This window comes from Ammospiza nelsoni, chromosome 5 (genome assembly GCF_027579445.1).
Source record: "Ammospiza nelsoni isolate bAmmNel1 chromosome 5, bAmmNel1.pri, whole genome shotgun sequence".
NCBI classification, from domain to species: domain Eukaryota; kingdom Metazoa; phylum Chordata; class Aves; order Passeriformes; family Passerellidae; genus Ammospiza; species Ammospiza nelsoni.
In genome coordinates this window covers 58,278,457-58,830,217 of record NC_080637.1, presented here as the reverse complement: position 1 = coordinate 58,830,217, position 551,761 = coordinate 58,278,457, and the positions used below count along the sequence as shown (strand labels likewise).

The 551,761-nt window shown below is 41.0% G+C and overlaps 10 protein-coding genes, 1 long non-coding RNA gene and 1 pseudogene across 27 annotated transcripts; 3 read left to right on the top strand and 9 right to left on the bottom strand.

Moving 5' to 3' along the window:
* Nucleotides 1-8,480: 8,480 nt before the first annotated feature.
* Nucleotides 8,481-17,485, bottom strand: LOC132073529 (killer cell lectin-like receptor subfamily G member 1; annotated as a pseudogene).
* A 403-nt stretch (nucleotides 17,486-17,888) lies between these two features.
* Nucleotides 17,889-32,219, bottom strand: STYK1 (serine/threonine/tyrosine kinase 1). Of its 2 annotated transcripts, XM_059472429.1 has the most exons (11): nucleotides 32,122-32,219; nucleotides 25,169-25,273; nucleotides 24,161-24,304; nucleotides 22,940-23,188; nucleotides 22,511-22,692; nucleotides 20,683-20,766; nucleotides 20,257-20,465; nucleotides 20,014-20,054; nucleotides 19,632-19,728; nucleotides 19,007-19,187; nucleotides 17,889-18,273 (listed from the first exon to the last, which is right to left on the bottom strand). In XM_059472429.1, exons 2-11 carry the CDS (start codon nucleotides 25,233-25,235, stop codon nucleotides 18,103-18,105), a joined length of 1,425 nt encoding a protein of 474 aa, XP_059328412.1. In that variant the 5' UTR covers nucleotides 25,236-25,273; nucleotides 32,122-32,219; the 3' UTR covers nucleotides 17,889-18,102. The 2 variants fall into 2 exon arrangements, with proteins under 2 accessions (XP_059328412.1, XP_059328413.1); XM_059472430.1 differs by having other exon boundaries at nucleotides 17,889-19,187.
* Nucleotides 32,220-37,426: 5,207 nt separating this feature from the next.
* Nucleotides 37,427-40,303, top strand: SYCE3 (synaptonemal complex central element protein 3). The gene is made up of 3 exons (XM_059472898.1): nucleotides 37,427-37,603; nucleotides 38,396-38,504; nucleotides 39,437-40,303. The coding sequence occupies exons 2-3, from the start codon at nucleotides 38,396-38,398 to the stop codon at nucleotides 39,604-39,606; spliced, it is 279 nt and encodes a 92-aa protein (XP_059328881.1). The 5' UTR covers nucleotides 37,427-37,603; the 3' UTR covers nucleotides 39,607-40,303.
* A 4,210-nt stretch (nucleotides 40,304-44,513) lies between these two features.
* YBX3 (Y-box binding protein 3) lies at nucleotides 44,514-62,135 on the bottom strand. Of its 2 annotated transcripts, none has more exons than XM_059472276.1 (9): nucleotides 61,903-62,135; nucleotides 57,799-57,862; nucleotides 56,038-56,071; nucleotides 51,246-51,335; nucleotides 50,487-50,609; nucleotides 49,209-49,303; nucleotides 46,999-47,170; nucleotides 45,456-45,556; nucleotides 44,514-45,047 (listed from the first exon to the last, which is right to left on the bottom strand). In XM_059472276.1, exons 1-8 carry the CDS (start codon nucleotides 62,117-62,119, stop codon nucleotides 45,491-45,493), a joined length of 861 nt encoding a protein of 286 aa, XP_059328259.1. In that variant the 5' UTR covers nucleotides 62,120-62,135; the 3' UTR covers nucleotides 44,514-45,047; nucleotides 45,456-45,490. The 2 variants fall into 2 exon arrangements, with proteins under 2 accessions (XP_059328259.1, XP_059328260.1); XM_059472277.1 differs by having other exon boundaries at nucleotides 49,209-49,300; nucleotides 61,903-62,134.
* Nucleotides 62,136-95,052: 32,917 nt separating this feature from the next.
* On the bottom strand, nucleotides 95,053-150,988 carry PACSIN2 (protein kinase C and casein kinase substrate in neurons 2). 7 transcript variants are annotated; one of them, XM_059471675.1, is made up of 11 exons: nucleotides 150,877-150,988; nucleotides 122,595-122,705; nucleotides 111,441-111,597; nucleotides 110,481-110,716; nucleotides 109,647-109,802; nucleotides 108,402-108,577; nucleotides 105,835-105,955; nucleotides 103,634-103,758; nucleotides 102,844-102,960; nucleotides 101,699-101,895; nucleotides 95,053-96,876 (listed from the first exon to the last, which is right to left on the bottom strand). In XM_059471675.1, exons 2-11 carry the CDS (start codon nucleotides 122,652-122,654, stop codon nucleotides 96,764-96,766), a joined length of 1,458 nt encoding a protein of 485 aa, XP_059327658.1. In that variant the 5' UTR covers nucleotides 122,655-122,705; nucleotides 150,877-150,988; the 3' UTR covers nucleotides 95,053-96,763. The 7 variants fall into 7 exon arrangements, with proteins under 7 accessions (XP_059327658.1, XP_059327657.1, XP_059327662.1 ...); XM_059471674.1 differs by lacking the exon at nucleotides 150,877-150,988 and adding an exon at nucleotides 150,340-150,462; XM_059471679.1 differs by lacking the exon at nucleotides 150,877-150,988 and adding an exon at nucleotides 150,340-150,462 and having other exon boundaries at nucleotides 102,844-102,957.
* Nucleotides 150,989-156,472: 5,484 nt separating this feature from the next.
* TTLL1 (TTL family tubulin polyglutamylase complex subunit L1) lies at nucleotides 156,473-176,629 on the bottom strand. 4 transcript variants are annotated; one of them, XR_009418536.1, is made up of 13 exons: nucleotides 176,562-176,628; nucleotides 173,759-173,835; nucleotides 173,316-173,448; nucleotides 171,910-172,118; nucleotides 170,539-170,719; nucleotides 169,323-169,457; nucleotides 169,047-169,155; nucleotides 165,950-166,093; nucleotides 163,324-163,410; nucleotides 162,005-162,168; nucleotides 160,314-160,469; nucleotides 158,785-158,852; nucleotides 156,473-156,988 (listed from the first exon to the last, which is right to left on the bottom strand). XR_009418536.1 is itself a non-coding variant. In XM_059473153.1 (12 exons), the coding sequence occupies exons 3-11, from the start codon at nucleotides 173,426-173,428 to the stop codon at nucleotides 160,340-160,342; spliced, it is 1,272 nt and encodes a 423-aa protein (XP_059329136.1). In that variant the 5' UTR covers nucleotides 173,429-173,448; nucleotides 173,759-173,835; nucleotides 176,562-176,628; the 3' UTR covers nucleotides 158,857-159,158; nucleotides 160,314-160,339. The 4 variants fall into 4 exon arrangements, 3 of the variants coding, with proteins under 3 accessions (XP_059329136.1, XP_059329134.1, XP_059329135.1); XM_059473153.1 differs by lacking the exons at nucleotides 156,473-156,988; nucleotides 158,785-158,852 and adding an exon at nucleotides 158,857-159,158; XM_059473151.1 differs by lacking the exons at nucleotides 156,473-156,988; nucleotides 158,785-158,852 and having other exon boundaries at nucleotides 159,303-160,469.
* Nucleotides 176,630-195,095: 18,466 nt separating this feature from the next.
* MCAT (malonyl-CoA-acyl carrier protein transacylase) lies at nucleotides 195,096-197,674 on the bottom strand. Its single transcript, XM_059472820.1, has 4 exons — nucleotides 197,113-197,674; nucleotides 196,929-197,016; nucleotides 196,447-196,664; nucleotides 195,096-196,175 (listed from the first exon to the last, which is right to left on the bottom strand). Exons 1-4 carry the CDS (start codon nucleotides 197,554-197,556, stop codon nucleotides 195,753-195,755), a joined length of 1,173 nt encoding a protein of 390 aa, XP_059328803.1. The 5' UTR covers nucleotides 197,557-197,674; the 3' UTR covers nucleotides 195,096-195,752.
* Nucleotides 197,675-197,760: 86 nt separating this feature from the next.
* On the top strand, nucleotides 197,761-207,191 carry TSPO (translocator protein). Of its 2 annotated transcripts, none has more exons than XM_059472070.1 (4): nucleotides 197,761-197,903; nucleotides 203,660-203,860; nucleotides 205,553-205,691; nucleotides 206,441-207,191. In XM_059472070.1, exons 2-4 carry the CDS (start codon nucleotides 203,673-203,675, stop codon nucleotides 206,615-206,617), a joined length of 504 nt encoding a protein of 167 aa, XP_059328053.1. In that variant the 5' UTR covers nucleotides 197,761-197,903; nucleotides 203,660-203,672; the 3' UTR covers nucleotides 206,618-207,191. The 2 variants fall into 2 exon arrangements, with proteins under 2 accessions (XP_059328053.1, XP_059328054.1); XM_059472071.1 differs by lacking the exon at nucleotides 197,761-197,903 and adding an exon at nucleotides 198,019-198,460.
* A 1,037-nt stretch (nucleotides 207,192-208,228) lies between these two features.
* Nucleotides 208,229-234,343, bottom strand: TTLL12 (tubulin tyrosine ligase like 12). The gene is made up of 14 exons (XM_059472246.1): nucleotides 234,203-234,343; nucleotides 227,224-227,399; nucleotides 225,061-225,259; nucleotides 223,718-223,877; nucleotides 223,006-223,136; nucleotides 220,203-220,279; nucleotides 216,080-216,196; nucleotides 215,758-215,952; nucleotides 214,130-214,241; nucleotides 212,847-212,998; nucleotides 212,693-212,774; nucleotides 212,189-212,257; nucleotides 210,586-210,724; nucleotides 208,229-208,761 (listed from the first exon to the last, which is right to left on the bottom strand). The coding sequence occupies exons 1-14, from the start codon at nucleotides 234,320-234,322 to the stop codon at nucleotides 208,610-208,612; spliced, it is 1,881 nt and encodes a 626-aa protein (XP_059328229.1). The 5' UTR covers nucleotides 234,323-234,343; the 3' UTR covers nucleotides 208,229-208,609.
* Nucleotides 234,344-239,788: 5,445 nt separating this feature from the next.
* On the bottom strand, nucleotides 239,789-434,682 carry SCUBE1 (signal peptide, CUB domain and EGF like domain containing 1). Its single transcript, XM_059472548.1, has 23 exons — nucleotides 434,540-434,682; nucleotides 431,677-431,799; nucleotides 403,784-403,912; nucleotides 381,528-381,662; nucleotides 334,549-334,674; nucleotides 326,410-326,526; nucleotides 323,518-323,607; nucleotides 308,336-308,452; nucleotides 288,053-288,175; nucleotides 268,856-268,972; nucleotides 266,754-266,876; nucleotides 263,349-263,468; nucleotides 262,193-262,285; nucleotides 260,079-260,195; nucleotides 258,274-258,432; nucleotides 257,066-257,269; nucleotides 255,468-255,629; nucleotides 252,079-252,246; nucleotides 251,144-251,305; nucleotides 249,580-249,777; nucleotides 247,969-248,121; nucleotides 247,427-247,506; nucleotides 239,789-246,389 (listed from the first exon to the last, which is right to left on the bottom strand). The coding sequence occupies exons 1-23, from the start codon at nucleotides 434,625-434,627 to the stop codon at nucleotides 246,237-246,239; spliced, it is 3,057 nt and encodes a 1,018-aa protein (XP_059328531.1). The 5' UTR covers nucleotides 434,628-434,682; the 3' UTR covers nucleotides 239,789-246,236.
* Nucleotides 434,683-471,499: 36,817 nt separating this feature from the next.
* LOC132073969 (uncharacterized) lies at nucleotides 471,500-480,907 on the bottom strand. The gene is made up of 2 exons (XR_009418550.1): nucleotides 480,764-480,907; nucleotides 471,500-472,280 (listed from the first exon to the last, which is right to left on the bottom strand). It is a non-coding gene; the product is annotated as an uncharacterized LOC132073969 (long non-coding RNA).
* Nucleotides 480,908-489,706: 8,799 nt separating this feature from the next.
* On the top strand, nucleotides 489,707-551,013 carry MPPED1 (metallophosphoesterase domain containing 1). Of its 5 annotated transcripts, XM_059472116.1 has the most exons (9): nucleotides 490,256-490,347; nucleotides 490,483-490,736; nucleotides 492,540-492,598; nucleotides 503,044-503,306; nucleotides 508,281-508,466; nucleotides 520,818-521,039; nucleotides 540,009-540,124; nucleotides 544,724-544,837; nucleotides 548,273-551,013. In XM_059472116.1, the coding sequence occupies exons 3-9, from the start codon at nucleotides 492,590-492,592 to the stop codon at nucleotides 548,389-548,391; spliced, it is 1,029 nt and encodes a 342-aa protein (XP_059328099.1). In that variant the 5' UTR covers nucleotides 490,256-490,347; nucleotides 490,483-490,736; nucleotides 492,540-492,589; the 3' UTR covers nucleotides 548,392-551,013. The 5 variants fall into 5 exon arrangements, with proteins under 5 accessions (XP_059328101.1, XP_059328099.1, XP_059328100.1 ...); XM_059472117.1 differs by lacking the exon at nucleotides 492,540-492,598 and having other exon boundaries at nucleotides 490,259-490,347; XM_059472118.1 differs by lacking the exons at nucleotides 490,256-490,347; nucleotides 490,483-490,736; nucleotides 492,540-492,598 and adding an exon at nucleotides 489,707-489,778.
* Nucleotides 551,014-551,761: the final 748 nt, after the last annotated feature.

Genomic DNA, 551,761 nt, shown 5'->3' with positions numbered 1-551,761 from the left:
CCTGACCACTCTTTATTCCCCCATATCTGGGAGGAGTCTGTCAGAGCTCAGGACCCTGTTTTGGCTTTTTGTCACAATCCTCTCTTTATCACTTGAGCTACCTCCTGCAGTGTCCACACGCCATTCAGAAACCTAGAGAGCTTTCAGGAGGTAGCAGTGTTTGTGCCTCACCACCCTTGAGCCAATGGATATAACCCTTTCAGGCTGATAAAACCTTGGGTTTGATAGCTTGCTACTTGACCCCTTTACCATTTTCCATGTAGCAGCAGACCTTGAGGTTAGTGAATGTAAATTATTACATTAATAAATCCCTACTGTTTGCAGAGGATTTAACTCTCTGCTGTTTACTAGGGGAAAAGCATTCCCACTCAGTGTTGCCAGCACATGTGGCAAGTGTCACAGCTGCCACCAAATCTGCAGACTGTTTCCTTGCTGCTGAAAATCTGGCCTTGCTCTCCCAAATAGGATCCCTTCTGCTAGTGCTCAGCAGATTATGGATGCTGTTCCCAAGGGATTGATGGAGCACAGAGGGTGACAAGAGGGTGGCAACTGCCTGCAGAATTTGAAAGTGTTTCCTAATGTGTCAGGGAGATCAGGAGTTCATGGTGTATACACTTGTACAAAAACCCTTTACCTTTTCCTTGCCTCTTTTGTCCTCCAGTATCCTGCTATTCCTCCAGTAGCACCCGCCCTTTTCCCAGCAAGATTAGCAGGAACAGAAAGCTTCCCCCACCCTCTGGTGACCCTCCAGCCACCTTCTCTCTCAGAGATGACAGAAGGCTGAGATGTTCTCTCATGCAGCAGCCATCCCCTATCTCCACGACCTGGGGTTCAAAGACATTTTGCAGCCAGTGAGCAGGGCTGAAAATGCCTCAGATCCCACATCATTCCCACAGGTGTGGATACACACCTGTGAGCACACCACCTCACACCACAAGTGTGGCTGCTTCCTGTACCTTATTTCCTGTACACCACACCATGCTCATCCCAAACACACCTGGAACACAAACACATCCACCTTTTCTGCCATGCCTCCCACCACAGAGTGGAAATGAACAGTGAAGCACAGAGTGGAAAAAATGCATGGAGTAATACACAGTCATGGGCTTCAGGTGATTACAGAAAAACTTGCAGGTGAAAATGGAGGGAGAAAAGAACCTGTAGCTCTCAGAAAAGTCTTCAGCCACTAAAATCTCTCATCTGTGGAGTGCAAATGATGCCAAGAAAGCATTGTGTCACAGGAAACCCTGAAAGAAGGAAGCCCACTACACACAGACATATTTCAGAGGTGAAGAAATATGAAATTCCGCTCTTTCCCTTTGCAACTGAAGGTGAAAATTAGTCTGAAAAAGCAGGACCCTTCTGACTAGGACTGAATTGTGTTGGGATGAAAAGAGGGAGGCAAAGCTGGTGTATTTGCAGTTTGTGGAGTGCAGATGGAGGTAGTAGCATGGTGGAACAAGGTGTGGGAGGGGAGTGAAGACAGATGAGTGAGGAGACTGCAGGATATAGATGAACCTGGCAGAATTGCGTGGGAAGCCCAGCACTGAAGTAACATTGATTTCCAAGGCACGAGTGAAAAGGACTTAAACTAATGCCAAAGATATTGCAGAAAAATCTCCTCCAGATTAGGTGGGTGGTTGCTCCAACAGGCACTCAGGCTGCAGGTACAGGACATCCTAAATGCTTTTGCCTGTTGTCACATAGAAAACTTATGGCAGGGCAAGGGAGAGAACAGCTCACACAAGGAGGACCCTTCTTTTTCTTTAGAGATGTTCTGAGCCCAAGAGCAAAATGAGCATATGATTGAAGGAGTGGTATCTTTATGCAGATATGCTGGCAATCTAATAAAATATTTAGGAACGAAAAAGTAGAAAACAATGGGTAAAACAAGCCTTTTAGAATGGTAGCCAAGAAAAGGCAGACATGAAGCTGCAATTCACTATGTAAAAATGTATATATTAATGATGCAGAAGGTGGTAATACAAATTACTATCTGAAATAAGTATTGCTCCACTTTCCAGTTGCTGTTCAGATGTAACATTGGAAAATTTCAGATCTCACTCACTCAGTGCAGTTTTTCCAAGGAGCATACAGCAGAAAATGAGCAGTGACAGGTCTGATCACATTTCATTAGTTTGCATGCTATTACTTCACACTTACATGCAAAGTTCCATATGCCAGTCTCAGTTCTTTCAGAAATTATCTATTCAGACTCTCAGTGGCCCCATGGGGCAGCTCTCTGTCTCAGCCTGCAGCTGGGGGAAATGGAGGTGCAGACATGTGGACTGGCTTGCCTCAAGGCCATAAAATGAAACAGAGTCAGAAAAAAAGCCTTTAATCCCTGATCTCTAGAACTTCTCATAACAAGCTTCTGCTCTTTACACAGCACAATTTCAAATGTGGATTCTGTACATTCATAGGTCTTTCATTAATGAAAGAACCCCCTCATTAGCTCTAGGAACACAGTGTTGTAACATTTTGATGTTCTGCCATTTGTGGACTGAAAAAGCCCTGATTTCTTTGCCAGAAGCAGCAACAATAAGGTAGTTCCTCCTCTTGACATACTGCCAAGGAAACACTGCTGAATTGTCTTTGAGCAACAGCTCTCTGCAAAGCTCATTGATACATTTATTTGTACCTTCTTTCTCTGGAACAAAATGGAAATCACAGTGCAGGCCTGGGGGGAAAAAAAAGGCTCATTTTCTTCTTGTAATTTAAATTTCGTTGGATTTTTGGCAACTTAAAAGTATTTGGTATCTGGTCCCCTATTTAACTATGAACATGTTTTATAAACTTTGCAAATTTTGACAGTTCCAGAAGGCAGAATGAAGTGGGTATTTGGGGCAATTTCTGAGCTCTTGAAAAATCACAAAGCCTCTGAGACAGGTTCATATTTCAGCCTCTTCTTTTATTGTAATAATCTCATCTTTTTCCTGAAAGCAGAGCTGTAATTTGACATGGTGCACTCACACTTCTCTTGACTCAGTTGTTGTAGGCCAGTTGCTCCCATAGCTTGGACATTTTCTCTGCTTTCTGCAGTTGGTGTTGGGTTGTCCAAACTACAAAATTACAAAAATCTCCTTTGCAAAGAATTCTGGGTCAGAGCCTGCTCCCCAGGGAGAATCTGAGCGTGCCACCTGGTCTAGCAGCCTATGCTTGAACAAGATAATAAAGAAACAATTCTGAAAGCAAAGTAAGCTGTGCTGGGCAAGTAAGATTGAGGTAGCAGCGAGAAAAGAACACCACTCAGTGACTTAAAATCTAAGCTTTGCTTGCTGAGGGAGATGATTTGGCTGGCAATTTCTAGCTGTGAAACACAAACACACACAAATAATCTAACTGAAAACTCCATTTGTGTCTGTGAGGGGTACCAGGGGCAACAAGTCTGTACTGAGCAGTGTTTCTGTAGCAAGGCTACAGGCTGCCGTGTGCAGGAGCTGCCTCACAGCTGCTTCCAGATAACTTTGGTGTATATGTGAACAGCCCAGGATGCTTCAGAAACCTCAGCCTGTCAAAGCCAGTCAGAAGATCCCCAACAGAGAGTGTGACACCCCTGCTCAACCAGATTTAAGAAAGAGCAACACCCAGAGCAGGGACACACCTGAGGGACTGTGGTTTGTGGAAAACCCATATCAGAGTGGAGGAAAATGAGCCAAATGAATGGATTGGCAGAGAGAAACCACTGCATTCCAGCCTCAGCCTCCTGCACTGCCCACCACATTGAAGGGACTGGGAGAGATTGAGTGTAATGCATGGGAAAAACAAGGTAAGTGGGACCAAGAAGGTCTCAACCTTCTTGGGAGTGGTGTTGGACTGAAAATAAGTTGGAAGGAAGAGGAAAAAAAAGGTGTTTACCTAAATATTTGTTTAATAGTTTAGTGTTTCTTTTTTTTTTTTTTCAAAGGCCGAGTCAGTAATCAAAAATTTGCTCTAGTTGGTGATAAATTAAATTAAATTTTCCAAGTCAAGACTGCTTTGGCCATGACAAGTTCCCTTACTCCACCTGGTAAAACTGTCCAAGAGCAGCCTGCTGGCACAGCTTGTTCATGTACCAGTTCCAGCTTGAGTTTAGCCTTCGGTGTAATGGGGTTCCTGTCCTCAGCAACAATTGTTTTACTGCCTAATGTAGGTGGCCAGAAAGCCACCAATTTCATCATTTTCAGGCAAGGCTGCTTTAGATTTCTCCACATGTTAATTAATGGTCATTTCTGGTGTCACTAATATGTTACAGTGATGTAAGGTTGTTACCAGTTCCTCTGTGTTTCTTTCTGATCTGTACCTGAATTATTTGGAACAGCAAGGATGTCATTCAGAGCCTTGACTGAGCTTTCCCCCCCAGCTGTTTGTGCTTTCCTTGTTTTCCCTAGGACTTACCAGGTTCAGGTGTCATTTTGTCTGAGTGATAATTCTGGGAAAGTTGTATCACATGACAAGCCTAACTTCCATTTCCAAAGGATCTCAAAGCAATCTACAGAGATTGATACTAAAATGATCGCCCCAGTTATGGAAAGGCAGCTGTTCTTCAAGCTGCAGAAAACAATCACAGATCAGCTAGCTACAGGGTAGAAAAAGAATTAAAACCTCAGGGCTCTGAAGCAGGAGAGGGGGAATACTGTCTGCTGGAACTGGATCAATACTTGCAGAAATACTGAAGGTAATTCATTCATGAGCATAGTTTGAAAATAATATTCTGTTTCCAAATGGCATGGTTTTGATTGGAAAAATGAAAGATGTAAGCCATGCATAATGTGGGAGTTTTGAAAGCAGTAAAAATGAAAGACTAACTTACATAGGGAAATAGCAGAGAAAAAAAAATATATATGGCGGCTACAATTTGGTGATTGTGTGTTTTCTGTGGAGTTTTGTACTGCCTCTTAAAAAGTGCAGAAAAAGAGATGGGTTGAACTAGTCTAACCTAGTGTGAGACAGAAAACCCCCAGTTATTCTGTTTTCTACTTTCAACAACTATCAAAAGCTTTTTCTATTAAGAACCCATGCCTTAGTCAAAGGACTCAAATAACCACTGCTAATGTAAGATATTTATTTGTCTGCCAGGTGGGGTGTAGGAGCTGTGAATCTCCAAAGTGTGGAACAGAGATTAAAAAGTCATCAGATGGGACAGATTCAATAATGTTAGTGGAGGACCCAAGACCACAGCATTAAGTAGGATTCACTGCTATGAAATTTAGACAAAAGCTTGTCAATCCTGTCAATTCCTTGAAAGTATTTACAGTGTAAAGGAGAATAACCGTATCCTTCCAGCTGGATAACAATGACAAACTAACTAACACACTTCTCTGGAGCAAGAAATACCAAGAGCCTTTAAAGGTTAGGAAAGAGCATCAATGGAGCCTTAAGAATTTACACTGGAAGAAAAATATTAGCTGCTTGTTTCTGCTTTCACTGGCATTGCAGAAAAGCTCCAGTTTGGGTTTTATCAGAGCATGCTCTGCATCTAGAATCTGCGACAAGAATCTGCTCTAGGCTACATTCCTGGCACTGAGATTGGTACAGTTGCACAGTAACATTTTGCCTAGTCTATAAACACCAGCTTAAAATCTCTCCTTTCCTGGCATCAAAACAAGTAATTTGATAAAATCAGCTTTCCTTCAAGCAATTTTTTTCCCTGATGAATGTAACACTAATCAAATGCATTTCATCAAAATACTTGGGAATTTGAAAGAAAAAAATGAACAAAAAACAGAGCAACAAAATTAATTAGCAGGTCTGACTCACCTACATGCTTTATTTGATGTCAACTGACAAGACTCTGGTCCAGAAGTAAGGAAAGAAAAATTAAAAAGGAATTTAAATCAATTGAAAATATTAAAATGCATGTCTGCAGAAACATTATGTATAATTGGAAGTTTACTTCAAACATATTACTTGCTGCTAGTTAATTACTGTTGCAAAGCATATTTTAAAGGTTCAAAGTGCTAAGAACTGCCAGATCTGGCAGCATCTGCTCCTGTAGGAAGTTGATAAGACAGGGTTTTTTTACACACATGATATTTTCTTCTGCTTTCCAAACTAGCTGCATAAAATAGGACCTATTCTTAGAATAGTTCTCAGCTGAAAATCAGCTGAAAGTTCCCCCCAAACCACAATAGTGGAATTAATGGATATTTCGCCCCTCTAATACCCAAAATGCTGGCAATACAAAAGAAGTCAGATGACAGTGAAAAATTCCCTTATTCCTCCGTAATTAATATTACTAAACAAAATAAACTAGAGATACATTTTTTTTTAAAGTGCTGATTATCTAAACTTGTTTTTTCTCCAGGTTTTTTTTTATCTGACACTGTGTACACAGCAGAATTGCTTTCAATTTGTATAAAATGCCATAAGGAAAAGCTTAGTCCTTTAACACCCTGAAGGCAGCACAGAACTGAAAGCCAACAGGGTTCTCACCAAGACAAAAAGCAAGGCAGATATATTTAATATTCTCCTTAATTTTTTCTGATGAGCAGCTCAGCAGTGTACAGTGCCTTTAAATGAAAGCTGTGCTGTAATATTTATTTTTTCTTTAAAATGTGTACACACTGATTTCATTCCATAGCCCAAATAATTTCCCACATCTCCAGTGCTGTCAGTATAGTTTATAAATCTAATAGTTGATTGTGGAAAAGTCACGAACTTGCAGAAGTAACACAATCCTATTTCTTTCATGCCTCAGACTCTATAGGGAGAACGGGACAAAAATTGCATGTGCAGAGAAAAGACTTGTATATTCATGAGGAGCTATCTTACATATGAAAGAGGAGAGTGCTCCTCAGAGGCTGAAACAACACCCCAGGTGAGAGGAATTTAAAAATTTAAATTTAAAAAATCCTGCCTGGTTTGCTTTACATTCTGCTAGGAAGAAATATAGAAAACAACAGAATTTATTGAAGTATTTGGAGCACCTCTCCTGTTTTTCTCACATGCTCTGTTGGGTTTTGTAATTCAAAATTCAGAGCTCTTACAGAAAACTAAAGAACATAAAGAAGAAACTTTTCAAATTGTTTCTGAAAGGGTAACAATTTTAAAATAACTAAGGTATTATGCGAATTAAACATTCTTTAAGATGTTTAAATGAAGAATGCAGGAAAATAATAAGCTACTATTGCATAACTTTAATTAAACCTTACTTTTTTTTTAATACCAAAGGGGTACTAAAGATGAGATTTTCAGAAATATTCTTTCGGCAACAACTTTTGTCATCTAAAACATTCTGGGTGTTACACTAGCATCTCAATTTTCTTGGTAAAAACGAGCTTTATTTCTGTAACAAACATACATTTTCCATCTAATTCTAATAATTTATTTTGTGACTGCTTAGGACAATGAACCTAACAACATAATTCACAGTATTTTAAGAAATACTGTCACAAAATACCACCAGATTGTCCCTAAAAAGTCATCACAGTCACCCTAACATGTAGTCAAAGTGCTGTTGCACAGCACAGGAAATTTTGTGATTGTGGCCTACTTGTCACAAAAATTGGAACTATATTTATCTGTCTGCTGAATCCCATGGGAAGAAGTGCTGGATGAGGGGTCTGGCAGGACTTCTTTAGGGAGAGACCTGTTCAGGAGGGAACTGAGCAGGGGAGAAACAGACCCCTCAGGGGTGGTGCAGGGCACTTGAACCATGGCCAAGGTGGGCCTTAGGACAAAGAGACTGGCAGATGAAGGGCTGCACTCATTTGGCTACAGAAAAAAAGGTAAATTTGTCAGTCCTTAGTCCCTTGGGGTAGGAAACAGTTCAGTGGCTGTGGCTGTACTTCTGCTGCAGTGTTGTTGCAAAGTATTTTACCTCCTGCTCTCCTGACTCTATTCCTGCCACCATTTTGCCTTTTTATAAATCAACAGATGCACTAAGCAATAATCCTGGGGAGGAAAACAGAAAAAGTGACTCCTGAAGAAATTGTTAGCAGCAATTCATGTTTATTTTCAGCTCAGCAGGGTAGCAGGCTCACTCCCTGGCAGCTATTTGCACAGCAACATAACACTAGGAGCCGTGCTCCAGTTTTCTCCAGGTACAAACATAAACCACAGAAGAATTTAGGTTAGAAAGGTCCTATGGACATCATCTGATCACTTGCAAAAATAGGCCAGCTTCAAACTTCAGGCTAGCTTTCAGCTTTGGTCCATGTCACCAATGTCACAAAAGAGGGAAATAAACTCAGAGCTTGCATGAGCTCACAGATTACAAGCTCACCTCTCCCTAGGACTTCAAAACAGCAGTCACAGCGTTCAAGTACCTCTGAAAATGACTGAGAGACTCCGAGAAATCTCTCCTCCCCCTTCTCCTCACCTTGAAGACTGTCACTAGGGTAGGGCTATGAACGTGAACATCACCAGAGTGATCCTGAATGGAGCCAGGAGCAGCACTCAGGCCTCCTGTGGAAGCTGCATTCATTCCTTGCAGTGCAGAGGTGGCACAGGAGCAAGGAGCACAGCACTTCTCAGAGAAAATTCACAGGAATCAGGCCTTAGCACAGTTCTCCAAAGAATACTCCCTCAGACAATGCCCACAGAGGTCACTGAGCAGATTTCTCACAGATCCACGGGGCAGGGACTTGACAGCTTGGAAGCATGGATGGCACCATTCAGCAGAACAGCACAGTTCTGTACAGGGCTGGTGGACTCGACCCTGCGGGAGACAAAGCACACAAGCAGGGCGACACCACAGAGGGATGCCCACTTTGGCAGGGGGAAGAACATCTCACATCTTTGGAGGGAAGAGACCTGCTGCAGTTGGACTTCATGAGCTGATGTCAGGGAGGATCCATCCTGGGACACTTGTGATACCTGGAGCTCAATGTGAGATTTGCAGCTCACCAGTCTCACACTGGGCTCTCCATTTCCTATCACTACAGAGATAAATGTTCTGTTCCACGAGGGACTTTTTGCTGTTCTACTAAAGGCATTTGGTAGAGAAAGTATAAAGTATCTCAGTTAATTCATCCAGTTAAAATCATCTGTATGGGTGTGTGAAAGGTGGAAGCCTCTGCTTCATTAAGGTTATCCAATCAAGGTCTCGTTCAGTGCAAAAGATCATAATGAGGACAAAATTATGAAAGAGAAATCCACAGACACAAACATTTAAGAAATAACAGACAAAACTGCAAAAACCAAAAGTCTTCAGCTACTAATTGATGGGCCTTCAAAAGCCTCCAGGCATAGCTTTGGACAGGAGCACCCCGGGCTTTGTGACAGATAAGAAAGTTGGGGTGAAAGTGGAGCAGGAGGATTTGAGCTAGAACAATTCTGGTAGAACAGCTAGAACATGCTAGGAACTAGCTAGAACAATTCCAGTAACTACCTAGAATAATCCCAGTGACCAGCTAGAACAACTCTAGTAACCATCTAGAACAATCCCAGTAACCAGCTGGAACAATTCTGGTAGAACAACTAGAATAATCCTAGGAAATAGCTAGAACAGTCCCAGGAACTAGCTAGAACAATCCCGGTAACCAACTGGAACAATCATTGCTGGCTGTAGTGAGCTGTTTCCACCTTTCCATTGTCTCAGCCACACCTTGAATCTGATTCTGCCATAAAATCTCAAGGAACATCTCCCAGCAGTCCTGTCCTGTTGGTTAGAAGAACAAAAACCTCCCCTTCAAGGTGGGTCTCTGTAAAACTTGTTGAGGAGCTTTTATAGGACGAGGAGGAAATAGAGGGGAGGAGGTGAAGCAAGGGATGGGTCTGAGCCTCTGGGAGCAGCTGATGATTGCAGGCACAATCACTGTGTCACAGTCCTTTGCTTGCATGTGTGCTGTCTCTGGTGGACCTACAGACAGGAATGTAGCAGCTGTGTCCATTAGCCTGGGATAGAGACTCCCAGGCCTACGTGCACCTCACTGGGCTCTGGCAGCTGGGCAGGAGGAAGCCCTTAGCTGCATGGCCCTTAGCCACGGCCACTTTGAACATCCCTTGGCAGCCATGTTCATTGCTGGCTGACTTCTGTTGAATACCAGGAGACTTTTCATGGCAGAGGGGGGAAGAATCTAAAATTCAGGTGTTTTATCTAAAAGTACAAAGGAAACACCATACTCACTTTTCATCACTCAGTTTTGAGCTGTCTTCCCAGGCCCAGTCCCCATGGGTGTCCCTCTGTAAACCAATCCAGTGGGATTTGATGTGTTGTACCTGGAAGAAGTCCTAGGAAGGATGGGAAGGTAGAGAGATCAGTAGATTCAGCAAAACCAGGTCAAGTCATGGGTTTTGAAGAGTAAAGAAAGAAGCACTGTGTGAGAGATGAAATTTTGAGGCCATTTCTGAGTGTGCACACCTATTCCCTTCCTTCCTACAGGGACCTGCTTTGTGAGACTTGGCATTTCAGAGTGCCAGGCAGCTTCCCATCTGTTTGTGTCTGTGGGTTCTGAGGGCTGAACTCATGACAAACAAAACTCAGCTGAGTCAGGCAGAAACAAATCTCTCTTGCCAAGTGTCTAAGGGAAAGCCTTGTCTTTGCCAGTGCAAAGGAGGTTGTGGGTGGGTCCAGGAGTCTTTTGCACTCTCCCTTCCTCCCAGAGGGAAGGAGCTGCCAGAACTGTGCCTGGGACTTGCTCCTACTTTGTCCTGCCCTTGCCCCTGCAAAGGCATCCACCATTTCACTGGTATTGCTGGTCACCAGGAGATGAGCTCCCTGTGCCCAGCAGGATTCCAGGCTGGAATTCCAGTCCTTCTTCTCCTTGGAGAAGGAGTAACACCTGCCTCTGTAGGTCACCCACTGCTCAGGGCAGCATGGACATGGGCAGCCTGAAAAGGAATCATACATGTCTCTTGCCACTCACAGTCATGCCCAGTTCCTTACAAACACATTTCACAAATGTGTTCTTCCAGAAAATTATTCTCCCCAGTTACAATGATGCCATCCCTGGAGCTCTTCTGAGACTGGCAACAATCAGAGTCTCTGAAGGAATCTGTGAAGGGCATTCATTATCCAGATGGAAATAGGCATGAGAATATATTTTTTTTAAAGAGAAGAGGTCCATGTTCTTCTTGGACCAATGAGCAGATTTCAGGAGCTCTGCTGTGCTCCCTGACAAAGTTCTACAGACAAATGAAGTATTTTCAGTGAAGGAGATTTATTTACCCTTGGTAATAAAATGCCCTGTGATTCCCAGCAATGCCATGAAGAGGACCCCTAGAATCACTGCAACAATCCAGCAGGTAGTAGATTGTTGCAGCCTGAATTGCTGCTAGCAAAGCCCAAGGTAAAGAAGCAAAAAGGGCCTTTGTATAATACCCACAGATGTTTAATTCAGCCACACAGGGTGAGATATTCAGAGTCCCAGAGCAGCCACTTGTCAAGAGTCCAGGTTCCTCTCTGTCCCCAGAGGGCTGGGCTGACAAAGACCATGGCCAACAGGGGAATAGGGAGGGAGTGGCTCAGGGACATAGGAACAGACATAGGAACAGGGCAGGGAGCCAATGGTGTCTTAACAGCTTTTTGAGGGGAGATTCTTGTGTCTCCTTAATTTCGGGGGTGCCTCCCAGGGCCTCCATGGTAGATGAAACAGGAAAACCTAACAAGAATAAAAGAACATAAATGTGAGAAAGGTGAGGTTTTCTTTAATGGGACCAGCTCTAAAAATACAATTCATGTCAAACTGCAGTGTCAGCTTACCTCAAGCCTGCACTCATGTCAGAGTCCAACAATGTCTGACAGGGTTCTTTTTGATATTCCACACATTGATAATTTAACCTTTAATTACAAGTTTGCTTATTTGAAGACATGATGTTTCATGAGATTCTGATTTAGCAGAATCAACCACAGCTATGTATTGGAAGCACAATACAAGAGCAAACTAACAAAATGTAGCAATTTCAATAAAGACATGAATCACAATACAAATCTGATTCTTACTGGCAGAATTTATAATATGTCCACCATTGCAACACTGACTAGCACCAGGAAGAAACATGTATCAGGCTAATCAGGCTATATATATGTATACACACTGTCCCCATGCTGGTCTGGTTAACTTAGAAAAACATTCACACTCTTTTGATTAACTCAGGAACAAAAATTCACACAGCCAGCTGATATAATCAGCTGATCCACCCAACTGATACAAATGTTAATCAAAAAAATTCAGTCACTGTATACTTCATCAGTACATGGCACTTTCCTTTGAGAGTCCCTCCCTTGAGACTTACCCCATTAGAGGGGCCTATTGATCAGTCACAACTCAGCTTTCCATCTGAAGGGAAGTCCAAATGCCATGAGTGTTTTGATACAGCACCAACAGAAGTTCTTAGATCACTCTGTTGGAGCTGCAAGCCTGCAACTTCAACCTACCTTCAACTGCCCATCCTGCCCAATCTCAAACAGCAGGATAGAAAGGAAAACTTAGCATACTAATGCACATCTCTAATTCAGACATGAAATCTGCTAGACTGCTTATTTACTAATGCATGTATCTTTTCCATTATTAATAGACTTTACCTTTATTCTTGATGTCCCTGTTCCTCTCTGTTCTTTGTATTCGCTGTTCCTTGGCAGTTCTGTGTTTCACATTCAGAGAGAAATGCTCCTTTTTATCCCTGTCACATGCTTTTAAGTGCTGCTTTTTTAAACTTTGCTTTACTTGGAATTTAGAAGTCCCATCTGCCACAAAGCCTGGATGTGGATCTGGATTTCCCTGAGCGTTGGCTAAGCTTTCATCACAGCACTTTGGAGTAATTTCTAATGACAGAGCACATTATTAACAGAAAAGTAATATACATAAGGAATGATGCCATACATCAGCTTTTTGGAATACAAAATGGTTTAAGCAATGGCAATAGCTCACAAAGAGGTTGATGTTTAGTGATCAAACTGCTGCTCTGATGGATGCTCCATAAATCATTGAGGGAAACTTGCTTTGACCGGGGAGTGAAGTAATCTAGCATTCTTCACATCCCATAAATAAGCAATTTAGGCTTGACCAAGATGAAAAAGGTGAGAAATTAAATTTCCTCACTTAGCAAACAGGTAATTCTAGTGGGATAATTTACAGATTGCATTTCTCTTTCACTGCAAGCACCATCAATGAAGGCAATGCAGCTGTGTTTGATCTATATCAGCATCCTTAATTATATCCATTTATTTATTTATATTAACAACACAGCAAGACACAAGAGTTTGAGAACTGAGACAAGAAAATTGAGGGGGGTTACCTTAACTCCGCAGGAGGAAGCTGAAATGTAACAGTAGAACAGGTGGTGCCTGTGTCCTTTTCTCCATATGTGACTCTGCGGGGTGGCAAAGCAACCATTCTGAGTGAAACAGGGCAACTGCAAGATGAGAAATAATTATTGTGGTGACCCACATGGGAAACTTGAATTCTTCCACTCCAGAACAAAGCTCTACCATTTCAGATTTGTAGTGACAACCATGGCAACCTGTTCCTGCCATGGTTGCACCAAACTCTGAGCTATTTCTAATGTCACGTTCGTGGAGCAAGATAATATATTGAAAAAGTTCAATCTGTGGAATCCATTACTAAAATCATATGCTTGTACTGCCAGCCCTTTCCTACAACAGCAATTTCACTGACCGGTCCAACAGTATCAGCCTTTCCACTCAACTCTTTGATTTGTGTTCACGTTTGCTTAAAGCTAGGTCAGGACTTCAGACAGAAAACAGAAACTATAGTATCTTCAGAACAGGAGACTTCACAAATCATTAATTATGTTAATTCTGAGAATTATTAAAATTTGAAAATATAATTCTATTAAAATTTGTGTGATTATTTTTATTTTATAGGCTACCAGGAATATACATACCCAATTTTCAAACATATAAATATTTTCTACACTTTTTCTTAATTTCCTTTCCCTTCTTTTTCTACTTATACTCCATTTGTTTTTAAGAACACAGAGAAGAACTGGTCAGAGCAGTAATCATGAGATGCTGAAGTTCCTGAAAAGAAGAGAAAAATACAAAAACAAAATCACAATCAAGCCGGACTCTATGAGAAAAAACTTTGCACTGCTCAGGAGTCAGTGTTCATGGGAGAAATCCCACCATGCAGAGATTCCTGCAGAGAAGTCCCAGGATGGGACTGGTTCTCAAGGAGCTGCTCCACTGAACTCAACAATGGTCTGTCCCAAAAAAGCAGGATACAAAACAAAGGTGGCAGCAAATGTTTTCAAGAAGACAGGGAACTAGAGGACGGTCAGCCTGACATGAGGAAGAGATTAAGTAACTACACCTATTAAACCTAACTCATCAAACTAAATGTTCTTCTCCAGCTTGGAGCTGAAGTACATTTGTTTCAAAAATACACATTCAAAAAAAAACCTTTGATCACAGACAACTCAACCTGTATCTAGCTCATCTTTTTTTTCTCACAAATTGTAAACCACAGTAAATCCACACTTTGAAAAGATAACACGAGCTCACAGGAAATGCTTTTTCTGAAGACATTAATTTAAACCAGGCAGGAAACATCAGCTTGTCTTGAAGACAGGCTGAGGTCAAGAGTTGAGAGCTGCAGCTCAGCTGTGGACATGCTATTGGTGTAAAGAAAAAAGCAACAATCGACCATGACCAGGCTCAGGCATAAATATCTAACTGCTCTCATTCTTTTTGCAGTGATTCAGGTGGAAAGTTAAGAAAGATTTCTCCGGTGGCAACAGCTCTGCTATAGCCTTTCCATATCAAAATATTCTCTTCTTACCTACCCAAGCATCATCCTTCACCTCCATGCACTGAATTTTGAAGAACTAATCATAGGAAGCTGATCAAATAAAAAAATATTCCTGCATGGCCATATGGGAGTTGAGCACATCCACTTCATTACAGTCACCCAATCAAGGTCCATTTAAATGCATAAGAGCATAATAAGCTACAGAGACAGAAACCTGGTGCACATAAAATAACAGAGGGAGCATTTTCCACATAATATCAGCAGATGGATTTAAAATTCTGCACTGTTTTATTTCTGAAACTGTTGTACATGAAAAGATAAGCAAAATGAAAAATCAAGACAGGCAATTTGTCCTTCATCCCCTCATTATTTATCTTGGGTTTAAATCAGCATGAACAATTCCTCTCTGTGATCCTCATGGATCCCTTCTAACTCAGGGCATTCTATGACTCCGTGATTCTATGAAGGAAAATGCCCCTTGCAGAAGGAGGACCTGTTTAAAAACAAGGCAAGGGGAAAACACTAGCTCACCTCCTCCTTTTATCATAGATAGAAAGACCTGTTAAACCATCCAAAAATATGAGAGTAACATGAAACTTATGTGAAAAAAGTAGCCTTTTTATATGTCTTGGACAGTTGGGGGGGATGTGTGTAGATTATTGCTATTTATTTTTGGTGCAGCACCTGCTATAAATAAAACCACAAGCTGTAGGAGGTAGCACATAAACCAGTGCACACTCACATTCTCATGACTAAACCAAAGCCCTCACCAAAAATACAATTCTGTGAATTCAGAAAAGCAAGAGTACTGCAGTGCTTCTCTTCCATGTGGCTGAACAAGAGTCCTTTGCAACATGCCCACTGTAGCACAAAGAAGATTTTGCAGTTCAAAGACTTTCAAAGCTCATATGTGGTTTAAAAAATTCCAAGCATGGTGAAGCCAAATCATACCAGGAAAATTTAATATCTGTGCCTCCTGTCTGTTGTCACCTTTTGGACCACTTTTTTCACTCTGCCTGCTCTGGACAGGATTTCCTCATCTTTAGGAGATCCATTGGATCTGATTCAGTCTCTCACTGAAAAGGTGATCAGATGCCTGAAGATAGGTAGGAGACAAGGCTTTATGTGCAATGAAAGGTGATCTACATTTAAGAAGAACAGAGAAACAATCCACCAGAAACTAATTAAATTATGCAGATGGCTCTGTCATCTTTGAGAAAATTAAATGTAATAATAAAAAGGCAACATTTTTGATGAGAACAAAATATTCAAATTAAACAACTAAAACAAAGTCTATCACTAAAAACTGAAAAGCCATGATTCCCCACAAAACAACTAAAAAATTTTCACCAAGTCCTCAGTGGGTTCACTAAAGAGAAATTGATGCACGAGTCTACATTGATCCTAAAATGGAGACTGCTATGTGGAAAAGATTTCTGTATAGGTTACTTTAAAAAGCAGGGAGAGCAGTTAAATTAGGGTAACTCCACATGTACAATTGCATGATGCCAGTATAAAATTTACTATCATTTAGATTCAGTTACTTCCAAACCAACATAAATTAACCAGGGGAAGACAAATCAGAGTAAGAATGCTTACATTCTTAGAATGACTAGGGCCACTTTATTGAAAAGAAATGAAATCACATCTTATCAAACAGCAGGAAAAGGCCTTTCTGTGGGCAAATTCATAAGCAGGGTCTTGGCACAGATTTGCTTGCAGGGGAAACCAAAGTAGATCTTTTGTTGGAGGCTGTGAGGTGCTCAGCATCTGAATTCCCATGGATTGCCTTGATCAGAGCTTTCACAACAGAAATAAAATATGAGCATTTGTGTAAAGCAGAGCATTGCTTTCTGTGCTCTAAGAACAGTGCTGCATTTGTTACCTTCAGCTCTCTGTTTAACAAGGCTCCCTGTGCATTATTTGTCAGGTCTGCAGCAGCACTGGGGATGCTTTCACAGCTCTGGGATTGTATTACCTGCCACACACCCACCTTTCACAGGCAAGACCTTTCTGAATACCCACTCTTCAGTGGGAGGTTTGAACCAATCAAATGCTTTTTAAAATGAATAGTTTATTCACCGAAGATAACTGTGAATTTGACCTAATTTACCAGGCAGCTTTGAACTTGTTCTCAAGTGAGGGAGAGAGAAAAGGATGTTACTATTTTACCATTTGGAAAAGAAGGTGTCTCAATTCTCCAGGTCAGATTTACACCAACTGTTTTATGAAGATCCAGGTGGCAATTAGCCAACACCATGGGAAAAGTCAGAAAGCTGACTGCTTCCTCTTGAATGGACTTTGAAATGTCCCAGTGTATAGTGGTGACACATGTACTGTATGAACTCACATTACATTTATTTAGGGAAGCAAACATCATTTCCCACAAAGCCTCAGTGACATAGAAAGAACAACTATTTCATTCATGTCATTTTGCATTAAAAATAGAAAACTTCTTACCATTGTCTTTCGAAGAAGACCAACAAGTTTTGATGGAAACCAGAATGGAAAGAGTCATGCTAAGTGGGGGGATGCTGAGTGAACACTGATTCCACTCTTCACACAGAATGGTAAAATTATTCCTTTGATGCGTATTTAGTCTTTTTTCACAAGGACCTTTAATGCTCAAAGTGCCAAAATAGTAAGAGAAAAAAAAAACCCTAAGATACTGTCAACTTTAGAAATAGCAGTAAGAAAAGCATAATTTTTTATGATTTCTGTATGTCCATTAAAATCAATGATCAAAAAATTTCATATAAGCTTTGGAGTACTCACCTGACCTGCACAGAAAGCACACTCTCCATGAAGATGTATGACATTTGTGTAACAGCTTCTGCATCCACAGACATGATGCAGAAGGTTTTGCTGTTGGGCAGGGAGGTGTGGGGATTGGTTTTTTGTGGGTTTGTGTGTTTGAATACAGTGCCCATGCTCCCAAGGGAAGCTAGAGTATAAAGCACTGAAGAAATCACAGAGAACTATTGAATACCATCCCAGCATGTTCCCCAGGACATCTCCTCTTTCAAATACCTAACTGATGCATTTTCCTGGGAGAGAAAAGATGGGAAAAAATTTCCAGAAACCTCATGGTGGGTTGACTCTGGCTGAATGGTAGGCACCCATCCAGCCACTCTATAATTTCCTCTTCTTAACTGGACAGGGGAGAGAAAATATAACAAAAGGCCCTCAGGTCAAGATAAGGACAGTGAGAGATTGTTCACCAATTACTGCTATGGGCAAAAGAGACTCAACTTGAGAAAAATTAGTTTATTGCAAATCAAATTAGAAAGTGTAATGAGAAATAAAACCAAGTCCTGCAGCACCTTCCTCCACCCTTCCCTTCTTCCAAGGCTCAGCTTCACTCCTAATTTCTCTACCTCTTCTCATCCAGCAGGGAGAATGGGGGTTGTGGTGAGTTCATCTCACATTGTCTCTGCTGCTCCTTCCTCCTCAGGGGGAGGACTCCTCACATGCTTTCCCTGCTCCATTGTGGGGTCCCTCCAAAGGAAAGTAGATCCTTCAGAATTTCTCCAACGTAAGTTCTTTGCAAGGGTTGTTCTTCATTAAGCGCTCCAGCATGAATCCCTATCCATGAGATGTGGTCCTTCTCCAATGAGGGCTCCTCTCTCCACAGATTCTGTCAGGACAGATTCTGCTCCAGCACAGGCTTCCCTTGGAGTCACAGCCTCCAGACATCCCCCTGCTCTGGCGTGGGCTCCTTCAGGGGCTGCAGGTGGATCTCTGCACCCTCCCTGCCCTCCAGGGGCTGCAGGGGCTCAGCCACGGAATCTCAGGGAAATCCCAGCTCTGGAGCAGCTCCTGCCCCTCCTTCTGCCCTGCCCTGGGTGTTTGCAGAGCTGCTCCTCTCACATTCACACTCCTCTCTTTCACCTGCTGTTGTGCAGTATCTTTTACACTTTCTTAAATATCTAATCACAGAGGTGCTACCAGTGTTGCTGAAGGGCTCAGCCTTGACCAGCAGCAGGTCCATCGTGGAGCTGGGGGAGGCTTCTGGCATCTTCTCACAGAAGTCACCTCTGCAGTCCACCCCATCACCAAAACCTTGCCACACAAACCTAACACTCCTTTAATTCAAGTTTCTCATTTCATTTTCTACAGCTTCCTAAACACACTTTACTCCCAAATGACCACTGGCAGAATGACACCAACAGGTTGATTTAACAATAATGATAACAGTTTCTTGCGTCTGGCATGGAGATTTTATAGATGTCTGAAGAACAAAGAGATCCCTTCTAACATACACACCTCGTTCTGAGCTTGCAAAATATTTAGAAAGGGAAAACTCTGAGACTTCTTTCTCCTTTACCAAAATACGAAAGGACCCTTCAGAGGATTGTGTATTCCCTCACCAGGCTGTGCACATCAACACCAGCAGCATCAGCATAGAGTTCAGGCACCACTGGCTCAGGCACCTGCAGCACTGTGTGCCCATTGCTGGTCTTCATGGCTGTTTTCAGGGAGCACAAGAGCTGTGCTGGGGAAGGCCGGTCAGCTGCACTCCACTGCCAGCAGGACCTCATGATGCAGTACCTGTAAATCATGAAATGATGAAATTATGCCTTCATGCAAAGAAATGTACCTGAGATCTTCCCTTTGGATACTTTGTTCTCTTCAGAGAATATCCTATCACTTTGAAGAGAAAAATCATTCCCCAGCAGTGCTGTACCTTGTAAGGAAGCACTGGAGCAGCAAATTGCAAGGGCACTTAAGCAAACAGAAACAAGTGTCATTTTCAACAGAAGGGAATGGAAACAAGTGTCATTTTCAGCAGAAGGACAGAAAGCTTTTGGCCACAGAGGATTTTGCAGCAGAACTCAGTAAGGAGATGTGACAGACACAAATCTCCTCGGCTAACAGATTACTCTCAGTATAGTCTAGACTTAGAAATCTTGTGTAAAATTTCATTTTCTATGTCCAATTTTCATTTAGCTCTGCCAACCTCACGTTCAATTGACCATAAAGAGAGTGGCTTACATGGCTTGCTGGCAGCTCGAGGGCTGCTTCATAATGTTCTGTTTCTGCAGGTAGGATAAGATGTCAGAAGGTGGCACCTCAGGATATGGTGGAGCACCTGGAAGGGCAAAAGGAGCAACAGTAGAAAACTTTATGGCAGTGGTTGGAAAGAGCAGCTTCTGTGCAAGACTGCCTTCCTTCCCTATCAAAATCTGGGGTTTTTTTTACCACAATTCACAATAACAGAAGGTCTAAAAGGAATTGATGAAACTTTGCAAATTGGAAAAAAAGAAGGTGCTTATTTAAATGGCCCAACTTTACATTCCAAAAGTTAGAGATTTTGGGTCTTGTTAATTTGCTGCTTCCTCACGTATTTTTTTTTTTTAGCATTAAATCTTCTTACCTAATGTAATCATTTCATACAGTAGAATTCCAAAAGACCATCTGCAAGAAAAGAAAACAAGGTGATGTTTTTTGCTAGGTGATTAAAACTAGGCATGGCCTGCAGACAGGAGAAAGAATGAGCTGTAAAAGTGTAGCGTTATGCTGAAACTAGATCTGCCTTCCTGTGAATTTCAGGACATGAAATGATACATAAAGGAGAGAAAGAAACAGGTGAACTTCTAGTCCCAACATGAAGCCATACATGTCTGCCTTGATGGTAGGGGGTTTGCTCAGGAGCCTCTCTGGTGCCTGCCACTTGACAGGCACTTTCCGTGTGACTGAGCTGGCACCGTGTGTGTGAGTTTCGTAGGCCAGGCCCAAACCACAGAGCTTGGCAGTGAAGTTGTGATGGAGAAGAACATTCCTGGCAGCAATGTCACCATGGAACAAGTTCTTTTCTTCAAGATAAGCCTAGGAAATTGGAAAAGAAAGAAAACAGGAAATTTAATTGATACAAATTTTCACTGAGTTTATGCTTGTCTTCAACACTGCTCAGCAACATAAAGGAAGCATATTTTCACAAAGCCTTTATTCTCAGTGCTTAGGCCAAGAAGACTTAAGCCACCACACAAATCTGTGTTGCAATCAAGTAAGAAGGAAAAAATGCAACCAACCTGAGCAGACTTACCAGAGCTGCTGCAACCTGCTGTCCAACCTCATATACCTGCCTCTCAGTGAGGTCATAGGGGACACCATTCATTGCCATTACATCCTAGACACAAAATAAGAGACCTAGGTTCAAACAAATGCCACAGCAGTAGTATTGTGGGGAATGTTTCCTTCTAATCTATCTAATCTTATGCCCCTCTTTCTCACAATTGCTCATAAATTGACTGAAATGTAGGAGGATGTGGATGGGTGATGCTGAGGGTATATTGAGTAAGACAAATATATTAGAGATACTAGTGGGCAAATTGACACATGAGGAAAAAATTAATGTTAGACAGAAATTGTCAGAATGACAGTGAAAAATGACAATCCACACAGATGAATGAAAGTTATATTATAAATTAGAATGATGAGTAGAAAACCACATTTCTAACACATGAATTTGGCACCTGGTACGAGACTAACAGTCCATCTCTCCAACCGCCCTGCCTGTTACAGTGAGAGATGAGAGAGAGAATAAGGTAAACACACAATGTTCTTCCTGTGCCATTTTACAGCCCACAGATACATTCTACTTAAAAACTTCGTTAGATGGTTACGGCTTCAACATGTTCAGTAACCTTTGGAAGGTTACCGTCCATAACTAACCTAATATGAACTGTCAGTATATGGTGCCACACCAGTCAGTGGCAAAGACATTCCATTAGTCAAATCCTCAGATCATGAAGAATCACCTCCATTTGTTTGTTTTGAACATGACATCTACTAGCTTTATCTCCTACCACCTGGACCTTCTGCTGAACAGGACAGGAAGCAATCCTTCTCTATTTAGAGTTTCAGATGTAGGAGTGATGGATTTAGACAGTAACAGCAGAGTTTTGTTTCTGTGCCTTTTGTAACAATGAGCCATAGAATCAGAATATGCTGAAGTGGAAGCGACCCACACTGAGTCCAACCCCTGACCCTACACAGGACATCCCAACAACCCCACCCTGTCCCTGACAGTGTTGTCCAAACACTCCTGGAGCTCAGACAGCCTTGGAGCTGTGACCATTCCCTGGAGCACCTGTTCAGTGCCCCAGCACGCTCTGTGGGAAGAATATCCTCCTGCTATCCAGAGCCAGATATTTAGGCTCTTTTTTAGCTTGAGTTAACATTTTCCCTGGACTGCATATTTTCATACTATCAGACCTCATCCCACCAGATTTTACCCCTCATCAGCAATGGGCAGACATGAAGCCATCATTCATACATAAGAAACTTCTTCCTGTGGATTATTTCATTTTTAACTATGCTGAATTTTATCTGTTCTTTTTATTGGCAAGTCTCTCAATCTTGGATGATCCTTCTGCAATTCCTTTGGTCTGCCCTTGGCTTTACTGGCTGGAATCATCAGCAAATATTCTCACGTCATTGTCATCCCATTTTTAGGTTATTAATACATGAAATGAACAGCACTATGTCCTAGATAGCTGACCTCCCTTCAGTGCAAGTGCCAACCTTTCATTCTTATATTCTATTTCCTGTCTTTACCAATTAGCTATCATCCCATGACCTTCCCCTGTGTTGTAACTGCTCTGCTTTCTTAAAAGCATTTGGAGTGAGACATGATTTAAAACTTTAGGAATTCAGGTGGATTTATGAATTCATTCTCATTCCAATGTCTGCAATGCCCTTCAATGGTCTGCCAAGTAGGACATGTGTAGAACTTCTTTGGAGCACGGAAATAGTTTTGATTGATGTAGAGGCATGCAGGGAGAGATGAAAAAAAAAAAATTTTGACTTATGGATAGATATGTACCTAAGGAATTTAAGAAGCTATTCTGTCATCACTTCTTTTGACTCACCTTCCGACATGTCCACAGAAATGTCAGCAGGTCACCAAGAGACACATCTTCCATGATCATATACAGTGGGAGCTGGTCTACACAACATCCAACCAACTCAACCAGGTTCTCATGATGGCCAAGGTTTTGATGGAATTTAATCCTTCCCAAGAAATCCTTCACTTTCTGGGGACTAGCTGGATCTGAGAGAACAAAAGAAAACAAATTGAAAACAAAACAACAACAAATGGAAGTAGCAAAGAACAGGTTGAGAGCTAAAATCAACATGGTCAGCAATCTGTAATCCTACCAAGACATTCCTACAAGAACATCTTGGACTTACTGTACTGAACACAGCTTGTTCTTGCCCAGAACTGATGGCAACGCTCTGCCCAGCACCATGTCTGGGATACAGAGACTACCAAAGTGGATCCTGACCACAGCCCATACCTTGCAAGGCTTTCAAAACCACAGCCTTAGTCTTCCCAGAGCTCCCAGTTTCCAATTGTGCTCTGTAGATGCTCCCATAGGCACCAAGTTTTATCAGCTGCAAGCTGTCTGGTAAGAGTTTCTCTCGTGGTATCTCTAATTCTTTCAGAGTCAAGGACGCAGAATTTAGCAGGCTCTCCACAGAGCTCTCATTTAGCTGGATGTAGCGGTTCTCTGTTGAGCAGGGTTCCTGCTGATTCTTTCTTGTCACTGACAAAAGCAAACACATATGATGCATAAAAGCAGACAGATGAACTCTTGTAATAGATGGCAATGTTCATCCTTCCATGCTCTTTAATTTTTGCTCCACAGTGTTTCAGAAATCAGGGCAAAATAAGGAACTGTTATTTTATCCTACTTAACCTGGCCCTTGAAGACAACAAAGAATTTATCTCCCACTCTATTTGATGAAAACACAGAAGCAGTCTAGAAATTTCCCCCATATTTAACTACATAACCTTTATAGATAAGACACATTTGTACTTCATTCCATGTGCTCAAGCAATGAACATTTTCTTTTATTACCAGTTCTCAATTATTTCTCTTAATATAGGCCCAAGATCTGTTTCCCTCTACATATACAAAATTAGTTCAGAACTGTATTTTCATTTCCACACAGCCACATGTGTGCCAACAAACCTTCCCCTACCCCATCACCAGTTCTACTTCACCCTGTTCTACTACCTACTACCCCCCTCACCCTGTTCTACTTCATGTTATCTCCATAGGAAGAGGGTGACAGGAGCTTGAAACTAAATTTCTTAAATGGCAGTACAGAAAACAGATTAACTAGGTGTAATCTACACCAAAATTACTAGCATTCATAATTACGCCAGTAAAACTCCCCTTGCAGCAGCCTCCAGGAGCTGTTACACAAATACACTTTGCAGCTCTTGTGATGTTACCACAGCACATAAAACAGCCCACATGGCATGATGCTTTAGATTTTCTCAGGTCCATCTACACTACAGCTTCCACCACTGCTGCTGCAAAATGAAGTAAATCAGTGTTCACAATTTTTCTAATGTTTACTGGATTGCTGAATACCACTCAGGATCCTTATAAATGGTTTTGCCTAACAGCTCAAGTGATGGCGAAATGGAATTGGCTTCTGGCTGTATTGGCCATATTGTATTGGCTGAAACCAATACTCTTTCCTCTGGCTGAAAAGCATTTTTTTACCTTGGGTTCTGGCTGGTGCTGATTGCTCCTGCTTTGCTCGCAGGCCACGGCAGTGGAGCCAGAGGATCACACTGAGCACAATGACAAAAAGTCCCACCAGGAGAACTGGGACAACGATCACTTCCGTTTGATGTTCACGCACAACTGCCAGCAGAGAAAGAAAATGGAAAACCAAGGAGTAAGCAGCACACGGGTTCTGTGTAACCATGTAGCAACAATCCATTTCAGTAACTTTCAGCCCCAAAAGTGTGTGCTCCATCCTCTGGAATAACTGAACACTGTTAGTGCTGCCACCTTATTTTTCAAAGGTGCTGAGTACCTAAACTGTATGTTTAGTATGAAGTCACTAAGACTCCCACACCCAACGTCACTTATTTAGATGCTTTAATATGCAGGCCAGGAATTGTAGCCATTTGAAGTCACATCCACCAGTGAAACAGAAACAGCACCGGCAGCAGGACAGCAGGGAGATGGGACAGGCTGGATATTGCTGTGTCATCATGTGCAATTGCAGCTCCAGCTCCTTCCAGTAACATTACAAAGAGCATTTTAAAGGAAACTAGGTGTGGTCACCTTTGGAATTTGACTGGAAGACATTTCAATTATCAAGGCTTGTGAGGGTAACTATCTATCTTTCTCATATCTCCAGATTTGGAGGTGTTTAAGACCATTTTTTCTGTTCCCAAAGATGGCAGAAAGTCATGAAATCAAAATCCCACAAAACTGGTCCTTTGGGAAGCTGCAGGGAATCTTTAATGACTGCTGTACACCTCATTCGAAGTAGTAATTCTCTAAAATGGCTGAAATTATGTGAGATTAATCCAGCCACAGAGGCTTCATCCCCATAAACATTTCTTCCCTGAAACACAACGCAGGGAAAGCTCCATCAAATCTTTCTGTGTGGGCTGGGATGTAGTGGAGGAGAAGAAAGGGCTTGGCACACTTTTTAGTGAACCTGGCCTTCCTGCAAGCATGTGAAATCTTATTAAAGGAATGTGTGAATCTTACCACATAGCTTGTCATTGCTATTGCACTCCAGCAGCATCCGTGAGAATCTTTTCCCATCCCCTGCCATGTTCAGTTACAAGCAAGCAGGCCTCCAGCCCCCACTTTCTGCACAGACATAAAGAATAATAACAAAGTTTATTGGGAGAAAGGATGATGATGAATGAAGAAGTGACGTGAATAGGGAGCTTTCTACCCCTTACAATCAGTGGCTGCAGGGAGCAGCACTGGGATTTGAAGGCTTGCAGAACGACACAGGACATCCACTATCACATCCTATGGATTATGCCCTGCATGACCAGAGAGAATTTAGGGTTAAGCTTGTTCTACAGTGCTCCACAAGCAAATGAGGACCCCTAGTCCTAAAGGCTGGCATATGCACAAAAATCCATAGATAGGAACCTAATTATATTTAAAGAACATCTAATACCCTCCTAGCTAACACATTTCTAAGATGCCAGAATGGCTCAGCATTTTATCTTCTGGTCTATTACAAGTGAACAGATCAGCAGCATGCAGAGAAAATGCCATTCCTGACTACAGTCCTTGCCACAACTCCTACTGTTGCTGTACAAAGACAAGGAGAAAAAAGAGTTATCATTAGGGCTCTCTGGTACCAACTCCTGAGCACTGCCAAGTCTGTAGGTATTCTGAATACAACATCTGCAATTCATCTGCATTTGTAGCTGAAAATCCACAGCCTGTACAAGCATGCACCTTGTTTAGTCATTGCTTCTTATAAACATTGCCAAAATGTAAGACTTAACAGCTTTGCAAACAGAATTATCTAGAACATTTTATTGTAACTGTGACTTTTATCCTGTAAGCACCTACTGTGCTTTCAGCTATGAGTTTCAGGCAATTAATTTCAATGGCAAATATAGGGCATTGATTTTATGGAATTTGGTGATGAAATGTTTAACAATTTATTCTCATGCTTAAAATTAATAAGTGAAAATATTCTTTACCAGTTGCACATCAGAGACAGTGGAGAGAGGCAAATGGAATATACCTGTGTTTTAAGGTATCACAAAACGTCAGTTTCCTTTTTTTATTTAATTTCATTCTTAATGTGCTAGCAGATTTACCTGGTTCCAAGGTTGGCTACACCAGGAATCCAGTCAAAGGAGTAATAACACAGCAATAATACCAAGTTTTCAGGTACACTCTGAAAGCAAGCACACTGAAACAACCCACCTCAGCTCTAACACACACACACACACAAACAAAAACACACACAAATACACAGGACCAGTCCTGGCTTCCTTCATTCTCAGGTACACACAGACTTCAGGACCATTAGCCAGCAGTCATATTGTCTAAGTCATGAACAGTCCAAGCTCCATCTTAAAACTTGCCAATGGCTTTGTACAGGTGCTTACTAGAAATGCACACTGACATTCACAAACCATGCATGCACAGGCACACAAAAGCACATACACTCCCATTTGTGCTTACAGAGAGTGCAGCAAAGATCCATGGAAAAAGCTCTGACACAGCAGCCATGTCCACACTAGTCCCTCTTTATAAAATGGTTCCTCCCTACTCTTCATGCACCTCCCAGCAGTGATGCCAGTGGGTGGCACTCATGTTTTCCAACCACACTCAGGGCAGAACCATGGGATCCAGGAATGAAAACACTGGCAGTCACTGGCACTTTATTTGCTCTGGCACTCCCATGTGCTGCAGTTTCTTATGGAGGTGTAAGCACTGGGAAAGATTGATTACAGAAGCCCACTTACACTCTTTCTTTCTATCCTCTCACAATACTCAGCAAGCAGAAAAAGAAGTTTTGCTCACTGTGGTAATTCTGAAGTACCTTTCAGTACTACTTTTCAGGCCAAGACTAAATAAATTCCTGTACTAGGCTTTTTCTGCAGCTTACTTGTCTAACAGTAACATCACTGCAGTTCTTACATTCCTATCCTCACAAGGAGAATGGTAACTCAGAAATCCCACAGAACTCACATTATACATTTAATATTTTTTGCAAAGGGAGATACACAAAAGCTATGTGGAACTAACGTGTTTATGTGCATACTCAACACAGAGCACGACTACTGACAGTGCTCAACTACTTATTTTAGTAGATGAAGATATTTTTCCAGTACCAAGACAGGATAAAGGAAACAAAAGTATCTTAAAAGGTTCAAAATCTGTACCTCACTGGCATTCTGATTTTCCTTGCCTGGGGATTAACACTGTACCAAGATCAGTGCTGTCTAGATCATATGAACATATACACTGTGTTACTTCAATTTAGAATTTGCATGAGAGAATTTGTGCAATTTTAACTAAATGTCAGATTCTTTATTCCACTGGATTTTTTAATATTCTTTTACACAGACTGAATCCACTCACTAGAATTCATAGAATTGTAGAGATTGGAAAAGATCATTAAAATCATCAAATCAAACAGTCAGCCCAGCACCATGTTCACCACTAAACCATGTCCTCATGTGCCACATCCACGGGTGTTTTGTACATTTCCAGGCATGGTGACTCTACCAACTTCACTGGGTAGCCTATCCCAATGTTTAATGAATCTCAGCAAAGAATTTTTTCCTGATCTAATATAAACATCCCCTGGCACAGCTTGAGACAATTTCCTCTCATCCTGTCCCTTGTTCGCTGGGAGCAGAGCCTGATCCCCCCCAGCTGTCCCCTCCTGTCAGGGAGTTGTGCAGAGCCAGAAGGGCCCCCCTGAGCCTCCTTTTCTCCAGGCTGAGCCCCCCCAGCTCCCTCAGCCCCTCCTGGTGCTCCAGCCCCTTCCCCAGCTCCGTTCCCTTCTCTGGACACGCTCCAGCCCCTCCATGTCCATTTCTTGTCCTGAGGTTCCCAGAAGTGCCCCAGGATCTGAGGGGTGGCCCCAGCAGTGCCAGCCCAGGGGACAGTCACTGCCCTGGCCCTGCTGCCACACCATGGCTGGCACAGCCCAGGTGCCATTGGCCTCCTGCCCCCTGGGCACGCCTGGCTCCTGTCCAGCCGCTGTCCCCAGAACCCCCAGGGCCTTTCCCATCTTTCCAGCCCCTCTGCCCCAGCCTAGAGCTGCAGGGGGTTGGTGTGACCCAGGGCAGGACTGGGCCCTTGGCCTTGTGGAATCTCAGAGCACTGGCCTGGGCCCATGGATCCAGCCTGTCCAGATCTCTCTGCAGAGCCTTCTGACCCTTCTGAACCCAAATCCTGATGTCAAAGCTAAATATACAATGAAGACCACAGTACCTAAAAATAGCAGAAGCAGCTGCTCTTAGACAATGGGAAATACAAGGCAAAACCTTAGCAGAAGTTGAACTACAGTCACCTGCAAACTGCTCCTAGCAGGCTGCTTGGTGCACTACACGTGGCACAGCAGTTCCACAGCCTGGCAGCAGTGCCAGGTTAAATAGCCCCCATCCTACACCAACACTGCCTCTCTGCACACATTTGCCAACAGGATGAACACTTGGGGAAAAGGCAGCATTTTGTTTCCAGCTGTGTTTGCTTGCCAAGCTGTTTTGCTGCCCTGGCAATTTAGACAAAGCACAGAGGGCAACACAGGGACAGGAATAAGCAGCTAGAAGGTGGCAGCTGTGGGAGCTGCTTAAACCAGTTCAGGAAACCCAAATAGCGAATGTGAATGTAGCTGAGCTGAATTAAGTGTTCACCAATGCCAAAAGAAGGGATTATCTCCTGTCTTTGCTGTCTTCTTATTGCTTGTTTTGCCCTCAGTTGTGCAATTGATCACATGGTAAGTTGATTCAAACCACTAACCAAGCAGGAAAAATCCACTGCTCTTTTGCCATGGTGATTTCCTGCCATTTTAGTGGCTGGTATTAGTCAGGGGTGAATGGCTAATTCATCTAAAGCTGCAGTGTGAAACCACTCCCTGTGTCAGCACAGATCCACAAGCACTGTGTGCCAGCAGAAGCCTTACCATGATTTTTCCAGTCCCCTGTCATTCATTCTCAGATGGATACTGTCCCCTTAGCAACAGCAGAAGCATTCACACAATTGTAAAGCCCTAAAATCATCAATCTTCTCTGACATTTTATGGCCTGAAGTTCTCATTATGTTATTTAAAGTGCCAGGACGAAGACTTAAGAAGCCTGAGTGACAAACTTTGTGGTGAAGACTGAAAAGAAATATCAAGACTTAAGACGCCCATGGAATATATGGGAACAGACAGCTTGAATACTGCCCACACAGAAGCTGCCTGCTGCTTGCTCCTGCCATGTTCAGGAGAGTTAAGTTGTCCATATTCACAGCAAATATATAGTTTTGCCCCTGAATATGTCTAATTTGTAAGCTATGAGCAGTTCCTATCATCAGTGCAAACATGCAAATCCTTGTGTAATGATTAGCCAAAGGTCTAAAGAAACAGCTGATTAATTAAATACGACAAAAACAAAGGCTAAGATTCATCTAGATCTTCATTAGACCCTATAAAAAATGCTATGAGCTGACATGGACTTAATGCAGTTATTTCTCCAGACATCCTGTCCCATGTTAATTGCATACCACTTTATTATAAAAATATTCTTACACTTGTTTTCCATGCACCAACTGGGAGGATGAGCCGTAATGTGACTACAGGCACATAAAGAACAGCTGAGTAATTCAGTAACTTCAGTCCAGCACACTGCCTGACTGAAAAAGACAAATCCTTAAACCTTATGTCTTCTACTCAATTCCCTGCAGTGGCAAAACCTTGCTCTCCAGCTTTGACCATTACTATTTCACTGCTGCTTTTATTATTTCCCTCCTCTTTTATCTGACCTTTAAACACGATCAACAGTCAAGGCTTTGGCAACTGCTCTGCACAAGCGCACTGTGCTGGCTGTGCAGCAGGAAGGGAGAGCAGCCACCAGGGAACTGCAGGAACCAAAGCAGCAGGAAACCACAGGTGTGGGCAGTTGTGGACATTGAATGTCAGAGAAGAGGGAGGAATAAAGCACCATTGTAAAGCAAACACTGAAAAAGAGATTTTTTTTTTTTTTCCCTGCCATGTCCACCGTTTACTAAAAGCAGCATCCAAAACAAATAAAAAATGAGCCTGACAGGTTTCAGCCATCCATTTGTTAGACTGCATATTCTGTCTCTTCTGCCAGTAGAAGACCTTATAGAGACTATTTCCAACAGACCATGTCACTTTTGCAAGGTTTCCCTGGCCCACGGAGCCACCTCATCTCTCACTGCAAGGCACCTGTGGGTCACCAAGCAGCATCTTCACCTGTGCTGAATGGGAAATTCTGATCAGCCACACCAGAGTCCCTTCTGCCCCTGAGAACAAGGACTAAAAGTAATATCCTGTGGCTTGCTGTAGCAATGTCTCAGCTGTAAAGATTTAGTATTATAACTCACTTTTGAAACAGCTGGTAGCTGTAACACCCTGTAAGAAAACAGTGTTTCAAAAATCAGATACAGAAACACAATGTTTTCTCTTGGTCCAAAATTAAAAGCAATACTGGAATATCAAACTTAGGCTAGCTGCTACAGAAGCATATTAAGGGAGTGGAAGAAAATTAGGCTGACCACTTTTGAAGAGCTAGACCACAGAGAAAACAGCAAATAATGAGGCCCATGCTGCTATTTGAGCAGGTGGTTACTTGGAGGAAACTTGGCTTCCTTTCAATAGAGCAGGAAAAACAGGCAAAGTTAACAGTCACTACTGCACTGAAAAGTTCTTACGGTGCTAGGTTTTGCTTAGATCATCTACAAAAATTAATTTATTTGTGCTGCATAAGGAAATCTAAGTACAGAAGTGTGAAATGGTACAGAACCCGAATAAGGATTAAGACAAAGATATTTTTTCTAATGCAGACATGGACTACTATAATTTCTGGAAAATTAACATATATCTTCAACATTCCCAATGAACTAAGGCCACCCAAAGTAACTCCTCACAGGTAATCTGAAGAATGAGTTAAAATAATAAAAAAAACCCCAAGGAGTACATTATGCTGAAGCCCTTAATGAGCAGGCCATAAAAAGTCTAGAGGCCAAACTTTCAACAGTACACTATTATCTATGGCTTCCTTTCATGAAAGCAAAATCATATACTACTTTTGAAAATGTGTCCCTGCTGACTGAGCTCTGATTTTGCTGGTAGCTGCCTGTATTAAGCCTGTATCAAACCCCAGCACAAATACAGAAATTCTGAAAAACTGTGACAGCAAAAGCTATGAGAGAACATGAGAAGAATGAAGGATTTTTGTTTCAAAGCACTATGCATACATATAGCTCTTGTTGTGAAAAACCAACTGTGTGATAAAAACACTCTATGACATCACATTACTGCTTAAAGGTTTCAGAAATCCAACATAAATCTGGTTTCATAAATTCACGGCCACCTGAAGCTGTGTAGATAATTTTAGTTTTAGTTTTCCAAGTTCTGGATGTTTCTTGGTGGATCTAACACAGATTTTGTTTGTAATTTAATCAGTAGCTCATGCACACACAGGTAAACACATAAAAATCCAGATATCTGCACCACTTTGGGTTAGAGATCACTGCATTACAATCAAGCAACAGTGATGGGAGTAAAATAGTAATTAGTTCTGAATTCAGCCCGAGGCATGTATTACTTAACTAAAGACTGGACATATTTATACACACATGCATAGCATCACCCTGTTTCAATGAACTGAGACTAATTTTATACAAAACTTAATTACTTGGTTAATTTCTTCCTCTTTAAAAAAGGCCTGTGAGCCATTTCATTCAAAACAGACAGCGTGTAGAGGACATCCCTCTTTTATTTTTTCCTCAAACCCCAACACCATTATGATCACAGAAATGGCTGTAAGTAGCTTCACTACCAGCAGTAAGCACATGCACATATGTACATGCACACACACAGACATATATACTTTACAGTACAGCCACCTTCTAATTCAGGTCACATTTATGTTAATAAAAGTATTTTAAGAAATAAATATTCATGGGCTGATCTTCCAGAAGTGCTTTCTCTCACTTACCTGAGTGACACCATGTCCCTTGCCCTGCGGTTGTCTTTTCCTGAAGCTCTCCTGCTGCCGGTTCCCAGTTTGTGAGGCCACTCCCAGTAACTCTGATGATTACCTTTGGTAGGGTTGTAATTCTTATGATTAAGTTCCTCCTCACTGATTTTTCTGCTCCAGTCCCGCCCAGCTTCGGCTCCTTGCTGCTCTAGGTCTCCCCAGCTGTCTCCCCAGGGATGTCCAACACACAGCTGACAGTAAGGCACACACTTGCAGAACAGGTCTGTCTGGCTTCCACACACCTGCTGCTCATGGGCTGACTACAGCCACAGCAAAGAGCCCCCAGGCAGGCACCTGCAGTGGGTTTGAAAGGCACACCAACACAGATCAAGAGGGACAGATTATGTAATGAACAGAATTCATACACTTCTGGGTACAGGTTCACGTTTAAAAGAATGGGCTCTTGGAACACAAAATCTGTACAAAACCCCCAGGATTCCAGAGGCTGAAAAAGCATTCAGAAAAAGCATTGAATGAAAAAGCATTCCAGACAGGAACACAGTCTGCAAATGAAGAAAGAGATAAAAGACTAATGATATCAAAACATGCTACAGAAGATAGCAGAAACACAGGGTTTTTCACATTCTGCCTTGCCCCTTTGTGTCCCTCCTTCTCAGGCTGTCCATGCAACTTTGGAAAGTTCTGGCAGAACGCATGGACAAACAATATTCCTAAACTTCCCTGTGACCTTTTCCTGCCATGATGCCCTGGGGGGTCTCCATTGTGCTCCACTGGTGTCCTCAGCAGCCGTGGGGTCTAATCTTCATCACACCTCTGCATCTTAGTTCTGGGGACTTTCTTCCCAACCAACGCATGTATGCAAGCCCCAGCTGTTGGTCTGCCCTCCCCTATCACTGATAAATCTTGTATTAAGAGTTTCAGATTCATGAGTCCTGCTTATGTGAGTATACACAAGATTATTTGCTTATATGAGTCTACACAAGATTATTTGCTTACCTACTTCACAGGAGTGAGAGGCAGTTGCATTTCAAGAGTAAACAACAGTTCTTGTTGAGAGACAAACTTCATTTCACACTCAGCAACTCGATGCAGGTGGATTGGGGAAGATGCAGCAGATGATGTTATCTCTGCCAACTTTTTTGGCCAAACTCATCTACTCCTATTAACACTGTGTCACTGCATATAATTATGTTGTTGTGGGGAAAATTTTAGTTGTGGCACAATCAATACCTTCAGGTATCAAAAACAATAGTTAATTTAAGAGACACTTCTCATTAGCGTTATTCTTCCAGCTGTCATTAACCCATGTGTGCAAAATGGTGAAAAGCAGGAGTGATTCTTTTATTGTTTGATCTCTCTACAGACACTGGCAGGAGTGGGCAAAGTAGTATCAGCAAAATAGTCCTGTGATATGGATTTTTATTCCCTGAGAAACCAGGAGAGACATTTTCTAGACTGAAAATTTTCTTGAAATAGAAAGATCACTACAGCTTGCAGAATGTAGGCCTAGACTCTGATTTCAGCTTTTCTCTCATTCTGGTACTAATTTGCATTGACTCTCTGTAGTGTTTTCTCCATGAAGGAGCAGGGGATCTGCCTTATACCTCATTCTCCATTAAATAGCAGTAAAATGCAAATAACAGCTCCTCATTTAAATGAGTTCCTTACTGAAATGAGTTACATTCCACAGGCACCCTCCTCAAGGGCACCTGGAGGAAAACCTATTCAGATTCCTTTTAAAAAAAATGACAACTGAAAATCTTCCTCCTTTCAGTTTCTACACCTCCCTGCCGTGGAAGAGAGTGTGAAAGGCAAAGGGTTAAATATTCAGGGTAAGCATATGCAAAAGCAGCAATGGCTGCAGCTTTTAATTTCCCTCACCAGCTCCCAGTCTGACTGGTTGGATAAGACATTTTAATGGTTCAGAGTTCAGGCTTCAGTCTATATAATCCTCCTCATTCATCAATGAGGAGGCCTTTCCTCCTGCTTAGTGAAGTGACAGAAGTCATTTATTGTCCTGTGAAAAACAGACTTTTCCTGCTATGTCTTGTATTGTATGCGCATCCACAAAGAAAACATTGCCTGTTTAACATCCTCTATCCTTCTCTGTTTTTTCCTTATGATTAAGCACAGCAGACTGGCAGTTTTATTAACATAACCACCCTCTTTATCTCCAAGACTGCCGGAGCACACGTAGAAACCATCCTAACCATGCACAGCTGCTGCACCATAGCCTCAAGACGGGTTCTGGGACTAAGTAGTGAACTTATTATTTTCACCTTCTAATATAAGACTTAAAACTGTGGCTTATAGCTGATAGACTGTGACTGACCTTTTGGTCAACATAAGCCCACAGAGGTGTAGAAACTCGGAAGCTAAGGGGCTAATGTGTAAGTCTCAAACAACAACAGCCAGGCAGCTGCAGAGCCAAGCAAGGATCGTTGGTAACAACATACTGTGAGAAAGAACAAGATGTGGCTGGGGAAGGGGCATGCAGAGGAAGGACAGCACTTTTCTGGGACACACACCCTTGATGTAGTTTCTGTAGATAAGCACAACATGGCACAGCAGAGGGATGATCTTAAAGCGAAACAAAACCTCCCATCATTATCCTAAGCATCTTATGATGCTCTGCCTCATGAGCTTTGCCTCTCAAAGTAGCAGGTTTTCTTAAGAAAAATTACAAGCCTATTTTTTTTATGGCAACTCTGTTGTGATTTTCAGTTCAGCCCTGAAGTATTTCTTATTTGAAATTCCCAAAGGTTCCACCATATGAAAATAAATAAAGTAGAAAACTGAAATGACCTAATGATTAGGCATCAATCTTCATCAGCTAGCTGAAGATCCAGTAATTTGCTAGCACTTCCTTTATTCAGGGATTTTACTCAGCTGCTTTAGAATCCCTGCAAAACTTTAGCGACACAATGCTCTGTCTGATAAAGTTGCATTCATGCAACTTAGGTGAATAAATACTTGATTTTATTTTGAAAACAGAGTCTCAGCTTCAAACCAGCTACTCAGTTGGCAGTGAAATGAGTGGTGATTGCAAGAGATGAGCAAGTCTGCTGCATAATGAGAATACTAATATACCAAATAATTAAAAACAGGACTAAGTTTGTGTTTGTGAGGATGAAAAAGGATAACAAGAGACAGCCCAAACCATCCAAGGTCTGGATATTGATCTGGAATGGGACATGACTTGGACCATGGACAATTCAGAAATGGGACTCTGCTATAAACCAGATAATTCGTATCTATTAACTCTTGACAAACCTTGAGTCTTGTCTCCAGCAAAAAATCTAACCTGATTTTGCCTAGTACTGCAAACACCTTCTCCAGCTTTTTTTGTTTCAATGACACAAAGGACATAGAATCACAGAACAGTTTGGAAAGGACCTTTATAGACCATGCAGTTCCAATCCCCTGCCGTGGGCAGAGACACTTTCCACTAGTCCATACAGCCTGACCCTGAACACTTCCAGGGATGGGCATCCACAACTTTCTCAGGACAGCCTGTTCCAACTTCTCACCACCCTCAATGGCAAGTATTTTTTCCTTATATCCAATATAAACCTACTCTCCTTAGGCGTGAAGCTGCTGCTCGTTGAGCTGCCATTGCCGGCCCTGGTCTGACGTCTCCCTCCATCCCGCAGGCAGGGAGAGACTCCCTGAGGAAAGCAGCAGAAGCTCCACGCAGCTTTAAACTCAGGGGTTAAGAAGAACTTTTGCGTTACTGTCAGGACAGCCCCTGAAACAACCTCAGCCCATCGGGCACGGCAGCTCCTGCGGCCCGGCGCGCCCGGGGGCCGTGCGGGCCCGGGCTGGCGGCGGAGGGCGGCCCTGCTGCTGTGCCGGGGCTGTGGGCACGGAGGGCCGCACCTCTCCTCCTCCGGGCCCGGGGATGGCACCGCGCCGGGGCTGTGGGCACGGTGGGCGGCACCTCCCCTACCCCGGGCCCGGGGATAGCACCGCGCCGGGGCTGTGGGCACGGAGGGCGGCACCGCCCCTGCTCCGGGCCCGGGATGGCACCGCTCCGGGAGCGGTGCGGATGGAGGCCGCGCTCCCCAGCACGCCCAGCCCTGTTCCGTTTGACATCCTCTGTCCTTCTCTGCTTTTTCTTTATGGTTACGCACGCTGAAAGGCAGCAGACTGGCAGTTTTATTAACATAACCATCCTCTATCTGCAGGACAGCTGTAGCACACGTAGAAACCACCCAGACCACACACACGGCTCGGTTGGATGGATGGGCAGAGCCCAATAAGATGATATTTAATAAGTCCAAGTGCCGAGTCCTGCATTTTAGCCACAGTAACCCCCTGCAACGCCATAGGCTGGGGACAGTGTGGATAGACAGTGTCCAGGCAGAAAGGGACCAGTGTGCCCTGGGCAAGAAGGCCAGTGGCATCCTGGCCTGTGTCAGGAATAGCGTGGCCAGCAGGAGCAGGGAGGTCATTCCACTGTACTGGTGAGGCCACACCTTGAGTGCTGTGTCCAGTTCTGGCCCCTCAGTTTAGGAAGGGCGTTGAGAGGCTTGAGCACACCCAGAGAAGGCAACGGGGCTGGTGAAGGGCTTGGAACACAAGCCCTGTGAGGAACGACTGAGGGGGCTGGGGGTGTTTAGCCTGGAGAAAAGGAGACTCAATGGTGACCTTATCACTCTCTACAGCTACCTGAAAGGTGGCTGCAGTCAGGCGGGGTTGGTCTCTTTCTCCAGGCAGCAACTGACAGAACGAGAGGACACAGTCTCAAGCTGCATCAAGGGAAATATAGGTTGAATATTGGGGAAAAGTTTTTTATAGAAAGAGTGATAAAGTACTGGAATTGTCTGCCTGGGGAGGTGGTGGAGTCACCATTCCTGGATGTTTTTAAAAAAAGACTGGATGTGGCAATCGGTGCCATGGTTTACTTGAGGCGTTAGGGTATGGGTTGCACTCGATGATCTTGAAGGTCTCTTCCTGCCTAGTGATTCTGTGATTCTGTCTGTGATGCCGCACAGAGCCGGCCGCGGCGGCGCTGGAAGGGATGGGCAGGCGGGACACGGAGCCGGGACCCGGAGCCGGGACCCAGAGCCGGGACACGGTGCCAGGGCACAGCCACAGCCACAGCCCGGCGCCGCGGAGCGCCAACCGCGCCGCCCTCCCGGCCGCCGAGCTCTCCCAAGAGATTGTGTTCGTGAAACACAGAATCAACCGAGCTCGTGAGCCCGGGCAATGAGCGGGCGGGAGGGGCGGGCACGGCGGCCGGGCGGCGTTTGGTGTCGCGTTACCGCCCGCCCCGTCCGTGAGGGCGGCCGGCGGGGCGGCCCCGGCGCCCCCGGGGACGCGGCCGTGGCGGCGGCCGAAAGGTGCCCGTAGTGTGGGACAGCGCCCCGGCCTGGGCTCTAAAGGGGGATGGCCGGTTAACCTCAGTTTTACCTCGTTGTACGAAGAGACACTTGGAACACCTAGCGTCCGAGGTTTGCCGCCGGTTTACAATGCTGTAAGGCCATTACAAACCACCGGTCGCGTTCCTTCCGCACGTACCTGCAATAAACCCCGGAAAACAGATACCCACTGAGTCTGAGAAGTCATGGGATAAAAACTCTGCAGTGTGATCTACACTGAAGCACTTCCGTCTCTTTCTGCACAGTTCCGTCCCATCCATTGATGGTTTTCAGAAAAGGAAATTAAAGGCAATACTTTGTGTTACGTTTTCGGTGAACACTATGGTTCTAAAACTCTGGTTTTGCCCCAAGCACTTTTACATCCTAGAATTTAATTCTCTACAACTAAGCAGAGCTTAGGGAATCATAATCACTTATCTGCCTCTATGGTGACAGAACTTCGTGTTTGTACTTAACCTGTCTGGAGCCTGCAATTGTGAAATAAATACTGGTTACAAATGGGGATTTTACGGCTAACTTTGAAAATAAGGAGTTGCCCTGGGTCAGAGTATTTGGGAGAGAAGCTGCAAGACAACTGTAGCAGGGTAATGAAGTTTGCTAGTGAAGAGTTTGACACAATGATCTTTTATTACTGATACAAAAAATCTTTATTTTGCACAAGCACAGCATATTTTAGCTTATTCTTTCTACTAATTTCAAAATGAGTCACAAGTAATATGCAGCATACAGATGACCAGTAACCTTAAAGTCAGATTCTTACTGAATTCACATGTAGATCTTAAAAGTATATGCTTTTATTTTTTTATTGCTATGTTACTTGGTCTCAACTATGAAAATCAACTCACTTTAGAGTAAAATAAAGAAGGAAATTCCTGGTTTCCTTATAGATGGCTGAATCAGAATCTCAGGAAGGAAACGATTATAACAGGGGAAGGATGGTGGAGAACATTAAAACAGACATGGAGGAACTTCTGGAGGAAATGGAAAAACTAACAGGTACAGGTCTTTATTAGGAATTATATGGATTTTTCTACTAAAGACACTGAAGATTTATTTTTATATTTATTCTGTAAACTTCTGTGGGATAGAAATGTAATTAAAACAATCACCGTCAACTAATGCCCTGGTGTTCTTAATTGTGAAAAAGCATGCAGATCATTTAGGTGGTTCAGATGGCTCAGAATTAAAAATCAATAGGTGATGATGCATACTTCAGAGTGTTGGTTAAAAAATGAAATATTACTAAGGTATTTAATGTATAATTGTTAAAATATAGTCTATAAAATGAGACTTAATTCTAAAAAATGGATACATATCACCTCTCAGATCAGTGTACTATAGTGAATTCTTGGTAAAATAAAAGGGGAAGTAAGTAAGTGTACATTAGTGTATAAGTGCTAAAACTATTTGCTCAGCTTTATCAGATACTCTTTGTTTCAAAATCAATTCCATTATTTAAGGTACTGATTATTTCAAGATCAATTTCATTACTTAAGTTGTCCTAAAAATATTTCATTTCTGTTGCAATCTCCTTCATCTTATTCTTCCTCGCCTAACACAAGCTGTAACCGGTCTGGAGGCAGGACTCCTTATATAATATTCATATATTTTAGAACACTCTCTTGACCCTTTCCATTTAATTACCTGTTTTGTGGTCATTTTTAGTTGAAGTGTCCACCCTTGTTTCATAATTTACATCAGTGTACTTTCATTATGAACTATTTTGAGACATTTATAAGAAGTAATACTGAACACTCCATTTAATCTAGTATTACTGTAGGCAGTTTCTGTTTTATTTTCCAGCCTTCTCTGAGATCCAAAGTGATAATAATTCATTTTATTAATTGAATTTGCTTATTGAATTTATTTATTGAATCAGTCCTTGCTGTTTCCTGGCCAGAAAACAGTAATAGGTGTTGTGTTTGCAGTGCGTGCAGCCTGGATGGCTTACAGCTACACGGCCATCCAGAGCAACGCAGACCTGTCCAACGCCATGCAGCACTCAGAAGATGCTTTCCTGATGTGCAAAGAGCAGATGGAGAAGAAATGGCAAGAGGTGCTACTGGAATCTAGAGGTGAAAGGGAAAAAAAGGAATAAATTGAACTTGGTCATGCTGCCAGAATGACATTCCTTGGAAAATCACTTAAGTCCTTTTTTCTCTCAGCTTTGGAGGTTTCACAGGCACTGTGGGAAATGGGCTTTCCTCTTGCTAAGAACTACTTATTTGTGAATGGCTGTGGAATTATTTTAATGAGATTACACATATAGCTTCATATAATTGAGGGTAAAAGGCAGCAATGTGTGTATTTGCATAATGCCCATCAGTAATCCTGGTAGAGTTTGCACACACAACTGACACACCCTCTGACCTTTTCCCTGGAAGATCATACTCCATGGTCAGCATAACTGGAATTCTTAGAAACCTGAACAAACTGGGGAGATGGGGAGCAGGGCTGATGTAGAGGACCAGCCTAATGACATTGCACTAGTCCATGCCTTTCAAAGAAAACTGAAGAATTGCTTACTTTCCCAAATGAAACACAGGTTACATTCTAGATCTGCAGATAGATTTAGATGGTTTTATTTAGTATTGTCATCTAGATGTTCAATTACACAGTTTTATTATTTAGATAGATCATCTATAGTTGTTTCATCTTCTTCCATTAGATTCTTAACCATTTCTTTGAACTGATTTCCCCAGAAAGATTGTTCCTCTCAAACCCTCTGAAGGTGGCATGAAATAAATTTTTTTTTTACCATTATAGACTGCAGTGAGTGTGGTGGCATTGCTGCAGAAAATACTACCCATGTTATAAAACATGCTTTTCTCCATACATTCTTACTGTAAAATATTAGAAAAGGACTAAAAAATTTCTTCTTTAGTCAGGATGTAGATTAAGAGCAGCACCTCATGGTTTGTGGTTTTACATAAATGAGTAATTTATCAGAGATGGAATTAACTGCAATAAGTTTTAAGGATCTTACCTTTTATTCAAATCAGTCTCTTTTAACTAGAAAGTAACCACCATGCAGCAAGTGAGAGCACCTCCATCTCCTCTGAAGAGGTAATGATTTAAATCACATCTAAATAATCCCTGAAAGTTTGCCAATGTTTAGGCTGTGTATTTCTTTGAGAGTGGTTGATCTAAATTCAGACAAAATGTTTATCCACTGAAGTAAAAAATACGCAGACAATTTAACTTCGGGTGTTTGTTTTTTTTAATACCAAGTATTTCTAGAGATACAAATGGTAAGAACAAACTTTGAATTCTACACTTGACTTTCCCATGGGTAGGTCTTCACTTCTCCCCAAGATTTTCTTTGCAGTTATGTGATGATTACAAGAGGAAAGTTAGGGATGGGCAGCAGTGCTTATTCCTAGAAAAACTATACAGCAAAATATTTATATTTTTACTTTGCTATTTTTATCCTTTATTTATTTACTGGGTTATTACTCACCATCTACCCTATTTCAGCCCCCCTCGAGCCTGCAGCAGACCCCAGATAGCCCACATTGCAACACCTTTATTTCTTGTCACTGGGGTGTGTCCATGAATTTCCAGAAAAAAATTAAGTGGAGTAACAGCCCCATCTAGTGCTCACATAACTGTACCAGTAAACTGGATTGCTGACATCTCTTAACTCCCCAGCACCCATTTCCTGTGATGAGAAGTGTCAGCAGTTGTGTGGGGTGTAACGCTGCAATGCTTTTACCACTCATGACACAGCAAAATTTACTGATCTTAGTTATGCACTGCACCTATTGGCAGATCAAGAAGCTGATGTCCAAGAGTAATCTATCCAAGAGCCATCAAGTGGAGCCATAAATATTCTCAATACTCTGCTTTACAGCATTGAGAATATTTTAGAGTATTGTTTCCATTAGCAGTTTCTTACCAAGAAACACATGAGACTTATACAAAGCCTCCTGTATAATTCTGATGGAAATTCTTCTGGTTCAAACTGTGCCCTTCTTTCCAGTGTAAAACAACTGAGAGTGCTGAAATGAGAACATTTCACACTCAGGCATCTCAACCTTGTCAGAACATGTCCTAGAGCTCTGTTCAGAATATTTATTTCATTTACTATTACTGCCCTCCAGTCCTTTATTATAGCCCAAATTACCTCAGAAAGGCTCAAGAAACCATATGAGCTGTTTTACCTTATAACATATTTTCAAAATTTCAGTCCACATTCTTGCAGCAATTTTTCCTGAAATTGAATCTGTAACACAGATTTATTATATATATATAATATATATAAAATATATACATAATTATATCTAAATATATCTATTTACACATACTACTAAAATAATAATCTTTTTTTCTGAACAAAAACTGTATCACAGGCACTACTGGCATGAAAATGGCAGTGTATAATTTATTAATTTTAAGTCAAAACTTACAGCCAAACACTGAAGAATAATGTATTTTGACACTAGTCAGAAAATATGAAGCTCTGAGTCTTTTCTATCACATTTTAAAGCCTTAAGATATTAATTACTCATCTCATCAGCTGGTGGTACTAAGTCATCAAGATCTATTTTTCTGCTCAGTGCATGGTTGTCCTGCTCTAGGACTGAATTCAGTCATAGCACCTTGCTCCATTATTGCAAACAGAACAAAACAATATTTAAGCTACCACTTATTTGACACGGCCTCCAAAATCTTCTCATCCCATTTACACCTGTGGAAGGATCCCGCTGCCACTTGGCTCCAGCAGAATGATTTTCCCTGCAGCTCTGAGGACTTCAGAGCATGGACTTTCTCTCTACAGAACCACAGCAGCACTGAAGGCTCACTGGTTCTCCAAAAAGCCAAACCAGCAGAAAGCAGAATGATGTCTAAGGCCATGGCTTTGAACTCAGAATCTGCAAAGAGACTCTGTAAAAAATCCACAAGTAACAGAGTCAGACATCCACAGCTGATTTCATAGCAAACTATGCAGCACAGGCTTTATTTCCAGCACTTCTTCCAACAGAAAGTGTTTCACTTCCAAGGCACTTGTTGCACCTGTGTCGTTCTCCCATGGCAGCAGCACTGTCTGAGACAGAAGCTTGCAGTACACCTATCTCTGTCACCAGGCTGTGAACGCCTTGTATTGCAATTATGTTCAAATGAAACCACACACAAAGGAAGGCCTACAGAACTGTCTTCTTCCTTTCTTTATCCTCCTCAAAAGTTCACAAGCCACAGGGAATGTTTTTGCAGCACATTAGCTACTCTGCAAACTCAATCTTTTTAAAAAAAAAAATCAAACCAACACAACACAAATAAGCTCTCATCTGAAATTCTGCTTGAGGCAAATAACCCATAGCCTTATTTCCAGCACAAGCACCAGCTGCCAAGAGATATGACCCTCATTATTGAGCACCAGGTTTATTTTTTTTTTTCTGGCAAATTCAGCTAACAAGTGCATAAGCAGCCTAGTAAAGGAACAACTTATGTACAGCCCAAGACATCTAAGATGTCATTTCAGTGAGTTCTTTAAACTTTGCTAGAGTTAAGCTTACATTTTCATAACCAGGGAACTGAGAGGGATGAAGAAGGTTATGTCAGTGACTGGCATCTGTTTTATGCAAACATTCTTACTAAAGGCAGGACAGAAATAACAAATAGAACTCAATGCTAGGACATTACTTGCATCTCTCCCTCACTTTCTCCATTCACTAAAAAAAGAAAAAAGCCAGTTAGGTACTTTTGTTAACCTGATTCAACCTGACCTACATTTTTGCAGAGATTAAGAAAATTCTCTTTAGCCTGTCAAATCTCTCAAGGAAAAACACCTATTGAAGGCAGTTAAAATAGTTTTTATGACAAGTTCTGCATTAATATTTCAGTATTTATGAATATCTTGCATCTCCTTATTATGGTGAAATTATCAACCTCTCCCCAGTATGTCTGCACATTTAGTTTGGAGCAAAATTTAAGCCTAAAAAATTTATCCTGCTTAAGAATTTTTTTTAAGGCACCATTACTTATATTTTCCTCACCTTATTGCATTTTTTGTCAAAACAGACATATTTCTTCATCTTCCAAGTGAAGATTTCTTCCTCAACCAAGCCTATGGCTTTCACTTCACAACCATTAAAAGGTTCCTAATCCCTTGCCATTCAGGCAGCTGTAAGCTTTGCAGCTCAGGCACCACTCAGCCTCTTCCCACCCTCCTTGTCCCCAAGGCAAAGGCAATAGGGTGCCAGGGTCCTTCCTCACCTTCCCAGAAGCTGGAGGCAAAGAGCATTTGAGTGCAATTTTTTATGCCCTGCACTCTCTGCTCAATTCCTGAAAAATAACAGGATTATTTGTTTGAGAAACAAATATGCTTATCTAGGATTTGGGTAACAGCAACTGCAAGACAGTGAGAAATGCTGGACTAGACAATGAAGGACACAAGATATGCACCCAGATTCAACAGCTGGAAGCAGACTCATAACACCTGGAATACAGCCAAATTTTAGGGAGTAACATTAAAACATTCCTGATATTATAAAATAGCTGAGTACTTTGCCCATTAACATAAGATGGCACAGGTACAGAGATTTCACTGGTTTGAAATAGAGTGGAGAAGCCAGTCAAACATTATTCAAAACAGAAGCTTAGATGAAGTGGTAGTTACTACACAAGTGTCCTTGAGCAGAGTCTCAAAACTTGGATTCTACTGTTTACACAACACAAAAGCCTAGCAAAACAGATGAGGAAAAAAAAAAAACATTCCAGGAACTCACTCCACATCCCCTAAACTCCTGCCACAAGACAGTAACAGGAAAACCCAACGATTAAACCATTAGAGTGAAAGGAACAGAAGGGAACACTAAACTATAGCTGTTTAGTCCAAAACTTCTGCAAAGAAATCACAAAAGTTTATCCACATAACCATGCTCAGGTATCATTCAGCAAGACACATCAAAGAGGCAGCTCTCTTTCACATATAAGCACTGAAGGAACAAGATTAAAATAATGAAGTATTTTAAAAGCACACATAAAAAAATACTCTAAACCAGATTTTTTTTGGTAGTTGAAATCACTTTTATTTGTGAGGAACGTCACCCATGCTGCACAGTTTCAAATAGATCTTAACAAGGAAAGCGGAAGTTTGTCCTCCCCGTGTCCTGCAGTGAACAGGACTGGCACAGAAAAAAAACTCACACTTGGGAGGTTTAGCACCAGCATCCAATACAAAAAGCATTTTATTTCAATTTTAGTTCTTTGGTTGTTTTTTTTTTTTCCCTTTTCAGTTTGATACCAAAAGAAAAATTGAAAAAAATCAATACTAGCAAAACAGTGAAATTCTAGGGAAAAAAACCCCAAAATCAAATAGCTCAACAGTTGCTGTTAAAACTAGGGAGGTGGTTCTTTCTGAATCGCGCTCTCTTTCTCTCTTCATGCATCTGTCTTGTAGGCGTTCCCTGGATCTCAGCTGCTGGTAAATTTTCTTTTATATTTTGGTATTTCAAATCTTTGCTTTCATCATCACTGTTGACAATTTATTGCTTGTGTGTTTCTTTGGTGTTACTTTTGAGTGATACTTTAGGACACCTGTTGAAGAGCCACATGTTAAAAAAATGCAGTTTAAGTTTCACTGTCTCAATAAATAGACAAGATGTCAAATGAAAAGAATTATAACAGGCAGGATAAGCACAACTGGCTTATCCTGTCCACAATCAAGATCTTCCTAAAATAAAATAACTCATCAGCAGATATTGTTACTATACAGACCAGAGAGCTTCCTGGAAAAAAAGAAATCAATTATAAAGTAAAACTTACTTTGTGACAAATCCAGAGGCAGAGGGAAGAAAGAAGAGAAAAGCAGTATCTTGGTTTGCCTCTACAGCACTCTCAGAACTTATCACAAATATCAAGCCCTACAGAAGGGGATGTGGCCAGAATCCTAGAAGCATACACACTCTGCTTTCACTGGGAAACAGAATTGTCCATATTCCTTACCTGAGTGATGGTAAAGGTGCCTGGGGAGCCGGACATTACTCAGCGCCACTCTGCTCTGTCACTGGAGCAGGATTTTCAGCAGGTGTTTCAGTTGTCTTTGCCTGAGACACAACAAACTCTTATTATAGGCAAAGGCTGACCTCCACACCCTTCCTCTCTTCAGCAGTACAGCCAGCATAATGCAAGTTTTAAAACAATCAAGAAAAATGCATTTCCAGAAAATATTTAATTTTAGTGTATTTCTTGTAATTGAGTATTACACAGCAGATTCTGTCAAGGGAGCACCTGAAGTAGACACTGAATGCGAAAAATCTTTCCTCATTAAAGTAGAATCTGTGTTTGCAAACAGTTTCCTGAAATTATCTGGTTCAAACAGTTCAGGAAATGGATCTAGAGCTTTCAAATCCACCTCTCATGCTACATACAGAGTTAAGGCTTATGGAAGCAGGAAAACACAACTGTTTGCCCTTCAAAAATAATTGTTACAGTCTGACCCCAATTAAGAACTATCCAGAAGCACTCCCTATCCTACTGCCTTTTAAGTTCCTTTTGAGATCAGGTGCTTATTCTCAAAGAGCGTCAGAAGAAGCAGGCAAGGAAATCAGCATGTTAGATTTGGTCATCAGAATTATCCAGCACATTAATACATTTATTAAAAATTCACACAGGGCAGAAGGTCTTGGGCATTCACCCCATTAAAACCTCTGCTACATACAATCATTAAATCATTTGGGTTGGAAGGGGACCCTGAAGATCACCTCATTCCAACCCTCTGCCATGGACAGGGATGTGACGGTGGTCACAAGGGTTTTGAGGTGAAGAGAGAGGTGAGAATGTTGACTTCATGTTCAGAAGGCTTGATTTATTATTTTATGAATATATATACTACATTATAACTATACTAAAAAGAATAGAAGGAAAAGTTCTCAGAAGGCTAGCTAAGCTAAGAATAGAAAAGAATGAATAACAAAGATCTGTGTCCCAGCAGAGAGCAAGACCCAGCTCTGCCGTGAGTGGTCAGTAAATCCAAACATCCACAGGAGACCAATCACGGATCCACCCGTCGCATTCCACAGCAGCAGATAACCATTGTTTACACTTTGTTGCTGAAACTTCTCAGCTTCAGCAGGAAAAATCCTAACGAAAGGATTTTAATGAAAAGATGTCTGTGACACAGGGACACCTTCCACTATCCCAGGCTGCTCAGAGTTCCATCCAACCTGGCCTTGAACTCTTCCAGGGATTGGGCAGCCACAGCTTACCTGGGCAATCTGTGTCAGTGCCCCACCATCCTCATAAGGGAAAATTTTTTTTCCTCATATCCAATCTAGACCTACTCCCTTTCAGTTTTAACTCATTCCCCCTTGTCCTGACTCGTCCCCCTTGTCCTGTCACTCCAGGCCCTTGCAACTGTCTTGCCTCATCTTTCCCTTCAGGCCCCGCAAGGCCACAATGAGGTCCCCCCAAAGGCTGAGGCAGCCCAACTGCCCCAGGGCTCCCTGGCAGGGAGGTGCTCGTGCCCTGAGCAGCTGCCTGTCCGTACCTCCTTGCCCTCCTGTGGCGGGGCGCTGGCTGGGCGCGGCCGGCGCCGGTAGTTGTAGGGGCGCCGGTAGCCGCGGCGCAGCGGCTGCTGGCTCATGGCACTGGCCTCGTGATGGTTCTCCTTGTTTTCAGCCTCTCCAGTCACCGGGGCAGGGCGTGGGCGAGGGGGTCCTCTGAGAGGGGCAGAAAGAGGTGGTAAGAACAAAATCAAGAAAGGTTCAACTACAGTAATTTTAGCCCAGCAAAACCTCCCAAAACCAAGTATCATCCTCAACAGTTTTGAGTTCTAGCAAACCATCCCTTCAGGGTTTGCCTGACATATGGTTGGAAAGGAAAGACAAGGAAAGTGGGTGTCTCTTCACTGCTGAAGCTACATCACCATATTCTGCTGTCTATCCTGCAATGAAGATGCAGCTAGCCCCTTTGAATTGCTAGCTAGCAGAAGAAACAAGCCAGTAGTGGCCACACAGGCTGATTGCACTGAGTTAGCTTTGGCAGGGCTAAATACCAGCCTAGTCCTATTCCTAATTAATGGTGGAGTCCTTGCAATCCTCATCACTTCTACCTGAAAACCACTCCTGGATCTTGGCTCTTTGCCTCATGTTGCCCCTCTTAACCAATTAGGAAAAGCACCTATCACAGGTGAGCTGGACCTGATTAGCACTAAGCTATCAAGTCCATGTTCTTGATGTACACAAGAGCATTTCACCTGATTTCTAGTATATACAATGTTTATAAACTGTCAAAATCCAGCCAAAATCCAGTTCCCATTAGCTAATCCACAGCCACCAAGTCCCAAAAGCCAATTTAGTTTTTCCAAAGGAACACAACAAAAGTGCCAGTGTCACTGGATCGAGTGCCTGTAAACAAAAGCAATATCTGTGAACTCAAACAGAAGCGTTGTGCACTGATAGGCTGTATCATTCCTCTCATAGGAAAATTGCATCAGAAAATAACAAGTTTCCATTAGTCATGGACAAGTTACTCAGCCTGTGATTCAACCCCATGACGTGCAAAAGCCTCACTGGACTTGCTATGGCACTATCTCTGACTGCCCAAAACTAATGAAGACTTGCAGGAATTATATTTATTCAGCTTGAATGCCAGCAAGCATCAGTAGTATCCCATTTCCCACAGTCCTAGATAAAAGAGCCAAATTGAACATGAATATGCATCAACAGAAAAGCCCAAACTAGAGGTGGAAGGCTTGTGGCTTTAGACCCAGATTCCAAAAGGATGAATTCATTGTGCATTGAACAGGCAAGTCATTACAATTAAGAACAATCTTGTTATCCCTATCAAATTCAGCTTGTTGCTGCTCTTGCACTGTTATTCACCTCCTACTTTTTGTTTTTGAACAAACATGCACATGAAAAAATGGGGGTTACATAATTTTTACAGTTCATCTCTAAATTCTGTATTGGAATTTGACTTCGTAAGCTACTTGATAAACAAGGACAATATGATGAGGGGCAACTGAGTGAATGGCAGACAAAGCAGCCCCTTGAGGACCTTTAAAGACAATTTGTCCAAACCCCTTCAACTAGATCAGGTGGCTCAGAGTACTCTCCAACCTGACCTTGGTAAGGGGCTTCTACCACCTCTCTGGGCAACATTTTCAGTAGAGCACTATTTCACTGTTCTACCACACTCATAGTAAAAAAGTCTTCCTTCCATTTTTACTAAATCTCTTAGTTTAAAACCATTACCCTTCATGCTAACAAACACAACAGGCCCTCTTAAGAAGTTAATCTCCATCTTTCTTATAAGCCCCATTCAAGTACTGGGCAATCAGCTCCTTCAGCCTGCTGGCCATGCTGCTCCTGCTGCACCCCAGGATATGGGTGGCTTTCTGGGCTGCAACTCCACATTTACCAGCTTACACACACAAGTTTTCACCCACCAGCACCCCCAGCAGGGTCCCAGATAAAGTATAAGTTATTACTTATCCAGAAAAGTATGAGTGTTCATCTGGGAGGACATGGACACTGCAGCTGACTTCAATATGCTGCTCAGTTGTGAGAAGTAATGGGATGCTAAGAATTCTTTGCCCTTTCTAGGCCATTATGATTCTGAACATACAAGCACATGAAACAAATTTCTCCAAGTAATTAAAATGCTTCTCACTGTGCCTACCATTTGCATAAGTGCTCCCCCACTTGGAAGCCTGTACAGAGCACAAAAGCGACTGAGCAGAGGAACTGTACACACCTGCGATAGCGGGGACGGTAGGTAGGATTCCTGTGCACTTGCTGAAGTTGTCCTCCTTCTGTGACCCCATCCTTGATTTCTCCCTCAGCACCCTGCTACCCAAAGAAAACAAGTGTTGTATTTGACAGGCAGTATAGTAACCATAACACTGAATGCAAGCTCAAAACAAATATATCAGTACAGAAATCCCAGCATATTGGGTAAAAAGAAGCAGCAGATTCTCAAAAGGCTTAAATTCAGGCAAACTTAAGATGAGGACAAAACAAGAGCCACCAATACTGCTCCTCAGACTAAGAAGCTGTTCTTAGAAACACTCTGTCTGAACATATTAACTGCATTTCACAACATGAAATGCACTGTAAGGGGTACATGTTATGGCAAGGCAGCTACTGATCAGGACAATTCTTTATTTGAAAAGCTAACAAAGACATAACACAGAAATTTGCCACAGACCACTTCACATTCTACACAAAGCCCCATTCCACAGGGAACCCCCCACAACAATACCAAGAGGTTTTAAGATAGAGTGTTTGATGTGATGTAATACAGTTTATCTTTCTACACAGTCCTTTCAATCTTTCAGAGATACAGTGGTTATCTTTCCCCTTTAGTTGCTAATTGATAAAGCTGCACGTTGGTTTGGGTGTTTTTTCTGGTTTGATTTTTGTTTGTGATTTGTGTTTTAAATGCCAGCCATCAGTAATGTCTGTTTTAGAAAATGTTATATGAGTTAGAGTTTCTCATGTATTATTCTTTCCCTCAAAAGAAGGAATTTAACAAGATACCTAGAAACAGAAGTGCATCTTCTGCATCTGATCCAGCAGGAAGCAAAAGCTGTGGCGTCCTAACAGCCCTTAGTAGTCTACCTTAAGTTTGACAGGTATCCTTCCCATTTTGCACAGCCACCATGACCATACACAATTAAAAACTCTGCAATCATCTGTGATGTTCTCTCATGTATAAAAATGATCAGAATAACTAAATATCCAAAGGAATTAGGATAGATAGTAGGAACAGTTAGTATCTGACAGCAGTTGAGGTATAATTGAGAGACTCAGAACTCAAAAAAAAAACACTTCCCAGTTTACAACAGCTTTATACTGCTTATCCACTTTGCAATACCAAACTGTTCTGGTTTTGTTGAGATGCCTTGTACACCATAACTTGAAAGTTTATTAGACCTATGTTGCATGATCAGAAGTGCCTCAGACAGTCAAGTGAGAAACAGCCCTGCCAGTACTGTGTGTGGCAGCAGCAATGCAGGGAAAGGGGACTCACACTCCGAGGTGGGCCCCGGCGCCGGCCAAAGTAGCCCCGTCGGTAGCGGCGCCGGTCTGCAGCGTAGCGGCTGCCTTCCACAGGGACTCCATCTGGACCAGTGACATTGGCTGCCTCTGCACCCTGTAAGGGCAAAGGAAAGGTAGCCAGGGTGGTGTGAGAAAAGAACAACCAGCTACAGGGAGAAGATGAAACAGGAAAGAGGCTTATTTGCATAAGGAATCACTGTAACTTGGAACTTTCTCCTGCACAAGGCAAAAGGAGGTTTGTTATTCCCAACCCCTTTAACAAGAGAGTTATCATGAGTTAAGAGACTGAAATCCTATCCAACAGCCTGAGTTCAGAGGAGGAAGCAAGAAGGAACTGACAGTCAAAAATAAACCTCAAAAAATGTTCAGGAAAGTAGAAGCATAAGGAAATTGAAAGTTCTTACAGTTATTAAGCTATCAGACTCGAAGACAAATTGTTCAGGGCAATGTAGGCCTCAGTTCATAATTACTGGGCAGGCTGTAGGCTTCCCATGTTCTCTCAAGGAACAACTGCAGATCCCAGAAGCACTAGGATGCAGTTTCCTAGTAGTTTGGATACATATCTAGAAATATGCCTTAATGACACCTTTAAAGAACAGATTTCCCCCAGAAAAGCTATATGAATGCCACCAACCCAGTGGTTAACACATCAGACAGAGACAAAGACACAGCTAAAGTTGTGTGATATTATCTCTGTAGGACCACACCCTGCGGCTCCATGATCTCTCACCTTCTCTCCCTCAACCACATCAAATTCTACAGTCTCTCCATCACCAACGCTGCGCAGGTACTTCCGTGGATTGTTTTTCTTTATCGCCGTCTTGAAAGGAAAATGCATAAAAATATATTATTTTATGTTACTTATCTTACACATTCTTAGCCCCACAGATGAGGGAAGGGCAGCATTTCTCTGCTACAATTCCAACTCTGCACACCAGAGCAGTCACTGCACTAAGGTATTTCAAATAGATTGATGTCTCTTATTTCACAGGCCCACCAATACTCAGTTCAAGGTCTCCTCTTCTCTCACTAAGTTCATAAATCCCCTGCTGCTCCAGGATCTGCTCTGTCCAGCACACTGGATATGGAAATTACTGCAAATCTCTGTGTGAACAGAGTTCATACTCGGTGCCAAGGCAGCACTAGCAGCAAGTGTGATCCCTGCCTTCAGTCATTAGGAGTGCAGTAGACCATCTAAAGAGAACTCAAGACCCAGAGCATTTCTGTAGAAGCATTAACCATATGGTATCATGGCAAGTCATAGCAACTAGAAAAGAATTACTATAACTCTGGTGCAACAAATTAGCATTTAATCTAAGCACTGTAAATGAGACCACAAATATTAGGTGAGTCTGTAATAACACAGAATAGTACCAGAACAGACAGATGGAATCTTAGCCATCTCTGCAAAGAAACCCCAAAGTAGTACAATAATAGCTATTAATGATAATACTCTTATTGTTACATAAAAATAACAACATGGGTTTGGATCAAAGCCAGTTATACACCTCCTCAGACTCACAGGAAACACTCCAAACTCCTGGAGCAATTTTCAGTCTACAAATACCTTGCTTGTACTCTGTGGAGTACTTCTAGGACTCCACAAAAGGCTTTTATCAAGACAAGCCTATGGTCTGTTCATTAGGCAAGGCTTTGCAAACTGGAAGATGCCAGGGAGAAAAGACCAAGACATGCATTGTACAAGCTAATCCAGTCGCTATTTTCTCACTGAAAGATTATTATCTTGCACTAGATTATTAAAGACCAATTCACATTGCTGATGTGGGAACCTTTAGTTAGCATGAAGGAGGGAGGTGCAGAGCCAGCAAAGAGAAACACACATGGAAACACAGGGCATAAACCTGGCTTAAAAAATTGGATGTGGGGCAGAAACAGGAGAGCCAGTTGTCCTGTCTGTCTGCAGGATGACCATCAGTGGAGCTGTTACCTCTGCATAGCAACAATATTTAGTCAACAGCCCCAAAATATTTCCAACTGAAGGAAAAATTTATTCAGTTTAAAGCTCATCTTGACTACTCTAGGAAACCTGCTTTCCTTGCTGCTCAATACAGTCTCCTTTGTGTTTCAGGCCACAGACCAGCATGTCCTTCTAGCCATACCTTTCCCTATATCCTGAAGCATCCCTGAACAGCCTAAGGAAGGATGCAAGAGTGTACATACTATAATCGTCAAAGCAAAAGCATTCCAAGAGGTTTGGGGTTTTTTAATACAGAAACAGAATGACCTGTTCAAATCAATTCGTTTGGGAATTACTTTAGCAAGCAGAGACTCCACAAGTACCTCAAACAACTTTGTTTGCTTTCTGCAAACATTTTCTTTAGTATAACTGTCCCACTTCTAAAAATCAGATCAAAGTGTTTGCTTTGCCATAAATTTTATATACTAGTACTAAAAACCTTAATCTGCAAAGTTATTGATTTAGTACTATTTGTACTGAAACAAGTACTATTTGACTAAAACTTCTAAACTTGTGCTTTGCATGTCACAGAGATGTCAATAAGCTGTATTTCAAACTCCTTCCCCTTCCCTGTAAGTGCAGAAGAAGGACTAAAAAATTTCTTTTCAGCAGAGATAGATGAAGCTCCTCAAATACCCTTCAAAAAGCATAATGAAAGATAAAAGCAACAGTATCCCACATGTTCTGTTCCCAGCTTTATGGGCAGAAACTTCAAGAATCCAGATCTGCAACTGCCAGCAGAAGGTAGAGGCTGCAGTAGGCTGGAGCTTGTTTTATAAAGGCAATCAGGACAACTTTAAGTAAATCCTAGAAATCCAAGCAGAAACTCTAAAGCTTTACTACTTCAGCTGCAGATAAACATCACTGAAATAAGCCTCTAACAAGCCTAAGCTCTAAGCTTGATGAAAAGACTTTTACTCGGTGTATCCAGAGGGAAGAGAGCACTATTCTCCCTGTTACTGTTTACCAGCATGCTGCAGGCTCCAGCTTCTCTGATTCAGAAGACAGATGTTTCATATTAACAGACAACACTCAACAACAAAGCCTTTCCTTTCCCAGGGGGAACACTGATGAACAGGCAACCAGAAGAGCCTCCAGAGCTAGTTCAGGTTCTTGTTTGAAAGAGTTCTTTCCATATGCTCATACCACCACATCATCAGCACATCCAGCCTTGTCCCAGTAACAGCCAAAATTTGTTACACTGAGTCCTGGTGCAGGTACTTCAGGCTGTGCATGATCAACATAATCCAGTGAAGTGAAGAGAAAGATTAACTCCTCCTCACAGCTCATTGATTTCAACTCTACCTCATTAAATGTAACTGCTCTAGCTGCTGACATGTTTCCTGTTGTTAAATTGTGAGACACACTGCAGCCCATGAGGCAGATGGATCCCTTCTGCTCACAGCACCTGTAGCTGACTGACACAGTGCCCTGGGCAGCACCTTGCACCAACCAACCAGACAGGGATGCAAAGCAAAGAGCTGTGCCAAAAACACTGCCTGGGGCCCCTGCAACACAAAGGGTTAACTCAAAGCAAGCCATGCATGCCCTAAAAAGAAAAGCATTTTAATCTGTACTAGTTATAAATAGCATCCAATAGCCAGACACCAAGCACTAACCCCCATTCCAATCATGAGGTCGGCCGTTCCATGCAGGGGAGGCAGGGAGAAGCTGTATCTATTCAACTAGGTCAGCCTTATTCTGAAGGGATTAGGAGTGTAATCCAGCCCCTCCCAGGCACGAGGGCACTGTCAGCACAGAGGGAGCTTGAAGCAGGATGTTTGCTCACACATGGATTGGCCTCCCTCCTCAGACAGCCTCACCAGGAGCTCTGGCTGTCCCAGGCTCTGGGAGCAAGCACATCCAGGTGCAGGATAAGGAACATCTGACTGCTGCCAAGCCAGAGCAGCACTAGAAGCCTCTACTCTGCCATGCACAGCCTGCCAAGAGGGTTAATCTGATGCAGGCCTGCACATGATGTGGTATTTCTGAAACAAAGCCAGTTTTGCTCACACCAAAAGGACTTCAGCCACAGGAGAGGGGAAGTGCCCACCCCTCTCCACACACACTCACCAGCTTACATTTAGGGGAACAATCTCCTCTACAGGTGAAGGAGACAAAACAGCACAGATAACACTACCTTTCTGTTTGGGTCTCAGCTGGCAGCCCTCCCAAGCAGAATAACACTGATCCACATTATCTGTCATCAGCACAACAGCCATTTCCCAGGATATTGTCTCACAGGTATCAAGGAAACCTCATTTGTCTTTAAGGGAGCACTGCCCATCCAGAACACGTTTCTCTTCCAGAACTGTTCCCACCCTCCTCTGGACACAATCCCATGAGACCACAGATGTGTCAGCATGCCCACAGCACAGGCTGCTAAGGAAGGAAAATGACCATCAAAAATCTGTATATGCACTGACAGCTCTTGCTCTCAAGCCCACCAGCTGAACCAAGAACATGTACTGTGGACACTTCCCAACATCATTTTCTCTCATAACAGGCACTAGATTTATCCCCTTCCAGCTCCAGCCAGGTTCAGATAATGGGTGTACACCCTATGACCCAGAGAAACAGTTACCACTGTTACCACAGTTACCACTATTTAGTCATCAAGACACAAGAACTAAACTAACTCTCAGTGTTGACTCACCAGCTAAGGATATATGCACATATCCTCACTCTCAGTGACCAGCTCTGGGAAGAAACTTCCTGGTTACATTTGATAGAAATGCTGTCACACCACAGAGAAAGCTCATGCTCTCAAAGATCACATGAGCCTGCAGACATTTTATATGGGACAAACTCTAGGGGCAAGACTGCACTTTCTGGTGAATGATGCAAAACCAGATCTAAGCCAACTAATCATTTGACTTCAGCGTGGAGACAGCATCCTCTGTCTTGCCATTATGTGCCTGCAACCTGAGAGTCACAGTATAAACTTAGAACAGCCTCCTGACAGCTTAAGGAAAGTTAACCAATAACAAGCCACTGGGCAAGCTCTCTCTGCTTGGGCATATTTGGCACACAGCCTTCCTCCTCTTCTGCCTAAGAGCAGCTGCCTTGTGCAGAAACAGCTGATGGCAACCCAGGCTGGTCAAGAGCCAGACTAGATCACTTTCTCTCCAATACCAGAGAGGGCAGACAGAACAGACCTGCAAGTGAAGAGAGTAGGAAGAAACAAAAGGCACAAGGAGCATGAGGAAACAGGGGAAAGACAGACAACAGCAGCAAGGTATTCACAGAGGAATCATCTCACCAAGAAGAGACAACCAAACAAAAACCACAGCAAAAAAACACCTTTAGTGTTCAAATTAGAGCAGACAAAAAGGGTTAATAAGGGTTAAAATACCTAGCCCTTCATACAGAAGGAAAACAACCTAACATTTCTCCCTGAAAACTTCAACATACACATCCACTCAAGTTATCTGCAGAAAATATTCTAAGGAGAAGCCAGGACAAGGTTGTGGAGCTGTTGCAGGAAGCTGCATTAGAAAGCTACCATAGCACACATGTCTAAGCACAGCTCCTGCTGTCTTACCTGATGAACAAACACATCTTCTTTGGTATCGTTTCTGTGAAAAGAAAGTGAGAAGTCATAAGAGTTTAGACTTAAGAGACTTTAATAGAAATTCCTGGCTTTTCAAGTGAAACCCTCCTTCTCCTAGCCTGTAGCACATGCCCTGAATTCCATACATTCTGTCTAAGTCTATGCTACAAAACCCTGCTCTGAACTTCTATGGTCATTTGCTTGAGAACAGAAAGGGTTCCCAGGCCTTCAAAAGGGTGAGAAGATGGGGGAGGTTCTCTGTAATCTTCTGGTAAATATTCCATGTTTTCTTTTATGCAGGGCAGAGCTGATGACTGGACTGCTTGTTTTTCACTACTCTAACTCCCCAAAAACACTTTTAGAGGGACTGCAACCTGAGCTGTTACCCCAGAGGTCAAACAAGACTATCAACAGGACTGGCCACAGCTGTTAACAGAGATCTCCTTTCAGTGAAATTCAAAGCAAAGAGGCACAAGAGGTGTCAGGAGAGTCCACAGGAGGAGGACTCAGATATGAACGTGAGGTTTTCTGGATTAGGCCAGACACTTCAGGCTTCCACATACAAAACACAGAGAGATAAGTCTGAGACCTTGAATCTGTGTTCCCATACAACAAAAAAGAGCCTAAGCCCTGCCATCTGTTCACTCAATTTCTTCTCAACAAACACAACAGGTGGGTCAAAGAGTTTGTGAAGATAATGCGTAATCCCAAATTTGTTGTCCTGAATTGAAGCAATAGAAGATTTCACATTAGGAAGAAAGTTAACAAGTTAATACACCACAACCAGGTGAAGGCTCTTAGATCAACTGCTATTACAGATTTTAAGAGGACTTCCTAATTAAAACTCTTCTTCTGAGCTTATGTAACACTGGATAATAACCTCCAGAGACTGAGATTAATACCACACCACGACTGGCTTCAGATCCACAAACATGGGGTCTTCTACCCCTTTCTGCACTGTCCACCTCACCCAAATCTGCCTGATGTGTAACAACTCAAGTGAAATAACTTGTCAGGTATGTTTTTTGGAAGACAAGTGTTCAGCATGCAGCAGTTTCATTCCTCAAAAAAGCACACAAAACATTTAAGCCTCTCAACCACAAAGATATTTCAGCCTTAAAAGCCAGAGTTTCCTCCAGTAAACTGAAAGCATGAGTCCTCTGCACCTAAGGTTACAGATGTCCATCTAGAGATGACCAATCTCACCTACAGATGTTTGGATTCTCAATGGTATTCAGAGATTTGTTTGTGCCTAGAGAATAGGGAAAAACCAAAAGATACAAAGAGAAAACTTGTATGAAATTCAGGCCTGGCATACTTTCAGTGAGATACTATCAGGGAACCTCAATGAGTACCCACTGGAGCTATTCTGACCAAGCAGTTAACACTTTAAGTTTACCCAAAAGTATTTCCCCTCATCCTCCTACCTTTCTCAGGCCTTTGAAAAAAGTCAGGCAGCCACTAAAGAGTATGTAGCTCATTAAGAGTGTAGCAGAAGTAAACATGAGAAACAGGTAACAGACCAAATTTGTAGAGTTTGACCCTTTCTGTTTTCTCCCCATGCACATAACCTTTTATTGGAGGCTGAGGTGCTTAAGAAAGTTTACTGAGTGCCTGGCCAAAGCTGACTATCAACTGCATGAGCTTGTAGTCAGGTCCTGAGGTCTCTGTTGCAATCAGTAACACGTGGCCTATCTTGTGTACTACGAGTCTTAGTACAGCATAAATACAACTATCAGAATTTAAACATACCTGTTGATAAAGCCATATCCATTTCTGACATTGAACCACTTGACTGTGCCAAGAACTTTGGTGGCTGGAAAGAAAATTAAAGAAGTTAATCTAAAATATAAGGAAGTAAATAACATTACATAAATACTTCTATAACTGCATATGAAGTTGCAACAGCTTATTCTGTTCCCTTAACACTCAAAGTGTGCCTTCATCTCCCAGTTCAGCTTATTCTAATGCAGTAACAAGACAGTACTTTAACACACTATTCTTCAGTCAAGGGTTTACCACACACCACAAAACCTAGCCCTATTTTCAGAATAGACGCTGAATTCTATTATTCTCTATCCCAGAAATGGGCAGTAAAGCTGAAAATCCCACTTGCAGTTCATCAGTTCCCTTCAGGTTAGTAGCTAGACATGAAATACACCTGAAGGAAACTATCTACAATTCCTCTCTTTTACTTACAGTTACCTTTCTTTCTTCCTTGAAAACCAGAACTGTCCAAAGAAGCAGTATCAAGTACTGTGCAACCCTCTCTAGTGGAAAGGCAGCACATCCTCATTCTGGAAAAGCTCCTTCTTGCATTGTCAGCATCATACTAACCAAGTAAGACCCCACAAGACTTGCTTTTAGGTTTTTTCTTCTTTTTTTAGTACTCCTACTGATAAGATGATCTGTGATTGTGATGCCTTAAGTTTGAGCTTTCATATTTTTCAGACTCCGTACGGTCTTAGTAACTCTGAACTTCATATGAAGTGTTAGCAAGCTCTCTTCACAGCTGAATTAGACAAAACAATCCTTTTCCAGCCTGAGAACCAAGCTTCAGGCTACAGCTTCAGGCCCAAAAGTACAAACAACAGCAAATTGATGAGAGCAATGTGAGAGGATGGGACTTCATAACCTGAAGCTGAAATTGGACAATTAATCCCAATATGTAAATAGACCAAAATTTATTAAAGTGTGAAAACTCATGACTGGTCATACACCTTGGGCAGAGCCACACAGGGTTCCTGTACTGCCCAAGGTGCATCCCTTGAAGGCCTTTTAATAAATACCTGCTTTATTCCTTTAAAACTGTTTAGCCTCTGCTCCAGGTTGCCTCTCTAGGCATCAACTGTGTAGTTTAGTTACAAAGTGACCAACTTCATGTTCTCTGACTTTCAGTATCAAGGCAAGCTCCTGTCTCCGCAGTAAAACAGCATTTACTTAGAAGCCACACTACAGTGTTTTACAGGAGCTGGCAAAACCTGTTTCTCCAACTTGTAGGCATGTGTAGGAGGAACTCGACAGTGATGGAGGCAGTTCAACCTCTCCTTACCTCACAGCAAATGGATGGACACCACCAACTTGTACTTTTCAAACTCCTGGTTAAAGGAGAGCTCTAGCCTCTATAATTGAAGAGCTGTTACTTGTTAACACAGCTCAATTACAGCTACTTAAGCAACCCGTGTACTTACTTGAAAAGGGTCCAGTCACCTACAGACAACTGCTTGCTAAAAACCTCACATACATGTTTTGGGGGTGCCAGGAACTCAAGAGGCAATAAAGGAAAACAGAAAAGAGAATCTCCAGTTTAGAAGTCCACACCACTCTGCTAGAGGCAAGAACACACTGTAAATTGTTACCTCCATCTACTCTACACCTGTATTCTTTCCAAATATTCACAAAGAGATGACGGAGCCAGCCAGACCTCTGGGCTCACGGCCCCTCAAGTAAGAGTGTCTGACAACAGCAGTGCATTGTAGCACTGCTGCTGTTATTACTGCCAATAACAGGCCCTTTCCCATTGCCCTTAGAGAAGTGAAGTTTTTTGTCTTCTTTAATATACTTTTTAGTAGAAAATGTTCTTATTCAGAAGCAGTGAAGTCTTAACATGACTGAGATACCACCTAGCAAAAAAGAGTCTGCCTAGTGCAACATGCATTCCCAAGAATTCTTGTTTACTGGAACAGAAAAACATTCCTTCAGTGCCAAACTGGTTCAGTAAACAGTGTTCAGCACCAGTATTTATAGCTGTGCTTTTAGGTTTAGTTTCATAGGGACATCACCACATACAGACACCTCCTGCTACCACAATGGCATTGGCTACAAGAGCTCCCTGCACTCACACAAATCAACAGGAGGGGACAGGGGAACACAGAAATAGTGCCAACAGTACCTGCAGGTTTCGGCCTGCTTTGAGAAACAATGTCAGTACCACTGCTTCCCTCAACATCATCCCTTCCTCCTCTGCAAAACAGCTCTGGAATCTGTCAGCCTACTTGAACCAGATTAGGAAGAAGCCTAGGAAGCATGACAAAAACCCTCAGAGGGGTCAAGAGGCTGGGGAAGGAGAGGCTGTCAAAACTCACTCTGTGGCCAGCTAGCTGCTGCTAAGTGGAGGAGTATGCACACAGTTTAAAAACAACATTGTTCCATGGGGGAGACTCCAATATATTCCCCCTAAAGCAGTGTGCTTGCAAAATTAGACATCTACAGTCTCCCCTAAGTATCACTGTGGGCCAAAAAAAACTTCAGACAAAAGCATGACACTGAACATCCATGGCACAGTCACTGGTAAGCCTGAGCAGGGAAGTCTGGCAAGGAGGAGGACGAGCCCAGAGGAGAACACAGTAACCAGCTGAACTGATGAGTCACAGAAGGCAGTCGGTGTGCTGACGTACATCCCACCAGCAAGTGGAAGCCCACATACTTGTACAAGATGCTGTCCTCTGACACTATCAGAGGAAACAATCACCAGCCACTCCTACCCATGACAAAATAGCCTTTTAACAAGGAGAGCCAAAGCTTCCTGTGACCAGGCAAAAAGAGAAAGTTGAGTAACCTTTACCCATATTCCTAGAAGCCAGACATCTGGATGCCTCAAGCAAGCATAAGATTTTGCTTCTAATGGGAACTTTGTAAAAGAAGGCTTAAGGGAACATAACTACACAGGTGACCATTAACAGGGACATCTGAGGTGGACTTTAAGTCAATTTTCAATTAGCATTTACAGTGATCCTTTTCCTCATCATTCCTAATAAAAAGCTTGCCTAGCAATAAGGGCATTTTCCAAAACCATCACCACGGTGGTTTTCATTTTCCTGCTCGTTCAGGAAAGGTACTTCTACTTTCACTTCCCCCGACCCCTTCTCTCCAAGCAATAGGAATAGGTGAACAAGGTAAAAGCATTACCAGGAATGAAATAAGCCACATTAAGGCAAGAAGCAGCCAGATATACCAGCAGATATGGATGCACTGATTCCTGTGTACTAATTACTGACAAATGAGGTAACGGAGAAAAAAAAAATGAATCACACAAGCTGTGCCTCCAAGCTCTGCTTTGCTGGAATTGTTTCTAACTCCTCTCCAGAGAAATCCTTTACCTGGATTCTCTTTCTTGCAGCAAAACCTCAGTTCTCCCCTTCAGAAGAGAAGGTCCTGTGTATCCTTAAGGAAATCTGAGACCCTACACTGTAAGTCAGCTTCAACTTTGCCTTTACCAAACCCTCAGAAGTTACACAGTTACAAACAGTACACCCCTATCGGCAGCAGCCTGCAGATTTGAAGTCCTGTCCTTTTCAACAGGTTGATCCTATTTAATCGCAATGAAAACGAGCCACACTTGCTACGCACTGGGCTTGAGCAGAGAGATGGCAACATGACATGTCGTTTGCCTTCTTACTGATAGTAAAGTAGAAACCAAACCCCGCCCCTCCAAAAGAATCCTCAAAACAAACAAACCCCACTAAACCTGGAGGCATTACTAAAGCAAGATTCTTTATGGATAGAAAAGTTGTTCCAGGACTTTAACATTAAGGAGAGGCACACAGGGTTTCGAGCAGCCCTTCCCGGGGGGCCGCCGCCGGCAGGTGCCGGGACGGGCTGAGCCGGCCGTGCCGCGCTCGCTGTCCCGCACGCTCCGGGCCGATGAGGCACACCCGGGCTCCCGCCCAGCTCCCGAGCGCGTCACGGCCGGCGCCGCGCGGCTCCCCCGGCCCGCGGGGAGGAGGCGGCCCGGCCTGACTCACGGCGTGGGGCGGGGGGCAGCGCGCCGGGCCGGGCTGCGGGCGGCGGCCGCCGGCGGACCCCGCGCCCCGCTGCAGGTGCGCCGCCAAGTTGCGAGCAGGGCCCGGTACTCACCCAGCACTTTCTTCGCCGACGCGGCCGCCGCGGTTGTGGCTGCGGCGGCGGCGCCGGGGGCCGCCTCAGCAACAGCCGCACTCGGCGCGGCGGCGCTGGCGGGGCTCTTGGGAGCGGCGTCCGGGACGGCGGGCGCGGGCGGCGCGGCAGCCGCGGCCGGGACGGGCGGCGCGGCGGGCGCGGGGCTGGCGGCGCTGGTCTCCGGCGCCTCGCTCATGGTGCCGGGCGGAGGTGTTGGGTGCTCGGCCGCGCTCGGTCTTACTGCCCCCAAAATGGCCCCGCCGAAGTTTTAACACAGTCAGCGGGGGCCGGAGCGGCACGCGCGCTGCCTCATTAGCATTTAAAGGGGCCGCGCCGGCAGCCAGCGGGCGGCGTCGGGTGCGCGTCTTGTGGCGGCACGGCACGGCACGGCACGGCACGGCACGGCACGAGGAGAGAATCTACAATATACAACTCATCGCCTGCAATCTACAACTTCTTCGTGAGGGGAAGTGGAGGGGCAGGCTGTGATCTCCGCTCTCTGGTGACCAGGGACAGGACCCAGGAATGGCTGGAGCTGTGTCAGGGGAGGGTCAGGGTGGATATCAGGGAAAGGTTCTTCCCCAGAGCGTGCTGGGGCACTGAACAGGCTCCCCAGCGATGGTCACGGCGCCAAGGCTGCCACAGCTCCAGGAGCGTTTGGACAGCGCTCTCAGGGATGCACAGGGTGGGACTTTTGGTCTCGAGCAGCGCCGGGAGCTGGACTCGGTGATCCTTGTGGGTCGCTTCCAGCGCAGGGCGTATTCCGTGATTCGGGGACATGGCATTGCACGGCGTGGGTGGGCGCTCTCCGGCCGCTTGTCCGTGCCTGCCCGTGGCCACACGCGCACAGGTGTGTGTGTGTCCGTGTGTCCGTGTGCGCGGTCCCTGAGGCCGCCCCGCTGGGGGCGCTGCGCGGGCGCGGCGCTGGAGGGAGATAGCGCGGGTTTGGGGCGCGGGCGCTCCGTGCGAGGTAGGAGCGCGCTGCTGAGGGCAGCGGGGCTCGCTGAGGGCAGCGGGGTGTCGCTGAGCAGCTGCGGGGTGTCGCTGAGCAGCTGCGGGGTGTCGCTGAGGGCTGCGGGGTGTCGCTGAGCAGCTGCGGGGCTCGCTGAGGGCTGCGGGGCTCGCTGAGGGCTGCGGGGTGTCGCTGCGGGGCTCGCTGGGGGCTGCGGGGCTCGCTGGGGGCTGCGGGGCTCGCTGAGGGCTGCGGTGTGTCGCTGAGGGCTGCGGGGTGTCGCTGAGGGCTGCGGTGTGTCGCTGAGGGCTGCGGGGTGTCGCTGCGGGGCTCGCTGGGGGCTGCGGGGCTCGCTGAGGGCTGCGGGGTGTGTGCATTGGCGCGGCCACCCCTGTTTCTTCCCACTTTTCTCCCGTCGGCACTTTCATTCCCGCGGGTGTCCTCCAGTTCCCACCCTCCCAGGGCGTTTCGTTTTCACCGCTGCTGTCCCGCCGCTGCCTCATTTCGCTACCGCTGCCCGTATCTCTCTCTCTCGGTTTCTTGCCTGTGTCTTCTTCCTTTTCCCTGTCCTTCTCCCAGTGTTTGTACAACCTCCACGAGTGTAGCTTTGGTGATGTTTCTTCTCTCTTTTGCAGTTTGCACTCACCAGCACCCCACCTTTATTCCACATTCTCCCCATTTAGTCCATCACTTTTCCCCAGATGGATGCCTGAACTGGAGCATCGGGGACATGGCCTTCTCCATTTACTCCACAGGCAAGGAAATAACGTGTTTCTGTACACACAAAGCTTTTCCTTACTTCTCTGTATACCTGAACACTCAAGGGCACGGTCCTGTTTGTTTTTTCCTTTTTCTGCCCTCCTGATCTCCACTTCTGAATAATTCCTTCACAGTTCTTGCAGCTAAAGAGAAGATCTTTGGAGAGCATCCTTTGCTGAACATGCCTGAGACAGCAAAGCCAGCTGCTATTACACTTCTCACTGCATCCCTCTGTACGCATAAGAGACAAAAAATATTTTTTATTCCAATGCTGTGATCATTACATTACTTGAAGAATATGTCACTCTATTTCCTTTTTCATTTTTCAGGATGAAAATTTCTAAGAAGGTGCTCATTGGAATCAATTTCAAGAGGATAGTTTAATTATGTTATGGAAAATGTGTAATCAAGACACTGATGTGCACTTGATACATCAAATTTATTTTCAGTGAAGTTGTTAGTTGATTTTTTCTTCCTCAAGTTAATTTTAGAGTTTACTGAAAAACCCATTCAACAAAAACAACCTACAGTATACAAGCTGTGAAATATACTGTGACAGAAAATTGGCAATGTTTTCCCCTGTGTTTGTTATTTTAATATTGAAAAAAAATAGGGTAATCTTATTTTTCATTTTTTAGCTTCCAATTTATAATACATTTCCTCTGCTTCAGTATTCAAAGTCGTTTCAAGAATTATATTGGAAGCAATCAATCCACCAATTTAGGTAACAAAAACTTTTGCATGGGCTAAGTAATTTCTGCCTCTCTACATTCTCTGAGTATTTCCCATCAACTTGTTGTAAATTACTGTTTCATAGAACTTAGAGCAATACAGAATCACAGATTGGTCAAGATTGGTTTGTCCTTCATGTGTCTGGAAATCCAGGATTAGTTGCTCCCCATGGATCTAGGTGAGGCTGACTTCCTTCCTAAGTAAACTGGAAGCTCAGACCCCTCAAGTGTAGGGATAATTACATATTTCTTAATTAGATGATCACAATGAGCTGGTTTGCCTCCTCACTTGGTGTGTAATTATTCAACACATCATGTAGCCCTCGGACTGGATGCACAATTATTCATTCCCTTCTTTCTCCAGAATCCTGTGGGGATTAAACCAACCCCAGTGAATTTGGAGTGCTGAGAACTGGCAAAAGCATCCCATAAGATTTCTGGATCCTGTAGGTACAGTTTATTTGGTGATTTATGGATATGAATAACTTTTTTCTATTTATAAGATGTCTCTTCAGGAGCCTCAGGCTCAGCTGAGAAATCTGAGGAGAAAAACAGGATTATGAAGGTTTTACATGGTGGGGGATATGCAAGGTGCCTGCAGGTCTGGAGCAGGACACACTGATCCCATAAGGCAATGGAAAGACAGATTGAACTACCAGATTCTACAATTACAAAATGTAATGCTGATCAAAACATAAACGTTTTGCAGATACAAATCAATTTCTGTAATTGTATTTCTTGGGGGAAACAAACTAACTAAAAAAAACCTCTTCCAATAAAGAAGAAAGGTTCTGTTTCAACAATTGCAAAAACTGACATTTAGCACAGCATTTCCAAATAATTTCATGTACCGAATTTTTTTTCAAATGCTGAATTCTTTTTCTTTACAGTGTAGTGTATAACACATATTAATTTTATATTGTCAAGAGCTGCTTCTCAAAGAACATCTTAAATATTGGAATGGAGGCAGTTTTACAAAATCTACTGAACTGTTTAAAGGTTGGGGTTTTTTTGAAGACTTTCATTAAGGGGGAAAACCCCAAACCTGACACTGACTTTATTGGGAATTATTGTGAATTCTTTAATCTAAAAAGAATCAAAATGGTTTCTAGATTAAGTATCTGCAGGGTCCAGCAGTCAAATGCAAAATGCTGCTCCACCAAGCTGAATCTTCAGAGTAAGATATAAGGCGTAGGTAAAGGATAAAAACCATTTCCCATGAAAGCCGTGGGAGGTGATGTGGGACAAGGTAACAAAGTTACTGGCAGAGGAGCTGACAGTTACTGTCACTGTTCCTTGATTTCCGTGGTGTTCTGCAAGCACCTCCCAGCCCTCTCTGAGAAATACTAAGGCGAGCCTGGGAAATAAAACTTCCAGTGGACAATTTGTGAGAGAAGTCTGTGAAATGAGATCACACTACTCGAGCATTTGAAGTGAAATAAATTAACAAAATACTTCAAAATTTTTCAAAGTATCCATTTGGATGTGTTAAGTGGGTGTATATGGTGGTCTACATACATCTGCTCCATTGTGGGAAATGAAGAACAATTCATCCCAAAATAACCCAGAGCGCGGCATTGACCTGGGAATTGTTGGATTGAATTCACTCTAGACACAGAGGATGTGTTTCAAACTTGAGGTACCCAAGAATTATTGTTCATAAACAATTTTGGATCCTTCCAGATGGAAGAATTTAAAGGACTGCCACAAGGATTTGTGCGTTGCAAAACACAGGAAAAGCCTCTGAGTAAATTAATGCTGAGTAGCTGGCTGGCTGTGATATATGAAAAACCTGATTCCAGGCCAGAGCTGAAAGATATGAAATTAGAAAAGAAAGATGATGATGATGATGATGATCCTGTTCCCTGCCTGCTGCTCTGTGTCCCTGCTCCTGCCAAGGCTGCTGGTGTCATCTGAGGGGTTAAGGTGGCATAAGGCAAGTGCACAGGAGGTTGTTCTAGCAGAGTGCGAGCTATAGTTGGAAGGACACGATGAGGACAATTAGCTCTCCGGCGCGCTGAATTGTGTGGTGAGAATCACACTGGCTTGCTCCCGGATCTTTGTTTATTTACCATTTTAAAGAGACTGGATGCCAGCCAGCTGCTGGCTCTGTGAGGAGGCAAAGGAACGGGATGAATGTGTTTGCAAAGGGCTTTGCAAGTGGTAATTTAAGGGACGGTCACAAACAAGTGTAGTACCTAAATTTCAGCTCAGAAATCCCTTCCGCAGCCTCTTACACTGACCACAAGCCACATCTTTACCAACGACTCGGACAGCACAGAGACCACACACAGAGGAGCACTGAAGGTGCACCTGCACTGCAGAACAAACACGGAGACTGGCAGAGCCCCCTCACCTCCCTGCTGGCTCAGGGCAGACGAGGCGAGCTGCGAGCAGCCACCACAGATCCGCGGGGAGCCTCGGCGGGCGCTGGGCAGCTGCACGTCAGAGCCAGGCAGGGGCTTGGCGTGAGCAGCTCAGCCCAGAACCGCACACGCTGCCTTCGCCCCTCCAGCACCTCTCTTGGAAATGGCCTTTCCCTTGAATTTCATGGTTCTTTCTGAAGCCATTGCCGGGCTGTGCAATCCTTTCCAAAGTGACGGGGCGTGTGTCACTACGGGAGGCGAGACGGCAGGAAGGGGCAGGGCCAGGATGGACACTGGGGCCGGGTCGGCATAGCAGTGCGGTCGGCGTCAGGCAGCCGAGCAGCCACCTTTGTAAGGAGCGAGGGCCTTAGTGGTACCACACCAAAGATGGCGGCCCCGCCGGATGCGGCTTCTGCCAGCACCCAAGATGGCGACGAAGGGAAGCGGGCACGTGATGCCACACCAAAGATGGCGTCTCACTTAGCAGTTACTTCCGCCAGTGCCAAAGATGGCGGAACAACCGGTGATCACGTGATGCCGCACTAAAGATGGTGCCTCATCCGGAAGCGACTTCTGCCAGTATCCAATGTGGTGGCACGAGCAGGAAGTCACGTGATACCACACCAAAGAGGGGATCTTAACAGGAAGTGACTTCTGCCGGCGCCCAAGGTAGCGGAGTGCACAGGCAGTCACGTGACGTCACACAGACGATGACTGTCGGCGCTAGGCTTATTTGACCTTCCAAAGATGGCGGTGTGTTGCGCATGCGCTTTGGGTAGGGGAGGAGATCGCGTCCTAGAAGTAGCGCGCGCCTCTCAAAAATGTATGTTCGATTGCCCGAACTCCACCCCGCACTTCCAGCGCGATTTTGCACGGCGTTTCCCGGTGTGAGAACACGGGCTGTGGGCCAGCGGCGTGCGGGGACACGGGCGGTGGGGATACGGACTGCGGGGACACGGGCTGCGGGAACACGAGCTGCGGGGCCAGCGGCGTGCAGGGACACGGGCTCTCTGGGAAGGCAGGACGTGGGGACACGGGCTCTGTGGGGACACGGGCTCTGTGGGAACACGGGCTGCGGGGACACGGGCTGAGGGGACACGGGCTCTGTGGGGACACGGGCTGAGGGGACACGGGCTCTGTGGGAACACGGGCTGAGGGGACACGGGCTCTGTGGGAACACGGGCTCTGTGGGGACACGGGCTCTGTGGGGACACGGGCTGCGGGGACACGGGCTGAGGGGACACGGGCTCTGTGGGGACACGGGCTGAGGGGACACGGGCTGCGGGGACATGGGCTCTGTGGGAACACGGGCTGAGGGGACACGGGCTCTGTGGGAACACGGGCTGAGGGGACACGGGCTGCGGGGACCCGGGCTCTGTGGGGACACGGGCTGAGGGGACACGGGCCGTGGTCCAGCGGCGCCGGGAGCAGGCAGCAGGACGCAGCTCCTCTCTCGCAGCAGGTGCGAGGCGGCGGCCGGAGCTGGAGGCAGGGATTGCCAGGAAGGGCCAGCAGGGAGAATTCCCGCTGCCAGCCGCTCCCTGGGAGTGCTGGGCGGACTCGGGCTGGGGAGCTGGCAGGGTTGGGGTGGTTCATGTCCCGGGAGCTGCTGAAATGACAGCTGGCAGCAGCCTCGTGTGGCTCTGTGGAACCAGCCACAGCGCTGGCAGCCGGGTGAGAGCTGGGAAATGAACATCAGCGGGCTGGAAACAAGCCGCAGAAATGGGTTATAATGGGATGGACTTCCCCCAAGCATCTAAAAATAAAAATCCTTTTGGTTTTGCTTTAGGAATTCAACTCTGGAGTGACTCTCAAGGTGTTGGCATTTGTTTTAATGTAGTTTTGGTGAGGTGCTGCCTCCGTGCCTTTCTCAGAGCTGCTGTTGGCTCAGCAGTGTCCCGGTGTCCCTGGGAGCTGCTGGTCTGTTCTCCCAGCCCAGTGGTACAGTGGAGACAGCTCATGCTGTTCCCAAGGGGGATTTCTGCCTGCAGGGACAGTTCTGGTGCCATTGGAGCCCTGGTGAGAAGGGAGGGCTGACAGTGACAGGTTTGGGATGCTCTTCCTGGGGCACACACGTCCCTCCCCCCCAGGCAGGCTCTGGGCTTGGATTCTTCAGCTGGCACTTGCCAAGCACTGGAAGGGCCTTGGCTGTGCAGGGAACAGAACATTTAAGGGGAAAGCAAAGCTGGGGATGTTCTGGCTTCAGAAAGAGACCACAGAAAGATCCTTTTGGAGGGCACAGTGAACTTTTCCAGCTGTGCCAAAACGAGCCAGTGGGATGTGAAGGTGTGGGACAATCTGGAAGGTTCCTTGTGCCCAAAGGATCATGGCAAAAGCAGCACTAAAAAAAGTCTGAAGTAAATCTTGGAGTGCCTTTTGGTGGCCTGTTGAGCTTGGAAGAGATATTTAGTGTGGAATTGCAGGGAAGCTGCCCTTGCTGCAGCGGTCGGAGGGAGAAGCAGTGGCAGCTGTTTGCTGGCAGCTGTTTGCCCACCTTCCCCTCAGTCCCCTGGAGCTCCAGGTCACTACACCACCTTTGCTATTCTGAGGGGTTTTTTTGCTGAAGGGTTTCTAAATGAGGCCATGGGTTTACCACATTTGGATTTTATTTCTGCTTGAGGAAGTGCCTCATTGTAGGGTCTGTGACTTACCAGTCCCCATGCCAGGTTCACTGCAGTAGAAGCAGGCACATAAAGCCCAGGGCCTGGACTGGGATGCTCCAGGCCCCTGCCAAGCACAGGGGTCATTGCTTGGTGTTGATTCTCCAGTCCTGTCTGCTCGGGCCTTGTTCTGACCTGCTCAGCCATAAGTGCCATTGCAGGAGGAGCAGAACATCCCACAGCTCCTGTGGATCACTTGTTGCACTGACTTTGTGCTGCAGCCTGAGCTGTGGGGCCTGAATTGCCTCCAGGCAGCCCGGATTGTTCCCAGATGCCACCCTCTGACTCCATAGGGTTGTTTTCCTCCAAGCCCAGGGGCTGTTTCAGCGGTGCTGTCTGCCCCTCTTGCCTTTGCCTGCTGTGAGCCACTTTGTGCTGCAGCTCAGTGAAATCCAGTACAGTGTTTATGGAGTGGGATTTTTGTGTGTGATAAAAGTCCCTGTCCATTCCCTCTGGAATGGCTGCATCCCTGGATTGTGAGTAACTCAGTTCTCTGCTGCTCTCAGGAGAGGATGGAGCTGAGGGTCCTGAGCAAAAATGATCCATCAAAGCCAGGGCAGTGCTCACAGCCTGGATCTGTCCATGACTGAGGAGCAGAAACAAGGAAAACAGGCTCTGTTTCTTTGCTCTCTCCACCTCAGTCCTCACAACTTCCCCCATGTGCTCCATGTCTGAGCAGCATTCCTGGACAGCTGCCACCCCTTCCTTACAAATAAGGGGCAAAGGTGCAGAGGGGGCTTTAGGAAGTGCCAATCCCTGATGGTGTCTCCCTGTGCTTGCTGTAGTTCTCCTGCCTGGAGAGACCTCCATGGCCTGGGGTTTGTCTAGGAAAGTGATCTTATTAAATTTGTCACAAACTGATGTTTGTAGACATCAATCTCTGATGGGAAACATCATTTTACTTTTGCCTTTTCCAAGTTATTTCCAGGTGCTGCAGAGGATGAGCATCTGTGTGCTCAAACTGAGCCAGGAGTCTGTGACTTCCACAGGGGACTTAATTTTCTTTTCTTCCTCTCTTTTAAGACAGGAGAAATCACCAGTTGCCCAGCAATGCTGAAGATTTTGGTGTTTGAGCAGCCAAACCTAGCAGCTTCTGACCCTGCTGGCCTGCCCCTGCTCATGCTGTGGCATGGGTCAGAGGGACACAGGGTTCTTCTTCTCCTCCATGCTGGGTTTAACTCCCTGGGGCTCACTGAGGCTGCGAATTGCATCCAGAGCATGTTGAGGCTCCTGGTGCTTGGGACTGTCGTGTTTGGTGTGCAGAAAGCATCCCAGGCTGACTTGGCTCTGGATGTGCATTGCCACAGTTTCTCGGAGTGGGAAAAGGCCAGGAGGGAGCTGGGAAGGGCTTTGTCCCAGGCCTGAGCATCCTCAAAACACCTCAGGGATGTTTTTAAATGTTTGTCTCTCGTTTCCCAGCCCAGGGCTAAGCTGGAGAAAAGGTGGAGAGTGGCAAGCAGGAGTCCCATGTTTGGATCCACCCTTGGATTGCAGTTCCTCCTGGTGGGTCTGTGCTGCCCAAAGTGCAGAGAAAGGAGTCTGGGTGCTTTGCTCTGCCCCAAAGCATATTTTGCTAACAAAATAGTAACCCTTAAAAGCAGCAGCCTATTGCATATTCATATATCTCGTACTTAATTCAAACATTCCTTTCAAACTAAGGGTGATTCTGCTTAATGTCAGCTTCTCCCCTCATCTTGTAAATCAGTCGTCTGGGTCCCTCGAAGTCTGGGCTATCCCCATAAGGAGGCAATAATCCTTCTCTTGGAATCTTGGTGTCTTGTTACTCTTATCTCTATGTGAAGAATTTCTTGATTATCTTACCCATTCATTGAGCTAGTTACAAAAAGTATCTTACATCATATAGTTTCTATTTTAATATTATGCTATAGCCTAAAAACTGTATTTACCACACTGCTTTAAAACGATTAATACAGCATAACTTTGGAACATAACACATAGTATTCATTTTATTATTTCCGATGAGCCACTCATATAATAAGCATATTTCACACCCCCACCTGGCCCTTCCCTTCCCCTCCCGCTTCCCTGCTCACCCCGACTCCCCTCTCTATCACTCCTCACCCTCCCCATCTCTGCCCTCTCCCCATCCTTCCCTCTCCCTCTTTCCCGCAGCCGCGAGGCTCGGGGTGCTGGAGAATAAAGCGCAGAGGGCCGGAGCCCGGCGCCCCCTGCCCTCACTGGAGCCCCCACACGGGGCCGGACCCGCTCGGGGTCCGCAGTGCTGTTCACCCCCAGCGCCGGCGCTCGGGCTCCCACACATCACACTGGGGGGCACCGTGATCCCCCCACCCCCGGGACCCCTCCGGAGCAGGGCTGCGGCGGGACCGGCGCTCGGAGCGCTGAGACGGGGCCGGCACCGGGATCCGGGCCCCGAGATCTGGGTCCGGCTCCTGCCGGTGTCTGCTGGGGGTCCCGGGCGGAGCCGCTTCTCCTCGGCGGGCGGGGTGCGGGATTTGGGCTGGGCTGAGCACCGGGATCGCCGCGGGCGGGAGCAGCCGCTCCGGGACGGGCCCTGGGACCGGTGTGGGACCGGGACCCCGCCGGGGCTCGGTCCTGCTCCAGCCGCTCATCCGACACCTGCCGGGTGAGACTCGATGCTCTCCCTCCTCTCCCCCACCTTCTCCGTGGCTCGCACTCCCCAGTGGAAAAACCCGTGGGTTTAAAAAGCCAGTGGAAACTGTTTGCTCTTTATTTCTGGAGCGCTGGAGATTCTGAGTTGGAAAGAGCCACGAGGATCATCAACTCAAATGGTGATAAGTGATTGATGCATGTGGGGATTGAATTCAGAATCTTGGCCCTGTCAGCACCCTCCTCCAATCCCCTGAGCCAGTCTCAGGCTCATGAGGAATGTCCTGCCTGGGATGGGGATGGCTGCTGCCAGCAAGGGAATTCCTATGCAAATGTAGCTCCTTCTTTCCTGCTAATGCTGCTTTACACACCAGCCCCTAGACTGGCTCTAGAGCAGAACTGGCTGGTACCTGGCATGACAGCACAAAACTCTTCCAATAACCCTGGTTTCCTGCCCTTTCCAGGAATTATCCAACAGCTGTAAAGGTGCCCATTCCATGTCCCTTTCCAGGGAGACATGAGCAGGACAAGCCCTGAGGGATCCAAAGTTCTTCTGGAGAGTGTCGGGGCTGGTCCCAGCTGCAGAGGGGCGTTTCCTGCAGGTGTGAGTTCACAGCCCAAAATCACTGCAGGTGCTGAGGCTGGGGCTGCTTTCCTGCCCCAGAGCTGCATGGAGGCCTTGGTGACCCCCACGCCCTGCCAGGAACGTTCCCTGGTTCCCTGGTGTTTGCTCGGTGTGTCCCAGCTGGCTGGAATGCGGGAGCCCCAGGAAGGGAACCAGCCCCTCTTGTCCTCGGTACCTGCAGGGGAGGAGCTGTGCCTCAGTGTCCTGCCCGTGCCACACACACACCCTGGGACGGGCACTGGGATGGATGTGGATAAAGGGCTGCCAGCAGCTCCTCGGCCAGGGGCTGCTCTGACAGGCACCTGGAGATGCTTCAGCCTGGACAGACCCCCTGACACCCCAGAATTACCCCAAGGAACAGCTGCCATTCCCTGGGAATGTCGGCACGGGGCGTTTGCAGAGGGGCTCAGACAACGATTCCCAGTGCCGACCTCCCAGAGCTCCTGCACACCCCCAGGTATGTCCCAGACCCCAAACCCCTTCCCTTCCAGCCTGGGGACATCATCCATCAGCAGTGTTAAAATCAAGGGAATCTTCCCCCACAGAAATGAAACCCCAAGCAATGCCCTTGGAGATGCCTTAAAATAAAAGGTCAGAGTCAGATGAAGTTTTGTTAGCATGAAATTTGGAGTTTTTCAGGGAGCTGGCTGGAACCACAGAACTGATGGGAAGCTTTCCTGTCGGAGTCTGTAGCTGGTCAGAGTGACCCCGAGATGTGTTAGAAAGTCTCTTTTCCCATCCCATTGCCCAAAGAAGGAGTTAGAGCTCTTAATTTCTCGGTCTCAAGGTTGTTTATTGTATCTTATCTATAAAATTCTCTCTCCTGTCCCGCCGAGGTCTGCTCAGCAGGACAGTCCAGGCACTCTGCCTGCCCCCGGGGCAGTGTTATATCTTTATACTAAAAACGATGTGTACAATACTTACCATTACTTTCCGATACCTATCACCTGTGTTAGACAGTGAGCTTCTACTCTAAACCAATCTGTAAGTGCCAACATCACAGCAGAAGATGGAGGCCAAGAAGGAGAAAGGCTGGTCATGCCCAGATTCCTTCATCTTGCCCCCTGAACCCCCATTCTAAAAATCAAAAATCTATTTTTTCACCCCATGATAAATTCACTATCATTCTACTTAAACTTTCATGGCTTGTAATCCTTCATATAAAGGTTGATAATTGTTTTTTCCAAGGGCTAAATCAAAGGCACAGGGCTCTTAGGCTCTGTGCCAAGGTGTCTGAGCCTCCTGATTGGGTCTCAAGTCCTCCAGGGCAGCCAGAGGAATTTCCTGGATTCTCACACTTTCCCACTGAAGGTGTAACCCCGGATTTTTGAATCCTTGGATTTCTAAACCCTCGGATTTCTTGAATCCCCGGATTCCTGAACCTCTGGATTTTGAATCCCCTGCTGCCTGGTTATTTTTGAGGTGTTTGTCAGTAATGGTTTCTACACGGTCAAAAGCTGTGGCTGGTATAAGTGACCAAGTCGGGCCCTCCAAAAAGGACGTGAGTGTACAGACCCATCTGTGCCCAGAGTGTTTGAGCTTATCGGTGGCATCAGGGAGTGTTTTGGAGGAAACCTGCCTGTGCTGTGAACAAGTGAATGACCTCCTTTCACTGGTGGCTGAGCTTAGGGAGGAAGTTGAAAGGTTAAGGAGTATTAGGGAAAGTGAAAGGGAAATAGACTGGTGGAGTTCAGCCCTGCCATCTTTAAGGGAGGTTACTGATCAAGAAACTGAGGACTTATATGCCTCCCACTCTCAGGCAACAGAAGGGCAACTGGTGGATGAAGAGGAGTGGAAACGGGTCCCCGTGAGGGATGGTAAAAATGAAAAAACCTCCCCCCCACCATCATCCAGCCAAGTACCACTTCAGAATAGGTATGAGATTCTGGATCTAGAGATACAACTAGATGATTTAGGAGTGAATTGTCTGCCTAGAGAACCCCTCAATTATGATTCACCTGCAACACGAATCACTACCTCTAGCATCAAGAAGAAAAGAAGGGTAATCGTAGTAGGTGATTCCCTCCTGAAGGGAACTGAGGGCCCCATGTGTCGACCAGACCCATCCCACAGGGAAGTCTGTTGCCTCCCTGGGGCCCGGGTACAAAATATCACTGAGAGACTTCCTGGGCTGATTCAGCCCTCTGATTATTACCCACTGCTGATACTCCAGGCTGGCAGTGATGAGATTGAGAAGAGGAGTGTCAAGGCAATTAGAAAGGACTTCAGGGTACTGGGTCAGGTAATTGACAGGGAAGGAGCACAGGTAGTGTTCTGCTCAGTCCCTTTGGTGGCGGAAGAAAATGATGAAAGAAACAGAAGAATCCGTATCATCAACAAGTGGCTTAAGGGTTGGTGTCACAGGCAAAATTTTGGATTCTTTGATCATGGGGAAACTTTTACAGCATCTTCTCTGCTGGAACCAGATGGGGTACACCTCTCTGTTAAGGGCAAAAGGGTTTTAGCTCATGAACTGGCAGACCTCATTGAGAGAGCTTTAAACTAGGTTTGAAGGGGGAAGGGGAACCAGCTGAGCTATCTGGAAACAGGCCCAAGAATTGCAAGGCTGAGTTAGGGGTGAAGTCAGTTGCCCAGATGAGGTGCATGTATACCAATGCACGCAGCTTGGGCAACAAACAAGAAGAGCTGGAGGCCATGGTGCAACTGCAGAGCTGTGATGTAGTTGCCATCACGGAAACATGGTGGGACGACTCACATAACTGGAGTACTACACTGGATGGATACAAACTCTTCAGAAGAGATAGGAAAGGAAGAAGAGGTGGAGGGGTGGCCCTTTATATTAAGCAAACTTTTGATGCCATCGAAATTGAAACTAAGGAAGAGGGAGTTGAATGTCTATGGGTAAGAATAAAGGGGAAGGCCAACAAGGCCGACACCATATTGGGAGTCTGTTATCGTCCACCCGATCAGGAAGAAGAAGTAGATGACTTATTTTATAAGCAGCTAGGTAATGTTTCAAGATCATCAGCCCTTGTTCTTGTGGGTGACTTCAACCTACCAGATATCTGCTGGGAACTTAATACTGCAGTAAAGAGGCAGTCTAGGAAATTCTTAGAATGTATGGAGGACAACTTTTTGTTCCAGCTGGTGGATGAACCCACCAGGGGAGGGACTATGTTAGATCTGCTATTTACAAATAGAGATGGGCTGGTGGGAGATGTGGTGGTTGGAGGTCGCTTGGGGCAGAGTGATCATGAAATAATAGAGTTCTCAATAGTTGGTGAAGTCAGGAAGAGCACCAGTAAAACTCTTGCATTGGACTTCCGGAGGGCAGACTTTGGTTTGTTCAGGAGACTTATTCAGAGTGTCCCTTGGGAAGCAGCCCTTAAAAACAAAGGAGTTCAGGAAGGGTGGGCTTACTTCAAAACAGAGATCTTGAGGGCGCAGGAACAGACCATTCCTGTATCCCGAAAGATCAGTCAACAGGGTAAACGTCCAGCCTGGCTGGGAAAGGAGGTCTTGGAGGAACTTAGGAATAAAAAGAGGATGTATCAGTGTTGGAAGAAGGGTCAGGTCTCTAAGGAAGTATTCAAGAGGGCTGCTAGAGTATGCAGAAAAAAATTAGGGAGGCCAAAGCTCAGTTTGAACTCAGAATGGCGACTACTGTCAAGGATAATAAAAAATGTTTTTATAAATATATTAATGGTAGGAAGAAAGGTAAGACCAGCCTTTGTTCTTTACTGGACAAAGGTGGGAAGTTAGTATTTGCAGACGAGGAGAAGGCAGAAGTGTTTAATGCCTATTTTGCCTCGGTTTTTAATCAGAAGATGACTTGCCCTCAAAACACCCGCCCGTCTGGGCTGGTTGATGGTGACAGGGAGCAGAATGGTCCCCACATTATCCAAGAGGAGGCTGTCATAGAACTACTGAAATGCTTGGATATTCATAAATCTATGGGACCAGACGGGATCCACCCCAGGGTAATGAGAGAGCTGGCAAACGAGCTTGCAAAGCCACTCTCTATCATTTACCAACAGTCATGGCTCACTGGTGAGGTTCCAGATGACTGGAAGCAGGCCAATGTGATACCCATTCACAAAAAGGGTGCAAACGAAGATCCTGGCAATTATAGACCAGTCAGCCTGACCTCAGTACCTGGCAAAATAATGGAACAGTTTATATTACGCGCCATCATGCAAAATTTGCAGGATGGCCAGGGTATCAGACCCAGCCAGCACGGATTTAGGAGGGGTAGATCATGTCTGACTAACCTGGTCACCTTTTATGACCAGGTAACCTGGCTAGTGGATGCAGGGAAGGCTGTAGATGTTGTTTACTTGGATTTCAGCAAGGCCTTTGACACTGTCTCCCATAGCTTACTCCTAGACAAACTCGCAGGCCGTGGTCTGGACAGGAGTACCCTTTGCTGGGTTCAGAACTGGCTGGATGGCCGGGCCCAGAGAGTGGTGGTGAATGGTGCTGCATCCAGCTGGCGACCAGTCACCAGTGGTGTCCCTCAGGGGTCTGTGCTGGGGTCAGTTCTGTTCAATATTTTTATTGACGACATGGATGAGGGCTTAGAGTCTTTTATTAGTAAATTTGCTGATGACACTAAATTGGGAACGTGTGTAGATTTGCTAGAGGGGTGTAGGGCTCTGCAGAGAGATTTGGAACGGTTGGATGGATGGGCAGAATCAAACGGGATGAACTTCAATAAGTCCAAGTGCCAAGTCCAGCACTTTGGCCACAATAACCCCCTGCACCGATATAAGCTGGGGACGGTGTGGCTGGACAGTGCTCAGGTGGAAAGGGACCTGGGGGTGCTGGTTGACAGTCGATTGAATATGAGCCAGCAGTGTGCCCAGGTGGCCAAGAGGGCCAATGCCATCCTGGCCAGTATCAGGAATGGTGTGGCCAGCAGGAGCAGGGAGGTCATTCTTCCCCTGTACTCGGCACTGGTGAGGCCTCACCTGGAGTATTGCATCCAGTTCTGGGCTCCTCACTTTAGGAGGGACGTTGAGGTGCTTGAGCGAGTCCAAAGGAGAGCAACGAGGCTGGTGAGGGGCTTGGAGTACAAGCCATACGAAGAGCAACTGAGGGAGCTGGGGTTGTTCAGCCTGGAGAAAAGGAGACTCAGGGGTGACCTTATCACTCTCTACAACTTCCTGAAGGGTGGCTGTGGTGAGCTGGGGATTGGTCTCTTTCTCCGGGCCACAACAAACAGAACAAGAGGACACAGTCTCAAGCTGCGCCAAGGGAGATGCAGGCTAGAATTAAGGAGGAAGTATTTTACAGAAAGAGTGATCAGATACTGGAATCATCTACTCAGTGAGGTGGTGGAGTCATCGTCCCTCAAAGAGTTCCAAAAAAGACTGGATGTGGCACTTGCTGCCATGATCTAGTTGAATTGTTAGAACATGGGTTGGACTTGATGATCTTATAGGTCTCTTCCAGCCTTGAATTTCTGTGATTCTGTGATTCTGTGATTCTGTGTGCCAAAAGCAGGGATGCGCATCCCTTTCCTGAGGGAAAAGAACTTGCAGAGGCACTGCTGAAACTGTGAAATGGGCTCAGCTTCTGCAGGGTGAGATGTCCTCTCCTGGGCACAGGAGCTGCCTCAGCATGGGCAGGGAGTGCTCCTGGCCACTGCCTTCTCCTGCCTTAAAATATCAACTGGAGCCTGACCTGAGCGCTGATGAAATCAGCTGAATTCCAGGGAACTCTGCCAAGCGTCTCCCAGGGACATCAGTGGGGCTGGGGGATGAGGGTTATAAATAGCAAATTCTATGAAATGTAAACCTGTCCTTGTCCTGGTTTCAATGAGCTTCCCTGGAACCTCTGCTGGTTCCTGCCACAGCTGGTGTTGAAATGGCAGCTCTGCATGGGAATGTCCTCACTCCACAAGGTACTGTCAGGTTATTCCAGCAGGAATTCAGCAGGGAATCTGGGGCTGTGGATATAATTAATGTGAAGCAGCAAAGCTGATACTGAACCCCAAATCTGGGCACCACACAGAGAACAATCTTTATGCTGCCCTGTCAGTTAAAGTTTGCCTCAAAAATATTCATTCTTTCACCTGCAAGTTAACTCTGATTTTATGGCCAAAAAGTCCATTTTCTCCCCAATGTATTACTGAGATTTTTTAAAACCAAAACCACACAGGTTCTGTCTTATCCTCAAAATCTTTGTGTATCCCCTACAAATTATGTCAGATTTTTTTCTCTAAAATACTTCTCACCCTTACACATTATTGCCCAAATTTTCCTTTGATGTCCACTGCTGATCAGCTCATTTTACCTCAAAACATTCCTTCATTCACCTAAAGATTACCTAAAGGTTTACCCCCAATTTTTCCTTTTCTGTCTACTACAAATTAACTAATTTTTCCCTCGAGATGTTAATTCTCTGCCCTACAGATTATTGCAAGTTTTACCCCCAATATTTTCCCTACCTGTTCACTACTAGTTGTTGTCTGTTCACCTCAAAATAATAATTCTCCATCCTGGAGAAAATATCACTTTCTACACCCAAAATTTTCATTATGTGTCCACAAGTGATTACCTCTGTTTTCATTCTCTTCCCTGGAGATTATTTCACATTTCCCCTCCAGATTTTCCCTGTCTGTCCACTTCTGCTTCCCTCATTTTTTACGAGCAAGTATTCATTCTCTACTCTGGACATTACCTCACTATTTCCCCCCAATATTTTCCCTGACTGCCCAATTCTGTTTACCTCCTTTTTATCTCAAAATATGCATTCTTTGCTCTACAGAGTAACTCAGATTTTATGACCAAAATATCCATTTTGTACCCTATATACTAAATAGATTTTAAAACCAAACCCACACAAGTTATTTCTGCCTTATCCCCAAGATGTTCATTCTGTCCCCTACATCACATCAGAGTTTCTCTTAAAAACATTTATTGTTCTGACATATTATCTCATGGTTTGCCTGCCACCTGCTGTGGGATCTCAGCACCTCAGGATGGAGGTGCAGAGAGGCCGAGACCACCCTTGGGGGGCTCGGGAATCCTGGAATGTTGCCAGAAGTGTCTGGTGGCAGGATTTTGATCCTACACAGGAGATGAGACCTGTATGAGGGCTGGGAGGAATTCACTGGGTGAATGGTGAAGGGATAAGTTAGTTAAAGTGTAGAACACAGGGTTTAGGATTTTGGTACAGGGGGGTCTAAAGAAGTAAGATGGAGGAATTGGGGCGTGTCCTGTCCTTCTTCTTCTTCTTCTTGGCCTCCATCTTCTGTGGTGGTGGTGGCACTTTGGGATTGGTCATTATTAAAAGTGCACCGGTTAATAAGAGTAGAAGGTATTGGGGAGAAATAGTAAATATTGTATACGCAACTTTGAGTATAAAGATAAGTGACCGCCCGGGGGCTTCGGCAGTGTGCCCATGGCTGACTTGCTGTGCAGACCTCTGTCGGGCTGAAAGAAAATCTTTTAGATAAACAATTAATAAACACCGAGACCGAGACAAGATCAGAAGTCTCTCCTCGTTCTTTGAAGCGTCGGCTCTCCAAGGACATCCTTGAGAATTCCAGCACACCTAAAACAGCAGAAAACCTAAACAGCAAAAAAAACACAGAAAACTAACAAGCGGCATCCCTGAAATAGCTCTGGACATAAATCAGCCCAGCAAAGAGAAAAGAAGAACGCAGAAAAATTTACAAGTGGCGTCCCTGGACATAAATCAGCAAGAAGAACGCCAGGAAATTTACAAGTGGCGTTCGCTGCGTGGGCACCCCCCACCAACCCTTTCGGGGGGGGATCAGCCCTGAAGAGCTGAAGAGCTGAAGAGCCGAGAGAGCAGTTCCTGACGAGAGAAGCTTGAGAAAAAAAAAAAAAGGAAAAGAAGAAAGAAGAAAAGAAAAGAAAAAAAAAAAAACAGCCAGAAGAGTCTGCAAAAAAAACAGCAGTCACTGAGAATTCCATCTCTCAGCTTCTGCCGAAGACAAGTTCGTAGCAGAGCAGCCCGGATCGGAACCAGAAGGCGCCTCTGGATCCTTCTCCTGTGACCTGCTGGACAGAGACAGGAGCCTCCGGACAGCTCTGACGACAGAGTCGGTGAGAAGGCCAAAAAATAAGAATATGGGGGGTACACTGTCCCAGGAGCAAAAACAAATTTTGTCCGCCTTACAAGGCGTGGCTCAAGCATATACAGAAGGGATCCCAAGAAAAGAATTAAAACAGCTGTTGTTGTGGGCAAGGCTTAATTACCCACTGGCCGAAACATGCCTGCTATTCGAAGTGGGGTTTTGGCAGGAAATTAATAGGCATTTATATTTTCTAGCAACAAAGAAGGACGAGACAGCGTTAAAGCTGCTCTCGCCGGCAAGAAAAATGCTAGAATCTCTATCTGAACAGTCGAAAAGACTGGGAGAGCAACGAAAAGTTGCTGCACCCTCGGAAGGAGGGTGGGGAGCAAAGCTCCAGGAAAGAATTACCTCTGACCTCAAGAAGGCAGGGGAAAGGGCTCTCGAGAAAAGAGAGCAGGAAATAATATTAAAGCCCCCGGTCCCAAAACCCAGAAACCCCAAGAAGCTCCTAAAGCGTCCTAAAACTCCGGAGAATATAAGGGAGTCAGGATCGGAGGAGGGGGTGCAGGGGGAAGAGAAGGGATCGGGGGGGGAGGCGCTTCCTCGCGGGGGGCACGGCGCGGCAGCGGCGGAGCCGGCGGGCAGACAAGGGATGTGCTGCATGAATCTCTCAGATCATTCAAGGTCAATTCATGAAAGTATCAAAAATATAAAGGACAGCATAAATAAACTTGGCGAGATCACAGGATCATGGATCGATCAGCTGGTAGACTTCTTTGACATCTCTCCCATTTGGAGAGGAATTTTAAGAGTAGGATTCTATGTTTTAATAGTCCTCCTAGTCCTCATACTTGTCATCCCATGCATATTTGCATGTTTAAAACACGCTATGAATCGGATAGTAAAAGAGATCTTCCTGGTGCAAACAGAAGGGGGAGATGTGGGATCTCAGCACCTCAGGATGGAGGTGCAGAGAGGCCGAGACCACCCTTGGGGGGCTCGGGAATCCTGGAATGTTGCCATAAGTGTCTGGTGGCAGGATTTTGATCCTACACAGGAGATGAGACCTGTATGAGGGCTGGGAGGAATTCACTGGGTGAATGGTGAAGGGATAAGTTAGTTAAAGTGTAGAACACAGGGTTTAGGATTTTGGTACAGGGGGGTCTAAAGAAGTAAGATGGAGGAATTGGGGCGTGTCCTGTCCTTCTTCTTCTTCTTCTTGGCCTCCATCTTCTGTGGTGGTGGTGGCACTTTGGGATTGGTCATTATTAAAAGTGCACCGGTTAATAAGAGTAGAAGGTATTGGGGAGAAATAGTAAATATTGTATACGCAACTTTGAGTATAAAGATAAGTGACCGCCCGGGGGCTTCGGCAGTGTGCCCATGGCTGACTTGCTGTGCAGACCTCTGTCGGGCTGAAAGAAAATCTTTTAGATAAACAATTAATAAACACCGAGACCGAGACAAGATCAGAAGTCTCTCCTCGTTCTTTGAAGCGTCGGCTCTCCAAGGCCATCCCTGGGCCTTTCCAGGCCACCTAAACAGCAACAGCCTGAAAACCCGACAACCTGCATGTCCACTCCCAATTATCTCCTTTTTACCTCAATATGTTCATTCTCTGTCCTACAGATTTTCCCAAGTTTTACCCCCCAAAATTTCCTTGCCTGTGCCCAGTGCCTGCCTCAGTTTGTCAGTGTTCACTCTCTCCCCAGAGATTTACTCAAGTTTTACCCCCAAAATTTTCTTTACCTATCTACAACATATTACCTCATTTTTAACTAAAAATATTCATTAACAACATTTAGATTATTTCAAACTTAACCCCCAAACTTCCCCTACCTATCCACTATGGATTCCCTCAATTTTACTTCAATTCTGATTTTCTACCATGTAGCTTTTCTCAGTATTTACCCCCCCAACTTTCCATCTACCTACTACTGATGACCTCATTTTTACCTCAACATGTTCATTCTCTGCCCTACAGATAATTTCTTATTATTTTTACTCCCCAAAATTTCCCTACCTGCCCATAACTGATTCCCTCATGTTACCTTACTCTGTTTGTGCTCTCCTCTGGAGATTATCTCAGTTTTAACCCTTAAATTTTTCTTACACACCCACTACTCATGACCTCATTTTTGCCTCAAAGTGTTCATTCTCTGCTCCAGAGATTTTGGTTCAAAATTTTCCCCACCTGTCCACTTCTGAGTACCTCATTTCTACCCCAAAATATTCATTCTGTCCCCTACAGATTACATCAAGTTTTACCCCCAAAATTTTCCTGCCTGTAAAATATTGACTCCTTCTCTTCCCTAAACATCACCTCAGCTTTTCCCCAAAATTATCCCCATACTGAGTCCCTGTAGATGACCTCAGGTCTTCCCCCAACTCTGCCATGAATTACCTCCATTTTGCCTCCAAAGTGTCCCTCTGTTCCCCTCAGTGCCCTGGTGACACCACGGAGGTCCCTTTGCCTTTCTCCTGCCCCTCTCCAGCCCAAGGTTGCTCCTCTGCTTGCTCTCTCTGCCCTTGTTCCACACAGAGGGGCACAAAAGGGGAAAGGTTTCAGAAAACTTTTCTGCTGTTAATTGATAATTATTTCCAGTTTCCTCAGTGAGAACATGAACTCACAGCCATCAAGGCCTGGCAGTTCCCTGCAGTGAGAGCTCAGCACATGTCCACAGAGGCAAGTCCAGCATAAGAAAAAAGAAAGAAAAGAAAGAGAAAGAGAGAAGAGGAAAAAGAGAAAAGGAAGGAAGGAAGGAAGGAAGGAAGGAAGGAAGGAAGGAAGGAAGGAAGGAAGGAAGGAAGGAAGGAAGGAAGGAAGGAAGGAAGGAAGGAAGGAAGGAAGGAAGGAAGGAAGGCAGGAAGGAAGGAAGGAAGGAAGGAAGGAAGGAAGGAAGGAAGGAAGGAAGGAAGGAAGGAAGGAAGGAAGGAAGGAAGGAAGGAAGGAAGGAAGGAAGGAAGGAAGGAAGGAAGGAAGGAAGGAAGTGTCGGAAGGAAGGAAGGAAGGAAGGAAGGAAGGAAGTGTCGGAAGGAAGGAAGGAAGGAAGGAAGGAAGGAAGGAAGGAAGGAAGGAAGGAAGGAAGGAAGGAAGGAAGGAAAAGAAAGAAAGAAAGAAAGAAAGAAAGAAAGAAAGAAAGAAAGAAAGAAAGAAAGAAAGAAAGAAAGAAAGAAAGAAAGAAAGAAAGAAAGAAAGAAAGAAAGAAAGAAAGAAAGAAAGAAAGAAAGAAAGAAAGAAGAAAGAAAGAAAGAAAGAAAGAAAGAAAGAAAGAAAGAAAGAAAGAAAGAAAGAAAGAAAGAAAGAAAGAAAGAAAGAAAGAAAGAAAGAAAGAAAGAAAGAAAGAAAGAAAGAAAGAAAGAAAGAAAGAAAGAAAGAAAGAAAAGGTGATTTATTCTGTTTCAAAGTTATTTCAAGTTCTCAAACCCAGACCAACCTTTGCTCTTGATTTTGGCTGGGTGCATCCTGAGCAGTGGTCACAGATCATGTCATTCATGATGATGTGAGTGATGCTTTCTGGGGGAAATCTGCTTATTTCCAAAGTTTACTTCCTGCACCATGCCTGATCTGCATAGGAGAAAACCCCTTCCAGGAAGGGATTTTGCCAATCCCATCTGCCCAGGCTGTTCCATGAGGACATTGCCAGGCTGGGGCAGCACAGGCAGATGCAGCTCTCAGCACTCTCTGCTCCAAACACAACTCTGGGCTCCTTTGCAAGCATCTTCTGCCATGAGGTTTTTTCCAGGAGAAATCAAGGGATTGCTCATGGCAGGGTGTAGATGAAGTTGTCACAGAGGGAAGTAAAGGATAAATATTCCTGTAAGAGCCCTTGGGATCTGCTGAGCTGAACTGGGAAGGGAACATTCATTCCCTGCATTGCAAATGCACAACAACCTCACACACCAAGCACAGACTGTCAGGTGGGTCTGACAGCACCACTCTGACAAACCTCCTTGTCCTTCTCCCTTTCAGTGACTTCTGCCTTCAAACTGAGGCTGACATGCCCAAAAGCTCTGTGTGGCCACCCAGGAACAAAAGGATCCTCCCAGGGATGAGGCACATTCCTAGCAAACACTCCCAACCTGGCACAGAGGCACCTCTGGAGCTTGTGTTGGGGCTGGCAAGGGCTGCAGGAGGACACAGCCCCCAGCTGGGGTGGCAGTGGCAGCAGCAAATTCCCATGGTTTGATGGCACCACAGGGAGACAAAGGCCAGCAATGCCCATGGGAGCTGCAGGTTTAATTCTGCTCCCTGTGCTGCCACATCCCAGCAGGAAATCTCCAGCAGGGACAGAAAATCCCAGGATGCACAAAATGCAGCATCTGTGACCCTGATCCTGCTGAAACTCAGTGTGTGGGGCCAAACCCCTCCAGATAAACACTGCCCTGCCCTGGATCAGTCCCAGACACTGCCCCAGTCCTCACCTCCCACTGCTCCCGGGGCTGCCACCACATTCCTGACAAGGAGCCCCTTTGGACTCTCTCTGTGTCCCAGGTTTTGGGGTCTGCAGGGAGCGGGGCAAGGACAGCCTGAAACCAGGGCAGATCCCTCCCATTTGGGACACTCTGGGGACAAATGGGGACTCACCCCACACCATGGGCAGGACCTGGGGCCCCTCAGTACAGGCCAGCTGTTCTGGAGCCTGTTGGGTTTGGCTGCTCAAACACCAAAGCTCTTGGCAAAGATGGGATTAGTTAAGTCTTTTTCCTGTCCTGAAAGAGAAGAGAAAATGGAAATTAAGTCCACTGTGAAAAGCAAAGGCTCCTGGCTTTCCCACTTCTGTTCTGTTTGCTCACTATAGGGTTTAATCCATTAAAAATGAGAGGTAGCACCAAATAAAAGTGCCCTTTTTCAAATTTTTTCCCTACATTTTTTTCATACACAAAAAGGATGCCAATTTTTTCTTATTGCATTCTTTGCCTGATTTTAACAGAACCATTTTCATTCCAGGCCCTGTTTGTGAGTTATTCCATGCTTTGCCATTGGACTTGGGACAAAGGAGGGGGAGGATCTGTTCCACATGGGTGTCATCCAATGCTCAGCTCAGCTCCAGTGCTTTCCTTGGGAAAGGATGTACTGGAATAAAAACAATGATCCTGTCCCACATGGTACCTGCCCTGGGAGGGCACCACTGTTCTGTTCCTGGCAGAAGGGACCTGCTGGCAGCTGTGGTTCAACACTTGGCTGTGTGGCAGCAACACAGAAAGGCTGCACTTGGAGCCTCTCTCCTTTCTTGTCCTGGGAGCAGGAGCATTGGTGTGTGCGGGCAGGTTTGCCCAGAAGCTGTGTGCAAGAGGAGAGGATATTTGTCAAGGCCCAACCATGATAAAGATCCTTATCATATCAACAGCAAAATCAAAGATTTTGAGGAATGATTGATGAAAGAATGAATGAATGAATGAATGAATGAATGAATGAATGAATGAATGAATGAATGAATGAATGAATGAATGATTTTTGCCTGACTCAATACCCATCTGACCCTTTACAGGACACTGATAGTTCTAACATTACCTGCAGATTCCTGGAGCCATGAAACAGCCAATACCTGCAGGGTGTTATTCCCTGACAGCACATTTGGAGAGAAACAAACTGCAGGACGCTCTTGTCCAAGCAAGCAGTTTCTTTCCTTCTCCCAGAGAGCTTTGAGACGTTTCTTGAAGTCATTCTGCTAATCCTGGCTGCAGGTGAGGCCACAAAAATGTAATTGACTCTCAAGATGCATTTTGCTCCCTTTTATAGAGACCTGTTTAAAATGAAACATTGAGAGGGTTCTGGGGGTTTTTTTTCCAAACAAAAGCTTTCCTTCAAAATAAATGCACAAACAAACAAACTCAAAATTACTTGTTTTCAAAAGACTGAAATGCAATACTTAAGGGCTGCCTTTTCAGAATGATCTTCTCATTTCTTTGTCCATTATTTCTTCCCAATTATGGTCTGAGCTTACTATTCCACAAGTGTTATGTTTCTCAGTTAATTATGTTTCTCAGTTAATTCATCCCCAAAGCTCTCTCTGAGGGTCCCTTGTCAAAACTTGTAGCTCTTAAGTGAATAGAGCTCACCCAAGGTATTTACTCCAGGGTCAAGGAAGAAGCCATTCCGTCAGAGCCAGTAGATGGCACTAAAGGATAGGGAATAAGGAAAAAAATCCAACCTGTAATTGGGAAACAGCCGGTGGGTTCTCCTTTCACTGCAGACTTCCCCGTGCTGGTGCCATGCCCTGTTTCCATGCACACAGGAATGGTTTTTTGGAGAGCCCTTTTTGCTTTGTCTCATGCCTGTTTCCCTGGGTGCTTTGGGCACGCAGGAAACATCAGCACTTCTGCCCCATAAATTCATATTTTCACTATTTGACCCCACAAAGAAGATTCCCCAAAGAGGGGTTGCAGGCACAGCACCCAATCCACAGGCAGGATCACACACCTGTGTGAGGTGAACTCCTCAGCAGCAGCTGCTGGGGGTGGTCCAGAAGCTGCACAACAGTGATGGAGAAAGGGAAGAGTGCAATGAGCACAGCCAGCTAAGGAACTGAGCACCTACTCATCCCCAGTAATATCTGGGCAGCATTTGGGTTAATAAATTGAATTTTACAGAGAAAATCATCCTGGGACCTTGAGCCAGTGTGGTGGTCAAAGCCCAACCTGTGCACTTTGATACAAAGCCAAACCTTGGGGAGCAGAACTCTCTGATCCACCTTTCCCCTCACAAATGCCCTCTGATTATCCCATGTAGCATCATGCTCCAGCTATGGCATAGATCATAGTTTTATAAAGTGCAAGGAAAATTATGACAATTATTATATAATAAACAGAGAATCAATATAGTTACTGCAATTAAAATACATTAGAAGTCTAAATATATCCTGTTGATAATTTTCCTCTCCTTTTCACAACCATCACCACTTAAGTGCCTCAGAAAAATTTGCAGGGGAAAGTCAACAAGTTCCACTCCCTGCTTAGAGCTGAGCTAAGTTCAAACTCAAATCACTCCAATTTCTTTTCGGGCTGAGAAATCCGATAAAACCCTATAACTAGGCCAATCAAAAAGCTCTTGAATGGCAGGGAAAGTCTCAGTGATGGCAGCTCTTTAAGCCCCTCACTGACAACCACCACTCACACAGTTCTGTGCCCATCCCTGCCTCAGTAAAAATCGAATATCTGCTGCCCAGGTGATGTGTGACCTGCACTTTGCATTGTGCCTGTTTAAAACATGAATTGCAGTGTGCAAAGCCGGAATGCACTGGCATCCCAGACAGGTATTTAATACCAGCAGTGTCTTGTCTCCTGTCACCAGGCTCTGTTTGCTCTCTGCTGGGGAGGTGGCTTTGCTTGCCAGGTGCTTTCTGAAGCTTGGGGATGAGCAGGGCTCTGGAGGAGTGTTAAATCCACACCAGGCTAAGGTGTGGATTACAGGAGGTCCTTGTGGGGCTGGGCTTGAGGTTTGCATTTCAACTGGATCTGCCTGAGGTAAGTGACAGTGCAGGAGCAGGGGCTGTGGCTGAATGGCAAATCCTGCCCTGAAGGTTGTGTAAGTGCCTGGACAGCTGCAGGGAATATCAAAGCCATTGGGTTTTGGCCTCCATTTCTGTACATTTATGTTTGTGTTATGTACAGACAGAGCCATTCAAGCCTTCTCTGCAGGCAAAATCGGTTTTGTGGTCCCATCATAAGGTGCAAGGGCCTTATGGACTCATTCCTGACTTGGGAAGTGCAACGAGGAGAGCAAGGAGCAGAGATGGAATGGAAAAGTGGAAGAGGGAGCCCAGCAGGTCTGTGTCTCCTCGTCTTGCTGTCCCTGAGGAGGATGGCATCTGCTTCCCTCGGGCACAATCCTCCAGGAGGTGGCTCCCAAGCTCTCCCTCAAGTACAGAGCAGCAAACCTGGACTTCCCATGCTGCAGCAGGGGCAGGGGCCTTGGCTCTTGCTGCTCAAGTGCGCACAGGAAATGTCTTGTTAGCATCTCAATACTGGAAATGCTTCATTTTCTTATGAGCTTTAGTGAATAATAAGAATTTTAAAAGCACATTTCCTTATGGGCTCTTTAGTGTTTATCTGCCCTAAAGATGTGGCTGCTGAGGTGGAAAGGAAAAGAAAAACCAAACCCAAACCCAGCTGAAAGCAAAGCACTCTCAGTCAGTGGAAAGCATTTTCAGAATTGCACTTGTGTGTTCTGGTCCTGTGACCAATTTTCCCACCTCGTGTCAGAGTCCAAAAATCTCAGCTACAGTTAAAGCAGAGCTGTGCCTGATTCAGCAGCTTGGAGCAGAGCCTGCTCTCCTGGGGGGTGGGTGGCAGTGCCACAGGGCCACAGGTCACTCAGCACTGTGCAGGGCAGGACTATAACCTGCTCTCCAGGAGTACTCTGAGGCAAATCATGTCTCAAGGCTTTTCCTGCCACATGCAAAAGATAAACAACCAAAAATGATGAACTCTCAAAAAGGTTACAAGCCCACCTCACCATTCAGGAATGAACACAATCATTAAGTTAGGCAAAGAATTTTTTAACATGCCACAGGAGAGGGGACAGTTGTTACTAAATCCAATTAGTAGAATTATTTAATTCAGCAATTTAGATACCACATATCACTTAAGCTTGCAGCATGTAACTAAAATGTATCTTTACTAAAATTTTAAAATAATAAATTGACAATCCATATCAAAATTTGGATGGAATGTGTAACCGAGGCAAGATAATCTCAGTTCTACAAAGTGCCAGTTGGGGAACTTACCATCAGCTTAAATGCACATGGTATATTGTATTTACTTAAATGTGTCTTACCCTTAAAGATGCTTAACAAGTCAAAAGAAATATTGTCTGAAGTTGGTGATGTGAGCTATATTGTCTGTAACATGAATAATACAGAATTAATTCATTCATGTGAGAGTTGTGAGATCAAAGCTGCTGTTGTTTTTGACTCTCCCTCCTTCTTCTCTGTCTTTGCAGCCCAGCAAGGCTTCCCTGCAGTGCCATGGAGTTCTCTGTGCCTGAGCTGGTTCTGTCCCACTGACCCCCTGACAGTGGCAGCACACAATGTGCTGAGGTGGCTTTGCTGATAGCAGCACTAAATTCCTGAGTGACATCTGCTGTGACAAGAGACAGACCTGCTTGAGCAACCACAGGTACCAACCCACCTTGCAGTCCTGCATGGGGGTGAGGTCAGTACAGGGGAACTGTCTGAGGCTCTCCATCCTCAGGCTTTCCACCCTCACCAGGTGTGGGAGACACTTCTAATTCTCTTCTGACACCAATACAGAAAAAGCATCACAGTGGCCTTACAGAGCTACCAGTTCTCTTCAGTGCCACTGAATTTCAGGAGTTTGCAAAATGTCTTCTCTGTGATGGGCCCTTTCCTTGTTACACCTTCTACCCCATTGCAAGCACAGGTTTTGGGTTCCCCTCCCCTCCACAGACTGGGCCATCCAGCTGTCTAAGTAATCAGTTCCAAAGCTTTGGCCCCAGCCTCCAGTCTGCAGCACCTTCCTTGCCTACATCAGCAGATCCCTGGTCTCCCCCAGCAGCTCAGAAGCCCCAGTTCTTACTGGTCTCTGGGGAAGTTGTTTGGGGTCACTGCCAGTCCTGGCCACGCTGCTCAGGGCAGCCCTAGAGGGCACTGGGACAGTCCCCAGCACGGGGACAGGGATCTCTGCAGGAGCGTGTGCCAAGCGCTGGCCCCACACTGGCAACCCAGAGGTGTGCCCTGACCCTGCAGCTCCTGGCTTATCCACAGGAGTCAGGCACAAGTTACCATGGCAAGGATTTAAAAATATAACAAAAACCAAGACCAACCAACCAACCAATCAAAAAAAAAAAAAACCAAACCAAAGCAAACCAAACAAAACAAAACAAAACAAAACAAAACAAAACAAAACAAACAAAAAAAAAAAGAGCAGTACAATCTTGCCATTTAATTGGGACTTTTAACATCAAAAAACCCAAGGTGCTGCCACTGCACTGTCCAGAGACCCCAAAATGCATCTCTGGGAGCCAAAGGCAAGTAACACCACAGGGAGGCTGTCCATCTGTCTTTGCTGACCTGTCTCAGCAAGTGGTACCTCTCTGTCCCAAGCTGGGATGTCAAAAAGCTGCTGCTGTTCAAATCCACGCTGTGCAGGCAGCCCACAGGTCTCCATGCAGGCAGCCAGAGGGGAATGAGCCCATGGCAGTGCTCAAAACACTCTGCACCTCTGTCCCAAGGTTTGCAGTTCACTCTGTGGCAGATTCCTGCAAGCTCAGCTGATTGCCAGGAGATGAGTTCTGGACAAGATGGAATAAAAGCATCTCTGTCTGGGAACTGGAAGGAGCTCAGCAGGTCCTGCAATCACAGAGCAGCCTCCAGGCTGTGGAAGACAGGTAACATAGAGAATGGAGAACATGAAGGAAGGGATGAGCTGGTCCATCTCCAGCAAGGAAAAGGCAGTACTTACAATTCACTGGCTGCTCTGCACATTGAGTAAATAAAAAAAAAAGCCCAAAGTAAATCCAAACAACCAAACAAAAAACTCCCAAACCAGACAACTTACCTTCAAGGGTGGCTGTGGATTAGGCACTGAGTGTTCTCTAATTTGGTGAACAATGCAGGTTCTTACTCAGACCCAGTAGCAGACCAGCACTGTGAACATCATTGGCTCCCCTGGCCTGGTACTGTTTATGTCCTAAACTCTCAGCAGAGTTTCATCTTGACAAAATCAATCCAAGGCCCACAGATTCCTTCCCAGGTACTATCCATGGTGTGTTGTGCTGTCATTTCCCTTGCCATGAGAATGAACACCAATTTGTTCAAGACATTTTGGAAATACCCCCCGTATCCTATTCTCCCCCAAATGGTGATTGTCCAGCCCCAGGGGAGAAGCAAACTGATCTAAAGGAAGCCAACAGAATAAACCCTCGAAAGCGATGAATTTTTCTAGGGAATAGAGGTGGGTGTCTCATTCTTCAGCAAGTTTGTGATTTGAGTGGAGTGCAGAAAGAGGGAAGGCACAGAGAGAGCAGCTGCAGTGGTGGGAAAGCTGCCCACAAGAGCTACTTTGCCAATTGTACCTCAGTGTGGCAATACCACATCTTGCTGGTGGTTTCCAAGGATGGCCAGAAGACATATTTGTATTCCCAGAGCACAAGGGAACACTTTAATAATTGCTTCCATGCCAGCTGGTCTGACAAACAGATAAATGGAGGAGCACTGTTAAATGTGTATGCTCAGAAATATTCACCTGGCAAGTGCAGCCTGCCCTGCATGGGGAGCCCTCTAATCACGTGTAAATGGGAGCAATTCACTGCCAGAGTGTGATGGGGGAGTGCTGGTTTGCAAATCAAAAGCCAAGGGCTCTGAATTCACACTAACCCAGAGCCCAGCTCCAATCTGATACCAAGAGGAGTCGGTTTCATGATGGGGACAGTCACATACTGGAGCAGTTTGCCCACAGCAGCTGTGCAAACTCTCTCCTGGGTTGTCAGCAACATTCAGCAACCTGTCCCAAGTTCAGTGCTGAGCCAGAGATGGGACTTGAAGACATTTGGAAGCCCTTCCTCCCTGACTGATCCTGCGCTAATCCCCTTTTCTGCACAGCCATTCAGAAATGGAGGGGTTCTTCCTGTATTATTTGGGCATTTTTTGGGCACAAGGACTGCTCCATGAGCTGATGAAGCACAGGAAAAGTAATCTTCTCCTACTCTCACCTATCCAACTGCCACAGCAAGGCTTGGGCTCCTGCAGCTGGCCAGACAGCCCTGCCAGGGCATAGAAATACAAGGGAGAACCATTTGGGATCATCTCCTGAGAAGAGTCTGTTCTTTGGCTGATTTGGTAACCAGAAATTGGCACTTGCATCTGCCTGGAGTTGTGTGCCATTACAGCCTCAGTGAACAGCTACTTTCTCAAAGGTCCAAAACATTTGCTGCTATTTCCAATACTCAAAGCTTTTAGTTCTGTACAATTCTATCAGTGCTGTTTGCCAGTTATTATTAAGCCTCCCTCCTTGTTTGGTTTCTCCTCATGGTGCAGCTGAGAAATGGTGGGATATAGGTACAGTCCCAGGCCATGCCAGCTACATCTTCACTGCTTTTCAGAGCCAAAGGGTCCCTTAGGTAAGTACAAATTCTGCTTGATGCCCCTTGATGCTCAGTCACACTGAGCAAAGTTTGTCCCTGCTCACAGCCATGCTGTAAATATGTTGCCTCATGACAACTGCAGTCCAGCAGGTTTCAGGCCAGCCCTCTGCAAATGGTGACCTCAAAGGGACAGCAGCCACAGATGTATCACTGAGTACAAATAATTCATACAGAAAAAGCCTTCCCTAGAAGAGAAAGATGAAGCATTCAAATGTTTCTCCCAGGACATGGAAATGAAGTTTAAGATCTACATTAAAAACCAATTGATGAAAACAGTTCAATTTTTTTATTTAGTGTGGGAACTCAGCACATCACTCCTGATGTCCAGAGTTGCCGAGATAACCCTTGGGGGGCTTGGAAATCCTGGAATGTTGCCAGAAGTGCTTGGTGGTTAGACTTTGACCCTGCACGGGATGTGCCACCTGTGTGAGGACGAGAGGACCACTTGGGGATAAGTGATGAAGGGATTGATTAATTACAGGGTGAAAACATAGGTTTTGAAATTTTGGTACAGGGGGGTTTTAGGAGACAAGATGGAGGAATTAGGGCGTGTCCTGTCCTCCTTCTTCTCCTTCTTGCCATCCATCTTTGATGGTGATGGTGGCACTTTGGGATTGGTTCACACTAAATCTGCACTTGTCAATAAGGGTAAAAGGTATTGGAAGGTAAAGGTAAATATCTTATACGTAGTTTTTAGTATAAAAATAGACGACCACCCAGAGGGAGGTCAGTGTGCCCATGGCTGTCTTGCTGTGCAGACCTCTGTCAGGCTGGGAGACAACTTTGTAGATAAGAATTAATAAACAATATTGAAGAAAATCTGAAAAATTGAAAAATCTGAAGACTCCTTTTGTCCTTTGGAGCGCGGGCTGCCTCAAGGCCATCCTGAGTCTAACCACACAGAGACAGCAGGCCGAGAACGGAGAATTTAATACTAATGCAGTGTTTGTCCTGATAATATCATGAAGCATAATCACTTCAAACAGGTGAGGTTTCATGGAGCTCTCCACTCTGGGAAGGGTCTACATCCTAACACCATGGCCAGTGCAAGGCCAAGCTCTTGCTATTTACTGGGATTTAAAAGAGACTCACAAAGCTCCAGCTGCATGCAGCACCCCACTGCAAAACCCACCTGCCTTTGCCACATTTTATCTCTGCCAGGGCAGTCAGATTTCAGTGTTTTCTGCTTACAGATTGTAGAAGTGTCTATCACCACAGTGCTTCACAAGTGATCTGGTGTTTTACCCTGCAGGCTTGGAGATTTCATGTGTCAAGATGATCTAGCTGACGTAACAAGTGACTTGGATGTTCAAAGAGTTCTTGCTAATGTCCTTCACAAAAGCTGAAGTAAACTGCTATGAACTAAATGAACATTTAATCACTTATTGACTACAGTAATAAAGTGGGAGGATACCTGTGTGTCCTCCAGAGGGATTCCTGAATGGACTTGTAGATTTAATAAACCTTGAGCAGAAGGGTGGCAGTTGATTATTTATTGATTATTTAGTAAGTTACTCAGGATGACAGCAGTGTGAAACACCTGCCAAAGTCCCTTACAGAGTTCTGACAGGTGTCCTTGCCCTCAGGGACAGCTCTCTGCCCACCAGGACCCCCAGCCTGTCCTGGTGCCCGGGGTTATTCCTGCCCAGGTGCAGGACCCTGCATTTCCTTCTCTGGATTTCAGACGGCTCCTCCACCCATCTCTCCACCCTGCTGAGGTGCTTGGGAAGGGCTGTGCAGCCCCGGGGGTTTGGCTGCTCCTCCCAGCTCTGTGCCACCACTGAGCCACCCCAAGGCACTGATGAATATATTAAACAGCTAATCCTGGGGACACCACTGGTGCCAGGCCTCCAAACAGACCCTGTGCCCGTGTTTGTGCTCCTCTGGGATCTGCTGCTCAGCAGGTGTTGATGGGGGAGATGACAGAAAACCCTCAGCCAGCTGTCACTAACAGCACTACATTAATCACTGCCAGTCAACAAGAAAACTCAAAGGCAGAAAATATTCAGATACTTTATTTAAGAAGAAATAAAAAGCTCAGCTGCTCACCCACGCTATCTGAGGCTTGACAACACCACAGAAAGCAGCATCACAGTGGACTCTGTAACCCATAAAAGACAGTTTTCTCTTCTCCCATGAAGATTTTGCTGGAATGTTTTGCCAAGAATTCCTGTGCACGGCACCTCCCTTTATTGCAAATGGCACAATGTCACCCATGTCACACTCCTGCTTGTGGCTCTTTTACACAATGCAGGTTTTGTCACTATGAATTGCAATGAAATGCACAGATTATTTGTGCTTTGACACACATTGAAATAGTAAAAGGTGCATTCTGTGTATTTAAGAGATTAACAGACTTTATTGTTTTCTAAAATATTTTACAACACAGAGACCCAAACCAGTAATTCCTGACAATTTTAGCAACTGTCCTGTGGATGAACAAATATGTTGCTAAGTTTTTGTTGACAGACATATACATACATCCACTTTCTAAGCTTGCACATTTGGATTCACTGAAAATAATGACTAAATATATCTATAAGCTCAAAAATTATAGGGTCCAAGATTACCAACAGTGTTTTATAGTTACCTCAAAAAAGATTTGTTAACTTCATTACAGTGTAGCTTCCTAACATGGCAAATCTACTTACCTGATACTTAGCTTTAACACAGATCTGCTGTAGTTTTTACAACCCAGTTTTCAATGTCACAAGTGAATATTTGACACAACTACAGCTGGCCAAGTTGTAACTGCAAACAAATGTAGATTTTACAGTGTTCTGCTACAATAATCCATGTTTGGACTAAAGCTAGTTTATACTTTGACTCATTAATTTACCCACAAATACTGATTTTGAGTATATTAGTGTATTTACTGTACTTCTGAAAAATCTTATCACAGAATACTTTGTCTATGATACAGTAATGAATATGACAGGAAAGCAGATTTAAATATACCTATAATTTAAACTCTTAAAATAGTCTAAATCTTATTGACACCAAAAGGCTTGATAACTAATAGCCATGCTCTTCATATTCTGGAATATCAAATCATATGTACATATACACAAAATAGATAGGCTATTAATAAAAGCATTTAGTCTATTTTACAGTCTTCTCTGTTCAAGATAATCAGCCTTCACAGATTTAACATTTCAAATCACCCAAAAATCATTAGCAGTTAAAAGGAGATTTTTTTTTCCCTGCAAACATGTGCTGGAAATAGCCACTCTTCTGGGGCTTATGCATAATTCATATTTCTCTTGAATGCCACTTAAGATCTAGATGGAAAACTCTTAGTTCAAGTGTCAACCCACATAAAGAACATTTGTAATAGAATCCCAACCCATGACACCTGCAGATATCTCTGCTACAAATAACCTTCTGTAACAGATATTTATTAAATACAGAATTTTGTTTTACAACTCCATTTACAACTTCAAGCCATGCTGACAACACAGAAAGATTACTACAACATGGAAAAAGCTTTCATTCAGTCAAATGGTAACTAAATCTATGTCATAATTTAAGTATTAATTGATAAAGCATAAAAAAGGTGCTTAACTACATAGCATTTAAATAAAAAAATACTGCATCTTTCAGACATTATAGTTAATTCTTTATTTGTTCTTATCAATCTTTAAAATTCAAGTTGCAAGTTACTGAAAGGTCACTTAAAATAACTGATTAAACAAAAGTGAGCATAAGCCACATACCTGGGGTAGGATGAGGCATAAGCATAGAAAATGCAAAAACATTTAGGATCCACAATAACAGACCATGTGGGAAGAAAAAGTTTAAAAAGTATTTTTCCTATCATACTATTTTTCAGCCTTACTCCTCTCCTTTGCATTGGGTACAAGGTGTGAGATCAATGTCAAGCTTTTGTCTTTCATTCAGCCTTATTTGGGTATCAAGCTCTCACATTTCATTAAAATATATACACTCTATACATCCATTCAGTTTCCTCTCACTTCACCTAAATACACTGTACAGGCCTACAGAGCTCTTGTGACACTTCTGTGTTTATTTTGTCCTTTGTCACTGGATTGGTTCCACATAGTTTGCTGGGTACAAACCAACTTGTCCATTGTCCAGGCGTCCTTTGCACCAGCCCTGCTCATCCTCATTCTCTATTTTGGTCAACTCATCCCCTGAAGAAAAGAAGGAACATTTTCCCCAACTCAGTGAAAGTCAAATACATGTTTCATTTGGCTTATTGTCTTAAGGTTTTAAGGAAAACATGGAAGAAAATGCTACAGAGATTAAACAGCTCAGAATTTGCTTGCTAATTTCCAGATTATCCATTCATGAATGTCTAAACTATAAGATAACTTCATTTTGACTGCAATGCACACCTGATATTGCACATCCTCAGGGAATACTTTGACTTTTGAGAGCCTGCAGACTCCAAGATGCTCCATAGGAGCAAAGGAAGGCTCCACCTCAGCCAGGCAAAAAAGGCCACATTAAGTAACAATTATTTTCCTCCTGTGCAACTAATTTGTGTCAAATGTTTTCCCTAGATAAAACTGATGTGTGTTTTATCTTAGCAATAGGAAACAGATGATGAATATATTAATCACTTATTACAGTCTCAAATAGTAGAGAGTCTTGGTGTCATTTAGGAGAATATAAACTAGCCTAAGGACTATAATTTTTTTGGTAGAAATAGACAAGGCTCCTATTAAATCTTCTCAAGATACTTATCTTTATAGCTTTTCTCTTCCATAAAAAGGTTAAAGTTTCATCTCTTCTAGTTTTTATCAGAAAACTAATAAATACCCATTGTGAACAAATGTTTGGCACTTCAGACTCTATTTGGTTTATGGAAATATGTTACAACTTTTCCACTTTTTCTAGTGCTGCAGAATGGGAGTGAACAATTTCAAACCTTCCATGAAGCGTGTGTTAATAAAGAGTGGAAACAAAGAGCACTCAAATTTCACATTTCAATGACAGTATGCCCTAACAAATGCATTTGTATCAAAACTTGGCTTGGAAACTTGGTGATCCTGGAGGCCTAAGAAAATATTAACACTTTTAAGTGTCATCTGCACAGCAGTTACAATGAAACCACTGTGATGATAAAACCAGAACACACAATAACATACTCTGACAACATAGCAGGGACAACCTTTACTGTCACTATTCTCAGCCACTGAAGGCCACAGGAGGGCGAGACAGACATATTGTAAATAATTATGTCCCATCCTCTTACATGCTTATGAAACCTCTCATAGGATATGAATCAAGTTATTCTTGCTCTTTGGAAGCCTCCTACAGCTGTTTGCCAGGAGAAGAAACAAAACAAAAAGCACCAGATGTAAAGGTACTCCACTAAAAAAACCGAGTTTTGTGTACTAAAGTACATTTAATGGACACCATGCAGAGCATGTGTCCTGGTTAGAAAAGGAATTGAGTTTTTTGGGATGCTGTGGTCAAACCAATGGGTGCTCAGATTTGAATATTGGCACCTGGTGTGGCCACTGAGGACATGGATACGCCTCTGAGAACACAGGGGGTTAAAAGCAGAGCACTCCCAGCGGGGGAAGCTCTCTTGGGTTCCCTTGGTGAAAGAGGTCAGAGCTGCCCTGGCGGCTGCGGCCTGGGCGGGGAGGGGAAGCCATGGGCTGGGTGAGGTAGGCCGGGCCTGGGGCAGAGAGGGGAGGTGAAGGCCCCGGCAGGATGGAAGGGTGGAGGAGCACCCAGAGGCATCGGGCAGTCACACCCCACCCCAGGAGAGAGAGGGAGAGGGAGAGAGAGAGAGAGGGGGAGACACTGCCCTGCTGTGGGAGTTCGGGACAGACAGAGCCTGAGATTTTTAACCCTTTTCTTGAATGATGGAAACCTTACAAATGAGGATCCTCCTGGAGTTGAATGAGAAGAGAGATTGAGATGAGATAAGAGGAAATGGGCCACGAGAGAAGTTGAGAAGAATCTTGGGTGGGTGGAGGTGATGGAATGGCCTTTGGCTGGACTTTTCTTGTATAGCCATGGACAGAACCATTTTTCCTGTGACACAGAGACTGCATTTAGGGGGAGGCAATGGCTTGGAGCCAGGAGAGTGCAGTGATGTGATGTGAAGGAGTGCGTGAACAGAGGCGATGGGTGAGGAGGGTGGTTGGTGCCCTCCGTCTTTAGGGAAGGAGAAGAAGATCTCTGTTCTCGAGACCCCTCGGCCCCAGAGGGTGAATTTGGGGGGGACTGGTGTCCCAAAAGTGAGAGACTGTGCTTTTTTTGGAACTGGACAAAGCATCCTTAAAAGGGGAACCCTAGAAGCAGCTCTGGTCCATGCACAGTGGTGAGAGCACTGGGCACGGAAGGAAGATGTCACGATGGCAAATGATCTCTGGGCGGTGCCACGTGTGACATGGAAACACAAGAGGTCTCAACTGTGTCTCCAGGGGAAGCCTATGGCACAAGAGGGACTCCTCTCTCCTTGATGAACTGAGAATTGATTATCTAAAGGCTTGTGATGGACTGAGAGTTGATGATCTGAGGGGTGGATGTATTGGAAATTTGGTGGGGGGAGAAGGAATGGTTTTGGAAGGTTTTAATTGAGTTCTGTGTGTGTTTCTTTTTACATATAGTTGTAAGTTAATAAAGTTTTTCTTCTTTATTCCTAAGTTGGAGCCTGCTTTGCTCTATTCCTGGTCACATCTCACAGCAGGCATCAGGGAGCATATATTTTCATGGGAGCACTGGCATTGCACCAGCATCAAACCGTGACAGCATATATTCTGTAAGATGCATTTAGAAGCATTTTGTAGGTAAATTCTTTGAATACCCAAGGAAATCCTATCTCAGAATATCCATGTACATTTGAACAATCCTTAAAATGTATTAATCCTCTGTTGACAGCTGCTTAGGAGCCTAGAGATATCTACAGAGGAACACAGGATTGAGTACATTTTAAATTGGCTCCCACCTGACCTAGTAAGTTCTTTTCCTTAGTTTTTTGTATGTTCAATGTAAAGCTAGTCACACTAACACTTCTGCCTAATAACTAAGTAGCCATCCTATTAATTCAGCATCTCTAAGGGAAATCATGGTCTAGCACATCATCCCTTTCCTACAACTGTATCAATGACATCATTTGGTGTTGTAATATTCTTTAACGCTCTTCCTTCAAAGTACTGAACTCTTTTTAAGTGAAGTCTGCATATATCTCACAGTTCATAGCTCCTCTGCTTTATTTCTACAGACCTCACACAGTGAGAGCCACTTGGTTCAGTGGTTTAATGCAAGTGACACAGCTGGTACTCCAGCACACACCACCTGACTTTGTATTTAACCATTACATCTGTGTATATAAACCATTATATCTGTGTATATAAACACTGCATGGTTTTGCCAAGGAAATACTCATTACTTAAACCCTTGCTGCTTCACAGGTACCAGAGATATATTTCAAGAGGATTAGCATGCTTCCATCCCCTGCTGAGAAAAACAGAGCAGGTAAAGTCTATAGAATGAAAAGTAACTTTCGGCTTGTGTGCATTACACAGAAGTACCGGATGTTTTATTACTACTGAACTTCTGTCAGGGCACAATTCAGCAAAGTTCACGGACAAGTAACCCATTCCTCCACTCTGGAAGCCTACAATACTTGTCTACAAAGAAGAAAAGTCAGATGTTCAGTGGTTTCACTAACAATAAAGGAAAATGGTGAGTTAAAGGCACAGTACCACCACCTGAGCTGGGGGGTGTTTGGTTCAGAAAGCACAAACTGCATTTAGAATATGACACACTATTCTGAGCAGCCCCTTCATCAGCAGAACAGACATCCTGCAGTTCCCTGATTAGCTACAACATGGTCTGGTTTCCTAACTTTAAGCCCTAACATCCACCTAAGAACCACAGCAGGTGGTATAGAAGTAGCACTAACTTGAAGTAACCCTAGTTGAAAGGGAGGCAGACAAAATCTTTCTGGAGTTTCTTTTCAACACTTGAATCCTGTTTTTCTATTACAGGAGATGGGAATAAATGACAAGCAAATAGGAAAAGAGACAAACTCAAAGAGTGTCTATCTCTCTCATTTGCACAAAGTGAAGTTCTGCTTGCTTTTGCTAAACTACTCCTGCAATCTTGTTCTTGAATTCTTGGCTGGAAAATGTCTCCTGCAATTCTGGGCAAGACAGCTGCACAACTGGCTTGAAAGTCATGAACAGGGGGTAGATTTCAGCTGGAGGCAGCAGCACCTGTGGTGTGCAGCCATCACACCCTGATGTCACCTCCCTGTGTGTGGAAACTGTGTGATGGGTCTCCCCCATCAGCTGCATCTATTCTGTTCCCTCAACTCCTGTAACAGTGAGGGAAAAAAGGGTTTAGGGCTCAAGGGAGATACAACACCTTAAGAAGGAAGAGGTGTACTAAATGTACCCTAATACAACACAAGACTGAAAAAACCCAGGTAAAGACAATCCCTGTGCTTAACATACACTGAAGAGGGGTGAACAGAGACAGTTTAAAAGGTATCTGTCCATGGCTAAATTTTCAACCTTAAAAAGTTAGCAGTGCAGAAAGCTGGATGCCAAAAATTGGATGCTTTTCATTTAAACAGAGAAGGTATCAGTTGATTTAATAAAAGAATAGCTGCTGTGGTATTTTCCTTTAAAAAACAACTCTGTAGGGTTGGCATTTCCAGACAGCTAAAAGCAGCAGCTGTTACTGTCATCAAGGAAGAAAAGGGAGAGAGAGGATTTTCAGTTCTGCAGATAGTTTTGTTTCACTTAAGATAGGAAGAAAGGAGCATCTCAGAGGCAACTCAACACATTTCAAAGAGCTTAGGAGTCAGTGCTGCCAAACAGGGGAGACCAAAAAGTATTGGTAGGAGGGATGATGGTTAGATAGGATCCTGCATGTGGAATTGTACACCCAGAGAATCCAGAGAAAATAAAATGTCAAGAGAGAAAAAATTGCCTGCCTTTCTCCTTTGTGATAAATATTTTAAAGTGAACATTGCAAACTTACCAGCCTTAAAGCTGAGCTCGTCCTGCTCCTGGCCCTCATAGTCGTAGAGTGCACGTACTCTCACCTCCATGGCAGGAGGGGTGTCTTCATCAAAGGGATTGGTGTCTCCATTTGCATCAGTGGAGGAGAAGGGGTTGTTGGACTCTTCATCAGACCAATCTGTAGGGTAGCTTTGGTTTTTCTCATAGCTGCTAACACTGAAAATCAAATTTGAAGTTATTATTTTCCACTTTTAAAATAGGAGACTAGAAACACCATTAAGACAACCCTGAATATGATTAAACTCCACTCTAAAGCCCAGCTTTGAAACTTTCCTTCTGGTATCTTCTTATCTATCTTTAACTGACAATGCCCCATTAAAAAATAAAAACATTCTTGCAAAGCATTTAAAAAGTTACAAAAAGGAAAAACTAACACACATGTCAATCTCCCCACAAACTCAAAGGACCTCTCTCTCAAAAAAATCCATATAATCCATGAGATTATTTACTCTGGAAAGGTAAAAGGGATGCCACAGTCAATGAGAGGGGTTATCTGGTTTAGGTAAGACATTTAAATTGCTTTGCAGAACCTTCCTCCCAAACCACTGTGCACCTCTACAATAGCTTCCAACATTTTTTCTATATTGTAATCCACCAATAAAGAACTTCATTATACTGCAACAAGTTCATCATTTAAAGGGAAGTTCACTGTTCAGCATGCACATGCCAGTTAATAGAGTGGAATATCCCTAGAGTGTACACTGAAGCAACAGGCAGCTGCTCGAGAAGGTCCTAAACAAAAAAAGAAAGCATCTTAAAAGAAGATTTATTCAGTGAGAAGACACAGAGCAGTAAAGCTCCAGAAGCAGTTTCGCTAGAAAAACACATCAGTTTTAACATTTTATAGGACTGGGAAAGGAAGGGAAAAAAAGCAACAGCAGTTCTGTTAGCAACTGCCAATAACCACAGTAGTTTGAAACCAAAGATGAAGCAACAGATATGGCATCTGTTAGGAAAGACAAGTTAGGTTACAGTGTTGCTTACACAACTGCTTAAAAACTCATCATGCACTGACCAGCGTAGTGTTATAGAAACCGAAAATAGAAAACCCTGGATAGAGAAAGTGCAAATGTGAAAACAATTAAAAAACAACATTTCACCAACTTTTTGATCTTATTGTCCTCCTTTTCACTGACAGTACTCCCAGTATCTTCTTCATCTTCAAAGGGATTGTAACTTGATTGTACTGACTGCACTGTGTTACTCTGGACACTAAGACTGCTAATTTGGAAAAGAAAAAGCATTATGGTGACCCTATCTGTATAAGAGAACACTACCACTGGTGTCCCACTAAGCAGTTTCTTAGCAGACCCCTCCTTCAGTCAAAAAGATTTAAATAAACAACTAAACAAAACCAAAACATCTATCAAATGCAGCAGAAGACTCAAGAAAGCTTGGAAAGTCTCACATATGGAGCATTCCTCCACAATTAGAGTATCTTTTGTAGACCACAATTTCTTTTTTCCTACTGCCTGCAATAAAAGGCAATGCAATTTTTCTGGCCAGCTTCATTCCTTTTTAAAGCAGTTGATGTTAACAGTTTTGTATTAATCACATCCAGAATTCTGGTGTGACTAAATGTTTTGCAAACTAAGACCTCAAAGTATTATTGTCATTTCTAGAGGTGGGAAGGTAGGAAGAGACCACCAGATCAAGTACAGAAAGTTCAGTTTCTCATGAAGCTTGGTTTCTTTCAGCTCCCAATGGAAAGAGAGCTATAAAATGAAGAATAATTTCCAAATTTATTTGTGAAATGCAGAGACATCACTAAAAATGCTCGCAGATAATTATCATTTATCATTTGATTGGACAGTGACTTTTTGATCCTGTAGAGCTTAGTGCATTTGAAGGCAACAATCTTCCAGTTAGTGTTTTTAGGCATAAAAAAAGCTACCTGCTATGTTTGTTAGGCTGTGAAACTTGTTCTCCTGTCTGATTGATGCCAGTCAGAGTCACTCCATCAGAAGCCTTCTTCTTTTCTCTTCTGCTGAGAGTGCGATTCAGGTCTGCAGACCACTCCTACCAACGAATGCAAAACGTGATTGAGAAATTTAATTAAACAAGTAATTACCACATTTAATTTTCAGACTGACTTATGGAACATACATCTATATATACAGCACTATCCATAATTACTAAAGACAACTCACTCCAAACATTTCACGTACAATTCTCATCTGGTTCCCACTCCAGTAGTGCAAACAGGTGTCTGTGCTACTCACAAAATCCCAGCTACCCGCACTTCCCTGTTTAGTATTCTGAGTCCCTTGAAAAGACTTAAAATACCAGACATGTGGCACACAACTGGAGCCATCAAAAGAGCTGGCCAGGACAGATATTTAAAAGATGTACTGTGAGGGCTTACAGTTTCAAATAATGCCAAGACATCTGGCTTTAAAAGATAACTCTAACATTCAATTAAAAAAGGCATTTTAAGAGAGGGCTTACTTCTCAAGAACAACTCTCAGATGACTTACAAAGAAGAAGCTAATTTAAATCCGTTCCTAAGATTTAAGCCCTAAAAGTAATTCATTCTGGATTTAGTGAAATTCATTGTCCTAAAAAGCCATATATAGGAGTTAAGGCTCAAATCAACACAAGTATTGACAAGACTAATGATGCCCTTTGCAGACCCTTCTTGATGTTTTGAACCATTCAGAGGCAGATGGGACAGGCATGGTGAGACCTAAAACACAGCTCCTGCATCAAGTCAAAGTTAAGCTTTGCTATCCTGTTATACTATATGTGCTATACTGATACAAAGCAGGAACCAACAGAAAACAAAATGCAAGCAAATGGATGCAAGCAAATATCCTATGCTGAGACATGCTTCCTCGAAGTCTTAAAAGTAAAAAAAGTCAGGAGAGAGTTTGCTATACAAAAGATGGCATTTGAGATACATATTTTTATCAGGAAATGGAAGTTTTCAGAGTTGCTATCACTCTCATGTAGCAGAGTCAGTCCTGTGCATTCTGCACAGTTCTTCAAATACCTCATTATTTTAACTTTGTAAAATACATATTGGATTTCTGAGTTACCACAGTTAAAAGACCACTGACCTATGCATATTTGCAGTTTACAATGCAATTTCATAGTCATTTGATCATGACATTTTACTTACATCATCCTTGTAGCATGTAAACAAGAAAAAACTTGATTAGGAAAATGGAAACAGGAGCACTTAATTAGGTAATTATAATGCTTAAGAAAAAGGATAGTCATTTCCCCACACAGAAGTAACTGCACTTCAGTGTTTCAGGCAAAGAAATTCTACAGGACTGTTATGAATTTTCTTCCTCAAACCTCCAATCTAAAGTTACTCAGTATTTTCAAAACAAGTGCTATTTTCCTTTATGGTTAATAAGGGAGCAGTGAAACACTCCAGAGTTTATGCTTCCACTCCATTAATTTAATCTCTAGAACTTATTTTAACTAAACCCATGATTCTGGTCCAACTCATTCCACTTCTAGCTATCATACATAAGTAGTATGATCTGCACTGACACATTTTTGTACATATTTCTTGTAGGCCATGGTAACAGACCACTGTTAGAAAAACTCCTTTCTTTCAAAAATGGCATCCAGCAATAAAATGACTAAGTGAGTAAAGGTGGAACTTTTTTTAAATAGAGCAGTATTGAATTCTAAGTATCAAATTTCAAATTTTGAACTGTTTAGTTCAGACTTTTTCAGAGTCTTGGCAGCAGATGCTACAATTACCTGCTAACAGCAAGGAAAATCAAACTGAAATCTCCCACCAAGGGGAAAAGTAAAACATAAAGGATAATATATGCAGGTGTCAGAGAGGTATCAACTAAACAATGGCTAAGAACTTCAGTAATCACTTAAGCTTAGAAAAAGGCACTGTAGTTTCCTGGTTTAGCCTTTTTCTCTTTAAATAGGTGCTCCACATAATCACCTCCAAAAGTTGTGGTCCAGTGAAAACTGAGATAAGAAAACAATATAACTTGCAAAACAAAAAGATTCAGTGTTGGAAGCTTGAAGTTAAGAATTACATCAGAATTATATATTACAAAAAGCAAAGAGGAAAAAAGTAGACAAAACAATTCAGTGGTTTAAGTACTGTGACCTTACCTCAAACTGAGGCCAATTCATTGACATCCCTGGACCTTGATTAGCTCTGAACCACCGCAAGTCTTCAACAGCATCTGCTGTTTTGATATTCTGTTCCAGCTCACGGTAGATGTTTTTGTAACTGAAAAACAAATTTGTCTTCTAATTTAGTATCACATTTAGAATCATGGCAAATCCCTAAGCAGTTTTTTAAAAAATCTATTTTAAAGTTCACAATAGCATTGAAGAAACTTATAGCAAGATAGACTTTTAAAAACTCACAGACCTCTTATGAGCCTGTAAAAAGGGAAGAGTAGTCCAACAAGTAAACTTGCTCAAAGTTCATGACTCCATAAAATCCTTGTTTACCACATTTAAAAACTATTACTCTTGTGTAATTTAATTGGCTGTCATTAAAATACATATATATACATAGGACTGTATTTAAACAACTGAAATGTAGTCTTGGAAGTTTCTTGAATTTCAAAACTTATCTACAAGACAGTAGAAACTGGTTTTGTGCTAAGTCCACAGGACTCTGTGAAAACTTCTGTTTTAATCCAGTGAGGATTGTAAGTAATTATAAAAATAAAGCCCCCAAACCTGCAGCAGAGGTAAATGGGTTAAACATTTTCCTATGCAGGTATAATATCTGAAAGCTGCTTTTCCTGGTTTGGGTACTGTCTGATTTTACTAACTGTACTATTTGAATCAAACACTGTGAAAAAGAACCTTACTACTTTTTCTTATCTCTCACCCTAGTTATTTTTCATTAACAGAAGTCATGTTGCAGATACAGCTCTGATCCTAGACCATGCACATGCTAATGTGCATGACAATGCATTTATATCAAAGCCACCAATATGGTGCAGTATGGAACTCAGAGTTTAAAAATATCCCAACAGTCACAAGGCTTAAAATAAGAGACACAGAACTGCTATTATATGACTTTATATATAGTTGAGCTGCTATTATACTCAAGGTAGAGTATTTGTGAAAATCCTTCCAGACCAGATCACACAAAATTTAGAATTAGAATTCATTAGTGCTACATTGTCAAGGAGTCAAACTTTCTCAAAATACACTTCCACATTTCTCAATTTCTATACAATACTTGACTGCTTTAACATACACATAGTATGGGTTTTTTCCTACATCAGCAGTCATTTCAATGTATTTAAGCAATAGAGAGGCATGTATTTTGAGAAAGGGAATACATCATTACCAGCCATCAGTTAAATCAACAACAACTTTAGGTCTCCATCTCTGGAAAGCATGGCAGGCTATCTTCTGGACTGTGCTCTTTAGCATCATTACAGTTAAAAATCAAACTTTCTTTTCATGACTAATTCTACATCTTTTTTCTCTGTACTGAAGAGGCAAAGATAAGGAAACAGATCACCAGTTACAGCTGCTTTTTCCCTGGTTTCACCCTACTAGTTCTGTTCTTTCTTTGATGCTTATCATCACTCCTGGAATTCTAAGGATCTTAAAAGGAAATCATTGCCTCTCCACTTGGTCATTTTCTGTGGTCTTCCCTCAACCTTCTTCATTCGGCCAACTATTTCTCATTTATTTCTGATTTGTAGTTTCATTTAAGCTGATGAAACTGAATCAAATGGGCAGCAATTCTATCATCTATCCACTCTGACAGCAAAAAGAATCTACTTCCCACATCAGTTCCATAAGAACTTTGAAGCCACCCAAAATGGTAATGATGCCAAAATAAGTGGTTTTCCCCTTACCTATTCCTTGCTCTGTTTTTGTTCTTGCCTCTGTGCCACCCTCTTTCCTCATGCCAGCATTAACATTTGTGTGACAATATAGCAAGCCCGTTTGGGACACCCCTCAGGTTAAAATCAGTTCTTCCTTTTCCTTATGCACTTGAAGTGCTAAGCAGAGTGCACATGACCTCTGCTGTTACAAGTGGGATGCAAAATACTGCCATGGTTACAGCACTCATTGCAAGTGTTCCTGTGTCTGGAGCTCCCTAGCAAAAGTTTAGTTTTCTTGGAATACAGTGAGGGCTTGGGCAGAAAGAACAAAATACAAGACATCCTTGATATACATGACAGTAAAAAGGGCAGACTTTGAAATTAAGGTGGAAAAGAGTTGAGCAGTGGTTAACTTATGGATCTTAAATTCATCCCCAGATCAAGGTAATTTCATTACTGAGCTCTAATATTTTAACAATAAATGTACTGACTACAAATTTTATGCTGTCCTACACTAATAAATTCCAGTTTATTCTCTAATAAACATGTAAGACACATAATAAACCAAGACCTTCTTTTCCCAATCTTTGATCCAGCATTTTTTGGTTCTAAGTGCAGAATCCCTTCTAATTGGACCATATTTGATTATAAAACACCATAAGAATGAGGGTCTGTTGTTTCTGGCAAGTGTTAGAGATAGGTGCTAATCTCATTTTAGACAAAACAAAGAATTAATCTCTTTCACTTACGCTTTTAAACTGAAGCAACACATTAGAAAGAAATCAGAACTCTGAACTCTGATCTACTTGAAGCATTTATTAGTTTCCACAGAAAAGTATATTAAGCATTAATTTTGAAGTCTAGCAGTTTTACCTTGCAACGTTGGACAAGTCAAGGTGTTTCTGGACTTCCAGTAACACTTCTCGGAAGAAACGCAACCGCTTTTCCTCAAACTGCTGGCACTGCTCAAATACCTGCTCCATGTTCTCCATATACTGAGGAGTGGCATTATCTAATTCTTTCAGAGACTTTTCATACTTCTCTTTTGTCTGGGGGTACAAAACCAAACTGTTAGCAATATTTTTTATTAGTGCCCTGCAACACAGACCCATCAATGCAGCAATGGCTGAGGTTTAGACCACAAGTTGCCAGGCTGCAAACTCTTCTCATGACCACTGTACCCACCTTAGGGCATAAAGAAAATTATCTAAGTAAACTGCAGAAACAGTTACAATAAACCTCCAAGCCTCTTCTCTGGCTTTTTAACAGAAACCATGATAAATGTTAATGTAAATCTGAAGTTAAAAACTAAAGGAGCTACAGAGTAAATCAGAGCAGGAAGTCTTTCAAGTTATTAAAAGTATTTGGAGATCTTTTAAAGCTCTGTCTTTTCTCCTTTAGTAATTTACATAGTGTACTGTGAGTTATGACCAAAACCCCAAACATTGCATACATCTTTGTGAACATAAATTGCATACACTGTGAGCTCAGCTAACAGATACAACCTCAGACTCTGCACTAATTTACAGAAGTAGTCCACAGGCAGGAATTAGAAGATCCCAACTTATGGAACATAACATTCCAGATCTCAGAAAAGCATTCTCAAGGGAAAAAGACATCTTTGAGGCATCACACATTAAAAGCCTCTCAGTAGCAGCACACTGAAGAGATAAAGCAAACTGTATAACAGAACAGCATTTACTTAAGTGGATTATATCAGCTTCATTTTTTAAAAATGCATTCTGCAGTCAAGAATGATGACATACTTAGCTGTCAGCAAGTTTTAGGCATCTGTCTCTCAGCTTCTTGAGTGAAATAGCTCAGCCCTCACTAGTAAATAAGTAGAACTCTGCCCTAGAAGTTTGCTGGCTTACTGTGCTTAGCGCCCTGCTGAAAGTACTTAAATTAAATAGAGGCCATACATTATTCATCTTCAGAAAAGAAAAATTTGGCAAGAACACATTCTTGGGAGAAAATTAACCTTTTGGTACAGAACTGGAACTGACTATGCTATGTGAACTGGTGTTCACAGCACATTCAGGAGGAAAAAAGAGCTTAAATATGCACAAGCTATAGGTGTGCATAAAAAAAACAAAACCAAAAAACCATTCAGTATACCTTTAGTACATCTTGTTTGCTTCTCTCCACTTTGTCCTGTAATTTCTTGAGTTGCTCAGGATTCAGTGCTGGATCAGCTTTGCTGTTTGTTTCTCTGGATATAGCCAGTTTCTCCTCCTTGCAGGCAGCATGATAAGCTTTCTTTGCAGCTTCCACCTACAAAAGGGGTTTGAGTCTTTGCATCTGGAACAGTCTACAGCAACCATAAAAACTTAGCCATAAAATCATGTTGCAATAAAGAAATGGTCAGATTTTGTTTTCAGGATGATTTTTCTTTTTTGAGGGAGAGGGGGAAATTGTTTTCATTTAGGCCAAAGAATGAAAAACACATAAGAATCAACATAAGGAAATCATTGGAGCATTCTATCACCATACAAGAAATGTCACTTAAACAGCTTAGAGAAGTGCTGGAACAGACTCAACAAAAGCTTTACAGAAAGTCCCCAACTAAACACTTCTCACTCATGCTCATGTTCACCTGCTCCCCCTTCTTCTACCAACCTATTATTTAGGAATAATGTTATATGAGAGGGGGGAAACCCACAAACACATTTTCCCTCATTTATTTGAGCAATTCATAACTTTCACTTGCATGAAATAAGATAGTGTTAAAATGATAGCTTAAATTTCACTTTTCCCAGATTTTCACTGAATTCACCAAAATTAGGAGAGACCAAGAGAAAAATATCTATTTTCAGAAGAGGACAGAAAGCAAGAGATCTTTAAGAGAAAGGAGGGTCCAGCAGAAAGAATAGGGAGTTTACTCCCTTATAGAGATTTGAAACATTAGTATATTATAACACAGGATATCTAATACATAATCTACTGCTGTACCTCTTTCAGCTTTTTTGCCCAGGGTTTCTGAGCTTTCCTAAATCCATCTTCTGCTTCTTTGGTTTCCTTAAATCCTCCCATCATTTGCTTATGAAAGGCTTCCTTCTGCCAGTTCTTGATTTTTTCAAAATCTTCATTCATCAGTGAACCTTTTACTTCTAGATGTAGTTCACTCACTTTTTCAGCTTCTGACATAAAAGCACACCAAGCCCTTTCTACTGTTCCATACTGTGGGCCTAAACACAACAAAAAGTGTCATTCTCAGTAACCATCACCCACATGGAACTTATATTCCCAAGAAACTACCTGAAACTATTGACTTATATTCACTTGTAAACAATGTTGATGCAAACCTAGAAAAGGGAACAATTTTTTTTTCATACAAATTTAGAGTATTACAAACTTTTAAGCCAGAAAAAAAAATATTCATTTAATCTGGAGTCCTTAGCCCTGTACCACAATTCTCAGTATTCCACATGTGAGCTCCCCTTTGAACTGCCTTTAGTTTCTCAACATACTTTTTGAAGGGTGAATAACCATGGAAGGACAAACTATTCCAGAATATATCAAATAGCATCACCGTAGCCTTCCATTAGAGCAATGCCTAGGTCTTTAATTACCAGTTTTTACCCCACAGTCAGTGCCCCCTTGTTATTCAGAATCCCTTTTCAAACTGTACTGGTAATTATTGAGAAACAGACAGTTCTCTAGAACATAACTCAGTACTGGAGGCAAGATTCATCTGCTTCAGCAAGAAGCACGTGAATTTGCAAAAGAGCAGGCTTTGCTTGGTTGGGTTTTTATCCAAAAAAGCTTGGTCATTTGTCACATTACTGAGCCTTTTGCAAAAACTCCATTATAGTAAGCAGTATTTCTACTTTGTACTTACCAAAACAAAGATATATATAAAACCACTTTTTTCCATTTGAGAAAGTTGTCAGAGTTCAAACTCAGCATTACCTTTCTCCACGAGTTGCTTCCACCTTTTAGCCCATTCTGTGAGCTGCTGAGCATAGACCTTCTCTATCCGTGCCCGTTCATGAATGCAATTCATGAGGTCATTGCAAAGTCTGTGGCCATCATCAATTCGTTTCACTGTCCTCTTGTAATTCCCAACCTACCAAGAGACAAAGACTTAATTTCTGCTTGAAAGCTCTGAAAACAAGATAAATCTTTAATTAACAGAAATACTGTAAACTGAGAGTAAGAGAATATAGGAGGAAATAATCAATTATGGAATCAGGTTCATTCATCTTAAATCAATTAATCATAAAACCTAACTGAAACATTAAAATTAATCATAAATTAATCATAAAACCTAACTGCAACAATGCAGCAAAGGCTGCAAGTTGCCCTGTAAAAGAAAGTTGTTAATTTTAAAAGTAAAAGCTTTATTACATTTTATGAAGTCTGAAATGTAATTTTGGGCAATCACCACAATTGTTCTGCATTATTATTTCTTAGTAATGCTCTAGATAGTGAAGAAAATTAAGAGAAATACTACAGTATTCTTTCCCTCTTCAATATTCATTATCAAGTACCTAATACCTTAATTTTATGCTGTGTTTAATCTTTCAGGATTAATAAAACTGCAGAGACATGCAAAGGAGCATTGCAACATATCTATCAACCATAATAATAGTTTTTAAGAATGCAGTCGCTGCTGAAAAACCAGATAGCAATTATTTCCAAAGTGTACTCTAGAATTTAATGTGGGAAGATACTGACAACAAGGATGTGTAGTTACCATACTTAGAATTGTAAATACTAAAGAAAAAATCCCCCACAGTTGCTCAATGTACAACCTGTAATAAAATGAGGACATGGAGCAAAATGTACATCATATAATGAACATCCATTATATAATTAACACTCCCCTTTCACTCTTGTGCACACAGCTACGTGGAATAACAAATCTAAATGTCTGAAAGGGAAGAAAGCCTTACACTGCTCCGAGAGTCACATTTCCACTGAATTCAAGGTCACTCAGGCTGGCTTTTGTAAACATTAAACAAGACCTAAGAACTCTGTTAAGAGAACTTGCACAAGCTATTAAATATCACAGCCAGTTTCTTATCTGCCCAAACCACCTGACTGAAAAACAAAGATTAGCAGCAAGGCAGTAGATTAAATATTCAAATACTCAGAGTGTGCTAGTCATTTTTTACATTTGAATCATATCTGCTTCACATCTAACAGAGAAAAACATCCAACTTTTAGGTTCACATTTATTCAGAATTTTGTCAGCAGATGCACATGCAAGCCATTTGCTTGAGAAAAATGGTATACAGAGGAATACTCTTAAAAGTGGATAAAATCCCTATACTAACTGCTGGATGAATAAATGACTATGCTATAAATACAGACATATGCTAGGTCTTCTCATTAAAATCGGGGGAAAAAATAAAATCAAAACCATAAATGGTATGACAAAACCATTTCTCTTAGTGGCTTCAAGGAATTCATCTGAGCATGTTTCTTGGTTTGGACTAGATCCATTTCAACAGATCAAAGGAATTTAGTTAGCATCTAAGTAAGGCATTAGTTAGCAGTCACTGATTTGTCTAAAACACGTAAACAAATGCATACACACAGCCCCAGCCCATTTAAACATAAACCACAATATAACTGAAGATAAGAGCTACCAGAGAGAGTCAATGTAGCCATGTCAACTGATTGCATCTATTACCAAGAAAGTATGAAAAATAACCTTCTATTTTCAGGATAAATGGAAGTGGAGAAGTAGGCAGTTATACATATGTAATCAAAGTGTTAAGGGAATTAAATACCTCCAACAGCCTTTGTAATGAAAGACAAATCATTCATCTACTCAGAATTACTCCAGCTGTAGATTCACAATCAAGCAGACTTTCAAAACAGGTTATGTTAGCTTGGCACAACTACTGAAGCCTTATATTAGCATCAATTTGTGTCTCCAGTTGTGTACCCAGGGATTTATGTCTGTAGCACAAACATTTCCTTTCATAAATTCTCACTATTAAATTAGCATTTTAAATGGTAATATTGAATGAGAGCTGGCTGCCTTGTGGCATATTTAATCCTTTCATTCTGAGCAAACTCTAACCTCATGGTAACATCAAGCAGTTGCCAAATTTCAGGCAGGTATTCAAAAAAACTGAACTGAGTTTACCTGTGACCATTCACTGTTATCACATAAGGGCACCTTTAAAGAGCTGCATGCACACCACAGATAATTCACCCACCACCTCCTCCTCTTCCTCACAGGAAGACTGAAGGAACTCAGCATCACAGTTTAAAATCAGTATTAAGAGGAATCAGGCCCACAATAGTAGAAAATAACCTGGTATTGCAAAGAAAGCCTTTTACACTGAAATTTGCCCTATCAAGAATGCTAGAATTTTGGAAATGCAGCATTTTTTCTGTGCTCCATGACAGAGAACATAAATTATATAACTTGGCATATAACATTTTGAAAACTTAGTGGCTTCTTTTAAAAATTGCATTTTAAGTTAGGGACACTGCAATGAGACATTTTAGACATGTGGAATGTGCAGCTTGTCACTGCAGGACATAAGATTTGAGACACAAGGTCCTTAGGCCATAGAGCCAAGTAAAGGGAAAATAACTTCAGTCTTTAGGTTGTCAAGGAACTACTAGATTAACTGTAGAGAAGTTAAAACAATAAATAAAAATCTAGAAACACACTCAAGACACCCTGAACCCTGAAAAACATGAACTCTTATACATTCTTGATTCAAGACTCTTCTCTCCAATTTCTGAGGTAAATGGTAAATTCTGCAACACTTCCCTCGTCCCCTTCACAAGAAGTATTTGAGCAAATTAAAAATGAAGAATTCTTTTATTTGTAGCAACTCACCAGGAACAACACAAACAAAAAACTCCTGCGCTTCTTTGTTTCAGCCAGAGCCATTTTACATAATGCCTGGCAATTTTCAGACTTCTCAATTAGCCCTGTACAGTACACGAACATACATAATTTTGCTAGTTAGAATAATTTCCTGATCATTCTGAGCATGGCACTATTTCTTGCTAGAGAGCAGACAACTGTCTAAGATAAGAATGAAGTTATGACATGAAGTTCTAAGTCTTCATGTCCTGCACATAAAATATTTGTTTCAGAAAAGTAACTTGTAAGACCACAAACTTTCTTACCATTTCAAGTAGAAAAATAGATATTTAAAAACTATACCATTTTCATTTTAGCATCAACAATACATCCATCTGAAAGAGACAGTTTATTACATGATAACAAATTCACTTGCTGTTTACCCTTAGTTATCAGAAACACTTCAAAAGGAAATAATCAAGAGTTTATTTTTTAAAAATACCATTATAATGGTCACTTTTTGGATGCAATCAGTTCATTCTGGGAAAATTGTGATTCATAGTTTTGTGTCACTCTTTCTACCTGTTCTAATTTGAATTAACCATCAGTTTTAACCCTTTTCCACTGCAAAAAAACCCTGAGTTTTGCTGCTAATAAATCTCACTTGATCCTATTTTGCCCCATTTATCTCTTACAAGCACCATAGATGCTGTCAGGTCTCCATGTAGCCTAACCAAGAAAGCATTCCTTCTGATTTTATAACTTCCTCTCAGGCAAGAGCACAGCAATGTCACCTCAAATCCTCTGCCAGATCTAAGATTTAGGGAATCTGTAAGGTCCAGAAAAAAGCCCAGAGGCACCCTCTGATGAGGCATTGATCATCCTACAGCTGGCAGTGCAGGCAGCTTGCCTTTTACCAAGGGAGCCAAGCTCTGCCACTGATAGGTCTTGAGTGGGAATTCATCTAAGAGTTTGCATTATTCTAACATTTCACAGCACTAAACACAAAGGGAGAGTCTTAAATTATATAGGCTCTTCAATGCAACTGTTATACTCTTTTTTTATTTTAAGGCATATTCATAGAGCAGCACAAAAGCCTAGAGTGTTAAACACACCTTGCAGGTTTTTCTGGTACACTGAGAGAAAAAAGAAGAGTATTCTCATTTGTTAGCAGCCCAGAAGGTGGCAAACATTCAGCTGTTGCTAAACTCCTCTTAGGTAATTTCAGCACACCACGACAAACATTATACCACAAATACTTCAGGAGTTTCAAATGCCTGAAGATAGATTTGTCAACTCTTTTTCCAAGTTTGCAGAGCTTATTCATAACAAATCAGCCTTTATGAACTGAAACCATTCAAAAGAAACTCAACAAGGTATTTTTAGGGACAAATACTCCTAGGTATGAAACAGAATAATAAGCTTTAAAGGTTCATAGTCAAACCCACACATACCAATGGCCAACACAGGGACACACTATTTCCAGCATTCCATTTAACCACGAGGAAAATTTCTTTGCAGCTACGTCAAACGAGAAGTTTGCAAACATTTCAACCAGCTTAAACATCTACAACCACTGTGTGGTTTTTATAAATAAGAATAATTATCTTGGTGCATAATTAGCACACACAGTCCAAGCACCTATGAGCATTATCTCTGAGTAAGTTTAAGTTTATGCATACAAATTCACCCCTGGTTACAAGAAAAATCCTGAGGAAGCTCTTAAACACACAAAATCTTAAGCCAAATACACCAGTAAAGCAAACACTGGCAATGTAAATGAAAAATATTCCATTGCTCAAAGTTAGAAGGAGATTTAAAAAACAACTATGTGACAGGAATCTACTATTGCAGAATCCAAATATTTTTATCCAGAATGTTGCATTTGGGTCTTGCTTTGGTTGGTTGGGGTTTTTGTTTTGGGAAGGAGTTTTTTAGTTGTTTGTTTTGTTGGTTTTTAATGTAGTTAGGAGGGGGCAGGGGACAATGGCAATGCAAACAGAGGCTAAATTTAATTCATCCATACTACACAGGGGATCAACTTCCACTTTGAGAGGTTGAAAGTCTTATATTGCTAATGGATTGTCAGCAAATCCTTCAGAATGCAACAAAAGCCCTGTGTTCAGCACTTCAGAATGCACACCAGGTCCTGTCCTCCAAGGGAATCACTCACAGGGCTAAAATAATCCCAGCTGCAGGTTTAGCAGCTGTTCAGTGACTATTTCTGTTTGGGTAAGTAGGTGTTTGAAACGCCCCTGCAATAAATGGGCTCCATGCTGCTGATGTTAGCAGAAAGTCAGGGAGATAAGGAAGCACACAGTCTGTGAGGGACCTAGAGCTCATTTAAAGTAAGTGCCTCCACAGGCAGGGGAGCTGCTCCTTTTGATGTCTTACCTTGCAAGATATGCATACACTCCCACTTTGATCTCTAGGAACACTCACTCACTGGCTTTCTTACCCTCACAGGTATGTAACTGAACAAGAGCATTGGTCTCATCTGGCCCAAGGCATTTTTCTTTTAATAGATCCCTGATTGTGATTACCAGCATAAGGCAGGAGCTTAATAAACAGAAAGCAAACTTTATGATGCATTTTGTTAATTATTAATATACCAAATTCTTTCATAGACATTCCAAACTACTCCAGCAGGACAAGGCCAATAGGTCTCATGCCCACTTTTCATGTTTAACTAAAGCAACACAAAGTTGGAACTAACCAGTTTTTGGACTGGTCTATTTTTGGATGCAGAAAGTGCCCTAGATGATTATGATGCATTTACAGCAGTCATGCAAATGCTTAAACTCCATATGATAGCTGAGAAAGAAACAGAAAGGCTTTCAAACTGTACCTTTTCTACTTTCCCTTGGAAAACCTGCTGCCACCCTGCCTCAGGCAATCAGCAAAAATCTTTGATTACCCAGAGCACAACATCCTTGTCAGCCAATCAAAACAGATGTCAGATTCAAAACAGGAATCCCTTCTTGGAGCATATCAACAAGATTCCTCAGTCTCTAGGATTTCCACACCCAGAGAGAGTCATGAGCTTAACCAGACACATGAAGGTACATTGAGGCTTGACAGAAAAATAAATTAGGAGAGTGAAATTTCCATCTCTTAGGCAATTTAAGACACTACTACAACTGAAACTTTGATGAAATTCTTCAGTGCCATTGTGGGAATTACCCTTCAGAAAGTCTTTTCTTAGTATTTTGCAATCCTTTGTTCTCTAAGCAAGCTATATTAAAACACATACAAAATTCTCAGACTTCTAAGGTACTTTTATGAACTAAACACCTAAAGAAATTAGAGGAGAAGAAAAGGATTTGTTCTACTGAAAAGGATTTGTCATCCTGCTAGAAGACAAAAAGCCTTAAAGTAGTATCTTGGTTTTACCAAATATGAAAAAACCACTTCCATTTAATTAAGAAAGCTGCTGCTATTTCTTTGGCACACTTAACAAACATGGATGATTCTGAAAGCCTGGGTTTTTTTCACTCATATCAGCTGTTCTGATACAAGATACTACCTCTGCCTGAGCCTTGACCTACCCACATTTTTTGACTGCCAGATCTACAGTAAGCCATTACCATGAACACAAGTTCAAACAGCAACTTCTCCAATTCCCTTTCAACAAGACAGCAATTTCCCAACCACAAATCAGAACCTGATAACAATATCTATGTTGTAATAAAAACTACTAACCTTTAGAGGAAACAAGTTACTATTTGTATTGTATTTCCAGCACTGAACTTAACTCTAAGTGCCAGAACTGGAAATTTCCATGAACAGTATTGAAATAGCAACTTAATAAAAGAAGTTTAACAGATGAAGTAATCTGCATTGACCTGCTCCATGGACAGTCTGAGCATGTGCAACCAGAGAAGGTTAGAGTAGTAAATCTACTACCAGGCAACTACAGACTCCAGATTTACATTTTTTAGTAGGAAACCATAGCAAAGGCAGTGACAGTTCCAAAAGAAACTAAAGCCTTCTAGAGTCAGCAAACTGACAGAGAACAAAGTGTTTCACATCCTAAAGACAATGAAATTTCTGTCAACAGCAATGTCAAAAGCTTTGAAGGTCACTTATCAACATTTTACTAGGTGTAGTTCTCATTAGCTCAACAGAACAACCAACTTTCTACAACTAAAAATGTTTTAGTTTCAACAGATAGACAGTGATCAAAAACCAGCTTTGACAGTCAGTTTTTCAGCTAGGTCCACAGCCAGCCACCTCACTGTCTGCCAAATGCCTTTAAGAAAAAGATGGGCTTTGCAGCACAGTTCAAAGGTAAATAAATCTGAGCTATTTTGGAGTGTGAGGGAACAAACTCGAAAGCTCACCCTGCCAGACTGACACTTCTGTGCCACAGCCAAGTTCAAATACATTCACTGCTTGCAGCTGTGGCACTAAAACATATCAAGGTGGCTTTTAACAAACTGCAAGCTGACTTTAAAAACAAAGAAAAGATGTACTGTGTCAAAAATCTTGAAAAACTTCTAACAGGAGTATAAATGTCAGAATCTGTAGTAACAAAACAACTTCCAAACTGATTAGGAGTTCTTTACTTCCTGTGACCTGAGGCATGAAACACTCAGCTGGCACTCCAAAGGCACCACAGCTTTTCTAATCAAATCAAACAAAACACATTGATCAAAGCTGTTTAACCCTTTTGAAAAAGATTAAGACCAGAATTCAAAGTTACAGTCCTCAGAAACAAACCAATCAATTCAGAACATATAAAATAGGATGGGTTTTAGACTAAATAGCAGTCAAATTTAGTTTGGATAGATGACTCCAATCCAGAAGTATCATGGGATGGCTTGGGTTGGAAGGGATGTTAAAGATCATCCAGTTCTACCTCCCTGCCATGGGCAGGGACACCATTCACTATCCCAGCTTGCTCAGAGCCCCATCCAGCCTGGTCTTGGACACTGCCAGGGATGAATCACAGCTGCTCTGGGCAACCTGTGCCAGGGCCTCACCATCCTCACAGGGAACAATTTCTTCCTGATATCCAATCTAAACCTCCTCTCTGTCAGTCACAGGCCTTGTCCTGTCACTCCAGGCCCTTGTCCAGAGTCTCTCTCCATCTTTCCTGTGGGCTCCCTTCAGGCACTGCAAGGCCACAGTGAGGTCACCCCAAAGCCTTCTCCTCTCCAGGCTGAACAATCCCAATTCCCTCAGCCTTTCCTCCCAGCAGAGCTGCTCCATCCCTCTGCTCCCCTTGGTGTCCCTGCTCTGGCCTGGCTCCAGCAGCTCCCTGTCCTTGCTGTGCTGGGCCCAGGGCTGGATGCAGCCCTGCAGGGGGGCTCAGCAGAGAGGGGCACAGGGGCAGAATTCCCCCTGCCCTGCTGCCCTGGGGCTCTGGGTGCAGCCCAGCACACGGGGGCTCTGGGTTGGGGCAGGGCCAGCTCTCACCCACAGCTCCCCAGGTCCTTCAGCCAGGGCTGCTCCCTCTGCTCATCCCCTGCCTGGATCCATCACACACAGGGATGTGCCCAAGACAGGGGCAGCACCAGCACTGGGTCTGGTTAAACCTCATGAGATTCCCATGGGCCACTGCTCAAGCTTGTCCAGGTCCCTTTGGATTGTCACTGCACCCTCAGCTTGGTGCCATCTGCAAAGCTGCTGAGGGTGCCCTTGATCCCTCTATGCCATTAATGAAGATATTAAATACTGGTTCCAGTATGGACCCCTGAGGGACACCACTTGTAACCAATGTCCCTTGGGATTCTGAGCCACTGATTGCTTCTCTCAGGATGCAACCACCCAACTAATTCCTTTTCCATCCAGCAACCCACTCACAGAATCCATGTCTCCCCAACTTGGAGAGAAGGATGTTGTGGGGGACCATGTCAAAGGCTTTACAGCAATCCACATAAATGACACCTGTACCCTTTCTCTTGCCCACTGATGGAGCTGCTCCATTTGAAAATGCCACAAGGTTGGTCATGTCATGCAAGATTTGCCCTTGGTTGTCTCAAATCACCTCCCTGTCCTCCTTGTGCCTTATCAGAGTTTCTAAGAGAGTCTGTCCTATGATCTTCCCAGGCACAGAGGTGAGTTTGACAGGTCAGTAGTTACCAGAGTCCTCTTTCTTACCCCTTTTAAAGCCAGGTACAATGTTTCATTCCTTCCTGTCATCTGGAATTTCACCTGATTGCCAAAGCTTTCCAAGCACCATTGTAACAAGAACAATCTTTGTGGTTATACATCAAAAAAGAGAAAGCACAGAAAAATCTATAAAGAAACCAACTAATTGCTATACAGAAGTCCAAAATTTCCTTTTCCTAGGATAAAGAAAGGTATAAATATCCTAGGATAAAGAAAGGTAAGCTCATGCACTATACATTAGTCTACTCACATTGCTTATGAAACAGACTGCAGTCCTGACCTTTTGGAAAGAATACACAGACAAGTCCAAGGAAACAGTAAGTAGTAGCATTTACAAAATTATGTAAAATAAGTCACCAATAGGACAAACACAAATAAGTCACCTATAATAACGATCAAATACATTTAAACAAACCTTCATGAAGGCCCTCATTTAAGGTAATTGCCATTTCTGATCATCCCTTTATCTGATTTAATTCTTTGAGTTAAAATTTGTCCAAACATAACCATCCTAGTTTACAGAAAATTTCATTCTTATTCACTCAGCTTTTATTCTTCCAGACATGATTATTTGATGGAAGACAACAGCTTGGTACAGAACAGCCAGCCAGAAATCATGTTCTACTGCCAAGTATACGATGCACAACACACATCAAAATATCCCAACACATATCAAAATATCCCTCCAGAATTCTTTTTTCCTGCCTGCCTCCTCATTTTATTTTGAAACACTTCTAGCAAGCAAGCCTGCTCAGGAAGTTATCTCAGCATCAAACAAACCACTCAGTAAAACTGAGGTTGGAAGGACCCTCTGGAGATCAGGTAGCCCAATCCCCTGCTCAAAGCAGGTGTGATAGCTCAGATTGTTCAGGATCACAGCCAGTTGAGAGACACCTCCAAGAGCAGTAGTTCTCAGGGTTCTTCTTCTACCCCTTTTAAAGCCAGGTACAATGTTTCACTCTTTCCTGTCACCTGGAATTTCACCTGATTGCCATGACTTTCCAATTATCACTTTAACAAGAACAATCTTTTTGGTTATACATCAAATGGTCTCACAGCCTGTCTGCAGCCGTCCTACAGAGAACCCCTACAACAAAAAGGGTCAAGGCTTAAAATACACTGACTTCAAAAGAGTTTCTTTATAAATAAGACAGATAGATTTAACATAATAGTAATCATCTCCTCAAAAAACTGTACTCAACAGATCCTCACTAGCATTAGGCCTTTTAGAGAATATACTGAAAAACATGGGAGATCTGCATCAAAATGTAATATGCTGTCACCACAAACAGCACAGTTCAGCAGTCCAGAAAAGCTTACATTTCAAAGGAAGTACAATATCAGATCACCAAAATTAAGCTGTGTAACATAGGTCTCTGGTAAATTCAGACAGGTTCCCCCAAGTCATTTTCATGTTTGCTATTGTTCAAACTCAAAAGAGCTCCCTCTCAAATGGCAGAAGTTTGTCCTACTGAATACAGCTAATTTGGAGAGAGTACTTACCTCCAATTGTGTCAGTACTGACACTGCCAAACGTTTCTTTTTACTCAAAGGCTTGTTTTTGTAAAAATATTTCTGCTTTATGAATTTTCCTTTCTTCAGGGCTTAAATTATTACAGCATCTGAAAGTCTCTGTCAGATTGGGGCAGTACAAATTGCTGATATTACAAAGTACTTCATATTATCTTTCTGTATGTATCTGTATGTTCTGTTTTAACACTGAGGTAAGAATATCTTGTCTCAAGAAAGCTTATATTTTTATCTAGATAAAAAGACGAGACAGGCAGTACATCCACACAGTATCTTACTTTTGTAATTTATGTACATTTACAGTAGCTTGGAACAGTTAATTCAGATTTAACACTGATCATTTTACAAGCTACTCACATAAGGCCTTCCTTGACAATAACAACTGACAAAGGTTCAATTCTGAATTCCATACCATACCCAAGTGGATGGTGCTCAAGTTTGTGCGCATTAAAGCCCTCAAAAGAAATAGGTCAAAATCCAAAAGGTAATTTTAACTCTGAAGGCTATTTCTGCAGATCACAATAACCAATGTGTCTTGTATTGTAGCTCTCTCCACAACTTACAGTGCACAAAAATCAGATTTTCTACAATACAAGTAAAAAATAAAATCAAAATATTGAAGAGAACATTTGGATTACCTCCCAGAAGCTATCACTAGAAACTTCTACTCCAACGGAATCATCGTATGAGCCAGACATTGTTATGTATGAAGAGCTTGTAAGTATTCAGAGCTTAAACACCTTCAGAATCTGTAAAAAAAAGAAAAAATATTATGAGCATTATTAATGGAGTTTTGAAGTTATGAAAAAAATTATCTTAAGCAACTTCATTCAGTATTTTGATATCTAGAGATGCCAAACAGAAAGAGGTAACCACACAGTGCATTTTGGAACAGAAAACTTCTACCCCACAGTTTGTAGCTCTTATCCTGACATAAGTTGTCCAGAAAACACTCAATGCATCTGCTTATATATATCACATTTCACTAGACTCTTGAGTTCATTTAATGATAATTTAATGATAAAATATAATTTGATGTTATTTTATTTAATGATAAAATTTCCTATCATAACTGAAAGAAAAGATTGAGCAGTGAGATGCTTACTCATTAACTACTCCACTTTCAAAGCATTCCTACAAGACAATCAGCTGACCTTTGCTTCTGCAACAGTAACCTGCACTGAGTCCTATTCCTTTTCCACCGGAAATCTGTTATACAACGAAACCCACTGAAAATATTTAAGGCCAAAATTTGTTGATTTAAAGAAAAATAAATGTCTTCTTGTCATTGTTCTATTTTAGCAAAACAAACAAACAGAAAACCCATCAGCTCCAAATTCTGAGCTTTATTAGAAATAAGTCATTGCTTTAACAATTCAGGCATTTTCACTTTTATAGACACAGTTGCAGTGAAGAAAAATATAATCTATCCTCATCAAAGCAGATGACTCTATGAATGACTGGGTATGAAAAAGGTTAGGGTTACCCTAAGCTAACATGCAAGATTAACATCAAAAACATTACTGAGACAAAAATCCAGGCACTTGCATTCACAAATGCAGTTTGTGGGCTGGAGACCAAGAGGTAGGAGAGAAAGGAAACAGCTGCCTCCCAAAACACACACACAAATCCCTCTCTGATCTCTGCAGGTATTTCACCAGGTTCCCCTGTTTGGATGTCTCCTGACAAGTTTATCTTTAATACTACCAGGGATATATACAGGTAAATAGATTTTATCCACCCCTTGGTGGATAAATACTTTTATCAGCAGTCTGTAAGTTGAAGCTCCCTCCTTTTTTTGTCTTTTCAATCTTGCTTCCTCTAAAGTACCATGGTCCCTCCAAAAGGGGCTGAAAATATCTCCAAATCTGACCTTGCTGCCCAGTGGTTATGACAAGCTGCTGAGAGAAACAGCACTGAAAGCCTCCCAGGCAAGGAGAATTCAACACTAAATTAGCATTTCTGGGATACACTGAGAATAACCATGCCATAAGGGTAGGCACTTGTCCACAACAAAACCCAGCTACTGAAACAAAATAGTTCTTTGGACAGTTGCAGCACAAACATAACAAAATTACTCTGGCTGGGAAGAAAAGATGTTTCTCCTTATCATTTGTTCACCCAATTCATTTATGTAATGCAATTCACAAAAAGCTTACATAACCTTAACGCTGAATATGGAATGAAAAACCACAACAGGAACATCAATTGTTAGAATTCTATTTTTAAAAGACAGCCAAAATATATTAAGGGTTCTACAAAATGGCAAACTAGAAAGGAACATCTTATACAGGCAAATTATTTTTATATATTAGTGTAACAATCTTTAATTGTGTTATTAGTAATTACAAAAAAACAGCTTTTCCACCCGTGCTTTTACTGAGTCAAGAGGGAAAAGTTTAAACACTATGCAATTGCCAGTTTCTCTAGCAGCACACCTTTACATGGAATGTGTTCCTTCCAGATAAATTTTATCCCTTGCAATTTTTACAATACATTGAGGAAAGCAAAGATTACATCTGTGATAACACAAGTATATTTTTCCACATCCTTTTTAGACAGCTATAAAGCAGTATAAGGAGGAAACCAAACTGCAGTAAGCTTGCAACTAGCTGGACCAATTCATAAGAATGGTTTAAAATTAAACAGCCGGGCATGCCATGCAGAACGAGGCAGGAATGAGGTTCCGAAGGTTGTTGGGAAGGGTGAGAGAAGTTTTTCTCCTCTACAGCAAGATCTTTCAACCAAAGTGTTCACTGCCTTTTGGAAAAGATCCGTCTAACAGCTGCAGAGTTCAGCAACTTGGAAAAAGAAAGTCTGAAGTATAAACTTAAAGTTTCAGCCCATCCCATGTAGTCATCCATCCCACTCTCCCGAACCACACTAGTAGTATTTTTTCCCTCCAACTACAGATAAAAAAGACAATGAAAATGTTCTGAAGTAATAATACAGCATCCACTTACCTTTAACAAAATAGCTTAAACTATATCATTCCTATAAATTTACTCTGAAAAGTTACATGGAAAGACTGAAAAAGTTCAACACAGGAACATTTTCTTAAAGGAACAGGTTGTGGTGACTGGGTTTTAAAAAAACCCTTTTATTCCTCCTCATCTAGAACTACATAATACATGGAGTTATCCTTTTTTTCCATAGAAGCATTAAAACGATCAGCACTCAGGAAATACTGATGGAACTAAGGTTTTAATGTGCCAAATACTATGCTGTGAGAAAGTATGAGCAAGCGTATTTAGGGAAACATTGTGAAGTCATAGCAACAACTGGTACAGAAAAACACTGTTTTTACAGCCCTACTTAAAAATAAACTGTATACTGAGATAGGAACATTAAGTGGTATGAGTCATGCTACCCTCACAAAACAAAATTATTACAGAAGCCAGGCCTTTAGCACATTTTTCATCAGGGTTTGGTCCTCCTATCCTCCAAGTGAATTTGCAGAGGTTTCACAAATAAAGTTCACTGCACTTTTTTTTTTTTTTTTTTGTTTTGCATGGTCTTCCATTTTACTATAAAAGAAAACCTATGAACAACTACAGATGTCACATAAAATCTAGAAAATTTAGATGGATACACCAAGAAAGATGAGTTCTGCACAGATTCTCCACAAGATTCACCTGCATAGACAGAGCTGGGGGTTCTGTGGTCAGCTGGATTGCAGCAGAACCAATAACTCCATAGAAAGCACTGTACCCACACCCACTTCCTATATTCTCACAACAGTTTGGCTTCATCCACTCTTTTTCTCCTCATTCCACAACTCCAGGCACATCTCTTCAGTACCTTTTCCTTGTCCCCCAGCTGCTAAGCAAACAGTAGCACAGTGCTGTGGCCATCAAAAAAAGCAGCCCAGAGAAAGCCTTACCAGTTCAGAGCCCCTGCTGCCTTTTGTCACAAGGACACTTTAGCCACAAGAGCTTATACAGGCTAAAAATAAGCCACAAAGTCCAAGTGCAGAAAGTAACTCCATCCTAAACAGCACATACTGTAATAGCTACGGAAATGATGCAAACAAACAAGGCTCCAGTTTCTTGGCCCTGACTTTTAAGCAATTCTTGTAAATTAGGATACATTGATCTTTGCCACAAGGAAATGGACCTCAATAAATAAATGTGGCTTTTTGTTTTTAAGCTTCCTCTTAGGGAACATTCTAGCCATGCTTTACGCTACAGACCTTGAATTTCTTCCTCACTGCCAGTGCCCCACTGTGTGAAAAGAAGTGCTATAAACATCCTGAGGGCTTAACACACAAGGATTTCAGAAAATATTAACTAATAACGAGCAAGCAGACCTTCAGATACCACACACAAAAGCAGCTGAACACAAGATACTGCCTCTGCTCTCAAGAAGTTGGTTTTGATATTACTTTGAAAGCAATTTGCAAAATTCCTAGCTTTGCTCATGTTGAAATAATTGGGGGGGCATTTCGGTGCAATAAATGCATACTGTTAAGAAGCTAAAATAATGCAGTGAATCTCAAAATTTCTCTTAAGGTATTTTTTAAAAGGAAGATGGGAAAAAGCTTTTAAAGAAATCCTTCAGTTAAACTCCCTCAGGCTTTTAATAACAAATAGCTTTGATGAACTCTTACTGTGAAACAGGTAGGGTTATTTAAAGTGAGATTTTAACATTCTGACTTCTTTTGGAAGATGATGTTTATTTTGAAAATACATTTCACTATACTCAAAAAGAGAGCATTAAAAAAAAATCTAATTACAGTCCCATATACAATAGGCTGCTTTAAATCATCACTAAACTGTGGCCCTAGGTGACAAACTGGTGCACAACACAGAAACATCTCAGAGTGACACAATCTTCCAAGCATGATCAGCACAGGTTGCTCACAGCTTTCATACAGATGGATCTTGAAAACCACCAGGGATGGAGACAGCACAACCTCTCTGTGCAACCTATTCCAGCGATTAACTACCCTCAGGATACAGAAGGAAAAAAATGAATCCATACTTAGAAAACCAAATGGTGCTGCCACGCATTTTCTCCAAGGACTCTAGAGATGCAAGCTGAGACAGAGATGGTCTCTCAGCCTCTAGAAGGGAAAAGCACCTGGTCAACATTACCTTTTAAACTTATTTTTGGAATGACAGCATTTGTTGCCATGGATCTGACTCATCAAGATTCCAAGTTTCATGACTAAGGAGTGAATTACTTATGTGTATGTATGACTCAACTTCAATTAGCTGCTCCTAAGAACTTTCAGCTATAATATTTTTCATTATTATTCACTGAAGTCTCAGGTTTTGTTCCACACAGAAGGAAACAAGACTTCCTTGTATAGAAATAAATACAATCTATGCTTTAAGTGTGAATTACTGTGATTTGCTACCAAGTGTACCTACCATGAATATGCCCAACTGCATTCTCTGGTTAAATAAGGCAATTTAAATCTTACTTTCTTTTCTATTTTGTCCAAAGAACTTGCTCTATAAGAGTTCTCAGTTTCTTCAAGGTTGGAAACTGTTTACATAGAAAAAAGTGACATAACTTCTTTAGCAACATTGTGAAATCATGTAACAAAAGCTGTTAAGAATCACAGCTACTGACACTGTAAAGTCCATGAATTAATAAGAAAAGTAAACACAGGAAAAAAGAATGGTTTGGTTTACACATTCAAGTGATACCAAAAAACTCCAGCCCCTGGGTGAAGGGAAGAAATGCATCAAACCATGATTAATCACTGCTACTCAATGCTGTGAAGTCTTCTAATTGCAATCAGTAGACATGACTGTATTTTATTAACAGAAGTTAGGCCTTAGATTTTTAAAGGTAGAGTCTCAAATTGATGGCTTGGGCCTAGCTCTTCTTTAGTCTATAAAATAGGCAGAATAGCACCCTCCTCCACAGGGCTTTAAAATAATCCCTTGGTCTCCATCGAGAAAACAACTATAGCAACAAACACTACAGAAAAGTCCATAAAAGGAAATTGAAACACTGTTTCTTGGGGAATTCAGCCACTATGTTATAGTTGGCAGAGCCATGCACCAAATGATTTTTGGAAAGAAGTTGACAGCAACCTATTCGGTGAACCGTGAGCACTAAAGGAAGGAATCTAGGAAATGCATGCTGTTACAGACTCTGCAAGCTTATTTCCTACCAGGCACACTCCTCTGAGACTCAGAGCAATGTTTATTCCTAGATTTGCTAGTTTGGGTAACTGAATAATTTGCCACCTAGACATTTTTCAGTTAGCAAATAACATAAAATGACATTAAATAACAAAAAGCTATCAGTTCATAGTCATCATTCATAACCCTGAGTAACATAACCCTCTGCACTTCTCAATTAAGGAAATCCTGAGTTTTAGGGTGCTTGTTCCACAACAACCTCCTTGGTATTGGATTATATTTGCCCATGCCTATGTCTGTTAAATGCTGAATGTGAAACCACTGAAAGTAGCACACATTCACTGCCCCAAATACACAAGCCATGAACACACATTCAAGCCATAGTTTCAACACACATCAGAAGATCACTGAAGAGATTAAACTTCTATGATAATTACCACATGTAAAAAAATCCCCCACAACTCTGGAGAGGAGACAGGCTCTAAAATTAAACTCTTCAGGCACATTAACACTGTGAGATGCAATCTTACAGCAGATACATTTCACGATGCATAATAAAAGGAGTAAAACCAGCCATTTTGGTCATCATGGATTATTTTATTAAATAAATGAAACTTGAAATTACTGATCAAACAACTGGAAAAACACACAGCACAGAAGTATACCTAAAACATGGGGCAATGACCCAACATTCTCAAGAAGACTCTTAGCCTGCACAATTTGTTTCACCCCTGTAAAATAAAACCGCGCTCTCGCACTCTAAAGCAGACTGGCAGAGCCCTGGAGTGAGCAGTTCTTATCTCCTGTCCTCCCTCCCCATAATTAGTGGCCAGACATGCTGGTTAGACATGCTGCTGTTACACATGCTGCATTTTTGTACATTCATGACCTGACCATCCCTAAGAGCTCCCACATGCTGTCAGCAGAGCCTCCCTCTGCATTTTTCCAATTAACCAGGAGATACCTGAAGTAGCAACATTGACTTTGGGGATTTTTTTTTTTTTCTCAGCTTTACAAGCCAATGCATGTAGATGTATTATTTTAATTGTGCAATTTTTGTTCTAACCAGGGAAGCTATTAATTGCCTTCAGAGGCTTTGCAGAGGTTTTTATTTAAAGTTAGACACTGACCACAGAAATTATTAACACTACAAAATACATGCTTTAAATGGCATAGATATACCAGCTAAGAGGCAAAGTTGATGAAGTGATGTGGGGAGCTTTAAAATATTTGCATCCATTTAAAACAATTCTTAATATTTTCAGACTATACTTTTTTTTTTTTAATCTGGAAGTAAGAGGGAAAAATCCACATTAATGTTTTCTTCACTGCAAGGAAAAACGTGCATAAAATTTGGTTTTGAGTAAATGTTACTGCCAGAAAACCAGCAGAAGAACTCAGGATTATTTGTCAATTAAAATAATATTTTAAAATAATCTTTGATTTTTCAAATCAGAGGTTTCCTACTGTTTACGATCAAGTGATTAAATTAAAACATGCAGGAAGGACTTTAATTTAATTACAGGTCTTCGCCCTTTCAGAATGTTTACTTTTGTAACACCTGTGATATCATGAACTAATTTATATGTCCTGTCAGTCTCCCAAAACGAAATTAACCATATCATCTTGCCATCCCTCCTAAATAAATAAAATTGATATAAATATGCTTTTGCGTTTGTTTCAAAAGAAGCACAAAGGCAGCAAAATACCATGTCTTCAACTTGCAAATTACATTTTGTAAGCATTTAGTTAGCAAGAAATCTTTAACTGTCCAGATACTTTTAAAAATAAATAATTGACCCTTTAACCGACCCTTTAATTCCCTAATCTAGTGGAATGAGATGGCTTGCTATGTACACTCATAATGAAAACTTGTTTTTGTAAAATGTCAGGGGGAATGTCTAAAACATATATTTCATATTTAGTTTCAGAAGAATTTTACAACAGTGCAAAAACAAGGAGAGTGCAGAGCAGGATATTGATGGATTCTGCAGGAGAGGAGCCATGAAACAGCATTTCCAGCTGCACTGACAAAACAATTTCAGACAGCAGTGACAAACACACAACTGCTCTAAAATGACCTATAATTAATAAGCAAAATAGAACATTAAAATGAGCACTGCCTCAGACATCAAAACTTACTTATGTGACCACCCAGCATGACCACTGCTCTACTTCAAAACAGAAACCTCACAAAAGAACATAAATAAAAAGCAATACAATAACCATTCTAGAAATGGATATGTGTTGTGGACAGCAGGCTGTATGAGCTCAGAGCCATAAGTCCAAACATGATTAACACACTCTCTTACATTCAAACAAACATTACAAATCATCACATTCAGCCAAAAATACTTTTGTATCGGCTGTGACACAGTAGAGTACATTTTGGTAGGAAAAAGCAACTATGGCAGTTGTTTGCAAAGTCATTCCACATTCTGTTTACAAGCTATTTACCTGAAAAGGCATGCCTTAGTTCACTTGTATTTTTTCCAGCTATGGAGCTGGGCAGCATAACTGCACAGATAACCACAGTACCTGCACAGCACTGCCCAACCTCCATTTCCACGCACACAATTCTCTCATCAGCGTGTACTTTAGCACTTCCTGTGGGCTGACGGAAACCTTGTAGCTCAAGCTGATGCCTCTCCTCCCCCCTCCACACTGCAGCACTCAAAATAACCCAGGGTTTTCAGTCAATATATGGTTCTGTATAGCTGCAAAGCTGAATATTTGGTGTACTATAACCTTTAGGTAAGATCATGGGTGGTCCATTTTAAAGGGAAGTATTTTTAATCATACAACTGGCTTCAGTGGAAGAGAGTGTTTTTAAATATTTCAGTGAAACACGTAGGCACAACTTTGCAGATGCGTCACTTAGGAAACAGATGTGTTGTTTCAGTGTTTCATAGTCAAAAGCTGTACTTTTCCATCTCAGGAAATACAGAGCTGTAGTATTAATTAATGAAATACTGACATGCATTGAATAGACTTATATCTAAACCCCTAAATGAAGGGGAAACAGGGCAGTCTTCCTGAATCTGAAGGTTGCACTGAGGAGATAAGTTTCTTTACTTGAGGAAAGAACCAATTCAGATCCCTCACCTGAACCAAATTCAGCCTGGTCTTTAACACAGACTTGTTTCCAAAGCCTAAATCACCGTTAGAAACTAAATCTGTGCATTAACAGCATGCCAGAATACCCCATTTTCTGCTTATCTTAGAGAGATACAGATGACTATGATTGGCAAAACTAGGAAGGCTGATTGGGGCAGGGGAACCTGCATGGGTGAACCCGTGAAAATCTGTGAATTCTTCAAGTACTAGTGAATTTTTCTGTCACTTCTTGGAGATATAAATAAAAGGAAATGGGGAAGTGATGGCTTCCTTACCATGGATAAAGAAAAAACACAAAGAATAACAGACCTTCCTATGGAGTGTTTCAGAAAGACATTGCTGAAGGTGAAAGAGAAGACCCCCAGTCAGTAAAATAACAGACCACAATGTGCTCATGTTATACTTGATATAAACAGTACAGAGACATCACATTTCCACACAAAACTCCTCGGAGCTGAATGGATTGTTCTCTAGTAAGCAAACCCAGCAATTTTCTAAGCTAGATCCTCAACATAAGTAGCCTATAACACCAGAAATTAATTGCAAGTATAGCTTTTGCTCAAGGAACAGCCAAAGCTGGCAAAGAACTGTACTCCAGGACTAGCACCCTAAAGCAGAAATTAAATGACCACTTCCATAACTGTTGGCTCACATCAAAGCTGGGAAAAGGCTTTAAACAGTAGTTTCCATAATTACCAATTTTTTCTGCAGGGATTATCCCCTCACTGCCACAGTCATGCTGACAAAAAGCAGGTCAAATCATCATGCAACATTCTTTGACTCTCAAAATACATTAAAGGGTAGTTCAGCATTTGGGAAAAACGCTATCAATGTAAAAATTGCTAAAGAAGATGGCCTTACAACTTAAAAGCAACATTTTCAGCTGTGACAGTCATCAGATTATACATCATTTCATCAATTTCATTTTTGGAACTGATACAAAATGTACAGACCTCTTCAGAATACAACTTGTAAATGCAGAAAGAAAACAACCACAGGCACATTTAACTTCAGCTATCCTTCTTTACAGTAAGTTAAATAAGTAATTATTCATTTAGGAACAATAAAAGATCTGTTCAAGTGTTTAAAATCAATGCTATACTGTAACAACACAAAAGACCATGTGACTGTATTCCACATTTAAGATTAAATAAAATTAATCCAGATTTTAAAGCAAACTGAATGCAGCTTCAAAAGAACTACTAGGAGAATTTAAATTGCTTGGTGTGGATGCCATGGGACAGAGAGAGAGAAATGGCAAGCGTTCCTCACAGCGGCTTGTGAGGCGTTTTAGGAAAGATGTGATAACTTGTTGACTACAAACGATTTGCAGGTGGTGTTTTTGTACTTTATTTTTCTGTTCCTCTCAAGGACAGTGCGTGAGCAAGATGTTTCTGTTAGTCAGAACTGATAGAACAGAACCGATCACACCACTCTATAAAAACTGCACGGTTCTCTGAATAAAACCGTGATGATCCTGCCTCTCACCTGCTCCTGCCCCGACCTCAGTGCAAGAGCTGGGCTGTGCTCAAGTTGGAGAGAATACTCAATACTTAGTTTCATTAACATGGTCACTGACAAAAGAAACTCTTGAATTCTATTTAAACAGATTTTCAGCTCAGTGAATCTGAGGTAAACTTTAGGCAGGTCTTCTCATGTTTCTAGGCAATTAAATTTTCTGGTCCTGAAATGGTAATTACTGTAACAAGGTCAGAAGACCTTTACTTACAACTTAGTAATCTATAAAACATGAGCTGCTGACTTAGTAGAATTAAACATTCCCTAAAACATGTAATTTTTTTTTTTTTTTTTTTTTGGTAATAAATATAATGAACTGGCTCCTTACCATGTGCTAAACTCATTGGTCTAAGCTACCTGGAAGTATCATACTTAAATATTAGGATCAGGGATCATATTTAATGGCCTTCCCCGTACATGCAATTTGACAAGCAAAGAGAGAAAGAGGGGGTTGTTTGTTTTGGTTTGTTTGGGGTTTTTTAGAAACCCATACAGTACACTTTCCACCTACCTTAACCATAATGCAACTGAAAAATCAAGAGTTTTCAGTGTGCAAAACAAGGAGCTGCTTTAGAGGCACATGAGATCCAGGTTAAGCAAGGGACAAGGTGAGAGTTTTTCTTTTCACTAATCTTATTAAGGGTTTAGAAAAGAAAGCACAGCAGAGCAGCCAGGCTTCCCCATGATTTTCAGCAATCTGAATACAAGTTATGTGACTTTACACAGCTCTCATACACACAAATCAATCAAATGTAGAATCCCTAAACATAAGAATGTGAAATGAATGCTTAAATTTGGTCAACTAACCTCACAAAAAGTAGTCTTTTCTACCATGCTGCCACTTTTCAGGAAAAGGAAAGCTTTTAATGTCATTTTAAATTAATGCTTGACCAAAGTACAAGTAGGTCAGCCATCGACTCTGCAACCTAAATTGGACTGAAGTTCAAGGAAAGTGGGACAAGAGGCCCCACGAGCTGACAGTTCTTGCTCACACCATCACCACTGTGTTTTTGCAGTTAATAAAGCTGTGCCATCACTGACTGGAGCACTGGAACAGCAGCATGTAACCTGCATATGGGAAACAATCAGAAGACAGAAAAAAGAAAGGTAGGTAACTCCAACCAAGTTCAATTTAGTGCTCTCTCAAGGGCAGACCCTGCTGTTGAAAATTCAAGCACACAAGACTAATATCAAATAAGACTAAAGTTGATCACAGTATTGAAACAAAGTCTTAGTAAAAGCAGGAATTGCACAACTGCCTTTTTTGTCATGTATGCTGCTAACTTCAGCATTTTAAATGGTTACACAAGGATTCTCAATCAATTGCTACTAAAGGTACAATAACACACCTTCTTTTCTTTTAGAATTGAACTCATACGTCAGTAACACCCACACTCACAGCTGAGAAAGCAGGCACAAATAGCTTCAGAATAAAGTGATCAAATTTCTTAAGCTATTTCATTTACTGCAAATCATTCTACACATGATCACAAAACTGCTTAATATTAGACTTCAGAAAGTCTGGAGTCATTACATTCAAATGCAACATCATCTTTTAAGTGAAAATAGAATTCAGTTGGTATTTTTGCAGGATGCATAATATCATGAAGCAATCTCAATAGACCAAAGTCAGTATCATGTAATAAAATCATTCTGAATTACAATATCCAACTTGTACATGCTCAAAAGGAAGAGCTTAAGCTGGATTTCTAATATGTACTACGTGCATAAACCATATATGCAATGGTCTATATGCACACAAATATATAAACCCATACATAAACTAGAGCTTTAGCCTAGAACTGTTTAACACATTGAGATTTTCAGCCATCTTATAAAAGGCACTACCAGGGTCCATCTCCAAGGGATTTCAGTAACTATCACTAGCAAGTGATCTCGTGCTGCTGAGTTCAGCTTGAATGTCTCACTCGATTCCATCCCACATCTGCCTCCCAAGGTTTGTACTTGAGCTGACAGCTGGGATATCCCCAGGGCCTGTCCAAGCCAGGGTGGAGTGACAATGCACACAGACAGAACTGCACCATGACACTGTGGGCAGGGCTCTGTGTCCCTGCTCACAATAATATCTCAGCCAGTGCTCCATTAAATAGGTTGTGGTTACTGAATGAGTCACCTGTCCACATATGACTGCCACTATAAAGCCATATCTCCACGTGGCTTGTCAGTTAAGAGGCTGAGCAGCAAAGGAATCAAAAAAAGGATTAAATGATTCAACAGCTGAAACAGCTGCAAGATGAAAGCTTCAATTATAGAAAAATACCTTTCAAGTTGAACTGAAAATAAGATTCCTATTTCCCCAAGAATAAGAAAACCAAGTGATGTGTTTATTCAATGAATAATAAATTCCACATTGAACTATCTTTATCTTATGGTAGAATAAAATAGATATATAAGACTTGGAAATACTGCAGGGAAAAGCATTAGACAATTAAGAGAACATGACTGAAATTGCATATAGAAAGATATTATTTAAAATATTTTACAAACAACACACATGATGCTTTTCATAATCGCACCCTTTAGCATCACAATTCAAGTCAAGAGCATTTCAGCTGAGAACACCTGTGAAACTCAAGTACAGACACTTCTCACTTCTGGTTCTGAAGGCTTAAAGCCTTTATATATAAACATGGTGAGAAAAAGTAGGCCCACCTCCAGGAAATCTCCTAAACCCACAAAGCTAATGCCCCCTCTAGTAATAAACAGTACCCATGGTAACTCCTTGGTCACTTCAAGCTTTCTGGAGAAGGTGAGAAGTTTCTCAAACCCACCAAGAGAATCCCTCCAGTAACTCCAGCCATGAGCTCATTAACACTTGTTCCTAATAAAGGCAGCACAACAGCTGAAGAGTCAGGGTCACAAGGAACCTTCACACAATCATGGCTCAGACCACAGCTGTTTTGTCCCTACTCCTAAAGCTTAAGGGTAGAGAGCACATGAAAGAACAACTGCAAAAAATATTTTTAAAATATACTTTGGAGTATCTACTAAGGATATCGCAGAACAGGCAAAGTCATGTTTAAGACAGTTGGGTAATTTAAAAAGAGAAGACTAAAGGCACAAAAGAGAGATGGGGAATATAGCTGTAGGGGTTTTCTTGTCATTAAGTATTATTAACCTGTGGTACAGTATCTGAAGGATATATACAAAATCTGAAGGATACACAGACAAATACTTCTATAGAGGTTTCTTTTTTTCCTTTTGTGTTTAACTTGAAATTCATTTTATACTGAAAAAAATCTGTGCAACTGTCCATATCTGAAGGATAAAAAAGCTGCTTCACCAAGGCAAAATATCTAGTTGATGCATCAGTCACCCAAAATTATAAAAACAGATAATACACTTTAAAACCAGTTATATTTTACTTCTAAAAAATAGCATTGGTAAAGAATGTGCTATGTAGAATATTCAAGAGCTTAATAATATTGATTCATTAGACAACATGCATTTATTCTCTATCCTGTGATTTATGAAACTGAAAATGAAATGTCCAACTCCTGGCACCTTCCAACAAATTTCCTACCTCATAAGAGCTACAAAGAATTTGAATATTCAGCATATTTCATGGGAAAACACCTTCATATCCACTTTATATTTATCACACTATCTTAAAAAGCCTATAGCCATAATTCCATCTGAAAATGCCAATTTAAAACCAAGGAAGGTTGAAGTTTATTGATCCTGTCATGGACCGGTGACACTTTAGCATTGGAAATTCTGCTCATTTGAGTCTGACAATTGATGATCTAGTTAACTGTGACAGAGGACAGTCTAGCAGACTTTGTTTTCATCAGGAAAAAAATCCATTACTTCTTAGGCCCACAGAAGATAAATATTAGATCTGTTTGCATTTTTAATGCCAGATTTTAATTGGGACTTCAACACAATAACTGATGAAAGTGGGAAAAGATGAGGATTATGGTGAGGGTCACAGGATACTGCAAACTAGTCCTGGGAGCAGATGAGGCTGGATTACTCAGTATCTCTTCAAAGAGCGTTTGAAAGCCACACTTCTCTACAGTAATCAGATCCCACAAGAAATATTTCAGCAGAGTATTTGTCAAGTTATAATGATCACAGAACTGTGCAGCAGCCTGACCTCTCTAGTCCAGTCTTTCATGGGAAAGGGAGCCTTGCTGAGACCACCCAGCACCCTGTCCAGTCACAGCTTCAAAGTCTTCAGTGGTGGGGACTCTACAATCAATTATCTACCAGTTCACAAGACATTACTCCTGAAAGACAAAACCTAGAGTGTCATTCTCATGGCCAGTTACATTTCATTTGCTTTTTTACCTTCTGCACACGCACAACTTTAGTCCATTTTTCTTTTTTCTTATGCTGAAGTACAAGGCTACACAGATGAATCCTGCAGCCAAAGCCATTCACTAACCCTTTAACCATGAATTCTAATATGTGAAGAAAAATTTTATGGTACTGGTACAAGACAAAAAGTTCACACTATACTTAATTCATATAATGACATAGGTCTTTCACTGTGGCCTATTTTGCATGACAAACTGCAGATACTCAGGTAATTAGGCTAGAAAAAACACTCATTTGGTACACACATACTCAACAATTAGTCTTTGTCCTGGCCATGGTACATCCTGGTATAACTATCTGCTCTTTATCATATGAACATTTTTTTATTGTAACATCCCCTGGCATGAATAAAGCTTTAAATCCAAACTATTTCAGACTTGCATTTCTACCACTGACACCTAAAACTCCTTTCAAAGGAAGGCAGCTGTTCTTTCAGAAATATTTGTGTCCCTATTCTTATTGATACACAAATTGAAGAATTTTAATGACACCAAACCAGTCTAGCCAACATTTTGTTAGAACTAACATCCACCTGCAGTTCAGCTGTAAGAACTTTTTCTAAAAGAAGATACAGTAGTTGCCACACAAATCTTGTGTTGGTCTTCACTCTGAGGCTCTCAGTAATGATGCCTGGTACCAAGTGGAACAATTTAGAACTGCAGCATGACTGTTATGCAATATCAGAAGAGTCCTACAGTTTTTTCAAAGTTCTCCCTGGATGCTTGTGGGAGAGTATGTGAACTATATCCCTACAACATTCACCAAATAAAGACATTTCTAAAGATAGCCTTTTCAACCTAAAAATAGTGCAGCAATAAAGAAGGCCATTTGAACAGGTTTAGTGCTGCCTCACAGCTGTGACTAAGTCCTAGCAAAATTAGCTTTAAAATTACTTTTACTAACTCACTCATGGTTCCAACTAACAATTAAAATGCATCACCACTGCCCATCTTCTGGTGTCTGAAAAGGTGAAAGTCAAAGGAAGACAGCACCAGCATAGACAGGTTGAAAAAAGTTCCTCCTGATGTCACTGATACAAAGTAATCATGAGACAATTACACAGGAAGGGTCCTTTTAGCTATGAGAAAAACTTCAGGCTCAAGGGATCCAATATATCCATGTACAAAGCCAGCACTTTTGCCTATAAGATAAAGGCACTGAAAGCTTATCCAAATTTTGAAAACCTCTAAATTCATATTTTACATTCCTCTAGTTAAGGCATTTCAGCAGTAATATTCCAGGATATATTCAATGATTTCAAGATTTGGAGCCAAGTTACTTCCATAAGGCTTACTCAGCCCAACACAGATAACAAGTAATTCTGTATCATGTTCTGAATTCCAGAGAAAACCAGAAGGAATCAAATAAGAAATTCTTAAATGAATTTTCAAATACCTAAGTTCTTGCTTGAATATTTAAGTATCAGCAGCCTAGCTTTAGATAAAACTCCACTGCATTTTCATTTTATATATTTGACATATATATGCCAAATCCCTACTTGTACTTGTCTTTCACCTGAGATGATTTTCCTACCCTCCCCTTAGGACAGAAAACCAACTGGGAAACAAGATATAAATGTCTTTTCAAGCTTATGTGGTTGGACTTCCAGGAGCTCTTTCAGTACTCACAGCTACATAAATTCAAATGTCAAAGCCTAGGTGCAATGTGCTATTCTTTGCACATTCCAATAATTCTCTTGAGCCGCTTCAGCTGCATAACTGGAAAAAGTAGCTCAAATTTAATTCGTTCTGGGAAGCAATGTGGAGATTCCTGGAGGATTGCAACAACAGCTGACAAAGCAATTTAACAAGAGCTATAAGTTCTACATTGCTTATTTCTCTCCATTTGCAGGGTTGAACACTGCACAAGTTAATTGGTATTGCATTACAAAGAGCGTTTCATAAGATTTTCATAAATGGTTTTTTTTTTCCTGAAATGAGATTACATAACTTTGTTCTCTAACTATTCACTGCAATAAAAAAAATTGAAGGATTAATGTGATACATTTTTCCTTGGCAAATTCAAAACATATTTTGAGAAGGATGTTTATAAAATCTCCAGCTTTAAAGAGCCAATTTGTACAACAGATTTTGATGGTATTTTTCCTACCTAATAAATTGCATCCCAGTGACTATAGATAAATTAGACGTTTACACAACCCTGAAAATTACAAAAAACCCAAACATACTATAAACTTCAAAACTGAAATACTAAAATGATTCATAACTCATATCAAATCATATCAAAAGATAAAGATATTATACTGGGATAGCAATATTCACTCAGGAAACATAGTATTTTATCTGTACGTATGAAATAATCAATATGTGAAATAAATAATGCAAATGCAAATAAAAAAACTCAAACCAAATAAAATACCTTTAGATGTACTTGAAAACTTCCAAACCTGTTCATTTCTTTCTTGATGTGCAATAAGACACCTTTGCAGTGATATAAAAGCTTCTAAAATTATTACTGTAAAACTAGTAATTTTGTTCAGCAACACATTAATTACATGCTAAATTTAGTACTACTTTTCCTTAAATTACACAAAGTGTTTCTGCAATGCCTAACAACAAGTAGAAACAAAGGTGCTTCCTATCCAGCCTCTTTTGCAAGAAAGGGGAGGAGGGATAAAGGGGAGATCTCCAATCAGAGTTTTAGTTTCTGTACAGGGCCAGTAAAAAAACCCCAGCAAAGTGGTTCTCTCTAGAAACAGAAACCACATCATATTTTATCAGACTAATCAAAGTATAAAACATAGAAACTACAGGTTATCTTGCACAGCCCTAAATAAATTCAGAATCACTGTATGATCCTTGTTTCATCTATTTGTGTTTATCAGTTATGGATCTGTTTGGGACTGACCTGACAAGGATTAACATTGCCCAGCACAGATTTTACTCATGGCACCACACACCACAGGATTTACATTCTACCAAAAGCTATGGAATGGCCTATTCTAAACCAAGAGCTAAAAATGGAGTCATCATTTGATCCAGACTAAACCCACATGTTGCTCTCTGATCCAGGGATGCAACAAGCCAAAGCAGAAGCAGCTGTGTATATACTACTTTGGACAAAGAATTTCTTAGCCAAATTCAAACCAATTTTATGATCAAATCTCACTTCAAATAAATTTTAAGGTTCACATACAGAGCACTTAAAACCATATGGATTGTCCTTTATTTCTTCAAATTTTTGTGTACGAACATAACCAATAAATTTGGTCCTAGCTCAATGAAGAGACAACACATTCAGGATATCCCAGGCACCTTTACCAGTGCAGACAACAATTAAACAAAGAAAACCACAGAATGTTCTGCCATACTGTTCTAAGATGTTCTCTGCCAGCCAATCTAAGCACCTGCTGAAAGAAAAATAAATCTGGTGGTGTAGTAGTGCACTCAGAATAGCCAAGAAAGCAGATTGGACAGTACCACAGAACAAAAGTAACCTAACTAAATCTACTACTCAAATTCCAATAATTCTAAAAAAAGCCAAAACCAAACCCAACCAATCAACCCAAAAAAGACCTCCAAACCAACAAGACCCAAACAAAATCCACCAAATTGACAAAAAACCCTCATAAAGCACAAAAAACAAACATCCAAAAACACAAACCCAAAGAGGTTTTAATAGGGTATAGAAGCAGCAGTTTTTCAGTCTAGGAAATGACAGCAATGGCATGGGGTTTTTGTACACCCAGATTTTACCCTAGGAGAATGAAAAAAAAAAAAAAGGAAAGAAGATATTAACATTATAAAAACACACTTGATTCTTTCCACAAAATTACATCAATTTTGGAAATTAAATACTGAATTGAAATTCAAAGCTATTTCTTCAACACTTGGCTTAACAATAATGTGCCAATAGATTAATCTAAATCATCTCCAAGGAGTTTCAAAACAATTATTAAGCATTCAGGTTTTTTTCTGTAAATACTGTATTTCATTACATAAGAATAAGCTATCAGCATTAAACTTTAGAAACATCTACATTATTTACAAGTGAATATTCTAAAGGTAAAAAGGCAAGGACTTTTGGCTCCTTTCCACTTGGAACTTAAGTTTAAAAAGTATTTCAATTGTCTTCTTCGACTCCAAAATATTTTAAGCAAAAAAATCCAGAAAACACTCACAAGTTTACTTTTAAATTGATTAATATAATATAATTTTATACTTATTTTCTATTCAGCCATGCATTTAAAATTGGTAAAAATCAAGAAACAAGGTCAAGCATATCTGCAATTCTCTTAACTGCAGGCAGTGTAAGGGTACAGTGTGAGTGCTGAGAGTCACATCTTTCTGGGTTGTATTTCAGCAGTTCAGCTAGCACAGCTTCAGATGCCAGGGCAAACAGCAATGTTGCATTTATATCCATTCCATTCCCTTCCTTTATTACACCTGACCACCTCCGGCATGCATCTGATTATAAAAGCATCTGTTTACATGCAACATTCACTTTACAGGTCAACTTCACAGAAATCATTCACTGCACTCCATAGCTCAACACATAGCTCTTCACTTTGTTCTGGCACAAATTCATTCCACTGACAATGACTGATATTGTTTGTGCCACATCCCCAGTCATCCCTCCTGACCCATCCCTATGCCATCGATTCTGTTTGGGAAGTCAGGTGCTAAGCTTTATCCAGCTGAAAATGACTCTGCAAAAATAAAAAGTTTCTTGCTGGACCAAAGAACCAACCCCAGACACAGCACAGCCAGATAAACACCACCACCACGGGGCACACAGCAAGAACAAATAGCTGAGTAACAGTGAAAAACTGATTTCCTGTTTTAGTCACAACACAGACTATCACTGGTTTTGAAGTTACTTATCACTGCAAGTAGAAGCAGCAACAAATTTTGGAGCCAGTCTACAAGCTACAAGACATTACAGTAACACAAAGAATAGGCAAGTACACAGACCACACACAAGATACCCTTCAGAAAAGGCTGGCATCCTGAAAGAAAGGCAAAAAGATTTTTTCATTGTTTATGTGTAAGCAGCAGGCATACAAGAGATTATTGCCTTTGGGAACATAAACCAAGCCCATTTAGTAACACAGACTTCACTGTACATGTCACACAGCTGAAGAGCTTGTATGTGGTTATGTAGGAAGAGAGGACTGGTCAAGAAAGGAGTGATGACACTTCTGCAATAATATTTGTTATTCATTTTAAATGTTAGCAACTTTAAAGAACATTTAACACTCCACAGAGTCTCTGCACCACACCAGCACTAAGTGGTATCCACCAGAGGCCACTAATGCACACTACACGACACAACACACACACAGCTCCTTCTGCAATGAGCTGCTGTGGGAAGGAGAATGGCACATTCTCGTGGGACCCTCTGGTCCCACCCACGTATGTTGCATGTTTCACCTTCCCAACTGCTAAATTTGTATGGGATTTACAGGTGACAGTGTCCCAACTCCAACAGCACATTGCATTCCCCATGAAGGAGCTCCAGGCATCCATACCCCCAAGAGAGAATGGATGACAACTAAAGTCATCCTGTCCTGAGAAGATCAGCTTTGGCAGCCTGATAAAACAATATTACTTCAGCATTATTTTAATATTACTATATAATATGAGAATAACAGATAATTACACAAGACTTTTTTAATAGCTGTCCCCAAATCCACATTAGAAGAAGAAAACCACATTACCTGCAAAAACACCTCTATGTGAAGTGGAAAAGAGGGGAAGTTCACAGTAACAAATATAACAAAAGCTAGAAATGACAGAAGATAGCAGAATGAACACATAAATAGTTGCATTGGTAGACTGCAAATATTTTTAAAGCTTCTTTATTATCCTTACTGTAACCACCTTCACAACAATGCTATCACTCACTTTAATGTAGTAACAAGGCAGAAGATGAATGCTGACAAATAATCATATCTGAGTGGTATAATTATTAGCCTTCAAATTAGAAATTAAAAGGACTTAGGAGCCCAAGCTAGGTTTTGTTCAAGAATTTTAAAATACAATTTGGGATGCTCTAGCAGGCCCAGAACAAAAAAACACCCTGGCAATGCCCAGGCACTCCCTCGTTCATGCTCCTGAAGGGAGCCTTTGCCCCCATCCCTGGAAAATTACCTGATGTGGTACAGAATAACCTCCAGGTCCTGGCCATGCCCCTCCTGCCTACTGCATAAATTAACTTGTCCTGGCCAGAACCAGGATAAATCAATTAAAACAGAACAAGCGAGATTCCATCTGAGCATACCAAGTTGATAATTATTATTGCATAGTAAAAAGAAAGATACTATACAACCAAACCCTTAGCATCACTTTCTTTTTTATGAGGACACCATCCTGAGTGATGGTTTAGTTATTCTGATCAAGATGCAGAATAATACAAGCTCAGTCTGATGTTACATTTGTTTTAAGCCCTGAAAAGACAGAGTCAAGAAATACTACAAAGCTGGACGTGTTAATCAAGCTACTGCTAAGCTATTTACCATTATTATTGGTGACCTGTGAACAGATCAGGAAACGTGACTGATCTACTGTCCAGACAGATTTTAAAAAAGCCTGAGGAAATATAAAATAAGAACAAAATCAGTGCTGATAAACCTTTCTAGACTGTTTGCTGAAATGAGCACAACCTAAAGATCCTAATTTGCAATTCACATTGGGCTATACCAAGACAAAATTTAATTTCCCTATCTCATAAATATGAACTAATATTTTAAGTATCAAGTTTGAGGAATTCTGAAATGGAGCAGAACACTCAGCTGAACGTGCTCAATGAATTTTAGGATATAAATAAAGTGCTGTTAGGTAGGCAGCCAGAAGTATTTATTATCTGACTATACATCAGAGAGATTACCCTGTTAGGGGCAGTAGGACTAATTAGCTAAGTGGGCAACTAACAGGGTTGTGGTAGACTCTACACCCATTTTACCTAAAGGGGAAATTTTCTCTGTGGATGTATCAAATTCCAACAGGGATCCATTCACACAAGTCCTAGGGACGGTGTTTTTCAGAAAAGATCAGATGATTCAAATGGTTCTTTCCTGGACTGAGTTTATTAATCATTCCTTTGCATTTCTTCTGCATACTATTAGCAACTGGATAATCAACCTAATTATATCTTTTAAGAGAAGCAGCAATTAAAATCTGTTTAATCAAATAATAATAGCTTAAAATGTCTAGAGAATGCTAATGCATGATCCACATACCAAAACTGCCTATTCATTAAAGTCATCTCCAACACATGCTCCTGAGGATACAGCCAAATTTGCAGCCCATGGAGGACCCCACAGAGGAGCCATGAAAGCCCAAGGGGGACTGTGACCCCCCATGGGTATCCCAGCCTGGAACAGGCTCCTGGCAGGACCTGTGACCCTTGGGGAACCCACACTGGAGCAGGCTGCTCCTGAAGGACTGACTCCCTGGAAAGGACCCACTCCACAGCAGTTTGTGAAGAACTGCAGCTTGACAGAACTCATGTTGGAGAAGTCTGTGGAGAGCTGTCTCCTGTGGGAGGAGAGAAAGAGTGTGAGGAGCAAAGAGTAGCTGAGATAAATGTGTGAAGAACTGACTGCAACCCCCATTCCTTGTCACCCTGTGCCAATCAGGCAGGAAAATCAGGAGTGAAGCTGAGCCTGTGAAAAGGGGAGGGTTGGTTGAAGGTGTTTTAAGATTTGGGTTTATTCCTCACTACCCTACTCTGATTTGACTTAAAATGTTATTTTCCCTGAATCAAGTATGTTTTGCCCATGATCATAACTGGAGCATGATCTCTCTCTGTCCTTATCTCAACTTGTGAGCCTTTTGTTATATTTTCTCTACCCTACCCAGTTAAAGAGAGTGACAGAGTTGTTTGGTGGGCAGCTGGCATCCAACTGTGGGCATCTCACCATAGGCCATCAATGACACAGGAACAGAATAAAACTTTTTTTTCACTTAACTTCCCATTTAGAACTCTGTTTGCTTAAGACAGCATGGAAATGTGCTTTGGGAAGTGGCACTACGAATCAAAAGTTATTTGGTTGATCATTCTTTATCCCTATGTGCTGGCTGTTACTACTTTCAGTTGCACCAGCTTTTGAAAACAACAAAAACCTCAACTCTCAGAGCCCTAACATAATAATCAGTGAGAAAGCAATACTCCCAGGTATGGGTGTAACAGTTTCTAAGAATTTAATTGCACAAAAGAGGGAAAGCTAACCACTCAATTTATTTCCATCTGTATCTGAATGACACTAGACTGACAGCATTCTTTATGTGAAGCTCTCTAACACACAAAAACTAATGAACAGTTGTGTAAAGGAAATGGTTACCCAGTTTCTCCTACATAAAACAGGATGAACAGTGTTCACATTTTGGAATGGAACCGTAACCTCACTCAACACAGCAAGAACTTAGAAGTGATTTCCTTCAAATGAGTTCCCTTTAGACCTTAAAGCAAGCTGTCCAGCAGTGCCTAGAAATTAAGCACAATTATATGTTGACCAGATATCAGATTACTTTGAGTACTTAGATTATTTCAGGTAATTGAAAAATGAGTTTTGAAGCTTTTATCTTTAGCTGTTAAGGGATGAAGAGAACCTGAACACTTTGGAAAAATGTTTTTGAGAATATTATTCAAGAACTGTGGAAGTAAGCATGCCTACAAGTTGATGTTGCATACATGTGGTTCCATTAAACACAGAGTTCATTTAACAGATCTGCACCTGTTTACTATCCATTTATCATTTCTCCCAAAAAGAAAGCAGCATTGTTGCACTCAGCAGGGAGGTAGGTATCTGTCAAATTGTCAAGAAAGCCTTAATTAATGGAGAGGATGAGAGGTTCAAGTCCAACCAAAATCACGTCCCATTTGTCCTTTGACTCACTGCAGATTATTTATCGAAATCTGTACTTCACATTACCCCTTTTAAAAGGACATATTAAGCATATTCACCCTGCACCTTTTATTTAACCTATCAAGTTAGAAATTAGCTCATTATATTCTTTGTCATATTACTTTGAAGTTAATCAAGTATGGCTGCTCTTCTGCTATCGAGAATAAAAAAAATATTTAAAAAAACCTCTTATTTCAATAAGAGGCTATTGAAATAAGCCTCTTATTGAAATAAGAGGTTTTTTTAAATATTTGCTATTAAATATTTTTTGAATATTTAAATATTTGCTATTTTTTAAAATATTTGCTGGCAATTGCTATGCCAGGTAAGTTCTGTGCAAGCTCATTTTGTAACCCAAAACCCTGGCTGTGAGGTGCCAGGCACAAAAACTCTGCTAGGCCTTCTGGAGCCCAGTCAACATACACATTTTGTTGCTACAATCACCAGGTGGCAATAGACCTACCTGGTATGTGGGAGAGATTAACGTACAATCACACATGGAAGTCAGACTTATGAGCTCTGTTTGTGTTACTCATGCACAAAGACACAGTAAAATACCACAGAAAGAATATCACACTTCTGCAACAAGGACTTCAGGATGAACAGTACAGTAACAGCAAGGGCAGCCAGTTTTATTAGTAGCAAATGACTTATTACTTTATATCAAAAGCTAAGAGCTTGCAAGTACAGCAGGATTCCATGATGCATTAATCACAATAGACATAAGAAGATATTTAGAACAAACTTTCATATCCACAGTGTCACTTAAAGTCTGAGTGGTGCCCATTTTCAGGGCATGTACTATGTTACATTTACAAGTTTATGTCAAAAGATGACATAAAATCCATCCTTTTTGGTTTCAGTAAAACTCTGTCAAAGTAATGTTTAATAATACCATAGAGATTTCTCATTCACACCATTTCTGCTGTTCATACTGTAGTCTGTCATTCACTGCTCTAGGGTATGTGATAAAAGGCAAAGAATGTTGTTTACAATTTTTGGTCTTTGGATGCCTTGGAATTAGTTCTTTAAAGCAGAGTCCTACACAAGCAGAAAGGATTAACAATAAGCACTGGCCCAAAGCCAAACAGTTTGAGATACAGGTTTCCAATACTATCAAAATGTTTACAATACCTTGTGTAAGCCGCAACAGTTTTAAAATATTTGCATAATCTAAAAACTTGAGCCAAACCACCTAACTTAAAGTCTGAGAGACGTTTTCTTTTTGCCTCGGAGCTCATTACTGTGCAGTGTTACAACAGCCATGTTAGTTCTACCCCTATTTACTAATTAGGGCTGGGAACCTCCTCAAATATTGACACATCCTGTCCACCAAGATCCACAGGACTCTAAGCAAGTGCACCAGGGGCTGAAGCAGAATCCCTCACACTCCAAGGAGCACTCACCAAGGCAGATTCTAGACCAACACCATTAGAGAAATTTGGATTATTCCCCTCTCCTAAGCATGGCACCTTAAAGGATAACACAAAGGAACAACAATTCAAGTCTTGTGACATATTGGATTGTGGAGACTGTGAACCAACCACAGGGCACAGCAGCTCCAGGTTATTCTCAACCCCAGTGAGCCAAGCAGCCACGTTACATTCACATTAAACACAGCATTCTATTCAATCACACAACACTTAGCTCAGTTTACCTCAGCACAGTTACATCACTCTTGTAGTTCCTACTTCTTCCTTTTCATCTCCTGGGAATAATTCATCGTTACATTAAGTAAAAAATCAATAACTGGGTTTAGCTGAAAAGAACAGTGTCACCTCCTGAAGTTCTGGGGATTATGACAGAGTTTGAATTAAATCCCATGTTACAAAGAAGTTGTTGGTCTCACAGACTAGTCTTAAATTCAAGCATTAGACATTTCATTCCAGGCCTCAGGCAACAAGAAAGTCATTAAATCATAGTATTCTTTTAAAAAGCAGAGATTCTAAGATCTAAAAAGGCACTCATGTATTAGTTTATATGGATGTTTAAAAAATATATTAAAAAAAAACAAAAACAAATCAAACCAAACACCATCTTCAGTCTGCATCTAGTCTTCTCCTGGCTCAATGCATGAGAAGATGCAGTTTTTCCAGGAGCTGCTACAGTAAGAAAACCAGACACCAAATAAGAAACAAAGCTACCTTTTAGCTACTTTGCATTACAACACAGATTTGTACAAGCAGAGACAACTTTTGACTGGCAGCACTGCTAAGCATTTCATCCAGTTCCTGCAATGAACACAGAATTTTCTTAGCCTTCATTTACAGGCTACCCATTCAACACACAGTCACATCCAGGCTCATTTTAACCACCATCAGAAGCACAGAACTGACATGTGGATATCTTTAAGCACATAGCTCATTCAGCTCTAGAGCAGGAAAAGGTGTCCATGTGCTCCACAGACAGACCACGAGAACAAAACTTCTCATTCCTGACACTAAATCATCCAAACATGTCACCTGCTAAAAATAACAGGTTCACTGATTTCAGACCAACATTCAAGTGGCTTGTCACAAGAAAAGAAAGTAGACATTTACCCACCAGAAAGATGTATCATCCAGGTATTTTCTGAAGGCACTGTTTAAAAACATTCATAGACTACGATGATCTAGACCACAATCAAAAAGCCATTTTATTATGATGGTATTTCAAAGGCAGAAAAAAAGGGAAAAATTGATCCAGATTTGTAAACTACTTCCCAAAGGGAGCATGGAGCACTTGAGCACAGAACAGTCACAGCAAGGTGGCACCTGCACACCTCTTCTGCTCACCACACTGAAGCTGCGGTGAACAGAGATCAGGGATCTCTAAAAGGATGCTGCACTGTGCTCAGCAGACATGCTCCTTATGCTAATATGTGCTCCTGTTTAAGCTGATTCAGCCATAATTGGCAGAATATAACTACTATCTTTGAAGGCAAATTGCAAGTTTGACAAAATATAATTTCAGGCAGGTACAGGTATAAAACAGAGGGCACATGAGCATTCAGTGTTAATAACCATAATAGTAAAGAATGCAATTAACAAGTTTTGACCAACTGAAACACAGCTGGCAAACTCTTTTAGTTTGAGAATGATCCTTTTATTGCACTAAAAGCAGAATGAAAACTCAGTTGCTTACATAATGCAGCCTTCACTATGGCTCTTATCATAATGCACTACTACCGTTTTAACTTTTAAAAGGGAAAGGTTTTTGGCTTTAAAGAAGAGCTGAACAGATGCTGGCATTAAATCCCAATTAGCAGAAGGGAATCCCTCACTCATTCCCCAACAGCAAGAGAGAGCAGTCTCGTGATAGCCTTTTAAGCAGGAGCTTGTGGAGCACAACAGAAACAAAAGTGCCTTGCACATCCATGGCTTGTTTTTTTTTCCCCAGTCTGCGTCAAATGATCAAACTTACACAAACAGGTACAGTACACTTAAGGAGTGGTGAACTAGCTTTAAATTATCCTAGCTAATCTACTATTTTAATCAAGTAATTCAAGCGTTTAAAACTGCAAGACTGCATTTGGTTTTCAAAATGTTCAGTTTACAAAGGATAGCGTATGGCACTTGCGTCTTTCTGGCTTCCTTCAGTGCTCAGGCAAAAGGATGACTAAATCTATCAGCTTCTGAGTCACTGCAAGCAGAGACAGCCGAGAGGGACAGATACAGCGAGCCAGGCAGACACTGTACCCATCCTGTCCTTCCCTAACCAGGTAGCCTCAGTGCACATAAAGAGATGTCTGTCTGTCTCTCACACACACATTTCGCTCTGGGACATGAGCAGATTCTTTCCATAAGCCAAAAAAGGCAAAGTCAAGACAGAAGGCGGCAACGGCAAGACCAAGAAGCTTGAATGAGCTGGGTCATTACCAGTACTCAGGAGGGACTGAGCTGCCTAAAACCTCACTCTCCCCGTAAAACATCTCCTCCCACCAAACCAGCATCGCTACCTGCCACCATCCGGGGCGCCGGGATTTCAAAGCCTCGAGTCAAAACCCAGCTGCTCAAGTTTAGGACTCCATCCTCGCCTTCCTTTCCTCCCCAAACCAAAGCCGCCACCGAGTGGGTCACTAAACTTCCCCGAGCAGGGAGCTCTCTCTCCCCTCCTACAGGAACCGAGCCAGTGTCGTCATCCCTCGCAAGCCCCGGCCCTGCCCTTCCCCGCCTGGCGCCGTGCAAGGAGAGCTTCACCTTCCCCGCGCCCGCCGCAGCGCCGTGGGGTGGGCGACCCGCACCCAGCGGGCTCCCCGGGGGTCGTTCCCCGGCCCGGCCCGCTCGGCCCGACCCCAGCACGGGCAGCGCCGCCGGCGCGGCCGCGGCACCGGCGGCTCCCCCCGCCCGGACCCACCGCCCGCCATTGCCCAACGGCTCCGACGGGGATCCCAACCCGGCCGCCAGCTCGAGCCTCTCCCGAAGGCGGGGCCCCGGGGCGCGGAGCGGTCCTCACCTGCAGCGCCGGGACCTGCCCGTCGCCCGTGCTCGGCGGGGGTGGGGGTGACGAGACGGCGAGAGCGCGGTGGAACCGACCCGACCCCGGCGCTCCGCTCGGCGCCACCGCCCCCGCCCGCCCCCTGGCGCCCGCCCAGCCGCCTTCCCATTGGCCGAGAGCGCGGGCAAGCTCCCGCTCCGTCGCCGTCTATTGGCTCCCCGCGACTGCCAATCAACGCCGCTTCCCCGTCGGGGGCGGTGAGGGCCGGTGCGCGCGCCCGCGGCCAGCGCGCGCTCCCCGGTGACCGTCGGGGACAGCCAGAGCCACGCGCGCGGCCCCGCCCCCCGGCCCTCACCCCGAGGGGCTCCGACCGCCCCGGACCCCGCCCGGCCCTCACCCCGGGGGGCTCTGACCGCCCCCGGCCCGGGCTCCCCCTGGGGGGCTCCGACCGCCCCGGACCCCGCCCGGCTCATCCCGAGGGGCTCCGACCACCCCGGACCCCGCCCGGGCTCACCCCGAGGGGCTCCGACCGCCCCGGACCCCGCCCGGGCTCACCTCGGGGGGCTCCGACCAGCCTGGATCCCGCCGGGCTCACCCCGGGGGCAGCGACTGCCCGGCCCGGCCGGCCGCAGCGTCAGCCAGGTGTCCGAGTGTAGGAAACCGTGACAGGAGCGCTGCGAAACGTGGCAGGGCGCGGCGGGAATAACACTGCGTCCGTGTCCCGTTTCCACTGCGGGGCACCGTGAATAAGCAGATGTTGTTTCCCGGAGCGAAATGCGAGCGAGTTGACAGATCCCGGGAAGTGTCCGGGACTTTTCGGCGCCCGGCAGCGCTGCCGGCGCTGGTTCCGCTCCGCACAGCGCGGGGCGCTCCGCCGGCACTGCGGCACCGGGAGCGCCCGCTCGGGGCCGGGCCGGGCTCGCAGCTGCCCCGGGCACGGCTCAAGGACAGGGGCCGCCTCTGCCATGGCACTGCTGGCTTGGGTACACCGCTCTCCGCGGAGCTACGCTGTTCTCTACCAGTATCAGAACTGGTACTCAGGCCTTCGCCTATCTTTCGGATTTGTTTTAGACAGAGAACTACGTCAAGTTCCAAGCAGCAGCCACCACGGTGACCTTCCTTCGTCCCTTCAGCCTTTGCCTTCGCCGCTAGTTTCTGCATTTCCCTCCCATCTGCCCTTCTCATCAGTGCTGTGCCTCCAGCGCTGTCCCCGGGGACAGCCCGGTTCGAGGACAGCAAGGGCTCTGGATCACTGGATAGGGCTGCAAAACAGTACTTTCCTCTTGGCCGTGTTTCTTATGCAAGTCTGCATATAATCAGATCGACGCCAAGTCTTCCTGTACTCTTTCACTCAGTCTGTGACTCATTAACTTTAGTTCACTTAGATTAGTTGAGTAGGATTGTAAAACCATAACACCGGGATAAAATTTATCTTCTGAATGTCCTTGACAAATGGATTTGAATTGATTGCTATTAACATTACTGTAAAATTTGGCCAGGTTGGTAAGCTTCCTAAGATTTAACATGATTTCTCCCTTCCCTAGTCCTCCTTTCCTCATTCTCCTGTGTTGAAAGTTAAAAGTTCACATTTGAGAGGAGGAGTCTTGTAATTTATTGTTTCTTACACTTCTGACCAGAGCTGCACTTTAATTTTCTAGTCTCTCTCATTAATGTGAGATCAAGCTTTCTTTACAGCACACTACAGGGGACATACACAATCATAAATACAGCTCTTTCTGTAAGGAATTAAGCTTCTGTTTTGCCTAGAGGATTGTCAAAGCTGGAAATTCTCCATGCCAGAACACTTAGACTTTCTTCAACCTAACATCAAAACAGTCATTCATCTCTTTGTTTGCTTGAATAATGCTCAAACTTGTTCAAAGATGGAAGAAACAGACCAGGAATTCAGCGTAAATCATAGGACAGAGCTCATACTGCCATGAAAGGGAAATCCAGTTTGGCAGAGGACAGAACCTGCAGCCTGGGGTGGGCTGGCACAGAAAATCCCCAACTATTCCACACAGAGTTCACTGAGTGCTACCACCCTGTGCCCCAAAACCACTCCATTGTGCACAAACCCTGGGCTGACTGCATCTATGCTACTCCCTGTGAAAACCAGGGCCCACGTTCTTATCTTGGGCCAGTTTGGGCACAATTACTGTAAAAGGAGTAAGAAATGTATCTGCAAGTCCCGAGTCTGGTGACACAAACTATCAGAGAGTCTATTAACAATGAAGAAAATATTCTTCAAATCAGCTATTCCCATGTATTGAGTTAGGTAGGCTGATATACTGCTTACCCATTATATATATATAACATATAATTATATATATTACATTGTAATATGTACATGGAAATTGTATACAATGTATTACTCCATTTACATATATTTTACTGTATTTCCATATATACACTTATTATACTTTTTATATAGATAATATATAATATATATAGAATATAGAATGTACACACACACATATAGGTGCAATAAATTTAGCCCTTGTGTCATAGTGGAAAGGCAGTATGTTATTTGGGAGTCACCTTCATATGGAATTTCAACTGGTTCTGGCTTCCAAGGGAATGGAGATTGATCAGAAATGAGGAATTTATACAACATTTTTGTACAAACAACTGGACTCAGATTTGTTTTTCAGTGTTTCACTTAAACATCTGTATGATTCAACTCCCATCTTTATAACTGCTATAAAATATATTTATAAATGCTATTAAATAATAATTTTGGAGATAAAAAAATCAAGACTATTAGCTGGAAAAAAGAAAGCTTACCAAAAGGCAATTTTTATGAACATCTTAATTTAATATTTGGAAGTTTCTCAAGGCGCCACTTTAGGGAATAGTATTTTTGAGCCTGCTGAATATTCTTTTCTGCTTGCAAGATGTTTTCTATCCTTTTGACACTTAAATGAAAATGCCTAGACACCTTTGGAAGCAGTAAGACAATAATGTTGCCAGAGTTTTGAAAATGCATTTTTAACTGCCAAGTTTTTACCCCATTCCAAGTGTATTATTTGAAACAATTTGGAAGCAACATTACTAGAGTCACCTTAATGTACTTTTGGAATCAACACTATTGCTCTTCCTGTGAAGAAAGCAGAATTTGTCTGCACTGGGGTTAATACACATACAGGTATAGTAATTTCACTGCATTAGTCATAGTAACACAGTTTAATGTCTGTATAAATATATACAGGGCTTGAGGCTACATGCACTGAATAAATACATATATGCACTTGAAAAACTGCTTGGGGAAATACACCTCAAAGGTTAATAAAGTGCAATTTCTTTCAATTTATCTAATGTAAATTGGCTTTATGTATAATGAAAGATTAAGTTTTTCTCAGTGAATTAAAAGAGATTAGTGGCCTAATTATATCTATCATCAGTGATGCAAGATCCCAGCAAGATGACACTATTATGATGGCATGAATAATTTACTTATGTAAAGAATCACACTCCACCATATTAATAATTTTGATTTTGGTACTTTGATTTTTTTTTCCTAAGTATTAAAAAGCAGTTGTTCTCTGTACATTTTCAGTTATCATGAAAATGTGACATCCAGTGAAAGATTAAGGTAATCTTTTTCCTTAGAAGAACAGCTGACAGTCTCTCCAGCTCCACTGGTGAGCATTTGATTCAGACTGTTAGGAATGGGACAGGAAGTTTGTGGAGGGAAAAAAAATCCTCTCATTTTAGATAAGTATCCCACGGTTATTTTTACTTTTAACACAATCTATTTTTAAATATGCTTCTTGTTTCTTCTGCTGTCCTCAGAAATTCCATGTGTCCTTTCAGGCACTAGTACTTTCCCTGTAAAGAAATTCTGTCTCTTGCCTTCACTCAGAACAAATTTTGTGTTTCTTGACTGCTGCCATAACATTTCAGAATTCTCTTCAAACTCTTTCTCTCTTGCTAAGAAACTCCATGGGTTATAATCATTATTTACACTTCAAATGTAAGTTTAAATCCTATTTTCCTTGCAAATGTAATGCCATTAGTGACTATATATGCCAACTAATGACAATAAATTTCAGATTATTAAATTTCATTCCACTCAAATCAATGAATTTCACTGTTTCACTCCCCAGCTTTCACTGGGAAAGAACCTTTCAAGTAAAAGCCATGTTCTTGTCTGAAGTACTTTTTGTTGTCTTCTTATTTTTCATGAGTGTTTTTAAATACTGTTTCATACTGTCCAAACTTTTCTATTTTACAGCAGTTGTCTGTGGCTACCTCAGATGTGAATTATTTACTTTTAATAGGTACAAAATTGCAGAATAATTAAGGCACACAAGACTTTCTGTCAATAGCAAAGGTATCAATGTGATTGCCATTACTGGGAAAGTTCAAGTATGGAGAGCTTGCCTAGGCAACTTAAAAAAGGTGGAAAAACATAGAGTCTAGCCCATACAACTTCCTACAATTCAGTATAAAACAACGAATTTTTCCAAGATATTCATTTATGCTCCTATTTCCTCTTAATAATGGAATTTTAAACAACATTGTGGCTAAACTCGGCTTTTCCCAGCTATCGGCATTTGTTTTCTGCAGAGAAGACAGGAATAAAGTTTCTGTTTGTTTTGTTGGCTTTTTTTTTTAAGAAGCCACACAGGTCAGCATAAATGGATACCTCTGCACCACGGGCACAGAGTCCTTCCCACTGCCCCAGAGGCTGGAGTGAACTCCTGTCTCAAAGCAGGTACGGGATGGCAGCTCCTTTCTGTAATTTCCATCCAAGCCAACTCAACAGCAACTGCTCGAGCAACAGCACCAGTTCAGAGTGCCACAGTAAAGCCCTTCCTCTACCACAGATAAATGAGCTCTGCCTGACATGTTCTGCTGATGAAATGCAGGGCTATATATCTTCTGTGAATTGGCTATTGTTCTGCTGAGTTTATAGCAGGAAGTGAATCAGGAGACAGGGACATTTTAGGCAGAAGTCCTATTGTAAAGCCAACAGTAGTGAAGTAGCTTTAGGAATAATACTGTTTTTTATATTAATTAAGTTCCTCAAGCCATGTACAGAAGCTATTCTCTGGGAATCTTATTAATTCCTTCCATGTCAAAGAATTAATAGGGAGAAAGGTTAGTGCCCAGGAAGCAAGCCCCACTATTCAACTCTAACAATAAACTCCTTCTACCCTGATGCCATTATAACAATTCCTGTAGCTGTTTAGAGCTTGTCCATTTAATTCTTCATACAATACTGTCCTTATGCCAGGGAGCACTGGAGCATATGAAGAACAGTATTTTAGGACTGAGACACACATTTATTATCAGCTCTGCCTGGCAAGTTATTATACTAGCTAAAGTCAGAACTTTTGAGAACTGTTATTTCCGATTTATTTTGCTCCCCAGAAAGCCAAAACAGTTCTCTGTGAGATACATTTGGAGGATGACTGGCCCAAGGCCACAGTTAGTTACTCAGAACTAAGAGCTTGTCTGCTCACAGTCACTCAGATTTAAGTCCTCTCAGTCAGAGCTGAAACAGGCTTTAACCTTTTGGAGAATCGGAGTCCAGCAAAAAGAGCTACCTTACCTCTGAATGAGAGCATCCACATGAGGTTTGTCATCTTTTATTACACATGTCAGCATCACTGCTGTAGTCAATTCCCCTGAACTCCTGCAGCAGACACCTGCCTCAAGCAGGGAACACATCTCCCTCATCACCTCAGTTCCAGCTCTTAGCAGAGCCTGCTCCAGGCTCCCACCAGCCTGGTCACCACTTGGTACCATAAGTTCTGTCCTACTACAGCAAGAGATTTAGTTGAAGATGCAGAAGTGAAAAGGTGAAGATTTTATCTCTGAGTAAGCAGTTAAAAGTTTTCCCTTTCAGTTTCTCTTCCTCCTAACTCAATTTTCACCTTTACCTTTCAAGACCAGGCATGAACCAGCATCTCACAGCATAATATCCACATATCATCCTCTTCCTCCTCCCACAGAACTATTAGCTATGACTGTTTTTGTTTCCTTGGCACCCTTCAAGTCTGCAGAAAAGCTGCTTTATGCACACTCATTCCAGCTAACACAGATTCTTTCCTTACTCAAATTCCTTCTGAGAATTTCTCAACGAGCCTTAAAAACAGACATTACGTAGCAACAGAGCTTCCTAATTTTGAGTTTCTCAAGAACATTTCACTGACGTACACGAGGCCTCAAGTTCTGCATAGAAAAGGAAGACTTGCTGCTCACTTACAGATTTTTTTCCTGGGCTTTCTGTTGTGGTTTTAAGCCCAGCTGAGATGAAACACCACCCAGCCACTCGCTTAGCTCCCTCTCTTCCCCTTCCCACACTGGTGGAGTGAGGAGGAGAATTGAAATAGAACTTGTATGTTGAGATAAGAACAGTTTAATAATTGGAAGTAAAATAAAATGAAGTAATATTGGCTAGTAGTAGTAATAATAATAATAATAATAATAAAATCACAAGTGATGCACAATACAACTGCTCACCATCTGCAGATCCCCCCTTCCCAAACCCCAATCAGACCTGTTGAGTAACACCCCAGTTTAGAGACTGGCCATGACATTCCATGGTGTGGAATATCCTGGCCAGTTCAGGTCACCTCTCCCAGCTGTGCTCCTTCTCTCTTCCTTTTGTGCACCTCCTCACTGGCAGAGCATGAGACAAGACACACAAACAGTCCTGGATTTAGGATAAAAACAACTTAGTAAAAAGCCAAAACATCAGTGACTTATCAACACCGTTCTTATTCCAAACCCAAAACACAGCACTGCAACAGGTACTGAGAAGAAATTAACTCTATCCCAGTTGAAACCAGGACAGTTTAGTACTGATAACCAGAAAACCAATCTTTGTATATTAGAATTACATGTTATTTCAGTTTTGTTCCTTAAAACTCCTTTTACCTACATACGTTTTTCATGTTGGAAGTGAAAATATAATTAGGCTTCAAACTTCAACTTCTGCAAAAAGCCTGTGAAGAAAATGAAATGAGGAGAAAGCAGTCTGATGTATATAATCACTAGACTATTGTTTTTAAAAAGAAAATGGAATGAGATCAGAAAGAGAGGGTCACTGCATTTGCAGTGTCTTTGAATTCTTTTTCTCTAAAGAGAATATTGCATAACTAAATTCATGTTTGGGTGAGCAAGATAAATTACTAGTAAAACATTGGTTGGAGATATAACTAAAATGTGGTATCAACATTTGAAATCTTAATTCTAGTTCTGAGATTATTTACTACATAGTCAAAGATTCTTATCAGGTTTTTATTTTCCTTTCCCCCCCTAGTTAGTAGTATTTCAATGCTTTTATTTTGACGTAGTACTGATAATTTACTAGATATTTTACAAAGATGTTTCATTCTCAAGGGTTTGAAATATGCTTTCCCAATACTACACTGGGCCAGAGAGAAGGATTTACATGTTTAGAACTGACAGGTCTGCTACAAAAACATTTTCCAAATAAAAAACTTCTTTACAAATACTTTATTTTGCTTAATGTATCTGCTATACACTGGGACAGAAATCTTTGAAAGCAACAGCAAGATTTCCAGTCCTGACTTTTCAAATATTGAATACTGAGGATGCAAGCTTAAATGAGCAGACCCTTTCTAAGCCAGCAGAAACTCCCTAAACAATTACATAAGGATATCCAGTATATTAGTATATTACATACTAATATATTCAGTATATTAGTATGTTACATACATTAGTATATTAGTATATTACATGTATATTAGTAATATTACAGAAAGTGCCATTACTATTTTGTGTTGGTAATGTTTGTGCTGTAATAACACCACTGCCTATACAGAGTACCACCAACAAACCAGTTTGGAATACAAAGATTATTTAGATGCTATTATCAGTATTGGGTCATTGTGAAATTACACCTAAAAGTATCCCCTGGATTCAGTCTCCATGGCCTTCCACAGCAATAAATCCTAAAATCCCAGACCTGGTTTTGCAGTCATGTTAAGCCTTCCCAGAAAGGAGTGCTATTGTTACAACACATCCTCTGTCCCAGCCATTACAGAAAATAATCACAGTGAGAGAAAGCTTCATTTTCCTTCTATCACAGTACCCTTGTTATGTTACTTGTCTGTCAAAAATATAATCATACTACAAAATACTATTTACTACAGGCCCATAGTCCCTAAAGCTGTTAGTACTTCCCACTTTATCCCTAACAGGCACTTAGGGGTAAAACCGGAAACATCTGCCCACTAAATATCAGTAATTAAAACACTAGGATGATTAACATATCTGACTACACCTCTGCTTAAGAGCAGCTTGCCTGTCAAGGCTCAAATATACAAGCAAGACTCACAGCTAGGAATTAAGAACAACCAAATCAACCCTCCACCACCACCACCAATAAAACCCACACCAAAAAACCCAAGCAGAAAATGCCAACCACAAAATATGAGACCTGGAATTTAGGTGAGCTTTACAATCCTGCAGTGATCATCTTACCTTACATTTATTTATTTCAAGAGTCAACTAGAATATGCTTTTGTAGAGGCCAGTGAGAAGATTCAAAGCTGATGAAGAGAGAATCAGTTAGATTTTATTTTAGTGGAATATACAAGATTAATGAAGACTGCTTGGAGTTACTCAGCCTACAGATTTCATTCTTTACTGCCAGGATTAACCCCAGATTCTGTGAAAGGGTATTGGTCAGCCCAGCCCACACCTGCCCTTCCTCCCCAGCACAAGCTGCTCTGGCCAGACTGTGTTCAGCTGTCCTGGAGACCATGGTTTGCTGCCCTCTTTTAGGAGGATCTTCCAAAACAGATGAAGTGGTGCAGTTGCAGGTGGTCTGGTTTAGATGTTCAAGAAACTAAAAACTTTGGGAGAGTTAAACTTTACGAAAAAGAAAAAAAACGGAAGAAGAGGGAGGGAGGGAGGGAGAGAGGAGAATAAACCCAACCAATGCATTTATAAATAACCACCCAATATCTTGTTTGAAGTCAAGCGGAAGCAACAGCCAATCATAGACCCCACTAGTTTATTCATATGCTTTGCTGTTAGAAGACTGAAATATCCATTTTTATCTTTTGCTCCTAAGTTTTGGTAGCTAAGTTTTGCATCTTAGTTTTGGTAGCTAATCATCACAACTGTTAACATAGCTACCAGAAATAGACTGCCATGTGCAACAATATCTTTGTAAATTAAACATACAAAAATATACAGATATTTGGCTTATATACATGCATAAATACACTGAGAGTTTCTGGTGTAAATAAAGATTTATCATCAGCTTCAAGCAATGAAATTTATCACAGTATCTTTGTTCTGTCTGTTTTTCGCAGACATGCACTATCTCTAAATAAAAATTAATGGCTAGTGAAACAGTCCATCAATATACCATTGAAATACTACCTCAGTCCATAAAACTTCCTACTTTTAAAGAGTTAGGAGCTCAGAACACTTAAAGGAAATAAAAACCCCCAACCCTCAGCATATAAGAACTTGCTTTTCAATTTTTTAATACTGGTTATAAATCAATAGCTGTATTAACTGGCAACAGCCTCAAGTACATGTACTGCTATTTTTTTCTAGTTGCTTTTCTTTTACTACAAGAATATGAACCATCATTGTGAAAAAAATTAATGTTTACCACCATCATCCTTTTATAGAATCCACAGCTCATTTATTATAGGCAGGAAGGGATAGGCTACTAGAGGAAATAAATACTATCCAGAACAGCAAGGAGATTCTTTCAGAATATGCATTTGAGTTGCCACTTTATAAATAAAGTTCTTGATCATTACTGAGAATTAGTTTATACAAATCATATAAACAGAACTGTATATACATACACACTCTATATCTATTGTAATAATTATCAGGTCAGCATATGTCTAGTACAGTTCCTGGGTTTTGAGCGTTTGTTTCACTTTTCAAAGGCTGTTTTGTCTTCATTAGTATTTCCTACATGCAATGCAGCAAAACATAGGAATCTGTTCCCAAACCTCAAGTTATTCTTGATGTCCTCCTACCAAGAGTGCAGCTGTTTTTTCTGTCATCACTTCCAGGTGGTCAGGACAGGCTTTCCTGAATCTCTTGCACGGCTTCCTTTGACCCCCGTGGGCTGCCCAGGACGGCCCCGCAGGTCGCGGTCAGTCCCGTCGCTCTGCGCCATCTCTTCATCGTATCTGCAGGAGAGGAAACCCCTTCAGTGCCTTGTGCTGCTACACAAACAGCTGGGCCCTGTACATTCTACTTCTACATTCTATCCTGCTTACTGTCTAGAACTGGAGTTTGATACAAGCTGCTCTGCATACGGCTTCATGCAGGCACAGCATGACATGCAGCTATGAGTCTATGAATCTATAATTTTACAATACAGATCATCCTGAAATATCTTCAGCGCCAGTTTGAAGGAAACAAGTCATCTGGCAGCTTTAGTTAAACTCCCAAGCTTATGAAATTTTGTGCTTGTGAAGTTCACCATGTACTTTGGCAGGTCTGTGGTTAAGCAGAACGTGAGCCTGCTGCCAGTTCAAATAACTCCTGAGCTATTGCTTCAAAGGGAGGATTGTTAGCTGCAGTGTTAAAACTCCCCTGTTGCATCACAAAGAGAGAAGGGAAAGAATGAGGTGAACTAAACAGCCGTGTGATCAAACAAAATGCATCTGATGATATGTATTTGTAACACTTAAGCACAATGATGAGTGGTTCTGTAGATATCTAACTCCATTATAGCCTCAGATAACCTCAGCATAAACTGACATTTCAACTGCTATGCAAATTCCAAGCAGAATTTGGCTATAAATATGTAATTGTAATTAACAGAAGATAATACCAAAGAATTTTGTAGGAAAATCATAAAATATACTTAGTTATACTGTTTTATAGGTATTCATAGCTACCATGTGTACAACATTCATTAAATCTTAAATCCTAATTCAGACCACTTATATTTAACTGCTTTTACTAGTATAGGGAAAACGTATTTAAGATGAGCAAGAACTAGTGGATCAGCTATGTACATAAAGGGCATTCCTGACATACTGAGCGACTGCACCACTAATGCTAAGAGAAACTATCCAAACATTTTCTCAAAAAAGATAAGAAACTGTGTCAGCAATATGGTATTCAAATCAGTGTTCTTCTGCATAAAACCAATCCATCCTAGATAAATCTTACAGACATTCCAATATAAAAAGTCTCAGTTTCCTTCATTTCTCTCCTTATAATACCGATCGACGAAATTAAAAAATATCTGATAATTCTATGATTTATTATTACATTCATTATTCACAGGACTCAAGAGGCATTATTTCCATGAACTGAGAGAAAATTTGCTTCAAATAACTTTTAAACCAGAACCAACTATTTTAACTGTTTAAGTACCATGTATATATTATCTTCCATAAAATTAAAGTTCTGCACATGTAGAAGACAAACATTCTCTTTGCTTCTGTCCCTCAGTTCTAGCTGCTAGAAGCTCAGAAGGTGCAAGCAGGAGCTTATCAGGCAACATTGTCTCTGGACATGAGGCAAGGGAACTCTGCTTTAATGCACTCCCACCTCCAATGCAGCTCCAAAGAAATGAAGTGGTACTTTGTGCCCATTTTTCATATCAGAATGAAGTTTACCTTATCTTTTTGGTCTACATTACACATCAAAAAAAAAGTGAGGTGAAAGAAAAACACTGGCTTTTCTATGAAACACCGATAAAACTTACAAGACTTCGTAATTGCCCAGAACCTCTTTTGGTGGAGATTTATTCCATTTGCAGTCAGGAATTTCCCCGTTAGGCACAGCAATGTTAAGCGTGTCATTAATAAGATTATACTTCAAGATGCGATCATTAGCGGTGCTGGAAGTAAGAGAAGGGGAAGCATTAACCTACAAAAGGGGAAAAAACCCAGTCAGTATCAGTTTTGGAGTGTTCTCCAAACAGCATGTGTGATGTCTGTGTGTGCCATACGGGAAATTGAGCCTTGGTGGCTCAAAGCACATCTTTCAGTTCCTCAGGCACTGGAAGGAATTCCCCACTGGGCATTTTTCATTTTACTTAGACAGGAAAGTACCACCAGTTAAGTGGCTGCAGTGTCAGCCTGCAGATTTCTCTTGAGGTGAGATTCACCAGGGTCAATCAGGCAAGGCAGAATTTTTATTTAATTTTCTGTTTACATGGTTACAGACCCCATACATTTGAGTCCTTAAAATTTGCCCAGTTTACATGAGCCACTGTTGCACACAGAAATCTGTGTCTCTCTTCTGGAAAACAACTTTTCTCTAAGTTCTTACCTGAGTTCTTCTGTTATACTGTGAGCTGGAGAGTGCTCTCTATTCAAAGCACTGCATTGTATCTTGTTTTAATTAAACCTAACATATTCATCTAACATATCTTTGTTTCACATTTATTTTGGAGAAGTAGTATCAAAGCAATAAACAGAATTTTTTTTTATGAAGCTCACTTCAAATTAGATTGAGAAGGAAGAGGGATGGATAAAATTTATATTGAACATACAGAGCTAAAGTATATAAATGAAAGAGAAATTTATGTAAAAAATAAAAAAGCTTTCCAAATATCCTAACTATACTTTGTATGCCCCTTTTGTTTCCTCTTAATCTGTAACATTAAGGCCATGACAGCATTTAAAAATTAAATTTGATGTTTTGCTCCATCAAGTCGATAACCATTTTTCAGGTACTGATCCAGTATTTAACAGGGCTGCTAACATTCACATTCCCTCTGAAGTGCAGTTGCATGGATGCACTGGAGTTAGAAACCAAAACAGAAAGCCACAAACAAATAGAAACACCAAAAAAATATGAAAGAAAAGCCCATGGTAGCTTAGTCATCACATGAACTATGTCACTTTCCAGTGTTTTTCTTAATCCACTTACCCGATAAGCAAAAAATACTATCTAAAAAGAGGAAAGACTACATTAAAATCTACTTTGTTTTATTCCGTGAAATGAGAAGGAAGTTTTTTATAGAACTTTATAGAAGGAAGGAACTTTTACAGAAGGAAGTATTTTATAGAACTTTACCTCAATTAGCCAGGGCTTAAGCTTGTCATCAATGATAATGTCATATCCATAACACTCAAAGCAGTGTTTATCATTATTCATTACAGGCTGGGGAAAAAGAAAAGACAGTAGTATGTATTAAAATCTACTCTTCAGTAAGTAACCCAATTACCTACTTTCTTTGCTAGAAATCACATGTAATGACATTATGAATCTTCTACAACACTTTTCAGTATTGTAACTCAAATATAAGCTTGCTAACTAGTAGGTTCAGCATTGCCTCTTTTTCTGAGGCTGGATCTAAATATTTCAATACTAATGATTGCACTGATGCCAAGTATTGAGTTATGTTAATTTTCCATTATGTTTCCATAGTGAAAATAAGTGGGTTTATACTTTGCAAAAGTAATATTTAAAGCCTGCATGCATCAGAAGAAAACAGAAAATTTGAAAATTTACAGCTTCATATAATTGTGAATTCTTTAAACTTTAGAAAAGCAATTCAAAGACATTTCTTTTATTCTGCTGCTGTAACTATGCTGAAATTTTAGGTCAAACAATTACAAAATACATTTAAAAATTTTAATTACTCAAGGTAAATATAACCCTAAAGCCAAGAGAGAGCAGGAATCAAGTTTGCTTAGATGCACATCCCCTAGAGAACCAGGAGCTTTCCAGCATCTGCATTATGCATTATATATGCATTATATAAACATTTGCAGTATGCATGGTATAATACTTTCTTCTACATGAAGCTCATTAGAGAAAACTTTGTCAAGGTTTCTGAGATATTTTCCCCATAACTAATAATGAAGCTTTTCATTTCTTCAGGGACTGAAAGAGAGGAGGAGGAACAAGAATCTAATTACATGTGCCATTGTCAGAAGGACAGAGGAACAACAGATTTCGTGCTCCATAATTTTTACCACTTCTCCTCTTCTAAGGTTCTGCTAGCATTTGATTATATCCCTTTTCTTCCCCCAAGCACCTTCAGATATGACTGCACAGCAGAGGCCAGGTTAAGGCATGCTTCCCCAGCTCCCACTGATCCTAGCTGCACGACCTTGTCCCTGTTTCTCGTGCTGATTCTGGTGTTCATCTGCTCCTTCCATGACTCAGCTTATTCCCCTGGCAGAACACCAAGCCATCAATAAAGCAAGGTAGTAATTGTCAGTGCACAAGTGAGCTGATTCAGCTCTAAATGGTGCCAGGACCAACCCAAAAGAGAGGACAAGACAATGTACTTGGGACCAGGAGAGTCCTTGGCAACTCAGTTACCCCAGCTGACTCCCAGAGTGGTACCTGCCCTGTAATGTGATCACAGAATATTCCCCCAACACTAGAAAGTCACTCAAGCAGAGAACTGGCTGCTGCTTCTTTTTTTTTTTTAATAAATTCATGATAACTCTGTGACTTATGCATAAAAGTAGTGAAAGTACATTATGTAACTCTGATGAGCTAATAGCCTTAGGTTTGCTCTGATAAACTGTCCTCCAGAGGTTTTTTTTCTTTGACACATTTGTTATTGCTGGAATGACGTCACACATTTTGGCAGAACTTAATACTATTCACAAGGGCAGTATCAAGTCATATTAAATAGTTCACAAATCCCTCAAGGAAAGAGATTTATTAACTCCTGCAAATATCCACAGACAGCTCAACCCACTCACCCACCCAAGATTCAGTTCCCTCATCTCAAGGGATATAAAGAAATCAAGAGATAAGAAAGCTGCAGAAATCAGCATCAACACCATCACTCAAAGAGCAGAAAAGAGATGCAGGGGTTTGAATGGCAAGCTCACTTCCATGGTTATGGGAAGCCTGCAGCTGGAATGGTTATGGGAAGCCTGCAGCTGGAATGGCTATGGGAAGCCTGCAGCTGGAATGGTTATGGGAAGCCTGCAGCTGGAATGGCTATGGGAAGCCTGCAGCTGGAATGGCTATGGGAAGCCTGCAGCTGGAATGGCTTTGGGAAGCCTGCAGCTGGAATGGCTATGGGAAGCCTGCAGCTGGAATGGTTATGGGAAGGGGAAGCCTGCAGCTGGAATGGCTTTGGGAAGCCTGCAGCTGGAATGGTTATGGGAAGCCTGCAGCTGGAATGGCTTTGGGAAGCCTGCAGCTGGAATGGCTTTGGGAAGCCTACAGGTGGAATGGTTTTGGGAAGCCTGCAGCTGGAATGGCTATGGGAAGCCTGCAGCTGGAATGGCTTTGGGAAGCCTGCAGCTGGAATGGCTATGGGAAGCCTGCAGCTGGAATGGTTAAGGAAAGCCTGCAGCTGGAATGGCTATGGGAAGCCTGCAGCTGGAATGGCTTTGGGAAGCCTACAGGTGGAATGGTTTTGGGAAGCCTGCAGCTGGAATGGCTTTGGGAAGCCTGCAGCTGGAATGGTTATGGGAAGGGGAAGCCTGCAGCTGGAATGGCTTTGGGAAGCCTGCAGCTGGAATGGCTATGGGAAGCCTACAGGTGGAATGGTTTTGGGAAGCCTGCAGCTGGAATGGCTATGGGAAGCCTGCAGCTGGAATGGTTAAGGAAAGCCTGCAGCTGGAATGGCTTTGGGAAGCCTGCAGCTGGAATGGTTAAGGAAAGCCTGCAGCTGGAATGGCTATGGGAAGCCTGCAGCTGGAATGCTATCGCTGGCAGCACTCACCGCAACAGCCTTCAGGGACTGCACAATGATCCAGTGGATTTCATCAAATAATTTGTTGGTGACTTCCTTCCCACGGGTGCTCTCCAGGTAGAGGCGTAAGTTACTCACTGTCCACTTGCCTCCATGGATATGGTTGTAATCATCCTGAGGAGTTAAGGAGTTCACTCAGTCTAAGATTTCAAAGTTGTTCAGCAGGTTTTTTCTCATCCCCACAAGAAGTCCCCTTATATTTACAAGTACTGCTCTAAAAACAAACCTGGCTAATTGCTCTTGCAGCTTCATGAACATCTCAACTTTGAACTGCCCTCCACATAAACAATTGCTTTTATTATAGCTTTAATATGCTTGTATCACACATCGTAAATAAAGTAATAAATCTTTGTTAGGAGAAAAAAAAAACTGGGTACTTGGACAGTTTTATATAAAGTATGAGTTATGATTTGGAAATAGAAGTTTTAAAATGTGAAAGGAAAGAACTGAATATTTTGCTCCTCTGGGGATAAGGAAAAAACGATTAATGAGCAACAGCAGAATTTCACTGAAGGTAGCTGTTGTAAAATGCAGCACTTGAAAGTGTTTGTCTGTGTTTATTTACTTAAAGCACAACTTGTTTGTTCCCTGGTTATCTTCTTAATGGTGCTACTGATAACAGCCACATTCAAGAACATAGTGAAACGACACCTGAATTGTTTTTAAAAGTTAAAATTTTCAAGTAATTCAGTACAAAACCCCACTAAGCATTACTGAAAATGAACAGGGGAAAACGGGAGGATACCTTATGCTGTCTTTTCAGAGGCTATCAAGGCTGTGCATTATTTCTCTTTAAATGCAAAGACAAGAGCAAAGCAAGGGGTGTTCATACTGATGGAAAGGCACATGTTCAGCCCTCAAGGAACTCTCAGGACAAATGCTTTGTCCCTTTATAAAGTGTTCTCCTCAGAGCATTTCTGAGAATCAATGATTGTATGCCTGCTAAATTACAAAACACAATGCATAGAGCATAAAAAAGCTCTCAGAAGAACAAATTCTGCTGTCCTCTAGGACAAGGTCAGAGAAGCACCTGTCTTATTATTAGGCTTTCTCCTATAGCTCCCCCATTAGTAAATTTGAAGAACTGGACAGTACAAATAAAGATCTGAAACATGGTTCTCAGGATTTTCTCCATTATAAAAATGTCATGACACCAGATTCCAGCAAGGGAACAGAGATCAAAGTTTCAGCCCTCTTTGCCCTTCAGATCAAGTACTCAAATGAAAACAGATTGCAACTGGGTAGAGCTTTACATAATTACAGTTGTTTCATTAAAGACATTAAAACAAAGTGAAAATAATTATGTATAAGAGTTATTGTTGTTTTGTTTGTATTACACACACAATTTCCAGCACCTCATCATAATTTTTATAAATTACTGACAGCTCAAATTAGGTACAGTTTTAGAAGACTAAAAAGCTGTACAGTCTAAAAGCCTCCAAAGTTATAGGCACATTTAAAACAGAACAAATAGGATGGGTAGCATACATTAAACTTCCCTTCTGCCTTTCTGCAAAACTGAACAGATATCAGTGGTTTACAATTTATAAAAAGCTTTTCAAATATTCTAGTAATAATTCCACATTCTTAGGCTGCTACTTCTATACTCATTTCTGTTGCCCTTTATTCTAAGTGACGTCACCATCACAGTCCCTTCTCTTATCTGGGAAAAATCTTGAAGACCATTCTTTAACTGGTAGAGAAGATGGAGGGTGCATAATAACAAGGCAGGCAATGTACCACACACCTCACATTTTCTCTGCTACTGGCAACACCACCAGGAGTTTTTCTAAAAGTTGTATGGGACCTGCTTTCACCATAAGTAATTCTCACTGTGCCCCGTGAAACCAAAACATGTTTGAAGCACTTCACAAAGCAGCAACTGAACAATAAAATGTTTGTAGTACTGAAAAATGGCATATTTGACCACTTACCCTGGTTAAGAACTATCAACATTATCATTTACATTGTTGTTGCAGCAATATTCAGACAAAAACAGTTCTGCTATGCTGCACATCTTATGGAACACTAGCAGAGAAGGCATATTAAGCAAGGTTTCAATTTAAGATATATTGCATATATCTTGTGTATGAGTGCATGTGTATACCTACATTAATATAATCAGGAGAGTGTGTGTGTGTGCCCATACATATTATTTTCCATACCATTAAAATAAAGCTTCTGGCATTAGGAAGTGCAACAATAGAGTTTTAATGACTGTACCAGAGGCATGGTTTGTAAATCACAGACATCTGCTAAAAACACCAAAGGGACAGTCATTATCAAGTCATTCCCTGAAGGAACAAGGCTTGGGAAGTGACACTTTATCCCCATCTATGTCACCCCTGCCCCACTAACCTTCCCTCCCCACTGCTGAATTTCAGCCTGCTTTGACATAAGGAAGGGCTGTCAAAGCTCTCATACTTGCACATCAACATCAATGGCAAATTACAGGACAGAACTGTTCTGCAGGCAGAGCTCCAGCTTTGTCCATGCAAGAGGAAGCCACCAGATGGCCAGGCAGCACTTATTTATCTCAAGTTTGCAACTGCACATTCCCTTTGTTTCCCACAGAAGGAAGGCAGGGGCAGGAGGCTGGGGAAACACTGGAAGAAGCTGGAAAATCCTGTGATGAATAAGTGCTGGGAAGAAGAAATTGAATTAACTGCCAGAGAGAGAGAGAGGGAAGGAGAAATGAAGATGGGGATATTAAACCACTATTATAAAGTACATAACCACATGATCCAAGCTCATAAATTTCATTGTTTAGTTCATAAGTGAGTATGTTGCCTTTTAAATTAAAGAAGACCCCTGCTCTCAACTACTGTGAGTCAATACTGAAAATATCACACCAATTACAGAGCTGCAACTCATTATCTTGACTTCTGATTTGTAGTTTTCTAAAATGTCTACATTCTAAAATGTATTTATTTGTAAGTGCAAGGTGAAGTATTTTAATTGCAAGATGATGAGGAGTATGACAAAACCTTTTGATTCCAAGTTTCTGGGACAATTAAAGAAAATCCGTCTTGCTACAAAAGAGCATCTAAGAAATCAGCACACTTACCCCATGTTTCTGAATGGCAACGTTTGTAAGATGTACAAACATGTTGTCCAGTTCACTTGTACTTGGTGTGTATTTCACTGTGCAAAACCGGCAAAACCCAAGCTTGTACCTTAAATGCAAAAAGTCATTAAAATGTGTTAAATCCCTGTGAGAAGCAAGGAAGTGAGCATCCTAGGATACCAGGTACTGGTTAAACTTCTTGTGCAACATGCACAACATTATTTTGACTAGACTGGACATTATCTCTAAACAAAATACAAAGACAAGCAACCTTACATGTAACATCTCAGCGGACGATAGGTAGATACCAAAACATAGAGACGAAGATCAAATTTCTTTCCACCAATTAGTAAGGGATTGTTGATGTAGAGTGAAATCACATAGGCTTCTTTGGAAGACTGAGACACAAACCTGAAAGACACAAAATATGTCTCACAGTATGACATTTGCAACAATACAATCCTTGAAGTCTTTTGCTTCTTTAGAAGTGTTCTGTAAATTTCAAATTGACTGAAATCTTGCATCTTTTGCCAAGACGGTGTATAAAGTTGTGGAGGTTAATAATACACGCTTGGCATCAGGCCTTGTTTTATAAAAAAAAAAAAAAAAGCTGAAAATACTGTAGAGATGACCAAGACCAATTACCCATTTAAACTCACACAGTAGCTGACCAAGCCATTCACAATGCAGCTCTACAAGCCAGCCTTTTTCCCTTGAAGAGAATTTAGAGCTTGGCAAAGTCCAGACAAGCAAAAAGAATGTAGTGCATTACCTTCATTATTCAAGGTCTTGTACTACTGGAATATTTGCATTTCTGCTTGGTGTGCAACTGCAAACCACTGTGAAAAGTTAATATAACTTTCAGATTGTGACATTCTTCAGTTTGCAATCAAAAAAGGGGGAAAAATTCTCAAATGATATTTAGCCAGTCACTTGGTCACAGGAAAAACCATTAGTTGTGTGATCAAAACTTCTAGTCAGAGAAAAACATAAAATTGCTGACCTATTTCACCCATTTGGAAGGAGATCATCAACATGAGTTATATTATTTTGTGTTCCAAAAGGAAAATACATTTATTTCATAGAAATGCATTCTTCTTTTGTACCAATTTAAAAAGTGATGTAATATATATTAAACAATTATTGAAATTGCTGAGGGGAAGTTTTTTCTCTTGCTTCCTGTTATTTAATACCGTGAAGCAAAACAATTTCTTTCTGTGCAAGTTTTTCTCCAACAACACTGAAAGTAATTTTAAAAATAATATTAATTGAACAGTTATGTGTACCTCCTCATACCAAAACAAGCTGTATTATAACCTGTTGAAGGAGGAAGCCAGATAACAACTGAGATTAAATGCAAACCCAACTATGAAATGACAAAGCAATCATAATAATAATGGCATACCTTTCCCATGCATCAGACAATCAGCATGTTGATGCAGTTCCCCTAATTACAGAAAGTACAATAAAGGGTTTGGTTTCAAGAACTTACGAAGATGTTTTGCTGTCTCGAGACCATTTTTTTATTTGGGAGAGTTTGTTGATTAGAAATATTCCTTTTCCTTGAGCTTTGCCACAAGGTTTCATAATCCACGTGCTGGAGGGATTCTTTCTGAATTCTTCAACAAAGAGATTATAATCGGCAGGAAGCATAAAAGTCACAGGAACAAAATCTGAATTAAGGGGGAAAAAAGGGTGCACAATTAAAGACATTCTACCTGATAAGGCTACTGGCACATAAAGACTAAAAAAGAAAAGTTCTGTATTTTCAGTTTTCCAGTCTGGCATGATCCACCTTCATTAACAGTCATGTTGCTTTTTATCTCATTTACATACTAGTTTTTACTTAAGCAATTGCAAAATGTTGCACAATGCTAACTTCAAAGTAATAGATTCTAATTCATGTGAATAGATTTTCTTCTTCCATTTATATGCTGTGCCATTGCAGTATTAGATACCATTTCAACAAAACAATTAAAATTTCTCAATTTCCTCAATCAGCTTCCACCATTCTTTATCATGCTCTGTGCAGGCAAAACCCCCCTTTGGCTGCATAATTTTTATTTCCACGTGACTCTCATTATTCTTATTTATTATATCTTATTCTGAACTTCTTTTATTTTTCTTTGCTCCCACACACTCAGTTTTGCCATGATTGCTGAAACCTAAAGCAAAACATTTTTCACTTTTTGCTATTAAATTATCTTCAACTCCATTCTTGAAGACCTGCCTTCCTACATGGATGAAGTGTTTCCATTTCACTTTTCCAAGATGTAATTCAACTCCACATATCTCACTTTGTTTCACTTCAATGCTTTCTGACCTCCAAACCAACTCTTGCTTTCCTCATTCCTGATCTATTCTTGGTTTAGTTTTGGGGTTTGAGTTTCTTGGTTTTTTTTTTTTTTGTCTGGTTTGCTTTTTATTTTATATTTTAGCAGTCATTATTAGTTCCCCAACTTCTCCCAGATTTCCTTTCTGAGGTGTTTGTTCATTCAGTTCTGTCTAGAGCCTTCCTTCAAAAAGGTTTAGTTGTTGCTCCATTGTAAGATTTTCACATAATAGTTTTTCACTTTTGAATTAAAGAAACTGTAACCCTCTCTTATGTGAAGTAACAGAGCCCTTTGGTTTCACCACTAACCTAACTGCAAAGTATCTTAAACCCACAATTTTCCCTCTCCAAAACAATTTTTGAGAAACCCCAAATGAATCAAACCCAAAGGAGGAACAGAGCACTTCAAGGTAGCCATTTTAATGTCATAACACTCCAGAGGTTCAGTGCTTCACACACAAAAAAGCAGGTTCTCTTCCAATTATTGACTCTCTAAGAAAAATCTGAATGCTGAAAATAAGAACAACATACCCAAATAAATATATTTCCCATTTTCATCCTTTTCTGCAAGAGGACTTCCTTCTTTCTCCAGTTCTTTTCTGTATCTCTTGATATTCTTTACCATCAAATCTTTTCTGGTCAGTTCATAGTGGTTTGGGAAATGATTGACAATTTGGTCATCAGAGAGGCGGTAACCGGTTTCCACACTGAACACATTTCTGATTGTTTGGACGCTCATCCTGAAACCAAAGACAGACACCAAGTGATTTCTCTCAAGAAACACACTTCAGGACGACAAATCAGAGATCTTTTCCCTCCAATTTCTTCATCTTTTCTCTCTCTTGTTTCTTTTTATATTTAATATTTTGCTGCAGTGACAATCCAACATATCCTGAAGTTCTATTAACAAAGCAAATGAAATCCTGCTGAAGGTTTAATCAGTCCCTCCACTACCACTGAAATTGGTGCAGGAAGTGAGGACAGAAAGATGACAAGTGGGTCCTGCTGGACTCTGGCTTGTTGATTGTCAGGTCAATCCCCAGAAGGGCCTAAAAATGACTGAAGTGTACGCAAGTGCAACAGAATCCTCTTTCTAAATCTGTTACTTCACACTCTTGAAACTCACCTTTCCTCATCAGGAAAACCACAAACACAACCTCTTATTGACTGCCTTGCTACCTGGATTACAAAAGGAATTCAAACATATGACTTGAAAACTGGTTAAGAGATCTTGCTAAAAACACCTGTGTAGTTGAGTTATATACCAGATGAAAGTGCTGCAGTGACAGAGTCATTAAATCAGTTATCAACTACACTTTTCACAGAAGATAAGAGCAGGGACATAAACGCAAAGAATTTTCCATATTAGATGCTCAATGCAAAAATTTAAGAATATTTTCCGAATACTAACAATCTGCTACATTATCATTTCAGAAAGAAAAAAAAACTAACCCAAAACAAAACAACACAGCAATTTCCATGAGTGTTTCCCCACTCTCCCAACTGCATTCCAAAAGCATGAGCAGATTCCTGCCCATTTAGATTCCTGTCCATTTAAATAAGTGGTTCACAAAGGGTACATTTGGCAGCACAAACTGCCATTTTGATGCATTTGAAAGGAACATCACAAATTGTTTCATTTATTTAAAGAGCACTGTTTCTGCCCATTAATAGATTACTGCATTCTAGGACAGCATTTCATGGGCTTATATTAGACAAACATCAAATGCAAAGATAATTTACTCTCCTCCTTTTACCACAATCTTGGTCTAATTTCTCATTCACTCTCAGTATTGAAATGTTGAATAGTTAGTGTGAATATAAATCATTATCATGAAGAGAAGGAAAGTACAGTTTATTACAGAAATTTGGACTCTAGTAACAGGGCAAGCCTCTATAACACTGATAAAAGAAATTGGGAATTGTAGCATACTTACCAATAAAAATTCCAGTCTTCATTTTCTGTCACCTGAATCCATCCTCTTTTTTCAAAGTTGTTTATTAGAACAGATTTTTCTATGTCAGTTACCCACTTTACTTTTCCTGCCATTATCCCAAAGTGGAATCAACCTGTTCATACAGAAAATTTTAAAGTTGAAAATAGGGGAGGATCCAGGGAAGTAAAAGCAGAAGAAAAGTGGCACCTAGAAAACACTTCCACATAAGTATTATTAGCTTACAACCCAAGGGAAAGAGCACCTAGGCTCGGACTGAAACCCTGCACTTCTCAGCTGGAGAACTGCACACAAGGACACTGGTTACAGGGAGGGTTTTCATACTCCCCATCTTTTATAAATAGGCACAAAACCTTCTCTTAAATATACTACTGATAGAACCCCCCTATTCTACATTGAGTAAAGTTTAAAGAACCAATACAGACCTTGCATTGTTTCTAACTTAGGAACACATATTTTTGCTTTCTTTTGAAGCAAGAAGTTCATCTGGATCACATGGTGCCTGTAAAATAAAAACCCATGATTCCAAGAGAAGTCCCTTACATGCTCTATCAACAATCAAGACTTGCAGTACCTCAGGGGAGGGAACTGAAGTTACTGACCTTGCAACTGGTGCCATTAAACCCTTACAGGAGGATTTCCCTAAACGTCAGGCTGTCAGTTGAGTGCTTCAAACTGCAGTTCAGCTCAAGACACCAGATGTCACTTTCTACATTAGACCTCTCACTGGCCCAGGTCAGCCTTTTGTTAGGATCACTGACCATTCTGGCAGGAAGGGACCCCAGTAAGTCTCCTGGTTCAGCCTCCTGCTCAGTGCAGGGTTAGCGACGAGGTGTGGACAGTTTGCTCAGAGCTTTACCCATTTATGCTTTGAAAAGCCCCAAAGACACAGCACAGCTTCTCTGGGCATCCCATCCCACTTCCTCACTAACTTAATGGGGGTAGGGGGTGGTTCTCCCTATATTTTTATTATTTTCCCTACATTTGTTATTATTACTTACATTACTTTCCCAACAACAAAACTCCCCGTGCAAAGGAGTGGGGGAGAGCTGGGTTATCACACACCCACAAGCAACACCATCTACTGCCCCTTCTACACACAACTTTCCATTGAAAAGTAAATTAAAACATAAAAGCACCTTTACTAAATGTAGTAATGTAATTAATGAATGTTAATTCAATTTAATAATAATGCCATTTCTGCAAGTAACATGTTGGACTGGAATGCAAGGGGTCTTCATTTCCCAGGACTAGACATGGAAATGTACATTTGCCACCAAGCTCGGGCTCCTATTGTTTCTTTCTGGGAGGTATAACCCATATAATCCCACACAGACTATTTATCCTGTCAAATCCTACAAAGCCAAAATGTTTACTAACAAACTTCAATTTGAGAAAGTTTAGGACACATATATTTTTATTCATGTTGGTAAGCAATCTGAAATCAGGCTTAGATAGAACAGAGTATACGAAGGCTCAGGGTCTGTCTTCCTGTGTGTGGACCTTAGTTCTACAAGGCCATGATCTTTCTCTGGGCCTTCCAGATATTACCAGAACAAAAGCAAATGAAACAATTAATTTATTTGTACTGAAGTTGGCATAACCCATCATCAGTGACTCAGTAATACCACACAGCACCTTGTTGTGGTTTTAAAAGTTCTGGAATTAGTCTGCTGTGACACAATTGTCCCTTCAAAAGGAAAAGCATTAAAGGCTACAATGGCATTAACCAACCACAATGTAAACTTTTCAAAAGGCTTTAAACCAACATTCTTCACATCTCCAAGCTACCTCAAGAGGTTCACCAAAATTCAAACCTAACATTATACCTGTTTCTCTGACTCCTTGAGCAATTCACATACAGGTAGGTGAGCTGAAATTAAGCCAGAGCTAAACACTGGAGACAGCTTCTACCAGAAATAAAAAAAAAAAATTCACAGGAGCACAATTCTTTTCCTATTTTGGGATCTTGGTGCCTCACCTACCCCTCCTGCTACAGAGGAATTGAAGGCAGACTGAAAATTTGTCCTTGGTTTCTGGAGAATTTAATCAATCTCAGATGATGTTTAAGTGGCCTGTAAACAAAATCTTCCAATTTTGTACAAATTGATCGCCGAAACCCACAAACAAGAACGCACAACAAATAATATAATTTTAATACAATTTACTTTTCTAGAGGAATCCTCTAATCTGGAAAGAGGTACTCTAGATAACCCGATGAGATTGCACAAGATAGATGCACACATTCACACATTCACATCACAAAAGACGCACACATTCAAATTTCTGGTCAGCTGAGACCCTTAGTTTACAAAACATCAAAGAAGAGCTGCATAACACAGCCGTAGCCTACATATTTGTATTAAGTCAAATCCTTCACGAAACACCAGAGCTCCTACTCAAGAGACAGCAGGCATGTGACAGAGGCACAGCAGGCCCGTCACTTCTCCAGAACAGGGCCTTTCCTGCCCAGACGGCTCCCACGGGCAGCAGGGAAGCCTGGCAGCAGCCTAAGGCCCAGGTGAGACCTCTGGCTCTGGTACAAATTGATGAACTGAGACCCAAAAGCAGCCTGGTTGGTATCACAGCCACTCTAAGGAGCCCGTGGTGCTGATGATGGCAGACTTCACACCACAAAACAGGGGTGAAGCTGCACCTCCGGCACGCGACCCAGCAACCGCTGCTTCCTTCCAACAGTACAAAATGTAACTGTGCTTCATTATTAAGTTTACTACTGGAAAATCCACTTTGGCTGTGCCATCAGAGGAGGCCGGGAGGGCCTGCTGCGAGATTCCCGAAGCGTTAGGGAGGAGAAGGAGCCCAAGACTCAAAGAGCCACACGGCTGTGTGTGCGCGGGTGTGTCTGGGGTGATGGAGGGGTGCGCATTTCTGTGTGTGCGGTGGTGTGTTTGTGTGCATGTGTGGGGTGTGTACGTGTGGGTGTCTGTGTGGATGTCTGTGTGGGGAAGGAACGCGTGTGTGTGCGCGTCTGTGTCTGTGTGTGTGTGCATGTGTGGGGTGTGTACATGTGGGGATGTGTGTGGGGTGTGTACGTGTGGGTGTCTGTGTGTGGGGGTGTGTGTATGTGTGTGGGGTGTGTATGTCGGACAGGTACGGGGCTGTGGAGGAAGGGGATGGGACTGGGGATGTGTAGAGACGCTGTGGGTGTGTAGGGGGGATGTCGGAGAGGGGACGGACACCCACGACCCGCCCCGGCCCCGCGCTCACCTGCCCGCGGGAGCGCGGCCGCCGCTCCCCTCAGCCCGGGCCGTCCCCGCCGGACGCCGCCATCGCCCCGCCCGTTCCGGCCGCCGCCCCGGGGCGGGGCTGCGGGGCCGCCGCCGGCCATGTTGTGTGCGGGGCGGGCCGCGGAGCCCGGCGAGGCCGGGGCCGGCCCTTCCCCGAGGGACGGGAACCTGCTGCAGTCCCCGACGGGGAATCCCCGAACCCCGCCCAGCCACTTCAGGGCTGTCCCTACTGTCTGGGGCTGTTTTAGTCTGAGCGTGTGCGACTTGGGCCTGCCCCATCCTCAGGAAACAAGTTCCTAGCAAACATCAGTCCATCAGTAAATGGGGGTTTGTTAAAGTTCCTAACAAACATCAGTCCATGAATAAATGGGGGTTTGTTAAAGGCCATTGCGTGACAAAACCTTCTCGGATGTTTCCAGAATATAAAACCCCCAGGGACACTCGGATGCCAAAGCTCAGGTCCGCATTTGAGCCTATCAGGTGCTAAAATGTTCCTCACCCTACAGCTGCAGGAATAGCTGCTTTTCTACGGATGCTGTTCAGAGGAAGCAGGCAAATTTTCACCCAAAAATTTAATCACAGAACCCCAGACTGGTTTGGGTTAGAGGGATCTTAAAGCCCATCCCACTCTGCCCTCTGCCATGGGCAGGGACACCTTCCACTGTCCCAGGTTGCTCAGAGCCCCATCCAGCCTGGCTTTGGACACTGCCAGGGATGGGGCAGCCACAGCTGCTCTGGGCACCCTGTGCCGATGAAAACAACGCTGTGGTCAACAGCTCTAATTCACTCAGTGTGAGCTGAGTGAGAAAAATAGTGCCTAAGAAGATATGTTTTAGTTCCTGTGCAAAGAAGCCTGATCTACGCATACAAAAATCCTTCCAAAAAGAGATGATTAAGACACCTGCCATATATGAAGGTCACCAACATTCTGTGATGGGCTTGATACAGAACAATAAGATACTACAGAGTGAGCTCCAGAGATCTGAAAAGTCATTGAGGGAGACTCTGTAAGACAAATTACATGTAATACTTATTTTGTCTCTGTAAGACAAAATTACTCATTAAAAAATAGATACATTAAGACAGTAGCTGAAATAAACAGTTTGCAGTGTGTTGGAATACAGCAAATTCATAAGAGCCTTAATTCCCAAAATAATCTGAGTGGAATAAATATACATTATGATTTCCTGGATGATGCTACAGTAATAGGCTGTTTCAAGGATGCAACTACAAGGAAAGAGTTAATTTAATAATTCATATAACCAGAGCTATTAAATATTCCCTAGTTTAGCTATGAAAGCAGCTGCAAAATGCAGTGTCACGTGCATGGCCACGTGCAATGGAAATTTCCTAGCACAACAATACCTCTGGCAGCAGAAGAGAGAAGCCTTCACAGCCTTCCTTCTATCCAGAAGGTATGTCTGCTGTGGCAGCTGACAGCTAGAAGAGTGAGCCTGCATCTTCATGCTGGTCAATCCTTTTTGTTCCTGCATCTATCAGACTTCAGAGGAAAGCTGAAAAGAAGTTCACTTTTTAAATGTATTAAATATTTCATTAAAGACAGAAACAGTTGTTATGTTGGTGGTTGTTTTTTTGGGGGGAGGGGGGTTTGTTTGGGTTTTTGTTTGTTTTTGTTGTTGTTGTTGTTGTTTGGATTTCTTAATTATAAGAATTTTTAGCTTAATTCAGCAGTTTTTAATTGATGTTACAGTTCCATAGTATTAGATGTTGTTTTGCTGTCTCTCTGAAATTTACACTGACAGTATTACATCACAGCTAATAATAGATGCAGTGGTTTTCAATATTAAGGCATCTCCACTTTTTAACATTATTGTTAAAAAAAGGGAAGTGGGGTGTAATTTGAGAGCAGCTCAGTGGTGCTTACTATTATTGTATCAGGAAATGCAGTGGCAGCCCTGGTGTGCTATCTTTGTGATGGAAATTACTCCTATGATGACATTTGGGTATTTTATTTTAAGCTTGAGGCAACTCACAAGGCTACCTGTATGTGCAAAATTCACATTTTGCACATGTGTCAAGAGAGGAACTATTATTGAAGTGGTAAATACAAGAATGGAAATATCAGAACTGGTGAATAGAAGAAAGTCGTGGCAAGCAGTGACAGTGCAGAGGTTAATTTACCTTTTATTATATTGTACCTTCGAGGCAATTTTCTTCCAGCATGTGCGAATGTAAACACTGCACAGTCCTTGGCATGAGTTGGAAGATAAGCTTTGTAATGTTCACTTTACAGATGAGTAAACCTCTTGTACGGTGCTTGAAGGGGGGAGACAAGGGGGGGTCTACTGCACAGTGCTGGAAGAAGCGGTTTGCATCAGACACACGGACAAAACACAGGCAAACACTTTAACACATTTAAAAACTTAGCCAGGAAAGTCTTAAGGGCATCCCAGGTCCAGGTGGAGTGATGTATCTGTGTTGCTGTTCTGCTTCTCCTGGTGTTTACCTTCACTCAGAGAGATGAAATCATACTATAAATAGAGGGCAAAGTCCGCTCTCAAACATTACCTGGTGTAGTCTGCTGTTTGACATGACAATAAAGTGTGGAGCAATAGGGGGGTTGGCTCTTTAGAGCTCTTTTGCAGTACACTGTGCTCTCTAGTGATGGGTGATACTGACTGAATCACAACGCTGCTATCACCAGCACAAAAGAAAAACACCGAAAGTCCCATGACCTCACTAAACCTTTTGGGCAAGGTGTCAGTAGCGTTTCAGCAGATCTCTCTCTTTAACCTTTCAGTAACTCTGCATTGGCTGTGCTGCCAGGGCTTCTGTTCTCTGCTCCACGCCCTTTCCTCAGGTGCCCTCGAGACAGCCGGGGGTGCAAGTGTATTTTTGTTGCTAAGCTGAACTAAGAGGAAAGCCTGCTCCTCCCTGTTTAAAAGTGAACACCACCACATTCCCAAACCAAAGCCCTGCGCGGGTTCCAGCACGCTCAGCGTACTGTAAAAAAAAACCCCACATGGGCCCACTGAGAGACAAGGGCAGCCATTTGGAACAGGGCTCCTTCTGCAAAAGGTGTCCGCAGGGCCCGCTCACGCCACTTGGCATCTCCATCGGTGCGGCAACGCTCACGCACGCCGTGATGGCCAGGGAGCCGTGGCGGCCAGGATGCCGCGGTGACAAAGTGCCGCGGTGATCAGGGGGCCGTGATGGCCAGGGGGCCGCGGTGACCGAGTGCCGCGGTGGCCTCGCAGGGGTCCATCCCACCACGGCCGCCGTCCCAGCGCGGGGCGGTTCTCGCCCGGGGCCATCCCGCCCCACGGGCTCCCCCCGGGGCGCAGGGCGCAGTCAGCCCCGCTCCCCCCGCGGCGCTTCCCGCGGCGCCGGCAGCGCCAGGGCTGGCGGTCGGAGGCGGCGGTGGCCGTGGCGGCGGTGGCGGTGTCCCGGCGGGGCGGGGCGGCGCGGCCGGGCCGGGGCGGGGCGCGGGCGGACAAAAGGCGCCGTCGGGCAGGATCACCGCCGAGAGCGGCCGGCGCGGGGGGCGCGGGGAGCCCCCTCTGCTGACGCTGCCGTGTGCCCGCGACGCGGCGGGGACTGCGGGCCCAGGTGAGCGGCGGGGCCCGGCGGGACGCGGGCGGCGCCTTTCCGCGGGGGGAGCGGGGGGAGCCCGGCCGCGCTCTCCGGGCAGACCCAGGCTGCGCTCCTGGGGCGCTTCGGGGTGCCGAGGGCTGCCGGCGGTGCCGGGACCCGCCGCCTCACCTGTTCCCCGGCCCCGCGGCGCGCCCCGGGCCACTCACGGGCAGCACCTCCGCATCTGCGGCTCCGGGAGGCGGGATCGATGCCCTGTAGCAAACGCGGCGGGCGGGGATGGACGCTGTGCCCGCGGGCGGGAAAGCGCCCGGCCCCGGCTGCTCGGCCCCGGCAGGGAGCCGCGTCCCTCCGAAGGATGCTGCGAGCACCCGTGCGCTTTGTACTCAACTACGGTATTCTAAGCAAATGAAGAGCGGAGTGCCTCTACTTTCACTCTTAGCAAAGCAGGAAATAAGCCCTCAAAATAAGTCCAAGATATTTAGCAAAATATGCCAGAGTTAAACATAAAATATCCCTGAATAACTCGTTTACCATGCCTGTGTACGTTTAAAACGGTGCTGTTGATGACAGGAATGATCTGCAACAGCAGAGATAGAAAGAAATCTGTACAGCAGTGTATACTCAGTCATGTTTAAGTCATTTCACAAGGAGTGATTTCATCAGCGTGGTGAGTTCTGTGATTAAACAGATTTTGAGGTGTTTAATTGGAAAGTATTAGCCTCAGGTTGCTTCTTAAGGCCATAGCAGAAAGACAGACACGTGTATAACAGGAAGACAGAGTAGATTACATTGTCATTTTCTGTCACAGATACATGGACAAAGTTATTTTGAATTAAAATATTGTGGACACATTAATTTTTTTCATTTAATGCATAATGGATGAGAGTTGGCAGTGAGTATAATGAAGAAGAAAATTAGTCTTTATGCAAGGTGTTTGATATCTTCTGATGTAAAAATGTCACCTCTGTGGAGAACACAATCTCTCTGAAAAAAAAAAAATTAACAAAATTGCCGACTTCTTCTGTGTAGTAGGTGTCTGTGGTAGTTCTTTTTAATGATTTCTGTATCAATAGGCTATTGACCATTAGACCATTTAGAACAGACTAAAAAAAAAATTGAATGTACTCAGCTTCTGCAGGGTAACAGCCTGCTGGGCAAAACAAGAGCTGGTGGGAGTAGAATAGGAACTGTGAGCTTGACACAATACAGGAAATCTAAGTAAAACTGCAAACAGCATGGCATTTGAATTCTCTGTACTGATGTTCAGAACAAGGACAGCATCAATACTGAGATAAATTTGAGTTCTTTGACTCACAGTCATGCAGTTCTTGCATACCAACAGTTTCTCTCACCTTCCCAACGTGGCAGCAGTGACTGGGATTTCAGAGGCACCTGTAGAAGATGCCACCAAAGGTCTTAGAAGATGATGAGTTTTCTGACCACAAGTCCAGTAAAGTGTCCCCAAATGGGACAGGCTGGAGGTGCAAGGTGACAGTGTGGGTGCTGTGCTGTGCAGTGCTCAGGGGACCAGGGATGGAAAATGCAGTCCATGGCTCTCCCAAGTGTGCCAGCTTTTTAATATTATGAATTATCAGGTTTAAATTAAAAATGTTATTTGGTCCATTAAAGCTCAGCACCTGCCCCAGTATTTTTATAGGTTATGACCTTGGTGGCCAGCATCCTTGAATTCTACATTTAATATCAAGACATGAATCCCATAATCTGTCTGCTGAGGATGCAAGCAGGTTCACTGCAGGTACTTCACCCTCCAGGTGGATGGAGTGGTTGAACAAGGTCTCAAAAGTACATCAGATTTTAATTTTTAATGTGATTGAACACATCTTAAAATTAAGACTCAGATTTTACTATGCAACTGCATTCATAATTATGAGTTTTCCACAAACATTTGGAACACCAATAATAACTTTTCTGTCTGAATAGTTTATTTTAGGAGCTTTCAAAATTAAAAAAATCTAAGACACAAAATTTTGGAGTAAATGTGAACAAAGAAACATTTTTCCATTCATAGATTATTGAACCATATATATTGTCATACTTACCTCCAACAACTTGGCCATACAATTCTGTAATCAATTTTAAACAAGTTCTTATTTATTACATAAGAATCTTGACCTTTTGGTGAGACAGAAAGGTACAAAGGGCAGAAGATGTTTTGAAAAGGAAATGTAAATGTTGGGGCAGAATCTGACTCAATCTAAACCTTAAGTCCTTATCAGCAAGTAGATATCCCTGAGATGGGTGGTGGTGTCACAAAAAACCCCCAGAACAGAGCCTGGCAGAATATGTGTGTGGTTTTGGGTTTTTTTACTAGAATAGTTTCACTGTGGTATCAATATATTCTTATTGTCAAGGTTCTTAGCCCTTCCCATGAAACCTCTTGGGAACTCAATGTGGTGATTTTGATAGAAGCAGACACTCGTTGTTTCTTTTCAGTTTAGAAGCCATTGAAATAGGTTTGTGAGAACTGAAGGAGTCCATAGACTCTTTAAGGAAAATGATACTTTATAGGCTTATCGAATGATGGCTTTTCAATGCAGACATACCTGTGCTATCTACTCTTTAAAGTGGAAATCTCTTGTTCCCTACAGTCACAATCTCTGTCACAGTAAGGACTGGGGCTCTCTGAGTGCTCTAACAGACAACATGGAAATGCTGATGATACATAAAAATCTTGAAGTTCTTGAAGTCTTGACTCACTCAGAGACCCTTAAACATTTTCAGTAGAGACTGAAATACAAAATATCTGTATGTGCTCTTTGCTGTAAAAGGTTTCCTCCATTTAAAGTCTGCTGTATGCATTTCTCTTGCTACTGAGGTTACAGAACTTGCTTAGGAACACGTTTTTTTATGTTTAAATATAATCAAATGCTTAATTCCTATTCTCTTTTAGGGTAAGAGAATGTCTGTTACATTCCCAGTGGAGGCATGTTGTCATACTAACTTACTGAGCATAAAACCAGAAATTAAGTAAAATGTAAGAAGTACGTGTGTATTTTTTAGATTTACAAAGTGTCCCTTAATAGCTGTTTGAGGCAATATTAAGAAGTGTTTTGTGTAAACAGACTCCAAGGTCATGTTAAGCTGACTGAGAACATGGTAGGAGACAAAGAATTAATTTATCTTTGCTCCTTGACCTTATACTGATTTAAGAGTTCATCTAGCACCCTGGGTTAACTAACCTGCACAAAATGAGTAATGTTGACTTAACCTCTCATCTTTCTAAGAGAAGCTCAGGTTGCTGATGGTTACATTGCAAGGTTTTGCCCTGAGCTGTGGTGGTTCCCAAGGCAGGTGTCCCAGTGAGGGAGGGGCAGGATCTCTTGGTGCCCACGGGCTGTGTGCTGCCCGTGGCTCACAGTGTCTGGGCTGCCAGGGAAGAGGCCAGAAGCTGAGGGCAACTGCTGCTCATTGACAGAGGTCACAGGAGAGCCTACAGAAAACCAAACAAAAAATGCCCGAGATTTTAAAGTGTATATTCCTGCAAGCCAAATATTGCTGTTTCTCCGAAACCTTAACTAGCTCTTAATCTTCAGTCGCTATGTCAGAGACTTGTCCTTGTAAAATAGCACAGAGATTTGTGCTTGCAGCCATGAGGATGATGTCATGTTTTGAAAGAGGTGGCTATGGATTGAAGATATACATGCAAACAACCAAGCCTCTATTTGTTTTTCATTTAAATTTAGTTTGCATGGGCAGCTGGTAGAATCTGAAGCAGTTTGAGATAGGCTTTGATACAGTGGAGGTAAAGGATGAGGGTCCTGTCTGTCAGTCCATATTTATGTAGGTAGGCACTGGGAATTTTGAGCCTGAACACTGGAATTAGATTATCAGTAGTGGTTTTCTGTTTTCATAACCAGTTTTAAAATATAGTAAATAATATGTTGGTATATTTCTAGCTTTACGGTGTCACATCTACATAAAATATGTCAGGTTGTATGTGTAAGACATAAAGTGCACATAAACTGCATTGATAAGTTGTGAAATACATAAGGATAATATATAAACTATAACTAATGCATTCAGTGCATTGTAGTAAAGAATCATTGTGCCTGTCTTTAAAATCTGTTAACACAGCAAATCTAATTGAACTGACTACAAGTAAATTTCAGATCCTTTTATTTTCCCCAACTCACCTGCTGGCTTGCCTGGTTTAGCAATGTTCCTTTTTCAAGAAGATTTTCTGTTCTCTTTTGCTAGATTAAAAAACACCCTCACAAATAAAACCAACCTGACTATGCAAAGTAAAGACATCATCAACATAATCTTTCTACTGAAGATGCTTCATTATTCAATCAGTCTTGTGTTCATAAATTGCCATAATTTCCATCATATAATTAGGCATTTGGAGAGCTGTTTTTAAAATTTGGATCTAGACGTCTTTTCATCAGAACATTACGTATTTGACTTGAAATACATTATTTATTCTGCTGAAGGCATTTTACCATTGAAACTAAGCTTTAAGCACGCTCAGTCAAAGCTTTACAGGGAAGTTTGAGCTTTTTTGATCGGGTTGCTTGTTTGGAAATGATCTCTGTTGCTGTCATGGGGTCATGCCAATGCCTCCTCAGAGGTGTTGTGAGGTGGACACTTACTCTCTGAATCACAAGCAATTACTCACAAACATGTACAACCTCTTTGGTTTCTGTAAACCAAAATCAGTTTGCCTTTTCTTCCTGTATAAATGAGAGAAAAAAGGGAAGGGTGAGATGGGGTGGTGGAAGATTAACACATCCTGCTGTGGAGAACACACTCCTCTTGATCATCTCTGCACAGATCCAGACCTGAGGAACACAACAGGTCCATATTAATGTAGCTTTTCTGTGCATTTCTATATTACACCTGTAAGTCCAGATTTTTTAAATGATGACAGAAATCAGTAAATGGCCTGAAGACAGCTAATTCTCAAGAAGATAATTGCTAAGCTTTGCTCTGAATCTAAATTAGACCCATCCTGTACACCTTCAAGACAGTGACCCTCCCAGACTACTTTTGCCTCAGTACTGCCCATCCTGTAAAATACATTTGAGCACCCCTGCTTGCTGGATGGGCCTTGCATTGAGGCAGCTTGGTGGGCAAAGCCAACATACAAGGCTGCAGCTGAGCTGTGGAGAGCATGATCCAACAACTCTTTTTTAGCCTGTGGGAGGAAGGTATTATCATGGTAACAGGTGTGAGGTAGCATATGTTGCACTTTGGGCTTTTGTTGTGGTATTGTATGGTTTGTTTACATGTCTGAGTTCTGTACTCTGTTGACTTATTATAGGTCTTTTTCAGGACACAGTTTTCATCTCACACATATATAGACATTTCCGTTGTGTGGCCCTGTGAATGTGAAACTAGCATCGAGTCTAGAAATGAAGAAAAAAAAGAGAAAAAGAAAATACTTTTTTAGTATTTTTTCCTCCTCACTATGTTGTTGTGAAAGCTAAAAATAGTAATATATGTGCAGGAGACAGGTGACCTTTTGTGCTTGGTCTTAATACATTTTATCCACTATAGCACTTGTTTTACTAGATAACTTTTAACAAGCCTCTGAACTGTGAAGAAACACAATTAATACATTTCTATTGGCACCCATAGGCTACAGGAGTACACCATGACATCCCTAGATGTTTACTTTGTACATGTGAGCCAAACAGTTGGCTTGTTAAGCCTCCAAAAGTCCAGCACTGCGTGCTTTGACTGTTTCTCTGTGCCGCCTACTGAGATTAACTGCATCCAGAGAACAGACACTTTAATTGTCCAAGGGAGTACTTCAGCATCCCTGGGATCCTCCAAACCCTGCTCTGCCATTCCCAGTTTCCCATTTATGGATCTGCAGGACGCCTTGGAGCTCCTGCCCAAGCTCTGGTGGAGTTCTCAAACCAGGAGCTGCCCTGTGTCACCCAGGCTGTACTGCAGTAGTGTCACACTGGACCTTGCACCAGAAAGGGACAGGGATGTACTTGTGGGAACGTGATCAGCCCTTGGCCTCCACTACACCCAGTAACCCACTGGTCTAGATGTTGGTCTAGATGGGAAATGGAAGATCTGTTCAAGTATCTGCTGCAGTGAATATGGAATGATTTAATGTGACACAGCTTCACTCTGGTGTGTGTATGAATCCTTGGCTCCTGATTCAGAGCTACAAAGCCCTTGGGGTGACTGGGTATCTGGAAATCAGGTATGGTGCTGGAATGCACAAAGTTCCTCTATGGACATCACCCTTTTTTCCCCTGACTTTTTGTTTTTTGGATGTAAGAGAGAGAGACACAGCAATACATAAAGGAACAGGGCATCTTTTGAAGGAAATACAGCACCTAAAACTACTGTCTCTTTTTAAAAAAATATTATCTGAATTAAAAGAGCCCTTTAGCTCACCTGTAAAATACATTCAGATAGGTGCTCTCTTGGAAGGAAGGGCTGTGGTATTTCCCCTTAGAAAGAGGGTTGAGTCACACAACTCCCCTCAAAGATGGTGGATTAAAATTCAGAGGACCTGATCCTGGCTTCTCTTTGTCATGGCTAAAATCACATAGCTTTTCAGAACTTTCAGAACTCTGGATATATTTTAAACCCTAGATTCTAAACATCTTTGTAAGTAAAGCAGAAATGCTACAAATAGAAGGAAAAAAAAAATCCAGAAGATGAAACTACAAACTGTATAAAACACAATATCTGCCAGCTGACACTGGTCTGTAACATGCTTTTCTCCAGCCACATTAACACCACTGTCCACTGTAAGAGGATCCTACCCTTCTGTAAACCAAGCCTATTTTCATTTATTTAGTATCACATTTTTGTGAGTTTGCTTATGCAGTAATGTATACACATTAGTTATGAATAATTTTGCTTTGTGGAAAATGTAAACTTCATCTAAATATTGAAAGGAGATCACAAAGGCCCTAACCTCATCCCAAGTGAAAAATTTCAAGGTTTTACAAGACTGCAGCAATGTAGCAAACCAAATTCATACCAAGCAGCATTATGACATTACCTTCTGCTTGGTTTAGTTTAATTTCTGAGAATATTTTATTTGCATTTTATTCATTTGACCTGCTGAGAGTGTGTTTAAAATGAGAAAGAAATTGAGCCAGCAGAACTTCCCTTTGTTGCTGTCCAGGATCACTCCATCAACAAAAGAGATCCATTTTTTAATGATAGAGCCAGGAAGCAAAGAAACCATGAAAAAGCTGGCCAAACCCAATGCCAGATAAAACCAGAGCATCTCCAGAAGGTTGTCATTAAGTTCCTCATCAGGCAGAGCCTTCCACTACAGCAAGTGTCCAAGGATGTGTGTAATTGGAATAATCCCCATCCACAGCTCTGATGTTGTTTCCCTTGATAAACCAAATAAAACAATCCTAATGACTACAAAAACATCAGCTCTGCTCTCCAAACACTGCTCTCTGTGTTGCAAATGCTTGCAATATTAGACACAAGCCACATGTGCTGAAACCTGTTAAATTTTGACATTGATTTTGTGGTACTGGTTGTGAATAACTTTCCCATTGTACAAGCAAGCAGCTCTGCTGATTTTACTGGTTCCTACTGTCTGCTCCTTCATGTGGAAAGCTACTAATGGGTTTAAATCTTTCTTATATTTATTTCTATGGTGAGTTGCTTGTAATTTCCATGTTGGTAGCCTCCAGCTGAAGAAGATGTGTAAATTTGGACCTGAATTAGACTTAGGAAAACCTGTTCAAGTTTGTTTTAGGTACTTTTCTGCCTGGGGTTCTCCATGGGTTAGAGTGATTTAATGCCAGGCAGGTTGTTGCAAACAGCATAGGAAAGCATCTTGTACTAAGTGAAACTACTGAGAAACTATACTTGTCTACAGTAGTTATATTTATAGAGATTTTCCAATTTCTGAGTTGTTTTGAGCCAGTATAAAGTAGCAGCCATCTAAATGCTGCTTGTTTGAATTGCTGGACATCTGCTGGGTCACTGAAACTTTCCTTTGACTACTCTTAAAATAGTAATCTTAGAAATACTCATGTTCTGACTGGAGAAGTAAAAAGAGTAACTTTAATAGCACTTTAAACTATTTCCACCTAAACTGAAAGACCTTGCATAACATGAAGCCCTGAGGTTGTCTTTCATGACTTGTTGCAGAGTAAGATGTCTCAAATCAGGAGAAGCCCCAGGCACTTTGTCCTCTCCAGCTACCCCAATGGAGCACCAGAAGAGGAAACCTACAGTAACCTCCAGACAATTCCAGACACCACAGAGCAAATGGAGTTTGATATCAGGTATCACATTATATTAATACCCCTTCTGTCCTCCCCAAGTACAAAGTGCCAGACTTTCCAGAAAACTGCTAAGCCAAGTAATCATAGTGCATACTACTGGAAGTGGAATAGATGCAAGTGTAGATAACCTGTGGTGCCTAACACGGACTGTGCAAGATTATGCTGCATTAAATGTCTGTAAGTTTTTATCTTGCACAGGGGCACAGATATGGCTCTTTATTGGAGACCCACCTGTTACAGCAAGCAGCTGAAGAAGCCATTTTTACATAATTCTCCAGGCGCCACTTACCACAAACTAGTAGTGCTGCCTTGGTTTTTTCTTAATCCCATACATACATTTTTTCCAGTACAAGAATCAGGGGTTGCCTTTCTCCCCCATCTGTGAAAATTCCTTTATGTGGTTTTTCTGGTGGTTTTTTGTAGGTGGACTGCCAAGCCCAAGGGGTTTTTTCAGCAGACTCTAGAATTAAGCTTTTAAGTCTACTTACTATTTTACAGATCTGGTGAACAGATCTCAGCAGAAATGCAAATTAAAATAAAAATGTATGTTCATATTATTTGTCTACCAGAACAAAATCGTGTGTCTAAGAGAAGCTAAATCTAATGGGAAATTTTCATCAGGAAAGCATAACCAGTGTTTAGCATCAACATGTGCCACAGATGTTCAAGTTTCTGTATATCCCAGGACCTCCTTAAAAGCCTTAAGGTTTTGTGTCAGTTTGTACCTGGGCATCACCCAGTAGCTGGAGACCCACACTGCACGGTGGAACTCATTGGAGTAAATCCGTTGGATGACAAAGCCAACATTTTTGTAAGAAGAAATATCTTGCAAGGTTTGAAGTGAAGGCAGTTTCAATATTTTGACTTGGTGGGGAAGGGAGTAGGACAATCAAAAACCCCAAACCAGAATCTCATTGTCTTATATAAAGAAATGAAACACCTAAAAAATCAACATGTTTTTTCAAAAGTGCCAAATATGTAGCTTCATGTATGGGCCTAAAATACTTAATCAATAAAGCCATAAATAATGGGAAACAAACCTCCTGCAACATTTCAGTTTTACATTCCCAGTTAGCCCAGCTGTTGGGGGAATTACATTACCTGACTTTTGCAGAGTGCTTTTAGAGAATTGCTGTTGCAGGTTCTCCTCTAACGTGCACATCCTGCCTGCCTTGCAGCTCAGCTACTCAGGTTGGCCGTCAGCTAGCCCTGATTGGAGATGAATTTAACAGGAGGCAGCACAGGACATTAGAAGAAACACTGCTTCACCTGGCACGAGTGTAAGTTGCCTTATTGGCAGATCCTTTTAATAATCATGTTAGACAAACAAGAATGTTTCTGTACACAAAATAAAAATTTATTGCTGCTACTGCTGCCTCATATAGAACATAGAAAAGCAAAGCAGCTTGTTTTACAAGGAAAGGTTTTGTAATAATGTAAAGTGTAAGTTGTTTCAACAGATTACAGTCATTTAAAGTGGAAAGACTTAAATAGTGTCTTGCTATTTCAAATTCCTCAGAGGCACAGTAACTTTACACAGAATCACAGAATCACAGAATTTTCAAGACTGGAAGAGACCTATAAGATCATCTAGTCCCAATTTTAAGCACAACTGAGTGATGAGAGACTTGTAGCCCAGTGTGGGATTAACATGCTACTGCATGTGCAATAACTTACCCATGCACATCCAAGAAAACATGGCTGGAACTAGTTGGAACTGCCTTTCATCTGCTGTGAGCTGAAGGGTTCTCCTGCATAGTTATTAACTGACATGCAGCAGTGTCCTGACATGAGATATTCAGCTGTGTCTGAAGTCCCAGGCACTCTACCTTATTTTCTCCTTGCTTCTGGGAGGGGAAGGTCACTCATTGCAGACCTACTAGAATGCAGTTCAATTACAGCTGTGTAACATAACCTGTAAATATATGTGTATATAACATTTGTATGCACCTTCCACCTCAGCAAAGCTGGATTCACACTCCAGAGAGAGCCTGTGACACTGCTGTGTCAGTCTTGTATTGCTGTCCTGATTCATCAGACACGAACGTCTCTCGTTGGGTTATGCTGTATGCTCTTCCAAGTTTGAAACAACCACAAAGATTGTCACTTTATCACTTAATTCTGAACTTAAATTATCTTTAGATTTCAAAGGTCTTCTTCCTAAATATTTAGAGAAATGTATATGTACACATACAGTTTAGGAAGGAACATACTAAAGGTTTTTGTTTGGGTTTTGTTGGTTTGTTTCCTAAACATTGCTATTTTATTTGCCACTTTTTAGAATAAATGTTATATCCTCATACTTTCTTTGTTTAAATCATCAGGGTTGCTATCAGTGTTTTCCAGACATGGAATGTTATTAAAAGTGTTATAAGAAGCTGTGGAGATGTGAGCAGTAACTGGACAAAGCGGATCACTGGCTACGGAGGCTGGGTACACTCTCTCCCTTTTCTCCCACCTTTTTGTTGGCACATAGGCAACAGGAACATCTGACCCCCTTGTAATGTCACAGAGTGAAGTATATCATGTGGCTTCAGGCTGGGCTTTATCCCTTAGTTTGTTGGTACCCCCTTGGTGCCCTGTTTTTTTTCTCTAGGCTGAAATTTCTCATTTAAAGACAACCCAAATCCCACACAACTCGTGGGGTTCTGTTCAGAGGGGAGGCACCCGCCACTATCAGATGCTGGAAGGGTCTCCCTGGGGAGATGAGCAGAGCAGAGCTGCTGCCAGCAGTACTTACCCAGAGGAGAGGAGGATTCTTTAGTGGCTGGAGCCCCCAGTAAAACTGACCCCCCTCTGCATTTCTGCAGCAGAACCAGACCGTGCTCTTGGGCCCACACTGACCTCCCACATGGGCACTCTTTTAATTTCCTTGCACCTTCTTTTTGCTGCTTGTTATTTCTAATGACCAACCCCTTTCTTCCCACAGACTTGCAGGCTTCCTGTCAGGTGCCTCTGCCAGAAGCTGGTGCCTGCAGCCTTGCTTGTTGCTGCCTTTTGGTGGGCCATGAATTATGGACTGTAGAATTAGCACACACAATTACCACAGGAGGTCATTGCTGGACACTGACCAACATCACTAACACCCCAGTGGTGGCAGCTGGTTTGTTTTTCAAATTTACACTGATAAAAATCTCTTTAATATTTAAACCTAGGCGAGTGCTGGGTCACTGCTTTTTCGTATCTTTTTTAAAGAAAAAACTTTTAAAATAAGGAGGTTGTTGCTGGATAACTGCCTGACTTGCTAGTTTTGAAATGTGACTCCAAGCAATTAGAAAGTCTGTCTTTTTTATGTTTATTTTAATGCAATATAAAGTGTCTATTTCCTATAAATGAGTTTGTTAAAGAGATTCTGGATGTGAAGAAAACTGAAGGCATGCTGGCCATCCTTTAAATTTTAACACTGTAAAAGCAATAGTAAAGATTAAAACCATGATACTTTTTTAAAATTAAATTGTTGCTTCAAACCTTCTGCAGTGCTGTCTGCTTTATTTTCCAAGACTCTGCTGTCACACGTTAATGGCAGTATCTTCTGTCCCTTTTCAAAGTAAAACTAGGAGCTGCCCAGAACAAAAGCCCAAGAGCTGATGGATTCTGAGAAGGGATTTTCTCAGAGGATGTCTTTTCACAAGGCACGTGCTTGGGGACACTGGAAGCCTGAGGGGAACATGAGCACAACTTACAGGATGGAGATGGCCGAGGTGTCACCCTCCATGGGTGGCCATTAGGGCACAGCTGAGTTTTTCCTCTCTCAGCATCTCCCATTTGTGCCTGGTGTTTTCTCTGTATCTGTGAGTGCATCTTCTCTTTTTGCTCTTGAAGCTGGTTTGCAGTATCCAGCTATAGACTCTCAGTGAGAGAAAACAAAAGTGCAGCTCTGTGGTTTGGATATTCCCCTCAGCACAGGGGATGCCTGCTTTTTGCCCAGACAAGCAACTCCTACCCTTAGTGTATTTTTAAAACAGGAAAATGCAATATTCAATGGATTTGTGAGCTAAGCATTTATCAGAGAAGTTGGAGTTTCAAGTTCGAGTCTCTGTTTTAAATGAGACAAGCAATTTAAACCCCTCTTTAGTGAAGACAAATGCCAAATCAAGCCAAATTTAAGTATGCTGAGGAACATGCTTCCTCTCTTTAATGAATGGTGCCTAAATCCCATTATGATGCTAACTGCCCATCTCAAAAAATGTTTCTGGGAAAAATAATGAAGCTTCACTAGACTATTTCATTTGACCGTTTCATGCAAAGGATTTTGAAATATCTTTGAATGACTTTAAATACAGAGCAAAAGGAAAGCAGGCAAAGAAATATAAAGGGTGATGGCTCCAGCATACCCCAGAAATTCAAGCAGCAGCAGCAGCATATATTTCAGTGTCATGTTTTTTCAAAATGCTCTCAAGCTGATGTGCCCTTCAGCAGGAGGTAGGCAAGTTTTTTCTAGAAAAGCACAGTTCACACACCTGGAACTGGAGTCACACACAGGCCAGAGGCTGGCCCACATAGCCAAAAAAACAGACTAAAGTTGTATCAGTGAATTAACTGCTCTATTGCGCTCTGTTAGCAATGTGATAGAAAAATATTTTAAAGTTATTATTTAATAAAGGGTAAAATTTAACATCAGGAGGGTCTAATAAATGAACTATTTGTATGTAATAAAAGTACCAGCCGTGAAAAAATTGACTCTTCCCAGCTGAATCAATTTAATAATATCGAATAATTATTTCTAGATAAATAACCTTTATGCACAGGGGAGTAATGAGGAACAGGAAACTCTTCACTGCCTATTTTATCCAAGAGCTGTGTGGGGTGATTCTGCTTTTTCCCACTCTTGCGTTGAATCACAAGAGAGGGGAATTTCATCATCCAGCATGCATGGAGCATAACACAGTCTCAAGGAATACAAAATTCAATCCCAGCAAAGAAACAAGTGAAACACAAAGCAAATGGCATCCAAAGCCACAGCAGTCAGCACTAACTGGAGTAGCTGGGAGCAGTTGGTGCCAGGCTCCTGTTTCACCTGTGGAGCACAGTTAGTTAATCCTTTAGTCACAGCCCCACAGTGACTCAGGGGACCCAACGTTAATTCTGTTTTTTTCGCTGCACACTTCCTGATATGTGACAGCATTTACGGCGCTTGATTTTCTTCCACATCCTGTTATGCTTGTTCATAGGTGAAGGAGCCACACTGGTTTCTCACCTCTCAAATCATTCAGTTTCCAGAAGCAGACGGGATAGAGGAGCAAGAGCATTAAAGAAATGGTCTGAGATCCAGGATTTGTAATTATTTGGGCACTTTCTGCCCAGGCACAAGCAATGTTATTGCACACGTGAGGTGAGGCTGTGCTGACGGGCACCACACAAAATCAAGCCCCGAACACTCTCCATACAGAGGTACAACACCTCCATCACACTTCCTCTGCTCCTAGGAATTGCAACATCAGCACAAAAGCATGATTCCCTCTGGCTTCTGGTTCTGGAGACACAAAGCTCACTGAGGAGCAGCCTTGGCTCAACCACTGCACAGAGGAAAAGCAAACACCCGACAGTGGTGACAGGTCCTTCTTCCCACTAATTAAACAAGACCCACAACATTGGAATGCTCTTATGATACAGATTTCCCTTCAGAATTCTTCAGCTGACAAAAGTGCAAAGGTTATCAATGGTTTGCAAACAGGAGATTTCTAGCATGGATTTCCCAAAGAGCTTTAATTCCCAACAAAGTGTACAACAAAGTGAAATGAGGGGTGGAAAAAAAAGGAAAAAAATCATGGCAAGAACACTACAAATAGAAAACAGGTCTCCAACATTTCCTCAGAAAGGTTAAATAATTAAAAAGAAAGTCCAGAACTTTCAAAGCACACACTTAGTTTCACCAATCATAAAAGCTGGTTTGAAAGTCATCAACCTTGCATTTGGTCCTACAAGGTGTGGTCAGAAACTTCTAACACAGGACAATCCAGTGTTTAATAATATGAATGGGATTTAGTTGCAATATTCTAACCAATACTTCTAACTGAAGATTTTGGTATGCTTTTCTGAATAATTAACACCTTACCTGTAACACAGGAACCTTCACTGAAATAATTTTCTTTACAGTTTTTCCAAACTTTAATCTTCAGCCTCTAGCAGTTGAATGGTGAAGCTGAAAAACTCTGCAGTACTTTACTAATTGTTAATGTTTACACATGCTAAAAGTGGAATTTGTACTGTGAGGGCAGGCACAGCTGCCAGCTGCAGTCCACAAAAGAACTGTTTAATAATACAGCCCTCTTAGCAATGATAATAAGGGCCAGTGTTTTTAATTCACTCTCCCTGTCATAAATGTGAAGTTACAGAATGATTGGTACTGTAATTGAAAGTTCTCCAGCACTTCATAATACATTATTGGAGATACTGTCAGTCATTTGATTTAAGTAATATATCCTATTTTTTTCTATATATCTGTTAAATACAGCATAAAAATACCAAAATAAAAAATACAAACTGGGTAATGGGAAGCTCTTTCCAGAAGGGTTTGGGACAACCTGCTGATCTCCAGCTCATCATTTCCAGCTGCCAGGAAATGTACATAATATTTTTGTAAAGCTTTTTTTCCTAGTGAACATTTCTTGTGTAACTTAGCACAACCAGTGTGGCATTGGACAACTGGAGGGCAAGTTACTTCCATCCACATGCGGACAGAGCCAATAATGATGCACCCCAAAGCATTAAAAATAGCAAGAAAAGCTTCAGTTTATTTATAGTTTAACCTTAAGAAAATAATGTTTCTAGTAACATCATCTGCCTCACTCAGCTGCTACCTGGTAATGTTGACACAAAGTAAGAGAACTTTACATAGATGAATACCCCACAAGCCAGCTGAGTAAGAAAACAGGAACATCAGCACACTGAAAGCCCTCCCAACAAATGGCTCCTCTAAATGCACCCTCCAGCCCATAGCAGGGCCCTCCACAACCTGAAGCCAACAACCCCTGCATTCCTGCAGATCCCTGCACCAACAGCCAAGGCTACCAACTGGAACCTGAATCCACACCCAAAAAACTCCCCCAAAAAACAACCAAACAAAACAAAAAAAAAAGAAAACCACCCAAGAGGGAAAGTTGCTTGCAGGATTGAGGCCAAACTGTGCTACTTGGCCTGTTCATTGACAACTTTGCAGTCCCAACACAGATGGAAGAGCCAAACTTTGCTCTCCCCTTTCCACACCTGAGGAATTCAAAGGAAAATGTTCCTTGCAATTATGCACATAGTGAGTACTCTTTACATCATGAGAAGCCACGAATGTCTAAGGCTTCCTCTTTTGGGAGCACAAAGTTTTAAACGAGAAAAAAACTGAGTTGTGTGGATTTTTCTCAAAAGGTTATTTAGGTCTCCGCTGCTTCCTCATCTTCCAGAGCATCTACATGTTTATATTGTTTCCAGGCCTTTAAATTACATTGTTTGAGAATGGCTCCCAGTTGATTCCCAGGCCCCACTTCATACGTGTAAGGAAATTCTGTTCCTTGCTTTCTTTCGTACACTGAGTGCATGGTCTGCTCCCACAGAACAGGTGATACCACCTGCTTCACTAACAGCTTCTGAATGTGCTTTGAGTGCATGTACTTTTTGCCATCGACATTGGAATACACACAGAGCAGCGGTTTCTGAATTTCAATCGATTTTAGAACTTCAGCCAGTGGCTCTACTGCTGGTTCCATAAGTCTGGTATGAAAAGCCCCACTGACTGGAAGCATTTTTGTACGTTTAAAATAATATTTTCGGGCATTCTCCTGCAAAAACTCCAAAGCCTATAAAAGAGAGAGAGAAGTGAGTCTTGCACAACAAAGGTTTTCTCAGTCACCCCATAAGAATCACCTCATCAGACTTACTGTGATAAAGAAATTCCTTTCCCTACCCAACAACTGAACACATGCTGGAAAAAAAACCACCCCACGATCAAATACTTTTGTTTGGACAAACTAAGGCCGTACATAACACCCACACAGAAGCGCAAAGTAAGAGTTTTTTAAAAGCGAAATGCTCAGTTCAAAGGAAGGAATAGTTACTCTGAAGCAATACCTGTAAGTGTCCTGCAATGACTCTGCTGTCTGGAAACAAATAGTTTGAAACTGTGCACACGGGGTTCTCTATACCCAGCGATTCACAGTGTTTACGGGCTTCCAGGCAGGCAAATTTGTAATTTGCCTCTCGCCGGCCGACAACCGAGAGCATTCCACTGGGGACAGCTTCCGACGCCCTTTGCATGGCTTCGGCGCGCACCTTCACCGCGTACAGCGCTACGGAGAGAAACAGAGAGGCGGCGTAAATGTGAGCGCGGGCACCTGCGCGCAACAAAGGACAGCTGTTCACTCGTCGTGAAACGTCAATGCTTTTAATGCCGTGTTACACGCGTTAAAGCGAACAGTCGAAGTAGGAAGTAAAATTTCTCCTCTAATTAAAAATAAGCGAGAAGGACACAGTGATAACAGGCAACGCTTTGGAAACAGCACGGGCCCGGGCTGGGAGATCCTAGCAGGGAGTTCCGCACGTCCCCCGGGCACCTTCGGCGAAGTCCAGGGCTCCAGCGAAGACCAGCGCCGCGAACTCCCCCACGCTGTAGCCGGCGGCCGCCACGCAGCGCTCCACGACCTGCGGGGACAGAGAGCCGAGCGCCGCCTCAGCCGCACCGCGGGCAGGCCCGAGGCGCCGCCGCCCCGACCCCCCGCGCCCTCCGCGCTCCCTCACTTCAGGCTGCAGGTGGTTGAGCTTCTCCACGGCGGCCAGGGAGGCGACGAACACGGCGGGCTGGCAGTGCTGGGTGCGGTCCAGCGCGTCCCGCGGCCCCTCCAGGCAGAGGGAGAGCAGGTCGTAGCCCAGCACCTTCTCGGCCAGGCGGTACATGTCCCGCACGCCGGGGTACTGCTGCAGGCTGCGGCACATGCCCACGAACTGGCTGCCCTGCCCAGGGAAGAGCAGCACCGTGCCCTCCCGGGGGCACCGCCGCTCCTGCCTCGCCGCCGCCGCGCCCGGTTCCTCGGCCTCCACCGAGCTCTGCAGGAGGTCGCTCAGGGTCGCCGCCCGGTCCCCAGCGCCGGGGCGGGAGCTGCCCCACCGCCGCGCAGCGCCGCGGAGGCCGCCGCGCCCGCTGCAGCCACCAAGCCGCCATGGCGCCGCGGCCCAGCCGCCCATGGCCGCCGCCCGGGAACGGGCGTTGCCACGGGAACGGGGCGGCCCCCGCCGGCAGCCGCTGCCGGGCCGGGCGCCGGCAAAAGGGACGGGGAAGGGAGGGAGGAAAGGAGGGAGGGAGCGAAGGAGACCGGTCGGACCGCCCCGGCGCTCACCGCCCTCAGCCCCGCGCGCCGCCCTAGCCCAGCCCGCGCCAGGCGCCTCGGCCCGCGCCAGGCGCCTCCGCCCGCCCAGCGCCGAGAGCCCGCCCCGGGGCGGGGGAGCCCGCCCGGCCGGCCCCGGGGGCGGCGCTTGGCTGCCCGGGCAGAGCAGGCGAGACCGGCGGCAGCAGCAGCGCGGCACGGGAGGAGGTAACGCCGGCGCTGCCCGCGGCACGGCTCGGGGTGGGACGGGACGGGGAGCCCGAGGGGCGGCGCAGCCCCGCGGCGGTGCCCGGCTGCTCGCCGGAGGGGCCGCCCGACCCCGCCCCGGTCCCGGCGCTCCCGCAGCGCTGCTGCTGCCGGCACCCCGCCGCACCCCGGGCGCCCTCGGCTCCCCCGCGGGTCGGCGGAGAGGGTTGAGGGAGCGATCCCGCACTCTGCTGCTGGCGACAGCCCCGTGCCGGCCAGCCGGGACCCCCGGGCAGGACGGGACCTGCGGTGCCGGCTGGAGACGGGCGGGGCGGGCCCGCTCACGGGCGGACAGGACGTGGGCAAACACTCATGGCTTTTCCGTGCCGGGGTTTAGCGTGGAAAATGCTTTAAAATAAACAAACCAAACCACCAAGCTGTGAAGCTTGCTCTTAATTTCGATCCGGCACACGAGGTTTTCAGCGGCTGGCAGAGGGGCAGAGCCCGTTCCTCCGGTCCCACCGGGCCGGCAGCTCTCGGCACTCGGGAGAAGTTTTCACGCTGCTGTTTAACTAAAGGTATCTTCCTTCAGTGTCGCCGAGGAACTTTTCTTTAAGGGTGAAAGAAAGGGCTTTGATTTTCAATTCCAGATTTTTGGGTGATACTTATAAATCAAAGCCCAAAAAGCACTGTGATGTTATTGGAGCGTTCAACGCTAAGATTATTTTTTTTAAAAGCGAAAGTTGGCTTGCTGGAGTTGCAATTGTGTAACGACTTTGCATGAAGTAAGGTTGTGAAACAGTATCAAGCATTGAGTCAGAGCAGCTCAGTAAAACAGACTGTAAGTACGGCTTGGGAGAAGGAAAATTTGTCATAGCAGGGAGTTATGTTGACTTTTTTTTCCTCACTTTTGTATTCTCTGTGCTATTTTGTAAGAGTATTTCTTCCATTTGCGTCAGCCTCCAGGTAAAACACCTAGAAGTGAGCTGCTCAAGTTAGCTGAAATATATTGGCAGGTATAGAGGAGATATCTGACATACATGTGACCATATCCCAGCCCGTGGCTGCCTCTACTTGTAACATAAGCATCAATGAGAAGAGATTGAGAGTAAATGGCAAATTCTCCCAGCAAAAATCTTGCTCCAGGATGCATTTCAGTTCCTTGTATGTGAATAAATCAGAGATTTATTTGCACAACTTGTGCTCTGCCATGTTGAAATCTCAGTGGGGAGGGAGATTTTTTGTCTCCATCTGTATACCTTACATTGTAGTCTTCAATAAATACCGTCTTTTTAAAAATTCTAAATACATATTATAAACACTTATTATACACTTATTAGATATTTATATTCTGTTTATATCCTATAACATTTATTGTTTGAAGTGTCTATATTACTTGAGATTAGATAGCCAGCTTTTTTTTTTTTTTTTGTGGTGGCTGTATTTTTTGTCATAAGCTGAGATATAAATTTGATTTTAGTGTTGCAGCTTCCCAGGAATTAAATCCACAACACACATAAATAGTTTATCAGTATAAATTAAGTATGTTGTCTTTAATTTTTCAGACTGCTATCTTGGGAAGAAGCTTTCTTCCTGGGGAAAATCTGCCTCTCAGACCTGGGCAGAGCCATATTTGCCGTTAAAAAAAATGTATGGTAGAGGATGAAAGGGAGAGTATGTGTCTTGGGGACCCCCTTCCATGGTATGGTCCCAGCTTTGTCAGTCCATCTCCAAACACTGGGCACTGGGAACCCAAGGGCTGCCAGGGTGATTTAGCTCTGCTGGGAGTTTTTTGTTTGTGATTTTAATGCAGTTTTAAGCCCCATGTGATTGGATAGCCAGCCCCAAGCTGCACATGGATGGAACTAATCAGAAGTTTTATCAGCACAAGGGTGTAAGAAAATGGGATGAAAGCAGTTCTCCTTTCCTACCTTTCTTCTCCTTCCTGCTGACAGAATGCCTCAAAGAGGGAAAGGCACCTGTCCTTCAGAGACCTCCTCAAGGCAAAGAAGTGTTTCAGTTCATTTTTCATCAGGTTGAAGCAACTCAGCTGTTCTGTCATGATATATCTAATCCCACCTACAGAGCAGCCCATCCCTTTCTTTGGGTGCGCAGTGTTTTTTCCAGAAAGAGACACAGAAAGCTTCTGGTAGCTTTTTCTTTATGTTATGCCACCACAGAAAAACAGCAGAGAGAAGCCCATTAGGCAGCAAGTTTAACTACTGCAGTTTTCCCCCCTTTATTTCTCCTTTTACTTTATGTAGCTGGAACTAACTTTGGGTAAGTCAGATATTTTGAATACTTAGAATAATTTTTCTAACATGTATATAAAGCAAAGTAGCCCTCACTGCTCTGCTGGAGCTGCCTGAAGTCACACTAGGGCTAAACAGAAAAGGGGCAGCATGATGAAGAATATATTGCAGGGCAGAGATAAGAAGTGGGAAAGAAGTAAACAAGTTAAGTGTGTGTGAGAAGAAAATGTTTCCAACCTTGATGGTTCTTAGAGGCAGATACCTGCTGGGTACACTGCAGATACCATTCACAGACATCCAGCATTCTTCAGTATGAAGATGAGGGTGCAAGAATGTTGTGCAACTCACCCTGGAGCTGCAATACAATTGGGAAAGTAGTTATTATTTCTAGGTTGAGTAATGCTACTGCAGCCAGTGGCGCTGTGTTAGCAAGTCTGTGGTGTTCAAGTTCTCACCAATTCATTTCAGATCATCAGCTGTACACGGAAAGGAAGGCAGGGCTGATGAACCTCTGTGCTCACATTACTTTTAGAAAATGTACAGATTCTCCAGTGCACCTTGCCTTTTACTCATTCTCTTGCTAAAGACCTACATCAGGTAACCAGACACAGACAGATGTGGCTTTTCCCATGCTGTTTTCTGAGTTACCTGTGCTTTTTTATGGAAAGTTGATACCAGTATTTAATTTCTTGGGAATGAAAACACAAGAACTCCCACTGCTGATGGACAACTGTGGTCGTGCTGCCAGCACACCTTGCTGCATAGTTTCATTCCTCCTTCTCCTTGCAAGATAGAGTATTTTGCCATGCTTGGGAAATCCTGAGAGATACAACTGGAAAATACAGCACATAATTCATTAATAGCAATAGTCGTTAAAAGACTGGGACACCAAAATTCAATTCCTGCCAGTATGTTCAATCTCTTAATTTCTATTTCCAGCCCTTTGCTCTGCATGAGTGGCTTCACTTCTCTCTTTTCTTTGCTTTGCACCTTCCCTGTTTCTATTTGCCTGTCTAGTTTTCTTTCTCTTAAGAATTATTTCAGTGTTCTTTCTCTAACATGCATGGGTACATCATTTATTCACTAATGACTGCCACAGAGCAGTGTTTCAATTTTATAGTATTTAGCACTTTCAGACTTTGTTCCCTGGGAGGAAGTTGACAGAACCCTTGACAAAATCTGTTGCTGATTGCTGTGAGGAGACCATCCTTATATTGTTAACATCCAAATAAAGCATAAAGCCCTTTGGGTTATTGCTTATCACTTTTGAAAAAATAGTATTTGGCAGCCACTCTGGAGTTGCACATATCACAGCATGTGTAGAGAGCTAAGCCTGGCCTCCCTGTAGGCAAAGCAAAAGGGTTAAAAATTAGTGAGATCTTATTAACTTGCAATTTTTAACTTAACCTTTGGGAATTACTCATCTGAAGGCAGCCAAAGAAGAATCATTGTGCTCAGAGCTCTTGTTCCCATCACACCTTGTTGCTCCTGCACATGGCACTTGCTTCACATCCCAGTAAAAGCTGAGCCTTTCATGCTGTCAGTGGGGATGACAAGTAGTGCACACAGCAGCTGGCAGCCTGCTTCCTTGGGAAATAACAGTACAGATCTTAGTGCAAGAGAACAGGAGAACTCCTCTGCTCCTCTTAAGATGCTTCTCTTAAGTGGAGTCCACTAGGCAGAAGTATGGCAGCAGTGAGCCCTGCAGATTTTTCCTCCCTCCCTTGTCCATCCTCCACCCAAGACCCAATTGGTCCTATCACAGCAGAGTACCACATTGCACTCCTCTTCCTCCTTCTCCCCAGCCTCAGTTCTGAATTCTTCCCAGCTTGGCTCTTTTCACCTATTCAGTCTTTTTTTGGTTTTTGACCATGACTTGTATCTCTGGTGGCTTTGTCTGCTGCCTTTTTGTCTGTATTTCTATTCATTGCCCACTTCCCCCAAGCCCACAGCCCAGGCCTACCTGCCCCTTCATGTTTACCCCTCTCAACCTTCTCATCCTGTGTGCCTTACCAGTCCCTCCATGCTCAGTTTGCTTTCAAAACTCTGCTCTGCTTCTATCATCAGGATTTCTCTCGATCCCATGCAAACTGCACTGTGATCCCAGCCACTGAAATCTCACATTAAATCTGTGTGGGCAGAGCCCTGAGTGCAGGGACAAAAACCATAATGCAACAACTTTCTTGCTGCCCAAGCTTACCCTGATCTCCGAAGAGAAATTCACCAGGTCAGAGCTGTGACAATGCAAACTCATCTGTGCCATTTCCTATTGGTTTAAGCACATCTGTCACAAGTAGGATTTCCTCTTCCCCACTCCCTGCCTCCTCATCCCAGCAGTCATGACTAAAGCAATAGAAACTTTGAAATCCAGGGAAACACAACAGCCAAGACAGTATCAATATGGCACTTTTCTCTGACAAGCATCTGAAATGCTCATTGACCTAAAACTTTATTTTCTCTCCTGGGCCTTCTGCAGTTGCTCTTTCCCCACTGCTGCAATCTCATAATCTCTCTCTTGAATAACAGATGAACAGGAATTGGGTGTATTTGCCTACTGTATATTTGAAAAAACATAGAGAAACATTGAAAAAACATAGAAAGATTTGAACATCTTTCAGTTCTGCCCTTTTTTTTATTGTAGCTCTAATGTTTACATTTCAGTAAACTAAGCACAGCTCTTCTGGAACATTTGGCCTCTGGCCAGAAAATCTGCAATTAAACTTTGTCCTCCTTCCTTGCTTGCTGGTTTTCCTGCTGCCTGTACCCTAACTAAAGCAGCATGGCCCAGCAGAGCAAAGCATTACTTAGCCCTACTTCTGTAGGCAAATTTAATGGGCTTGGCAGCAACAATTGCTGCAACTGATTGAATGCTTCATGAAGGAGCCAAAGGTGTACTCCCCATGTATCCAGATCACCTTCCTTGTTTAGCAAAACATCACTTAAGTACTTACCTTCTCATTGTCCTCCCTGGTGTTTGTGTTCCAAGGCAGCTTCTCAGGTGGCTGCTACTGTCACATCCCTCTGGCTCCTGCTGAGCATCCTGCAGACAACACCTCACATTATTTTGCTTGAGCACAGGAAAGCACATGCTCTTTTCTTCCTTGGCTCTGCCACTTCATTGAGGGAATGGGCTTTTTGGTGAATACAGAAATACACACTTCTTACTGCATTTATTTATTTTCCAAGTGCAGTTCATATAACATTCAAACTGCTTTATTCCTGTGCCATACTTATTAGTGAGGATATTTCTGTAGGTAAAATTCAGAAATCTTCATGCACTCAGCTGAGAGAGAAGTAAAGGCCCACTTCCCTCTGGCTCCCACCTCCCCAGGGACAGATTCCTTTACAGGTACAGGTAAGATTATGGTACAAGATCCATTCCTTTCAGCTGCAGTCTCTCTCAGTGACAACACTGGGCTGTGGATCAGATCTGACATGCATGTTTTTCAAATCTGTTAGAAATGGAAACTTTTGCAGTTGCATTTTGCAAGTTCTCTGCCAATCAGTGTTGGGTTTTTTTTTCAGGTTCACTGTCTCAATGGAAGTGGTACCAGCCTGGGCCCCAGCAGTAGGTTTCACACTCCTGCCACATGCAGGAGGATTGTTAGGAGGCAATATAACCAAAAGGGAAATCCCAACATGGTATCAAACTCTACAGAAGCCATCCTGGTGTCCACCTAACTGGATGTTTGCTCCTGTTTGGGGAACTCTCTATACATCTATGGGGTACGTTTTTCACATTGTATTAAGGCACTGGCCTGATCTCAAAGTTGCATTTGGTATAATGCTGGACCAGAGGATATGACTGTACTCCTGTGGCTTTATGTTAGTAAGGAACTGTGTCAACCTGCTTCTTTAACAGGTAAAAACTTGTTTTGGGAGTCACGTGTGGGTTTGATAGGACATTTTGTATGCAGAAGTACCCACATCAAAAGCAGCAGCTTGAAAAGCTGCCATTAATTTGTTTTCCTCATTCATTCTGAGGGGAAGACATGCCAAGCTGGAAACAGCAGAGCAAGGCAGCACTGGGATTTCTTCTAAGTATATCTTTCAGTAGTTTTAAGAAAATTAAAAAAAAGGGGTGGAGGAAATTAGGATAGAACTGTTCTAACAGAGCTCAATAATGCAATGGATGAAACTGAATGCTAGACTGGCACTCCCATGTTCTCTAATTTTGGTTTCATTTTCTTTCCAGAAAAGCTTTGTAATTTTTATAGCCTCATGTCCTGTCCCTCCCCACCAGACCTCTCTTTTCCTTTTCCTCACAGACTGTACTTTTTACCTTATTTAAGTGGAATACTTCTGTATTTGAAAAGTTAACATTTGAATGAGATCATTACTGACCTGTGAATAAAAACATGCCTTGTATCAAGGAGAAAAGAGCTGGGTGGCTTTCCCAACTCCCTTCAAGCTGATTGCACAATCTGTAACCCTGTGTCTGGATTCCTCACCACAAATCTGGGTAGCAGGTTAAATACCTTAAAGTCCAGATTGTGACAGTTTATAACTAATTTTGGTAATAGCAGAATCACTGTATCCTAAGGTGGATGGTCTTTCTCATGTATTATACATGCAGCTCAGTGGAAAGATCACACTTACTACCAGCCTTCTCTAATCCATCATGCACACACATTCCTTGAATGACCAAGATATTTCATTCCTCCAGAATCTCTTAAATATATGGAAAGCCACAAATAACTAGCAGCAAGATTTAATTAGCTTACCTGTCTTTCTTGAAACTTCACTTCTTAGATTTGTACATACAGTATTGGTCTGAAGTTGAAGTCAGGTGTATGAACAAGTTGAAGTCCACACTGTGCTTTGGAAATCACTTAGGAAATGAAGTTTCTAATGCTTACCCTGCCCCAACTTTATTCTCTTTTCATTATTCTCTGCAATCAAACTGCCAGAGTAGCAAAGCTGCATTGTTTAGTCCATGTGAAAGTAATGAAAGTGACCAAAGGGTTCTTCCTTCTCCCCCTGCTCCCCATACTGAACTGTGCTTTGGGATCCCACTCAATGCCATTCATTTCATCTACTTAAAAACTGGGGTTGGATTTATTTCTAAAAAATCTTAAAAGCACCACGTCCCAATATCAAAACAAAGTTTCTTCAGTTTTTGCATCTTAGACTTGTTTCCATTTCGACATGGTATTCTTTTTAAAGACAAATGCAGTAAGTTATCTGCTTCTATGCACTTAAAAGTAAGAATTCTGGCATGACTGGAATTTTTCTCTCTCTGTGTTATCCAGAGCAGCTGATCAAGTCTGTGCTGTCAGTTACTTTGCCAAGTAAGGCTTAGACCTCTCAGTCTTCCAAGTTAATCTAGACCCTGGCACTGAACTTATTTCATGGATCAAGAATGTGTGGTAGCTTTAAACAGTGTAGTGAATGACACTTCCCCTTTGCTTTCTGCAGATATGGCTCCTACCTTGTGTGGAAGGAACTGGGGGGCTTCAATGAAAAGTCAGTGGTTCCTCTGGGCCTGTATGCAGGGAACCTGGCACTAAACTGGGCATGGACTCCAATATTTTTTGGAGCTCACAAAATGGGATGGGTAAGTGGAACACTAAGGTATTGGCATGAAAGGTTTGTGTCATCATCTTTTCTTCCTGAAAATGGGCCTGAGTGCAAAATATGGCTTTTAGAACTTTTCAAAAGTTCTCTTTAATGCATGCCAGCACCCACCTGAGAGAATTTACAGATTCTGCCAGCCTTTAGTAAAAGCTTTGTGTGACTACAAAACAAACATTTATACCTTATTGCAATTCCTAGGTTTCTCTGGCAAGCAGCAGTGATAAGCAGCTTATTACAACATTATTTAGGTGATCAACACCCCTTTTAGAATACACTTTCTGCAGCTCTCTGAAGAGAAACCGCTCAATTCTCAAAAATAAGAATTGCTAATGCAAAAAATAAAATAGCAGTACATGTAATGCTGTAACAGGGAAAGACTGCAATCCATCACAGATTCGTTCACACCTCATCTCTTCAGGTGGCATGAACAAACTGGGCAGGTTTGCTTGCTCCAACTTACTCTTGGAAGTATCTCACTGCCCACTAAAGAGGATATGGGTGAAAGAAACTTCATTCTTCCTCTCTGCTCCCAGCTGTAATGCCCTTTCTTGTATGGTTTTATGACTCAAAGTGGTTTGTAACTCAGCAGAAATCTATCTTTTTCTGCTGGCTGGTTTTCTGAGAAGGATTTAAAACACAGAGGGACAGAATAGATGCCGGAGCTAGGTGGAAAGTGACACACAGGAAATGCGACAAGTAAAACAACACTAATCACCTTCTGTGTTTCAGGGGTTGGTGACTCTCCTGCTGACAACTGGTACAGCAACAGCTACCACTGCTTCCTGGTACAACATCAACAAAGCAGCAGCTTATTTGATGATTCCTTATTTAGCCTGGCTAAGCTTGGCTTCTGCACTCAATTATCGGATCTGGAAGGACAATCGCAACAAGAAAAGACCTGAATAAGCAATTTTCAGCCAAAACTATCTTTTTTTCCATGATAATTTTTTATATAAAGTTACGGCCTTAGTTTATTATTAGCTGAACTGGTTCAGCCCTAACTTTGGTATTTACAAGTAGACAAAACAAATACAACTTTACTAGGCAAGCCATAAAGGGGTGTATGCCTGACTGGGTTTTATAGCAAACTACAAGAAAGTCTTGATTGAAAAGTGGTGTCATATTCTAGTATTATATGTTACATGACAACAGCATTGTAACCATTACCAGAAGAAAGCAGGGACTCAAACATCCTTATGTTCAGAGGAAGAAATCCAGCCACACACTTAACAGTTTTCAGAAGGTGTTCCTAACAGTGACAGGGATGATTGTGGCCTGAATCTCTCATATTTACCACTAGGCACAGTGCTTTTGTGCTACGATATGTCCCACTACAGCCACCAGATATTTGTCTTCTGGCCATTGTACTCTGAAAAACGTTTAAGACAATTTACAAATGTTTAACAATTTGTGCCTTCCCACTTGGAAGAACTGTATGTGCATTCAGCTAAATGTATTAAACTACATGTAAACTTAATAACCTTGTTCCTTGCTGGTATTGTTTCAAATTGTTTTGAGCAGAAAAACACTGAAGGCAGAAGGATGCTACAGCCTCAAAGACAGCCCCTTCATCTCATCTCCTCCTTTGCAATGGCCAAGACAAACCAGGAAATTCAAGCAACTGTAAAGAAACTGTGAGAACCCAATCACAACATTTCTTTGATCAAATTTAAGTAAGGAGCCCAAACCAGTTGGGGTTCCCCTGAGCAGCAGGCCAGCACAGTGTGAGCATCACTTCTGGATGTGCAATCCTGCTCTCCCTTCTGCCCCACCTCCACAGCACTGGATTTTCCCAAGTTTATTTCTCCAGCCTATGCTCCAGTCAGTGGAACAAAGCAGGTTCCTGCAGATCAGCCTGAAATAGCCTCAAATATTCCTTCATGTTCCTGATCATGATGGACAATGCTCTGCATGTTTGCAAGCTGGAAGCAAGGTTTAGAACTCTTACACAATTTTATAGTTGTACTTTCCTCTCGAGCACATCGTAATTGCTGCAAACTAGCTTAAGTAATTACTACCCATACAATATATGTCATGGCAGGCAGCAGAATTTTTTTGCAGCTTGCACATATAATAGCTAAATTTCAGCCAAGTGACCCTGATTTGAGGAAAGAGTAGGAATGATTCATTTCAAATGGGCAACCCACTGCCAAATGCCTCTCTCTTATGCCCTAAACTTCAAAGTCCCAAGACTGTTTGGGCTTCTAGCAGTTTTCAAAATTCCTTTAATTCTTTTACGTTTCTGCATTCCTGTGCTGCTCCAGACATTGCCTCCTGCTCACATCCTCAAAATTCTGGTTTCTTTAAGGGGCAGGCTAAGGATTACTGCCATCAGAACAAACTTCCTAAATGCTGTGGGGTTGTTTTCTCTCTTTTTAAATAAGGAAAATGGGATGATCCATAAAATCTTTAGTCCCATTAACCCCATAGTTCACTGCACTGAAATACCCTATTTATTATTATTATGATTTCCCACCCACCAGAATGTTTTAGATCTTTGTATAGGAGGGGTAGATAAGAAAGGGATATACAAACCCCAACATGATTCAGTAAATTATAGTTTTAATGTTGACACAAAGAACTTGTGCAATGTTTCCCAGCAAGCAAGCAATCAGGCTACCTGAAAAACAAATCCTACTCTGAAGTCTCCAATATTCAATAAACAAGACACTTTGTCAACACAGAGCTATGTTTTACAGAAAGAACAAAAGCAAGACGAGGACAATGCAGACAAAGGGATTATCAATACAGTTTATGGCATATTCTTCTGAGATAATTTTTTTTCCCCTGGTGATCAGTACAGAAAAACAGTTGCATCAGCAGCTCATAGAACTGAAATATAAATCCTGCTGTTAAGCATATCTGACAAGGAAATTGATGGAGTCAAATCTCCTGTGGTTAGACAATGCGTGTCACATGGCAGTTGTCTGTTTCATCCAGAAATAAGGTGCTGAAGACATCATTAAAAAAGGTAGGGTGGTATTTGCAGGCTCTGTCACAGTCAGGATTAAAGTTCACCTCCAAGATCTGAGGCTGCATAATTCTTTTCCCTGTCAAGGCAAACACAAACATTGCTGCTTAATACAAACTCTACAGAGATCCCAAATCACTATTTTTCTTTAATCCAGAAATTATAGAAAATTATTGGAAAAAGCATCTTTTGTGACTCAAACTGCCAAGCCAGCAGGGTGTTTTTGTTTCAGTGGGTTGTTTTTTATTGGAGGGACAGAAGTATGTTCTACCATCATTATCCAGAGGACAATTATCCAACAGATTCTGGAACTACTGTGCTAATTCAATGCCTCCTCTGGAATGAAAATTTGCAGCCATTCAATATGATCTCCCTGAATCAGCTGTTTTGCTTGTCAGTCTCAAACATCTTCAAGAAAACTTTGCTTCTCCTTTCACATTTCAGTACAAACCTTGCTTTCTTTAAACCTCCTAGATATTTAGCAGTCCTGTTCCTTTAACTGCAGCCACCCCCATCTGCCACTTCATACCACTCCTAAAGGAAGTCAGGAAATTTAATTTTCTTTTAAAACTTCATCAGTTCTGAATCAAATGCATTCTGTGCAGAGAAAACCAAAGGATTTTGTTTAACGTCTGGTGTTGAGATTGTTAAGTTAGGGAATGGATAAGTGAATCCTTCTGATGGATAAGTGAATCCTACTGTGCTTTGCACAGGAGCAACAAATCTCTTTGTCCACAGGCTGCCCACAGCTTTACAGCGTTGCCAGCGGCACCACCCCTCACTTTCTAAAGGCCAGGGACCTGTGCAGCTCATGTTCAGCCAGGCATGTAATGTGAGGCTGGTTCTTTTACTGCAGTAGTTGTCCTCAATCCAGTAACGTTTGTGAGCTGCTCTGCTCATCCCATTCAGGACACCTCTGGGACAGGTGAAACAGGATCCAGTATGGACATAACAAAGCACATTCAACCCTTGCTCCACCTCATCTCAGCAGCAAAGGCTCCATTTTATATCTCCTGTTTCTCAATCATGTCCCTACATGAAGCAACTCAATCTTCACAGCATCAGTCCCTGCAGCAGCGGCCATGGGGCACTCACCCAACACACAACATCTAATTGCTCTGCAGGCAAATGGGCACAGGCAAGCAACTTCTCCTGTGTCCCAGAGAACCCAGTACCACACAAAGAGAGTCTGCTCAGCTCTTTTCAATACTCCCTGGCAGTTCTCTTCGTCTTGGTGCCTCTGCTACTTTTTTACTTCTACAAGGAACACATGTCTGAGTCAGGGACATTTACAGAACATTTCTGAGCCTCCTAGTGAGACAATAGACTATTCTGTCTGGCAGACTTTGCAACCAGTCCTCCATCCTCCACAGCTGCCTGGAAGAAAGGCTTCAGGTAGGCAGCCGTGCTGTGGCACTAACATGAAGCAGCCTCACTCATGTGCTCTTGCAGAGACTGGTAACAGCTGAATGTCAGCCCTGAGGACATCAACAGCACTGAAATGGTGAATGTGGTCCCTTCCCTGTCACAGTAAGTCACTGTGCACCGAACACTGCTCCAAGCTTGGAAGCCACAGGCAATTAGATGTCTCCAAGAATTTCATAGAGAGTTGGGTATTTCAGACATTTGTTTGGGGTTTTTGTGTGTGTGGTGGTTTGATTGAATTCTTTTGGTCCCCTCCCCCACCCCCCTGTTGTTTTGCTCTGTTTTTCTCCAGAGAACAACAGCAGCAGGGAAACAAGGATGCAGCCCAGCAGCTGGCAGCTGCATCACTCCTGTTAAGCAGCATGGCAGATGCTTTCCCCACAAATTTGCAAATTCAGGTGTCAGTGGGAGGCACAGAGAACAGACTTCTGAAAAGGTCCACAAACATAATTCAACACTCAAATAAAGAGCTTCTCACCATCTCTGCTGGTGTCCCACTTAAGCATCAAGTCAATGGCATATATTGCTCTTGAAGATGGATAATCACAGATGCCAAGAGGGGCAGGCTTAGATGTAGCAACTTGGAACAATTCAGCAAATGCCTTAAAAATACTTGCCTAATAACAGAAAAAGCAGTGAATTCTGAATGAGCAGTGAGCTTCCATAAAACCAACACATGTTTCTAATCACTTCATGCAGTGTTTGAAAGGGTTTGTATCAATTGCACTACACAACAGGTGAAAATCTGCACAGTACTGGCTTCCAAATGTGCATTTAGACCTAATGCCAACACAAAGAAAGCACCAGGCAACATCCATGGACTTTTCTGGAGAGCCAACGAATACTATGGAAATCCTAAAAATAGTGCATTTAACATTAGAATTAACCCCCTTCTCAGGCATTACGCCAAGTATTGCACTTATGTGTAGAGGAGGGGAAAAAGAAAACCTAGGAGAGTTCTGTGAAGACCAGCAGTACAATTGTGAAATTCCTGCTTTTTTTCCTGCCCATTCAGTTGTAGTCTTGCTTTGTTTTGTTCTGTTCTGCAATGAAAAATCTTCTACCCATTTATACCCCTAAGAAAGGTGGGGGGGACATAGAAATTTGAAGAATGTATTACATAGGTATTTTGAAAAACAGTCAGATATCCAATCTGGAAACGAAATAAACCAGGAAGAACACAGATGTGAGTTTTAGCATTGAATTTATGCTGCAGTGAATCATTCCCTCTATTTTCTGTACACTGTACTACTTTGAGTAACCTACAGGGTGTATTTTTACATCTCTTTTTTCACCCCTTGTAGTCTCTTTCAGACTATTTTAAACCCTGTCATAGTCTGAGTATACAAGGATCTAGTTAAAACAAATGTGAATTAATCTAGGAAATCAAGTCACAGTTGGAAATTTATGCACTTTTGAATGAATATGCACATATAAAGGCTCAGCTATCATTCACTCTGTTTCTTCCAGCTCCTAATAAATATGGAAGAATGAAAGAATTCCGTTTTGTGCATGTTTCTGAAGTAGCTCTTCACATTCAGCTTTTTCTTTCAAGCACAAATCACAGGAAAAATGAAAATCAATGAGAGGGCCCTCATGTGCCTTCCTGCATGTTTTATGGAACTGTAGTATTTGGAGCTTCCTTTTTACAGTAAAGAGATGCTGTGGTATGAGAGAGCCATCTGTGCTCTTGTGAAAAGTCATCTGTGCAAGGAGCAGGGACAGGGCCCTGGCAAGGCTTCTAACACAGAGAAGCTGGGGCAGCAGCAGAAAACTCTGCTTGAGAGTAGTCAGGACTGGCTGTATTGCTACGTCCAACATAAAGAATTATCACAGTGTGATCATGAAGTAAAATTTTCAAATTAAAAATACAATCCTCTAACAATCAAGTATTTGAGGGCAAATTACACAGTTTGAAGTAAAGATTAACATATGATCTCCTTTGTGACACACATGAAATATGTCTTCTAAGAAAAAAAATCCTAACAACCCAAGACTTCTGGAAATGCTGGTTTGCTGAGTATAAAAAACTCAAACCACATAATGAACATTTACATGAGAAAGATGAGTTGCTGACTTACTTGTACTGTTGTCCAAGGATATTCAGGATATTGTTTTTCAAACAGAGGAATAAAGTCTTCACAGTGCACCTAAAACAGTTCAGTAACATCAAAGGCTGACTTGGTCAGGAATGACAAGAGAACAGAGCATCAAATATATTTGCTATTCATACAAATGCAAGTAGAGAACTAGGGAATTAAGACAGCTCCCGAATACCTTCCTTGTTCCAGGATTTCTTGTAAAAGATCACACTAAGGCTTTGACAATGACAAGGTGTTGTTTTTTATAGTTCTTTTATTGTCTCAATGTGGATTCCATTCAGAACATAGGTTTGTATTACTTTAGATAACCACAGGTGACTGGGGCAAAGAGGGGAAAGAGTCTAGGAAAGTATTTGCTTAGGACTTTAGGTATTTTGAACACCCTGTTGAAGTGGATGTGAAACAGACTATTTGCTAACAGCAAACACCAGAAGATTTTCTACCAACAAAAAGGTGAGGGAGTGTTTTGGGCAGTTTGCTCACCTGTTTCAACGTCGCACCAGGAGCGTAATTCATGACGGTGAAATGCTTCTCGTAGTCATCCAAGTCATCAAGCGAGAACACCCTAAGGAACAGAACAACTCCTCAGTTTAAGGGCTCTGTGTCAGCAGTGCAGCCTGCGAGGGGAGGGCAGCACCTGTTGGAGAAGCGCAGCCAGAACACGTCGTAGCTGTAGAGCCGCAGCGGCTGCACCGAGCGCAGCAGCACCACGTAGCGCACGTCGAACTTCACCTGCCCCACGTCCTCGCGCTCAAACAGCACCGGCTCCTCGATGTACTTGCACACCACCTGCAGCACAGCACAGCTCAGGTGAAATGCTAGTGTCACACACCTACAGCACAGGGACAGCTCAGGTGAAATGCAAGTGTCACACACCTACAGCACAGGGACAGCTCAGGTGAAATGCAAGTGTCACACACCTGCAGCACAGCACAGCTCAGGTGAAATGCTAGTGTCACACACCTGCAGCACAGCACAGGGACAGCTCAGGTGAAATGCAAGTGTCACACACCTGCAGCACAGCACAGCTCAGGTGAAATGCTAGTGTCACACACCTGCAGCACGGCACAGCTCAGGTGAAATGCTAGTGTCACACACCTGCAGCACAGGGACAGCTCAGGTGAAATGCGAGTGTCACACACCTGCAGCACAGCACAGCTCAGGTGAAATGCTAGTGTCACACACCTGCAGCACAGGGACAGCTCAGGTGAAATGCTAGTGTCACACACCTGCAGCACAGCACAGGGACAGCTCAGGTGAAATGCAAGTGTCACTGCACCTCAGTGACTTAGGGCAGCCCTGGCTGCATTTCAGCTTTTCCTCAGAAAGGTGCACGAATAGACAAGGTTGTTTTTGTTCACACTCTGACTACAGGGTGTGGAAACATGGAGGCTAGGATGTTCTCATTGGTAAAACTGGTGACTTTGCTGTTTTGCAACAATTGTGAAGCAATTCTGTGTGCATTTCTGTACCCCAGAAAACACATGCAGTCCACATGTCACCAAAAAATGGTTCTGAAGCGAGCTCCAGAGCTCACACACAGTGATGTACAGGTGGATGTCACAGGCTCCCTGTAAAAAGCTCCATAATTCATCTCCTGTTGGCAAGGGTGGCCCTTTGTGCCACTGAGCAATAACACCAACCAGGGGACAGAAGCAATCATGTTCCCAAATTGATGAGCAATGCTAACTACAGCCAGGGCAAGTTTTAGTCTTTCCATAAGGCAACATCAGGCTCTGAGTTTATCTCTGCAACAACTGGAGTTTACCAATTTGCCACTGAATTTACTCTGAACTGTATGCTTATGGCCAGCATATGTATTTTGAAGAATAAATTTCCTTTGTATTTTCAGACCTCGTTCTATGAAGCAGTTTTTTCAGCTCTGCTTTTTAAATCCCATTCAAAACCATGCCCTCTCACCTTTGGGCTGCTTTCCCTGTGCCTGATGATACTGTTCAGGTTGTTGGTGATGTGGGTATCCAGGCTTCTGGCCAGGTTCCATGGTTTGCATATCCAGTGATTATCTTCTCCTCTGGGAGAGAAAGTGAGAGAGCAATACCTGTAAGTATCCACCTCATTCATCCGGCTAAATATCCATTTGGCTGGATACATGTCTTCTCCTGAAAAAATACTTTAGAAAGCTGTGGGCTACACTGCAAGAATTAAGACTCCTGCTGACAGCTGGGAGGAGTAGGTCTTAGGAATAAGGGAGAGAAAAGGCAGTGGTACCTTTTACAATTTTTTTTTTTTTAGTTAGGGCTTAACTCTGTCTCACTGTTTATTTCCTTCTACTGCATCTGACTCCATCAAAAGGGGAAAACAACCCATCAACAGCATCACCATGAACATGCACAAGCAAGTCACAGTGTGGAATTGTTCTGCCAGGAGCCTGAGAACACTCTGGCAGGGTAGTGTGCAATTTTCCAAGTTGGTCCCTACTGACACCTCAAAATCATTTACATTAAATGACACCAGAACTCATCGCTTTGGGAAAAAACCACACAGATGATCAGCAGCTCACACTACAGGAAAATAAAACCACACCACCATTGTCTCACTTTCTAGCCTCCAGACACCTCCTGGGGCAACATTCTGAGATATGCTTGAGAAAATCCAGCAATATGCTGGTCTTTCCACCTATCTTTTCAAGTCAGGACAGGGTGATGCTTGATGTCCTTTCCTCAAACTATTAAAGTATCATAAAGTGAGCTAAAGATAGCATTTAACTTCTGTTTTGTTTGTTTGAAAATCCCTACCACCTCCTTCCCACTAAGCTTACATACACACTGCATGCATGGTCCGTCCTTGATGCTGAAAAGGAATTAAACCAAAGGGACACGTGGCAGATGTGCTCTCTCCTGGTCAGTGCCAGTCCATAAGACATTATGTGTAGCAAATAATGGCCAAATGAAACACCTGGCAGGTGTCACCATAAAAAACAGGCATCACCAAAGCAGCAACCTTTCAACCACAGTACTCCATGCCAGACAGAGCAGTAGCTAATGCTCTCTTTCTCTCTCACAAGAAGAGAAACCATAATTTCCACCCAAGGGAGCTGCACCAGCAGAAGTGTGGATTTAAAACCCTAAAGCTCCATAACTGCTCCAGTCTAACACTAATTTTACTTTCATAACCTTACAGAACCCAAGTACTTTAAACATTTTCCATTCTGGCTTAAGTGCAAGAACAACTGCTACTGTTCCCTTGAAATAAAATCCCACATTTGTGGCAAACACATTTTGAGGTTCTGTATATCTGTTAAACACAAGAGGCAAGATCCTGACGAGGAAAAGAGCCAAGGACTTCAACTATGTATTCAAATCACAGCAAAGTTTCTGCATTTCAAACTGCATTGCTGAATTACTTTTACCTAAAATAAAAACCTAAAAAGTCTCCACTTTTGAGGTAAAATTCACTTGAATATAAATGCAGCAAGAGCTAAATCATGGTAGTGCAACAGCTGCCAAGACCAAAATGTGGGCTCCTGTTCTTTGAGGAAAGTGAGATCAAGACAAGACAAAACCTGGGGAAAAGGAAACACAAGTCACCTTCTGTCACGTTGCTGGAAGCAGCTGATGAACTGAGGCAATTCTGTCTCGAGGTTAAAAGTCCGAGGCAACCACCTGGGCCCATCTGGTCCTCCAGCTCGTCTGGCAATGGATGCCAGGCAGTCTTTGACAGTCAGGAGGTTCTCACATGGGAACTGATTCACCATTACCTCAGGCCTCTCCTCACTCAGCTTCCTACAACGCAAACAAGTGCTTGGTGAAGGGGGAACGCTGGGGAGGCCTTTGGGAACACAGTTTTTACAGCAAAGAAATTTAAAAAGAAGTATTATCAGGGGAATAATGAATCCTATAATTAATTAACCTATAGTCTTTGAAGTGTGAGAAGTTGTAGAGGATGTCTGCCTCTCCCTCGTTGTCTGTGAATACAAAACGGGGATGTGTCAGGCTGTTGAGAACTTGAGGAATGTCTGTGAAAACCCTAGAAGAAAGAAGCACACAAAAGAAGAAAAATGTCAGTTTAGTTCCTGAAACTGATCAACTAATGCTTGAATAGAAAAAAAACTTTTATGCTTTTCCTGTATACACTCTCTGTGACTATCTCTTCTTGATTCACACAAACAACATAAATTGAAGTGGGATAGATAAAAAACTTGTGAGAGATTACCTAAAAATTATCTATTTTGAGATAGAGATGACAGCTTCATAAAAATAACAGTTCAGAAGATGATGACTAAACCCCTGACACAGAAGCAGTAACATGAATTCACTGTTCTACATGAAATATCCAGAAATAAGAGTGGCCTTGTGAATGCCTTCACTCCTGAAAGAGCTCTAAAAATCAACTTGCTGTCACCCACATGAAAGAAAGTCATAGGAAATCTTGTCAGCTAAATTCTGTAGCTGCAGAAGATTATTTTTGTTTGTTCAGAACTCAAAATAACCCAAACATATGAAAGTAGGTACATTAGGTATATGCTGGGAATACAGAAAACTTTGAAAAGCTTGATACAAATTCCCTCTCAACCTCATTTAAAATCATACAAAACACCAACCCAAACCTCACATACATTTCAGAATGTAACTAAGAATGAGGTAAATTGTTGTGTAGCTTAGGAAACTTCCCTCTCAAATAAAACCAGTGACTTGGATGCTAAAATAAGCAGATAGAAATAATGGTTATTTTGATGACTTTATAGCTTTAAGTGAGGCCACTTAATTCAGAATTCAGCATGTTAACTCAAAAGGCAAGACTGTTTTTTATATCATTCTCATGGTAAGGAAACATTTGAACAGAATAAAAAGACACTAATTTTTTCCATGAGAAACTACTCTATTCTTCCTTCTCTCCAGATCGATTCTTATCAGTTGTAGAACTTTCCTCTCCTCCTCCACTACTAACCAACTGGAAAATATATTCCCCTGAGAGACACTTCTCTAACTTCTCTAAAAAGATGAACTGCAGAAATAGCCCAGTCACAGGGGGAAATAAATTCTTTAAAAAGCAAAGTATGTAAGGTGCTTTGCATAGCTCCATGTGTGAGATATTACAATATTTATACTATTTGTGCTGAAGCCTGTAACTGAGAGAGCTGACTTCACTCTGGATGAAGGGAATCAGCCTGTTGAAAGAAGCCACCAGTCCTTCCTCACTGTTGCAAGAGAACAAAATTAGTATTTCCACAGAGTCCCAGTAGCACTTCTTCCTGCAATTTGTGGCTTCTTGGCTTCTCCTTGTAAGTCTGCACACAAGGGGAAAGTGTAATACCAAATGTACTGGATCCACTACAAGTGCTGCCAAACCCACAAGCTCCCCTAACATCCACTGGTTTGGAGCAGCTGTTAGTCCTTGCTGGAGCAAGAGGAAATCAAAGTGGTGACCTAAAGATATAAGGCCAATGATAAAATGCTGTAAAAAAGTCCTGAAGCACCCAAAATCTACACACAAATAGGCAAGAAAGAACACATGCAGCACAAGAAGTACTAAAATTGAAGTTGTTCAGAAAATGCCAAACTGGTTCTTTACAAACACACCCTACAAGTCACCATCCTGTCCCAGAGCACTCAGGATTACATATTTGAAGACTTGCTTAAAATGCAGCACAAAAGAAATAGGGGAGCTCAATTTAGCTTTAAGTGCAAGAACATCATTGCAATAAGATGAGGGAGGTTAAGATTAGAGAGGCAATAAAGCCACTTCATTTGTTCTAAGGTAATACACTGGTAATGCCACAAAAAGATACAGACAGGTAAGGAATGCACCAAGTCCCACTGTGGCTTTGGCAGAGGGCAGGACACCTCAACTGCAATCCTGCGTTATCAGCCAAGCTATTCTGGACCTTTCAGTCCAGTATCAGTGGCACACTGAACTAATGAAGCCAGCTAACCATGCCTCCCAAATGATGGGTCTTTTCCCCTGAAGTTTTTTCCCCTGGTCTCACTGAAGTCCTGGTAGGGATGCTATGAACTCTGGGATTAAAGATGACATTCAGTGAAATTATACAAGTAAGATAAATATGTTTAGATTTTACTTAACTTGAAACTTTAAATATCTAAAACTATGAAGCAGTTATGAGAATCAACTCCCACAGCACAGAGCTGACAAGACCAACCAAAACAAAGAGTTGCCTCATAACAGCTCTTTGGACGTTTTAAAACAGTAACTGATGTAGCTGAAAAGAAACATGAAAGAGAAGATCAAAAGAAACAGAGATGATCAAGCCCAACACCAACTGGAAAGACTTTCCCTAATAAATCTGTCTTTGAAGCATTTAGTTCTTAGATTCTTTTTTTCAATTCAGCAATCAGCACAGCTGGATAGAACGATCTCCCTAGGGCAGCAGTTACTATGCTACAAGCCCTAATTAAACCTATAAATTTGCTGTATCAAACTACTTGTACTCACTCCCCTGCTTTTTAGAGCTCAGGTTAAACATTTATTTGATCTTCCACTCTCTGTCTTAACTCTGCTTGGATACAAGATGCTAAAAGTTTGTTCCAGGTTCTAAACTTTGCAGCCTAAATTTCTTCTGAATCCCCTAAAACAGCAGCAATCCACACAGGAGAGCACAAACATTATTAACAGGCTACACCCATCTAGCCAGCTCCATATGTTCCCATCTGTCTGCCCAGGGTGACAGCCCTAAAACATTTAGGGAAAGCCAAGAGCACTGGAAGGCTGCAGCTCCCACTCAGTCATCTGGACTCTGAGATGCTGCTCTACCTGTGGAGGAACATTAGTACACAAAATTCAGAGCTCAGAGAGACCTTACAGCCTCCTGTCCAGATATGAACAAGATAAAAGAAAAGGGAGGGAAGCCCTTAAGAGTACATTGACTGGGTGTGGATTAAATTTCTTAGAGGAAAAGCAGGAATAATTTCATGTGCTTCCTGCTCCTTCCCTGCCTAATGTGAGTGCCATTCATTTGAAATGTAAGATACAAACTAAAGAGGTAAGCAGTGATAAATATGTGTTTCCCAACACCCTAAGTATTGCTTTCTGCCTCTATCAGAATGCATCTGCCTTTGACTCCTGTATCTGAGTACATCAGATGAAAAGTATCAGCTTTTGCTTATCCTCACAGTCATGTAACCAGAGATTTCAACTACAAATGAAACCTTGACTACCACTGGCCTCTCCACAAGAAGTGACTTCTGATTCTCAGTAGTTCTCCTCAAGTAAACTTCATCTAGGGAGTAACAAATCAACACAAGAAGCTGGTGTGTAAGTACACCTACCAAATACATTTTGGTGCAACTTTAGCATTTAAGCAAAAGGTTTCAAGCAAGAACTGTGATCCCAGTGTCAGACCACAAACACCCCAGAGAGCAACTCACAGCACATGCTAAGCAATGGTTGTTCTGGAATAAAACCAGTAACAAGGCAGCCTGGCCATGCAGCACCACTGTTTTTGCTCAAAAAAATCCCTTATCTTTGCAATGTTCTTCCAGCTTTCTTCTGAGATGGTTTGACAGCATACAGCTCATTTTTGTAGTAAGCACATGCCCAATTTAAAACATGCCAGGTTTTTATAGGATTCTTGTTTGGTAATGCCATCTGAACAAGGGGAATAGTCTACTATATATTCACAGAGCAACCCCTGTGGACATACATGCTATAATGCAGAAGACAAGTCTTTAGTGCCTCTTCTACACCTTAAATCATTCTTAGAGAAAACAACACTGTCTAACTTAGTGTTAAAACATGATGCAACTTTTCTTTCACCAGAAGGTGGCACTTACTAAAAAAAAGAAACAAAAAACCAAACTAAATTTATTTTTTAGAAATTATGTAAGTGACAATTCGTTCACTTTAAAGAATAAATCCAAGAGCAGTAACTAGTAAGTCAGAATTTTAGGCAAGTGGCTCCATATAAACCCACCGTTAACTTGCCTCAGTTCAAAGATGGAAAAGGCTGTTCAGCCTGAAACACTGCAATTACTGCACATAATGGTGGTAAGAAAACATTTTGTTTGTGGATACATACTTGAAAACTTTGTCTTTGGCATAAACTGGTGGATTGATCGCTACAGGAAGTTTTTCTTTGTTTTCTGCTAAAATTGCCTAGAAAACAGAAAACCACAAAAAGTTAATTCCAGGCAGAATGAAAGAGTCCATTGCATGTCTTACTCCATTCTCTTTGGTGCAAGTGAATTTCAGCAAAGTTACAATTCCATTATGTTGTGTACTATGTTGATCAGAAAAAAAATCAGTACAAGAACAGAGGCAGAAGGAAATCCTAACAGTAAAAAGGAGTAAGAAATAAGGCTTCAAAAAAGGAGTAAGAAATAAGGCTTCAAGACCAGAGCACACCAACACTGCTGAATGACCCTGAGAAATTCTTGTCTCCTAAACATGAAAAAAAAATTCCTCAAATCACAGCCAACCATATGCCATAGAAGACAAAGTTGTTGTATTTCCAACAAAATGGAAGACTGACCATTTAGTTGTGATACTTTGTTACAGATGACTAAAAAAATTATAGGATGTTGGAAGCCAATTCTGCTCCTGTGAAAATGAGCAAAACGTTTTTTGCAGTCCTCAGCAGTAGCCATGCCTGCAATGTCTCTCTCCATCCTGTACAGCCCCCCTCTGACTGCTAAAAGGAAATACACTTCTGCATCCCTGCTGATGCTCTGCAAAAGGAAGCAGCTCTCAGAAACTCTGGGACAGGAGAAGTACATCTTGAGAAAGAAAAGCAGCTGCTGCTGTGCAACAGCTCTTTGAATTCCAGCTGATCCAGACTGTCATAAATTGCAGTGAGGTGTCTGTCCAGCCACATATGCACTTCTTTACCTTTAAGGTTGGTATAGCAATAAAATCCTGCATAAGTGGAAAGACAAACAAAACCACAATGGTAATCAAAGATCTTAGACACCACCTTCTGAAAACTGGTGAGAGATTACCTAAAAATTATCTATTCTGAGATAGAAATATGAAAGGTAGTTTAGCTCTGACAGCTTCATAAAAATAGCAGTTCAAAAGATGATGACTAAACCCCTGACACAGAAGCAGTAACATGGATTCACTGCTCTACATGAAATATCCAGACTGGGCAGGAACAAATAAAAAATAATGGTTGCAGTCACTCCAGAAAAAGAAAGGAGCCTGTACTTTTAAGGTGAGAAGATTACAACTCTCAGAACAGTACCAGAGGATGCATTACTGTGTTTTTTGCAGCTCAAACCCAGGGAGCTGTTGAAATCTCCCTAGTCCCATGAGATACTTCCTCCATCCCAGACATTCCATTAGAAGCTGCCTCCCCTGACACTTGCTTCTGCAATCAGTGCCCCATCATCACCCACAGCATCATCTAAGTTAGTTACAGCCTTTGTGGTCCGTGTTGGAAACCCAAATTGGATAACAGAATAAAAAACAGGTATCAAAAAGTTAAGCCAAAATGTTGCTGAGTTGTCACAGCAACTGGGATTATTTTACATATAATGAGAACTGTCAGCAACATGGTATCTCTTTCTAGCTGTATCACCTTTCTAGCTGTATCTAGCTCTATCTCTTTCTAGCTGTGTCACCTTTGGTGTCTAGGGATGTGGCATGCCCTGAGCCACTCCTCACTGGTTTGTCACTAGCTGAGACTTTCTTTCACTCTAGAATGTCTAGCAGTAAATGAAAGCTCTGTTGGTTGGTTCTAGCATCAGTAGAGCTCTCATCTCCCCTCAACAGCTGAGTGGCAGAGGCAGTTTAAAAAGAAAGCTACCTTGAAAAGATGTTTTTAAGGTAGAGTGGTAAAGGAGGATTCTGGACTTGTTTGCCACACAGCTCCTTAACTTGACCCGATCATACCAAAACAGAATTAAAACATGCAAAAGTTGCCTTTTCTGAGACCAAGGCTCTTTTGCCAACAGAATACATATAAGACAAACTCTGGGTGCATTGCTGTCCCTCTGTTACTGCAAAGTACAGCTCTTCCAAAAATGCAAAATCACAACCAATCCATCTGCCTTAGGTTACAAGACAGCCCAGCTATTATGAGTGCACAACTTTACCTAGCAGAAGCAGGTTAACTTCACTTCTGACTAGATATTGTTAATAACAAGATGGATAGAGCATTTTCTGCCTCTCATCCACCATAAAGAAACACAGGGTTGGGGTTTAGAAGCTGTATTTTGAATGCTATTAGTAGCCAGTAGCATCCTCATAGGTATCAGTTTCCTCATTTTTCTAATAAGTCAATCTTATGTAGACGCTGTTCATGACAAGGAGATTCCAAACATTCATTTCACATCCTTAAAATATCCCAAACGTTTATTAGAAAGGAAACAAACTGAATCAGTACTTTAGAAGAGTGCCATCAACTTAAAAATGTTTCTGCTCCAATATTTATTAGTTCTAAACCACAACACAGCCCAGCATCCAGTCTGAAAAATTAAACTTATCTTACAATAATAAAACAAATCTTTCTGTAATGCAAGACTGAACAGCAATGCTACAATAACAAATTCAATCAATAAGCCTATTAGGCAATGTATCAAACATCTACCTGGAAGATGGATGCCTCATATGAAGTACCTTGTAGTGTGCTTATAAAAACAGCCATGCAATACAGCAATAAAATATTAAAACTTGTTTATGTTGCTCAGTATTTAAATACTTAAATATTACGTATAAGACATTTCTTGTCTCACTGTGCATTGAATTGTTTTTTTATTTTAATGGGGGTCCTTTGAATCAGTCTTTAAAAAGAAGCAAAATTAGAATTCTTGCAATGCTTTTCTAGACTCTGCCTCTTCTTAAAAGAGATAAGATATGGAATTAACCTGTTAAAATCATACCTGGTAATGCTCATCTGGTGGCTCTGGAGTGGAAGAGCTGACATCCAACACTTCAGGCAGCCAGGGTAACAAAACACACTTCCTGATCAGGCGATCCGTCTCCCCATGAGCGTAATCACGAGTGACCTCATCTGCACCAAAACCAGGAGAACCTTTAGGAACTGCCTTTCATTTCCCACTGAAAATCTTCAAATGACAGCTGCACAGTCAATACCAGCACAACTTTTGTTATTTCAATGAAAAATTAGAGATAATTAATGAAACATGATAAAAGAAGTATTATTTAGGATGTTTATCTTCATGTGATGGAGGCAGAGGGTGGCCCCTGATTAAGATTACAGGAATAAATCATTTGCCTGGTGTTTCCCAACTTTCAGAGCCTGACTTTCCAACTCAAAGCTACAAACACAGATTTTAAGGGATTTTTTTTTAATCCCTCAGATGACTGAATTTGCAGTTTCACTAAGGTAGTGATGCAAGATTTAAATTCTCTGTCAATAGCAACATTTTTGGACTGCTAAAAGGTCTGTATCCTAAAATACAGAAATATTAGACAAAGAGAACTTTTATATTTGACAGTGTTACAAGAATGCAGCCATTTTGGTCTTGAAACATTTGTTCTACTGTGAAATGTTCAATGATTTTGTAAGAACTGGCCCATTTTCTATTGCAAACTTTAAAGAAAACCCCAGCTCCTCAGACACACACTCACCACCAGTTTCAAGGTCTCTCAAAGGCCAGAGAATCGTGTAAGCAATTTGTTGAGGCATATAAAACAGAGGTGCTGCTGCAAAACTTGGCTGGTCTGAATGCTGAATGCGTGATCCAAATTCATCCATGATGTACCAGACAGGAACCTTCTCCTCTGCAGTCTGCATGAATAAACAGAGGGGGACATCTTGGACACACATGGACTGCAGGGAAAGCTCCATGAGACAGAGGCACTGGCAGCACTCCTACACCACTTCTCAGATTCCTGCTTCAGCCTCCTCTTTCTTGTGCTACTGCTATTGCCTACCAGACCCACTTTCCCTGAACCAAACCAGCTGCTTAAGACAGCTAAACCAGCAGAAGGCTGCTTGGTAGGATTAGTTTTCCTTCAGTTTCTCTCAGAATCAATCAGCTAAAAAGTGTGTGAAGTTTAAGTGTGAAGGAGAGCAACACTGCCACCTGCAACAACAGCTGGCTGCAAGTGTGGAGGCTGCATCGTCAAAGTGCCCCCTTCCTGCAACACTCATCACGAAAAAATCCTGAATGAGAGAATAAACTTTAAATTGCTTGGTAGCACTAATGTGGCCTTTTTATGGAGGCAGAAATGGAGCAGAGAGAGTAGACTTGAGATATTTCCTAGAAAAGTGAACAGAAGACAAGTTCAGCTATGGGATGAATTAATTGTCTTCTGGAAAATCACTTTTCAAGTAGTAACACAGATAATGCCATTTCACTCACAAGTTATTCATGACAAATTGAGAAACAAAGAGATAGGATAGAAAGACTCAGAGATACTGTTCAGATTTCTCTTTCATTTAAGGAAAAAGTCACACTGAATCCCCTTCTCAGGGATTTCAGACCTGATTCTACTGTGAGTTAAATTTGAGCTTAAATGATAAAGATGACCAGTCCAGAGAACAGTCTCAAGACCCTGAGCTAATAGGGGCAGTCTCCTCATGCTCTCACTTCTCAGGGCTAGCCCTGCCCATTCTGCATAGGGCTGAGGCCAAAGAATTCATCTTCCTCCTTTTTAATTCAAAAGACTCAAAAAACCATTGGAGCTCCAATGCAAATGGTACAATTGGGTTTTCACCTGCACCCCAAGGGCTGTATTCCCTCAAAAATGGCATGTGTGCACTTGAGGCATTTGAAGGCTCAAGACACGTTTGCACAGTGCTGAAGGACTACAGAGGGCAGGGTGACCTTGTGAGGTCTTACCCACACACCCTAAAAGCAGCATCTGCTCTCCTTCCAATGACAAAGAACACCTGTAAGGATCTTTGCTAATATTTATGTATTGGAACATATCCACCCCAAAATTTTTAGCATCCCGCACAGTCTTACCCCTTGAGAGAGCTGGTAGGTCTGGCTGTACTTCCACATCTCCTGCAGCACGTGCTGGATGCTGCCCTCGTCAGGGATCTCTCCGTGGAAGGCGATGCCCATGAGGTTGGCCATCCTGTGCAGCAGGCCGGGCACCTGGCGCAGCTGCTGCCGCGCGTGCTCCGCACGGAACGTCCAGGCGTGGTCCACGAGGAACACGCTGCAGGAGAGTTGGGGTGGCACCACAGCCCGGGTGGGGTTACACCCAGGGCTCACACTCACACAGACACACACATGCTCTGAACAAATGCTGCCTTTCCCTGGAGATGGTGTGATAGCTAATCGGCTCCCTGAGCACACACTGGGGCATTGCAGGAGCAACTTTCCAGCAGTAATTTACACTCTGGTTTTGCTCTAGAGAGCTTATGGTGAGAAAACTTATTAGTGAGCATTTCCATGAAAATGAGGAGCAGATAAAGAACAGGCACTCAGTTTATGAGCTTGTTCCCTTTAAAAGCCAAGAACACAAATGCCTTCCCTTTTTATCACTAGGAACTCTACTGCAACAACCTGACTTTCTTGCCTTAACCAGGAAAACAATACACTCTTTTGAAAAATTACTTGAGGTCCTTGTTAGCCACAGGGTTTGTGATATCTACTGTCATCTGTAAAGCCAGGTGGAGAAGTCTGATCATTAGAAGCCTGTATGTGCTATTAAAAGAAAATGAGCAATAAGTTTTGATTGTTTCCATTTGTTTTGTCTTTTTTTTTCTTTGGGTAGGGGTAGGGTGTATCACCAAATTATTTTTTTTAAAAATTGCATTGCTTAAAAAAATTACAATCTAACCTAAAATAAAACCATACGTATCTGGCACAGTTTCCCTTGACAAGTTTAATCCTTGCTTAGGCTGCATGACTTTTAGAAAAAAACCACAGTTTTTCAAACAGAAGGTTCTTCACATTTTGGTGATATCACCTGACTGTACAATTACAGAGCAAAATCTCAACTCTACTTGCTAGCAAAATCCCCACAACACATAAAATACCCTCCACAACACCTACATTTCAGGAATCTAAAAACATGTTAGCTGTCACATAGGGCAAATATGGTTGAACAATTATTGTATCCCAGATTCCACACACACATGAAACCTCACTTAATTTTAAAATTAAAGACTCCAGAGAATGCTAAGGTCAATCTCTTTCAAAATGTTAGCAAACAGGTGTGGTAGTGTTCTGCTCCCACATTCAAACACCTGAATGCTGCAAAGAAGCCCAAGATTATCACAGGAGCTGGTTCTGAATTTGATAATTCAAGTGTATTCTCAGATTTAGAAAGGTTAAGGCAGGGGTATAAAGGCACATACCTATGAATCTTTGTTGGTTTTACTCATCAAGCTTAATTTAATTTTTTAGATTTTGCATGTTTACCAAAGATCTAAAAAGTATGAATGGTCTCACAGAAGTTTTACAGAACTGAGCAGAACTGAACTTAGATCTCCAGCAGAGATGACTTCATCTCACTGCTTTTTATTAATGTATGACAAATACCCTGTTCTATATCTGAAACCAGTAAGAACACAAAAAGCAGTACTATAATATAAAGTTGTTTCTTACACAACTTTATATTAGTCTTATACATGCTTCCTAGTCTTACACTCATGACAGATAAGCTGATTGTTAGCAAGAGAACAGTAATTTAATATATTAAATTCCACACACATGCACATGACCACTCTTGAATTATATTTCAGCCAACTGAAGGAAATGGAAGCCCACAGAACATTACTGTGAGTACCTTCTTGGCATGAGGAGATCACAAGTATTTCTTTAGTTTTTTTTCCACAGGCACACAGTCTTGCAGATACAAAGGTATGCTTTATTTTTGCAGAAATAATTTCAAAGTTGCCTTTTCCTTATTTTCTCCCTGAGTTTACTAAAAAGCAACTTCTAAGTATCTTCCTGCATGATTTAAAAAGGAACCACATTAAGATATTTGTGCTCCCAGTACCCTTTGCAAGGGGTGCTTCATAGCATGCATCTTTCCTCAAACATGCAGCTATGTCTTAGAGGTGGAAAAGAGGATTTCTGAATAGGTTCCAACAAGTCTCAAGGCAAGTCACTATTATTTTAGGATTTCACACTACTCAAAGACTGAACAATATTTTCAAAAACACAACTCACCTATTGGGATTAGAGGCCTGAAGTCCATTCTCATTTGTTACAATAACTTTGAAACAAGGTTCATTTCCAGGATTTGGTTTCTTTTTAAATTCTTCTTCCATTTCTTCATCAACTTCTTCCTCGTCATCCACCTCTTCTACTTGCATTATTCCAAAGTAGTCACCAGCATCAAATATCTGAGATGGAAAGTGCAGAAAATATCATGCAACTGGATAAGATAGAACTCTGATATGCACAATGAGACACCTGCAGACATTTCTTCCCTGTAATCTGATGGCATTTTTAACCTAAGAGATTAATGAACAACAGTATTTATTCTTTCACATTTTAACAGAGCTGTTTGTTTGGAAAGTTTCTTTAGTCAATACTGGCAGGAAGCTTTGTTGGTTTCTTTGGCAGCAGCAGGTCTACTAATGACTGTCTATCAGTTTAACATCTCATTAAGAATTTTAGAGGCTGAAAACAGAATACCCTTGCTCAACCTTTGCTAAAATCAGTAATTTAAGACCTGCAAAACCAAGTGTTACCCAGGCCCCACCACCATACTAAAGTACATTAAGGTCCCTGAAGAAAAAGAGCTTTTCCCAATTGAGTTCTGAACCAGTTAAAAAATCTCAGCCTGCTTCTCTCTCTCTTCTTTCCCTATTAAAGGAACTATCAGTGCTCACTCACCCCCAGGTAAATTGGGAGATTCCTTATACTGCTATATATAAAATTAAGTTTCATACACTTATGTCTACTAAGGTGCTGAAAGGGGTTTGTTTACATTCTTGCCCACTCTGGATGCAACAACTCCATCTAGAACATAGAGAAATGAGGGCAGTCACCACACAGGGCTCCCTTCCCAAACAGTGGGCTTGCATATCTGGCAGAACTAAGACCCTGCTGACAACTGCCATAATTTCGAAATGAACATATGCTTTTAGGAAGACAAAAATAGGTGAAGCCTCCAAAGACTGTTGAAATTTTTCAGAGGGAATTATTTTGCTAGAATCACTCACATACTACCTAATAAACCAGGCATGGGCAGACAGATGATTTGCCTCAATCTAATATGACTAAAAAGTAGCAGGGAAGGAGAAAGGTCTAAAGTCTGAGCTCTCAAGTTACTGGTTCAACACTCCAAACCTGCAATGGTTCAACACACAGCCTGCAATGCCACATTATTGAAAATCATTACTTCTATATATTGACAACTTAGCTGTAAAATGCCAGTGGCAGCAACAAGTTTTCATTTGTTCAGGTGAGTGTTTCTACAGGACAATTATTTTTGCTAAGCCTCAACGGGAAGGTGATGAAATCAACTCCACAACTATGAAGAAAGGGCACCTAGAAAAAGCAGACAGTTGCTCAAAGAGGGAGTGTCCACCATTACAGGGAGAAAGTCAGCAGGACAGCAACAGCTACTTCTCATCTTAAGCCACAGTTCACAGATCAGAAACAAGGGGAGAAGTATCTGAAATTCCCTTCTGAGGAACAGGGGATGGTATTTTCCTCTGGCATGGTGAAAGCAAAGGAGAGGGGGCCATGTTGGATAAAAAATCATAGAATGTCTTGGGTTAGAAGGGCCCTTAAAAGATCATCTTGGTTCCATCCCTGCTGCCATGGGCAGTGATGCCTTCCAGATGCTAACAATAGCTAACAGCTATTAGCTGTTATTGGCTAACAGCTTCTTAGCACACAGCTTCTTAGCTAAATGCTAAGGAGATGCTAACAGTATGTTGGTTAATACATATATCTTTTTAGGGTAAAGAAAATTACTCTCCAAACAAACTTACTAGAGATTAAAGCCGCACCTATTTAAGAAAGAATGAAATCAGAAACTCCGTTTCTTTCACTTCAGCAGGTATCAAAATAGTAGTTACAATTTATTTCTAGTTTTCCAGTGGCTAGAAAAGGATAACATTACTCAGTAGTAAGCAGTATCAAAACCTCTTGCTGTTCTAATAGTAGCTTTCAATGCTTTTTAAAGTCTCTGCATGGTTGCCTTGAAAATTTGTAGTTATTGAAATTCATGTAGCTGCAGGCAGGTCCCAGCAAAAGGAAGAGCCCTGCCCTGTGCTCATAACTACTTCTTGTCAGATTGGCTCCCAGCTGGGTGAGCTCCCTGGTCAGGTTTAGGGCACAAATGCTAATCCCAGCAAAAGCAGCGTGCCAGCAAACCAGCGTGCCAGCAAACTCTCTTCCCTGAAGTGACACTTCAGTGCTCCTGCCTGGATCAAGGGCCACCCTCAACAACCTCCTTAGCCAGCAGAGAAGCGACAGACAAGTGAGTGGGAGCCATCAGAAAATGGAAAGTGTAAGTGGGAGCCACTTGGCATGTGCTGCATCGTGGCCCTGTGTGTGTTTTCCACACTTGGCTTTTGTCTTGAGGAGTTTGTGAGAGGGACAGGAGGCCAGCCATGGCTGACTCAGCTTTAGCCTCCTCTCAGGACAGGCTCCACCCGTTTACCAAACACCCGCAGTGAATACACCCGAGTTTCTCCACAACACTAAGGGGAAGCTGTTGCGTTTATATTTTTATTTTTTTGTATTTAATATCATCTCAAGACTGAAAAATGAAGGGATTCCGAACGCCCTAAGCCAAAGTTTGGTCTTTCCCTCTGACAAATTATCAGATACATGAGGCTGTAGCAGTTGCATTTAGCAAAAAATCCCCAATTTTAATACCTTTACAGAATTATGCTTAATGAAAAATTTCTTCTAGAGAATTTATAACCACCTAAAAGTGAACTATGTGTACACCTCACCCAAAGCAAATCACACTTCTCGCAGCAGCAGCAGCTCAAGACCACCTTAATCAGTGGTTTTTTGTGAGGGTTTTGCTGTTTTTTAAACTCCTAGTTGATAATACAAGCAGTTCAGCAGTTCACTGATGGGTTTGGCAGAAGCACCTCGTTGTCAGTGTGGGTACACAGACAGTTTTGTGTGTCCTCTCTTCCTCCCTCCCTCTGAGCCAGGCTGTCACACTGAACCTATTAACACAGCAGCTCCATTAAGGGAATCTTAAGTAAGCTCCTTAAGCAAAAACCAGCTGGATAACATCACACCACCAATCTGAAAAGTAATCTCTGGCTTGAAGCAGAACAGGGAGAGCTCACATCAAGTATTCCACCAGTGCAACCACTAACTTCTAGACAGCAAAAAAGCACCAACACATTCCAGTGGCACAACTGCTTGCAAGCAAAACATGTTTGGGCAAAAAATCCCTCCCTCTGCATGTTCAGGTAGAGTTCCAACCCAACCAAGCCCAGCAAACCACAGAACTCGACAGCAAAGCAGGCACATGTCGTGACAATTACCACACAGGCATCTCTAGCAAATTCCTTTAAGGCACACTGCAAACTGCTTTAAAGGCCACAGGGAACCTCTGAGCAACAGGCTGCCTTCCACTGCTCTGGAAAATAAAATCTCCCAGTATTATCATGCTGCATTCCTTCTGGTAATTAATTAAGAGCCTCCATTTCTAACTGGGATGAAACTCTAAGCAGTCTTTTGCCAGCAGCATCTGAGGGCTACAAAAATCTCCCTGCAATACAGAGAAGCCTGCAAAATAACTTAGTGTATGGCTGGAATAGAAAAAGAAAAGATTATGAATAAATTAGATGCAGGCACTGTATTTTCCAGGCTTATAAACATACTATACAGCTTATCCAAGAGCATAAGAAACATCCACTACACTAGAAACACAATTTTAGCACTTATAGTGAATGATTACATGTGCATACATATTATTTTTCAAGTTTCTGCCAGAAACACAAAAAGAATTTCCTCCCAACAGATGCTGAATGTTAAATGCAAAACTAATAACTAAAGGCAGGTTTACCAACCCAGCAGTAACACCATGTTTTGAATGAGCAATCCAATTACATCATGCTCTCAGAAGGAAACCTGCTCCAGCAGATCCCAAGGTAAATTAAAAAAAAAACCAAAAACAACCAAACCCTCCACTTCTCACAGGCTTTGGTGTACACAGTGGAGGGAGGGTGCATTCACTCTCTATGTTGAAATACGTGTGACAGTGTTGAATAACAGCTGCTTGGGCTGGGTTCTAGAGGTATTGATGCAAGAGATATTTTTATCTCTATAATAGATGCAAATTTTTCAAGTTCTATGCTAGAAAGTTTTAATCTTTGCAACAGGTTAGGGCAAAGGAAAAATTCCTCCCATTTAACACATGTCACAAGGAAACTCATCCTATGTTCTACACTGCCCTGGGGTTTTGTCCCCTAGGTTATACTTTATTACCTGGATTCCCAAAACCATTTCACCCCTTCCCCTCTCCTCCTTTTCTTTCTTTACTGCTGCTCCTCCAGCCATTCTGCATAGTCCAGTTCTAAGTCAGCTCCTGTTACTCTGTCTCTACCTCCTCAAGAGGTTATCCCAGTCCACAGCACTCCTCATAGTAACTTTTCCTGGACACCCCAATTTTCTCCATACCCTTCTGCCCTTCTGGGCAAAAACCAGAAGCTGCAGCAGCAGAGACAAGCACTCTGAGCAGCCTGCTTTATCTCCCAAAGCTCACTGAAATAATTAAGTCTCTTTTTCCACACACACTGGGACATTCAGTACAGAAGAGCCTGCTCAGCCACTACTGCCAGTAAAATGAAGCAGCAGGAGCAGTCTGCTGCCTTAGGGCATGTGCTTTCTTCCTTCTGCCTTTCCTCATCCCAGCCTCCATAAAAACATCTCTCCTCACTCTATTGTCCTACCTTCTCAGTGTTACACCCTCCCAGCAAAGCTGCTAACAAGCAAGGATCTCAGCCACAGGTCACAAATCTCAGGCCTGCATTAGGTCACAGCACAGGTTCAGTTTGCTACCTCCAGCTTCACACTGGCATGTGGAAACATAACAGCTCTCAACTCTGGGTTTTCTATACTGCCTTCTGTTCCATCCTCTTCCAGGACATCCCTTCTCATACCCTCCTACCTAAGCAGAGCAGCAGATATTCTGGGGTGGTGTTCCCAGGATGAGGGAAGAGACGAGGATCTGACTCCATGTTTCAGAAGGCCTGATTTATTATTTTATTATATATATTATACTAAAACTATACTAAAAGAATACAAGAAAGGATTTCATCAGAAGGCTAGCTAAGAATAGAAAAAGAATGATAACAAAGGCTCGTGATTGACCAAGACAGTCCAGACAGCTGGACTGTGATTGGCCATTCATTAGAAACAGCCACATGAGACCAATCACAGATGCACCTGTTGCATTCCACAGCAGCAGATAACCATTGTTTACATTTTGTTTTCAGGCCTCTCAGCTTCCCAGGAGAAAATATCCTAAGGAAAGGATTTTTCATAGAACATGTCTGTGACAATATTCCTGCTCCAAGTTCCTTGCATGAGTACTTCCTGAGGGGGGTGTAATTCCACAAGGAGTTTGTGGCTGGGCATATGCTTGAGATAGTATAGATTTTCAGTAATCTTCTCTGTAATAAACACATATTCCTGTTATTAATACTACCACACAACAGACTGAAAGCAGCAGGAACATAATCAGACCTTTCCTGACTATAAACACTCATATCAGGACTTGCAATGCTTTTCTCCTGTTCCTACTTTGCAGCTGAGATGGGGAAAAGAAGCACTCAGGTAATTAGAAATTACTTTACCTGTACATGGGTGTTAAATTGCAGTTCCCTCGCCTTCTCTACCATTCTATACTACCAGCTCAAACATCTCACCCCATCTCAGCCATTTCTTCACTGCTTATCCTGCCTTCCAGCAAACCACCACTAGCTGCTTTCTCCAGTTCTCAGATCTCTTTCTCTCCCCAGGACTAGAAATTCACCTCATTCACATCTTCTTCTCCAGGTCAGCTCCTCCAGTCTCCCTCAAGACCTCTCAATTCTCCAGACAAAAGGTTTTGGCTTACCTCTCTTTCCTGCCTCAGCTCCTTGTTCCTTTACTACCACAAATCAAAGACAGCTTTCCTCATCACTGAGGCTGGGCTGCAGATGTGCAAACAGAAAAAAACTGTCTAAATACAACCCGTGTCTTTACAATCTGTTTAAAATCACGCATTTTCTTGTCTTTGTTTCTCTTCCCTTTCTCACTACAAAGCTCCAGGAAGCAAGCAGATGGTTGCTGCAAAGGTGAAAAGGGATACTCCACCCTGCAGTGTGCCTGTGCCTCCACACTCCCTTTAGCTCAGGGCCAGGGGCCAGCTTCACCTGAAGAGCGCTGCCCAAGCCAGGTAACTCATGCACACATGACATGAGCTGGCTGAGCTCTGCACAGTTGTAAGTGACTGACCGCAGGGCAGATCTGCGTGGAACTGAACTGGAAAAAAAAAATTAAAAATCAGGCAAAAGCCAATGCAAACCATAGTGGATTAAGATATAACACATCCTTAGTCTAACACTACTACGGTTGCTGTTTTTTCTTAACTCTCTTTAGCATAAAAAGCTGAAGGGTTGAGGACACTATCCTGCATTTGCCTGGGACAGAGATAATTTTTTTCTTTGAAGCTGCTGCAGTGCTGTGGTTTTTTCGATTCATCACCTCTCTCCAGTACTGTATCGCTAGTTACGAGGCTATCCAAACGCTTCCAAACTTCACGCCGACAACAAAAAGACTAAATCAGATATGTACAATACACCTGACGTCTTTTACAGCCCCGAGCTGCAGTCTCGGTAACACAACCCGCACCGTGCCTTTCCCGCTGTCCCCTGCTAAGCAACACCGGGACTCTCCTCTCTTCTTCGCCCAGGGCTGTAGGGGCTGCCCTCAGCACGGCTCTCCACGGCCACGGCCACTGCCACGGCCGCAGCTTGTCCATCTCGGGGCTGCCCCCTCAGCGCGGCTGTCCCCGGCCCGGGGCTGCCCTCCGGGGCTGCTCTCTCAGCGCGGCTCTCCCCCGGCTCGGGGCCGCCCCCTCAGCGCCGCTCTCCCCCGGCCCGGGGCTCCCCTCCGGGGCTGCTCCCTCACCGCGGCTCTCCCGTGCGGAGCCGCCCCAGCGCCGCTCACCCACCTCTCCGCGCAGTTTGCGGCTCAGGCTCTCCCAGTACTGCGTGGGGACCCGCGATGCGCGGAGCGCGGCCCCATGCAGGGCCACGAAGGCCGCCAGATCCTCCTCGCCCTCTCCCGCCATGGCCGGGCCGGAACGCGCCGGGCGGGGCCGAGGGCGGGCGGGGAGGCGGGAGCGGCGCTCGGGGCGTTCCCGGAGCCGCCGGGGCTCGGCTCTGGAGCGCGGTGGGAGCCGTGGGCCCCGGGAGCGCCGGGATGATTTCAGACAGCCTGGAGGAGAAGGGCCTGGAGGAGGCTTCAGTCTGCCGAGCAGATGCGGGTTCTGCTTCTCTTTTGTTCTTCTTCTGCCCTTGAGCGTTAATAAAATTCACAGTGTTTGTGGTGCAGTGTTGGCCATAAGATGTTTTTTGTTTCCCCGGTGTTTTAGGGGCTCTTCTGGAAGGCCCCAGCCATAGCCCCTGAAGTGGGCTCCGGGTGGGATGTGAGGCATGGCAGGCACTGATTGCTGGCCACAGCCGTGGGAATTGCTTTGTGTGAGTTGTGATGCTCAGGAAAAACACAGTGTGAGTCATTTATTGAATTAAAGCTTTTTTATTTTGAACGTTGACAAGGAATTTTTAACATGTAAGCCTGACTTAAACATCTGTCAGTACAAAAGGGAGTGTGTTTTTTGCAAACACCTGTAGCGGAGTGCTGGCTTCTCAGTTCTTTCATTGGATGGTTTAGAAGAGATTTCTGAGAAAATCTCTTCCTTCCAAGATTTTGTGGGGAATAGCCTAAACCAGTTTAACCTGAGGCTTTTTAAACATTACTGGCAGCTTTGGTCTTGCCTCAGGTACGGCTGTAAAGCTCCAAGAGCAAAGCCAGGTGTCTGACACTGCTCAGAGCACAGGTCAGGGCTTTGCTGTGCCGCTGCTGCTGCTGCTGGGAGCACCCACACCGCTCCCTCTGCACATTATCTGCTCCACAGACTGGAAATTCCTTTTCCTGCCAGCCCATCCTCAAATCAATTCAACTTCGGTGCTGCTTGCACTGGCAGTGCAGCACTGTGCTGGGAGGAGAGTCCTACAGCACTGGAAATAGTCAAGTTCAAGAAATCTGATCTAGTGGCTGGTCAAGAAAGCTTCGCTTTCACAGACCACTGTCAGTGGAGAATGTGCCATGTTGAAGAAATACCTCTTTGCTCTCTGCCCTGTCTAGTGTTGCTGGACTGGTGTCCTCTGTAACTACCCAAGGGTAGCAACAATCCTTTTCTCTACATAATCACAGAATTATTCAGGAGGAAGGTATATAAACTAAAGGGCAAAATAGGTTGGCCAGGCAGAGAGAGAGTAGAAAAAGATTATAAATGGTGCCTACGTGCTGTAACTATACATCAGCACTCAGCAGCTGAGGATCTAACTCAAATCTCCAGGTTGGATATCTGAATAGTAAATGCAGGCAAATTTTCCTCTTCGCCTGAGACTGTGTCTGCCTCACCATGTGCTGTGTTCCCACATTTCCTCAGCATAAAGGCTCCACTAGGATGTCTCTAAGGAGACCTCCCTGATTAAACAGCAGAAGATCAAAAAATAGTTGGATTTCCAGTGTTCCCTGACTGTGTTCCCACCCTGCTATCCTGAGTTTCAGCATATTTTTTGCTAATATTGTGGTTTGGGGAAAGAGGATGGCTGTGGTGTTGATCTTGCCCTAGTATTGTAAAATGTGGAGGTTTGATCACTTACTAGTAGTCCTCCTGGGGACCTTGCTTACTGAAAAGGCCACCCTTCCCTCACTTCTGTCTTTGTCATGTTATGTAGTTAAATCTTTTACTTACCTTAAAAAAAAAAAACCCAAAAAACCCCCAGTATTTTTCCTTAAACAGACCAAGCAGGAAAAGTTTAGGGCATCTTAATGTTTTTGTTCAGTAGTGCCACGGTGATCATGCCCTGTCCAGAGGCAAGGGGAATGTGGTCCTGTTTGAACATGAGATTTACATAATTCTTTTTCTCACTGAGTGTAGGCAGCTGCTTTCTTGCTGCTTGTTTGCACTTCCACATCCCTTTGGATGGGAGTTGTGGCTGCTGGCTGGCTGTTTGGGTGAGTTTGCAGGTCTGGGGGCTGCTGCTGATAAACTCCAAGTAATAAATAAGACTCAGTGAGAATCACTGATGGTAAGAGTAGAATGTAAGTGGGATCTTCCCTGACTTTGTCCAGCACTTACATAATGTGGTCTTGCTCAGCTGCTGTGCTTGGTAGCTTGTTTTAGTTTTTTTTTTTTGCTAGTTTTTCACAACAGCAGTAATTCCTGGAGCAGGGACCAGCACTCACTATTGTCCTACCACTGCTTCAAGCACTGTGAGGCTTTCAGGAGCAGTCCTTCCTGCTCTGATGGATGCTAGAGCCACAGCCCAGTACCACTGCAGGTGTTTGTGGACAATCTTTACAAAGAAAAGTCACCACAGTATTTTATACTGATTGTTTCCTTAGGAAGAGTGGCTAATTCACAGTGCCTGAACAGTGCAGCCCTTACTCAGGCAATGGGCTTGTTGAATTTAATGGGTTACTTTACGTAAGAATTCACAGAGAATGTAAAAAGATCCCAGCAAAGCTGAACTTACTAGCACTACCCCAGTCTAAAATAAGAGGATTTAGCCTTCTGGCACTATCCATAGGAAGCCAACCCATGGAGCCCTTGAGCCTCTCTGTCACAGCAGGCTCCATGACTTATCCAGCACCACCACATTTAGGTCCTACCATGCAGCAGTCTGCAGCAGAAATTTATCATGAGTTACCATATGTGAAGCAGCATTTGTCCCCAACAAACACAGCTAGAGTTTTTCAAAGTTTTGTGAGTCTGGCAGTTTGTGGCTTTATTCCAAATGTTTATGGCTGTCTCATCCAAATAGATCTGATGTGCATTCCCCACTTCATATTCCTATTGTTTAATGTTAGAATCTTCCTCTTTGCCAACATGGCATGGAAACCTCAAGAGAGATAAAGATATAAGGGGCAGAAGAGACCTTAACAACACAGTGAAAAAGAGATGAAGGGACATATTTTTGGTGCACTTTAAAATAAATAAACCATTTGTTTTCAAGTCAACAACTTTGTCAATGGTAAAACTAGAACTTCAGAGCATGGAAATCTGTGTTAGGGGCTTAGATAAAAAGAACATAATTTGCTGTAAATGTTTTATCATAGCAGTATATGTGAGTTTAAAACTTCAGAGAGGTTTGTAAGAAGGCTGTTTTACAAAGGGAAAATGAATTCTTCTGCATCAAAAAAAGCAATCAAGCAATCACTGTGTATAGCTTTTGCCTGCTTACTTTGTGGACAGGTACAACTTTTGGGAAGGTTTTGCAATATCCACATGCCAGCTGGAGTCTGTATGAGATCTATCCCATACTTTGGCTACTCTGGGACAGTGGGGCTATGCTGTCCTGTTGTGTGGCTGGATGGTCACCTGAGTGAGGAGGGAAGCCCACGATTTCACCTTGGAATGGGTGCCCAATGTGAGCGTGAAGCTTGGAAAGAGCTCCAGGGAACACTTGGCAGGTGGATGAGTGATCTTAGCAGGTTGGACTCAGCCCTCTCTCAAAGTCTGGCAAGAGATCAGTGTGTGAAGGACAATAAACCAAACAAATTGTCTGGCACAAACAATACTTCCCCTGAGTGTTTTCCCTGAAGAGACAAATTTACTGCACCCACATTATGTGCTGACATAACATACACTGACAAGTGCAGGTGTTTTACTCTCAAAGAAACTCTCCCACTGCTCATGCAGTTAATGGAGGGAGGCTGCCCTCATTCTGGGAGTACAACAATGAAAAAGCACCTTGCCAGGCAGCTCCAAGGATCTTGTCCAGGTAGGCAATCCAACATGCTGTCCTCAGTCCTGAGGCATCCTGCTGTACCTCCACAGTTTTTCACCAGCTGCTTGGGTGCCTTCAAAGGCAGATCTCTGTTCTTCCCTTTCCCATGTCTTTAGGCATACATACCATGCTGTATAATATATTATTTTTATAAAAGTTGGACCATTACTTAGGAATATTGTTCTACACACACAAGTGAGGTACACGTGCTGTTATTCTACAGGTTAAGAAATGCTTTTGGAGTGTAGCATACCTCATCCTGTGCTGACTGCCCATTTAGATATTGTATTTAAGAGGCAAAAAAATTATGGTTGTTGAACAGGATAGGCCCTTTCTGTGACACCAGGAGTTGGTTGATGTTGATTCCTGGATAAAAGAAGAATAAATAATCTATGCCCAGCCTGCTTTCACTTACCTGCTGAGTTGTGCCAGAGTGCTGTTCCTCAGGCTGTTACATTTTGTATACTTGTTGGGAAGTCACAGCAAGATTGGAACTGAGAATGGACCCTTCTGCAGTTTACACCAGGCAATGCCTGTTCCAGTAAATGAGAATCTTGTATTTAAATGAAGACTGTCATGACTGCTGAAACTTAAGTGGCTGATACAAAATTGCCTGTTCTATTCTTGTTCAGAAAGCCATCAGTTTGACAAGCAGGACTTTCATGAAGCTGTGCTGACTGTGACCGATGCCTGGGTTGTCCCCCAGGTGTTTTTTCAGTAACTCCTAGAATAACCTTTTCCATGATTTTCCCAGGCACTTGAAGTGACACTGACAGGCCTGGAATCTCTGGAGTCCTCGTTCCTTGCCCTTCTTGAAAATAGAGACAATGTTTGCCAACTTCCAGTCAGCTGGGACCTCCCTGGATTCCCATTCCAGATTTTGTCCTTGTGCACAGATACTTCATTACCAGTAATCAACTTGATTTCCAATGACTTTTAGGAACTTTGAGGTTCAGCTTTTCTGTCTTTGATAGGAGCTGGCTTTTCTTGTTACGCATTTAAAGCTCTGAAGCACAAGGACAGCTGAGTGCCATTTCATATGGCACATCTGTAGTCCCATAAAAGTGACGTTGTGTATTCTTGGAATGCAGTGAGGATAGCTGCCATTTTACCCAAGTGAATTTCTACCAGCTGGAAAAGGCAGTAATGGATATTTTACAGCAAGTGTCCTGATGCCTTTCAAACCTGCCAGACACCAAGAGTCATCAGTCATACCAACAGTATTTATATAATGAACAATATATATAAAATCAGCAAAGCTGATACTGTCACATCATAAATGCTTTCTCTTAACAAGCTGAACTGCTAACTTGAGGATAGCAGCAGAATGGCACATGCCATGCTGGAAAATGAGAGATTTCTCTCTCTTTCTTTGAGGCTGCTTTTCAACAGAGGGCTGTGACAAGGGCAGCTGCATGAGCTATACACGGTAACACCAGATTTAGTTTAACAAGTAGTTAAAAGTCCTGGAGGAATATTGGTCATCTAGTCCTTTGCTGTAGCCAGGATTTCTTCCTTAAAAAACACTCCTTGAAGCCTATTTGGAAGGAACTTGTATCAGTGTCCCACAGACTCCAGCAGCTGGATGAAAAAGAAAAAGCTCTGTTGCTTAAGGATGAAAATTGGACCAAAATATGTAAATGCTATCAAAAAAGAAAAGTTCTCTTCTGATTCTTGTGCAAGAAGCCTTGTCCTATACAAAAATAAATGGCAAGCAGGGGTATCCATTCCATTTCAAGTTTATTATGAAAGTGATTTTAACAAAAAATTTTATTACATGCTTCATTTTTAACTTTGACATAGAAATCAAAGCTATTAATATACAGAGGCAAAAGGAAATGTATTTTCTTATAAGGTACATTTACAACAACATTTTCTACTATAAATCTGACAGAATTGTTAAAATATTGGTAAAGCTTAGCACTGTATTTTATTCTCTAAGTATCAAATTTTGTACAGTTATTCACTACCCTTGTTCTAAACTATTATTGTACATTTCATATGGAAATCGCTGTTTGTACACAATTTACATTGGTAATAAAGCTTAGAAGTCCCAGCAGCATCTACAACAGTTCAGTTTAAAATTTCACTCCTGCCCAGTGGTTTACGTGGAGCAAATTGATGCAGAAACCAGTATTACACCCTGTGTGCTTCCCCCTGAAATCCAGCCTGCCAGAAATTCCTGCTTACACTGGTGCTGGATATGATCATAATGAACTTTTTTGCAGGTGAAAGTACCACTGGCCTCAGTGGTTTTGGGTAGAAAAGGCTCTGTGATCTGATCCAATGTTAGGTTTTATCACTTCCACTGCTCCCTACAAGCATAGAGATCCCACAGATTTTCTTGTCTTTCTACTATCCATGTGTGTAATCTATTAAATTCCCTTGTATTTCTGAGTTCTGTGTTGTTTCTTATCCTAACAATGGAAGAAGAACCAGCACTAACTTTAAGATACATATTCTTTTTATGCTTTGAAAATGGAAAGCACTTTAGAATGACACTTGATAGTCAATTCTGTTTAAATTAGAATGTTCAAGTGCCCCAGAAAACTCTTCCTGTCATGTCAGTGAGACTGAAGAAATAACAGGAATCTGTAATCTGGAATGATAAATCTGGCAACTGCCTCACATCCACCCCAGTCTCCTAAAGTATCTTTATAATCAACATGTTGAGACCCTGCTGCTCTCAATGCAAATTAATGGCCTTTCTAAGTTATAAAACATAGAAAACAATATTTACAAAATAATTTTAATTAAAAAAGTAACAAAAACAAACTCTAAAAAAGATATTTTCACAATAATTAAAATAAAGTTTAATTAATCAAAGCCACTTTTTTCTAGATATTGAGAAAACTGAATTGCAATTGTTTGTATATCTTTAAACTTGTTATCTCTGCTCTCTGAATACAGATGGTTTAAATTATTAGATCTAAAGGTACTTCTGTACATTTTACTCTTGTATATTACACATTAATTTTATAGATTAAGGGCTTTATGATGAAAGAATAAATAAATGAAATAACAAACTGGAATTGTATATATTCAGATCCTTAGATAACAGGTTTTTGACATTGTCTATTTTCCACTCTGCTTCTATTCAGATGAGAGATAAAACACAAGACTTGTCTCTGAATCCAAGTCTCTCGCTGAGGAGTAAGTTCATAGTACCTTACAGAAATTTCCCTTCTTCCATAAATTCTTCTGGAAGACTAAATATTCCTTTTCCCAAGTGCTTACAACAGTTTGCCATTCTAGAAAACTACTTCATTAAAGTCCCAAAGTACAGAGATTCTATAAGAACTCCTCCAATTACTCCCATTCCTATCAATCAGTGGTTTTAAACTATGAAAAAATGCAGCTCCTTGAACTTGTGATACAGATATAAGGAACTGTGTGTGTCACTCATTCCCATCATTTAGAAATCATCCAGACCCCTGAGGTGGCTGAGGAGTTTGCCACTGGGTCCAGCTGTTGAAGATTTTACTCCAGCTAAGTTTGTAAGAGCAATCAAAGATATTTAGAGTCCAGACATGGGAGCTGTCACAGAGCAGGTGAGTTTTGCTGTCAAACACCTGTCAGCAGGCCCTGTATTAGAATCACAGCGCTACTTTTGCTCTTGAAGTTCCAAACCTGCTATATGCAAGATTAAAACTGGGTTTTTTATAGGTAAAACTGATCTGAGAAATTTGAATGTGTTGGGCAGGCTTATAAAAAGGCACAGGGTGGGGTTTGACTGTCCTTTTGGAATGCTGAACACATGTAAAGGATGTTTCTCACTCATGTGGCAGCATCCTTGCATTCTGCTCACAGACAGGATATCAGGTGAGCTGTGCCTTTAAAATCCGCTGACAACTCAGAATGTGGACCCTCTGAAAATACTCTGACCAATCCTATATTTATCTAAGCTAGTCTAAAACTAAACTAAACTAAACTTGGCTTACAAGGTAAGCTAGTTTTAAGTAAGCTTACTCTAGAATAAAGCTGCTGTGTAGAAAGGATTAGTCTAAATCTTAAGTAGTCATAACTTTATTCTATGGGGATGGCACAATGAGGAAATAAATTTCATTTGAAAAGTTGGTCTTTAGGTAAAAATCTAATGTCTGATGGAAGAAGGAAGACAAGGCAAGAAAATGAGATGAAAGAAAGGCTTCAGTTATTATTCAGTTATTTTAAATCCAGTTTCAGCGAGCTAAATCTCCAGGCAGGATGTCTTGTTATTGAAGGCAAGATGCAGTGTGGCAGAAGAGGTGGCAATGCACTGAACACAGAATCCTGCTGCTCCCTGCGTTCAAGTGACACCCAGAGGCACCTTTGTGTCCTCAGCACTTTCAAGGCACAACTTGGGGCTTGATGAGCAAATTGTGATTGCTGCAGTGTCCTGGACTGCACCAGGTGTGCAGGCAGTGATTTGGTGGCCTGTGAGAATGGTTAGGGATGATTCACCACCACCTCACTAAAAACAAGCGCACTCTTTAAAGCAGAAAGAGAGGCTTAAAATGGTAAGTGCTGCAGGTGCAGTTTTAAGCATATAGGCATTTGCAAATTAAAATAAAAAGCTCTGTTTGTGCCACGGAACTGGGCAATCACAAATGGGCACTTCTTCAGTCTACCTGTATTAACACATAAATTTGTTGTTGCACCTGTCCTGCAGACAACGTGTAATTCTGTAAGAACAGCTACAGGGCTGTATTTATTGGTATGTTCAAATGAAGTATTTCACATTTAGGGTAAAAGGTAAAATGTATATTCTCCTACGTTCCCGAAGCTGGTTTGCTTAAAGGCAGCTTTATTTCTCCTTGTACAGTTTTTGATTCCCAAATGTGTGTAGGTCTCATCTGTAGAAGAAGGCATTCTTTGTTGCTGTGCTGTTATTGTGCAGTAGCAACAGGTTTTCTGACTTTGACAATGAAAGCAACAAATGAAGAGCTGAACTCATCTCCTATTTGGTGACTGCCAGTTTCTGTAGCTGTAAACCTAGTATGAAATTCAAAGCATTTTTAACTTCTAGAGCTGATATAAAAATTCTATGCTGTTTTTCCAATCAACTGAAACCAGTTCAGACTGCCCTATATACACTTGTCATTACTTATTTCATTAGAAATTTGTACATCCAAGAGCATTTCTATGCAGAGTGGCAAGCGTTCAAGCCTGACTCATTTTCTAAATATATCAGATATGAACCCCCTCAATTCAAAAGCATTTAAGTGTCAACTTTTGAGGGTCAAATTATTCTCCTTCTTTCAGCACCTTCCTTCAGCAACACAAAGCCTGTGTTTGCCCCAGAAGTCCACGAGTGCCTTGTCCTGGCTGTGGAGTTCCTGCCCTGATGTGGCTCTGGTGAATATCAGCCTCCTTCTCAGGTTGTCTGTCAGGATGAACTGGACACAACCCTGCTTTTTTGTAGTGTGGTTTTAAGTCAGGGCAAGTGGTGCCAGAGCCAAATGCAATTTCTCTTGCCTGTATTCACTTCTCACAGCTCTACTGAGGTCCCACTACCAGTAGCCAGAATTGGGACATGTCCCTCTTATGGTTTCTCTCTGGCACTGGGTTTCCCATGGAGCTTGGAACCTGGAAAATATTACGGTGCTGCCAGTGGTTTCTGGATTCTGGCATCACTGTCATACAATGGTATTATGTCCAAACATGTTGGTTGTTAAACAAAAATTTTAGCAAGGATTTTACTAAACTCAGTGTACAATAACAGATTCTGAAGTTTGCTTGCTCAAATGTGAAATACTAAAGATCACTGTAAATCATTTGTCAAGTGAGGAAGCTATTTTTCACCATATTTTCCATATATTTTCCTTCATATCTTTCATTAGAATAGCTGCAATCCTGACTCATTTTAATGGATCTGAATAAAACTCTGAATAACCTATCAGACTTTGAACTACTGTTTGGCTAAAGTAGTTTTTTAGCTACATACTCCTGCATAATTGAGTACCTGAAAAAATTTTGCTTTTTAAAAACTTTTTTTTTTGTACAAATGAGTACTGTCAAAGAAAAAAATAATGAAAATTTGTTCTTTTTAGTGACCCTTGGTGAATCATAAATAAAAGTAGTTTTAACATCCTCAAGAAAAAGTTAGGTTAACAGCCTTTAACAAAAGACCTTTATGGAGAAGTGACAGTTTTTAACAAGGGTAAATGTATATATTAAAAAGAAAGCTCACCAAAGATCTAAGGTCCACGAGTGGAAAAAAAATGGTTAGACTATAAAGTCAGGCTGTTCAGGCTTAAAAGAAAAAAATTCTATTCTTCATCAGAAAAGCAAAGAAGGCAAGCAAAATTACAAGATGATTAAGCAGAAAAACTAAACAGAATACTTAAGGTGTGTTCTCATAGAAATGGAATATTCAACCGCTTGTAGTTAACAGAAACCAACTGTGTAAGTTTAGGCAGTACTTGCTCAAGGACAAAAAGAAAGTGTCAGAAGATAGCCACAACCACCCCTAATACATGTCTTTGAGAACATACAAACATGTGTTAAACTACAGGGCAGACAGGCAAAAAACCAAAAAAAAGCAGCAAAGCAAAACTGTGTGTTAGTCTTCTTCTGAAAGGATGCTGCCAGGAGAGTTCATTTCTCCATTTAATAAACTTGTAGAGTCAAAAGGGAAAATGATACAGAAGAGGAAGGGACTGAAAAGGAAAGAGGTTGAAATACTGATAGAAAATAAAGGCTCCTTTCCCATTTGATTTAGCTTCTGTGCCAGGAAACAGCAGGAAACCCAGAATTTACCATCATGGCAAACCCTCTGTCACTCTGTGAGCAGGGCCTGAGCACACGGCTAAAGTTCTCCTGCAGTCCCTGTGCTTGATGGGCACAGTGGCTACAAATCTGGGATAAAAGGGAGAGCCAGGTCTCTGCAAACACAGAGCCTGCCCTCCAGCTCCTGCAAAACCGTGTCCTGCTCACCCCCGAGCCGCTGACAATCTGGGCCTTGGACACAGCTGTGTTCCCAGTGTGTCGAGAGCAGGTCCGGCAGCTGCTGCTCCCACTGCGCTGTCCTGAGGGTGACTCTGTTGGTCTGCATGTGGGGGGTTCCCAAGGGAGAGGCAACAGCTGACCCTATACTGGGCAGCAGCTCCATCTCCACTGATGCTATTTTTCCTGGAATAATACATATTGAAAGAGATGGTCCCAGAGTAAACCATTATCCAGTATTTTAAAACCTCAAAAGGCTTCAGTTGGGTGCTAATAGAAGTGACAAGCACTTGGAGAAGTTATTTAATTGTCTACACAAAGTTACATATAGATATGAGTAAATAGGGTGTGTGGGAGTAAAGATTTAAGCATGAATAATATTTACAGTAACTAGAGATATCATTACTAATGTACCCACAAATAGAAGTATATATTTATATATTTATATATTGTACTTAATTAGATGCTCTCTTAATGGAAAGAAAACCAAGACTACTAATGTTGTTGTTCATTTCTCACATATCCTATTGTAAATGTCTTTAAAAGGATCGACTGATGAATGCAAATCCAGAGCTAATCTGTTTCAATTAAGTAATTGACAGTGGCAAACCTCTGAAGAAATTTAGAAGAGGACAGACAAAAACATTAGGACATTAGGGCATGGGACTCAATCTCATGTAATTCATAGAACAAAATTATACATTTTTTTCTTCTTTTTTTCCTTTTTGATTTCTACTTGGACAGAGGTTCCACCAAGCCACAAATGAAAAATAACAAAATTTAGATTGTTTCATTTTCTTCTAAAGATTCAAATATAAACTTCAAGTGCAATTCAAAATCCAAGTATTATTTATACGACATACTTATTTCTATAACAGAACTTATCTACAGGTAGTTTAATCATATTTTAATAAATTCCTCCTTTTTTGACAAAAGTTATTGTTGATGAAAAATAAAAAGCTAGAAAGAATATTTTTACATAGTGAGATTTCAGATGAAAAGTGAGGATACACTAGTGCAGACACAAATTTGGATCTCCAACTAGACGTACTCAGGGATGCTTTTTTTTTTTTTTTAGTAATAATCCCATTCAGAACATTGACTTTTAACAATTATAAAACATTATAGGTGTTCTTCATTAACAATTGTGAACAAAGTCTGCAAAAAAGAGCTTTCAAATTAGCAAATGTTTCTACTATGGAGGAAAGATAATATTTGACAGGAATGCAAAGTAACCAAAACTTGAATACCACTAGACTATTTGTATGGTCGTAGAAACCTGGAAACTTTCGATCGCAGTAGCTTTATAAATGATCTTGGAAACATTTCCTTTGACTCTTGTGCTGTGTACTTGAAATAGTTTTGAGGATGTGCCAGTACATCAAAGAGAGCTTTAATCAGTTTCTTGTCCTATGGAAAACAACACAGATATGTTAGATAAAAGCAAGGTTTGGATTTAGTGTCTGCATAGGTTTCAAAACTGAAGAACAACCAGGTCTGTTTTGCAAAACTTGAGTCTGGGTAGAAGAGTATAAGGAAACTGCTCCACATTGCAGTGGAGTTTCAGAGGGATGAGTCTGGCTGCTGTGCTGGATGCTTTTTGCAGGGCTCCTGGCAGGAGCATGAACCACAAACTGCAGATGTCTGCACTAGATCTGCAAGCTGCCTCTGACTGTCCTTCCCACCTGCTCCCTGCTTCTGTCCAGGCCATCCCTCCATGGATGGGAGACAAGGCTGGTCCTCAGGGATGCTGAGCTTTCTAAGGACCTCCTGTACCTTGGGAAAGCCTTGACCCAGAGCCTCAGCTGAGCCTGTGCCTGGCACTGTGCACTGCAGCTGGCACCTGGGCAACCCAAAAGCTGGAGGGAGAGAACAGTGCTGGACAGGGATGGCCAAGGGAGCTGGCACTTCCTCAGCTCCTGTCCTTCCAAGCCCTACATTTACACGGCTCAATTTTGCCCTCTGACCAGCTGTTTTTTCAGTTTTAATTAATTAGTAATTACAGGTGTTGCTTGTATCTTTGGAAAACTATTTCTTATTGAGGCAAGATAGTGATTTTGGTAAATACATTTTTTAATGCACAGCAAACTTAATGAGTAATTTAAACATTTAAATGCCAGACTGAGGCTGAAGAAGGCTCTTCAAACAATAGGTCCTTCATTCTTGGCAGACTAATTTTTTGAACATACAATCTTATTAATCATATTAACATATATCTCATTTAGTTCCTGTTTCCACAAAGGACATAAGCATGTTCTGAGCCCAGCTTAGTTACTTGATTTTGGGCTGCTTCAAATACCAGCATAAATCTAAGAACACAGAGAATTGAATTTGGGGTCACACTTGAGCTTTAAATATGACTGTATCAAGGTATTGAGATCTATTTTAGGAAAATGCTTAGGAAAAGGAATTCTTGGTTGGCTTCAAAGAAAGCAGAAATTTCTTACCTTTAAGATTTCTTGATGGTTTTCTGATGCATATAATCGGCCATCTCGAACAATGTCTTCTATTAGTTGTTGGTAATCCTCTGAAAAATAAAGATCAGGTGAGTGATTGTGACATCCTTTGGGAGGGCAATAGTCAGACATGAGCTAGACCTCCTTTTGAAGACAGATCTCAGAAATTTTGCATCCAGTTAATTATTCAGTGTCTCAAAGATTGCTGTATTCTAATTTAATCACCTTAAAATTCTCTATTTCGTTATAAGAGTGGTTTTGAATTATTGCTATAAATACTTACATCCTCAAAAAACTACTCCCTCCAAATAATAATGGTGTATTATCTCCACTCTAGAGATGAAGAAACAGAATTTTTCAAACATTATATATGTTTTATGCATGTCATTTCAAAGTCTGCAACTAAAATTAAAGGAGGTACATAAAGTTTTTCCTCATTCTTCTATCTCTGCAAGCAGTGTGAGAGAGATTCTAAGCGAAAATTTTCTGTAATTCAGCTATAACACAAAGATGAAAACCAATTCCATTCTCACCATCATAAGTCACATAGGGAACCTGAAATCCTTTGCCACTGTTTCCTTCATTTGACTTGAACTGAATCCAGAGTTTCCTTGATCTTGAGGTAAATGCAATAGGTCTCTCATAGGTCTGACATGTTTCATACGTAGTAATTGAAGTAGGAGAAGCTAGAAATAAAGTTAAATAATGTTCTTTATATAACAATTTTTGCACCCTTCCTCATCTAGGGGTTAGGCATGTCAAATTGACAAGACACTTCTCAGCTGAAGTGTCCTGACAGCAGAAGCTTTTTGTGACAGAACAGTTGTTGTCCTTATTTGCCTATAAAGAGAAGTAGGTTTTTCCACAGAGGTATAATTTTTGATGTTTAAAACTACTGTCAATATTAATTTTTTTTTACTACTCTAGCATTGTATCCCAGAGTGCCCATATGCTTGTCCCAGACAGGTGAGGACAAGTGAGCTGCATGCCAGGCAGACATGGTAGCCAGCCCCTCACATGGCCAGTTTGGGGAATTCATCTGATAGCAACAAACCACTTATAAACAGAAACACAATAAAACCAGAAAGTAATGTTTGGCATGGTAATTTTGAAGAAAAGACTGTCACAGCCTGCAGAGTCAGTGATCCACAGAAGAGTTAACCTGGATGTGAGGAGGTGGTTGGTGACAGCCAGCACAGCTTCACTAAGGGCAAATCTGAAGTGTAACTTTACCCTGATGTGACTGGCTCTGGGCACTGTCGGAACCTCACTTTGGGGTCAGAAGGACAACTGATGTGTTTTGTTATAGTGTTTGCTTTTAAAAAAGCTCATCTGCACAGGTATAATTTCCTTCCATCTATAGTGACCAGATGTCTTCTTTCTGATATACAGAGATGTCAATACAGGCCCTTAGGGATAAAAAATTGTGAAAATTGTTCTAGCAAATAAAATATACCATTTTTATGAGTAAATACACTGTTTTGAACAAAAACTCCCTTTGAACAATTGTCTTTCAGGTTTGGTGCTTCTTAGCAAAAAATATATAGCAAAAAATCACCAGAAGGATGCACACATCCTCCAATGCAAAAGAGGAGTGCATTTCATCGGGATCTTAACTTTAGAAGTTGTTGAGTTAAATTAATAATCAAAGACACAATGCACCCCCTCCGATCCACAGAAAAGCAGGATAACTTTGGATTTTTTGAGGGTGTCAGTTGTACCAACACACTGCCCAGATTTAGCAATAACTGCAGCATATAAATATATATTTATAAAAGATAAGTGAGAGCACAGTTTGTACAGATAGAAGAGATAGCTCTCCAAATATAATTTATCATTGTTAATTTCTAGAATGGCAGTGATTTATCTCATGTGGTAACTGGGCCAGACATAAGCCCATTAACTGCTTTTTGATTCAGACAATAAACTTGAGCAATTAATATCACAGCAATAACTGCTATTGGTGTGATATTAATTGTTAGAACACTAACAATTAAAGCAAGTTAGAACTCTACCAATAAAAAAAATTAAAATTAAATTTAACCTTTTAGAAACACTAGCTACACTGAAGACAGTCATCCCTTCAATCTGAACTATTCACTCCATCAGTTTGCAGAAAATATAACCCATGTCTGGCAGCTTACCACTTTTTCTCATTACTAAAACATCGCCACATTCATCTTCAATTGGGAGAAATATCTCAGGTACTACGATGAGTATTCTTCTCTTTGGGGGTGGATTTATATTCCAAATGCATTCCACATTAGCTGGGTAGTCTCCAGGATAGTTGGGTGATTCAATGTAGCCAGTGTAGTCCCCCAGTTCTCCTCCACAGTGCTGGTCTGGGGAGAAATATAAATTAGTATTTGTGCTAGTTAAATTCATCTAAGGTGTTTTTCTGGATCTGTCATGAGCAAGTCTAAACTCCTCCTTGTGGCTTTAGAAATGCATGCATTCTCCAGCTTTAAAGGAATATTTGATCCACGAGGTTGCTCCAGCTGATTGCAAAACCTTAATCTCCAGTGCACGAAGTGATTCAATGCTTCATCCAGGCTGGTTTAACTTTGTTTGAGAAATGCAGGTAAATAAACATGATCCAGTTGTGGTTACTATGGACACTGTGCTGATATGCAGAAGATATTCTGCTTTAACTTACTTAGTTTTTAATTTGCTTTAGTTGAATGAGAGTGCTGGTCCCAACAGCTGGCCTTACTTAATTACAGATCTACCTTGCTTCATCTTAGATTAAACCACTTAATAAAGGATCTCCACTGAGGGATCAGGTTTTCTTTCTGAGTTTTCAAAATTCATGTTGAATTTGGCACAAGTTACTTAAGTTTGATCTCCCCAGGTCTACTCATGCACATAAAATCAGATATATGTTTAAATATTTTGTTTAATTCAACCCCCAAATAGTATGCAAGGTCAGAAACTGGCTTGAAAACTGAGATGACCTAAGACAGCAGAGTAACAAGGGTGGTTTTATTTTACATGAAAATCAGCAAACTTCTTCAAATTCCATACAAATATATAGCTTACTCAAATGACATTAGAAATTACGAAGGGCTTATAAAACACATGGCACATAATCAGACTAAAAACTTACAGGAGATCTGCACATGAATAGTTAGTTAGATAACATTGCTTAATTACTATAGGAACATTCTCTTAAATTAGCACGGTAGAGATGAAAAAAAATGCTTGCCTAAAATAATCAGTCATTCACAAAGGATCAAATAAAACTGTACTGAAATCGTTGGGGACATTTAAAATTTTTAAGATAGGAGGCTGAGTACCGCAAAAAAGCCTCTAAGAAGATCTCACTATCATAAGCGAAGTGATACCTGGCAATTGCAGTGTACATGACCACATCTTACAATTATTCTAAAATGGCAGTTACTCTGATAGAAGATATTCTGCTCTACAGAGACACAGAGAAATATGCATCATTGTTACACAACTTACTGGATATGGGAAACTAAAGGCTCTGTAGTTTTAACTTGTAGCTGGAACTCTGTGAAATCATATTAAATCTAAAACACTCATGTGCCTCAAGTGGTACTTTCCCAACTTTTACTATTCCCTCTGGCAGCAGATATTTGGTAACTAGGAAATACAAATCTGAAGTCCAGCCTGACAGACGCGACCTTTGAGCTGCAGTTCAGATCCAAAGACACTCTCCATGTCACTGATACAAATGTGACTTACTTTTGCAATGTGTGACATTGGTGGAGCCATCAAAATCTGTACTGGTGTTGCCAGGGCAGGTGATGCAGTAGTTCTGACCAAACTCAGGCTGGTATGTTCCCACAGGGCACCGGATACATCTGTGTGTTGTGGAGTTGTAGTAGTGTCCAGGAGAACAGTGAACTGCAGGGTAGGAGGTGTATTATTTTCAAAAAGTAGCAACCTCCAGTGCAGAGAGATTTCCTCTGCCCTGGGTGGACATACCTGGTCTGCAACATACTTACTAGGCCATAAAAAGCAGAAAAGACACTAGCTCCCTGTATTTCCCAGTATAAAGAATCTTCCAACTAAAACCCAGAGCAAAACCCATATGAACTAGAAATGTGTGATATGTATCTCTCACTGTATTTAATATATTTGTAATAAATGGAAATGGATGTAAATCCACCTCAACAAGACAACTAAACCAAAATGCATTTGGGCAGATTCCTTCTTCAGCATTGGCACTGGAAGTTGACATTATGGAATACAGAATGCGTTGCACCCTTACAGTTTCTGCCTAGCCCATGAGTAATCCTTAACTTGGTATAACTTTTGTACTGTTTAGTTTTTGTGATACAGTAAATAAAAATACACAAGACATGAAAGCTAAAGCATTGTCTAATCCAATTTTGTGTTATTTTTTGCCACACAGTGGGGCCGATTCCCTTACCAATAGCAGTGCTGACCCCCTGCCTGCCTGTGGTAAATTCCAGAGAAAACCATAAATCCTGTTCAGCCTGCACAACCCCAGGAGACCACTCCCAGTTTACAGATCTCTTGACCATCTCATTTAATCACACGCCCATGCAGCAACAATGTTTTTTTTGGAGCCTTCAAGAGCCCCTTGGCACCGATGATAATAAACCAAAGGCCCAGAAGTAGCAAGATGAATTGTGGAAGGATTTTGAATTCACCTTTGGTTTCACAGTCTTGAAAGGAAACAGCACCTTCGTATTTGGTCACAAGCCCACCGCCACAGGGAAAGCAGAGGGTCCTTCCTGGTTCAGGCTGATACGTACCAAGAGGACAGACTGTACAAGGTTTAAAACCATCTGAAGAGTAGTGCCCAGGAGAACACTGCCCTAGAAATTGAAAATGATCATCTCTATTAGTGTGTTGACATTTCTGGATGAAGTATAAAACCCACAAGTAGTTAGCAAGGCTTTCTTTCACTTAATCATGTGACATCAGGACAGCTGCAGATCAAATTCTAATCTTACATGAATATTTTGTATTGTTCCTGTATCTTCTTCCTAAAATCCCCACCAGTAATAGAACCAGTTTCATAATATGCTTTTTGGCAACTATGATTCTGTTTGGATTTTTTTTTTCTAGAAAGAGGTCTACTCGGATTTCATTAGAATATTTTGTACTTTCACCAAATCTTTCATCTCAGTATTTCAAAAGCACTTTATAGGAAGAAATGGAACTGAATCATGCCTATCAAGCAAGTTTTTGTACCTCCAAGTTAGAGATGTGGACAGTGGATCATGGGGTTTATTTACCAGATGGGATGGTAGCAGTCCAGCACCTTGTCTAGGAGAATACCTAACACCAGCAGCTTTTCACATAGCTGTGAAAACTAGTGCTTGTCAGGTGCTCCTCTGCCAGGAAACAGAGATTTGTGTAAAGCAAATTGCTTTGTGAATCAGTCTACTGACAGAAGTTTCCAAACTCACTCTCCAGGCAGTTTCTGATAAGCATGTTTGGCTTGGCTCTTGCTAGCTTGAGTACTTTCCTCTGTGAACCTGAGAACCAGGATGTCAGGTTTTTCAAGACTGTGGCATGAATGTGTATCTTCACCCCACTCCAGACTGGGACACCAGCACTGTGAGATGCTACATATTCCCTGAGGTTGCCTAATGCCAGTATTTTATAATTTAGCTTCCCTGAGAACTGAACAGCAGACAGAAACAACTGGCTTGAAATTAAGAAAGTTTTGAGAGCTCTAGGTACTGTTGCAGTCTCATAACAACCCTGATACTTGCTGGGAAATGTTTGGGGCATTCAGTATTTTGGGTACTTGGCATGACTGAGGATGAACTAGAGCTCCTGAGTGAAAGCCAAGTCCAAGTTCTGTCCCCACAAATCCAAACTCCTATGGACACCTGTGGGGTCAGGATCTCCAGGATCTCCTTGAGCTCCCATCCCAGCTGGCTGAAATATGACTGTACAAACTGGCTGTAGTAACACAGACCTCAGAGAAATATTATGATGTTACTAATTTGAGGACAATTTTGCTCTTGTTATTAGGAGCAAAACTGTTATAACTGGCCTGGTCCAACTGGTTACTGGAAGCTAGACTGGAACATGTTTCCTTGTGGGATTTGTGACCCTTGTGGGGGACCCATGCTGGAGCAGGCTGTGCCTGAAGGACTCTGGAAAAGTGACTTGGAGAACTCTGTCCCATGAGATGGAGTCACATTGGGAAGTTAATGAGGTCTCCTGTTGGAGGGGCCCTATGCTGGAGCAGCAGCAGGAACATCATCAGCGTGATGAACTGACCATAATCCTCATTCCCATCTCCCTGCACTGCTGGGTGGGAGGAGGTCGAGCTGGGAAGGAAGGAGGGGTGTGGAAGAGGTCTTTTTAGGAGATATTTTATTTTATGAATTCACTGAATTTTCCCAATTCAAGTCTGTTTGATATTTGGTGAGGAGTCTCTCCCTGCCCTTAAGTCATGACCATTAATCCTGTCTCTCCCCTCTCCAGCTGAGGAAGGCAGTGAGGGATCAGCTTTGGCGGGTGCCTGGTGTTCAGGCAGGGGCAACTCATTGCAGCATGGAATTCACTTGCAGCTACAAGTGATTTCTGCACAACAGGCACTTAGAATCTCTGACATGTGGACTGTACATTCCTCACATTTAGAGGTGAGGATTTCAGTGAAAGTTTATGGGTTACTGCACAGGCATTTCTGCTCTGGGAGATAGGATGCAAAAATACTATTGATTACTGGCAGTGAGTACAGACAGTACAGAGTTTCTAACAAAGCCACATGTGCTGACACAAATTTTGATAAAATCTTTGACAGGGAAATTCATGAAGTCCAAAGTATGTTCTTTTTTGCCACTTCCAGAGGAAAAGGGGAGAGCTGAGCAGAAAAACAGACTATTTTGATCTGACAATAAACATTAATAAATGGTTACTGTCAGATCAAATGAATAAATCCCCTTTGCAAAAATAATCAGAAGGGTTTTTTTTGTTGTTGTACAGAACAATAATTCCAATGTAAGCCTTGAAACAAAAGTATTTTTCTTCTAGTTGTTTTGCTGCTTTTGTCAGGATGCCATAGACAATCTTTATGAACTCAGACTGTATTTTGATATGCTTTTCTTGTGTTATGGATAAAAACAAATCAGCACAGCAAAAATGCACAGGTGTTTCAAATTTGTTGTCTGATAATTCCTTCATACAGCAAATCAGCAAAATCTATCATGTGTTTGGACTGATGACACTGCAGTTATTTTTTATTCAGTAGATGGGAAAAAGTATCAGTTTCTCAAGTGATATTTGCCATGTGTTCTCTTTAGATATCCTTGAAGAACTCGGTAATGTAAATTACATGGATGAGTTTTCAAGTTAGAACTTGTGTAGCAGATAGGACAGATTTATTTCAAAGTCACATAATGTATCTGTTATAAACTAGATTCTGATATTCTGTAATGAAATGAGGTAAAGAAAATAAACAGTTGTATCTTAAAACTTAGACTGATCAAGTTACAGTAGAAGCATCAGGTATTATCATCATTATAATTTAGTTTATAAATCATGAAGCTGAATCAGAGATGCTGCATCACAAAGTTACAGTGCATTCAAGCAGCGCTGAAAATTGCAATCATTGGTTCTGAGTCTGGGTTACAGATCCCTACAGGATAACTATCTCAAATTGATAATTGCTGCTAATTAGAGCAAGTAAGCTGCGTCTCATGCAAAACACTAAATGAGCAGGTTCATTATTAGACTCACCAATACCAGTCCAAAGCAACCCATCCCTTTGGCTCACAACACATTGATGAGTCCTAACAAGTCAAGGCATTTCCATACCTGAGGTGAAGCACAAAGTGCTTTGCTTGGCTTGCTCATTTCCATCCCATAACTCACACTGCTGCAGCAGATCCCATTGTCTGGTCAGCAATAGGAACGGATGGGCTGAGCCAAACCATCCATTTGTAAGTGCACAGAGATTTCTTCTATTACCTTTACAAGCCACAACTGTGGCAGGCTCTCTCCTCTTTCAGCCTCCTTGCCTCACAGGGCGTGTGTGTGGCAACACCTAAAGCTTTTATGATCAAGTTCAACTTGCCTCCACATTCCGAGACATTGTGGGCGCCCGCCACTCCCTGGCCATCGTTGCTGGGGCAAGGCTCACAGGTGAGCTGGCCTTCTGTGTCCTGGTAGGTTCCTGGCGAGCACGGGACGCACTGCTTGTGTTCTCCGCTATAGAAGGTGCCCGTGCTGCAGGTAACTGAGGAAACAAGGGGGAGCCTACATAAGGATGTTCACTTTGATCACGTTATTCGCCCTAATATCGAACATTTAGAGGAGGTGGATGTCTTTGGCTCCATGATTATGATGGCACATGTTTTGCATGTGTCAGTCCAGGATTCGGATGTAAACAGACCCATCTCCACTGGGGTTTAGGTTAATTTTATCAGGGTGAGGTCCTGCTTCTAATGCTTAAACTATTAAATGGCTTTGTAGTGCACTCAGGTGTTTATCACACATGTGTGTTAATAAAGGTGGATGCAGTCTTGAAAGAGTATCAAAGCAGTGCTGCATAAAGTGTGGGAAGTGTGAGCTTTTAATTTATAACAGGTGCAGTTACAAGTTGGTTTTATAGCAGATGACAACAAAAAGTCTGTCCCCTGAGATCAGTTCTAGAGATTTCTCCATTGGCAATGTATTCCCTGTAATAATTTCTGTAATAATTTCTGTCTCTTGCCACTCAAATACCCCAATTGTACAGCATCCTAAATACAGACATGAATACACGCGCTTTTCTGGCTTCAACAGGGCACATAACTGCATTTTTCTCTGCTGGGAAGGGGTGGTTAAAATGTCTAGATAATGTCCAGTTTCTAGATACTGATAGTGACAACCTTTCAAATACAGTTTCTATATCACTCTTCCCATATGATGACAACTACTTCTGAACCCACTCACTGGAAGCACCTATCAGATGGGACCTCTTTTGGCTTGTAAATCACTTGGTATCTCAAAAGCTGGAAAAATAGGTATGCTGATTTTGAAAAGATGTCTGTAAGTGATTAGAAAGCTTGCAGTGCTGAGAACTGCCATTAATAAATTTGCATTAGCACACTGTCCCCAGCAAAGCACTAGAGCCTGATAACATGGGAAAAGGCTTAAAGGAATTAGGTATTTTGCATGAAATAGATTTTTGTACTTTTTTTTTAACTGGACCTCTTGAGCATGAAATACAACATATCCATGGATCACGGATTGTTTAATGGCAAGGAGACTGACACTGGTGATGTAAAAGTAAATACACAGCAACTAGGCAAACATCATATTATTGTTTTACCAAATTGTAAATACATATAAATATAAATAAATGTAAATACATGTAAATATATTTTTATAAGATGGGAGCAACTGGGAACTAACTGCCAACATTGTCTTGTGGCAGGTTTTGATATCTACCACCTGACAGCATGGGAATGTATCCATATTTACACTTCTGTTTTCCTACAACCATTTAATGAATTCCCTTCAGAGTCTTATGAACCATCCATAGTCCATGCATATATGCGGAGTAACACTGATCATTAAATTCTAAATCATAATCTCAGAGATTTCCTCCTGAGTTCACCATGGAAAAGGTAATTTCAGACTGCTTGATTTGGGGGGATATTACTCAATATTCAAGCTCTTTGGACTTACCACACTTTCCATCCTGCAGTACTTGCCCTGTACTGCACGCTTCATGCCCTTCAGTAGCTTTAGCTGGCTTCTGAGCCACTTCATATTCTGTCCCAGAAAACTGAATGTAAAATTGCTGTTTATTAATAGATTTCCTCAATGTTTTGATTGCAGTTTGCAGCTTCTGCTCCATCCTTTTCCGAACACAGTCAATGTTACAGGTGTCTAGATGGGAAATGATAACAAAACTAGAAGCAATTGAGATTCATGTTTTAAAGAGGTGCTTAACAAAAAGTTTAGCCTGCATTGCACTATGACATCTCTGTTTGTTTCACTGTCTGGTCCATATAAATTGAAGCAGCAGCTCCCTGTATTCAACATCAGGCCTTTCAAAGGGACAGGACAGTATCCTGAGGTCCATGGAGCAGTTCCATGGACTGCAAGTGCACACTGAGTGCTGCAGAAAGCATCAGTCCTAATGTGCTCTCCTTCAGGTGTGTTCAGTCTGCCACCATTAATGCTCCTGAATTTTCTCTGCCCATGCTTTCCTCAGTTGATTAGGAACTCCTGCCACTTCTCTGACCAAAACACCTTTGTGTTAGTGACAAAAAGAAAGGTGTTTTCAGGCACAACTGCTGTTTGAATCACTTGGCTAATGAGGTGCCCCTCAAGGTAAAGAAATCTGCCTTTGAGGACTGACATCCTTATAGGATTCAGTCCACATTTTCTTTGGCTGGAATTTAGAACATAATATTCCATCTCATTTATAACTTGAAGAAATTACTTTTATTCCAAAGTTCGGTAAGAAAAATGAATTTTTCAACTATGTGATAAAACTCTCTGCTTCACAGAGTAAATATTCAGTAACTTATATTTTGGAGGATATTTTTATCATCATTTTTGCAGAACTTCTACCTAATCTTTATGTTCTCTGTACATCGATTAGCACTTCTGCTGTTTAAAGAAATCACACTGGATTAAAGCACATGTCTTAACTCAAGGCCTTGAAGGAATTTTGATGCAGGTTCAGTTTTTGTTCCTTTGGCTTAATTTCATCCCTGGCTCTTTTCAATTAAAGCTCTGAAACTTTGAGTTTGGAGAGGTTGTTGAACAAGGTGTTGTGCTAAAAGGTGTTCATGGCAGCTTGATGAAATAACATCAAAGACATTTTAATAACACCCTGAGGAACTAAATTCTGATTTCTCTCCACAGACGAATCCTTCACAAACCTGAGACTTCTTCAGACTTCATCTCCACTTCAAACTCTGCAGTGATATGGGACACTTCTTTTGATGGCGACTTGCGGCCTCGGCGTTTTTTCTTGGAGGAATCGCACTTGAGGTTCACAAAGGTCACCTGGCAGTTGTCTGTGCATGGGAACTGACCTCCTTTGCACGAGAGAAGAAACACAGGGAAGAAATCAAGCGGCAAAGTAGCACGTGACAGGCTAACAAGTGATATCTCACTGGGTTATCATGAAGGCAGCGACAGGCTGCATAACATTTCCTGTGTCTTGTGAGACACCTCCTTCTCTGGGCAGTGCTGGGATTGCTCATTTTGCTATGAATGCAGAAGGCAAAAGCACAGCCTGGTGATGATCAGCTGCACAGTGATGCCTCCAATGCCTAAAACTGCCCAGTCCTTTTCTGCATAATGATTAGAAAGCTCTTTACAGAAATTATTTTAAATCAGCAAATACTATAAACTATATTTGATGGCTGAACAAAGCAAGGGAGTCAATTTCATAAATCTATGAGAATGTCAGGCCTGGTACTCTATCAGTGGGCATTCCATCTCTTTCAGAAGTGACAGTCATCAGATAGCAAAGGCTTTGAAAGGCTTTGATTGTGAGGTTATGAACATGTATTGGAAGGTTTTATCTGAGCAAGAATTGTAGTTTGCCACAAGTGATGAACCTTCCAGGTCAGGGGGAGACAGAGAAGTTAGTAGCAATCAAGACACTAGAAGGATTTCATTCCAAGGGTGTGGTAAACTATGTAATCTTATTGTTAGACTCAGAGGTTCAGATGACATAACAAACACAAAGCAAAGCAAGCAAAGGACAAGGAGATCCATCCAAGAAACACATTCCCATAGTGATTGTATGGACCAAAAAATTTGACTTCTATGACTTTAAAAATGAGTCTGATGATCACATCTTATTCACAAGGTAAGCATCTTGATGACTAAGACTCAAGTCAATAGTTCTAAAATGAGAGATACAAAAGTGTAGATTGCAGGGTAAAGATTAAATATGGATCTAAATTTTAAAAATAAAATCTTTAAACTATTCACTTTTTAAAAAAATAGGTATTTTTACTCTTCTCTGTTCAGGGCTCAAGTAAGATTTCTCACTTGCTAGTGGAAGTGGTGGTAAGACAAATTCATAACAAAGAATGCATGGCCAGTAGATGTTTGGAGTAAGCTGCTAAGTTAAGTAGCAATTTGACTTTTTTAATGCCACATTTTTGTTAATGACACCTAAATCTTATAAATATTTTTTCTAACATTGTAACTACTCACTCTTTCATAACAAAAGATCTAAGGCTGTGAAACATCAGATTTTCATAATAACCTTCCTTCTTAGGGGTTGTCTTTGGTGCTACAATAGGTTACTAATCCAGCATAAACCAAACAAGTAATAGCTTTTCTTTTCTTTTAAAAACCTCATTTGGGAAAACCAAACCAAACCAAACCAAACTGACATGGTTTCACATAACTTTGCATTAGTCACAGCTTTTTGTCTCAGGGTATTTGTGCCATTACAAGGCCAGAAAAAGGATCAGCTTCATTCCCAACTCATGTACTTTTGAACAAAGATTTTTCAAAGCAACTGGTGAGATTTTCAGCACCCAAGATCCAAACCCAAGTCACTGTTCAGCCACAGTGGGAACCTTGGCCTTAACTTAAATTCAGACCAAATAGGTTGATTTTTTCCCTATCTGCAGCATGAAAACAAAACATGCAAATGAACAAGAAAGCAAACAAAAAAAAAAATTAAAGTGCTGTTTGCATGCTGGAAGAAACCACCTACCTGAAACAGCCTGCTTCCCAGAATCTTTGGTTTTTTCTTTACTGCGAGGCCGTAAATGGCATTTTGCATCTTTGATTTTAAAACGAGCTTTCTGCTTGATTGGAGGGGCTAGGGAGTCTGTTGATGTAAAGTAAAAAAGCTACCATTGCAACAGAAGTGAAACAAGATCTGGATCTTATTTTTAAGAACAGTCTCAAAAGCTTTCTTGTGACTTAGAAAAGAGGCAGCCCAAGAATTACACAGCTTGTACAAGGGGGCCCATTTCCACAAGTTCCATTTTCAAGAGAGTACCTACCCTTGGGCCCAACCAGGTCAATGAATGTGCTAGTACCACGCTTGCTCTGCACATCTCAGATTTTGGGTCAATTTGTCTTTTACTATGAGAAAGATTAATTCCTACCTTTATTTTTTTTTCTGGGCTCTCTGTCTGTGAATTCCCCTGATACTTGTAGCTCTGCTCCTGCCAGTGCCAGTAAGGTTAATTTAGTGGAGTTGCTGGCAATTGAAAACCATCCAAAGGAGCTGCCTCTATTGCAGTCTGTGGCTTGCAAGCTTTATCCCTCAGTTTTAAACCCAAGGCAGCTTTCACAGTCTTGTTTTAAGGGCTGTTATGCAGTCATGCAATGAGTAGAAAATGGAGCTGCTGGCTGATTTCCTCACAAAGTCCCTGGAGTAAAAGACTGGCCTGGCTGTCACCTGCCAGCTGCTTTGGGATGCCTGCTGGCCCTGCAGAAGGTGGAGGGTGATCCCAGGTGATGCCACAGTGTGGGTCCCTTTTTCCTTGGTAGGGCTTTGCTGAGGCAGGACTTTAGAGGTGGCCTGATCCTGTGCCACAAGCAGGCACATCTGCTGCCAGGCTGCGTCACTCCACAGCACTGTACCTCCCAGCACATCCCAGATATATAAGAAATACTTGGAGAACTGGAAAATGGAAGAGAAGTACAGCTGGTATGTGTAAGGTGAGCTAACTCTTCCTACAGGTGGATGTAGTTTCAGCTGTTTCTAATTTTGCCAGGCTTCAAGTTTTTGTGGGTATTTCTTTTTTTTTTTTTTTGCTATCAGCTTTCATAAACATTTGAAATGTCTCTGCAAAAACAGCCCAGCCATTTTTGACAAAAAGAGGCATGAATTGCAGTGTTTTCTCACAGAAGTCTCACAATCTTTTTATGCAGGGTTAACCTTTTACCCTTGCAGTAGGAGAGGCTGTGCTCCTCTGGAAGGGCCTTGCAGGGGAGGGCTGGAACCCACCCTTGTGCTACTGCTGCGTCCCTCTGGCTCACTCCCTAGCCTGGGAAAAAGTCCAATTTTTATATGCTCACTATTGCCTTGCTAGACTATGGAAAGCAAATAATTCTAAATATTAGTCCTTACTGAACATGTCTCAAACCTGCAGCACTCCCACCCTGACCCACCAACAGAATGCTGCAGCTCCACACACCCCACCCTCAAGGAAAGGCTGCAGAAAAGGAGTGTGTGCAGAAGGAAACATTGGCTACCTTTGATGCCTCAAGATTTTTGCTTTTGATAAATTTTCAATATATTTGTAGCTTTGTAGACCATTAATATATGGTTATATAACTCCTGGTATTTTTCCTACCTTTTCTCTTAGATTTTAGAACAATAAGCTAACCCTACTAATACATACTTGGAATTCTGTTTAGTCTTATTCTTAAGAAGAGAATTCCTGACAAGGACATCTTATTTTCTACCAGAACTTAAGAGACATAACAAGAGAAGAGAGCAAAGAAGTCCCAAGGGGGCTCACCCACGGGTGGGTTACAGGGGTAACTAATTTCCTATTGGATGTCCCAGCCAGATATCCTAATTAATTAACCTTACAGAATTACAGAAATCCTGTACCACGTGTGCATGGAGCCATATTTTGTGTACCTGAAAGCTTTCATTGAGGAATTACTTTTTTACCTTCCCACTTTATTGCAAGAATTACTTTTTTATCTTACACCGCTTCAACTCTGTGGCAAGGCTTTTCCTTCTGTTACTGGGCAACACCTTAACCCTTGCCTTACCTAGGAATGAGCCTGATGTCCTGCAATGCCCGAGGTCCATGCCCTCCCTCTGGGGCCCAGGGCAGGGGAGCAGCAGGGCAGACCCACCTGAGCAGCTGGGCAGGGTGGAGTTGCGCCGGGGCTGTGCCTTGCCGTGCTGCACGGGGACGCCGCAGCTCAGCGTGTAGCTGTTCTCCGAGTCTGGGGGACAGAACACAGTCAGCACATGGGCAACAGCCTCACCAAATTCAGGGCTTCAGCTTCTCAGAGCTGCTAAACAACGAGATATTTTAAGTGGCTGAAATACTTTGCCAAAAAGCTTCAACACTTCACAGTGTTGATGGCAAGGTTTGTTGCTTCCAGCACTTGAACGATACATTTCATAAGTGATTTGGCACAAGGTTAGGTGTGCACAAGTAAAAAATATTTTGTGTTTTTCCATGGCAAAGTCCTTCTGCTTCCCTGTAATTTAAAATATAAACCATGTATTTTCATAATAATTTTAGCTTCAGGCTCCAATAGAACTTATTGGCAGAAACAGAAATGGCGTGCTTAGAACCATAACAGTGTTTACATATTACAGAGATAAAACTCTGTCTTGGTGCTTACAATTAGAGAAATGCACAGTTCCACTAATATCTCCTAAACTGGAAATAAAATGTGAATAAAATGTTAGCTCAACTGCATTTAATGCCAAGGCTAAACATGAAAAGTAGACACCCAAAAATAATCCTGTGCCAGATCTATGAAAAGGAGTAGCAATCCCCTTCTTCTTCCCTGCAAAACTGTGAAGATGAAAACTACCAGTAGCAATGGTAAAAACTACCAGTAGCAAATGGTAAAAAAAAAAAAAGAGGGAGGGGAATGAAATGCCCAATTTTTTATAAATAATACTCAGCTGGACTGAGAGATGTGTCCATGTTAATGAGGATGGTGCAGAAAAAAATTGTTATATATTGAATTGCTGTGGCAAAAGGGAAGGCAAAAATGAACAGTTGATTTCAGTGAATTCCTGTTATTTTTTAATACAAGCTTTTTGTTAGAATTTTCACACCCTTTCAACTGACGTCTCAAATTAAACAATAAAGGACCAAACTTCTCATGTGGAGTTGACAATCAGCTCTTCTTGATTTAATTTCTAATGAGATTTTGCTCATTTACTGTTGTCCATAACAAAAAATGAATGCAAGAATCATGAATACATTAAGAAAGAAAAGTCAACAAGTCACATCCTAGATGAAGAGGACAAATAATTTGCACAAACCTGGAACAAAAAGAGTATTGGATGGGCAAGACAGGAAGCAGCTCTCTATGCCTCCTGTCTTACTGCATACTAGCTGAGCCTTGGGAGCTGGTTTGGCATTTGGGAGACATTTCACCATCTCTGAGGAGAAAAAAATAAAGAAATGTAAAACAATTGGACACTGCCCAACCCAGCACCTTGTGTGCACACTTGGATACAATGGTGAGAAAAGGCAGGAAGTGGCAAAAACCATAATGACAGATACAACTGTTTCTGACATAAGCATATATCTCATAAGGGAGAGCATTTGGATTGGGATGTTGAGCTTGTACTTGAAAATGAGACTCCCTTCACATTTTTAGACCTAAATTCTACATCAGCCTTTCTCTCCTATCCTCCATGTTGGGATCTTTGTACTCTATGAGCACAATTCTGTGTGCTCATCTTGATCTCAGAAGCAATAGGTAACACTAATCACCTGAGAGGTCCTTTCTCTGATTTGGAGGCACAGCTCTCTGATTTGACAGACCAACTACACACTGTGCACAGTGGTCTGTTTACTTAGGTGACCACTAAAATTATATTTTTTAATTCTGTAACTCCCACTGACTTTTTAAGTCCATGCTCTAGCTTCTGGAGCTAGAAAACTTCCCAGCCAGGCGGAGGTGAGGCAGCAGATGCTAGGATGGAGATGGATAGTTCTGCTGGCCCTTTCAGACACTGCTGAAATGCCCCAAAAAAAATGCTAGAAGGGACCCTGTGCCAAACACAGAGATCACAGAGCCATTTCTCATCAGTGCCTACAGCATGAGGCACACTGCAGCTCATGTGAAGGAAAAATCCAGCTCCTCCTCTTGGCTTCATGCCAGGAGAAAGACAGAGCACCCTGAAGGTCTCACAAGTGACTCTTCACACTTGGGTAAGGCAGTGCTTGTGTTTCAGCTGAAGACACATGAAGTTGTTGTTAATTGCTGGAGCAGTCTCTGTGTTTCACCCTGAGAAGATGGAATGACACTGATAACCATTTATTTTAATTTGCCTCTCCTTTGGATTGAAGTGTTTCTTAAATGCATCTTTTCCCTCACAAATGACAAGGCTCATTCTTAGCTGCAGCTGGCACATGCCATTACTTCCTACAGGGAGGAAGCCTCACTGATTCTCTCCTTTCCCCAGAGGGTTCCCCTCTGCACTGTCTGCTGACCAAGTGCAGCTGGGCACCTCTTCAAGCAGCTACTTAAATCTCAGCCAGTGGCTGTGGGGCAGTTCTTGCTTCAGCCCCATAGAAATGCTGTTTCAGGTACATGATTTTTCTCTGTTTCTTGCTACTTCTTCCAAACCTGCTCACCTTACAAGACAGGTTTGGCTGACATTTGTTTTTCTCACTGCTGACTGTAGTACTGTAAATGTCTTTTTTCCTATCTGTCAGCTTGCCAGCAGACCACACTGAGGCAGGGGTTGCTTCTGACACCAGAGCTTTAGCAGCTAGACTGGTTTGGGTCTACCAGGGCTTGGCAAAAGCCCAGGAAAGTCATCATGAAACAAGCAGTTCCAAAGCAGTAGCTGGAATGAGTGTTGCCTGACTTGGCTTGAGTGCAGAGGAAGAGTCCCAGCAGCCTCCAGCTGGTTTGTATTCCTGGCCTCACTGGTCATTAAATATAAATATATACAACTCCCATAAACATGACTGATGTTCACATCTCAGATATGGGAATAATCATCCTTCACTTATCTCCCTCCTAAGTCTTCTATGTTGCTCTGGTGATATCTTTAAGGAAACTATTTCCTTGGACTGAAGAGGCAACAAAACACGAAGTGCCACTGCTGAGCAAAAGAGGGTTTTGTTACTGCAAATGTCTCCAAATCACATGGTTTCAGGATCACTAAATATAATTCTTCCACTTTCTATCATGCTTTTGTAACAATTTAGAATATAGTTTCCTCTCAAAAATGTTGGTAATAAAGGCAGGTGATCAGCAGGGAGATGATGCTCATTTTAAGCCTCACTGAAGTCACCAACTACTAGAGTGTGTATCAATAGACAAGGGTGTTCTATTTCCATCTTCCAGCTGAGCATTATAAATAATGAGGAGAAATTTACAAGCAGGACAATATTTTCAATATAGCAACATTCTTAGTAGGCTGAGAGGAAATATAGCACAAGTAGTGTAACTTCATAGCAGACCTCCAAAAATTTTAGTCCCAGCTACTAACTTACAAAATCCTTTCCAGAGGAATAACTGGTATATGGCAAGGGAGACCTAGTGGATAACTAAAAACCACAGTGAGCTATTTCTTGCTGTCACAATGCTTAGTTCTGTACATAGCAGGGAAGGTAATAGCCAGGTAGGCAGGAAAGTGAAGCACTTAATTGTGCTTTGGAAGAACATAGAGGCAAAGGCTGGAATTCAGCTTGAGGCTGAATTTTATACTGCTGTACCCATGTGAAAAAATGCCACAATTGCATGATCACACAAGGCCAGTGCAGTACTCTCTGCTCCAGATTAAGCAGTGCTTTCTCTCAGTATGGGCAGAGATTCCCTGAAGGGAGATCCCCCTTTTTCTTTTTCTGCCTTGCTCCCAATTAGGTGTTAGGTATCATCCCATCTCATCATGTGCCTATGAGAAGTTATTTGTGTCTCAAAAATGTGGCCATCAAAAACTCCAGGTATGCCATTCTCATTAAAAATAAAAAAAAAAAACCCAGAATTAAAATCTCACAGAAAAGACTTTGGCTGTAGCCATGATCAAGATTTGCTGTGCTTCACATAAGACTCTAGAAAAACAAGCTATCTCTTAAAAGGATACAGAAATTCAGGTCTGCCACAAAGTGGCACTAGCAGCAAGTACCAAATTTTTCTGGTCTCAGGAATTGTGTTCATTTTGATTAATACTTTTGACATAGCTAGTGTCAGTACTTTATATGAAGCAGGACTTTTTCAGAGATAACTCGAAAAATTGGGGTGTGGTTCTGTGAATGTAGGTATTATATCCTACCATGTCCTACTTGTAGACAGTTAAATATTTTGAATATACTAAATTAGTGTCAGAGGTAAATAGAGTTATAGCTGACATTACAGAGATGGGAAGAGGGCAAATTAAGGACAAAAGTATAAAATACCTACAATAACAACAACAACAACAATAATAATAATAATAAACAACTTAGATTTCTGTGAATGGATTCATAAACTTAAAAAAACTATTCCACATAAATAAAATCTAACATATTGCTCATTCGCTAATTGACCTGGAATTGTATCCTAGCTCATGGAGCTCCACAGGATCAGGTGTATCTGAGTTTATAAAATGAATTTGGGGATCTATATTGTGAAAATGCAGCCTCTCTAAAACAAAACCATGGGCTTTTGCACCCTCCTGGAGAACACATTCACCACAGTCACCTCTGAGTCACACTTCCACACTTACCAACACAGTCCTTTTTATTCCAGTGCAGTTTCTTTCCAGGTGGGCAGACACACTCATAGCTCCCCAGGGTATTAAGGCACCCAAAGTCACAGCTACCATTGCTGATGCTGCATTCATCAATATCTGAAAACATATTTAAAGTTGTGAAGAGTCTTAACCATGTGTATACACATATACTGTACATTAGGACACGAGTTGCATAAGGAAACCTATTTCTACTGCATCTTTTACATTGGAGCCCATATAAACATGTATAAAGACAGACAGTGCCAAACAACTGTAGTGCATATTGCTTGTATTTGTCCTTAAACTGTACAGCTCCTACTCTCCCAAGGATTTATGCATTTGATACAGTTTACTTGCCAGGACCAGTTACACTGAAATTCTTGGGTACAAAACATGCTCAAAAGTGTCTGCAGCATCTGGACAATAATGGAAAATACAGAAAAATGGCATAAACCTCTGTGAGATTACATCACCTCAGCAAAACAAGGAGATAAATTCTCCACAGTGATTCCCAGAGTTTCTTTTAGAAGTTCAGGTGAAGAAGGAAATGATGCTTTTGAAAGAAACTAAGCAGTTAAAGGTAGTTTAGACTTCCACTCCTCGAATAAAAATAAAAGGTAAAGTTTGCAAGACGGTGAAGAAGTTATGTGTGTTATCCCTGATATTCCACAGAAAATATTTTGACTTTTGATACATTAGAAAAGTATTTAGCCAGTATTAAGTGTATCTTTTTTAGTCCATGCATTCAGGATTCATATACTCGTGCCAACAAGGTCAATCTCTCATCTCCTCTCTTTCCACCACCAGAAAGAACATTTATTTATTTAATGAGCTGAAATGACACCAAATCAACAGGAGACACACAGAATTCCTGATGCTCTGGCTCACTGGCAGACCTCAAAATTAAGCATGCAAGGACTAAAACTAATGACAGGCCTAAGTGGTAAAACCTGGGGCCTGGACAAGTTTGGATTCAGAGTTGTGATTTTGCATCTGCTCATAATGGAAAGAAGCAGGAAGTTTGGATCCAGTTATTTTTTTGCTCAGAGTTAAGCACTGAGTATTTCCAGTGAGAGTTTTGGTCCTTCTTCAGTCTTACTGAAAAGACGGAAACTGAACTGAGGCTGAAGGTTATTTAAAGACTGAGGCAGAACCCAAAACTTTGAGGCTCTCCCTAAATTAGTGCATTAAGTAATTAAGGAATTAACAGTGAAACTGAAGATCAGTCTCTCTACACCTCATATAACACAGGTCCCAAAAACTTTCAGACTCTGAATTTGCTTTCACAACTGCTTTCAAGTGGGGCCTGTTCCCAAACTGCTTCCTTAGACGGACTCTTATTTCTCTTCCTGTCTGCCCCTACTCTTATCAGGAATTCATGTGATACTTCTCCACAAAAGAGAGACCAGCATACACCTCCAACATCCTTCCCCCAAGAAAGAAGCCATGCAGAGATACCATTAGCAGTGTCTCATGTTGACATTACAAAATCAGCTGAACGCAGCCCTCAGAAGCGAGGGGCCAGCCTTTGTTTCTGCTACATTAGCTGAACCTCTAATTTGGTCACTGTGGTAATGCTGCACTTCAAAAATATCTCTCTCCTACATAATGAAACATTACAGCACCAATTCTTTCCAGTCATGCCAAAAAGGTTGAAAGCAGGTCCCCAGAAGATGGAAGATCCACCACAGCCTTCTGTTATGCATTTCAGAGGCAGTTTATGCCACAGACTGCTAAGGACAAATGCCATCAGAGCCAAAATATGCAAACTTTGCAAAACTGACTTCTTTCCCCTATTCTCATTGTTGCCAATCATACGATGCCTCCCTGCAGTAGTGAGTAACCTCAGTCCTGTGGAAGTTCTGATCAAAAAATGGTGGGACATTGGTTTTCATTGGTGCTTTTCTCTTGGGAATGCTTCAGCATATTTGAGATACTGAAATTTTACTCACAGCCAGCTCATGACATTTTAAGTGTATTTTAACGTTATGTCTTTGTCATCTTGAGTTATAAAACCTTAATCTAAAAGAATGAGTGTCTCTGTAAACAGTTCCCAAAGCAAACAAACACACGTAAGCAAAACTCAGTTTCCAAACCTCCACAGTGTGTCAGTCCATACAAGGTGTAACCTTTGTGGCAGAGACACTCAAAGCTTCCAGGGTAGTTGATACAGGTGTGGTCACAGGTCCGTTCAAAGGAGCACTCATCTATATCTGAATGAATAGAAAAAGCATGAAGAAATCAGATTTAATCAGGTTACACTGAATGACTGGATTTTCTCACTAGGTTGCAATGCCTTGTTACTGATAGAATATCCTTTACCATCCCATGTAAAATCTGAATAAAATATCATTCTCATTCCTCTAGTGCCTTGTAAAGAAAATACAGGTACATGGAGAAGAACAAGAAGAGATAATTTGGTAAAACCCAATGAAGGTTGTATTATGTACATTCCCCATTAGATGGCAACCTTTAACTTCTGATCATACTGACCCAGCAGGGCTGGGCAAGTATGGAGCTTTTGGGGAAGTTAGTGGCACAATGGAAAAAAGGTTTAGGTTGAATTGGTCTTTCACTGACCAATATGCTGACATCCTGCCCAGCAGGACAGGGAGTTGCTCCCAGACTTCTGCTCTGCCTTGCAAGACTGTACAGACTTGCAGAGGGTAAGCAAAATACTGCTGGAGAAGAAACCCTCACAAGGAATGAACAGGCTGCACCTAGCACTGAAAATATTAGCCCAACATTCTACCCAACTCAAGAAAATATGACCTCTTCCCCTTAAAAAAAGCCAGGCAGCTGTAATTATCACTGCTCAGTAATGTGAAACCCTGGCTTACACAGCCTCTTCCATCCAGCAGGCTATGAAAAAGCAACCGAGAGCACATTGCTTCCAGGACAGCACAAAGGCTTTGCTGAGCAGGTGCTGTGGAGGTTGATATGAGAGCAGCCCTGACAGAATGGATTTGCTGGAAAAATTAAAGGCACCTTAAACAGCAATTTCTGTAAAATAACACTTTGGAGTTAATTTTATTGTTTTTTTTTTTTTTTTTTTTTTAATAAATCCTCTTCTGTAATTAATTTTTCTGCTTACAGGTCAGAAAATTGAATACAATGACATTATTTGAGAGTGGTCATTTCAACAAATCTCATTCCTCCAATGTTCCTGAGTTATAAATGAATGGAATAGCATTCCTAAGAAAATTTCCACACTTTCTAGAGCTAGTTTTTAAGAACAAAATCTGAACAACACCATTACAAATGTAACTTAGACTTTCATATTGTGCATGCTTGGAAAGCTGTTGGTGTTTGAAAACACTTGAAAATTCACCATACTTCAGGGGATTCTAACCCAATTCCTATATTCAAGTATTATTTACAAAGTTTTCATATTTCATGAAGCATTCTAAGTCTCATTCTGTTATTATAAATAAAAATACTTACCTTCCAGAACTATAAATTTAAGATTTCCTGTATGAGTACACAAACCCAAATCTGCGTGAGAGTTCACGCACAAATTTAGAATGACACATACAGCTATATTTTATATGACCTCCAACTTTAAATGTTTCAAAACATTCACACAAAAGATAATTCACAATGTAGGAAGCAACTGTTCAGGCAAATGCATAACATAAAATGAAATAAACATGATGAACAGAAATCTGTGCTGTCCAGTTTTATGTGTGCATCACAATCACTTTCTCTGATAAAGTTACAAAAAGATGACAACTGAGATTTTCTCTTTCTTACATCTATTTAATTTTAAATGCATTTTATATCCATTTTTAAATATCATCATTTGAGTTCTGAAAGTAATTTCTTTTTAAGGTTTCTTTTATAGTCTTGGAAATGTGCAGCTTTTGAATTCACGTAAATGGCAAACTGTTTCAGCTTTCTCTAAATAAATACACAAAGTAAAATCATTTGGGAATGAACACTGCAGCTATAGTTTAAAGGATTTTTAATGTTTAAGATGCCAAATCATACATCATGGTTTCATTCATGTGTAACCTTGTTCACTACATGGAATTGAGGGAGATTTACAAAAGCAGTTCATTTTCTGGCCTCTGACTTACCTTGGGAGTCTCTTTTTCAGAACCAATTTCATATTTCTGAACAGTGATCTTATCCTGCACTAGTTTAGTCCATAGTGTTTATGCACTGCTTTCCCATGCAGAACTGTGTGTTGCTGCATACAGGGCTTGTTTTTCTTCCATTAAGGAGGGTGCATTTCCCTCTTTGCCCGTGGAAGGACAGTCTGCCTGACGACGTGACCACTGCTTGCCAAGTACCAGGCACTCAGGATGGCCAAATGCATTTCTGCTCCATAGCTTTTTCACCCTTGAAACCCCTCAGCCCCCTCCTGCTGCTGCTCTCAGACACTCGGGCTGCTGAGTTCAGCATCCTGCTGGAACAAGGGCTCCCCTGGCCGAGCCTCAGCCCCGCAGCTCCCGGCTGAGGCAGGCAGGGAGGGAGCCAGCTTTCTGCACAATCACCAGCCCCCTGAGGAATTCAGCACCTGTCATAGAAAAGGCAAAAATATGCACCACACACTCTTCATTACAAGAAACTGGTGGTGTGATACAGGATGCTGAAATCCTCCCCTATTTTTTTTTTTTTAAACTCTGAAATCTGTGCTCTGGATGATGCTATCCCCAGGGTCCCATGAACTTTGAAGCTGACCCTCACACATCTGTGGTGCTTCACAATACCTCTCCATATTTAGCCTGAAAGGATGTGCTTATTTCCCACCACCCTCATGACACAGGTGTATCTCACAAGACACCACAGAGCTGGGAATTTGACCCTCCCAGCCCTGGGTTTCAAATCCTGCTTTACCACAAGAACAGAGAACAAACATGGGGATCTAAACCCTGTCTCCTTTGTACAAGAAACTCTACAAAATCTGGTAGCCTCATCTATTTAAGAGAAGTCAAAAAATGCAAAAGCAGAGATGTGGCAGGTTACAGTCACGCTCCCACTGCCATGTACACGCTCAAACACATAGACATTTAGGAATTATGTTGCTCTGAATTTTCCCCCTCCCACACCCCAAAATAAACACTTATAAATTAACTTCCTGGGTCTAAAGTACTCTTAAAATGATTTAAAGTTATTAAAATTTATTTTCTAGACTGTTCGGAGATAAAAAGTCAAAATCTTGTGATTTTGAAGTACTGCAGTGGAAAACTTCAGCTTAAAGGTGAAGTTTGTATTCTATTTTTGGTTGCATTTGGCATAAATTCACATGCAGTCCAAGCTGTCTCCGAACATTTCAGATTTGCTAACGCACTTATCTGACATCAAACACATTTTTTAAATTTTACTTAGCCAGAATTTCATGGTACATTCATCACTGCAATCAGTGTAGGTGACTGTGTCATTTCAGCAGATTAAGAAGTGTCTTCACAGCTGAGCTGTGCAAAGCTTACAGGGCCTAGGGGGCCAAATTCTCTGCTGGTAGCACACAATTAGTCTCCTGCCAATTTTTTTTAGGAATACTAATGATACATATAAAATCTAAGAAAAGAGCTCCCTTGTTCACAGCAGACCCAGTGGAAGTGCTAAGTTCAGGGGCTGGAGCAGGTGACCTCCAAAGGTCTTTTCCAGACTCCACCAGGGATTCATGGGCACACTGGCAGTGCCAGACTTCTCTTCATGGTGTCCAGCGCTGCTGACAGCTCTCCTTCCAGTCCCTGTTTCCAAGACATCAAGGCATCATCTCAGGCTGAATAAAGTCCAGTATCTCTTCTAGCAAGCCATGTTCTCACCTCCAAAGAGAATGTTTGAGGAAACACTCCTTAATTTTTCCCTAAAATGGATTCAACTAGAAGAGATTGTTCAATGGTTTAATAAAAGAGCAGGATTTCCCTGAGGTTTTGAGGGAAGCAATTTTTGGCTGTGGTGGCCATGCTCAATAATATTAGTTTGGCTAGGTTCCTATTATTTCAAGTCAGCATTTGGATTTTATTGTTGATTTTTCAATCATATGTAGCTTTTATTTTTTTTTTTTTCAGTTCAGGCTTTCCCATGTTAAACGATCCCATAATGATCTTTATTTTTCTTGAATGTAAAGATTTTTAGTGGGTGTCAGATTGTCAGCACTGCAAAGTAAATTCTTCTATCTCCAAAAGGGAGCTACCAGAGATTGAATTTCTTCTAAGTTTCCTCAAACAGATGTGTATCAAAGGTGACCTGAGGGAGCAGGGAATAAAGCTGCTCATTTTCCATGCTCATTCAAGTCCCTGCCCTTTCCACTAGTGCTGCCACTAGACTCCCAATTACAGTAGCACCAATTGTTCTGTGGTTTGTGTGATGTGGACACTGACTCATTTGTGGACATAGAGCGCAGGGCACCCAGAAGCCATCGTACAGCAGTGATTTTTGCTAAGCCTGGACCTGAGCTGGATTCCCACCAGCAGCACTGAAGTGAAAGGCTCCTTTCTGTACTGTTTCCAACCTTCAGACACAGTACTCTGTACTCCTGATTGTCTTCGCTCTAAAATAAATTTCTGAGTAATAAGAAGGAACCAGTGATCAGGAAATCAAAGCATAAAGCAGGACATTTCCAAAAAACCATTAGCATTACAAACAAGCAGCCCAGCACCAGACACACCCAGATGAGACTGGTAAATCCTGCTGGATTTAGAGGTGTTTTAGAACTGCAAACTGATGCAGGAACTGCTGTGACTCCCTGACAGAATGCACATATGCAAAACTCACTTGCACAGAGGTGGGATTTGGGGGTTGTGGTTAGAGAACTGAAGAATTCAATGCCCAGCTTTCCAATTTCACATTAAAAATCTACTTCAAAAATGAGGATTGTGCCATCTCTGTTTTCCTTAATGTAATTTTGTTAATATTAAGAACAAGTGAAGAAATTGTTTAGAGAAAATTAATGGCCATCTCAACAGCTTTTCTTGAGACATACACTACGTAGCTAGGTCAAATTATGAAACTGGGAGCCTCCTTCCAAAACACAGGTCGTATATCATAAATGCCAAAGAGTTTAGTCTTGAGCCTGGAGTATTTTTCACCTGATCTGAAAATTAAAGCAGTAAGGAGAGATCACTGTTATTTGGTGGTACTATTTGTGCTACAGAGAACAAGACAGGAATGGCTCAAAGGCAGTCAACAAAAGCTATAACAGGCATGGGGAACAGAGTGCTGACTGTAAAGGTCCTGGACACTGTAAGCAAAAAACCCATCTTACATTTGATTTGTCTGTGTTTGGTGAGGCAAGACGTGAAGTATGCACTAGATAACTGCATATTTGCAAAATAGATAAATTAAATTTAGATATACTATTTCAAATATAAGCAAAACAGAAAAGAAATATTTTTTACTAAGAAATTGAATGTACAATAAAAATAAAAGGATATATCTATCTCTAATCCTTCATCAGTAGAAGTGACTTATGACACCCTGAATGCCGGTAGATCAGTCAAAAATGGTAATTTTTGATATTACAACAATACTTTAAAGTGCAATTACAGCTGTGAGTCCATACAGTCCCAATCCTCCCAGTAAGTTTAGGAATACCTTGATTATGGCAGCAAAGATTTTTTTCTATCTCATAACTGCTGCCCAGGCTGCTATGGAGAATATCCACCACAAGGAACCCGTGGCTTTCAGATTCAGGTGTTGGTGGGGGTTGAGCCCCAGCTGGGAGCAGTGGCCCACATGTCCCAGTGCAGTGGGCACAGCAAAGCCACTCTCAGGGCACTCAGGTTATCTCCTAACAAGGCCACATTCTCCTCGTGCAAAGACCCACAAGATGTAGCTCTGTTTTGTCCATTTCACACAGCCCTGGTTTATTTTTAACCCCCAAACCAGATGTGGAGCACCCCAGGCCATGCTCACAAGCCAAACTCAAGTTTAGTCAGAAAGTTTTGTATTCACCTTTCTCAGCTTCCAAGTTATCGGCTCCTGTGAGAAACAGAGCCTTTCCTTGTTCTCATTCATTAAGCACACATACATAGGAACTCTAAAGAAGTGTTACTTGATGTTTTTAAAATAAACAGTAATGCTTTTTTTGTATGTATTTTGGCTGAAAGTTATATTCTGTCTTCTCCTGCCCCCACCTCCACTTTCTGTGGGGAGGTGATACCACCCATGTAATGTTGTTCACCTCACGGCCGAGCCAGCCCGGTTTCCAACAATATTTGACAGACATTAGGGAAACCACATATCTTAATCTGAGTGGTTGCTGGACCACAGGGAGCCATGATTCAAGCTATGTTCCCCAACAAATGCTGGTTTAAATTCAATGCTGGGAAGGCATTGTTTTGCTGCAGCAGCCACGTAATGGGGTTTGCACCACATCTCAGGTTTTCTGATCCACAGTGCCTTAGCCCTGTTCACACTTAGTAAAATGCATCCTCCATGTGAGCACGTAGCTCTTTAATACACGGCCAACCCTGACCAAGAGGAATGGCTTACAGCTAACTTCTCCTTAAGTTTCAAAGCCTACAAAAATAAAACCAATGAAAAGGAAGCAGGGAAAGATGTAGTAATGTACAAATCTTCTACTCTATTACCTTCCCACTGAGTGCTTCTGGAGCAGGCTAACACCAAGGGGGGAAAAAAATAGCCATAACCCCAGGCCTTTAAAAGGAATTGAAAACCCACACCCATTTAGACTTCCCACTGCATTACTGAGCTGCAATCATCCTGCTGCTGAGACTTAATTGTTAATAACATACCTAATGACCTGCAGAAAAAACAGATCTGGCATTAATTGCCGTACTTTTAATGGGACGTGCTAAGTGCCCAGGTAGCACAGTCTCATCTTGTAGTTCAGAAATTGGAGTGGGAAACTGTCCATTATGACTAATGTTGACTTGGACTAAAGTATTTATTTATTTAAGAACTTTATTGCTCACAGTTAAGTATGTGATTAGTGAAGACCAAATGTAACCCACTAATCAGGGGCTGAAAGACTTCTGAAGGAAATTGATTCTGTTCACAAGGAAATGTGCTTTTTATTAGAGATGATTTGTTAGAATGCAAAGAAGTAATAAAACAAATACATGTATATAAACAGCAAAAGAACCCTTCAGTATATGTTTGAGACAGAGGCAATAAATAATTAGAAACCTGTGACTTATTATGTAAGCATCCCACTGAGGAGGTATTTAAAGGATTTAGCAGTACACAACAAAGTGACTGCTACTCAGCTTCAGGGATAGACACACAGTATATAGATGTACTAAGGACAAATGTTATCATCTGCCTCTGTCTGTATGTTTTTATTCAGTATATTGAGATCCTGAAAACAGCTTGTTTTCATCTACCTCCCAGCTTATCTGTACTTACAGTAAGCTCAATAACCCCTTATCTCTGCTCCTGGGGCTGTCCCTCCTAGGACAGGCCATGTCTTTCTGTGTATTCATACAGTACCAAATGCAGTATGAACACTCCATACAGCTCTGGTGCAAATGCAGTTTAGGGAGCCACAGGTGCCTCTGTTGTTTATCATTTTGGTCTGATCATTTTAGATACTCTCGTTTTCCTTTAAGGAATATCTGGGCATCAGTAACTTCTCCTGTTACTGTGTGTTCTCACACTTCTGCTACATGTCTGAAATTGAATAATGTCTTCCAAGACATAATCCAGAAACTGGATGTTTATTTTGATAGAATGAGGACATTTATTGCCAACATTAAATACTCATACTCTTTTAGTACAACCTCCTGTACTTAAGCAGCCTCCAGCATTTTGCTGGTAAACTCCAAAAGCATGCCTGTCCCAGAAGGGATTGTCTAGGTGTTTTCCTGAACAAATCCCTTAATCTTTTTCATCAATTTAACTTTCAGAGTTTAAATTGGTGTGGCCCCTTTTAACTGATAAATTTTGTAAAGGCTCAATACACTTAGAGGCTGAATTTATCTTAGAAAGTGCAATGCATACCTGATCCTTTCAGGAACAAGCAAGTACCTCCTTTTAGATTTCTCATATTATTTTCTTGGGCCTGAGGTTACACACAAGAAAGTAGGAATGATTCCAACTAAGCAGCTCCCTTGGGCTGGCTGGCTGCCTCTACTAATTCCTGTGAATTCACCTCAGTTCAAAAGACAGCAATCTTTCATTGGGTGTTAGAGGAACTGCAGCAGGCAGGTCCTTCTTTGATGCTAAGCACCAAGGGGACCACTCTTCACCCAGCAAACTCATCATCTTCATTAACATCACAGCAACTGGTTTCCCACTATTTACCTAGACGTTAAAGCAAAGGGAACTGCTTTTAGGAAGAGCAAGGCAGTACATTTGGGAAGGTCTTTAAAGGCAAATGGCAGCTTGTTTCCTTTATCTCTGCTATTAGACCTTATCAAAAGAGACCAGTTGCACTTTCTGTGAACCACCGTGCTATCTCTGGAGCTTGAAAACAAAAGGAAAGCAGGTTAAAAAACAAGACTTGGCAATAAAATTGTAGGCCTAGATTCCTTGCTCCCTCTCCTCAGTAAACACAATCTTTTCTCCAGGAATTCTTCCAAGAGAGCTTTATGTGATCTCACGTAGCAACAAATTAATTTTCCCCTTCTCTTTTCAGTTTCTTTCAAAAATTTCATATTTAGTTTTTCTTCCACACAGAATCCACAAGCTCCTTCTCTTCCACAAGCTTCCCTCAGGACTTCCTCTGAGTCTGCAGAAATGGGGCTGTGGATCAACATCTCACTGCAGTAAATGCCCGTTCCCTCAACACTCGTGTGTGTTCCCTTAATGCGTGGGCCAAGCGCAGTGACCACCACTCATCCCTCTTCCTGTCAGCCCTCCAGAGCCAAGTCTGCTCCCAGGCACTATGGCTTTGTTCTGCTTCATGCATCAGCCATGGATTTGCTTGATTTTGCATTACCAAGGGGTGGGAAGGTTCATGCTTTTGGATGGAAACTGCAGAATCTGGCAATTTCAGCCAGGCAAAAGTTGGCAGCCAGCTCTGGGATCTTTGGGGTTTCTTTGACTGTAGGTGATGGGATTTGGACCAAGGTTTTTTCTATAATGAAATACATCATCATTATCACCACCATTATTATTATATTATTATTTCTCTGCTGTTGAACAAAAAAAAAAAAAATTCTGACATGTTTCCCTGCAGCAGCATGGAAGACCTCATAATCTGATATTTTTGGGGGCAGCACCAAACTTAAAACCAGAATAACAGTAGAGGATTACCTGATAAATTCAATTTTGGCAGATAATTACTTTTTCTAATATTTTAAACATGGTTGAGCAAAACTACTTGCTAAATCTTAGTTCTGCAAGCAGAGTTGGGGAATTGCAGAGTCAACTTTTCACCATGTGACTGCTGAGGAGGGAAAGGTGCCTGGCCTCAAGTGCCAAGCCAAGCTTCCCTCTTCCTCCAATTCTTCATCTGAGCTCAATTCTGAATTCAGTCAGCTGTCCTAGCAGAGAGAAGAATGAGAAAACCAATGCTGTCACCAGAGACAGCTCTGCAGATACTTTCAAATAGAGAAGTTAAAAAAGAAAGGGATTTTTTATTTCAGGTAAGAAAGTTTGCCTGGTCTCTTATGGAATATGGAAAAACCTACTAATAATTAGACACAATGGTATAAAATTAGTAAATCTGCCCAAGGTCACAGGCACAAAGTGAGCCTAGGGAGGTGTTCTATAAAGGCATTTGGAAGGGAAGATTTCAAATTGGTATTGGTTTTCTCTGTTGAGCACATCACACTTAACTTCACCATAAGCTCATGGCAGTTCTCTCATCCTGCCTTTTCTCCATACTGCTATCTTTGTGAATAACAATTTTGAGAGGATTTCCAAATGATTTTTAAAACATATAAAAATACACGATAGGAATCTGAACCTGAGTAAAGCACCATTATCTTCTAACATCCAAAGCTAATAGTATAAAAAATGCCTAAGTACACTTAATGGTATAATTCACTTTTATAACCTATTACTTCAAAAATCAATAGGAAATGAGTTAAGCTAAGCATTTTGTCAGATCACAGGAGTTACAAAATCTTCCCCTGATTGCATCAGGAAGGGATGGAAGTGCTTGGTGGAAGGCCGAAGAAAGTCCAAATACATTTTCAACTTCAGCAATGGCAAATCAGAGAAAGGTCAAGAAAGCTGTGAAAAATGAGCCTGACTCAAACCTGTACCCCACGAATGCTTAACCTGGAGAATGCCAAGCACAGCAACAGCCAGTGGCATTTTTGATAAAGTCAAAGCTGTTATGTAAGTTAGCACCAATAAAGTTGTAGCAGTGTGGGCACCTTGGATGACAACTCTTCTCAATGTATGAACATTCCAGGGACCAATCTGTGCAAGCACATCTTCAGTGCTCTGTAAAAGATGCACTTGTGCTAACAAATGCATTTCTTGGCAGAAGTGGGGACCACTATCCTCCACACACCTCTGGTGCTGAATTTATTTGTTTTATAGCTTTCTCACATTAGGTACAGATTGTCTTTGACACACAATTTTGAAACAGAAGTATTTATGGTATGAAAATACAGATCCTCTCGAGCCAATCTGTATTTCTCTGTGGGACAGTTGGACACAACCACTTCCCAGCTACACAAGATCCTCCAGGCTTTGAGGGCTGAATCTGCTGTGACATGAAGTGAAAGAGAGATTGCGACAAGAAAGGCAAAAGCCTAATTTTCTGTGTGAAGGACATCTCGAAACTGGAAACTAAAACTGTGCCAAATCTCAGACTTCCCAGACACTACCCTTGCTCTTGGGCTACATTTACCTGTCCCAGCTCCTCCCCCCCCCTCCATTACTTAAGGGCTTTGTTGTGCTCAGGTTCCTCTGTTAATCTCAGGAACCCAGCAGGAGGCAATTGGCTTTGGTTCCTATTACATTTATCCTCTTACCATTGTTTTGGTAGGACAATCTAAAATGCAATTGAAGTCAATACTTTTACAGTGTTTTTTTAAAGAAAATAAGTACTTTTATCAAGAGGTTGCCAGGATTTTATAAGCAATTGTATAATTTTCCAGCATTAATCATTTCCCAAGGCAAAGGCAAGCTGAGTTATCTACTGCTATTATAGGAATCAACTGTGCTACTACGTCAAGAGCTTGGGGTGGGAGAAGCCATATATCAAGAGAAGTGCATTAAAAGAAACTTCAGGCAGGTTTATTTGTTTTCCTACAAACATAAATATGTTTACTAGTCTGCACTCTGCTCAAGCCACTATTTACACAGCAATTCTGTAAGAGCAGCTTAACAGCCTGAGGAGAACATAATAAAGGTTTTACCCTTTCTGTATCAAGGAAGGAATATTCCCTCTATCCTACAATACATTTGATTTTTAGCTATATTTTTGAAAAGAGAAAACTGTTCAGGTTGCTAAGGTGTTGTCTCTATCACCCTTTGGTAGGAGCTGCTAGTGAGACTTCTTGAAGGAACAAGGAACTAGTCTGGGTGAAAACATGCCTGGTGTTATTTGATGGTGCTGAAAGAGCAAGTACAACAACACAGTTTCAGTTTTCAGCTGAGAACTCAAATGCAGCACTTCACTTCCCGTGGACCTGTGCATTCCCAGCTTGCTTCAAGCTCTTGCTGAAGTCAAGGGACCACTGAATATACACAAGAATTGCTGTTCTCTGGCTCTGCCTCAAAGGCTTGCTTAAAAACCCTGCCCAGAAAGGCTGGCCTCTGCAGAATCCCAGCAGGTATCCCCCTCTGAAAACACCAACACCATGATTTGCAAATATGTCTCAAAATTCCTCTGCCCAGCAAAACACCAGAAGATACCCCTCCATTCCACGGACTCAATATTTGGGCTTAGATTTTTGGTTTTATTTCACCTGTCCTAACTAAGGCCTCATCTCCAAGCTACCAAAAGAAAGAGAAGTGGTTCATAACATGGCTAATGTAAGAAAAATCACACTCCTTTGTTTCAACAGGTTAGTCTTTTACTGTCATTAGAAGAAAATAATCCAAGCAGGGCACTTTTGAAAGGCCCAGGAGTGTGGATGCAAGCACAGAAAAATGAAACTCTTTAATATTTTGGATAGGGCTGTCATTTTACTGCAATTTTGTTTAGCACTCAGGGTAAAGGCTATCTGACCATAATCAGTGTGACTGAAGGCTTGAGCTCAGTAATATGGCATTAATGTGCCATAGTGGAGAATAGATATACACATATAGTCTTTCTCTGATTCTCTTTAAAAACAATTCCTATTGAATTACAGCTTTCAGCATGATTTATCAACAGATTATTGTTTGTGGAAGAATGCTACCTTCCTGCTCAAACTATTCCAAGGCTGACTCATATCCTGGTAATTCATTAATACATAACATGAGTCCAGTCCAGTAAAGTAATTTCTGTGCTACACAAGTCATAAATCCTACAACATCAACTGAAAAATATATCTCAAATTCACTTTCTAAACACTAATGGAACGTTTTGCTTGGCTTCCCACACACATCATCAAGAGGAGGGGGCCAGACAGAGCTGTAAAAGGCAATTTGAGAGCAGTGTACTTTATAAAGTTTAACAGTATAAGAGCTACCATACTGAATGAGACCTGAGGTCAAACTAATCTACTTTCTAACTTACAACAGTAGCCTATGTCAGAAGCTTCATGGGAAAATAGAAGTGAAATAATCTGTCCCATCTGCCCTCTCCATATTAGGTCTCATTCTATTAGAAAGTGATTTAAAGCCTAGATTGTGAGATTTAATATGCCTTCCAAGAAGCAGCAACCAAAGAACATTCCCCTTTAACTTAGGAAAACACTGCTGCAGAGGGGAGAACTGGAAGTGGTGGAGGGATGTGTTTGTTTTCATGTTTCAGCAGACTTAGTTGCTACAACCAACACTGCAGATACTATCACTTGGCAAACAAACTTGTACTGGCTAGAGCTGTTTTTACTTCATACCTGGGGCATTTATTGTTTCTGGGTATGATCTTGAAACCCTTTTTTCTCACAGAGGCAGACTGTACCAATATTCACAGTCTCACTGACACCCAGTGTAACAGAAAGGATTTCAGAAGTATTCCTTTCATTGACAGTGTAACATGTTGCTTACCCAGTGGAGTATTTTTTAATCTTGATGCGAGAAGCAATATGGTGCTTGTCAAAAGCGAGATATTTTTGTAAGGCTCAGTGGTGCAGAATGCCAGAGAGAAAATCTGCATAGGGAGTGAACACCATCAGTGACAGGGAAATCATCCTGAGTTTTCTTTCTCTGAGCTAGCCTGATTTGCACAAGCAGCTCCCAGTATCTCCTCCAGAGCATCAGTGCCTGGTTCTCGAGCTACACTGCCCTGGCAGCTTAACCAGCACTGTCGTCTGTGTATGAAGAGTTCCCACAATTAAAACACACTTGGGCCACACTCAGCTGGACTGGATGAAAATCAGCCTGCAACAAGGCAATGTATTTTACATGGTAGGACACATCTGTCAGATGAGGATGAGTATATGAGTGCATTTGCTTTTCTGTGTATTTAATGGGGGAAGCAAAGGAGAGAGAGGAGTAGACCAACAACGAAACTTTCCACCCCTTTTCACTGGAAAGTCGAACCATGTTGATAAACTGAATCTGAGGGGCCAGATGCTCCAGCCCTGACTTCTATGCACTGATGTGTTTTGTTATCTTAGATGAGCGATTGTGTCCTATATAAATCAATGCAAGGGCTGCATCCTAATCCTGGGACCTTCATCAGGTCATGAGAGCGGGACAAGGCCCGTTGCTTTGTTGGGTTGTATAACCAAATGTGAGTGACAGGTCACTGTCATGTAACCCAAGGGTGAAAACCTCTTTGGCTATTTTTTATTTTCTGATTTGGTTACTCTGTGTCAAAGATGGCTGGGGATTCAGTGCTGCTGGTGTGGATGCCCTGATTTATTTGGGATTAAACTGGTCCTGTATATCCACATTTATCATCAATGGTTCCATACAGAAGAGTATAATGAAATCTTTGTAGCTAATCTTTAGGGGCTTCTCTAGGCCAAAAATAATTCCCACCAACACCTTCTATCTGTCCTTCCCTGTATGATTAATCCCTCATTTCATACTCATTTCCAAAATGGAGATACTGTGCTGGGAGATCCAAATCTTACCCTGGGAAGGCAAATAGTGCATATTTCGTACAGTTAGAAGATGGACATTATGAGAGGTGATTACCTACCCAGTTAATAGGGCAATGTTTCAAGATCAGGCCTGCAAGATCCTTGGATCACAGACAACTACTGTTTTTCAAGGTGCTATTTTTCTTTCTTTCATTCTGGGATGAAAGAAGGCTTCTCCTGACAGTAGGCATTGGAAGCCCTAAGTAAACCATCCCTCTATTGACAGATATGTAGAGATATGAAACAAAAACCAAACCAAAAAGCCCCAGGAAACAAAAAATCCAGAGCTGGACAAAATTTGAGGTATATTGCAGGACAGCACTGCAAAATGCTGCCAGAGTTACTAAGGAAATTGCTTCAGTATCTCCTCACTGCTCTAGGCCATTACTCCAGTTGCTCCACTCCATGAGCATCACGTCTTGAGGAACACTTGTCTAGAGGTGAGACTGAGGAGAGAGGAAGGGTGGCACAGTGGGGCATAAGAAGCACATTTGTTTTCAATGAAAGACAAGTACAAATATCAAATACAATGGTTTAATGCTCATGAGAGGGAAAACTCCCTTGTAGTGAGAGGGAAAACCACCTCAAATCTGCTCTACTTGGACCTCCACCGGAGAGCTTTGTAGCTATCTAAATATAGCAAAAAGTGCCCACAGAAAATTACTAGAGGGAAAATTCAGTTATTCATGAAGTAACGGGGCAAATTCTGTTTGGGATTTCCTACTGTAGAAACATGCATCTCTGAATCTCCTTTGGACAGACACCAGCAATATCAATAGCAGACTGTGAGACCCTGTGTTCCAGTGCCTGGCTACAAAAGGGTCAATTACATTTGTTTAACATCTGCCAGGAAGGTAGTAAAGAATAACCAACAGTCAAACAGGCAATACTTCAAAGCAAATAAAAAATGCTGTTATCCATGGCTGTAAAGAAGACCCAAAAAGGCCAGGTGGCCCATGCAGGTATTCCACGTGCCCTGGAGGTACTGTTCCCTGGTGGACAGTCATCTCCTTTCATACAGTGGCTCTACCAATTCAAATGGTTGGTGAGAAGGCAACTTGAGCAGACTGTACTATGTCTGTGATATCACCAAACCCTACTTAAAGCCTACTCTGGAGACTGTAACGAGACCAGAATGAAGCAAATGCCTTGAGCTTTTGCCCCCTACAAAAGTTTAAATTCCTTGGTGTAGGAGGATTTGTCTCTATTTTGAATGGGGGTGGTGAGGGGTAGAGGGTGAGTGTGGATTTAGCAGCCCAAAATATTACACACTGATCACTGGGTGTTCCTACTAAAAGCACTTTCCCCCCCCCCCCCTTTTTTTCCTTCTATCTCTACCACTCCCTAGAGAGATTTACAACAAATGTGTGTGCTGTCTTTCCCTGTCTTGCTTTGCAGAAAGCAATGCCTAGAGCAGGAAGAGAAAATTAATTACGATAGAATTTCACACATTTTTCTGGGTGCTTAATGAAGCTTGAACTTGAGCAGAGTAGAGAGACTGCTTATTGTTGATTTTTTTTCAAGATCACTGCACAACAAACAGAAACTGAATAAGCAATTAAGTTAACTGGCTCTAAAACTCATCCTGGCTGAGGATTAAGGTAATTATGTGTAAGGTCTGAGCTTACACACATTCATTGCAGCATTATTTCATTACAGCAAGTCTTGCCTGCTTGCTTGTTGCTGATGTCATTCTAGAACTGATCTGAGTTGTTGTCCTTCTGTTACCAAAAAGGTTACAAACACAAACTCTCCTTGCTATAAATATAGCTATGTTATTTTTACTACATGTTCAAAGGAGATGCAGACCTCTTTTTGCTAGGTTTTTACAAATAGATCCAACTGTTTCTTCCTGCACCAAAGTATTTGCAACATCTTAGACTTAAGGGATCAATTAAAGTAATACACAATAGATGGGTTTGGTATTGTCATAGTGATTTCTCAGTCAAAGGAGGGGGAAAAAAATCTATTTTTTAGTCTGAGCGAAAAAAAAAGACACTGGGAAAACAGTATCAGTCTGCACAATATTCCATACTGCAGTATGGATTCTTCACCTTCTGAGTTACAAAGAAATTTCCTTTTAATGGCTGGAATGCAGGGGAGGGGAAAGGAAGGGAACCCCCCACATTCTCCTTGTCTAACAAGGAGCCACAGCATGAGAACCACTCCCTAGCAGAAGTAATCTGTGATTGACAATGGTTTTCTTGGCAGCCAGGACTAAAAATGGTTTAGCTGTAAACAGACAAATTCAGAGCATTTTAAAGCCTTTTCCTAAGGCAAGGGCTGCTTACACAGGCACTCAACATGCGGGGTGGCACCAAGAGAGCACCAAGCTTCAGAGTTCCTGAAAAAATCAAGGAATTTTTGTATCAGGATATGAGCACAAGTACAAGAGAAAAAGAATACCTTGTTATGGGCAAATGAGCAGGGGCAGATTTACCAAAATTGGAGATTTGTTCTCTGGGCAGTCCAGGCATTTATGTGCATGATCTTAGGCAAGCTGTTATATATGGCTTCACCCTTCCTGCCTAAAAACTGAAAGAGAAATACTTTCATCTTCTCAGAGAGCATGAATGTGGGGAAGGACTGGGGTGGGAGCTCTGCAAACAACCAGAACAAAGTCTGTGACTGATACAATTTTCCTGTAATCTCAGAGTCAGCTCTGAGGTCTACAATGAAAGGACATGAAGGAAATTAGGTGAGGTGGGACAACTTCAGAATTTCACTGGGAATAGAAAGGAACATTTAATATTGAAATGTGTAGAATTGCCTTGTGCTGATATTAACGATGGACATGTTTGGAGATGAATGCTCTGTACACTGGGGAGGCCACCCGAAGTAAACAGGACCCAGTCCCAAACAAGGCATATTCCTAAGGCCCTAAATGAGTGTTTTGTAAACATGTTGATTAGTAACTGAAAGAAATCTTTATTTAAAAGATGAAAACCAGAAGAGAAGGGCAATGTTGACAGAAAGATCATAAATCATGGAAACTCTATTATGAATCAAAACAACAGATGTAACATGAACAACAGCATCCTTTATAAACAGAAATTAGACTGTTCTGTTTCACTATTTGGAAAGGCTAATATGCCTAAAATAAATTTCCCTGAATCTCTCATTAATGTTTTACAGTCAGTGTTGACCAGCTGTTACAAAAAACCAAAATGTGGATGATTTATATCCCAGAAGAGTCACTCACCCCAAACCACATTTTCCTGATGGAGCTGACATTAAGAACTATAACCACTTCCCCTGACTATATTCTTTTCACAGGGGAAGAAGCAAAGTGCAGGTGATTCATATATCAGCAATTTCTTGCTCTGCATTAACTTTCCTTCTCTCTTTATTAGCAGGCTAATACTGACTGCATGAGTCACCAATTATCACCTTCAGCACCAGACAGGAACTAAATTATCACAGTGATCTCTCCACAAATCAGGCATCACACCATGTTTGAGGGGGCCCAAATACCTCAGACTTTAAACAGGAAATGACTTTGTCCTCCAGATTTCATGTTATGAAGAACCAGAGTTTCTGGGATGTAGGAACTTGTCCAGCCCAAAAACTCTCTGCACTTGCACTTATCTATCTTTTACAGCAACAGATAAGCTACAGTTTATCAATCAGTGTATCATGTAGAGACAAGATGGATTGCCTGTCCTTCCTCACTGACAATGGAAAAAGCAGGATGCCCAGACCATGGTTATACTTCCATGTCTGATCACATGAGGGGAAGAAGATCAGCTCCTGCTTTAGTCCTTGCATGGTGTGTATCGTTACTGGTGGCTCCCTCATTCCGGATCTCTGGCACGTGAAAGAACAAAACTCACTTGAATAGCATTTACAGAGCTGCTTCTAGATTCTCACTATCATTACAGAAACCTGATTATTTACAGGGAGCTTTTATAGCCTACTATTAATGCTCTGCATAATGAAAAAATAAATTCTGCACCAGCTCTTTCCTCACTTTTCTTGAGTTTTTCCCTGGTGTCATAACAATTAGTTCAGTGGGGAAACCTCTGACTGATACCACAGTGAAAGCATGTCATCACACATGAAACTCATGAACAAGGTCGTTCCAACCATCTCTAAATACATCATGAAAGGAATGTTTCTTTTTAATATTCTGTCCCTGTTTTTAGCAGGTAAATCAAAACCTGGCAACTTCCCCATGTCGGACACAATCCTACAGTGTATTTCTGCTGAATCATGTGACATGAGCTGTGCTAATCTCAGCTCTTCCCATCCTGTCCAGCCTAAAACCAACCTTTCACTAACTCCTTTGTGCCTAATCACACAGTCAGGGTGGCTTCTCAAATGATGGATAGAAGTACCAATGAGAAGCAATGGAAAAATTCTGAATGGCACATATATATTCAGATTGTGGTTTTTCCTTTGTGGATAAACAAAAAAGATCTAAAATACTAATGCTGTTTTGGACTTCATAACTTTTACTTATTCAAAACCCATGCAAATAATAATGTATTAATAAAATGGCATTTTCTGCACAAAAATTTAATTGAATACATCATCCTCCTCTTTCTTTCTCTATTGATGCATGCTCATCTTTCTAGCCTTTCCTGTGAGTTTTTAAAAAAGTAAAGCTACAGAGTTTAAATGTCATTTCCTCAAAGAGGGACATGGTCAGTACTTGGAAATGGTTATGCATCTAATTAGTCACAGAATACATAACATCAGATGATTTAGGTAATAAATCATGACATGCACAGCAAATTATATAAAACATACTTCATTTGAATTCCCACAAAATGCCACCATTATCCCTTCATAAATAGTTTCTCTCAGGCAAAGGTGAGCTTAGAAATCTAACCCAGTTTTTTTAGTTCAAATCTTGCAAATGCTGTATTACAGTCAGTTACCCTGAATGATTCTGGTCTAAATAAGATAAGCCTCTGTCCCATTCAGAGCATAGCAAATGAGAGGATCTGAACATAAAACTCTCTGCCTGAGGCTATTCCACTACCCCACTTGGATTTTTACACTTTAACAGGACACTGGCATTCCTACTACTAAAAACAATGAAACAAGACATTTCTTCTGATCCCACCTCAGAAAACAGAAATCTCATAGGTGTTTTCTAACCTTACTTCCTATGGCAGTACAATTAAAACCTGCAGTACAAATGACTTAAGTATAAAAACAACAACAACAAAAAAATGCACTGGAAAAAACATTCTCATTATGTGAAGAGTAAGGTTAATGAGCTATTACCTTGGCAGGTCCTTTCATCTGTGAGCAGTTTATAGCCTTTCTGGCAGCTGCACTCAAAGCTGCCAACCGTGTTTCGGCAGAAATGGTCACAGCCACCATTGTTTACCAAACACTCATCAATATCTGCAAGAATGAACAGCAAAGATTTAGTTCATGATAGCAAAAATTTAATTTGTGACAGCAATTCAGTCGTTCAGGGCAGGAATACAGGAATACTCAGATCCCCAAGGAGGTTGCTGTCCCTGTCAGGAACCAGGCTGGTCAGATGTGTCCCTCCCAGACCTATTTCACAGGGCTTACAAGGAGAGCTATGGCCTGATCTGTTCAGGAGATAAAGGTGTTTCTCTCAGAACTGGAACCAACAGATAACTCAAGCTGAGTGAGGTACTTTGGCGTTAAGGAACATTCATGGGAGCTTCTCTGTAGATGGAGTGCTCTGCCTGACAGCAGACTTCAACCTGGGAAGGATGTGAATAGTTTTACCTTGTATAGGAACTAACAAAACATAAGAACAAAAATTTGAGGAAATAAAAATGTGAAGTAAAAGACACTTGAATTCTGAAGAAATACTTCCATCATCCTTACACAAACAAATGCAAGGATAGATTTTCTCAGAATGAGCATTATGTGTTATTTTGTTCATTATTCAGTGACACAGTGACACAGAGTGTCACCCATTTTCATGTATCAAACTTTTCTCACTTGGTGTAGCAGAAAAGGAACTAACTCTGAGTGCATGTGAAATGTTGCTTCTTCAGTTATTCTGAAGACAGAGCACCTATTGCCTTCATTTGAAAGCCATATATATATATATATATATATATATATATATATATATACACATACACACAGTATGAAGGATAGCTCAATTGCTCTTACTTCAAATAGTGATTAGGAGTGGACTGATGAACTTGATAAAACCTCTGTTCTGAATTTCATACTGATTATTCTACTTCCCACTCCTTTTAAGTTCTCCTAAATGTTATGAAGATCTGGAATGACCAATCTCTTTTCCAATCCATAAAAGGTTGTGAAGTAAGTATATAACAGGCCACAAAACATCATTTGAAATACAGGGTATCTTTCCATTCTCCCCCAATTATAAAACCATGTTTTTACATTTTTTTGAAAAAGGGGGAAATAAAAGTACTTTTACTATTTTTCAGGAGAAGAATAGTGCCAAAAAATAGCTCTTTTAATGAATGCATATAGTGAAGAAGTAATATGACATTGAGCCTTGGCTTCCCACTTCTGGAATTGAAAACAAGATCTTTTAGGGAACTAAATGGAGAGCAATGTTTCCTTTTGGAAAGCTTCTTGCTATAAGATCTTTGAAACTTTGAGGTAATAGCTGGCCATTTAAAGAGTAAATCTTGCAAAATGCAAATCTAGATGCCAACAGGTCTTACATATGAAGATGGGAATTTATCAAAACCAGCAAGAAGATGGTGAATGAAGGGCATGCTTTAAAAATTATTTGAATTCAGCAGGATTCTTAGTGAAAGTAATTAATTAATTTTTGGAAACATATGATTCCAACACGGGAACGAGGCATGGTGCTTACCACATTTCTGCATGTAAAATATAAACAGCAGCAAGAGGAGTGAGGCGGTAAATCTAAAAATTTGAACCACTGAGAGGGAAATTCAGCCATCATTTCTAAAGAGCACTTTGTTGCACACACATTGACAGAAATATGTCCAGGGCTCAAATAAGCAAGAACAATGTATATTGTTATAAAGGTTTCCTTATGAGTTGCACTGAAGGCAAGGAGATGGGAAATTTGTTCTCAGACTCTCTGAAGTAATGCTGCTGCTTATTACTTTTGTGTCTGGCTCTGCAGAGCAGTGGCTTTTGCATTCAACCCAATTAAAGAATGAGGGTAAATTGCAGGCAGCAGCTGTGGAACACCCTGAGTGCTTTGTGCAAAAAGCAGCTGAAATCTTTGTGTCTTGGGTAACAAAGTTCTCAAAGTGCCCCAAAATCAGGAGTCTGTTTGTTGTCTGTAGTGCTCCAGTTCTGGCATTTGGCTGGCCAACAACAGACAACCCTGGGCTCCCAACCTGATAGATCTGGTGAAGAACACACTGAGGTCATCGTTTGTAACACAAGGAGACTGGAGGCAGCAACCCTTTTGGTTTGGCTGTGATCATCTGCGCAGGTCAAGACTGGCAGAGAAAAGACAAGAACTTTTGGCCCAATTCCGGCAGCCTGGCATTTCCTTTTGTAGCAGTGATTCCTCCCAGCTCCCTAATGTGCAACTGGGACTGTGGCATGGGTGTTAGGATGGATTACCACAAAAAGTCCCATCCTTTAGCAGAGCACAGGTGTACCGAACTACAGTTTAGCATGCCCTGACAAAACTGTGGGACAAATGGAATTGTGAATTAAAATTACTAATACGTTATGCATCATAAACACACAGAAGAGTCATCCATCATGAAGAAAGTATCTTTTACTCGTCATAAGAACAACATGACCTTTGGGCTACTCTGCTGCCTGAGACTGCTTGAAGTAGAAATTACTTGCAGCCTGTCAAACACCATTCTGGAGTAACGATTGATGTTTTTAAATGATGGCCCCTGGATTTCACATGTTAAATTCCAAATTCCAGTCTCTTTTCTGTGTCTCTCATGACCATAAGGGGCAATAATGAAATCCTGCTGGCATCAGAGTGTAGATTTTAGGCTGTTAATACCTGTAATTCCATTAACAATGCAGCATATTAGCTTTACACCAGCAATTCTTTGGAATTCTAAACTAGGATCTGAGTAAAACCTGTGAGAGTCCACAGGAAAAGAAAGTATTTATTCATTTCTTCTAACTGGAAAACATGACATGACCTTTTGAAACAGGGACCATCAAAACAGAATAGAGGTCAAAACTGTTAGCTGCAAAAACATTCTAAATAACATAAACAGTGCCAATGTCTCTGCTTTCACTGTATTTCTTTCCATGGTCATAGTGAGACTGACAAGGCATGTAAAAATTATTTCACTCTGTAGAGCAGCACATTGCTGCATTTCACTTGGAAGAGAGCAGTATCCAACTGTATGTATCATGTCTAGGTGGTTCAGAGAAACTGCAAGAAGTCTGTATCCCCACTATTTTTCTTTCCTTGGTCATAAATAATATGTGTTATGAGCCATGTGAAAATAAATTATTCCACTGCATGAGAAGGTAAGGCCACGTTTATATTTAAACTCACTGGTACCCAACTTTGTCAAGTGCCTCTTTGAACTTCACAGAGGGTAAGTGTGTCTGCCTCTCATGTTGGGCAAAAATACACAGTGGAAACCCATTGTGGTGTCTCTACCAGCTTTGACATTATTTAGTCAAATATTTCCCTACTATTATTGGAACCGTCTGTGGAGCAGCCATAAACCTGCTGTCTTCAAACAGTTCTCAAGTGGCTCCTTGAGATGCAGGTTGCAGAAAAATAGCTCCAACTTCCCACAGGCTCTGCTCCCCTTTATCCTCAGAAATGCAGGAGGATGTAAAGAACTGTGGGGTTGCACATAAAATGCCCTGATGATCCTGTGAGAGTAATTTCAGACCGAGAGGTCTGATGGGCTTTCAGTGTGTTGGGAATAAACCCCAAGGGATTTATCCCAATGCAGTGAGTCAATATCGTTAAATAATACCTTGTTCATCCAAGCTCATGATCTGCTACAAAATACCAAAATGGGACACATGCAGATATGAAAACACAGGCCAGTGAGAAACCAGAGAAGTATTGAAAATTATGGTCAAAACTATCAGGTGAAGTTATGGTGTAACAAGCAACTCATCACTCAAGCCTCCTGTTAGCTCTGAAAATAGTTCATCCAAGCAATTAAATACAAACAAAAGCAAAGATTTGCAACAAGGAAGCTAACACCTTCTTTAAAGTTGTAATATTTGAAGAAAAAACCCCCAATTGCAAATATCTGCCTCTGGAGATGGAGCTCAGCAACACCAACACAAAAGCTGTGTGTCCATGTGAGCCCAGGAATGAATCCTGGCTTTATAGAAAAATGAACAAAAACAAAACCCATAATATAATTATTGTAATAAGTATATTAATCTATAATAATAGATTCTCCTGTTTTCTCTGAGGATGTCAAAATGTGAGGGAGGCAGTGGAATCAGCTTGAAATAAAAATATAGAAACTCAGATGCTTTGTGCTAAGTTGCATAGCTACAATGCTACAATTTGACTTGGCTAAGCAAGCAGACTGTTATTTTTCTTTCCATGATCTTGTGAAGATTATTGGGAATGCCTGCTCCTGTTCCACTTGCACCTTTTTTAAGCTCTGTTCAGTGTACTTCATGCTTGAAAGGAGCTGGTTCTGATCAGGGTGCATGTATGCACTTGTGTATGCACATATAAACCCGCAGAGATTTGCCTCACTGCATACAGGCCAGGGAACAAATTAAAAAGCAGGGATTTTAGGTAACTTAGAACTTAACATTTCACATAAGCTGCTTAAAGGCAACTGAAAGGGTAATCAGCATGCAATCTTCACTTAGCTGCTGAACAATGATGGAGATGGAGGTTTCCAGAGCCTCATCACAGGCGGAAGTGAGGATCCTCCTTTCAATGGCTGGACAAATATTTGAACTGATTGTGTCTGTCTAATCCTTCACAGATTTAAAATGCTACCTAGCTCCAGGAAAAGAATATACTCCCAGATCAACCTAAAATAATTCCTGAAACTTCATAAGCTTCTTGTTTTTAATAATGAAAGCCAGCGTGTTGGAACTAGTAATGCTATTACCAGTGTACAGTGGACATCAATATAAATACATTTTCTGCAAGGTACACTGGTTTGCTAGTTCTTTTTTGTTCCCTGATTTCCCAATTTTCCCTTGCTTTTCTTCCCTTGCTCTTCCTCATGGTTTTACAAATCACCACTGTCCCCTAGAAATTGGAACTATTGATGCCTTGTTGACACAGATATTAGTTCCCTGCTGCACACAGACAACAAAGAATAAAGCAGCCACAAAACTTTTTAACCTCATGCTGGAGGTAGGGAAATAGAGGAACAGAAAAAATAACTAACTCATCCACACTTGAATCCAATTTCAGTGTACAACTCAGCTGGTTACCCTAGGGTGCCAATCGGCACAGGTTTGCACAAAACACCTGGCACTGCATGCTGTTCTACATTACAAATATTACAAAGCCACCAATGCTCAGACTGAAATTTTTTTGATATTTGCCCTGCCACTTCTCAATAAAACTTGTAAACACTCAGGATTAACATAAGCAGAAGCTACCAGGCTCCACTTGCAATACTCTAAATGTAATATTGCATAGTATCTTAACTAATGCATGCCAGGGATATCTCATTAAGGTAGAAAGATAATTTCATATCCCCAGATCAGTGGATTCACTGGATCAGTGCCACTATGAGAAAATCTAAATCAAAGTAGAGCACAGGCTCTGCTCTTCCATCCAGAAGCATCAAGCCAGCTGTTGTGGAGTTAGTTTCCAGGGAGTTGGAAGTCCTAGTTCCAGTTTTACAATGGATTTATCCAACATTTGGGCAAGGTGTAACACTTCCCTGCTTTATTTCACTTGCAAAATTGAGGATCGGTAATTATCACTCGGCATTTTCAGGACCAATACTTTCAAATGCACATTATGGAACAAAGTGTTAGGAACCCAAGTCATTTGCTGTCAAAATTTTAAAGTCAAATTACAGTTGTTTTAAATTTCTGGTCTGGGCTTCAGAATGGTTTGATCCAGCAGCAGGTTCCTTGCTGGTAGTGCTTTGCACTGGAAGATTTTGTGAATCTCTGCAGGACTGTTAGGGCCATGTTTACTTTAGGAGGTACAATTTCTGTTCCAACACTCCACCTGAAACTGCACAGTCCGTTGTCTCTTGCATGTTTCAGGGAGGAATAATTCTATTTATGCAGTACCTTCCACTTGAGGATTACAAAGGACAGCAGCTTATTTTCTTCATTACATTAAACCTACACAACACTTCTGCAGGAGAGATACATTTAATTAATTCCTCTTTAACAAATGTGAAACTGAGGCAGGTCGGATAGTGTGCAACTTGCCTGCATCAGATAGCTACAAAATGAAATAAAGCATATATTATAGCACCTCTAATTTGAGTTCTGTGCTTCAACAACATCCTCATTTTCCCTCCCACAGTGCTAATTAACTGTAAAGTATGATAGTCATTACTGAACTGAAGTTCCACTAAGTAGCAAATGAAGATTCTCTGTTTAATTAGCTTTATAGCTGGGTTGTGGGACAAGGCATTTTCCTAATTAACAGGATTAAATCTAGACTGGGCAGACAGGAATGAATGTAATTAAAATTTAATCTTCCTCATCCTGAAAACAGGCTGCCCACAAAATAGAGAGCTTTGTGTAAATGCTCTTAGAGCATGGAAAGGTTGAGGCAGGTTTCAACACATTTCCCTCATGTCACTTTCTCAATTTTCACCTGTTATCTTCGCAATTTCGCGAAGAAACCTGTCTTCCAACACAGATGGTAATCTGTCACATATGGATTTAGGTGTCAGCTATTCTCCTCCAGGACATATCCACTCTGACATTATCCACCAACCAATCAATAAAAGAGTCTGCCAGGCTGCCAAGAGATCAATCACCTTGTAAAACAAACATTATGTCCTATTATTTTCTTATTACAGTTAATTAGATTTATAAAACACAAAAACCTTCACAGGTGAAAAACTCAGAAATGCTGTCATAATAGGTTAGGCCCAGATTTCTCGTTTGTAAAGGGGAAGGGATTTACTAAATCTAATGTGAAAAGAAAGGATTTTCATTTAAAATTTTTGCTGAACACTGAATTCTTTTCTAACCTTAAAAACATGTTAGTGCAATGCTACAAACGCTACAAACCCAAACAGTGCAAGCTGAGGCTGTGACACCAGAATGTGAAGGGAACTGGAGACATGAAGATACAGACTGATAGTCTTTTCAGTGTCTAGGCTGAGCTAAATGTTAAAACTACCCCTCCTCCCCAGTGTCCCCCTGCCAGAAACAAAGATAAAGCTCACAGGAATCCCAGGAAATAAAACTACTTTTCCTCCTCCTGTAACATTTTATCAATCAAAATGCTTTCGTCCATCAAAATACTCTTTATAAAACATTGGAGAGGGAGAAATAAGGGTGCTGTTCAATCTCCCATGTGTACTTGGGGACACCAAAGAATGTGTCTCTGTTTTTTACAGAGCATGTGGAAAGTGCAGGAAACACATTCTGGGAAACTCGACTGCACCTGTGGCCACGTGGGTGAGTACAGGCGGATCTGGAGGCTGTGGGTAAAACAGTGGGAGAGAACTGTGCAAATACTTTGGGCTGACTGCTTACCCACCTCAATTATTCACACAGCCACTACCACCAGAGTAATTCCATGAGCAACGTAATTATTCACACAGCCACACCACCAGAATAACTCTATCTGTAATGTTTATGCAGCAGGAGCAGAGGCAGAACAAAACGGGTTGCTGCAGGTTATTAACAAGAATAAAAGAGTTAATTCAGTGTTTCTTAAGGAGTAAATCAGACAGAACTATGGCTGACATCCCTGGCCATTTTCTCTGTGCTAGCTGTCACTAAAAATCAAGGCCTGGCTTTTACTGTATTTAATTTTTCAATATACTCTGAATGAAGAGCAAAGGGGCAAGTGAAATAACTGCACTATTGGACCAATATATAAGAATCCCTAAGTTTAGTGTATGAACTCAATTTAAATTTACCCATGGTTGTTTTCATTTACCCCCTTGGAATTATTAACTGCTCAGGAAAGCTCTGTGCTTATTTCCAAGAATCCCAGTTTGCTTATAGAAAAGTGTTTATTTAATTAAATAAAATTGGTATTAAGGGCAGTTAAAGGTACTGATGTTCTCTCTAAAATCCCAGTGAAACTGTGATAGCTTTCCTGGGATAAAGCTACTCCTTCTGAAAGGGGCACTTGAATACAATTAGTCCATGATAATTTAAATAGCTCTTAATGAATCAAAGAAATTTGAATGCTGACCAAAAAATTAACCCTCCAAAAGTTTTTGAAGACACTACTTCAAGCATCCAGGGATCTGCTCTGTACCAGGGAAGATAGAGGCATCACTGAGAGCAGGATCTAGTCATATTAAAGAAAGAAAAAACATATTTTATAATGAAAAAGGCAACGATAAAATAATGAAAAAAGTGATTTAAGTTTTGAAAGTTGGAAATTATGATCATGTGAGTAGTCAGCTCCCAAGTAACAGAAAGCACAGCACACTTTTCCATAATATACCGTGGTTGTTGATCCTCAGGGGGCTTTATATTGTTGAATAAATGCAAGGTCTTTTCAACAACTGAAATGCAAAATATGACCCTCTGAAGCATTAATTTAAAGGATTTGGCATTTTCAAAGGGGAGGTTCACGAAGACAAATAACAACTGCAAGTTTCTAGGGAACAGGGATATTGCCTAGTCATGAAAAAACCCCTAACTTAGTACACACAAATTTATTTTGTGGGGATAGATGAAACCCTTGGGAGGGAATGAAACAGAATGATTTACATGGCAGCTGACCCAAATCTGCAAATTTTAAATGGAAGATAATTTGTTATATTATATTTGTCTGTCATGAACAAGTCTACAGCAGACAAATGAATTGTATCTCTTTAAACAAAAAAACCCCAAACCCAAGGCCCAGCTGAAAACCTAAAAGGCAATTCCCTTAAAAATAGGGAAGGGGCAGTGAAAGTTTCACACATATTCTTGGTTAGATAAATTTGCAGCAGCAGTTAGAAGGATTTTGCTCTCCATTCTCTCTCTCTCTCTCTCTCTCTCCCCTTTTTTTTTCATTCCATTTTCTTCTTTCTGACAAATTTTGGCTGTGTTGATATCTAAAATTTGCATTTCTTTTTTATTTTTTTTTAATAATGGGTTTATAATTTGATTTTTCATCACTGAGGTCGAAACTTCAAGTGTCTCTTGGAAAGTCTGAATCAATTATGTGTCTAAATCAGTCACATACATACTCCTCAGTGCGTGTCCAATTGCTCATTTTTCTGATTGCCCCATTAGGCTTCTGACCACTGTCACTACGTACCACCAAGGGTTTTCCATCTTATTCTCCCTCAAATCCTACTCATTCACTCATTTTCTGCTGGCAACCAGTAGCTTTTCCCCCCTCTCCAACACCTCTTCCACAATTTATGGTTTTACCATGACCTCTTCTGAGCCTTCTCCTCAGTCCAATATTCTACCACTTCTCTTATCACACACCAACAACAGTCAACTTCCTGCTGTAAAAAAGTGGGGGAAAAAAATAGAAACCTAGTTTTGAGTCACTTCCCAGTCTTAGCAAGTCTAGAAACAGCTGTTTCCAGGGCAGCAGGGCTGGCCCAGATGGTTGTGGTTCTCTCTCTGGACATGACACAAAGCTTTTAATGAGCTGCTACAGCTGCCTGCTGGATGCTGCTCTGTTTTCCTCACACTGGACTGATCCTGCATGTTCTTTGTCTTGAGACCTGGACAACATAGATGGAATAGCCTAAAATGACTGCAGCCTTAGCAAAAAGGTCTTAATGTTAGCTTCTTTAATTCACATTTAGGTAGTTATTTTGAAAATGCTTTTGTAGCTACCAGGGAACTCCTGCTCTCATCCAGTTTGTGAGTCTTACCCACCTCTTCTAAAACAAGCATCTCTTCTGATAAGCTGAACTCAATTATTGTTCTCCCATTGGCTACTCAGTTTCCCCTCTCTCAGTCCTGATGTTTATGATGGTTTATTTTGGACACAGATGGTCTCACATCTCACTTAGAGTCATATCAAACAAAAAATAACCTCAAAACTGCCTCTGTATTTTAATATTCCCTTTTGGCTTTATCTTTCCATTTGTCATTCCTAGCAAATAAGTTCCCTTTGTGTTTTCTTCTCTCATCAACTCCAAGCCTACCTGTTATCTCTCCAGCATGCATGTGGTTGATTCATGTGCCAAAAACTTCCCTGTAGAGGCATTTAGTGGGTCCAATTATAGGACTTGTCTCAGGGCTTCCCCAAAGTGTGTGTTCTGAAAATCTTGCCAGTACTCGAGCCCTGAACAGGACCACTGTTTTCATGATAGAATTCCTAATTTTCCTCTCATTTAATGTTGTTTTTGTTACCTTTTTTTTGGTTGGGCAGACACATCTATTGTTTCACAGAATGAAATCACCCAGTGGCTGCCTTCAGTTATATGTTTGTCACAAATGCCTCTATTTTTTTAATCAAATATTTTTGTCACCTAAAGAGGAGTCCTGGGAAGGGGAAGAGACAGGGTGATCAAGCTGCAGCAGCATTAAAAAAAAAAAAAATCTGCTGTTTTCTGCAGTTGAGCCGTTTGGGATTCACACCAGTCTGCCTTTACCAAGAGTGCTTCCTGCTTGCTTCCTGAAAATGGTATGTGGTCTCAAAACCCTTTAACTGTGCAGAATACTGGGTAATGGTCAGAACTGGTTTGTCAGAAGGATTTTAAGGAAGTTAAGCTATTTTAATGGAACATTTAATTGTACATTTAATCTGTGCATCACACATAAATAGAAAAGTATTATTTTAAATTAATATTTTTGTTCCTCCTAAAAGCACTAATCTAACTACTGCAGAACCCACATTTTCACTACTATCATTCTTGATCTCAGTCTCATGTTCATGAATTAATTTAGGCACCGGCTTCTCGTGCAAGGCAAAGGTGGCCCTCTGTTCATGCAAAGACATAAGAGGTTTTTTAATTTATTTTTTCCCTTGTTTTTAGGCTATAAGACAGACCTCAGCCAAAAGATTCGTATTTGCCTTGGGATCAGCATGGACAGGGCAAAGGTATTTTTTGTTCTGACATGTGGCTGTGGTGCCTTGTGATTACACCTGATCTATTTTCTGATAGCTCTTCGCTTGCAGGTACAGAGAAGCAAACTCAAATGAGGCTTATCTTTGAACACACACTTATTACTAGTGGCAAACTCTGGGAGGGTAGCTGCTGTTACTTGAAAGTAGAGTTGTGTATGAAATCTGATAGAAGTAGAGTTGCTTATAATGAATTATGAAAACTAGATCTTGATTTGATTATTGGGAAGTTTATTCTTGGCTGAAATTGATGAGAAGTAGGGAGAAAGCCATCTGAGGGGGAGAAATGGCTCAGAATGAACCATTTCAGTCAACACATAAGGGCTGCTAAAAGACAACACATACTTTAATAGCAAACTTCTAAATCTCTATCCTCTGACTTCAGACAGCTTGTGGACTGGCTTTGACAAAATAATTTGATAAATTCAGTTGGCTTTGGCCTGCCACTGAAAAAAATCAAGGCACTCTGATTCCCCTGGAGAAGGATGTTTTCAGAGGGAGGAACACTGAAGAAAACCAGAGAGGGACTGAGAATTTGTCCTGCACTGACTTCCACATCTGAATGGACAACACAGGCCTCTTAGCACCACTATATTAACATTCTTTCTTATATTTTGTTTCTATCATTGAGCTCAAGGAGAGGCACTGTGTTCCTCTGAGGGGAAGTGGAAAGACTAACCCAGTTCAGAGATATTGCTACAACAAGTAAAGTGGGTACCCCACAGGTTGGGATTAAACTATTTCCATGTCCTTAGGAGCATGTTATTGCAATAGGAGATGAGTTCAGAGGGTGCCAGCTGTCCCATGTTATTTCCCAATGCACACCTCTTTAGGCTTGTACAAACAGGAGGTAGCTGAACCATATGATGTGAGACCTCTAATCCCACCAGGAATTACCAAAGGCTGTGCTTATTTTCCCTTGGGGTCACCTATTCTTCTGACTATATTCTAGAACACACTTCACTGTGTGGGATTCCTGAGAGAAGTAAAAGGCGTGAGGTGCAAAATCAAATTTGATGCCCCTGGGGGCTGATGCATAGGAGAGAGGATGGGGATTCTAGTTGGGTATCCACAGTGGGGGCAACAGTGGCCTTGGGGATCAAATGAAGAGTCACACAAAGTGAGTCTACACAAAGGCTTGAGGATGACAACTTCTGTTTTAAAAAATGAAACAGCAAATTTCAGTGCCTTTCCTACTGAGGTTCTTGACTTGAAATCCCATGAGCATTCAGTTTTCTGAAATGTCTGAGAAATTTTCCCCTAAAAAGTCAGAAGTTTATCTGACTTATTACCCTAAAACATTTGTACTACTTGCCACTCCCAAGGATCATGGGTAAAGTGGTTTATGTGCTCAGGTCAGCTTCTTCATAGAGAGTCTAAGCACTAAGTGTATCTCAAACTTGTTCCACTTGCAGAGTTTGGCATTTTTTTTTTCCAGCAGAGTAAGTTAAAGTATACTGAGAGTAATCCTGTCTTTCCCCTAGGTACTTTTGACAGACTCCAAAAAACATGCACACTACAGCCCTGGGATATCCCAGTGATCCAGCCCAGATACCTTCATTTATGTGCAGCAAGAAGACAGATGCTACTCATCAGCTTAAAGGAAAAGCTGTCCTCTCTCATTCCTTGTCACTGCACTTTTGACTAAGGTAAGGCTAAGGGACCATCTCCTGTATGCTCCTTTCCAAACCAAACTATGAATCCAAGGCACTATATCAGCAGAATGTTACAAAATTGAATGTTCTGTACACCACATTGCTCTGGCATGAAGCACTGACATTATGAACCAGAGTCAAATGTAAAAAGTACAATCACTCTATTAACTACTTAAATTATCTCAAAGATAAGAGATGGCCATAGTGCAATGATCAAGGAAAATGTAATCAGACTAGAAGGGAATAAGACAAGCAGGTCTCTGCCCTTTCTGGCTTTGCCAGACATCCTCTTCAAAAACCCACTGCTGCTTGTAATTCTGAAGCTGACATTTATGCTGACATTTGCTGGTGTCACAGCACTCTGCAGAGGAGGAGGTGATGACTGTCAGCTACTTCTTTCATTTGAGTTCATTCTTTCACAACATTTGCATGTATGTATGTTTTTCCTTTTTTTTTTTTTTCTTTTTGAGAAGGCATTGGAAAATGGTAATGTCTTGTTATGGATAATGGCTCATAATGCTTATGTTCCTCAAAAACCCTATGTGTCTGTGTGGATGGAGCTGAACTGACCTCTTCACATGTGTTCAAACAATAATTAATGTTGCTGGAGAAAGGTGAGCTGGGAAAAGCTCTCTTTGTAAGCCCCAGGACCTGCTCTAAGATCACTGATACTCCTTGCACTGTGTGAAGCATCACAGTTATTGCACACACTGCTCATGGGAGGTGCATAGAAAGAAGCTGTGGATTCAAAGCAGGAGTAGTCAGACAGCTATGAACAGATTTGCCTCTAAATGTTAAAGTTTAAACTCTTCAGGAGATAATTTAAATTCCTTTCTATTTAAAATGGTGATGTATGTGAATGAATTCAACCAAGGAAAACTTTGTATTTGGGTGACTACTTTTAATGAGATCACTTTACAACTAAGGGGAAATAAAAGTTCATTCACATGAAATCATTTGGGTCTGTCTTGTATTTTTCTCTTAGGTCAGACCCATTTAGTTCAGAAGGCCTGTTCCAAACTTACAGCCTTGACTCTAAAGGCATTGAGACCTCTATTGTTGTAAGAAGTGTGGTGATACAAGCCATAAAAGTTTCATCTGCCTTAGTGTAAAATTGACTGATGCATACATTTTAGAGGTTTTCTTGCACTGGGGTATATTTTACTGTCTAATTTTTGCTAACATGTAAAAAAACCGTCAAATTGATTGGGGATATGAATCAAACAAAACCTGAGTTTATCAAAGGTACTCTGACAGGAAGACCATTGCATTAAGGCAACAAATGAAAAAAACATTGTACTCTGAAATTTACCTAATCAATCACAGTGAAATAAAGGTGTTATCATAATTCAGGCAAGCTAACAGTGGATGCATGAGATTAACACCTATATCTTAATAGTAATAAATAGTAAAAATAACCTGTGTTCTGTCTGGTGTACTATTTTTAAAAAAAAGAGGAAACATTTTCAGTTTCATACGAATTGATTAGGACTGACAAGATGCAATTCTAAGTGCTCTAGTCAATTTAATCCAATTTAGAGAAAAAAAACTGAAACAAATTTTATGTAATTTCGATTAATGGAAGTATGGAGGAAATCATAACTGTTCACAGATACTCTGTAGCCAGGAAATGAAGCCAAATTGGCCAGCTAAACTGTTCACAGTGAGCTTTTCACTTAGTGTGTTCTGAATGAAAAGAGTGGAAAACCTTCAGCATCTGAGTCATAATCTTATACCAAACTGATGTCAAGCATTAATTTAAAGCATTTAATTTAATGAAACTTTTCAGTTCATATTTAACAAAACATGACATACTTTATTTCATTGGAACTCATTCTTTAAAAAACCCTTTTCTCACAGAAACAATTATATTTTCAAAATTTAATTCACCTTCAGGGTTTCATTTTTTTTGTGTACTCAGAACTGATTTAAAACACATTTTCCTGCTGTAATAGGCTGCAATTAGTCAAGATTTAAAAAATGTAATTATTATATCAAGCTAGCACAGCCAATGCAAAATTTCCCTTTTATTTCAAATAAACTTCAATGCAGTTCTTTGATTAGTCTCTACACTCCTGCTTTTTTTTTCTTTTTTTCGCTTTTTTTTTTTTTTTTTTCTAGATTGCTTAATGATAAAGGAGGTTTCAGAGCTGAGTTACTGGACAGATCATTCACCAGTCAGGCATTTCTGATACTCCCACTGCAGCGCAGTCAAGTATTTAAGCGCGTCAGTGCCACATTTCTCTGCTACGGCGGAATGCTGAAGGATGGGGGCCTGCTTCGAGGAAGTGGAGAGCCCTCCCCATTGCTGGGTCACCATGACAATGAGACAGCAGGAAGGAGAAATGTTTGCCGTGCAGGCACATAACCCCAGCGCAACACCGCTCTGGTTAAATATGCCAGAGCGCTGAGAAGGGCTGACCGAGTGTCACACAGCCAAGAAAATGCTCCATCTCTAGGTGGGGATGTGGAGGGAACTTTCTGTCTCCTAAACATGTCTGTGAGATCACCTGGGCTTGGCACAGACCTGTTCCTGCACAGGAATTGATCCTGCTGCACTTAGTCACAGCTGGTGGCACATTATGAACGTGTAATACCACATTGCTACTAAACCCCTGACATTCCAGCCCAGCTGAGGATCCCAAAATCCTGTTGTCAGGTTCCTTCCCCTTAAGGGTGGATCTTCACAAGATGCAGATTAAATGATGAAATACAGGTGAAATGATACAAAACAGGGAATCAGCTGAACAAAATAATCCACATCTTGCTGTTACCAAACATCTATGCAAAGTTAGGTAGCACTTTATGGATGTTTGTTGGGAAAGCCATAGTTGAGATGTTGCTTTTGCTCAATGACCCTTTGAAATCCAGTTTCTCCTGCTTAAAACTTCCATTTGCTGTGCTATGTGACTCTAGGAGCTCAGCAAGGGCTGCAGTCTGCACAGTTCCCCTCTGTACCTCTAGGTGCAGAGTGCTGGGAAGTTGCTTTATTCAGGCACAAGAGTGCCTATCTATGGGCACAGCTTCTTTGTTACGTCCCAGAGCAGAAATGGAGCATATATATCATATACACGGTCATACATTTTACACCATGCTAGAAGCCTGTGGCCCTTCCTCCTGCTCTGATTCTCTTCTTAGAGAAGCCACCAGGGAAAGTCCCTGTCTCTCTCAGACATCATCTTTTGCCATTATTCTCAGTCCTTCTCTACTTTAAGTCTTGGGAGAAGAATTCTCCCTGGCCCAGCTTGTCTCCTGTAACTGTCCTCAGGAAGGTGAGCTCTTTACTGTTTGATCTAGTTTGGCAGATGGATTTAAACAATCTTCAGAAATCTCTGCTAAGTCTAATCTAGTCTGACTTCACTCCTTTTGAACCCTGCAAGTCTTTTGCAAATGAGCCTCATTCATTATCAGTTACCCAAGCTGTATTTAGTATAATTAAAATGCTGAACCTGTGAATCTTCTCACTGAGGGCAGAATGGAGCTGGATCCATGGAAAGGTCACTCAGCAGGAAGGAGGCACAGAAACCAACAAACAAGGGAGATGAGGACCACAGAACCCCTGATATGCTCAACACAGAGGATATTAAAAAGTGGGTAGGAGGTAATGAGCAATAAGCATCCTGGGTCTCTATGTCTTTTAATCTTCAGTCTCCCTTTCTGCCTGAATTGGCTGAATTCTGTGGGATAACTTGGTAGGCATTCAAGGAAGTGACCTACACTGTTTCCTCATGTGTAGCACAATAATCAACAGCATCAAATGAACTGAGCATCAAGCTGGCATCACCCAGTTACAATGGCAGTAGAAATTAAATAGCATTAATTAGAGGGAGAACATGGAACCCTTTCTGCCTGGAATGTCTCTTCTCTTAGCTGTCAAAAGCCTCCATGGTTTGGCTTATTAAGAGCCAAGCTGACAGGAAAGCTGAAGGGAATAAAGGAGCATTCTCCATTGTGTGCCAAGCCAACTGAGGGAGGACTTGAGTTCAAGACTGACTTTTAAAAGACAGCAAAAGGTTAATGAACTTTTATCCAAGCACCATTAATACATCTGAAGATCATTCTAACTAAACCACAGACAGCACTTTTGCTCTTATTTCACTGCAAGACCAGGTAAGTAATGTATGTAACAGAGAAATCAGAGATTTTTAATCAGAGATTAAAAAGATTTTTCCAGTTTCCAGAAAGCAAAGCAATCCTCCACAACAAAGGACAGTAGCTTCTTTTGTGCTCTGCAGATACCTGTATGTATTCCATATTAAAATTATATCCACAACAATTTTCCTTCTGAATTTACTGACATTTGATATAAACCAGAGTGTTCTGTGCATTAAAAAAGGGGCCTGATTCTTTGGGGAACAATGAACTCTCATTTCTCACTACAGAAGAGGTCAACTTCTTGCAAAATCACTGAAGGCAGGTTCTTTGTATTACTTGGAAGTTGCTCCCCTACACCTTTCATTCTCTGATACACTAGGAGGGGCCAGGAGAAATATCAGATTTTTAGTCAAGACTCAGTTCTGTACTCTGTGATTTAAATTCCTGCCAGCTTCTATGATAGACCTACAGAATGGGAACTGTGATGTTGCAAACAAAGCATAGAACAATTATTTACATTTAAAAGGGTTTCTTTGCCACCTTTTGGCAACCAAGCATGCTTGCATAAACTCCTTTTGAAGAACTTGTCTTTACTTTTTTATGTATACTTTCCTTTTTTCTATACTAAACAACTAATGCAATTCCCAACTGCTAAACAAAAACCTGTGGACATTCTGGACAGTAAACTTTTTTTCCCATTACATGTCTACACAGTGCCTAAAATTGACTAGAGTCCTGACTGTTGAACAGAACCATCTAGAAATTTTTGTTATTTAGAAAAATAGTACTTCTATTTTGTGAATTTAAAAAAAAAATATTTCATTCACTTGTAAAAAAAAAAACCGAAGAAATGTGTCAGCAGATATCCATAAACTACCAGTATAGCAAAAGAACATTATTGTGAATATATTATTCACCTACAAGTGAGCTAGAATTACACATTAATAAATTACCCTACATCCACTTTGCAATACCCAAAATTCAGATGTTTCATTGAGTCTTATTTAAGTCACTTGAATCTAAGCTTCTGCACAATTTCATGTAGTAGCTGCACTATGTAAAATGGCTTAGAGAGGAAGATGCCAAAATGGACTAAAAAAAACCCTCAGACTTTCCAATAAAAACATTATTTTTGGTCAACATTATTTGCTAAATTAAACCTAACCATATTAATCATTTTGCTCAACCCACAATTGCATTTTTCAGTTAATTTCTCCTTCCAGTTCCTCTTAGCTTTTCTTACATGCCCTACATCTCTACTTTCCCTTAACAGACAATGGCATATCTTTCTCCTATATTTAGAAACATAACCTCCCTTAAAATGATGTTATATGAGAAACCTCACTTGGACATGCTGTGATGCTCCATGGACTTGAAAACTGTGCCCAAGAAAGACAGGATGTGACAGCTCCATGATCCCTGAAGATGCTTTAAAGGGCATCCAAGAGACAATCTCTTACTCTTACCACACAGATGTAAAATTACAGCTGGAGGAAACAGGGGAGTGGGTATATGAGAAACTGGGGGCCAGTCCAATCAAGGAGAGTAAAGAGGAAAAAGAAATCCAAGGAGAAAACTTGTGCTGATTACTCTCTTTTCGTCTTTAGAGATTGCAGAGGAAGGAATATGTGTACACTGACTTTCTCCTGCCTGGTCTTTTCCAGGCTTTACCTATCAGCAAGAGCCAAGAGGACATTAATGTCACTCCACCAAAAAGTTCACTTCTGCCCTAAGGAGATGCAAATCCTACAGATAACTGTCTTTGACTATGGACTGCCTGTAAAAGCTGTGCAAGAAACTTCACCGCTCAGTTTAAGTGCAGGATCATTTGTGCATAGGTTTAAATGCAAAATCACTTCAGCTTCAGGAGAGCAGGATCTAGCCCAGAAATCTTACAGTGCAATACATAAGATATATTTTATTAATTAAATCAAATTCAAAATTTATATTTTACCATTTTAGGATAATGAGTATTTTCTAAAATGTCAAGGTTAAAAAGAAATGGCTTGTTGCTTTATTAAACCATCTGTGTTAATTTCCAGTGGCTGCTTATTTTAAGAAAGTAAGAAAGAATCAGCAGCATCATAAAAATACAGATTTTGTTTCTTATATTTTCTACTCATAAAAAAGAGGAAAAGCAAAATGTGAAAGAGCTTAGGGCTAAGGTATTTGGTTTGATGATCAGTAGAATATTTCATTTTTCTGTAGGAATAATTATAGTCTTGATTATTATATAAATATTGTTTCATGTTAGTTTTCTGGCCAAAGGTCTAAATTTAGAATTATGCTTTTTATTCATGACACAGTTTCAATAATAAACATTATGATCAAGCCTAGGTGCATGTTACATTATTAAAATGCCTCCTTTTTAAGCACTTGGTGGAATCACTGTTACTGTTCTGCTACAGCTTAGCTAGTCTGCTGACAAAAATGAAGGTTTATTTTTATGTGGCTTGAACTAAGATGACTGAGTTTTGATGTGTGCTCACCCTTAACTATTAACATTGTGTGCGATGGCAGCTTAAATGTTTTATTTTCAAATGAACAGGCAAATGGACTGTTATTTCTATAAATACTAATAGGATCATGCCCAAGCACCAGGATTTTTCTGCCTGGAGCAAGAGGAAACCACACATTTTCTGTTTATTTTTGTGGGTTTTACTATTTTAAGTAACGTCAAGCCCTGGACTGAGTATATTCTGACATTTCTGGTCAATTTGAAGGAAAAAAAAAGTCACAATAATTGCTTAGCAAGTTAGGTCAACTTAAGCTAAGTCACTGAGTGATGAAAAATATTCTCTGTGATGAGAATATATGCCAGGTCCTCCTGGATCTCCATCTCCAAGTCTTTTGGAAAGAAGCTCAAAAGGAATACACAGGAAAGTGGGAAAATTGTTGATGCATGGCCTGATCCTACCAACATGTACCCAAATCTCCTCATGTGCCATTGAAGTGTGACTGTGTGGTGACATTTGAGAGCTGTCCCTGTCTCCTTAACTGCGAGCACATGCTGACAGTGCTATCAGATGCTCTTTTCTGCTCTCTTTTCCCCTGACCTCAGCTTTAACACACACATGAATGGCAAGGCTCTTGTGCTGCCTTTGGAGCAGTAAAACCTGAGTATCAGCTGTGTGGTTTAAACTCCTGCATTTGTCAATGTTATTTTGGTTTTCCTTTGGAGCTGGCTATTTATCTTTTGAAGGTGCAGAAATGACCAAGTATCTGGGGTTTTTTTCTGAGCAATACCTGGCTTCATTCAGCAATAAGTCGTTGATTATTCCCAAGCAACAAAGTATTGCTTGACAATTGTAACTTGCTTTCTGAATAGAAAAATGCAGACACCATTAGATGACTGAGGTTTTACAAAGGTATCAGAATGTCCTTTGAAACTAAAGGCTTTTTGCAGCCCCGAGTTGTTCCTCTAAATCTCTGCTCAGCTTGAAACAGTTTGACCTCTGCATCTCATTTCTTTGCAGTAATAAAACCCTCTAATAAATAAAAAAGAAAAACAACTGAACCAGGTAAACACATAAAAATTAGAGAAGGAGAAAGCTAATGAACTTAATTGCAATTACGGTACCAGTATTGAATCGTCTTAAAAAGTATTGATTAAATAACTGCATATTTACATCTTGTACTGGACCCGCTGAAGGCAAATGATGCATTGCAAAGCAAACAGAGGCTGACCTTTGCACGTTTTCCCATCAGGCTGCAGGGTAAATCCAACTGGGCAACTGCAGCGCACCCCTGTCGCGGTATCCTTGCAAGTCCGATCACAGCCTCCGTTATTGACAGCACATGTTTCTGCAGAATGAAAGAGAGACAGAGAGGGAGAGAGAGGGAGAAAGGCAGTGTAATGAAATGCTCTGGGGGAGGGGAAGGGCGCTGCCTCTTTGGGGCAATATTACAACATATTAAAAACAATGTAAGTTTTAAGTAAGCCAACTGAAGCAAGCTCAAGGTCATCAGGATCCACGTACTGGTTTTGACTGGTAAATCATTTCCACAAGTCTTGATTTCTTTTACCTCCCAAACTGGAGATTTTACTTAGTGTATTTAGTTCGTGTTTTTTCAACTCTCTTAGACAATAGGATGGGTTATTACATATAATAAAGTTTAAAAAGAAAAAAAAAAGTGGTTGCCTTTAAAAGCAGAATCAAACATTCTGTTTTGCATCAGTCAATGTCTAGCTGAGGTATTTTAAAGTTCACTTTTAAATGATGCTGTAGGCATAATGAACTTTAAAAACAATAGAAAGCAAAGCAGAGTGCTAGGCTTGGAACTGAGAATTTAAAACCCTTAGTTAAGAAAGAGTTAATGGAAAATGAACTACATATATCACTTTGACAAGAATCTACATGCCCAATCTGTTCTTACTGAACTACAAGCAAAAGGCATCTGGGTTTTGTCCACTTAAAGCTTTTTGCAAATTGAAAGGAGTTTGGAGTGGGTGGGAGGGCATAATTGAGGTCACTGAACCCATTCCAAGCTGTGTCATTGAAATTTCCCAGTGCTTGTAGTATGTAGAAGGGTGGCTGGGCAAACACAGGCAAGAGAAAGTTGCAATACTTCTGAGCTTTTACTACAGTGGGCAGTGACTATAAGGTACCATTGGATTAAAAAAAAATAAAATCTCCAACTTCATTACAGAAAAAGCAAGAACCCCTCCCTCGCTGCCGTTGTTTGGTGTTACTCATGTATGCACATGCACACACCGGACACATGCATATGCACACATACTCACAAACACATCCATAAAGGAGATAAAAGGCAAGGGAAATGATTAACTTCTCTTTGATCCACAGAATGGAGTGGATGTAAGGATGCCAATTTAGCACGTCAGTTTGAACTGTACATTTTTCTGAAAAGTATTTACTTCAGAGAATAAGTCCTTTTAATAGTATCTTTTTCAGTTGCTCTGGATTTGATTAAATTAAAATACCCCACTGCCCCCCAAGATTGCCATTATTATACTCAGCTCACCTCTTTCCCTAAAGAGGCTTTGTCATTACTTACTCAGATTTACAGACTCCTATTGCTGAATATTCACAGCCTGCGTCACAATTGTACCCTGTGGACAGGGTCTGACAATCAGCTATAGGATATGCTAATTGGGAATTGCTTTAGAACAGTACATTGATCAAAAATTATTTACACAGAACAGAACAGGCTTTATTTTTCTATTGACTAGTACTAAAAGATTTTTATTTTAAAGTGCTTTGCCCTCAAGGTGAACTTAGACTGGCCATTTTTAAGAACTTCACTGCTTAGAAAAAAAAAAAAAGTAACTGTTTTTTCTCTTTTGCACTGGCACAGGCCTCTCCACCAGTGTGAAATAAGCTCCTGGCACTTAGGAACAGACTGAAACACAGACTTTTAACAGCATTAACAGCATGGGACAGGTCTCTGAGCCCATATACATTCACACACGGTCCTCCAGATAGCTTTTATATTTTTATGTCTGTTTGCTATGTAATGACATCATGTAGAGAGAGCTACCAGTATAGAAATGGATTTGCATGTAACTGCCAGGAAGCACAACTAACAAAGGGATTGACATGTTATCTGGAAAGGATTTCTGAAAATGGAGATGAGTCTGAAAGGATTTCTGAAACCGGAGCAGCTCCTGATTTTCAGACGGTTCTTGCTCATCTGGCAGGACCTCAACCTAACTGTTTAAGCAATATAGTTCTGATTTTCATCTACTTCTCTGGAAAGCACTATTTTATAGACTTACAGGCTGAAACTTCTGCTTGAAGAATTCTGCAAATGACAATTCTGGCATTTCCATTTGTATGTGAACATGAGTGCGTCTTCGTAGACCAACATATCAGATAATAATTTTATGTTTCAGGGAAGGCAAAATGTATCACGTAATTTAAAATTTTTAACTTGGGCACAGTTTAAGGGCAGGAGGATTTGCCAGGGGTAAAGAGTTAAGGTTAAAACTCAGGAAAAAGCACTGAAGGTTACGTTTGGCATGGCACTGCAAAGAGCAGTAAATCTTCTGTTAGCAGATTAACTCTGGCATATGAAGACTCCTTTATTGCAGTGTGTCAACACAAGATGAACATAAGCAGTAATATTTCTGCTTTCTGGATGACATCCAGTGAAAATGAATAGACACAACAATTTTTTTTTCTCATGGCATGGATGACTGGATCTATAGGGTAAGGGTCATTCAATGAACAAGAGTTATTTCTATGTATAAATAGAAGGAATCAAGGCAGCTTTTCTTATTTTCACACAGATTTAGTAAAACAAACCAAAAAGGGTAAATACCCTGCAACCTTTCTAGCAACTCTGACTTTCATACATGACGAACTCTTAACAGAATGAAGATCCAAGTGAGCAAGAGGACATGTGACAGTACCTCTCACACTTTGGATAATTGGAGAGATGTACTGATGAAATTCCTTAAACTCAAGGTCGTGAGAAAACATTGGTAAAAGAAAGCAAACATGAATAGCAGAATGTGGGAAAGAGGCTACATCAAAGAGGGGAGCTGAGGGCTACACACAGAACAAAACCAATGCACGACCACCTGTGTTTCTGAGATGGGTCACACCAACTCATCCCTCACCTCAGCACTACTAAACCTCAGCATATATTTGAAGCACAAATACAACTTTTAGGCCAAGAGGCAAAAGTAAATTACTTATTTCCATTCTATCACAGTGGAGAAGCTATGGAAGGGAAAGAACAGACGTTAGAAATTGGATCAAGTCTTCATGGTGATATTGGTCCTACAGATAATTTTTGCTGTTTTTTTCTCTGTGAAAGACAATATCAACATTTTAGCCTTTTTTCTTGTTTGTTTCAAACTTTTTTTTGGTGTCTGTTTTGATTTTTGGGGTTTTTGTTTTTGTTTTGGTTTTTGTTCTCACAAGGTAGCAAAAAAAAACAAACCTGGAAGACACAACTAAAGCAGCATCATGTTACTGGCATTTAGATTGCTTCTTAATTATGACAAAGTTCAAAATCTGAAACAATTAGACCTTACTGTTAATTTAAAGTGATATTTGAAGCCCCATCTACATCTCTACTGAATTCATACCAGAAAATTCAAGCAGAAACAGTGATCTAAAGAAAAGGACATCTATTTATATTGGGCGGTCTGGGAGACATTACATTGTATTTTTCCAATGTAAGCTCCTAATTTTGGAAAAATCTCTCATGTGTCTGCTCAATGGATCCACAGACAAGAAATATTTAAAATCATTACCAATGTCCTATGGTTTAATCCATAGGAACTCTTGCTTTAAGATTAGTCCACTGCACTATGGGATATGCACTGCTTCTGGATATTAAAATATCCAATTAAAAAGCACAAGCTTGAGCTGCTAATCCTTCAATCCAGGAACATTGACTTGGTTAGCAGGTGAAGTTACTCCAGTGCCTGCAATGGTTTAGCAGGGAAAGAGCAGCTCTTCAGGTTCTACTTCTGAAGCTTTTGAACTCAACCAGAGCTCTCTCAGGTGGTAACAGGTCACTTTCTTAAAGAGTCACACTAGACAGGATTTATTTGGCTTTGAAACTATTAAATGCCTGAAACTCCGAACAGATCTCATGGTTTGAGAATATTTCTGAAAGCCTGATTTTCAGCTTCTTCTATGAAACAAGTAAATATAACCATTTAAAATACAAACTTCTAAAAAAATCTGTTTGTTTGGGGTTTTTTAAGTTGCCAATTATTTTATAAAGCCAATTTCTGTGACTTCAAGTTATCTCATGAATGAAGGAACATAACATGATTTTAAGGGTATTGGTCAAAATCAGGCAAATCTTGGATTCTCTATTATTCATTGTTGGTTCAGTCTGGACTAAAATCCAAACCAGTTTTATAGGAACTAAAATATGATGCAAAGCAGAACAAAATTCCATAGATCCTCTACAATATTTGAAAATATCATGAGGAAAGGTATTAAAACTGGACAAGGTAAACACCAATAAAGGCAAGAGGATGGGGTCTAGTACCAAGGTGCTTTATTTGGAGATATGGAGAAGTGATTCTCTGATCTTTTTTGTTACTCATCATGGCAGTCTGAAGTCAACAGGATCCAAAAAAACCCCACTTGTTCCCAGACTCCTGATCATAACACAATGACTGGAAAGAGTGGATAACAACTGCAAATGTAAGAGCTGCTCTCTCTTCTCATGCAAAGAAGTCTTAACAGAAGAAAAAAAACCTAGCTGACATGAAAACAAGAGAACTACACAACCTAAGTGAAAATGGGAGAGGGAAGCCACTAAAGTCATCACCTACATTCAAGGCAGCCTTGCAGCATCTGTCTCTTAGGAAAAGCATGAGAGGGACACTGAATGGCACCTTCTTGCTCAGAAAAAGTTGTTCTTGGACTAAATTAAATGACTGTTCTGTAGGGCTTATGATGGCCATTTCCTCTGAATCAGAGAGGAAGGCTGGACTGACCCCCTGTCTTAAGGCCTTGTGCAGAGGAAAATGATTTTTTGCAACTGGTAGGCTACAGATAAAACGCGTAGCAGTCTAAACCAAAGAGTATTCTCTAAGTTTGCCAGATTTCAAAACTGTTTAGGTTGACATGGTAAGCAGTAAGTACAGCCAAAAGGAAGACATGAAAATGGAAAAATGCTTTTTTCCACCACCTAGTTCCTATGATTATCCAAATGATAACACTAACCAAAGGGCAAGTAAAAGAAAACCAGCAATTCAAACTGCCTTTTTTTGGAATGCATTTGCAGTAGACTAAAGCTCATTGGGGTCAGCAGAAACAGGATGACTGGGTTCCAAATCTGTGCCATATTATTTTGGGATTATTCTGAGTCAATATTTATGCTAGGCAAGAGCAATTCTTGATGGAGTAGCCTGGAGCTCAGAATTTACAGAAGCTATCAAAGCCTATCAAGTAGAACATAATCTAAGTAAAGTTATGAGTAATCATACTCAGATTGTAATAATGTCTCCTTCTACACTTGGTCTGGATTTTGCACAAGATCTGAACATGGCATCTTATGCTCAGAATTCAGGGGTCAGACACATGAACAAGTTAATCTTCATGCAACTAAAGCTAAATGGTGCAAGCAAGATGGCAGCTTTAGTGCACTCACAGTTTAAGCCAGTGCAATGAGAAGGTATATGGATTAATTAGACCATGTTTTTCCTAAAAAGGTACCTCTGAAGTAATAATTCCTGGCAACTGGAGTGGCAAAAAGGGTAAACTACTCCCAGTAGCTGTTTCTCAGCAGATGCACTGTCACTAAAGCTGTTGTAAACTGCTACTGTCTCTGAATCAACTGATAACCTGTTTATCTATCCTAAGCACATAAAAATGAGTTTATTTCTCATTTTAAAATTTCTCTTTATTTAATTCACAGTGAAACACCAACTTTGAACAACTGCGAAAAGATTAAGGACGTCTGTTAAAGATAGTCATATATATGGCTTTGAGAATTTTGAGAAGGTCTGATCTGAAACCATTGATTGCCATTGTCTGTTGTGATTCCTTGCATCACTGTAGTGTTTTGGGACCAACATCAGGACTCCATTGTGCAAACTATGTTGCAGTTTTGAAAAAGTGATGATGGTAAAGTATGAGAGCAGTTCTATGAGAGGACAAGATCCTGTTGAGCTCAGTGGTACAGGCTTCCTTCTCTTAAACAATGTTGAATTAATTTAGTTTAATACACAAAGTGTCTGGGGTCCTTAATTTGTGCCTCCCTTCCCTTCCTGAAAAAGCACTTTGCTCCATCTGGCTCAAAGGCTGCCTGTGCAGACATCTCATCTGTTTCTTTCACATTGGTGTCACAGCACAATCTCCACCAAAGAGAGCTCTTTCTGACTTCTTTTTGAACTGGGGTTCTCTCTCTTCCTCCTAACTTTTATCTAGAGAATCCGGAAATAATTTTAACCACTAGTGGAAGGTGAAGCACATGACCATGCCTAAGAACAAGGACTACCTAACTGAATAAAAAAGACCACGCTGAAGATCCCCTGCAAATTCTGATCAAAAATGCACAAATCCTGAAAGCCTGAAACTTGGAAGAGATTCAAACTGAACTCAGGAAAGGCCATTAAAAAAAATAATTCTGTGGATTATAAAATGAGCTTGCCTTTACGTAAGAGGGAACATGCAGTATGAGTAAGAAAGCCATGAGACAGAGAACAGATGATAAGACTGCTGTTGCCATCCATAAAAAGAATTTTACTGAAAGCAGCAGTACATGAGGTACACGTGGCAGTAGATCAGGGTACAGGGAGGGACTCAAAGGACAACAAGCACAAGAAGAAACAAAACACAAAATATTTCAATTTTCAGTTAAGGGAGAACTGTGCTATTCTCATGCAAATTATGCTCTGTGATGCTGAAAGGATAGAGAAAGAGCATTCACAAGAGTATAATGAAAGAAACAAATAGCTGTGAACAGATGAAGGAGAAACTGAAAGAGCTTCATATTCAGGGAATGAAAAAGGTAAGACAGAAAGGGGTAACTTGCAGGATGTTGAATTCTTCACTTCGTTATGCTTGTCTCCTCATTTACTTGCAATTTCATGATTGGTAGAATTTTATTTGCATGAAAATAGGATGAGAATTCTGCCCTGCCACATAGGGAATGTGTGAAGAATAAACTAGGTGAATCTTACACTGAATCATGAACCCCTCAGCTCTCAGTTCAGAAAAACTTGATTCCTCTTCAGGGAACGTTTCATATTTAGGGAATGTCACCTGATTGATTGGATCAGGTGTTTTATAAGCATCCTATGAGTCCAGTCTGGTTCTTAAAATTAACACTTGTAGCTGTGGTGCTCTCTCTAGATAGAGAAGCTGCACTTAAGAAAAACTGAAACTCTCTGAACATCGTGAAGGAGCATTATCTCTTGACCTTGGATAAATCCTTTCATTTAAAATGGGAAAGCAAAACAATGGAAGGTATTGCCAGGAATTCTGGATAAGGTCAGAGTCTTTATTGTCAGCAAAGAAACGAAAAGGGATTTTTATAGGAAATAGCACACCATTCACAAACTCAATGAATAAAAGTGACAGTAACTCAAGATGAAAAGATCTGCCCTTGGGAGACAGAGAATGCATGAATGACCTCAGGGATTCCTTCCCCCTGTTTGCTATGATTTCATACAGCAAAGTAGAACTGACAGAAGGAGTTAAAGTGAGGTCTTGGTTTCACAGTCAGTAACTGAATTATAGAACCTCCCAGCAATATGCCTGCTAATGAAATGTTTGCAATTCTTTATTGATTAAAGCACAAAAGGATTATGATGCATACAGAGACACACAGTTGGCTTTCTGACAGTGAGAGTTTCTAAGTCGGGTAAAAGGCATTCAGAAAAATAAAGACATATTTTAAGTAATTGGAAAGAATCCTAGGAGGCAGTACAACAAAGCCAGGCACTGAAGTACACACTGGAAAGGTGCTCTTGGCTTAAAGTGACCCTTGGTAGGCTGTAACTGTGATAGAATTTAACTGCTTTGAAAGAACATTTCAAAACAAACACTAGCTTGTCCATCATCCTGCTCTTTGAGACAGAAACCTGGGAGTAGTATCACTCTCATTCTATTTTGAAAGAAGACAAAAATAAAGTCTGCAGAATCCATTTTTAATTCATGTTGGAATGAAACAACATAAGGCTTTTGGAAATTTTCTGATGGCAAACCAGATCTCGTACACTCTTTACTCCAGTGTTTGGTAGTTTAGGCATTAAATTGCATGTTAGAAACCCAGGTCACATTTTCTATGCTTTTATCTTTACTGAAAATGAAAAATCCCTAGCCTTTATCAAACTATTGATTACCAATAATGGCCCCAAGGGTGGAACATATACATGAGGCAATAATGAGTTAGTCTGACTTTACAGACTAACATTTTTCTTGAACAGAGGTGGCAATGCACTGTGAAAGGGTCTTTAGAATCACTTCCTTACATTTCAAATGAATATTCAAACAAGTACATTCTGTCTGTGTACATTCTGTCTCCCTATTTCTGAAGACCATTCCAGGCAAAAGCACTGTGAAAACCCAGAGTTTCCCCACAAAACCTACTTTCAAGAAAAAAGCCTTTTGACAGAAAACTCTCATTAGATGACAAGATTCTTTAAGGTTAAGAATGTGTGGCTTTCATACGTTCTACAGCTCCTTTTTCTGATCTGCAAAGAAGCTAAATATGGCTTTACCACAAAGTCCTGAAATCCAGAAAATGATGAGATTTCCATATTATATACACTGCCACTGTGTGGTTTATACAGTATTTAAAGATAGATTCTACAGATTCTATAGTATTTCAAGATGCTTGATTTTGGACAAGTTATTCACACTGAGTCACCAGCAGGGAGATCTTTGGATGGTGAAAGACTATAGAAGGAAAATCTCCATATTGATATGCAGTCATTTTAAACATGGCAGGAGAAAATAAATTTAAGTATGAGACTTGGGTAATTGCAGTTAACTTTATGGATTCTATTTTCCTGTAATCATAAAAAGCTGAATGTCTCTACTGCAAACAGTGATTCAAAAAGTCCTGTGTGTCATAAAGCGAGGTGGAAGTAAAAAAAAGCCCACTAGAGAAATTAATAGATTTCTTATTTTTCAGGTGCTCCAGACAAGTCAGTTTGATGTTCAGGATGAATAGGGCAGCCTAATCCTTAGATAACTGCAGGTTAAGAAAAGATGCCATATATCTGACTATTAAATTCAGATGACTCAAGAAATACAATGTTGAGTACTACTTTTGGTTCAAATGGCTAAACCCAAGCTCAAAATTTGTAAATCTCTCTGCCTTTTTTGATGTAACAGATATTTAAATGCTTGCCTTTTCTACAAATGCCATGGCACAAGCTCAAGTTGTGGGTTTTTTATTTAATATTATATGAGCAGCTCATTAAAATCCATTGTAGGTACTGGGCTAATGATATGAAACCTAAACAGCTTTGACCAGGACAGGAGAAACACAGTTACCTTGGCTGATGTGGCCAGGTACCTTCAGGAGGCACAAGATTGGATGAAAGAGCTGACCAGCACACAGAGAAGGGAGCACTGGCATGTCATTCAAGTGGCCAGAGCAGGACTTGCACTTGTGATCTATTATTCTGAATTGGCTTTGGCTGTGTACTGCAATGCTTGGGATCCCTGGTGTTGAACTGATGGGGATGTATAATTTCCACAGCAAGCAAATGCAAACAAAGACATGATTCTGCCCCACATAACTTGCAGGGAGGATATTCTCTGTCATAAACTAATCCACGGCAGAAATGCTCAAATTGCAACTTCCACAGTTCACATCTCTAGCTATTGCTGTGCAGAGGGAATGGTCTTGGCTGACTGCACACTCACCTCTCCAGGCAGGTACCTGGGTGCTCATAATAAATGGCTGGAAAGCCACTGATAAGATAATGAAAGAGGAGACATCTGCAGAAATCAAATGATTCTTGCTACAACAAAGAAAATATAGAACCAGTGAAAATACTACCTTATTTGCTGTTTAAGTGCCAGGACTACAGCCAGACCACAGCCCTGTCTGTGAACAACTCCTAGGAAATCAAAGATAAAATTGACGCGGGTGCACATATATCCCAGCCTGGCAAAGCTGGTCCTTGGTTTCCAAATGGCACCCCAGAAGCAATCAAGGCAGAAGTAAAATTGAGAAGTAACAAAGACCATCACAGTTCCAATGCATTTCACAGCTTATACCAGCATTTCAGCTGACAGTAGAACACCTTGGAGGGTTCTTAGGAACCAGCTTCCAGGAAAGAGAATTGCATCTCTCTTTGAGGTGGGTTGCAAATAACCTTACTGATGACCAAGAAGCCGATGTCCAATGACAAAATCCTCAGCTGTCCTGACACAAAATTAGCTGACTATGTCTTGGGAAGCAGTGAATTTCTGTGCAGTTTGGATTTCTGAAGACACTTCTAGCAGTGGTGTCCGTTTTGCTTCCCTTAAGCATGGAAGGGAAATTACTACAATTCCTCAACTTCAGGATGGGCTCATTGTCCTGTTGCTCTTTGCTATACTTACAAGTGCTTTGTACACCCCTCTTCTTGTGATGCTAAGGAACCAACTTTTTATCTTCTAGGGTCAGAGCAAGAATGCTTTATGGTCAAAGTGAGTTCTTACAACAGTGATCTCAGAGAAGAGATCACTCTTTACAACTTCCTGAAAGGTGGTTGTGGTCAGGTGGGGTTGGTCTCTTTCTCCAGGCAGCAACTGACAGAACCAGAGGACACAGTCTTAGGTTGTGCCAGGGGAAATAAAGGTTGGATATTAGGAAAAAGATTTTTACAGAAAGGGTGATAAAGTTCTGGAATTGTCTGCCTGGGGAGGTGGTGGAGTCACCATCCCTGGATGTGTTGAAAAAAAGGCTGAATGTGGCACTCGGTGGTTGAGGTATTGGGGCATGGGTTGGATTTGATGATCTTTAAGGTTTCTTCCAACCTAGTGATTCTGTGAATTCTGTGAAGAACGGAAAAGGGATTGAAGGTGAGGAAGATGTTTAGTGTTTGCAGTATTTCTGAAGTCACCTCATGTTAAGCCTAAATGAACCCAATTCATTGACTGCTAAAGAGCAGAGGAAGGAAAATGAAACACAGTGAGAAATGAGTCAGGTCTGCCTCTTCAAGAAGAGCTGACCAGAGGACAGGATCTAACAAACAGCCTGCACAAAGCATCCTGGTTGAGTTGCTAAAACACTTTACAGATTCATGCAGGCCAGTAAGCCTGGGATGATGGTGATGTAGCGAGTAACTGTGTTTTTAAAGACAATATAAAAAAATACTTCATAAAATTGCTTGGTTCAAAGAATTGTCAAGGGCAGCCAAAGAGCAAAGCATTATCTCTGACGAGACTCCTTGAGCTTAAATTTCAGACAGTTCTACATTCTGGTTTCTTAAAGAGGAAGTTTGCAGCTGCTTGTCACCTCTTTGTAAGCAGTTGGCTTATTTGTAATGAGGGAGCCCGATGGCATAAATGATGCTATGAATTCTATTTCTGTGACTAGAATATCAAGTTCTAAAAGGTTTCTTAAAGGTTTCTAAAAGAAAGCTTCAGGATATCAACAGACAATTGCTCTATAAAAACATTGCAGCCCTTTTGAGTGAAAGACAGTGGTCAAGGAGAATTGAGCCCAAAAGATTTAATTACTTACAATTTATTTATGATAAAGTGCTAGGCTGCTGGATGATTTATTTTTACAGTTTAGATGGTGATGGAGCTGTTGGATTTATGAATTCTATCCAGGGCTATAACAGCAAAAAGAGATATGGAAAAATGAATAAAAACAACTTCCATTGATGAAGATGTGACACTGGACAAAATATTTTGAAGGTAAGTGTGTTAGTAGGGTTAACTGGAAGTTTGGTGCTTCTAAAGTTGTGTGCCCATACTAGAATGCCTCTCATACAGTTAGGCAGGGCAGATATACTGTGATTCACACTCATTCTGGATTTAGATTGAAAAATATGTGAAATGCACCAGTCCACCCCTGTAACCAGGCAGGGCAGATTCATCCTATGATGCTAGGATAGAAAAAACAGTTTTAGCAAATGGGTTCCTGAGGAAAAGAAGGTAAGGGAAGATGGAGAAGGTTGCTGTGATGCTCCTAAGAAGCACACAAAATACTTTCAGAAAATATTCTGCTATACAAAACACACACACAAAACAGAGATTTGAACATAATTTTAAGAGCTGAAGGCTGTGCTCAACTAACTGCAAGATAAATGAGACCGGATGTTTACGAAGACATGAAGACATTGGTGGTGCCCTTCTGCTTTGTAGCAAGTGCAAGGTGTTCTGCAAAAAAAGGAACGTATGAGTGCCTTAGAGACGATGGTACAGCTCTGCTTTTGGAGCTGTGCACTTCTGCAGGATCCATGTCCTTTCTCAACGATGGAATGCTCATGGCTCAAGGTGCAGTTCACAGCAGCCACCACTGAACCAAGGCAGGATCTCTCCAGGAGCCCCCCTGGAGAACAACTAAGGCTGCACTGCCTCCATTCCAAGATGGCAATGGCCAAGGGGAAGTGAGGAAGAGGGAAATGAGTTGTATGAATGTTCACTGACCAGACAACAGCCATTCAGTGCCATCTCTGGAATTGGAGCACTCTTGACTGTGAATCCAAGTGCTTTTCTTGGATTCATGGAAATAAGGCTTCAGCTGGAAGCCCTCAGGGTCTGTCCAAAGATTACGAAAAAGTTGGATGGAAATTCCTAGGCATCTATGGACAGTTCTAAAGGGAAGTTTCTTGTAGGTCATCAGAGAAGACCAGTTTCTCATCTGCCTCAGAAGATCTAGATAAGAATGCATCTAACAGGAAGGAAAATTGAGTATTTACCTTATTTTCTCTATTTAAGATTTAGCCACAAGTCACAGGACTACACCATGACTCGGACACAGCCAGTCTGAGGTGGCCAGTCTTGGTGTAGCAAGATGACTGCTCTCAGCAGCCTTGTCTGACAGCAACACTGTTCTAAAGCAATCTTGTCAGGCTTATTCTGAGCCTTGGCTGACTTCAAGGGTTATACAGACCACAGTCATTTTGATAGCATGCAGCAAATGACAGGGGACCAGCAACTATCATCTCAGGACTTGCAAGTGAAGGCACCTTTCATCAGATTACTAAAATTACATAAAGTCATCTACTTTTCCTACTCTCCCAAGACCGTCTGCTGGAGGGTCAAAAATCACAGTCCATTTAGAAAAATTGGGATAAAGTTTCCTGAGGAACCATCCAGTATTTCCTAAAACAGCTGTGTATAAAATATCTGAAGACATATGGAATTTCATGGAAATTCCACTACACTTTGGAAATGAGTAAGAGTGCATTAAAAAAAATAAATCTGAATATCAGCAACCAGCAGAAACATACAAATAGAAAAGTTCCTAAATATTAAGCCATCCACTCAGATCTCACTCACTAATTAAATTTATTTTCCTCTCTAGTTAATGTTTTTCTAAGGAATCAGTGATTTAAACACAGCATGTCCAGAAACTCTCAGCTGTCAGCTGATACCTGCTAATACAGGAAGTACTGAAGAATTCAACAATGTATTTTGCAAATTGGATCTTAAACTGTATCTCCCTAAGCCTATTTCTAGGGTCTATGTTCAGCTTGGAACTTGCAGACCTGGTGTAATTAAGAAGGCTGTTACTAATATTTTTAATGCTAAACTTTTTAATAGCATTTGCCTGGACTCTTGGAAGCAGTGTAAGCTTATTTTCAGGTTGGATTTTTATTTTTTTCAGAGGCTGAGGCATCAACACAGTGCACTACATTGCTCAGTACCTCTAGAGTACTGCACATACTATTTGTGGCTGGGCAAACTCACCATTGAGACCCAGAGGGTTGCATTTTTCAGTGGCCTGGAGCTCTTTTGGCACACTAATTTTCCTGACTTCTTTGAGACTATGGGTCTCATTGAAATTATAGCTATAAGTGTTAACAGCACATTTATAAAGCAAGATAAGCTGTCTCATTGTTTTTGTTGGGTTAAATAATTTCGAATTGTGTATAATTAAAAAATAAAACAACATGAGTCACTTGCTAGGTCTGCAAACTAACTAGAAATTAACAATCACGGATAATCTAAAAATAAAGGAACATATGCTCAGATTTTCACATGAAGGAAGGTATTTTACCTCAGTCTTGTCATCTAATACCATTACAAAGTCATAACACTATGCCATTTCCTACACAGTGGTTGTATGCTGGTCTCTGGGTAAATGGACTATTTGTCATGGATGACAAGATACAAATGATATGGAAACTTTATAAATATTTCCACCTACTCCAACTATTAGCCCAGCAATCAACTAAATACTCAAAGTGAGGCTTTAGTCTCCTCAAGGTGGTCACTCCAGGTAAGTATGGATGCTCACAGGCAGGCTAAGCTTTTCAAAGGCTAGCAGGACAGTCTGCAAAGGACTTAGTGGGTTTAAGAAAAGAAATAGCAACCCTGAGGGAAGAGAGCAGAATTTTGTCCTGTCTCTTCTGTGGTGATGAATCCCTGTCTTGTACATGGGTCCATTGGGTACACCTCAGTCTGTGCTATGCTGTGCTCTTTGTCTCATGCAAACCCTGGCAGAGGCCCAGCCACTCGACCCTTTCTATTCCCACAAGGCCCTTCTCACTAACAGCCAGAAATGTAGAGTGGAGGAGACAAGCACAAAGGTGTGCAATGGGAGCAGAAGCTAAAGAATTATCTTCACTGCTCAGTGCACTTCCTACTCTGTTCCTCTCTCAGGCTCCAACAACACAGAGAAACAAGCCATGCCTCAGAAAGAAGAATGTACAGAAGCTCACTAGTCACTAGGGAAAGATCTTTCAGTGGTTACTAAAATAGCTGCACAAAGGAAATAAATGAATTTCCACTCACAACATTTACATTTCAATCAAAAGAACAGGAAATTTTAATTAGGCAAATACACTTGCTCATTTAACATCACAAATATAATAGAACATTGGTTTATATTGTCATCATCATCATCATCATCCACTTTTAAGTCAATAGGCAGGTCTGCAACAGGAGATTTTTCAGGAATTCTAGAGCAACACATACACACAAACACACAAATCACATGTAAAAAGTAGCTTGCATAAGCTAAGTAAGGTTAATGGCAAAAGCTTCTTTCTATGCAGAGAAAATTGAGCATTAAAGCTGCAGCATTAGGAAAAAAAAGTTTAAAAACAAGGAATGAAGCTGTAAAACAGATGAGAACTTAACAAAATTGGTGACCTTTCCACACAGATGAAGTCAGGTTAAAAAAAAACCAGGCCAAACCAAAACCAAAGGAGACTAAAACCAAATGAGACCAAAGGAGAACCTCCCCCCCACATACATACAGACAAAAGTGAGAGCACAACAAAGGAAGTGGAAGAAAAGTGTTACCCATAAGTAGCCGCCGTTTCACCCGCTTGTCCACATCAGCTACTGACGTGGCATTGTACTCAGAACTCTCAATTGCAGCCTCATCCTTCTCTAAAACACAAGTAAGGGACAAACATGGAGCAGTTGGTTAATCACAAGCCCAATTTTCCGCTGCCTAAGACAGTTTCTTGGCATGGCACAGCCAAGGCCAAGAAGCAAGGCATGAAAGCTAAATCCCCGTTAGAGAGTTAATTCCCTTTGAGAACCCAGGAAAAAATTAAAAGGGTGTTTAGGGAAAGGAGGAAGAAAGAGGGTGTGAAGGAAGAATGATCAGCTCTGAAGTAATTATTCACACAGAGGAAGCTGGATTTCTACTGGAGAACCAGACAGCTAACACTGGTGCCCCAGAGAGGTGTTAATGATGAAAATTAAAATTCAGGAAGGCTACTCAAACAAACTACCAAAGACAACCTAGGCTAATGGGGGCACCAGGATGTGAAGGTGGCAGGCAGAAGACTGGGACAGACAGAGAGAGCGAGAAGAGTCCGGTGATGGATGGGCACAGATGCACCACAGCCTTGTATACATCGACACACTGAGAAACGAAACAACAGCATGCAAATTAAACAACAACAACAAAAATAAACACACAACAAACCAAACAAACACAAAAAAAGATCAATTTGGGCAGTGCTGGTTGCCTGCTTGTCTATGAAACACTACTAGCTAAACATTCAACGCTAGGAAAGATGTTGCAAGAAAAGGGTTTAGTAATTTTATTAGCATGCAGTGAGCAGGATGATGTCATCAGAGGTCACTTTACAAGGTAGTCTCTGACATCCTACATGTAAGAGTTTCATACAGCATAATGAGGACTTTGGTTATGCTTCATTAGAAATACACAGAAACAGTCACAAGTATGGGAAGAGATGATCAGTTTGTGAAATAAAATTAAAGATTTCTGATACAGGAGAGCAATGGAGGAGCAGCAGCTGGGTAAATAAAATGATTTGTAGGAAAAGGGAAATGCTCATTAGGAAAACAAAAAATGAAAATGCAAGTTGGGACTTTCACATGCAGCAAACATAAAAAAAAAAGTTAAGACAAGCAAACGAAGACAAAATATGTTAGACAAAGAGTCAACAAGTATTTATCTGGCATTGCAGAAGTTTGCATTCTTGCAGTGATGGCTGGAATATATACACCACTGAAGACAGCAAACACTGGAATCACTGAAGTGAGGAGGAGGAGGAGGCTGGCAGGTTTTGTTTGTGGCAACTCTACATGGTTGAGTGGTAACAAGAAGTTGTTTTGTTTTGTTTTTAACAAGTTCTAGATGGGATCAGGCTGCAATAGAGGCTTTTGTTTGAGTTTGTTTGTTTTTTTTTTCTCTGTAAATAATTAATAAACGTCAGTTATCAGACAAGACAGGCAATCAGGAACCATCACCAGAAAGCAGGAATAAATAAATGTAAAAAAAAAAAATTAGAAGTATTCTAAGAGAAAGAACTATTTTAGAAGGAAGAAAATCAGCACAGGCAGTAATATGTGACTTACATCACAAGACCAAGGAATGTAACATGGAGTTGTATGTATTACGTTACAAAAATGGGAAAAAAAAGTAAAAAAAAAATAGATGCAATGTAAACATCTTTTAAAATATATTTTTACATGCTGGACAAAATAAAACATCTAAGTATATTAGTGAACAATAATAAATAGAAGATCAATTATACATTCATTAAAACCTGCTCTCAAGGCTCTCACTCTTGCAAGTTCTCCCCATCTGGAACTGCCACAGGACAGGGATTGCAGGATGGAGCTCTCTGTTATCAGAGGCACTCACTGAGAGATCCCCTGCACTCAGACACTCCTTGTGCAGACAAAAAGGCAGAGCCCCCCTCTGAGCCCTGCTCAGCTTCACCTCTGCCAGCATAAACCTCACACTGCCCCACAATTTGTGCAGTTAAACCCCTCAGAAGCGAGCAAGGCTCTGGGCAGCTACAGAGCTTTATGCCATGGATCTGGCCAAGACACTGGCTAAAGGTAACTGACAGATTTCCATGGCTTTCAAATGCTCTGTCTTGCAGTACTGGAGAGAAAATACAATAAATATGCGTCTGTGTCCTTTTTACCTCAAGAAATGACTAAGAATTTGTAAGAACTTTGAAATTATACAAACAAAAAAAAGTCATCATGTCCGCAATGCCAATGAAAACCATTATGGATTTCAGGTTCTGATCTGTGAGTAAGAATTTTCAAATGTTAACTTGCATCATGCAAAAATGCACTTTTAAATTTATTTTTAAGTGGAGTAGAAAGAAATGGAGTTAAGCAAATAATACATTTTATAATCATAAATGTTTGCAAAGCATCTGCCAAGATGCTCCATATCTTGACCGGCTCTTTCCTGCTGATATTCTGAATGAAAGCTTAGTCACTACAAGTGTTGCAGTTTTTAGAATCGTGAAACACACCAGGGAACACAGCACATAATGATGACTCCTTTTCCCTGGTAACAGCTCAGAAAGGGAGGTAATTTTTCTAACCTTGCTCAAGCAAGGAAATCTTGACTGATGAAAGTGAACTGAAGAGCTGAACTTTCATTTAAAATGATGAATGTTCTACACCTTTTTACTTCAAAACTAGTTATGAACAGAAACAAAAATCACAAGCAGGTAACAAAGGGATACTTCATTAACAAACATTTTGACAGAACACACACAAATGCCTCTCTGTGTGCCTGGCTGAGCCAGGAGCTGCTGGAACACCCTTCTGTCAGCTGCTGGAGCACCCCTCTGTCACACACACACACACACACACACACACACACACACACACACACACACACACACACACAACACAGAGATTCTGAGCAACCCCAAATCAAAGGAGCTGCAGAGAGGTACTCACCAATGCAGGTTCGGCCATCTGAGTGCAGGGCATACTTCTGATGACAGCCACACACAGGGCCAGTATCTGTGTCATCACAGGTGTGCTGGCAGCCTCCATTCCCATAGTTACAGGTTACTAGTTAAGCCCCAAATGAATGTGTATATATGTATATATAAATAAAATGACAATGAAACCAATTAGTCTTGAGAGCCTTTCAGAACACAGAAGAACAGTAACATACCAAGACATAAGGCAACATAAGATTCGTGCTTGCAATTATTTATATTTTTTCCTTCTGCCCCCTCCCTTCTACCTGTCTCATGCCCTGGACTCAATCCATACAGTGAAGAAGTGAAAGAAAAATAAAAGCATTTTCCCCACTCTACTTGTATTAATAATTTTAGTTTGACTCTCAGCCAATGCTATGTCTTCCTAGAAGCTACATGCTTCATGTCCATGATGAAATTAAGTCTGCCAATACATATGTATAGTTTGAGGTCTATAGACAGAATCTCTCTTTTGTTGCCCTATCATTCTCTCAGTAGAGGAAGCAGAGACCAAGCAGCAAGAACAGAACCACAAAAGTCTTGGAATCTGCTATATCAAGTGCTGCCCACCCTAAAGCAACAAGTTTAAAAATAAACCAGGAAATGTTTGGGTTTTTTTTTCCTTCTCTGCAACAAAAAATACACAGTTGTTATGGCTCTGCCATGTGCTGGCCTCAGCCAGGAAGGAAGCACTGGAGATGCCACTTTCACTTCCAGGAAAGAAGAACAGCTTTTACCAATTCAAATGTCCTCTGGTGAAAAAGTACTAAAGATATATTAAAGTAAATATTTTTCATGAGAATAGTTAGAGTTTTGAAGGTTTTGAATTAATAGATCAGATTCAATTAATTTCCTTTGTCACATTATGGATTTAATTTCTGCCAGCTAAGACAAACCATATTTAAAATATTAAGCTGGCTAGCACCATTTAATAAAGCCTCTCATTTGCCCCTGTGTCATTTCATCCTTTGCAGCTGCACACCTTGATCTTAAATAACAGTTCTGATCTGATTGATTCCTGAATTCAATTTATTGTCTTTATTTGGACTAGATTCTTTACTGGTAAATATATATTGGCAAATATGGGGGAAATCCAATATGCCATTATTTAGCCATATACTCATCATTTCAGAGGACTTAAATGTTTTGAAATGTTATGGTACTTTAAATGCAGACTACATTTATTTAAATACTGACTCCCAGTAATCAGAAGGAACTTTCCTCACATTGGTCTCAGCAGAATTTTCCTTCTAGATAAAAATTTACAAAAGAGGCAGGGTAGCAAGTTGCAATATACAACAAAACCAAGATAATGATTAACAGTATTTGAAAATCATATATCTAACTAAAATCTGAGGTTGTATCTAATGCAAGAGAGCTACATTCATACATTTTCCCACTGAACTCAGTGACCCTGCTTTAATTCTAGCTCCTGAAAATGGAGTAGACCGGAATTTTCCATCACAGTTACTAGAAATGAAATATCCCACCTCTGGTGTGAGTGCCTCAGTGCTGAGCAGCCATGTCACTCTCAGTAATCACTGAAGTATTTATCTTAAAATGGAACAGTTCTAAAAAAAGCAAATGAGGGAGACCCACCACAGCATATCCAACAGAATTCCCATTAAAACCTCCTGCCAGAATGGGAACCACAAGTTTACAATTTCAGCTCTTGAATTCTGGCAAAGATCTCAGCAGGAATTGTCCACCTCTCAAGTGAGTACAGACCTGAGGCCACTACAGGTGCAAGCATCCTTGGTCCTTCCCACTCTACACTTGGAATAAAAACCCTTGTGCTGTTCAGAGATAGAGATGGAATAGCCTTGGTGCCTGGTGGCAAGAACAATCTCTGAAAAGAGAGACTGCCTGAATTCCCACCTCACTTTCCAGGAATATCACTGTTCTATCCAACTGGAAAGAATGGCAGTGAGAAACATGGGGAGACCTGCCTGATCCATGTTCCCTTTTTGCAGCTTGACAGTTTGTGCACTAAACTGGAAAATGGAAATGGTGGGTTCAGTCCAACCAGACAGGGGAGGGAATATACCCCAAATCATGAGAATTCTCAACTTGCAAGGAATTACATTACAAAAGCCCCTAAGCAACAGCCACCCTCGGGCATTCTTTCTCCTTCCCCACTTTTATACCTAACCTAATAATTTATTTTTGTGAAAAAATAGCAGAAGCAAATCAGTCTGCTTTGCATCCAAAGGAAGCAACATTTATTTCCCTTTAATACACTGTAACACTTTGGTTTTTATTTTTTTATGCAAAACAAACAAAACTCAAAGTCAATTCTCTATTCTTAAAGTTCCCACCTTTCCAATGAAGACATGCTTATTACTTGACCCCATATGCCTCTAGGACTATGTGGAGTTTCTGTCCTTGTTGGACTGCAGTGCCATCACAAATTAACTTAAAGGTGTTGTTTATGCCAGATGTTTAAATACATTTCTAGCCAACAGTATTTTTATTGAGGATTTTAAAGTGCAATCAGCAACAAAGTGTGTATTTAAAAAATGCGACTGCAGTGGTTATTTTTGGCATTCCTTGCTGAAAACCTCTGCAGGCAGAGATGAAAATATCTGAACAGGCTTGCTCTGACCCACGTAATATGAGGAACTTTTCCTTACTATATTTGTCTGTGAAAAAATTGCACCAGACTGATGGCATTTATAGCAAATCCTGCAGAATCACACACTTTTACAGCTTCCCTGCCTATAAAAGTTGCTGGTTCCCATTCTACCCAGTCCATGAATGCACATGTAGGTCAGTTCCTTTTCCTGTCTCCTAGAAACATTAGTAAATTGTGTTTTTGAAGGATTTGAATTTCTGTCTAGACTACAATTTATTTATTTATTTTAAGTAACTTGAGTCAACATTTTGAAGTTTGACAAGCTCTACAGGTGAAATTGCTACAAAATCTAGTTGTAAAATATGTCACTTCAATTTTCTTCCAGTCCTCATTCTGTGGCAGTGACACAGTGGGAAGTTTTTCTTGCTTAGAGGAAGAAAGTCATAATAATTTAAAAGCAAATGGACATCCAGATCTACTCCATTTTTGTGAGAAAGAATTAAAGCAATATTATTGAGAATTCACAAAGTGTTATTTTAAAAACTATTTCTGATAAATTTGGACTCTGCAGCTATGCAAACATCTGTGTGCTCATTCAGAGTCTGTGATACTGAAGGGGCAAACAGAGGCAAGATGGTAAATTCCAACAGACAGAGATCACCTTAAAATATCATAAATCATGTTAAAATGAAAGGGATGGAAAATAATGAGGGGTTTTTAGCTTTTTTTTTTGTTTGTTTGTTTTTGTTTTTGTTTCTTTTCTTTTTTTTTTTTTTTTTAAACCAAAGGAGAATATTCACATATCTTTTAGAACTCAGACATACTTATCCCCATATGGCAGATTTAAAACCAGAGTAACACCGTCTTTTGACAGTGCTTCAGCATTTGCAGTGCAGAATTCTGGGCTAAGTGCAGTCAGAATTCTGGGCTCTTTCCCTTAGTGGGAGGAATGTCCTGTACAACAGCAGAGAAGCCCTACAAATGACACAGATGACACACACCCTCTGTGGGACAGGTTCAGTGCTGGCAGCCAAACCACCAGCCTGTTCTCCCAACACTCTTCCACGTGGATAAAGAGCTTTGGGGCTGACAATGGGGCTTCAAACTGCCTTCAAACCAGATGAATTCTTTTCACTGACTACAATGCTCAGGGTCCTGGGCTGGCCAGACACCCTTCAGGCCCTGGCAGGCAGCAGAATGGCTCTACCTGTCCATCTGCCCACACTGGAACCAGCAGCATTATTCAGTTTGACTGGGCTGAGCCAAACAGTCCTGAGACACAGCTTGGCATGTGGGCCAGAGCTTACAGCCAGAGAAATATATGGACTAGTGTAGAAATTACATTTTGATAATGAAAAATAAGAAACAACTGTCTGAAAGAGAAATGGCATCTCAAAGAACAAGAAGGATTTTAATGTACATATGCTACTAAGTATTGACATTGATATTCCATGCTAAATTCCCCTGAAGACAGAAGGTACCAGAATTCAGCCTCACTCTACAGCCTAAATCGTGTTTTCAGTGCTTCTCTGAAATTTCACAGAATCCATCTTACATGGCCATGACAAGAAGTACTTGAAAACATATGGCAAACTATTTAATCTAGCATTTATTACTTGGTAACTTAAAAAATAGTGTTCTGATCCTGTCCAAATATGGACTGAAATATATACCATGGCTCAGATGCCACAGACAGATATTTCATTTCTGTAGGATGGACTTCTCAAATGAGCATATTGTCATCCCAGATAACTTGAAAACTGCACTGTTTCTTAACTAAACTGGCCATTAAATACATAATTTGCATAAATATATGGCCACCTCTATGTGATAAAGCTGTGCATCCAACATTGCTTACATGATTTATTCTAGTATGGCTTTACATTTTTGACATTCTGGGGATCTTTGTACTGATAGCAAACAGTTGCATGAGGACAGCATCTGCAGGAGCTGAAAATCTGCCACTTGGCATAGAGAGGTTGGCATTTTATTGTAAAAGTACTAGGCAGGATTTCAGAATCACTTTGCACTAGCCTTCCTGCTCACTTAAATCATTATTATCCAAGGAGGCAGACAGAAGCAGCTGTAGGCAGGGTTACCCAGCATTTTTCACCAAAAGATTTGGCTTTTACTTGTTTATAACTCTTTCAGGTTGCAACTTGCAGGTATGTGAATCTGCTTTAGATTTCCTCTTATTTTTAAGCTTCCAGCTAAGAAAGAGAGGAACATAAATGTCTTGTTTTTTTTTTTTTTCATATTTGGGTAAAAAACCTTCAGTTTATCAAAAAATTCTAATGCAATTGTGCTCAGGAGCAGGATCTTAGTATCTGTCATGGATATAGACATAGAAAGAAGAGGTAAATTCCTATGTTTTTTTCAACATAATCTGGAGCCAAATCGACTGTTCTGAAGTATCTTCTTTCTGCTGACAGCAAGTAGCTATGAAAATTACTGACAAAGCACAATCTTCTGGGCTTGTGTACACCAGAGGCCATTAAAGTACAGAAGTAGCCATAAACTCCGCAAAGCTGAAGTTTATTGATGCTTTGGAGCTAAAGGATGCAGTTCATCTGAGGGATCATGTATGGATCTGTATGATTCTGCTTTGTGCATTTCTAGATGGCTTCTTGAGGTCCCTTTCAGCCTCAACACTTCGGTGTTTTCTTAACATGTTGGGCAACTAGAAATTGCATACTTAAAATTTACACTAAGAAACCATTAAGGCTGCAATCTTGAGCACTCAAAAGCTGCAAAATACCAGACTTCTAAATAAACCTATTGTGTCATAACTCTCCTCAATGACAAATGCAGAAAATGCTCCTGTCTCATTTAATGCCTAGTGGAGCTGGGGAAATGCAGGGCTGTGGAAACAGCTGGGAATCTTTTCTCATCTGCTGCAGAGTGAGTAGCAAACCAGAAACGGACTGTCAAGAAAGAATGGTCTTGATCAGACAGTGAAAAGAGCCCTAAAAACTCTAACCTATTTCTGCCTTCACTGAGGAATCCCTACTTAGAGCTTGGCAAGTCACTTGAATCTCTTCTATTACGGGTTACTGATTTTATAGTCCTTTCTCTATGGCATTTGCAACTACAGCTGGAGCCATCAGGAGTTTGGCTTGGATCATATCAGTGTGCTGTAAATGCTTAGCTGGCTTCTGTGGGCTCTTGTTAATCACCTATCACTACCAAATGAGTTTGATATTAATATCTTTATATTCATTTCTCTTTGGTAAGATGGGCAAAGTAGTCCTTTTAAACTTGAGAAGAGTATTTTGAAAATACATTACAAATGTCTACAAAGCACTTTGATATTACAGTAATGAGTATCATGGGAAAATCCATGAGGGGATGAAAAATTTTGTGTTTACAATAGGGTTTAAGTACTGTGCAGTAGGAAAGGCATGACACTAAATTATGGAGAGGAAGCTACTGAACACAAGCCTGTTTAATGAACACTGACCATAATGGACACTGCATGAAGCAAGAGTGACTGCCTTATCAGCATGTGAAGGTAAATTATAAGATGGGATGTGCTTATGTAACTAGCATGTAATGACAATTGTGGTACATAAAAAGCATGGAGCCTTCCTCCAAGTGTTTCTGCTTTCTCACTTATTTTAACATCTTCCTTGAGGAAGACTTGAATTGTTACTAAAGGCCTTGGGCCAATACATTTGAAAACCTCTCCCAGTGGTCTGATTGAATTGCAAACTGGCTGATAAAAATTCTCTGAGAGAGGTACTAGGTGTACTGAGAGGTACTACACTCTCTGTCACTTGTTCACATAAAAAAACAAGAGCAGCAAGCTCTGACAAACCCTGAAAGGCCTGGACCCATGGAGGACCATGATAAAACAGCATAACTGACAAGGATATGGGGTTTTACAAGGGCGTCTTAGACCCTACCTGTCCCTGTTATACAGGGCTACAGACCCAGCTCAGGCTGGCAAGTGGGAAGTGTCTTCAACAGAGCTGCACTGAAATGGTTAGCTGTGAAAAAGTTTTTTTTTAAAGTTGAGATTTGGTTTCAGAATTAGGGCTCTATAAATAGCCTGCTGTAATCTCACAATTACTGTCCCAGGCCATCTGGCTACACCTCTGTACTTCTGTGCATTTGGAAGGACTAGAAGTAATTATTTTAAGTAAGAACTCTGGATCATACTTGCAGAATGTGCTGTGGGTTTAGAGGTTGATGTGCTTCAAAGTAAGCTCTGCAGCCTTGGAAAACTCAGTGTCCCTACTTAGAAATCTGTCACCAAAAGTTCATTATACTTACAACTACAATTTGAACACCAGAGGGCATTGAATAAATTGAAGTTTTTACTCTAAACCCTGAGGCATTTAGAAATAATGTTTCAGAAAAGGCTCTAATCCTCCTGCCACCATCTACTACTGAAACTCCCAAAGAATATAAGAATTTGAGGAAACAAACATTAACAGCATTAGTAAACATCCTCCCATACTTCACCAATGTAGCTGACGTTGCACTCCAATTAACAGCACACAATATTCACTTCTAATAAACATTGAGAATGAAAACTACCATAAAGGCAATTTTCTCTGTGCTTTTGCCTTTGGCCCTGTGTAGCCTCTTAATATAGAGCAGAAATCAGGCTGTAAATACTCTGTGGCACTTCTTTATGACGTTCAAAAGTGATTATTTTCACTTTGTACTTGTGAACTGACATCATCTATGTATGTTTACATAGTGGAGATCTCAGCAAGAAAAAAACTGAAGGCTAAGAAAGACTGTCTCAAAAATACTGGCCCTGTTGCAAAGCAGCAAACATTTTATGTTGTTTTACTACACTTCTTTCGTCTCTCTCAAAGCTACCAAGTAGGAATGCAAGCTATTGGACTCAGATCTAAGACTCACTGAAGCCATCAGAAAGACTCAGTTCTGAAGCTTTTAGATGACAATGGTGAGGTCAATTATTTGAATCTGTACAGAACAATTTCTAATTTTGTGGGCTAATGAGTATCTGCATCTTTAGCATCCCAGCTTCAAGAATAGAACACTCTGGGCTTTTCTCTGAAGAACAGTATATATGATGCAGCTGCATGTTTTCCAAGTAATAATTCAAGACTGTGAGCAGTGGAATCAAGACTAGAGCAATCATTTCTGTCTTTTAAAAATATTGGAACTGACACTCTTAATTTGATAGCTCTAGTGGATTTATCATTAAATTAATTGATGCATCCACCTTTGTGGACCTTCAAAATATTGCAAGCCAGAATCCATTATGCTTTATTTGTATTGCTTTACAAGGAAAGCCTGGATTAAACCGATCCTTCACTTTTCTGCATTCATAGGAAAGTAGAAAAGTTATGATTTTGATAACTGAGCCACTGTCAAGATTCTATTATTCAATCCCTCTAATCCATCTCCAAATGCATCTTCTACAGCAAAAAACCCCTCATTACCAAAATTATCAATCACCTTTGGCCAAAACAAATATAACTTCTTGTGAACACAACAACAATGAAGAAAACAAGACATTTTGGGGCATTTGAAATTTAATCTTCATCTACCTACATTTGCAGTCCTTCTGGTTTTTCGCAAGTTCAAAGCCAGGTCTACATTCACAGGCAACCCCACCTTTGGGTGTCTCCCGGCAGATGTGTGCACACCCATGATCTTTATTCATACAGTTCATACCCTCTGTGGAAAAGGAAAGAAAAATAGAAAATATTAGTATTAAAATAAAATCGCAAAATAATTATGCATATCCAGTCCTCCAATAATTTTATCTGTAACTTTTATTTTTCATCTGGACCATGTTCCACAAGACAAAAGAACAGAGCTGAAAGGAGATATATAGTCAACAAAACAGTGTAATAAAAGACAAACACGCTCTGGGGCAAATATGAGCACTAATCTGTGTCTCTGTTTCATGCAGAAACTTGGGATTTCTGTATTTTGTATCTATAGTCTAATCTTTCATGAAAATATCAGGGATTTAAAGGATACTCCAGGAAGTTGTCTGTCCCACAGAGCTGAATAAGTGATCTGGCTTTTTTTTTCCTTGTATAAATTCAATGGTTGTTACTGTCTGGTGCATTTTTATATGCCTGCTAATGTGCTTTATATTTTCTAACACACAAAATCTGCCAAATATTATAACCAAGCATTTTTGCTTGGCTCCATTTCTTTGCTATTTGTTTTACATCTCAATTCTCTGTCATCCACTGTAAACACAGCACATCTCCAACAAATCAACTACCACTTTTGTCTTTGACTCTATTAAACAAAACACACCAGCTGTTCAACAAGCATCCAAGTGCCATGGGTGGATTCCTGCTAATGTTTATGCCACAGAATAGTACCAACCAGCTTTCTTTTAATCATCACAGAGACAAATTTAGCCTTCTAAACCATGTCAGTGATTTAGATACTGAATGCACCTTATACTCTTAGAGCCTTTCATTACCGTGCTAATTCAAATCCCACATATTCACAGAAATCTTGAACTCAGTTCTTATGGGTCAGCATCTAACATTCCTTGTGTGAACGAAGGCTATTTAGATTTGCATTACAAAGCCTTCCCAGACTTCCCCTTGGATATCTGACCTGTAAAGGAGAGACAAATTCTCTCAGAATACACTGGCAGAGAATTCCCATTTTAACTCAGCTCCCTACACTGCTGTAAGCAACATCAGCATGGACTCTGCAACTCATTTGGCACTTTGAAATGTGTCTGCTCCCACCTATTCTAGCCTAATTTCTCAAAACTACTCCAGTGCAAAATGTTCAACTTAAACCTATAATGCCAGTGTATTGCAAGTAAATGTTTTTTTTTGTGCCTAGAATTTTGAGGAGGAAACACTACAAAAAGTCAGTCAGAGATTGCCTCAGGGTGACAGAAGTTAACAGCTTCAAGAAGTTATTCACACTGTTCAACTTTACCTTTGAGAGGTTTGTATTAGCAGAGTAATGAAAAACACACATCACCCGTCTGATTGGGTATTTTTGTTCACCTCTCCTACAAAACACACCAGGGTCTTAAATCTCGCCACCTATGAAAACCACTATTATAGACAACAGATGTATTTATTTCTTCTAAATTCCCCTCTGTGTTGTCCTTGAGCCTAAAAACTTGCCAAAAAATAGTAAGTTACTACAACCAAGTAAGTTATTCTTTGTAAACTGCAGCCTGGACAACAGATGCTGCCCTGAGATACAACACACACTACATGCTATAATACACCACCCTCCACATCAAAGCGAGGTATGAATGCTTTGTTGGGCTGAACAGATACAAGAAACCTGGGAATGGCCTTATTGAAGGGTTTGAGGCATTTTATAATCTCTTTCTCTCCACTTCTCCCAACAAAGGATTTCAGACACAATGTGTTTGACAAACTGCATTCCTGTGCACTGTGCTATGCTCCGAAAGGGATCTGGGAAAGATAACACATGGCTGATTGAGTCCCACTGCCCAGGCTCTGAGAAGAGAGGAATTATAGAGATGAAAGCAGATATTTAATGGCCCACAAGTGTAATCAAGCAAGTGATTTTTCAGTGTTTACTTGCAGATACCGAATCTCTGCCTTTATGGGAAGGCAGAAACTGTGCACTGCCTTCAATACAATGAAAGTATTGGGAGAAATTGAAGATCAAAATCTTTGGAAACAAAAGTGATCCTGATAGTTGTGTGTAAGACCACAATATTTTAGTTACTGTATTAATTATTCCATCTGCTGTATTAATCAGAGTTGTCTAAAAATTATTTCAGTTGCATGTCTAGCTGGAGAACACCATAGAAATCTCCTAAGCCTGAAAATCATTCTTTTAGAAAATATAATGGTGAAATGAAAGACTATTATTTTTCAGTCATAAGCAGGAGCCCATGCACAACAAAAATTCTCATTTCAGTATTTTTCAAAATCCCTAAAAATTAATTTACAAGTAATTTCCTAAACAAAACCTTTTTAGCCTGAAAAGATTAGTGAAATAAGAATGCAGCAAATTAATATTTTACCTTGCGAAAAATGCAATCTAACCTAAAACTGTGTCTATTTGCAAATAATTTTAATCATTCAAAATTCTAATTTTTCAGCACATACAGTATTTGTCCAGATGTCTTCTGTATTAATCTACAATACACAAATAATTTATGAACCACCATTGATAAAGTTTACTTTTTTGCTAATTGACTCTTGAGGCAATATAGAGTCTTTAACGATATGGCACATAAGTCACACTAAAAATACAAAAATATGCTAAGTATCTTTCTAGTACTAATCTTAGCTTCTATACAAAATGCATATAAATAGGAGAGAAAAATACTCGTAAAATGACTTTGTTCAGTGTTCTCGAGTAGAATGTAGTCCAAACTTTAAAACAGATGAGAAACACATAAAGCACCTCCAGTATTTTCCTATAAGAAGGTGCACTGCTGGTAGTGAAGAACTGCTCTGGCTGAGTTCACACTGCTGCCACAGGAGCAGTGAGATGTTTGAACTGTCATCTCTCCTTGCTCATGCCCTCTGAGAAAGAAAGCTTTGCAATATTTTAGTTAATGTTTAGCAGCCACCTAATGCACACATGCTTTTTCCATAAGGGGTGCAGAGTGGGAATAACAGCATGGGAAAACTTTCCCTAACGTTAAAGGGGGATTTAAGCCTCTCAGTGCCTGCCTTGCTGCTCAGCCCCAGGACAACGGGTGACCCAAGGAGGAGGTGGGCAGTGTGCTCCAGCCTCACAATTGTGGCCAAACCTTCTTTATTTGCAGAAAGGGGTGGAAAACTACTCATTCAAATTACCCCCCCACATTATTATGGGAAAATTGCATGGGATTCTGCTGTTCATTTATCTGTTTGAAGTTTTTGTCTTTATCACCATCAGTCCCAACTCAGGAGATGGGTCCTGTTACCAAGAGGTGCCCCGTGCTTCTCATGGTGCCCCTTCCTTGAGCTGACTAAGGCAGTGCAGAAACAGTACAGAGAGGGAGAACACCCATGGAACTACTGGAGGCCTCTCCCACATCAGTACAGAATTATGCCCACAGCAGTTTTACCTCAGCGTGTTGCACAGCCTGGGCAAAGTATCAGACAATGGATCTTCCATCCAAGCCCTAACCAGAAGGTATTTACAAAGCTATTTACAGAACTTGTGACCAGCCTCTCTCTCCATTGTGTGAACATCTGCCTTACTCTGGTTTGGAACACAAGGAGCTGCTCCCAGCCTGTCTTGATTTTTGCAGTGCTCAGTGTGTCCCAGCTTCTAGAACTGATGGGACTATGGGTTAAGTGAAAAACCACAGTTCCCAAATGAAGGGAAAGATTAAGTGTTGATAAAAGAGTTGATAAGAGAGAAGTCTGTACACACACACACATACACACACAAAATCTTTACTTTATCAGCATGACACTAAAATGTCCAGTGTTGAAATGTTCTAGGTTTTACACATTAACTGTTCATCAAAGCAGCGTCTTAATCCCAAATGCTGCTACTCAAGGTAATCTCTAAAGCCAGCACAAGAATGGGTGCATGTCTCTTCAGCAGTGCTGGCAGACAGTCAAATAAACTTCTAAAACACAGACACATTCTCAGCAAATTCACCTTACAGACAGCAAAACAAAATCCAATGGAAAATATAAACAGGAAGGGAAATGCCACTTAAGAAAGGAAAACACTGATCTAATTAAACTAAATCCTCTCTCAGCATTTTAGATATGACTTGAGAAACTCTCTTCTATTGCCTTCCCGGATTTTTTCCTGACTCTAAGTTACAAAAGATTGTTCATGGGAGAGTGACAGCCACTGTTATGTATACCTACAATCCACACTCATTTTTGTTCCTAGCCTAGGAGAGATTTGGATGTGAGTCTACTACGTTAATCCAGTCTGCCATCTAGTTATCACAAATCTCTTAATAGTGCTGTTCTGCAAAATGTTCAGTCTGATATAATGGCCTCTCCATTGTATTATGCTCTAAAAATGTTTTCAGCTCAATGGCCCTGAAAGTGCTTGACTCAGGCTGACTGTGACAACTAAAGCATGGATCAGCCTTTATTTCTCATTAACACTGTCTGTTCTCATCTTAATTAAGACTTTTAGCATTTAGCAATTATTTTACCATGTGGCTCATCATATATGCTTAGATTATCCTCTATGTTGCCATAATTTCACTTACTCTGTATTTATATTTCTGCTGTTTTTATACATACTGAAGCATGCTGATTCCAAACATCTGAGAAAGACCACTTCAAATTGCATCAATAACTTTCAGAATATTTTCAGACTACATGTGCTTGAATGTGCTAAGAAGTTACAAGATACCTTGAACTTAACCCATACATACACACTGACATGTCCAGCAGCATTTGCATAATTTACACACAATCTTGAAAACTACATAATCACATTATCCTTTCTTGTTGGTAAGTTATTTTTAACACAAGGTACACAGTGAGATCTCTTAATAAACTTCACCATATATAAGATACAAGATACATCTTCAGTAACAGAGAGAAGAAAGAATATAAGAGGAAACAAGCTAAACAACCCAATTCTCATTTTAGTTGTTCTGTAAACTATTAACATCATAGGATTTTCTTTTTTGTTCTCTTTTTAAAAATTGTGTAAGAAAATACAGTGCTACAATAAAACACACTGGTCAATGACCAGGCAGTTTAGAAAACTGACAAAGACAACTCCTCTCACAGAGTTCCTACTCTGTGAGGAATGGAAGTCAACCAAAAGACAGCAAGTTTCTGATGGAGGCAGGAACATGATGTTGGCGAAAATGTGAGATGGCTGTTCTAAGCCATAAGGTACATTATGCATGTATGTTTTTATCATATAGAAGCAAACTGTTAACCTTTTGTCTGGCTTGTGGAAAGCAGCTCCCCATCTACACCTGGGAATGTCCCTGCCTTTTCCTTCTAACTCCAGGATCTCATGTGCATCTCAAGGGTGATGAAAATCAGCATTTGGCTAAACAACCCAATTGGAGTCAACAAATACAGATGGTCAGATCTTAGGAGCATTAAAGCCAAAGGACTGTTTTCCAACAGACTGGATCTGACCTTTATGCTGCACAGTTGCATCAGATCTTCTGGACACTTCTGGCTCCCTAATAAGAACCTGATTCTGGGATGTGAGGAATGTCTGGGTGACCTTTGCTCCCCAGTGAGAGAAGTAAGATGTTTTCATCTCAAAACAGAATGTCCTTTCTTGAGGATCAAAACCCCCACCAAGATTTGGTCTCTTCAGCAAGAAAATGGAGGGTGAAACTAATTGGCTGAGGCAGGCGTCCTTCCTCAGCTGATCACAACACCACACGTACAAAGCATCCATCTAGGAACAGACCTTCAGAGCTAAGTGAGAAACCCCACATTGGGCACACTGGAAATGTAATCATCTGTATGAACATCTAATGTTTTTCATACTGTTAAGTGAATGCACACAACATTTTCTTCCCATCCTCATTTCTGAAATAAGTTACTTGGTTCTGCCTAAAATTTTAGGAAAAATAGTTGTTTCAGTGACTACAACTCACCCCACAGTGGTTGGAAAGAAAACAAATAAAGCAGGCAAACTGACCCAAGGAAACAGAATTCTACACTATTAAGTAGGTTGTCTGGAGAAATATCTTGGACATAGTACAAGAAAACAGCTGCTGGTATATTATAAAATAAACAAATTGAAGTTTGTTTAGCAATTACATGTCTTTTCAGTTTGGATCTGAAATGTGCTTAGGGCCAGCATCTTCAGAAGGCAGACTTGCAGTCTGATCTCTGACAAGATGTTCCTGCTCTGAGTGGCAGCCAGGAAACCACATGGAGAGGGTTTTTGTCTTTAAAATTGGGAAATGGGAAAGTATCAGAAGTATAACTTCATTCTTTCAGCAGTAAGAGCACAGATTTGCAGTTCTGCAAAGGTGCTGTGGTTTCAGGAGAATGGTGAGAATGAATGGACCAAGTTTAAGAAAGGAACCATGGAAGCGTGGAAAAGAAACAGATTCCAAAATTGCCAGAAAATGTCATTAATTCCCATAGGACCAAGAAAAGAATAAAGAAGACTGGCTGAAATCCATCCCATGCTGGTTGTGACCAACTTGTGGCTGTATGACGGCTTTTTGGTGAACACATGAAAGAACGTCTGCAATCTCAATCTGCTTTCCATATTGCAGAGCTACCAAGAGAAGCTGAGGCTTGCTGAAACTGTTTCAAATAGTCTCTGTTACCTTCTCACACACAGATATGGATTATCTAAAAAAAAAAAAAATAAAAATCTGCAAGATAGCCCAGAACCTGTGTGCCAATGCTGCTCTGGCAGAATCAACTGTGAGTCTCTGCTAGTGTAGACTTGGCACCTGATGTTAAAGGGAAATAAATGGTAAGGGAAGAAAAAGGTAAGGACAAGAAAAACACGATCAGCACTACCTGCTTTTAACATTGCTGTATCTTTAAATAGCAATTCCTTAAAGAGTAAAGCAAAGCAAAAGAAAAGGGAAGTTTTCAGGGAGTCACTGCCACACGATGTCCCTGGGCAGAGGGGGGTGACTCTGAGGGGAGACCAGGCCATGCAGGAGGCAGAGGAGAGAAATGCACTTTCTGCATCTAAGTCTTCACCACCTCTCTTCTATTTCTTGGTGCCTTGGTGGGAGCAAGTTTTGCTCTCCTGAGCACCAGGGCTGTGGTACAGAGCCAGTGAAGGACAGCATCACCACAAGCCTGAGCACCTTCAGCTGGGCAGGGGTAGTGGAACAATCACCTCAGTCCACTCTGGGGTCTCAGACACTCACTCACAACAGCAGGATTGAGGAAACACAAAGAAATCTAGAGTTGGCACAAGAATAAGAAACTGGCAGAAGTTTTAAAAAAAATTCATATGAGATCTTTGGGCCTCTTAGTTTACTAGAGCTAGGAAAAGTTGTCACACTCTTTATTCTAGAGTCTCTCTCTTTGTACCTGAATATAACATAGGAAAATTGTACAGCAGAAGATCAGACAATGGCAAGAATTTTTTTTTCCCTCCTGGTCACAGGAAAATGCAGTATTTAATCAAACATTCATTACCTCTACCAAGTGGAACTTCTCACAAAGATGTAGCAAAGTTTTGAGGTCTCCAATAAAAAGACTTAAAATCATCTCAGAGAGCAGACACTTTCACAAACAGAAATTTAAAAAATCAATTGAAAAGATGGCTTTTCATTACTGTTTCATAAGAAGGTTTTGAACAGGTTCTAAGCAAAAATTAAATCACAGCACTATAATTTGTATAAAGATAAGGCAAACAATGGGAGGATAGGACTAAAAAACCCCAACTAAAGTATTGTAATTTCTTCCTTCTTCTGCAATATGCACAAGTTACATGAGACAGACATGAGATAGAAATATTCTAGAAATATTTCTAATAAAAGATCTTGAAGATAAATATTTCTAGGGCACTTTTTCAAACACATAGAATACATTCAGATAGATGGAATAAGTAAATATTTCAACAACACGTTCCTTTGCAGGAACTCCTTTGCATCCCAAACTCTTCCCAGGACAATTTCACAACTTCTTACAAAATAATGTAATTAGCAAAATGATAGAGGGCATTATAGTATATGGATCTATATATATTATGTACTGTAATAGGTGTATGTATCATTATATATAAGCAGCAATCTTTATATATAATGAATATTCATAATTATTTGTGATTCTATATGTACTGATGCATATATAACATATTTAAACTCAAAAATATGTTCTGCAAGGAAAGAAGGCTGCTCACTTTCCTCCAGGTAAATACAGAGCATAATTTTTGTAGTAGGGCTAAACACGACCAAGATCTAAAGCTCATTCTGTCACTTTGTTTCTTACCAAATAAAAAAATAAACTAAGGAGTTCCTCCATGCTCACTAAGGAGGTTACACTTGTCAAAGATAAAGGCTAAAGCAGTAGAGTTTTCAGCTTCCTGTTCAATTTTAGGGAGTCACTTCAGCTTTGGAAAGCTGAATGTGAAGCAACATCCATAAATAGCTGGGCTGTAGTCCCCAGAGCTTCGTATTTTCATCAAGATTTTGTGAGCAGAAAAATACAGTGGTCAGTTATTGTCCAACAACCAAACAGCTGATTTCTACCAGCTGTGGTGACTTCCAGAAAAGTCACATGTAACTTAGAACCAAAATATTAACAGTGTATTTGGAGCCAGAGAGTCAACCACAATTTCTCTCAAAAATAAGACAGTGGCTATATTTAAGTGGTACATCTGTACACAACACAAGTTCATTTTAGGTGCAAAGCGTTCAAGTTCCAGGGTTTGTACAGCCCACTTCCATGCAGTCTTGGCATGCAGGAGGTAGTTTGTTCCTTGGAGAAGTCAAACAGGAAGGTGTGCACTTGGGTGCCAGAAAAAGCACCACAGAGAGCAGAATGGATTTCAAACATTCCCAAGTTCGATACAGTCCCTTCTCCTTTTTCTTACAAAAACACAGATGTATTTCACTGATGAGTCTCTGAGAAATAAACTAATCCATTTTAGAACTGCAGTGGAGTCAAAAAGAATAAAATTGAACCATGCCTTAGAAAATGCTATTGCTTCTAAATGCTAATATAGCAGGATTTTACATACCTGAGGACAACGGAAGATGAAATATGAAAGCCAAGATATATGTTTGCAAACTGCCTTGTGAGGAAGCAATTCAGCTTCCTATCAAAATGTGTTAAGATGTGTGTAGTGTCTGGGGTAAAAGCAATGTTATCTGGAGTACTGTCATAACTAAAAAACTACTTTAATAAGCTCAGAGTGTTTGACTCCTCTGTCTCCTCTCTGTCTCTTGATTGATTATTTAGTGAGTCTGGTCCTAGAGCTCATAAATTTCAAAATTCTTTCAACTTTTTTTTTGTCTTTCTGATCAAAGAAATGTTTATGTATCCTTCCCATACTGTGTCTCTTTAAACCATTGGCTTTTTCAAAGTGGGTTTTTTTTTTAACACCATAATGTGATGTACACAGAGAGGTAAATGATGTCAGAATCCTTTCTGCCCCAAACCAGTCTGTAAATCTTCAGAAAAGCAAAGTTCATGGGTGCCTTTAAAAGGGGCACAATCTGTTTGTGCTTAAAAGAAAGTCCCCTTTTTTTTGTGTGTGCAGAATAACAATGCCAGAATGTGTTATTCCAAAGAACTGTTGCCATGGGGATGCCATCAATAACATCATTTTCTGCATCCTTGTCCTTTAAACACATAAGGAACGCAACAAGCATTGGTAAATGTGAAAAAAGAACAATTACCTTTTCTTTCTCAACAGCAGAGGAAGCCTTTATTCACCTCATCAATAGAAAATTATGTAGAAAGGAATAATAAAGACTGTTACAAGAAGCACCAAGAAGCCTATTAGTGACAAAGGCTTTTTTTTCCTTTCCATGAATAATTACAGCTCTTCAAGAAGAAATCAGCCCAGGCTAAGGACCCTTTGCAAGCTTTAGATGGTAAAACAAACATTTGATTATACAAGGATTTCCCTTTCATGTACCTTTCCAAGGAAAAACAACTAAAATCCAGAGTGAAATGAGAGAGAGAAAACCCAGAGAAACATCTGCTGCAATTAAATTTACAGAACCCTGCCCATTCACCTAAAAGACTCAACAATAAGAGCTAGACTAGTGACAGAATCAATATAAATTTCAAGCCAGCAGGGTAAAGTTGTCTATAGTGGGAAACTCGGGCTTTTAAAGTCACATAGTAACAGGAAGCTATTCCAATTCTGTACAAATGGGGTAAACAGGATTTCAGCACTGGATGTGTTACCAAACAGCTGGAAAACACTGTTCAGTTTAAAACCTCAACGACCAAAGCAAAATTGTAGATACACTTCCTACACAAAGTCAGTTCATAAATAATGGAACCTTTCCAAAGCAGGATTTGACTGTAGGAACTTTTAAGAGTCATATAGCAAATAATTAGGAAGTCCTTCTGAGCCATTATTAAACTTTTGTCATGACTCTGATGGTGATGTCGAAAGAGGAGCCCTGAACGTGCTGCTTGGTGCTTTCTACATAGAGTAAAGATCAGTGTACCGTGCACTGGCTTGTTTGTATCTTTTGGACCTTTCTTTCTGTACCTATACTAGGGTGAGAGGCTGAAGGTGGGTATGGAAAACCTCCTGCTTCCTTCTCCTTGTCATGTAAGAGAAAAGTGTGGAGGAAAGCAAGAAAGGAATGATGTGAGTTGGAGATGAGGAATGTGCATGTCCCACAGTTAGATGAAAGGGCTAGTAGGGTTAATGACAGCAAAGATACATAGCAGAAAATGGATCAGATTTAAAGCACCAACATGAAATTATTAAGATCATGCAATTCCAAGCTCTTGAGCTGAATTTCAGTGGTCTATGAGTAAAAGAAAAGTAGTTGAGCATATGGCCACATTTACAATGGAAATTTTGTGCTGGTTAGGAAAGGGAATTCAAGATGTTTGAATATTTCCTGCACACATGATCTTACACTGTCCTTTGATTTTGTGCTGCTTCTCCCTCTACCTCTAAAGACAGATAATGCTTGCTCATTTGGATAGCTCCTTCAGCTTTCCACTTGTCACTGTGGAAATCCTAGAGGAATTGCGACCCAATAGAGAGGAACAACATATGGAGATGGCAGGAACCAACTATTTTCTCTTCTATTTAGAACTTCTGCAATGTTTTGAAGTGTGCCGCTATTCACTTCAGTTTAAATGCTAACACTGACTGGGTTCTCTTTATTGGAAAAAGAGCTTCCACATTCTTTCTAGATTTCAACATATTTAGGAATTGTTTAGAAAACCCTGTGGAAAGACTTTAATACAGCAGCTGATGGTCTAACCCAGCTTATCTGAGGGGCTATTCACCAAATTCTCCAGAAAACAACAATCAGTGAAATCTGTTTCTCAGATCCAAACATTACTCTTTATCTCATAAGCTGAAAGAATAAAAGACAAATTCCTGGAAGGAAATGTTACGATTCCCTTCCTTTCTGACTTGCCTGAGACTTGGAAAGAAAATGTCTACTTTTTGTAATTTCCTAGTTGGCCGTAATAGGCTGAAAACTGAATGGTAATTCCCAGTTTACCAGTCCCTCAGATCAACACTCCTGCATGGCTGTCAGCAAAACAAACCAATTGTTTTGATGAATTGCTAAAAGCTTCTTGAACCCCTCTGAGATCATTTCAAGGCCACTGGAAGTTTATATGCCTAATTTATGAAGTAAGTATTAAAAGTGTACATGTGTCTTATTAAGCAAGAGTTTCCTAACTCTGCTGAACTCTGCGACTGAAAGGACACTTAGTATTAATTGCTTGTAGGTTACCTCAGAACTCATGCAATACACAAGGGTCACTTCAGTGTGATACTGTTCTTAGACAGATCTTTGAGAGAATCTCCTCTAATTTTTATTCTGAAGAGAGAAGAAAGCTACTAAGATGAGATATTTTAAAAGATATGCCAGTACTTACAAATTATTCTCCTTCACCAGTAATTAAAAAAAATTCTTCACAACAATCAGGCATTACCTAAATAATTCCTTTTTTCCATCCCCTGAATCCTCAGAAAGAATTTCCTCCATTTGATCCTGTACATTTTTAAGGCAGAAGCAGAAGGAATGATGTTTAAAAAAAGAAAAAATCAAACTTCCTTATGCTAACCTATTCTAAATACTAATGGTGCTTCTCAAAAGAGAAAGATCTTTCCATCTAGGAATTCCAATCAGGAATATTTGCAGAAAAGCCTGAAGATGAACCCTTACATCCATAGTGGCCTGTGGCTGAACTGTTACAAAAATAAAGCCAACTATATAATACTATAATCTGATTAAAACTTCAGATTTTTATGGCCTCTGCAAGGATTCATTCACCTGTACATGATCACAATTTCCACTTCAAGGGGTGTATTTGCCCTACACTTAGACCACAAAATTATTTTTTAAATGTTCTCAAAGATGGCACTGAAAAGATTTAATGACATCTTTTTTGGCCACAATCTTTAAAACAAAAGCTAGCAAATATGTCTTACAGCTGCTCTTTCATCACCTTGGAGGTAACAGAGTAGGCTTTTTGTGACACATCTTTGCTAAGAAACTTGCCAGATCCTTGGCTGAGAGAAAAATAAAAGCTGTAAGTGTGTGAGCATTTCTCAGATGGAGTAAGCAAATGAGAGCTGAGTCTTAGAGGCAAAATAAGGAGCTGATGGAGGCTGGACAGGTATGAAGGGTCAGTCAGTCAGTGTCCCTGAGTCAGAGGCCTGCAGGGAACATGAGGAATAATGCTGGCACTCAGCATAGAAGCAGTCAGCAGACAGGGTAACAGTCCATGCTGGAGAAGGAAAGGCAAGCCCCATCAAGGGAAGGAAAGAAAAGCTGGTTTTGATGAAGTGCTGGAACTGATCTAGAGTGAATATGGAATAGGGAAGGTTGTGTCCTGAATAGACCAGTAAGCAACATTCCTTGCAACTAGAAAACCAGGAAAAAAATCAGAAGAAACTACTGAAAGAGTAGGATAATGGAGTTGTAAGGGGAAAGGCTAGTAGACAGAAGCATTCACTGTCCAGAGCCTTCAGGCTCACCAGGAAAAGCTGTGCCACTGAGTTTTCCCATATTCCTCAATGACAGGGCATGACAATTGCTTACATGTCACTAAAGTTCTTGGCTTGACAATATGTATGCATTCCAAGATCTCTAATGCAGTTTCATGGCAAGGCTTGACTTCATCTACTACATTCTCACCACAGCTCTGTGTGCCCAGGCTGCTTGTGGGACGACATCAGACTGAAAAAACATAAGCATTCTTCTCTGCCATTGGCATAAGGGCCATCATTATCAATATTCAGCAAAGCATAACACTGGAAACTCTGTATGTTTAGAAGCAAAGTACTGGGCAAACAACCTGTGATACAAACAGGAGTTTCAGGCTCCAGATAAGGTAAGATACTGAGATCAGCATTCTTGAGTCCTTATGAAGTGGAGTTCTTTGTGGGTTTGAAAGTATGTTTCTAACTGGCTGTGTTATTACCATAACTTGGAATTATTTGTAGATCTGGAAAGTTCCCACAAGGTGTTGTCTGTATGCCATTTTAATACATGTCATATTGTTGGGTTTGGGCATCACTCGTGGGCTTTTTTCTACACTCATTGAAACAATGAAAGAGGCAAAGAACACATACTTGGGTCTGACTTCAAATTTAAAAATCCAGTTTGATGGTAATCCACATCCTAGAAAATTACAGGGTACCACAATCTGAATTAAACACAACATATGCAGAACAAGCTCCACCTACATCACTTGGCCAGCCAAAGAAGAGAACACAATGTTATTTGAGGATGTGTGTTTACCAGTATGGAAGTGCTCCCTCTTTGTTCTTCCAAAAGTGATGAAGAAGACTGGTCAAGTGGGGGATGCAAAACAGAACTAGGACAGCACTCCCTAAGTCTTTCAGAGCTGCTACAGGAAACCTTTCTTCTTCCCCTCTGACTGAAATTCTTCTGTGAAACTGCTTTTATGACCTCGCCTTCACAAATTGCTCATGCAGGTTTATAGGTCTGGCACATCTGCTAAACAAGAGTATGTCCCACCCCAGACTAACAACAGTGAACTTCCCAGCACGAGGATGCCATTCCACATGACTCACAACATGTCACTGAACTTCCATCTCCAACTTCATGGCATGAGCAAACAGACAGAGATTCTCCTTCTGTTATGAAATCCTACTGGCAGCCACTCGACTTTCTCCCTCCACTACGGCAATTGCCAGATTTCATAAGTACTGAGAGAGTTGTGGTTACTTTTGACCCTGACTCTTGTCTTCCAGGTCTTCTCTCTTGCATGTGAGTTCTACTGATGGCAATTTGGAAATAATAAGGAATGCAAGAGCGATGTTAGGTAAACCCACATAATCTCATAAATAAGTATTACTTTCTAAGAGGCTTTGCAATAATGTGTTTTTCTAAGATGACATTTGCACTCACATTCCTACCAAAGAGGGGTTTTTGATGAAATGTTCAGCAAGCTTAGATTGATAATTTAGAAGTCATTGCTCTTTGCATGGAATTTCTGATGTTGCAAGAGCCTTCAGATCCAAAAGGGACACTACAACAAAATAATCAATGGCAATCTTTTTACTCAGCACAGAACCACCACTTAATTTCCTTAATGAAGGACTAGCTAGAAAGGGGTCTCCATTTGAACAGAAAAGAAAACTTGGTTGAACTAAGCCATTAATGTCAGAACAAAAAGGAAACCAGAAAATTATTTTGTAGTCCTTGAGGACAAGTTATCTTAGACGAAGTCCCTGAGGAAAGCATATGAAAGGGCTTGTGAATTAAATTGGCTGTTTGAACAGAAAATTATAAAGGTTCCTCCTTCTAAGATGGTGCAAGCCACTTGTTGAATGATTACTGCAGCTACTGGTTCATTGTGAATGTACAATAGATGAATTTATTGTCACTCTGTATAAATTACCCTTGTTACTGCCACTGAAAATTATACAACAGGGATTGTGATAGCCTGACATAGCTAATTAAGAACAAATTGTGAAAGCTTACTTTTTAATGACCACTTCTGCATAGACATCTTGTCAAGACAAACAAGTAGTGGACAGTTTTGTTACCAGTGAAAAGTATTCTATTTTGTTTAATTCTGACTTCCTTGGCTCTGTAAGAATTTTTCAGAGTTTAAAAGTGAAGAAGTTAAGTAATTTCTTATACTCTCAGACAAGCTCTCAAGTGATAAACTTCATTTTCTAGGAGTAAGGATAATTTAATATGCATCACTATACCATGCAGTGACCAAAGGAATCAGTACTATAGGGAGCAGAACAGACCTCCTGCAATCCAGGAGGAGGCGCAGGACAAGAGAAAATGGCCCCAAGCTCTGTCAAGGCAAGTTCAGGCTGGACATCAGGAAGAATGTCTTCACTGAAGGGGATGTCAGGCATTGGAAGGGGCTGCTCAGGAGGTGAGGCAATCCTCATCCCTGCAGGTATCCAAGGAATGACTGGATGTGGCATGCTCTGGGCTGGTTGATTACGATGGGAATCAACCATAGATTGGACTTGATGGTCTTGATGGTCTTTTCCAAACAAAATTATTCTGTAATTATGATTGTTTTCAATATCTTCAGAAGGTTTTTAACAGGCAGGAACTGAGGCCAGGAGGTTTCACCTGGGCAGGAGGCGGAACTTCTTCCCTGGGCAGTGACTGAGCACTGAACACCCTCCAGAGAGGGTGTGGAGTCTCCTCACTGGGGATATTCCAGACCCCTCCGGACACAATCCTGTGCCCTGTGCTCTGGGCTGACCCCGCTTGAAGTGAGGCTTGGACCCTATGAACCACTATGGGCCCTTCCAGCGTGAGCCATTCTGTGATTCTTTGATTCCAAGGATAATAGAGAAGTTTGAAGAAAATTAAACAGCATTGTTTCCATAGCAAGGCCAGTTAAGTCAGTGATTTTAATTGCTACTTCTCGCAGCAAAAATATTTCCAAAGCAAATGCATTTTACATGAACAAACAGTAAACCCAAATTTGAGACTACTTAGATTACAGTAGTAACTCCAAAGAAACTAAGGGATGTGAAAGTGGGAAATCTGTGTTTTTACAATCCATCTCAAACAGTTTCTGTTTGTAGAAGAAATGTAGTCTCTCTTTTTTCGTTGCATGGTTAAGAGGGAGAAATAAACTCCCCTAGAATCAGAATCTCTCTTGGACACATGACATTAAATGCAGAGACAATGTTCCAGTGCCTCAACTCCCTCAGCCTTTTAAAGAGTTTTTTGGTGAGATACAACTGTGCCAACATGATGTCAGGTGGATGTATTTTGAAAGATGATTGAATATGTTCACTGTGCTGGAGAATAGTCTTCTATCATGTTAGTTTTATATCTCATACACAAAAATTCTTCCTCATATCAAGTCTGAATCTCTTAGTTCATAACCATTACCTCTTGTCCTATCGCAACAGGCCCTGCTAAGATCTTTGTCTTTCTTATAACCACCCCTTAAAAGTACTGATACACTGCAATAAGGTCTCTCCAGAGCCTTCTCTTCTCCAGGCTGAACAACCTTAAATCTCCCATTCTGTCTTCACAGGAGAGGTGTGCTGTACCTCTGATCATTTTTGTGGCCTCCCTCTGGACCTGCTCCAACAATTCTGGGTCATCTAACACACTTTTAATATCATAAAGATGCATAAAAAGGCTTGGACATAATTTTGAGAAAATATGACTGAACATTCCTATGACTATAGATTGTAAAAGTGCATGTGAATCTCTGTTCAAGTGTCTAAGACAACAGCCTAGTACAGGATGATCAAAGAAAACATTACTTGTTCCAAAGGAGTATAGTTGTTGTGGATTTAAAACAAACAAACAAACAAACAAACAAACAAACAAACAAACAAACCGCCCAGCATCCAGGCTACTCTGCTTCACTTCAGTTAAACTGTGATGTTCTTGTCCTGTGCAGTGTACAACATTGAAGAAAAAAATCTCCTTAGCAAAAGATTTTGCACCCAGAGACACAAATTACAAAATACAGCAGAAAAGCTGACATCTATTTCATTCAAAAAGTGCAACAACTACATCTGGAGCATCTACCAATGCTTCCTCCCAGACTTCAAATATTTTCATCCTACTATTCTTAGTCTTCCCTGCCACCAGGACCACTGGTGACAATTTATACCATGGTTGTGCTTCACCTTTAAGTGTTCACATCAGTCTATGCAAGTACCAAGAACTGTAGGTATCAATTATCTCCTCAAGCTGTTGCCTTTCTTTTTGGAGGTATGTAGACCTTTTTTCAGTTTCTAGCACTGCACTTTATTAGAACAGGTAGGTTTTCCTCATGAGCTACCCAGTAAAGCTGGAAGTGCAGTACTGAAGGTGTCAGGTTTGCTGGCTCAGCTGGCTGCTGTCCACAGGGACTGCAGTCCAGGAGAACATGATTCCCAAGAAAACAAAATTGTTAGAACTACCTGCATGCTGAAGGAAGTGGAGGACAGAGAAGATGGATGGCATGGAAGGTTTCTGACCCTTCCCTCAGGACTCTCCCATGTGAGAGGTGGGTTGAGCAGCAATAGGGGTGCAATGGGAAACATGAGCTGAAAACTCAACAAATAAAGGAATCCTATGAGAAAAACCATGACAAAAACTAATGGTAATGCTTTACACTGACAGAGTGAGTGCAGAGCTCTGAAGTGCATTTGACTTATGTGGTAACTCCACCATTGGATATCATAGGTAGGGCTTCACAATAATTACACGTCTCTGCAGCTCACCTGATAATTAAGCTCAATCAGATCCCTGAGTATTTACCATATAACCGCTGTGTGGTTTAGAAGATGAGATAGTTGTGTGATTTGCTGGTATTTTCCAGGGCTAAACCCTACTATTACATGGTGCAGTTCTTACCACAAATCATCACCAATATGGTCTACACAAATGTTGGTCCTCAGCTATAAAATTCCATAGCGTTGAAGACCTGAGCAACAATGCAATAGTACTTCTAAAAATGCTGTTAATGCCCAATGTACATCTGTATTTTAAAGTAAATACCCATAAGTGTTGCATTCCCCTTCTAGGCATGCTTTCAGTGAATTTCACTCAGATAATTTGATGGCAAAAACATTTTTGCTGAAATAGCAAATTTTAAGCTGGAATTCCACATTATTTATGAAAAGAAATATTTGGAGAGTATGTGAGTAAGAATTCACACCTGAGTGCTAGCCATGGTGGTAATATAAATAATGAAGATATGACTTCTAGAGCATGTAGATATGGAATGAAAACTGGACTAATCTAACAGCCTATACCTTGTGAGTGAAGACTGAACTGTAGCTACTGAAGTAAATCTTCCTTTCTGCTACTGCAAGATTCAAGGTGTGATACTGATACAGTGATGACACTGGATTACAATTAGGCCACTGAAACCAACAAAGACCATCTTCCTGCACTACCTATCACTTATAACTAGGGAAAGAATCAAGGTCTAAAAATGAAACCATTTTTTTCTTGCAACCATTTAAAAATATCTGCCCACTAGAAATGAAAACAAGAACAAAATTAAAGTGTAGAGAAAAAAAATGCCATGGAAATAGGTCTACTATACAGGCTTAACTTGAAATACTGGAATATTATGTTCACAGAATGGTAGCAAGCAGAAAACACACTATAATTTTGTAAGCAGTCAGATCTAGACCTGAAAGTCCAAATGGCCTTTCGGTGAGTTATTAGGGAAAATTTCTGGGGGTGGGGGACAACTCCTTCCAAACATTGGCTTGTCCAAGACCAAGCAAATTTGCTTTCAGGATATGGCAGTGTTTCTTTTAGCCTGGAGATAGTATATTGAAGCAAAAATCTTGGAAATTTCAGTTTATTGTTTTGTTTATGCACCCAGTGCTCCAACAGAATCCAGTGCAGAGATACAAATATGATTTAGGGGCTGGAGCATTTGACCTCTAAGGAGAAGCTAACAGAGCTGGGATCACTTAGCCTCAAGAACAGAAAGCTCAGGGGGATCTCACCAATGTGTACATACCCTGATAGTAAAGGGCAAGTAAAGAAGGTGGAGCCAGAAGATGGAGCCAGACTTGGTGGTGCCCTATGATGGGAAAAGAGGGAATTCCACTGAAATATAAGAAATTTCATTTGTCCGTGGCAGTGTCACAGTATAACATGCTTGTAATATCCAAATTTTTCAGCGAAGAATGGAAAGGCTAGAAAAGGGTTATGACTGAGTCACTGTCTCTGGATTTAAAGGTGACAGGAATGGCTGTCTGAGATGCAGCATCTAAGGTGTAGGCTGTGCAGTCTTCAAATAGAAAAGTCAGTTGGGGAGAGTTTTAAAATATTTTGTATGTTATTTTGGAATTTGCTTTGTAAATAAAATAAAATGGAACTTTACATAGCACCCTAGCCTGAAAATGTAAAGAAGGGGAATGCATACTCAGAAATCCTCCCTTCTTCCCTTATATCCCCTTCTGAACTATGAACTGATCATTGTGTGAGGCGACTCTGCTGTAAAAGTTTGTAAAAAATTAACTCCTGAGCCAGAGATTTGATCTTCAAGGTCCCTGGATAACAGTTTTGGTGTCATGCAACCAGAGATATTTTTTCCCATGTTAGAAGTGCTTAAAAAAGCTAGGTGTCTCCAAACAATTTTTAAAAAGTTTGGACCTTTTTCTCCTGCCAGCTCAATGCTGAACTTCTCTGAAAAGAGATAAATATGGACTAAGAAGCACAGGACATTCTTTTGACTTCATTATATACATTCATTTTGAGGTTCTCCTAGGGTTACAACTGCAATCTAGATTCAGAGAACACACTTCCAACACAGCCCAACCACTTTACACACCTGTGTACCTGCATACTTACCATCATGTCATCAGAACACCAATTACAGAACTCTTGGTGTCATCAAATAATTGAATAACATAGACTGGAAGGCTACTTTAAAGATCATTTGTTTAAAGCTTGAAAGTTACACTGGGTCATGCATTGCTGTATCTTGCTTACTCAGTGATACCTATTTATCAGCACAGCAGCTATGAACTATTGTGCTTGGGGAAATGCCTTTTTTAAACATTAGAAAATTAGTTATGAGGATTTTTATGATAAAATTCTCAGCCATTTGTTATGCAATATTATTGATAAGTTCATGTTGATGACATTTGTCAACTGTTTTTTTTTCACCTTAGCAATGTGCTTTTATTACACAAAAAATTAAATAACGAAATTCACCAAGTTACCTGTGTGGAGGAGATATCGAGATAGAATCACCTGAAGAACAATTATTAACATCCCTCTTTTCTCCACACTGAAGATAATGATTTTATCATTCTTTATTCCCCTGCTCACTACAACCAGTGTTTCCCTCTGTGCATCTTGTCAAACACAGAACAATAGTGCTTGGTTCAGATTTACCTTCCGATATTTTTGTTTTCCATGTCTATCAAGTCAGTCTGAAAAAAATCCATCTTATGACAATCCACATGCTTCTTATGCCATTAGGTGATCCCAGCTATGACTGCCCTACTGCTCTAATAAGATATCTGTATTCCATTGTGCAATACTCCTTCACTTGGGTAAACCCTTGGCTTTAATACAATATCAAAATTTGTTGAAATTTCAATATAATTTAATTTTTACCCTTTTAAACCCTCTCTATATTTTGCTTCAAAAAAGGATGGAGACAACTTTGGCATCTGACCCTAGCCAGGTCCTGTTCCTGGAAGCAAGGGGATGCCCTCACACTGCCAGAGCTCCAGTGCCCCTTGCCTGTTTTTGAACTCTGCTTGTGGGGTGATGAAAGTCAGAGTTTAGAAAAGATTCACAAAAATATATTTGCAACAGATTGTCCTAACTTATGTATTAGATCCACACTTCCCTGCACCTGGATTCCCAGCCAGGAAATAGGGAGAACTGTTGTCCAAACCCAAAATGTTGTTTTGAGGGAGAAGAGATTTTTCTTTGCTGTATCTCTTCATGTGATATTCACTACTAGTTTTTTTCTTTAATTTATGTACATCCAGTTAGAAACTTCCAGCAATATACATGGTGCTGAGAGCTTTATCCAAAGTCATCTCTATTGTCAATGTGGTGGAATAATACTAGAAAAATAGACACAATTTTTCTGAACATATTTGTCTAGGTATTTAGGTATGTACAGAACTAGCTCACTGGGAAATTTTTCCTTTATGACCACATAAATCTTTTTCATTAAAATCAGAGGGTTTTTATGCCTAGGACTACCTGTGCTTGCACCAGACCTGGTGCAGCCAGAAGAAAACCCTGCCAAGACCACAAACTAACCCAGCTCTCCAGGGATTCCTAGTTTGCCATAAGGAGTGGCTTAAGAAAGCAGTTTTTTTGAAGTCAAGTTATGAGCCCCTGTGGGTCTCCTGCTTATTTTATGAAGGAAAAATTCATGCTACCTCTTTACCATATAATCCAACACCCACAGACAAGAAGAAATGCTTTGAGAAAATTTCAGAAATTTCTCTGAGAAAATTGCAGAATCTTGTACAACTTGCTTGTGCTGCTGCATGTCCACTAAAGAAAAAGATAACTCCCTAATATTTTGTCCTGAAGAGATCATGCTAGGAACGAAATATAACAGTACACACTGAAAATACAACATTCATAAAACCCTGAGCAAATATTTGTGCTAATGAAGGTTAAGGAGTTGGCAGTTCTGAAAACTGTAGTCCTCTATTTATCGACAGCCTAATTTCAATGCAGGCAGCTGGAGTGGAAGCGTCCCTACACTGGCCTGCCAATACTTTCAACCCTGACCCAAAGAGACCCTCTCCAGAAGCAAGAAATAATTAATTCTTTATGCTTGTTCGGCCCTGGATTTATTTCAAGCAAGGGCTGCCAATTCCACGGAATCTGTACCCAGTGATTTTATAATACAGTCCACAGTCAGCCGGGATGTGAACTGAGACCACCTAAGTCATTCCATTAAAACAACACCCTGGAGATGAAACAGAGGGCTGGGAGCAAAAGGCCAGAGCTGTTATCCACTTCAGCTTATTTTTGTAATTGGAAGGTGGCTGCAAAGGCAAGGAAAGCAAGTTGAGTCAAACCTAATAGCCTTAAAAATTACATAATAAAAATTAGGAGGGAAAGTCAGAGAGCACTAGAAAATGGCTTGGACCTCTATATACTTGCATGACTTATTCTTCTAAACACAAATGTTCCCTGTCCTTTCTATGGCATGAAGTGAATTGTCCTTGCTGTAGAAATTCACTTGCTGTAGGCATGTTGAGTCTGATGCAGTATTCATTAGTAATGAGATGTATTTCCATTGACTGAGACAGTGAGTTATCAGCTCTTCTTTTTTTTTTTTTTTAGGCCAACTCTCAGGAATGGATGTGTCAGTATTTGAGGATCTAACTTCTGTGTTCTAGTTAAGGAGTAAATTTTTCAGAAATTACTAAGCACTCCTTCTGAAAAATAGTCCATTTAATGCCGGGCTGTGGCCAACCAGACCTGCAGGCACACCTGTCACTGCTGGAAACCAGAAATCCAAATGGTTCCAATCTGAAGACCCACTGCACTTTTCTTCCTTGAAACTGTTGACAAAACAGTTCAGTAATACTAGAGACTGATAAAATGCCTGCTTTAGACAAAGTGCATCTGCATCAGTCTCCAACATAAATTTTCATTTCTCTTTTCTTAGGTATGCATAGAAAACAGACTTTCCCTCTGCTAAGGATAAAGAGTTTCCTCACATCATGCCCATGCAGCCTGCCCGAGGAACACACCTGCTGCTCCAGAATGTCAGCTGAGAACACAGCTCTTGCATGAGATTCATTCCTTGTGGAGTCAGAAGTTCATTTCACTACTGACATCTGTGAAGCACAGGTGTGTTTCATGATCGAACAGGGGAAATAATGCAAGCGGCACAAAATGTGAGCTATTTGCAAAAGAATTTTTAAACCATTTGTGAAATCTATTGCTTTTAAAATACATAATTCATCATGTAATAGCTCATTGCAATCTATTACATGTAACTAAATCAACACCCTTCAGTAGAATAGCATGTGTAGAAAAAATCAAGGAAACTAAAAAAACAAACCTCTGTTGTTATGTGTTTAATTCTGCTAAATTCAACATAAAGATGCATTGATAACAGCAGTGTTGGATTAATCCCATAACTGTTTTTGTTTGCTCAGAAATGTACAGTTTAGATGTAATTCTTAAAAAAAATATGAAAATGATAATTTTAATTTTGAATTTTTTAGTTTACTTCTATAATTCCTTTCTTTAGAATTGATTAGGAGCATAACAGAGGCCCTAATACCCTGTACCACAAACTACTACTACACGCCAACACGGCTCCATTCATTTTTCATCCTATGATTTTATTTCATAGAAAGACAGCTCTGTTTATCTTTGACCAACAAACCACACTGATGTCACATCAAATTATTATTATGGAGTAAAAGTAAGTATGCTTCTAAAAGTTTGTGTTACAGGACCTAAACTGTAAAAGGGTAACTGAAATTTATTTCTATAATTCAAAAAGGGATTTATCAACACTCCAGTGCATCATTTTTAACAATACATTTCCATCCCTCTTATTCAGACATCCAGACATAGTTGACAAGTCTGCTACTTGTTTTCTCCACCTTATCTCAGTACAGAGCTGAAGCTTTGACACTGAGTCTGCTTCCTCTTGCCTCACCTCACACCTGTGCCAACTTAAAGTCTCAGGAAAGCAACAGAACTGTAGAGCACGTTGCAGAAAATGGGTGTGCTTATATTGCAAACAAGACCATAACACCAGAAATGCAATTGTTAGGCAGCACAGCATGCTGGAAGGAAGAATTAACCAGCAGCAAACACAGAGAGGGGGCCAAAGCCATAGGTCTGCTTGCTCCCTGTCACTGGACAGAAATCATCACTGCATCTTTTACCTCAGAGGGAAAAACTTAAATTTTTGTCCTACCAAGTGTAACAGAAGTAATTCTTCTTAATAGAGGCTCAGTAGCAGCCCACCTACATGAAACAGAACTGTTTGAGCAGAGGGAAAGACAGTCACAGAATTTTTTTCCAGCTATATTCACTACTAACTTTGAAACATATTTGATGCTTTTACTAAACAAGCCCCGCTTTAAATATTCAGATATCTCTCTTGTGGTTCATATTTTGTGTTTTTCCTTCACTACATCTTCAAACACATAATACCACATAATCTTCAAGCAAGCAAACTCCCAGTATTTCTCATGGCTCTCTGACAGACATCTGCATCTCCTGCTGGCCCCCAGGTTTGCTGACCTGTTGCAGCCATGGATTGCCCATGCCAATGCTGGACCAGTGGATGCAGCAGGATTAGAATGGGGGGGACTGTGCAGACAATGGAATCATGCAGGAAGCCTGTGTGAGAGTGCACAAAACCAACAGTTCTCCTTCTCTCATCCCCTGGGAACAAGAGGCCACCAAATGCAGGGAGCAGGAGCCAGGATGAGACAAACAGGATGTGGCAGTTCTTGAGACAAGAGGCTGCAGGCCTGAAGGGCTCCTCTCAGAGTGCCTGCATGCATCCAAGGTAAACAAGGAGAGTGTGTGTAAGAGGGATCCACTAATGGCCACAAAGCAGACAAGCCACACCAGGCTTGGGAAAACCCCCTGAGCTGGAAGCAGTGCAAGGAAGTATCACGTGTGCCTGCCCTGCTTTTCCTCTTCCCTAGGTACTTAAGGCTATTACTAGAGACAGCTATTACAGCAAGACAGGCACATGTACTCTGATCAAGTACCACTGTTCTTGTTATCTAAGAAGAGTCCCTCTGGCATGCTCCCTGTGGCCTACATATTCTGGTTTTTCCCCATTATTAACAGATTATAACTTTCCAGACTTTCCCTGGATAATGTAGAAATTATTTTACTCATAAGGCAAATGAGACATTTCTTAAGTGCTTTTTAGCTTTTCTGCTGCTAATTCCACAGACATAAACTAGCACTCACACACTTGCATATTTGAATCCCATTTGCGCTCGCCCAACAGTTTTCTGATGATAACAAACCACTTTTCTAGATCATTAAGGTTGGACAAACCTCAATAATACAGAGTGCAAAGTTAGATACATGTATTCAAAATACCAGCAAATACTTTTTTATAAAGGCTAATTTGCAAGGGTTTACAATACCTTTAAACCAATTTTTACAATTTAAAATAAAATTTGGGGTGCAATGGGGTTTTATTTCATAATTTAAAAGGCAAATTGCTTTCCAATTCACCTAGTGGGGGTTTAATTGCCACTGAAACAAATGTGTACTGCTCCTTGCTACCTTAGCAGACCTATAATAGGATTTCACTGGTTTCTTTTTCAGGTGGAAGTAAGCTTATGTTCCCAGCTCTTGACATGAAGTTGCAGTACAGAATTCACATCAAATTCAGGAGCAAAAGGATGCATCAGAACTATTTACTTTAGGCACCTAACACCAGTGTTCCTGGGACCTTCTGGAGATGTGCAGAACTCAAGTGCTGTGAATCACAGCTTCATTAGAGTTCATAGTCACCACTATTAATGACTTCAGCATGAATACTAAAGCTCCAGAGAACCTCATTCCATCATATCCACAGGGGAGGATGGCTTTGTGCTTTAAGGCTAGAAGACTTTTGGGTTTTGTTTCTTTTAGGTCCATTCACATGGATATTTTTGCAGTTTGCTTGGAAAAATGAAGCATCAACAACTTCATTTAAAGACAATCAACATAATTTTTTAATCTGCAGATATTTTAACCTTTTTCTCCCCAATATCTAAAAAAAATGTAAATGTATTCATCTCAAATTACTGTTTCTCTGAGAAAGTTTTCTGATTTCTCAGTGAATTTGCTTATCAGTCCAGCTTATATAAACATGATTTTTCAACTAATGAACAGTTTGTCTGTGGGCTCTTGCCCAACACAGTTAGTGAAGGCTGGGAATCTAGTGGGCTAGGAATCAGGAGGCAGCATTCTCTCTCTAGGAGCACACTGAATACCAGCTTCCTTGCCTCTAAAGCAGGGATACACATCTTTTGTCTGGCTGAATGGAGTCTCTCTCAGTCTCTCTCTCTCTGTATAGCAGTTGACACAATAGACCCAGACGTAAAAGCTATTGTAATACAAATTAATACTACTTTTCCACAAGCCCTTCACCAGTGCTACCTAAATATACTTTTTGGGACAGTACCATCCACAAAACAAATGCACTGACTGCATTAGAGATTTTCACCACCTGTGCTGCAATTACCACAGTGATACAACAACTTTTAGACCTCAGTGGTATAAAAAGAAAATAGCATCATCTTGTTCAATGCCAGCTCCTCTGCTAAAATATTCATCACCTAAGTGATAGTTGTGTGCTTTTCCAAAGTGTACAATGCACAAGCTTTGCTACTGGCAGACTATGTTCTTACTGTGTTTAAATCCATGTAAAACAGCCATAATTATCAAGCATGAATGGCCAGAAGTGAAAAAAAAAATTCAAGAAACTATAAGTTTTGATTCAAGCTATGCACAGAACTTGTTAAAAAGAAAATTAAGAATACCTCATAACTGAAAAATGCAAGCCTAAGCATCTGAGCTTTTCAAGTAGCTGTTACTTTAAAATAAAATGCAGTCATAGTTATAAAAGAAAATAATGGAGTGATATCTATTGTTATTACCTGTTACTATTGATACCATTTGTGGTTATTATTTAAATGTCATTTGTTTTTATTGTTGCTTACAGGGAAATTATGTGTGTGCAACTGTGCAAGAGTTATTGCGGTAGTGTGTGGGCATGAGTGTGGAGAAAGCATTCCACTGACTGTGAGATGACAACCAGGCCCTAAACCACAGTTATTTTCTGACTCCTGAATCATGCTGCATGATAAAAAACCATGATGAAGTTTCTTTATGGACATAAACCATACAATTCTACATAAGAAATCAGCAGAAATACCATCAAGAAAACTATTCACTAGATGGGTTTGTGGATCCAGCTAAAGGTTAAGGCAACTTCTGGGAAAAAAAAAAAAAGGAGTTGATGAGCAAACCTTGGAGGAGATGGTATTAGGTAAAATCATTTATTTCACATAAGGCATTCTGTTACAGCCTCCTGTCACTCAATAAGGGAGGCAGAATTTCTCTTATCAGAATGGCCTATGTTTTGGTATTTGTGTTTATTGTAGAACCTGTCAAGTGCTCTGCTGCATCCAATGATGCAGCCATGAAGGGGTGTCATCATAGTTGTCCCCACAAACCTAGACACAGCAAAAATTATTAAATTCATGAGCAGTTTTGCCTTGAAAGGGCACTGATTTAATATGCTGCCATTTGTGCTCCTGCCAAGAAACCCTGTGCATTTAAAGCCAATGCCCTAGAGATCCACAGGGTGAAAACTTTTTGGCTTCAAGATTTGTTTCAAGTGTTGCATGAGATCTAATGAGATCCAAATGACTCTGCAAAATTTTCTTGGCTGGCCTCTGCTCAGGCACTTTGCTCTGAATTACACCATCTGCACTTGCAACAGGGATTCTCTGAGGTGTGGTGGAAAACCCTTGGCTTTGACTGGATCTGTAGGAGTGAGAGAGAGCTCACGACTGGGTAAGAAGACGGAGGGTGAAGAACACTGCTTAGACAAGGTGGGTTCCACAGCTCTTAAAACAGATGTTCAAAGCTTGCTGCACTCTCCTTGTATTCTGACCACGATATTCAGGAACAAGAGAAATTCTTATCTGAAATCAGTTTCACAGCATTCACAGAATCGCTAGGTTGGAAGAGACCTTCAAGATATCAAGTCCAACCCACGCCCCAACGCCTCACTGAAGATTGCTTTGCGAGCAATCTTTCTGAATCTGTCTCTTGCACAGAACTGTAGGGTTATCTGGAAATTTCATTTATGCTCCCCATGACTTCAAGGATCTAGGGACCTGGCAATGGCCTGAATTTTTGCTTTTCTCTTACTGTGGTAAATTACAGTTGAGGCTTTTGTGGTTCTACTCTAAGTTTTGAGTTTGTTTTGCTGACAAGCGTTTTGTGGCTCGTGGTATTTCGTTGCATATGGAATACATGTTCTCTGAACCCTTCTGAACTGTGTGTCTCCTGCAAATGACTTCAACTGATGCCCTTGGGGATCTTTTGTAGACATAAATTGCTATATTTCTGTTACTTGTTGCCCAGACACCAATTCAATGAGGGATTCATGCTGCAGAAGTCCCTGAATTAGGAAAGAATCTAAAAGTATTGCAAGAATAAAGGAATCACCATATTTTTAATACATTAAAAATCTGTAAATGGCAACTACAACTGTAGCAAAACACAAATAACTAGTTATTAAAAAACCACTTTTTTTTGCATGTTTATTTTTCCTCTCAAATTTTCTAATCAGTCAATGTAGAAATTACATAAGACTGCTATTGTGTTAAAAAAACTGGCAGAGCCTTAATTTGAATAAAATTTTAGGTCTATGGGATTTTTGTTTTATTTCAAAGTACCTTCCTCTGAGACTTATTAAGACACTCATTGTTTCAAGGCAAGATATTTGATGTTTGTAAAGCATATTAGATACTTGCTTTATATTAAAAAGGCAATCATTGGCTTCACAAAGAAGCATACAAATACCTTTTTAATTGAAATCTTTCCATCTCCCCTGCTTTCAAGTCCCCAAAGGTACCAAGCTATGAATTTCAATGAGGGCTTTGCAAAACAGTATTTAATTAGTGCTTTTCTGTCAGCCTATCTTCAATCACCCATCTAACCATTCTTGTTTCTACAGAGACACACAGCAGCAATTTAATATTATACAAAAGGAGGAACATTCTCTCATAGATAAGAGTTTAAAACCTATCAGTTCAACCTACTTTTGGTATGGCTGTTCTCCAAACCCATACAAAATGGTGTCTGTTCTTATTATCCATTAAAAAAAAAAAAAAAGGGGAAAAAAGGGAAAATTAATAATAATAAAAAATCTGCACCTGAAGGAATGACATGCTTAAACAGTAGCAGTCTATGATATCATTGCTGCATTTCAGCTGTGCCTCTAAAAGTATCATCAGGAAAAAGTGGGACTAATGTTGATTCACAGCACATGATGCAGATGGACACAGGATTCTGACTGGCTTGCAGACACTCTTCAGGCTCTTTCAGTCAAATATTAATTGGTCAGTTCTATCCCCAGCTGAAGAAGCCTCTTGCATTCCTTGCCAAGTAAACCCTAACACAGCCTCTCCTATTGCTTGTGCCTAAAAAGGAAAATGGCCTCTAAGCCTGGATGCAGTAATTCTTGATGTTATCCTCTTTCAGTGGGACTAGAGCAGGGTGATACACCCAGGCTCCAAACCTCTAGTGCTTCAGAATGCTGGTGTTACACTACAAAAAACTGCAGTGCTTTACCTAGATTAGGCACATCAGACATCACCCCAATTTTCTACATTGCCGTGCTACTGAAGTGTCATCAAATTTCTGATGCTTATCTTAAAAGATTTCTACATGCAGTTTCTCATAATCTTCAGAGGAATTAGAAAGTCCTTACTGTGAATGATCTAACTAAAATTTTAAAAATCACTTCTTTATGAATATGTTATTCTGAAGCAAAGTTGGTTTATGGCAGAGACACAAGAGACACACACATCCTTCCTGGTGGTGAATGGAAGAAGGGGAAATGAATAATGAGATCCTGCATACACATCAGGTGGAAAACATGGCAGTACAAACAAGCTACCTGCAATAGAAATAACTTCTATTGATGATGCAGAGTGATACTGCAGGGTTTATATATGAGGATGATTAGGATACAGTAGAATGTATGGAATAAAGTAGCATCACAGCAGACAAATGCTACTTGGACTGCACCCTGGAAATGTTCAGCTTTTGGAGTAAATGGAACCATTCAGGTGAATGCTTCCATATGATGACTTTAAACTTGATTCAGCATGAATAAAAATTTCTTGTTCTGACCAGGGGTCAGAAATGAAGGAAAAGGGATGCCACCAGAAAATAAGAATGAGGAATTTTAAAAGATGTGATAAAGGACATTTGCTCATACTACACCTATGTTTTCACAGTACTTTTCCTTCTTTCAATTACCTTCTTAACATGAAACTAAATACATTCAGAAACCTGAAGATTAAAGCAGTACATATTTTTAAAATCCTGATTTCAAGCAGAATGGGGAAAAGGTGTGATAGTATCCAGAAATAAGAATAAGACCCATGAGGAAAGCTGACAGCATGACATGAATTGCTCATTATGGTAGACCTTGCTGTCCTAATCTTAGCTACAAGTAGTGAGTATCAGGACACTAACTTTGATAAAGAGGGAGCAAAGGATAAAATGAAAGTAGCAGTAAAAGCCACAAAACACCACAGGAGGGTGCTACACACAGTCACTGTATTCTTCTGGCAGGAACAGCTAAAGGCAGCATGACTGTGTTTTCCATAGAGTTGAAAAGCAGCAGTAAGTCCTTTTCCCTCAGAGCATCCCAAAATAAATCCATTTACTTATAATCAGAGACTCAAAACCAAAAGGCACTAGTTATGTTAGCCTGAGACCCATTGGTCATAATGGTACTGACAACTGGGCCAGTTGAGAACACAAGGAGCAAAAATTACCTTAGCAAATGACCCATCCAATGCAGAGAGTTTAATAATTGTATAAATATTGCATGGCGCTTACACTGTGTCAGATAATAACTCCCCTCTACCATCTATTCCTTACATGCTTAATATCAACACATCTTCAGAAAGCTCCAGGATTCTCAGAATAGGGTTGGTATATGAAGGGATTTACACTTTTTTGAATCAGCATATGACAATACACTTTCTATAAGCACAGATAGATTTTACTGTGCCCAGATATGTTTTCTTTCACACTTCCCACTTTACTTTTCAGTAGCTAAACAAACCCAGAGCGCTGCACTACATACAATACAACACATTTCCCATTAATTACTTTTACTGAGGCTATTTACAGCAATTTAAAAGAAAAAAAAATTAACTATTCATCCCTCTTCCAAGAGATTTTTGCTAACTTTCCAGGGTAGAAGGGTAGAGGCTACTCCCTTCTATATCCCAGTGAGGGTAGGAAAGCTCATCAAAGCAATCTGATGCATCTTGTGGGTTCCTGGAAATAGAAAATTGCATATGTGGAAATAGAAAATTTCTTTAAAAGTGCCCTCTAGTACAATGGAGGGTCCCTTGCCCAACTGCTCAAGTATGTACGCTGCCCAGAACCCATCTCTTCATTGCCTCATCTCAGTGGAGCTTCTGTTCAGGGCCCTTGGGGACAGAAGAAAAGGACATACTAACCCACAGAGATAGTGGAACTTCTGGTCTCTTCTTATGTAGGAAAAGGGAAGATAATGCAAGGGACACTTCCAAGCAAGGGTCTGGAATTTTTCCTTCCCGCCTCCCTATTTCTTTAACATCCCTCATCCCTTTCTCTCTCTGATCCCAGTCTAGTTATATCTTCCTGAGGTGGTGCTCTTTTTGTTGGGCTTTCTTGATAATTTCCCTAATCACAGAACCATAACTTATCTTAAATTGGACGGGAACAATCAGGATCACTGTTTCCAGCTCCCAAATTAATGTCATGTTGGCCAATATCTACTGCATTTCCAGATCTGTTCTAATATCCCTTGCAAGTTACTGCTCCAATTTTCTTCTCTTTACTTACAGAGTAGTTACCACCTGCACCTTCACTTTCTCTACAAACCCTCCTTTCCTTATTTCTCTCTTATATAGAACTTCTCCCTCTTCTAGGAGTCCACCTGCTGCTGACTCTTTGACCCTGGTTGCACATCAGCATTTCCACACTCTACAACAACAAGCCTTGTTTTGTTTTGTTTTTGGAGACTTGTGCCTCCACCTGTTTCTATACCCTCTTGATGAATTCCAGTTGTTTTTCAGGGATGTGGTGAAGGGGAAACAAGACTTAGCTCCTCATTCCCTTCACCTGATTGTAGTGTTCATCACTACTGGGAGCATCACAGTTTGTTTCAAGTAAAAGCCAGCGTGTGCTGTAGGAAAATCCCACACTGCCCATAAATTGAAGTATCTCTGTCCAGAGGTATTGGGGTAATGTCGTTTCCTAGGATCACAGCTCTAAAGCACCCTGGGATATTACAGGATGAAAGGGGCTCTATTAAAAAAATAGGTAACTACCTCAGAAGCTGCACCGTGAGGAAACAATGCATAGCCACGTCTTAAAGTAACTTCTGGCCTACTAGTCCACACAGGAATTAAAAGTTAATGCAACAAGCATGGAGACAGCAATATAAGCAGGACAGAAAAAGGCCTAGAATGCCAGGAAATAATGTCAACATGCAAACTAAGATGCAGTCAGCAGCCCTGCTTTCTGCAAGGTGAAAGTCTGGTGCTTTTGGCTCTATTGGGGTATGACCTTGCTCTGAGAAAGCCATCCAGTACTAATCAGAAGTGGAAAGCAGGATACAACAGAGATGTGGAATAAATGACCTGGTGACTGAGAGCAAATGCCATAAAAAGCAGTGCTAGTGGGAGAGTGGAGGTCCTCAACTCACCTGGTCAATTTGCTGCTAAAGCAGTATCAATATAGAAGCTCACAAATAATTTAACAAAGTGAGAACACATCTGTTGCCTAATAAGGTGTGTAGAAACGTGTGTTTTTCCAATTCAAACGCCACTGTCAGAATTTCATTCCAAAGGAGATGTACAATTACTCTCCCATACTCCAAGCTGGAAGCACAGAATTAGGCAAATGCCTTCAGAGAAGCTTCTGTCAGCCTGCAATGAATACCTGTGGTCCCTATCACTCTAAAAATTTGACAGCTGAATTTTGTTTCTAACATTGTCTGAACATACCACAAGGAAAAACCATGCATACAATGCTACTTTCACAGGAGATAAAGTATGGCAGTGATAGCTACCACATAGACTTTTTCCCTCCAGACTTTTTCTGTAGGGAATGGAGTTTGGATGGGAAGAAAAGGGGAACAAGATCTTTCAGAAAGCGATGCAGAAATACTAACTACAGAGAGGACATCCCATTTTTTGACATTCAATTTAATAAATAAAGCAAACGGGCTGCTTGTCACTCTATATCCTCCACAAATACTGGAAATGCAAACTGTCTGGGAAGAAGAAATAGAATGCTCTACCCTGGTATGTGCACTAATTTGCTAACTGCTCTGTGGCTTCAATCCAGCAAAACACTTAAGCACATGAATAGTCCCAACAACAAAGGTCTGAAAGACTGCCCATACATTAAAGTAAATTGCAATGTAGGCACAAGCCTCTCCCTTGCTTTCATTAAAGCCTGCAGAACTCAGTGAAGAAAATCAATGCTGCCTCCCTTGGGTATAGCAAGCAAGGAGTGGGGTCACAGCAGCCGCTTTCAAGGATAGCTTAGGCAAACGTATTTACGAAATGCATGCGTATTTGTATGCACAAATTTTAAATATACATACACTGGTGGTATAACACTGTTTTCTAGGCCAAAAAGAAGAAGAAAAAAAAACCAAACCCAGCTTGTTTTCTAGTTGAAATACAAAAGGGCTATTTAGCTATGAAAAAACTTCCAAACTTTTTACTGGGCTTGCTTTTATGGTTAGACAGTTTGCCATTCTATGCAAACAAAATATGTTGCTGTGTTTTCCCTGAGTTTAGTTCAGAAGAGGAATCTGAATAAAATGTCAGCCTGAGCCATGGATTGTAGCTTACACAAAACAAATGTCAGGGTTCAAGCGGGTGTGATGATAACATTTGGTGGGGGCACAAGGGAGAGAGAGGAGTGATTCACAGTCTGGAAGGCAATATTGCAGGGTCTAGGTCAGGGGAGAAGTGAGAGCTGCTCAGGAAGGATGGGTGTAGCATGGGATGATGAATATTTTGCCATTTGAGAAAAGTTACCTGCGATCAGAACATTTTCTGGTTACCTCAGGGGACAAAATCCTGACAACAATATTACCAAAAGGACTGTTTTAAAGCATAGTTATAATTTCTGCTTTTACTGTCACTAGTATTTACATTCCTCTTGCTTCTCTGTTCAAATGCTAGGACCAGCACCTAACACAGACACACAGTGGGCATTTCTGGGAAAATACATCTTCCTCAAAGCAGCAAATTTGATCCCATTCCTGTCACAAACGGTTAATTTTTTTTCTGGGGCACTCAGCATCAGATTTCATGTGAAGGCACCTGAAATAGCAGTCCTATGTTATTAGCCATTTAAGACCATGCTATCAAGAACACAATGAGTGGAAGTCTAATCTGCAAGTTGTACTTCAGAGATGAATGAAATGTTTACAGGGCAATAGTGGTGTGAAAGTGGAAGAACCTGCTTCTCTCAGAACTCTATATGCTCTGCTGGCACATTCAGGGTGAGAAACATCCACTGTGTACACAAACCACACTGGTGCTGTCACATCACTGCCCTTTTTCTGTGCACTGAGGCTTATTTAGCATCACAGTATAGTTTCTTTACCCTAACGGTAGTAGGCTCTCTTCTGTGCCAAAGTGAAGAGCATCACCTGTTTATAGCTCTGCTCTTTTAACATAATAATCATTAGTAGCATTTGGGAGTTGTAGGCTGTGTAATTGCTCTGCAAGTATATTCTTCAGGACTGAATTACCTTTAATCTACTTAGTACCTCTTGGCTTCTTTCTTGCTTTTTACTCTCTTTCTCACAGCTCTGCATAGAATCTAGAGTCACTTCTCTCCTATAGTTTGGTAAAATGATTTGCTAATTTCTTCAGCAGGAAGTGAATTGTAGCACTGTTATTCCTGACTTTCTCTACCTGAGCAATGGTGCAACTCAAAGAAACAATGACGATTTGCTTCATCTCCTGATTCAATCTCTCCTGTTGGCAGATGTACACAGTCTGGTGATGCCTGTTCAAATCCTACAGAAACTGCTGGGACTCTGTGGGCTTCAGAACCAGTCTGATCAGGCTTGGATCTCATCTCCACTTCAGAGAGAGCACTACAGCACTGACTGGAGCAGTCTTTGGCCTCTATAGATTCCATAGGCTAGAAATGGTGTATTATTTCATCCTAGTCACCATGTATACACTAATTGGAGTTCCATTTCTTATTAAGAGCAAGGAGGTGAAAAGACAGAATGAGTGAAGATGGAGATGCATTGGCAGAACTGCACACGGGAATAAGCTTGAGATCTGCTAGCAGCATATCTGGTTTGTAGCAATCCCTGGCTTTAATGATTTAAGTAAAGAAAGGTGAAGAAAATCCTTAGGAATCTACAAGCTGTTTGCCAGAGGTCAGCAGAAGACTAAACAGAGTGCAGTCAATAGTGCTGTGCTTGTGAGAACACAAAAAATAGAATTCTTCTTGATAAGCAGCTGTATTTGATTTCTATACTTTGATGAAAAGCATCAGCTAAACACTGAACATGGATTTTAATTTGGGTGGTATTTATTGGTGGTCAAGGTAAGCAGAAAAAAATAGCAGTGTTTTTCCTGACATCATGCCATATTGAAAAGCAAGGAAATCCTGATTCTGCCTGTAAATAGGACTCATGGAAATCCAAAGAGAGAATAAATATGAAAAAGGAAAAATGAGATGTCCTTCAACACAGCCACACTTTGGTTCACAAAGTTGGTTTTGGGACAGCTCAACTTTGTATAGCTCGGTACAGAAGTATCTCCATGAAATGAGTCATAAAAAACACTAAGAGAAAACAAGGCCTTTGCAGGTGTTTTGGAGGAAATGAAGAAACAAAACAACCCCAAAAATATTTAACCAAATGACATATAAATAAGATGGGGGTATATTTATTTACATTTTGGGTTTAGGCACTTGACAGCTAATAGGAACAAGTGAATTTGATGGACTTTCTGAAGTGCTACTACATATAAACTACAGCTAGGTTAAACAAATCCACATTCTGGACAACAGGAAAATTCCTTTAGCCACCTAATATAACTTTTGCATAAAACCAACAAAAACAACATAAAAAACACAAAAGAGCTCTTCTGCTCCCACCAGGGAGGATCCTTAAGATCCTTTTAAAGGCCCTAATTACTGAGTATTACAACTGCTGTTCTTTGGTTTTATTGTTTTTCTGGCATTTTACTTTGCTGTGAGACTATTTTATGGAGCATTTTGGCAGCTCCTGATAGGCAATCCTCCAGATTATTCAGTTTTCTTTGGGCCAATAAGTGGTCAGTTTCTCTGAGAGACAGTATGGCAGTGACAGCTCACTATCTCCTTTGGGAATTCTAGGAAGATTGAACAGCACACGGTATTCTGAACTAATGCCAAAGGCTCAACAGTCCTGTTTAGGTCTACACATGCAGCAGTTTCAAAAGAAATCTCCAGGGAAATGTACAACTCAGGACTCAAGTATGAGACACAGATTAGCTTAGGAAACTACAACTCCTGCTTTAAAACAGCTCATTACAGGTTTGTTTGTATTTTTTATGATATGTTTTTCAGACTCAGATTAGAGCAGAACAATTAAATAGCCATTAAGTAAGTGTTTAGGCCAAATGATAGCTTTTCCTGGGAAGCTTAGAGGGAGCTCAGAAAGCATTTTATCTGGAAAGGTGAGGAGCAGAATCCCAGCCCGGGAGAAGAGCAGGCAGACAAACAGCTGCTGCTCAGGCAGGCCAGTTTCACCTCCAGCACTCCCTGGATGTGCCCTTCAGCAGAGCTAGCAGGACCCTTTGGGTTTGTTCTGCTCATTTTTTTCCTGCAAAGCTCCCCCAATACTGAGATATTTCACCTGTGAAAGGAAACTGGATTCAGAGACACTACCAGGAACACCCTCCTGCACCCAGCAAATCAGGCTCCGTGTTTGAGCTGCTCCTTGCAGCAGCCTCTCTGCCCGATGAGAGTTTCATGGGTTCTCAGTGCCACACAACAGCCACCCACAGAGGCAGACAAGGCTGCCTAAACGCCGCTTCCACACACTGCCAATGACAATGTCTCCACAAAATAACAACAACAACAACAACAACAACAACACAGAAAACCAGAAAAATCAACTAAAATCAACTACTTCAGAGAACAAAATCTGGCTAAGTGACAGAATACACTTCTTTCAAAAAGAATGCTGGCAACATTTTGTTGGCTTGTTCAGGTGGCTGTATTCCTCCTTGCTTCTCAGAACCTATCCATTTCCAATGTCAATTTTGCTGCCTTCCCAGTACAAAGGCACCGTGCAGAGAGTCAACAGTCATCCTGAATTTCAGTGAGAAGTCAAGCTGCCTGACACCATCAGGAATTATTCAATTTACAACACTGAGCCAACAGAGAACAAAGCGAACAAAAATGTGGGAAGGTGGGAGAGAACAGGATTTGTGATATCCACTGTTATCCACTGGGTTCCCTGTGCTACACTTTGACCTCCAAACATGTACACATAATTCATCAATCACTGATGTTAGAGTGCACCAGGGATGAAAGATAAATTAAATAACAGATCAACAGAATGGGGTTCAGGGTATCTGCATTCTATTCATAGTAGGAGCATACATAAAAAGAGACACTCAGCTTAACAAAACAGATTTTGTGAAATCAACACAGTATCAATTAAACTACATGTACTGACAAATGATCCCTTCACAGGTTTTCTGGAAAGTTCTTGTGATTTCTACAGCCTTCCTGTGTAACTCTAGGCAAATTATTTACCTTTCTGTCCCTCACATCTATAAGTTATAGCACATAGTGTAGGTCCTCTTTCAGAGTGGAGGTAGTTTTTGTAAACTCCTGCGACATCCCCTAGCCAATTAGGAATTAGAAAAGCAAGTAACTAGGAGTTCACTTCTGAAGAAGCAGAAGGAGAAGAAATACACAGCATAAGAACATGCACATTCCTGCTTTCCCATCTTGGCATTTGTAGCCTTACAAGGAAATGTCAGTTTAAATAACCAATTCTCATTACACTAAATACTGAAATGCCAAAACTGATCATGTGGATTTCTGTTAAAAATTAATGTTTTAGCAAGAAGGCTCTGAGCTTTGGCCTTTCTAGACTTTGCAGTTTGATATGGATTGAAGATAGCAGCTATTTTTCCATCCTCTGCCCGTGTAAAGTGTAGGCAGAAAATCTGCCAGCTCTGATAAATCAGCTGTGTAACACAATGCTTGCAGCATTGAAGTGGATAACACGGGTTTACATGGCATGTGCAGTGATTTAGCGAGCTATAAACACAGAGAACTTTTAAAGAAGGTACTCCATATCAAAGGGGGCCAAAAGTGCTGCGGCTTTTACTCCAAGGTGAATGTTTTATGATGGAACAAGAGAAGAAAGATTACTTGCAGCTTCTCAGCCCTGATAAATCAGGCACAGCCTTTGGAAAATGATTAGTCATACTATGCATGGTGCACAAAACTTAGGTTAATTGATTTGCTGCACAAGCTCAATGCTTTTATCAATAATGAACATAGTTCAGATGCTCTCCTCCCCCTGTTACACTTAACACCTCCGTTTCTGCATTTCTGAAATCCCGGGAGCAGCAAAGCAGGGAAATCATCCTGATGAGTTGCTCATGATTGCAGGTTGACTTTGCAATCTCAGCACACAATCCCATTCCACTGAGAAAAAAAAAGATTCCAAAGACACTGCTACCATGACTGTCCTGTGACTATACTGTGGCTTATACAGGAGAGAAGTTACCTAAATGAAAACTCTAAGGGAGTAGACATTGGAAAGAAATTTTACTGGTGGGACAGGGAATTAAGGAGAGAAAAGAAGTATAGATTTTTGCCTTACGTTGTTTCTCACTCTTCATTTTCTATCTATTCTCCTCCTCTTCACCTCATTCCCATTTGGCTGGCTGTTTCTCTTCCTCCTCCTCTTATTTTCTGTTTGCCTGACATACCTTTGTCTCACTCCCTTCTTCTTTTTGTTTCCTCTTAAAAATATTTCATGGTGTTCCTACAAAGTTCCTGCTATGAAAGCATTCACAGTGACTTATAAGGTATAAAATTTAACAAAGCATGCAAGTATTCTTAGGCTTGAAATATATATGACTATTAAATACATGCATCTCTCTTCTTATTTCAATTAACTCCTAAATTAATTCAGAATAGCTCAGAGCAACCTCAAACACAACTACATGGAACTGAATAATTAATAGAACCAATAAAATGCATGCCACATACAGGAGGCTAGCAGTTATTATGAACAGGTATTTCCTATTCAGATCTTGAATTTCTCCTGGTTTATAACCAGAAGAAATGCAGTATATATATAGCAGTATCAGGTTTGTAGTAGTATCAGTCCCTAGAGCTCCTGCTGGATCACAGCTGAGATTTGTCATGGATAGCAGAGAAGAGGAACAGTGCCTGCAACACAGTCTGTGACTGATTTCTCTACACAGTGAAAACCACAAGCCATGCAGAGACTACAGCAGGTATGAAAGATGCTGAGCATCTTTACATAGTACTCAGAGCAGGCCCTGCATTCAGAGAAAGACCCATGACAAATACAACATATGGTATATACTTAAAACAGAGTCCATTTGTTGTGCTATGTGTGTATGCAAGCTTTTATCCAGTACGCTCTGGCTTAATATTCTTCCCAGATCTTTCTCACCTGATGTTTCAGTCAACTGGATGATAGAGGCCTTTAAAAAACATGTCAGTTCTTTTATTTAGTATAATCTTCCTATATCCAAAGTAGACAGTATGAACAGAACATTGGTTCCCTTCCAGTGCTATTGAATGATTGAGTGTGAAAGCCTCTTTTGCCTATTTTCTCTTTTTAATTTTTTTCTTAAGGTCCTGCTTTCCAGTGTGTTTTCCCATTCGTGCGTGTAGTTTTCCCATCCTGTCAGCACTGCCAGTCACTCAGCTGCTGAGCTCCTGCCTGCTCATTGCACTTTCTGTCACACAGGTGTGGAGAGATTTCTGATCTGACTTACAAATCCTGTGCTGCCCCTGGCAAGCTGGCTGGCTGTCATGCTGCTGCAGGCTGTTTCAAACAGCTGCTCTTTCCAAGAGCACCTCCAGCTTAACTTTCCCCCTTTAGTTTTCATCCTTTCCACACCAAAAAGCACTGGCAATGGAACCATGCAGAAACAATGACTGTACCATTAAACTATTTTAGATCCTTGCTCACTGAGAAATTACCTGCATGTCCTAGTTTATCACTCAGTCATATTCAACTGTGCATTTACTGTTCAAGCAATATATCCACATGACTTCTAGATTACCTACCAGCTGATGTTTCCTAGTTCATGTTGGCTATGATTTTTTTAGTGTTGTTATGTTTTCTGTTTTCTTTTTAAAATATTTATGCCTGTTCTGATCAGTATTCTTAAATCTGGTACCTGTTGAAGGACAGCTTCTGCACAATACTCTTGGAATTCAATTCCAGATTTTGGCAAAATCTGGACATCTGCTCTTGTTCCTGAGTGTTGGGAGACTTTCTTTGAGTTTCAATTAGCTCCTGACCTATTGTATCTTCACAACTGTTGCTTTTCTAGTGCATTCAATCTCAGCTGAAGCAAAGCAACAATAGGTATTGATTACTCAACAAAATTTGGTTTTCTTGCTGAATTAACACTAATTCAAAGTCCCAGAAAATTTTGAAACAAAAGATTTTTCTTTTGGAAGGCAAGTGAGCTAAAAAACCAAAGTAGAATGTGCAGAGACTTGGTCCCATTTTGCTGAGTGAAAGTATGATATGAATCTGAATTTGTCCCTAGGAACTCAATACAGGACTGCAATCAACTTTACTTGGCTGTATTTAACTCTGCAACTTGGTATATACTGAAAATCTATCTTGATTTCATGTCACATGACATTTTCTCACATCCTGGTTTCTGTCTGGACTCCTCTGAGCAATAGAACTGCAGCTGCTCTCATGGATGGGATCTCTCCTGCAGTTCAGACACAGTCTTTGACAATTCTATAATATTTACACTTCCATTTTCTTACATATAAATGGAAGATTGCAGCCTCAGGTTTCAGATGCATTTAAAATTTTTGTAAGCCAAAAGTAGCATGCCTTTGTCTCCATCCTAAGCATTTAAGCTGACATTTACTGCAGGTCCTAAGTTAAAAGCTAAGGGGAAAAAAATCAACAAAATAGTACAGAGAATTTTGATACTTAAAATTCTGCTTTTGCACTTTTATTTGGACAGGCTTAGTTTAATCTGATAGTGTTTAGTCCTTAGAGGGCAGCTACAAAGAGGGTGGAGGCTCTCTTTTTGCAAGGAGCCACAGGGAGAAAAGATAAAGAGCAATGGTTGCAAGTTGCACCGACCAAGGTTTTATCGATCTTATGACTGAAGAAATACAATTTTTACAATGAGAATGACCATTCAGTGAAACAGCCCCCCCAGGAACATAGTGGAGTCACCATCTCTGCTGATGGCTGGTTTTCAGGATGTGACCAGACAGGGCACTATTTTCATCCAGGCTCCCTTTTCCACAGAAGGCTGGAGTTCCTTTCCAACCTGGGCTGTTCTAGGATCCTGTGAGACTGCTTACTATCACATCTAGCCCTAAACTTTCACCTAAAACTGATTTTGTGATTCTATGATGATTCCTGCTTCCCCTTACAGCTGCACCTAAGTCAGGTTACACTTAAACTGGTTTTACACCAGTTTCATTTTACTCGTCCCAATCATCAGTCATTTGTATACGAAAGGAGGGAGATCAGGTCTAACAGAAATTACTTTTTACTCATACCAGTTAGTTTCACTTGTTGCATCTTCCTTCCAGACAAACTAAAACCTCTTTCTATTCCAGAGGAATAGAGAAAGAAAATGCAAGGTACCCTTCACACAGGCAGCTGGAGCAAAGAGCCCTGGAAATGAAAGTACAGCAATTTTTGTGGGTTATACAAAGTTTTAAAAAGTTATACATTTCTAACAGGGCACAGTGAGATTTCAAATAGCTTTTCTATATCTATATCTCCTATATTATGTGAAAGATAATAAATTAAATGTTTTATTCTAAATGTATCATGGGAACATGTAAAGAGACAAGATTCAATTACACTTATGTCATAATGTGTGCAGTTTTAGGAAAAGGCTTCCAAGATCACACTAAGTTTGTCCAGATAAAACTGCTGCTGTCTAAAATGCTTTCCTATTATTTTATCTATGAACTGATTTCCTTTATAAAATTTTCTTTACACACATTCCTTTACACTCATATTAGAATTCCAATTAAAATAAGATAAATAGGATTGTTCTGTGAATGGGACACCTGCACTCAGGGTAGCCATGGTGAAGCATGTTCAGGTGGAGTAATTTAACTGGTTACATCATCATGGAAGAGCTTTCATAGTTGGGATGAGAAAGTAGTACTTCATAAAGTCTGGAACAGTGCTGGCAACACTTAATTTTTTAAAGTCACCCTTCCACATGAATTTAAATACGAAGAGATGATTGTGCTTTCTGTAGAAAAAACACCTCTGTCCTCTAAAATGCTTTGCAGAAATTCTGAGTCACAATAACCTTCTTGTCCACAGTCCCACAAGGGATCAGCACCAGAGATGGGAATAAAGAATCCCAACTGTAACACCTCCTTCAGTGACTCGGCACAGCGCTTCCTCCCAGGGAGTCCTTACACATTATTCTGCCACTACAAAATTGCACTGAACTAAGAAAAAACATGAAGAATAAAAATAAATCATGGAAAATAGGAAGGAAAAAAATTGAACAAAGATGGCTTTGTAATCCTCAGAAGAAACTCAGTAGTTTGATGACCAATGGACTCCTATGCTACTACTGCAAAATTAACAAGGGTTTAACACATAATCAAGTTTAACAAGTTTCTGTGTATCAGCAAAAGCATGATAAACCATCCCAGAGGCTTGCTTAGCAAGTGCGAGACAACACAGCTTAGTATATTTCCTTTTCCTATGGGTCTAAACCTACACTTTTAGTACAGAAAGAGACAAGCTGGTTTTGAGAATCTTGTTAAGTTGTGGTAGCTTGACTTTATGTCAAGTTCCCTAACTCTGCTAAGGCTAATGGGATAGGGGGAGATGAAAAAGGATTTCCTTGCTAAGCAGTGTTTTAAAAGACTTGAAAGTGACAGTGATAACTGTGTAAAAAGCTTTTTCACCACTTGATGAGACCACCATGATTTCAGCCTTCCATAGCCTGGTACTTCTCCACCTCTTCTCATCTCCACATGTAATTGCCACTCCTAATTCACCTGCCTTTTCAGCCTACTTGGTGCTTGCTATATAAAACCATTGCAGTAAATGATGAGCAGACATAAGACATAGTTATTAATATAACTATGCCAGATGTAGACATCTGGAGCTGGAATCTAAAGGGGCTGAAGTATTCCTAGCCACAGAGCTCCTGAAGTATGTTGCTTCTAGGCAAAAACCCTTTGTGCTTTAGGAGACTTGCCCCTGGGGGTGGGGCTCAGCTGGGAATTTGGGCTGGTGAGGCAGTTTGCAGCCAGGGCTCCTGCCCACAACACCTTATGTAGTTGTAACAAAAATGGGATGTGCCCAAGCCTTTGCTGTGAGCTTCAGTGGAGATACAGGCACTCTGTCTATTTTGTCTACCTACAGGCACAAGTCTACTTTAATACTTTTTAAGCCCAATTTAGATTTTTCACCAGCTTTCCTAAATTAGGACTTTAAGGATCTGCCCCAAGGCTTTGTTGAATTAGGGATTTTGGTTTATCATCACATTCAGTTAAAACGTGCTGTAACCCACTAACCTGACTCGGTCACAGCTAGTGTACGATAGAGATCTCTACATTTATTAAACACATGCTCCCTCTGGAGCTGGAGATGATACAGTCAGTAACAGCTGTTTTATTCAGGTTGCTCTTTAAGTCATGAGGAAACACACACAACCTTGTCTCTGGTATGATTCCCAGTGTTCATACCCACTCATGCAATTAAGATATACAAAGATAAACAACTGATAAGTTCTCCATAACTTCTACAATCTATTCTCCCTACCATTCTCTCTCCCTGTTCTTGCCATCATTATTGCGAGTAAACTAGCACTGAAATCTGACTCAGCAAAGCAAAATTCAGTTTTATGCGAAAACAAATGAGGTAAGTAGTACTGGGCATAGCATCCTCCCAAAAGATACTGGGACTAAACATAAGAAATCAGTAGGCCTGTAATGAAGACAGTGAAACAATGCAAATGCTGGGACACTAGAATTTGCTCTGACTTTAATGAGAGCTTGGCCTCCCACTAGTATAAAATTATTATTTCTCTGTGGATCATTAATCCTTTTTGTCTACAAGAGATAATAACACTTCTGGATGACAAGCCAACGTGTCATTTGAGAAACAAGAACATAAATCCGCATCATGAGCTGCAATGCTCATGCTTGTGGGTAGGAGCACAGTGACACAAAACACCCCAAAAACACTGGAACAAGCACAGAGCATCTCTGGAAGCGGAGAAAATTCACAGAGCAGCAGATCCTCCTAAAACAATTTTAAGGAGGATCTCTCTTATTGGAAGACACCATTCTTTTGCCTGCTAAGTGCAAAAAGGGATGTATTCCTTCCTCTGCTCAACTCTTAACATCCAAAGCCCTTTTTAAACTCTTAAACCATCCCATGACTTGAATGTGCTGGTGAGCTCCAAGCATGTGATCAGTACCAGCTCTGCTGGTGCCTGAGACAGGTGAGCTGGGCCGGCAGACAAGGCATCCTTAGGCTTTGTGCTGCTCCCCTGCTTCTGAACACATCCCAGCTCCAATCATCTCCTAAGCACCTTGCAATGCTTCTGCCTTTTTTCCCAAGGCATTTGAAAACAGGAGGGGAAAGGTGGCAGCAAACCGCATGAAGACCCTTGTGGCCGATGGTTTGAGACTAGCTGAGTGTTTGGAGAGACTTTAGGTAATGTTCAGGACACCAACACTCTGTGACTGCACATGCATTTTACAGAGATAGAAATGCACCCACTCTGCAATGAATGGATCTTATTATGCACAAAGTCAACAAACTCGCTAAAGGGCTTTGGCAAGTCAGTTCCTTCGTGTTTGGATTGCAGTGCTGGCTGCATGGGGTGCCTTTGTCCACTCCAGCCCTGTTTACCAACAGAGGCACAGTCACAATATAGCCCTGGCACCATTCTGGATAAATACATTGATGTGTATTTTTGTGTTCCAACAGTTTCTGTAGCAGCGCTTACAAGTGAGAGCTACGAAAGCAAGTAAACACAAATATTAAAAAAGCCATTTGCTTTCTCACCATGCATGTTTACTGTTTGCAGTTCAGGCACCTCTGGCAAGTGAGAGAGATCATTTCATCTCAGTTCCTTCCTCTAGCATACCCACCTGATGTATTTCTGTTAGGGGATCATGACACTGCAGTGTAATATTTGCTGTTATTGTAAACTGACACTTTTGAAGAGCTGCAAACCATTTGTTCATAAAACACACTGCAATTCCCACTTGTCTATTTGGTAGTTTGCTTGGTTTTTTTCAGATCTAAAACAATTTTAATATATTGCTTCAAATTAAACATCCATATCTTATATGACATTTTCTTTGTAGACAAGTTAACACAAATATATTTGCCATGCATATTTATTATATGCCCACAGCAGTCAGTAATCAAATCCACTCCCCTAGTCTTTCTGACAAACTCATAATCCTCATTGCCATAAAAGCACACCCTTTTCCTGCCATGAAACTATTCCTTAGAATAAACTTTTGCCTTTGGAGTCTCATTTTTCATTTATTTCATTAGTTTCCATCTCAGATAACTAGATTCTTTTTTTATTACAGCTGGGAATTTTTATAATGTGCAAATTGAAATAATGGTTGTAGCGCAGTACTCTGCAAGTGCTTTTCATTAAGCCTCCAGCAACTATTCCTTGCTCTGTTGATATCTCTGTGTCAGGGTTACTTTATGGTGGACAGAAATCTGGACAATTCAGGTTTAAAGAATGACAAAAAAACCTATTAGATAACAACCTCAAACATGCACTGGTTCTTTTAGCTTAATTGCATATTCTTATCATAATCAAAATACTTAAAACTTAATAATCATGCTAAAAACTGGACCTGCCCATAGTTATATATATTCCACAGTTATATATATTCCATAGTTCCATGATTCTGAAAGTCAAAATCACTACTTGTCATTACAATTCTGTTTAAGCAGACACACAGTGCCAGAAACACATCTACATTTCTGAGATGCTACATTGTAGCAAAACAACAATGTTTTGCTTTCTTATCAACAGAATGACTAAACTCATACTCTGTATTCAAGCATGATTTTCTGGTTAGTATTAGTCTCTTAAAATAGCTCAGAAGCATTTGTGTGGCCTTTTGAAATTTACAGCACTCTTGATCACCAGTCTCATCTTGTTCCTTTGTCTTTCTGTATTGCTTATTGGTAAATGAGTTTGCTAGCATATCTTCCCACTGCTTCCAGGGTCACAGAAGCCTGAATGAACACTGAGAGAATCCACTTAATTGCAAGGATTTATGACTATGTTGTTTTCTTTTCTCCCTTTCCACTCAAACTTGTCTTCCATGTCTGACATCCATAGAAAAGGGAAAGCTGCTTATTCTAGTCCAAAACAGCAGCAGACAAGGATCACAGTTCTTTAGGGATTCCTTGTTTCTACTGCTAGTGCATAGGCAACAGAGAAACCGATTTTTAATCCACCCAAGGTCAGGGTACTGAACCACAGAAAAATCCAGTGCCAATATAGTATCAGCCACGATCAGTCTGCAATGAAATAATGAGCTACACAACTGGCAAAAAACCCCACAAGCTGTGTAACTTACAGAAGTAACAAGCTGCTTGTTTGGATTTGAGATACCATGCTTTCTAAGGTGAAACACAGGCGCACCATTATCCAATAAACAGATTTTTAAGTTCTGGAAACTCAGAACCAGAAAGTTACTATCTGAAAATCCGTCTCTGCCTACACAAAGCGTCTGCTGTGTGAACCAAGTATAATTTGTGTGTCAAACCAAAGCCTGTCTCTTTGTCTTATTTATGGCTCTGCTTCAAGTTTGGCTAGCAGAGGAATCAATCAAATCCAACCAACCAGTAAAATGATTTTGGGAACTGTGGAGGTTTAAAAACAAAAAACCCAACAATCCCCAAACTATTTCAGCTTTTCTGACAGAGCATGGTTATTCTAAACAGCACATTTTACCCACTAAAACTTACCAATGGAGCGATGAATGCAGGTGTGCTGGTTATCACTCAGAAAAAAGCCCTCCTTGCACTGACATTCGTAGCTGCCCATAGTATTCACACAAATCTGCTGGCACCCTCCATTGTTATCCAGACACTCATCAACATCTAGAAGACAGAAGGAAAAAGAAATTCAGGGTAATGCACAGATTCAGAATACAAATCTAGAAGAGTGAGGAACACACAAAAAGGCATGCTGTAAATTAAGCTAATGAAGATTACTCAAATTAGTTAATCCAAATTAATCCCTCTAATTGTTTTTTCTGTATCCTACAGTTGAAGTTGAAATGAAAAAAAACCAAAACAAAACCCCAAACAGTGGGGAGAGGAATCTCCCTAAGTCTTCATGTATTCTGAGCTGCAAATTGATTTCCAGAGCACAATGAACATGAATAACCTAAAAAGGCTGTGACCCCATCTGCCAAGTGTGCTGTTGCACTCTGTCATTCCCACTCCACTTGGAAAGACATACTTCAGGTCTACAGTAACTTCTAGCAGGGATAGCAGGCAAACACAAAGGGCATTACTGGGTGAAAAGAGTCTTTATAGAGTTCTGGTCTTGAACAGAACAGCATGTTTCAATTACTGGAGTCATAACCCCCTACTTTGTCAGTTTGTTTAATGTTGTTTAGTGAAAAGAAGGCTTCTTAAATCTAAATGTTCCGTGTCTATATTGTCATTTTATATATATAAATATATAAAACCACAAAGGCAGCATTAGCTACTGGCTGTTTGAGGGCCTATGCTCCATCACTTCTCTTTGGTGTAACTGTTTTTAGGCTGTAGCGTTTAACAGACACCTATGTATCAGCACTGCCACTACTAGGTATCTGACCCACATTCAACTTTCCAATTTTCCTGTTTTGCTCATGAAAATGAGTCATGTCTATTTTTTTTTTTTTTTTTGCCACCTGAAAATTCCATGCTTTCCTTTTTTATGAAGACCCTTCAGCCAGTTAAGATATTTCACAGTATGTGCCAACATATCAGCAATGGAGTTGGTGTGTGTTTTGCTTTCATTTTATTTTTGGAAGGGGCAAAAAAACCACAACAAAGCTAAATTATCCACAACACTCCAAACCTCAGAAAAGCTGGCATAGCTCCTGCAGAAATTAATTCCACCAGGAGTGGCCACAACACAGTAAGGTAAACCCAAGCTGCTCTTGATGGTACTGCTGCAAGCAAGGCCAACTCCAGGCAGCCCTGAATGCAGGGCTGGCCATGAGCTCCAGCAGCTTGCTCAGCTATTGCTGTTTGTGCTGCCTTCATGTGACAGCAGTTGTAGCTCTTTCTCACAGAGAAAAAAGCTCTGGGGTAATTTACAGCAGCACCCAGGGAAACCAGGCAGTCTCATTCTGTCTTGAACTACAATGTAAGTGTGTAGACAGTCCTCCTTTTTTTTATTTACCAGGAAATGTTAAGTGCTATTGACAAATTTTCTGTATCAAAATCCCCCCTGCCCTCAGTTCTTCCTCTTTTCCAGATGTGAACATTGTCACAACCCAATCAGAGATTTTGGGAGTGTGGAGGAAAGGGGAAAGTGAAGACTTTCCTTGCCTACTCCTGCACAAGAAGGAAAATATTCTTGGTTAGACCCTTCCTCTGTCAGTCAGCAGGCCTTGCTGCCCTATCAGTGCCAACTCAAAGTTGCTCCTTCAGAACAGCAGCCTGGAATCTAGATTCTCCTTTTTGGAAAATTAGCTGAGCACTTACTGAAGGAAAGTCTCAGTTGGTACATGCACAAACCTCAAATTATGCTACAAAGTATGTGGTCTTCCCAGAGCTCTGTTTATGGCATCACAAAGTAACTCAAACAGTTGCCTTTCAACTCTCATGAATACTCTGAAACGAACGCATTGATTTGTAAACATTTTTTTTCTGCTCTTGATAGCAAATGCTAATCACTTACCATTTCCATAACGAGATCAATTTATCACCAAGCCCTAAATCCATATGCTAGAATAAAATTATTACAATCAAAACTCTTTAAAAGGATTTTCTATGAGGAATTTCTTCCAATTGTGTTCAATTGCTACTCTCAAAATTATTTTAGTATGCATTGATGAAGGACTTGAAGAAAGCAAACAGCTGGGATCTAGGAGTACTCTACACCAAACATATGCCTTGCAATGGATCTTGGCCTGATGGTGCAGGATTTACATGTTCTCAGGTCTCAGTCCTGAGAGTGGGTCAGGCTTTTTGTAGCACTTTGTATTACTGCAGTCTTAAAGGGCAGTATTGCTTACTATTCATCACACCAAGCAATCTATTGGACATGGATGCCTGGAAAATATTTACTGAATTCTTCACTTGGTAAATTTTCTTTCCAATAAAGTCACTTTATGATCAACCTATCAGTTCGTTAATAACGCAGTTGAGAGAACAGCATAAAATAATCTTCTGAAGTTATGCAAGAGAACTCCATTGACTCCAAGAAGCTCAAGCTTTGGTAGATCTGGCAGAGTAATTCCTTAATGTCTCTGAATTTTTTCAAATCTCACAAATGAAACACCTGCCCAAGGGCCTATTTATTTTTTTCATTGTCCAATTCTTATTCAGTGCAGCTCAATTTATCCACCTGAAAGTGGAAACATTGGTAGTGCAACACGGATGAGACTGAATTTAGGACCAGATTTTCTAGCAATTAAGTTCCACATAAACACCAAAATAAGTAGTCAGATTTTCAACAAAGCTTTTTAGCTCCAGTTTTGCTGACTCTCTACATGTCCAACATGGCTGTTGACTGTTTTGAAAAAAACTGACAGTAGATTATCAGGAGCTTTAATTGGTGCCAAATCTGTGTGACAGTTTATACCTGTACCCCACGGCCTAACTCTGGAGATTTGAAAAAAGTCACTTATGGCATAAAAGTGACTCAAACACCTACTCTAAGCCCCAACTAAACCCATATTAAAAACTTTAAAATTTATTAAGCACAAATACAAAGCTTACTTGGTTTATTACTCTATTCTTAATGAAACAGAATTTTTCTCTTCTTTTGAGCAATAGACAGGTCTTCTTTCATAAACTTTTACACAAAATCAGGTACCACTGATCATTCAGGATTGTCAGGAGACAATAATTCAGATTGTCTCTGAGGATGGCAGCCTCAAGGTAGAAGGAGCAAGTCTCCATTCTTTTAAACTGGTGTATGGAAGGTCAAATCCATTTCCCATCCTCCTTATATGACAAAAGTTTCAGCTTGGTCTCCCCACCTGATAGTGTGCTGGCTCCTAAAGTACATTATCCAGTTCTCATGGGAGAGTTGAGTCCCAAACCCAACTGATGCAGGAAGATTTCACCAAGTCTTTACAATCCAAACTCACTAAAGAATGTTAAATTATTCTCACCTGAGCTGAGCTCAGATGGTTATTCCACATGGCTCCCACCCTCATCCTCAAAAAGAGGATGAAGAACTAGTAGAGAGTGTATACACATCCTTAAGCCATCCTCTGTAATGCTCATCACAAAGAACTGTCCTGTGATTCTGTTTGCCAAAGCCAACTGCTGCTGGAAGCACCTAGAAATAGCTCAGTTTCCACAGCTTTTAGCTGCTCCTTACCAGCACAAATAAACAGCTCCGATCACCACCAGCACAAAAGCAAGAATTGCTGCTGCAGAGTTTAGACCAGGGACAAACCTATGTTTGCAGGGAGGGGAGCCCCTGGACTTCAGAGTGGCCAGTCCTCACCAAGGACAAGCAGGACCAGGGCAAGAGCCAGCTCAGGGAAAGGCTGGGAAAGGAGAAGGATCTTTCAACAGAGACAGAGAGATAACGGCTGCATAAATGCATACATATGTAGCTATATCTATATCTCTATATCAGAAGCATTATGCAAATGAATGCAGATTTCAATTTGCATAAGACCTCTAGCTTTTTGGCCCACTGCCTTCATATAATCAAACTCATGTTCTGTACCTTAGTAAGATGAGATCCTCTGGAGAGTCGTAGTGTGGAACAGTATCAAAGGGTAGGAAATATTACAGTTGATAAAGATGAATGTTTTATGTATTAAATAAACAAATGTTTTCAGTTTCTCATTTAATTTATCTGATGAATTTTTCAAATTAACTTCACTGGTGTTTCACCCTGATCTGGCACAGAGCTTCCTGCAGTGTTTGGCCGAAAGAAGCTCTTTCAGCAGAGTGTCCTGTTTGGATACCACGGAGAAAGGTCTGCTAAGGGTACCTGAAACCAAAACCACGAGCAGGAAGACAAGAAGTGGAAACACTACACAGAGTCAATGCCAGGAACAGTATGTCCACTGTTTTCTTCCTCCCCTGATCTTCTCTTCCTTCCTTCCGACATTTTTATGTCAGCATTTTCATGAACACTTAAGACCCTCAGAAATCTGAGTCTTCAAAATCACCAAAGCATTTGGGAACCATAGTAAAATGTACTTGCTGTTGCACCAAGACTTCCAAAAACAGGATTTTGACTCATGATCTAAGGAGCTGATCCTGCTATTTTTTTTCCTCTAAGCTACTCTTAGAAACTTTTGGAAGATATCTTTAAGATGCCTATTTAACCAGTGCAGAACATCATGACACAGAGATGAAGAACTGATAGCAATACTGCGGACTTGACACAAATGTTAGCAACAAAACACCACTTGGGATATTTTGCATTTGTAAGGGAAAAGATTAGCAACCATAGGCTTGGAAAATGTAAGTGCCTGATTCTGGAATTTTAAAATCATTATATTCTGAATATTTCTAGTCAGAAAGCTGGCTGAAAAGTCTAAATAAAATTTTTAAAAATCACAGTGTTGGATTTACTACTGTCATAATTATACCAAATTCACACCTAGCCCAGCATCTCTGACACTGTCTTTGTAGCTGATACTCAGGAGAAGACTGTAAAGATGGGACAATACAATTGCAGACATGTTCTTCCAGGTTTCAGCATCACACACCTATCAACTCTCCTAAGTCACTTCCTAGGCTATTGTCCTGCTGGGTCTTTCCTGTGTGATTTCTCTAATCTCCAATGAGCCCAACATGATGGGACAATCACTTCTGCAATTCAATTATGAGATTTAATTTTATTATAAGTTTTGTAAAAATTACATACTTTTGTTTATTTCTAAAATGCTGCTTCATATTCTGGATGAATGCCCCCAGATTCCATTATTGTGAGAAAGAGTAAATATTCATTCACTACTTACTTTTTCTGCATTTTTCTTCATCTTACAAATCCTCCCTAGCCTCGTACTGTCTCTCTCATCTATTCTGAACCCCGAAGCACAGCAATACACAAATAAGATAATCACAGAAACAATTCAAATTACTTCAGTATATCATGTTTAAAACCAAATGTGCTCATTTCTGTGAGTTAACCTTTAATGACAGCAGCATTTGGAACACACTCTTCTCACTTCTCTAATCCTCCAAGTACCGTGATGCTCTGTTGGAGTGGGTGTCTTGGAAGATGGGATCTCAAGATACCCATGTGAGTCCAAAGAGCAAATCTGGCATGTAGGAGTGGTATCAGATCAGAGGCTGCAGGCAGGTGCTCCTGCTGGAACGCTCCTACAAGCAGTGACACGCTGTGAAGGTAGGGAGGGAGATCCCTTGCAGCAGCTGAGGGGGCCATGGAAACAAGAATCACTGCTAATTGGAAGAGCTGCCAAACCATCTTCCTTAGACTGACTTCATATGAGCATGCAGGGAGAAGTATAGAGGCAATAGACATTGCTACCTATGTACACAGCATTTGTATCTCCAGCAGATCTGAAATCAGACTTCATCAAAAATTTAAAAGCTGGGCCTGAATTCTCTGTTATTTGCACATGAGGCTAGATTCTACTTTTGTCCCCTCCTTTCAGAAACTGAAAAATCTGGTGAAGAAAAGGAGAAGGAGCAGCGCAGCCCTGAATTCAATGCTTCATTCACTCCCACAGTTGCAAAAATACCCTCTAGAGCCCTTGGTGAGAAAAGATGCACTTACAGAAGAGGGATCCTACAGTAGTCAATGTTTACTGAACTAGACATAAAAAACACCTCCCAAACCAACAAAAAGTGTGCAAAACTACCTGTCCCCAAGAAATAAAGCACATTTTGTAGATGGGAGACATAAAGAAACAATCACAAGAATGTTCATGGGTGATGAATACTACAATCATTTTTAAGTAATTGATGAATTAATTGATCTCTAGAACCACTCTTTTGATATGTACAAGGATAGAACACTTAAAGTGATGGCTGCGATCTGTCCTGGAGAATTCAGTCTTTTAATGGGTTACAATCACCTATCCACTCCCACTCAGCACCCACTGACTGGGCATCTTGTTTGCCTGCACAACTTGAAAAGGATGCTTCAAATCTTTTCTGTAGTTATTTTCTGACACACAGTGGAATGTCTTAAATTTCACAGTAGGCAAACACGGCGTAAAAGCAGCTGCAAGAGACTTCTTTGCTCTGTACAGCCTAGGAAACACACACGTAACTCCCAGTTTAACTCTGCTGCATGTGATTGCTGCCCACTTGCTGAGCTGAAAGTAACAGCCCCATGGATATTGCGTGGATGTTGCATCAAGTTCAACTCTCTTGATGTTGTTTGTCCTTTCTTAATCAACTGGGCACCACTCTCTCTCTCCTCTTAAGACACCAAAACCATTTTCACAGCTTTTAGCATTTCCAAAATAAACATCCATATCCCTGAATGTGACAGTTGTAGCTTCTATGCTTTCACAGGTGGCCTCCTCACAACAGTGCCTAAACTCAACAAAGTTCCTGCTCAATTATTTGTTCATGTTATCCACTCTTTTGATTCAGGCTTTAAGACAATTGCGTGTGAATTTGACCACACTTCTTTTCATCTGTGCCACTGTCCAGGGAATGCCAGCAGACATGAAGCTCTTCTGTGAGGCACAGACATCCACAGCTCCATTAGTGTAAGTTTGCAGTTCCATGGACATCTAGTTGTTATGAGTAGAAAAGTTGTCCATTTTTTTAAAGGTTGCAAAGTTAACAGGTTAAACCAATGGCTGCTAAGTGGGAGTTTTGAATATTTGTTGTTAATAATTTCATGTTGTAATCACCTATGGTTAATAGTTTTTCTTTAATTACCTGTTGTTGATAGTTAGAAATCCCTCTTTGTTGAGTATCACCCTGCTGCTTCATGGAAAATGGCATCCGGGGTTGTGAGGAGGAGGTGACATCGGGCTGGTATGCAAATGTGGAAACACTTCACCAAATCTACCAGGAAAAACCCCTAAAACAACGAGCTACCATGGAATTAAGAGCTCTAAGTGATGTCTAGAGGTGAAGAATGGAATCCAGGGTCTGCTAAGACCCTTTTAACCTTCCACCCTAACCCAAAAGGTGTTGGCTAGAAAGAGGACCTTGAATGTCTAACTGAAAAACTTAGAATCTCCTGGTGCTCTTGTGAGGATGGAAGCCCCAGCTCTGCCTGCAGACCAGCGGACACAGCTGCACTCACTCTTCCTCCTCCTCCTCCGAGTCACTCCTGGGAGCAGCAGCAGCACGTGCACAACCGGTCGGTTCTCCCCACTTGAGCTGATTTTTAATAAAGGCATTAAAAAGGAGAAAGATCTCCTGCCCTATTTATTTCATAGTTATAAGTAGGCACTCCAAGTGGCAAATGCTGGATTAACATTACTCCATAAACTAGTAGAGGGAAGCTAATTACAGATACAAACAAGCAGCAGTCCAGATCAATTGAAGGAAAAATTTGAGATAAGTAAATTATTTAGTCTATTATCATATACCCCCTTGTCTTTTTCCTCAGCATCATTAACTGCTGCAGGCTGAACTGAACTGTCCTACTTCCAGGATAATTACTGCTTATACCTGCTTCCTTTTACATTTACTTATAGACCCTACCAAGATTACAAAAATCTGGTTTGGGTTATCTTAAAACTGCTTGTTGTTGTTCTTGTTGTATTGTTATTACTGGCTTTACCCCAAAAGAAAGATTTTTTCTTTTGGGGTAAACAAACCATGAAACTTGACATGGAAAGTGAGACAGTATCTCTGTCCCAAGTTGGTAAGATTTTCCAGGTCCATGGCACATGAAGTACTTCCTTCCTGAGCTCCGGTAATAAGAGCCTAGAAAATGGCTAGATTAAAGATTTTTGTTATCTGTCAGTAATACAGTTTGGGGCCTCTCTAACTGTGAGATGATTTTAACAGATGAGTGATTTTAACCTCAACACTGCAGCACCCAGTAGGCCATGAAGTCATTCTCATGCTCTATATGGACAATACTTGAGGTCCATGAAAAGTGGAAGAAATGGGAGAGTCTCAAGCACAGCTTTCAATACAGGGTAATGAGAACTATAGCAGGAGTATAAAAAGATTGGCTTATTCAGGTGAATTTGCTTAGTCAGACACATATCTACTCATTAAACTTTTGGGGAACAGAAAATGCTGAGAGCACCTCATTAGAGCACCAGGAGATTCCAAAATGCTGAAATCCTTCCTGTAGGTCATATCAAAACAATTACATTTCCCTGAAAGTATCTCCATTGGTGAAAAGTGTTTTATAAACACAGCCTCAGTTTCTGAATAGTTTCAGAGAATGAATGCTTCCTTTGGCACAAAATGTTTGGGCAAATGGGCATTTTTGCCACCTGGGAAATGAGTTCAGCATTTCCACTCTCCTAAACATGAGCAACACAAATCCCAGTATTTAGAACAAAAATGTTTTCTGATTTCTCTGGACAGAAATACCTGGAACATATTTAAGATCTTACAGCAAACAGTATTTTTTTTTTTTTTTAATATGAAATGGCAACACTAGCTTACTACTCAACCCAGCTGTTCTATATCACACAGTACAAAGCTGAACTGGTTGGCTGGGGTTTTTTTTACTACCTGGGTTTAAGAAAACAGTTGGACCCCTGTGCACCAGCTAAGCAGCAGCCACCCATTAGAACATGTAAGCTACAGTAAGTTGTGTAGTACTAAGCAACTCAACAGATGGACACATCAGCCACATTCACCTCTTATAAAGAGAGACCAACATTGCCCTGAGCTGGGAATTAGCAATGAAAAGCAACAGCAGTCTAAAAACCCGACTTCAGGAACATCATATTTATGTAGAGAAGGTGAGAATTTAGTAAGTTTGGAGCAGGCTTGGTAGTGTACAGCCAACACAAACAAAGAATCCAAAATAAATCAAAACAAACAACCACCTTAACTCCACCTTCCCTGTAAAATTCAGCAGACCTGCATATTCTTTTTGCCAGCACTCGGGAACACATAAATGGATTTCTCTAACAGCTATATAACACTGTGCAATTTTTAAAGGAAAAACCGTAAGAATTCTGGACATCATCCAACCTCTCTGCTCAGGCAGGGTCATCCTCGAGCATATTACTCAGGATTGTGTCCACATGGCTTTTGAGGGTCTTCCATGGAAGGAGACTCCACATCCTCTCTGGGCTGCCAGTGCTCAGTTGCTTGCATAGTAAAGAAGTTTCTCCTGATGTTCCTCATGGAACACTTCCTGAGTTTCAGTTTCTGCCCATTGACTCTCATCCTGCTGTTTGGCTTCACTGAGAAGAACCTGGCTCCCAGCTCTTGTCAGGACACCCTCCATGCAGATACTGACAGACATTGGTAAGATCCTCTCTTTTGGTCGTCTCTTCTCCAGACTAAACAGGCCCAGGTCTCTCAGCCTCTCTTCATACAAGAGATTTCTAGTATCCTGATCATCTCCACAGCCCTCTGCTGGACCAAATCCAACAGATTCTTGCATGTAAATTAATCTGTAAATTACAGGAACAATGCAGAGCTTTCTACAGGCATTCCACTGAAAGCTTTCTTACCTTTTACTCTGAGATACCTAATATTGGTTGTACAGAACCTTAAATCAGAGGGGAAACTATTTACATGTTAAGGCAAATGGACTGACCATCTACTGACAAATTCTGCAACTTGAAAGCCCTGAGGTCCCACTCAAACAGTCTGTGTGAAATGATGAAGTGGACAATTGCTGGAATCTACTCAAAGCAAAACTCAGTCCTTGCCTGGGGTATTCATGTAATTTCAGAGCACAAGAATGAGTACTCACATTCTTTCAATGTGCAGTCATTAACAGCCTGAGCCTGTGGTCCACTCAGGTTTTATAGACTAGAGGAGATCTTCAAGTTATTTTTAAAGTGACTAAAACCAAGTCTCTTAGACTTCCCTAACATGTTCATACAGGAAGTTTAGGAGTTTTTTGTAAGTACTGAACAGCATTTGGTGACATATAGCCACTCTCAGGCCTATTTAAGAAAGCACTGCAGTTGTACAGGCAGCAAGATACCATGATTTGTACCTGTTGTGCACATAGAAATTTTGATGCACTGGGACCAGAGTGCTTAGCATCTTATTTAACAAGCCCTATATGATTGGTCACACACTACAAATCCAACCCCCCAAAATCCTTAGTTGGGTCCAGAACCCTTTCATTGCTGTCATACTCATAATTTTTCTGGAATTTCTAATTAATTTCAGAAGCAATTTCTTAATTATGCCTTCAAAATAACAACACAAATAATTAAATAGTTTCTCTACCCTTTCAAACATTATTGCTCCAAACTATGGCACAATTTATGTAACAAAATATATTTTCATTACAGAAACATAGAACAGATAGGATTGGCAGGAACCCCTGGAGATCATCTAGCCCAATACCTCTAAAGCAGGTTGCACAGGATTATGTCCAGGTAGGTTTTGAATCTCTCCAGAGAAGGAGACTTCACAGCCTCTCTGGGAAGCCAGTTCCAGTGCTCTGTCACTCTCACAGTAAAGAATTTTTTCCTTATATTCAGAAGGAGACTTCATGTGTTTCAGTTTGTGCCCCTTGTCCCTGAAGATATTTGTGTGCATTTATAAGATCCTCTCAGTCATGTCTTCGCCCATTTTGTTCCTCACAGGAGAGATGCTCTAATCCTCTCATCATCTATACAGCCCTTTGCTGACCCCACTGCAGGAGCTCCATGTCCCTCCTGTCCTGAGGAGCCCAGAGCTGGACATGGCTCTCCAGATGCACCTCCCATGGCCAGGCAGAGGGGTAGAATCATTCCCTGAGCTGCTTGCAATGCTCTTCCTGATGCTCCTTAGGATTCCACTGGGGATTCCACCTCCTTGCCCTCAGGACACTGCTGGCTTGGGAACATTTCAGTGTCCACCAGGACTCCCAGGTCCTTCTCCTCAGAGCTGCTCACCCCAGCTTGTCCTGGTACCTGGGGTTGTTCCTGCCCAGGTGAAGGACCCTGACCTTGCCTTCGCTGAACTTTGTTGGGTTCCTCTCTGCCCAGTTCCCCAGCCTGCCTGGGTTTCACAGAATGACAGCACCGTCTGGTGTGACAGGACACTCCTTCCTGTTTTGTATCATCAGCAAATGTGCTGATACATCTCCCCTTCACCCAGGGCCTGATGAGTAAGAGGAACAATACTAGGGCCAGTCCTGACCCCTGGGGACACCACTGGGTACAGGCCTCCAGCCAGGCCTGGCACTGCTGCTCTGCTGTTCAGGCAGTTCTCAAAGTGTAGGGGCCTGAATATATGTATTGTTATAAAGGAGTCCTTGTGAATATATATATGTAGTGAGAGTCCTATGTATTAGATAGGTGGGTCCTGTTGCTCTGGATGAGCTACAGCTGTGGGATCCTTGGTTGGGTAGCAGCTGTAGCTCATGAAGGCCTCTGGGATAAAAGGGGGTTGGGTCGAGAGCCCAGGAGGAGCCCCTATGGAAGCCATGAGGAACTGTGCTGCAGAGAGGAGCTGCATAATAGGACCAGCAAGAAGGTATGGACTTTAAGATGGGACTCCAGAAATATGAAATACAATAAGATAACAACAACAATTGGTGATCCCGACGTGATAAAGAACATGCAGCCAAGGAGAAGGTATGGAATCCCCCGGACAGCCGAGAGCTGTGGCAGCCGGAGAGCTGGGACAGTGGAAGATAGGACAGCCGAGAGCTGTGGCAGCCGGAGAGCTGGGACAGTGGAAGATAGGACAGCCTGAGAGCTGTAGCAGCCTGAAGAGCTGTGGAAGATAGGTGTAGCAGCCTGAAGAGCTGTGGAAAATAGGACAGCCTGAGAGCTGTAGCAGCCTGAAGAGCTGTGGAAGATAGGTGTAGCAGCCTGAAGAGCTGTGGAAAATAGGACAGCCTGAGAGCTGTAGCAGCCTGAAGAGCTGTGGAAGATAGGTATGCAGCCTGAAGAGCTGTGGAAAATAGGACAGCCGAGAGCTGTGGCAGCCGGAGAGCTGGGACAGTGGAAGATAGGACAGCTGAGAGCTGTGGCAGCCTGAGAGCTGGGACAGATATGGAATCCCCCGGACAGCCGAGAGCTGTGGCAGCCTGAGAGCTGGGACAGATATGGATATTGTAACTGTGTAATGGAGAAATTGTTAAAAGAAAAGGGGGGAAATGTAGGGGCCTGAATATATGTATTAGGTATGGAATCCCCCGGACAGCCGAGAGCTGTGGCAGCCTGGGAGCTGGGACAGATATGGATATTGTAACTGTGTAATGGAGAAATTGTTAAAAGAAAAGGGGGGAAATGTAGGGGCCTGAATATATGTATTGTTATAAAGGAGTCCTTGTGAATATATATATGTAGTGAGAGTCCTATGTATTAGATAGGTGGGTCCTGTTGCTCTGGATGAGCTACAGCTGTGGGATCCTTGGTTGGGTAGCAGCTGTAGCTCATGAAGGGCTCTGGGATAAAAGGGGGTTGGGTCGAGAGCCCAGGAGGAGCCCCTATGGAAGCCATGAGGAACTGTGCTGCAGAGAGGAGCTGCATAATAGGACCAGCAAGAAGGTATGGACTTTAAGATGGGACTCCAGAAATATGAAATACAATAAGATAACAACAACATCAAAGCACCTCAAAGCCCACTTAGCCAACCTGCCCTCCCTGAGCTCACCCACAAGGATCTTGTGGGGGACAGTGTCAAAAGCCTTTGAGAAGTCAAGGCAGAGAACACCCATTGCTCTCCCTCATCTCCAGCCCATCATTCCAACACAGCAGGCTATCCAACTAGTCAAGTGTGATTTCCGCTTGGAGAATCCATGATATAAACAAAGGGATCACCCTCAGCAGCTTTGCAGATGGCACCAAGCTGAGGATGCAGTGACAATCCAAAGGGACCTGGACAAGCTCGAGCCCTGGCCCATGGGAATCTCATGAGGTTTAACCAGACCCAGTGCTGGTGCTGCCCCTGTCTTGGGCACATCCCTGTGTGTGATGGATCCAGGCAGGAGATGAGCAGAGGGAGCAGCCCTTGCTGCACCTGGGGCTGCTGTGGGTGAGAGCTGGCCCTGCCCCAACCCAGAGCCCCCGTGTGCTGGGCTGCACCCAGAGCCTCAGGGCAGCAGGGCAGGGGGGATTCTGCCCCTGTGCCCCTCTCTGCTGAGCCCCCCTGCAGGGCTGCATCTAGCCCTGGGCCCAGCACAGCAAGGACAGGGAGCTGCTGGAGCCAGGCCAGAGCAGGGACACCAAGGGGATCAGAGGGATGGAGCAGCTCTGCTGGGAGGAAAGGCTGAGGGAATTGGGATTGTTCAGCCTGGAGAAGAGAAGGGTGCAGGAAAAACTCATTGTGCCCTTCCAGTAGCTGACGTGAGCCTACAAGAAAGTGAGAGAGGGGCTTTTTACAAGCACATGCAGTGACAGGACAATGGAAAATAGCTTTAAGCTACAGGGTAGATTTAGATTTGAAATTAGGAAGAAACTCTTCCTTGTGAGGGTGGAGAGGTCCTGGCACAGGTTGCCTAGAGAAGCTGTGGCTGCCTAATCCCTACAATTGTCCAAGGCTAGGTTGGAGGGGGCTTGGAGCAACCTGGGATAGTGGAAGATGTCTCTGCCCATGGCAGGAGGTGGAATTGAATGATCTTGAGGGTCCCTTCCAACCCAAACCATTCTGTGATTTTATGATTTTTTTCCTCCACATGCTCAGAGATAACATCCAGGATGAGCTGTTCCATCATCTTTCCAGGAATGGTGAGGCAGACCAAACTGTAGTTTCCAGGGTCTTCCTTCTTGCCCTTTTTGAAGACTTGAGTGAATTGTTTCTAATAATTTCTTTCCACATCTCATAAGGCCTCTTAGTAATAAATTTTGCTTTAATCTCAAACATTGCAAATTCTCTAGACAATCATTCTTGTAAAAGTATGTCCAGTGACTTTTTAATGAGTAATTATTATTTTGATGTTAGCTACAGTCATCAAAAAAGTCATATTAAAACATGCTGCCATCAACTACTCCATGTTCCTCGTTTATGCAAAACTATGTCTTCTGCTCTGATCCAACTCCAGTAAAAACAAGGAATATTTTGAGATGCTTGAAAAGGAACTGGACTGAAGTCTGCAGAAGGTAATGAAAGCAGTAAAAACAAGCCTCTACCTTAGTCTTGTAGTTGGATCCAAGCTTTCAAGTTTGCACACTGCACACTGAAGTCAAAAGAACAATGTAAAGATGCAGAAAATCATGAATAGTGTTAGACAGCAAAGGCAGGGCACTATGGAAATCTGAGACACTAAAATCTACTTAGCAAGAAATTCACTACCAACCTTTCATCTAGAACTCATTCGTACTGGAAAAGAGTTAGGTCTCATTTTCTAATACAGCCAGCAACTATGTGGCAGATATTCTTTGTGATGGCTGTTTCTTGACTATATAAATAATATTGTTTATCATAAATCAACACTGCCAAGTTCTGACTGCATTCTAAGCATAGCTCGACACTGACTCTTTGAAATCAGGGATCTGATGACTTCTTTGTCTGATGTCTTTTTGTAATCCATATGAATTCAGTGTTTCAACTGGACCTATGGAATTTCTAGGACTCAAAAAGGCACCATTTCTTTAGGGAGGGCTTGAATGCCATACACACCTGACACACCCATTACAGGCTGGAATCCTGTACCCTCAGGTGACCACACATTCTACCTTGGTTTAAGTAAGCACTAAACACAATGCAGCTCCCAAAGCTTTGATAAATTCAACATATTTTATAGTTTTTCCATTAAGGAATACATCAACAGAGGCCACACTGACTCAGAAATTTGCTATTAAAATTTGCTATAATGAGAAAGTTAAAATGAATTAACAAAAGACACAAAACTAACACAAATGAGGTAAAGCAGTAAGGATGCAGTATCTCTGAGCTTGTTGAGCCAAGACACTATCTACAGCCATATTAAACTAACATAGAGCATCCATAGGGGATTTAACTTACACATATTAGCTTCACACTCTAAGCTGCTTATTCTTTACTTTCCTAAGTGTTCCATGTAGAGAAATCTTTGCTGTGATTGATTACCTCCTCCAGGGAGTAAGTATTTGAAAAAAAGAAGAAAAAGGCTCAGACAACAAGAAGACTTGCAGAAACAAGAGACTGAGATTGATGCTGCTGTCACAGAGCTCCCAGTTTCCTAATTTATTATGACAGTCTGAGAATCCAACTTCATAGCTGACAGCCACCAAGATTTATTCTACACTTTTGATTATTTCCCCATACCTAACAAAAACCTTTGGTCTATGCTGATTTATACTCTCACTTGTTTTGGTACTTTTCAGATCACATTGGCTTAAGAAAGCAAACATACAGCAAATTAACATGTAAAGAAAGTTATATCCCATTTGAACTCCAAAGATTAATGTGGGGTGACCAAACATTAGAGTACTTTTAAAGGAGGAAACTTTACACAGAAATAGAAAAAGCAAGATAAGGAAAGCAGAGTGTTGAGATCCCAGCTTCGGAGAGGGCTGGATACCAATGACCTTTCCATTCATCACCAAGAGAATTCCAGATTTTTACTGGATGTTGGAAGATCATCAGAACTCAGATGTTATAACCCATCTTGAAAGAGAGATTTAATTTCGTTTTCTGACTGCCTGCTATCATTTGGCACCATGGAGACTTTCACAAGATGCAGGCAGCCAAGTAACAAAAGTAAACCCATGTATACAGAAGTTGCATGTAAACATCTAATAGAGAATTGTCTCTAGAACATTTACATCCCAGCTATCCATATTTTCTCAGCACCTACTCATCAGTCAGCACAAACTGCAGAATAGCAATACCAATATGTGTTCTAAAATCTGATTCATACTACTGTACCCGAAGACTGGATACTTTAAATTGCTGTGATGAATCACAGCTGTTCTTATTAATCTCATGTACAGACCAAACAAGACTGGTAAAATATCTGAAACCAGGAATATGATAAAAATCAGTTTGCTGAAGAAATATATCAGAAAATAAATTTCTTTGTCACTTAGACTTGCATATGAAAACCAAAGAAACTCCAAAAAATGCTTTCAATTTTTTAATTCTTCAAGAATACATTTGTCACTACAAGGCAGTCTGCTATGCAATTTGTAGCATGGATTTGTGTGAATGTGCTCACTGCAGCTTGTCTTGGGAAGGTTCAGTAGCTAAATACCAGAAGCTCCCCTCATCTTAAGGCTCTTTCTACACCCCAAGGACCTGATCACTGCCTGTCACCTTTTGCAGAAAGGCAGAGCTCACAAGAGTTTAAAACACGCAGATAAATGTGCTGTTAAACCTTGCATTTCAAAAGTTCTCATCTTTTCTATAAAGATATATTTTATACATTCCCATTCCCATCTTGTAGCTTGGACCCCTCACAGTTAGAACAGCTCCTTGCTACTCAACTACTGAGACCTGATTCGGGGTCTGGCCTGCTTCTCTCAAGGCATAAACCACCTCCAAGTCCCAAAATCCTGTTCAAGTAAAAGTCTGGAAATGAGTAAGAATTTCAAGATTTAATTATTAACCTTCTCTAGAAAAATACCATAATTTTACATTTGTTTTAATAAAAAAGGAAGAGTTATAAAAAGAAGGCTATTGGGTATATTCAACCTTCCTCCATCTACCAATGGGCTTGGAATTACTAACCAGGAAAATCTGGAAGACTGTTTATAACTGATATTATTACTGGAGGACCTGCTAATGTGCTAGAGAGGGACAACACATAACTGTCAGCTCACCTAATAGTCTTCTGGAACTAGGAAAGAAGGGCAAGGAAAACTGGAAGATGGCCAAGAAAATTGACCATTTTTCAGCTCCTCTAAAATATTTTTATGAAACTAAAAACAACTTTGCAAAAGCTGTGTAGTTTCATATTAAAAAGGTTACTAAAAAAAAATCTATTTGAGCTGTCAAGAAACATAAAGAAAAATAAACATCAGGAATACCAGCATTTGCTGGGAGTTTAGGCAAGCAACAATTGTGCACAGCGAGAAGAAGAAAAATACAGCTAAATAAAAAGGAAGACACTGATCTCTTTAATCATACCAGTAATTATGCAATCCTGAGTTATGTGACACTTCTGGACAAGATACATCTGGTAGCTTTAGGAATGATTTCTCACACATTTGCAACTCCCCTCCCACTTCATGTTGATAGTCAGATGAGGCCACAATCCCAAGTCCCAGTGTCTATGTTTGAACAACAGAATAGGAACAGGTAGAATTTAATTTCTAATGGGTTTGGGTTTATTTTGGAAAAAAAACCCCCAAAAACATAGAACCCTGGAACATTTACTGAAAAATGATTGAATCATATGATGTGATATACATACATTTAAAAGTTGGACTTGATGATCTAAAGGTTAAACTCAATGACCTTGGAGGGCTTTTCCAATTTAAATGATTCTGTGATTCTATGCATATAGTAATGTTAGTTTTTTCATCTGAGTCAGATTGCAGATTATTACCACCCAGCCAAGAATTAAATCTCCATGGCAGGGTTAAACCTCTTCTCTTTTAAAGTAAGCCAAGAGATTTTTAAGGAATACATCAAGACAGGTACTTGGGTTTAGATCTTAACCTCAGACCACAGAAGAAACAAAATTGTGTGACTTCAAACATGAAATTTTATACTGGTTTGAGATCCAAAGGTCTATTTTATAACAGGCATCTCAAGGCCTGTGTCATCAGCTCCTGGTTCATCGCAGAAGTTTCTTTTTTAGCTGCAGGCTCCCAAATGACTGGCTGGAATTGCTGCTTTGCTGCACCTACCAGAGCTGGCAAATCAATACCACTCCTGGAGCAGGTTCAGATGCTCCAGGGAAAGTGCTACCACTCCTTTCCCACAGGGGTTTCCATGTGACTTAGCCACTTTGTCAAGAGATGCAAAGTACCATCTGACAACGACAAATAAAAAGCTAATTTCCATTTTTCCGGCTGGAAAATCAGGCCTTTTGCTCCAAGCACACCTTCAAGGTTGTGGACACAGCCAGGACCTTGCTATTCAGTTCACAGCTGACACTGTGCCTGTGTCTGCCACACTTGTGTCGGCTCAGCTCCTGCAGAGAGCTCCATGGAACTTACTACACACACTAGGAATTGCACTTCTGTCCTGATTTCTGACCAGAATTTCCCTCTGCTTCCAGGATTCTTCTCAATCAGACAAATAATTAGCTGCTGAAGAACCATAAGCTATATTGAACCATCAAAACCTACTTTTATAGTTATCTGCAGGAGGTCACACATACAAAAGAATCAATTGAGATATCATATTACAGGTGTCCAAACTTAGTAATTGCTATTTTTCTGTAAGAGAAACCAAAGCTACACAGACTATTTGAAATAAAATCAGGGATGCAGAAGGGTAAGGATTCTATTCCTGCCTATGGCGTAGACCTTGTGTGAAGACTGAGAAGTAACTTAATCTGTTTGCCTAGTTACTAATCTATAAAACAATGAAAATTGTATTTCATTTCCATACAGGACTTTCTGAAGACAAATTTATTACTATTTACAAGGCATCAAGACATGTTCCAACAGTAATTAATACCACAGAAAAACTCTTAAATAAAATAAGTATGTCTCTGAATACAATAAATTTTTTTTGTCCATGCTGCTTTGCATCTTTTTTGATACTTTCTATGAAGAATTTGCAACCATCTTTAGTACGCTTACTAAAAAGCAGAGGACTTCATAGAACCTATCCTAATCTTTGAAAAAAGGAAGAGTTAGGATGTGTGCAGCCTGGCAGCAAGAATTGCTTATGCAAAAAAGCAATGCTTATTCCCTATTTAAAAAGTGACTATCACAAATCAGATCTCAGCAGAAAGAAAATATGAAAAAAACCCAAACAACACACAAAAAGGAGAGACAAAAGCAGGTGGTAGCTATTCTCATTTACATCAAAACAGATAAGCATTATAAAACCCCTCTGATTTGTATTTCATGTACAAGAAGGGAAATCCTATTTCAAACCTACTGTATGACACCAAATACTAGTCTTGCATCCACTTAGCAGAATTTAGAGCAATTTTTGAGAAAAAACTACTCAAGGGAGTGCAGAAAATGTTTATTTTTAGCTAGACAAGGATATCATCATAGGAAGGAAGGAAGGCAGGAAGGCAGGAAGGAAGGGAGGGAGGAAGAAAGGAAATGTTGGAGGAAGAACGCAGGAAAAAGCTCTTAACTTGTCCACAGCATCTGCTGTAATTGAATACTCCAAGTTTGCTATTTATAAAGAAGATTTTAGTCATCTTGCTGTACTGATGTTATTAGAAAGACATTCAGTGAAGATTTATGAAGGAATGTAAACCCTGTCAAGAAGAGATGGCTTAAGATCTTGCAGAGTCCACAGCCAAGCAAGATATGTAGAAATCCTGATGTCAAAGAAGATATGTAGAAGTTCTGATGAAATCTTTTTCATTCTAAGAAAGGTGAAAAACATTGATACCAATCTTGTGAAGCATTCCTTGTCTCCATAAAATCCATGAAAAATGACTGGTTTCTCAAAAAGCAAGAACAGATGGAAACCAGTGGACTCACCAAAACTTCAATTCCATTCAACGCCTAATTTCATCATGGTGAAAAAGACAATCTTTGGAATAAGCAAAACAATTTCCAAAACATTATAGAAATCTTAATTTAAATTTGTTTGTGCAAATACAGGGTTTGTTTATGAGACCTCATTGCAACCTCTTACAGATTTACATATTTCTGGTAGCATAAGAGAAGGGAAATAAAGCTGGTCAAGAAGGGAAGGGATGAGAATGTTGCCCTTTTCAAAAACTGATACTCTACTAATGGAAACCACTAGGCTGTCACACCAGTCAGCGTAACTGACAAAGCCAGCAACTAGGTGGGGTGCAAATAATGGCAGAAAAATGCCATCCAAAAAAAAAGTTCTCTCTTTTCTAGCAATGGTATCCCAAATCTGAGTCAGCACACAACAAACGGCCATAGCAAGATTGGCATGGTCATTGTCACAATTAAAATGTTCAGTCTAAAACCCTGCAAGCAGACATGCTGGCCCTCACTAAAATCATTCAGATTTCAAAGAAGGAAGGAAGGAAGAGGGAATGTGCCTTGATTCCCTTGTCAGTGTCTGTATAAAACCAGATATTTTACTAAGACATGCTAAAGACCATTTATTAGTTGCAGACACAGGTATTAGTTAGGTACTTAGGTATTAGTTGCAGACACAACCTCCCCAGTCCATGGTCTCAAAATTAGAAAGACAATTGTGACCTCTTTTAGTGTCCTAAGGTTGTACATTGGGAGAAAGGGAACTCTTTGCTATTACTCCCAAGGTAGTCACCTGTTTGTATTTTTGTTGGCCTTTTTTAATAAACAAAAAAAACCCCAAAAAAACCACAAAAAAACCTAAGTGGCTGGATATAAAATAATGAAAATGTAATTAGAAGTGTGACTATCTCTGTAGATTTAGCCTCTTCATTTCATGACCAGAGAGCAATAACATAGACAGCAGGTCCAAAAAAAATCCCACAGATCTCCTCAATGGCTCATCATTGATCAGGTCACTCCTTTTGCTGTTCATTGTTCAAAAAGGTTTTTTCCCTACTATAATGGGAGTTGTTTGGGCAAAGTTGAAACTAGCAAGCTGTTTGAAACAACACATATGCACAGTTATTTGAATTCCAAATACTTGAACTATTTGATTATGTCTGTGTTCTGTTTTAGTAAGAATTTATGAATATTGGAATAAATAGAGCTTTTCTTAATTTTTTAAATTAATGTCTGGCTTCTCTTTGTATGAGAAATACCTCTTGCACCATTAATCATTTGACCACGTCAGGCTGAGGCAAATAAATCTATTCTAGTCTGTTCTATTACAAATGAAATTTGGAAGTTTGAGTAAAAACCCCTGTCAATGGTCAGGATATATAATCCATCTGAACAAATATTACTCTGTTTGAAAATAAATGCAATACAAAATACATCTACTGAAAGGCTAATCAAATCCTTGCCCTGAAATCCTAGTTCTTTCATATCTTCAGTTAGTGCAGACTGGTGATACTGGACTTCAATATTTCTGGTTTGCTGCTTCATTTATTGAATTTCATTGAAAATATCTCAGTTTTTATTAAAGTGGAGCTGCTGCTGACCCAGAGAAAAATATCCCTTTTACACACTGTTTTATAAACATCACATTGAAATTAACTTAGGACTGTACCAAAATGTGGTCATTGCATTTATATTGGGAATAGTGAGATAGAGTCTCTAAGCAAAAAATGACCAACAAGTAAGAAGCTATAGGAAACTGGACATAGCAGTGTAGGCATTTCCAGGCAACTGGTTTGAGGAATTTCATAATAAGAACATACACCTATGTAACTCTAGGACAAACCCACCCTATTTGAACCAGAGCAATGGCCATGAATCAAAAATACAGATCCCTAAATCCTCAGACTGCTGAAGCAATGAAAATCCTGCACTGGGCTTTCACAGTCAGTGGACAGTGTCCCTCCAGTTATTAGTGATTAGTGTTTCTTCTGCCCTGTTTCATTGTCCAAGTATTCTTCCCTGGCTTACTTGTACTTCTAACATTCCATAATTTATGTTCATACACCATATCCCAGAACTGTACTGCCTGAAAAGGGGAAAAAGGGGAGGGAAAGCTCTAAAGATATGACTGGGATGACAAAAGTTGGAAGAAACAGACAAAATATATCTCAGTATATTTAATATATTTAACAGATTACTTTTCTTGAAGAAGAAGCCCAAGCATCCATCACAGGCTTTGGGGGTCAGGGTTTTCCTCAGCAATATTAAACATGGGCATTCTGCTTTGAGCATGTTGAGATTAAGAGTGACCTAAACCACACTGGGGCCAACACACACGTTTGAATGTATTCATTGTGACCTGGATCAAGTCTTTTCTGAAGATGTGCCAGATGATAAAATGCAGAAAACAGATCAGGCCTTCTTGGCACGGCCATGAAATGAAAGTTTCTTGCGTTCACCACTTACCAAGACAGTTGTGGCCATCGTGGGCTAACATGAATCCATCATAGCATGTGCACCTGTAGTTGCCTGGAATGTTGATACACTCGTGGACACAACCCCCATTGTAGAAGTCATTTTCACACTCGTCGATATCTAAAACACAAGAGGAGAGAAAAAAAGCTTTTGTAAAAAAAGAATTCTAACAATACAGAAAAATTCTCCAACTGAGCATGTTTTTTCAAATATGCCCATCCTTAATCTTTCTTTTAGGCTCATTTTGCCTACTTCAACACGTGGTCAGGGACTGAATATATCAGGGTCATATTTGCCTGAAAAGCAGCAAGCCAATGTATAGAACACTCTTTCACAAAATAATTGGAGTATCATTGCAGTAAACAATAATATGCTGTCAAAAATGAAAAAAGGAACACTTGATTTTGCTACACTTTATATTTAAAATGTAGTTTTTATTTTCTGGCTTCAATATAATTAAGCAAAGAATGAATGAACCCTTTGACTTGTAACAACTATGAGAAGCATAGTATTAATATGGCATGAGACAAAAGTATGCCTTTTATAACAAATAAACTATAATCTTCTGTATTAATCACATGCAATCAGAACGACAAAAATGTCAGTATTTTCTCCTCAGAAGATATGATAGAGTTGTTTTGGGTTTTTTTTACACTGGTCTGTATCTTAAAGAGGATCATAAAAGATGAGAGATGGATTCTGCTTCAATTACAAACAATCCTGCCATGATCTTCCCTCCCTCATACAAAAAATAAAAAATCACCCATTCTAGAAAAAGCAAACTTTCTTCTTTCTACAAACAGTATTTTGGCTTATACATGGAACATCAGTATCACAGTCACTCTTCTGAATAATTAAGTGGTGTGCATCAACCAACTAAAAATACATAAATAATTAAAGATAGCCTCATGGCTTGATACGTATCAGCTCTAAATTTGTGTTCTGCTAGACCAAAAACCACAGCTAATCTCCCTAAGTTAGGCAGAACATGATAAACAGATAAAGTTTTTATTTTAGAAAACCCCCTGTTAGAATATCAGAGTTACCCCAGCATTCCATTTCAAATGTGCCTTCCATTGCAGAGGTGATTGACATTTTTCTGAATTAGGTTAATGTTCACATAGATTTTCTCTCTCTTTTTTTTCACCTTTTAAAAGCACTCCACGAAAAGCTCTTGCTACCTGGTATAATACCCAGATGGAATCCAAAGAGGACAAGGTGGTTTGGGCAAAATCAGACCTGTCTGAAGAGCCACCTCAGACTCAGCCACTCCGTGCCTTCACCACTTCTGGTGCTTGGATTGAGAATGGCTGGGTTTGTCCCTCCTCACACAATCTGTGAGAGCAGGGACAGGCTTTTCCCAAGTTCTGTTGCAAGTCTTCTCCCTCATGTTGGCCTCTCCCAGAAATCTAGCTTAAATTCAGAATTTTCCAAGTCTCCATCCACCTGTCTTCAACAGCTTTGAATTTCCCCTTGTACAACCTTCTCAGCAGCTTGAAAAGGGAATGACAGGCTTGGCTTTATTTGCAAAACCAGCTGGCTATTTTGTAACTTAGCATTTGGCACCATAGCAATACCAGAAATAGGAAGCTGGAGAAATGATCTTCCAAACCAAAATACAAGCTGCTGCTTAAAGGTAGATTTCCTAGTCTTTAAAGCACTGCTCTTTTTCTGAAGGTTCTCATTCTTTACTAACAATTTCCATCCATGAGCTGTACAAGTGCCCACTCAGCACAGCCTGTGGTTGTGCTCTACCTTCCAAGTCCACTATGAGAGCAAAAAGAGAAATCTATGATTTTTATTGAAAACAAGAATGAGCAAGTCAAGTGCTCATCCCAAACAACCTGCAATGCAGTCTCTGAGAAGCTGCTCTGATTAGGCCACAGCTCCGTGTGCCTGGGTGCATATTCCCAAAATGTTACAGTCTGCTTTCCACTCAGCAGAAAGTTGCACCTTCCACAGCCACTCATGAATATTTCCAGAAACTTCTTGTTGTTCCCTACAGGCTACAGAGACAAAAAGAGAGCTCTACAGTAATGCCATGTTTTAACAGGCTAAGTCAATACTCAAAAAGCATCTAACAGGATTTTGATGTCAGGTGTCTCAGGTGTTCCCCTCAGGACACTCAGAAAAAATGGCATCTTCATTTCAAGGTTTGTTCTTAACTTTTATCCAGCAATGAGTCTTTTCAGAAGAGGGCATTCAGAAGAAGCCGTTACCACCTGTTATGTTCCTCAGCATCAGACTGCCAAGGGTTGAGCAATTAATTCCATTTTTTTTTCAAACAATGAACCAAACAGTACTATTTGTTTAAACAAGCAGTGGGAGAGCTTTCAAAAGGGACAAAAAATACTGAAGAAATGTGAAGCCTTTTGAATGACTGCCCCTTATATAATATTTTAGAAAGCAGCACAAAGTAATGATGCAATACAAATGCTCGAGTTATGGAAAAGGTAATGCAACAGAGACAGAAACCACAAAAATAGCAAAAGAAACAGATACTTTTCATCTCATTCCCTTAGGAGTTCAAGTCACAATTAATATTGCAAAAGGATTAGAATATTATTTCTCCCTTTTGCACCCCAATAGCTGTAAAAAACTAGAAGTGGAACCAAACATTCTAACTCATTTTCAGAGCCACATTGTGGGGTTTTTTGTGTTTCTTCCCTCCAAAACCCAAGTAACTATTTAAAAACTTCACCTGGCAGGCTGATTGGAATTTCTATCTCCAGCATGGCTAGCAAAAAAATCAAGGGGCTAAGACTGGTGTATTTACAGGTCCAAAAAAACCAAAGCAAAAACAAACAAAAACCCCCCCCCAACTCCTCTCTCCCCAGTAAAAACCCAAACAAACAAAAAAAAACCCAAATAAGAAAACCTCACAAAAACATGCACAAAGCCTACAAAGTCCAAATGTTGAACATTTTTGAAGCTCCAACTACCAAGAGAAATTCAAGCAATGTGACCACGACTCCGTCTTCTCTTTCCTGGAGGAAGACATTCTTTAAAGAATGCCTCAGTGCACAACAGCTGTAATTTATGGACAGAATACTACATCTGACATGCCAGAATACAGCTTCCTTAGTAAGCTTCACATAGAGTAAAAGTAATAGGAGTACATTCAATCACATAAAACCTGCAGCTTTGCTCTTCATTTTGTCTATTATAAGCCTCAAAATTCGCAGGGGCCATCTGTGTTCATTTCCTTTTGAGTATGTCATATCCTATCATTCTTTTTTTCCTATAATTGATAGAATTGGGTGTTAATCAAAACCTCAACTCTAAACACCACTGCTTTCCCTGCTAATTTTATAGCTTCAACTATCCTTAGCATTTCTGGCATTTGATCTCTTAATATTGTCTTTCATCATGGAGGAATTACCATAACAAAAACAAAAACCAAAACCAAGAGGAAAAATGTGGGTACTCAGCCATGAAATTGTGATGGATGCAGGTGCATCTACTGATGAATATGCAAGGTTTCTCAAAGAGAAACCCGAAGTTTTGTCTACACTGGCAAAATATTTATAAAGTTTTCAATTCCTTAAATTGCAGCTGTTCAGATGGGGAACTCTTGGGGTATTTAGTGAAGAAATCACCTTAAAAGAGAATTGTGGTATTTCCACTCCAAGAGAAATTAAATCCATGTGGTACTAAAATGGCAGGAATTGTGGTAGTCTCAGACAAGAATTAAATGCATCAAAATGATTAAGAAGGTGTAGAGACATTTTCAGTACTGACACAACCTGCCAAGAACCCATTTGAGCCTAGTGTACTCAAAAAATACAGCACCTCCCAATCCCAGGGCTCGATGTAAGGACATCCTCAGATGCTGGTAAAATAATTTTGATCATCTCTTTCTGGAACTGGTTCATAAAAATCTCAAAAATCCCCTGCTTGTTTCAAAAGGTTTAAAGTAAAAATGATCAGGAAAGAAGAGGTAAAAAGAAACTTGCTTACTTGGGTGTACTAGTAACTGTAGTGGTTCAGCTATTTATCAAAGTGAAAGAGGCTTGGAAACTCCATCCTAATTCTTTCTGGAAAGCAGAGGTGAATCTCTTTGTTGCCATCTGGAAATAACTCTTTGAGCACATCCCTAGGGTACACAGCCATGCTCTTCTACTGCCCTCCTCAAGGAGCAGTGGTGTTACTTAAAGAACACTCACTCTATGAGACTGCAGTTATTATGCAATGCAAGCATCTAAGAACTTCTAAAAAATACTCTAGACAAGTATCTGAAGATGTGTTACCATGAGGATGTGGTCTAATTTACAGTCCTTGTATTTCAGTTATAGGAAGAGAATCTGAATTTGTTTTGAGTAATCTGATTCTTTTTAGTTTGATGGGACTTGTATTTCCCTTATACATAATGGGGTCAATTCTTCTTTCATTATTAGAGATGAAATTGATGCTGCCCCATGATTGGTTTAATTTGTGTATTCTGCCACAAAGAGATGGAACTCTCATAAGCCTCACAACGCCGCCCTGCAGAGAAGCGTCTCTTCCAGAAGCACATATAACTATGAAATGTTCAAAATAAAACAAGAATCAAACTCTTTTGCTTCCCATATCACAGTATTTCAGCTTTCTGTTACAGCAGAGAATAGAAGACACATCAGCATGCAATAACTAATGTCCACAAGAACAAACCAAACTGTAAAAAAACCGAGGAAGTTGCAAAATGCCTGGTTCCCATTTTGTCTGAACATTTTCAGCACTGTCATTAATTGACTGAGTGCTAATCATCTTTTCCAAGCAGTAACTAGCTCTCCTAGAAGGTGGAACAGAATTTATGCCAAGTAAGTAAAAAGTCTACCTCCAGAAAAATTAATTCTCACTCTTCATTGCATCACTTGAAATTAATTAAGTTCCTGAATGTCCAAAAATGTGTGTTCCAACACATGCAATAAACTTTGTCAGCACAGATACAGATCATCGTGGGCACAGCTAGTGAAATCAAAGCAAATGCCTGCATGGATTTGATGAATTTTGGATGAGTGTCACAGCTAAACTGTCACAAGAAGCCTTATGGCTATTAACATGCAAAAGGAAGAATGACTGAGGCCTGGAAGTCAATGAGCCAAATTCAGTGTTTAGTGTTGAATTCCACAGATTTCTGTAGAAAATGGGAAAGTGTGCATTGACACAATTTTTATCTTGGCATCTGTCAAGGCCACAGATCCCAACACTCACAATGCAACAGAAGATGTTCAAAGTTGGCATGGGACTGAACAAAATCTGTGTCCATTTTAAAGTATTTCTTGACTAGCAATATAAGGGCAAGATCTGGAGCTAATTTAGTAAACAAAAACTTCAATTGACTTTGAATGGAGTAATTTATGTGCTTGAACATTTTAAAACAAATAGCCAAAGAAAGCTGTCTGCCCACATCAACTTCTAATTTACAGAACCACAAACAAAGGCGATTGTGCAGGTATATAATGCAGATGTAGAATTTCTCATAAAGAAGCTGGATCCATTAAATAGTTAGAAAAAGAAATATTAAAATCTTTGTAAGTACATCTTGATGCCTGAAGCCATGTATTTCTCCAGTATCTAAAGAAAGAAAATTTTGATATTCATCTTCTTTTATCTAATTGCTTTAAGCAAAATACTGCCAAAAAGGCACTGTGGAGACAGTAAATAACATTGCCCTTACAAACTTGACATGAAAGAAACTGTGTTTTACCTTCTTGCTTTAAAAGGGGTTGCTGCTAGCCCCTACCAAAGGCAAAGCACACCAGATGCAAAATTCTCTTTTATCAGTTGGCTTCTGCTAAAAAATGCCCTCCTACAGTTCTGCAACAGAAGCATCTTGCCTGCTTTTCCACAACCCTTATGCAGCAAAGAACACTGCAAGGTGCTGGAGCCCATATTTCCATGTAGTAATATTTTTCACTTTTATGGCTTCTCTACTAAGAGCTTTCAAAAAATGTTATTGATTCTTTATCGAGTTTTGGCCACTGTTCCTCCTAGAGCTAATGCACTATCCTCATATTCACAGAAAAATACAGGGAAAAAAGGCCCATCCCTAGGTTCTAAATCCTACACAACTAAGAAGATTTACAGTGCAGAACTGTCTTCCTCACTGCATAGCTTCATGCAAGCTTGATCTCAGATGCTTGTGAAAGAAAGTAACCTTGTAAAATCCAAGGATAAAACAGCCTGAGATGAAAATCCAATTCTACAATTTTTGCCACTGGCTTAGTGAAGCCAGGAAGACATATTTTCTGGGATTCATAGTAGAGAGATACGTACGACAGGATCAGCACTGAAATTTTTTGTTCCCATTTCTAATTCAGAGCAAACAGCAATGTAGCATTGACTCCACTGCTTTAAAGGAAACAAGCAGAAGTGAAGTTACATGCACACTGACACAAATTACAAACAAGTTCAAGTCCTGGGTCACAGTCAGATCAGCAGCTTTTTCTTCTTCATAATTGGGTTTGAGACTGCAAAAGCCATGAAAATAAGTAAAAATTACATGGGAATAGTCACATTTTAATATATATTCTTTGTCAGAGTCTACATTTAATATACATTCAGCAGATATACATCACACTCTGGACAACCTGAACCTAAGGCATTTGTATTTCCCACATCAAGTTGCACTTTCCTTAAGAAGGGAACCAGTTCCAGATCCAAAGGCCAGAATAAAAGCTCAAACATAGGTTAAAGACCATTCTGATAAAGTGCAGGTGAAATTTGCCAGAAGTTCAGCTCTCAGGGACACCCAACCTAAGCAATATTACTAAACACGTTAGATTCTTACAAAGACTTTAGCATCAGCACATTTCCACACATTTCAAGTCTGCTCTACTCTTAAAATTTGCAAAATATGACCAAAGTATGAAGAATTGGGTGGGAAAATGTGATCAATTATTAATTTCACTAAATCTGACCTGATGAAATAGCATTTCCATCTGTTTTGTGGCACTGGAATTCATCATCTACTCCAAGTCTAAATTTTATGAGAATATATTGACATACCAAGACTCTCAATATTTCTACTCCAAAAAACTCCTTCACCTCCAGAAAAAAAATCCATTTTTGAAAATATCTTTCCACGAAATGCTTGTTAAATCACTTTTTCTATAAAACAAATTATTTGTTACATATGGCCCTTCCTGCAATACTTTATTTTTTGACTCATAAATGTTAACATCTTTATTCTTTAGATGCTGCGACCTTGTAAATGTTACAATCTAATGAATCAGAGGAACACAGAGTGCAGTTTTTACAGCTTTCAAGTTGCTATGATGTTTTCAAGACGCTTGTGCCAAAGAAAACTGTAAAATTTGATAGCCATTAGGGCTTCTCTAAGAGGCAAGGTCAAGAGTGGGCAGGCTGGGAGCAGGGTAAATTCAGAAAGAGCAGCCGGATGTTTCTCAGTGGAGAAGGAAAAAGAACAGGTACAATATGTTGTTTAACATGAGGTTTTTTCAGTGTAAATCCCTCAAGAGCCTTTCTATTATGGGTACTGCCTCTCCCATGTTTTTCCCATTAGTGCGTCCACAAAGAAAAAAAAAATCAATTTTACAACTTCCTTCAAAAATGTCACAAGCCCCTATTTCCCAGTATTAAACTGGCAATAAAATGAAAAGGCCATGCCAGTTTAGTGGACATGATTTGGATACAATCTGTGGTATTGTTGTGCTGTTTTTCTGGAAGCCATTTCATCCAGTTTCCAGAAAAGATCAAGTATTCTGCAGCAGTTTTGTTTCCTTTCCTTCTGTGATGGCTAAACACAAAGTTCATCATGCTTTATCTCTTGCTAAAGTATTGTCTGAAAGAAGTGGGGTGAAATGGAATACAAACCAACTATGTAAAGCTATGTCCAGCTGGTTAAACAAGACACACACATTTTTAAAGTGTGAACAGTTTCAGATTTAGAACTCTCTTGTCTAAAAGTATTTAGGATATGTCTGAAAGACAGATGAGATATCATCACATTTATCACTGTCTGTAGATATGACTTTTAAAAATTTAATATTATTTTAATATTGCTTAATAATTTTTTCCTAACCACAGTTATTAACTTATCGTTTTAAAGAAAGCACAGAGACAACTATTAACGATCCCTATTTTGCCCTGTGTCTGTAATTTTTTCCCACTATTATACTGTGTACAGCAAGGATGAATCTAATTTTCAAGTCACACAGGGTAAAGGTAGCCTCACAGGAATCATCCTCACTGGTTGGGGAAAACCAGCTTTCAGACACGAATCCTTCTCTAAGGAGGAGAAGAGGTAAGTGAACTGAGTTTATCACCTGTAGAAAATGTAGGTGTGCTTAGCACTTGCTACTTTTCAAATTTTAGTTAATGGTCTTCAAATATTGTGCATCATACAGAGAGAATTAAAGAGCCACATTTAAAGACACGAGTGACTAGACAGTATCAAGCACCCAGTGCTGTAAGCTGACTTCAGCTGACTCAGCTCATACACTGGAAAAAGCAACAAGGCAATAGATGATGAAAATGCAAAATTTCTACAGTAGCCGAATGGCTATATCTCACATTTTTGGTGAGTAACCATCCCATTCTTCATTCATCAATAAGAAATATGGTGTCTAGAGACACCCCTCCTTACATTTTCTTAAATTCACCTTCCCTTCCTCCATTTCCTATCACTGTTCTCTTTCCTGTGCATTTCCCTCCTTATTTAAACTCTGAGTTCGAAGAGTGGAAAGGACATTTTTAGTGGCTGGACATTGATATGCCAATCAAAGTGACAACAGGCACAAGAACCTACCCCTTTGATTCCTTCTCTGAGGATACCTGATGTTCAAGGCAGATATTCCTGCCTCAGTCCACACAGACCTTGCCACTGGAAAGTTATCACTGAAGTACAGTGAAGTAAGAAATATGCAAAAATATTGGAAAAAAGGTAACTTACAAACTGAAAGCTGAGGTTCTGCACACATTTGGTGTCACTTGCCAGCCACCTAAATACTCTATATGGTGGCATACATAACACCCCAGCAGCAGGAATGGGGAGGAGATCAAATAAGTGATATGGAACACTCTTCACTTAGCACCTTAAGAGTTTCTGACTGCTTAATTGGCAAGTCTTCCTACTGCATTAACCCTGGAGTTTTACAGAGCTTTTTACCTACAGTACCTTTTGGGTGCCTGAAACCTTTGGAGAGCTAGAATCATTTATAGGAAAAAATAATTAAGCAGAGTTCTTTCCCTAAGGAATGTTTTATGTTCTCTTAATGTATCTGAGTATTACCCCTGTGTGACATCTGCCATCTTGACTAGCACAATGGAAACTTATTTGGGACCATTCCAGCTTCCTTTATAGTAAATAGATTTTTTTTTCCTAGATAAACCCAAAATGATTGTAATCCTGCATTCAGCATCTTGAACCCTTGATTAGAGCTTGGAGCAGCTTGACATTTGTCTTAATTGATATTTAAACAGATTGGCTGCAAGTTTTTTGAAGTTCAATTGAGATACCCAAATAAAGATGGATACCTGCAGAGCACGTAACAGTTTTAGAGTCTGTCTTTATTTAGTAGCTGCCATGCCCGAGAAGCTCAAGCAGAGAGGTTTCCTGTTCACAAGCTGTTATGAATGTGAAACATGACATTTGACAGCATTTTTTCCCCACCACTTCTAAATCACAGCCATTTGCACCCCAATTCCCTCTTTTAATATAATGGGAAATGTTTGATTCTACAGCAAATCTTCAAAGTTCTCGGCCATCTAACGGGAGAGTATTTCTATGTTTTTACGGGCACTGCTGGTGTGCATGCATCCTAACGATAATTGTTACAGTAAGTCATGGCAGGAGGTTGTTCCTAGATCTTTAAATTCAAATATGCACCTATCAATTTTGAGAAAATGTTTCAAGTAATAAAATTATCTCATTGATACAGATATAACTCACCTACTTTCTTCCCAGACTCTGCAGGCATCTCATTCTCAGATTACTTATCTAAATGTCTGAAAGGGGAAAAAATCCCAGCCTTCAATTCTGAAGTAAATTTCTTTATTACCTATCAGTTAATGAATATAAACGGGTTTTTTTTGTGGCCCTTCATAATGAATATAAACGTTTTTTTTTTTTTGTGGCCCTTCATGTAGGGGAAGAGAAAGTTGCTTCTTGCCCATTTCAGAACCAGTCAGTGGCAGACTGTGCACTGCCAAATGGAAGATTTCTTGGTATCATAGAGCACATGTTTCCTTAGTCCCTGGCAGACTGACACTTCAGTTTCAGGCTGAAAAAGCCAAGACCACAAACAGCATGGGAGGCTGCAGAGCAATGATTTTCAACCTTCCTGGATATGAGTAACTAGTATGTTTTCCAGCAGAAGTGGAAACACTCCGTCAGCAAATTTACATCTTCTGACAGCAGGTTTACCTTTTCAAACTGTTTTTCCCACCTGTACCTCAGGCTTCTGGCTGGAAACTACTCTGCCATGCTGGTTAATCCTGGGGAATATAATGTGACTTATACCAAGCAAGATTTGTTGAATACAGCACTTCCTGTCATCCTGTATCACTTGGTCAAACTTTCTACTCTGTGCAAAACGCATATCAGATATTAATTTTGCCAGCCTACAAAACCTGGCAGGACAGTCCCACACAAGTAATCTGTCTGTGAGCAGAGCAGCTCTGCCTTACACTGCTGATGTGCCCTGCAATGAGGGAATCATCTGTTCAGGGCTGCCTTTCATTCCAATATTTACTGAAGTCATGCGGCTACTTCTAAATATGATCCACAGGGAAACCATGAACTTGTGTTCCCTGCCAGACACAATACTTAGGAAGCCCAAGAAACCAACTCTGCCTCCTATTTTGACACCTGCTCCCTGGATGCAGACGAATTCGTACCATTCGCAAACAACATCCTTCATGATCTGAAGGCCTCTCAGCATTTTGGTTTACAGACAACAGTAAAGAGCAGCCCACAAGGAGTCCACTCTCAGTCCTTCACAGGGATAAAGGCCATAACTCCTCACCCAGTAAACTGCAGCTGGCTGGGTGATAACTTGGTTCATCAAAACACAGATCCTTCTTTGGTTTAGAATCATTACACTTGGTTTTGCTGTATATAGTTTTTCTACCTGCAGAAGCTTTTATCTGGTCTAGCAGGGCGTACACAATGGTAAAAAGGTTGTAACACACCTGAATTGTGTGAAATGCTGAAATACTCTGAAAAATGAAAGGATTGCTCATTCACTAAAAAACAATGAAAAAGAAGTCCCTTACACTCATGATAATTAAGACTCCAAAGTACCTCTGGTAAGAGTAATCTGTTAATACTAGCATGTTGCCTGATTTCCAATATTAATAATTTCACATTACATTGCTTTTTGTCCAAGAGATAGTGCTGAGGATTTTTACTTTCCTTCTCTTTTCTATGCTGTTAAGACATTTCTTAAAAAAATATTTCAGTGCTCCAGCCTAGATACAGATGAATGATTTGTATTTGATTTAAGTTTTCAGGAGAGTGGTGTTAATTTTGTCATGAGTCTATTGTACAGCTGTGAGTATTTTTAGGAAACAAACAGTAAAATTAGTTGAGATGACCCTACACTAAGCCATTTACATTTACACTAAGCTCATTAATGTACTTCATACATTCACTTAAAAAAGATCTGAGAAGACTAAACTGAATAATCAAATATTTACAATACCTTTTTTTTAAAATCTGAAATGTCTTGCAAAAAAAGCTTAAATTCATTTTTGTCCACCACCTTTCAGTTCTGTGCACCATCTAGAAGGTATAAAAGTTACTAGGCTACAAATTTTATTACAATTCAAGAGTTTAAGATGATCAATCCACATTTTGTTCCTGTTATGAAAATTTAGCCTTGTTACAGATTTGTGTTTTAGCATCTCACTTGCATTAAGTTAAACCTTACTAAACCTGTGATAATAATGATGATATCCTAAATGTGAGCACACACAAGCACTGCCTGAAACAGTTCACAGCTCTAAAAGCCTTCTCCATCAGGACTGTACAATCAGAAAATGTGGAGCTATTTTCAAGGTGCCAAAACAGTTGGCAATTTTGTTGCACAACTCAGAAATCTGGCACAGCCTTTCTCTGCTTCTTAACAACAATTCTGTCTCCATAGTGTGCAAAGTACCTGCCATGCAGTTTTGCTTGGACGTACAGACAATGTTTTCCATTTTATTTGAAAGCATGGACAAGAAGCCCTAGATGTTGCTGTAGCTGATGAATGCAAAAGGGTTTTATTTTCTAACAAATACCACATTGGTGCAATTTTTTTATTTCAACTATTTTTATTCCTGAAACAGAGAACCCAACCCTACTGATACATGTTGACAGTTCTAAAATTTTGTCCACAAAGAGAGTTCATCAGTTATGACGTAGGCTCTCCTCAGTCTTTGAAAAGGCCATGCAGAGATAAGTCTTGTGAACCAGAGACCTATTTATCACCAAAGATAAATAATCACAGAGAAAATTTATTAAACAGTGGTAAGCAGCCTTTAGTTTTTGACCTGTGGATGTACAGCCATTGTCCAACAGGCAATAAATGTACAGATAGCAGGCAAGCCACTGGCTTTTCCATCATCATTACCCTTTCCAGACTCTCAAACATTTCCTGGACTGTTTGGTAACTAGAGCAGAAAGCAAAACCAGGAACAGGAATTAATGAAGTGACACACTCATCTTGGCTGGACATGAGGTAAGTGAGGGTTAGATGAGGCCAGGCCAAGCTGTACAAACAACAGTTTAATAGTCAGGAAAGTCCAGGAAAAGTGCTAAGGACAAAATTCAACATTCAAATCTGAAAAACATCATTGCTGACTTGTGAATCATCAAATATTTTCATTTATAAGCTGTGCTCACATCTGATGTTTGGACAAGAAAGGGAGATAGGGCAAATGGATGCAATTTCAGCTTTGCCGTGAAATCAGACAATTTGGCTCCACTGTTCAAATATCCTGTACTAGAAAGCACACACAGCTTCCATTAATACTATTAAATGAAAAAGGAATGAAACTGCAGACACAGGAATAGTAACATGGGCATTTGCTCTAAATTGATGAGTGCTCATATTCATAGCCTGGAAATCTCCCTTTGGGAATTTTAAGCAATTTATTTTTCGTTATGTTGGAGAGAATGTTAGGTAGAGAGAACCAAAGAATGCCTACAACTTCTGTGCAGTATTCAAATAATAATCTACCATTGACAGAATACACCACAGAAAGCCAAGCTGTACAACTGCACTGACCTCTTCCCTGACAGCAGAGAGATAAAAGAGGCTAAGGTTATATAAATAATTGTTTGGTCTTGTAGACTTATTTCCAATACTCTCATGTAGATGATTTATTTTGAGATGCCTTTCATAACAATGTTATTTTATTATGCAGAGATAACCAAAATGCCAAAATGTCTTGCCTAAAGTCTTGATTAACAACCCAACTAACAGTTTGGGTTCCTTTTTTTTTTTTTTTTGTTTAATTGGACAGTAGATCCAACATAAAACTAGACAATTGAGATGTCACTTCTTGAAATGTTCTTCATGAATTCCACATGCTTCTTCGTTCTTTACAGAGAATCCCTATTTTAGCACTGTCTCTGGTGTATATTCACAGTGTTTCTAAGATACATAAAGTCCAGGAGAGAACACATTGTAACATCCTTGATTATCCACTGAAAAGAGGCAGCAAGGCCGGACTAGTTACCTCGCCCATAAATAATACAGGACTTCAGCCTCAGTAAAAGGCTCAAGAATGAAATAATGGGGTTATGGGTGAGTATCCACAGCACCTGATTTAACCGTGCAGCCATCTGAAGTTTGGTGAAACATCCAAAGTACCTATTAATTTTTCACATGTGACTTGAGACTCTCCTTAATGAAGTCTAATTTTCAGAAAAGTGTGAAGGCCCATCCTTCTGAAGACACTGTTAGTTACCAAGACAAAAACTAAGGTTTTTAGGGTTTGCCCATGTTGGGAAACATAGTGTGAGGCTCTTGCTAAACCACATTAGATGGAGGCTGCAAAGAGACAGGTGTACACAATCACCTGCTCCTGCACAACTCTTTACCAGCATTCTGAGCACAGCTGATCGCCTGTCTACCCCTGTGAGTTTTGCAGAACACCTGGAGAAGCAAACACTTATTTTCCATTCCTATTCTGAAGATGTTGTTAAAGACAGTGATGGAAATGAAATTTCTGGTGCAGGTCTTTAAGTCTCTAGCTGCATTCTTCCATTTCATATTTTTTTATAATGTACTGTAAGCATCCACTGTTGGCCACTGTCAGAGACTGCACATCAGGGTAGACAGATCTTCAGTTAAACTTGGTCTGGCCAGCTTACACACTTTTGATATTAAAATATACATACATATAGTAGGGACCAGATTCTTTGCATCCACTGTTGAGAGTCCTGATTTTGTCTTCCAGTACTAGGTATAATTTAAAAATCTTTGTAAATTCCATCAGCATAGAACATGAAACTAACTGGACATCAAGGAGAAATTCTAAAGAATGCTTTAGGTGATTTCCAAATATCTGATAACTAGGCGAACAAAACTGGCATTCAAGAAAATCTATCCACCTCCATAACTGGCACAAGTGACTTTTTATCGAATTTTCTCCCAAGTGCATATGGGGTCTAATAGGCTTAGTATATAAAGAACTTTTAATTTGTGTTTAGTTCGTGCAAGTAGGTGATTCAGCCACTGAATTAAAAGCATTGCAAATTAAATAAAGGTATGATCACACAGTCTAGCAGTGCTTCCTGAGTAGATTGCACTAAGAAAAAAAATTAAAGAATTAAAAATATAAAACTGAGATTGTAAAAACATAAAACTGAGACTAGGAGGATGAATGTTATAATGATCCAGTGACACACCTCATCCAACTTTGTAGATGCCCACATCTGTGTCAGAAAGATTCTTATTTCCAGGACACGATTTATCTGACTTATTTTTGCCTCCAATAATGCAAGGCAAACTGCATTAAGAAAATTTCTCTTCCTCAACCACAAAGGGAAAGCAAAGCAAATGGTTTAAGTGGGCTGATCTCTACTACTGAGATCCACCTTTGCAAAGATGAAATCCACCCTCTGTCCTCTTCAGATAACCCTGGAAAGTAAAGGAGCTCTGTTAATACACCAAATGCTCCACAGACAGAGCCACGGCCTGCCTCCCTCCCAATACAACAGACTTGATTTATTCTGAAATTTAGGTCTCTGAAGGAGTGCAGAGACCATAATCAAGTGCCTGAGCCTAATTTCAATGTTGAACTAAAAGAATTATAGGGTGTATTATTAATGGTTGTGACTGACAAACGTTTGCCTGAGGACAGACAAATGCAGGAAGCGAATGTTTGTATTGATTCACATGTTAGTCTTGTGACTTGTGACCCCAGAAAATTTTTAAAACAAAGGCAGAATCATGTTTTCAAATTACCACAGGAAAAGTAAAGTACTCCCACCCCCACCAGTCAAACAATTTTACAGCCAGCAGACTGCACAAAACCATATGGAGGAGATATTTTTAATTAAGTGCAATATAAGGAAAATAATGGTTACCCGTATCCAGTTTAAACAATTATTAGCAAAAGGGCCTTAGCATTTGAAAGTAAGCCATTTAAGAAAGGCTTACTGTCTGAAGCATAGGCTGTTTCCGATTATAAAGTAGAGCTTTTAATTAAGATTAGTAAAGCCTAATTCAAGCTATAATCTGGTTCCTTTAGTTAGCAAATGTCTATTAAAACCAAGCAATTAAGGTTAAATGGGTTGAAGCATTTAAAGCACTCCCTCCTGCTTCAAATACTATAGTAGAAAAGACTATGTCAGTGACTAATACAGACCAGAAGACATGTCTTTATTTCCCTTAAGTTTTTTACTTCCTTGTTGATCATAAAGTTTATTGAAGAAGAAACTCTTGGTAAACTAGATTTCTGGTGAACAATATGTTGTTAATTGTTTAAAAAACAAATTCTGCAGTTTTATAAAGTTTGCTCCTATTATGTTTTTTTCGTTAATTTTCTAAATATCAATAAGAACATGCACTAAACTTCCCAGAGGTGTATTTCTGACTTTTGATAGTTGTGATCATACTTGGCTTGGGCTTAAGCATAGATGTTGTGTGTATTTGACAGATAAAGGTAGAAGTAAACTATGATTTCTACTACTTACATAAATGGACTCAAAGCATTCCCACCTCATCTTCCATTTCCCATTTTTCCCATTTTCACAGCTTGTTCAAAGACTGAAATTTTTCATGCTTGGTCCCATCTTTAAAATCAAGTTATTTTAGCAAGTTCAAGCCAAATAGTGTGAGCAAATCAAGGCTGTATTCCTGAGGGCACGAGAGCCTCCCCCACATCCCACTGCCTGGCTGCGCCAGAGCCCATCTCCAGCAGGACCCTCTGGGTGCATTCACACTCAAACCTTTCACCTGCCTTTTGGACTCTTCAGAACTCCCCCAAAGCACCCAAATACATCACAGTTTTAAAGATAACAGGCTGTCCTCTCCGTCAGATAGAAAATGCTGTGTGCAAGCAGGAGCACTGAGGTGTTCTCCCAGCTACAAACACTGGGGCTTTCCTCAGCGAATGGCAGCATCAAGGAAAACATGCTGGTCCTTCCTGAACATGTGCCCCCATCCCTTGAATCCAGACTCTGGCTAACTCAGGCAATTTTATCATGTTATCCTACTCAGGATAAAGACTGATGTGGAGCAGGCTACAGCAGCTGTCTGTTGCCTTCCATACAGACCACCAGAATACTTGTCTTAAAAACAGCTCAAAGTTAGGACTAGGACCTAATCATAACATCAATAGTCATGGACATCACTAAGAACCTTTCAGCAGTATAGGAATGTATTCTGGTAACTCTTTTCTAGTAACTCTTTTTTGGTTTTGTGCGGCAAAATCCAGTGAAAGAACTCAGAAATGTGCATTGGAACCTTCTGTATTAACTCAAGGTAAAATGCGTTATTAAGCTGTTCTAGAAAATTAATGCTACTGCTGTTGCTATCCTGAATAGACTTCTGTGTATTTCCTATTTAGAATAAAAGCTGAAGCTTTTGGGTTTAGCTCCGTAAGACCACATATGATGCAGTCAACAGGTAATTTTTTATAATGCAGTTTTTGCACTTCCCTCAAGACACAGATTTTTTAAAAAAATATATCAAAACAGACAGTGAAAGGATGCAAAGTGCCAGAAGGATCAAGAAGAGAAATACATTTAATGTACACCTAGATGTGATTGTTAATATGAAACTTAAATGACAGCAGCTTAGAGTTTATCCATATCGCAAAAAAGCATCTTCCTAGTAAACAATCATACTATAAGCAATTTGATAAGGTCGTTTCCACTGTTTAAGATTTTGAGAAAACTGTATTAAAAAAGTTCTTCCATACAGAAGTCATAATCTCCTTAAACGTAAAACTGTGCGTATACAGAATAAGCTGCTGCCATTTTCACAAAGTGAAACATTCTATACCTAATGGAACAGACTGTACCCAACCAAAGCATTTTAGTATTCAGGTTTTTGTATTCAGACAACAGGCTGAGGTTGTCTATTCCTCTCTTATACCCATTCCCTGGCTCATTCTTACAGCAAAACAGTCACAGGTCAGAGAAATCCTGGCAGCCCTCCTCCCCTCATTTGTTTCTTGCGCTCTCAATACGTCTGCACGCTCCCATCTGAATAGAGGTAAAATCGTTTCCTTAGGAATTCGAGCCAAGCAAAAGCCAGAGGGTTCCACTTGTGTCTGCCCTCTAGTAGCCAAATAATGCAGTTAGCCTCCCTCAGGGCTTTGGGTTGGGTCTGCAGCACAGCCAAAGGAAGCTGCCTTTCCCCAGTCTGCCCATGCACACAAAGCCACCACCAGAGCCCTGGGGAAAATCCCAAATCAGGGGCAGGAGTGAACCATTCAGAGCACCTGCCTCTGCAGAGCGTGCTGCACCAAGATCTGCACTAAAGATCAGGTGAACTCCACCACTGTGCAAGCAAGAATTGGACTGCTTTAAGAGAAAAGTGGTGTGTGGGGGGGGAGGGAGATGCAAAGAGGAGCTTTGATCACATGCATCTTTAGACAAGTTGGAATGCATCAGGAAAAAATAGAAATTTCCAAATAAAGTTGGACTTTGGTGCTTTGTAGTTAGAGAAAAACATTGGCATGTCTCCAAGTCACAGGTTTTATGGAATCCTTTCCCAACAAAGTTCTGCAAACAGAAATGTGCAAAAAGAATAAAGGCACAACTCTGCTTGGTAGAGACACTGACATCTCTAGAGGTATGAAGTCAGATATTGAATTCCTTCTGTGCATGTGCTGCCAAACAATTTAGATATGCATTACCTAGCCTACTTATTCAGCAAAGCAAATACCCCCCTTCAACCCCTTTTTCCACTATAACAGGGAGAATGAAAGTTCTGAATGTGACCTCTGCTTCCAGATAATGAAATCAGAACAAAGGCACTCAGTGCAGTTTCCCTCTTACAACAGCAAGAACTAGAGTGCACAGCAGTAATGTCCTGTAGTATTTTCAGCAATGACATGTCCAACAAATACCTATTTCTGCAGAGGTTGCCCTTCTCTGAAGCACTTTCTTCAGCAGGACCATTCTCTCCAACAACGTTACTAATCACCAAAATGGTATTATGCATTGCTCTTGGTTTTTCTCCTCTCAGTTAAATTTCTATGCTCTCTGAGCACGATGTTAAATGTAAGGACTGACAGTGGTTCTTGCAGATTAAGGCATGGGAAGGATAGTATGAAGCTTAGTGACCTCACTCTGAGAGAGTAAATGAAACTTGGCTTTTATATTCTCTGAGATAACAGCTCATCTGCTTAAAATATTTACTGTAAGAATCAGAACAATCTGAAAGTTGTCTATTTAATATGTCTGATTCTTTGATGGCTATACTGTAAAACATTGTCAATAGCTGTGAAAGAATGGTCTTGAATTTGATAAGTTGTCTATGGGTCCTACAGCACCAAACAAACTTCACTAAGTTTAGGTGTAAAGCATGTGCAAGATCAAGGTCTTAAATCACCTTTTTAGATGCAGATTTTTTTTCATTCCTTGGTCACTGAAAGAAAAACTGTGACCTTCTACAGGCTCCAGAAAAGCAGCACTACAACATAAAATAAGGCAGCAGCTTCAATTTAATAAAGCACTTACACATAATTACTTTAAAAGGTAACAGTTTCTTAAGATTAAACACAGGCTTGAGCACTCAGGTGATTCATGGCACTTAAACAAAAAAAATTCTTCCAACTGTAATGTAAGGGTATTCCTTTTGCTCAGCATCTTAAATGTGAAGAAAAGTCTTGAAATTTCAAGGGGGTCTGTCAGACCCTATCTTCACTTTCTTATAACTCTGCCAAACATTTATGTATGAACTACATTTTTTCTTGCAAGGTACCTGCTTTAGAGAAGGTAATTTTTTTCAGTTGAAATTAAAAACAAATATATATATGCTAAAACAAACCAAGAGAAAAAACTCCAGGAAATTAGCTTTTTTTTCTAAAGGGATTATATGGAAAAATCACTGCTTTGCTAGGTTTAAAAAAAAAAATTTCCTCAACTGCTTCAACAGATTTAATACTGTCAGATTTCGTTTCTAATAAGGTGTCAGGGAGTTACCTTTCAAGAGACTTCTCAGGACAGAATAAGATGGTCAAATTACAGCTGAAAATTTGCCAAAAAAAAAAAAAAACTACCCATCTAAAAATTCATTAACCCCTTCCCCTCCTCCAAGAATATAATAAATCCAAAGCTCAACAGGCATCTGCTGAAATTTAGGCAGCTGAAGTTTCCAAAATGTCCTTCTTGGTAGATGCTTTGTTCAATCTTATGCTGTAGTTTCACACCACAATGGCTCCAAAAACTAAACCAGATTAGGAAATCTGTTCACCTTATTCACCACCACCTTCTCCCGGCCATGAGTCTCAGCCTCTATGTCCCAGTTCATTGACTTTTCAGTGCAGAAATGCTTACAGGGCATTTTGGGGGTATTATTTCAGCGATATTCTCCACAGAGTAGCCCCACATCAACCACCCTTGTGCAAAAGAAAGAGCAGCATCAAGGAAAAGGAGCTTCCTAAACCAGTGCAGAGGGAGTACTACTTTTGACACCAGACTCCATGCACGTTTTCCCTACAGATTCCTGCCATCCGTCCTCCGTCTCAGGACTGCCTGAGGTTGGCCAAACCTGGCCTGCATTTAGGGCTCACAGCTATCCTGGGCTAGAACAGCCTGGGACTGGTACCATGGGTGCAGAGGCTGTACCCACCATCCTCAGGTATCCATGATCAGGTGCCCACCATCCATCATTCCCATTCCTCCACAGTGTCCTGCCAGCATGGATGCTAATGAGCAGAGTGGATGCTGCCTGGCTCAAATGCAGAGGAGACAGAAGCAGCATTAGTGCAGCCTTTTTGGGCAAGACAGCAGCAGGAGGTCACATTCCCTAACTCCTCCTCTGCCATCACCCCAGCAGAGGGTCCCTGACCATGTCTTGCATCAGCCTCCAAACAAAGAATGTGTATTTCAGCAGGGCAGTGAAGACACACATGGAGACAGTGCCCATAACCAAAGGGGAGCTAACAAATGATGGCAATCAGCCAGGCTAAGATGTTTTTCCAGCCAGACACTGAGAGAAGAGCCATGGCTCTGCAGAGGGTGGCAACAGCAGGGAAGGTGCTGAGGAACAGGTGAGCTCTGAGCTGTGGATGGGGGCCAGGAAAGAGGTGGAGAAAAGGGAGAAAAAGCAAGAAAAGAGAGCTGGTAGTAGCTGTTTTGACTTAAAGACAAAACCCAAGGGAAAGGACCAGTGACACTGGCTCTCAGAAAAACACTGCTGTAACTGCAGCAAGCTACTGAGATGACAGGGGAAGGAAAGCTAAATGAAATAATTGAAAATACATGAGAAAAGAACAAAAGAGAAGTGGGGTTTGCAGTAGGGAAATGACAAGGCTAAAAGACAGGTGAGTAACAGAATACACAAGACAACATAATGAAGACTGCAAGGAAAGGGGACTGCACCAGAAGTAAAGGTGATGGGTGGGAAAACAAGGAAAACTGGGTAGTATCTGGCAGATGTAAAATGAATGAAGACAAAAGAAGGACAGACCTATTGAGCTTAGTACACTTTATTTATGCTCCTTCATTTCATTATAATTTTCCTGGCAGTTAAATTACATTGTGTATCTGGGTGGAAAGAAGTTCCTTCTAAATAACAAGTTTATATCATCCCAGGAGGCCTCCCTGGGCTCTGCATTTTAGCAACTGTTGGGCCTGATGAAATTTTATAAATAAGTTCCCAGAGTACCCATAGACCATCCAGCAGACAGGGAGCTTATCAACTATTTAGAGAAGTGTCCTTGGAAAAAAACCTCCTTTTTTCCAAATTGAGAATTACATGTAATGCTGTTGAAGAATGAGGCCCATATTTCATACAGGATGGTATTTGTTTATGCAAAATATAGTGATATTTGTATCCAAGAAGCATTCTGGAGAGGAAAAAAAAAGTTGGAGTGAAAGTTCTTTTTTTAAGTCAAAATGGAAGATTTCCAAAGTGGACCACCGGGGGAGCTGTTCACTGAAGCAGCATTATGGGCTGTCAAAAAGCAGCTCTGAAAGGTAGGACAGGGTAGGGAAGAAAAGGGAGAGGAGAAAACAATAGGGTTCATGACACATGGGGACTGATGGCCCTGGGAGCAGTTAAACAGGGCATGTCAGCCCAGCTAAGGGATATTCTGGTTTTAGTGGATGAACTACTGAACAAAGTTGGGAAACTAAAGCAATTTGAATAAATAAATAAATAAAATCAAGGCTCAACTCGGACCAAAACAAAAGCCCTATTCACTGAACAGAAAGAAGCATGAAGGAGGAAAAAGAAAAAACTTATCATAAGCTGTTAATTCACTTAGGCTATAATAAAATTCTGATTTAATACAGAATGTTCTCAGGAGTATTTTCTTACTTGCAGCTATTTCTCCACTTCTCCATCTCCCAAGAAAATTCATCTCCTTATGCAAGTTAGAAAACTAACAAGTCAAAATTGAGTACTAAATAGTACCAGACAATTAAAACAAAAAAGGAGAAAGAAAAAAACAGAGATACAGAAGGCTTCAGAATTCAGTTCTGTGAACACTTTTATCCACCTAAACCAAATAAAATGTATCAATCTACCCAGTAAGTGAAAATAAAAAAGCAGTTACCAGCTCAAATCAAATAAGCTAGTTTATATTCTCTCTCTTTCATTTTTTGAAAGCAGCTTCATTGTGAAAGCTGCTTTCAGTGAAATCAGCACAGAGGCTCATCCAGAGTAAAGTCATAATTTGTGTGAATCAAACTGGGAAGGAAGATTTGATCCTGGAATAGAAATCCCCATAAAATTTGGAGGTGGCAGAGCGTGCTGCTCTGTGCTCAGATGGTCTGTGCAAGCCAACCTCACAAATCCAGCAGCACAGACTTGGAGCACCAGGTGTCATCTGGAGCACGGCCTTAGGGGAGGGTGACATGAACTTCAACACGAGACATGAGCACCATCTGTCAAGGTATTGTAACCCCAGAAAGCACAGCAGCTTCAGCACCTAATATCCCCTGCAGACCTCATTCGGGTAGACCAAGGGAGTCCTTGAAAGTATTAATTCACCTTCTACTGCAATCGGAAGAATCATCAATCAGAAGTCACTTAAGCTGCCTTGTTCAGTGGTATTACTGTTATTCTGCAGAGACAGGCAGAACAAGTCTAAGCTCACTAGAGTTGTGCAAGCATCAAGATGCCCAAGTTTCAGAAACCAAAGGACACCCAGCAGTGTTCCAGCTCTCCCAGGACATCATTGATGAAGAAGACTTACTTAAGAAAGAACTGCTGAGAGTGGATGGATGGGACACCACGGAGCTCTCAAAAGAAATGGGATCATTGTTCCACTTAAAGGACATCCAGAAGTGCCTTACTTATCCCTGCAGACAAAAGGAGGCTCTTGTATGAGATACTGGACTGGGAGCTGGGAAATGAGAAGTCTGGAAAGTTCTGTGTTTCCAAATTGATTGATTCAGAGCAGCCCTGTCACAATATTTGGATTCACTTTTGAAGAGCATGAGAAGAACTCAACAGGTATTTCAAAGGCCATAATAAAATGAAAACCCAATGAGGGAAACCATGAATGAGCTTCTGAAGGAAATGAAAGATAAAACAGGTCAACAAGATTAAAATTATAAGAGGAGTTTTAAGCCAAGCTTGGAAAGTCAATCATTATTATTTAAATGAAAGTGATGAGATGTTTTTCCAATTGCTTAGATTTGTTTAAAATCCATTAAAAACAGATCTAACAAACAGGTGCGAGTAGAAACTTGGCTTCACATCCACAAAACTACTGAAGATGATAATGACTGTTCAGAAGGGACAGTTGGTCTGTGTTTCCAAATGGACATATGCAGAGACTGAATATACCTGTGACTGAGGCAGGAATGGTTTATTTTGAGATTGTACCATGGTTAAACCCAGTGAGGTGCTGCCACTGGGGCAATCAAGAATAAAGGCCCTTATTGCAGATTATCACCATCACCTCCCTATTTATCTAGAATGATTATTTACATTAAGAAAAAGACTACAAATACATGAACACGTGACCGACTTAAATCTCTAGAACTGCACAATCCCACTCACCTAGCAGTTGAGCAGAACTGCTGCTGCTATAGCACAAATTTCCAAAGTGTGCAGAAATCTGAAAATCACCCTCCCAGGGCAGACTCTACCAGGACACTTTGCCATGGTATGTGTATGTTGCCCTTAGCAAGAAATCCATCAACAACATGATGAAGCTTCACAGGAGAATTAAAAAAAAAAAAAAAAAAAAAGGAAAAAAGTCCAGCTGAAAATTGTGAACACTTCTGCACAAAAAGTTCAAGAAACATTGTAACAGCTGTATGAGATAAATTATTAAAAGAACTGAAGCAGAAGTCTGAAAATACCATGAAAGACAGTTGAAAAAATGCTCCAAGAGGAAAATCTCAGTCAATATGGGAAAGCACTGAGTAGAGTTTAACAATTCAGAAGTAACAGGTCCCAATAAACATGTCTTAAGGGTCCTACATGTAAAGTATAATCCAAAAGGAAAAAATCAACAGCCAGAGGAACTCACTGAAATTACAGTCCCACTGAGAATAAAAAGTAGGCTAAGAAAAAAAAATCAACCTATAAAATAAACTTAACACTAACTGGATATAAAATGGGCATAGGTAAACATAAACCAACAACTATACAGAGTATTGTAACCATTAATGGCATGAGAGTTTGGAGTAGTCAGAGAAGTAGTATGGGGTAAAAAACTGGGTTTGAGAGCTAAACCCCTTCCTACACAGTTCAATGACAGAATATCCTACAACTGCAAACACACAACATTGCATTGGAGACAAGGAACACTCCGTCAAGGCATAAGGAACCCCAGGACCCGGAATCCTTTTGAACTTTCTGGAATTTCCATTCCTTCAACACAGTTTTGTTGAGATATCAACCAGGGAGGAAGCCAAAATTCAATGTTGAGAAGGTAAGAACTAAGTCCCATGGATCATGAAAGATCATGCCTGCAGCTGAATCCAGTCTGCTGCATTTCAGATCCTGACTAAAATCACAACGGAGAAAACTTCTTAGGTAATAGCAGGTGTGGCAGGGCAAGTAAATTAATTAATTGTGAATAAATGGATTTTGTATATTGACTAGAAAGAGAGAATTATTTTTAAAGATTATCTGGGTTGGACACATTATGTGTCCAACCTGTCCTATGAAAATGCCAGCTAGAGAATTTGTGTTCAAGGGATATTGATCCATTACATGATATGGGAAAATATCATGGCAATGCTGACCATGAGGCTTTACAAAGCATAACAGATACCTTAAAGAAAGAAAAAGGTCAACTGAAATCTACAGAGTGAAGCAGAAGACAGGATACAAGAAGAATGAGGAACTCTTCTGTCTGGAGAAACAACCGTGCTCTGTGGAAAGAAACAGGTCAAGTGGTTCAGGCAAGAAAGCTGGTCAGAAAAAAAATAAAAGAAGAAAAAGATCTGTGAACTGACAAGTCATCCTTAATCTTCATAAACTCTGGAGAAACCCAAGCCAAAAGACATTTTGAGAGAAAATCAAAGCTCAGAAAGAAACTCCCTACTGATGAAACTTAACAGACTGTCAGGAAAATGTTTCATTTCCATATAATTGCTTCTAGGGTTCTTCATATGTCCTTAAAGGAATATTTGTGTCATATGCATTTCTCCCCACCCTTCAGCTCACAGCAGCAAACATGAGCAAAGTGGCTGGGCTCCACATTTACTGCACAGGATTCCATTGTTTTGAAAAACTATGAATAAATACACAAGAGTACACAAATAAATATTGATATACTGGACACATTTGTACAAATATGTGCTCCTCAGAATCATCCAAAAAATGTTCCTTCCCATACTCTACCCTTTACTCTAGAATGGATTTTCAGTGAACAAAAGCAATATTTAAGACTACCACTTAGAATAAACAAACATGCACCTTGCTAAATTAATTGCAATGCCTCAATACAACCTAAACTGGCAGCTCACTAAAATTTATCAGAATGAATCTGATAGCATGTCTTTAAGCTCACTGTGCTGCATGAATGGCAATTCTACTCACTTAGTAAAATCTGGCTGTATGAGAGAGCCTGGGCTATAAGTGAGTTAGTTATATACTCAATGTTCTTCACAATGAAGCAACACTGGTTGATTGCTGCAAACTTAGTTAAAGAGGCTCATTATCTGTACAAAATCTTTTTCTCACAGGTAACTAGCTTCACTGATCAAAAGGCTTATTTTGAAAAGCCCAGTTATAAAGACTGGACTTTAAAATCAAGACAAGAATTATTTAATGACCCAGTTTTAGTTTTAGCACAACAAAAACAATCCAGTGGGTTTCATCTTTGTTAACAGTCACTTTTATCTTATAAGATAACTTCTAACAGCTGATCACAGAGGTTGTCTTGTGACAAAATACTAAATACCAATCAAGTAAGCTAGTCTGTTTATTTCCATAGGTTTTGAATACTTAACCTCAAGATGCAAAATAACCCACTTTCCATGTACAGTAGGCCTGAGGCAGATCTTACACCTGCCACTGACACTTTCTGAAGCTTTCTGCTTTTACCAAAATTTGGTATTAATTACCAATTTAAGACATGGAACCAATGCAAAATCTTTGGAACTGCTGACATAATATTGTAGGAAAAAATGTTATATGTCATGCACAGTAACACCTGGTTTAGACAGCTTATATTACCTGACTAATGCTGAACATCCATGCAGTTTTGCAGTCTGTCCCAGTTTACTTATCAGGCTAATCAGACACTAAATTCTATTAGATATTAGTTTGATATCAGACACAGATGTTCCATTATTCTGTACATCATTAAAAGGATCACTCTTGCTTTTTACTACTTACTGAGTTTGGGATTTTTAGGGTTTTTTTAACTGAACCAAGGCAAGTCAGGCAGAGTTATATGTGTATTAGACAAGCATGAATATAAGCCGCATCTACCGCTAAACAGAGCTCAACAACTAAAATATGAATAGTTAAAGCATAAAGAAACTTTTAATGTAGAAAAGCAATACAAGAAGTACCAGTGCTGGGAATGCTCTAACCTCCACAGCTGCGGCCTTGAGTACATTATCTCAGAGTTCCGTAGTTCTTTCCCTGGAAGGGATGAGTAGAGAAAGAACTGGTGCTGAATGATTATCCTGTTTGCAAGAAAGAAAATCCAGCTTCCAGAGGAACAGCAGCTCCAAGATGCTAGAGCACCAAAAGGTGGACAATCAGAATTTGTCAATTTAAGCCCATGACAGAAGAACATGACAACCACAGAAATGCTTTTGGAGGGCACTTGAACAAACATTTTGGAGGTCCACGGCGAATAATACACAATTTCAATTGTAGACCAAATTAATTTCTAGGTCTTCAATCTTTTTAATGGACTGGTTATAGATGTTTTTTAAAAAGCTGCATTCTGCTGTAGAATGAGAGAGACTTGGAAGGAGAATATTATACCTACTAAGTATCTACAAGTGGGAAAAAGTAACAATCTTGCATCTTTTATTTGTAAGGTATTCTGCTGTGATTACAATATTTGTTCTTTTCACCAGAGAATCTCTCCACTGAGATTCAACAGACAAGATGAAGAGCGTAAAACCCGAAATATGAGTGTACATAGAGCCTAATAAAACCTGCTAGGTCTTGTTCAATTACAAGACTGTTGTGAAGACATAGGGAAGTAAAGTAAGTTTTTTCAAGTCTGTTATAAGTGCAGTAATCTGAAATGCTTCCTTTTAAAGTAATATTCCAAGGACTAGAACTATACAATCATGACACATGTAGAGTGTCAAAGAGAATCAAACTCCAGGGTCCTGTCTGAGTAGGTAGAGAAAAATACCTTCTGTAACTTGTCTGGGGAAGTCAATGGCAGACTGAAATCAATGGAGTCCTTTCCATCTGCTCTCTGCTGGGGAGCTGGCCAGGGGCCCGGCCCATCCCATCCCATCCCATCCCATCCCATCCCATCCCCAGGCCGCACCCACGTGTTCAGCGCAGCGCTTCCAGCCCCAGGGGCAGTGGGCCCACCACTGCCCAGGAGGAACTGGTGCTACCAGAGAACGCCATCCCCTCACACCCTCTTTTCAATTTTATTCTTAAGAGCAGGCTGGTGGGCACAACGTTTGCGGTGCCGGATAATTAGCAAAAGCAGCAGGGGGATGCTTGCCAATAAACACCCAGATTTGAGGTTAAGCAGCTGTAAATCTGCATTAATCGTTTCAGGAATTCAGCTATTTACAAAAGCTTTCAAAGAGCAAACAAATAAAAGAAGAGAGGGGAGAAGAGACAGGAGAGGAGCCGATCTGTCCTTACCTTCACACTGCTTCCCTTCCCCTTTGTAGCCCGGCTTGCAGATGCATTTGTAGGATTTTGGCGTGTTTTGACAAATTGCGTCGATGTGACAGTCATCCGTAGCTTCTGCGCACTCGTCAACATCTGGAAGCATAGAAGGAACCCCAAGGGGACAGATAAGAAGGGAGACCAGAGCCACAAAACAGCAAGGATAGATATTCCCCTTGAAGCTGTTTGCCCGCCTGCCTTACCAGTGTCATGCTGGAAATGAGAACATCTTAGGATAAATAACTAAACTAGACAACGTGATATTCTCCTCAAGTCGCTTATAAGCACTGCTCCACGGAGCTGGAGGGACTCGGTCTCACATTTCTGCACTATGAATAAAACACTTAGACACTAGAAATTAGCTTCTGCTGTTTAGGTCTGGTACTGGAGACCCACATCTTAGTAAAACAAGAGAATGCTTAAATTACATGTAAGAGGAGAAAAAAAGACCCCTTGCATGTTTTAGCACAGAGATTTTCTTAATTTATAAAGATAGACCCTAGTTTAAATAAACTAAGCTGGTGGGGAATGGGAAAAAGAAATATTTGAACAGCAAAACCACATTAATACTTTTTACTGAGAAGCAAAATAATAAATAAATGGAAGACCATATGAAACTCGGTAAGGCAGAGTGGAGGAAAGCAACCTGCAATAACATCATCTACTTGGAGTAACACATTTAGGGGGAAAAAAGTGCCAGCAGCCGTCCTGACCCCTGCTCGGGTGGGTGCCTTACTGGTTATGCCCTCCTTTGAAAGGGGGGACCCAGACCACTTTTCTTCTTTTCAGAGTAGGAAGCCTTTACAAACATTTTAGTGACGCGCATTCGTTCTCTCCTTCACACTTAAAGAGGATGGGGAGGGAGGAGGATGAGACAGAGTCGAGATCTGGTAGTCGTGGGAATGTTAATGAAGTGAGCATGGGGAAAAAAAACCTCCCGACCTATTCAGGGATGGGGTGTGCTGGGAACACGGGAACACTTACAGCCCTGCCTAAGCTGCCCCTGCCCGGGCACACCGGCACCCGCTGCCCCCGAGGCCAGGGGCGGCGATGCCACCGCGCCCGGGCACAGCGGCCGGGCCGGGCCGGGCCGTCAGTCCCGCAGCTCCCAGGGGCTCCTCCCTGCCGCACCCCACAGCCACATCGGGGGCTCCCGGGGGAACACGGGCAGGCAGCCGGAGAGGGACCCGGGAGCTGCACAGAGCACAGCCCCCGCTGTATGGTCAGGAAGCACCGAGGAGACAGGGGGGCTGCGGAGGGAGGCACACGGGCATCCAGCGAGAGCCATGTGCAGTTGGTTTCATGCCAATTAGATTAACAGATCCTCCAAAAGGTGCACTAAAGTGAAAACAGTTTTATTGTGAGCTTGAAATCCTAACGCTAATTGTTTCAGAAGTGCTCACTCAGCCATCTCCAGTGATAACACACGGATCCTTCAAAGTCACCGGGAACAGGAGGGGGCTATTTAGAGAGGAGAGAATAAGCAGACATTGTAGCATGGCACACAGCAGAGAACTTCTCTGAGAGGTGCAGACCGGGGCGGCCCCGCGGGGCACCTCTGGAATCCCAGAGAGAGAATTGCCCGGACTCGGTATTGTTATTGTTGTAGAGGTTTTTTTGTTTGGGTTTTTTGGTGGTTTTTTTTTTTTTTTTTTTAAGAAAGAGGGGAACAGAACATCGAGAGTCGTAATTTTCTTTTCCGGACTAATGCAGAGCTGCTGTAATCTGTTGCTTTCTTTCTTGTCCATTCGTTTATTTTTACCGCTGAGCAAATTCAAATCTAGCTATGATATACGTGAATTAGCTTAGGTGTTGCCCAGATCATGCACAGATTCAGTCAAGCACAAAGAGAAAATAAGTTTTTGGGGGGTTTTCTCTGCGTTTTTTTTTAATGCTTTGGTTCATACTTTTGAGTCATTAAACCGGCACCCATCTCCCATCAAGATCAGCAAAAGTGACAGCTGGACTCTTTATAATGCCGTCAAAAATTCAAACTGCATTGAGCCAAGGGGGACATTTCACAGCAACCAGAGGATGCCTGGGAGTCAGGCGTGAATGCCAATGAGTCAAATGAAAGGGCAAAACCAAGTATGAGCCCCTACTCTGCTCCACATCTCACATTGCATCAGTGGGACTGTAAGAACTTCTAGGCTGACTTTGTTCATTTTGTTACATTTAAACTCCTCTATCCGAGGAACAGGGATTTTTTCCACACCCTCCCCCCTCCCTCCCCCCGACGCCTGCCCCCGCTCGTACTTCACCTTAAAAGATTTCTCATCGCACAACTTCAAAAACCTGCATGCATTTCTTTCAGAAATCACTTCGGGCTTGCAACATTCCAAAGCAGATAGGATAGGGGGGTGTTCGATTTTTTTGTTTGCTTTTTTTTTTTTTTTTTTTTTTTAAACACCGAAGCAAAGACAAAGTATAATTAGAGCTATTAAAGTGATACGAGCGCCGCTGTTTAAAACACCAGGTCTTTGGGTTAATGCGCAGACAAGGAAAACCTGTTAAGATATCCCAGCCAACGCTTGCTCTGCGGAGTCTCCAGGGCTCAGCACATACTTATCTCGTAGGCACTCAAGAAAAGTAACTTTTTCTTCCCCATCTCTCCCTGCAGAAATCCCTCGGCTCCGGCTGTGGCAAACACGCGAGAAAACGCCTCCCCACCGCAACTTCCAAACCCCTCGGCGCTACGAGCAGCGAGAAGTGACCTCCCCCTGAGCACCTTACAGCGGGCAGAGGAGAGCGGACAGACACGGTCCCCCCGGGGCCGCGGCTCCGCGCCGCCCGCGCCTGGGGAAGGCGGCACGGCGGCGGAGCCCCCTCTTCTTACCTGCGCCCCCGCTGCCTCCCGCCAACCTGCCGGCCCAGGCGAGAGCGAAAAGCAAACAGCAGCGCCGCGAAAAGCAAACAGTGCCCATGATAATGATGCGATCCCCGGTGCCTGTCTGCGATAAGGGACGCGCTCGGGGCCGGCCGCGCGGAGCCGCCGGCGCTGACGCCCTGACAGCGCCCCGCTGATTCGCCGGGGCTCCCGCGGCGGGGGCGGTGCCGGGGCGGGCCGGGGGCAGAGCCGCCCCCGCGGCTGCCCCCGCGCCCCGCCGCCCCGGGGAGGGGGTGCTCGGGCCCCGGGGAGCCGGCCCGTGCCCCGGGCGGTGCTGCTGGCGGGGCGTGCGGCGCTGCCCGGCGAGGCAGAGCGGCCCGGCTCGCCGCCCCGACAGGGAGCGCGCAGGGACCCGCAGCGACCCCGCAGTATCGCCACCGTCCGCGCTGCGCCCCCCCGCGGCTGGGGCCGGCGCTGCGGGCGCCGCCGGGGATGCCCGGATAGACGCATAGACGGACAGACGGACAGACGGACGGACGGACCACCCCCACGGCGCGGCTGTGAGGACAGACAGACCGGCGGACACTGCCCATCTCCTTGGCAACGGCGGCCAGGGATACTTCACCCTTCTCGGGTTCAGGCTAAAGGACAACTTTTTGTTTTTCCACTGCCTTCCCCTCTCCCCTGCCTACCTCCTAGCTTCGGCTAACTCCGCTCCCGCTTGCCACGGGTCATCACCAGCCGCTGGCTTCCTCCAGGTTTTAAGGGCTTTGCTGCGGAGGCCAGTGCGCCTTTCCGCCTTTCCAGCCCTAGGTTTGCTCCTCCAAGCCCTTCACTCCGGTCAACCACGGCTCCTCAAGGGATCCCTGCGGACCTGGCCCGGGCCGGGGAGATGCTCTCCCCAAAATCATCTCCGCTGCAGAACGGACACGTGTCATTGTCACCACAGCCTTGGAAGCGAAAATCCTTCACTTTTAAACCCAAACATGACATATTTCTCCCCTCCGAGGCAAGCCCCATGACCCTAAACTCTTTCAGACTGTCTTTAAAGGACTGAAATAGCTGGTAGACTATTGTTACGGCCGTGCCGCCCCTCTTTGCTTTACACCTTTCTTTCACGGGTACCCCACTACTAAAATGCTTTGCTACTTTAGTAATTCCCCTTTACTTCAGGGGAATTAGGAGTTTCAACTCCCAATTCCCCTGGGAGGCTGTCTGTCTGTCGTGTATGAGTTCCACTTGTCGTCTGGAAGATAAATACACCCTGCCATAGCCTTAGATGCCTCTTTTTGACAGGTTCCTCCCAAATACACATATATGTCAGTACAATACACTTGCCCAGAAAGTAGCACTATTAAGTATTTTTAAGCTTGAAGAGATGGGAAAGAAACGTAAGAAAAGTTGCTCAGCCCAGCTGCGTGTTTAGTAAACTCCACACCACGGTCCTTATTCTCCAATAAAACCGAACCACTACCGCACGGTGCCAAAGCTGTTTGCTTTCCGCGTGTTTACACCTCTACTTTGGGCATTCCCGTCCTTAATCCCTTAGGGGCGGGGTTAGGGCTATTGCTATTTTAAATCCGGACGCTTATTTTTGTGTGCGTGTGACCCGGCTGAGGTGCAGCGGTGGATTCCATGCCCCAGTCTTCCATGGATACCCCACGGCGCGTCCGTGCCGCGGAGGTCCCCAGAGGGAGCACACGGGGCCTTGGAGCGCCACCTCGTGACCGCCAGGGCAGAGCCACCCAAGGGCCGCTCTTCTCCAAGATTTTTGGAAGGTGGAGTTTTGTCCTGGGTGAAAAGTAAAGCCAAATATTCCCCCCCCCCCCCATTTGATGGAATCATACTAAAATTTGTAATGGGATAAATAATCCAAAAAAAGTTTATATTTCATGAAGGAGTCCACTAGAATTGTCCAAAAATCAACTATCTCAGCTTTTTAAAAAGCCACAGTGCAATAAGTAAGTTTGCTAAAGCAACAAAATGCTTCCACTGCCTTGGTGACTTGCTCTCTGCCATGCATTGTAAGTGTCATGTTAGCTGCAGCTGCTGAGTTACAGAAATCACTGCACATGAACTCTACACATTTATAGTCCATAACACCTGTATGGCACTCAGGAAGGGAGGTGCCCTTGATGGAATCTCACACTTTTAATATATTCTCTGAGGGTGGCATAAACTGAAAGCTAAAGATCGTTCATATCAGCTGTTCCTCTTCTAGTGAGTTTGTTGTGTTTTTCCTTTGCCAAGATCCGGACAGAGAGAATACACGAGGGAATACAAAAGTACTGTATTTATCAAAAGAGGGCCTGAACTGTAAGTCAGGATTATCACCTAAAATAAAGAACATCATCTACAATGCCAGGCTGATTATTTCCAGATGGGTCTTTTCAGAGTCTTCCTTGCTAAGGGACACAACTTAGAAAAGGGATCCTTGTGGATCCCCACATTTTCCACCTGTAATTATGTTTCTATAGTTATAATAATCTAACATAATCTCTATGTCAATTCCAAAAATTATTTTTATGAAAAATTTAATATTAGAAGTAATGACTAAGCAGCTCTTCTTCTATTGTGGACAGTAAAAGCCAGAGTCATGCCTGCAAACCTGCTCTGGGTAAGAGAGATAAGCAAGAGCTACCCTGGGCTGCAGGTGGAGCCAGCCCAGTCTGGGGGGCACCTCCAGTGTTTCAGCTTTCTCATCTGCCAAAGTACTTCAGCTGTGCCTAAAAACCTTCGGGCAGCATGTTAATTGGCTTCTAATGTTCTTCCACACTAATGCCCTTAAAGCTTTGAGGCTATTCCAATAAAATAATAATAATGCTTAATAATAAAAGAGGTTTATTTTAAAAAAGGATCCATCTTTTTACAGAATAGAAAGTCCATACAAAGCTGCATATCAGGCAAGAGCATAAATAGAATTGTGGCTGCAGAACAGTACTCCCACTTTCAGAACACCTTCTCCCACAGATATGCACCATTCCAAAAGTGCTGTGAAAAGACAGAACAGCCTCTGCAGAATTATTTGGTTTCCTGGTTTGCTGTTAATGAACACTTATATATTGGGGCCACTGCTGCCTCAGGAGGCAGCACAAGCTATTGATAGTGCTGGGAATCACAGCAGTCACTCAACAGCCTATGCAAACTTGAATCAATTGCTTTACCTCTCCATTTCTGTCTCCCTTCCTTCCTCCTGTCCCTCTTCTTTCTGTCCATTTGCAGTAAAAGCCCACTGTAGCAGAGCTTGTCTTTCACTGTATTAATGCAGCGCCTCTCAAAATAACACACTAAACTTGTTTTGTCTGTCTGCCCAATTAGGGCTTTCATGAGGCCAGTGAGGCACATAAACCCTGACCCTTTTAACTTCAGTTCATCTATTTTTCTGAACTGTACTTCAAAGAACTGGGAAAGACCTGGCTCCTTTGGATAGGAGACAAGGAATGCATGTGCCAGAATTTGTGCTGGGAGCACCTACATTATGAACCCTGAAACATGTATCTCCAAACTTTACTTAAATACTTTCTATTAGGAAGAAAGGAACTATGCAAGCCCAACTCTTCAAAGCAATATAGACCATTCTGCATTTGAACACGTATTTAGGGGAAGCTTTTGAAACTAACAGGCAATAGACATGCACTGCACCGCATACTCAATGCTGTATGACTTCTTTCCAGGAAAATACAGCATCTAAGTTTCCTAGAAGTCAAGTAGCAGCATGCAGCTGAAGTAATTAAATGATTTGTTCCTGTACATGGGAGTAAAAAAACAACACAAGTCCACCATAAGCCATAATAAAGTTTTGCACAAGAAAATTCTGCATGTAAGAGGATGAGGATCTTTTTTTCTTTTTTTCCTAATTGGAGGCAACAAGGAATTACATAGCAGCTGCTGTAACAGTTAAGAGGGGACATTTATTCCATAGCTTTGGTGAGATCACAATCAATTTTATCTCCCTCTCCCATCAGTGAGACAATGTGTGAAACCTTGTGGAAATAGTGGTAAATTTTGATATTCTGGGGGAAAAAAAAAGGTGTAAGTTAGTGCCAGACTTTGAAGACAGACATCAACCTATGCTTGAGGACAGCTACTCTTTGGCTGTTACCTTCCTCCAAAATTTGTCACCTGCTTCATCCAACTGTCCCTCCCCTTTCATTGCCAGGGTGTCAAAAGAGATGGAGACTCATGCAAAGGCATTTCCTTACTGTAATTATTTTACACAGTGGGCCATAAGGCTTATAAGGCTCAAAACGCCTTACTGAGAATTACTATCTACAAATTCATAAACCTCTTGCCTCCTAAGTGTCTCATGAACAGTTTTCCATTCAGAAAAATGCTTCAACAGCTAGAAAGTGGCAGGAGAGAAGGGAGTTACTAGGAAGAGTAATGGAGATGTTTATTTTTTTCTCTCCTGCTTGAATTGTAACCACTGAGAGCGAAAGATGAAAACATTAACAAAGAGATGGAAAATACCACCATCACCATGAAAAGCAGAGTAGATCCTTCTTTTGTGGTACTCAGTCAATCTTAGTAAAAGCATATTTTGCCAAGAGGAAGGTTACATCTCAAACAGGTGAATGAGGACTTGATGCATAAAGAGCTGGATAAAACTTCATAACCTTCATTATTCAGGAGACTGGTTACATCAGTCTCTCTTGAAATTAATAAGGGACACCTCTAAAAACTGCAAAAGAGAACACACAAAACAAGATTGTTCCTACTACCTGCTCTGGGATTACACCTTAGCAGGTAGGAGAAGATGACAAGGACCTGTGGACACATAGAGCTGAGAAGGATACCTTCTAGAAGACCTGTTTGATAACTCTGTTGACAAAATAGTTTTAAAAGTGGCAGTGATGTGTCCTTGTGTTCACAAGGATATGAAAGTGGCATTCTGAAATGGTTGGGTTTTAGGAAGTGGGGGCATAAGGGAGCCAGAAGGGAAATATCAAGGGGAAAAAAATCCAATTGCTCTTTGTCCATCCACTAGCTTTAGGCTTCAGTAGGATGAAAATTTTAACTCATTTGCTCCCCCACTGGAGACTTCAGAACAGTGACTTGTGCTAGTACAAGTTTTGGCTCCTAATCTGCTGCAGATTACTTGCCATTGTATTTTAGCATTAGCATTTCAGTTATTTTGAAAATGAATCTCACAGATTATTGTGATTGCTGCTGCTCTAACATGCAATCCTCTTAAACAACCAGGTTTGCGCACAAAAAATGTCAAGCAGCTCAGAGGAAAGTTGGTATTTTAGGCTTATCATAGTTAAAATCTTAAATTCTGGATAGTCACAAACAGCAAACAGAGCTCTAGTAACTCAGCTGATGAGAGGAAGCTTTTGGATTGTTTTAGAAGACATTTTCTGATCTCTTGTTTGAAAATGAACTTTTTTTCTCAAAAATATCTACAGCTGGCTCTGATCTCTTCTTCAAAGCACTTTGGGCCCGCAGGCTGAGGTACTTTCCATCACACCCATGATCTGTGGTAAGCTATCAGTTCCCTTTCCTGTTCTAATAAAGGTCCTGAACATGCAAGGAACACTGAAGCATGTACATATTGATCAGCAGGACTACTCTTGCCTATAGACTTCTGCAAGACTGCCTCAGCAGGCCTGGGATTGTGTAGTGCAGGACAAAGAGAAGAGGCCGTGCCCTCCACTCACAGTCCCTTTATCCTTCAGTGCAGCTCAAAACCAGCTGTGAGGAGAGACGTGGCTCAAATTCACATGGGCAGTCCTCTCTGCTCTGTGGAACACACCATGGCACCACTTCAGAGGCAAAAGCTGATTCAGCTTCACAGAGGACTTCATATTGTGAAATTTTAATTTTTTTCCAATTCACAGCCCTGAGGGCCTACCTGCCCTCTCTTCCCTCAATTAAAAAAAAAAAAAAAAAAAAAAAAAAAAAAAAAAAAAAAAAAAAAAAAAAAAAAAAAGCCCAAACACAAACCAAAAGCACTCACAAAAGCCCCAGGACTTCCAGAGGCTCCAAATTCCAACTGTAGCCTGGCAGAGCAGCTAGAGATGTGGGTGAGTTGGCAAGACATCTTGCCAAATCATGGTAAGATCTTGTAAGATTCCTGCAACAATTCTTTTGAACCTTTCCTGAACCAAAACCATTTCATTTTTAACATTAATAGAAGCAACAAGACTCCAGAAAAATTCCAACAGAAGCTTTTTTCATAAAATAAAAATTTTTCCTGATTTCTCCACAATTCCAAAAACAATTAAAGGTTATTTCTCAGGACACCTTCCTGCAGACAGGAAGAAAAAATATCTTTAATGCAGCCAGCTCCTGCAATTTTCCTCCTTCCCTACCCACCCAGCCACTGAGAGCTAGAGTGAGATTTGTGTACTAATTTGAAATTCTGCATTCTTCAGGGAGGCCCACAGTACCAAAGCTGCTCTCAGGATTTTCCCTTTAATTTGCTGTAATGTGAAGAGAGTCCAACGCTGTTGAAACTTAGATGGTTTTGCATTGCAGCATCTGTTCAATTTACCGCAGGGACACAAACTCTTCCATCAAAACCAGCTGGAGGGCTAAGCACCAGGTCAGAGCATCAATCCCTTTACCAAACCAAGTCCAAGCCAGTGGGAGCTGTGTAGTACAGATTTCCTAAAATCAGTGTGCTCATTTTAGTTCAAGTGTAAACATGTACTCATCCCCTTGTTTGGCTGCAGTCTTTACTGCACACAATCCACAATTTAAGAGCCCACTGCCATTTAAACTTAATCTTAAACAAGAAGCATGTTACGAAAGATGTGCTTGAGTTCAAGCCCTGACTTGATCCAGTAAGCCTGGCCTGTTACCAGTAACAATTTTATCCTAGAAAAAATCTCTGTAGACCAAGTAAAGTTTTATTCCAAAGTAGGTACTTCTGTTGAAATATAAATGCATGTAATTCTTTGTACTGTAATTAAATGCATTTTTATTCAGTTGCTCTGTTCCTTCAACACAGCTGAACTGAGCTGGGCTTTGATCAGGAAGCCTGCATCTCCCCCCCTGTGACTGTAGCCTTAACCTCTTCAGTTGTGAAAAAATACTGTAAAACACTCTAGCTGTCACCTGGAGAGACCAGTGAGTATCAGGGGGATAGCAGCAGAAATTGAGGCCTGTAGCATGAGCATAAGATGATTACAAGATCTAAGTGAGAAATAACTTACAGAGCACCACAATCAAAAGTTCAGAAAGATAACAAGCAGGGTCCTGTCTCCTATGGTCCTGTAGCAACTCTTTTCCAGCTCTAGGCATGCTCAGATTAGCTAAGGATTGTGACAATTAAGAAGTTTCAACTGTTTCCCAATAAACAGAATAGAGCTTCTGAAGCAAGAAGAATTCAAACAGGGAGGAGATTTTTTTCCTCATTGTCTTTTAAGGAAAAAGGGTAAATCTCACAATAGGATCTTTCAAATACTTGGATACAGCATTGTAAAGTTAATATTCTTGTAAAGACAACCAAGTCTAGAGATGCCAAGATTATAGTATAATTTATTAATTAGAATAAATTAAATTAATAATACATTAAAATTTTAATAATTTAAAATTATAAATATACATTATAATAAATATACATTATGACGAAGAATTATATAAAAATGTAGAATTATATTAATTTTACGATGTATATTATATCAGCTGTGTTTCTTATATTTGTAGTTATTCTTAATGCTTAAAATGTTGATGCTGAGACTATTATGAGCCTTACCACCGGTGAAAATGAACATGTTTTAGTTGGAAAGACTAGACAAAGGAAATTAAAAATGAAAGTTAGACCTAAGGGTACAGTTGGGTGCTCAGGCTTTTAATGGGAATACTATATGTAAAATTCAGTTCCCACAAAATGTGCAGCAATAGGAAAGTCCACCTCTTGTGTAGAATCATGCTGCACTTGTCAACACACCAGATAAATCTGATGGAACCAGGCTATCATGATCTTTGTGGTTTACAAGAAACTTCCAAGAGAGAAGATACTGCAGAAAATATCCAAGCTCAAATCTTTGCCTCAGACTTCTCCACCATATCAACCAATGCCTCCCCCTCTATAAAACAAAACAAGACAAAAAAAAGTCTATACACCCGAGTGTGTTGATCTTTGCAGTTCTAACCTGAGTTTAACAAAACAAAAGGTCAGCAAACCTTCATTCCTTCTCACACATTTTTCCCAAGTCTCAGGACTCTCTTTCAGTCCCTTGGTGGCTGCAGGGGTAATTGCACCGGCTGTGAGGGAGCCTGTGGCTCGCAGGCCATGTTGACACAGACAGCAGCCCCGTTTCCCAACACTGCTGTGAAGGAGCCAGTGGAGATCCCTCTGCAGCACAGAAGGGGAACAACCCTCCCCAGACCCCTCAGACTGCCAGCATGCTGCACCTCAATGGTAGAGTATACATCTCACACGTTTTCTCAGCAATCATGTTTAAAAGGACTAGGAATTAAACCATTCTGGTTGCTTACTTCATCCTTAAAAGCACACCCTGCTTGGTTACACACTTGCAGAGGCTTTGAAAATACATCATTCTGTCCAAATATATAGTGATGATTCCAGAACCACTCGGAAGCCCCAATTATAATTTTCTGCTAAATGAGTTCTCCTCCCTAAGGACTCTCCAGAGGAGCCTATGCTTTAGTGCACTAAGCTACCTATGAGACAGCTGAAGCTCAGACTAACTCAATTCCTGACAGGCAGCTGCAGTTTCAGCTGGTGTGAAATGGCAAATAGAAGAGAAGATTATCAAATAGAATTAAATGCAGCATCCTCAGGAGGCCTGGATATAGAAAGGGTAAAATTCCACTCACCTTAATCCTGCATATTATTTTGTTCTATTGAAAGGCCATGGCTGAATGAATAATGACAGGAGGATTTAGCCTCATATGTTCATTGCTTCTCTTTTCAAATTACATGAAATATACAGCGCAGACCCATTATTAGTGTTGCTGGTTTTTGGTATTATTATGTCATTAGAGATGGATTGGATTAACACAGGTATAGCAAATTGCAGTGAAAGTAGCTTACAGAAGACTACAGCACAGTAAGGCTTCATAAAAGTGTGCTCAGAGAGCTGATAAAATCAGAAAAATGTATAATATAACAAAGTGAAAATACAGCAGGCACAAACTACTGACTGCTTGAAAGCTCCCAGGTAAATTATCATTGTTCTTTAACTTAAATTACACATTCAAAATAATTTGGAAATAATTTCAGTCAAATACAATTGAATTAGAGAAGCAAAATCAATACTTGTGTCACCAATTTCTTGATGAAAGAAACCCTGGACCAAAAAGGCCAGATGTATGTAGATATATCTACATGTGTCAAGACTGCAGATAGTACATGTAAGATCTTGATGTGCAGAACCTGCATGAAACACAGCATCCCTGTTTTTTTACCTGGAAATAGACAATTTCATCTACATGTTTTTATGGACACTGAACATGACAGTGCCTACCTTCTACAGTTCTCTCTGTCTGTTCTGTCTTCAGCTAGTGCTTAATCAGGGCATTAAATGTTTAAACAGGATCCTAATTTTCATCTGCTTTCTACCTCTGCAAGTCCAACCCCACAGCTCAGAATAATGTAGAGCTTTCTGCTGGCTTTAATTGGCTTTCAGTTGCACACTCAGTTATGTGTCAAGGGTGTGCAAACCCTGCCAGACCTAAATGGCAAGATGAGCAGTTCTGCAGAGTGCAGAACAGCAGTGTCAGCCCCGTGGGAGGCCTACACTGCATGTCCCAGCTCCACCTGAACACGAGTGAGGTGTAGTGGAGCTCACATCTCTCCCTGCACGGGAGGGATACTGTGAGCAGCTGGGCAGCAACAGCAAGTGCTGCCATCTCTGCCACTCAGGGTCATCTGGGCCTCACTTTGTGCTTCTACAGCTTGCCAGCTACAGCTGATCAGCCTGCACACTTCGTTTTGGGCAGAAAACAAACTATTTTGTCTTTGGATACCAAAGTTACATAAAAGTTGCTCCACAGTAGGAACTGCAAGGGTGCAGCTCCAATCACTTCTGTATCAAGCTACAGAAACTCCAGCAAGTCTCCAGTTTGCAACTTGAAAAATTATTTATGATGAGGCCAGTATTGAACAAGTCTCTTCTGTTTAAAGAGATTGATAAATATTCAGGAATTAGGTCTCATAAGACAGAAAAGGGGAGTATTGTTCTCCCTTAGGAAAGATAAGGGAAAGATCACACAGAGAGGTTAAATTACTTTCTCAGGTTCACGTGAGAAGTTTGGAAAACCCAGAAACAGAGCCAGAGCCAGGATTTGGAAGGAATTTCAGGTGTCTCCATTATAAATATAAGAGTGGCTTTACACAGGGACATCAAGCTCCATGCCTGTTTGAAATCAGGCCCCTCAAGAGGGTCCACAATTAGGCAACTACTGCTACTAATGACCTTGGCAAAACTTAGTCCCTGTTCTTGACTCCTGCTCCACAGTCTTCAGTACTGCAAAGTGCAGTGTGCTGTCCTAACAAAATACACTGGGAGCTAATTAAAGGCTGTAAGTTATCCCTAGCCACCCAAAAATTAAAGCTCCATGTTCATTAAACACTGTTCATTTCTTTTCTAATCAGTTCAACAGAGCTTAAATGCATAATTTTTACACTAGAAATTTGGGATAAGTCCTGGGTATTGCAAAACAGTTACGCTCCAAGAAATCCTTTCACTCAAAAATAGATGATTACAACCGCTTCTATAAATATAAATTGTTTTACAGCCAAAGACAGACATCTAGTTTTCACTGAAATTAAGCCAGCAAATCTCTTGTGCCAGTACTATAACAATAATCATGCTGATAGTGTTATTTCAGTTTACCAAAAGCCAGGATCCAATATGTTACAAATTAAATCAAGCACCAAACGATAAGCAATGTGAAAGGAAATGAATACTAATAAAAAAATTTAAATGTTTACATTTGTTTCCTGGGTTCAGATACAAACCCAGCATACACAAGCAATCCTACATTGAACTATAGCTTTATTTTCCCCCTGTTGCTGTCCGCCCTACTCCCTTTTTTTTTAAATTTAAAAGCAGATTATGCAGACAAAGATATTAGGAGAGAGCATATTTCAGTTGTAAGGTTTTAGGACAGGGAAGGAAAACAGAGCTCAGACCAATTAAAAGCTTTAGAGAAGAAAGGCAAATCAATTAAAAATGCCAGAGGGCAGACATTGCACAGAAAGAGAAGAGACTTTGACAAATTTGAAATAACTCTGTTCTCCACAGTCCATAATGGCAGATGAAAATAAGCTGCGCTCATACCCACAAATATTCAGAGGAGAATAAGGCATTTGATGCCTCATGGATAAAACAGATCTGTGCTTCCACATGCTGAATAAACAAGCCACAGGACTGCGTTAGTGTTTGGTGGGTACTTTGGAGAAGAAAAGCCATGTATAAAATGTGAGGTGTTATTTTTAAGACACACAAGCAGCCAGCCTTCCAACTCAGCTGCTGAATTATTAGTCTTATTGATCTGCTACTGCATTATTTTTTACACCACAAAAGCCATTCGCTCTCAATAGAACACAGGCACTGAAAAGACAATAGTAATAAAAAGATTTGCAATCTGGAACTTCAAAGAAATCATATTCCAATTTTGGCAGCTTACTAGGAATAAGAACGCAAACTGCCATTGCTGAATGTATCCTTTGACTGTAACTATAATTTAAAAGCATTGTCCGATGTAATTTCTTCCTTTTTTTCACACAGTGATTCCAGGCCAATTATTTATCCCCCCTCCCCCATAAGAATAGTGTTTTGAAGTCAGCCAATGAAACATGTTTTATTTAAGGACTATATTCCTAAAGCAATGGAATGGATTCTTTGGAGACCTAAAGGTTGCAGAGCACTTCATTAGTTCCACATAATGAAAGAATGGTGCAATTGAAGGAGGTCTCTAAGGGAGAATGGTGTGAAAATTAGAGACTCGTCTGCTCACTTGCAAAAAGAAAATAAAAAAGAAAAGAAAAAAGAAAAAAAGGAAAGGAAAAAATTGAGAAAAAGGAAAAAAGGGGGAAAGAAGAGGGGAAAAATGAGAAAAATGAGAAAAGGAAAAAATTTGTGGATTTTCTAAATAAAGCACACTGTCTCCATTCAGCCCATGGAGAAAGGGTGCCTACTCAATCCTCTTACCATTGACAATATAATAAAACCAGAGGAACTTTTTTGAAGTAGATCTGCACATTCCACATTTGGATTGAGGGGCAATGGACTGTTTAAATTGCTATTTACATTTCCAGCTGTTTTACCAGTGATTTGCCCAACTTAATAGCTCTTTAAGCTTTTAAACAAGAAAATAGCTATTCTCACGACTCAAAGAAGAAACCATGGTTATTTCAGTCTGCCTCTATTGTAAAAGGCTTAGACCCCTCTCTCTTTATAGATGCCCTTCCCTTTATAGTACTTCCCTTTTCCATCTCCTCCTTCTTTCTAAACCTTCTTCCATCTTTTTAGCTCACTTTTTACATTATATACTTTTAGCACCATAATGTATCTTTGCTGATACTGCTGATTCAAGGAAAGTATTTGCAAGTAGTCACCAAGGTTCCCAAGAGAGACTTAAGTTAGCCAGAAAATTAGATTTGCATGTATAATCTTCTGCTAGTTATTGGGGAGTTAGTCCATGTTAAACAAATGCTCTACAGCTATTGAAAAATGTATATTTATTTATCCACCTTCCTCTGGGGATATATTAAAAAAAAACCTAGATGTGTGTACAGACATAATGTAAACTGTATTTTCTGCTTATTTTTCAGGGAAAGTGGAAGAAGAGGGAAAAGGGGCAGTCCAGAGATAAGAATGAAACCAAGATGAAAGGTTAAAATGGGAGAGAGCTTATTTCATAGTGGCTCTATAAAAAACTGCAATTATTTTGTTGTAATTGGAACCTATTAGCTTGTTTATGTTGGTGCTAATAAACTGCAAAATCATGAAGAAGAAATTAAAAAACAAAACCCACCTCCTCCTTTTCCCCTGATCAAAGCTTCAATGTTTTCCTTTTATTAACTCTAAATGTCCCCTGTGTTTACAGATGATTGCAACCCTAGTCAGACAGTGGAGCAAACAACCAAATCTAAACCTTGCAGGAAGTGGTAGCAGCAACTCTGATTAAAATTTTTTAAATGAGTACGGTTCAGTAAAGAAAATTTTAGCAGTGGTCAGAAAAATATAAGTTCTTTTTAGATTGTATCCCAACTCAAATATTTTCAGACAAATGAATTGCAACTGGCATAACACCGGACATCTGTGATTTTCTTTTGAAGGTAACACTTCATATTTAATAGTCATACAATCTAAACTACACATATTCTAAACTAAAATGCTCATTTCTTTGGTAAGGTTTATAAAAGTTAGTTTATGATCCCCAGAGCAGGCATAGTGGCTGTGCTGAGCAAACACTTGTTCTGGTGTCACACACTGGCACGTCACTGACAACACAGCAGTGTCACTAGGCAGGACAGGACCAAGAATCAATGTGTATTTGAATTACTGTGGTTCTAAGAAAATTGGCTTCTAACTGGACCATCTGTTCCCTTCAGAAAGGAAGGGAGGAAACCTGCACACCTGAGTCATTGAAAGGTGACAGAGTTCTAGAGGAAACAGGTTTAAGAGTAAATCAGGTGCTATCTTTGTCTACAAAGGAAAAAGAAGTCAAACAGCATAAACCCCAAGGTCCAGTAGAAGCCACAAAAAACCCCTCGAAAACGTCCAAAAATTCCAAGCACAATTAGACTTTATGAAATTTTTTAGTGAAAAGAAATTCCATTGTCTTTTAGCACTCTGCAGGACGGTTGAAAACAAGCAGTATTTAGCAGAATTTTTCTGGAAAACTCTTTCCTTAGATTTTGAAAATTCTGAGGGAGATCTGCTATTAGCACTAAAAAGAATGCAAATATACATGGGGAGGGAGCAATGGGACAGAGAGGGGGAAAGATTTTGTGAACATCTAATGTGACAAATCCAGCTCTGTTTTAGTACTGTTGAAAATTCAGCACTCTGCCTAAATATATAAGAACATATGAAAATACTGAAAAAATGGTTTGAAAGGAAGTGCCTCAGAGCAGACATATATCTCATGACACTTAGTTCTAAGAAACTTGATGCTTTCCCACACTACACAAGACAGATTTTTGGTAATACATAAAATATCTCCTGTTTTTACTATATTTCTGTTATCGTTGTGCAGCAGTAAGAAAGGAAGACTGCAAATCAGATCTTGTTCTGTGCCAAGGAGCTGCCTTAGGAATTTAGGTACACTAGATATATTCCCCTGGCCTTGGTTTCAACAGCTAAAAAAAGCATTAAAATCCATCTTTGTTGAAGTCTCTTACAAAAGAAGAGGAAAAAAGCTACTGGGTAGAACGTGGAAAGAATTAGCTTATAGGCCAGTCTATTAACAGCCAACAAACCCGTGCAGTAGAGTAGCCACAGGAAGTCACACTGAATAAAAAAACGTTTGAAAGTAAAATTTTCCAGCACTGGGCAAGATTAAGAGAGGCGAACTCCTGTGAGCAGCTTCACTAAAACCAACAGTTTACAGTAATGAAAGAATCAGGACCATTCTTGAGCTGCAGGAGCCCTGTGTTACAGAATTCATTTGTATGAAAACACTTCTTTGTCTCAAAGATTGAAGTTTAACTGCCAAAGGAGCCATAGTAAAAGGTCAACAACTCAACCTGAGCACTCTGCACTATATGAAGAGTTTTACCTTTTATCCAGCATTCAGCTGCCACAGCCACCAGATACAGTAGTATCTCCTGACAAATCTCATTAGGCTTCTTCCTGCTCTATTAAAATCACTGCAGGTTAGGAAAGAAGGACCAAATCTATGTTGTGTTGCCTGATAGGTTTTATATTTACGTATTTACTAACATAGGAAATATTTAACCCAGCAATTACTATTTGTCTAAGAGAAATCAGATCAGTTTCTGCAAACCTGAAAAGCACTGATAAACTGCTTGGTTGCATTGCTCTGTTAACATTGATGGCAGTTTTAGCTCTGCTAGCTCTGAATACTCTGTTTCAAACTTCAGTAGGATTCATAAGGTGTCAGGGAAATTTTCTCTCAGATGACAAAAAGTTCTGCAAAATGAAAATTGACTCTGGTCTACAAGTTATGGCACAGAGCATGGCTGCAAGTCAAACTTTTACCTTTACTCACACCTCTGTCCCTTCCTGTAACATTTACTGGCCACACACAAACATATTGTGTGATCTCAACCTACCAAAATGAAGCCTAGGAAAAAGCATAAGCAGGGAAAGAAAAGACAATTAGTGGAGCAGCAAATGGGATCTGGAGAGCAGAATGTTTCATGCAGCTATTGCTACAAACTCAGTGTGATGGCTCAGAGCTGCAAGCACTAGGAAGGCACAAAGCATTATTCTAACTGCAGAGGGTAAAACACGGGCTCTTGCCAGCTGGAGGTATTGCAACCAAACATAGCAGGGGCCATCTTAGTCTGTGTCTCCTTGTTACAGAAAATCTGAGGCAACAGAGAAGAGCAAGTCACACACAATATCCAGCATTATGTAAAACCAGCTCCTCAGCAGCTCTGGGATGTGCTCAATCAATAGCTGGAAAATACTGTTGGGTTGAACACTGAGTGTAGCAGGTGCACCTAATAAGCAGCTATTAAAATGCCTGCTCCCCCAGTCAATTCCTTACAGATACTCCATGGGCTACAGAGTTTTCAAAAGCTCTGCCACCTAAGGCTTCTGTTCTCTGGCTCTGTTGCCACCACCACAGCAGTCACACGAGCACACATACCTGTGATGGGTAATCACTGTGCTTCCTGCAGCACAGCCTTCATCTCTGCTGGCTGACAAATGCTAAATGCAGCTTCCTGGCTGGGTCTGGTGCCCTTCTGTGCTCCTCTCCCTCTGCACTTGCCTTGTCTCACATTGAACAGGTATAGTTTGTGCTGTTTGCTCAGTCAGCTCACACCTGCCTTGCCAGTTCTTCCTCTTAAACTGTGAGTAACAACTTGGGAGCTGGGAGCCAAAAATTGACTGAAAACTCTTTCCAGTCCTGCTTCCTTGTTGATGTATGGCTTATGTGTTGAAGTAGAGGACACACCACCTGAAAAATATATTAGTCCCTTAGGTCAGAAATACAATAAAATTAATTTGACATTAGCCCACTCCACAGTACCACTAAAAGTCCTATGCTGAGAGTCCAAAATATGAGCATATGTAGAAATTGTCTGCCCAAATTCTTTTTAGAAGGCTCAGAGGTGGAAAGCATTATCTGAATAAAGATGCCAGGCAAAGTGAAAGTTTCAAACCCTTACTGTGGATCACACTGCATGGTATCATTCTGGAGTTTTTTCTTGGCTTTTTCCGATTTTTTTTTTTTTTTTTTTTTTTGGAGTTTCTCTTTTAGAGAATGAACTTCAGTCACTGAAGATACACAATGATTCTTCATGAACATCTTAACTTGTCCTCAAATGCTCTATGGCTTAATACATCTCATGTTTGCATCTCATGTCTGTCACAAATTGATTCCCAGACTGTCAGTTCTGGCTATTTGTAAATAAGTAAAAATGATCAAAAAGTAGAGAAAGACACAAAAATTCTCACGATTACAGCCCTGGAATGCTGCATTAGGTGGATACAAATATAGTTAGGACTCTCATCCTTTGCAGGACAACTCCTAAATTTGCTGCATTCAAAGAACCTCTGAAGGCAAATTCATACAACCAAACTCTTCCACTGGCTGTGTCGAGGGGAAGCAGCACAAGCTGTGAGGTGTAGGTGCAGCCCTGTAAGGCTGAGAACCAAAAGGGATGTCAGAGCTAGCACAGCGCATTGATGGAGATGTTGGCTGCATCTGGATACAAGAGTGCTGTGCTTCTGTAGAGAAATTAGCAAAAAAGTTTGTTCTTTGCCAGAATCTCTCTTAGAAGAGTCACTAAAACCTGTTTCCAAGGCAGAACAGCTTCTCTGGGGCTTGGTAGTATAATTTTGGCTGACAGTCCTTCAAGCTGCTTGAGCAAAGGCTGGTAAATGTATGTGTTGTATATGGAACCAAAATGAAATTTCTCATCACTGCTTTGCCTTCTGGTTGGAAGTTAACACTATTGCTCAGCAAAGGGCAACATTAAACTGTAATTCCCTTTTTTAAAACAAAAACAAATGTCTCCTGCATAGAAAACTAATAGGCCCTGTCCCCAGATGGTGTAAATTAGCATGGCCCCACTAATGTCTGATTTATAACAACTGAAGATCCAATATACCACATGATTAAATGTGCACTTTACTATCCTAGAAATGTCTTGAGGGCCATGTAATTGTGTGGTAATGAACTAAACTTTTAATTAAGTTCTCATTTTGAATTAGAATCAATAAGTCAATAAATAGCCTTCACTTGATTTAGATGATAAATATGCATAGCTGAGACTGCACTCTATGTCCTCCCTAGTTTTCAGGGTCTCTTTTCTCCTCCATATGTCAGAATCTAATGAAGGAGCTCTGAAGTAAGGTCCTAATATATTATTGTCACACATGGTGATAATGCTGGTAGAGTTAGGAGACTGCCAGGTTTCTATTATAAATCCTGTTCCCAAGGTTTTATAGCATGCGTGTTTCAAACTGCAGTCAGCAATGTTGTTTTTACAAGGAGCTGTCAGCCCCAGTGTGAATTTTTGTCAAAATAAAATTAAAAATGGATTTGATAGATTCAATCTGTCAATTTTTCAGGATTTCTGAAGCTATTTTTGCTAACCTCTGGCATAATATACCTTGGATTTAAAAGATGCAGTTTCATAGCAAGCTTTTCAACACGACTAATTGCTGATTTTTGCTGGAAGGAGAGAAAGGGCAAATAGATTTGTATGGTGGCAATGACTCTTCTATTTTAAGACTAGACACAAGACCTTTTTGACCATCCAGTCTGACCCTTCGAATAGCTAGGTGACAGAATTTCATCCACTAGTTAACACATCTGTCCCAGTAACTTGCAGGTTGAATTACAGCAGTTCTTCAGAAAGTTATTACTTCTCCCTGTAGGGAATGTTGCAGACAAACTATAATCCTGCATTTGGAATGGCAGAGCTGAAGTTATCACTTCAGACTTGTACTCTTCACTCTGATTCTGACTCACTGTGTGGTCTTAGGAAAGTAACTTAATTTTTCTGATTTCTCCATTTCTCCATCTTCTGCAATGAGGAAAATAATATTTAAAAGCCTTAGAGAGGAGGTGATGAGATGTAATAAATTATTTGAGGAATGCTTTGAACTTTTGAGATGAAAGATGCTGTTCTGTGAAAGTGAAGAAAAGACACTAGCATGCATTCAAATTTCAAAACTGATTACTTTTCAGAATGTGTTGTTTCTCTCCATTTGTGTCAAGCTAACAGCTGCTGCTGAACAAATTGGGTTAGGTGAAGAACTGAAACTCACAGTCCATTTTAGAAAGAAATAGTTGTAGAAGTTGGTATGGATAGTTTCACTCCACTTGTAATACTTTACTAGAAAGGTTTTCATTATGACCATATTTTGTCTTAATTTCCACTGGATAGAGCATCTTACAGTGGGAATCTCTCAGGGCTACAATAACTGGCCCTTCCTTGACTGTTTAAATATCTGGTAGCAAATTGGGTTTTGGAGAACAATTAAAATTACTGGGGCAATTTGCACTTTGGACTCTCACTGTGGCTAGACACTCAGAAAATAGAGGGTTTCATTTTCAAGAGCCCAATAATAATGCTTGGCACTGGCATAAAGAATAATTCACACCATTATACTTAAAAAAAAAAAAATCCAGCTTCATTTAATTGGAATATCCAGGACCTTTTTCAGAGTGACTGTTACAAGTAAGTTCCAATAATAGTCCTTACTATTTAGGGTCTATATTTGCCCTGATAAACACACCTGCTTCAAAAAGTGTCCCTTGGCACTTAGGCTAGTCATGCAGAGTAATCTGCATGCACACACTGGGTATTGTGCTGCTCTAAATTGGCTCCTCCATGTCCCCAAGAGATTATTTATTATTTTATCACTTTCCTATTATTTTATCACTATTTATTATTTATTATTTTATCAGCTTTCTAATAAAAAATTTCCAAAAAACAAAGGAAAAAGTAGGGAAGTTATGGGATTTTGTCCCTCTCGTTGGGCCTCAGGGGGCTCCCCTGATGGGGGAAACCCTCCGGTAACAGTTCTGTGCCAAGACAGAGAGACGTACAGAACTTTTTTGGTCTTCACCTTGTTGCTATCAAAAATTCTGGCATGCCGTCTATACCAGACTTAGTGCGCAGGAAAGCACCGCAAAACGGCTACAAGATGTACAATTTCAAGGTCTTTTAAAGCTGTTTCATCCAATTAACTTTTAAAATGTACTTTATTTCCACCTTTCTACCAATAACTTATCCCTTGTCTGTCCATGTAACCTCTGCACTGCAGCTTTCCTCACCCAATCATCCTGGGCCACCAACACTGCAGAAAATGGAGAAGTTGAAGAAGCCTGAGACAACAAGCCTGAAATCCTCCATCTTGCTTCCTATCCACTCCCATATTAAAAACCCCCAAAACCTAAATTTCTCACCCTGTGACAAACTACACTTTTCTCTATTATCTGTTCCACACTCTTGTAGACCCCAGTCTATCCTAAGGTCCCAGAAGCCCTCTCCATAGGCAGAGGTCAAAGGCAGTGCTTCTCTGGGGGTCAGGACCCCTCAGAGCAGACAGAAAAACATTCCGTGTGCCCTGGGTTCCAACAGGCAGTAGAGAGGGTAAGGTCCACAGTCCATAGTACTGCAAGGTGTTCAGCCAAGTAAAATTACTTCACTGAAGGACCACTGCAATGGATCCCCAGGGATATGTGCTGGGGACATCAGCTCCTGACCCTTCACTATTCACCAGGACATCTCCTGTGCAAGACACCACAACTGCAGCATGATGGCTCCAGGAACAGGATCTCAGTGGAAGAGAGATAAAGATTGCACAGGAGCAGTCATGTAGCTGCAGGTTAATGGCAGCTACATACAGTGACTTTCTTGCAAGACTCAAGGTGTAGGGGGAAGACTCTAATGAATAAATTTCAGATACATGGAATGGTGAGTCTGGATTAATGGAACTATGTAGCTGGTCTTAACTTGTTCCCCAAGGTCTGTACAGCCAAGTCCTTTAGAAATACAATTTCTATGTTAGAACCTGTGTTCTTTGCCTCTGTGTTTTTTTCACTCCAATTGAATTAAGAGTTCAACACCAGATGAGGGTTCTCAAAGCCTTGTTAGACTCAATTTCTCAAAAGAGAAATTTCTGTGATGGTTTGGGAGGTTTCAAATTCTGAACCCTGGCCACAGAGAAGAATAAATGCTTGTATGAAACTCAGCAGGACAGTTTTTGGTTGGCTTTGTTAGCTTCAACTACACAAAATAACAGACAATATGTTTTTGCTCACACACAGTTTCAATGTTTTTTAGCAGTTTAACTGGGGACCAAAAAACAGTGGGGACCAACGAAGAGTTGGGAAACAACTTCTAAAGAGTCCACATTAGCAAGTAAAATTCTCAAGCTGGGGATAGTTTAGATTAAGGACAGGATAAACAAAAGATTAAACAACCTACACACTGTGATTTCAGTAACCACTTAGATACAGCATACCAAATTAATTCCTCATTTATGGTATTACATAAATGGGGTTGCAGCAAGTTATGAATTTAGCATGATGACCTTGTTCAATGAGAGATTAAGAGATGTACAAATAAGTAACACAAAACATTACAATGTCATTACACAGAATGCTTTCTTTTCCCTTCAGACATCAATGGTGACCAGAAGTAGTTGGAGCAGAGCTGGTCAGCAAAGGATACCAGTAGAAAAACTGAGGGGGAAGAACCACAAGCCATTGCTCTAAGTGAACAACACTGTTTTGTCATGACTGTGTTTGAGTATTTACACTCCAGATTAGTTCTGAGTGTTAAAAAATTACCAGAAGCATGCTCCTCTGTGAGTTGAAGCTCACCTTTGTCACAGACAAAGAGTATAAACTGCCATGTAATACTTATTCACTGCTGGCTCACCATTGAGCCAACATTATTTCCCCTTAGTCTCTAGAGCTAAAGAGTTTGTGAACAGGGTGGTATAGGCTATGCTGCTGAGATAGAATGCTGAAAACAGAAACCATATCAAAACAAACTACTGGCTGCTATCTGTCACTGCTAGGATTTATTTTCTTCATGTATTCAGGCTTGTGGGTAGGTGTCCCAAAAAGCTTTGGACTAACGCTAGCTCCTCCTCAATGAGGAATAGGTTCTTTTCTTCGTTTACCAATGTGCTGCACCAGATGGCCAGAAGTGGGAATCTTCAGGCAGATGTACAAGACTAGACACAAAGAAATACAGGAACATAACTGGACAGCTAACAAAACATGATAGCACAGACAAAATTAACTTGATTCTTGACAGTATTTATTCCACTGCCACAGTGCTACTAATCTCAGCAGAATTAAAAGCTCTCAACAGAATTAAGAGCATTTTGTCAATGATGTGTGGCACAGATCTCTGCATATGGATAGTCAGCTTTCCACCAGTGTAAACCACCCATGTAGACCAGCCCACCATGAACAACTCGGGTGTTTACAGGGGTTAGCCTATCGTGTAGATTAAGTCTGAGTTGAAGCAGCCAAGTGTTTTGATCCTCTGGCAGAGTGCAGAGCAGATGGAATATTAATCCTCTGAAATATCATACCATGCAATTTATAATAATCAGGGGAGTGATGAGAAAAACCCAGGACAATATTATGGAAAATGGGCCATTTTAATAATCTGGCTTCGGCCGACTTGGAGAACTGGACAAGAGATTCCAGACATATTTGAAGACTTCGAAGGCACCAAGGAAATAATCCATTTAATTCAATAAAAGCCCAGTCTGGAATTGCCTCATTTACAGCTTGCTTGACATTTGCTGAAATTTTTGGTGCCAGTAAAATAAAATTGCTCTCTCAGTATAATTAACGCACTAACACATTATTGAATTAGACATTAACTGTGTGTCTAAAGTTTTTGTCTCAAAACCAAGAACATGAAACATTTTAACCTAAATAAGACATGAAAATTGACTAGTGACATTTGAATGCAGGGACTGGTCTGGACTCTGTCTCTCAAGAGAGACTGCCATGGGCTCCTACTGTACTTTGTGCTATTTCAAAAGCACACTTAAAAAAATGTTCTGGTTTTGGCTGGGATAGACATAATTTTCTTCTTAGTTGCTGGTACAACAAGAAGAGTTTTTTGAGTTTAGGATGAGAATGATGTTTTGAGTTTAGGATGAGAATAGTGTTGATAACACACTGATGTTGCTAAGCAGCGCTTACACTAAATCAAGGATTTTCAGCCTCTCCTACCCTACCAGGAAGCAGGGCTGGGGCAGCACAAGAAGCTGGGAGTGAACACAGCCAGGACAGCTGACTCCAACTGGCCCATGGAATATTCTATACCATATGACCTCAAGTTGAACAATGAAACTGGGGGAGTTGGCTGCAACGTGGGAACCTGCTTCTCAGGGATTGGCTGGGCCTAAGTCAGCAGGTAGTGAGCAATTAGACTGTGCATCACTTGTGTTGCATGTTCACTTATCTCCATTATTATTTTTCCTTCCTCTTCTGTCCTATTAACCTGTCTTTATGGCAGCCCATGTGTTTACCTTTTTTCTGATTTTCTCCCCCCTCACAGTACAAAGGAAAGAGGGAACAGCTGTGCTGTGTTTAGCTGTCTGCTGGATGAAACCACAACAAAAAACTTCAATTCACAGTGGGTTTTGTTGGTTTTGGTTTTTTTTTTTTTTCAGATGGACTGCTATGGACATATTGTGACACCTCTATCCATAATGGAGCCTTGTTAGCTACATTATAAATCACATCAGCACAGAAGCAGATGGCCTGTGGGTGCATGTCACTGAGCACACACTGCAGCTCCCTATGCAGTGGCTGAGCCATAGCCCAGTACTAAACCATCAAACCATTATTTATGACCTTATTTGTCTCCCTAGACCAATGGGGATAACCCAACCTCATGTTGTGGCTGATGGAATGCATCCTCTGACTGGACACTGAAAGGCAGTGACACATCTTGTTCCACAGTCACCACCTGCCAGAATTTCTCAAACGATAGGAAAGGTCCACAGCCAATAAGCCTCAAGAGCTTAGCATCCAACAGAAGCACAAAGCCAAGTGGGACACTCCCCTCTCACCTGCTCAAGGAGCAGAGGCTGTCAGTGCACTGCAGCTTGCCCATAAGCTGCATCCTGATATAGCCAGATAGTGTTGTGCCAAACAGGGACTGCATAGAAGAACTGGACTGGTTTTGTGTGATATAACTCTCTTGCATTTGTTCCCCAGGTCATTTGCTTGCAAATTGGTCTCTTACTTCATCAGTGAAACTGAAAGGCAAATCAAGATTAGTAAAGAAATCACTGCATAGTATAGCATCAGGCCTATGTGGCATTTCAAGTAAAAGGAATATATTGAATAAAGATTAAAGAATAATTGGTTAAAGGACAAAAAGGAAGATTACTATTTTATTTGACTAAAAGTACTTCTGACAGAGGATGGATGGATTCACTTTTACTTACAAACACCATCCATTTCTTGAAATGTCAACAGAAAATAATTCAGGAACTACAAATGTCGTCAAATTTCAAACAAAAGATGCAATTTCAAGTCCTGAAGCAAGAGATTTCAGTGGCATGACATATCCTTCAATTGGTCTGCAGATTGTGCCACACAGCTGCAAACAAACTTTGTGGGTGGTAACACAAAGGAGGCATAGAGACCCTCTGGATATATTACAGTATTATGGCACAATTCTGTTTATTTAGTCAATCTTTCATTCTCTGCTTTAAAATGTCTACAGTTATTTTCCCTCTTCCATTCTCCTCTAATTCAGTTGCACAAATGGAATATTTGCACAAGTCTGCCCAGGTCAACAAGACTGAATCTCAGCTCTCTCCTGGGGAGGTGATACTGGACACTGCATGGCTGTAGCACTTGCCCCTTCCTGATTTTGGTCTGTGTGCCCAGGTGTTGGTCGTAGAGGGAGAGCTACAGGGGTGGCTTCTGTGAGAAGCTCCCAGAAGCATCCCCCATGTCCAGCAGAGCCAATGCCAGCTCAGGCTCCAGGACAGACCTGCCACTGGTAAAGGTCAAGCCTAGCAGAGAAGGTGGTGACATCTAAGGGAGAATGGATTTAAGAACAAAACAAAAAAAAAGGTTTTGCGCAGCAGTAATTGGGAACAGAGAAGAGAGGGATGAGAATACATGAGAGGAACAGCTCTGCAAACACCCAAGGCAGGGCAGAAAGAGGGGCAGCTCCAGGCTCCAGAGCTGGGATTACCCTGAGATTCCGTGGTGCAGCCCACAGAGAGGTGGCTGAGCCGCTGCAGCCCCTGGAGGGCAGGGGGTGCAGAGCTGCACCCTGTGCTGGAGCAGGGTCCTGGCAGACTCTGTGGAGACAGGATCCCAGGATGGAGCAGGTTTGCTCCCACTCTGGAGCAGGCTGTTCCTGAAGGACTGACCCTGTGGAAGGGACGCACTCTGGAGCAGTTTGTGAAGGCATACAGGGAGGGACTCATGTTGGAAGAGTTGCTGTAACACTGTCTCCTGTGGGAGGGACCCATGCTGGAGTGGGGAGAGAGTGGGTGGAGCCCTTCCCCTGAGGAGGAAGGAGCAGCAGAAACTGTGAGATCGACTCACCAGAGCCCCCATTCCTGGCTCCCCTGCACTTCTGCAGGAAAGAGGTAAAAAATTTGTGAATAAAATTAAGCCCAGGAAGAAGGGAAGGGTGGAGGAAGGGGTTTTAAGATTTGGTTTTATTTCTCATTATCCTGCTCTGATCTGACTGGTAATAAATACAATTATGTTCTCTGAGTCTGTTTTGCCCCATGACAGTAACTAGTGACTGATCTCTTGCTGTCCTTATCTCAACCCAGAAGCCTTTAATTATATTTTCTTTCCCCTGTCCATTTGAGTGAGGAGGGCAGTGACAGAGCAGCTTTGGTGGGCGCCTGGGTGAACCCACTACGCCTCCCTACCAGCAGCCTGCAGGGCTCCTGGGAAGTGCCCAGGACAAGAGGGCTATCCACTGGCATATCCCACTCCTACCAGCTTCTAGCTGCTTCTGTGCAAAGAAAACAGGGGCTTCACTGGGTGCTAACTAAGATCCCACGGTTTTTGTCCCTGGGAATGCTTCTGCCATTTGAAGGAGGCTGGCAAAAAGCTCCAGTAGTACTGTCTTGTTAGCAAGAGCAAAAGCCCATCCTACAGGAGCAACTTTTGCCTACTTACAGAAATTGCAGCCCCTTAGATGTGCTCTTCCATATACAAGAGCAGTGATATTTTTATTTGCTTGTCTTTTTTCCTTCTTACATACTCCCATGTACTGTTCGTAATTTCAACTTGTATCCTAAAGCATTCCATGGAGGCATCACTCACCACCTTTCAGGATATGTTCATTTAAGTCACCAATAATGAGATTTATTTTTAAGGTTTTTTGCAGTCACATGTAGCTCACATAAGGATTCTGTAGTGCTTTTCTTTTTTGTCATAATTCTCACAGGAAAATGAAACCATTTAAAAACAGAATAATAGAATGATGGTGATTGAAGTTTGTTGCTGACCTGCTGTGGGTTGAGTAATTGCTCAGTAATTAAAGCTCCAAAGACCATTTTATACTTTTCAATCCTTCACTAGCACTGGTACAGCATTGCTTCCTGTTCCAACACTGATGCAGAGGTGATAATTATTTGCAGGGCTGCTTTCTAGCTCCCCAGACAAGAGGTGCTGGTTAAAAAAGTGCATCTCAAACACCAGGCACGTCTTAGAAAGGCAGTAAAGGAATTATCAAAATACATGTCAACATCTGGATTGATTCAGGATTATTTCTGGTTATACATGCCCAACCATTGCTGGGTTCTAAAAGCAATTGAATTTAAATTGGCTATCCTAAGGAAAGACAAGGAAAAAACCCAAACACTTTACACATATGTGCTTCTATAGTCCTGGTCTTTACACTGCCAATACAAAGAAAACCAATTAAAGCAGAGAGGGCTTGCTGGCAGCCCCCAACATTTAGGATCAATGTAACAATAAAGAATGCATAATGACACTTCGGGTGAATCATCCTACTTGATGTGGCCAAAAGCCACATCCTTCTGTAAGTAACTGTTAGTTATATAGGCCAAGGATACCCTGCCTCAATCTGTATCTAATATTTATATATTTAACAGAACTATGGGATAATACTAAAACCTACCTGGTTTTTACTCATTCTGTCAAGCTCTGACAGCTGTGTCAGCCTCAGGAGACCACGGAGTCCATTTGGCATAAGGCGTGGAGCATTGCAGTGGATTATTTGGGGCTCAGCTGCAGAGCTGGGGAGCCTTCCTGCTTTCAGGAATACAGGATACAGCAGCTCCATGGGAGCTGGGGGTGGGACACCTTCAGGGTGACCAAGGCAACCACATGCTCTATTTGTCTGTCTTTAGTTTTGGAACCACTGATAGAAAAAATTGATAATGTTTTTGAACCAAGTCAACAATACTGAGTGATGTGGAGCACTCCAAAAGGCAAAAGCCAAAAGCAGTGAATATTTTATCAGGCTGCAGATTTTTGCTGCTCTAGTTAAGGGCATGCATTCACTCTCATCTCTTTCTTTCCCACTACCCACAAAGGGCAGTTACACCAAATTAGCAGGAGACACACTGATAGAGTAGAGCAGAGGAAAAGGAGTTTAAAAAAAAAAAAAGTCCTTTGTACCTCAATAAGATGGTCCCATCATGAACTTTAGTTAGAACTGGTGACCTCACTGGAATACTCTGGGCAGTCTCAAGGGGGTGACATGCAAGACCACATTGAGCTAGAGCAGAAATCGAGAGAGAGCCTTCAGATAAGAATGGCACAAATATTTTGAATTGTCACTTTACCCATCTTCTTAAACCTATTTGTAGAGATGTCAGTGCATGTTGCCTTGCTCCTGCAGCCACCTTAGTGATGCTGCAGTCAGACAAAGTGTCACTTCTTCACTGGGTTGTCTCATTGAGGCTGCACAAATTGATATTTTTTCCCCAGCTACTTGAAAACCGCCATTCTTTTTAATAATGTGGTGCACTTTGTATTAATTTGACACAGTACAAGTTACAGGTACTAGAATGCAAGAAAATTGCCTTGAACAATTAAGAGATGTCTTTCAGCTGAAAACAAACTTGGGATTGGTCTTAATCTCTGAAAGTTACTACCAGTACTAAACTTGCAAAAAGTGCAGGCTAGCAGAAAGCAGCAGAGCACAGCAGTAAATCTGCAAAGCCATTAGTCTTCTAGACAGCTGTTACAAATACAGCAGAAACTTATGGATCTACATAATCTCAAATGTAAAAAGTCATACCTTTCATTCAGAGGAGTGCTTTACAACCATTAATTAAACCTCATGACACTGCAGGGAGTTAGTAAAATGCTAATGCCAGTTTGGCAGATGTGTAAATTAGCCTATTTATCATTCAATATTTGAATGTACTTGATCACATCCAAGGGAAACTGAACTGGAACCTTTTTATCTATTGATTTTCCTATGCTAGAGGATATGTATGATACCTCAAGAGATTTAGAGAAGGAATGTTCTGTTTTGAAATGAAATTATTTGGAATAATAGAGCCTCTTTAATTTCCTACCTTTCCACAACAAAATTTAAAATAAATATTCTCCTTCTACTGTACCTAACTTCAGAAAAAACATATACAAGTTGAGGAGTATGAAATAAGTCACTATTTCTCTGTTTTATTTACCTACTCAAGATGTTCAAGGGTCCTTTTTCTGTAGAGATAATTAAAGATAAGTGTGACTAAATTATCAACCTACTTTCAAGTCAAGCCATTCCTAAAAGCAAGGAAGCAGCACCAGGGGCACAACACCACATGATTTGTGATTTCCAAGGAGAAGGGGAAGGCAGATGAGAAGTAAGCAAATTCCTAATTTTCAGGTAATTTAGAAAACCTTAGGTCCATTTGCTCTGGATGACAAATTTAGTTAATGCTGTAAACTTTCAAAAGATGAGGCACATTGAAAGAATACATGGAATAAAATACTTGGTGTTGTGAAGCCTCAGTAGCACACTTGGTGGAGGGTAATTTAAGATGTCTGGCCTCTGAAGTCAATAGACACTTGAAAGGACTGGTGGTATCTCTAGCATATGGCACTTTTCAGAAGTGTTATGGAAAACCTGACCTTGTAATTTGGTGGGCAGGAAAGCAGCTGAAGCTGAGTGGTCTTAAGGCTTTCAGCTCTCTGCCCACTTTCCATCTGTTTCAAAAATCAGGACCCAGCAGAAAGTACATTGCAGAATAATCACACAAACTTACATTGTGTCTCCCCATTGAGCTGTACCCTATATTGGTTGTAAAACCTTTGGAAAACATAGCAGATGCTGAACAGGTAACTGAAAGGGACAATGTAATGACCTGGCAAAGCTGTAGAAGCCTGAATATGATTGCTGCTAACATTACAGCTATACGGCTTCCTAAGCCAGGGGTAATCAGATCTCCTCCTACGGGCAGAAAGCTGAGTCCTGCACTGCAGAGAGATGCTTACCTCAGTTCTCTCCATCTTTAGTCAGTCATGCTTTGGCTACGCAAACTCATCCAACTTCCTTTGAAGCATCGTGTCCTGACAGCTGCTAGGAACAGGATATCTGACCTGATAGGTATAGCAAATCCTAAATTCCTGGAAAGGGTCTCCTTTGAGTGTACTCTTTGGTATTTCCTTTCCTATGGAAATGGGCAGAACTGTCAGCCTCCTTGGAAACTGCAATTAATCCAAGGTGAGGAGCCGATTGCTGCAACAAAGATGCAGACAAAGTTGTTTTTTTTTCTCTCAGCCTGTCTACTATGCAAACATTCTGGTCAAGCCACATTCAGTAGGTGAGCTTTGAGCTTGAAGCCAGGTGCTGGAGCTGTGCTCCAAGGCTGTGCTCCTGTCTGTGATCCTACTAAAAAGTACTGTGCTAAATAAATATCTGATATATCTGGGACTTATTCCCTGAAAGGATCACAAAGTGTTTTGGGTGCTATATATAGGAATCACTTCATCCACCACCAAAATGTGGTTACATATGAAGTGAAAGGGAGGGCAGAGAACAGAAACACTGCAGCTATGATGTGAAAAATAGATCAGCTAATTTTAAAGGCAGATTAATTTCTTGAGCCTGAATCAGAGTTTGAATCTATTTAACAGAAAACATCAGAAATATCTTCGTTGATGCCCTGTTGTCAGGTTCTTGGCTCCCCATTACTGCTGAAACACAGTGGACCTATGTTTCTGTGGCCCTATTTGAATTCAGGTTCTGATACACATTTGCTCTTTAATCATAATATGATTATTTTAAATGTAATTGTGAATACCAGGAGGACCTGCCATGATGATACCAATATCAAACACTGGAGAAAAAAGCAGCAAAGAAAGAAAGACTCTTAATAAATTACCTGACAACAGCCATCCCTGTAGTTCATCGGAACAGTGACTAATGCATTCACCCTCCCAGCAATCCTGCAAAATAGAGATCATCAGTTACACTGAGGAGGAACCAGAGGCTCAGAAAGACTCACACCCTCCATGCCCAGCAGCTGTTCTTCCTCTTAGATCACACTATCAAAGCCCCATTGATGCCTCTAGGCAGAGGCTGAGGATCATCCTGTCTCCCTGGGGACTGGACAGGCCCCACCAGGGTCTGAGACCTAAAGCACTCCCAGGGTCATGGATCAGGACTGACACTTTGGTGGCTTCTTCCAGCTGTTGCTGTGGAAATTAAGTGTATTCTGGGGTATTTTCTTAACTACGACTAGGCTGTGCCAAATCTTTCAGCTAGTGTTTGTCACTGACCATGGAGCTGGAGCTTTCTTTTGGCTCTTCCCTAATGCCACACCATCCATCTCCCCCCGGGCCTTTAACCCTGCCCTTTGGCTCAGAGTAGCAGCTTACACTGGGAATGAGGCACCTCCAAAGCAGAGAGAGCCATGCTAGGGCTGGAGAAGAAACCCAGTGCCTCACCAGAGCCTGACATTACCAGTTATCCAAATTGTGTCATCCATCTTCTGCCTATAACCAGGCTCCAGAGGGATTACACAGCTCACAGCTCTGGTAGCCAGTTCTGGAGCTTTTCACCTCGAGGTTACAGGTTCAGTCTCCCTTGGTTATGATTGTAAGCCACTCTTTGGTGCTTTCCCTGACTTATGTGTGTTTGTCACAAGGCAGTTACTGCTACCTCTCTCTACCTCTCACCTGTTTCACCAGATTTTTTTTAATGGAACTCACTGTTTGGGTGGATCAATGAAAAAGGATATGAAGAAAATAACTGTACGTGGTAAAAACACACTAGAATTTTCAAGGCTTTTACCTTCAACAGAATTTTGAGGGACAGAAACATACAAAATATTACTCTTCCTTTTTCCTAAGTAGACAGGGGTTGAACAAACCCAATCTAGCACTATGCTGCAAAGAAATGACCATGAGATGAGCAAGATCCAGTCTCCTGGAGATAGCCAAAAAGAGATGTCAAGTCAATGAACCTGTGAAAATAGTCTAAAACCCCCAGTCTCACCAGGAACATAGAATTTGCAACCCTGGATCAAGTAAGAGACTCCTCATGAGAGTGGTATTTTTGCAAATACATCGAGTAAAGGAGCTGAGAAAGCTTATTTGGGATGTCTCCTGTAAAGTAAAATTCAGAGGCAGACTGATATCTATTTCAGGGCAGTATAAAAGAAACGTGTGCTGCTCCTAGAAATGAGACACCTCTTCTGTAGATAAAGCTAAAAGTTAGAAATTATTAATTTACTTGCAATGAAAAAAACCACAAACAAACAAACAACAAAAACCCACCAACCAACCAACCCCCCCCAAAACAACAAAAAACCCCCAAACCCCCCCGAAACCAATAAATGTGAAAATCTATCTTTTCTCTGAAGTGCACATTTAAATTTAACCAGTTATGTCTGAAGGAAATACATAATTTAAATATTCCTAGCTTGTCCATTCTGATTTAAAACATTTCTGACTTTCTTTCCTAACAAGCTACTGTAAGCATATGGCAGCTCAGAAAAGTTACATGTAGCTGAATTTAGTGAAGATATGATGTTTTGGTATTTGAAAATTTTTTCAGCTGAACCCTGAAAGTTCAGCATGTGAAAAAATCTCAACTTCCATTTAGAAAAAGGGAAAAAGCAAAATGTTTTTAGCCCCTGTGGTTGCAAAGAAAGATTTTGAAAATAGAGATCATAAAGTCTCACAAGGCAGAAGACAAGCAAAAAACCCTATTTGTATTATTTTAAAACTTTCACCTTTTTAAAGCCAGTAACATAATTAGGGGGCAGGGTGGAGGTCTGCTCCATGATATTTGAATGCCTGGTTTGGAAATGCTGGAATTCACAGTATTATTTTCTACTTATTTTATATTTTTAGTATTGAGTACTAAGATTCCAAGTTTCAGTGGAGTAGAATGCTTTCTTCTCCTGAGGTGATAAATCCCTGAAAATAATGGAAATTCTGACAGAATGTAACTACAATGTCTCAAAATATTCACCCTGATTTTTAGTTTCTAATTAAAAGCATATTTCTTTCAAAATTGGCTCTTCTATAACTTGTAAATCATTTTGGTGGCAGCTCAGAGGGAAATAAGGGGAATGTTGATCTTGGCAAGTTTGATCTTGGCACGATAAAAAGAATTTTCATCTGAACTTCAAATTCTTAAAACCTCTTAATCCAAACAATATATATACTGGGTCAAAGACCTCTTTAAAAGAAGAAGAAAAAGCAAGTTTGTTGGAAGAATGAGCAAGTTTAAAGTTGCAAAGAAATTGTCAGGTATTCTGCTGCCTCCCTGTGGAAGCTGGGATGCTTTAACTGGAATTCCTTTTGAAACCAGAATCGAGTGCAACAGCATTTTTAGTTCAAACTAATTTGCAAGAGTATTTCTAATTATCTGCTGGGTTAAAAGCACAAACAATGCACGAGAATTAAACAGATGGATGCTGTTGAAGGACATGGGTGTGGGGAGGGCCATGAAGGAGCTGTGGGTGCTGAAAAGGCCCCAAGGGCTGTACCTGTTGCTGGTCTAGCGGCCAAGGCTGTGCTTTGAGTGATCAGGGAACCACATCCTGCTACACATTCCCACTACTCCTATACTAAGCTGAAGAAGAAAAAACGAGTTACTTTTCTACTGTTTTAGCCCCAAACGTGCTCTCTAGTTAGTGCAGGTAGGGAAGCAGCAAAGTGCAGCCAGTGGGCTCAATTGCTCTGTAAATGGAGCTTCCCCTTTGGGTCTCCCTCACCCCTGTGGAGCACAGCTATGTGTGCTGCTCTCCTGTGCCACTTCAGAGGAAGTGTGGGGGTAAATAACTCTAACCCTTCAGTGAAGGAGGAATACAGTACAGGAGACAGTAGCATACCAAGGCATTCTGGAAAAGGCTCTTGCAGGGAGGGAAGCTCTGGAGAGAGCAGCCCAGAGGACTGTGCAGGGAGAAGACAGGGAAGCAGTGGCACTCCTTGGCCAGCACTAGAGGAGACATGAGCCTGTGCTGACTCAGCAGGCACTGCCTGCCAGAATAAGGTCGTGTCAGGGTCAGCACTGCCCTGCCTGCCCTTCTCCAGCACTGACAGGACTGATTGGATCTGTGTTGCTCCTCGTCTTGTATTTCTACTTCCCAAATTTCTTCAGCAGCTGGCACTCACTGCTATGTGATCCAGGTGCAATGGAGCCTATCCTGGCATTTCTATTAAAGAAGAGATGGTGATCTGATTCCATCTCATCTGAGCCACCTGAGCGAGCTTAACCATCCTCTGGAGATGCACTGCTCCTTACTTAAGAATTGAATTACATGCAGGGGGGATGGGTGGGAGAAACCTTCCTCTAGAGATTAAAAAGGAAACTCAGGAGAGCTTCTTGATTTATGTGCTTGGAATTATACAGGATTAATAACAACTGCATGAGCACAGACTGGGGTGTTCAGCCTACCAGCTCATTAAACACATCCAGGACAAGACACCACTGATTGTTTTAGCTTCTCTGGGGCACTTGTCCAAGAATCATGATAAGGTGAATCCACAAGAACGCAGGTTTTATGGGGATTTGTGTCATTTGCCCTCTACAAAGTGGACAGTGTGCTCTCCAGGCTCAGGCCTGTGAGATCATTGCCTCACGCTCAAGCTCTACAAAAGATCTCAAAAACTGCAGAAAGCCACAGCATATGACCTGCCAACTGGTAATGAAATATCATTAAGATTAGGTTTTCCCAGCAATAATTCCCCCTAGACATTTTCTGTCATATCTTTCCCATGTGGCTTTAAACATATCAGGGCATGCCTATTCCATTGAGAAATAACACAGAGCAGGACATCACTGAGCTTGGAAGATGCTTATGGAGACATCTGAGCAATCAACCTGCAGGAGTAGCTTAATCTTCAAATAATCACAATATTTTGTTTTGTTAGCATTAAATGTTGCCGCAGGCTGAAAAATTATCAACTCCTAGAAATATAAGATTGCTTTTTTGGCACAAAGAGCCTCAATCTGTACATAACTGTCATATTTCTGACCACGCTGATGAGCAAGCATTAATTCCTGATTTGCTTCTCCCTTACCCTGCTCCCTTTTTCATTCCTGTGAGGGTGGTGTATCCTCACAGGGAGCCACTTGTTCTGTCTAGAATGGCCTCATGTTTAAAGCTGACCTGGACAGTCCTGGAACACAGGCTTTACCTAGAAACCACAGTCCCACTGAGTTCCTAATTCCAGAAAGGGTCAGGAGGACACTGGATCTCACCTGATTTACACCCTACCAATGTGAATTTTCTCATGCCAACCACATGTAAGTTGAGCAAGAAACAGCACCACCAGCAATGGCTCCATTTTCCACTTCATATAACTATGGAAGCTCTTTGGCAGGGTATTTGTTCTGCCAAATTTCTCACTTTTTTTTTTTTTTTCCCCTCTGTTGAAACTCTAAGAGAAAACTTCAGTTTTCAGATTTTCTACTAAAAAAGTGAAACAACTTTAAAAAATCCCAGAGACACTTCAGGGGAAGGGAAAATAATTTTTAATCCTAAGAAAAGCACTACTTTAATTCCTAGTACCACCTTTAAAAGAAAACACTTCTGTTATTTGCTGCCTTGCATTCCTGTCTTTCTCACAGGAAGAAATATTAAAAAAAAAAAAAAAAAGAATTTTGGAGGGATTTATTTCAGTTCTGTGATCTCTAAACCCCTTCTTCTCAAAGAAAAGGGCACAGAACTCAAAATAAGAGTGTGTGGGAAGAAATGTTCTCTAACCATCTTCTTCCATGGAATAAAAAGGACAATGTAAGTAAGGAGAAAGAAGCCCGCTTCTTTACTTACTTCTCATCCATTCTCCATTAAAAAATAAAAAAATAGATGGAACATCTTTCAAGTAAAACAAAGCAGGCAATTCACTTTTCCAAAGGAATGTATAAATTATGGAGAAAAACTGGTTTGGTGCTTTCTTATGTTTACTCCCTTTTTCACCTCTGGTAAGGAATAAGAATGGGAAAGTTCTACAAGTGCAGGAATAAAAGAACATGACTCTTTTAAATGAGTTAACAGTTCCTGTTACTTTTTTTTTCTTCCAAAGAACCTCCAACACTTCCTCAAAACCTTAAAAAAACCCCATAAAGCATTTCTCTTTTAATGCATCAGTTCTGAGGCCACATCAGTGATTAATGAATGACCTGGAAGATGCCACTCAATGACAGACCAATAGATTGAATGAACAATTTGTGTTATTTTCCACCTACCTGCTTATCACTGCCTGGATACAGGTATTTCTTCAGTCTCGGGTCAGACTCTGCTCAGCATTTTCACCTAAATATTAAAAACAAGGGGCATGAGGGTTGAGAAGTTGGTAGAGAGTAGAGATGAAATAATACAAGTGTGTGTGGTGTAGTCTTCAGCAGAAATACTTCAGTGCATGTTTAAGGTTTGCAGGGTTGAGGATCTGAGCAGTGTCATCACCCCCTTCACTCTCCCAGCTACGACATGGTTACCCAAAGAGTTGAAACAGACAAAGGATCCACATATTTCCTTTCTTTGGAAACAGGACAAGTTCCTACAGGACTTCTTTCCACAAGACCCTATTCCCACACATAACAATATGTTAGACCCCAGCTGAACACAGAGCCCATAATTTAGGCAAACACCCAACCACAAATCTGTGGGAAAATGTCTGAACCAGGCAGATTTTCCAGTTAGCCTGAAAGAAAAAGGGAGAGACACGTTCAGGCTGTAGCCTGTGTGTCATACAGTTCATTTCTGATCTTTAGGGAGGGAGAGGAGACAGCTCAGTTTCTTGCTTTGCCTACATGGGTGATTTACCTGGGGACCTTCTCGGTCCTACCAGTTTTTAGCTAAGTGGCACTTGAGCAATCAGGATGAGCACAACTGTCCATGGAGGAAACTTCAGGAAAGCACAGGGCAGGGAGTAGAGCTTAGCAAGGTTCTCCCTGCAGGGCTGCCAAAGCCAGGACAGCAGAGCTGTGAGAAACACAGTGATTCTGGTCATCTGGTGGCTGATCATGGAGTCAGTAAGGTTGGAAAAGACCTCCCAGGTCATTGAGTCCAACCAGCAACCTCGCAATGACAGCCCCACCACCAGAGCATGTCCCTAATGGAATGATAAGGTGAATGTGCTACAAACAAACCATGGCAATCTGCTTGTAGATAGGGCCAGGAACTTGCAGATAGGGAACTAATGGAAGAAACGGTCAGTTCTAGAAAATATGGCTAATTGACACAGAGTGCTGCTTAGCCAAGGCTGAGTAAAATTCCTCAACTTAGAGGAAAAGAACAAAGACCTAATAGAATTATGAATACTGTTTTGTTATATGAGGGGGAATAAAGGGGGCAGTGCATATTAGAGGGGGGCACAGAGTAGGTGATTTGGGAAATCTCTGCTTTCCACATATATCAGCCAGTGGGGGAAGGAAGAGGGTAATGTGTCTGGGAAATGAGGATAAAAAGGGGGCTGCATCCCCCAACAATTTGAGAGAGAGACCCCATGACCTCTTCCTTTATTCGAATAATGTTCGAGTAAGTCTTCTGTCTCCCTTTTCGACATAAACCTGCAGTGTTGTGAATTTTACCAGACACTAAGCACCACATCCACGAGTTTCGGGAACACTCTGACGGTTGGCAAATCAAACCCTTCCCTGGGCAGCCTGTCCCAACGCTTCGCTACCCTTTCGGTGAAGAATTTCCCAGCGCCAACACCCGAACGAGCGCTCCTTCGGCAGGCACCACTCGCGGCCTCGCCGTGAGGGGAAGGCCCGGGCCGGGTGAGGCCGAGCGGCCGCTCCCGCCGCCCGCCACGAGGGGGCGCCGCCGCCCCGCCCGCGCCGCCTCAGGCGCCGCCGCCGGATGGGGCCGGGGCCGCGGAGAAGCGGGGCGAAAACCGAGTAAAAAACGGAGTGTAAAAGGAAACTAAAGGTCAGTACATTTCTCAGGAAATGCCTTCCCAATATCTTTCTCCAGACGAAATATTTCTAAAAGCCTGTTAAAAAAAAAAAAAAGGTAAATGTCTTAAATAACATGTTTTTTTACATATTCTTATTTTTGACCTTGATTCCAAATATTAGGAAGAACGTGTGAATGTGAGCGCTCCTCAAGTCATCGTTGTGGTGCAGGAGAACTTAGTGTTTTTCTTCAAAAACCGTGATGAATAGCTGGTTCTGAGTTCGGATTGAAACAGCTTCTTGTTTATCTTTTAATGAAAAAAAAAAAAAGGTATTTTGTCACCTCGGTCTAAAAAAACAAAGCATATCTATGAGTACTACTGACTTGTTCTCAAATAATAGGAGTAATATACAGAGAAATGTAATACAGCTGAAAAGTCAAGCCTGTGAAGTGCATCCATGCTTTTTTTCCTGGAGTGAAAAAGATGATTTCACTCATTAAGTATTAATTTAAATGAAACAGATTTGAGTTTAATGAACAAAATAAGATTTTATTTTTTAAGTAGTTCCTAAACAACAAATTTCTGGCCAGCTCTGGGAGTTCCACTGTTTCAGCAATAGCCTGGAAATTTCTCAGTTTCAGGGCCTTTTCTTTTATTTCTTAACACTTCTGGGAGTCTCTTTCTCTCTACCTAGATAAGAATGCCTTAATTATGGTTATTCTGTAGAGAGCGATGGAATAAAGGTTTCTGTGCCCACACTTGCTCTCAGAAATGCTGCTTTTAATGACCATAAGCCATGCTACAGAGAGAAATCACTAAATTCTACCTAAAATTGTTTGGATTTTTTTGGTCCTTTTCTGAAGTATAAAATTATGTTTCAGATAGGAAAAAAAAATGTTGCCTGGGGAAAAAAGAAATCATTCAATGCACTGATTTTTCAGCACAATCCTAAAGAATTCTCAAAGAGGTTAGAACTACTGAGCTGAATGAGTTCCTTATCTTCTCCCATTCCCTTTAAATAAACACGTACCTGAAACAAAAGAGTATCTGCCTTAAGGAAATACAAAAGAAAAATTGCCTGTTTTTAAATATGCCTTTGATTTTCAAACCTTTAGAATTTCTATATTCAAACAGTTCTCTGCTATCACAAAAGCTGAAACCCGGCCATTTTTGAGGGGGAGGTAAAATCCTGATTCCAGCAAGGAAGACGCTGCACTTTGTGATGGATGGCAGGAGAGCAAGCCTGGAGCTCACACAGTGGGAGTGGGGTCAGTGACGTCCTCCACTGCCAGCAGGAAAGGAGCAAAACCTGGGGAGAGACAAAGGACACAGCCCAGAGTCCCCACAGAGAGCCCTGGGTAAAGCCCACCCGAGGGTATCACGGGCAACTTTGAGCTGAAGGAGATGGCCCTGATCTGCCTTTTGCTTCTTGGCTACTGATTGCCAAACCACCCTCAAACTCTGCAGGTATTTATACAAGACCCACTGTTTTCAAGGGGGCTGGGGACCACTGTTCAGCAGAAATTAATACATTATTTAATTTGGAAAGCATATTAAATTCCTTTTTTAGTTCATTACACTTCACTCCCTGGTGAAAGCAGCTCTATCGTTACAAGTAAGATTGCTTTGATATTTACCTGAGCTCAAAAAAATGCCATTTCTCAATCTTACTGAAGACGACAAGTAATAATTAGGAGGGGGAACACTGTCTGAGGAATAAAGGATAATAACAAAGGCAGCATTGCATCTGTTGTTAAAATACTGCAATAAAATAAAACTAGGCATGTACCATCCCATTTTCTCTTACAAAGGGTATGGATTGAAGGCTGATTAATATCTTGTATGGCATTACCACCAGCTTTTTAAAATGAATGTTCTTGCCAGGTCACATTTGGGAGGTGAAAGGAATATATTTATTTTTAAATTTCTGTCACAATAAAGTTAAAATAGCACAGGTATGTACGTGTGCACTTTGTAGTGACTCATGTATCACACTCTTCCAATAAGGATGCACATCCATCAGGGATCAGGGGAGGCAGCAGGGCAGAAAGCAAGCACTGGCATGATGTTCCAGGTGCAGGGTGAACACAGGGTTCCTCCCCTGTGGCTTTGTTCACCCCTCATCATTTGCCACAGCTGTTTTATCATAAACTCCTCAGATGCAGAGACCCTTCCTCCCCACGAGCACAGAGTGCCTAGAGGTGGAGATTAGATACCAGCCTAGGCTGCCATGCCCTACTCTAATGCAAATAATGAATGAAAAGCTTATATTGTGTCTTCATGCTGAAGACAGCACCTCAAACGCAATCATGAAAAATGAAAAACAATCTCTCTCATTTTATCCAGGTCTTTTTTTGTTCTGCCAAAGCCACAAACAAAGCAGGAAAGAAGAAGGTAAGAATAGCACATTCAGTCTTGCACTCCTAGTAAGGGTTTGATGACAGCCACACACAGTGCATTATATATACTTCATTTTCCAGCTAATAACACAAACTATTCATTCCTTTCCAACAGACTACACATTCCAAAAATATTTCATGTATGTTTAATATGCTGATTATTTCCTCCATCGTTTTACTAAAGGCAAATTAAATAGACCTAATGATCCCTTCCAGTTGTATAAACCCATTCATCCAAAGGTCCTAAGGCACACTAGAGTTGTTAATTTGCCATGAAAAACACCCTGCCGTAGAGCTGTGCTAATAAATGATTTTGGTAGCTGAATCTAATATACAGTTGGCTTCAGAATGACCCACAGTTATACTTTTAACTTTAAGGAAAGGGAAAATATTCCTTTTCAAGTGAAAGGAAACATTTAGTTTGACCTGAAGTGTTTTGTTTCTGAGGAATGAAGATTTGGAAAGAAGTGGCCAGATTCATAAGGAAAATTGTTTAAATGAAGTTGAGGCTATTATTTGGCCTTGTGTGGTTTAATGGTTAGGACAATTTTGGAGAAAAAGAAAAAATACGAAAGGGGATTTGAAGGTAGGTGTATTCCAAAATATCTTCTTTCTATGTAGGGCTTTTCCTGGAAAGCAGAGAATCCATTAACCTCTCCAGAACCAAGCATCAAAAGTACAAACTCAGGTTTACCTCACAGGGACTTTAGGTACAAGAAAAAGTTTAAGGGCACATCTGAACATTGCTTAGAAATCCTTTGTGCAGCAACTCAAATCTCCAATTTAGATATATTTTCCCTCTCCCAGTAGTTTGTTTATGCTCCTTTTTCATCATCCCTTTAGAGTGGGTTTTTTCAGGGAAAAAAAAGCTTATTTATTCTATTCTTCATTCAGTTCCTTTTTTGTCAAAGTAGATCAAGGCATAAGATTTCATTACTCAAAACAAGTTACTAAACACTGAGTTCTGATGTTAACATCAATGAAAGTTGCACCCAGAATCACTTATTGGTGGAACTGAGTCTAGACCAGAGAATCTTCCTCTGTGGTGACTTTGCTACAGCACAGGTGCCTCACCAGCTGCAGAATTAACAGGTCTAGGGGTTTTTTTATACTTTCTTTTTGGATAGTGATAAACACAATTCATTTTGTAGATGTTCTTTTATGTGGTTTAACAATGTGGGAAGTAATGAAACAAAATTAGGAGAGTAATTAGGAAAAGAATTTAACAAACAACAAATTTAGGAATCTGTAAATCATTGCCTAATATACATGCAGAATGTAGTAGAAATTTTGTAGACAAAGCACCCAACTTTGTAAAATCTTCTGACTAAGCATCCCCTTAGCAGATTTAATTTCAGCATGTTTGCAGCTTGTTTAATGACATTTTCCTCTCAGATGCTATTGCTTTGTGATTTGGGTCTCTTGAAGATTAATTTATCTTCTATTCTCTTGTTCCAGATCCATAATTAGGGTCCTTCTATTAATCTAGGCATGGTGCAAGTGCTGAGAAAGAATTAAAGCCTGCTCCATAGAGCTTACAGGGACACTGCAACTCCATGTTTTCTTCTTTTACCCTGAATTTTAACTAAGTCACTTGTTATTGTTCAGATTTAGACAAACCTAGCTCTAATTCATTACATTCAGAGTAAAATCCAAAAACATGAAGGTTACAGTATGGGGACAGACTTCATTTCACACTGTCCCATTACAAGTCATGCATTCGTAGTGCAAGTACACTTTATCTATAACCCTAACACCATCAGTTATCAAAAAGATACTTTTATGCCACTGTCATTTCATCCACTTTAGAGGAATAACTCAAATATTTCCTGATCCAGTGCACTGAGCTCTTGCCTTTTAAAGGATTTGCATCACTGAAACTAAGTGAAGATTCTTCCAACTTCCAGACCTATTTCAACAGCTACAAGTGTGCTTCTCAGCCCATTTTGCTTTGTGTTTTGAATAATATCCAAAGTTTAGGTCTCAAGTGAGAGTTTTGGTAGTTGATTGGGAGTCTCACTTTTACAAAGTTCCCAACATTATTGCCAAATGAATTCACATTGTGTGAACCCTAGAGGACCTTAACAGAGTGCCCAAATTCTGTATAGAAATGTTATTAAGGCATCCCTATTTGTGAATTGTCCTGCCCATGTACCAATAACTGTATTGAGTGCTTGCCACTGTCCAAAATGCAGATACAGATGTGACCTCTGCAACCAGAGCTCCTTGTTCTTTCAAGAAACGCAATAAAACTGAGAGAAGTATCCAACTTCTCCATCTATACACATTGGTACAGAACTGTTTTTTCAACTGCCTTGTGCTAAGTTAAAATATCCTCAAACACACAAACTTGTAGAGCTCCTTGAAAGCAGTTTTTTGCATTATTTTATGTGTTCACAGGGTACATACACATGGTATTTTTGCAGGCCATGATCTGAGCCACAGAAGACAGGAGAAGGAAATCTCATGCCACCTGTAACCTTAAACCCATGGAATCTTAAGGGAGTGGTGGTATAAGAAAGCATTACACCCAATGAAAACAGTAAAAAGTGAGGCAACATTATCAGGTATGTCAGTGAGGGGAGATAAACAGGGTGTGTAACAAAACAGATAAAAATCGCGTTCACAAACATTAAAAACTTCTTTCTAGTGTTTTCACCTGTGCAGTCATGTTCTCAATGTGCACATGCACATCTATCTCCCAGAGTACCTCCAGAAGTCATTAACAGTTTTTAACAAATTTGCCAGGCAGCAAGGCTCCAGATCAACCAAAATTTTCAAGCATTAGCGAATTAAGTGACCAGAAACATAACCAATATCTCTGTTGAGGAAGAGAGGGTTCTTTAGATTAGGATATTTTTAGATGAGTGACCATGCAAACATCTCAACCATGACAAAGTTTTCAGTCAGAGATTGCTCTTCCTTGGGACACCACAGTGAATAATAAGATGTACATCTCCACAAAGCACCAGCCAAGTTTTGATATTTAAGGGCTGGACTGTTTATTTTGGACATTTGATATCTTTAGTGGCAAGATTCAGAAGAATGAAATTCCTGCAGTGCAGCTGCTAAGTGAGGCCGCAAGGCACAACACCAAGCACAATGTTCCAGGCACATGGGCTTGGTTTAAGAGAGCAGGGAAGGAGGATGGTCCATACCAGTTTGTAGAAGCAGAGTGTTTGCTGGGTTCAAGCTGACAGAAATGTCACCAGACAGGCATTGAGTGCTGAAAGGCAACTGATGACGTTCTGCTCAGTGTGAAAACTGATACAACAATTTAAAGTGGAGAGGGAAAGAGAGACTGAGCTTTGGGACTGACATCCAAGGACTGTGGTTTCTAGTGGCTTAGCTTGAATAAGCAAGGTTGCTGTTATAAAGCCAAAGGAGAACAGATTGTAGTATCTATGACATGAGACACAGTATGGCAAGGACCCCTATTTTAGCAAGAGAAGAAGCCAGTCATGTTTTGAAGAAATATTTGGCAGAGCAGGGAAGAAAAGGAGAGAGGTGTCAGACCATGCCTCTCAAGTTGTGAACCCCTTAGACTTGTTTGGCTTCAGCCTGCTTGTTATCCTCTCTCTGCATATGATACCACCTTTCACATGATTAGCAAAAGCAGCTATGTCACCTCTGCTTGAAGGGGGGGAAGTCAAACATATGGCATCCCTCTCAGAAACAGGAAGGCATTTAAGGATTAATTAATCATTACCAAACCCTACCTTTGCTAAGTTGTAAAAAGGTTGTTAGATATTTTAATTATATGGGATGACTACTCTGCAGAAATGTATGTGTTGAGGTTTGACCAAGAGCCATTGAAAGTGGAGGAAATACAAAGCTGCTTAGAAAACAAAAAGGAAGGCTTGAAAAAGATGAGACTGGAGAAATGATCTGCCTTGAGAAGGGAAGTCTGTGCTGGGAAAAATGAAAAGGGCAAAAGTTAAAAATGTAAAGAGCATATATTTAAATTAGATTTTCAGGGTGAAGTTTCAAATAAACAACCACTGATCTCAAACAGATTGCAGGAAATTATCAGGGAACGTAGGTACAGGAATACACACAGTCACAATCTCAGCTCTGTGTGTGTGCACAGGAAGGAGGCATATAGGAGAAGTAACACGGAAAATACCAAAGGTGTTTGGCAGCTGCCAGGTGGGAAAGGGGACATGAAAAGAACAGCCATGGAAGTTCAGTACTATGGAGATCACCTGCAGGAAGAGCACCTCAGTCAGAAGGAATTCTTAGAGAGGTGGCGTCTCTTGAATATTGCTGCAAAATATGGAATTAGCACAAAGTAGCCCAACTTCCAGCTGGATTTGAGTATCTACAGCAGCAGAGAGGGATGTTGTACTGCACAGGTTTTACCAGACAGTGACAAAAAGCCAACTCAGTCAGAAGGACCAGACTGGACAACTCAGACCCTTGGGGTCAACACAGCAGGTATAAAGTGGCCAGGATTAAAGACAAGCAAAATGCAAAGGGTTGAGTATCATTTGCTCTATCAAAACCTGCAGGAAAGGGGTAACAAAATTAACACTAAGGCAGAAAAACAGAAAAAATTCTTCCTGTACATCACAAAGAGCAACAAAAAATAAAGTAAAAAAAGATGGAGCTGAGAAGATTAAATCAATGCATGAAGCAGAAACGGGACCAATACTTCAGGATTAGCAAGAAAAGGTATCTTAGGGTCTTATTCTGAGAGATAACTTGTGTAGGGAAGATGGATGAGTATCTGGTCTGAGAGCAGTTTAAGCAAAGTGACAAGAGCCAAATAAATGCGTCTGTGTATCTTCAACCCCACAACCAGGTTACCCTCCAGTATACTACTTCTTTGTAAAAGCCATTCTTTTAAGAAACAGTATTCTCACACCTGCATGGGTGTTGAACGTGTGGTATTTTCTGTCAGAAGAAGTACAGTTTTCAAGAGTGCAAATGTGAGTTAGCATTCTCCCTTGTAATACTTTATAAATAAGGTTAGCTTGCCCTCCTACACACAGTACATTTAACATGTTGAAGACAAATTGACTCAATAAAATCTCTTGTCTCAGAAAATAGCAAGAACAACATGTTGATGACATTGAAACAGTAAAAGATTGTATTATAAATGTTCCAACATCTTTGACACATTATTTCCGAGGTTCTAACATCAGGGGCATGAGATTCCTATTTTCCAACCTTCATAGTATTATCTTTCATGCTTTTTCTTGGCACCAGGAATAAAAAAAGTTCCTACTGTGGAATTTTCCTTTGTGCTTGTCCCTGTTCCTTAACTTTAGTGTGAAAGGATCCACATCTCCCTGTGCCAACATTTTTTTCTTCCTTACTGTCCATTTGCAAACAGCAAGATGATGAGATCCATGCAGTGAATAAAAGAAACTAGTTCCTAAACAGTGAAAATTATTTTAGCAAGTTACACGTGTGTGTTATAACACCTGCTACCTGCTGACTCACAATTTGGCCACTGCAGGTTGCTCCAGCTGGAGGAGGAACTGGTTGGTCAGCTATTTCTCTGATGTCACCCTGTTGGCCTCAGCAGAAGGGAACTCAAACAAGACTCTTTGTATCTTTGATTCTGGACAAATAACTTTGTTTGGATTGAAATCTTCATCACTTCTACTGTTGTGTTTCTTGGAGAAGCTTTACAGCTCCTTATGGCTTACTAGAATTATAAGGGAGGCTCTAGGATCCAATTCAAGACAATTCACAGCCCTATCTGTTAACTTCACTTACTCATCACAGCAGCTTAGGACACAAGGCTGACATCTCTATGTCACCTTCAAAAGGAAATGAAAGTCAAGGAGACTTTCTAGAGGATTCAATACAAATTACATAATTTTAAGCAGCTCTCTATAGTATAGATCTATAGTATCTATCAGATGATATCCTATCTATTGGGGTTTTCATATGCTACTACAAATTGTAGCTCAGCACACCTGTCTTTGGAGTTTTTCACTCCCTGCCCAGGTCTCTTTCAGGCTGCCTGCAGGGACACATGACTCAAGGCTCCTGAGTAGTGTCAGGTGTATGAGCAGAAATTTCTGGCTGTGGCACCCCACACATTATGTCCTAATGAGGGGTGGGCAGGGGCAGCAGCTTCTTACTGAAAGAGCCTTTGCAATTTTGAGATTGACAAGTACTCCCTCAAATTTTAGGATGAAAAAGGGAAAGGAACAATCTTAACCCTGGAAATGGTGTCAGTTGGACATGACAATTTATATCCAGGGCTGAACCCCGAATTATCTCCAGTGACACTACTTGCATTCACATCAGATCCATGCAGGGCCATATCCAGTTTAAGTTTTCCAATCAAATTTGGCTCAAAAGTAAGATTTGCAGTTCAATGGAAATTTGAGGGGGCTTTTCAGATTTGATTCCAGTCCAAATCAAATCTAAGTGAGATATTTTCAGGAATTCTTCTGAACTGGAAGTTCCCCAAACCATTCAGCTGCTCAGTGATTATCACAGATAAAATGAGCATTGACTTCACAAAGCAGTGATAGGGACTCAAACTCCCAGTTCCAAGTAGTTCCATCTGTGATGTGTTCTGTGGGGAGGACATGATAATCTCCAAAGTTTGCCAGAAACTTAGGAACTATCTTAGATCCAGTAAAATCAAACAGTGCCTAAGATGCTTTTAACAAATCCTCTTTATCTGAGGAATGACACTGTTGCTACTGAAAAAGAGTCATCTCTGGCACACCCTGCAGTCCTGATCTCCACAGCTGAGAAACTCCAAGCTTCCTTTGAATGAAGGGCTCGTGTGCTCTGGCTCTTGTCTCAGCACAGCACCCACACCCAAGAGTAGGGGAGTACTTCTGGCTTACACACTCAGAACATCAGCAGTGGATAGTCTCATTTAAAACAGGCTGTATTTAAACATATCCAGCAAGCATAGGACATTTTCCTCCCTTTGGAATTATGGGCTTCTGAATGTCCACAAAAAATTCCAGGTAGAAGATTTTCCAAAGTCTTCAACCCCCAATCAAGAGTGAGGAGCACTAGCCCACGCTCCTACAGCTTCAAAAGGAGCACAAAACACTAATTTCTGCCTCTTTTTGATAAGAAAGTCAGCTGAATTGCTAGCATCCACTCTGAATTCCTCCACTATCTTATCAGAAGTTGTTGCACTGAGATGGCAGATATTTAATACTTTTCTTAGAGTCTCATAATCTACTCAAACACTTTCAAATCAAAACATTTTTCCTGACCTGTGTATGACTCACCCCAAAATTTCATCTCTAATTAATCCTCTGTTACGTTCTGCACTACTTTGTGTCTGTGAGGATGCAACCTGGGCAGGGCTGTTTCCTAAAGGAAGGTGAGCCAAGGGAAATGCTGAGGCCACCAAGGCAGGTGCCTCACTGGCCCAGCCCCATCCCACAGAACTTTAGAATACCTGTAGGCACAAATCCAGAGATGGTGGCCGGGTCCAGTGAAGAATCCGAGTCCTAAGGCAAAACTGCGATGATGAGGCAGGTTCATGTCAAGCTAGGAAGCCAGAGCACAACTTCAAATCTGGCTGCATAGCAGGGCTCTAGCCTATAACTTGTCCAGCAAAGATTAAAAACAGAATGACATGCTGAGGCTGAGCTTAAATAGAGCTCCTGGTCTCTCAAGGATTGTGGGTAGAGGGCTCAGGTGGGGCTAATCAGGGACATTAAGACTTATTAGTGCAATCAGGGCCCTAACAATGCCTTCCCAAGTGATCTCTATGTAATTTTGGGAACTACTGCAAAATTCCCAAGCAAATAATAAATACTAGCCCTTATTGAAAATATCAGGAAGAGCTGCTTAGCAAAATCCTGCTCAAGAGAGGCTTTTCCTATGTCTCAATGGTTCCTAGCAAATTCTGCATCCATTTGTAACACATGCAAAGGAGATGATACTACTTTACAACACCTCAAAATTTCCAGCAGTTTTCAAATGATGACATTGCACTACATCATTCTTTTTCAGTAGATCTAGAGCTAGCTAATAAATCTTATAGTCTACTGCTTTCCTCTCATCTTTTATACAGAACTTGATGGTAAACTCTGAGCCGTTCCACTGTGAATGCAGTTTTCACTCAGGTGAAAAAAACCTCAGGAGTTTTCACTCACACTGGGACAGATTGTATTCCAGGATGGCTGTTGCAAATGGCACAGTACTCTGGTAGCAGATTCCCTCTGTGGGAATCACTCAGTTTCTTGGGAATCCCTGGAGCAACTGTTCCACTGGATTAGCACTTCTGAAAAATACAGGCGAGGAGGAAAAAATCACCTCTCCCCACACGTGCTCATTGCCCCGAACAATCAATTCTTTGCTCCTTTTTTGTTCAGGCTGGCATTTGCAATCAATCCCACAATGAAGTTATTTGGACAAGACATCAATGCCGTCAATGTTAAAGCCTCAGTCCATGCTTTTGGGTTATTACAAAACCATAGCTCCCCTTATTCCAGTCTGTGGTGGAAGTAAGTTGCCCCTCTGGTTCTGAATCTGATGAACCACTGCTGGTCCATTACACCAGAAACCTCTTTCCTACAAGTAGCTGTGAACATATTCTACAGTTTTTACCTCTTACAGAACATAAGATAAATTTTCCTGTAAGAGTTCACCTTTGACTCTTAATAGGCTGTCATCCTCTTCAGTAATTTTAATTCTTGTATCAATACCCAGTCCATAAACAGTAGCATCTGTGTCTAATTGAAAATGAGATTTGCAGCCCTGGTCAGTTAACACAGAAAAAGTCAAAAGAACCATTTCATCTCTGAATAGTAAATCACACAATGACCATTGAAATAACATTGTTTATGCAAATGTTATGTGATATTGCAAGAAAACAGGAAAAACTTTTTCTGGTAGGATTAAAGTTCCTCAAAACTGCACATCTGGAAGTCTCTGGGAAGCTCTCTGGTGTCCATAGATCCTAAGAGTAGAATTTCCCTCCCCGCTGTTATATGTGCCAGTCCTAAATTCATTCTTTTTAACACAATCCCCATTGCTTTGGGTGCAGTTTCAGGCCAGCAGCTTTGGATTGATCCCAACCAATTTGTAAATATATCTTATTTTGTTCAAAGATACCAACATATGCCCAGGGTGTTATTTAGGTGCAGTGAGTAAGCCAGGAGTAGTCCTGGACCAAAGCCTCTGTTAGCAATGCCTTAAATATAGCTGCCCACTATGACAATCAAAGGCCACCACATTGAATGCTGCAAACCTTGCTTGCAGTAAAAGCATTTTCTCTCATTTTTAGGGCCAATTTCCATTGCCAATCTTCACTTAGTATTCAGTCTGAAAATCAGATTAAATTTTTACGGAGTCTTGGGAATCATCTATTCATGGAAACTCAGAGCAAACCTTTTAAAGTGCTCAGGGTAGTTTCTACACAGGAACCAAATCTGCCATGTTTTTTTTTTTTTTTTTATAACAAGAATTATGGTTGACACACAAGAACAGCTGAAGGCTCAGTTATGCCCTTCTGATATGTTTTTTCCATGTCCTTTGTGGCCTCTTCTTTCTTTGCTTGATGGCAAAAACAGATGAGGTGGGTGTTTGATGTGCTGTTTCTCCCTCTGAGGGCCTGGAGCTGGCTTGGAACACTGCAGCCTTGATCTTTGCTGAATCAAGTAGAAAATCATGACACTCAACCAAAAGGTCTTTTGGGCCATTTTGCAACTGGCTGCTTAAAGCAACAGTACTGTATCAGAACAAATCTAACAGAACAGAAACCTCCAAGTCCATCTCTTTAGTGTTTCCACTATACAACTATGCTTTTTCTCCAGTGGGTTTACATTTTTATGTTTTACATGCCTCCCTTTTTTCCTTTTTGCTTTTCACTCCACTTTAGCCACATTAGCAGGCATATCAAAAAATCACCCCAGCTCTAGACCTACAAAAAATCCTGCTTTAAACTTTGTCTAAAATATTATTTCAGCCAAAGTTTTCTTCCTCTGGAAAATTATCATCATATTGAGCTGCTTTTGGTATTGTAGGACAATTTGTTCAGAGTTGTAAATGACTTACTCCACAGAACTTACATATTTACTTACAGTATGTACTGAACAGTTCCTCAGAGAATTTGGCACAGGCTGGATTTATAAGGTACCACCTGTCAGCTAACAGTCACCATGATTCACCCAAATTGCACAAGCAGACAGACTTAGTCTGTTTAGCCAGGCTGGCCTAAGGGTATGGTCAAATACAGGCTGAGGAGGGTTCTGGCTTTTGCATTTTGAATATGGTGCCCCTTGTTTCTGGATAGTTGTGTAACAGCCTTTATTTTCTTCTGTCAGCATTTAGTCAAACTATTCCTCTGCATTACTGTAAATTTGCTTTGTCTTGTAAGCCAACTGTGTTACTTTTAAGGATGTCTTGAAGGACGAGACAGGCTCTCTTGCCAGCCTCAGAGCTGTGCTAACAGAGCTCATGGCAGGCAGTTCTCAGCCTCCTTAGGAGTGCTTGCTTCCCATCCTAGAACACTGCTGCAAGAAATGAGAGGTTTATGGGGAAATTCCATTGCTTTTCCATGAGCCAGTAACTTCTTCACTGGCCTTGATCCAGAGAAACATATATATATATATATTCATCTCCTGATAGTTTATCTGCTTCAGTGGTGTATGTGCATTCCACAGATTTCCACAGTGACCTGCAAGTGAGGTTAGGACTCTGAGGACTCTGGTTTTTGCCTCTTCCTGACTCCTGGCTGTCCTCTAGCCACTACAGACATTAAGCCTAAGACTCAAGGCTTCCTCAAAGCTCAGGAGAATGCCACGTCCTTCTGGTGGCCAAGGCGTGCAGTGCTGTCCAGACTATATATTCTGACCCCCAACCTTCTTGTTCCTTATCCAGCCATCCCCTACGTGGGGGACAGCAGATCACTTGTGGGAGAAGCTAATCATTCCCTTTATGGTTAACCCAAAGGTGCAACAGAAGGGGAAACCCTGGAGGCCTTTCCCCAGCTGTAAGAAAGTGGCTCCTGGATGCTGGACTCGTCTCGCCGAAGGTCAAACACTGCAGTCACTGGAGTGCCAGGAAAGGGAAGGATGACTGCTCATGTTTCTCACTAAATGATAGATCCACACTTCCCTTACCTCTGAATTTCCTTGTCATGATGGGTTTATTTGACTGAATTGTGTGCTTCTCTGATTTAATTGTTATGTTATTAGGGTGAGTAAAATAAAGCTGCAGCTTTTCTTTTGCTGTATTAGTGCAGTTTAATTACATTTGGGAAAGGCAAAAAGGAGAGTGGGAGCTTGCCAACATTAATGCTGTCTGTCATTCACAGCCCATTGATGACAAGGAGTTGAAAGCTTGGCAGTTACTCTGGTAATCAGCAACCTGGCTGATGACGAATGGAAAAGATTATGTGAAATTTCCTGAAAGGGGGAAAAAAAAGAGTTCTCCAAAGAAATAAAATACAAAATGAGAACAAAGGGGAAAAAACCCAAACCCCAACTTCTAAATCCAACACTAAATCCTTTTTATAATGTTTACATGAAAGACCCTACATGAAGCAGATGTAATAAATGAAAATTTTCCAATAGTAAACTGTGTTTAATGCCTATAAAAGGAATATGTTCCTAAAATAGGAGCACAAATATGTCCACTTGATTGTTGAAATGGACTTTTTCCCCTCAGCTGAAGAATACATATCACTGATAGAAACCAACCAGCCAAATAAAAACCCTTTTATTGCTATAGATGGCCTCCCAGTAATTTTTTTTCATTTACAACACTGAGAAGCAGCTCATCTTTTAGTGCCATTCGAAATGTATATTTCTACAGTTTTCAAAATGCAAATATTTTGTTTTTTTTTTTTCTCTACTTCATTTTCTATTTTTAATACAAGAGGATGTAGATATTTTATCTTACTATTAGGAACATAAGCAACTGCTATTCAGGTTTTAGAGTCATTTGCAGTATCTCAGCCTCTGACATAGCAGTAAAGTTCAAGAAAAACTCATGTTAAATGAGACTTGGAATTACATCAGTGTTTAAGGAGAAATTCTACAGGAGAAATTCCACATGATTTTGTTGTGTCCTGTAATGCACATTATTTGTGACATTTCTCATTTGTCTTAATTAAAAGCTGAATATTATTCCAAAGCCTTTTTTATTGGCATCTTTGGGAAGAAACAATGATGGCATGTTTGAGGTTTTGTCCCATCATTTTTCAGTAGCTGCTGGATATACCTACTCAGTTTCACAAGTCACAGAATTGCACTTTGGTATTCAAGACTTCAGCTTTTCATTTTGCTCACAATGGGGAAATGAAAAGGTCCTCTGGTATCTATAGTATTATTAGACCATATTTTTAAGAACAAGAAAAACCCATACAATTGGGCAATGTGCAATTGTTTGCTGGGTATGCAAGCAATTGTGAGACTTTTGTTCCTTCTGTTTTGCCAAACACAGCATAGGACAAGAAAGAAACAAATGGCTTTTAATCACGACATTAAGCAACTCGGGCAATTTAAAGTTTACCAGCAGGCAATGTTGACTGTGCAGGGCTGTGAACAGGGAATTTCTGTCTCACACTGCTGAACAGATACATCACTATGTGGCTCCAGGCTTTTTCCCCACAGGCAGAGTACCACAGCTCTGCATTTTATGAGGATTTGCAGGGAACACCTAACCCCAGCTGAAAGGAGATCGCTAAGGTTTACTGCAATACAACACCAGACTGATTTGATTGGTAAGTTTAGTGTTAAGCATTAGCTATTTATTTATTAGCTTAAAAATATCACACAGGTTAGAGACCTCCTCCTCACTAAAGAAATGACAATGCGTTATTAGTCATTCATCAGACCCACTTCCAAATTTCTGTGGAAAATATTAAAATTTAGCAAAAAAACCCTTTAAACTTTTATTCTTGTGTGCATGTTAGCAGTGTGAAGCTCCACTGCCTGAGGAACAGATCTTTCCATCCTGGACAACACATCATTCTCTCTGTGTGATAACCATGCCCAGGCACAACCTGATGTTCCTCTGTATTTGTCCGAGTTTCATGGACATGCAGCCATGCCTCAGAGCACAGGTGCACCACATACCCTCCTGTCCTGGCAGAGACCACCCAGACTGTGTGGATCAGCTGCTCCTTGCACTCGTGCATTCCATCTGATGTCTCAGGAAAGCACCTGGGAGGTGCAGGCTGGAGTGCACAGGCACAGACGAGCTCTGCAGGGCATGTGCAGGAAGTCTGACATGTCCCAGAAGTGATGGGGAACAGAGAACCTGCGAGGGGATGGATGGCACGTTTCAGAGCTGGAGGCTGTCACTCAGCTGTGATCTACTGCTCCTCTTCTGCTCTGACACTGTGCTGACAGAAGTCTGCACTAACTCTTATCTGGAAAAACTGCTCAAGAAACACTAAAAAAAATCCTAAACTGGGCTGGATTGTTCATTTATGGGTGGTTTTGAAGCACAAGTTGAATTTAAACTACACATGAATAGTTGCCAACCAGCAAGAAGCCAAATCAAGTACAAAAACTCAGCCGAAATGATGCACTGCTATACAGGTTTATGTTTATTATCTATTTCTGCCTTCCCCAGTGATCGTCTGAACTTCATTTGTCCAACTGCCTTTCACTTCAGATAAGAGGATCATTTCCTCCCCTATCAGTTGAAATTAATTTTTGTCTGTTGCTGCCTAAGTGCTCGCATAGAGCATTTTCCATCTTCAAAAATAATAATTCAGAAATGATACATAAAAGCCCTTCCACCTTGAAGTAACAATCTGTACAACCAAAGCTAACTATTTAGGGGTCCCTTGCTTCATTATCCAGAATTTGATTAAAATGCCCACAAATAGGGATTGTCCTTGCTGGACAACATAATTCCACAGTATCTTCTCCAAAATTTTTTTATTAAAAACACAAAAAAATCATGTAACATTGTCTCTTCAACTGACATAAAGAGATGTTTGCTGTTCCTGAGCTTCAGAGGGTGACACCACCAGCCTGACTGAGTGCCTTGGCTAAGCAGATGGAACAGGATGTAACTGATGCAGGAAAGCAATTTTTGAGAGCTGCAGTTTCTTTTGCAGGCAGGGTAAATATCTTTGTTTCAATCCATTTGAGTAGTTCAGTTAAGGACTATTAAAGCTGAAAAACCAACATTAGAGAGGAAAAAGTAAGATTGCCTATTTTCCTCTGTCAATCTACAGCTAAAACCAAGTGTGAGAGGATAAGATCTTCTTTCTCTAAGATTGTCAAAGCCATGGCTACCGGAAGCCTCCAATTTAATTCCCCTTCTAGGGGCCATTATTTCAGTTATTTCATAAAATATTTTAAAATGCAAAGATACTTTTGAAATGCATCAAGCATTTTAAGATAGTTTTAATGAACAATTTTAAGTGACCTCAAATAAATTTTAGTCGAATGTCAGTTTTTATACAAAGACAACTTGATGCAAATCATAAACAACTAAAAATGTCAAGTACTGTTCACCATTTTGTAACAATAGAGGATAATAAATTATTTTTTAATAAAATATTTTAAACCTAAACCAGATGTATTTAATGTGTATAGATATGATGTTAACTCTATAGATACATTAACTCTCAGTAGAAAGAGAAAAATGGCCAGATCTGCTAATACTGACCAGCTGTTTACACGTTCACCAAAAAAGAAAAATCCATTTCTCTTACAAAAGACAACTAAAATTTAAAAAGTGAAAAGAAGATCTAAATTATCAATATCAAATCTTTCTTATTGTTCTTTTAAGGAATAGTTGAAATTGAGGATTTTCATTTTTCTGTGAAAATTAAGGATTTGCATCCAGCCACCCTTGCCTCACCTGGAACATTTAATCAACAATTTTTAATATTAAAGACAAAAATAAATAAGAACAATGCTAAGCATATTTTCTTCTTTCTTACTTTTTTTTTTTTAAGTAGGAATTTATTACTCATATTTCCCGTGGGGAAACCACACAGCCTCAAGATTTCCAAAAAAAGGTGCCTGTAATTACTTTTCTAAGCTTGCATTCATGCATCTGAATAAGTGAATTGATTGTGAATATGTTCTGCAGCTTCTAATAGGTCCTAACCATTAGGCCGATCAAAAATTTCCCAAGCACATTTATATTGTTGCAAAAGCGCTGACAGGTCAAGAAGCAAACTTTCAAGATAAATACGTATGTTTTGCCAGCAATGGAAGCTGTGGGGGAAGGTTTTCAGGTCCAGTTTTGGAGTTCTGAGCCTCTGCTCAGGGCACGGCAACTTCTCGTGGGGTCCCCCTGGCCCGGGCAGAGCCTGAGTGTGAGTTTGGCTCTGCTCGGCAGTACAGGACCGTGTGCGGAGCTCGATGGCTTCTTTCCTTTCCTCCAGAACGCTTCCCAGGGCTCTCTGTTCCACCCTGACCTGGAAGAGATGTGGAAAGTACAATTATTCTGTCCAGAATGGGTATTTTCCAGCTCGGGATTTTCAGACTGCTGTTTGATCAGCAGTAAGTCACCATGTGTACCCAACCCAGATGTAACTCCACTAATCGTTGCTCGATATCCAGCACGCTTGCTTGCCTAGCAGGCGATACGGGAACTTACGAGCAGGAATTAAATTTATTCTTGTAAGGATTTGAAATTTTTTCATTTGAGAATCGCTCTGCAGTTGTGCAGTAAAGCCCTTTACATGTAATTTGCCTCTCCTCAATGCATGCGTTTAACTCTCTTGCTCTCTACTCATAATATCATAGGAGTGCAATATTATATATTTATGATTCTACGATGGCCTGATTTCGAAGCCGAGGGAAGCTGTGCGTGCTCGGTGCCTCTGAGAAATACACCAGGCAGGTGTAGGGACCTGTCAGGGAAGGGACCTTCCCTGGGTCACCCCCGTGTCCCCCTGCACCCCGCCAGGGCCGGACCTCCGGAGTGCCCCGGCGCCCTTCTCGCCCCCCAGCACCTGCGCTGCCGAAGGGACGGGTAGCGGCTCTCTTGGCCGCGGGCGCTGCCCGGAGAGTCCCCCCGCAGCCCCGGCGCCAAACTTCCCCTTGACCGCCGCGGGAAGGAGGGGGGCCAGCGGCACCCCATCCCCCGAAAGGCCGGCGCGGAGTGTCCCGCCTGCGGACCGCACGCACCCGCTCCCCGAGGCCGCGGTGCCCCGGGCCGCGCAGCCTCCCCTCACGCCGGAGGCGGCCCCGCGCCGCCCCCGCTGACCCGCGCCCGCGGCGGGAGGGGACGGCCCGCGCTCACCGCAGCGCAGCCCGGCCGCGGGCACCGAGCTCCGGGGCCATGCCGCGCCGCGGGCCCGGCGCAGCAGCGCTCCGGCCGGGCGGGGAGGAGGCAGGGCCGGCAGTGGGGGATTCCTGGCCCCCCAAAGGAGGTGGGGGAGGCGGGGGAGGGGAGGCGGGGGGGAGGGGAGGCTGAGCTCCCGGAGAAGGAGACGATCGCTCGCACAAAATCCTGCGTCCTCAAGCCGGCCCCGGCGGGCAGGGTACGTATCTGGGCAGCCCCCCCGCCCCGCTGCCCCCGCAGGGATGGGGGTCGGGGCTGGGGTCCGGGCGGCCGCCCCGGGCGGGAGAATCGCGCGCAGGGCCCGTTCCCGGTGCGGGATCGGTGGAAGGCGGTGAGCTTCGACCGCCTCCCCCGGCTGGGGACCGAGGAGACGGGGGGGGGGGATGGGTCCGCCTGTGTTGCCGTGCGAGGGTCTGAAGCCCCCCCAGCCGCACCCCCCACCTACCCACCCCCAAGCGCGTCAGGGTTTTGCTTCTCCCAACCCCAAGCTTCCCCTTGGCTTCTTAAAAAAAAAAAAAAAAAAAAAAATATATATATACATATATATATATATATACACACATACACACACACACATACATATACACATAATATCTATGCCCCAAAGCCAGAGAGAGTGAGGCAGGCGGGGGGGGAGCGAGGGGGGGAAGGGCTTTTCTGAGGATCGGGAGAGAGGCGGAGGGAGAGGCGCCGGGAGCCTCGCAGCATCCCGTGCCCCGGCCCCGCGGCGCTGCTGCCGCCGGCCGTGCGGAGCGCCTGCGGAGCAAGGTAAGGGCTGGCACCGCGCTCCGGGGACCCTGCGGGCCGCTCTCCCGGCCGTGCGACCGCTCGCTGGCGAGGGCAGAGCGGCCGTGCCCCGCCGTGCCCCGCCGCCGCCCAGCCGCCAAGTTACTTTGTTCGCAGAGTTGCCGCGGAGGCCGGGCTGGGAGCCCCGGGCGCCCCGGGCGCTGTCGCTCGCATCCCCGCGCCGTGCTCAGCGTCACCGGGCAGCAGCGCCGAGGAAGCCCCCGTGGAAAAGCCGTGCGCACCTTCCCCGATAGTCCCTCGCACAGCCGGGGGAAGGGGTGATGGAAGAGGAAGAACTTCCCTTTGTCGTAGGAGAGGATTGAGTGACCTCCAAAGTTTTGTTCCGGGAGGAAACCGCTCGAATAAGTTTGGTAGGATTCATGCCGATTTGCATGTGATTTATTGCGCTGTTATTTGGTATCCAGCACGCTTAAAGCAGTATAGCAGACCAAAAAAATAAAAAAGGTAAAAAGGTTGAGGACATGTAGATGGAGATTTCAGTTCTTTTCATTGCTTTCATAGGATTAGCGTTTTCTATCTCACGCTTTCAGATGGGTAGTGTGGAGTACATTTATAAATGGGTGTGCTTGTCCGTGGGTAACACTGAGGGTACAGATGGGAAACGTGAAGAACTGGGCAGATTTTAAATGCTTCATTCTCTTTGGCGGAAGATCAATAGTTGAAGATTCCTGCTTGCCCAGTCTGTACCTTAACAATATTATCATTGAGAGATCTGCTGATAATGTATGGTATTGATAGCCATTGCAACTTCAGTTTAATGAATTTTGTGGTTAATTTAGACTAATGTAAAGGAGCTCCGGATATTCTGGATAAATTGATAACTAGGCATGATTATTAAACTTTGCATAATATTAGCTTGTGATGAAGTGAACTCTCAGGTTTTATAAGGTAAATATTTAAAATGCAAGGCTACATTTTAAAAGTGCATATCTGAAATCTGACTACCAAAAAATCATGCATCTTTTGAGAAGACCAGTTATGGAGTCATTGGAAAATGGCAATCTGTGTTGCACCTATTTGGAATAAACAGTTTTGTGATGCCAGACACTGTAAATTCTCTGGTAGTGTACTACAAAAATAGGGGGGTTACTGATTTCTATTTGCATATAGATTTTTTTAAAATTATTACATGTAGTAGTTTTCCCTTGTATCATATGTCTGTGAACTGATTAATATTAGTAACTACCCATAAAATTTCAATGCTGTGTTTAAACAGTTTTGGCTTGGCTCTTGGGGTTTGTTTCATTGTCTCAATCTATCCGAGACATCTTTAAAAATCTTTAAAATTTCTTGCTTGTACACTATCCCCTCTATCTCCTTTCTTCTCTTCCTGTCTCCTTTGGTATAATTCACAGCAGAGTAACTGCAGAGAATACCTGTATATGTTTGTGTGAAGTAAAATGCCCATTTTAAAGATACACAAATGTTCTTGGTGGACAGGAGCCATCCCCTCATGCCCTGTATGCAAACCTTCTGGGCTGCTATTAACAAGAGACTTGCTTTGATGTTAGTTTGTGATGCCAAACAACAAACATTAGAGAATGCAAAGACAAAGCTGGTGCTCTGATCTTTGTTTAAACAGGTCATGGTTTTTATTTAATGCTGCATGCTCATTATGGGAAGTGTCAGCAGGAATGTAAAGCAGACTGGAGTTCTGATCTGGCATACATTCATAGATGACTCTGACATTGATGTTTCTGCTTCTTCACTTAATAGTTCATAGAATGTAGTGTAGTTTTTGGTCATATTTATTTAATTGATTGTACTATATGTACTATAAACCTCAAGATTAATGTCTTGCTAGGAGCCAAACATGTTCAGATCTGCTGCCTCAGGTGCAGTCCTTTTGACCTGAAGAGTTACACTGAAGTGGACTTTTCTATTTAGTAGAACAAGTAAAAGTGTATAAAGAGATCATTGGTTTTTAAGTCAGCTTGAGTTCTGCCACTGAATTATGAGGAAGGAGACTCAAATCCCCTGAAACCAGGTAGCTGCTTAGTCAATTACCCAGTCAGTTTCTTTTTTTCAGACATATGGAAACAATATCAAATAGTAATTAGAAAGTACATTCATAATTGAGAATTTTCATGCTTTTCATCCACGGGAACAGTTTTCATCTCAGTTGGTTAATAAACATAATACAAATAATTCAGTGCAGTCCATTGGATCCTTGCTGAATTTTGTTTTGAAGAATTCATACGGGATGTGCAAGGTAAGCTGAAGGAAAAGCCTTTTCACATGTTCGGTTACATGAAGGAATATTAGAATATTGCAACATACAGTATGAGCTTTCAAAATAAGACTCAGTGTAGCCCTGGAAACTTTAATTTGGGTGTTCTGGATCATACATCGGTTTGGGTTCTGTCATCATTTTCCATAGGTCAATTTCATCTGTCTGAGAGGAAAGTTTCTAATTATTATTTCTAACTTAAAACCTTCATTTTAAATCCTGGCTGTTCTAGGTTATGTTTCAAAATATAAGCAAAGTTGGTTAATGTAAGACAGTTCTTTAAGGTCGCTGGATTGTTATCCTTTAACTTCCCATTAGAAAATCATCTTTTCAGTCAATGCAATTGCAAATAAAATAGCATGAGAATGTGATGCTCAGGCAAGGTTGCAGAGTGACAGCCCCTGATAAGATCCATTGCAAAAAGTGGTAGAGCCGTTGCAGTGCTGGCTGTTTCCGTGCTTCTGCAGTAACCACCTCTGGAGTCAAAGCAGTTCATTCCTGAGTGCTGCTCACTGCTTGACCTCATTGTTGAGACTGTCAACAAGTGTGGCAGTTTTGCCATGCTTTGACAAGGCAGTGGGAATTGTATTAGGATCAACAATTAGCCATCGTGGTATATATGAGGCAACTTTCAGTCGTAACTGATCTGGAATTCATTATACTAACCCTAAACACAAAATGCTCAGCATCTTCCATTCAGTCACAATTTAAAATGCTATGATTTACTATGGGAGTAGAGGTTGAGTTCATAATATCATTTAAATATGCTGTATTCTGTGTCAGACTAATATCAGTGCAGTAACGGCTCGTCTTTACTGATTGAGAGGTGCAATGCAGAAATACATTTCAACTGCAAGCATTAGCCATCACTTGTTACATATATCTAATTTGTACATTTCTGCTAAAACCAAGAGTGTATCACTTTTCTTTGCAAGCTTACTTTTTATGTGGTGTGTCCTCTTCACCTTTTAAATTGAATTCCTCTGTCATGCAGTCAGCCCAGCTTCCCTTACGGCATCTAGGGTCTTGTCACTGAACCAAAGACTGAAGCCAGCAGAGCAGCTGCACAAGTGGCATATGAAGGAGGAGATTGTGACTGATGTTTTTGATTGTTTTTTCCATGTTTTCCTAATTGGCTGTTTTGCACAAGCCTCCTTTTTTGCCTGCTCTCAAAATCGCATCGCTGCGCTTGATGCGCTGTGGAACTCCAGCACCCTGCATGCCACTTGATTCCTTATCACCTTTTCCCTCCTCTCACCGACTCTTATCAGATCCCATCTTCTTCCCACTTCTGTCTTTTGTGATGCTAATCTTGCATTATTTTTTCTTTAAAGAAAATGGAAGGAACACCGTGTGCTGCCATTGCACTGATAATTCCTGTGCTACATTGTTTTCCTCCCATATCCTTTGTTGAGTTTCTGGAGGCTGTAATCTGGGGCAGAGACTGTTTTACTGTAGGGCTGTATCCAGCATCATTTGCTGCTGGATTTCACCTGGTCTGTGGACACTCATAATGTATTCATAAAAGGATTATTTTGGCTTGGTGGGACAGCCCTTCTTCTGCTTCTTTGGTAGAAAAGCAAAACATTTCTGCTTGGAGGTTTTCTATACTGTATCGCTGTTCTGAGTTTTGTCCCTCAACACTGTGTCCCTGATATGAGGGGATTTTGGTAAAAGTTTAAGACACCTTGCCTAATGTAGTGGGGATGGGGTAGATTAGAGTTTAGCTACTGACAGAAATTAACTGGCTTGTAACTTCAACAAGAACGACAGTAAATGTCAATTTCAACTCATATTAGTGGAAACTTCAGGTTTGTCAACATCAAAAAAAATGTTCAGATTTCACCATGTTGATCAAATAAAACAGAAGGGAAAAGAAAAAGAAATGTACAATGAGTTTGTTTCAGAATCAAACTGTGTAGTTTTATTTTAGCTTTTTTTTTTTTTTTTTTTTTTTTTTTTTTTGTCCCCTGAAAATCTTTTCACCAGTGCAACTAAAATTTTTCAAGTGAGTGTTTCAAGCAGCCAGTGAATCAGCTGATGGGCAGAGCACAGTTCAGGGGCAGCCTTTCTTTATCTCACATGGACCACGTAGGGGGGCTCTTTGTGGATATGACTTCAGGGTAGGAGTGGTTGTTGACTGTTTTTTCCTTACAACAGTCCTGGAGGCAACACCTGGAAAAATAAAGGTAACAATCCCAGTGACTCCATCCCTGAACATGAATCAGATGACATGAAGGGTTTCAGTGGGATTGATGAAGCTAAATGAGGGAGAAATGGAAACAGCAGAAATAATATGACAGCATAGTAAATTTTCAAAGTTTTGTGTATAAGACAAAAAAATGTAGCTGTGAAGGATTTGCTTGTTTAATTTTATAATTTATCTCCAGATCTTAGGAGAAAAAGAGACACTGATACCAGAAGTAGTATCACTATAAATATATTTGCATGTGAGCTGTGTTCTACATCCCACCTTTGACATATGTGCTGGTACTTTGGCATTTCATTCATCTTGAACTGCAGGGATGGATAGGCCGCTTCTCTTTTGTGCTCTTGTCCTTTCAAGAGTTGTTAGCATCAGATTTCTCTCTGAAATCAGATGAGAATATTGGCAGTAGAAATGAATCCACAGCCAAGCAGGGCTGCTGCACGAAAAGGGAAGAGCCTGTCAATTTATTACACACAAATTCCACTGAAAGCCATTTGGATAAAGTGAGTGTCGCAGGCAAGTGGCTTTCACCCAGCAGGGCTTGTACTAGGCTAGGAAGTGAGGATGTGGCCAGTTGTCACAAAGGAGTAAAGAATAAGAACATTCTTCAATTTAAAATTAAACCAAACTGTGTCTTAAATATGTTTCAGTACTTAGTCTTCTTCTCCTCAGTAAATAATATTTTGAAAGATTCAGGAGTAGATGACATGCCCAAATTGCAAACTGAAATGTAGAATCAAACCCTCAAAACCCAAATTTATTTCTGTTGGAATGTCCATTTTTTTGTAATTTCCCACATAACTTGTATTTTTAGCTCTTTTCCTTTAGAATGAGTATTCTCATTTGGGGAATTCTAATTTTTCCTGAATGAATATATACACATGGTTTACAGTAACATAGCAGATTATATATTACTGCCAGAGATTAAGGCAAAAGTGAGAAATTATTTTTGTGGCTCTTAGATATTTATTTAAAATTTCCTTCCCTAGAGGTAATTACTTAGATAGATTATCCACTCTGCAGGTATTTTTAGATAACTAAAGGTAGTATTGAGTGAAAATATTATATTTTTCAGGAAAAACATTTGGTTTTATTTTAAAAAGTATCCATTTAAATACTTCATTGAAATATTACAATGTTTTTATACATTCAGGCACTATCGTATGTAGGATTACAATAATGTGTTTCGCCTTGACAAATATTCAGTCTATTTGTAAATCTTAGAGCACTCCAGTATTTAAAATATATTGGATATATGATAAAGCAGAATTTTAAGGTGGAAACAAAGCAATATTATTAGGTTCTGTTGATTTTTCAAATTGAATAAATGAACAGTTTATTTGTACGGATGAGAAATTGATTCAGAAAATTATACTGCTAATGAGCCAAAATAAAACTAAATTTTCATAAATAGAATATTCATTTACTGTATAGTTTTGGGAACTAAATAAGGAAATGAGAAAAAGTAATTAAAAATCAAGTGATCATTCAAAATAAGACTGACAAAGCAAGTTTTTAAGTGGTAACTGCTTTAAATAAATAGAGAATTGGATTTCTTAGGTAAATGTGCCATTTTTGTATTTTCTGAACTCAGTGTCTGTATCCTTTCCTGGATGCCTTGTCAGAACTTTGGTGTGCTGTAGGTACAGTATATTTTTGAATGAAACTTCATAGAAGTGGATGTTACCACATAATCCCAAAACCCAAATAATTTATCTCATTTTGTACCTGCTGTGTCCATATAATCTTTTTATTACAGTTAAAGCTCACAAGTATGTTCGTGTTCTTTATAAGGAAAATAATGAGAGAAATGTGCAGTATTTATGTTTGAGAGCAAAGGAAGTAACTAATTTGAAGAAAAAAATTCAGTCCAGAGTTTTCTCATACTGTATGTGACAGGTCATTATAACCTGCAAAGGAGAGCAATGATGTGTGTTTTAGAATGGTGAGAGATAACTTGGGGGATTTTGTTGCCTGTTTTTTTTCCTAATGCAGGTTAAGGTGGTTGGAATTATAGAGAAATAAGAGGTCTATTTAAGTCACTGGTTGTTTCTTTCCCCATGTTAGAAACCAGATTGCTCAGTGCCCTGCAGATCTGCAGTTAACAAATATGTGAGATACATGATGAGGCACTGAAGTATTCATCGATATCTGAAATATGAGATTCTAAACAGAAGAGGACGAAAAGAGTAGGGTTTTGAGGCTTACAGGTAATTCAGAATTACGTTCCCTTGTTTTGTTATATGGGTGGAAATAGCCATGACTTCCAGGGAAAAGATGGAGTCACAGAACTGAGTATTATTTGATTGATATCAAATTTAGATTTGCTGGCACAGAAATGTTTTTACCTCAGATGTTTTCTAAAAAGGCCTAGAAGTGCATTTAGTTTTGTTTATTGTTTTAAATGCAATGGGAAATGTTCCTATCTCAGACAAATCCTATTAATTTAGGAAGCCTTATGATTCCATCAGTAGAAGTGTGCATGATCAAACTTAAAATCCTCAAGTGTGTCCATGACATTTGACTGTGCTTCCATCCCTTTAAAGTCCTCATTTGTCAGGTGAGCACACCAGGCTGCCAAGGGGAGGCTCAGTGGTTTTGCTTTCCCAGGACCTGCATTCTGTTTCAGAAGATGAAGAGGAGGAAGAGGAAAGTGTGTTATTTCCCTGGCTCATCCTTTCCTGCAGAGACATGCCTTTTTAGGATTATTTCAATATTCATTTTCCGGTGGCAGAACTGAAGATAGCAGACTGATTCCATTGATTGGCCTCTATCTGAACTGTGTGAAATGGGTATTTTAGCAAAAACCCTTAGTATTTTCAGCCTATTTCTCAGAGTAAGTGGTTGCTTTTCTAGTTCTCAGTATGTTCACTTACTGGTGGTCAGTTTGTAACAAGCGTTTTCAGGAGTTAAAGCAAAAGCAGGAATTTGTGACGGTGGAGCTGATTATTGCAAAAATTTTGCTGTGACAGTTGTGATTTTGGGGGTTTAAATAAAGGGTCTACTTCCTCATGTAAGGGGTGATCTGACAGTTTATGAGGGGCACTGTAGTATAGGGAAGACTTGGGTGCTTGTAAAAGCTCTTGAAAGAGTTTCTGCTTAGCAGTGTCCAAGACTTGAATGAGAAGCAAGTGTGTCACCATGCAGTCTATCACAAACTCTCAATGCTCCTCTTTAAGGTGCTTTACTGCTCTTGTCTTACTTGCTTTCCCTGAAAAAAATACAGCTTTGATGTTTCATAGCTGCATGGAAATGCCTTTTTTTTTTTTTTATACTACATTTTATTCTTTCATTGCCTCCCCAAACATCAGCTTGAGAGCCTGGCTGAGCAAAATTAACATGTTTTCTGTAGCTGCCTCTTTGCCCCTGACCTTGGTACTGCCTGAAATCCCAGCATTCTCTTCTCTCTTTGTCTCACTGGTGGTGGAAAATCTGGCAACTGCCCCTGTTCAGCTTCTTGCTGTGATGTGTTACAGTCACACTGTGCTTCTTGACCTTCAGATGTTTGCAGCTTAGCAAAGTTCAGTCCTCAACAGAGAACACCTTTATAGTTTTCTCCCAATTACTGACTTTAAAAAATTATTATTAAAATCATCATAATCAATATTTTATCTTGGTTTCTAATTATTATTTCAATGACATCTGCTTGATCCATGTAGCTTCAGTTCTGGATTCACATTGTGTGAATTATTTTCAAGAAGTGTCGGTGGTGTTTTTAGACTTGAGACAAAGGGTGGATGATAGAGAGAACAGTGGGGCAGTGGAGTGAGATTTGGGAAGAGACAGTGGTCATGAGAGTGAACCTAGAATAAAGCAAAATATGTGAGTGGAGAAGTGAGATCAAAATAAAACATTGGCTTGAAATGAAAAAAAAAAGATAAATAGGATGTATAAAAAGGCTGGGAAGTTCATCTAGATGGGGAAATATTTATGCTGGTGAGATATAACACCAGAAATTTCAGGCTGAAGAAGTAAAAAAAAATATAGAATCTTAATACAAAGATTTGTTTGAGGACCTCATAAAGTACTTAAATATAGCTGGGTAGTCCTAGCTGCCTAGTCCAGTAATTCTTTAGGAGAGGTGTTTCAGTGCTCACAGTTTATGTCCTGATGTGAAGCCTTCTGAAGGCTGGAGCAGTGTCCATTACACACAGTGGACTTTGGGGCCCATTTGAACACACGCTGGAGAAAACAGCAGGAAATTAATGTACAGAGAACATTCCTGCCTTCTGTAAGAAGATGGCTTAGCTGATTTAATAGCTTTTTCTCAGTCTGTGATTCCAACAGCCAGGTTTGTGATATTTATTTTAGTATTCATGTTCTTGCAGTCCTTTTTACATTTCTCTGTTTTTCCCTGGCAGACATCCCGCAGCTCCATAAGTCTGGGGGAAGAGGATGGTTAGCATGTTGTTGCTGTGGGGATTTGAGTCTTAACTCTCTGTGTTGTTAATGCTGGGCATATAATTTTAAAACTTGCATGCTGCAGAAGCAGATAATTATTTCCCTGCTGCATTTTATACTGTGGTTTGGGAAAGCAATACATTTCAGAATATTAAAAGAAAGGAAAAGTTACAATTTGGGGAACTATTGGAAATGGAAAGAGAAAGAGGGGAGTAATGGGTGTCAGTCTGGTTATCAGTCAAGCTGGAAGGAGATAGCTTGTTCTATCGAACACCAAGAATGTCAGTAGTCAGCCAATCACTTATGCAGGAAGAAAACCATAGACTGAAAGGTAAGGTTCAGACATCTGTGTGTGTTTCTGAAATGAGCTTGAAATCAGCTTGATACTGAATTATCAGCTTGATACTGAATTATGCTTACTGATCCTGTGTGTTACATAGATGATTTCTGTTTAGCACAGGGCAGCATTTCAGTGACTGCTGTTCTTTTTTTTTTTCTTTTTTTTTTTTTTTAAGATCTTTTCTTCCCTCTCCTCTCCTCTCCTCTCCTCTCCTCTCCTCTCCTCTCCTCTCCTCTCCTCTCCTCTCCTCTCCTCTCCTCTCCTCTCCTCTCCTCTCCTCTCCTCTCCTCTCCTCTCCTCTCCTCTCCTCTCCTCTCCTCTCCTCTCCTCTCCTCTCCTCTCCTCTCCTCTCCTCTCCTCTCCTCTCCTCTCCTCTCCTCTCCTCTCCTCTCCTCTCCTCTCCTCTCCTCTCCTCTCCTCTCCTCTCCTCTCCTCTCCTCTCCTCTCCTCTCTTCCCAGAACTTCCCTTTCCATCTTGTTTTATGGTTTTTATGTGTCCAGGGTTGGCACTGAGTGACTGTCACTGAGCAGACGACTCAATATACCATTGCATTTTTTCCCCTTCCTTTTTTTTTTTTCTTTTTCTTTTTCTTTTTCTTTTTTTTTCTTTTTCTTTTTTTTTTTCTTTTTCTTTTTCTTTTTCTTTTTCTTTTTCTTTTTCTTTTTCTTTTTCTTTTTCTTTTTCTTTTTCTTTTTCTTTTTCTTTTTCTTTTTCTTTTTCTTTTTCTTTTTCTTTTTCTTTTTCTTTTTCTTTTTCTTTTTCTTCTTCCTTTTTTTTTTTTTTTTTTTTTTTTTTTAATCAAAGGAAACAGGTTGTTTTCCCATTTTTCACCTGTACATAGGATGAATTTTTTGCTGGGTGTTTGCTGCCATTCTCTCAGGCTGGCCAAATGGTGTGTGGTTCACTCACTCTCCATGGGCAAAGGTGGATTCCCTGCTTAAAAGAGCTCTTCAGCACTAAGGGTGTGTCGAGTGGTGTACTGGATGCATTTCTGTTCCCAAACAAATTCGTCTTTTGAGGTAAATTGTGTTGGTATGTGTCATTCCACTAACCCAGAAAGGGGAAGAGAGCCAAAGGGTGGATACTGGGGTACATAGAGGTTTATCTGCTGTTTCTGCAGCACACTTGACATCTGACTTGTGACAAGCTGTAAAGGACAGAAGCCAAAGAGGAGACTGACAGAAGCTGTTTCCTCAGCTGCTGTGAGCTCCTGAGAGCTTCCCAAGGCTAAAGGGAGATTCTAGGTCCCTAAGGCAGTGCCTTAACTCCTTTGAAACCCCAGTTCAGTTGTGTGTAAAGTGAGCACAATCCCCAAATTGTAAAAAAAAGGCTGTGTTTTTCAGGTAGTTTGAAATCCTTATGTGGAGGTGTGGAATCAAATTATTTCTCTTACTGGAGAATATTTCTAGAGGTCACCAGTTCTAATAATTTCTTTCAAACAGAAGTAGGTTCACTTAGAACAGTTTGCCCCCTGTAAAATCTCTGACCTTGACTATTCAAACTTCTTTACAAATGCATCATTTAACACAGGAAGCTCCTTAGGGAAGGTTCTTCACATCTGCTGTCATAATTTCTTATTTCCTAAATGCAGCAATTTATACTTGATTATTCTTACAAGGATCGTGCCTCCCTTCCCTCCCCCTGCTCTGGCACATTCCTTTGTGCTGCTGCTTCTTCTACAGCCTAAACTCAGCATCTGAGACTGTTTGAAATCCCAAATTTTCTTTGTTGTTATTCTAGCATTTCCTTGCCACGCCGTTCCAGGGGAGGGCATGTAGGAATCTGCTCCTTTATTCTGAGGCTGTTTCGCTGTGGCTTGTTAGTGACAGCAAGTTGTCATCATCTTACAGCCATTCAGCCAGTAACAAAAACCAAGCTGAATCTTTCATTTCAGCTTCCTGAGAACAAGATTTTGCCAAAGAAAAATACTCTGCCTCTTCTTGGAGCACTTAACATCTGCGGTAGTTAAGCAGAGGGCTGCAGCCCAGATTTTTAAAGATGCTTAAGTGCTTTACTGCCACTAAACTGAATTGGACCTAAGTACTTGTAAATAGCTTTAAAAATCTGAGTGACTGTGAAGGCCTCCCTCATCCATCACTCTCGGCAGTGGTCCCTTCAGAATGGCAGAAAGGCACATCAGCTTGGTCACAGAAAATATTTCTAGTCCTGCTCTCCAAAACTCTGCATATTAAGTGAATTGTTGCACTCTAGCATGGCTTTTCATGAAATATGTCTTTGAATCAGATTGCTTGTATTCCCTAGAAGAAAATAGCCCCTGCTTGCATGAAAGTCAATATTTAAGTCAGACAACTTGTAAAAAAGATGCAAAGTTATACTGTAAAAATACCCACCTTTATAGCTTATAATCCATTTTTTATTAAAACTGGGAAATAAGAGTAAAATTCACATTTAAATTACTTTCTGCTGTTTCTAGGGGATACTCTTTGCATTCCAGTTGGTTTCACATTGTTCTTCCCCTACCCATTTTTAGTACTGCTGTTCTAGACTTGCATAACCTTCAGGGAAAAAATTATTCCCAAACATAAAACGTGCAGGGATTTTACATTTTTTTTAATATTTAGTAACTTTTAACTGTGTGTTACCCTTGGAATCACTCTGTTTTCCTGTGAATTCAGAATGCTGGGCTAGTACTGACTGGAAATTATTTGAAGAGGGGAGCCCTTCCTATATATGTCCTTTACTCAAGGAGTTGTGTGCTCCTCAAGGAGTTCCTTCAGTGATGCTATAAAACCAGGATTGAGTGCACAGAAAGCCATTCACTCTTCTGTTGATGTAAAGAACAGGCATTTGCAATGCTTCTCTCTAATGTCAGAGATTTTGGGAAAATTTAGTTAAACTAGTTCTTGTTCAATTTACTTGCATTTGAGTGGTGTGCGTAGTCATGTATTCCATTTCAGGTTTGGTGGGGGTTTTCTGAGGGAGGATGGGGAATAAAACTTCATCAGTTCTATGAAAAAAAAAAAGAATGTGAACGATTGTATTGGAAAAATATTGTGATTTGATGTGGCTTGGTCTTATCTTTTGGGTTTGGATTGAAAGTCTGAAACACTTGAGCTATATTCTTGTTATAAATGAATGAGCCAATTTGATTAATAAGGAGAATTTATTCCATAATTAAAATACAATTGCAAAAAGGCCTCAAGCAAGGATCAGATTGGTGCTGAACCAGGCTAACAGCATTGGGTGCTACAGGGGGCTACTATGGCTCCTCTCCTCTGTGCATCACGGAGAGACAGCTCTCACAAAGTCGTTTTTATACATTTCTAAGCGTAGTGAGTTTACTTTTACTCCGTGCTTCCCACCCCTAGTAAAGCACGTTCACCAGGTTGCTGACTAGAGAAGTTTGTGTACTTTGAGCAGTCTGTCTCTGTCCCTCGCCTTCCCCTCCCGTTCCACAGAGCCCTCGTGGCAGAGGAAGTGCCGACAGTGACGCTGCGTGTCTCCCTGTGCCGCAGGTGTTTGCGAGGGCAGCGTGCTGGCCGGGCCGGGGGCTGCCATGCTGCTGGCCCCCGCAGCAGGCAGATAGCAGAGATGGCGGCCTGAGGGCGCCAGGCCCGTGCGCAGACATGGCCTTCGCCCAGTCCCACATCATGGCGGCCAGGAGGCACCAGCACAGCCGGCTCATCATCGAGGTGGATGAGTACAGCTCCAACCCCACACAGGCTTTCACGTTCTACAACATTAACCAGGGACGCTTCCAGCCCCCGCATGTGCAAATGTAAGTATTATAGTGCTGTTATTGCTCCGGCACAGCCTTCGGAATGGTTATTGCCTTGTCGATGTGGTATTCCACGGACCAGTCACAAAGAATTCAAGGAACGCTGTTTTGCCGCCTTTCTAATAATATTTACTATAATGACAAGAAATCAGGCCATTTGAAAAGTACTTTGTTAAAAGATGGGAGAAAGATTCTCTCACTGGTATAAGTGTAATACATAGTACTTAGGTATTGAAAAGAGAAATAAAAAACAAGTGATGGCAATAAAACACGAGATGATACAAGGATGATACTTTCTGCAATCTTAATAACTAATGTTTGTTTGCTTTGTGCACTTGCATAATGATGTACGTGGTTGCTGAACATACCAAGCCTGGATCTGTACAGCACACATTCTGTTTGGTTAGTTATATTACAGCTGCATACAAGGGAAAAATGATATAAATACATAAAATACTGTGGGCACCCATCCGAAAACTTACTTTCCAAAAGTGCCAAGTGCTTAAAGAGTAATTAAAATAATGTGTTTGTTTCTGACTTCTTATATAATGACAACATCAGTAAAATTAACTGCTCTAGATGATTTACTTGTAACGTAAAGTGGAGAATTATAATTACAAAATGAAACCTGCCATAAAGTTTAAAGCCAGAAGGAAGAGCAAAACAGTAAAGCTATTACAAATAAATTAAGTATAAAATTCTACTGTAAAATATTTTTATAGGTAATGAAAATGTCTGTACCATTTTATTGTGTATATTAAAGAGAGAAGCAGCCTTATCTTTAGATCACATGGCTGGTTTTAATTTTTTAATTAAAAAAATGTTTGTTCAGTCTTCCTTTTCCTTTAGGAAGACTGAACAAATAGTCACCTGATTTACATTTTGCGTATTTAATATGATTTGATAACTTAAAAGTGTAGGTCATGATTTCTGCAGTTAAAAAACTCAGCACTTGTGACTGGTAGAATGCTGTGTGTCTATTTAGTGAATGCTTTTTTGGCATAAATTACATTATATAAAAAAATCTGATGACTAACATATATATCAAGATGGTGAGCAAACACGGTTTTTGGGGGCAGTATATTATGGTCTGTGTTGGGGTTTTTTAGATCCTACTGAAATGCAAACAGTAAAATGAGTTGAGTGTTAGCACTGGGAAACATCTTTTGTTTATAGAGCTGGCAAATGGTAGAAAAAGTACAAACAAACAAATGTGGGTTCTGAAATACTTTTACAAATGAAAATGCCAAATGCAGGTTGCCTGATTTGTTGAGGCTTAGCTATTCTTTGTGAATATTCAGACAGCTCCTGGACACTCAGAAGTCTGTTTCCTGATCTTAAAAGCTAAATGTTTTTCACTGGACTGAAAATAAGTTATTTATTAGTATTCACTTGGCTCTCAACAATATGCTGCTTAAACTTCTAACCAGTAAGAAATCATGGTACTGGAGGCTTAGGCAGTCAACTACATGATCGAAACCCAGCACCCAAGCAAGGAGTTGAAAATAAGATATCCTTAGAAAATAGTTTCTCAGAAGAGTTTAGCAATCTCTCATGAATGATTAATACTATTGAAGAAGCTTGTGCAAATAGAAAAACAGGCCAAATCAATTGAAACAGGTACCACAATCTGACCTATGCTTTCTCTTTGTACAGAAATAGTAAATAATGTTTCTGAATACCAGCAGGATTGCTTTTTCTTCCTACCAGTGAACAGAATAGTAACAAAGAAGGGAAAAGTAGACATAAAAAGGGTGACAAAAGCACCTTTTATTCACATGATTGTTGTGGGTGAAATCCTAGCCCTGCTTCTGTGCATGCAAGTTTTGTCCTTCAGGGAGGTGAAGGCTTTGTGCATGGTTCAAAATACTTCCATTAGTGATGTGGCAGACAATCAGCAACATTTCACAGAGACCTGTTAACATCTGAACTCTCAGTAAACTACTTTAACCACGGAACCACGGATGAGGGGGAGCAGAGGGTTGTATGCTCTTTTTCTTCTGCTCTTCCTTGGTCCTCTGTGCAGGTTTGAATTTCTTATTTGATGTTTTAGCTCCCAGAACATGCTGACAGCCCTTTCTAGACCTGTCGTAGTCTGGCATCCCTGTGCTTGTGAAATGACTGGATTGCCTCTGACAAGGAGGATGGTAAATTCTGCCAGTGTTTTCAAGTCCATCAGTCATTTCTGGAAAGTGCCTGTGTCACTCCTTCCTGAAGTACTGAAATCTAGTGTATAAACTAACCTCTAGAAGTGTTTTTGCTCTGAGATGTTCCAACTTCACTTTTCTGTTTCTCTGCAAGTTTTCCTTCTGATCTAAAGAAAAACAAAAGCATTTGCACAAAAATAATCAGCAGATCTGTATTCCTCTGCTCATGCTGCAAGCTGTGCATTGGGTGTTGGTGTGACAGCTGCTGTGGGAATGCGTTACACAAGAATATGGGGATTGAGCCTTCAGAAATTATTTCCAGTAATACAACTTAGATGAGTTTGTGAAACTTGACATATGCTTTTACCTATATATGGTCTCAGTGCATGCATATCACTTCAACATGAGAAATCTGCATCTCATTTATTTGGGTGGCTTTTTTTATATTGATGCCTTTTCCCCACGAAAATTCTCTGGCCTTTTGCGAGAATTTAAAAGTTACACATACCTCAGCAACCAGGAAAATGCTGTCCACACCTTCCCCATCCCCATCCAAAGCATGTGCATTATGTGCTGCATGGGGTTGCCATGGTAAGTCTGCTGTTCTTTCCACACAGCCTCCTATGTGAAACACTCCCTAGCACCCGGCTCGCTGCTGTGCTGAGCTTTAAAAGATTTCTGAAAGAGAAGCTGTACCTGCTTTAAAGGCTACCCTAGCATGAAAAGTCAAAGAGCAGTGTTTTGGACCAGTCCATATCCTTCTGTTTGCCAAGGCAGTATCCATGATTTAAAGCTGGCTCAGTAATGCCATCTGTAACTCACTTTGGGAAGTGTTGGGCAGGGAGAGCAGTAATTCAGTTTACTGCGCTGGTGTTTAATCCTTTTAGCTTAGAACAGCTACAGTGATAGCCAAGGTCAGCCCCTCATCATTTTTATCCAACCTTCCTGGTTCATTTTGTGAACTGACTGCACCATCCTTCACCCAGCTCCCACCTGAGGGCAAATCCTCACCTCCCAGTCGGAGCCCCACCATTCACCACCCACATTCCTCTGCACTCCTGCTGCCTCCCCTGGAGCCTGCCCTGTGCAGCTCTCTCCTCCTCCAAAACAGAGGCATTTTTAACATCTCAACTCTTTTCATTCATCTGCCCTTCCCCACATGCCCTACACAAGGTGTTTCCAGCTGCTTGGAGTCCCAGCACTGCACTTTTTGCCACCCAAATTTTGGAGTTTCCACTGCATCCCTGCTTACACATGCCCCTGGCATGTAGTTCATCAGGTAGGATTTGATCACAGCTGGGTTTACCCCTCAGCTCATACTCAACTACTTTCTGCTTAAAACCTGAACTTCAGAAAGACAGCCTTAAGGTGTTTGTACAAAAAGGCTGCTCCTCCAGTTTTGCTATAAAAACCCCAGTATTTCTTCTTCCTATGTGGCAAAGAAACAAAATAATTGGTTCATACTCTGGTTTTCTAGTTACATTGTAGAAAATGCTAAGAACTTTTTCTGTATTTAACAAGGTTTCAGTGTTTTAGATTTGTTCCTCACCCTATCACTTATCCTGGGAAGTTGTCAAAACCACCTCAGTTTATCTGCCTATGAATTTCATAGATTTTTTGACACAGAGAAAAGGTTGAGTGATTAAAGATTATCTTACACCTTTTAAGCTCTAAAATGCTTTTTGAAAATTTACCTAGTAAACAGAAGTAGTATTATTAAAAGAAAATATCTCTGTAATTTTTTCCCCTGAGTTTGTTTATGTAAAAGTAAGCTCCTGAATTAAAGCACAACCAGCAAGGGATAGAAATATGTACTGTATACTGCAACAGGGAACAAAACTAATTTTATTTGCCCTTTCAAAAGAAATGTTGTAAAAGTAAAATAGTTCATAACATTTCTGTATATCTCTCTGATTTCTAGTGACATTGATATAACTCTTGCATCTCTTGCTTTTTTATTTTTTTCCACCAGAATTCCCTAACTGGAGTAGCAGATACAGTATAGCTGCATATAGATAGATTTGCTTCTATGTATTCAAACAAAATATGGATTGAGGTTAAAAAGATTGATTTGAAAACAAGTATTCCTTCTATGGCAGAGGGGTGTTCTCTGACTTCCTCTTGTAAAATATGAGTCTCATCAAACTGGGTCAGATCTTCTAGTTTCTTCAGTTTTGAATGTAGAGATTGGGTTCTGAACAGTGCTGCCTCACCCCTCACAGTATCTGATTTCATTTAGTGTAATTAAGCCCAGAAAGTCATCACTTTGTCCTGACAATAGTCAGTCTTTAACATACATTTACAGCTGTTAGGAGAGTTTTAATGTTGCTTTGCATTAACACACTGAAACATATCTCCAAAATGTGTTAATTAAATTTGCTCAAATTGAGTAACTTGCAGAAAAGAAGTTATAATTAGGGGAAAAAAAAGCATCTAAATGTATTTATGTATCTAAAATAAATCTTTTTCCTGTGTACAGTGTAATCATATTTAAACAATGAAATGGGATAGTACTTTTCCTTTGAAAATGGCAATACCTTTTATTTATTTGTATTTGTGTCAGAGTTACTGCCAGAGTCCAATCTCTTTTCCTTAATCTCTTTATATTAATCTATCTACCCAACAAATACTGCAAATGTTGTGATGTGAACATCAAGAATTTTTACACCTCCCATTAGTGTTAGGTTTGTTTTAACAAATCCTTCCATCAGGCAGATTTAGAAATCTGTTTACTCTTTTGTAAAGGTAAAAAAGTAGTGTCAGAATTGCAAAGCAGACACTGAGTAGGTAAATACTTTATAACCTTGTTATGATGCATTTCCTGCAGGGTTGATCCGGTGCCCCATGACGCTCCGAAGCCTCCAGGATACACACGATTTGTCTGTATTTCTGATACTCACTCAAGAACTGATCCCATCCAAATGCCATATGGAGATGTGCTAATACATGCTGGTGATTTTACTGAGCTGGGGCTTCCTAGTGAAGTAAAAAAATTCAACGAGTGGCTAGGTAGGTATTGAATTCTGTGTGGATTCGACAGTAAATTTGTTTACTGATTGTATCTGCCCCTTCTGCCTCCCAGTTAAAAACCATCACACACTCAGAAATCATGAATATTAATTTGACTTTTAAATTTGAATGGCAGTGAGCGGGAATCAGATTTTTTTTCTTAGATTCAACAAATATTTTTGCATTTTTCCAACTGAGCAAATAGGATTTGTGAGACTATTCATCTGTTCTGCCTTCACACTCTCAAGTGTACATTAAGCAACTTCTTGGTGTTAGCAACAATTGAAGTCAGGAGGCTTTAATGATTTGCATAAAACCTCTTGCATACATTGTTACAGCTTTGCTGCCTCCCCTAAAAAGTTGTTGTGACTGAAAACATTTTTCTGTTTAACCCCAGAGGGCTCATAGGTTTGAGGGTTTTTTTATATCTGAGGCTCAGCTGCGCCACAGAGATGAATTCTGAACAAAGCAAACCCTGCGTGCCTGTGGTTGCTGCCTTGGATGTAGCAGACCAGATGTAGATGCCTTCTGTAGGCAACTTTTGGCATTGCTAACTGAAATTCTGTTCCACTGGGCAAGAGAGTGATGATTTACATGTGCTTCTGCAATGTTTTGTATATGCTAAAAAAAAAATAAATTAAAATTGGAAAGCATGCACTGTATACAGACAAAAACCCTCATCAGTGCTGTTCTTGCAGCATTGCAGATACCTTAATTTAGAATAAAAGCGGCTTCTGGATTTTAGGGCTTCATTAATTAAAAAAAGGTGAGAGGGAATGAAGGAGTTGGAGAGAGAAAGTACACAGTTTAAGGGTAACAGATTTCAAGTTTTTGTGTTGATTTTCTTTCTTATAGTTGATATCTTTGCATTTTTTCCTTTTTTTTTTTTTTTTTGCTACATATTGCAGCAATCCACTAGGAAGGCACAAAGCAGACAGATGCATGTAGGCTGAAATGGAATTTAAAAAGGAAAGTCAGGACTTCACAATTTAAACAAATATTTACTAGCAAATAATTATTAGTAAGGCTGATAAATATTTATTTGAGCTCAGGAACCCAATAATATGCCCCACATGGAACAATTGGTTTTTTCTGTGACTATGAAGGTAGGAACAGCAAGTGGAATAATTGATATAGAGCCATCAACTCTGTCTCTGCACCCAAATGGAACAGGTTGGTTATAAAACAGCAAGTTTTGACCCTATTTTGTAGGTCTTTACCATGTATTATAGTAATGTTCTGAAAATAGCATTTACAAATTATTCAAACCATATGGTTACCCCTTCTAAATAATCCTGATTTTATTTATCTGCTGGTGTGGGAAGAAAAGTGCTTTGGGATATTGCTGGTGAGCAAGGATGGGGCTGTGCTCATTGCTTGCTGCAATTGGAGTTTTTGTCTCCAGTTCTCCATCTGCCTCCCTGCTGGTCACAGCTGTACGGTGTTCTGAAGATGTTTGTAAGCTGAAATCCTCTCAGAATGGTAGGAAGATTTCCCAAGGCATTTCTGTGATGTTCTCTTCATCATTTTTATTCCAAAAAAAAGGGCTTAATTTTCTGACTTTTCAGGCATGCTTCCAATTTCATGGTAGCGTGCGCTTGGGAAAAGGTGGTCTTGGTGGTTGGAGTTATATTTTTGCAAGAGCAAAAGATTTGAGATACAGGAAGTTAGCAAGTTAAAAGGTTTTTGTTCAGTTTCTTGGCAATTTAAAATAAAGATTTAACTTAAATTTTTAATAGAGTTTTTGTTTGGTTGTTTATCAACCAGTTTATCAACTCTTGAATATACTGAGTGTTCACAAAATCTGCAGTAAATGGCAGAATGGTTAAAAGCATCCCCATTGAGAAGGAATTTCAGAAGGTTTTGCTGATTGTCCATTTTTTTGTGAAGGCGTTAGTCTCCAACAGCTTTGATTTTTCTAGATAGCTGCTTCCAGTACCTTCCATAATTTTGCAGCTAATCCAACCTTCTCCTTTTTCCTTAATATTTTACTGGTTTCTTGAGAAAGTAACTGACAGACTCTGGCACCAACTTTTCCTCCAGTGGCATTCTTCCTTGCTGCTGCCAGATTTCCCTGTTTATTCCTTCATGTACAGGGCTCGCTTTCCCACTTCTTGGTCTAATCTGTGTCTCCTGCTGTCCTTAGATTACAACTTTGTTTTTACCTTGCAATAAACACCAGGTTTGGTACAGCTTCCCTTGATCTCAGCTTCCCCTCAAGCACGAGATAAAACCCTCCTCCTGCTTTTGCTCCAAGTCTCTATGTGCATCACTGATTCCCACCTTTCAGTTTTCAGTTCTGCCATACCCTCTTGGGTCTGTGCCACTCTGATCTCTCTGTTGCATCTTTCCAGATGAACTCGCCCTTCAGCAAGTTCAGATTTTATCTTTGCGCTTTACACAAAACTCCTGTGCCTGTCTGATGGAAAATTTATTTTACATTACCATCATTAACTTCCATGGGCCTTATGGTTCTATCAAGCACATGCTCAAGTGTTGGGCTAATAGAGGCACATTGGCTGGATGAGTCATCCCCTAAAATCTGTTCTCTTTTTCTGACTGTCCCTGGTTCCCAGGAAGGCTGCTACCAGCTCAGTAACGGCGCTTACGATCCCAGAATTGTCCCTGCCTGGGGCTGGTACCCAGGTGCTCTGTTTTGGCAGCCCTTTAGTCACCAAGTTTTATACTTCTGACCCCTAAAGCCCTCTAGTTCATTTCAGTTTGTTCTTTCTGGTGATTAATTGCTTTCTGTCGTGTGTTTTTCTCTAAGCCCTTTCTCAGGGAGAGAGTTGAGGTTTCACTAGGGCTGGCTTGGTGTCTAATTCTGTGGAAGAGATAAAATGTTGGTGATCACTGTCTGGGCTTATTTTCTCAGCCTTCTCTGGTAGGCAGTCCAGCATTACTTTTAATTTAATATATAGATTTTTCTTCTCTGAGTTTTTTAATTGCATTTTGGGTCTGTGCAAAGTTTGAGCACAGACACAGTTTTGCAGCAGAGTTCCAGAATAAGCACAGTTCATCCCTGTGCTGTCATAACAGGGATGTTGAGATGAACTGTGCTTGTTCTGAACCTGTCACCTACTAGTTTCATTTGGTATTTCCTAATACTGGAAGAGGCAAGTGAAAAAATTTATCATTCTTTATTCTGCTTAAAAATTTTTAGGCTCTTTCCATATCTGCCCTTAAGATATTTTTCAGGCTGAAGATTGTTCAGAAGTCCTTAAATGCCTTTGATCATCTGTGTCACTCTTTGTACCTCTTTGTTCCACATCCTTATAAAAAGAGTGAGACCAGAACTGCACATGTTCTGAGAACACTACAGATTTATTCCCTGCACAATGAAATTTCCTAGTTCTCTTTTCCTTTTTGGTCTTGTGGATTTTCTGTTTTTAACAAAACAATCTTTTTAACAACAAGAAATGAGATGGCATTTTTCAGGGTAACTTAGGAAATTAAGGGAATGAATAGTCAGTTTAGAAAGCATACAAACAGTGCCAACCTGCTCATTGCCCTCCCTTCTCTTTTTTCTGAATAGACCCTTCTCCTGTTACCATATCTCAACTTTTTCCTTTTTTTATCTAGTTTGTTCTCTTACTGTATTTTTCTTCCAAATTTAAAAATTCAGTTTTGGAGAACCAGAATAAGATGAAGTACAAGGTATGTTTTATGGTAGGAATGAACTGGAGGCCAAGAACCCACGGAAACTTTCTGATGATTTATAAGAATTCATGGTATGACTTTGAATGTGTGCTAATTTTCCAGCATGTTCAGGATATTTTAATGATAACATTTCAAACAGGCAAAAATAATCTGCAGCTTTTTCATTATTTTGGGTTTTGTTATTTATTCCCTTCCTTACCTGCATGTCAATCAAACGTTGTAGGACAAATACAAAGACATATGTCCTGCCTTAGTACACTCATCAAATACTGACTCCAAAACCATCTCTATTTTTTATCTCCTATATTGTTGGCACTGAAAATTGCCTGCTTGGGTCAGTTGTTCATGTAATTCCCTTTGTTCAAGCCTGTAATATAATTTCCAAATTGTGTATGCTCCAGGACCCGCTGTCACTTTGAGCTTGTGGGTTACTTTCCTGGAAATTTAACTAAATAGCTGATCTGTGGTATAAGCTGCAACACATACTTCCATCTTTTCTCTGAGAATTCTCTTCTGTGCATGGATTGGGAAAATTACTTAAACTAACACATTGTGTAATATATATTGTTTCAGTGTGTTTGCTTGAGATTTTCCAATTTCTAAGATTTTCTATTTAAGACTCAAGTTCAAGGTAAATTGGAAATAAAAAAAAGAGAAAGTGACTTGCAGTTGTAATGGAAAACAAGAATTAGCTCTTCAGAGTATTTTCCTGAAAATATTATTACATGTTGTACACACACAAACACAGACAATAAAAAGGATTACATTATTTGACATGCATTTCAGAAGTTGACCTAGGAAAACTCAGCACAAAGGATGAGATTTTTTTCAGACTAAAAAATAATTTAGAGTGAAGATATCTACCAATTGTAATAATTAGCATTACTAAAACATTATCTGTTTCTAGAATTAGATTGTATTTGATCTAAACTTGTAGTATTAGATTCTGTAGACAGAATCAGAGATTTGTTAATAAATATCATCTCTACTTTTTAAAGGTTTTGAAAAAAGATCTTCAGAAAAACTTGTGGTCACTAGGCTTAGCTTTACTTTTGCTTTACTACTCAGCTTTGCAAAATGATAGTAATTATTTTTCTTCCTCTCTTAACAGGTATATTTTTAAGTTCAGCAATACTCACATTTAAACCAGATTAAAACCATGTTGAAGATGAAAAAATCAGCTTCAGAGCAGCAAAAGGAATTAGAATTTATATATTGTAGTCATGCCATTTTGACCATCGATAATTACACTATTTTTATGTTAATGTAGAAACCCCTTGAAAGAAGTATTTAAGCATTAATTATCTATTTACAAAATAATGGCTTTGGAAATGCAGTGAAAAACATTGAGCTGTGCAGGGATTCAGAACAGATGTCAGTTTTAAAAGACTGGGCATACTGAAAACAAATGTTGGTTTTTACTGCTGTTCTTAAATGTATGATGGCTTGATGCATTTATACATCCAAGGCTCAGACACAGAAAATTGCACTGCAATGCACTCTCCCAGTATTTCTCCAGTTCTGGGGAGTTAGGATGTCCTAGGATCTTCAGAATATTAAACTGGCTTCTGTGAGGAATATTTAAGTTGCATCCCTGTATTGGGAAGATGATCCAAAGGAACTTTTTTCCACATAGACTTCCTGTGCTAGTGATGAGAAGCTGTAGAGGTGATAGGTGCTAAAGCATTGTTCCTTCATTTCCAACTTCCAAACCCATGAGCTTCTGGGGGATGTCTTGAACTTTGTACTAATATTGAGCTTGCCTCCTTCCACTCATGCATTGAAAAGTACCCAAACTCCAGGATTCTGAGTCTGAGGTTTCATAAACACCAAGATCCCTGACCCTTCAAATGAGCAAGTGAATAAAAATACCTAGTCTTATCCCAGACTAGCAGACAAGGGTAGCTTTAGGAAGGCAGTGTGGCCCAGAAGTGAACAACCACAGAACTGGAACTGGAAAGATCTGGGATGTGAGTCTGTGAACTGTCATTGCAGAGAGATTTCAAAGAGCCTGAGGAAGACAGGCAACCAAATTCTAGTTAGTCATCTTCAGATTTGACAGCCTCTTTATTTTTCCCCCTTGTGAAATTGTGAAAATGATGCTTGATCCACCTACTACATGAATGTGTTGGAGGATTAATTATTCTCAGCACAGCACTTTGAACACCTATTGTGCAGCACTGTACACAAACATTAAACATGATTATTAGTGCTGTGCACCTCGTACGCTGACATGACACACGGCTCTTTGTAGTCTTCCCTTCCAGAAGGTGACAAGTGGGAGATGCTGAAAGCACCTCCGTGGGATCTGAAGATCTGAATAGGAATCTGTATCAGTGTGCACAGAGATCCATGTAGGAAGTGTAAAACGTTTTTTAATTGTTACTTTTTAACTCTGTTTTCCCAGCTCCTTCCTTTTCATGGTCCCCAGATACAAGTTGTAACCAAAACTAGAATATTTCAGGGGGTAGAAAAGATGTGGTAGGAATTATATCTCCTCAGAAAATTTAAGATTATAACTATCCCAGGAAGCAAAAAACGCCCAAACAGAGTTATGAAAATGGACTGTGACTTACATAGTCAGTGATTTTCAAGCCATCAAGTGCCATAAGCTGAGGGGACACATCAAAGGAAGGTTCAGTCCAGGCAGACATTGCAGTTGTGCAATTTTTTAGACATCTCTTACAGACCACAGGTGAACAGAAGGTGCAGATCCATGTAACCTTTTGTCTTGATTCAGTGCAGATACTCTAATGGCCTAGTTATGCATTGGGCTGGTTCTGCATAATTGCAGGGTAATTAAATAAACCAGGCTAAAAGGAAGCCACTTTTCCTTTAGAAGTAATTTTGACCAATTATATGTGTGTGGGTGGGTATCAAGCACAGTATATCAAAGAGCCTAAGTTGGATTATAATCAGGTGTTTTTTTAGTTTGATTTGCCTTCGTCTATTTTTAAGGAATCCTGTTTTATCAATGTGAGCAGTGTTTTATGTGTTTGCTGTTTTAGTGTTTGGTATAATTACTGGCTTTTTCAATGCTAGAATGGATAGAGCTGGAAGGTTACAGATGACTTCAGAGGGAGTGTTCATTTACAGTATTATTCCAGATTACACACCATACAAAAAGTATGTTAATGTGAATTTCCCAGACATCAGCACCAGTGTTTAAACACAGAACTGTCAAAAAGATGCTAAAAAGCAATCTGAGAGAGTTATGCAGTCTTTCCACTGTATCACTCACTGCTGTATTCTAAAAGGTTGAAATGAGAGGGAAGAAGCACTAAGTGGGCACTTACGTGATTGTCACTTCTTTTAATGAATACTAAAAATTTTGCTCAGTACAAAATACCGGGAAAGAAGCAAAACACATCTGCCTGTCCAGGTTTGCATTTAGCTCGGCAAAGTTGGGAGCTGATAACCACCGTGAGCTTCAGAGGAGGTGCAAAGTTGATAAAGATCCCCCACTTGGTACAAGAGGAGCCTGGATTATGGACACCATGAGTTTGCTCTTGGATTATTTGCAGTGTTGATCTGGTTTACTTGGTTGATAATAGAACAAGATGAACCCTTAATAACACAGACTTCCACTTTGAACACTCAGCTGCAGAGAAATAGCAAACAGACAGTGTTGCTCAGCAGGCTGCATTATGCAGCCTGTAGTCCAAGTAATGGTTCCCCAGCACTTCAAGTTATTTTGTAAAAATTATGTTCACCATAAAAAGAACCTACTGGAGTTTGGAAGTAAAAAATTGCTGCAATAATTCTGTAATTGGTGCATAAACATGCAAAAATTAGATGTTCGGTTGATTTTCTTAATTAGTAATCTGCAGTAATGAAAGGAATAAACAAAGATGTTCCTAGCTGAAGAAATATATATGTTCCTATACATATTATATTACCAGAACTGCTGTCATATTCTTATCCTGAACAAATGAAGGCTAAGAAACTTTCTGAGGAAGCTTTGCTGTAAACTGACAAAAACTCCATGGATGAAGTGAAAAAGTCTGTAAGATGATAACACATCTGGCTATATATAAGTTAAATATGATAACCTGAGCTTGTTGACAGTAAACTAATCCCACATTATAAGAAATTATATTGATGGAGGAAATTTAGGGCCGATGTTTTTGTGTAAGGAGTTGTTCTGGGAGCAGAGCCACTGTTGCCTGACTTCTTGGATCTTGTCTTATAGATCTGCTGTGGGTTCCAAGTTGCCTCATTTCTTTGAAACCTCTCCTTCAGATTGGGAATTATTTACCTTAGACACTTTCAGGAAATTCAAGGGAACATAATTACCTTTGAGATCTTTATATAGTAAATGGTTTTTCAATCTGCTGGGCAGTTTCAGATAGGCAGAAGTCTAAAGCATTGTACTTCAGAAGTTCCATATTTTCCCTAAGAAAAAAGATATCTTTTTCTAATACTGCTAAATTAAGGGCAAGATAATGTGTCTCCAGCATTTTATTGCATATAAGGGGAGATTACAAAATGGAAAGGGGAAAATAAGACAGGAGAGATAAAGGGTCATGTAGCCGAGAAGAAGGAAAAGGATGGGAGAAATCTCTTATCCCACATTAAGACAGAGGCTGACAGAGGTGGATGGTGGCTTGGAGCCCCATTCCAAATTGGCAGAAGGCAAAAGTTGAATGTGGCCTGAAAGAGAAAGCTCAGAAGCCCAGGGCTGAATCTGAGCCAGTGTGTTTCTGATAGGATTTTGATTTGTAAATGTTTCATTCCAAATCCAAATAGGATGAAGTGGATATAGGTTGATTATGGAGGAAAATAATTTTAGTTTCTTGCAAATTAAACATTATGAGAGTTAAAAACCCAAACACTTATTTTAGGGAAAAATAAAAAAATGTTGCCTAGAAATGAAATTTTTATTCACCCCAAAATATTTTAAATGGACATTTTGCTTAATTTTTTTTTCCTTGGTAATGTCAGAAAGACTGTGTGAATTTCCAAATATAACCCATTCCATCCAAGTGGCATTTTAATACAGAAAAAATATTTAGGTAAAATTTTTCCAACCAATTCTAGTTGCAGTTTATGACCAGATTAGAGGCATATTTTAGCAGAATCTTCTCAGGTGCCAAGAACAGAAGGATCCCTGGACTTTGGACAAAAACACTTGCCTTGTTTTGGCTGGTCAAGAGAAGAGATCAGACAAAAAATGTAACTTCCCCCAAATTCATAACTTTTCTTCTTTTTTTTCTTTGTTTGAAATTACATCTTTGACTCCCATAGCATATGTTCTTGCATGTGTTTCTTGGCACTCCTGAAGGGCAGATCTGTTTCTTACATGCTTCCTGCCTTATTTTTTTCTGGGGAATTAATTTTGTCCTGGATATGTGTGCAGGATTCCTGTGACAGCCATAATTTTTCTTTAATATCATTGTATACACAGAGCTTCTGTATTAATACTGCTTTGCTACCTGCCCACCAGCAAAGCCATATGCTAGAATCAAATGTTAATTGGTTATCAGTTGGGGATTTAGTCCTACTCATCTGCTAGATGGATAGATGAGAAACTTACACCAGAGTTAATGGAACATACTCTCTAGTCTTGTCAAATTGCCCGTCTGCCATAGACTTGTTCCATTACAATCAAAACACAAAATTCGGTTTGGATTTGTTTTAGCATTGCAGGTTCTTTAAAATTCTGGTTTGTTTTCAGTGTGGCTTGACAGGAGTCTAGAGAATCAGGGAGGATGGAAGGGACCTTTGGAGGATATTGAGTTTAACCTTTTCCTCAAAGCAGGCATGGTTAGAGATCAGAACCTTGGCCTGGTGAACTCTGAGTGCCTTTGAGGGAGGAGATTTCCCAGCTGCTCAGGGCACCTACTTCACTTTTTTACCATCCTCATGGTAAAATTCTTTCCTTGTAGCATGTTGTCACTTGTGCCTGTTGCTGTTTGCCATGCATCTCTAAGAAGGACTTGCTCTTGCATTTACCCAGGCTCAGGTGGTTGCAGACCAGCAGCAGGGTCTACCCTGCACCTTCTCTGGGTCTGAACAGCCTCAGATCTCAGTCTTTCCTCTCATCCCAACCACCTTGGCTGCTCTCTGATGGGCTTGCCTCAGTTTCTCAGGGACTTTTGTGTCACCAAAGAGCCCAGATAGGACCCCACACTCCAAAGGAGGTCTCACAAGTGCCACATGGTGGAGAAAGATCACTTCCATTGTTCAGCTGGTTTCTGAAAACTCAGCATGGTGATTAACACAGCCAGGGTGTCACGGCCACAAAGACTCCCTGCAGAGTCTTTTTGAGTGCAGTTACTCCATCCTGGGTGCAGCTGTGGGAATAACTGATGAACGTGGAAGCATTTGAATTATATATGATCAAGAGCTGTTGGGATAAAAAATGGAAAGTGTTTGGTCTAGGGCTGTGCATAGGAACACAGCCATACAACAGCTCTAAGATTATGTGCCCTTGGGGATGTCCTGCTCCTAGCCAAGGAAGCCAGGGCTACAACTTGTGCAGAAATCTGTTCTTTACACATAACTTCACAGCAGCAGTGCCTAGGCAGGAACAAGATTTCAAAGATTTATACCTAAGTCTGACTTTGTAATTCATGAGCCCTCGGAGTATAAAGCAAAGCACATTCTAAAGTATTCCAAGGAGCAAAGTTTGAACAAAACATTGCTAAATCTATGAATAAGCAGCAGAAAGTACCCTGTTAGTAAAAAAATTAAGATTTGAAAGGTAAAAAGTAGTTAAGGAGACAAAGAAAAGAAAATAATTTTACCAAAGCCTGGTGTGGAATGAAAGAGTAAAACAAACAACTGAGATGCATACTCATCAAAAACACAGTTGTTAATTGAAAAGCTGACAGACCTGTAACTACAGCAGTGCCTCTGGCCGCCACTATAATAAATGTAACTGTACATTTAGAGTAATTTGCTAATTTGCCTAAGTAACAACCACAGACAGCAACATGACATAAATACATTAGTGGAAGCAACAACTATAACCAGCTCATACAGGTTCTTGGCTGCTAGATGGATGGATCAGATGAGCTGGAAAAGATTTACCGAACAGAACAGAAATGGAGCTGGTAACCACATTGTGGGATACAGGATTTCTTTATTCCTTTAAGGCCTGAAGATGCCCCATGTTGCAGCATATAAATAACATTTTAAACTTGTGTGTGTGTGTACACACCTAGAAAGCTTGTACAGGTGGAGTACACATCTGCTAAATGCCAAGTGTTTCAGAAACTAAACAGAGAAGCCTTTCCGGTAAATCATTGAATCTCGAACCTTTAACATGTAATTATAAATATCTGAAAAGAGTTTTTGGTAAATATTCTAAAGACATATATGTATTTGGTCCATAGGAAAGACTGGAACCTGTACCATCAGCTTTCCTAATACAGGTGTTCCAAGTGTCTGAAATTTGTATTTCAGAATTACCCACGTCTTCATCTGGCAAAGTTCAGCCCTGTGTCACCTCCCTTAGGCTAGCACTGTTGCGTCTTCTGCTTCCATAGCTCTGAATCACACTGTTGCATTTTATTCTGAAGTCCTACTCATGCCAACTTTTGCCATTGCATATTAACTGGTTTTTTGTGTTCTCTAAATAGCCTGCCTCCAGGTTAAGCTTGGGCCATCACTAAGGATTTTTAAGTTATCAGCAATACATTTCTAAAATTAAAATCCCAAAAAATTGCTGTTACGCAAGGCGGGTTTAATTTTCAGTAAGATATTTCTTTCTGGTCCCAATCTCCTCTTCTGACCGTCTTGATCCTGATGCAAATTAACAGTGCAGAAACAAAGCTAAGGAATGCAGCTTTGCACAGTTTCTCTCTTTGTTTCTTCCAGATGTGCTTAGGAGGTTTGTGCTGAGCTGTTTGAGACAGGCAATGCCAGCTCTCAGGGGCAGAATCCAGTGAATAACCAAATGCAGAGTCAGGTGAAAAGTTTCTGTTTCAGTGCTGCTCTCAGGAAGAGCCCACGTGTGTGGGCATATATATTCTTGCCTTCATCAGGAGGTTGTTCTAAGGTTTTTCACTAAATACGGGTTGTAAAATATTCTTGAACATGAGTCACTTTAAATTATAGTCTGCAGAGCTAAGGAAGTCACTGAGAAAATGGAGCAGGAAAAAAGCCATGGGATAGAGGCAAAGAGTGAGATTTCACTGTGGGATGTGGATTTTTGACAGCCAAACTGAGTCCATGCCTTGCTTGAAGGCTTGATATTAATGTCAGGGCACAGACCCCTCTGGCTGACCCAAGTTCTGAGTGTCAGTACAGGCTGACAAAGACCTCAGCTCTGGGAGAAGAGAGCTGACATGATTTTATGAAGCATTACGGCTGATCTTCTTTGAACCCTAATTTCTGTCAAAGAGTTATCATCACTGTCACAGTAAATGATACTTGCAGCACAAATGGCAATTAACTAGAAGTAAATAGTAGAGCAGAAGTCTGCAGACTGGTTTTTAAGGTTGATGAGTTGAAAGTAATTTCAACACATTAATGCTAAGCATGCTAAATCATAGTGTGCCATGAAAAAGACAGTAATGTCATTTACCTGAAATCAGCAGGAATTACAATAACATGTAGTAGGGGTAGGCTTGATTGTTTCAAATATGTGAGCGTATTACAGGAACCGATAACACTTTGTCTATCTGTTTGCTTTTATCAGATTTTTCATAAAACAAGTAATTTGTTTGTTTTTCACTGTTTTAGGTAGCCTGCCCTATGAGTACAAGATTGTGATAGCAGGAAATCATGAATTGACCTTTGACCAGGAATTCATGGCTGACTTAATCAAGCAGGACTTTTACTATTTCCCCTCTGTTTCTAAGCTGAAGCCAGAGAGCTATGAAAATGTACAGTCTCTTCTAACAAACTGCATCTATCTTCAAGACTCTGAAGTGACGGTGAGGGGATTCAGAATATATGGCTCCCCTTGGTAAGCAGGTTTTTAAGCATACATAAAAAAAATATTGTTGATTGCTATCACATCAGCCATTTTGTCTGCATCAGCTGTATTTGAATTGCTGTGTTAGGAAAAAAAGTAACACTCACTTTGATAAAGTTTTTATATTTTCTTGTAATGAATCATTTCTGTGACAAAATAATGTACTGTACTGTGGGTATGGTTAACCAAATAATGATGGGAAAAAAAGATGGTGTGCTTTTCAAACTCTCAGCCAGGAACAGTTGTTTAAAGTCCATGCAGGGGGCTTCTGTGTCATAAAATATGTTTTCTATCCTTGGTGAATTTATTTAATTACAGGTTAATTTTATCGCAAGGGTACATTCTTTTGACAATTTCTATCCTACAGAAAGTATTGGAGGTTCATTAGTGTGTACAGTAGTCACTTAATTCAGCAAGCTTATTTCAGCAACTCTGAAGGTCTTTTATTGCATATCCCTCAGAATCTTACTTTCTTTTATAAAGTAATAGCTTTCCTCAAGGTCTAGCTGAGCTTCTAAAGTCAACAACTCAGTGGCAGCTTAATATTTCATGGATTTTGCTCTACTGCATAGTGATCACTTAGAACCCTTGACAGTATTGAAGGCAGATGGACTTTGGTTCCTGACTTCCTTGTATGTGCTGCTTCTGTGTCACTTACTAATGTCCCATTCCTGTTTATTATTTCTGCTGATGGGCGATCAAATTGGATCTTTTGTGAGCATTTGGTACATGTTTAAAATAAGTAAAAATGTATTTTAAAAGGCAGGGTTTTAAGGGAATATATTATTCTTCCTTTTAACATCACATCAGGCTGAAATGTAGCAAACAAGTTGTCAAACCTGATGCATATACCCTGATGTGAATTTTCAGTGTGAATAAACTGTGAAATCTCTTGGATTTTTTTTCTTTTTTAGTGAAAATTGTCTTTTTCCCATTTGGTTACTTGAGATGGGTGTTAATTTTGTCTGAGCTTATTATTCTACATTTGTCTAGATTAGTTTCTCTCTTAAATGCACCCCTCTCTTTCTCCCTTTCAGACTTCCAGATCTTTCTGGTTTTTTTAAACCTACCAACCTGCTGTTTTATAGTTCATCTTCCTCTTGTGTGTACAATGTATGCAGTCAGTGTGCATTTTACTTAATTTTCCAAATTATTTGGGAAGATGTTAGATGGTATCAGTCCCAATATTAACTTCTGAGAAATGCCACTTGGCATCTTTTCCCATTTTGATGTTGAACTGTAAATACTGTAATTACGCTCTGTTTGCAATATGTCTGGCCACCTCATGTCTTCCTTGCAATGTTGGTAATCAGGCACCATATTTCCAGTGTCAGTAATAATTTTCTAGGCAGTGAAGTACCAAAAGTTGCATGGAAGTCTAGAAACATGAAATTAAAACAAAATACTGTCTATAAAGTAGCACTATGTAGAGGCTAAAGAGAACCACTTGAACTTTCTGTGTGTGATTAGATCTGCAAAAACCTGTTGAGAAAACCTTTAGTCCACCCACTAACCCATAAATAATGTTTCTGTAAAATCAGCTCTACCACATTCCCTTTGTGACAAATCCTGTCACTCTGCACAAGCTGCCTGACCTATCTGCCATGATCTATCCTTCAAATAAAAACAACGCTTTCCATCTCTTCTGCAACTCCAGGTCATGGCTACACTTCCACACTCCATGTTTTACAATGCTGCTAAATCATCTCCCACCCCTTTATGGTCCAGGAAGTTGAGTGTTGCGAGGTCTCTTGAAGATATTTGCATTCTCCGTCTGGGAGAGAGTCTTGATGAAAGTCTTTCAGCCACACTGAGCTTTTTTGCTCGCTATTCAGCAAGGCAGAATGAAGTTTCCACACCAATTGATGACGTGTCCAGTGGAAACATCAACAGTAGTAATAACAGCCCTTCATCAATCTGTCAGGGCAGCAGATGCAGAGTCCCATCAGCCAGGTTACCAGTCAGAAAGCCTGGGAAGGCAAACAGTTCTTGTGTGGGGTTTGACTAGCTGCTGCTGGATTCCAGGCTGTGGTACACTCCTGTGCCTAGTGAGCACCACTGTTCTTTGGTGTTTCTGTTGCTATACTTTGTTTGCCCTAAAAGGAGAGGTTTGTCATATCCTCTCTGGGAAATCAATCTCAGTTTCTTTCTACATCATAGTAATGTAATCTCTAAAAAGATACAGAAATTTGCTGAACTTTACATAGTGAATATTTTTTTGAACTAGCATTAAAAAGCTTGTCCACTAGAAAATATTTATCAACATAGTCAAAACCTCACAATTTAAGGTCTCAGAACTCCATAAGAAAGTCAAATTTCATGCAGTTGCTTGTCTAATATCCTAAAATAATTTTCTTTTTCTGCTTTAAAAATATGCACTTAAACTTTACATTTCTAGTTGCAGCACTGACCTTCTGTCTTTACATCACCTTTTGTAGAAATAATTAGAAGCTAGAGATTTCCCTCATTCATAAAACATGTTGATCAATAGTTGCAAAGTACTTTGAGAACACTGGAGTAAGGTCTGAATGAAAGCCAAGCAGCATTAACTTAGTGTCATTTACCTGTAGCCATCTGCATTTGTATAAATAACCTGTACACATTAGATTAACTTCTATTTAAAATGTTTTAGTTGCAAATTAAACCATGAGAGCTTGATTGGTTTGTATAACACGCCAGTCTCTAAGGTCTTTTAAATATGTACCACTTGTGTGTGGTTAAATATTTTTAATAGCACTTGGTATTTGTCTTCTATCTAAAACCAAGTGGTTATTTTTAATTGCACAGAAGAAATGGGACAGTGTTTTGTCTCAGAAACCAATGCTCTAACTCTCCTGGGCTCCAAGGGCAAGAATTCAAGTGCCAGATTGGGCCTCTACTCACTAAAAAAAATTTAACTGTCTTAATTGTTAATTACACAAGTATTATCATTGAGCAGGGAGCAGCCATTTTGAAATGCCACTTGCAATGCACAAAAGCAGCTACTTAGGAATTAGCGCTTGCAAAAACCATGTCTTGGACAGTGGATTATCAGGATAGATGATAAGGAGGAGAAGTGTGAAAACATTAGAAGTTTCATGAGAAACTCAGTAATACCAACATTTTAAATGCATCCAGAGCAATGCTGACTGCAATGGGTAGCTGTTTGGCCTAGGGGCATGATGCTTCTCACAGTGCTTATGGGGCTGGCTGCCAGATCTGGATGGATGAGCAGGGCACCAGTAAGAATGCAATGTGCTTCAAAGAATCCCAGGATGGCTCAGGCTGGAAGGGACCACTGTGGGGCAGCTGGTCCCACCTCCCTGCTCCAGCAGGACCATCCCACAGCACAGGGCACAGGATTGCGTGCAGAGGGGTCTGGAATATCCCCAGTGAGGAGACTCCACACCCTCTCTGTTCAATCTGTTCAGTCCTCAGTCACTGCCCAGGACAGAAGTTCTGCCTCGTGCCCAGGTGGAACCTCCTGGCCTCAGTCCCTGCCCGTTCCTCTGGTGCCATTGCTGGGCCCTGGAGCAGAGCCTGGGCCCTGCTCGGAGCCCTCCCTGCACACAGGGACACCCAGGGCTGAGGGCCCCTCTCAGCTGGGGCTCCTCTCCAGGCTGGACAGCCCCAGCTCCCTCAGCCTTTCCCTGCCACAGATGTTCCAGGCCCTGAATCATCTCTGCAGCCTCCACTGGCCCCAATCCAGGAGCTCCCTGTCCCTGCTGTGCTGAGGAGCTGAGGACTGGACACAGCACTGCAGATGTGCCACACAGGGTTGGGCAGGATCACTCCTGACCTGCTGGCACTGCTCTTCTTAATGCACTTCCTTCAGTACAGCTCAGATGCTGGGAGTTGTTGGCTCTTCTTCAGTACAAAGGCTGGACACCCTGATTTATTTCTGCAAAAGCAAGTCATAGGAAAATGCACTCTGGTTTCATCCCAGCAAAACCCAGGGCATAGCCAGAACATATTCACAGACCAGCTGTAGTTGCTGTGAATGTAAAAGAGAAGACTTTAGTTTTTCAATAACATTTACTGTAAAAAGGAAAGCTTCTAGTTGAAAAGTACTTTTAAACTCCCCTTTTGTTCTGAACTGTTATGAAGATAGACAAACTGGCAGATCGAATAACTCAAATAATTCTGTGTAATAATTCTATATAATATACTTGGGACTGTTAAGATTTCCAAGGATGAAGCCATTTTCTAGAGGGTTTTCATTTATTTTTCAGTAACAAAAAAAAAAAAAAAAAAAAATCATGTAATAGAAGTAAAAATACAGCCAGCAGGAACACCAGAGAAGTGGCAGAGAAAACTCCCTTAGGTGTTTCCAAGACTTGGCTAGACAGTCATGGCTGACCAGATCTAGTGGTGGTGAGGTGGTGAGAGGTAGTGAGTGGTAGGTTGGGCAGGAGATCTCCAGAAGTCCTTTTTGAGCCATCTTTCTGTGATTCTGTCAATCCCACTATGGAGCTAGAACTGTGTGTGAGGCAGACACCTGAAATGGGCAGGTATCAACAAAGGCCTTGCAACAGGGAGTTTGCTGTTGTTCTCACACTCACTACAAGCAGTAGATGGTCCCTTGAAGCAGAAGGTCTTTGTCACCAGACAGCTTTCTTTGTTATCAGATAGGGTATTAACTCTATGACGTCATAATTCATGGAAAAATACTAATAATTTATTAGTGAGTATTTGAGTTACAGATTTTCAGCCTTCTATTGTAGTTCATCACTCCCTCCCAGTACTATGTTGCAGGTAAGAGTTTTGGTATTAGGCACAGCTTGAAGATAGACTATACCATCCACTCTTGTTTCTGTAACTGCCAAAGATTTTAATTGCACAATTACACACTGTGTTTGCTTGAAAAGACCTGATGCATTCAGTGCACAAGATCTGCTGTGCTTGCTGAACAAGTCCACTGTATATTAATCATTTTACAGTTCTTATTCAGAAATGCCCTGTAAAAAACAAATGCCTATAAAGGTGCATGTGAAATTTTATGGACATGGGAACAGGACTCTGAGGTTTGTAGAAAAGATGTGCATCTGCTAAAGGACTGTGTGTATGTTCTGATTCGGTGGAAAATGGTGAGTGGCCTTTCTGTTAAGAAGTGGATGATTGTGCATTTGTGACAGAATAAGAGTACATATTTTACTTGATGGTGCAAAAGAAATGCAAGTAGCATTTCTTTTGAAGGAGAAGATCTTCTAGCTTTCCATAATAGTTGTAAGCAGATGTATACAGCTGCAGGAGAAACTTTGGTCCTCCTGCTTTCAAGCAGGCATGCAAGGTGGCAGGAAAGCATGTTAACTCTTTCAGCACTTTTTTTCCATTTTCCACCATGTGGGAAAGGAAGGGACAATCACAACTCTCTTGCAAACATAGGACAGTTTCATTATTCTAAATGACGTATTGGTCTGGATAACTTAAAGAAGCACTTTTGGATGAGATTGCCTCCAGACTCTATCCAGAGTGCATTTCTACTTGGCTTCAATTTTCTGTAGAGATCTATTCTTGTGAAACAGAACCTCATTTTTCTTTTTGCAGAAGTAAATTTTTTTTTTCTAGTGTCTATGTATTCTCATTTCCTCCTTCATTCTTTTGTTAAAGGCCTTATGAACTCCAGTAACTTTTAATTTCCCAGTCAGGGAAGATGTGAGAGCAAATATTAATGTCAGTCTGGAAAGGCATTTGTGACCATTTGTCCTGCAGAGACAGATGCCTGGGTTGGACTCCTGGGGTTTTGTAGGTTCCCTCCAATGGAGCGTTGATTAGATTTGGCCTGGTATGTTTACACATGGATCAACAGCTCTGGTACCACATTATTTTTCCAAAATTGGGAACTGAGGGAAGAAAGTTAAGGTATGTGGGAAGCAGTTTCTTTCTGTTCAAGTCTTGTTTTTATTGAGTTTAGCAAACTGGCTGAGGCCCATCCCATGAGCTCTGGCTTCATCAGAGAAGATGGATTAATTCCTTCCAGTTTAAAGAACATCAACATGTAGGTTGCATTAGTATCATCCCAAAGCAGCCTTGACAGGGACCTTAATCTCCAAATCATCATCCCGCTTTGGCTGGAGAGCTGGAATTTGGTTCCAACCTGTTGTCCCTTTCTTGGTGTTCTGCAGTTGTCTGGACTATTCCAGCCAAGGGTCTTACTCAAGTTGTGCATCTCAGTTGATATTTTCTTGTCTGATTTATGTTTTATCACAGAGTAGGTGACTTTGTTATTTGACTTCTTGTCAAATGTTCTCTTTTTTTCTTTCTGTGTGTGCGTGCACGTGTGCACATGCACTTTGCATAGAAAGGCTGGTAACTTCCATGTGTAATCAAAACAGTTTCAAAGAGCATGCAAAGGGCCAAACTGAGGCAGCCCTATTTTGGTTCCACACAGACTCCAGGCCTAAGTCTCCATTTCAGTGCCTTCCTCCTCCATCTTTTCAAGAACAGCTTTTCATTCCTCACTGAGCTCAGTTTCCATCAGCAAAGATTTATAGATTCATTTCATGAGAGAGACATGCTTTCATTTTGCCAGTGATGAATCACCTAATGTTTACTTTCTGGGACCTTGTACAAATTTTTAGTCATTGAGGTGAGCATCAATTAAAATGAAACTGTATTAAAATAATATATTGACTTCATTTAACATAATAAACCTCCCAAGCTGGGAATGTGGCTTCCATATAGAGCAGCAGCAGCAGCAGCAGCAGCAGCAGCAGCAGCAGCAGCAGCAGCTCAAGGTGTCACACTGTGGGTTTCACTCCCCAGAATTCACAGAAAAAACTTCTGCCTCAAAGTGACCATTCCAATTCTTAGTTCTCATGTCCCCTTTCAAATAAAAAAACTTATTTAGCATCTTCCACATAACAAAAATGTTTTATTACTGGACAAAACCATACTAGATGTTTTTCTTAGTAAAATATCTGATCCTTTTATGTTCTTTTTGTGCTGCACTCTCACTTGGTCAGAAGATAAAAATACAAATAACTGAAGTGCACTTGCTTCTGTACTGTTTCCTGAGGAAAATTCCCTCTAAAACACTTCCAAACTTCAGATTAAGTGGATTTCTGAGCAGATGGTTTGTTTTCCATGTCTGTGCTACAATTTTGTTTGGATGGATGCAGAAATCCTGGATGTGGATGAATTATAGACTGCTGGGTTTGGCTGCTCAGAAATATGTTTTAAAAGTGGTAGATGTTCCCTGATTGTTAAAGTTGGGAACTATTTGTAGTTGTTTTAATTAGTGACTTTGAGGCAGGCAATAGAAGTGAGTAATTTAGGAAGACTTGATGTGGTTCTTGAAAAAAATGAAAGTAGTCAATGGGAATAATACTCTACTCACTATTTAGAAATGAGGCATCTCAGGTTTCAGAAATTTTTGAGAGAAGTTTGGCATCTAAGCCTATCTGATGTGGCTGTTTTACTGTGGTGAGAATGCTGAAGATATTTTCTTTCAGGCATTCAGTATAAGGTAGGTAAGACGTGACAGATGTGTAAGAAATAGCAACATGTTCAGAAGAGAAAAGTTCGTCCTCCTGTTAACATATATCATCATTCTGAGGCACACAGATACAGGTTTAATTTTATTTTAACAGAATGCTGGAGGGATATATTTTTTTTCCTCTTTCATACTTACAAGAAACCATTTTCCATTTTGGAAGTGGTGCTTCTAAAACTACTTAAAACCACACCGCACTTGTAGTTTAGTCTGCAGCATATGGAAGATCATAAGCATGGTTTTTCCTGCAAAATTATTTTGATCTATTAAGCTCAGCTGTTCAGGGAAAGCGGTGTGGAGAGCTGAACAACACTGAACTTCTGGACTGTGAAAGGTCTTCCAGTGGCAGAAAGTGAGATTTAACATCCTGCTGTTTTAGCATCAGGAATGGATCACTGGATCATTTTTCTCCTTATTTTTTCTTTTGTTTAACAACAACAAAAAATAGCTTAAATTGGTGCATTTGATGTGATAAATTTGTCTTGGAAAGCCTTTCCTTTTCTGCATGACTTGAAAATACAGGAGATGTGAATGTCATTCAGCAGGCTCTGAGTATACAGGTGCTACTGCTTGTGTGAGCAATCATACTGAATTCAGGAGAGGTCTTTTTAATGAATACTTCCATACTAATTAAGTGACTGAAATGAATTAGCAAGAATCGTTAACATTTTTGGAAAAAGTGCATGGAAGAAAATAAAAATTTGTTAATTCCAAGTGAATTTTCTATGTTGAACGAGTATAGTTGTTATTAACTATATAAACTCTGCAGTAGGTATGTGAACAAATGAAAATGTGGACTGAACTACACCTATTGTAGTCCATAAATACCTCACAGTCAAACCAATAAGTTCTAGTTATTAGGTATTCCTGAGTCACAGCAGTTTAGAATATCACTTTTTTTTATTCTTTTCTTGTTGATGAACATTCCAGAAAATGTTTTCTCTCAAATAAAATTTCTTCTCAGCATTGCCTGGGGCTGAGGAGTCTGGAACAGAGCATCACAACACAGGAAAATCAGTACTCTAGAAACCTCTTGCCTGTTGTGTATTAGGGATATGGACCAGTTCCTTAACACATTTCACTGTGACCTCTTGCAGGGGGAGTGTAAGCAGTTAATGAAGCCAAAATAAGAGCTCACTTTGCAGTAGACCTCTTCCACCATGTTTGTACAAGTGTAGTATGTGTACAAGTGCATGTATGCTGAATATAGACCAGAAATTGTGTTGATTTCAACATAACAATTTTGGGCAAATCCTATTTCTTGTAATGTCTGAACATTTTGTGTGGCTTTGGATATCTTCATGTGAGTGGAGATTTGCATTTGCTTTTCAATGTTCCTCCCTTTAGTTAAATTAGAGAGCAGTTGAAAAGTATATTGCTTTAGTTTAATTAGCTTGGTAGGGAAAAGTCCTTTCTTGGGCAGTAATTATTAGTTGTATATTATTAAAAGGAAGTAGTTCACGTTCAGTTACTTAGCAGAAATAATTGAATCTTCTGATCCAGTAAACTAGCTCACTTTGGATTCAGATGGTTTTTAATTTAAGACCTGTAGAAGAGGAGACCTGTAATCTCACTATGGGGAATTGGCTTCACTTTCCTGCAGTCCATAAACCACAAGAGTGAAATTGCTATCCCCCACAGCAGTTTTCTCTTTATTTTTCACATTTGCTTGAAAGTTTAATTTTATGAGACAGAGCTGATTTTAAAGTTTAAAGTGCTTTTTTTGTTGTTGTTGTTTTGCTGCTTTTCCCCCCATTTTTTTTCTTCTTGAACAAAAAGACTACCAGCTCTGTCTGTAGTCTGAGCTGTAGTCCCAGACAGCAGCAATTTCAGGGTGTTTCAAAGATGTAAACACAGTTGGGCACTGTGATGAGCCCCTTGGCAATATTCCAAGAGAAGCACAAATAGCCAACTAGTTCAGAGTGGGTCTGTGTGGAGCTGATTCTCAGCTGGAGTAGCTTGGCAGTGCTCCACCAGCTTTCAAGCCATTTACACCTGGTGAGAATCAGCCTCCCTACTCCGTGGTAGCTTGTATGTGTGCATTTTCCCCAGGTTTTAACACAGTAAAGGTGTTACTACATCAAGAAGGAAATGGTGGCTCTACATGAAGAAGTGTAAATAGAGCCACTGGCACAGGAACTAATTGTAACAAAGCTGTCTGAGTTCTTTCTCTTTTCCCTGACTGGATTTTAAGGGGAAAAGTAATTTACCACTTGTGAAACTGTTTTAACACAGAACACTTCCTTTGGAATTGCTGTTCATAAATTATTTCATTTAATAAATTAGCATTGTTTAAAATGAATTAAAATGAGGATTTTTCTTCACCACTAAGAAAGCAGACAAAATTGGAAGCAATCATAGAATTGTTTAGGTTGGGAAAGGCCTCTAAGATCAGGTCCAAGCATAAAACAAGCACTGCCAGGGCCAACACTAAACCATGGCCCTAAGATCTACACATCTTCTGAATCTCCAGGGCTGGTGACTCAACCACCTCCCTGGGCAGCCCCTTGCAGTGCCTGAGCACCCTTTCCATGACAAAATTCCTCCTGATGTCCAACCTGAACCTCTCCTGGCACAGCTTGAGACAATTTCCTCTCATCCTGTCCCTTGTTCCCTGGGAGCAGAGCCTGATCCCCCCCAGCTGTCCCCTCCTGTCAGGGAGTTGTGCAGAGCCAGAAGGGCCCCCCTGAGCCTCCTTTTCTCCAGGCTGAGCCCCCCCAGCTCCCTCAGCCCCTCCTGGTGCTCCAGCCCCTTCCCCAGCTCTGTTCCCTTCTCTGGACACGCTCCAGCCCCTCCATGTCCATTTCTTGTCCTGAGGTTCCCAGAAGTGCCCCAGGATCTGAGGTGTGGCCCCAGCAGTGCCAGCCCAGGGGACAGTCACTGCCCTGGCCCTGCTGCCACACCATGGCTGGCACAGCCCAGGTGCCATTGGCCTCCTGCCCCCTGGGCACGCCTGGCTCCTGTCTAGCCGCTGTCCCCAGCACCCCCAGGGCCTTTCCCATCTTTCCAGCCCCTCTGCCCCAGCCTGGAGCTGCAGGGGGTTGGTGTGACCCAGGGCAGGACTGGGCCCTTGGCCTTGTGGAATCTCAGAGCACTGGCCTGGGCCCATGGATCCAGCCTGTCCAGATCCCTCTGCAGAGCCTTCCTGCCCTCCAGCAGATCCACACTCCCACCCAGCTGGGTGCTGTCCATGAACTGACTGGGTGTGCCCTTGATCCCCTTGTCCAGATCATCAGTGAAGACATTAAACAGGACTGGCCCCAATGCTGAGCCCTGGGAACCCCACTGGTGCTGGCCCCACCTGGATGTGGCTCCATTCCCCACCAGCCCGGTTTTATACCCAGTGAAGCAGGGCCCACCCAGGCTGTGAGCAGCCGGTGTCCCCAGGAGAATGTGTGGGAGACAGTGTCAAAGGCTTTCTAAAGTCCAGGGAAACACAACCACCTTTCTTTCATCTGCTGAGGGGTTCACCCTGTCACAGAAGGAGCTGGGTGGGTCAAGCAGTAGCCATCTGTCCCAAACCCACCTTGGCTGGAGCTGATTCCCTGGGTGTCCTGCATGTGATGACACTCAGCTCTTGGGTGGATCCCATCCAGCCCCAGAGACTTGGGTGTGCCTCAGGGTCAGTGGCGTAGCAGTCACTGACTCTTTCCCCCTGGATTATGGGGCTCCATTCTGCTCCCTGTCCTTGTCTTCCAGCTCAGCGTCTCTGTACAATGAGTACAACCAGTCTGACTGTTTCTGTGAGGCAGAGAAAGTATTGAGTACCTCAGCCTTTTCCTCAGTCCTTGTCACCATTTTTCCCCCTGTAACCAATAAAATATGGAGATTCTCCTTGGCAATCCTTTTGTTGCCAATGTACTTATTTTTTTACTGTCTTTTACATCAGTAGGCAGATTAGGCTTTATCTGGGAATTGACCCTTCTACTTTTTTCCCTGCATAACCAACAACATCCTTGTAGTCCTCTTGAGTTTCTTGTCCTTCTTCAGAAGGTCCTAATTTCCCTTTTTCAGACAAAGCTTTCTGGATATTACAACATGGGGTTGCACCTATGCGTGTCAAATATTTCTAATTGTGTAATCTACATCAGATAAGTACATTTTTAAGGTATCTCAGATTCCTAGATAGGTGAAGGATACCTGTTAAACATGTATATTTTTGGTATAGAAAGCTATATTGCAGCAGTTTGTTTCCACCACTGCACTGTGGAGTGAATTTAGGAGTGTGGGAAAACGTAAACATGGAATTTAGGATTGCTTGGATTTTGTTCACTTCGGGTAGACACATGGCATATGAACTATCAGTATGTGCTTTTTTAAACAAGAAGCGAGTTCATCTGTTGCTAGATTGGAAACATTATTAATAATACACTTCATGCATATATGCACACATGTTGCAATAATTTATTAGTTTTGGAAGCGTTTTCATGCTTGTTTAAATCAAAATGGATTTGAATTTTCTAAGTAAAAGAAGGTAAAAAAAATAAAAAGGGAGGAAAATCAGAAAAGAACTGGCAGACAGTTAGTCCATATGGCCTGATCACTCCTGGTATTTAGAGACAAGAATGTAAACCTGGTGACTTACTAGAGGGAGTAACTCTTGGGCCTGACTGTAACTGGGGGGCTCAGTAGCTCAGTGGCTACTGTGAGAGCCTTTTTTGTTGTTTCTCAGGGTACTTATTACACATCCTACGTATTTTAGTCATGTTTTATCTGAAAGAGCCCCTAAAAGGGGTATTCCATCTCCTCAGGCCAACACCTGCAGTGTCTTAGCAGACTACAACAAACACCAGCTAGCTGGAAGTGAGGAAGAACATTTTTTTATTTCAGCTGTCTGAGCATCTGACAGTGAACGAAAAGATGTCATGCATAGATGGGCATCAAATTTCTTTTTTGTTCTGGGTTGGCCCCGTCTTGGTAGGTTTTACATTTAAAATAAGATGGTGACTGAAAACAGAGGGGCAGTTAATTCCTCTCCTAACCCTTCTTTCTGTGGCTGCCAGCTATCAGTATCTCAAATATGGGCTGGATAACCTGGCTGTATCTCTAGTTTTACATCCTGAGAACTCAAGAGACTGGGGGAACAGGCTCTGAGATATCAGGAACTCAAGACCTCATCTCTGCATTAAATCCCTCAGACTGTTCTGAAAGTCTGTACAGTTCTACATCTGCACCCTCAGCATTGAATCTTTTGACTAATTATTCCAAATTAGTTTCTACCTTTGTTTGCTTTATTATTTTTAAAAAATATCAGATGGGGTATAATCATTTGCTTTCCAGAAGAATGAGATAAACTATCTGCATTTGGTACTGGCATATTTTAAATTCAGTCTTTCATTAATTTTCCTCCTTACCTGTTACCTTCTTGTTTTCTTATTATGAAGATAAAGTAGATTTCATTTTATTTTTCATTGTTTTATAACAGATTAATGTTTAGAAATTATCAGTTCCTATTAGTCATAGCTCATTTTTTCTTCTTTGCAGTCAGAGCTGTATGAAATCCTTTACTAAACAAAAGATGAATGATTTCATGTGTAACTCGAATTGCAAGAGAAATAATTACTGACAAAGAGCTATACTCAGATTTTTATCCTTCTTTCCTTTTGTGAAAACAATAATTTAATTTGATTCAGAGTTCCAAGAGTGACAACCTTGGATGCAAAGCAGGTAAGGCAAACTTCCCCATGGAAGCAGAGTTGTGTGTCATGGCCAGTAGAGGATTTGAGTTGCATCATTTCTGTTTATTAGTTAGTACAAGGCCTTAACTTTCATTTAAAAAGATCTGGCTTCAATATTAAGAATAATTAAAAAAAAATTCTTTTTTGCACAGTTTAATTCTTTTTGCCCACTGCTATTCTCTAAAAATCTCATCATCCTCTCCTCTCTTACATGGAAGTTACTCATAAGTCTTCTCATGCTCCTGAAGATTTCTGAAACATGTTTTTCCTTACATTTCAGTTATGTTTGGCTCAGATGCCCAGGTACTGAAAGAAATTTCAAAGCCTATAAACAAACAGTGCCCTGCCAGAAGGCTTAGCACCAATGGCTGATAGCTGCTTTTGTCCTTTTCCTTCCTGCTTTGGATGGCCCTTTTGCATGCAAGAAGGAAAAGATAAAAAGCTCTGTGTTATTTCACAACTACTTTAGATGAAATGGCCGATACAAAATAAACCCCAAAAATATGAACTTTAGTGAATGCTTACTTGGTGAGAAAGTAGAGTTAAAAATAATATAAATACTCAGTAAAATAGTTAATTACTTAATTCCTTTAATTCCTCAATTTCCTTTAATGAGGAAAGGCTAAAAAGGCAAATGCAGTGATTGGTTAAATTCAGCTGATGCAGTGATGGGGAATGGAAAAATATGAACACCTGAAGAACCTGCCCGCCAGGGAAGGTATGCAGTGTGTATAGTACTGTACACCCATGTTCACAGGACTGTAGCTTGTTGTGATAGTAAGATGATATCAAGACCAGGAAAAATGAGACTTAAATGTCCAACAGAGAGTTTTTTGGACTGGGAATCTGGGTGTGTTGGAGTTTTGCTTGTGTTTGCCACTGTGGAATCTGCTTTTCATGCTCCATGGCCTTTGACCAGCCACTCCTCTCAGTATGGCTTTCAGCATGGGTAGTCCACTCTTCTAAATATGGAATATTTGCTTCTTTCAGGAAGAGGATCAGGATTGAGAAAGGTGATTTGGTCCATTCTTTTCCCACTGAGTTTCTTGACAGTCACCAACCAATATCTGTTGATATTCCTGTAGGAGAAAAATGACAACAACTGTTGTGGAGAAAAGACTGAAGCAAGTTGCATGTGTTTGTGAACCTTTGAAATTTATTTGGTAAGCAAAGGAATTCTAGAGAGAGAACGTGCCTTCCAGCTGTGGAAAAATAGAAGATTTTTATAGGAAGCAATAGAAATTAGGAGGTACAATGTGTTTCAGTTCTGCACTTTTTGCTACCAGGGTGCTTGCAGCATGCTGCCCACCAATCCCATTGAAACACCGCTGCTGTTCAGTCAAACCACCCAGAGCTCCCTGTGGCTCCTGGGCTTTTCCCTTGAAGTCAAAGAGGGTAATTGGTGCCTGCGGGTGGCAAGATTTGTGTTACTCAGCTGGGCAGCCTAGAGGCAGCTGCTGCAGTAAATCTTGCAGCTCTTGTGTTAGCTGACCCCCAGCCCTGCAAAGGGGGGATGTTTCTGGGAGTGTCACTGGTTTTCTGCCCTGTTTGTTTGCAGGGGTGCCCAGGTACTATGAGGACTCCCCTTGAGCTGGAAAGGAAGGAAGCCATTCTTTGAGTTAAAAGGTTTCAATTGAATCAAGGCAATGGAGAATCAAATTTTAGTCTTTCATTGCTTGTAATAGAAAAATCCATGTGCATTGATAGTTCTCCCCAGTCAAGTATCCCTTGTTTTTAGGGCTGCCTGTCAGACTGAGATGGGTACCACTGATTTGAAAATGAAAAACCTTTAGTTTTCTCATAACGGGCAGGTCAGATGTGTGTGGTGTATCCCCACCTTTTGCAGTAGATCACATGTAAAGCTAAGTAAAGCCCATTTAAATGACAAAAGAGTTCTTGGGCTACATATTAGCTCTTTCCCATAGTAGCTGAATAAAAGAAAAAAAAATCCTAATAAATAATTAGGGTGGTAATATGTTTGACCATTATTTTTTTAGTACGACTTTTTTCTGTTGCTATTATAACAGAAATGATCCTTTCAAAGACAACTAAAGTGCTAATGATAGCTAAGAAGGTCATTCCTAGGAGGTTAAACTAGTTTAATTAGAATTTATGAGAAGGTTACTATAGGAGTGCAGAAAGATGTTAAGGGGTTAACCTATAAGAGATTACATTGTAGTCAGTGTTCTGTTAAAGTTTGAATTAATTTTTCCCATGGGTTTTTCACATTCTAATTTTCAACTAAATGAGACATCTGTTTCAGAAAAGGAAAATTTGCTATGGTTGTCATAGCAACTATCATTCTGTAAGAAAATTATTCCAATGGTTACTTTAGAACAGAAAGATAGAAATTCAGTACATAAAGCAACATCCGATTTCTAGCACAAACTCTGATAATTCAGCCCTTTTTGTGTGGCAGATTATTTGGCCTGCAAAATTTGATCAAATGTTTTAAACATAAGGTTAATTGTGCTGTAAACAAATTCACCTCTGATATATTTTCCCCCTTGAATCTTACATGTAGACAATCTATTCTTATCAAAATAACAAACAGGTTGAATTTCAGTAGAGTGTTGGAAACACTCAAGCTGTTCTCTTGAAAAAGGTAAGACCTAAATCAAAGTACATTTCTACAGATGAGTGCTTCACTTCAAAGGTGAAATACATTAATGACGTATGTCTTTAATTGCCAAATAAATTTTTCTTGGGTTGGTTTCTTTTTTTCTCATAATAGTGGATTTTTCTCTTGTAGAACATAGCTGGCAATATTTTCTTCGTCAAATGTAAGATTATTGAAAAATACATTAGAAAAATAATTACACTTTTCCTGAGTAACCTCTAACTGGGAATACAGAAATTCCATGTACTCTACATAAAGAATTTAACTTTGTTTTCAGGTTCTATCATAAATGCAAATTTTAGACAAGGTTGTCTTTGCATGATATTCGGGTCATGGGCTCATTAGTGGGTATTAGAGGAGAAGGCTTTTTTTCCTACTCAGAAACTTTTATAGCTGTTTTGTAATAAATTTTCAGAAGAAGGGGCTTGGGGATTTATAAAATCCCTATATGCTTATAAAGATGGTATTTGCTTTGGGGTTGGGGGCACTGAAGTGTGTGATTTGTCTTTATTCTCTCCAATGTAAAGCATGCCAACATCCTCCACTGAATACTTTCTTGGACCTGGTGGGTTTTTTTTCTTTTTTTTTTTTGCCAGAAATATTCCAGACATTTCCTTCCATCTCAGGATTGTCACAAAAGACAGCATAATGGCAAATCACACAAGTTGTAACATCTCCCCTTCACAAAAGAACAGCTCCAGCATGCATAACTTACCAGCCCCGCTGCAGTCACCACAAAGGGAGCGAGGGAGGGAGGAGGGAGGGACGGGGGAAAGTGCTTCTTGTCTTAATAAGCAGATCATGCCTATTCATAAGGGGAAATGAGCTTTTTTAGAAAGTGGCCGTGTGTAGTCCAGCCCTGGTAGAGGCAGGCAGAGGCTCTCACAGCTGCCTATGTGGTTTGTGGTTGTCTGGATTTCAGCAGAATTAAGCTGACTTCTGGTGAGACGTGTGGCAGTCACGAATATTTCTCTTTAAAAATGCTTCATTGTAGTCTTAAAATAATTATTTTGTGAGTTTTTGACCTTTGCTTCTTGGGCAAATACTGGTCTTTCCCCTTGGTTTCCTTTTTCCGTCTGGCATACCTATGGACAGTGCCTCTCCTCGCTTCCCATCAGGGACCCAGGGACAATCCTGTCTCTGCCCACTCCTGGCATATCCATTGAAACTGTCAGTGACTTAAAATACATGGTTTACTGTGCTGACACTTCTTTTGCCACGTATTTGCCCTTGCAAATATTTTGTCAGTGAGATCTTGCTGCTAGAGAACTTATCCTGGGCCTACAATTTGCCCAACAGTTGAGTATTTTCTTCTCGGTGAAGAAAAATACTTGGCCTGTTAGGTGTGGAATGCAATCCCAAGGCAGGAAAGGATGAAGAGTTTAGAAAAAGCCAACCACTGCATATTTTTACAAAGCCTTCCACTTCTGTAATATCCAAGCACCTCACAAACTTCAGGTTTTTTGTTTTCAAGGCATTCCTGTGTGGTAAGCATAATTTCCTTATCTCATTGGTGAGCTGAATGTAAGGAGGGGCAGATCCAGCTCCACAGAGCTTGTGTGGTTGCTGTGTGGCAATGTCACATTGCTGGTACCTTGCTGCACAATAAGTCAGTTGGGAGAATCCCATAATTGTTTAGGAAAAGACCTCTGAGGTGATCGAGTCCAGCCATAAACCTGATGCCACTAAACCATGTCCCCAAGTACCACATCTGCACATCTTTTAAATGCTTCCAGGCATGGTGACTTAGCTACTTGACCTATCAGGGAAGAATTTTTCCCAATATTCAATCTAAATCTCCCCTGGTGCAACTTAACACCATTTCCTCTTGTCCTATTTATTGTTACCTGAGAGAAGAGACCCAACTCCCACCTTTCTAAAACTTCCTTTCAGGTAACTTTGGAGAGATAAGGTCTCCCCTGAGTCTCTCTCTGGACCCTGGCAGCAGGAAGGTGAGGAAAGGCTGCTTGGAATGCTGAACAGGGAACCAGAGAAGTGTGAGTTTGTGGCCTGATGCAGGGATGTGCCTTAGCCAGCTGCCTTGGCCTGAGCAATGTTACTCAGAATAAGATTTGTGTTTCACTGCTAGTGCTGTTGGCATTTCTCCTTCACACACCTTCTTCACCTCTCTCATCACAGCTTCTGGAGGCTGGGACATATATTTCTGGTCCCAATAGCAGATGTTCGAAGAGTCACCTTTTTTTTTCCCCTGAGACACCTGTTTCTCAAAACCCTGGTTATCCAGAGCATGTGATGAAGAGGCAGGGGATGAGAAAGAAAGCCTTTCAGTTATCAGCAGTTGAGCCTGTTTTTGTTCATTGCTCTTCAAATATGAGTATGGCCACAGGACGTCAGTCAAAAAATTATTAAAACTTCCAACCTAAAACTAACCCCTCAATTTTATGACCTAGAATTAGAGCCTAGTCAGCAAGACATAATTTAACACTGTGGTATAATTGCTGTGAAATATAGTTTTTTAATCAATGGGATAGCAAGATACAGATAAATTATATTCTGACTAGCAGTGTTACAGTCCTGCTGCTCCATGATGAGCTGCTCCATGAGTATGTTTTAAAAAATGTAAATGCCTGTCTGATAAGGAATCCTGAATATGGAAAGTCTTACTTAAAAGCAAGTCAGCACACCAGAGGACCGAAGAAATTTGTGTGTAAGAGAAGCAGCAGCATTCTTGTTCTGGTGGGATGTATCCAATTAGGGAAACAAAGCAGCAGAGATGATATCTCTGACTTTGGAGCAGGATCTGTCATGGTGCCAGGGTCTGTCCTTGCCCAGCTGGTCATAGGCTAAGGGCCAAACGTGCTGGGAGCCAATGTGAAACATAAATCACGTGAAGGTGTCTGAGACAGCTGTTCTTCTAAATGTTGTGAGAGTCAGCGTGATAATCCACACATGGAGATCTTGGTATCCAGGCCTTGTAAGTAGCTGGAGCAATACTGTGAATATTTTACTCTGTGCTGCCTACTGAAAGCGGGGAGGACTGCTCGTATTTGCCATACAAGTTGAACTACACTGCTAGTATGGAAAGAGGGGCTTACTGTGCACACAAAGAAAATTAATGCTATTTGTGTCTTCAAATTCCATGGTAGCAAAGAGTCAATCTCAGTATTTTAATTAGATAACCAGTACATGGAAGTAGCACTGAAGACATTCTCCTCCTCTCTTGGCAGGCAACCTTGGTTTTATGGCTGGGGCTTTAATCTTCCACGAGGCCAAGCACTATTAGAGAAATGGAACCTTATTCCAGATGGAATAGATATTCTTATAACACATGGACCACCTCTCGGTAAGAAAATAATAGTGCTCTTAGCTGTGTATTTCAGATGATTATATGGTAACTGATGGCTCTCCTTAGAAAAAGAGTGCAATCCTCACTTACAAAAGTCAAAAGCAACATGCATACTGATTTCAGCAGCACCAGGACTTCAGCTCATGATTACCTATGATACCTCTGCTCAATGGCAGGGAATTAAATAATGGCTTTAAAAATAAAATATTAACACATAAAGCCATAATGAGCTTTACAAATAAGCAGGGTCTAGTTTTCCTATGCACATTTCTAATCTGCCACTGTTGAAATTACTAGATGGATGAAATTACTCCATGGAGCCTGTTTGAAGAGAAATGCAGGATTAGGATTTTATTTTTTATCACTTTCTCCCTGACTTGCTACTGCATTCTCCCACCAACAAGTACCCAGAATCTCTTTTTTCCCTCATTATGCTGAGTTGGTGCACCTTCTGCCTTACAAACCCAGATGCTCCCCATTGTTTGCCCATTCTTTGGACAGGATGGTTGAATTGCTTATCTGTAATACAATTTGGCAACATGAAGAGTTTAAAAAGAAATAGTTTTGCATGTACATTTTCCAATAATTTTAATATAGGTGATATAAAAGCTATCTATCTATAAGAGATTTCTCGTATTCCTAGAAAATTTGGACATTACCTTTGCTACAGAAAAAATACAATCACACAAACTTGTCCAGATTCAGTAAAGGCTTAAGGCTTTTAAGCTTTTTTTCAATGTATTTAACATACAGCAGTCTATATTTAATGCAACTGTGTGTTTGACTCTCACTAATTTAATAAGTAGACATGAACAAGAAGCTTGTACTCAAGTGTTCTGCTGAGCCTTACTGTGCTTTGCGTGAAATGGAGGCAGTTGGTTTCTTTAAACCTTTAGATTCCCCAATTTCCTGAAGTTAAAACCCTCATCTTCCACCCTTTCTTCTCTTTCAGAGCTTGGAGGAGAAAGTATCTAAAGGGTTTGTGTTTTGTTTTCTTTAGAAAGACATGTTTGCATTCCACTGCTCACTAATCCTGGGGGAAAGTAGCTCTTTGTGAGCAGTTTCTCACAGTTAGGGGTGTGTGTTTTGATTCTTCACCTAAGTGGAGTCTCATGCCATGCCACAGACTGATTTTAATATGAGCCTGTATTGTAAAAGTGGATGTCAGATATTGTTTCAGCCCTGAGATATCAGCTCCAAGCCATTGGTATGGGGGTAATCCCTCCTAGGTTCCAAGGCACAATGCTGTGCCTTTCATGTAGTTTTATTTATAAGTCATATTTAAAACTTTTTCAGAAGCTTTTTCAGCACTTTGAAAACCCTTTTTAAAGCCAGCTGGCCAGCTGTAGAACAATTCAAACTTCAGCTGACTGGAGATTCACTTGAAATCTAATGTTGGAAATTGGAGATTCAACCAGCTTGCTGCTTTAGCCACCAGGCCTCTCCAGTAGCCTCAGGCATCAGGAGAGGGAGGAGGACCCCTAAAGAGCACTGGCGAGCTGGCACTCAACAGGCAGACTTTAATAATGAATTTAATAGTAAATTTAATAATTGAAAAGTAATTAATAATTGCAGGAATTTTGAGGAAAGGCCACCCATCTCCAGTGATTGTAATGGAGTAATGTGAATTCCCTCCATCTCCATGGCTCAGTAAATGGGGTTTTTTCCCTTTTAATTCTTTATCTTCAATCATCCCCCTAGAATTTCCTTTATTTTTTAGAAGTCCCTGTTTCTTTGTCTCTCTCTTATTGATGCATTAATAGATGGCTCAAGCACAGAACCCTCTGCCTGAGGGCAGGAGCTGTTGGTCTCCCTGACTCCCATGGCAACAAATATATGACACTTGAAAGAACTGAGCACTCTGCTTAACTTACAGACCCACCTCATTGTGCAGCTCTGTCCACAGACCCTTTGGGAGACAGGATCCCCCTTGAACCCCCCCAGCCAATTATTTTAACCAGAAAGCTGATTCCTGTTGTTCTCATCTTGGAACTCAGAACCTCACTAGCGTTGTTCCTAATGACCATAAATAGCAATCAGTCCTCTTGCAAATTCTGGGCTTTTTTCTGCAGCATGGCTGCCTAAATTCTGCCCACCATCCATTTTCTGTGCTGCTCTCTGATTCCCTCACTTCAAGAGTGTGCATCCTTCTGAACTAATTAATAATACATTATTATATAGATTTGAAATGGTCTGATTTAGATGCAGAAGAACCATTAAGAGTTAATGAACTTTGATTTTCATTTAGCCATGTAACAAAAATCCAAGTAATTTTTCTCTTCTGTTTTAGAGTAGTGCTTTGGGATGAAACACTACTTCATCCCAAAGCACTACTCTAAAACAGAATAGATGGGAGGTTCACAGAGGATGAGGAAAAAAGGTCAGAACAGCTGTTTTGGACCATTTTATTAGTAACCTGTTTATTATTATTAACACAGATATGCAATGTATTTCATAGCTTATGAAATATAGAATTTTTGATTATGGGATCAGTGTTAATGCTCATTTCCATATCTGCATATTATTGTTTCCTAAAGATCTCCATTTATGATTCTTTTATTTCTCTTCCAAAAGTTCACTTTATTTTCTTTGGTTTTAATTTAATTTCACCTTTAAGTCTTCATTTGCAGCTGTCTGCTTGATAGTCTGTGACAAAGATTTATACTTTCCTGACAGCTGCAGAAACCTGTTTCAAGTAACCAAACATTAAAAAACCCCTAAGATGAACTCTAATTGTTAGCTAGGTGTAATCAATTATTCTTAGTCTGTGTAGTCAGGTGTACATAATAAGCTGCAAACATATGGGAAGGCTTCAGAAGGGTGATAATGCATGTAAACAAAAACATGTTCAACATAAATAATGCTTAATTTAATGGAGAAGTTAATTTTATGGATTTTTGTTTGTGAAGTTTTTGAAGTGGAAATACTTTCGGCTTTATGTTCACCGCAGACATTTTGACAATTAACTGTTTCAAATCACTGGAGTAATAAAACCTATGGCTATAATATGTTTACTCTGAAAAAAACCCCAAACATTACTTTATTCCAGAGGAATTGCTGGCCTCACTTTGACATCATAAGTGCTGCTTTCTCTGGTGAATTTTGACTTCCCTTCGATGGCACATGTGAATTCAGGAGGAGTGAGCATTGCTCAGCCTGGCTGTAGTTCAGCAGGGCTTTCTTTTTCTACATTCCCTGACAGGTGTCAAACAGCACCTTTAGGTCTTTGACCATGATGAGAACTTCCTCTTTTTGGCACTTAGGATGCCCCACTCCCAGGTTTGTTTTTCTTTTTTCTGAAAATTGAACTTAGCTCTCTGAGTAGCTATGAAACAAGTGCAAACTTTTGCCATTTTGGTAAAACCTCACAGTTTACTGAGCCCAGTTTTCAAGCACTGGCAGCTAAAGAGGTATTTCTCAATGTGTGAACCTACCCTGAAGCTCTAGCAAATCTGAGAGCTTTTCGAAGAGCTTGAATACCACACTTTTCGTCTTTTAAACCAGTTGGTTGGCTGCTTAGCCATGCTTGAGTGGACATCAAAAGTAAATGTATGAAAACCAGGTCCAGGCTCTGTACCTCTGGCTAAAAGCACAATATATTCACACTGCAGAAAATCCAAGAGATGCAAAGCTGTGACAGGCACACAGGGAAAATGTCAGAACAACAAAATAAAACCAGGAAGATTTTATCTTCTAGGTTTCCAAATCTGAGCCTGATGAAAATGACTGAACAATAGAGAGAAAACAGATTGATTGTTGCAAACACTCCAATACAACATCCTCCTTATACTACTACTTGGAAAGAAACATGGACTTCAGTTGGCAGTAAACTTCCCCCTGCAGTATTTTTAGATAAAGAGGCAAGTTGATGTAACATTTCTGTCTATTTTCATAATAAATACATTTTTACGCAATTTTTGTGCAAGTAAATGCAGCACTTAAATACATCTTCTGCAAAAGGCCTGAGTTTCTCTTCCCATCTGAGATTCATCAGTTTAGGGAAGTGGGGCTTGCTGTGCCATGAAGTGGTTTAACTCAAGGATGTCACTTTTGGACATGTAGTGGACTCCTCACCTGAGCTCCCCTGCTGTAGCATTAAATGTAATAACAGTAGAGTTGTAGTATTGGCAGCCCAGATTCCATTACATTGGTTCAAGTGTTCAATCTAAAAAAGTAGGTCCCAGGACTGGTTTTAAATAGTTAAATGTTCTTTTAAATTCTTTAGAGGCTCCCTTTGGTTTTACTGCTCTTTACACCTCATTCTCTTCAGGAAGAAAAAGGGGTAAAGCATTGAATTATCCCATTAACAACAGTGCAAAAATGCTTTGATTGCAGTGACTATATTTATTCTTTGAAAAAAAAACCTGGAAAGAGTTATCATAGTCCTTTTTATCCAGATGAGCTTTTATGGTTTTCCACCAGTATTTTTCTTTCCTTCCTCTTCTGCATACCAAGGCAGACACAGTTTTTGCCATTTCAATTCTCCTGTGGCTGTTTGTAAAAAGCCATGAGACATGAAATCACAAAAATGCTGTATAATAGCACAGCTTTGTGGATTACCTGTCTTCTCTTAAAGCTTTTCTTTCTTTTCCAAAGGTTTTCTAGACTGGGTTCCTAAGAAAATGCAACGAGTAGGATGTGTTGAGCTGCTGAACACAGTCCAGAGACGAATACAGCCAAGGCTTCATGTTTTTGGACATATCCATGAAGGTCAGAACACATTTCTTTTTGTATATGTTTTTAGAAATGGCAAACAGAGAAGTCTTAACCAGCATTTTCAAACTTGAATGTCTGAACTGAAGCACTTGAATTCAGAACCATATTTAGCTGTATATATAGAGGTGAAATTGGCTGATATCTACATTTCAATACTTGTACTTGAGCTTATATTTCATTTTCTACATCTATAAAACAGGTTGATGCTTCCTTCACAGGGATGAGTACTGTGAATTTTAAAATAAGAATACAAGTCCAGTAGTTACAGAAAGTGACTAAATATTAGGATGGAGGGATTTTTTTCCCCTTAGCAGAATCTGTGCTTCACAATAATTCATGTAAGATCTCTGTGTGTTAACTTCTGTACTTGTAAAAGGGGTAGGAATATTTTGAGTGTTGCTTCTAAGACTTGATCTTCAAGATTTTACAGTAACTTGTCTCTCCCCATCCGAGTGTATATGAGGTTGAAATCAAGAGGGGTATCACCACTGACTGGTGTAGAAGTTCCAAGATATTTATGGATGCATTTGGTTGCTTTGTCAGGGGAAACATTTTGTGCTCAGACAAAACAAGTGGTTCTATTGACTATTTGATATTTTACTGGAGGAAAAAAAAAAAAAAGAGTTCCCTTTGCACAAGCCAAGTAAATGGTGACAGATATGCTCTGCTGAAGTCAGTGATAGCAGGAGCTCATCTCCAGGCAAAAGGAAAGGTAGATGCTGCCTGTCCTGTTCACAGAGCAAGGCAGAAGGCTTCAAGCAGTGCTGCCACCCCAAGCAGAAGCAGTGGGCTGTGCAGGAGTGAGCCATTGGCGTGTACTTGTGTATTATCAACTGCTCCATCTTTGGCAGAGTTAACTTACTGGCAGGAAAAGGTACTCCACAGCTGCCAGTTTTCTGCTTCTGGGACTGCTCCAGCCTTTGCTGTAAGATCTCTGTGGGTCTCAGCAGGGCAGAGATGGAAAAACTGGAGGAGCTGGCACACAGATACTTCTGGTTTTGTGAAGAACCCTTCCTAAGATATCCCTCTCTGACTTGCTGCTGGAGGCTTTCACCACAGCACATAGAAGTGACATGGCTGGTGGTGTAAAATTAATGGATAAGATGTAAAATTAATGGATAAGCTCAAGGATTAGGTCCTGTGTCTCATCTGCAGTGACCTATTAATGCCTGGTTAATGTCCAAAGTGCTGTTAAATCACAGAGTAAATAAATAATGCTGCTAGAGCAGTCTTTGATATTCCAACCAAGAGAGCTGGTGAGTACAGTTCAAACTCATTGTCATTTCAGAAATTATAAGCCAAGAGGGTTGCAGGGGATATAAGCAAACAGCAAGCCATGAAGCTTCAGGCAGGTAAACAAAATCACATCTGCTATAACCAACTCCAGCTTTGGCTCTCAAGGGAAGAGAATGGCACCTCCATAGAATAGTAAATATCAAAACACAGAAACAAGATACTCTTCTTGTTAACTATCATAATTTAGAGAAAACAAACGGGGAACTGCAGAGCCTGTTTGTCAGTGGGATGCTAAGTCTCTGCAGAGGAGAATTCCCATTGCAGGCAGCCTGTGCAAACAAAGCTGCACTTTGTAGAGAGAATGCATGATTTGAACAGATGAGTTCTTTCTCGGAGTGAGCATAGCTACATCTGCAGCAGTCATTTACTGAACATCTGGGGAGAAGAGGTGCTTATAAGAGATGTTCCTTCCCTGTTCCCTCTCTGCACTACCATGTCTGCCAAAAACTACCTCTGCACATGGGCTTGCCGCTGATGCACCCATGGAAGGGACAAGCAGCATGGCAGAGGCTCTGGCTAAAATTCTGCTTTTCCCAGTATAGCCAGTACTCCACTGAGGTCATGACCTAGGAAACCCTGCTGGCAGTGGGACAGGAGTGAAAGCTGCAGCATTAGGAATCTTCCAGCAAAAGAAAGTGTCTGGTCTCTTCAAATATATAGCCAAGGAGACAGAAAGTCCCAGCCGCGGTGCTGACTCTCCTCTGTGCATTTTGTGTTTTCCTCAGAACAGTCAGTCCATGGCAAACAGAAAGGGACTTAAAGAAATTCCTGTGACAGGAGCCTGACAGAGTTTTCTTCCCTCCCTAGGTCCTAATTATAGTGTAGTCTTTCCATGGAAGGTGCAGGAGGCCCTGCATTATTCAGGGTGTTTCAAGGAACCAAAAAGAAAGTAATTTGGCTACTGTTTCTTTGTTTGCAAATTAGGCAGTTTTCAGTGCTGTGAAAGACACAAAATTGCATTCAGAGAAAACATGGGATCCTCAGTACCTAGGATTTGAATAGCTAGAGCTTAGTGTGTATATAGCAATGAATACATTTCACTATTAACTTTATGAAAGGTGAGATTGAATCTTAGTGCAAATGCTTTCCACCAGGTGATTTCCCCAAAATCACGTATTTCTGATGTCAAATGCAGTTCTTCATATTGATCATAATATTTCAGTGAAAGTTTCCAACATTAGGCCTTTAGCTTTCATATAATCAACCTTATGCATTTTTTTAGAGATTCATTAAAAGATTTTTGACAATGGAGAGTGCCTTCTTTTTTCATAACACCAAGGTTGTCAAAGGGCTTCTTCTTCACTTTCTGAAACAGCATTTCACTGTACTTCTGCAGGAATTAGAGCTGAAAGTTTGCTTTTCTGCAGATTTAACTCTGGAATTGTTTGCCTTGGGTGTCTAGCCAGACATGAGATGTAGCTGAAGCTTTTTCACCGCTGGTGAGACACAGAGATGTGTGTGTTCTCCTGTGGAAATGTTCTGGTGTTTTAGGGTGTGATTCACCTTCTCTGTTAGACAATGCACTCAATAATAAAGCCATCTTTTCTCAGCCTGGGCAGGCATTTTAGTGCCTTTCCATCAAGTTTGGTCAACAAGTTCAAAGACATAGGAAGAAGAAGTTCCTACTAGGCAAATCCTGCCCTCATGCACATGCACACATACTTGCTTCAGTCAAGCAATGTTTTTTTTTTCATTGGTTGCTTAAAGGATGTTCAACACAGGGCAGGAAAAAAAGGTGGGAAGATTAAAATTGCCCAAAGTTTGCTGCACTGATGACTGCAACCCTAAACCATCAGAAGCATCCTTTCCAAAACTAAAACAGTTTAAAGAGAAAAATCTCTGCAGAGAGAAGTATCTGTCTTTCTAAGGAGGCCTAGTGTGCTGGCTGCCAGAGATAATAGCCACCAGCTACTGAAGGCCCATTTTGCTTTTCTTACACAATTTAAAAAGTTATTCTATAGGAAAAAGATGGTATTGATTCAGGGAACATTTATGTTTTGCACAAAGATAATTTTTAAATTCCTTATGAGTAATAAAAAATGTGGCACTTATCATTGTGTGATAAAGGTAATTAAAAATGAAAGAAGATAATAAGGAATAATGAGAGTAACCAGAATTTTTCTTTCTTTTTAGGTTATGGTGTCATGGCTGATGGAACCACCACCTATGTGAATGCATCTGTGTGCACTGTGAATTACCAGCCACTTAATCCACCTATAGTTATTGACTTACCTACTCCAAGGAACACATGATTATAATGAGGATTTAAAGTTGTACCCAACACATAAGCAACTTTATATTGCTGGCTGAGAATCCCAATAGGGAACCATTCAACAAAAAAGCAAAATCCTTTTTTTCCCTGCTAGCTCTTCACAGATAAATTTGGAGTAACAAAAGTGGACAAGGAACAAAGACATTTTGGTGCCAGAACCAGATTAAAGACTAACATTTCACCATTAAAATGTTTGTGAACACAGATAAGTGAATGCATTCCACATATATATATATATATATATACATATATATATATCTCTATATATATATCTCTAGTAGGGGCTTTTGTACATACCGTATACTGGACTTTATTAAAAGAACGATGTCTTTCAAAGGAGTGTTTCTTTAAGAAAATTTGCAGTTTAAACGTAAGTGTTTAGACTAGGATTTCCTCATTTCAGATGTTTTTCAGTGAGCTCTTGTTAAAAAAAAAATGATGGTAAAGATGTTTTCCCTTAATCAACTTGGCAAATATAAAGGATGATGCACAAATGACCAGTCACAGGAGGAAAGCTATTTCTCCAAGTCCTCCAGGTCTGAGTCTTTGCATCTATTCAAAACCAATGCAATACAGGCCCTAATTCACTGTACTGAAATGAAGTTTTACTACATCTGGCATTACAGATGGCAAGGGAAATGGTGCATATTGCCAGCATGCTGTAAACAGCTCAACATTCAAGAAGGGAGACTGTGTTAAGTGCAGTATAAACTCAGGAATTTGTAATCTGGCCTCGCCTCTTTAAAAAGAAAAAAAAGATGACATTTCCCTTAAAAAAAAAAAAAAGAAAAAATATAACTGTGTTTTCATATGGTAAAGAGATATGTAATTGTATTTAAGGAAAAAAGAAAGAGAAAGGACCTGCAAAGAGCCCACCCAATGATTAGTAATTTATTTTACTAATTTTAAATAAAACCTACTGGGACCATTGGTTTACAAACTGCTAATGGGACATGCAGCCAATGATGAGATTACTGGTTTGAATTTGGCCCTGGTCAGGAGTGGTTAAATGTCATTGTGATCATTTTGTCCTTGGGAAACGTGGATGTCAAGGGAAGGTATCAACCCAAGGTGTGGTTCAAGCACTCCCTTTTGGGTGGCTGTGAGTGACAGGTACACACCAAAGTGTGCAGAGCAAAGGTCACCTCAGGGGACCTGGTATTGCTGTTTGCCCACTCGTGGACACTGCTGAGAGAGGCTCAGCACAAACCCAGTAGAAACCCATCTGTTGTGTTGTTTTTGGCACCAGACAAAGCAGGGAATGTGGCAGGAGCTGGTTGGGATGGTCCACAGTCATGCTACTGCCCGTGCAGCTCTTCTGCAGGGCTAGCAGAGTTATTGAAGCTGCTGGGATTTCAGTCCTGTCCTAGGCAGAAGTTTAAGAATTGATTAGAAAGCTACCAGAAAAACCCCAGGGATTCAGACATGTCCTGCAAGAAATGGATTTCTGTCTTGAACTAACAAATACGTCCTTTTGACTTGATGGAGATAATTTAACTGCTGTATTCTGAATGTGGGCATCCTGAATTTGGGGCTGACAGCATCTAGGCATTAATCTTGTTCACACACATTGGGCACACCACAGCACTGCCAGCTTAGAGCTGATTGCAGATTTGTGCATAGCCCATACCTGCAAACGTGCATTGGAGAATTGTGTGTGTTACATGGATGTAAATGTGTTTTATGTAACAGCTGCATGTACATTATACAAATAAACAATTTAAAATACCTGTGTTGCAAAACCAGGCCATGTGACCTCGACTCTCAGCTAGGTGGGCACAAACTCTGCTTTTCACTGGCTTCCCATGTGCAGCAGCTCTTCCAGGTGCTGCCTGGAGCTGAGACATTCAGGCCCGGTAACTGACTCATGCTGTGGATCCACAAGAAGCCACTAGACCCCTCAAAAACATAAGTCACAGGTCTGTCATTTTTGTAATCTGTTGGGTGACCATGTGTCTAAACTAATGTGCTGCTTTTTTTTCCTGAAAGTGAAACCCAAAACAATAGGTGACACCTGCAACTGGTTTTTGGGGGAGTGGTTCACAAGTGCATGAGCAGTCTGCCATTAAGTCAGATGGGGCCACTTCTGTCAGAGCTACTTGTGCAGAAATTTCAGGATCAGCTCCTAAATCAGTAAGAACTGAAATTCATAGTTGAATATGAACTCCTGTCATCATTGGGAAGATGAACAATAGCATGTAGTTAGAATAAAAGTGGCTTATCTAGTCACAATTCAAGTGGTTTGCAACAAATGTGGCAGGAAATTGGCTGTATGTTAAAGTCTGAAATGTTTACATTCACGGCACTTAAATGTTAAAGTGAAGGGAAGAGGTCCTTTTATTAGCCTCAGCAAAATTTCTATGTCAACCATAAAATATTCTCTTAAAAAAAATTTTTCCTAAGGTATCTTCCAAATACTGTGTATTTTTATGTGGAAAGGATATGAAAGCAACTGTTACTTCAAAATATCATTTAAAGTACTTGAGGTATGAAAGCTTAAAGATTATTTAATCATTTTGACATAACTTGAGTGTTGTAATTTTTGGTCAAGCATGTTAGACGAATAAAGTCTTAAAAAAAAACAACACACAACAAAAAATAAGGTCTCTTAATGTGCAGCTCATGTGATCAGCTCCATGTTGGAATGACTGCCATCTTCTCCAGGGGTAGGAGCCAGGCTGTGGGACATTAAAGTTGTTATGGAAGGGGGTCAGCAGAGGGTGCCCTGCTCTTTCCCCCATCTTCCAGCCACCACATCTCCTGCAGAGGGTAATGAGCTCGAGGTTTGGGTTGCAGAGAGGGGAAAACAGCAACCACCGCCTGTAGTTGATGTATTTTGGTGGGAGAATGTGCCTGGTGGGCCTGGGAGGCAGAGAAAAGCTACTGTGGGAGTGCTGCATCAGAGCTCTGGAGAGGTCAGGAACTGGGATGCCATCCTTTGGGAGTGGGCAGCAGTTGGGGGAAGGAAAGTTCCTGCTCTGAGTTGGGTGTCAGGACACATCTTCACAGAGAGGGAGATTAAGGCCAGCTGAGTATTTTTATTTTAATTTTGTGGGCACAGAAAGACTGAGTTTCTGATCTACCTCAGATAAGGGAGGCCATGAAAAGAAAGATTTCCACAAATCTGGCTGTGCAGTTGTCAGCTTTATTTAAATTTGGGATGACCTCTCAAGTAATTTCCTGCCCCACCTCCCGTTTGCTGACCTTCATTGATATTTATCCAGGTAGCAGTGCTCCTGAAAGAAGGTGTGCTGATGTGTATCACTAATATGTGCATTCTCATCACCAGGCAGAATTGTTGGCTGAGATTAATTCTGGTTCATTTCAGCAATGAATAGGGGAGATATCAC

Bases quoted from the DNA above. Each gene is read 5' to 3' on its own strand.
- STYK1 (XM_059472429.1), bottom strand. From the start codon at position 25,235: ATGGCAGGGGATGGGAAAAGATTCTCACGGATGCTGCTGGAGTGCAAT. The intron at 22,693-22,939 runs GTATGGGCTGTG...TTGTTCTCTCAG, and splicing joins GGTTTTGAAAGCCTTGCAAG to ATCCAGCTAGTCCCCAGAAA. The intron at 20,466-20,682 runs GTAAGTCTGCTC...CCAATTTCCTAG, and splicing joins AGCAGGTTGCAGCAGCTCTG to GCTTATCTTGAAGAAAAGAA.
- SYCE3 (XM_059472898.1), top strand. From the start codon at position 38,396: ATGGCTGAATCAGAATCTCAGGAAGGAAACGATTATAACAGGGGAAGG. The intron at 38,505-39,436 runs GTACAGGTCTTT...TTGTGTTTGCAG, and splicing joins GGAAATGGAAAAACTAACAG to TGCGTGCAGCCTGGATGGCT.
- YBX3 (XM_059472276.1), bottom strand. From the start codon at position 62,119: ATGAGCGAGGCGCCGGAGACCAGCGCCGCCAGCCCCGCGCCCGCCGCG. The intron at 47,171-49,208 runs GTGTGTACAGTT...TGCCCCTCTCAG, and splicing joins TACCGTCCCCGCTATCGCAG to AGGACCCCCTCGCCCACGCC. The intron at 45,557-46,998 runs GTACGGACAGGC...GTTGTGTCTCAG, and splicing joins CGCCACAGGAGGGCAAGGAG to GCAAAGACAACTGAAACACC.
- PACSIN2 (XM_059471675.1), bottom strand. From the start codon at position 122,654: ATGTCTGGCTCATACGATGATTCCGTTGGAGTAGAAGTTTCTAGTGAT. The intron at 101,896-102,843 runs GTTGGTGAAATG...TTTGATTTTCAG, and splicing joins GAGGACAATAAGATCAAAAA to TGTTAGCAGCTATGAGAAAA. The intron at 96,877-101,698 runs GTAAGTTTGCAA...TCTTTTCTTCAG, and splicing joins CGAGCTCAGCTTTAAGGCTG to GGGATGAGTTGACCAAAATA.
- TTLL1 (XM_059473152.1), bottom strand. From the start codon at position 173,428: ATGGCAGGAAAAGTAAAGTGGGTAACTGACATAGAAAAATCTGTTCTA. The intron at 170,720-171,909 runs GTATGTTGTTCT...CCCTTAATTCAG, and splicing joins TGGGAAATATATTTATTTGG to ATTTTGTTCCTGTGACTTTT. The intron at 169,458-170,538 runs GTAAGTTCTTGA...TGTGTCTTTCAG, and splicing joins CGAGACAGCAAAACATCTTC to GTTTGTGTCTCAGTCTTCCA.
- MCAT (XM_059472820.1), bottom strand. From the start codon at position 197,556: ATGGGCGGCTGGGCCGCGGCGCCATGGCGGCTTGGTGGCTGCAGCGGG. The intron at 197,017-197,112 runs GTGAGGGAGCGC...CTGTCCCCGCAG, and splicing joins TCAACCACCTGCAGCCTGAA to GTCGTGGAGCGCTGCGTGGC. The intron at 196,665-196,928 runs GTGCCCGGGGGA...TTCTCTCCGTAG, and splicing joins AGCCCTGGACTTCGCCGAAG to CGCTGTACGCGGTGAAGGTG.
- TSPO (XM_059472070.1), top strand. From the start codon at position 203,673: ATGGAAGTGGTACCAGCCTGGGCCCCAGCAGTAGGTTTCACACTCCTG. The intron at 203,861-205,552 runs GTACGTTTTTCA...TGCTTTCTGCAG, and splicing joins ACTCTCTATACATCTATGGG to ATATGGCTCCTACCTTGTGT. The intron at 205,692-206,440 runs GTAAGTGGAACA...TCTGTGTTTCAG, and splicing joins GAGCTCACAAAATGGGATGG to GGGTTGGTGACTCTCCTGCT.
- TTLL12 (XM_059472246.1), bottom strand. From the start codon at position 234,322: ATGGCGGGAGAGGGCGAGGAGGATCTGGCGGCCTTCGTGGCCCTGCAT. The intron at 225,260-227,223 runs GTGAGTTGTGTT...ACTCTCCTGCAG, and splicing joins CAGGCCTCTAATCCCAATAG to CGTGTTCCTCGTGGACCACG. The intron at 208,762-210,585 runs GTGAGAAGCTCT...TTGCCTTGACAG, and splicing joins GTGGGACACCAGCAGAGATG to GGAAAAGAATTATGCAGCCT.
- SCUBE1 (XM_059472548.1), bottom strand. From the start codon at position 434,627: ATGGGCACTGTTTGCTTTTCGCGGCGCTGCTGTTTGCTTTTCGCTCTC. The intron at 431,800-434,539 runs GTAAGAAGAGGG...CTATGCTTCCAG, and splicing joins GGGAGGCAGCGGGGGCGCAG to ATGTTGACGAGTGCGCAGAA. The intron at 252,247-255,467 runs GCAAGTTGAACT...TTCAATTTCTAG, and splicing joins CAATGTCTCGGAATGTGGAG to GGCAGTGTTCTCCTGGGCAC.
- MPPED1 (XM_059472116.1), top strand. The intron at 521,040-540,008 runs GTAAGCAGGTTT...CTCTCTTGGCAG, and splicing joins AGAATATATGGCTCCCCTTG to GCAACCTTGGTTTTATGGCT. The intron at 540,125-544,723 runs GTAAGAAAATAA...TCTTTTCCAAAG, and splicing joins AACACATGGACCACCTCTCG to GTTTTCTAGACTGGGTTCCT.